At 38.1% G+C, this 576,716-nt stretch overlaps 2 protein-coding genes, 1 long non-coding RNA gene, 1 other non-coding gene and 3 pseudogenes across 7 annotated transcripts; 3 read left to right on the top strand and 4 right to left on the bottom strand.

The window, feature by feature from the left end:
• Window positions 1-38,645: 38,645 nt before the first annotated feature.
• LOC129400394 (U6 spliceosomal RNA) lies at window positions 38,646-38,752 on the bottom strand. Its single transcript, XR_008627637.1, has one exon. It is a non-coding gene; the product is annotated as a U6 spliceosomal RNA (small nuclear RNA).
• A 161,905-nt stretch (window positions 38,753-200,657) lies between these two features.
• Window positions 200,658-201,447, top strand: LOC101540290 (60S ribosomal protein L7-like; annotated as a pseudogene).
• A 19,405-nt stretch (window positions 201,448-220,852) lies between these two features.
• LOC101539142 (small nuclear ribonucleoprotein F-like) lies at window positions 220,853-221,093 on the bottom strand (annotated as a pseudogene).
• A 17,420-nt stretch (window positions 221,094-238,513) lies between these two features.
• On the bottom strand, window positions 238,514-245,636 carry LOC129399997 (uncharacterized). 2 transcript variants are annotated; one of them, XR_008627338.1, is made up of 4 exons: window positions 245,541-245,636; window positions 244,611-244,842; window positions 240,896-241,031; window positions 238,514-240,044 (listed from the first exon to the last, which is right to left on the bottom strand). It is a non-coding gene; the product is annotated as an uncharacterized LOC129399997 (long non-coding RNA). The 2 variants fall into 2 exon arrangements; XR_008627339.1 differs by lacking the exon at window positions 245,541-245,636 and adding an exon at window positions 244,928-245,002.
• A 159-nt stretch (window positions 245,637-245,795) lies between these two features.
• Window positions 245,796-261,397, top strand: IRS4 (insulin receptor substrate 4). 2 transcript variants are annotated; one of them, XM_055122073.1, is made up of 3 exons: window positions 245,796-248,319; window positions 248,962-249,600; window positions 259,753-261,397. In XM_055122073.1, exons 1-2 carry the CDS (start codon window positions 245,796-245,798, stop codon window positions 249,594-249,596), a joined length of 3,159 nt encoding a protein of 1,052 aa, XP_054978048.1. In that variant the 3' UTR covers window positions 249,597-249,600; window positions 259,753-261,397. The 2 variants fall into 2 exon arrangements, with proteins under 2 accessions (XP_054978048.1, XP_054978047.1); XM_055122072.1 differs by having other exon boundaries at window positions 245,796-249,600.
• Window positions 261,398-325,799: 64,402 nt separating this feature from the next.
• COL4A5 (collagen type IV alpha 5 chain) lies at window positions 325,800-571,273 on the bottom strand. Of its 2 annotated transcripts, none has more exons than XM_055121721.1 (51): window positions 571,193-571,273; window positions 480,531-480,590; window positions 470,531-470,620; window positions 469,204-469,248; window positions 462,933-462,977; window positions 462,790-462,852; window positions 459,744-459,797; window positions 459,339-459,365; window positions 454,567-454,647; window positions 452,033-452,095; window positions 447,988-448,023; window positions 447,851-447,892; window positions 447,616-447,708; window positions 446,357-446,410; window positions 446,205-446,261; window positions 445,920-445,964; window positions 442,779-442,832; window positions 440,956-440,997; window positions 437,700-437,832; window positions 433,723-433,896; window positions 433,362-433,445; window positions 426,383-426,475; window positions 424,159-424,229; window positions 423,311-423,502; window positions 422,392-422,560; window positions 418,684-418,776; window positions 418,491-418,595; window positions 416,943-417,040; window positions 415,372-415,522; window positions 409,058-409,171; window positions 402,312-402,479; window positions 401,201-401,290; window positions 400,603-400,752; window positions 398,391-398,489; window positions 393,947-394,036; window positions 393,421-393,560; window positions 390,139-390,265; window positions 384,402-384,482; window positions 383,693-383,791; window positions 383,023-383,073; window positions 372,997-373,191; window positions 359,975-360,117; window positions 341,737-341,809; window positions 341,537-341,608; window positions 340,383-340,511; window positions 338,831-338,929; window positions 336,552-336,764; window positions 331,753-331,930; window positions 329,282-329,396; window positions 328,185-328,357; window positions 325,800-327,165 (listed from the first exon to the last, which is right to left on the bottom strand). In XM_055121721.1, the coding sequence occupies exons 1-51, from the start codon at window positions 571,271-571,273 to the stop codon at window positions 327,084-327,086; spliced, it is 5,076 nt and encodes a 1,691-aa protein (XP_054977696.1). In that variant the 3' UTR covers window positions 325,800-327,083. The 2 variants fall into 2 exon arrangements, with proteins under 2 accessions (XP_054977696.1, XP_054977695.1); XM_055121720.1 differs by having other exon boundaries at window positions 359,975-360,108; window positions 373,006-373,191.
• Window positions 496,732-504,374, top strand: LOC129399587 (platelet-activating factor acetylhydrolase IB subunit beta-like; annotated as a pseudogene).
• Window positions 571,274-576,716: the final 5,443 nt, after the last annotated feature.

Raw genomic sequence — 576,716 nt, 5'->3', positions numbered from 1 at the left:
CTCTCTCCACTTTGATCACATTCAATATTTCGACAAAAGATCCACCATTATTATTTGAAATTTCCCCAACATTAAGACCTGCTGAAAAGGATTCTTTAGATAATTTGCTTTTTATTGCTGATATGAAGAGCATCTTGGATTTCTGATATTTTAATAATAAGTGCAGAGGGATTTCTGCCAAAAGCCGCTGGATTCTGAGATTGTTTTGTGTGCCTCTGGGATCATGGCTGCTCAGGAGCCAGGACGCATTTGTGGGTGGCAACTCAGGGCCTCATTGGGGTGGGGAGAGGGGCCTGTTCCACTCCCCCATCCCATGAGGCCCCCTGTGTCATATCACTGCAGTCTCATAGCTGGCTGTACAATAGGCTCTGAAAAGGTGGCAGTCACTGCGCTATCATGGAGAAAAGGCGGAAGGGACAAATACCTTTCCCCACCCAGGGTGGCACGGTGCCGTAGTTTAATGCTCAGTCCAGATGCATTTCTGCCAAAAGCCGCTGGTTTCTGAGATTGGTCTGTGTGCCTCTGGGATCATGGCCATTCAGGAATGTACCACCGTTTCTTTATCTAATTTTCTGACCTTGGACACTTTAGTTGTTCCCAGATTTTGGCTAGTTTAAATAGTGCCACAATAAAGCTAGGTGTGAAAATATCTTTTCTAAATCAAGTTTTGAACTTTTGGGTAGGTTGACAAAGTGAAATTTCAAGGAAATGTTGAAGCTGAATTTGTACTTGACTTGCTCATGGCAGACACTGGTTCCATTCAAAGGGATCCATAGTCATAGTCCCTCAAATATTGCCAGGTGAGAACAATGAGTATAGAGCAAGGGATAACCCCTTAACACTATCAACTGTGACCCAACCATCAGTACTACCCATAAAAAGAAAACTTAAAGGAAAAAGGAAGTTGTGGGTTCTAAGAATAAATTATATCCAAATCCAAATAGTAACAAAAAGAAGTCTCAGAATAGTCACTGTGCAGTATTCCATGCAGAAATAGAAGAGGTATTCTGGGAGATGGTAGCAGAGGATTCTGGGAGATGAACACAAGCGTAGTTATTCCAAGTGCCAGGCAGTAGGAGTAATTTGTCTTTTAGGGAAGAAATAAGGATATATTCTCTATGTTTTGAGGCCACATCTAACAGTGATTAGGGCCACTACAACTTTGGAACTCTGGAATCACTTCCAGAAATTCTTGGGGAATGTTGTAGAGTCCAAGATTGGACCTGCGCCTTGTGGATTCAAAACATAAGTTCTAGACTTTCACAGTACATTTTAAAGAGAATTTTTAAATAATAAAGAATTTATGTCAACTTAGCTTTTTATTGCACCAGCAACTGTAAAATATGCCAGTAATAAAATATTATTTTAAAATATTTTTACGAGTCGGGGCCGGTGCTCGGCTGCGGCCAGCCGGGTTTTTGGCCCGGGTGCCCATGCCTCTGCAGAACCGGTGGATGTGGAACGAGCGGGAACCAGAGACAGCTTTAGGAATTGGGGTTCCAGCAAGTGCTTGCACCCATGTATGGAGACTGTGAACTAACTTTGGCTACATGCTGTTTTAGGAAGGGAAATGATTCATTTTCAAACTTAAATCTTCGCGGACTTAATTACTATAATACAGAAATTATAAACCACGCGGCCACAGTAGCTATATCCAGTAGCTATAGCGACATTTTATCTCTTCATTCTCATCAGTGGAAAACTTATTATCAAATATTTCCCTGTTAATAGAGCTGTATTCTTAGGGGATAAATTCCAACAAAAATAGTGAGTCTGTTTTGAAACTCTAACAACAATAGTGAGTTATGTGTTGAAATCTGGAATGTAATCAAGGTAAAGAGAAAAGGAAGTGAAATTATCACTCATGTACGGGGTGGGTTGGGGGTGAGGGGTGGGATGTATACTGTTTTTTTGTTTGTTTGTTTGTTTTGTTTTTGTTTTTATTGGTGGTGGAATATGGGCACTGATGAAGGGATGGGTGTTTGAGCATTGTGTAACTGAGATAAAAGCCTGAGAACTTTGTAACTTTCCACTTGGTGATTCAATAAAATAAATTAAAATAAATAAATAAAATATTTTTACATGTAAGGTCTAAGGTAATTGCTAATATTGCTGAGTTATCGTGACTTTTCAACTGCCCTCACCCTCATATGAAAGTGATATCCAGCAAGAAAGTAAATACATCGATATTATGATGAATTTTTTTTTTAATTTTATTGAATCACCATGTGGAGGGTTACATAGTTCTCAGGATTATGTCGGTTATACAATTCTCAAACACCCTTCCCTTCACCAGTGCCCATCTTCCATCACCAACCCCCCCAGTATACCTGCCGCCCCCTCCCACCTCCCCAGTCCCCACCCTTGTACATGATAAGTTTCACTTCGTTTATGCCTTATCTCGATTACATTCCATGTTTCAATACACAACTCACTACCGTTGTTGGGGTTTCCCCCAAAAAGAAAAGCAGTCCTATTGCCAAGGAGGCATTTGGTATTTCTCCACTGCTAAGAATATAGAGATATTAAGTCCCGCTGTTTGTTACATAACTTTTCTTTTTCCCCCTTGCCCCGCGCCACCGAGTTCACGCCTGTTTAGTAATCGCCACGCTGCCTGACAAGGGAAAAAAAAACCGAAAAGGATGGTTATTTCCCGTCATCAGCAGGCGTGGGGCTCTGGCTTAGTTGATAGACTAGTAGGGTGTCTGCAAGCAGTTTCTGGGACAGAAGGTCTTGCGCTGGTATCGGCTCCGGCTCGAGATTCCACCAGCGTCCCACTGTTCCATGTACATAATTTTTCCCCTTATATCCCATTCCCACGCCACCAGGTCTGTTTGCTTAATGGACATCACACTGTAGTTGACGCCACGCCGCGTTTCTTCCCGAGAAAGAAGAAAATTTCTTCTCAGCCGGGATGGGGATATAGCTTAGTTCAGTCTAGAGAGATGACTACCACTTTGGTTGCCTTCAATATTTCAGCAACAGACTTACTATTCTTGTTAGGATCTCCCACAAAAGTCCGACCCATTAAAAAGGGAACCATTACATATTGCTGATGCTAAGATGACATTAGGTCGCGCGGTCGCCGCAGCGGCCGCACGGTTTTGGATTTCTGTATAAAGTCCAGGGAAGGTACAACCAGAAATAACATCACTACAAACTTTTACCCTTTTATGGTGTTCATAAGATGGAGAAGCCTAGAGAGAGGCTCGGCGTCTCCATTTTGCGCTCAGGAAAACCGCGGATCCTGCGCTGTGCTCAGGAGGGAGGAGTTGAGAGAGAGAGAGGTTAAAAGAATTGGGGGATGCCCGGTTCCCACTGTTTCAGCGCACCGTGGGGTCTCTGGTCCCATGCTGGAATTAGTTCAGTGGGCTGCTTGGAGTCCAAGGGCGCTTCCTTGGGCTCTTCCATCATGCTCGCTCCACAGCCGGGTCCAAAGGGCTATGATGAATTATTTAACCAATGTTTGGATATGATTAACACAGTTGGTGGAGTATAAAAATAGGAGAATCTAATTGGACTATTCCTTAGAATGTTCTCCATGAATTAGTACAGGGACATATATTTGTAGGGTACTAATTATAATACTGTGCAATGATTTGGATAGTAAACTGTATTGTTATATGAACAATAGTTGTTGGTATTAAGTTTAATATCAATTAACCTGACATTATAGAAAAACTAAATATGAACACCAAATAGGGTGTAATTGTTAGCCAGTGAAAAATGGTATAAGTGACAAAAAGATAAGAGGTGATAGGAAAGCAAAGAGTAAGTATATTAATTTATTTGTCTTATGAAGTGGAAACCAAGCAGAAAACATGAAAATAGAAGTATAATTATAGTTAACTTTTCAAAGGTGACTAGTGGTAAATCTGAAAATGAGGACATAATTTTATTGGGACCAGAGTTGATCTAGGACATCAGGATGTCAATAGACAAGGCCAAGTAGCAATTATGAATTGACAGAAATACATATTACTTGAGAAATATAGATAGATAGGTTGATGATCTTCAAGATACATCTGAGTGTAGCCTTAATGACCCATATACCATTGGACCAGAGCAGAACCAGACTTAAGCACTGAATCTTCAGGACTGCACAGCCTGGCCGACTATCACTGGGAGTAGACCCTAGGCCCCAAGCATGGATTTGGAAAACATCACCCACAAAGACATATTGTGATATTAGAAGAATATGTAAAAATATTGATGAGGTTTAAAGTGTTTGTCACAAGGCTAGGGGATAGCTCAATAGCCCAATTTCATCTTATGCATGAAGCACAATCCTAGTGGCTCTCCTGTATATGTTCCAGGTGACACTAGAGTTTTTCAGCCACCCTGAAACCAGGTAAGTGTGGGCCCTGCATATAAAAGGTGCAACCTTTGGCAAACACTACAACTCAAATAATTTGTGAGCACAATTGTCAGGAGTGCAACTCCAGTGAGCACATGTAGTTTGAACACCACAAACTGATGTGAAGTCCCTAACCAGCACCACAACCATCATATGTGTGAAAATCAACAACAATAAGGTGTATGAGTCTGGTCATCACAACAAAAATGTCAACAGAAGAAAAGGGAGAGTGATTTTCAATTGGTAGCAAGGTTGAAGATGGTTATGGAAGTATTGCTTTTTCTGTGTAAATAAGCCACTCTGTGCCATTTGATACTTTATCCTGGTATTTAATCATATTTACTTAATAAATTCTCTGAAGTTGCTGACTATTGTAAACAGTGCCACGATGAACATATTAAGTGCAGATGTCATTTCGACTATACCTTTTTGGTTCTCCGGGATATATTCCTAGAAGTGGTATTGCTGGATCAAATGGAAGATCAATTTATAATTTTTTTGAGAAGCGTCCGTATTGTTTTCCAAAAGGGCTGAACCCGTCTGCATTCCCACGAGCAGTGTAGAAGGGTCCTTTTCTCCCCACATCCTCTCCAACAGCGGATGCTTTTGTTCTTTTGGATGTGTGACATTCTCTGTGGTATGAAGCTGGATCTCATAATTGTTTTGATCTGCATCTCCCTGATAATTAGTGATACAGAGCATTTTTTCATGTGCGTTTTGGCCATTCGTATCTCTTCCTTAGAAAAGTTTCTGTTCATTTCTTCACCCCATTTTCTGATGTGGTTGGATGTTTTCTTCTTAGCCAGAATCTAGAAAAAACCAAGTGCCCGAGAACAGATGACTGGTTAAAGAAACTTTGGTACATCTATACAATGGAATACTATGCAGCTGTTAAAAAAGATGAAGTCATGAACTTTGCATATAAGTTAATCAACATGGAAAGTATCATGCTAAGTGAAATGAGTCAGAAAGAGAAGGACAGGCATAGAAATATTGCACTCATCTGTGGAATATAAAATAACAGAGTAGGAGACTAACACCCAAGAATAATAGAATATAATACAAGGAGGTTGGCTCCATGGCACGGAAGCTGGCCTCACATGCTGGGGGAAAGGCAGACCGGATAGAAAAGGGAACACCAAGTAAAATGTGATTGGGGACCCCGCGCGAGAAGAGAGAACTGTGCTGAAAGTAGGCTAGAGACTGAACACGATGGCCATTCAATACCCCTATCGCAAACCACAACACCCAAAAGGAGAGAGAACAAAATAGAATATCTTGCCACAAAGGCAGGGTGGGGTGGGGGGCGGGATTGGATGGTGGGAGGGATACTGGGTTCATTGGTGTTGGAGAATGGACACTGGTGGAAGGATGGGCTCTCGAACATTGCATGAGGGAAACACAAGCACGAAGATGGGTAAATTTGTAACTGTACCCTCATGGTGACTCACCAAAGAAGACCATGCTTTTCATAGGGCTTGGGAAAGAAACATAGCATATGAATCTTAGGAAGCTAACTTACTAACTTTGAATTCTTCAAGATACCTCTTATCAAAAATCATTTGATATGAAGGATTTAATATAGAGAAACTGTTAAGTATTTCATATTCAATGTACAAATATCCCAACTAAAATCTTTTAAAAATGGCATCCTTCTTAATATAAATTTGTTGATATTGAGTAACCACTATGCCAGGCAAGAAACAACAAAAGTAATACCTATGTGCTACATGATAGTATAGCTGGTAGGGTGCTTGTCTAGCACGCGGTCGACCCAGGTTCAATCCCCAGCATTTCATAAGGTCTCCTGAGCACAGCCAGGAGTAATTCCTGAGCGTAGAAACAGAAGTAACTCCAGAACACTGTCTGGTGTGGCCCAAAAGTGCCAAAAGAAAGTAGTGCTTTATATCTACTAAGCTATTATGAAACAAACTTCCCTCTATTCACTCTATGTTACAACCACAACCTTTAAAAGGAACACACAGTGGCAGAACACAAAACCCTTTTATGGATGAAACCCGATCATGAACAGCTTTGTAACTCAGTACTTCATGGTGATTCAATTAAAAAAAAGTAAAAACGTTTATGGATAAGGTTCTAACTCATAGCATATCTGTTTTTCAATAGTTAATAGTTTTATAATCAAGATTATTCATCTCCTGTAATTAAAACTAACATTGGTGTGATCCATGGTCCAGATGCTATGAATATTGGAAGAATCACTGTGGGATTTTCATTCCTTGTAAAGTTTTCTTTCCCTTCTTTCTCTTAATTTTTGCTCTATTTTCAGCTATCCTACGTGTTTTCTTTTCTTTTTTGGAGAGGTGTCATTGGTCACACCCAGTGATGCTCAGGGTTTAATCCTGGTTCTGCACTCAGGAATTACTCCTACATGTGCTAAGGGGACCATGTGGGATGGTAAGGATCAAACCCTGGTTGGCCACATGCAAGGAAAATACCCTACCCACTGTACTATCACTCCATCCCCCTTGAACTTTTTTATTCATCTCTTTCTCTTTATCTACAAAGGTAAAGTTGAATGAGCTCAACTATTCAAATGTGTTGCTGGCAATTATTATTTTTCAAGACAGAATCTTTTATTATTTGAGTTGGGTAATCAAAAAGTTACCTTGATTTTTATCTTTTATTTTTACTTTGCTATAACCTATCTTTTTTCATATCCCATGACTTTCTTTTTCATTCCAGTACTCTATAACCATTCATAATTTATTTGACATGATTAAAACTGTGTGTTGACTTAATTGTTCTGCTTCCCTTAACTTTTCCCATTGTGTCTGATTTGCAAGTGCTTGTGGTGGCCCTTCAAGTGCTTTATATACCTTGGATATTAACCCTTTGCCAGATGAGTGATGTGCAAATATTTTCTCCCATTCAGTGGGGGCATCTCTTAACTCTAGGCATCATTTCTTTTGTGGCGGTGAAGCTTATTTATTTGGTCTGATCCCAGTTTTTTGCTTCCATTAGCTTTGTCAATGTAATTGTGGCATTGAAGATGCCTTTCATTCAATATCATTAATAAATTTTTCATTTCTTTCCCAATATAATTTCTTAATTGAGGGAAGATTGAGGTTTCTAATCCATTTTTAAATGACCTTTATGCATTGGAGGAGCTAAGAATCTGAGTTCATTTTTAAAATATGTAGCTGCCTTTTTTTCCAACAATATTTGTTAAAAAGGTTTTCCTTCTTCTGCTTCACACTCCCAGCTCCCTTGTCATAGATTAGCGGAAAATATTCCTGAGAGTCCTGTCTTTGGGGTCTCAATTCTATTCAATTTTTCTGATAGTCTATCTTTATTCCAGTACCACACTGTGTTAATTAGTATAGTTCATAGTACATTTTTAAATTTGAGAAAGGAAATCCTCCCATTTTCTTTCTTCCTAGAGTTCTTATGGCCATTTGGTGTGTGTGAGTGGATATCATTCCAATAAATTTCATATCTCAAAAATATTATTTGCATTTTTATAGAGACTGTGTTGAACCTATACAGTAATCTGGTAGGGATTATCATTTTGACAATATCAATTTTGTCATCTCATGAACAGATGTTATTTTTCCATTTCTTTGTCATTATATATTCCTTTTACTAAAGGATATAGGGCATTTTCCAGCCACTTCTCAAAAAAAGATAATCAGTACACAGTTAAGTATGCCAGTTTTCTTGCAAGCTATAATGCCCAAAAGTAGAGAGAGAGTATGGGGAATATTGTCTGCCATAGAGGCAGGGAGAGGATGGGAAAGGGGGTGTATACCCAGGACATTGGTGGTGGGGAATGTACACTGTTGGAGGGATGGGTGTTTGAGCATTGTGAGATTGTAATCCAAACATGATAGCTTGTAACTATCTCATGGTGATTCAATAAAATTAAAAAAATTAAAGTATGCCAGTTTTATTTATTTTGCCAAACCTACTTTAATTTTATATCTAAAAGAAAAAACTGATCTTACAGATATTATACCAAGTGCATAATGTTGCTTCCTTTACTTTCCAAATCTCAATAATGAAAGATAATTAAAAATAGAATATATCCTCCTACTACAATACTAACACATATCTCCCAATATAATGAATGTTTTCCTCAGAGAAATATTCATTTGGATGATAGAGAAAGGTAACACAATACCCTCTCATGACAGACAGAACAATACACTCTGTTTAGGACAGAACATTGTGCATTGCAGTCAAATTCTTAATTAGCACAAGGTTGTGGGGAACATACAAAGTCTGGATTAAGTGTAATTCTACAGGTTAAGTCTTGCAGGACATTCTTAATCACTAGTTTCAACCTCTTCCCTAATCACAAATTTTATCAGAGCTCTTGACAATACAGCAAATGTAGGTATTTGTGTTTCACTTCCTTACAGTCTAATGAGCAGACAAATGGAGTGTGGGAAGTGAGGTATTTTCTACTACTGCAATAATCATTAATTGTACCTAAAAGAATATTCTTCAGAAGTTCATTATATAACCTTAGTTTTCTTCAGATTTTCCTGAGGTCTTTGCCATTAAGATATGAAAACATGTCATTTTAAAAAAGAATAAAAGAGAAGTTAAAATGTAAAAAATATATAATTATGGGGCTGGAGCAATAGCACAGCAGGTAAGGCGTTTGTCTTGCATGTGGCTGACCCGGATTCGATTCCCAGTATCCCATATGGTCCCCTGAGCACCGCCAGGAGCAATTCCTGAATGCAGAGCCAGGTTTGACCCAAAAAGAAAAATATATATATAGTTATGTTATATGGATAAAATATAGCTGTATATATGTATAAACATATATACACATATTTATATAAAGAATATAAAACTATAAAGCCAGTAAGTTTCAGTTCTTTTTATTTTTTTAAATTTTATTGAATCACCTTGAGATAGTTACAAGCTTTCATGTTTGGTTTACAATCTCACAATGATCAAACACCCATCCCTCCATCAGTGCACATTCCCCACCACCAATATCCCAGGTATTCCCCCCATTTCGCACCATCCCCCTGCCTCTATGGCAGACAATATTCCCCATACTCTCTCTCTACTTCTGAGCATTATGGCTTGCAACACAGACATTGAGAGGTCACCATGTTTGGTCCATCATCTACTTTCAGCATGCATCTCCCATCCCAACTGGTTCTTCAAGTCATCATTTTATTAGTGATCTCTTCTCTATTCCATCTTCCTTCTACATTCCGCTCATGAAAGTGTCTTTCAGCTATGGAGCAACCGCCCTGGCCCTTGTATCTACTGTCCTTGGCTGTCAGCCTCATGTGATGTTATTTTATACTCCACAAATGAGTGTACTCCTTCTATGTCTGTCCCCTTCTTTCTGACTCATTTCACTTACCATGATATTCTCCATGTCAATCCATTTATAAGCAAATTGCTTAACTTCTTCTCTCCTAATAGCTGCATAGTATTCCATTGTGTAGATGTACCAAAGTTTCTTTAACCAGTCATCTCTTTTAGGGCATTCAGGTTACTTCCAGATTTTGGCTATTGCGAACAGTGCTGCAATGAACATATAGGTACAGATATCATTTCTACTGTGCTTTTTTTTATATCCTTGGGATATATACCCAGAAGTGGTATTGCGTGAACATGTGGAAGCTCAAATTCTAGTTTTTGAAGGACTGTCCATATTGTTTTCCAGAAAGGCTGGACCAGTCGTCATTCCCACCAACAGGGAAAGAGCGACCCCTTTTCCCCACATCCACGCCAGCACTGGGTGCATTTGTTCTTTTGAATGTGTGCCAATCTCTGTGGTATGAGATGATATCTCATTGCTGTTTTGATTTGCATCTCCCTGATGACTAGCGATGTGGAGCATTTTTTCATGTGCCTTTTGACCATTTGTATTTCTTTTTTGAGGAAATTTCTGTTCATTTCTTCTCCCCATTTTTGGATGGGGTTGGAGGTTTTTTTTTTATACAATTCAACTAGTGTCTTGCATATCCTGGATATTAATCCCTTATCAGACGGGTATTAGGTAAATATTCTCTCTCATTCTGTGGGCTGTTTCTGTATTTTGGTCACTGTTTCTTTTGAAGTGCAGACGCTTCTTAGTTTGATGTATTCCCATTTGTTTATGTTTACATAAACAAACATATTACATAAACATATTTGTTTCCACTTGCATGGTCAGTGCTGTTTCATCTTTGAAGATGCTTTTAGCTTCATTGTCATGGAGAGTTCTAAGGCAATAAGTTTCAGTTCTAATGCAGCTTTTGTCTTTATCAGGAATATTTTTGCTTCTGGACTCTAATTTCCCAACTGTGTAAATAGGAATTCCCCCAGGCTTCTTACAGTTTATTTTGAGGAGAAACCTAGAATGACTCAAGAGCATATATGGTGAAGAAAAGAACAAAAGAGTAAAAGAATAAAAAGGTAAGGCAGGAAAGGGAGAAGTAAAAAAAAACGAATGAAATAAAAAAGAAGAGAAATGAAAGTAAAAAGGAAAGGGAAGTAAAGAGAAAAGTAAAGAGAATAAAGTAAAATCATGAAAACTGAGATCTTGTTCAGCTGTGTAAAATAGGGTGGTTCTAAAAGGCTGTTTTGGAAAATTGCGGTCATTTAAAAATGTGTCGAGTTTCTAAATCCCATTTATAAACTTGGGCACTGACCTTTTTGCAATATTTTGTGGGGGGTTCTGAGTGGTCCCAGGCCTTTGTGTTGGTTTCTCCCTTCCAGTGACAGTCGAAGCAATTTTTATAGGAAGTATCTACTCATTAAAAAAATAGCTAGAGGCAGTCTGGTGAGCAACGCGGCCAGAGAAATGGTCTGGACCCGAAACCGGGCCAGCAACACCGGGGATCCAGACGAAGGAGGTACAGCTGGTACACCTTCTCCGGATGGAGCCCTGGTGACACTGAGCAGCAACTAAAACCGCTCCGGGTTGCGGGACTGGAACACATCCAAACCATCGCGGCCGCGCGACCTTTTCTAAAAACTGAAAACATACAATATTTTAATGGAAAACCAATTATCAAACGCTTCCTTAGTAGGGCTGTCTTTCTTGGGGGGAAACTCCAACAACAATAGTGAGTTTTGTTTTGTAATATGGAATGTAATCAAGGTAAAGAGAAATTGAAGTGAAATTCATCAGTTATACAGTTGGGGGTGGGGGCGGGGCGGGGGGTATACTGGGGATTTTGGTGGTGGAATATGGGCACTGGTGAAGGGATGGTCTTTGAATATTGTATAACTGAGACATAAACCTGAAAACTTTGTAACTTTCCACATGGTGATATAATAAAAATTAAAAAAATAAAGAACCCCCCCAAAAAAATAAAAAAGATAGCTAATGAACATAGAAATGCAGATGTCATTTCTACTATACCTTTTTGCCTCTCTGGGATATATTCCCAGCAGTGGTATTGCTGGGTCAAATGGGAGCTCAATTTCTAATTTTTTGAGAATCGTCCATATTGTTTTCCAAAAGGGCTGAACAAGTCGGAATTCCCACCAGCAGTGAAGAAGAGGCCCTTTCTCCCCACATCTGCTCCAACACTGGTTGCTTTTGTTTTTTTTTAGATGTGTGCCACTCTCTGGTGTGAGATGGTACCTCATTGTTTTTTTTGATCTGCGTTTCCCTGATGATTAATGATGTAAAGCATTTTCTCATGTGCCTCTCAGCCATTCGGATTTCTTCTTTGGGGAAATTTCTGTTCATTTTATCACCCCATTATTTAACCGGGTCTGCAGTTTTATTTTTATTATTTATTTATTTATTTATTTTTCAGTGAGTCACAGTGGGGGTACAGTTACAGATTCACACCTTTCCGTGCTTGTTTTTCTTTCATGCAATGTTCGAGAACCCATCCTTCCACCAGTGTCCATTCTCCACCACCAATGAACCCAAGTATCCCTCCCACCCCCCGATCTCATCCCCCCCGCCCCACCCCACCTCTGTGGTGGGGCATTCCAATTTGTTCTCTCTCTCTCCTTTTGGGTGTTGTGGTTTGCAGTAGGGGCACTGAGTGGCTATCATGTTCAGTCTCTAGTCTACTTTCACCACGCATCTCCCTCCCCACGCAGGATCTCCAATCACATTTTACTTGGTGTTCCCTTCTCTATCTGGGATAACTTTCCACCAACATGTGAGGCCCACTTCCAAGCTATGGAGCCAACCTTCTGGCATTATATACTATTATTCTTGGGTGTAAGTCTCCTAGTCTGTTATTTTATATTCCACAGATGAATGCAATCTTTCTATGCCTGTCCCTCACTTTCTGACTCATTGCACTTAGCATGATACTCTCCATGTCTATCAATTTATAAGCAAATTTTATGAGTTCATCTCTCCTACCATGGAATAGACAAGGGCTCACTAAGAAAACAATGGCAGGAGGAGTTAGTTGGGATGGGAGATGTGTGTTGAAAATAGATAAGGTAGTTAAGTAGATAAAAACTGAGCAATGAAAGTAGGTAAAGGGATATACATGATAACCTTTTAGCATCTGTATTGCAAACCATAATTCCTATGAGAGAGATAGATCTTGCCTCTTTATCCCTTTCACTCCCTATAACTCCATTAGGAGTTAGGAATAGATGATAGAGCTAGAGCTCTATGATTTTCTGATGCTGTCTATAAAACCTTGCTGCTTTAAGAGCCTGAGGATAGTATAGCAAATAGGACATTTCTCTTGCATGTTTAATCCCCATCACATCATATGCTTCCCAAGCACTGTGAGGAGCAATCCTTGAGTTTACAGCCAGAAGAAAGCCTAAAATCCCAATAGGCATGGTCCCCAAAAACCAAAAACAAAACACTTTTTTCTTTCCTCTTTCCCTAACCTCCTATTGACACTGTTGCAATTAGCTGGGGGAAAGTGGGGACGTTGCACAAGAACCTGGTTTTCTTGCTTGCCCATTTAGTTGTGGTACTTGCCAGGTTGCACTTTAGGTTGCAGTGTTTTCTCCCTTGTCTGGTGCTTGTCAGAAATCTTTGGTTCTCTTTTACTGGTGTATATTCTGTGTTGTATTGGTTGAATAAGCTAGTTACAATGCTTTCATATGTGTTTTCCATGGGTTAACATTTCTTGGTAGTGTTGCCCACATATCTTTTTAAAGTTTCAATGCTTACAAGGGTTTTATCCCTTTTCATTTCATTTTTTGCCTGAAATTGGTTACTTTGTGACAATAATTCATGTATAGCATCTGGGTTCAAAACATCCATGGCGCCAGACACAAAAAGAAAGAGTTGTCCTTACACGTTTTGGGGCATGTGGTAGCGCCAGATATCAAACCTTCGCTATTATGATTGTAAGGCAAGTGGTCTAAGTTACTAAACCTTATTTTTCTTTATTTTGAGACTCCTCAATATAAAAATAAACTGTTAAGGCCTTTCTTATTTGTAGACAAAGATTAGAAACAAGTTTGATTCTACTCTTTAGATAACTTTATTATATTTTCTAAATGAAAATAAGTACAAAATTAATGTGCTAAAATAAAATTCTATGCTTATAGTCTAACAAATTTTACCAAAGTCAGTTAATATATTAAAAAAATTAAAATAAATTTCACCTTGTAGTAATTATTGAGGCTTGTTATTAAAAATGTAAACAACACTTTAAGTAAAAATATACATGCTATGTTGTTTAAGAAGACAACAATGTTTTATGCCATCATCCAATATGTTTTCAATGGCATATATATGTATATATACCTTTACACACATATAAGGAGGGTATCTTGAAGTAGTAGTTAATCATTTTGAACTATAGGCAAGGAAACGGTCATCGTAAGATGTGAGCATAAACACATATGGAATATGGAAAAGTTAAGAAACAAGAATGAGAGCAAAAAGATCTTACAGATTCCAATATAGCACAGAGGGTAGGGCGTTTGAATTGCATGTGGCCGATCCAGGTTCGATTCTCAGCTTCCCATATGGTCCCCCAAGCACTGCTAGGAGTAATTCCTGAGTGCATGAACCAGGAGTAACCCCTGTGCATCACAGGGTGAGACTTAAAAAGCCAGAAAAATGTTCTGATTTGTGTCTTAAGGTATGTTATACATATCATGCATGGTTTTCAATAGTATATGGGAGTGGAATAGGGGGCACAAAGACAATCTGGGAGAGGGTCAGACACTCTAGTGGAGGGCTCAATGTTAGATTATTGTGTTCAGGAAACCCTATCATAAACAATATTGTAAAAACACTTTCTAAAAGGAAAAAGCCATCTACCACAAGCCTACAGCAATCATTATCCTCAGTGGGGAAAAACTAAGGGACTTCCCTTTAAGATCAGGAATGAGACAAGGATGCCCACTCTCACCATTTCTCTTCAATATAGTACTGGTAGTACTTGCGATAGCTGTTAGACAAGAAAAAGAGATCAAGGGCATCCAGATAGTAAAGGAAGAAATCAAACTCTCACTATTCTCAGATTATATGATACTATATCTAGAGAAGCCTAATGCCTCTACTAAGAAACTCCCCAAAGCATTATACAGATTCAACGCGATCCCTATAAGGATAAACATGAAATTCTTCAAAGAAATGGATCAAGCAAACTTAAAATTCATATGGAACAACAAACTGATAGCTAAAACAATTCCTGGGTAAAAAGACAATAGGAGGCATCACCCTCCCCAACCTTAAACTTCACTACAAAACGGTAACAATTAAAACAGCATGGTACTGAAACAAAGGCAGAGCCGCAGACCAATGGAACAGGGTGGAATATACCTACACACAACCCCAAATGTATGATCATCTAATCTTTGATAAGGGAGCAAGAGATGTGAAGTGGAGCATGGAAAGCATCTTTAACAAATGGTGCTGGCACAACTGGAAAACTACATGCCAAAGAATGGACTTAGATCTCCATCTGACACCATTCACAAAAGTCAGATATAAATGGATTAAAGACCTCAACATCAGACCACAAACAATAAGGTACATTGAAGACAAGGTCGGCAAAACCCTCCACGATATTGAAGATAAAGTTATCTTCAAAGATGACATGGAACTGGCCAACCAAGTGGAAACAGAGATAAACAAATGGGACTACATTAAACTGAAAAACTTATGCACCACAAAGATACAGTGACCAGAATACAAAGACAACCTACAGATTGGGAAAGGATATTCACCCAATACCCATTAGATAAGGGGTTGATATCAAGGGTATATAAGGCACTGGTTGAACTCTACAAGAAGAAAACATCGAACCCTGTGGAGAGCCTCCACGGGGACCGTGCTTTGCAACAACAGTTGCACTGTGCTTGTAAATTGCACCGTTCTTCGTAAACAACACCTGTGTGCTTCGAAAACAATTCCTAATAAGGAAACAGGATGTCTTGCCATGCCCATAAGCTGTAACTAACCTATTAGATGCAGACACGTGGGCGAAAACAAGCAGCGAGAGGTATATAAGGAGGGAAGCTGCCTAGCTAGTGGTTCCCCCCTGGTTCCTTTTCCTTCGTTCGTCCTTAGTCCATGCTTCGTTCGTCCTTTTTTCCGTTTGCATGAGAAGGTTTCTTAATAAATAGCTGGAAGAAGAATCTTCGGGTTGCGTGTTACTTTACAGAACCCCATCAGAAAATGGGGCAAAGAAATGAACAGAAACTTTCCAAAGTTAGAGATATGAATGGCCAAAAGGTACATGAAAAAGAGCTCTACATCACTAATCATCAGGTAGATGCAGATCAAAACAACCATGAGATACCACTTCACACCACAGAGAATGGCACACATCCAAAAGAACAAAAGCAACCGCTGTTGGAGGGGATGTGGCGAGAAAGGGACCCTTCTACACTGCTGGTGGGAATGCCGACTGGTTCAGAGCTTTTGGAAAACAATATGGATGATTCTCAAAAAACTAGAAATTGAGCTCACATTTGACCCAGCAATACCACTGCTGGGAATATATCCCCGAGAAGCAAAAAAGTATAGTCAAAATGACATCTGCACTTATATGTTCATGGCAGCACTGTTTACAATAGCCAGAATCTGGAAAAAAACATGAGTGCCCAAGAACAGATGACTAGTTAAAGAAACTTTGGTACATCTATACAATGAAATACTATGCAGCTGTTAGAAAAAATGAAGTCAGGAACTTTGCATATAGGTGGATCATCATGGAAAGTATCATGCTAAGTGAAATGAGTCAGAAAGAGAGGGTCAGACATAGAAAGATTGCACTCATTTGTGGAATATAAAGTAACAGAATGGGAGGTTGATTCCTCCCATTTTCTTTTTCCCAAGAATTGCTTTAGCTATTCGTGGGGGCTTATTGTTCCATATGAATTTCAGGAGCGCTTGCTCCATTTCTTTGAAGAATGACAAGGGTATCTCTATAGGGATCACATTGAATTTGTACAATGCTTTGGGGAGAATTGCCATTTTGACAATATTCATTCTTCCAATCCATGAGCAGGGATATTTTTCCATTTCCTTATGTCTTCTTTTATTTCCTGAATTCTACTACAAAGCGGTAGTCATTAAAACAGCTTGGTACTGGAACAAAGGCAGAGCGGCAGACCAATGAAACAAGGTTGAATACTCTGACACATCCCCCCAAATATATGACCATCTAATATTTGATAAGGGAGCAAAAAAGGCTAGTGGAGCAAGGAATGCATGTTTAACAAATTGTGCTGACAAAACTGGACAGCTACATGCAAAAAAATGGGCTTAGACCTCCACCTATCACCATGTACAAAAGTCAGATCAAAATGGATTAAGGACCTCAACATCAGACCAGAATCCCTAAGGTACATTGAAGACAAGGTCGGCAAAACCCTCCATGACATTGAAGCCAAAGGTATCTTCAAAGCTGACTCACCACTGGCCAAGCAAGTGAAAACAGAGATAAATAAATGGGACTATCTCAAACTAAGAAGCTTCTGCACCTCAAGAGAAACAGTGACCAAAGTACAAAGACAATCTACATAATGGGAAAGGATATTTATGCAGTACCCATCCGATAAAGGGTTGATAACAAGGATATACAATGCACTGGTTGAACTCCACAAGAAGAAAACTGCAACCTGATCAAAAATGGGGTGATGAAATGAACAGAAAATTTCCTAAAGAAGAAATCCGAATGGCTCAGACGCACATGAGAAAATGTTCCACATCACTAATCATCAGGGAGATGCAGATCAAAACAACCATGAGATATCATCTCACACCACAGAGACTGGCCCACATCCCAAAAAACAAAAGCAACCAGTGTTGGTGTGGATGTGGGGAGAAAGGGACTCTTCTTCACTGCTGGTGGGAATGCCGACTGGTTCAGCCCTTTTGGAAAACAATAGGGACAATTCTCAAAAGATTAGAAATTGAGCTTCCATTTGACCCAGCAATACCACTCCTGGAATATATCCCGGAGAGGCAAAACGGTATAGTAGAGATGGCATATGTATTTCTGTGTTCATTGCAGCACTGTTTACAATAGCCACAATCTGGAAAAAAACAGAGTGCCCCGAAACAGATGACTGGTTAAAGAAACTCTGGTACATCTACACAATGGAATACTATGTAGCCGTCAGGAAACATGAAGTCATGAAATTTGCATATAAATGGATCAACATGGAAAGTATCATGTTGAGTGAAATGAGTCAGAAAGAAAGAGACAGACATAGAAAGATTGCACTCATATGTGGAATATAATGTAACTGAGAAGTACAAGTTGGCAACGATGCAACTTCTGGCAGATATCTCTCTGGAATTAGTTACTAAAATTCTAAAATACAGAAACCCAAATCCGAGAGGCCGCTAAGTGTGGTCACTCGACCTCATACCTCTTCATCCTCAGCAATGGAAAACAAATTATCTAATGCTTCCTTTTCAGCAGGTCTGACTTTAGGGGAGAGACTCTCCAAACAATAATAGTGAGTTTTGTTGAAATATTGTATGCAATCAAAGTGAAAGTAAAGTGAAATTTATTAGTTACACAGGTGGTGGGGCTAAGGGTGGGGAGGCTAGGGGCGTGGGGGGGTTAGGTTGTGTGGGGGTGCGGGGTGGAGTTATACTGGGATTCTTGGTGGTGGAATATGTGCACTGGTGAGGGGATGGGTATTCGAGCATTGTATAACTGAGATTTAAACCTGAAAACTTTGTAACTTTCCACATGGTGACTCAATAAAAAAATTTAAAAAAAACACACAGAGTTATACTCAGGACATATTCCTTGTGGGTCTTGGAGAACCGTATAGGATTCTGGGGATTGAACTTGCATTGGCTGCATGAAAGGCAAGAGCCTTACTCATTATACTGCTTCTCTGGCCCATCATTCTTAATATATAAAGCCCTACCGCTTTTAGCATTTTCTGAATTTGTATATACTTTTGTTTTGTGTGGGTTGGATTTATTTAAAATATATTGCATTGACATTAATCATTATGTTCTGGGGTTAATACAGGTTGTTCCTATTTTGGTTTTTCAGTTTCATAAAACCAATTTATAAATAAAAAGATAAAGTAACAGAATGGGAGGACGCCTCCACAGCTTAGAAGCCGGCTTCACACGCTGGGGGAAAAGGAAGCTCAAATAGTGAAGAGAGTAACAGGTAAAGGGTTCTAGGAGGGCCCGCTCAGGATGGGAGATGCTGGCTGAAAGTAGACTATAGATAGAACATGATGACCACTAAATACCTCTACTGCAAACCACAATAACCAAAAGGACAGAGAGATACAATTGTGAACGGAATTGCTTTTATCATATTGCTTTCTTCTCTCTCATTATTTGCATATAGGAAAGCCATGGACTTTTGGGTGTTGAATTTATAGCCTTCAACTTTACCATACAAGTCAATCAAGTGAAAACAGAGATAAATAGATGGGACTACCTTAAACTAAGAAGCTTCTGCACCTCAAAAGATACGGTGACCAAACTCCAACGACAGCCTACAGAATGGGAAAGGATATTTACCCAATACCCATCTGAATAGGGGTTGATATCAAGGATATACAAGGCACTGGTTGAACTCCACAAGAAGAAAACTGCCGACCCAATAAAAAAAAATGGTGTGAGGAAATGAACAGAAACTTCCCCAACGAAGAAATCCGAATGGCTGAGAGGCACATGAGAAAATGCTCAACATCACTAATCATCATGGAGATACAGATCAAAACAACAATGAGATAGCATCTCACACCACAGAGACTGGCCCACATCCAAAAAAAAAAGCAACCGGTATTGGTGTGGTTGTAGGGAGAAAGGGACTCTTCTTTACTGCTGGTGGGAATGCTGAATTGTTCAGCCCTTTTGGAAAACAATATGGACGATTCTCAAAAAATTAGAAATTGAGCTCCCATTTGACCAAGCAATACCATTGCTGGGAATATATCCTGGAGAGGCAAAAAGGTATAGTAGAAATGACATTTGCATTTCTATGTTCATTGCAGCACTTTTTACAATAGCCACAATCTGGAAAAAAAACAGAGTACCCAAAATCAGATGACTGGTTAAAGAAACTTTGGTACATCTACACAATGGAATACTATGTACCTGTTAGAAAACATGAAGTCATGAAATTTGCACATAAGTGAATCAACATAGAAAGTATCATGTTGAGTGAAATGAGTCAGAAAAAAGAGTCAGACATAGAAAGATTGCACTCATATGTGGAATATAAAGTAGCAGAGAGGTCCGAGCTTGCAATGATCCAACTTCTGGCAGAAATTTCTCTGGACTCAGTTACTAAAATACTAAAATACAGAAATTCAAAACCTCATGGCCGCTATTGTAGCCACACGACCTCATATATCTTCATTCTCAGCAATGGAAAACAAAGTATCAAATGCTTCCTTTCCAGCAGGTCTGACTGTAGGGGGGGAAACTCCAAACTATAATAGTGAGTTTTTTTTGAAATATTGAATGTAATCAAAGTAAAGAGAAAGTAAAGTGAAATTTATCAGCTACACAGGCGTGGTGGGGCCTGGGTAGGTGGGGGGATGAGGGAGAGTTTTACTGTGGTTCTTGGTAGTGGAATATGTGCACTGTTGAAGGGATGTGTGATTGAGCATTGTGTAACTGAGACTTAAGCCTGAAAGCTTTGTAACTTTCCACATGGTGATTCAATAAAAAATAAAAATAAAATAAAATAAAATAAAAGGAGAGAGAGAGCAAAAGGGAATGCCCTGCCACAGAGGCAGGTGGGGTGGAGGGGGTGGGGTGGGGGTGTTGGGAGGGATGCTAGAACCATTGGTGGGGGAAAATGGGCTCTGTTGGAGGAATGGATTCTCCATCATTGTTTGACTCAAACACAAGCATGAAACTTGTAAGTCTGTAAATGTACCTCATGGTGATTCACTAATATTTTTTTAAAAAGGCATCAGTCAAGAGTGCAGCCCTCTATAGGGGGCATTTGGAAAGGAAACTTAATACATTGCTGGAAGTTAGTTGTTACTGGTGGTGGGTTTGGTGCTGCGATACTGTATGTTTAAAACTCGACTGTAAATAACTTTGTGAATCATGATGCTTTAAAAGATTTTAAAATTATTTACTTTAAAAAGTTCAATCTTCACCCAGAGTGATCGAATAATAGGAAAATCAGAGAATCATCTATTCCACAACTTCATGATCCATTTATATATTAACATATCATGTTAAATGAAATAAGACAAGAAGGATAAACGCAGAATGGTATCATTTATATATGGTATTTAGAACAACTGGACAATGTAATACAAAGATTGAAAGGTGGAAACCTAGATCACCCTTGGTCTAGAGAATATGAAGGAAAAGAAATAAATAGAGTCAGATGGAGGGGGAGAAAAGATGAGAAGCAAGAGGGGGCAGGAGTAACAAGGATTCATGTACATGGGCGTTGTTGGAAATGAAAGTGCTAAATACCCAAACCACAAAGCTAACAACACTGAAATCCTGAGACCTAAACTTTAACAATTGAACTGAAAATGGTGCCAGTCAAGATGGAAGACTGTGGTGTGAGGAGAGGGAGGGAAACCAAAAACATTGTTGGAGAAAAGTTGACACAGGTGGTGGGATCTATTGGTGAAACATTTTATGTCTAAAACTTAACTATGAATAACTGTAAATCACAGTGCTTCAATAAAATAAAAAGTTAAAGAATCCATTGACCTGGCAATTAGGAGATCATTAACATACTTTGCAAGAGAATTTTCTGTAGAAATTACTCTTTTAGGAGTAGATATCAGTTTAAAATTATCTGGCTGATAAGAATGGGAAATTAAGAAAAATAGACAAACCAAAAAACAGTGGTATGAATATTTTTGCAAAAATTCTGAAACAAAAGAAAAAAAGAAAGAGCATACTTGCTTAAAAGATATTGAGTCCACATTAGTGTTAAATTTTCAGCATAAGAGTACCTTGGACTTGTTTGCATGCTGACGAAAGGGGAACATACAAAAGAGAGACTGTATTTCAATTGAAATTCTTTTTTTAATTTTTTAAAATTTATTTATTTTTAATTAGTGAATCACCATTAGGGTACAGTTACAGATTTATACATTTTTGTGCTCATGCTTCCCCCATACAAAGTTTGAGAACTCATGCCTTCACCAGTGCCCATTCTCCACCAACTGTACACCCAACATCCCTCCTACCCTCCCCAATCCCATCTCCCCTCACCCCACCCTGACACTGTGGAAGGGCATTTCCTTTTGTTCTCTCTCTAATTAGCTGTTGTGGTTCGCAATAGAGTTGTTGAGTGGCCACTGTGTTCAGTATCTAGTCAACATTCAGCCCGCATCACCCTTTCCCAACATGGCCTCCGACCGCATTATACTTGGTGGTCCCTTCTCTAAGTTGCCCTCTCCCTAGAATGTGAGGCCAGCTTCCAAGCCATGGAGTCAAACTCCTGGTACTTATTTCTACTATTCTTCTATTGTTGGGTGTTAGTCTCCTACTCTGTTATTCTCTATTCCACAGATGAGTGCAATCATTCTATGTCTGTCTTTCTCTTTCTGACTCATTTCACTTAGCATGATATTTTCCATGCCGATCCACTTATATGCAAAATTCATGACCTCCTTTTTTCTAACAGCTGCATAGTATTCCACTGTATAAATGTACCAAAGTTTCTTCAACCAGTCATCTGTTCTAGGGCGCTCGGGTTTTTTCCAGATTCTGGCTATTGTAAACAGTGCTGCAATGAACATATAAGTGCATATGTCATTTCGAATATACTTTTTTGCTTCTCTGGGATATATTCCCAGCAGTGGTATTGCTGGATCAAATGGGAGTTCAATATCTAATTTTTTGAGAATCGTCCATATTGTTTTCCAAAAGGGCTGAACCAGTTGACATTCCCACCAGCAGTGTAGAAGGGTCCCTTTCTCCCCACATCCCCTCCAACAGCGGTTGCTTTTGTTCTTTTGAATGTGGGCTAGTCTCTGTGGTGTGAGGTGGTATCACATGGTTGTTTTGATCTGCATCTCCCTGATGATTAGTGATGTAGAGCACTTTTTCATGTGCTTTTTTCCCATTCGTATCTCTTCCTTGGTAAATTTTCTGTTCATTTCTTCACCCCATTTTCTGATGGGATTGGATGTTTTCTTCTTGTAGAGTTCATCCAGTGCTTTATATACCATTGATACCAACCCCTTATCTGATGGGTATTGTGTGAATATCCTTTCCCATTCTGTAGATAGTCTTTGTATTCTGGTCACTGCATCTTTTTGCGGTGCAGAAGCTTTTTAGTTTAATGTAGTCCCATCTGTTGATCTCTGTTTCTACTAGATTGCTTAGTTCCATGTCATCTTTGAAGATACCTTTATTTTCAATATCGTGGAGGGTTTTGCCGACCTTGTCTTTGATGAAACCTTATGGTTTGTGGTCTGATGTTGAGGTCTTTAATCCATTTAGATCTGACTTTTGTGCATGGTGACAGGTCGAGGTCTAAGCCCATTTTTTTGCATGTGGTTGTCCAGTTGTGCCAGCACCATTTGTTAAAGAGGCTTTCCTTGCTCCACTTCACATCTCTTGCTCCCTTATCAAAGATTAGATGATCATACATTTGGGGTTGTGTGTAGGGATACTCCACCCTGTTCCATTGGTCTGCGGCTCTGCCTTTGTTCCAGTACCATGCTGTTTTAATTGTTACTGCTTTGTAATAAAGTTTGAGGTTGGGGAGGGTGATGCCTCCCATCGTCTTTTTCCCAAGAATTGTTTTAGCTATCCGTGCGCGTTTGTTGTTCCATGTGCATTTTAGGATTGCTTGATCCATTTCTTTGAAGAATGCCATGGGTATCCTTATAGGGATCGCGTTGAATCTGTATAATGCTTTGGGGAGTATTGCCATTTTGACAATAATGATTCTCCCTATCCACGAACAGGGTATATGTTTCCATTTCCTCATGTCCTCTTTTATTTCATGCAGTAGCGTTTTGTAGTTTTCTTTGTAGAGGTCTTTTATTTCCTTGGTTAAGCTGATTCCGAGGTACTTGATTTTCTGGGGCACGATTGTGAATGGGATTGCTTTTTTCATGCCCCTTTCCTCTGCCTCATTGTTTGCATATATGAAGGCCATGGATTTTTGGGTATTGATTTTATAGCCTGCGACTTTACTGTATAAGTCTATTGTTTCTAATAGTTTCTTAGTAGAGGTGTTAGCTTCTCTAGATATAGTATCATATCGTCTGCAAACAGTGAGAATTTGATTTCTTCCTTTCCTATCTGGATGCCCTTAATCTCTTTTTCTTGTCTAATAGCTATCGCAAGTACTTCCAGCACTATACTGAAGAGGAGTGGTGAGAGTGGGCATCCTTGTCTTGTGCCTGATCTCAGAGGAAAGGCCCTTAGTTTTTCCCCATTGAGGATAATGCTTGCCGTAGGCTTGTGATAGATGGCTTCAACTATCTTGAGGAAAGTTCCTCCAAACCCCATTTTGGCGAGGGTTTTCATCATGAAAGGATGTTGGATCTTGTCAAATGCTTTCTCTGCATCTATTGATATGATCATATGGTTTTTATCTTTACTTTTGTTGATATGGTGGATTATTTTGATTGATTTCCGAATGTTAAACCATCCTTGCATCCCCGGGATGAATCCCCCTTGGTCGTGACGTATGATCTTTTTGATGAGTTGTTGGATCCTATTTGCTAGTATTTTGTTGAGGATCTTCGCATCGGTGTTCATCAGGGATATTGGTCGGTAATTTTCTTTCTTAGTGTTGTCTTTGTTTGCTTTTGATATTAGGGAGATGTGTCCTTCATAGAAACTGTTTGGGAGAGTTCCTGGTTTTTCAATTTCCTGGAAAAGTTTGAGGAGAACTGGCAACAGGTCTTCTTGAAATGTTTGGAAGAATTCACCGGTGAAACCACCTGGGCCTGGGCTTTTGTTTTTAGGGATATTTTTGATTACAGTTTCAATTTCCTTAACATTAATGGGTCTATTCAGGTATTCCAATTCTTCTTTGTTCAGTCTTGGGAGATTGTTGGAGTCAAGGAATTCATTCATTTCTTTTAGGTTCTCCTGTTTTGTGGCATATGGTCCTTCAAAGTAGTCTCTAATGATCTTTTGTATCTCACTGGTTTCTGTCATGATATCCTCCTTTACATTTCTGATTCGATTTATTAGGGTTCTATCTCTTTCTTTCTTTGTGAGTCTTGTTAGCGGTTCATCACTCTTATTTATTTTCTCAAAGAACCAGCTCTTTGTTTCATTGATCTTTCGGATTGTTTTTTTGGTTTTGATGTCATTAATTTCTGCTCTAATTTTTATTATTTCTTTCCTTCGATCTGGTTTGGGTTCCTTTTTCTGGTCCTTTTCTAAGGTCTTGAGCCGTGAAGTCAAGCTATCTATGTGGGCCCTTTCTTCCATCCTGAGGAATGCTTGGAGAGCTATAAATTTTTCCCTTCACACGGCTTTAGCTGTTGTCCCATAGGTTTTGGTAGCTCGTTTCTTCATTCTCGTTTGTTTCGAGGTATCTCTTGATTTCTTCCTTGATTTTCTTCCTGACCCACTCATTGTTCAACATTGAATTGTTTAATTTCCAGGTGTTTGATTTGGTTCTCCGTGTCGGTGAGTGGTTAGCTTCTATCTTCAGCGCATCGTGATCTGAAAAAAATGGTTGATACAATTTCTATTTTTCCAATTCTATTGAGGTATGTTCTGGGGCCCAGTACATGGTCTATTTTAGAAAATGTTCCATGTGCACTGGAAAAGAACGTGTATTCTTTCTTTATGGGATGTAAAACCCTGTATAGGTCTGTTAGGCCTCTCTCTTCAATTTCTTCTTTCAGAGTCAGCGTTTCCTTGTTGAGTTTCGTTCTTGTCGATCTATCTAGAGGCGATAAGGCCGTTCAATTGAAATTCTTAAGGAAGTATTGATATGCACCAGAACCAAGTAGAGGTAGACTTGGACAGGACATGGGAAATTTTTTTTGAAGAACAGAGAAGTAAATGAGAGCAGATATAGATAAAGATAATTTTTAGATATGGAAAATTGAGAGTCATTTCAAAATAATATCAATTTTCTAAGTCAAATTAATTTAAATGTTTCCCAAAAAAATGAATGAATGCCACTATAGGAAAATTTACAATTGTCATTCTAGGATGTTGATGAAAGTATGACCAGTGATGAAAAACTGAGATTGAGCTAGGACTGTAACTTAGCAAAAGAGCACTTGCCTTTGGTGTATGATATACTCAGTTAGAATCCCAGCACTACAAAAGAACAAAAACAAAAATATAAAGCCTAATATTGGAGAATATAAATTTTAAGCACTGAATTGCACATTTGTGTTGTTTTCCTTCAGAATATTCAGTATTATTTGCTTTAGAATTTGAGAAGACTGGAATTTGAATAATCCAAGGGTGGATTTTAGCTAGTTTATGTGTGATAAAATGAGGAAGTAGAGATCATGAAAATTGTTTATGAAGACAGAAGTTTCACTATGACGTCCAGGGTCAAGATGGAAGTGATGGTGCTGTTTCCCCCTGTCTCCTGTGCCCCAGGGGTCATGCCCATAAGCCACCTCTTGCCTGCGCCAGATAATCTCATTGGCCACCATCCAAATTATATGCCTTTTTATCCCAGAAGGGAGCAATATGAAGCCCACCATAGCGATGCCACTGGAACCTGCGCCAGGCCACTCCCGAAACGCTCGGGGAAGGCTTACACACAAGTGAACGTATTCCTGGAACACATGGCTTCATTTGCCACCGTGCAACACATTATAAGACACTTCCTACCCATTCTTCACCAGTACCACACCAGTACACAATTGTGGAATTGATGGGGTTCAAGTAGTAGGCAACCAATCATAGAGGGAAAATATATACATATATATGTATATACACATATTTCCAGATTTATATATACGAAAGCTCATATCACTCAACGTTTAACAACATGTTACTGATATCCTAAAGAATGTCTTAATGGTCCCTGCCAAAATAGAACCATCTTCACACTGTTTCCTCTATAGATACTTTTTTATAGCATTTTCGGCCGTTTTCCATAACAGACAATACAAAATATATTATTGTAGTTGTGTTTTGGGATGGGGATTGGGGATTGGAATGGAAACATCCCAAATATGGTGGTGGGATTAGTGTTTGAATATTAAATGTAATCAAATATTGTGAACTACCTTATAAAATTTTAAAATATCGAAAAAGAAAGTGATAGTACTATAGCAATACCTGAAGAATGTAGTATCAATAGATTTTCCTTCTGAATATTATAAAGGTGACACTGATATAGTGCTTCCCCTTGCTTATTGTACTTGAGTTTTATGGTCTAAGAGAGGGAGGGAACATGAATTAAAGGAGTATTTATTTGTTATATCCAAGTTACATAAAATACTTAATTTTAGTTAACCTGAACAAGTCACCCGTGGAATAAATATATTCATCATGCAGAAAGAATCAACTAAAGCTCAGTGAAGCTGAAAAAACCTGTTAGGTCAATCTAAACATTTATTGCCTTAGAAAGTACTCAAGTTCGGGTATATTATTGAAAAATCATCGATCTTTTCTAACATTCTCTACTGTGTTTCTAATTTTACAAAAGAAGAAACAAAAATTATAATAAATTTTCTGTGTAGTCAAATAAGCATGAAGTACATGACGGGAGCACTTCCCAAAAGTATTCATCCAGATGAGACCAATAGTAGTCTTCAAAGTTTATCCTGAATAGGTACATAGAAAAGTTGTTGTATGTCAGTACCCATAATTCAAAATATTGAAATCCACTATATCGATTACCTATAAGCTAACTTAAAACTGTTTAAAGGATCATAATATTTGTATGCATTTTATGGTTATATATCTATACCTCACTCACAACCAAAGTGCCATTATACATCCATCACAGTTCATTGCACACTTTCAGGCCAAATCTCTTACCTTGGTAAACTACGTTCTGTAATCAGAGTCTAAAGGTTTGTTTTGTTGTAAGTTACTTCCCTCTTTTGTTTCTTTATATACCATGTATGAGTGAGATAATCTAATATTTGTGCTCTCCTTCTCATTTAATCCTTATCATGACCCCTTCCTGTTCTGTCCATGTTGTGGGTAAAAAACAATTCGTCTTATGACTGAGTAGTATTTAATTGTTCATATATATACACATATGTGTACATATATATTTATATGCCACAGTTTCTTTTTCTACTTATCTTTCATTGGGACTTGGGTTGATTTTAGCAAAATATTGGCTATTTGTAATTTGTTAAATTATCAACTCTTACATTTGCATTTATGTGTTCTTTGGATAGATTCCTAGGAGTTGAATTGTTAGATCATATGAAAGTTCCATTTTTTTACTTTCTGAGAATATGCTCACTGCTTTCCATAAAGACTGAGCTAGTTTACATTTCCACCAACTGTGAATAAGGGTTCCTTTTAGTCCACAACCTCATCAGCACTTGTTATTTCTTGACTTTTTCATATAGGTCATTTTTCAGTAGTATGAGGTAAAAGATACTCTCCTTCTGATTTTCATTAACCTGCAGAGGCAGGGACAGAACTCCTAGACAGAATTAGAAGTTAATTGCAATAAAAAAAGAGAAGGCAAGTGAGTTAGTCTGATTTCATAGAAATAGCAACTGCAAGTGGATTAGGATATAATGAGACACAAATATTCCTAATGAGGCAGGTGAGGCAGACATGGCCACGGCAGATATATGTTCAGTCATGATACCCACATTCTTTAATATTTTCAAGAATGAAAAGATTGAATCATAAATATGCTCAGACTCAGAGTCGGAAAGTAAAAATGTTTATTGGAAAGTAGAATAGAAAGTAATAGAGTGGAAAGGAACTTAGTATAGGACTAAGTTAAAAGTAAGAGTTTTGTGAAGGCATTTGGAAAGGCCCTGTGCATTTCTTATCAAATGACAAGTATTCCAGAGAATACAGGAATGTACATGGTGGGCATGTTGGTAAGAGTCTTTCTGGCAATCTGCCTCAGGTATTGTCCATTTTCTTAGCCTCTCTGTGAGCCTTATATCTGGGGCAGAACTTTATGAACAATTGTTAACTTGCTGTTTATCAGAAAAACTTAGAATTTGCAAGGAGCCAATAATGTAGAATGGGCCATCAAAGGAGGGGCTGCTCACAGCGTCTGGCAAGGGTAAACTGAAGCTTCCTCTTTCACCAATACTCTGATTTAACGGTATAATTTTCTGCTAGCCTTTGAATTCCTCAATCTAGAATAATTTCTGATCATTTTTTCTGCGTTATTCAGTAGATTCTCTTCTGAAAATAATTCTGCAAGTGTAAAAGACATATGAATATATATGTATATATGTATATATATACATATATATAAGGTCACTGTCATCCCGTTGTTCGATTTGTTAGAGCGGGCACCAGTAACGTCTCTCATTGAGAGACTTATTGTTACTGTTTTTGGCATATCCAATACGCTTGGGTAGCTTGCCAGGTTCTGCCATGCGGGCTCAATACTCTCGGTAGCTTGCCGGGCTCTCTGAGAGGGACGGAGGAATCAAACACCGGTCAGCCACGTGAAAGGCGAATGCCCACCGCTGTGCTATAGCTCCAGCCCATATAAAAGATAATGGAAATATTTAGGAAATGTCTATCTAAAGAAGGTATCTCAGGCGACAGACAAATAGGCATATACAAAAACAACTACCTCTCCCTAAAATCAATTAAAAACAACTTTAAAAGTGACAATACCATATGACCATTGAAGACGGAAATTTTTTTTTCTTTTCTTTTTTTTTAAACTTTTTATTAAATCACCATGTGGAAAGTTACAAAGTTCTCAGGTTTATATGTCAGTTATACAATATTCAAACACCCATCCCTTCACCAGTGCCCATATTCCACCACCAGAAACCCCAGTATACCCCCCGCCCCACCCCCTACCCCCTACTGTATAACTAATGAATTTCACTTCATTTTTTTCTTTACCTTGATTACATTCCATAATTCAACACAAAACTCACTATAGTTGTTGGAGTTTCCAACCAAGAGAGACAGACCTACTACATTTGATAATTAGTTTTTCATTGCTGGAAATGAAGAGATATGTAGCCCCACTGCTACAAGTACATAACTCTCTCTCTCTTTTTTTTTCCTTTTTCCTTTTCCCTTTTTTTTTCTTTTTCCCCCTCATCCCCCTTCCTGTGCCTCATAGTATGGTGTACGCCATGCCGCGTCGGCCAGCGTGGGGCTTTTGCTTAGTTCACAGTCCAGAGAGCTGGCTGCTACATTAAAAACCTTCAATATTTCAACAAAAACTTACTGTTATTATTTGGAGTTTTCCCCCCAGTCAGACCTGTTCAAAAGGAACTGTTTCACATTGCTGACAATTATAAATGTTAAGTCCGTGCGGTTTTGGATTTCTGTATAAAGTCCAGGGAAAATTCTGCCAGAAATTACATATCCCAGCTCACAGTCCCAGTGCATTGCTGTAAGAAGTCTCTAAATTCAAAGTCTTTACGCGCAGAGTGTCCGATTCGCGCTCAGCGGCTCTGGATTTATCTGGGCCAAGGGCGTGCCGGTTACGCCCCCTTCCCATGAGTTCCTGGGAGCCCCAAAAGTAAAAACCGAATACCTGTGGGTTTGGAGTCACAGAAGATGGTGCCTGCCACGTGGGTGCCGCCAGGCCGCCACTTTGAAGACAGAAATTTTAAAAAAATAATTTAAATATTAATTTTTCCTTTTACATTTATTTTCATTCACATTTACATTTACATTTCGTTTACATTTAATTTCAGTTTAGCAAACATTTGAAGGCACACACAGACTTCCAAATCACTTAATTAGCTCAGTCAGTAGAGCATGAGACTACTAAATCAATACCCAATATAAGCTCAGTATTATGTATCACTGGAGTCAGGGCTAGGCTAAAGTAGTGGGAAATCTGAAATACATAATATTTTGCATTTTTTCCAATTTTTAAAAATCGTTTAGAAATTTTTAAAAAGTTTTAGCATAGACAAAAGCCCCAATTGTTAATACGATTCTAGATTTGGAATTGATTAGATAACAAAGCTCAAATATTAAAATCAATCACTCGTATCACTTGTCATCCCGTTGATCTTCGATTTGCTCAAGCGGGCACCAGTAACATCTCCATTCGTTCCCCTGTCGCGTGCTAGTGAAGTCCAATGGCATCTGCTCGCTCCAGGAACAGGAAGAGCCTCAAACCGTTCGTTCAGATTCTTGAACAAGAAGTCTTAACATATTGTAGACGGCCAGGCGTTCTTTTGTTATCCCGTGGAATCCAGTCGGTAACAGCTCTAGTTCAGCGGTTGTCTTCAAATTGCATTACGTTTCCAGCCTATGTGATTTTTGACACCTTGGCCATCTGATTTTCGATGCCTATTGATTAAAATCAATAGGTATAAAAATTAATTTTATGCTAATATTATTATATCTCGGAGAGCCTGGCAAGCTACCAAGAATATCCCTCCCTCACGGCAGAGACTGGCAAGCTTCACGTGGTGTATTTGATATGCCAAAAACAGTGACAACAAGTCTCATAGTGGAGACATTACTGGTGCCTGCTCGAGTAAATCGATGAACAACGGGATGGCAATCCTACAGTGCTATAGTGCTATTATTATATCCCATCATGGAGTTGTTAAATCCTATTCTAAGCATTTACAAGCTGTTTGTTGCTGGTTGAGACTTCTGCTTTACTGATTTTGTTTGTTGAGTTTAGTTAGCTTCTATGTTACTTTCCCACTAATTTGGTGTGCTCCAACCAAAATTTCAGTATTGAGGAACTAGAAGACATTGCAGGGCCATGTACGTGACAAAGTAAACCAATTTGGGATCTATGGTCTGGGTCATTGGTGAAGCCATGGTCTTGAACCCTTGGTTTGGCTACAGCAGTGGGGTGTGGGTGCAACTGCCTGGGCTTTGGCAGGGCTTGTATTAGGTTTGCCTGCCTCCAGAGGGTACTCTAGAATTATCAGAAGGGGGAGACCCATGTGTTCATGAATCTTAGCTGTTGGGCTTGCAGCTCCATGAAGATTTAGTTGTGAATCGGTAGAGCAGGATCAGTGGGTCAACATGAAATGCACAATATTTTGAAAGACACGCATTTTAAAAAATACTTTCAAGTTCAAACAGTAACTCTAAATATGTTAAGACATTATTGCCTGGTAAGTAACCTACATACCACAAAGAGTTCAGAATGGATTATTTAGTACAATTGCAGTTATGTCAGAATCAAAGCATGCTAAGTTCCTCACTGAGGCAGATTTTTCCCTGCACAGAAACTCTTTCTTCTAGAAAAATAGCTAATGTTTATTAAATACTTCCTATGTATCAGTCAAGTGCTATTCTAAGAAGTTTATTATGGGTTATCATGTTCGTTCCTTGTGATTACTTATAAACAGTTAAACTAATCATCCCTGTTTTACTGATGAGGAAACTTTAACTTAAAGAGATAAGATGCCTTGCTCTAAATCATAACAAAAATAGAGCCCATATCTGAACCCAAATAGTCAAACCACAGAACCAGCACTATTAACTAGATTAGTGTGCTGCCTCAGATAAACAACCTTTTGCCTCAGGTAGAAAATATGATACTAAGGATTTTTTTCCCAAAATGAAAGAAACTTTCAGAGTATGTTTTAACACCAGCACACACCAAAAACTCTTTTCAACATTCTCTGGTCTTTGTAGCTACATATCTGTTTCCACACAAAGATTCCAGAATCATGAGCCTCAGAGACTGTAGGATCTTTTGACAGAAGAAAGACCCAGTTATCTCCAGTGGATATATTGCTAAATCATGAAAGTAAACTAGAATCTTGTAAAGGACTTTGTAAATTGGGTTGGAAATATACATTTTTGTGATTATTTTTTATTAACTCAGAAAATAAGTTAACAATATAGTACCAATCCCTGAGTAGTCCAAGTATTCAATATGCTGGCTATGAACCTAGCAATTGTTTACATGTATCTAAACATAATTTTTAAGATTGCATCTTCAATTGTATCTGCATACCAGTCTATTTTTCTTTAGCTAACAATAGATGAGCTTTAGTTTAAATTTACCTTCTTATAATATTGAAAGATCATTAATTACTGGAGTCAGCACCAGGAAGATATAAATACCTACCGCTGGATAAATATAGTAACATTATAGATATGACCATTCAACATTCTGGTGCTGTATGATCTGAGATTTAATACTGTATAAATTAGGAATGCTTATAACCACAGACCAAAAAAGCATAGGAAGGAAAATTGAAGAACTAAAGAAATCATCTTATGGTAGGTTAAAAAGTTAAAAGGCCATTTGGCAAGCAACTATAGATACCATGTTCTGAATACTTGGAAATTCCTCCAAGTTAAACACTAAATGTGATGGAGCCCCGGCAACACTGAACTTCTCTTAACACGGCATGTGGGACTGGACATCTCTAAAACGTGGGGGACATTGGAAGAGGGCATTTCCAGCCCAGTCTCCAATTCGCCCCAGCCACTGGAAGTCACGCCCTCGACCCACTCTCGGCGCCATCTTGCCACAATCATCAGTGAAGAATTTGGGCCACTTCGGCAGCACCAAAAGCTGGAGTTCGCTCTGGACCCCAGAGCAGGCCAGCAACACCAGGGTGCCAGACAGAAAAGGTACAGCCAGCAAGCCTTCTCCAGATGGAGCCCCGGAGACACTGAGCTTATATTAACATAGCTCTGGTATGCGGGACTGGGACATCTCCAAACCAGCCACACGACTTTTCCTGATATACAAAATATATGCTCAGGAATGGCTTCGCCACCCCTGAGAGTTCATTATCTCAGGGGCACAGAAACCAATCTCAGAAACACAGTGGCTGCTGGAAGATAGACTCCTGGACTCTGAACTAGGCTACAGCCCCGTGCAGCCCCGGGAGGGGAAGTGTCTCTGTCCCTTGGCCTTTTCCCCCCTGGACAGCATGATGGCCACCACTGCTCAGAACTAATTGGACAGAGAGGTAGGAGTTTGCAGTGATGGGACAGGATGCATGGGGAAATCTGGCGATGGGGGAGGCAGAACCGGCCCTGCCTTCTGCCCAAATGAGACCCAGAGTGGTCCCCCCCTCTGCTCCTGAACAGCCATGATCCCAGTGCCACAGAAACCAATCTTGGAATTCAGCAGCTGCTGGCAGAAATAATTCTGGACTTAATACCAGAATTCCAAATCTGGGCGGCTGCTTTCGCGACCGTGCAACATCATATGCTCTTTGTTACAAACAATAGAAAACATACAATCTAAGGGTGTTATTCCGACAGGTCTGACTGTTGGGGGAAAAACTCCAAATAATGATAGTGAGTTTCCTGTCGAAAACTGAATGTAATCAAAGTAGGGAAAGAGTAAAGTGAAAATCATCTGCCACACAGGCAGAGGGGGAATGGGATGTGGGTATGCTGGGGTTATTGGTGGTGGAACATGTATACTGGTAAAGGGATGGGTGTTTAAGCATAGTATGACTGAGATTCGATCCTAAAAGCCTGTAACTGTTCTCACGGTGACTCAATTAAAAAATAAATTTGAAAAAAAAAACACGAAATGCGTAATTCTTTAGTTGCATATCTCCTTTATGCGTATGCAGTTGCAATTATTTGAAATGGAAACTCTACTTTCATGAATGAAATGCAACGGGAATTTTTCTAGCTGAGACCCTTTTTAAATTTTTTTCTAGCTGAGACTCTTAACCCACTGAAAATGTATTAGAATGGAATTCATTTCAAATGGAATTTTATCCCATTTCTATATCATATGAAACTTCTAAATCGAACTCACTTTTATATTTATAGTCAATAAATTACATTAACTTTATTAATATAAATTTAGTAATAATCCTTTATATTACACAAAATATGCAATATAAATATATGTTAAAGAATCAGAAATCAGCAATTGTTTGTAACTGCAATAGTCCCATCTGGTGCTTTTTCATCACTGACACCCAGTGACACACATTTTTACTGACTCTGGGGGTCTTGCAAGAACAAATAATATGTCCAGTTATGAATGCTCTCTGTATATCAGTATACCAGAGGATAAGCAAAAATAAATTATTGTGTCAATAGATCACTGTTTCCCACATTCTTTGGACTTGACAAAATAATTAAGCCATTTATGTAGAATTACAGGAAAAACTTGTGCTTATAAGAAGGTATATAGAAATAAATAAGAAGAAACAGATACATCCCTGTGTTTGGTACCTAGTCAATTGAGTAAAACAGAATAAATAGTTTACTGGACTCAAACACCAGTTTCAAGTTTACTAAACTGGATGAACTTTTACAAATTATTATTAGACTTATATTACTCAATTATAGCATATTGATGATAATAGTACTTATAGATTAGTCATGAGGACAAAACAAATGAAATATGTAAAGTACTTGAGCAGAGTTAATTCTTCACCATATGACAACTTGGATTGTTACCTTCCCACACAGGGTAAAATGGCAACACCACCCTTCATATCAATAATTTCATTGACTGTCAATGGAGTGAACTCTCTCATCAAAAGACACAGAGTGGCAGGATGGACCAGGAATCATAATCAATACATTTGCTGTTTACAGGAAATATAAAATCTGCGTAAATACAGGCTCAGAGTGAAAGGATGGGAAAAAATACAAGCCAATAGTTAAAAGATAAACAGCTGGGGCAGCCATACTTATATCAGAACAAAGAGCACTTTAGCACTGTTGTAGCACTATCGTCCTGTTGTTCATCAATTTGCTCAAGCGGGCACCAGTAACGTCTCCATTGTGAGACTTGCCGTTAACTGTTTTTGCATATCGAATATGCCATGGTAGCTTGCCAGGCTCTGCCATGTGGGCGGGATACTCTCAGTTGCTTGCTCGGGCTCTCTGAGAGGGATGGAGGAATCGAACCTGGGTCGGCCGCATGCAAGGCAAACGCCCTACCCGCTGTACCGTTGCTCCAGTCCATATATATATATATACATATATATACATATATATATGTATTCATTAAAGTTAGTACTTCTTGCTCTATTACCATATTACATGGCAGAGCCTGGCAAGCTACCTGTGGCATACTCATATGCCAAAAACAGTAACAAGGCCGGTCCTCATTCCCCTTATCCTGAAAGAGCCCCGAATATGCCATCAGGCTGCACAAGCATTTGACAGGAATGAATGGAGACATTACTAGCGCCCGCTCCAGCAAATCGATCATCAACGAGATGACAGTGATACAGTGATATATATATATATTGATTCCACGGGATGTCAAAAGAGATATATATATATATATATATCTCTTTTGACATCCCGGCACCAGACAGCACCAGAACTGCGCAGGAGGAAGAGAGCAGTGTGGAATGCCTTCAAGAACATCGAAGAAGAGGACAAAGAACATCCGGCTTCGGGCACATCTTTTCGACTCCACCATTCTTCCTGCACTAACATATGCCTCAGAGATCCGGCCCTACAAAAACAGGATGAGAATGCTATTCGGATATCCTAAAGAGGAATCGAAAGAGTTATGCTAGGCGTATCACATTTTACTCAAGTGAGAGAAGGAATCTGGAGTTCCGAACTTCGTCAATGGTCAAGAATCAGGAACGCTGTCTCGTTTGCAAAGGCGTCAAAAACCAGATGGGCCGGACACATAATGCGATTCAGAGATGACCGCTGGACTAGAGCTGTTACTGACTGGATTCCACGGGATGTCTGGCCGCCCACCAACGAGATAGTCAGACTTATTTGTCAAAACCCTGAATAAATGGTTTGAGGCTCTTCCTGTTCCTGGAGTGAGCAGATATCATTGGGCTACACAAGCACGTGACAGGGATGAATGGAGACATTACTGGCACCCACTCAAGCAAATTGAAGATCACAAATGTGACAAGTAATAGAAGTGATTATTTATAGAATCAGCAAAATTTTTAAGGATTTTGCTCACTAAACAAGAAATATATCAATGGAAACACAATTGTAGTGGGGGATTTCAACACACCAGTCACCATTGGATTGATCAAGTAGACAGAATGTCAGTAATACATAAGAACACTAAAATAAGAACTAGAAGAGCTGGAACTAGTGAATATATATGGGGTCTTATATCCTCAAAAAGCCTAATTCACATAATGTGTATTCTCTACAAAATTCTCAAGGACAGATCACATATTAGAGCATAAGGCAAATCTATATATATTCACAAATATAAAAATCATATCTGGTAACTTTTCAGACCAAAGTGCCATAGAGAAGTAAATGAATCATAAAAATACAATGTGGAGAAGCTGTAATACCTGGACACTGAACAACACACTACTAAATAACAGCTGGATCAAAAAGGAAAAGTAAGTAGGAAGTGATAAAAACAATTCCTTGAGACTAATGATAATTAACAAATTATCAAAATGTGTGGGACCCAACAAAAGCCATGATTATAGGGAAATGCATAGCATACATTAGAAAAGAAAAAAAGATAAATTCAACAACCTAAATGAAAACCCCAATCATCTTGAGAACAAATAACAAATGAACCAAAGGACCAGCAGAAGGAAGGAAATAGTAAAAATCAGAAACAAATCCATGATACAGAAACTAAGAATGTAATTTAATAGAATCAATGAAACCAGAGACTTGTTCCTCAAAATGAATAAACAATATAGCCAAACATCTGGCTAGAACCATGAGGGGAAAAAAGAGATAGTACCAAAATAAATAGTATCAGAAATTAAAGGGGAGAAATTACAACAAACCCTCAGAAATCCAGCTTGCACTTCAAGTCCCTGTTCTTCCTTGAACACTTTTTGCTTGCTTGTCTTGCTTGAACATGTATGTTTCTTTGTTCGTTTATTTAATCTCTGGAAAAGCCTATATTCTTTTTTTCTGTCCCTTTGCATATTTCTAAATATGAGTCAATAAAACTTTTCCTTTTTACAAAAAATATTTGAACCCTCAGAAACCCAAGACATCATGAGAGCGTAATATGAACAATTCTACTTAGTTAAGTTGGAGAGTCTAGAAGAAATAGATTCTTAGAAACGTATAATATTCAAAAACTGAATGGAGGGGAAGTAGCCTCAACAGTCCAATAACAAGCAAGGAAACTGAAAGATTAATTAAGAATTTTCTACCAGCGCATATGCTGCCTGAGCCCGTGTGCTGCTTGTGCCCACATGGCCGAGCACATGTGTTGCCCGCATCTCTCCTCTTGAGATGTGTACTTTCATGCTTTCATACTTTTGTGTCTAAAGCTCGGTTATGTGTAGGGGCTTCCTCCACCCTCGGAGAAGCCCGTGTTCTCCCTTGAGTGTGTTACCTATTTTTCTCTCACACTTATCCCTTCCTCCCTCCCTCAGAAACCTCTGAATAAAATCTGTTACTTCACACAAAAAAAGAATTTTCTACCAAATTAAAGTCCTGGTACACTTGGTTATCAAGGTGTTCAAGCACCACTTGGTGAAGAGGCTTTATTTACTATACTTCATGCTTTCAGCACCTTTGGCATAAAATAGCTGACAAATATGTAGGGGTGTGTTCTTGGATGTTCTGTTTTGACATATTGATCAAAGAGTCTATCCATCTTCTTATACCATGCTGTTTTGATCACTATGGATTTATAGTATATATTCAAGTTAGGTAATGCGATATCCCCCAGTTTCTTATTTTTCAGTATGGATTTGGCTATTTTGGGGCCTTTGATGATTCCATACAAACTTTACTGTGAACCATCCTAAGTCATTGGAGAATGCCATTTGAAGTTGGATAGGTATTTCATTAAATCTACATAGTAGTTTAGGTAAGATGAATATTTTGACAATTTTGATTCTTCCAATTCAAGAGAATGGAATATTTTTCCATTCTATAAGTCCTTCTTTTATTTCTTCTTAAGTGTTCTTGAAATTTTTTTTCAATAGTTCTCCACTTAAAAATATGGAACGCTTCACGAATTTGCGTGTCATCCTTGCGCAGGGGCCATGCTAATCTTCTCTGTATCGTCCCAATTTTAGTATATGTGCTGCCGAAGCGAGCACTCTTGAAATTTTTATGGTAAAAATCTCCTGACTCTTGATAATTTGATTCATTGATGAAAAAAAGAAACTCTCATCCACTGCTGGCAGGAATGTTTTGTGGTTCAACCCCTATGTAAGGGGGACTCTCTAAATGTAAAATTAAGCTACTTTACAACCAAGCAATGACTCTTTTGGGTTTCTATTCCAGTACAGAAAAAAAAATCATTCAAAAGGACGTATACACATCATTATCCATTACAGCAGTCAGTACAATAGCTAAGATTTAAATCACCTCCTAATTTAAATCACCACCTACTATTCTTAATATCTAAGGTTAGTCTCATATTCCTCAAGAGTCTTTCCTAACTGCAGCATCTAGTGCTAATTGGGATTGGACCCTGGCAAAACAGAGTTGTAAAGATGATAGTTCAGTAATGTTAAGTTTTATGTGATTGGACCATCCTCTTAAGCCAAGACCCTCTATAAAATATGTATGTACTTGGCAATAAAGTTAGCGACCATCAGCTGTCTCCTGGAGTGATCTCTCTGTGAGCCTGTCATCCTTTGCTCCATATCTGCCTGGACCCAGTGCACAACGTGTTTGGGCATGTTGGGGAAAAACTGTTCCCAAACATACCTAGATGTCCAAGAAGAGATCAGTGGCTTATAAAGATGTGGTTTATATACCCAAAGAAATATTATACAGCTACGAGGAATGACTAGATCATGCATTTTGCTTCAACATGGATGGAACTGGAAGACATGTTAAATGAAGTAAGCCAGAAGAAGAAAGACAAACACAGGATAATATCATTTATATGCGGTACTTAAGAGTTACTGGATGAATAAATGCAGTGGTTTAAATTAGAGATGCCTAGATTACCATTGACCCCAGAGTATAAGGAGAACAAAATAAATAGAGTGATAGGGAAGGAGATAAGAGAGATTAGAATTGGAACGGGGCACACGGGGATTCAGGTATATCACTTGTGTTAAGACATGGTAGAGTTAAATATTCAGCCCACAGAGTCAACAGCGCTGAAATTGTGAGACCCAAACTTTAATAACCACATTTCAAAAGTGCCTGTCAAGGGGCAGACTGGGTCAGAGGAGCGGGTCGTAGAGGGAACCTGGAAAGACTGGTGGGAGAGAAGTTAATACCGGTGGTAGGATTAGTGATGGAACATTTTATGGCAAAAACCCAACTATAAATAACATTGTAACTCATGGTGCTTTAATGAAATTAAATGTTGGAAAACAAATTCTAGTCCAGATTTTTTACTGATGAGTTTTATCAAATCTTTAGAGAAGAGTTTTTGTCATTGATCCTTAAGATCTTCCAATACTGAAGAAACAGGAATCCTTCCTAACACCTTCTACAAAGCTAATATTTCACATATAGTCAGAACAGACAGAGACATTTCTGAAAAGAAAAAAATAAACTTAAGCCCATGACTCAGCAGTGAATCCCGGAAGACAGCAGCTCGCTGGAGATCTCTCCGGACCCTGTGCAGACTGGATTTCAATGGGGTACCACTGATGGAGCGGGTGTTCCCTCTCTGCCCACTCCAGATGAAACCATGGTGGCCACAAACTTTCAGATGAAAAACCCAGGTATGTGGGAACAGTTTCTGAAGATGGCAGCCACATGGCAGAGGTGACGGTTAGTCTCTTCCTGTCTCCCAGCCACTTTGGGATCCTGGCTGTCATGTTCATGAACTGCCTCCAGGCCATATTTAAGTGCATGATTCACCGGCCTTGATCCAGAGACCACAAATCAATCTCAAAATGGATTAGCTCCCTATAAAGATTTCTTTTGATCCCAATCATTTACATATTTAGAATTCCAGGAACGTGCAGCCACTTTGATGGCTGCATGACCTGCCATGATATTCATAATAAACAATACAAAATAAATTATCTAAAATATTTCTGTGCCAGGCAGGCTTGAATAGTGGTGGGAAATTTTGAAATAATGGCAGTGGGAAAGTGTAATGGCAGTGGGAAGGTGTAATGGTAATGGGATTGGAGTTGAACTATTGTATGTAATCAATTAATGTGACCAACCTTATGAAAATAAAATTAGAAACAAAACCTCATCCCAATCTCTTTGAATACCATCAATGTAAAAATGCTTAACAAATTACTGACAAACAGAATCCAACAGCACAAAGTTAATATACCACCACCAAGCGTGAAAAAAAGCCAAGGATGTGAGGACGGTGCAGTATACATAAATGAATTAACATAATACACCACATCAGTAAAAGGAAAACAAAAATCACAAGATAATATCAATTGGTGCAGTGAAAGCATATGACAAGATCCAACAACAATTTATGATAAAAACCCTCAATAAAATCTGAGTACAAGGAACCTTCTTTAAGATGGCAATGGCTATTTACAACAAGTCTATAGAAAGTATTACTCTTTTTTATTTTTATACTTTATTTTTTAATTGAATCACCATGAGAACAGTTACAAAGCTTTCCAGTCTAAGTCTCAGTCATAAAATGATCAAACACCCATCCCCTCACCAGTGCACACTCTCCACCACCAAGAACCCCAGTAAACCCCCCATCCCGCCCCTCCCCTCGCCTAAGTAGCAGATGATTTCCACCTTATTCTCTCTCCGCTTTGATCACATTCAGTATTTCGACAAAAGATTCACCATTATTATTTGGAATTTTCCCCAACATTCAGACCTGCTGAAAAGGCATCATTAGATAATTTGCTTTCCATTGCTGATATGAAAGAGCATTTTGGATTTCTGATATTTTAATAATAAATCTGGAGAGATTTCTTCCAAAAGCTGCTGAGTTCTGAGATTGTTTTGTGTGCCTCTGGGATCATTGCCTTTCAGGAACCAGGAGTCGTTCGGTGTGGCAACTCAGGACCTCATTGGGGCAGGGAGAAGGGATAGTTCCACCCCTATTCCTTGAGGCCCTGAGTGTCATGTCACTGCAGTATCATGCCTGGCTGTCCAATAGGCTCTGAAAAGGTGGTGACCACCACGCCGCCAGGGAAAATCGGTGGAAGGGACAAACACCTTTCCACATCTGGGGTGGTACAGCACCATAGTTTAATGCTCAGTCCAGATGCATTTTGCCAAAAGTCACTGGGTTCCAAGATTGTTTTGTGTGCCTCTGGGATCATGGCCATTCAGGAGCCAGGAGCCGTTTGTGGGCAGCAACTCGGCCTCGTTGGGGCAGGAAGATGGGCCGGTTCCACCCCCCCCCCATCTTGTGCCTCTCTCTCTCTAGTTTTGGGCTGGGGCAGATGCTAGATCATTTATTTTCCATTGCTCACTTTGTATATATATATATATATATATATATATATATATATATATATATATATATATATATTATCAGGAAAGGTTGCACGGCTGGATAAGCGGCTGCATGGTTCAGAGGAATATTCCGGTAGTCACATACCAGAGCCATGCTTGCAAAAGCTCATGGTCCCCGGGATTCCATCTGGAGAAGGAGGGGAGACTGCACCTGTTCCATCTGGGGGTCCCGGAGATACCAGGTCGGTATGGAGCCCGGGGAATTCTCTGGTGTTGTCATGCCCACCATCTTTCTTCAATGCTAAGTGCAGCAAGATGGCTCCAGGCAGTATTATTCTTTTTTAGTGGGTGATTATGAAACTTTTTTAATTTGTGATAGCTCAGCGGTTGGGTGTTCACCTTTCACGTGACCAACCCGAATTTGATTCCTCTGCCCCTCTTGGAGAGCCCGGCAAGCTACGAAGAGTATCGAGCCCACAAGGCAGAGCCTGGCAAGCTACCCGTGCGTATTGGATATGCCCAAAACAGTAACAATAAGTATCTCAATGAGAGATGTTACTGGTGCTCACTCAAACAATCGATGAGCAACAGGATGACAGTTATTAAAGAATTATGATTTACAAAGTTACTTAAAGTTGAATTTTATGCTGATATTTCAACAACAAACTCACCATCAGTGTCAATTTCCCTCCACCAATGTTGCCATATTCCCTCCCCACCCCAGAAGTCACCCTATACCCAATTGTCAAACTGACAGTTAGTGGTTGCAACTTATATCTCATGCTTTCACCTTTGTGGAGATTTTGATTTGGACATATGGCTACACCTTTCACCCATATCATCAGTATAACTGAAACCCTGATGCCTGTTAACCTCTTTCTTCCCATTAGATTCTCCCCACTGCCCCACATACACACCAGATTTTCTTTCCTCTCCATCTTTCTATTCTAAACACAGGCCAAGGGTGATCTAGGCACCCCCTGTTTTACTACAACACATTTCCCATCCAGCAAGTGAGGCCATTCTGTGTTTGTCTTTTCCTTCTGGCTTACTTCACTCAACATATCATCCAGTTCCAACCAGGTTGCAGCAAAATGCATAATTTCACTCTTCTTCGCAGCTAGATAGTATTTCACTGTGTATATATACCACATATTCATAATCCATTAATTTGTGGATGGACACCTACATTGATTGCATCTTAGCTATTGTACTGAGTGAAGTAAATAGTATGGTGTGCATATGTAATTTTGAGAGTGTTTATATGTACTAGGAATAGATGTCCAAAATTGGAATTGCTGGGTCACATGTCATTTCAGTCTTAGTTTACTGAAAACTCCCCATACTGTCTTCCGTGGTCATTGTATCAGAAACATTACAAACAGCAGTGGGTGAGAGTTTCTTTTCCACCATGTCCCTGCCAACTAAGATTGTTTGTAGTATTTTTCTGCCCTTTTTACTGGTGTGCGACAGCATCTCATTTTCTCATCTGATCTCATTGTCCTGATCTGGATTTCCTAGATAAGTGATGATGAACATTTTTTTCATATGCCTAGCTGCCACCCGCGTGTCATCCTCTGAGACGTGTCTATTCATTTTCTCTGTCCATTTTTGATGAGTTTTTTTTTGTTTTTTGTTGAGTTTTGTGAATATTTTACATACTCTGGATGTAAAAACTTTACCTGATGCGTTGAATGCAAATATTTCTCCTATTCAGAAAGCTGTCTTTTAGTTTTATCCTTTGTTTATTTTGCCAAGCAGAAGGTCTTTAATTTTATGCAGCCTCATTTGTGTACTTTTGATTATGTCACCTTTGCAAGTGGTATCAGATTACTGAAGACAACTTTGAGGTTGAAATCTTAAGTGTTCTGCCTATATTTTACTTAAGGTACTTTATAGTTTCTGGTCAGATCCCAAAGCTTTTTTAAACTATATTGAACTAACTTATATATATATATTAGTTCATGGTATATGTTCAAGTAGTGATAATTTGAGTTCTTTTCCAATTTGGAGGCCTTTGGTTTTTTCTTGACTGATTGTTATAACCAAGACTTCTATTTTTTATGCACAACTTTAATTTCTTATACATAGTTTTCTAATTTTTCACTTCGGCATTTGTTGAAGAGGCTATCTTTACTCCATTTCATGTTCTCAGATCCTTTATGAAATACTGAATACCTGTATATATGGAGCTTTGTCATAGGGTATATGATTCTGACCCACAGATCAGAAAGTCTATCATTAATTCAGTAGCATGCAGTTTTGATTACTATAGCTTTATAATACAGTTCCAAATTAGGTAATGAAATACCTCCCAATTTCTTATTTTTTAGTTTATCTTTGACTATTCATGGTGTTTTCTGATTCTAACAAACTTTATTATTAACTTTTTCTAGGTCTTGGAAGAATATTATCTGATTTTGCATTGAATCCATACAATATCTTGGGTAGGACGGTCATTTTAATAATATTGATTCTTCCAACCAATGAACATAGAATACTTTTCCATTTCCTAAGATCTTCTACCTTTTTCTTAAGTTCTTTAAAGTAATCACGGTATAGATCTCTCACGTCTTTTTTTAAAACTGATTCCGAAATATATGATGTTTTTTGATATGATTTTAAGTGGGATCGACTTCCTGTTTCCTCACTAATTTGTTTCCCCACCAATTTTTTCTTTGTATATAAGAATCAAACAATTTTTGTGTATTTATTTTGTAATTGGACATATTGCTGAATTTGTTTATTGTTTCTAGGATCTTTTTGTGGACTCTTTAGGGTCTTCTATGTATATAATCATGATATGTTCAAGTAACGGTAATTTGAGTTCTTTTCCGATTTGGATTCCTTTGATTGTTTTCTTGCTTTATTGCTATAGCCAAGACTTCTAATACTATACAAATAGAAGTGGAGAGAGCTAACATCCTTGTTTTGTACCTGAGCTCAAAGTTTTTGCAGTTTTTCACCATTAAGTACGATGCTGGCTGTGAGCTTATTATAAATGGTCATTATTACCTTGAAGAGGGTTACTTCCACCCTTATTTTGTTGAGGGTTTTTCTAAATTCATGAATTGATATTGGATCAAGTCAAAGGCTTTTTCTGAATGGATTGATATGTCCATATGATTTTAAGCTTTCCTTTTACTAAAGTACTGTATTATGTTAATTGATGTTTTATGTTAAGCTTCCTTGCACCGCAGGGAATAATCTAACTTGATTGGGGTGTATAATTTATTTGATATGCTGTTGAATTCTGTTAGGTAAAATTTTTTAAGGATGTTTACATTGAAATCCATCAGAGAGACTGGTCTGAAATTTTCATTTCTGAATGTGTCTCTGTCAACTTTGAGTATTATGTTATACTTATGCTATGTTAGCTTCATTAAAGTGATAGGATTCCTGTGTCTTCAATATTTTGGAAGAGCTTAAGGAGTATAGTCAGTAAATCTTCTTTGAAGGTTTGTTAGAATTCATTGTAAACCCATTTGGACAAGGACTTTTGTTCTTTGGAAGATTCTTAATTGTTTCAATTTTCTTGTAATTTGCCTGTTTTGGCTTTCTACTTCAACCTCACTAAGTTTTGGGAGAATACATTGGTCTCAGAATTTATCCATTTCTTCTAGGTTATAAAGAGTATAGAGTTATTTATAGTAACCACTAATTATAGTTCGATTTTTTTGAAGGATCTGCTGTAATTTCTCCCCTTTCATTTCTTTTTTTTCTGTTTTTTTAAAAATTTATTTATTTTAATTAGTGAATCACCGTGGGAGTACAGTTACAGATTTATACATCTTTGTGCTCATGTTTCCCCCATACAAAGTTTGAGAACCCATCCCTTCACCAGTACCCATTCTCCACCACAACCACTGGTAAACCCAGCATCCCTCCTACCCTCCCTAATCCCATCTCCCCTCACCCCACCCTGCCACTGTGGAAGGGCATTTCCTTTTGTTCTCTCTCTCTAATTAGGTGTTGTGGTTCGCAATAGAGTTGTTGAGTGGCCAGTGTGTTCAGTCTCTAGTCAATATTCAGCCCGCATCACCCTTCCCCTGCAAGGCCTCCGACCACATTATACTTGGTGATCCCTTCTCTGAGTTGCCCCCTCCCCAGAATGTGAGGCCAGCTTCCAAGCCATGGAGTCAACCTCCTGGTACTTATTTCTACTATTCTTCTATTCTTGGGTGTTAGTCTCCTACTGTTATTCTATATTCCACAGATGAGTGCAATCTTTCTATGTCTGTCTTTCTCTTTCTGACTCATTTTATTTAGCATGATACTTTCCATGCCGATCCACTTATATGCAAAATTCATGACCTCCTTTTTTCTAACAGCTGCATAGTATTCCATTGTATAAATGTACGAAAGTTTCTTCAACCAGTCATCTGTTCTAGGGCACTCAGGTTTTTTCCAGATTCTGACTATTGTAAACAGTGCTGCAATGAACATATAAGTGCAGATGTCATTTCGACTATACTATTTTGCTTCTCTGGGATATATTCCCAGCAGTGGTATTGCTGGGTCATATGGGAGCTCAATTTCTAATTTTTTGAGAATTATCCATATTGTTTTCCAAAAGGGCTGAACCAGTCGGCATTTCCTCCAGCAGTGTAGAAGGGTCCCTTTCTCCCCACATCCTCTCCAACAGTGGTTGCTTTTGTTATTTTGGATCTATGCTAGTCTCTGTGGTGTGAGGTGGTATCTCATGGTTGTTTTGATCTGCATCTCTCTGATGATTAGTGATGTAGAGCACTTTTTCATGTGCCTTTTGGCCATTCGTATCTCTTCCTTGGGAAACTTTCTGTTCATTTCATCACCCCAAACAAATCAAAACAAAAAATTCAGCACAAAAGGTACTTACTATTTTGATTTCTTTCACACAATTTTGTGGGTCTTAGGTCACACCTGGTAGTTATCAGGGTCTACTCCTTGTTTTGTGCTCATGGATCAATCAAGACTTTTCTTCAAAGTACCATATACAGTCCTAGTGATTGAACAAGGGTTAACTACATATAACTCAAGAACTTTAACATATGTGTTATATCTCTGGATACTCATATTCACATACTGGGGGAAAAGGCAGTTCAGTTAGAGAAGGGATCACCAAGTAAATGGTGCTAGGAGGATCTGTTCAGGATGGGAGATGCACCATGAAAGCAGACTGTAGACCTTTGAACATAATGGCCACTTAATACCTCTATTGCAAACCACAACACCCAAAAGGAGAGAGAGAGGGAGAGAGACAGAGAGAGAGAGAAAGCACAAAAGGGAATGCTCTGCCACAAAGGCAGGGTGGGAGAGGGGGAACGGGGTGGGGATGTGGGAGGGATGCTAGGACCATTGGTGGTGGAAAATGGGCACTGGTAGAGGGATGGATACTTGACGATTATATGACTGAAATGCGAGCACGGAAGATTGTAAGTCTGAAACTGTACCTCACGGTGATTCACTAATAAAAAAATACAATACTATGGTCTGCAATATCACAGAAGATTGCAAGGGAGAAATAATGAAACATTTTGAAGATATGGAAATATATATCTTGACTGCAATTTTGGTTATATAATTGGATGCATTTGTCAAAATTCATTATACTGTACACTTGAAATAGAATTTCACTGTGTGCAAATTTTACTCCAACAAAATTATTTTAACGGTCAGCAATATTTTTTCCATCAAATGGGGAAAGTTTTTAGTTTTCTTTTATATATGTTCACGATGATTTGGTTAAAAATGTAGACTGGCAACTCAATACCCCTATTGCAAACCACAGCACTCAATTGGAGAGATAGATCAAAAGGGAATACCCTGCCACAGAGGCAGGGTGGAGTGGGGGGGGATGGGATTTAGGGGTGGGAGGGATAATGGGTTTATTGGTGGTGGAGAATGGGCACTGGTGGAGGGATGGGTTTTCGATCAAGCTTGAAAATGTGTAAATCTGTATCTGTACTCTCATGGTGACTCACTAATTAAGAATTAAAAAAATTAAAAATTAAAAAATTAAAAAAAATTAAAATGGAAGGTGTTTTCCAGCAAGAGAGAGGAGAGAGGGAGGGAGGGAGGGAGGGAGGGAGAGAGAGAGAGAGAGAGAGAGAGAGAGAGAGAGAGAGAGAGAGAGAGAGAAGAAAATGTCTTCCATATAGATAGTCTGGGGTGGAGTTAGGGGTGAAAGGAAGAAAACTGAGAAATTGATGGTGGGAAATGTACACTGGTGAATAAATGGGTGTTGAAACATTTTGTAGGTAAAACCCAATCGTGGAAATTTTGCAATTGTGTATCTCACAGTATTTCCATTAAAAAATATTTTCAAAATAAATATAAGAGCACTGAATTCATATGTAGGACCATGAAAATTCACATTTTACATATCATATTTTATTGAAAATACTGTAAAAAGCTAAGTAAATGTTTTTATTTTACTATTGCTACTTCAAAGTCCATCAGTAGTTTCTATCTTAAATTTTCTGGTGAAGATAGAAGTTAAAGTTTCTTTAACAATATTTTCTTCTATATTTTACTTGTTTTGAGATGCACCATTTTCAACTTAAGATTCATAGAACAAAAGTAATAAAAGATAAATAAGAGGATTCCTTCATAGTTCATATTTATTTTTTTATTTCCTATTTTTTAAATTAGGAGCAAATTCTAATATAAACATTGCCTATCTGGCTAAATGCACCTCTCTTACTACAAAATACAGTTTACACAACAAAGGTCCAGTGCTACACTGGAATTTTGTGCTTTGAGGTACATAAAAATAAAATTACAAAAAATTATGAACACACTTATTGCATATATCTTTGTTCTTCATACATTCCATTAGCCAATTAAACCCTACTTACAAATCACAAAGTTTTAGATAAAATTATGTATATGTAACAGTAACAACAGATTAAAGAACACTAAATTAAGTGATGACCTTTTTGAATTCAGAACCAGCATTACTTAATACACAAATCATGCTCACGAAGGTGGCTCTAAACTCATTTCTTTGTGGTGTTGGGAGTCAAACTCAGGAATTCAGACAAGCAAGCAAAGTGCTCTATTTCTAATATCCCTGGTTCTACCTTTTACACTTTCAATAAAATTTTACTTAAATTTTTCCATGACGCATGGTTAATTGCATACACTTGGCTATGGTTTTTGCTGGGGGTCACAAATTTAGTTGAAGCCCTTACCATGACTCACCCATTTAGTTGTGCTACTTGCTGACACTTGGCTTTAGTGCACAAAATACTTTGTTATCTGGAAGTTACAAAATGGCAATACTGCTGGAATCCCTCTTGAAAAAAAATGGCTATATCTGGAATAGAGCTCCCATTTTCATAACTCCAAGGTAGTTACTACTAATGACCTATTTCCAGGGTTATAGACCACAGATTTTATCCTTTAAATCTTAAATCTTACATTGTTAATTCAAGCAGAAAAACCAACCAGAAAATATCCATGTGTGTTTTAAGAACGTTGTGATATTAAGTGAGTAGGAAGCAAAAAATAAAATTTATCATAATCAGCATATTTATGAAGAAAACTAAGGAAGAAACACTTTGGTTAGGTAAATATAATGGATTAATGCTTTTCTTTATAGATGTCAGTTGGAGCATTTGTTAATGTATACAAATAACATCATCATATGTTTGTATCCTTCAAACTCCTAAATTACTAGTTATTTGTAACTACAAAAGACCCTGAGTAGTCAAAAGCAAGCTTGAGAAAAAAGAACAAAACTGGAGGGATCAGCTTCCTGACTTCAAATTATACTACAAAGTGATAGTAATGAAAATAGCATAGAATTGGATTAAAACCAGACACACAGATCAATGAAACAGACTCAAAATCTACAAATAAAACAACACATATATTGACAACTAATTTATAACAGAGGTGCAGAAAGACTATACCTGAGAAAGAAAATTGTCTTTAATAAATGATGCTGGGAAACTGGAAGTTAGACATCTAACATCATACACACAATTAATTCAAAATAGAATAAAATATGAAGGTAAGACCTGAAAACATAAATATGGTGATATGTTACTGACATGGCCTTAGAAATGTGTCATTTGACCACTTTACACCAACATCACTGGAAACCAAAAATTAACAATGGAAACTACCTCTAAATAAAAACAACCTGCAAAATAAAAGATAATCTATCAAAATGAAAAATATGCTAACTAGGAAAGATTTTTACACAACATATATTAGACAGTGAGTTGGTATAAAAAATAAATATCTTAGCAACAAAAAGCAAGCAACCAAATAAAAATTTAAAAAAATTATCTGAATAGACACTTCTCAAAAGAAGACATAGAGGGGGCTGGAAGAATGGCACAATGGGTAGGGCATTTGCCTTGCATGCTGCCAACCAGGGTTCAATTCCCAGCATACCATATGGTCCCTGAATACCACCAGGGGTAATTCCTGAGTGAAGAGCCAGGAGTAACCCCTGTGCATCGCCAGGTGTGACCCAAAAAGAAAAAAAAAAAAAGAAGACATCGAGATGGTCAACCAGACATGAAAAGATTTTCATCAGCATTACTATGAGGGGAGAGCAAATCATAGCAACCTCATACCTGTAAAAACAATTATTATATAAAGGACAAGAAACAGACATGTCCATGACATATAAAGATGAGAATACTTGCGCAGTGTTAGTAGGAATATAAATTTATTTAGGAACTTATAGGAAAGAAAGAGTATGGGATTCCTTGATATATTAGAAATAGAAATTCCATACTATCCAGCAATCCAAATGATAGGCGTTTTTCTGAAGGATCAAAACTCTTCTTTAAAAAATTGTGCATCCCTATATTCATTACAGCATTATATGCAACAGCTAAGATCTGGAAACTACCTAATTGCCCACTGACAAATGATTGGGTTAAACAGATGTAATCTATATACATAATGGACTATTCCTCAACTATTCAAAAGCACATGAAATCATGCCATTGACAACATAGAAGGACCTATAGGGTATTTTGCTATTTAAATAAGTCAGATGAGAATGAAAAAAATCTGATTTTATTATTTTTATTAATTTATGGTTCTTGGACTGCAACCAGGTGGTGTTCAGGGCTTAGTCTTGTCTCTAAGCTCAGGGATTATTTCTGGCTTGCAAGGGAGACCATATGGAGATCGAACCTAGGCTAACTGCATAAAAGACAAATGCCCTACAAACCATACTATTGCTAAATCACCTGATTTGATTTAAAAATGGTAAATAAACCAAATTAATGAACTAAATTTTGAAAAATTTAACTTTCAATTACAGAACTAAATTAGCGATTAGGAAGTAAAGAGGTAAAATATATTAAAGGGGTCAAGGTTATGGTGAAAGACAGAATTAAACTTTCAGCAATAACCTGAATGTCTCATATATAGATTTTTATCTAATTTTATGTACCTAAAGCTTATAAAATATTACAATGCACTATTGTTGGGGACAGGCCTACGCACCCCCTACCTTAGTTCCTGTAAACGGGAATGAGTATGGAGAAACGTGGCATGAGGGCGAGTCATCCCCTGACAGCCAACCTTGACAGGCGGCCGAAGGGCCACCATGCTCTGGCGACCTGCCTCGTGAGAAAAGTTGAAGGGCCACCATGCTCTGCAGCTGGACTCGAGAGGAGGCTGAAGGGAAGATTGGCTTGTATATGCCATGGCCATGCTCAAGGCCACATCTGCTTTCCCATGTTTCTCAAGGAAAAACAAGTAATATTGGCAAAAATAAAGTTGCCTGCACCTCTTGATTAATAATGTTTATGCCACTTATGTAACCTGCTGATCATTGCTAAGCTAAGACTATATAAACCCGCTTGGATTTCAATAAGCTTGCTGTATGCCGTATATTGCATGCAGTCCTCCCTAGCCCACTCAACTCTCATTCCCTCTCTTTGGCCGAGGTTAAAAATTTTTTAATTAGTGAATCACCATGAGGGTGCAGTTACAGATTTACAAATTTTCTTGCTTATGTTTCCCTCATACAATGTTTGAGAACCCATCCCTCCACCAGTGTCCATTCTCCGTCACCAATGAACCAATGAACCCAGTATCCCTCCCGTCCTCCAATCTCATTCCCCGCACCCCAGCTTGCTCTGTGGCAGGGTCTTTTCTTTTGTTCTCTCTCTCCTTTTGGGTGTTGTGGTTGGCAATAGGAGTATTGAGTGGCCATCGTGTTCAGTCTCTAGTCTACTTATAGCACGCATCTCCCTTCCTGAGCGGGATCTCCATCCACATTTTACTTGGTGTTCCCTTCTCTATCTGAGCTGCCTTTTCCCCCAGCATGTGAGGCCAGCTTCCAAGCCTTGGAGCCAAACTCCTGGTAATTATTTCTACTATTTTTCGGTGTCAGTCTCCTACTCTGTTATTTTATATTCCACAGATGGGTGCAATCTTTCTTTATTTTAACAATAATATTTATAGGTCAGATATAAACAAATGTCCAACAGTTATAAGAAAAAATATCACTAATCATCATGAAACTTAAAGTCAAAACAACAATGAGTTATCACCTCATACCTATTAAGTAGACAATTATAAAAATAATAAAATATAACTATAGTTGGTTAAAATATAGCAAGACAAGAAAAATAGTGTCTTTCATGTAACTGACTTGGGTTTGATCCCTCTTACTATGAGGCCATACAAACATCTCCTGAGAAGTTCTGCTGATTCCAAGCTGCCACCAAATCTGGGCACTATGTGCCCCTGAACATCACTGTGTGAGTTTTGTACAACAACAAAAATCAATAAATGGGCTGGAGAAATAGCACAGTGGGTAGGGCGTTTGCCTTGCATGCAGCTGACCCGGGTTCAATTCTCACCATCCCATATGGTCCCCTGAGCACTGCCAGGGGGTAATTCCTGAGTGCAGAGCCAGGAGTAACCCCCATGCATCGCTGGGTGTGACCCAAAAATTTTAAAAAAAATCAACAGAAATGAAGCTTCAGTCAACTGAGGTGACTTAGCTCTAAAACATGCTGTATAACATTGTATCTATAGACAATGTTCAGTACACTTAAATTTTAAGAGGGTATATCTCACATACTCTTTCTAAAAATGAAATAACTTTTTCTAAAAATAAGAAATAATATATATTTACTATATAAGTAAATAGTTGATAGAGAACTGCAGTTGATAAGAGAATCAAATGGAGATATTTTTTCTCCTAACTCTAGAATCAAACTTTCCCAAATATTTTTGATGCGCTTTGTAAAATATTTTAAAAAGGATTGAGGATTTTACCTACTTTCAGCACTCAGAGTGATCATTTCCAACTACCTAACTATCATTCTCAGAGTGGTCCCTTCTTCATCCTAACTGCTCTTCTCCCCTCACCACTTGTGGCAAGCCTCCAACTGTGGACCAGTCCTCCTGGGCCTTGTTTCCACTGTCAATGATTATTAGTCTCATATTATGTTTTTTAAATATCCCACAAATGAGTTCAGTCATTCTATGTCTGCCTCTCTCCTGACTCATTTCACTAAGCATGATACACTCTATGTCCATCCATTTGTAAGCAAATTTCATGACTTCAATTTTCCTTGTGGTTGCATAGTATTCCACTGTAGAGTACCAAAGTTTCATCACCTAGTAATCCTTTTTTGGGCTTTCAGGTTGTTTCCAGATCCTGGCTATTGTGAATAGTGTTGCAATGAACACAGAAATCCAGATGGCTCTTCTTCAGTGTGTTTTGGGGGCCCGGTGTATAGTCTGAGAAGTGGTATTCAACCTACCAGAAAATGCCATTTGGAAAAACTGTATAGACACTCCTTCCAAAGCCATTCAGAGTTTGCAATTCAAGCACATGTTTTCCCTTGAACACATACTTAATTCCCTTATTTATGTCAGAGGCTTGTGTTCTTTCTCAAAAATGCGTTTCTTCCTTAATCTCCCCTCACATTTTTCTATGTAAGTTTCAATAAAACTACCTTGTTTCACTTTTTAAAAATAAATGGAAAATTTCACCTTATTAGACATGTTTAGAACAATTATTACAATAGATGATTGGTTTCTTAAAAAGATATTGGAAGTGAATTCTTCCTAAAGTTTATATCTTTTTGGCTAGGGTTTTGGCTCAGCAGAAGAGCGCTTGACTTGCTTGTGGGAGGTCCCGGCTTTGATTCCTGGTGCCACATAAAAGCTTAAAAACTTTGTGAGCATTATTGTACATTTTTTTCTCCAAGGTGATTCATAGGAAGAATATTTTATAACCTATACAATTATCTTAGAGTACATCAAAATACCTTAAATTTAGTTGATTCAGTAATTTTTTAAAGTAGTTGTTGTAAACAGCAGGACACAGCAGCCAAAATTTAATTAAATGATACTGATACTACTGTAAAATATTTTCTAAAACTGATCAAAGTGTTTTGGTAGGAGAAATATGCTAATGTTGTATTAGTCAAAGAAGCTGACTATTACATATATTATTTTACTTTCAAAACCTTTATATAGCTATGACATAAAAATATAAATTATTGGATATAGTTATTTTATACATTACACTAAATTTTATTTTATACTTGGGTCTTGTTATGGTAATAATAATGTCTCACCTATCATTAATAACTGTTGTACGAACGTTCAGTAGGCGTTCTTAGGCGCTGTTCTGAAGCACTGAGACAAGAAACGTGAGAAAAATTGTTTTTCACTGAGGATCACAGGACTCGCTCAGATGTTGTGACCAAGAGCAGCCTTCTCAGCCTCCTTTTATTTGCTGTCTTATAGTAAATACCCCAATGAAAATCAACAGAGTGGGAAGAATCAGAACAAGGAAACAGAGGTACAGGCTGAGCATGTATTAATGTATATATTGTTTTGCCCTGTTTATGAGGCAAATAGCTACAATATCTAGGAAGAAAAACATAATCAGTTACAGGAAGGAATGCATGGTCAGTTACAACTTCAGGGAAAGAAAACATGGTAGAGCATTAGGCTCCATAGATCACGATTTCCTCACACCTGGGGTCTGCGATAAACAGGAGAGGATGTTTATATCTAAAGATAAGCTAGGTCTGAGGTATGTGAGAAGGGGAAGCTGCTTCTCTGTGCTGCAGGAACTTGCTAGCCACAGAGGGTCAGATTGGCCTTTTCCAGACCAATCAGACTCACAAGCTTAGACTAGCCCACTTAGTGCAAAGTGGGGTCCTGGTTCTGCTTCCTGCTTGCAGTGCATCCTTGTCTTGTCCCTGAACTTAGAAGGAAGTTTCTTATTATTTCCCCATTGAGGATAATGCTTGCCATAAGCTTGTGTTATATGGCTTTGACTATATTGAGGAAAGTTCCCTCAATACCCATTTTGGTGAGAATTTTCATCTTAAACAGGTGCTGGATCTCGTCAAATGCTTTCTCTGCATCTACTGATATGATCATATGTTTTGTCTTTTCTTTTATTGATATGATGGATTGCGGTGATTGACTTGCGAATGTTAAACCATCCTTCTATCCCCAGGATGAATCCCACTTGATAATGGTATATCCACTTAGTCGTGGTATATTATCTTTTTTGATGAATTGCTGGATTCTATTTGTTAATATTTTGTTGAGGATCTTTGCACCTGTGTTCATCAGGAATATTGGCCAGTAATTTTCTTTTTTGGTGGTGTATCTATTTTCTTTTGGTATTTGGATGATATATGCCACATAGAAACTGTTTGGGAGAGCTTCTGTTTCTATAATTTCCTCTAAAAGCTTGAAAAACAGTAGGCCCTCTTTAAATATTTGGAAGAATTTGTTAGTGAACCCATCTGGACCTGGGATTTTGTTTTGGTGAAGATTTTTAATTACTGTTTCAATTTCCTTGATGGTGATAGGTCTATTCAGGCATTCCAGATCTTCTTGGATGAGCCTTGGGAGGTTATAAGAATCCAGAAATGTATGCATTTCTTCCAGGTTCTCTTGTGGCATATAGACTTTCAAGGCCAGGAGGATTGCCCCATAGCTGGAACTCTGCTTCATGAGTGGAGGGGAGAAGGCAGAGGGAATAGAGAAGGGTTCACTAAGAAAATGATGGCTGGAGGAATCAGTCTGGATGGGAGATGCATGCTGAAAGTAGATAATGAACCAAATATGATGACCTCTCAGTGTATGTCATAATGCCCAAAAGTAGAGAGACAGTATGGGGAATATTGTTGCCATGGAGGCAGGAGGAGGGTGGGAAAGGGAGGGTATACTGGGGATATTGGTGGTGGGGAATGTGCACTGGTGGAGGGATGGGTGTTTGATCATTGTGTGATTGTAACCCAAACATGAAAGCTTGTAACTATCTCACGGTGCAAAATCAGTTTATTTATGTGGGCCCTTTCTTCCTTCCTGAAAAATACTAGCAGAACTATAAATTTTCCCCTCAATACTGCTTTAGAGTGTTCCCACAAGTTCTGGTAGCTCGTGTCTTCATTTTAATTTGTTTCCAGGTATCTTTTGATTTCTTCTTTGATTTTATCTCTGACCCACTCATTGTTCAACATTCAGTTGTTTAAGTTCCAGGTGTTTGATTTGATTCTGTTTCTGTGTGTGATTAACTTATATCTTCAGTGCATCATGGTCTTAAAAAAGGTTTGATACAATTTCTACCATTCTTAATCTATTGAGGTATGTTTTGTGGCCCAGCATGTGGTCTATCTTGGAGAATGTTTCATGTGCACTGGAAAAAAATATTTATTTGGGTTTTGGGGGATGAAAGGCTCTGCCTACATATATTAGCCCCTCTCTTCCATTTCTTCATTCAAAGCCAGTACTTCCTTGCTGAGTTTTAGTCCGGTTGATCTATCAAGCGGGGATAGGGCGGTATTGAAGTCTCCAACTACTATTATGTTGCTACCAATGTAGTCCTTGAAGTCTATTAGCAGTTTTTTTTTGTTTGTCTTTTTTTGTTTGTCTTTCAAAAGGTGTTTGTCTTTCTTTTTTATTTTTTAATTTATTTTATTGAAACACCATGTGGAAAGTTACAAAGTTCTCAGGCTTATATCTCAGTTATACAATGCTCAAACACCCGTCCCTTCACCAGTGCCCATATTCCACCACCAATAAAAACAAAAACAAAACAAAAACAACAACAACAACAACAAAGAAAACCAGTATACATCCCACCCCTCACCCCCCAACCCCTCCCTGCGTGACTGATAATTTTACTTCCTTTTCTCTTTACCTTGATTACATTCCAGATTTCAACACAAAACTCACTATTGTTGTTGGGGTTTCAACACAGACTCACTAATTTTGTTGGAATTTATCCCCCAAGAATACAGATCTATTGAGAAGGAAATATTTGATAATAAGTTTTCCACTGATGAGAATGAAGAGATAAAAGGTCGCGGTAGCGGCCGCGCGGTTTACAATTTCTGTATTATAGTAATTAAGTATTATAGTAATTAAGTCCAGGGAGATTTAAGTTGGAAAATGAATCATTATCCTTCCTGGAACAGCATGTAGCAAAAGCTTAGCTCACAGTCTGCATACATGGTTGCAAGCACTCGTGGGAACCCCAAGTCCTAAAGCTGTCTCTGGTTCCTGCTCGTTCCACATCCACACGGCTGTGCAAAGGCATGGGCACCTGGGTCGAATCTCAGCAGGAGCCCGAGCTCCGGTCCCGGCCTGAGACTTATTAGCAGTTTTTTTAAGTATTTAGCTGGTTCCTCATTAGGTGTGCATGTGTTTAGCAGTGTGATTTCTTCCTATTATACATATCCCCTGACTATAAAAAATGGCCTTCGCTGTCCCTTCTAATCTTTTTCAGCCTGAAATCTATGTTGTCGGATACTAGTATGGCAATCATGGCTTTTTTGAGGGAGTTGTTTGCTTGAATGATTGTTTTCCACCCTTTGACTATGAGTCTGTGTTTGCTCTGACTGTTCTGTTGTATTTCTAGTAGGCAGCAGAATGTTGAGTTGAGGTTTTTAATACATTTTGCCACTCTGTGTCTCTTAACTGATGCATTTAGATCATTGTGATTGAGAGAGATTATTGTCGTGGGATTTTGTGCAATCTTTCTGTAAAAGTCTATTGTGCTTGTACGTTTTTTCTTGTCTTACAGTAGCCCTTTTAGTTCTTCTGTTATGGTTATTTTTAAGTCTATGAAATTTCCTTAGTTGTTGTTTACCCATGAAATCTGTATCGTTCCTTCGAGTTTGAGTGAGAGTTTAGCCGGATAAAGTATTCTTGGTGAGGAGTTCATTTCACTGAGCTTTTTCACTACATCTCACGATGTGAACACTATGCCCACTCAATACCCCTATTGGAAACCACAACACACCAAAGGGGAGAGAGAACAAAAGGGAATGCCCTGCCCCAGAGTAGGGGTAGGGTGGAGGGGAATGGGATTGGGAGATGGGAGGGGTACTGGGATCATTGGTGGTGGAGAATGGGCACTGATGGAATGATGAGTTATTGAGCATTGTATGACCAAAACACGGGCACGAAAATATGTAAATCTGTAACTGTACCCTCACAGTGATTCACTAATAAAAACAATAAATAAATAAAACAAAGGGGAAAAAGAATACTAGTGCTCAGGTTTCTCAAGACCAGTTGGAAACTTGTCTTGAAATTATTCGTACTCAGAACCCTATATTTTCAGACAAGGGTACTCTAGAACCTAAGGTATGGCAAAGATCAAGATATAATATATTTAAGGCACTGAAGAAAAGTGAGAAAATATTCCTGGAATTTTTTGCCACATGGGCTTAAATAGATGCCATGATAAAGGTTTTAGAAGAAATAGCAGTGGAGGAAAATATTAAGTATGAAACTGAAATCTCCATATCTGAAATGACCTAGACCAGAAAACCATCTCAATTATTGTTTCAATTTACTTTGCTAGATTGCTTTAGCTGTTGCAAATGCTAGCATTTATAATTTTACTGAAAAATATCTTATCATCTTATCCCTCCCTTAAGTTTAAATGATACCTTCACCAGGTAGTGGACACTAGACTGAAATTTTTTAGTCATTAATTTGAATATGTAATTCCACTATCACCTGGCTTGTAAGATGTCATATTGAAGGTCTGTTGAGACTCTTATGCTGTTTCCCTTATATTTCAGGGTTTTCATCTCTCTTGCTGCTATAGTCTGTCTTTGTCTTTTGAGTTTTCCATTTTTATTACTATGTATCTTGGCATTCTTTTGTTTAAGACTATTTTGTTTGCTACTCTGGGTCTCTTGAATCTGGTCAGGAGCCTCTCTCAAGACAACAGGAATGTTCTCAGTTATTATTTATTTGACCATATATTTTCCTTCTTTACCCTTTCCCTCTCCTTATGGTATTCATTTATTTCGAAGCTTACTTCTCTTGCTATTATGTATCAAGAATTTTGCATTCTCTTCCATTTGTTTACTTTTTTGTTGTTTTCACATCATTATTTGTGATGGCTAGTAATTTGTCTTCAATATCACTTCTAAGGTTCTCTGCAGGTTGAATTCTTTTGTTGTGACTTTCCATTGTATTTTTAGCTCCTTCAATTCCGGTTAAATGGAATCTTTGATAACTTTGATCTTTAAGTTGTTTGATTCTTTTTTCTTTCAGTGATAGCTTTAGTTCCATGAACATTGTATGGAGCATTGATTTTAGTTTTTAATCTATAAAGCTTGAGAGTTTATTTGATTAAATTATTTGCCAGGACTTCTGCCAGAGCAGGTGAAATCTTTTGTCTTAAGCATTGTTCCTAAAGATTTGTGGGTGCGGGACCCTCTGTGCCTAAAGACTTTGATTCCAGAGACCTTATAACATATTTTGGCATCCAGAGCAGCTTCTTACAGCAATGCACTGGGACTGTGAGCTTGGCTATGCAATTTCTGGCAGAATTTTCCCTGGAACTTTATACAGAAATCCAAAACCTTAACATGCTAAGAGACTTAACATCTCTTAATTGTCAGCAATGTGAAACGGTTCCTTTTTAGCAGGTCTGACTTTTGGGGGAAACTCCAAATAATAACAGTGAGTTTTTTGTTGAAATATTGAAGGTAATCAAAGTAGCAGCCAGTTCTCTAGACTGTGAACTAAGCAACAGCCCCACGCCAGCCAAGAAGAGGAAATATCCTTCTTTCCCGTTGTTTCCCATTTCCGGGGAGAAACTCGGCGTGGCGTCCACCATACTATGAGGCGCGAGAAGGGGGATGAGGGGGGGAAAGGAAAAGGAAAAAGGGGAAAATAAAGAGTTATATACTTGGAACAGTGGGGCTACATATCTCTTCATTCTCAGCAATGGAAAACTAAATATCAAATGCTTCCTTGGTAGTAGGGCTGTCTTTCTTGGGGGGAAACTCCAACAACAATAGTGAGTTTTGTGTTGAAATATGGAATGTAATCAAGGTAAAGAGAAAATGAAGTTAAATTCATCAGTTATGCAGTTGGGGGTGGGGGTGGGGGCGGGAGTGATACTGGGGTTTTTTGTGGTGGAATATGAGCACTGGTGAAGGGATGGGTGTTTGAATATTGTATAACTGAGACATCAGCCTGAGAACTTTGTAACTTCCCATATGGTGATTCAATAAAAAAATTAATTAAAAAAACTATTCCAGCATGTTAGCAGTAAAAAAAAAAGATTTGTGGGTGTTATGATTTGAGTTTAAGTTGCAAAATATCTGAACTCTGATCTAATTTGTTATTTTTCAACAAGTAGTAATCTTTATAATCTATCAGTCTAACAAAGTTTGTGCCCTTAAGATGTTACTTCACTAGTCACACAGTTTCTAATACATCGTTTGTATGCAAAAGTTAAAATAGACATATTTGAGGAAATATATATAAAACCCAAGATCCCTTGAAGTGGGTGGGGATGAAGGGGTGCTACTTTCATGCAAATACTAGCATATCCACATGGATTTGGGTTTGAGAATGGTTTGGAAGGGGCCTCTTCATTCCTGGGACCCAAGAAAGCATCACAGATGGCAGCACCAAAGTTGCAGGGAAGGGTAAGGACTTACATATTTGACACTGAATTACAAAAGAGGTAGTGACAGTGTTGTGTGTCTTTTGTGGCATGCCCAGGGTTTGAGAAAGATTTGGAAGGGTTCTCCTCCATCCAGGAGACTCAGAATGAGATCACAGGTGTTGACACAGAAGTCACAGAGCAGAAGAAGGACTGTTGCCTTTTCAGTAAGTTATTTAATAAGACACTTTAGTAAATAATACCTTTCTTCATAAATAAGTTTTCCTTTTTCTTCCTTTCATTATATCCCCTTAAAACAATCAACTCATTAACTTTATAGTAGTAGAATCCTACAGTGTATTCTATTAACCCTTTTTTCACATGAGAAGCTAGAAAAATATTGTCTTCTAAATGACATGAATAACCAGAGCCATTTGAGTGTCTAGAGCTCTAATATAACTTGACTGCATTTTAAGATATATTAATGATGTTGAAAAGTGTGTTTCAGCTCAATAAAATCTGCAGCCACACACGAACCCCCCTTTGTCTTGATTTGGATCTCCCAAATAATATATGAATATAAGCAATTTTTTCATATGCTTGTTGGCCATCCATTGGTCTTTCTCAGAGAAGTCCCTGTTCATTTCCTCTCCACATTTTTGATGGGCTTTTGGATTTGGGGATGCTTTTTGTTGTTGATTTCTTTGAGTACTTTATATATCCTGGTTATTAACCATTGGATTAATATTCTGACAACAAATATTTTTCATTCAGTTAACTGCCTTTGAGTTTTATCTCGTGTTTCTTTTTTATGCAGAAATTCTTTAATTTTATATAATTCTGCTTGTTTTATTTTATTCGTTCACTTATGCCAGCAGCATTGTATCACTGAAGACAACTTTGAGGACCAGATCATTGAGTATTCTGCCCATTTTTTCCTTTACATATTTCATAGATTCTATTCTCATCTCAAGGTCTTTGAATGACTTTCAATTGAATTTTGTGTAAAATGTGAGATACAGATCCAAAAACGAGATACAATCTCACACCAGTTGGTATGGCACATATCAGAATTACTGGAAACAATCTGTGTTGGCAGGTATGTGGTGAAAAGAGAACTCTTATGCACTGCCTATAGGAATGTTATGTGGTTCAACCCTATGGAAAACAGTATGGAGGGTTCTCAATAAAATTAAAATTGAGCTGTCATATTACCCAGTATTTCATTTTAGGGTATCTATCCCCAGGACAGAGAAATGTCCATTCAAAAAATGTAGGCATGCTTGGCCAATGGCATGTCAGCTTTGAAGATACCATTGGCTTCAATGTCGTGTAGGGTTTTGCCGACCTTGTCTTCAATGTACCTTAGGGATTCTGGTCTGATGTTGAGGTCTTTAATCCATTTTGATCTGACTTTTGTACATGGTGATAGGTGGAGGTCTAAGCCCATTTTTTGCATGTAGCTGTCCACTTTTGCCAGCACAATTTGTTAAACATGCTTTCCTTGCACCATTTCACATTTCTTGCTCCCTTATCAAAGATTAGATGATCATATATTTGGGGGTGTGTGTCAAAGTATTCAACCCTGTTCCATTGATCTGCAGTTCTGCCCTTGTTCCAGCACCATGCTGCTTTAATTACTACCGCTTTGTAGTAGAGTTGGAAGTTAGGGAATTGATTCATCCCATTTTCCTTTTACCAAGAATTGCTTTAGCTATTCTTGGGAGCTTATTGTTCCATATGAATTTCAGGAGCGCTTGCTCCATTTCTTTGAAGAATGTCAAGGGTATCCCTATAGGGATCGCATTGAATTTGTACAATGCTTTGGGGAGTGTTGCCATTTTGACAATATTAATTCTTCCAATCCATGGAACAAATGCTTCATTTTCAGCAGGTCCGACTTTAGGGGGGAGAAACTCCAAATATAATAGTGAGGGTTTTTTTTGTTGAAATATTGAATGTAATCAAAGTAAAGTGAAAGTAAAGTGAAATTTATTAGTTACACAGGCGGGGTGGGAGTCTGGGGAGGTGGGGGGTGGGGAGAGGTATACTGTGATTCTTGGTGGTGGAACATTTGCACTGGTGAAGGGATGGGTGTTCAAGCATTGTATAACTGGGACTTAAACCTGAAAGCTTTGTAACTTTCCACATGGTGATTCAATAAAAGAATATTTTTAATATAAATTATTTAATAAATACAATATCTAAAATATGAAACTCAATACAATTAATATAATGCAGATCAGCATTAAATGTAGAAACTAAAGCCTCTTCAACAAATATTGATGGGACAATTGAGTAGCACAATCCAGTGTCATCTTTTGCATGTGGCTGTTGGGTTTTTCCATCACCATTGGTTGAATGATTGAAGAGTTTTGTTGCCTTTTGTTTCCACCTGGATGAACTGCAAGGTATTATGTTAGGCAAAACATCAGATGGCGATATACCAGATGACATCATTCATATGTGCTATGTAAGGAAACAAAGCCAGGGAGGAAAACAATGTCCTTTTCAAACAAATCTTTATATTCAGACCACAAAACTGAGGTTTATCAGGGTAAGTGGCCAAAAAGGGTCCAGTGGACACCTGATTGAAGGAATATTGGCACTTAAATGATGGCATGGTGTTGTAACACTTTAAAGCAAAAAGGATTCTCACTCTTGTACACTAGTTTCATATTGTTATGACATCCTCCATCACACTTCCTGAGTGCAACAGGTGGAGGTTAGCAGATACTTGCACTTTGAAGATGATGGTATGCCAATTTGTTTGTGGCAACAAAGGAGCTGAAAGAAGCCTGACTGAACACTTTAGAGAGCCACCCTGCTATCATTGGTCCAATTATCCTCAAATACTTTTATCTTTTTAAATTTTTTTGTCATCTGGACTTTATTGATCTAATAAAATTACATTAACAATTGAAATGAATTATACATTATTGTGCTCATGTTTCCCCCATACAAAGTTGGAGAACCGATCCCTTCACCAGTGCCCATTCTCTAACACCAGTAAACCTAGCATCTCTCCCACCCTCCCCAGTCCCGTCTCCCCCCCCCACCCCACACTGCCATTATGGCAGGGTATTCCCTTTTGTTCTCTCTCTCTGATTAGGTGTTGTGGTTTTCAATAAAGGTTATTTTTTTAAAAATAAGCAAAAAAATGTAGGCATGCCATTCACTGAAGTACTCAGTATAATAGCTAATATTTGGAATCAACCTATATGTCCAATGACAGATAAGTGGATCGTGAAAATGTGGTGTATATGCATAATGGAATACTATGTGATTGTAAGGAATGATGAACTCATCCAATTTGCTGTAACATAAATGGAAGTAGAAGATATATTATGTTAAATGAAGTTAGCCAGAAGAAGGAGAAACAGGATGGTATCGTTTTATATGTGGTATTTAGAGTAACTGGATGAGGAAAGGCAATGATTTAAAGGGAAAATACTTAGATCACTCTGTGTCCCAAAGTATAAGAAGTAAAGACAACAAGAGGGTGGGAGGAGAATAGACTTGTGTAAAGCGACAGTGGTAAGAGTCAAGGAAAACCTGTGGTCTTAATGTAGAGCTAAATATCCAAATCAGTAATACTGAAATCATGATACACAAACTTCTAGAACCACTTAAAATGGTGCTTGTCAAGAAGTCAATCTGGAGATGCAGGGATTGGAAAGAAACCTGGGAACACTGGTGGAAGAAAGTTGACACTAAATCCCAACTATGAACAATTTGTAAATCATAATGCTTTAATAAAATAAAATTTCGGAGGAAAATCCACCTTTGATTCTCTTTCGAATCACAAGAGATAACTACTATCATGTGTCATAATATTACATGCTAGTTTTATTTCCATTTGTATTTCATATGATATAATCATGTAAGGTACTCCTTCATGTATTATTTTGGCATAATGTAATATATAGATCCATAACGTTCACGATAATTTAAATATAATTTAAAATTTTGAATAACTGCTCTGAGTAGTCTTTTTTAAGATCATAGTTTTTCATTAGTATCTGATTCTTCTTATTTTTTGAATTTAATTCCCCACCTCTTTCCTTCCCTTGGTGCTATTATTTTTGTGACGATAAGGAGTTGCATATCATTGGTTGTGATGTTTACATACTTGGCTTAGTTGCATACTGGAGGTTAAACACCTCAGTGCAGTTATTGCACACATTAGGTTGTGCTTTGGAAATCACAATTCAAGGGTCACATACAGAATTCATGCTCAGACCCAGTGAATGAACCATATCCTAATGCTTGCAAAATATTGTTTTGCCACTTATACTAGAGTTTGAATTCTTGTATAGTCTTATGTTAAACATTTATGTTGATTAAGCACATAGAAGTTGGGACCTTTAGGTTAGAATACATACACATAGTTATCTATAAAATAATACACTACGAGAGTTTTTCAGAATAGTTGCTTCAATTAATAGTTCCATTGGTGTGTATGAATTTGATTTTAACTTAGTACTGTATCATTTACATTTTTACCATTCTGAGATTTGTGATACTATCATAGTGGTTTAATTTGTATTTCCTTGATGATTAATGAGACTGAACATCTTATGTATATTTATGGACAGCTGTATATCATCTTTGAAAAGGTGCCTATTCAAGTCAGTTTTCTCTTATTAGAACTGGTCTTCAGTTTGAAGCTTGCCATTGTGGCGGGGGGAATAGTTAGGGAAGTTATAGAGTTACACTAGTACAATTGAAAAGGGGAAATGTGCCTGACACAGAGGGCAAACCAGGGGTCAGGATGGAAAATGGTGATATTGGTGAAGGGTAGTGGAAACTGGTGAAGGGATTGGTTTTGGAATATTGTTTGCCTGAAAATCAATCTTAAATATTTTTAACTTTAATTCACAGTGATTTATTTATCACTTGTATCACTTGTCTTCTCGTTGATCTTCGATTTGCTCAAGCAGGCACCAGTAACGTCTCCATTTGTCCCTGTCGCGTGCTAGTGCAGCCCAATGATATCTGCTCACTCCAGGAACAGGAAGAGCCTCAAATAGTTCATTCAGGGTTTTGACAAAGAAGTCTGACTATCTCATTGGTGGGCGGCCACTCGGTCTTTTGACGTCCTGTGGAACCATGTCGGTTACTGCTCTAGTCTAGCGGTCATCTCTGAACCACATTACATGACTGGCCCATCTGATTTTTGAATTCAATTAAATTAAAATAAATTAATTTAAGATTATAGGTGTTCCTTTTTGAGTTGGGGCTTACCTAGAAGTGTTCAGGGCTTACTCCTGGTGCCACTCTCAGGGATCATTCCTGTTGGGGCTCAGGGTGCTGGAAATCAAACCTGGGTCTGCTGCTTGCAAGTACTATCTCTCTGTCCCTGATTTATGGTGTTCTTTTTTGTCTTCTGGATGTGAACTCTGCCTAATATATGAACTGTAAATAAGACTCTCAATCTGAAGCATGCCTTTAAAAGCATAAGTAATCGTTAAACATCAATACTGGCATTTTAAACAAAAAAAGCATTCAAATATCTAATGTATACTTATATAATTTCTTCAGATAACAGGGGAAGGGAGTTCTGTCCATTTTGTTAGCGATACCAATGAACAGAGTTAAATAGTAAATTTAAACTGGAATCATTGATTCCAGATTCTGCTTTGGATGCCTCTCTCAACTTCTAATAACACATATCTACATACAATTTGACAAAAATTGGTTTCTTTTATACAAAGATCAACCTTATTTCATACAGTGAACAAAATTAGTTTCTGGATATGTACTCTATTATATATTTTTTAGAATGTTGATTACACAATCACAAATTTTTAATGAGTTAAACAAATTTATGTTTGTAGTTGTATATTAGCAGAAAAGCACCTCACACATTAAACACATAATTTATTTAATAACATAAAATTGACAGCCAAAACTTAGGTTCACTGGGGCAAGACTACATAAAGAACCTATTCCTAGGGGGAAAATGTGCTTTCAGATGCTTCCTTAATATTCACAGAATGTTAAAAAGAAGAAAGGTTCTCTTTGTCTCTGAAGAGTCCTCAGAGGTCTATAGGGGTTCAGAATGACATATTTATACATTTACCATTAAAGACTAATCTTTTAAACTTTGGCAGAACTTATTTCCAGAACATGAAAAAATGTACATCATCACAAGGATATGAACTCATCATCTGTGCCTTTCATTTACTGATGCAAAACTAGTAAGCAGCACATTTGTGTTAAAATGGAAGAGAATGGATTTAAGAATGGTTATTAATATATAATCTATATATTACTCATAATATTGTTGAAATCATAATTGCTATTTTGTAATTTAAAGTTTCTTATCTCCATTAAAGCTCAATTGTGTATGTGCAGCATGATATAAGAAACTTTCTTAAAATGCTTTGAGTTACATTCCAGAAAATGGACCTCCTTGAAAAAAAATGGTACAGAAAGCAAAAAATTTATTAAAGGCCTCTAAATTACTGGGGTATACATCGAAGTAAAGGCTTTCAGTAGACATTTTGGTTAAAATGTTACTTGTCTGGATTGTACAAGAGACTAACTTTCCTTCTAAATACTTTTTCTACTTTCAGTACTCTCAATGTTATTATGCTCAAATAAATAGTGCAACTCAAAGTAAACTAATAAAAGATATATCCTAAAAGGTATATGTATAGAATTTTGACTTAATAAATATATAAGAGTTATTTTAAATTAAAATATCAATTATTTTATTAAAAATTCTCAAGTTTCTATAGGTCCCAAAATGGAATTACTAGCATCTGGCAAAGGTGATTAGAAGTGATTAAAACTCCTAATACAGTATCCTTGAGCCTAGTTCATGTGAATTGCTACTGTTTCTGAACTAGCATGATCAGAATCAATGAACATTTAAAAATCTAGACTATATGGATATCTCAATTTTGAGTATTTCATAATTCATGATGAACAACATTCAGTGAATTGGTCGCTGAATATAATGATTTACACTACAGAGGACACTCCATCGAAAAGTTTTGCAATCATTGACTAACCATAACACAGATATATTTAGTTATTTCTTAAATAATCCATTTTACATACTGTCTAGGAAATACATAACTCTTTCTTATGAAACCTCATAGTCTACTGTAAGTAAATAATTAAAATATGAGTTAAAATTAGCTATAGCTTAAGACAAATGTTGAAACCTCATAGTCTACTGTAAGTAAATAATTAAAATATGAGTTAAATTTAGCTATAGCTTAAGACAAATGTTTTGAAAATCACAAAATAAAATTCTATTATTTGTAATCCAGGATGAAGAAAGACTTTTCAGAAAAAGCAGCATTTGAGGTTTTCCTGAAGAAAATTTAGGAGCTGTTTATACCATGTTCACTATTGTAAATAACAGTGGAAGCATGGAGACTAGAATTGTAAAAGGCAATGCAAGGTCCAAAGAATACATATATCAGGAGAATGCAGGATGAAAATCCTAAGAGTAGTAAGAATTTCTCTTAAAGTAGCAGTCACTTTTTGCACAGAAGACACATCACTATTCCATAGTTTGCGTATTTGTTTGGGATACATTTGGAGGCCAAATAGAAACTATGGGAGTTCAAATTCCCCTCAAACCCCACCAATAAGTAAAGTATATGTTTAGGAAATAATAAAATATATATTCTGTTTGGCATAAGCATTTATGCATTCTTGTGTGTACTGGGGTCAGAGGGGTGCAAATATAAGTAATCCACAACTTTTCAGTATCAATATTGCAAGCCACAATGCCCCAAAGGAGAGATGGAGAGAGAAATAGAGAGATAGAGAAGAAAAGTGTGTGCCATAGAGGCAGACAGGAGGTGGGATGTGGGGGTCACGTGATGTGTGGGAATCTGGGGACACTGGTGGTGCTGGGAAAAGAACATTAGTGGAGGGATGGGTGTTGGAAAACTGTATGACTGAAATTCAATCATGAACAGCTTTGTAAGGGTCTATCTCACAGTAATTCAATAAAAAAGTGAAAAAAGAAAAATATGGAGAAAATTACTCCTCCCTTTCCTAGTAGAATATTCAGGAGATGAAGATTTTAATGTAGCAAATCAGCCTCCACCTCACACTGAAGATAAATTAATTATTTCATAAGTAAGGAATGGTCTCCCTTTTTCATGAAGAAGACCTTTTACTTTAGAAATAAATTTTTCCTTCATTAAAGTTATTGATTCCTATGTTATGTAATGACATGTTAATTATATTAATATTGTAATGCAACATGTCTTATATTTTATAGTAGGGGTAAGAAGCTCAATGAAAAGTTTATGTATTCAACATAGTAATTAAAATATTAAGCTACTAACATTAGGTAACAAATAACCTCCACCTCAAGTCATAAATGCACTAATTGTTCTGAATATGGAATAAATGTCCCTTCCCATCATCTCTCCAGGTTGATCAAACTTACATAGATACTACATTTACAACAACTAGAGTCTTAATTTTGCTCAACAAAGATAACAGAATTTTTGTTACAAATTATTCTTTTCTTCCATCAATTGTCAATGTTAAAGTAGAACATGTTGACTATTTAGATTTGGGGGGGTGTCTTGTGACACACCTGGCAATGCTCAGGGACTACTTCTGGTTATGTGCTCAGAGATTGCTGCTGGTGACACTGTGGGTACCACATTTAGAACTGGAGATCATGCTTGTATTGAACACATACAAGAAAAATGATTTACCCCCTATAATATCCCTCTGGTTTCAATCACTTTAATTTTTCTCTTCTTTAGATAAAAGGTAGAATACACAAATTAATGGAGAAAGAGCATAATTGGCATAGGCTTAATCTACCTGTTTACTGAGACAATGTGGGGTAGAGAGTTGGCATTCCTTCCCTGTTGGAAGTAATGAGTCAATGGTGTATAGGCAAGTACCAAATAAATAAGTATACATAAATTAAAACCCAAGGAGAGGGATGGTCAACAAGCAAAATGGGACATAGAGCAGAAATGTGACATGTAGGCATTATGGAAAATGACAATGAATAGAGAGCATAATTGTATAGGCAAGGACATAGCTAGAGCTGAGGTCGGTACACATGATTTTGAAGTAAATTCATGAGCTAGATAAGAAGTAAGAGTCATAAGAAGTCAAGAACTACGAAGTTAACTGGATTGAGTGATGAAGGTGAGTCCGGAGATAGAGCCCAACAAAACATGAAGAGAATCAATGATCTGAGTGAACTGAGCAGGACCAGAGTTATTGTGTGTCCCAGTAAAATCATAGAGTATGTAAAAAGACTGTGGATTGAAATAGAACTAATCTGACTAGTTCTATTATTAAAACAATATAACTAGAATGTAACTATATAATAAAATATAAATATAACTATAATTATAAACAAATAAACATAGAACTAATTATGACAATAGAACTAGTTCTATTGTTAGTCCTATTTAGTCAACAGAGGAATCTGTAGAGATTTAGAAGACAAACCTATAGGTAAAAAGAAATGAGTCCTAAGATTTGGAATGAACTTGGGGGTTTTCCTATACAATGGCTTGGAATAAATATGATAAGGATCAAGAAATTGTTTTGATATATAGTGAAAGAATGCTATATTATAATTAAGTTTCAAGAAAGTACCACAGGCTCATTCCATTCTCTCTTCTACCATGACACTTCTGGATTAGGAAATACCCCCAAGACTCTACCCCCTCCACCCTACTAACTATAATGGCTTGCAAATTCTGGCATGTATTCTCAAATGCATATGTTATAACCCTGCTATGTAAATGGGAATTATGAGATATTCATGAATATGACCACTGAAATAGCATCTTTAAGGCAAAGTGTTAGGTTAACAAACTATAAGTAGTTATCCCCTACTGAAAAATAATGAGTCAACTCATATCTCAGATAATTGAAAACATGAACTCATATGGCAGCACCCAAAACCTTTAAGAATGCAGGAAAAAAGGAATACATCCCTCCAGCTGTCAGGCAAATTGAATACAAATCAAATCTCAGTCCATATCAAAGACAATACCAAATCAACATTTGATGCAATAGCAATGTAAATGAAACAACCACTGCAAGAAAAATTTAACTGTTCAAGAATGTTCTGATCCAGAGCATCAAAAGGCCCATGCAACTGGAATTGAAGGATACAAAGAACACAATATTAAGTCAGAGTAATAGGATTCAGCATGTGTAGGAATATATCAGCTATTTTGAAGACAAGGTATTAGTTATTAGCAACAGATAAGTGGCAAAAGAAAAGAGAATTAAATGAACAGAAGAGAAGGTAAGATTCTAGATATATAGTAACAAGGGATTACTATAATAAATAATCTCCTAAGTATAAGGATACCAGAAGGAAAGAAAAAAGATAAAAGGGAAGAACTACTGGTGGAAGAAATAATAACTGATACTTTCTCTGGTCCCTGGAAAGAGAATTCTGTAATGATTAAAAAGGTGTAAAGAATACCAAACAAATAGATGCAAATAAAAGAGCACCAAGACATATAGCAATAAAAATTGTAAAATTAAACAACAAAGATAGACTACCTAAAGAATCAAGAAAGAAGGAAACCCTCAAATACAAAGGAAACAGTAAACAAACTTCAACAGATCTCCCATATGACATCATACAATCCATAAAATAGTGAAATGACATATTCAAAGTGCTGAATAAAATAAACTTCCAACTTAGAGTCCACTATCTTGCAAAGCTATCATTTGAACTTGAGAGAGAGATAAGAAGCTTTTCTGACAAACGAGGCTAGCAGTGTTTGTGACAACTAAGCAAATCCTGCAAGATTTACTGAATAGCTGCCTATAAAAGCAAATAAACCCTTGAAAATACAAGTAGAAAACACACACATATACAAAAATGGAAACACAAAGCTTTATATAAACTCTGTCAATATCAATTAAGTAATCTCCCCTATGAAAAGACATGGAGTAGCTGGATGGATCAGGAAATAAAATCTTAAATGTTATTTGTTCAGTTTGTTGCGATAGAATACACATAACATTTTCCATAAGAAAGAACTAGGTTAAAACCCAAACTCTGTCACTGTAACCTGTTTTAACTTTGTATTAGTTATTCAATCATGATTTTTAATCCTCATACCTTCATTGTGAGAGAGAAATGGGATAACAGATAAAAAGTGACAGGTACATAGTAAGCAGCAATGATCTTTTATCTTCTATTTTTATCACTAAATTTTGTGAAATGCCTTCAGGAGAATCGAAGAAGTGGTTAAGAGAACAAAGAACCTCCAGCTCTGGGCACATCTTTTCATCTTCACTGTTCTTCCTGCACAAACATATACCAGAGAGTCTGGGCCCTATGAAAACAGGATGAGAATGCTATTCGGGTATTCCAAAGAGGAATCGAAAGAGCTATGCTAGGAGGGAGTATCACGTTTCACTCAAGTGAGAGAAGGAATCCATTGACGATCAAGAATCAGGGATGCTGTCTCCTTTGCCAAGTCATCAAAAATCAGATGGGCCGGACACGTAATGCGGTTCAGAGTCAACCGCTAGACTAGAGATGTTACTGACTGGATTCCACAGGATGTCAAAAGACCGCGTGGCCACACACCTATGAGACAGTCAGACTTCTTTGTCAAAACCCTGAATGAACGGTTTGAGGCTCTTACTTTTCCTGGATTGAGCAGATACTATTGGGCTACACTAGCAGGGACGAATGGAGATGTTACTGGCACCCGCTCGAGCAAACCGAAGATCAAGTGATTCAAGTGAAATTTTAGAGTTATTTGTTAATAGGAAAAGGTTTCAGGGCTTCAGGTATACTGGTGATGTGGAGAGTAGTATTTCTATATATTCAAAACACAAACTTAATAACACTGAAAATGTTAGATCTAAACTATAAACATGGAACTTTTAAATGTTTCTGTCTAGGTGGCAGGCAGGGTGAGGAACTGTTAGGGTCTGGAGGGGGGTTGACGAGAGGAAACACAGGGAACACTGGTGGAGGAATGTTGACACGTGGTGGGATTGTTGTTGGAATATTGCATGCTGAAAACTCACCTATTGATGTCTTTGTAAATCACGGATCTTTAATTAAATAAAAATAAAATGAAAGTATAAAGTACCATGGTAATAAGAACATTGAGACAGGAAAAATAACAGAAAAGGGATGAATAAGATGTTTTATCAAATGACACATTAAAGATCAAAAGGAATGTAGGCGGAGAGGCAATGAATCCAGGGCCACAGAAAGGATATTAGTTTGAAATGAATGATGTTATCTTTTATTCTCAGCTTTCTCTTCTGGTTCTTCTTTTTCAGTAGTAAAAATTGATTGATGAACACTTGGGTTTTATTCTTCAGCTCTTTAACCGTAGTTAACAGCCAAAGAAATAGTTCAGGGGGTTGGGCGATTGCCTTGCATGTAGCCGGCCTGGATTTGATCCCTGGCAACAAAAGTGGTCCCACAAGCATCACCAGGAATGTTCCCTGATTGCAGAGGCAGGAGTAAGCCCTGATTCCTGACCACACACACAGACCCTGATATGATATAGTTCTAACACAAAAACTTAAAATTTAAACAAATTTGGTTTGTTTGCAACTGTGTACCGGCTGGATAACCTTGAATGTTACTTCAGTGATCTGTACTTCATTTGCCTATCTGCAAAATTACTATAAGATATACATTATAGTACTATAATATGTACATTATCACATTATTATAGTATTATCTACATTATAGTAGTATATAATACTATAGTATCTTATTATAGTGAGGTCTAATTGAAAAATATAATTAGATATAATGTTGCATTTTTCTGTTTACATAGTTATTTCCTGAAGTTCTCAAAGCTTACATCTGATTCTGCACTCAAAAATAACTTCTGGTGGGGCCGAAGCTTCTGTCCTGTCCTCAGTGGTATCCAACTCCCTGCATCTGCTTCATCAACCTTGATCTATTCTTGTTCCAAAATTAGAGAACTAGTGGATAAAAAGCTTAAAGGTCACAAAAATCTTCTTAAATGTTGTGTTCAGTTTGTTGCTGTGGAATGCACATTACATTTTGAATAAAAAAATAACTAGGTTCCAATTCAAATTCTGTCACTTGTAACCTGTTTAAACCTTGTATTAATTTTTAAATCTCTGGTTTTTAATCTTCCCACGTTTATTGTGAGGGAGAAATGGGACAACAAATAGAAAATGAAAGGTACATAAGTAAATAGCAAAGATCTTTTGGCATCTGTTATTTTTCACTAAATTTGTATAGTGAGTTGCTAATAGTATCTATTAAAATATTGTACATAATTTACTTCAACGTAGATTGCTAAAATCACTGAAAACCTCAGTGGTAGATAAATGGATTATTTTTTGTTTAATCACATATACTTCTCTGGTGCTGTTGATATCATGAATCACTGTATAATCCTAAACACACTTCCCATTCTGGGTTTCAGGAGTATTAAACCTCATCTGGTTTGCATCTTTTATCTTTGTTTTCTTCTGTAGGATCTGTTTCCATACTTCCACATCAAAGCAGTATCCATTAGACTTCAGACTCTCATTTGTGAATTTTTATTACTATACAAGTGAGGTTCTGTAAGTTCTTGGAAGAATAATTAAAGAATCCCATATGAAAGACACTTACACATTCTTTTACTTTAGGAAGAAAAGAAAAATTTGTTGTTCTAAATTATGTCAACATGAGAGATGGAGGCACCTCTTCCTTGACTGATTTAATAAATAGGACAAGATAAAAATGTTGTCAAGAGAGATTAGCAGCTATGTACTGATTGCCAATGGCACTGATATCTGCCAAAAATTATGAAACCATAAGTTGCACAATTCTAATATGGTGGTTTTACTGTACCAGAGTTAATAGAATTTGTCCCTTGGATTTAATTATCTCTGTGTACAACACACAAATCTATTTGTCTGTGCTGAGCTTAATCCCTGGGTTCAGTCCTGTAAAACTAGGAAACCATAATTTATGCACCAAAGAGCAGGATACACATGCATAACTTGAAGGACTTTTTTTCTGATTTTTAAAATTATTCATATAAATACTTGCAAAGATAAAAATTTATCACATTAAATTGTACGTTTAGTGAATTTACTTTGCTTGACAGAAACCTGTCACCATCAGTGTGAGCATGCATTTATCTTTTGTGACTGTCTTGAGGTTAAATTCTTTCATATATGGGAAATTTTAATCATTTTTTATATCCATAATGTGGTAACTTAATGTAGTAAACTCATCTAACCTCTTGCTAGTATATTTATTCAGTTTTTAAGGGATTATTCCTTTGGGAAAAAATAAATGAATTGTTTATTTTAAATGATTTATTTATTATTTGTTTAGGTAATATGTTACAATAGTGATAACATTTATGGTATTGATATACAACATTATTGAAATCCACCACCATAAAAATGGCAAAGACTCTCCACCAATATTCTTTTTTTTTTTTTGCTTTTTGGGTCTCACCCAGCGATGCACAGGGGTTACTCCTGGCTCTGCACTCAGGAATTACTCCTGGTAGTGCTCAGGGGACCACATGGGATGCTGGGAATCGAACCCTGGTCGACCGCATTCAAGGCAAACGCCCTTCCCGCTGTGCTATTGCTCTAGCCCCTCCACCAATATTCTTATGTTAATTCTTCTAGTCTACTTCATCATTCCCTTACTTCCTTCCCTCCACTGATTGGTAATCTGAGTTGAGGTTACCAAAGGTGAAGGGTTTTGCCATCATTTGTCACTTTTTATTCCTTAAATTTGTCTCTGTATACCACAGATTATTTCAATAATCCAGTATTTTCCCTAATCCCCTGACTTATTTCAGATAATGAGATATCCTCCAGTTGAATCCATTTTGCAGTGAACTGCAAAGATTTTATCTTTTCTTATATATGGATAGTATATCATTGTGTCTATACATATGACAACCTCTTTCTCCATTCATTCTGTCATTTGACATTAGGTAATTTACATATATTGATTCAAACAATCAATCATGAAATCCCGTTGATTGTCAAGCTGCTCGAGCGGTCTCAGTAACCTCTACATTGGTCCTATCCCTGAGATTTTAGAAGCCTCTCTCTTCTCAGCCTTCCCAACAGTGGCGCATTGGAGGCTCTTTCAGGGTCAGGGGAATGAGATTCAGCTTGTTATTGGCTTTGGCATATGGATACACCATGAGAAGCTTGTGAGGCTGTCCCATGTGGGCAGGAAGCTCTCAGTAGCTTGCTATTTTCTCCAAGAGGTAAAAGTAGGTTATAAGATATTCTGCGGCCACGAAGTGGCCACGCACTTCTGGGAGCTTGCTTTTAAGTCTCTGGATGTTGGCCGTTGATGAGATTACACACACCTGGGTTCCTCTGCCAGTACCTTCATGCATGAGGCCTGTTCGAACGTGTGGAGAGGGGCCTTAAGCATGGCTGTGGCTAGGTTCCGGTGGTCTTTGGCTGCCGGGAACTCTGCTCAGGGCAGGGAGGGAAGCTGGAGCCCATCCCCTCCGAGAGGCCTGGGGGACGACAGCCAGGCGTGCGGGCAAGAGACTCTCTGATATATTGATTACTGTACTAAAATACATATTCTTATCTATATTTTTTATTTTAATGAATCACTGTCAGATACAGTTACAGCCTTACAAACTTTCATGATTGCATTTCAATCAAACCATGTTCGAATACCCATCCCTCCACCAGTGTCCATTCTCCACCACCAATGTTCCCAGACTCCTTACCCCCACCCCTTCCACACCCTGCCTCTGTGGCAGATACATTCCCTCTTACTCTCTCTGTCATTTTGGGTGTTGTGGTTTGCAATACAGGTATCAAGCGTCCATCAAGTTTGGCCCATAGTCTACTTTCAGCACACATCTTACTATCCTGAGTGATCCCCCCAACCATCATTTACTTAGTGCTCCTTTCTCCATCCCAGCAACCTTTCCCCCAAGCTCATGAGATCAGCTTCCAAGCTGTGGGGCGATCCTCCTGACCCTTATTTCTAATGTCCTTAGGTATTAGTCTCATATTATATTACTTTACATTCCACAAATGAGATTGAACTCTACAAGAAGAAACCATCCAATCCCATCAGAAAATGGGGCAATGAAACGAACAGAAACTTTATCTATCTTTATTGAAGCACTTAGTACAATAAGCAAAATATGGAAAACCCCAAATGTCTAAAAACAGATAAATGGGTAAAGATGTTTTGGTATCTATACACATGAAAAAACGCATTTGATCACTATTTTATTTTCAGTAATTTTATTGCTTTAATCATCACACAGACTGGTTATTTATCAACTTGTAGGTATATAAAAATTGTAAATTTTAAAATTGCAAATTTTTGAGTCTCATCTCCACAGTGAATGATTCAGTAGAGCTGAGATAGCACACAAAGAGTGTAAGTTTTAACATGTTTCTAGTTCTGTTCAGGTGATCCAATGTACCATACTCTGCAATAATATTCCTTTTGAATTCTCTATTTTGATATGAAAGATAAATTTTAACTGGGTTGTAAAGACTTATAGTTTAGGCCATAAAAGATACTGAGAGAAAGCTAGTATTTGAGATCTAAGTTTAAGATCAAACACATGACTTTTCTATTTAATCATGATACTGAATGAATCAAGATACCTATTGATCTCATGAACAAGGCACTGAAATCTAGTTGTGAACAAAGGACCTGGTAAGGGAAGAATGTATTCTTTTGTACATAAATTATACCCCAAGAGTCACAGAATAATAATAGCAACCATATAAACATAATTTACAAGATTGACAAATGCAAGCCTGGTAACAGCTTCATTTCATTTTAATTTCAAACTTCTTTTGTATCTTTTATATCATTAACAATCTGCCTATGTTTAACTAACTGTAACTTTGAGTATCTATGGCTACTAATCTCAGTACCTAAACTTACAGGTAGGTCACGAAATGACTTTACATAAAATCTAATTGCAGATACACTTCACCATTTATGATGGTGGGGGCAATTCAAGGCTAGAGAATAATTAAATCTAATACCATACTAGGCCTGCATGTTTGTGAGCATAAAGAATAGAGGAACATTAAGCAATCTAATGCTCCAGCCAAGCTTGTGATCACTGTAACCTGGTGTGTACCCCTCCATCATAAACACAACAAAATACGTGAGCATTACAAACAAAATTGTACGGAACCCCTGGTCATCACAATATCAATAGAGGGTAATGGAGAGGTGTTAAAAAAAAGAAACTGCAAGTTCTGTATCACCCTAGGAATTCATTTAAAAGAGATGAAAACACTAAATCAAGAAAATAATGTGCACCTCTATGCTTGCAGCAGTATATTCAGAATAATTATGAAATCCTGTAATTGGGAACGAAATATATGGCACTCAAAGCTATTATTCTAAGTAAAATAAGTGAACTATTATATGATTCCACTTATACATGGATTATACATAACTGAGGCTAATGAATTGATTAACAAGATACTGGTATAGTTCTTAAACTCAGAGAAAGCCAGGGTGATTGCCAGAGGGAAAAAGAAGTATGCTATAAAAATTGCTAAAGGAGTCCTTTTGGGGGTAGCATGAGGCAGTAATTTTTGCTGGGTATAGTGCTCCTACATATATATGTACACACACATATATCTAAAGGTGTTGAGGTATAGACCTGACATAATATACTGTAAATTAGTTAAAATAAATAAAATGGGGGAGTTTGAAAATTAATAAAATCAAGAAAAAGTTCACCTCATTAAAAATTAAAATAAGGGGCCAGCGCAATAGTGCAGTGCACTTAGCAGCCCTGAGTTCAATCCCTGGCATACCGCATGGGCCCCTCAGTAACGCCAGGGAAAATTCATGAATGAAAAGCCAGGAGTAATTCCTGGACATCACCAAGTGTGCCCAAAACAAAAACAAATAAATAAATAATGGTGCAATGAACATGGATCAGATAACTCTTCTAGATAATTATTTTGTTTCCTATGAATATTTACCCCAGAGTGAGGTGCTGGAGCAAAAAGTAGTTCTATACTTAATTTCTTGAGGTCTTGTCATATAAATTTTTCTTTAAGGACTCTTTTATTCACATCCTTGCCAGAAATTGTAGTCTATTTTATTTTTGATAACAGCCATTGCACTAGCTGTCAGTAACATCGTATTGTGGTTTTATTAGCACTTTCTTTAATATCATGGGGTTTTGATCAACTGTTATTTTTTTTCAAATTTATATCTATATATATTTTTAAATTTTATTGAATCACCGTGAGACAGTTCCAAACATTCATCTTTGGGTAACAATCACACAATGATCAAACATGAACAAAAGTTTCCTCAAAAATGAAATACAAATGGTCAACAGGCACATGGAAAAAATGCTCTGCTAGTCATCAGGGAGATGCAAAAAAAAAAAACAACAACAAAGAGATACCATCTCACACCACATAGACTGGCACACATTCAAAAGAACAAAAGCAACCAGTGCTGGCGTGGATGTGGGGAAAAAGGGACGCTCTTTCACTGTTGGTGGGAATGCCGATTGAGCAACTTTTAATGTATGTGTTGATTGTCTTCTTTGGAATAATGTTCATTTGGGTCTTTTGAAAAATTCAATTATTATTATTGCCTTTGTATTACTTTTCAAATTTTATATGTTAATCCCATATCAAATGCATATATGGCTGCAAATATTTTCTCATTTAATGGGCTTCCCTTTAAGTTTGTTGATGGTATCTTTTCCTTGTCAGAAACTGTTTTTTATAAACAATAGTAGTTTGCAACTTGGTTTTGCTTTCATCACTTTGTTGTCCATACAAGTGATCCTGAGCTACTAAATTCTTTGAGCATATACATAATATTTGATAATATAAACTTAATATAATTTATATAGTATTTTATGATAGATATATGAAAATGCTAAATTAGAAAAGTTGTGTAGATATTTAAAACAACATTTTTATTATATCTTAAGGCTTTCCTACAAATGAAGAGCAAGATGTTTAAACAGATCATTGATATATATTCTGCATACCTCGAATACAATGAGTGTAATTTGTATTATTTCAAGTTATGCTTTTCCAGGTTTATATAACTGACAAGGAAAAGCTTGTATTCTAGGATTGATGAACCAAATTTTGGTTCAAAAGATGGAGATTTCCCTGGATATTCTGGGCTCAGAATCTGAGCCTCAAAAGGCTCAGAAAAGGGGTGGTTAGGCAATAATAATGATAAAAATAAAAGCAGTAATTAAAATGAAAGATAACAAGGAAAACTAATGTATCATTAGTCCTATAATGGAAAATGAGGACAGAAGAGGTGTAATTATCAGGGGATTCATAAAATTCAGAAACCGAGATCAGTGGTCTTCAAATTTGAATTTATAATAAAATTACTTTCAGACTTTGTTAAACATAGACCCCTAGATCCTACCCAAAAGTTTCTAATTAAGTAACTTTTTGTGAGACCCAAGAATTTGGGTTTCTAACAACTTGTCAAATTATGCTGGCCACGATTTTAATAATTTATTTTTAAAATACAGACAAGAAACATAATTTTGACATTTCAGCTGATATTAGTCAAAATAATGTCCATTTTTTACTTACTCCAAATTAACTCGTTTATGTAAATAGAGCTATAGCACCTATTTTTATTTGTCCTTTTTTTCCATGTGTTTATAAAACCATGCTAATTTCGCTTCATTTATGGTCCCGTAATGTGAAATATCCCTTAATCTCCATTATAGGAATGTATTAGAAATTAAATTTTAAACAAAAATAACTCCAGTAACTGAATTTATTAAGTGACCTCACCTCGATATATGCACCAATCTTTGTCACATATCCCTGCATAAAGCCGATCTAGACAAAATGCATAGATTTAATATGTGTACTGGAAAGTTAAATTAATTACCTTTCTCTAGCTGCAATGTGTATTAATTCTGCTAATTTAAAAGGCTACGTGCCAAAAATCAAAATCGTGTTGAATCAGAAGAGGAGAATTATAAATATGAGTGTTTGTGTATGCATACACACAGTATTCCTTAGGGTTATTTAACTTTTTAGACATGAAATTTACTAGTCTTTCAGGAACACAGCACCTCCATATGTCACTGTAACCCATAATTGATACACAGTGAATGCAAGATTACATGGATATTTAACATATTTTATGTAATTAAAATTTCAAATAATCTAAACTTCTTTTCAAAATAAAAGGAATATCTGAAGTAATATCAGATTGTGCGGGCCCCAAAACACAATTTCTGACAAATGTTTACTCAATTGGCCTATGTATTATTCAGCAGGTGCTAGAAATACACAAGAAAAAAAGCTCCTGCTTAGAGGCATTCATAGAATAGTAGAGGAAATAAACAGTAATAAATAAATGGCAACGTGAGGAAGGTTATTATAGAACCATAAATAAAATGTAGAATCACAAGGTAATATACTGCTAATTAATTTTTTTACTAAGGAATCAGAAGTCTTCACAAATATTATAAAATTTTAATTGGGGATGCAGAATGTCCTGACCCCGCGCCAGGCTGTCTTCACAGGGGCACCTCCGAGGGAGGTGGGTTGAGTTTCCCTCCCTGCCCCAAGCAGAACCCAGGCAGCCAAAAACCGACAGAACCCAACCACTGCCATGCCCAAGGCCACCCACCCTCCAACTGGTAACTCTAAGATTGCCAGTTCTAAAAAACAATTAATTAAATAAACTGAGAATACTGTCAACTTCACATTTACTGACATCTGAATATGAAGAGAAGTGCTTGTATAAGTAATCTTATTTGAAATATACAAAATAAATATGAATTCCAACCAGAAAATTTACTTGAAGCCATTTACGTGATATCTACATCATGGGTCCCCAATAGCTATAGCTGTACCTGAAGTTTGTGTCTTCTGATGATAATATTTAAGTTGAGGTTTCTTATGTCCAGAAATTCATCCAGTTCTAAAGACATTCTCAGTATTTCCACACCATATTGTAGTATGCAGGTTTTATGTTATTATGACAAAGTATTTTATATAGGATTATATATATTTCTCTTGATTCTTTAAACTTTTGATTTTTAAATGTTTTTGATTCTCTGTGAGGCACAGAATTACAAAGTTGATTATGGTCCGATTTAAGTCATACAGTGTGCCAACACCCATACCGCCACCAGAGTACATTTCCCACCACGAACTCCCCCAGTTTCCCTCTCAGCACTCTCCCCTGAGCTTGTCTCTATAGCAGGCACTTTCTTCTCTCTCTCCCTCTCACTCTTGCTCTCTCTCCTTTTATGCATTATGATTTTTAAATCAGGTACCTGGAGGTTATCATCTTTGTTCCTTTACCTATTTTCAGCACACACACCATTGTTATCCAAAGTGATCATTCCCAATTTTGTCATGGTAGTCACTTCTCTAATCAATCTGCCTTCTCCCCGAGGACTGGAGGCATGTGCTCCAACCATGAACCAACCTCCTGACCCTTGCTTCTACTGCCCTTGGTCATTGGTCTCATGTTATTTTTTATATATCTCACAAATTAGCACAATTATTCTATGTGAATCCTGGTCTTTCTGACTCATTAAACTCATCATGATATTCTCCATGTCCATTCATTTATAAAATGATTTCATAACCTCACTTTCCGTAACAACTGCATAGTATTCCACTGTGCAGATGTACAATAGTTTCTCTAACCAGTCATCTGTTCTTGGGCATTCAAGCTGTTTCCAGAATACTGTCTTTTCTCTCTGAGTTTACATAAGCCTTTATCAATATATTTTTTAATTTTTTTGGAAACCTAGCTTCTGGTTTTATTGACATGTGCACATTTTCTTGATTTCTATTCCACTGATTTATGCTCTGATTTTTATTATTTCCTTCCTTCTACTTACTTTTGAATTCAATTTTTTACTTTTTCTCATATGAAGACATACGAAGCTATGCTATTTATTTGAGCCCTTTCTTCTTTCCTTACGTAAGCTTTTTCCAAATTCCATAGCTTGTGATAGTTTGTTCTTTTATTCTCATTCTTTTAAAATAAACATTTTATTTCTTCTTTGATTAGTTATAACGTAGAATGTTATTTTACTATTTTACAGTCTCCAACCAATTTTATTTTATGATTAATATCTACATTCAGGGCATTGTTCTCTGAAAATACATAATATAATTTCTATTTTTGTGACTTAGTGGATTTTCCGTTGTGTGCCAACGTGTGATCTATTGTTAGAATGCTTCATGTGCACGTGGAGAAAATGCGTATGTAGGTTTTGTGGGGTGGATGGGTACTCTATCTATCTATTAGGTCCTATTATTTAATTTCCTTATTTAGGGCTCTTGTTTCTTTATTAATGTACTATCTGGTTGATGTGTCCAGAGGTAGAAGTGGAGTATTATAGTTTCTCACTACTATTTGTGGCCATTAATGTATTTTCTCATATCTCATCATGTATTTTCTCGTAATTTACTGGCAGCTGCTTTTGGTGCATATATGTTGATGAAAGTTAAATCCTTTTGAACTTCTGATCCCTTAACCAGTGTATAGATATATATACATACATATGTATGGACTGGAGAGACAGCACAGCGGGAAGGGCATTTGCCATGCACGTGGCTGACCCAGGTTCGGTTCCTCCGTCTCTCTCGGAGAGGCCGGAAAGCTACTGAGAATATCCTGCCCGCACAGCAGAGCTACCCATGGCATATCCAAAATGCCAAAAACAGTAGCAACAAGTCTCACAATGGAGACGTTACTGGTATCCGCTTGAGCAAATCGATGAAAAAGGGGATGAAAAGGGGATGACAGACAATGCTAAGTATATATATATATATATATATATATATATATATATATATATATATATATTACAGTGCTTTTTAGCCTGAATGAGATTGGATCTGATACAAGTATACCTGTCCCTACCTATTGTAGTCAATCATTAAACTGTATGATTGTTTTGTGTTTTTGTCCTTCAGTGTTTTGTTTTTGGACACACTAGGCTGTATTCAGGGCTTGCTCTTGGCTCTGTACTCAGGGATCACTCCTGGCAGTACAAGGGGAACCATATACAATCTGAGGAATTAAACTTGATTTAATTGCATTCTGTACTATTTTTCAGACTCAGGCTGCATGTTTTCCAACCTATAACTCTAATCCAATACTTATCATGAAAATTTAAATGTCCCTTGTAAGTAACAGAAAGGTGGATTTTGTTTTCTGGTCCGTCCATTTACTTTGTGATTTTTATTTTTTAAATGACTGTATTTGAAGAACTATGATTTACAGAGTTGTAGATAGTTAAAGTTTAGGCATATAGAATTCTAGCATCAATCCCACCCCCTCCACCAGTGTTCTCATGTCCTTTCCCACCCTGCCCACCCTATGTCACCCTGGCCTGCAACCTTAACAGGCACATTGTAATTGGTGATTGTAGTCTGAATCTTGTGTTTTAAGTGTTGCTGACTCTGCACTTTAGATATATAGCTATAACACTCCCCAACATTACCTGATTTTTAATGGGAAATTTCATATAGAGAAATGATTAATATGTAAGAATTTATTGCCATGTATCTATGAGAATTTGGTTATGTATGCTGTTTGAACTTTGCTTTTCATATGAAGCAATTCAGTTTTCCTGACAGAGCTGATTTTATTGTTATAAATGTCTTCAGCTGCCATTTATCTTCAACTCTTAGTGATGATCATGATGAGTAAAGGATTATTGGTTATAGGTACCTTTCATTCAATACTTTGTATATGTCATTTTTGGGGGGTCACACCTCAAGATGCACAGGGGTTACTTCTGGCTCTGCACTCAGTAATTACTTCTGGCAGTGCTCAGGGGACCATATGGGATGCTTGGAATCGAACCCAGGTCGGCCGCATGCAAGGCAAACGCCCTACCCGCTCCAGCCCCCGAAGGATATATGTATATGTCATTTTATTCTCTTTTTGATTGTATACTTTCAATAGATAAATCTGTATGAATCTTATGACTTTTATCTCGTATGTTATGTTTTACTATCTCTTGCTGCTTATAGGAGTCTGTCCCTGTATTTTGTTCTGGTTATTTTTATTACAATATGTTTTGAGGTTGAACTGTTTGGGTTTACTTTGACTATCATTCTTTGGATCTCTTGAGTCATTGACTACATATTTCTCTTCAGACTGCTGGATTTTCACCCATGATTTTTTCAGCTAATCTTTTTTCACCTCTCACTCTTTTTTGTCCTTCGAGAATTCCTGATTCTGACTTTGTGCCCCCCAGTACTACGAATGATATCTCTTATATTCTCTTCATTTTTCTCTCAATTTATTTTAAATTTCTTCTTCTTTCCTGGTGGAGTTATGTGTCACACCTTTGAAGTAACTGATTAAATTTTCAGTTTCATCGATTTTGCTGCTTAAATTTGCTATTATATATTTTAGCTCATTTATATATTTTGGAATAAATTCATTAATATTCCATCTTTACATTTATTAATTTTTATGTTTAAATATCATTTTAAGATCATTAAGACTCAAAGTTGTTCTTCTGAAGTCTTCTTCAGGCATATTACTAAGATCTAAATTAATTATGGGTCTTTTATCACCCTTATAGACAGGGTTAAGTTCAATCAATTTTTTTTCATTTTCATTGTTTCTCTTACTTAGTTGTCTGGAGACTGGAAGACTTGCTAATTGTATTGAAGTGTTTTTTCCAGCAGAGTGTATGGTGGCAATTGTTCCCCAAGGGTACATATTGTTTCTGGAGTTCTGTTTCAGCTGTACTGATATGGGTTCACTCTTCAGTAGCTGTGTACATGTATTTGGCTTATAAGCAGGAATTCACTCTGGATCTCTGGTATGGATTTTGTGGTCTGGATATACAACAAATGCCAGGTATGTTCATTGGTGGATGTATTTGGGTCTGAGTCCATGGCAGGACACTGTAACCTTGATCTAAAACATAGAGGTTCCTTTTTTGACCCAGGCCAGAAGTTCTACCCATAGATCCACATTTCTGCACATGAAAATTTCTACCCTCACAAATTATCAGGCACAGGGGACTTTGCCCTACAAACCTGTGCAGATCCTAAGTTTTGTGCATGGGCCATTCACCACAAAAACCCAAAACCATGTGGCCAATCAATCAGCCAAAAAGAGAACAATATTCCATCCTCTTCTAACACTTAGAATCCTCTTGGAAATCCACATGTCAGACATTAAATCCTGAGTCCTAAGGACACTCATAATGTAAGCAAAAATTCCAGGCTTCTTCAGATACATATCTATTCCCAACACAAGCCAGAGAGTACTGTATGGACATAGATATCACTTTTCCAGTCCAATACACATCATTGGTTAATAAAGCAACTAAAATTAAGGTAAAATGAAAGAGCACAGTATACTAATAAGCTATAACAAAAGGTTAGTGGAAATCAGGTGAAATCAGGAAGCCAAAGGAACTCTATAATCTGCCTGAAGAAATCTTTAGGACAGCATGTTCCAAACTCTATAATCAAAAAAGAATTTAATAACATATAGAGAGAGTTGAATAAAAAGAAGATCCAATCAATGTTGGTTGGATCTCTGTCACTGTATTACTGCCATCCCGTTGTTCATCGATTTACTCGAGCGGGCACCAGGAATGTCTTCATTCCTCCCAGCCCTGAGATTTTAGCAGCCTCTCCTTACTCATCTTTCCCAATGATTGGAGGCTTCTTTCAGAGTCAGAGGAATGAGACCTTTTATTGTTACTATTTTTGGCATATCGAATACACCACAGGGAGCTTGCCAGGCTCTGCCATGCAGGCAGGATGCTCTTGGTATCTTGCCGGGCTCTCCAAGAGGTATATATATATAGTTGGATCTCTACCAAATATTATTGCATCTCAGCATTAGCAGGGATAAAAAACATCCTAATATATATCTATGTACATACATATATATTTCCCTCTATGATGATGTGTCACATGGCAACGCATGGTCCAGGAATATATTCACTCATGTGTGAGGTTCATCCATGCATGTGGAAAGTGGCCTGGAGCTGGAAGCGGTTGGGTATTAGAGGTCGGCTGCCTGGGCTGGGTCCCGTGGGGTGAGCAGGGTTCTCATCTGCCCCCCTCTGGAAACCCTCAAGTGAAAACAGCCTGCCAAACATACTAGGAATATTAGGAAATTCCATCCACTTAATAAAGTTCATCTTTATAAAATTACATTTAATATTATAGGTAATGGTAGCACTGTAGCACTGTACTGTCATCTTGTTGTTCATCGATTTCCTCAAGTGGGCACCATTGTGAGACTTGTTACTGTTTATGGAATATAGAATATGCCACAGGTACCTTGCCAGGCTCTGCCATGCAGATGGGATATTCTCAGAAGCTTGCCGGCTCTCCGAGAGGGATGGAGGGACAGAACCCGGATCGGCCATGTGCAAGGCAAATGGACTGCCCACTGTGTTATTGAATGGTAGAATAGTAAATGCTTTGGGAATAAAAATATAGTTGGATCTTTACCAAATATTACTGCAACTCACTATTAGCAGGGATAAAAATATTCTTAAAAAAAGCAGTTGAGAATATATTTGGAATTTAACCCTGCTCTGGAAAGGACACTGATCATTTGAAAAGGTAACATTAAACAGCACAAGCAGCCAAGCTCCTCATATAGAAATGGCAACAAATCCCTTCATATCCATATTTTATCTGTCACTGCAATATTATCATCTCTACAATTACACAAAGTAGCAGGATGGATCAAATATGAAGCCTAAACTTCTGTTGTTTATGGAAGATACACTTATTCTCTCATGAAAAACACAGGCTCAAATTTAATAGCTGAAATATAATAATACAGGGTAATGGCAGAATAAAAATAGCAGTAATGTTCATTAAGGTTTGAAGCAAAGTTGCTTTCGAACTATATAAAATAATAAGATATAGGCAGGGACATTACATCTTGTTAATTGATCAGGGAGACTTAATTCTCATCAACATACATGTACAATAAAAAAGGCAGAAACATTTACAAAACAACTTGTAATAGAGCTGAGAAGTTACATTAATAGCAAATCGGTGGCAGTGGTAAACTTAATAACATGCTCTATTTTCTAGACAAATCAACTAGGTAAAACATCAGTAAAGAAACAAGATCCTAAATGATGAACTGGGATAACTTAGTCAAATATACATATTCAAGACACTAGAACCTCCCCAAACTGAATACATATTCTTCTCCAGTGCAGATGAAAATTCTCCATAATAGATTCCATGCTAGAACATAGTTTGGACACCCCCAAATGAAAAAAATATTACAAACCTTTTGATATGCTGTTTGATTAGGTGTACTAAGATTTTTTAAAGTATTTTTTATTAGTGTTCATTAGGAAATTTCTCTAAAATTTTCAATTACAGAAGTATCTCTGTCTGCTTTGTGTATTAGTGTAATGTTAGCTTTGTAGGTGTTAAGAAGGACCCCTGTGTCTTCAATGATTTAAATAATTTAAAGAGTAAAGGCAATATGTCTTCTCTGAAGGCTCGATAGAACTCACAAGGAACCCTTCTGGTCCAGAAATTTGTTCTCAGAGAGATTAATTACTGTTTTGATTTTCTTGTGATTGGCTTGCTCTGGACTTGTACTCCCCCTTATTCAGTTTTAGATTTTCTGATTCTAATAATATGTTATTTTATTTCTATTTTCTCCAGCTTAAAAACACAAAGTTGTTTATAGTAACCTCTCTTTTTTATTTTGAATTTCTGAAAGATCTGTTGTAATTTCTCTCTGCTTTTGTTTCTGATCAATTTATTTGGACATTTTTTCATATTTTTCCTTCTGAATCTTGCAAAAGGTTTAACTATCTTGTTTATTCTTTTGAAGAACCAACTCTGAGTTTTATTTATTCCCTGAATGAATATCTATATTATTGATTTGTGATCTAATTTTTATTATTCTGCTCCTTCTACTACTTTGTGGGTTAATTTGTTGTACTTCTCCAGATTTTTGAGCATTTGGGTTGTTGGTTTGGGCTTTTTATTCATTCTTAATGTATCGCCTACAATTTTATGAGTCACTGTGTCCCATAAATTCCAGTTTTTCACATCTTCATTCTCATTAATTTGAAGGAATACTTTTATTTTTCATTGGTTTCCTGTTTCATCCAGTTTTTGGTTAGGATTATTTTGTTAGCCTTCAGGTGTTTGAAGTCTTCCCCATTTTTTGGGGGGTGTTAATTCATACTTTCATGATATTGTGCTATGAGAGGTGACTTTGCATAATTTCTATATTTTCAAATTTATATAGATTTATTTATTTCCTAGTCTATGATATATGCTGTATAATATTTCATTCACACTAGAGAAGAATGTGCATCATGTTTTGCTGTTGGGCAACCCTGTTCATGTCCAGTGATCCCAGTTCTTCAAGCACCTCATTTAGGACTTTAGTCTCTTTACTGATATTCCATCTGGTTGATCTGTCTCATGGCAAAAAGTGGAGTGTTTTCCACTATTATTGTGTTTCCATCAATGTGTTTCTTTAGGTATGTGTGCAGATTCTTTATAAACTTTGATGCTCCTTCATTTTGTGGATGAATATAAATTAGAACTTTTTTCCGTTTTTCCTTTTTCATTTTTTATTAAAAATAGGCATTTACAAATTTATTGATAGCTGAGTTTTAGGCATATAGTATTTCAACACCAGTCCCATCACTAGTGTCGATTTCCTTCCACCAGTGTTTCGTATTCCCTCCCCAACCCTCCCCATCACATCCCCTCCTATCAACTTGACAGGCACATTACAGAATTTCAGTGGTTTCAGGTTAGGTCTCATGAAAAGACTTAGTACTTCTTTAACTATTATTTCCTTAACCAAATTCATGTGACAGATAACAACATAGGAAGATAGAAAAAGACAGTGAATAACGGTAAAGCAAAAATGTTCATATCAGTTATTCCAGGTCTTCTTGGTTCAGCCTTGAGAGGCTATAGGAGTCTAGGAATTTATCCATTTCCTCGAGGTGTTCGTGTTTCGTGGCATAAAGATTCTCAAAGTAATCTACAAGGATTCTTTGAATTTCTGTAGTTTCTGTTGCAATGTCCCCCTTTTCATTTCTGATTTGGTTTATTAGGGTCTTCTCTCCCCCTTTTTTGTGAATCTTGCTAGAGATGTATCGATCTTGTTTGATCAGCTATGATGGGTGTTTTGGGGAGTAAAGATATCAGGAAAGTATCTCCACACCATTTTTAAAACGTATTAAATACTTCATTTAAACACCATGGTTTATAAAGTTGTTTGTAATACAATTGTCTCAGACACTCAATGTTCCAATACCAAGCTGTGGGACGTTGGAGTGGCTGCCGGGGGTGTGGGGACACTGCCCACCTCTCATTCTGAGAACACCTCAGATTTCTCAACCTGAACACCAGAATACCTGGAATTTTTATAGTTTGGTGTCTCTGCAGAAATTATTAGTGAGACAGTGGGGTCGGGCTGTTGGATGGCAGTGGCAGTTGGATGTGGTTGTGGCTGCTGGAGCTTTGGCAGGGCAGGACTCGACCTGTCCCTCTGCTGAGTGTACCCCAGAGTTTTCACTGATGACTGTTATATCAGAAATACAACATTTTAAATTCGATATATTGGGGGTTTTGTTGTTGATTTTGGGGGCCACACCCAGTGATGCTCAGGGGTTACTTCTGGCTCTGCACTCAGAAATCACTCCTGGCAGTGCTCAGGGGACCTGGGATTAAACCCAGGTCAGCTTCATGCAAGGCAAATGCTCTACCCCCGGTGCCATCGCTCCGCCCCCAGCATTTTAAATTCTGGATACTAGTTTTTGTTTTTACTTCCCTTACTTAATTTTTTAAAAGTTGTCACAATAACTTAGTACACTCAATATTCCAACATCACTCTCACCACCATTACACCGAATTTTCCCACCACCACCCAAACCTGCCCCCAAAGCAGGTCCGAAATAATTTATTTTTAATTTTAATTTTAATTTTAAGAGCCTGGCAAGCTCCCCGAGGCGTATTCGATATGCCAAATACAGTAACAATAACAGATCTCATTCCCCTCACCCTGAAAAGAGCCTCCAATTGTTGGGAGAAATGAGTAAGTAGAGGCTGCTAAAATCTCAGTGCTGGGACAAATGGAGACATTACTGGCACCTGCTCGAGTAAATAGATGAACAACGGGATGACAGTGATACAGCGACAGTGACAGTGACCAACATTTCCAAAGGATTTAAATAAGAACCGGTGTCTCAAAACATAGTATCAACTCTACAGGATACAATCAAAATTACTTGACACAGAAAGGACCAGGAAAACATGTCAACTCCCTTGGAAAAAGACAACCAAAGTTGTACTTGTGTATTTGAAGAATCCAACAAAGACTTAAGATACTATTATAAACAGTGTTACCAAAGTATGCACCTCCATTTTCACTGCTTCTGGATTCTACATACCTAGCATCTTAACTAGAATTTTATTACTAATTATTTTTATAAAATCTATTTTATTTTCTTCTATATGTATCTCTCTTCCTGTCTGTATTTAGAATCAGTGAAAGTGAAATTGAGACTCTTAACATTTGCAACTTTGAGTTATTGATATCTTCCTCTTATTTTCTATTGGTTTGTATTTTTCTTAGTGACTTAATCTAGTTATCGTTATGTTCTGCAATTAAATGATCATAGTTTTTGTTCATATGATCTGTAAATGGTCAGTGTTTATGGGGCCAGTTAAACCACTTGTCCAAAATTCCAGGACTTTCTTGAGAACCGGATCTATTCTATCATTTGAAATTCTAGTAAAGGGAACTCTGTGCCTTTACATCTTCATGGGGTTTTGTATATTGCAATGAGAAATGAGAAAATGGTTTTCAGATATGGTCAGTTACCTTTCTGTGCTGTCTCACATCTGGCTGACCAAAGCCCATGTAAAACTGTTATCTTTAAATTTCACTTGGGATCTCAGATCCACTACCACAAGCCCAAGACATCTCGCCCTGTAATCTGACTGTCCTTGAATGTTCATATATGATTCCTTTTTTTCTCCACGGCTTATTTCTGATCTCTGTGTTTCAGGAATCATGAACTTTTCAGAGACTGTTACTAATCTTCCTGGTACTTTATGCTATAAATCTAAATTGTCTTTTTGCTTTTTGTACCACTTCCAAAATCAAATTGTACTTGTTTTCAACTTGAGTATCTCAAATTCAGGTAGTGGGAATTTTTTTAAATGTCATTATTTTAAAGGAATGTTTACTTTAACAACAAAATTGAAAGGATACAGAAACATTTCATATCCCAATGCATATCTTTCTCCAAAATAAGTATTACTCACCAGAATAGTATGTTAAAAAATCTAGGCCAAGTCTACATTATAATCACCTAAATTTAATATTGTTTACTGGCTTTCATTCTTGGAGTTGTATGTTCTGTGGTTTTCAGCAAATGTACTATAATATCATTACCACAGAGAAAATATTCTCTGCCCAAAAATCCTCTGTGAACTATTTATGTCTTCCACACACCTCCTCAACAATCACTAATCATTTAATTTTCTCCATGGATTTGACATTTTTCAGAAGATTATACAGATATAAACATATCAAATAAAATTTTCTTTTTTACTTAGTAATATGAATTTAAGGTCCCTTCAGACCTTTTTGTGGCTTATTGCTTCATTTATTTTAGCTTGGAATTTTATTCCATTGTCTGGATGGACCATGGTCTATTTCTTTACCTCCTAAATAACATCTTATCTTCAAGTTTTGATAATTATGAATAATCAAAACTGTTACAAACATCTGTGTGCAGGGTTCTTTTTTGTGGATGTATGTTTCAGCTTCTTTGTGTAAATACTAAGAATTATGTTTATTAGATCATTTGGTGAGAACATGACAATTAAAAAGGCATTTATTTATATTATGTAGGCCCTGTGATTTACAAAGCTTTAAATAACAGTTTTAAGCATCCTATGTTCTACATTCAAACAATCCCCTGTGTCAGCATCTCTGTACTAGTGATTCAAGATTTTCTCCCTACCCAAGCCCTACTTCCTTAGCAAACTTAAAAAGATTTACTTACCCAAGTCACATGTTTACAGTAATGCTAATTTTTTAAAAAATTATTAGTGAATCACTGTGAGGAACAATTACAGACTTATGAACTTTCATGTTTGCATTTTGTTTACATCCCTCCACCAGTGCCCATTCTCCTCCACCAATGTTCCCAGTATCCCTCCTACCACCCCAACCCCAACCCCCACCACCCCACCTGCATTGCAGCAGGAGTAATGCTAATTTTTAATAAACATTTTACATAGATCAATGCAGTCCCCACAAAACCAAATGAGGCAAATATTATTAATATCCACATATTAAAAGGGAAATATTCAGATTGAAGTGAGATACTCCTTTGGAGTCATAGGATGTAAGTGGCAAAGAATACTTTAAAAAGTTGAAGAGCTGTGATTTACAATACTGCTCATGATTGGGTTTTATCCATATACTGTTTCAACACCATACCCTCTACCACAGTGTGTGCTTTCCTCCACTATTATCTTAGGGTCTCCATGAAATCAACAACTCTTGTTCCTGATTTTGGTAAGCTCAGTTCTGAAACTAATTCTCAAGTTCTGTTATCTTTTAGATGGATTTAGAATGGAAAGATTTTTTTCTTCAATAACCGTGTGAACTTTTGTAGGTACATGAGAGGATGTTAAAATAATAATTAAAATTTCTTTTGGGGGGGAGGCACACCCAGGGGTGCTGAGGGCTTACTCCTGGATCTGATATCAGATATCACTCCTGGCAGGAAACCATATAGGATGCCAGAGATTGAATCCAGGTGGATTCATGCAAAACCAATGGCATACCTGCTTTAATATTCACCAACCTCTTAAATTTATGAACATTTAGGACTATTAAAATTATCTATTTGTATGGGATAAATTATAATTATAATTATAGTTTAAATAAATTGGTTCAATTTACTGTAGTATTCAAATTGACATGTGCAAATTTTCTATATATTCTTGTTGTTCTTATGATGTCTTCACTATTTTCTTAGTTATTTTAGGAGTATTGTTAATTTTGTCATCTTTTTAAAGAATCATATCTTCATTTTATGCAATTTAATGGTCAGCTTCCTTTATTATAGTATCCTCTTTATTAGTCTCCTGCTTTTTTTTTCTTTTTGGGTCAAACCAAACGATGCAGAGGGGTTACTCCTGGCTCTGCACTCAGGAAACACCTCTGACAGTGATCAGGGGACCATATGTGATGCTGGGAATCGAACCTGGGTAGGCCATATGCAAGGCAAACTCCCTACCCGCTGTGCTATTGCTCCAGCCCCCTAGAGTCCTGCTTACTCTTGTTTCAGCTTCTTTGTTTTTCTCTGATTTTTTGAGGTGCAAATTTAGATTATTGATTTGATACTCTGCCTATTTTAAAATGTAAGAACAAACTTTCTTGACTATTCTTATAAACTCTTATGCTGTTCTTTACAAATAAAATATTTTATTCATTAATTTACTTTTTGTTGCATTTGAGAATTATTCTTTGATTCATAGATTATTAAGAAGTATTTGAACATTCAACTGTTTTAAGCTCATCAAATATATTATAATTATTGATGTGTTGTATGAATTTATTGTGTCAGAGAAACTGCTCTGCATGAATTATATCTTTTAAATTGAGGCTTATTTTTTGTGACCTTAACTGTTTTCTATTTGACATATGTTGTCTGGGCCCTTTAAAAAGTATATATTTTCTTGTAGAGTTCAACCAGTGCCTTATATATCCTTGATATCAACCTCTTATCAGATGGATATTGGGTGAATATCCTTTCCCATTCTGTAGACTGTCTTCGTATTTTGGTCACTGTTTCTTTTGAGGTGCAGGAGCTTCTTAGTTTAAGATAGTCCCATTTGTTTATCTCTGTTTTCACTTGCTTGTCCAGTGGCATGTCATCTTTGAAAATATCTTTAGATTCAATGTCTCGGAGGGTTTTGCCAACCTTGCCTTCCTTTTGTACCTTATGGATTCTGGTCTGATGTTGAGATCTTTAATCCACTTTGACCTGACTTTTGTACATGGTGTTAGGAAGAGATCTGAGCCTATGTTTTTTTGCATGTAGCTGTCCAGTTTTGCCAGCACCATTTGTTACAGAGGCTTTCCTTGCTCCAATTCACATTTCTTGTTCCCTTATCAAAGATTAGATGATCATATATTTGAGGGTGTGTGTCAGGATATTCAACCCTGTTGCATTGGTCTGTGGCTCTGCCTTTGTTATAGTACCATGCAGAAAACATCCAACCCCATCATAAAATGGGGGATGGAAATAAACAGAAATTTTCTCAAAGAAGAAATCCAAATGGCAAAAAGACACATGAGCAAATGCTCAACATCACTAATCATCAGGGAGATGCAGATTAAAACAACAATGAGATATCATTTCACACCACAGAGACTGGCCCACATCCAAAAGAACAAAAGCAACCGTGTTGGCACAGGTGTGGGGAGAAGAGACTCTCCTTCACTGCTGGTGGTAATGTCGACTGGTTCAGCACTTTTGGAAAACAATATGGACGCTTCTTAAAAAGTTAGAAATTGAGCTCCCTTATGACCCAGCAATGCCACTCCTGAGAATATATCTCAGAGAGACAAAAAAGTATAGTAGAAATGACATCTGCATTTGTATGTTCATTGCAACAATGTTTACTATAGCCAAAATCTAGAAAAAAACCTGAGTGCCCTCAAACAGATGAAACTTTGGGACATCTACATAATGAAATACTATGCAACTGTTAGGAAAGATGAAGTCATTAAATTTGCATATAAGTGGATCAAAATTGAAAGTATTATGTTAAGTGAAATGAGTCAGAAAGAGAAAGACAGAGATAGAAATATTGCATTCATCTGTGGAATATAAAGTAACAGAGTGGGAGACTAACATCCAAGAGTAGTAGAGATAAGGACCAGGAGGTCTGCACCACAGCTTGGAAACTGGCCTCACATGCTGGAGGTAAAGGCAGCTGAGATAGAGAAGGGAACACCAAGTAGAGGATGTTGGGAGGACCCATTTGGCTTGGAAGATGTGAGCTGAAAGTAGACTATAGACCAAACACGACGGCCACTCAATACCTCTATTGCAAACTACAACACCCAAAAGGAGAGAGAACAAAATGAAATGTCCTGCTGCAGAGGAAGGGTCCGATGGTGGGTGATGGGATGGGGGTAGTGAGAGGGATACTGGGATCATTGGTGGAGGAGAATGGACACTGGTGGAGGGATGGGTAAATGATCACTGTATGACTGAAATTCAAACATGAAAGTTCGTAAATTTGTAACTGTACCTCACAGTGATTCACTAATAAAAAAAAGTTAAAAAAATAAAAAGGAAAAAATTAAATATATTTCAAACGTATATATTTTGTTATATATACTTTTCATATATGCATGTATATTATATATATGTATATATATACATACATATATAAAGAGAGTCTCTTGACCACGCACCTGGCTGTCTTCCCCGGGGCCTCCTCAGAAGGGATGGGCTCCAGCTTCCCTCCCCACCCCAAGCAGATATCCCAGTGGCCAAAGACCTCCGGAGCCTAGCCACAGCCATGCTCAAGACCAGTCTCCACACGTTTGGACGAGCCTCACGCATGAAGGAACGGGCAGAGGAACCCAGGTGTGTGGGACTTGGGTCTGAGATCTCTAAGGCTGCTCAGATTGGGACTGGGCCTCCTCCGCCCAGATTTCCCATCTCCCAGTAGCTAGGCAGTCACACCCAGGGACTGCCCCCAGTGCCGTGTAATCCTGTCAACGGCCAGGATCCAGAGATTTAAAAGCAAGCTCCCAGAAGCACGCGGCCACTTTGCGGCTGCGCAATATCTTATAGTCTACTTCTCCCTCTGGGAGAACCTGGCCAACTACTGGGAGTTTCCTGCCCACATGGGAGATCCTGGCAAGGTCTCCATGGTGTATTAATATGCCAAATCCAGTAACAAGCTGGGTCTCATTCCTCTGACCCTGAAAGAGCCTCCAGTACGGCATCGTTGGAAGGTCGTGTAGAGAGAGGCTTCTAACATATCAGGGTTTGGACGAATGGAGATGTTACTGAGACCACTCGAGAAATTCGACGATCAACGGGATTTTTATATAGTTTGCTGTTGCTGGGTAGAGTAATATATAGCCTTTCAGTTTAGTATGTTGCTGCATTTACTGCTATTCCTATTGTTGTTGTGTCTAACTAGTTCTATCAGTTGTTAAGAGAGTAGTGTTTAAGATTTCAAGTAAAATTGTGAAATATGCTTCATAAATGAAACAGTGTGGGTTCACATATTTTGAATGCATATTGTTTGGTTTATAAATATTAATAATTATGTGTCTTTATGGTAGAATTATGTCTTGATTAGCATATTATGTTTTTCGTTGTCCTGAAATATACTTTGTCTGATATGTACATGTTTTTTGTTCAATCACTAAGAGATAGTTACAAGTTTTCATGTTTGGGTTACAATCACACAATGATCAAACACCCATCCCTCCACCAGTGCACATTCCCCACCACCAATATATATATGTATATATATACATGTATATATATATACTCATATATATATATGACCTCCACTAGTGGAGGTCGGCCAATGAAGTATTTATTTGGTTCCTGTAGAATGGATTGTCTGGGTGTGATCCCTGGGGCGCCAGAGATTGGGGGAAGCAGGCAGAGGATCTCTGTTTCTGGGTCCCATTGAGTCTGGAGACCAAGGTCACAAAGTTCTGCTTTACCTGGTTCTGTGGGGCTTCACTGATGTGTGAGGCTCGGCCCGAGTGTCCAGAAAGAGGCCTGGATCATGGTGGTGGCTTGGTAGTGGGGCCAGAGCAGTTTACATTTACCAACAGTGAACGAAGATTTTTTTCTACATATTCCAGTTTGATCTTGTTATTTCTGGACCTTGTGATATAAGTCATTCTTATCTGAGTGAATGACATCTCCCTGCCATTTTTATCTAAATTCCCTGATTACTAGTGATGATGAGCATGTTTCATGTACCTATTGGCTACCTGTATTTCTTTTTAGAAGAAGTGTGTCCTCAGCTTTTCTTATCATGTTTTGATGAGGCTGTTACTGAATCTTGAAACTGATTTACATTTATATACTTGTAATCTTGTACTGATTCCTATATTTTAGCTTTTAGCCTCATTTCAGAAGTGTAGTATAAAAATATTTTATTTCATTCAATCCGTTGTCTTTAATTTTAACCATAGTGTCTTTTACAGTGAAAAAACTTTTTGGTTTCTTATAATCCAGTTTATTTTGGCTTTGGTTTTCTTTCAAATAGGAATCAAATCATTGAAGACATCTCCTGAGTCAGTATCATGGAGTGATATGTCAGTTTAATGTATTCTGTAGGTTCAGTTCTGTCAATTTAATTTTTTGTCTGTTTGGTTACCCATTTTTCAAGCAAAAATTACTGAAGAGGATTATCTTCCTCCACTTTAGATATTTGATTATTTGTCATAATTATCATGATTAATAACTAAATGTCCTTATCTGGGTTCTCCACTCTATTCCATATTCTATTCCATATCCTGGGTGCTTTTATTCCAATGCCACAGTTGGGTTTTTATTTTGTGTGTGCAGTTTTAGGGCTACTGCCGGCTGTGATAAGAACTTAATTCTGAATCTACTTGCAGATACCATTTCTTTGGGTGCTTGAGGACCTGATGGGATGCCGGGATTGAACCTACATTGGTCACATGCAAGGAAATAGCCCTACCCACTGTACTATTGCTCTGGCCCCCACTTATTTTTAATTGCTATAATTTTATTGTATAGGTTAAAGGCAGGCAATAAGTTGCCTTCTCAATTCATTTTGCAAGCATGCATGTAGTAATTTGAGGTTCTGTAGTTCCATACAGGCTTTGTTTTTGTGTTAAATGATTTTTTCCAACTCTTGGCTGTTGTGTTCTGAGGATGTAAAAGTAGGCTAGGCTAAGTTATGATTTATTTTGATAGCTTGAATGCATTGATATTTTGTTATTTTGGTGGGTCACTCAGCTTTCTGGTAGGTTACTTAGTTCTGTGCTCTAGGGTCAATCACAGTAGTGTTTTAAAGGCCATGCAATGTTGGTAATTTAACCCGTCTCTGAAATGAAAAGCAGAGGTTCAACCCTTTGAGTTATCTCTTCAGTCTTCTATTTTTATTTTTTATATTTGATATTTTCAATTTACAAGTTTATTGGGATGATTCTCTTCTAAATTGAGGAAGATACGAATAATATGCAAATAATAGTATTGTTGTTTGGGTATTTTGGACATAAAATAAAGTTTTTATAAGCATATTATGGTGTAACGCTTCATTCATTGGCGCCATTCTATTTTATTTTTATTTTAGGGCAACACCAAGTGGTGTTCAGAACTTATTTCTTACTATGCAATCAGGGGCCACTCCTGGAAAGGCTTGAGGTGGTGCATATAAAGCAAAATAAAACAACAACAACAAAACATAGCCATTGTACCATCTGCACTCTCTCCATTCCTTAGTTCTAAACAAACAAATGCAGACTGGATTTGCTGTATTTGTTCCTATATAAATCCTTTTGATAAAGAAAACCCTCCACCACTGCATTTGTCTTCAATATCATTTGCCAAATTAGGAAAGATAGCATATTCTATGCGTTTTGTTCATTTTGCAAATTAGTATACTTTTCTACCAGCTACCTAAGAAGAAAGGGTCAATAGCTGACAGATACTTGGAAACATGAAATAAGAGTGATTTAGACGGTGGGAATAATAATTCAGCTCTGAGATCTATGAGGCCCAGCTAAACAATTTATGAAAAGAAAAGCTTGGGACCAGGTGGAAGAGTGAAAGAAAGTGAGCACATAAATGAAAGTCAGTCTGGGACAAATGAATTAATACAAAAATCAGTAGGTTTCTCTCACGTAGCTTCTTTTGTACTTGTGATTTATCTGTCTATGTTTCCTACCGCTTTCCTTTTTCCTCCCATCTATTCCCTCTGATTGTCTTCCAAAAGTCAATTTTTACCCCTACCATTCCGCTTTATACTCACTCCTTAAGGGAGTTCATCTATTATTCTTATTTTTGCTACTCCCTGTGAACAAATGAATCTAATTTATCCAGCACCAGTACTGAATAGATGTTTATTTTCTTTTCTGTATTCTAGTTTCTGTTGCCCACAGGAGATTTTTTCTTTGGGTTTCATGCTGTCCCCTGAAATTTAATTTATCAAATTTTTAATATTCTCCCTTCTTATTTTCTTGACTTTTTCAAAACAAGGATTACTCCTACCCTTCCATTACAACCAAAGTCACCACTAGTTTTCTAGTTTCGCATCCTTGAAGCTGTGGATATATTTTATTCCTCTCAAATCATTGTCCTCTGTCAATTTGTTGAAAAGTCATTCTAATCTTTTCTCTGTTAAATTCCTTACATTTTATCTGACTATTATTTTCTAAAACCACACCAGTATTATCTAGATTATCATAAAACCTTCTTAAATGACTTCTATCTCTGAGCTTCTTTTTGCTCTAGTCATATGATATCCCTAAAACCGAGGTTAAATTCAAAATATGTTTTCAAAACTTCATTAGACTTCTGAGTTAAATTCTTTTGCTTAGAAGCAAATAAATACTTGATGGTCTCTCAATCAATATGCTCCACACATTTTTTTAATCAATTATCCGCAAATGAAATAATTTAGGTTATACACTGGAAGGGATTTTTTATTCATAAACGCATGACAACAATTTGTGAGGGTTCTAGGGTCCTAGAACTAAGTGTCAAAAATTATCTAAATAACCATTTACTTAAATATTTAGCAGCAGTTAAAACACTGGGAAGGTATAGTATCGTAAGAAAAAGAGAATGAAGAAAGAAATTTTGGGGCACATAAATCTTTCTAAGGATGTTGGAGAAATACCCAGAAAAAATATTTTAAAATCAATCATTTAACTTCATATATGGTTGCAAGTCAAATCTGTATAAATAAAAAATATTATTTGCCACTAAAAATCTATTATAGATAGTGGAGAGAAGTCATTTAAATAAAGCCTTACGTGAAATAGGCACTTTACATACTTTGTCTCAAGTCCTCATCAACTCCTGGTAAGATAAATATTACTAACATTTTCAACAATAAAACATATGAATCAAAATGTTCCCAGCAACAAAGCCAGGATTTTAATCCAGATACACATTAGTTTTGATCTATTGTCTGTATTATTCTTATCAAAGCCACTGCAAATGTGTCAAGAATGAGGAAGGTTTAAAACCATTTTTGGATTTGGTAAGAAAGTATATTAATACTCACCCAGATTCTAATTTCTCTATGAAATGAAAGTGAAAGTCAGAGTTTATATTGGATGGGAAAAAGCAATACAAATCTTTTAAGTCCTTTGAAACAGGGACTTAAACAGTACAGGGGTGAAGGGACTTGCCTTTCCCAGGCCTAGTTAGGCCCTAGGGAAGATCTATGCCAGGAATAATCCTTGAACACAGAGCCAGGAGTAACACTGAGTACCCACTGAGTATAGAACCAACAAATAAACAAGAACTTTGATAAGGAAGAGTTATTATCAACTGCTGATTGAATATGTAGTTGGATTAAATGAAGGCATTTGATGGTAAGGAAGGCATATGCACTCTTGTCTATAACGTACGAAGCTACAGAAAAAGGGAATTTGAAAATGCATGTAAGAAAAGAAGAGAGGGAATAGATGGAAGTAGAAAGCACAGGTAAAGAAGAGGGGAACATTTCCCCCCTAAAAACATAATATAGCAAGTGACAGAGGAAAAAGTCAAAGATTTTTAAATACAAACTATGACAGTTTTCACTGAATCTATTCAGTCCTCAGCAGAAGGACTGACATAGAGTACTTACAGGGAGGAAGAAGGAGCTAAGGAACTAACATTTTATAAGTTCCTATGGACTCCAAGTTTCTTACATATTTTCCTTTTAAATTCTCACAGCCATATTTATTAAGTGTTTTATATAGGAAGTATTCAAGATGTCGTTGAACAACACTGAGTAGAGGAAAGAAGTGTATTGCTATCTCTATCTCTTCCTCCACTCTTCATTTCTTTAGGCATGGATAATACTTCCTACTAATGACAAACTTTTTCAGCCATTATGCATCTTCCTTGTGCTTTAAAAATATTAATGCTTGTATTACAAACCACAACACCCAAAGGGAGAGAGAGAGTAAAAGGGATGGAGTGGGGTGTGGAGTGGGGTGGAGAATGGGGTGGGGTGGTGAAAGGACACTGGGAACATTGGTGGTGGAGAATGGGCACTGGTAGAGGGATGAGTACTCGATCATTGTATGATTGAAACGTAAGCACAAAAGTTTGTAGGTCTGTAACTGTATCTCATGGTGATTCATTTAAAAAATGTTAGCCTAGGTTTGATTCACAGAATCCACATGAGTACCACCAGAAGCAACTTCCAAGTACAGAGCCAGTTGTAGCCTCTGATCACTATAGGGTATGCCCCCTAAACAAAAAAATATAATTATGTTAGTTAGATGTGCATGGTATTCCCTCTAAAAGACCTTTACCTTAGCTTTATTGCACTAGTTCTCTGTGTTACAAGAGTCTTTCTTCAAAAAGTACACATTATTCACTTAGTGCCTTTAGGGATTAGACTTGCCTCTATGCTCATCTATCACTACTTTTTGTATTCACAGCAGTGAATGCAGTGCCAGGGATCCAACCGGGATAGGCCAAGTGCTAGGCAAATACATTAATCCTTGTTATTATATATCTGCCCTTTACCTACATATTTTGACTCATTTACACCTGCTTTGTGAGGGTAATTCTGACTTCTTTGCTTAATTGTTATTTGTGGGACCCAAAACTCCACTTAGACATATATGCTCCCAATCTTTACTACATTATTCTATAATACTTATTATCTAAAAAATGTATCATTAGCATGATTTTTATGTTTATTTCTCGGTATCTGTTACTGCACATTAGAAAATGAGCTTGGTAGCATGACAGGTATTTCTGTCCCTTTTGTTCAATGACAAATCCCATTTTCCTGAACCAACCAATATCTGACATAAATATCTTTCACTGAGATTTAAGTGAATGAATACATTAATTAATAGGAGGCTAATTTATAAGGAAAATTTCAGCTTTTGGAGAAATGGTGAGAGAAGAAGAAATGTGAGTCATATCCAAATCTAAAGGTGCAGCAACCCCTTACAGAGCTGGAAAAGTGGTGAGGTGAATATTGGAACTAAAGGAGCAAAGGTCTACATAATTTCAGGTTGTTTCGAGAGGTCTTAGGAAGATTGTAAGCACATTCCTGAGAAATTTTGTATCCTGAATTTGCTGGATTCAACAAATGAAACCACTCGTCCTTACTGCCCCCCACAAAACACCCACAAGGCAGGTTTCCATCAACTGATTTTTCAGTCCCTATGAAGGTGCTGGAAAATTTCACAAAGGTAGTGTGAATTGCAATTCTGGTCAGTATTCCCAGAAAGAAAAACTGGCAAGTCTAAGGATAGATAATTAGAAATAGGGTCCATGGATAGATAATTCGAAATAGACTTTAAAAGGAAAGAGAGAAAGAGAAAGGGTGAAAGAGTGCCTTTCATAGAGGCAGGCTGGGGAAGGGGGGCATGGCGTAAGAAAAACTGGTGATGGGAAATGTACACTGGTGATGGAATGGGTGTTGGAACATTGCATGCCTGAAATCTAATCATGAAAAACAATTTAACTGTTTATTTCAAAGTGGCTTAAAAATAATAAAAATAATTTTTAAAAGCAATTTAATAAAAAACAATAGGGTTAAAATAGAAATAACTGACTGATAATTGAAGGGGATTTTCTTTGAAACAGAAAGAAAATATAAAGTAAAAGGAAGATGGCAAAACAGAAAAAAAAAACCTGGATTGAGAAGTCAAAGAATCTGTGTTAAGAAAGGGTAGAATTTTGCAGCAATAGGACGCGAGGGTGCTCTTGGGAAGTTGGGTGGCACTGGCCCCGCCTGCCGCGAAGATGTGATCCCAGGGGCCGTACGTGTGTGCGACCTGTCCAAAGCTGCACAGGAGTGACTCCAGACGCCAGCTAAATTTTTCGGCATGGGCAGCTCCTCACAGAATGTCTCCAGACTGAGAACTAAGCCGCGGCCCCATGCCCACCCAGGAGGGGAAAGGTATTTCTCTCTCTCTCTCTCGCCTCTTCCTAGCCGGGGGTGAAGGGTGTAGTGACCGCCATACTAGGACGACCACAGATGGGGTTTAAAAGCTTGCAATGATCCAATACCTGGAAGAAATCTCCCTGGAATTAGTTGCTAAAGTACAGAAATCGAAAACCCCGCGCCGCTACTGTGGCTGCACGGCCTCATATCTCTTAACAACAGGTCTGATTCTAGTGGGGTACTCTCGACAATAATAGTGAGGTTTGTGTTGAAATATTGAATGTAACCAAAGTAAATAGAAAGCAAAGTGAAATTTATCAGTCACAAGGTGGGGGAGGGGTGCGGGGGGGCGGGATGGGAGATGTAATATGTTTTTATTTATTTATTTTTTGGTGGTGGGATATGGGCACTGGTGAAGGGATGGTTGTTTCAGCATTGTATAACTGGGACTTAAGCCTGAAAGCATTGTAATTTTCCACATGGTGATTCAATAAAAAATAAAAATTTAAAAAAAAAGAAAGAGTAGAATTTAAAGAGGCTGCATAATCCTCTACTGAGTACTACTAATATTCAAAGAACATGTGTTTTTCAAAACCATACAGACTATATACAACACACAATTAAAACAAAATTTTTATGAACCCTTCATCCTTCACATTAATGTTTGTATAGGTTGTTTTACACATGTCTACACCAATAAAAATACTAGATCTCAGATACCTGAACCCTAATGACCATATGACTATTAGGATATCAAAACACACATCTAGGTATTTACTGTGACTTCATAGATATAAAAATAGATATGCACATGCATATATGTACATATATATGCAAAGACACACACACCAAGTCAGCCTCCCTTACAAATGCTGCTATGTACATATTTCCCTTAACTCCTTCTCCTTTCTATAAGTGGACACAGCCAACCTTGGATCTATATACACATGCAAAAATACATATATCTATATGATTCAAAATTACTAAATCATAACTCTCTCCTATTTACTATATGATATGGAAAAGCTCACAATTTTTATAGAGAATAATAAGTAGAAACCAGAAAAAGCATATGGCACACATTATTGTCGTCAGTAATTTGGTAAGGAGATCAACAAAGCAATGTTATAATGGACCATCTACAGTGACATAAAATCAGTATTGTAAAGAATACTTTTAATAGGATTTTACCTGAAGCTATGAAAGGCAGTCTACTAAACAGATTTAGCAGACAGAAAAGAAAATATCCATCTATTAAATAATGAAATCCTTAAGAGCTACATAATAATGCTAATTACAAATGATTCTTATTTTTTGTCAAATCACTTAAATTAGTCTCTCAGATTTTGTTCCAGTTAGCAGTATTACTGAATGTACTTGGAAGTAATAAAATTATATTTCTTTCAAAATTTTCTATTACTTTGATTTTTCATTATTTCAAACTGACCTTAAGTTTCCTCCTCAACCCAATCCCAATCTCTGCTCCACAATTAGGATGAATTAGGGCAGTGTGGTGTACATGAAAACTTGAGGTTTTGTCCTTTTCTCCATTGTACTAGAAGCAAAAAAGGGAAAGAACAGAATGTCAGCACTGAGGAGCCAGACAGGAGAAATCTGGGGGATTTTAGCAGATACAAAGGAAAAGATGCAGGAGAGTGTTTAAGAAAAGAATAAAGGAGAGTGGGAGAGAAGGGTACACAGAAGGAGAATGTAAAAAGCATGTCACAGAAAAAGGGAGAATCTTAGAGAAAGAAAGTGGGAGGAAAAATAGGTTAGAGATTAGAAGTAGAGGGAAACAGAGAACCAAGAAAGGGCAGGGGGAGGCCAGAAAGGAACCCGATATGGCAGACGATAAGCAAAGGCAGTAGAAGGAGAAGAGGTCTTAGAAGCAAGCAAGTATGGTCACTCAAAGCCTATTTATGTGCTAAATAACCTCCATCTTTACAAATTGTACACAAACATATATACTTTACTTACTTACATTTGTTGTACTCATTTAAAACATTGGTATAACAAAGATTAATTGTGTCATTCTCACTATTTTCTAAGATGAATTGTATAGATTATTAAAACACACTTATACATGCTACCTGCCCTCCTCTTCTTTAGAGGATTTGCAATCACTGCTACTCTGAGGACTGACGCGATAGCACAGCAGGTTAGGCATTTGCCTTGCATGCAGCCGACCTAAGTTCGATTCCTCCATCCCTCTCAGAGAGCCCGGCAAGCTACCAAGAGTATCCCACCCATACGGCAGAGCCTGGCGAGCTACCCGTGGCATATTTGATATACCAAAAACAGTAATAAGTCTCACAATGGAGACATTACTGGTGCCCGCTAGAGCCAACGGGACGACAGTGCAGCACTGCAGTGCTACTCTAAGCAGACTTAAAACCATCCTAACACAGTTGCTTATATTCTCAGAGTCCAATTTCATTTCCTAGCATTATTCCAATTATTTAGGCAACACCTCCTTTAACTAGGTTTTGCTTCATCTCTCTCCTACAACTTCCATCAACTTCCCCTTCAAACTATTTCCAACCACTCAATAGTCTGCAGCAGACAGATGACAACTCACCCCTGTCCTGGTTTCCCAGAATAATTTATCAGGGTCCATCTCTCTGAAATGCAGCATATTCTCGGGTCCTTGTAGAAGAATTTTTTTCCCTTACAGAAAGGTGGGCCAGCTACTCACATACTAATATTTGAGACTTTTCCTGGGTACCTCAAAGGTTTATTTGGCTTTTCAAATTCACACTCTTTCTGCCCAAAAAAAACCTTGGGGTATTTTGTCAGACACTAAGCAGAGTGGTATTTTTATATACCCAACCGCATGTCTTACTCAAAAGTATTATTCCTGAAAATGAGATAGTAATGCTGAATATAATACTGAGTTCTCAATACTCATCTACATCTAGGTAAAGTCCTTTCTCACTATTGACACCACAATTTTACCCAGAAGACAGAGAGTAAGGGGCATCTTTCTCTCTTCTCTCTGATCAACAGTAGTAATTCATTATTGTCCTGTAGTCATAGTCTGACCACTGGGTCCTTAAATCCTCTTAAATATTTACACAAATGAGTCTGAAATTCTTGATACAATGATACTTATTAACAAAAGTTGGTCATGAAGGGAGTTGGGATTCGGGATATGAGGAGTATCTCTCTTTTGGAATACCAGTATAGGCCCTCTCTACATTCTTCTTTGAAATCTCTGCCACCTTCCAGACGTAGGTACTAATATATATTTAAATAATATTTTGAGATAGCAACGAAATGATAACCTCAATACTTGGTTCCACAATGGGGAAAGCTTCCACAAGCTAAGAACTATAGGCTGTGTTGGTGTCTCATTTCCTGCCTAACACAGAAGAGATGTAGAGATAAGCCAAGCTACATATAATAGAGGTTTCCAGCTGTCTCACACTGCTACTTCTATTCTCATGAATTTCAGCCTGAGAAGGTCTTCATCTGGAACCCTAATTTTTTGAGTCTTGGTAGTGATATTCTGAGCAGGGAATTTTCAGGACTGGGGAGTCCCCATTCCTCATCCCCAAAAGTTATATAAATAATACTGTGCCATAATACTAAGCTACAGGTTAAGTAAAAGGGATGGGGCAGAAAGATTCTTAGAGATGGATAAAGAGATTAAAAATGTGAAATCCTAGATTAGAAGCATATTTTATGACACAGACAAATATGCACACATCAGTGGGGTGAAAGAAAAATCATTAACATGTTCTAAAGTTATCTATTTCTGCAAGTGATTACCTGGAGACATTCTAGGTACACTCAGTTTTCTATCAGAATAAACATCCAAGAAGCAAATAAGGTGGAATTGCCTATGAATAACAGAAACCTCTAGCTCAGCAGTCATTAAAGAAAACTGGTTTAGGGTTGACAACAACTGTAGAACTGTCGCACCGTCCTCCCGTTGTTCATCTATTTGCTCAAGCGGGCACCAGTAACATCTCCATTGTGAGACTTGTTGTTACTGTTTTTGATATATCAAATATGCCATGGGTAGCTTGCCAGGCTCTGCTGTGTGGGCAGGCTCTCTGAGAGGGACGGAGGATCAAACATGGGTCAGCTGCGTTCAAGGCAAACGCCCTATCCATTGTGCTATTGGTCTAGTTGATACCCACGCTGCTTGAAAGAACTTCCAAATAAACCCACTACTTATAATTGTCAACAGGGCTGAAGCTAGGGTGAGACAAGATAATACTAAGGTTCAAAATTTAAGATGATTAGGATTTCACATTTTTCATCTCCCGATATCTTTAAGTCAACCTTAAAGATATGTAATTGCTGACTGTGGATTTGCACTACTCTGAGAGTCGGTACTCCCTTTTATTTTGCACCCTATATGACCCTATTTAACCATTTTATTTCAGCTATATACCTAGGTCCAAAGTAAAACTCCAGGTGCAGTTAAACTCTGTTCAATCTCCAAGATACCTTGCCCACCTCACAGATCCTCCTACCCGCTGCTGAATGGGTCCTATACCTCACAAGCCACTGACCAAAAATCCTGACCAAACTTCCAGCTATTAATTTAGAACATAAAAATGAGATAGGACCTCTTCCTTATATTTATATATATACTTATATATATATATAGCACTGACTATAAAGTATCATAAATACCTAGTTCCAGTCTCACTATGTGGCTCCAGTGGTTTCCCCAACCCCTAATCTAAGAAAGCATCATATCTAGCCCTGTTCCCTACAGTCTCACTGAGAAATTGCCACAATACATCTAGAGTTGCCAAATATGAGTATATTCATAAAACACCAGCCTGTTATTCATAACAGCAGTGTATAGTTGCTCATACCAACTGGAACTCAGAACCCATCCTTATCTCTCACAGTACAGGGAACAACAAAAGCTGAAGGAACTCAGTCACATCAGTTAATGGTAAAAAAATGCTTATCAAAATCCTTAAGTACATTCAAATTTTCAATAATGTCCAAGAATGATGTCAAATAAACAATCCCATTGATGTTCAATTATCTTAGGAAATAACTGAATAAATATTGTTGGAAATAATATCACATCCAAAAAAGAAATGAAGCAGATACATAATGTAGTAGAATAACTCAGAACCAGAAAGGGAGAAGCCAAAAATGAATCAGTGACCTCAAAGATAGGGCAAACAACATCAACAGTAAAAGATGTAATAGAAAATCTGTCATGCAAATAAAATTTAAGATATTTAATTTACAACAGAAAGGGAAACATCCAAATTATAGGAATTACAAAAAGAGAGGAGAGAAAGTAGTAAAATAGCTGGTAGAAGCACAATAGCTGAGAAATTCCTAAGTCCACTTCTAGGAATCTATCCCAGAGATGCAAAAAAACAGCAGAAATGACATATGCACTTGTATGTTTAGTTCTGCACTGTTCACAATAGGCATAATCTAGAAAAAATCCAAGTGCCCTACAAAAGATGACTGGTTAAAGAAACTTTGGTAAATCTACACAATGGGATGCTATGCAGCTACTAGAAAAGATTAAATCATGAAAACTTCATATAACTGGATTGACATGGAGAGTATCATGCTAAATGAAATGATTCAGAAAGAGAGGGACAGACATAGAATGACTGCACTCATTTGTGGAATATAAAGTAGTAACATAATATGAGACTACCACCTAAGGACAGTAAAGATAAGGGCCAGGAGTATCACTCCACACTTCGGAAGCAGGCCTCACGTGCTGGAGGAAAAGGCAGTTGGGATGAATAAGGAACCACTAAGTAAATGATGGTTGGAGGGATCACTCAGGATGAGAGATGCATGCTGAAAGTAGACTAAGGATCAAAGATCAAAGTCTCTTAGTATCTGTGATGCAAACCATAAAACCCAAAGGTAGAGAGAGAGTAAGAAGGAATGTATCTGCCACAGAGGCTGGGGGTGGGATGGTATTTGGGAGGTAGGAGGGATACTGGGAACATTGTAGTGAAAAGTATGCACTGGTGGAGGGATGGGTACTCTATCACTGTATGACTGAAACTTAATCATGAAAGTTTGTAACTGAGTATCATGGTGATTCAATTAAAAACGGAAAAAAAATAATTAAAAAAAATTAAAAAAGAGAAATCCCTGAAGGAAACTTGTCACTGGTCCAGGAGACCCAAAACTACCAAATGAGAACATTAAAAACAATAACAAAAACAAAAAAACAACACTATAACAGAAAAGCATTGGGATATATTGTAATAATAACAAGAACCAGAGAGAGGGAGAGAGACAGAAAGAGAAGAAAGAGAAACTACTTAAAGCAGCAAGAGAGAGGGAAAGCCTCATTTATAATGGAAATAACATAAAATTCACTCTGCAGAAAACCCAGGTATGCAGGATTTTGTTACTGAAAATTCTGGATTCAACGGAACTGGGAATAGGGATCTTCCACCTGTATCCCCCATATCCTCTACTTCCAGCAACTCAGCAATCATGCCCATAAGCCATGTCTGGTTGGCGCCAGATAAACTCATCATCGGCCATGATCCAGAGTCCATGTCTTTCTCTCCCAGAAGGGAGGGTAACACTACAAGTGCCATTCCCATGCTTCTGGACCCTATGCCAGGCTGTTTCACTTGGAGCGCCCCGGAGGGGGCTGGTGAGACCCCTCCTCGCCCCAAGGGATCCAGCCCTGGTAGCTGAAAACCTCCAGAACTCAACTGCCCCCATGCTCACGGCTGCTCTCCACACACTCGGGCCAACCTTCATCCACGAGTGAACCTATTACTGGACCATGTGGCCGCATTCACGGCCTCGCGACAACTTACACCTCACAGCACCCACCCAGACTCCAAGAGTACTGCACCACATTTGATGGCGTTTAACATAGGAATAAACCAATCTTAGAGGGAAACATTTTTCTTTACAGATTATATATATTATATCTGTAAAGATTATATATACTATATATTATATAATCTTTACAGATTATATTATATATTTATTATATATTATATTATATATAATATAATATATCATATAATATAACATATATTATATATGATATAATATATGATATATATTATATTATACTATAATATATATTATATATAATCTGTAAAGGTGTTATATATATATAATCACGATCACAATCATGATAGCCCGTTAAACACCGATTTCTCGGGCGGGCCCTGTAACATCTCATTTTGTCCTTTCCCTGAGATCTTAGAAGTCCATCTGGACTTGGCCCTCCCAACGATGTTGCACTGGAGGCTCTTCAGGGTCACAGGAATGAGATCCAGCTTGTTACTGGATTTTGCATATAAATACACCATGGGAAGCTTGCAAGGCTGTCCCATGTGGGCAGGAAATTCTCAAAAGACTGCCAGTTTCTCCCAAAGGGAGAAGCAGGCTAAAGATATCGCTTCTGGGATCTTGCTTTTAAGTCTCTCTCTGGATGTTGGCCGTTGATGGGATTACACACATCTGGATTCCTCTGCCGGTACCTTCATGCATGAGGCCTGTCCGAACGTGTAGAGAGGAGCCTCCAGCATGACTGCAGCTAGGTTCCGGTGGTCTTCGGCCGCCAGGAGCTCTGCTTGGGGTGGGGAGGGAAGCTGGAGCCCATCCCCTCTGAGGGGCCCGGGAGAAGACAGCCAGGTGTGTGAGCAAGAGACTCTCTGCATCACTCTCTTCTGAGAGCTTGCTTTTAAGTCTCTGGATGTTGACCGTTGATGGGATTACACACATCTGGGTTCCTCTGCCCGTACCTTCATGCATGAGGCCTGTCCGAACGTGTAGAGTCTCTTCCAGCTTCCCTCCTCACCCCAAGCAGAGCTCCCAGAGGCCAAAGACCACCAGAACCTAGCTGCAATCATGCTGGAGGCTCCTCTGTACACATTCGGACAGTCTTCATATATATAATATATAATATATCATATATTATATATAATCTTTACAGATTATATATATATCATGCTAGTAGCATGGTCATCCTGTTGTTCATCAATTTGCTGGAGTGGGCACCAGTAACATGTCCATTGTGAGACTTCTTGTTACTGTTTTTGCATATCAAATAAGCCACAGGTAACTTGCCAGACTCTGCCACGCAGGTGAGATACTCTTGGTAGCTTGCCAGGCTCTCCAAGAGGGACAGAGGAATCGAACCCCTGGGTTGGCCGTGTGCAAGGAAAACACCCTACTCGCTGTGCTATCACTCCAGTTGTGTATATATACATATGTATATGTACATATATACATATATATAGATATATGGCTCAACCCTTAACAACTTGTTAATGATCTCTTATAGAAGGGCTCAATGGCCCCTGGGTGAAATACAACAATCTTCATACTCTTTCCTCTAAGGAAACTTTTTTTTAGCATTTTCAGCAGTTTTTTATAACAAACAATACAAAATAAATTATTTAAGTTCTGCTTTGGGGCAGGTGTTGGGGTTCAGGATGTAAACATCCAAAATATGATAGTGGGAAGGTATAATGGTAGTGGGATTGGTATTTGAATATTAAATGTAAGCAAATATTGTGAATGACCTTATAAAATGAAAAATACAAAACATAAAATTGACAATATATTTCTCAAAAGAGTCTGTACAAGCAAGTTAAATGAATAACATATTTAAATTAATGAGAAGCAGCAGCGACTGAAAATACTTTAATCTGAAGGATATCATTTGTTTTTAAGGAAATTCCAAACACATTCCTGAGCAAGCAGTAGCTGAAGACATTTATTGCATGTAAATTAGCTCTGTAAGAAATACAAAATGGCTTGCTATAAAAGTGTTGAATGGCAAAAATGAATAAAATCTCATAGAATAATAGAAAAATTTCTTCTCATCAATAATTTATCTGAATATCAATAAATTGAACTCTCCTATCAAAAGGCCCAGAATGACTATGTGGATCAGAAAACAAAATCCACCTTCTGCTTCTTACATAAGACACAGTTGACTCTCATGGGAAGCACAAGCTCAGAATTAGAAGTTGAAAGACAGTTATACAGACTAATACAGGCTAATGGTAGACTGAAAAATTTCAGGACTTCCATGATTGTATCAAACCAAAGAGATACAAAGAGAATTCCAAAGAGAGTTCGAAAAAAAAACAAGAGAATTCAAACTAAAGAAAGTAATAAGAGTGACTGGATAAGGCACAATGTGTAGGGCATTTGCCTTGCACGCGGCCAAATGGGGTTCAATTCCCAGAATTCCATATGGTCCCCTGAGCACCGCCAGTAGTATTTCCTGAGTGCATGAGTTAGGCGTAACCCCTATGCATCGCTGGGTGTGACCAAAAAAAGCAAAAAAAAAGAAAAAAATACAAAGAAAGTAATAAGAGACAGAGATGGACATTAGACATTGGTAAATTAATTAATCCTTCAAGAGACTAACACTTATCAACATGTATGCATCAAATTAAGGGGCAATATGTCACAAATCAACTAATGACAGACATGAAGAGATATATAAATAGTAACAAAATACTAGTGGGAGATTTTAATACCCCATTCTAACATTTGACAGATAAAACAGAAAAAAAACAATAAGGAAACATATTTAGTACATCTTCCTCCAAAAGACAAAAAATACACATCTTATACAATTTTTATGAGACATTTGCCAGGGTAGATCATGTTGCTGAAGCAAACAATTAGAATGTCTATAAAGGAATAAAAGTATAAAAATATCAAGTAATATACTGCAGTATAATGAAGAGAGATTTTTTGTTTGCTTTTTTTTGCCAAGGAAGGGAAAAAGTGTTTATTATGCATGTGTGGGTGCAGACAAGAAAAGCTATTTGTTAGTAGGAAATTCTGCAATTTGCAGCTCTAGCTTGTTTAGGCATTGCAAATTGTAATGATCTCTGCTTAAAAAAATTGTTGATAGTTACAAGCTTTCACCCTTCCCTCCATCAGTGCACATTCCTCACTACCAATATCCTGGGTATACCCCCCTTTCCCACCCTCCCCCTGTCTCCATGGCAGATAATATTCCCCATACTATCTCTCTACCTTAGGGCATTATGGCTTGCAAAGCAGACACTGAGAGGTAATCATGTTTGGTTCATTATCTACTTTCAGCACACATCTCCCATCCACATTGATTCCTCCAGCCATCATTTTCTTAGTGATTCCTTCTCTATTCCATCTTCCTTCTCCCCTCCACTCATGAAGCAGGAGAAGAGAGAAGTTAACCACAAAAAGAAAGCTGGGAAAAGCTAGAACACCTGGAAAGTTAATAACATACTGTTAAATACTATTGGATCAAAGAGTAAATCAAACACTCATGAACATTTATGCAAAGCTATTCAACAACATCCAAGCAAATCAAATCCATGAGTGTATCAAAAATATTAGAAACCACTATCAAGTGGGTCTCTTCCCAGAGATGGAAGAATAGTTTAATACATGAAAATGTAAATAATGTAAAGCACCATATCAAGAAAAAGAAATTTAAAAATTATATGGTCATATCAATTGGTTGATGAAAACATGGCTTTGAACAAGGTCCAACATAAATTCACAATTTAAAAAGTCTTCAAAGATAGGGATAAATAGAACATGCCTCAAGATAATAATGATCACGAAAACAAATCCATAGCCAGTACCATACTCAATGGCGACAATTTAAAAGTCTTTCCCCTGAGATCAGGGAAAAGCCAAGAATGTACATTTTCATCACATTTTCCAACATAGTTTTGCATGCCTTTGCCACATCAGACAAGATTAATATATCAAAGGTATAAAAATTGGAAAATAAAAAATTGAACTATCACTATATGCAGTTCACACAATTCTATACACTGAAAATTCAAAAGGCTCAAAAAGCTCTTAGAAATAATAAAACAATACAGAAAGGTAGCAGGTTACAAAATCAATAAATCAATAAATGAAATGAAAAATAAATACATGAAATACATGGCATTCCTTTATGAAATAATGAACTAAAAAAAAGAAATTAAAAAAAAAAACTATGCCCTTCAAAATAGTGCCCCATTCAATATTCAGGACTAGGAACATAAAGGAGGCAAAGGGATATGTATGATACTATGTCAGTAACAGTATTTTGAACCATAGCACCTAAAAGGATATAAAGAAAATAGAAAAAGTAAAACAGTGCGTGTTATAATGGCAGTCTCATGGGTGTGAAGATAACTGAGGACATTGGTGGAAGGAAGTGGATACTGGTGAAGGGAATAGGGTTGGAACTTTCTATGCCTAAATCTCAATCATGAAAAATTTTGTAATTCACAATTATTCAATTAAAAAATAGATTGTAGTTTGATCATTGTGAGATTGCAACCCAAACATGAAAGATTGTAACTATCTCATGGTGATTAAATAAAATTTATAAAATAAAATAAAATGAAATTAAAAAATATAGTGACCCAAAACATCAAATACCTAGCAATTTACAAAAGAAAACAAAGACATATGATAAAATCTATAAATGATTGCTAAGAGTAATAGAATCAGACAGCAGAAAATGAAAAGACATTTCCTGTTCATAGATTGGAAGGATTATAGTTGTCAAAATGTCTGTCTTACCAAAGTATTGTACAGGTTTAATGCAATAGCCATTAGATCTACAATAAAACTGTTCAAAGATTTGGAACAAAACACACTAAAATGTTTTTTATTTTACCATAGACCATAAACCCCAAGGAATAGACAAAACAATACTGGAGGAAGGGTGAGGTGTCGCAATGCATTTCCCAACTTTGTCTTATATTACAAAGCTATAATAATCAACACTGTGTGATAATGAACTAAAGATAGCCCTACAAGACCATTGGAAAATAGTAGGGAGCTAAATTACATCCCCAGATTTATGGACAATTAATCTCTGACAAAGGAGCTAAATATATGAAGTAGGGCAAAGAAAATCTTTTCAACAAATTGTGTTGAGAAAACTGGATAACCACATATATAAAATAAAATTACAGCTGTGTTTCACACCATTCACAAAATAAACTCAAAGTGGATTAAATATAATGATATTAAACCAAGATCCATGAAATCCATTGAAGATAGCATTGGCAAAACTCTCCAGAAAATTGACTGCAAACTTGACTTCAATGAGTGTACCAAAGAGGAAAATACAAAAAACAAAACCAAAAATAAACGGGACTAATCAAGTCAAAAAGATTTTGCACAGAATAAAGAACCCTCAATCTTGAATAAAAAGACACCCAAATAAGTGGGATCAAATATTTGCACATAGTACATTAGATAATGAGCTGATATCCAAAGTCTATAAAGCACTCACAAAGCTCAAAATAAAAAAAAAAATCAAACTACCTAATACAAATGGGATAAGGAGAAAAACAGACACTTTCTAAAAGAGAACATACTGAAGGCTAATAAGCATGTTAAAAAGTGCTTATCATAACTCATGATTAGGGAAATGCAAATCAAAAGAACATTTATATCTCATCTCACAGCAATGAGAATGGAATATATGAAAAAAATTGGAAATGGCCTCTATTGGCAGGGTCCTAATGAAAAATGAACCCTCATCCACTGTTACTAGGAATGTCACCTGGTTCAATCTTTATGGAAATCATTATGAAGATCTCTCAAAAATTAGGAATAAAATATCAATATGACCAAGTGTTACCACTCCTTGACTTTTATCTCCAAAACATAACATATTAAATTAAAAGAATATATGCACACCTATGTTCATTGCCACACTTAATATAATAGCCAATATAATTGAAATAAGGCAAATGCCCCACTATGGATTAAGAATTTATGGTATATATTCACAATGGAATACGTGCTGTTGTAAGAAAGGACAAAACCATGTAATCAGTCACAACAAGGATGGAATTACAAGACACCATACTCGGTGAAGTCAGAAGGAAATAAATTGATACAGAATTATCTCAGTCTCATGTGGCTTTTACAGATACACAGCAAGGCCAAAAGGCCAAAGGCAACACACTGAGAGAACTGATTGAAAAAACTGATATTGTTAGGAGAGATACTGGAAGGAGGGTCACTGGTGTCCTGGGGGAGGGAGGGAGGTAAACTGGTGATGGATTTGGTGTTAAAATTTGTACATCATTAACAATATTGTAGATCACAGTATCTCATTCAATAAAAATAAATAAATGCAATACAATACCACAACGATTAAATAATAAAAACTTTTCAAAGTAAAAATATTTAATAAAGAAAACTAATATACAAAATATCATGGAATATATGATAGTTCAGAAGCAGTATGAATGGAGAAATACATTGCAATATGGGATTATAGGAGGAAAAAATAAAAACCTCAGATCAATAACCCAACACAAAAACCTTTAGAAGCTAAAAATAAAACAAAACTGAACCTCAAAGCAGAAGCTAGTAAATAATAAAATCAGAATATAAATCAATGTTATACCTAACAAGAAAATAATATCAAGGGTCAATGAAACTAAGAGTTGCTTTTTTTTCAAAATAGACTCACAGAGCAAACAGACAAGAAAATACAAATAAATCAGACCAAATATAAACAGGGAGAAATTGCAAGATACACTGCAGAAACACACAATATAATATGAACTATTCTGTGACATGAAGTTGGAAAACCTAGAATAAATGGATGCACTTTAAGAATCATACAACCTTGAAAGACTGAATCAGTTTTAATTGATTGAGTCTTAATTTCATACTTAATTTCATACTCTCAATAGATTAAATATATGACACACGTGATAGTACTAAATATGTTGTAACAAAATAGAACAAAATATATAGTCCAATAACAAAAGCTATCAGAGAATTCTTTTTTTCCTGCTTTTTTCTTTTTCTATTAATTTTTAATAAGTGAGTCACTGTGAGGGTACAGTTACAAATTTACCCATCTTTGTGCTTGTGTTTCCCTCATACAATGTTCGAGAACCCATCCCTCCACCAGTGTTTGTTCTCCACCACCAATGAACCCAGTATTCCTCCCACCCTCCAATCTCATCCCTCCCCCCCATCCCACCCCACCTCTGTGGCAGAGTATTCCATTTTGTTCTCTCTCCATTTGGGTGTTGTGGTTTGCGATAGGCCATCGTGTTCAGTCTCTAGTCTACTTTCAGCCCGCTTCTCTCTTCTCGAGTGGGATCACCAACCACATTTTACTTGGTGTTCCCTTCTGTATCTGGGCTGCCTATTCCCCAGCATGTGAGGCCAGCTTCCAAGCCATGGAGCCAACCTCCTTGTAATATATACTACTATTATTGGGTGTTAGTCTCCTACTCTGTTATTTTATATTCCACAGATGAGTGCAATCTTTCTATGTCTGTCCCTCTCTTTCTGACTCATTTCACTTAGCATGATACATTCCATGTTGGTCCACTTATGTGCAAAGTTCATGACTTCATCTTTTCTAACATTTGCATAGTATGCCATTGTATAGATGTTCCAAAGTTTCTTTAGTCATCTGTTCTCGGGCACTCGGGTTTTTTCCAGGTTCTGGCTATTGTAAACAGTGCCGCGATGAACATATAAGTGCAAATGTCATTTCGACTATACCTTTTTGTTTCTCCGGGATATATTCCCAGAAGTGGTATTGCTAGATCAATGGAAGCTCAATATCTGGCTTTTTGAGAAGCGTCCATACTATTTTCCAAAAGGGCTGAACCAGTCGGCATTCCGACCAGCAGTGGAGAAGGGTCCCTTTCTCACCGCATCGGTTGCTTTTGTTCTTTTGGATGTGTGGCATTGTCTGTGGTGTGAGGTGGTATGTCATAGTTGTTTTGATCTGCATCTCCCTGATGATTAGTGATGCAGAGCATTTTTTCATGTGCCTTTTGGTCTTTCATATCCCTTCCTTAGAAGAGTTTCTCTTCATTTCTTTGCCCCATTTTCTGATGGGGTTGGATCTTTTCTTCTTGTAGATTTCAGCCAGTGCTTTACATACCCTTGATATCAACCCCTTATCAGATGGGTATTGGGTGAATATCCTTTCCCATTATGCAGATTGTCTTTGTATTTTGGTCACTGTATCTTTTGCAGTGCAGAAGCTTCTTAGTTTAATATAGTCCCATTTGTTTATCTCTGTTTCCACTTGGTTGGTCAGTTGAGTGTCATCTTTGAAGATACCTGTAGCTTCAGTATCATAGAGGGTTTTGTCGACCTTGTCTTCGATGTACCTTATGGATTGTGGTCTGATGTTGAGATCTTAATTTATTTATTTTTTTTGCTTCTTTGGGTCACACCCGGCGATGCACAGGGATTACTCCTGGCTCTGCACTCAGGAATTACCACTTGGCATTGCTCAGGGGACCATATGGGATGCTGGGAATCGAACCCGAGTCGGCCGCGTGCAAGGCAAACGCCATACCCGCTGTGCTATTTCTCCAGCCCTGATGTTGAGATCTTTAATCCATTTTGATCTGATTTTTGTGCATGGTGTCAGGTCGAGGTCTAAGCCCATTTTTTTGCATGTGGTTGTCCACTTATGCCAGCACCATTTGTTAAAGAGGCTTTCCTTGCTCCACTTCACATTTCTAGCTCCCTTATCAAAGATTAGAGATCATACATTTGAGGGTGTGTGTAGGAATATTCAACCCTGTTCTACTGGTCTGTGGCTTGCCTTTGTTCCAATACCATGCTGTTTTAATTGTTACCGCTTTGTACTAAAGTTAAAGGTTGGGAAGGGTGATGCCTCCCATCATCTTTTTCCCCAAAATTTTTTTTAGCTATCCATGGGTATTTGTTGTTCCATATGAATTTCAGGATTGCGTGATCCATTTCTTTGAAGAATTTCATGGGTATTTTTATAGGGATCCCGTTGAATCTGTATAATGCTTTGGGGAGCATTGCCTTTTTGATAATCTTGATTCTCCCTAACTATGAGCAGGGGATATGTTTCCATTTCCTCATGTCCTCTTTTATTTCATGGAGTAGTGTTTTATATTTTTCTTTGTAGAAGTCCTTTACTTCTTTAGTTAAGCTGATTCCAAGGTACATCATTTTATGGGCACAATTGTGAATGGGATTGCTTTTTTTCATGTCCCTTTCCTCTGTCTCATTGTTTGCAAATAGGAAGGCCATGGATTTTTGGATATTGATTTTTTAGCCTGAGACTTTACTGTACAAGTCTATTGTTTCTAAGAGTTTCTTAGTAGAGGTTTTAGGCTTCTCTAGATATAGTATCATATCATGTGCGAATAGTGAGAGTTTGATTTCTTCTTTTCCTACCTAGATTCCCTTAATATCTTTTTCTTGCCTAACAGCTATTGCAAGTACTTCCAGTACTGTATTGTATAGCAGTGGTGATAGTGGGCATTCTTGTCTTGTCCATGATCTTAGAGGAAAGCCCCTTAGCTTTTCCCCATTGAGGATAATACTTGCCATAGTTTTGTGGTAGATGGCTTTGACTACCTTGAGGAAAGTTCCTCCAAAACCCATTTTGGTGAGAGTTTTCATCATAAACGGATGTTGGATCTTGTTAAATGCTTTCTCTGCATCTATTGATATGATCATATGGTTTTTATCTTTACTTTTGTTGATATGATGGATTATGTTGATTGATTTCCGATTATTAAACCATCCTTGCATCCCCATGATGAATCCCACTTGGTCATGGTGTATGATCTGTTTGATGAGTTGTTGGATTCTATTTGCTAATATATTGTTGAGGATCTTCACGTTGGTATTCATCAGGGATATTGGTCTATAGTTTTCTTTTTTTTGTGTGGTGTCTTTGTTTACTTTTGGTATTAGGGAGATATGTGCCTCATAGAAACTGTTTGGGAGGATTCCTGTTTTTGTTATTCTTTTTACTGGAAAAGCTTGAGGAGAACTGGCAACAGGTTCTCTTTAAGTGGTTGGAAGAATTCGCCAGTGAATCCGTCTGGACCTGGGCTTTTGTTATAGGGGAGACTTTTGATTACAGTTTCAATTTCCTTGATATTAGTGGGTCTATTCAGGTATTCCAGGTCTTCTTGGTTCAATCCTGGGAGATCGTAGGAAACAAGGAATTCATCCATTTCATTTAGGTTCTCTTGTTTTGTGGAATACAGACTTTCAAAGTAGTCTCTGATGGTCTTTTGAATCTCCTTGGTTTCTGTTGTGATGTCCCCCTTTTTATTTCTGACTCGGTTTATTAGGGTTCTCTGTCTCTCTTTCTTTGTGAGTCTTCCTAGCGGTTTATCAATCTTGTTAATTTTCTCAAAGAATCAGCTCTTATTTTCATTGACCTTTCGGATTGTTTTCTGGGTTTCCATGTCATTAATTTCTACTCTAATTTTTATTATTTCTTTCCTTCGGTCAGGTTTGGGTTCCTTTTTCTGGTCCTTTTCTAAGATTTTGAGCTGTGAAGTCAAGCTATCTATGTAGGCCCTTTCTTCCTTCCTTAGGAATGCTTGCAGAGCTATAAATTTTCCCCTTAACACGGCTTTAGCTGTTGTCCCATAGGTTTTGGTACCTCGTTTCTCCATTCTCGTTTGTTTCGAGGTATCTCTTGATTTCTTCCTTGATTTCCTTCCTGACCCACTCATTGTTCAACAGCGAGCTGTTTAATTTCCACGTGTTTGCTTTGGTTCTCCATGTCTGTGTGTGATTAGTTTCTATCTTAAGCGCATCATGGTCTGAAAAAATAGTTGATACAATTTCTGTTTTTCCGATTTTATTGAGGTATGTTTTGTGGCCCAGTACATGGTCTATTTTGGAATATGTTCCATGTGCACTGGAAAAGTATGTGTATTCTTTCTTTTGGGGGTGTAAAGCCCTGTATAGGTCTATTAGGCCTCTCCCTTCCATTTCTTCTTTCAGAGTCAGTGATTCCTTGCTGAGTTTTGTTCTTGTCGACCTACCCAGAGGTGATAAGGCGGTATTGAAGTCTTCGACTACTATTGTGCTGCTAGCGATGTCCTCTTTAAAGTCTGTTAGGAGTTGTTTTAAGTATTTAACCGTTCGTTCATTAAGTGCGTATATGTTTAAGAGTGTGATTTCTTCCTCTCGTACATGTCCCTTGATAAATAGAAAGTGACCTTCACTATACCTTCAAATCTTTTTCAACCTGAAATCTATGTTGTCGGATACTAGTATGGCCATCCCAGCTTTTTTGAGGGAGTTATTTGCCTGCAGGATTATTTTCCATCCTTTGACTTTGAGTCTGTGTTTTCTCTGACTGTTCCGATGTGTTTCTTGCAGGCAGCAGATTGTTGGGTTTAGTTTCCGGATTGTTTTGCCACTCTGTGTCTCTTAATTGGTGCACTTAGGCCATTGACATTCAGAGAGATTATTGTCATGGGGTTTTGTGTCATCTTCCTTTTGGGTTTGTTGTTCTTAAGGGGTTCTTCCTTATCTTACAATAGCCCCTTTCTTCCTTCTTTTAAGTTTGGTTTTAAGTCTATGAAGTTTCTGAGCTGTTGTTTACCCGAGAAATAGTGTATGGTTCCTTCGAGTTTGAGTGAGAGTTAAGCCGGATAAAGTATTCTTGGTGATGCATTCATTTCATTAAATTTTTTCACTATGTCTCACCATTGTCTTTGGGCTTGGAGGGTTTCTTCTGATAGGTCTGCTGTAAATCTAAGGGGTGCTCCTTTGTATGTGATTTCTTTCTTTGACCTTGCTGCTTGCAGTATTGTGTCTCTATCCACAGCATCCATCATTCTGAATATTATGTGCCTTGGAGTCTTTTTATCGGGTCTCGTTTTGCTGGTACTCTTTGGTCGCCGTGGATCTGGATGCCTGCCTTCTCCATCTCTGGGAATTTCTTAGCAATGATGTCTTTCACTGTGTTTTTTTCATTGGGGTTACTTCCCTGTGCTTCTGGTACTCCAATGATTCTTATATTGTTCCTCTTGAGGTCATCCCCTAGGACTTTGATTCGCTCTAAGGCCATTTTGAGGTCTTTTGCCATTATTTGTTGTTGCCTGCAAGCTTTGTGCAGCTCATCTTCAAGCTCGCTGATTCTGTCTTCGGCTGTATTTATTCTACTGTTGGGGGTTCCTACTGAGAGTTTTAATTCATCTACCGATTCCGTTATTTGTGTAACTTCCATTCGTAGCTTTGAAATTTCTGCTCTCATTTCTTCCTGCATTATCTTGGTGGACCAATCCAATGATTCATTTAAATCCTCCCTTAATTTATTGGATGTCTGTTCCATAGTTGCTTGGAGTACATCTACCCTCCTCAAGATTTCCTCTCTGAATTCTTTTTTTCTGAAAGGTCATATAGGTGAGTAGTCCCTGTTGAGGTTTCTGGAATCTTTTCTTCATCCTCTCTTCGTGGAGGGTTTTTCACTGTTTCTTCATATTGGTATGGAAGTATAGAGTTGGAACGTTCTAGCTGTCTATCCCTATTCCCTCTTGCTGCGGGAGGATGGGCTCTGTTTGAGCTAAATTGATAATGGTAGCCTTGTTCCTATTCTAGAATTCTTCCTTACTCTCAGGCATTCATCCTGATTTATGTCGGGCCTCTAGTGAAGGTTTAAGGCTATGCTCTCCTTGCATAATTTCTATTGTTCACGGATAGTTTTTGTGAAGTTAGAATAAGCTAATAATCTACTGACATAGAATGATTGAGATGGCCATGGTATTTTTCAAAGAAACAGGTTATACAGATTATGCTAAAAAGTAATAATAACTGTGGCAGGAGGACACGCCCCTTTGAGACCATGCCCCCTGAGATACAGGCCACGCCCACAGTAACCACTTGGGACACTGGCAATGCTCAGGTCTGGGAAGTTGTGGGAGAGCCAGGAAGGGCGGGCCGCGTGAGAGCCGTCCAAAGTCCAAAGTAGGAGTTGATGGTGGGCCAATTACCTGCAGGACAGGGGAGGCACAGTTGGGGAGCGAGCAGAAAGGCGAGGTGACGGGAAGCAGGGTCTGGGAAATCGTGCTATGAGAGAATTCTAAAACTGAAGGATCAAAAATGTTTTGATGATCTTGGAATTACACAAATTTTGTGTGTAATTGTAAAAAACACATTAATTAATGTTTCGGTTATATAAAAGTAGTGTGCATGTGTATTATAATGTTTATCAGCCATTAACATTACAGAAAGCATGAGTGGAGAAGGTGCATTTCACCTTTAACTCCGAAGATCACTATAGAAATTTTTAAAATTATATAAAATAATTAAAAGTGCAAAAGAATAAAAAATAAAATCACATAAGTTATTAGATATTTTTAATTTCTGTGTGAAGATACTCTTGGCATGTACCATAGTATGCAATCACTTTAGTATATGATTATTTATCTGAAAGGAATGATCTCAATCATTTAGTTATATACTATGGTGATGAAAAAAGAAAGTTCTAGTCATATTGAAGTATACTCTGTGATATATAAAGTACCTTACTAAAGATAATTTTAGCACATACATAAATCCTTTACTTCATCTTGATAAGAGACCCAATGTGTCAAGTGGAATGAAGACATAAATATACATAGCAAGTGATTGCCTGTGATAATGGATTTAAAATATCTAAGAACTTTTATAATTAATGTCTGGATTTCTCGAGACTGATTTTTTTTACTGACAAGAACATAGGTAGAGCAAATTTTCCCTTGAATTTTATAATAACAGTCATCTATCCTTGTATTTGATAGGAAATTAACATTTTTCATTATTCTAGAAGGCAGCCACACTAGCTAGACAAAACTTAATAACCTTGTCTATCAATCATTATTTATAGGCAGAAAAAAATTAGTATTGGGCTTCAAATTATAAACAAGTAAGTTAGAAAGAATTTCAAAAGACAACAGGATTTAATAATATTTCATGAATTGTGAACTAATCTCTGTCAGCATCTTAAGAAAGAATTCTGAGTGGAAGCTATTACCTTTTACGTGATTATTTAAATTTTTAATTAAAACATATTGCATCAATCACCACATGCACTTCTCATTTTCATTATTCCTCTCATGTTTAAAAAACTGCATGCAATATAGATGCGACTTGGTTAGGATCAAAACTTTTATCTTTCAGAGTAAAAGTAAAAATGCTCATAGTAAAATACACTTGATAAATTCAATGTGCTGGTTCTTAACCTCTTCACGATGACTAAGCCTCTTCCTTCTAAGATTAGATAAGACTTTCAACTTTTAAAAAAGGATGACAAGGAGCTCTCTTTTGACTATTGAGGGATCTAAAATATAGACAAGCCACTAATGAGAGAATTAATAGACAATGTGACAAAATTATTTTGATATTTTAACATCTTATTTTAACATTTATAAATATAGTTACCTTCTAGAATTTCTAGAACCAAACTGAATATAAAGGAGGGCATTTTAAATAACCAGAACTGTTGCTGTCTTTTTGTATGCAGTTGGAAATATAGTTTTCTGGTTGCTATGATTTGTTGAGTCCAATAATTTCATCCACTGATGAGTAAAATCCTAATATTTCTTTGGTTTCAAGAGATCCCTCTTTGGCTCTTTACTTCCCATTAGTCTATAAAGGCAACCAATATATATTGAACACTGACTGTTCCAGACAGTGTACAAGTTGCCGGGGTTACAAAGATGAATAAGAGTCATTCTCCATCCCGAGGAAGTAAAAAATACTTCTCAGAGGAGTAACATTAAATCCCTAACATCTAAGTGAGAATTAGTTTTATTGATTTCTTACCGCAACAGGTACAACGGGATAAAAAGATAGGTTGGGTGTAAGTGTGCTCTGTATTTGAAAAAAAGGGAAAGGAAAAACTTCAAAAGGAGAATTTGAAATGCTCATTTTTTCTCAGAGGCATTGATAGCCCTTTCAATTTTATCAGGAGTATATACCAAAAATATTAAACATAAAAGTAATTGTGTAAAATGTCTATTGTTCTATTAATATAAATTCTATTTTTTCAGCTGCTGGTAAAGCAAGTTTTATAGCCACACTTCAATTATCAGTAAAAATAGGGTTGAAATACATTACAAAAAAACCTTTTCTTTAGAAGCAGAAATATGTTGTAGATGTGGGGGGTGGGATATCTAGGGCTACTGATGATTCAATACTGATGATTCCCAGTGCAGGCTTGATGATTCAGTGATAATGTATGGCAAAACTCAGGGCCCATGATATGCCAGGATTTAAATTAATAGTTTTGCATATATTTGATATTTGTTCCCCAGCTACTTATATTAAACTTTTAATGGCCCTGAACCTCAGTTTCTGAACTATAGAATTGAAAGAATAAAAATAATGTATGTGGAGCATTTTGCACATATCTAACTCAAAGAGGATATTTCATAAATATAATGTTCTTTCCCGAAATAAACAATGTAGAGTTGGTGTCATCACAATGCAGTCTGAGAGTCCAATGGGTCTTTACTGTCTTTTCAGTAGATCAATGTGGTTAGTTATTTTCATACAAATTTTAATAAAAAATGAGACTTTCCCTTCATAATCTGATCCTCTTTCAAGTTTACAGTGGTGGGGAATCATAACAAACAGTACAGAGACTAATATATGAGAACTCAGCTGTCTTCTATTAAGTCATAGATAAGTGAATTGTAAAAATGTAAAATAATGACATTCATCCCACATTATTTTTTTCATCACGCTCTATTTTGCATCCCTTATATTTATCTTCTAACTGGAAGTGTATATCTTTTAAGAAACTTCACCCAATTCCTGCTCCTGACAACTTCTGTCTATAGTAACGAGAAATCTTGGTATCTTTTAGTATATCTACCTATTACATACCTAGGCTGTAATGATCAATCTATGAAGACCATAGTGGTACATTTCATCAGACATTGACCAAAACATCAATATGTGACATAAGACTGTGTATACCATAAATTATTTATTTATTTAGTTATCAATGAACTTTGTCACTTCCATGTCTTTGATGCTGCAAAATGCCACTATCAGCAAGGAGATGGAGATATCCTTTTGAGTTAATTTTTTTATTTACTTTGGATATATTACTGGAAGTGGGGTTTCTGGGTTTTATTATTTTTTAAATATCTTCTCCATACCATTTTCTACAATGGCTATGCTAGCACACAATCATCAACTGTACACAAATTTTTATTTTTTTCATTCTTACTAACTCTTATTTTTTATGATAACTACTCTAACAAGTGAGAGGTGATCTCACTGTGACTTTAATTTGCATTTCCCTAATAACTAATAGTAATGAGTATCTTTTTATGTACTGTGAATCATTCTTGAATGTTCTTGGAAAAATATCTGGTCAGGATTTTAGCTCATTTTAAATTGGGTTATTTTGTAACTGTGTATTTCACAGTGCACTGTAGCACTGTAGCACTGTCATCCCATTGTTATGATTTGCTCAAGTAACGTCTCCATTGTGAGACTTGTTAGTGTTTTTTCTTTTTTGCTTTTTGGGTCACACCCAGCAATGCACAGGGGTTGCTCCTGGCTTTGTACTCAAGAATTACTCCTGGCGGTGCTCAGGGGACCATATGGTATGCCGGGAATCAAATCTGGGTAAGCCGCGTGCAAGACAAACGCCCTACCCGCTGTGCTATCGTTCCAGTTCCTGTTGCTACTGTTTTTGGCATATAGAATATGCCACGGATATTTTGTAGGGCTCTGTCGTGCAGGTGGGATACTCTCGGTAGCTTGCAAGGCTCTCCTAGAGAGACAGAGAAATCGAACCCGGGTCGGCTGTGTGCAAGCAAACATCCTACAAAATAATTCAAAAAATTAAAAATTAATTGTTTTTTGCATTGAATGTATGAATTCTTTACATATTTCGGAGAATAACTCCTTACAAGATACATGGGTTAGAGACATAAGAATATTTTCCTATACCATAGGTTGTCTTTTCATTTTGGTGTTTTATTATACTATCTAAATATTTAATTGTTGGGGGCTGGAGTAATGGGTTTACTTTAAGTGCCACCAATTGTGGCATCTAATATGGTCCCCTAAATGTAGAGCCAGGAGTAACCCCTGAGCATTGTCAGGTGTGGCCTAAAAATGAAAATAAATAAGTTATTTTTACATATCTTTGCTATCACATTAATGTAGAATGGGTTTTGCAATATCATTTCTGGCAATATATCCCAAGGGTGCAAAAATGCAAAGTAGAAATGGCATCTTCACCTGTATGTTCATTACAGAATTCTTCATAATAGCCAGAATCTGGAAACAACCTGAGTGCACAAGAACAGATTACTGATTAAAGAAACTTTGGTACATATACACAATTGAATACTAAGCAGCTGTTAGGGAAGATGAAGTCATGAAAATTGCTTACAAGTGGATGGCCATGGAGTGTATCAGACTAGGTGAAATGAGTCAGGAAGAGAGGGACAGACATAGATGACTTCACTCATTTGTGGAATATAAAATAACATGAGACTCTCACCCAAGGACAGTAGAGACAAGGGCCAGGGACACTGCTCCATTGTTGGAAACCTGCCTCATTAGCTGGGGGAGAAGGTAGCTTGGATAGAGAAGGGATGACTAATTCAGTGATGGTTGTAGGTATCTTTCAGGATGGGAGATGTGTGCTGAAAGTAGATAAAGGACCAAACGAGATAGCCTCTCAGTATCTGTGTTGCAAACCATAATGCCCAAAAGAGAGAGAGTGTGGGGGAAACTGCCATAGAGTCAGGGGAAGAGATGGGATAGTGGGTGGGTTACTTGGGACATTGGTGTTGGAAAATGTGCACTGGTGGAGGGATGGGTGTTCAATCATTGTATGATTGAAACTCAAACATTAAAGCTTTGTAACTGTTATCACATAGTGATTCAATAAAAAAAATAATGTAGAATGTGTTTGTTATTATCCTTTGCAGCTCTTCCCAAGTGGTGGTCGGGAGTTATGTGGGACCCACCAGCTATTTTAGGCCAACTTGGCCAAAGCTTCAGTGCATGGGGACAAGAATATGATGAAGCTCTAGCCCTACTCTGCCCAGATACCCAAATGACCTTGACAGTGCTTGGATCTTCAAAGTCACACTCAGTAGTATTCAAGGGTTTCCAGATCTGCACATGGCAATGATCCAAAACCATGCAGATTTTGGAAATTACTGGTAGGCATACACCCAAACAGCTATAGTTACTGTCCCCCCAGCCCCTCCCTGTTAATGTCTATTTTAAACAAACATTTTCTTTGCCTTTGTCATTAAGATTTAGGTAACATGATTACAATAGTGTTGAAATTTATGGTGTTAATGTAAACTGTCACTGCACCTTCACCAGCACCAAAGTATCTGAGACCCTTTGCCACTGTCCCTATTTCACCTCTAGTATGCCTATTCACTCCCCCATTTCTCCCTTACTAATTGGTAATCTAAGTTTTATAATCCAAGGATGAGTTTGTTATTTTTTGGTTCTAATTATTCTCTTGCTTTGTCTCTCCATATACCAAAGATGAGTGAGATCATCCAGTAGTTGTCCTATTCCGCTGATCTATTTCAATTAGTTGGGAAATAAATATTTTAACCTTTCTCTGGTTTCATTTTAGATATGGTAAATATTGATGGATAGAGGAGGACAGAGAAGAAATGTGGTGGTGGAAAATGTACACTAGTGAAAAGATGGGTGTTGGAACATTATATGATGGAAATCCAATCATGAACATCCTTTGTAACTGTATCTCACTGTGATTTAATTAAAAAAATCTTTAAAAGAAGAAAAGAAATCAAGGGGTAAGGAAGCAGAAGAGAAAGGGAATTGATGGGGTAACCGGAGATTTTTGTGTGTGTAATTTTTAGATTTTGGATTTTTTGTTGTTGTTTTTGCACCAAACCTGTCTGTGTTCAGGACTCACTCCTGGTGGGGCTCAGGAGACCAGATTTGGTACTGAGGATTGGAACCAGCTTGGCCGTGTGCATGACTAGTGCCCTAATCACTATACTGCTGTTCCAGCCCATAAAAAAGTTTATGTTACTAAAATGCATTATCTTGTATTCTCCATCCCTCTCAGAGAGCCCGGCAAGTTGCCGAAAGTATCCCGCCACCCGCATAAGAAGAGCCTGGCAAACTCCCTGTGGCGTATTCAATATGCCAAATACAGTAACAATAATAGGTCTCATTCCCCTGACCTTGAAAGAGCCTCCAATCATTGACAAAAATAAGTAAGGAGAGGCTGCTAAAATCTCAGGCTGGGGCCCTCCACAGACATGTAACCCCAGCAGCAGCACGTGTGCGGCCTCTCTGCTGCTGCACGACCATGGCCCCAAGGCCAGCTAAACTACTTTGGGCACTAGCAGCTTCTTGCATAAATGTCTCTAGACTGCGAACTGAGCCACGGCCACCATCTTATGAAGACCACACAAGGGAGGTAAGAGCTTGCAGTGATGCAATTCCTGGCAGAAATTTCCCTGGACTTAGTTACTAAAATACAGAAATTCAAAACTGCATGGCCTCATATCTCTTCATTGTCAGCAATGGAAAACAAATTATCAAATGCTTCCTTTTCAACAGGTCTGACTTTGGAGGGGGGGACTCCAAACAATAATATTGAGTTTTTTGCTGAAATATTGAATGCAATCAAAGTAAAGAGAAAAGCAAAGTGAAATTTATCAGCTACACAGGCGGGGGTTGAGGGGCAGGGTGGGGGGTGGGGGGAGGTATACTCGGGTTCCTGGTGGTGGAATATGTGCACTGGTGAAGGGATGGGTGTTTGAGTATTGTATAACTGAGACTCAAGCTCGAAAGCTTTGTAACTTTCCACATTGTGATTCAATTAAAAAAAAAAATAAAATAAAATAAAATCTCAGGCTGGGATGAATGGAGACAATACTGGTGCCCGCTCGAGCAAATAGATGAACAACAGGATGACAGTGATACAGTGAATAGTATGGATATTCCAGTAGCCATCCAAAAGAAGCAAAAGCTTCTTTTTATTGATCGATTCATTTATTAATCAATAAGAGCTTCTTTTATTGATTAATAAAATTAATCAATTTTTCAAAATGATTAATGATCTTTGAATAACTGTAAACTTTAATGCTTAATTTAATATATTGCATTAGATCTCATTAAAGAGAAGTTTACTAAAGCAACGTTAACTTCACCCCTTTGGTGAGCTTTTCTATGAATCAGACTAGTAGAGCTGTAGAAGCATATGAAAAAGCTCCCATTGCTATCAACTGTCACCCAGACACAGGAGAACACTAATAGTTTATTTTCTTTATAGGTTTTCCTTTTCAGAATGTCAAAAAATGTAAGCATAGAGTAGCAGTCTTTCATATATGTTATCTTTCACTCAGCAATACAAATTTGATTCATCCATATTGTTGTATGCACGGCAGAGTCTGGCAAGCTACCCATGATGTATTTGATACGCCAAAACCAGTAACAACAAGTCTCACAATGGAGACATTACTGGTGCCCACTCAAGCAAATCGATGAGAAACGGGATGACAATGACAATGACAAAGACAATGACAAATATTGTTGTACATATCACTTGTTTATTCCTTTTTATCATTGCATTGTAATTCAGTGTATGAATAGATAAATTAATTTCTCCCTCCAGGAGTATATTTGTGTTGTTTGCAGTTTGAGTAATTAAGAGCTGCTATAAACAGTTGCATATATGTATTTATATGAATATATGTTTTCTTTTCCCATGGGTAATTGCCTAAAATATTCAGTGTTTTCTAAAATGAATGTAACAATGAGTTTTCCCATAAAACATGTCATTGAAAAAATTAATAATTCAATAACAAGAAAGTGTACTCTTATGAATATCTCCATAAATAGAGAAGAATGGCAATTGGAAATATTAAATGATTCCGTTTCTCATCTTAAAATTAATTCTGAGAGGCATGGAAATATAGCACAGATGTAGAGGACTTGCCTTGCACGTAGTCAACTCAGATTCAATCCCCACCATCTCATATGGTCCCCCAATCCCGCCAGAAATGATTACTGAGTGCAGAGCCAGGAAGAACCACTGAGCACTGTTGTGTGTGGCCCCAAAATACTGTCTGTAGCACTGTTGTCCCATTGTTCATCGATTTGCTCAAGCGTGCACCAGTAACATCTCCATTGTGAGACCTGTTGTTACTGTGTTTAGCATATCAAATACACTACAGGTAGTTTGCCAGGCGTTGCAATGTGGGCGGGATACTCTCGGTAGCTTGCCGGGCTCTCTGAGAGGGGTGGAAGAATCGAACCCAGGTCAGCAAGGCAAACGCCCTACCCACTGTGCTATCACTATAGCCCATCTCATATGGGCTGGGCTGGGCCCCAAAACAAAACAAATAATTTTGTCATGGGCTAGAGAGATAGAATATTGTGTAGTGTGCTTGCCTTGCACTTAGCCACCCAAAGTTCAATTCATGACACCGCATATAATCCCCTGAGAATTGCCACATGTGTCCCAAAAATACAAAATAAGAGTGTTGTGATAACAAAATTAATTACAAAATTCATACTTTCTTTATGTATGGCTGCTCTTTTCCCATCCAAAGCAGAGTGATCAGAGGGGAGTTTCATTAACCTAATAATGTAGCTTTATTCATCATTTTATATTTTTATTTAAAAAAATTATTCGTGAATCACCATGAGGTACAGTTACAGACTTCCAATCTGTTTGCTTTCATTTCAGTCATACAATAGTCGAGTGCCCATCCCTCCACCAGTGCCACCGCCAATCGTCCCAGCATCTCTTCCCACAACCCAACCTGCCCCTGTGGCAGCGCATTCTTTTTTACTCTCTCCTTTGGGGTGTTGTGGTTTGCAGTAGAGGTATTAAGTGGCCATCATGTTCAGTCTATAGTCGACTTTCAACCCGCATCTCCCATCCTGCACGGACCCTCTTAGCACCCTTTACTTCTCTATCTGAGCTACCGGCTATAAAATCAATACCCAAAAGTCCATGGCTTTCCTATACGCAAATAATAAGAGAGAAGAAAGTGACATGAAAAAGGCAATCCCATTCACAATTATGCCTCAGAAAGTCAAGCTTAACTAAGGAGGTAAAGGACCTGTACAAAGAAAACTAAAAAACGCTATTTCAAGAAATAAAATAAGACACGAGGAAGTGGAAACATATCACCTGTTCATGGATTTGGAGAATTAACATCGTCAAAATGGCAATACTCCCCAAAGCATTGTACAAATGCAGTGTGATCCCTATAAAAATACCCATGACATTATTCAAAGAAATGGAGCAAACACTCCTGAAATTCATATAGAACAATAAGTCCCCATGAGTAGCTAAAGAAATTCTTGGGAAAAAGAAGATGGGAGGCATCACCTTCCCCAACCTCAAATTCTACTACAAAGCGGTAATAATTAAAACAGCGTGGTACTGGAACAAAGGCAGAGATGCAGATAGGGTTGAATATCCTGACACACACCCTCAAGTATATGATCATCTAATATTTGATAAGGGAGCAAGAAATGTGAAGTGGAGCAAGGAGATTCTTTTTAACAAATGGTGATGGCAAAACTGGACAACTACATGAAAAAAAATGGGCTCAGATCTCTACTAACACCATGCACAAAAGTCAGATCAAAATGGATTAAAGACCTCAACATCAAACCAGAATCCATCAGGTACATTGAAGACAAGGTTGGCAAAGCCCTCCAGGACATTGAAGCTAAAGGTATCTACAAAGGCGACACACCATTGGCTAAGCAAGTGGAAACAGAGACAAACAAATGGGTCTATCTATATTCATCATTTTAAATAAAACACTATTAGTCCATTAAAAAGTGTTTATATAGCAGACTTGTAGTTTTCTTTGTTTATAAAATCACATACAGCCAAAGGAGATTATTCTTAATATTGGAGGTGTGACAAGTGATGAAAGCCAATTATCCATTATTTTTCTATTAGCAATCAGAATATGTGCATTTTAATATATTATTTGAGAAGATAATCCAATAATACTTATAAACTGGTTTAAGTTGAAGGTACTTTTTTACATACTTCTAGACTTCTAGAAACTTCTTCTAGTTTCTGTATTAAAATATTATTACATTTGTAAGAATTATTACACAAAATATAGTAATCAAACATTTGCTTCTTTTGGTTAAGGTTGGTTCCAAAAGCAATTTTAAAATAAATTAATGATTTGTACACTATAATAGAATTGTCTTTTGAAATGTTCTAATGACATTCTAATCAATTGGATTTAGGAAAATTATCAGTATTCAAATTAGTGATTCTAAGAATGTTAAATGAAATATAACCTGTGAATATATATCTGTGTAGAGAAAAATCCTTTTTTAAAAAATTATTTTATTGAATCACCATGTGGAAAGTTACAAAGTTCTAAGGCTTATGTCTCAATTATACAATACTCAAACACACATCCCTTCACCAGTGCTCATATTCCACCACCAAAGACCCAGTATACCTCCCACCTCCCACCCCCCACCCCCCATCCCCGCCTGCGCAATTGATAAATTTCACTTCATTTTCTCTTTACCTTGATTACATTCCATATTTCAACACAAAACTCACTATTGTTTGAGTTTTCCCCCAAGAAAGACAGCCCTACTGCCAAGGAAGCATTTGATAATTAGTTTTCCATTTCTGAGAATGGAGAGATATGAAGTCCCACTGTTTCAAGTACATAGAATTTTTTCCCTCCTTCCCGCGCCACCAAGTTCATGCCTGCTTAATAAATAATCCTCATACTATGGCTGATGCCACGCCACCCGAGGAAAATCCTTTTATAAAATAGTTGTAAATCTATTCTCTCTAGCTAATTTGACAGATATAAAAACTATTCTTTCTAAATTCTAAAGGTTGGCTTTTGTCATCTCTAAGACAAATTCTAAGATTTAGAATCTTTGCACAAGATCAGAAGCTATCCTTATTTTTTTATATTCACATTATTTAAGATGAGGTAGGAGTATTTTATGAATATCAGTACAAAAGGTGAAATCGCCAAATATGTCCTGTTAGTTTTAACTCTATCACCTTTCCAGATCCACACTCTCACTTCCAGTTAGCTTTTTTTCACTACTATCCAGAACCACTAAAATAATCTGTGACTTCTGTAAATTCAAACTAGCACAGCCCCCCCCCTTAAAAGTTCTTTATACTACATGGCTGGAGAGATAGTCCAGGGGTTAAGACACTTATTTGTCTTACATGAGGCTGATGTCAGTTTGATCCCTAATAGTTTTCCAAGCATTTGTGCGAACAACCCTAAGCAGAGAGCCAGGAGTGGCCCCCTAATCCTCAATAAAACCAAAATGATTCATCTATTAAAAATGATATCCTTTCTCATTCTTCCATACATTCAAGATTTTGTTCTCTCAAGTGACTATCCAAAGTAAATAGTTTTGGTTACAAAATAAAATAATTCATCTCAATTGGGTGTGAAGAATTTATTATTCATTATTAAATTTTTTAATATTTTTTTAGTTTTTGTTTTACAGAACTATTAATAGTTTATCATGGACATAATTCCAACACCATGCCCATCACCGGTGTACCCATCTTCCTCCCTTAAGGAACCCAGCCTCCCTGCTTCTCACTTCCCCAACTCATTTGTGGGGATCAGTTCCCTCATTACGTTGCTTATTGGCATCTCAGCAGCTAGCCTGAGACCCTGACCAAATCCCCTGCTCCTGGGAGCAGGAGCTCGGCCATGTTCGCAGGAGCCCAGACACGCCTTCGGGCACTCCACCCATTAGGCACACTGTGAGAACGAAGATAACGGGGTATGTGATGTAATGTTTAACATCTAGCTGTACTGACATGACTGCTCCCGAGAACGGGAGATGTAAATCATTAACTGACATCTGTACTGAGCCATGACATGTGTGTATTACAATTCTCCCTGAATCACATGTATATAAACCCCTGTCTGAAGGCTAATAAAAGGATTGCTGATTGACCACCAGCTTTCCCTCCTCTGCGTGGTTCTCTCTGAGGCGGCTGGAGTCCACAGTGCCCAAAGGGCCAGGGCAGAGGCTTCTCTCCTACCCACTCCCTCTCCTATAGGGAGTAAGTCCGGCAACTCCAGGGATCATACTCCAGTGTTCCGGGGTCGACTGGCCAGGACCCGGACAGGTGACTTTGGATATTTGATGCTACCCTGTTGTGTATCTTTAAGTCCCACACATGAGACAGCATTCTTTATCTGTTCCTTTAATTCTGTCTTCACTCACCATGATATCCTCTAGTTCTATCCATTTTGCTGCAAATTGCATATTTTTCTTTCTTAGAGCTACATAGCATTTCAGTGTATATATATATATATATATATATATATATATATATATATGCTTGATCCACTCATCGGTATTTGGGAATTTGAGTTATTTCCATATTTTTGCACACATCAAACAATCTAGAAATAGTCAATGTTGGCAGGGTTGTAGTGAGAAAGAAAACCTCATTACTGTTGGTGGAAATGTCATATCGCTCAACTTCTATAGAAAAAAAATATAGAACAAATAATTACTAATATTCTCAATATTAGGAATAGAAATTTCATATTATCTAACAATACCATTTGTTGGCATCTATCCCCAAAACACTAAGTCATTAATTCAAAAGGATATATGCACACCTATGGTTCATTGCTGCATTTCATATTTAAACTTTTTACGTTAGCTACATTCCATTGTCCTACTATCGCCAAATTTCATTCTTCTCCATCTTGATCACTTGTCTGGTAAATTGAGTATTATGGAATTCCTCTAAAGGTTAACAAGGTTAACCTTGTCCTTTCATTAATTTAGGTTTTGCCTGTGATGATCAGTGGGAAACATACAGATATAAGAGTATTTCCCAATCTCCTCTATTGCATCACCATAGGTTGTCCAAGTCAATCCAAAAAAGGCATCCCTCTCATATGTTTTTATAGTGCTGGAAACTGTGCAGTCCTCTTGTTTCTTTAAGCCTATAGGTTTCCCACTGTTTCTGTTCTTAGGATCTTTTAATACTCTGTGTTGTACCCCTTAACACTGCTCACACATTTGCTAATGGTACCTTTTCGATAACTCTCTTCCATTATATCACTTAGCTGTGCTATTCCTTACTTCCTCACAATTTTTCTCAAACAGAAAATGAACCTCTTATTCCCAAAAGACTATTAAATCTAAAAGTTATAAAACGAGGCATCTTCTTCTAGACATATTGATACTTCATAAAAATTCACCTGTGAATGTCTAGAGATTTCATTGATTTGCTTGAACAGGCACCAGTGATGTCTCCATTTTGAGACTTGTTGTTACTGTTTTTGGCATATTGAATATGCCACGGGTAGCTTTCAAGGCTCTGCCATGGGGGTGGAATATTCTCAGTAGCTTGCTTGGCTCTCCAAGTGGGAGGGAAGAATCGAGCCCGGGTGGGCCGAGTGCAAGGCAAACGCTCTACCTGCTGTGCTCTAGAGATAGTGATGAAAAAAATTTCATAATGATGCTCACGTATTATGAGAATTCTATTTGCTCCAGGCAATTTCAATAAACAATTCCAATTCATAATGACTCAATATATCAATATATATTATCTAAGTTTTAGTTGTCAGAGATTTAATTATGTGGTATATAAATGGATTTATTTAGGTTATCTTAGATGTGTTTTGTTCAGCTTCTTTAGTCTATACATATGGGTTTCTTTGTCATATATGGAAAGTTTTAAGCCATGATGTTTTAAAATACTCTCAGCACCATTTCTTTCTCATCTTATGAGACTTCAATGATACAAAGTTTGGATCTCTATTTATTGTCCCAACAACCCCCTGCAGTTTTGTACCTCTAATATTTGTCTATTTTGACTGATTAGGGAGGGTAATTTATTTTAATCTATCTACAAAATCATTAATTCTGTCTCCTATCCTCTCCACTATGCTAACAAATCCTCCGATGAATTTATTCCATCTAACAGAGTGTGTTGTACCATCATCACGTTCATCATCATCCCGTTGATCATCGAGTTTCTCAAATGGTTTCAGTAACGTCTCCATTCCCCCTAGCCCTGAGATTTTAGAAGCCTCTCTTTACTCGTCCTTCCCAACGATGCCGCATTGTAGCCTCTTTCAGGGTCAGGAGAATGAGACCCATCATTGTTACTGATTTTAGCAGATAAATACACCATGGGGAGTTCCCAAGGCTCTCCCATGTGGCCAGGAAACTCTCGGTAGCTTGCCAGATTCTCCCATAGGGAGAACTAGGCTATAAGATGTCCGGGAGCGGGGGCTGGAGTGATAGCACAGCGGGTAGGGCGTTTGCCTTGCACGCGGCCGACCCGGGTTCGATTCCCAGCATCCCATATGGTCCCCTGAGCACCGCCAGGGGTAATTCCTGAGTGCAGAGCCAGGAGTGACCCTTGTGCATCGCCAGGTGTGACCCAAAAAGCAAAAAAAAAAAAAAAAAGATGTCCGGGAGCTTGTTTTTAAGTCTCTGAATGTTGGCTTTTGGTGGAATTACACAGAGCCATGGGCAGTCCCTGGGTGTGACCACCTAGCTACTGGAAAATGGGGAATCTGAGCGGAAGAGGCCCAGTCCTGATCCAAGCAGGCTTGGAGATCTCAGCCCTGGGTCCCACACACCTGGGTTCCTCTGCCAGTACCTTCATGCATGAAGCTCGTCCGAACATGTGGAGAGGGGCCTTGAGCATGGTTGTGGCTAGGCTCTGGAGCCACGGAGAGTAGGCCACGGAAGCTCTGCTTGAGGTGGAGAGGGAAACTGAAGCCCACCCCCTCCAAAGGGCCCCTGGGAAGACAGCCAGGCACACAGGCAAGAGACTCTCTAAAAGTCTACAACAGAGTGTTGTATCAGGTAAAGTAAATCAAAAGATTACAAATATGACTTCATTTTTGGTTGGCTGCCTATTATGACATGGTTTTTCTTGCAGGTAATCATTTAGGCAGTTAAAGGAAATTCTGTAACCTGCAGGGGAAAAATTATGGTGGTTCCCTCCCCCTTGTTATTGGCTGATAATTCAGTATTTCTCTGTGGGGAATCAGGAGCTCAGACACAATCTCAGATAGAAAGCATCACTCAACTGCTTAGTATTAACAGGAAAATCAATAACATTTATTACCTTCTCTTCTAGGCTTGCCTGGTCTGGTCTGTGGGTATGGGAAATCATCCCCCTAAGTATAAACCCAAGATTGGGATAGTCTATGGCCATAAAACCCAGTTTTACAAATGATCAGCAAAAATGCACCCTGAAAACAACAGAATAAAATAGTTTAGGATTTTCTAGATGTAAAGCACGACATGGGCAAAAATAGAATAGTAAGCTGTCATGACCTTACTCTAAGTGTCCCTGATGATTGGCTCTGTTAAATATTTTGGTCTCTACTCTTAATGTAACTATTTAATTTTTTATTCTAATTTGCACTGTAGCAGTGTCGTCCCAGTGCTCATTGATTTGCTAGAGCGGGCACCAGTAATGTCTCCATTGTGAGACTTTTTGTTACTGTTTTTGGCATACCAAATATGCCACGGGTAGCTTGCCAGGCTCTGCCATGCAAGCGGGATACGCTCAGTAGCTTGCCGGGCTCTCTGAGAGAGATGGAGGAATCGAACCTGGGTGGCCGTGTGCAAGACGAATGCCCTACTCGCCTACTCGCATGCAAGACAAATGCTCCAGTCCTTATTCTAATTCATTTTATATTTTTTCAAAATTTTATTTTATTAAAGCATTTTATTTTATAAACATTTATTTAAAATTTTATTTGTAATTTTATGAATTACAAAGCTATTCATACTTGGGGATTAGATATACATTGTCCCATCACAAATCTAGTTTCTCACCCACCCTCACCCTATCCAATGCCCTGCCTGCCATATTGACAGGCACCTTTTAAGTATGGTTATTAAAACATAGGATAATACCACTTATATGTGGTATTTAGAGTAGCTGGATGAGGATGAGGAAATACAACTGTTTAAAGGGAGGATGCCTATATCACCCTTGGCCCTAGAGTTTACAGAGGAGAAGGACAGAGATAGAGTGAAGGAGAAGGGGAGAAGAGAAGAGATAGATGAGAAGCAATATGGGCAGATGTGAAGAGGACAGAGATACATGGTGGTGTTAGGGAGTAGAGCTAGATACCCAAATCACAGAGTGAACTACACCAAAGTTTTGAGACCCAAATTGTACCCATTGGAGTTTGATGTGCTTAATAAATATTTTGGCAATTTAAACTATAACTCATGTCAATAACTCATGTAATAGGAACACGGATGTGGGGGCAATATTGTATTGAATAAATGGCCAATTTGTGCACTCACTCAGAGCTGCCCAGGTGACTCTAATACTTGGACAGTCCAATCCAGGTGTATTTGTTCGTTTCCTTATGCACTTGTTTGTCTCATCCCCTGAAACCAATCACAGCTTGACGTAGGCTGAAGATGTCAATCATATTGGCATAAGAAAAGTAGGGGTTCAGTTTAATTGGGATGAGTATTACATGGGCTGTCATTTTTGACCAGTATATTCTGGGTCTTATTGCACTGTGTCATCTTGTTACTCTCCTGTCTAAGGATGATGTGGCAGAGGGTGCATCCCTAACTCCTGCCTTTGTTTTTCCTGTGGATCAGCAGGAGGCTCCGTGGAAAGACCTGAGCTGTGAGCACCAGAGAGGAGCACAGCCAGTCCTGCCCACACCTGACCAGAAGTCCCTGCATTGGAGCCAGAAATGTAGTGACTTACTGGACTCTTGGACACTGGATCACAGAGCCATCTGTAGGGAGACACTGGAAGATGCTCCTGCCTCTCCAGGGGACAGAGAAGTGGGTTGTGACCCGTCTGCTTCTCGGAACAGAAGCGCTTGAGTTCTACAGGGGAGGAAACTGCAGCCCTGCCTGAGGCCCAGGACTCCACCCTGGGCCCCACAGGAAGGTCCCTAAGGCCAGGGACTAACTGAGAGCAGGAACTCCTGCGCAGAGGCGGCCCCTGCAGGTTACAGTGACCACAGCCCATTAATGGCTCTGCTGTGGGGTCAGCCACAGGGACTTGGGGTGGACAAACCTTCAGTTGCCCTCTTGAAGAATGGACGGGGACATGGACCTGGGCGATCTCCAGGGCGCAAGGTCATTTCTGGGCTCAGGTGAGCCCCAGGCAGTCCCAACTCTAACTCAATGGACCTGGACCCATCCTGGTCATGATTTATGGTAATCCCAAATCAGCACATGAGTCTCATCCAGAATTCATTCCTATTTTGCAGTAATAGCTCCTAAAACTATGTATACAGTGTGTTGTATCACAAAATTATCCAAATATCCAGGGTGTTTACTATGAACCATAATGTTACATGTGTCTGACAACTGGAACTTCTGGAATGAGTCTACTTTTCTTTTATTAGGGAATCCTGTGGGGGTACTGTTATAGACCTCCAAACTTTCGTGCTTGTGTTTCAGTCATACAATGATCGAGTACCTATCCCTCCACCAGTGCCTATTTTCCAACCACAAATGGTTCCAGCATCCCTCTCACCACCCCCACCCCGTTCCCCTCACACCCCAGCTCTGTGGCAGGGAATTCCCTTTTTCTCTCTCTCCTTTTGGGTGTTGTGGTTTGCAATAGAGGTATTAAGTTGCCATCATGCCCAGTCTACAGTCTACTTTCAGCCCACATCTCCCATCCTGAGCAGGCCCTCCTAGCACCCTTTACTTGGTGGTCCCTTCTTTATCTGAACTACCTTTTCCCCAGCATGTGAAGCCAGCTTCCAAGCCATGGAGCCAACCTCCTTGTAATATATACTACTATTATTGGGTGTTAGTCTCCTACTCTGTTATTTTATATTCCACAGATGAGTGCAATCTTTCTATGTCTGTCCCTCTCTTTCTGACTCATTTCACTTAACATGATACTTTCATGTTGCTCCACCTATATGCAAAGTTTATGACTTCATCTTTTCTAACAGCTGCATAGTATTCCATTGTGTAGATGTACCAAAGTTGCTTTAACTAATCATCTGTTCTCGGGCACTCGGGTTCTTTCAGATTCTGTCTATTGTAAAGAGTGCTGCAATGAACATATAAGTGTACATGTCATTTCTACTATATTTTTTTACATATCCAGTTTATACTCCCAGAAATGGTATTTCTGGTCAAATGGGAGCTCAATTTCTAATTTTTTGAGAAGTGTCCATATTATTTTCCAAAAGGGCTGAGCCATTCCCACCAGCAGTCTGTGCATGGTTGACTTCTATCTTCAGTGCATCGTGGTCTGCAATGGTAGTTGATACAATTTCTATTTTCCGGATTCTATTGAGGTATGTTTTGTGACCCAGCACATGGTCTATTTTGGAAAATGTTCGGTGTCCACTGGAAAAAATGTGTATTCTTTCTTTTTGGGATGCAAAGCCCTGTATAGATCTATTAGCTCTCTCTCTTCTATTTCTTCCTCCAAAGTCAGTGTTTCCTTGCTTGAGTTTTAATCATATAGATCTATCTAGAGATGATAGGGCAGTGTTGGAGTCTCCAGCTACAATTGCGTTGTTAGCAATTTCCTTGTTAAAATCTGGTAGCAGTTGTTTTAAGTATTCAGCTTGTCCCTCATTAGGTATGTACACATTTACCAGTGTGATTTCTTCCTCCTTACATATCCCTTGACTAGTAAAAATTGACCTTCACTATCCCTTTTAATCTTTATTCAATCTGAACTCTATGTTGTCGGGTTACTAGTATGGCCACCCTGGCTTTTTTGAGGGAGTAGTTTTCCATCCTTTGACTTTGAGTCTGTGTTTGATCTGACTGTTCAGATGTGTTTCTTGTAGGCAGCGGAATGTTGAATTTAGTTTCCAAATCCGTTTTGCCACCCTGTGTTTCTTAATTAGTGCATTTAGACCATTGACATTGAGGGAGATTATTGCCATGGGTTTTGTGCCATCTATCTGTAGGGGTGTGTTGTGCTTGTAGGGGGTTTTCTTGTCTTACAGTAGTTCGTTTAGTCCTTCTTTTAAGTTTGGTTTTGAGTTGATGAAGTTCCTGAGCTGTTGTTTATCCATGAAATAGTGTATCATTCCTTCAAGTTTGAGAGAGAGTTTAGCTGGATAAAGTATTCTTGGTGAGGCGTTCATTTCATTGAATTTTTTCACTATATCCCTGTGAGTATACTTTTAAACTATGAATGTTGTATCTTGGCAACTGGGGTTGTAATACTGAGGGTAAGGCATTCTCCTTGCTCTTGGCTGACCCAGTTTCAACACCTGTGCTCATATATGGGCCCCTGAACCCTGCCGGAAGTGATCTCTGAGTTCATAGGCAGGAAAAACGCATGAAAAAATGCAGGGTGTTTACCAAAAATATTGCAACTACAAAATGTAACTCTTATGAAACAAAATAACAACAACAAAATACTCAAGTGTGAATTCTGAGACGCCCACCCCAGGTCACCATATGTGAAAAAAAATTGAGTCGGTAGGTCCCATGGTAGCATGCATTAGGTGTTCCATCTCTACAGAGGAACAAAGAGACGGGGACCACACCAATTGATGGCCAATGGACCAGTGCACAGTGGACTTTTAATTAAGAACTGAATAGCACTTTGCATATAAGTGGATCAACATGGAAAGTATCATGCTAAGTAAAATGAGCCAGAAAGAGAGGGACATACATAGAAAGATTGCACTCATCTGTGGAATATAGAACAACAGAGTAGGAGACTAATACCCAAGAATAGTAGTATATAATACCAGGAGGTTGGCTCCATAGCTTGGAAGTTGGCCTCACACATTGGGGGGAAATCATCCCAGATAGAGAGGGGAACACCAAGTAATATGTGTTTGGAGATCCTGCGCGGGAAGGGAGATGCGTGCTGAAAGTAGACTGGAGACTGAACAGGATGACCGCGCAATACCCTTATTTGGAACCACAACACCCAAAAGGAAAGAGAGATACCAAATTGGAATGCCCCGCTACAGAGGCAGGGTGAGGTGGGGGAATGGGACTGGGGGGGTGCGAGGGATATTGGGTTCATGGGTGGTGGAGAATGGACACTTGTGGAGGGATGGGCTCTTAAACATTGCATGAGGGAAAAACAAGCACGAAAATGTTTGAATCTGTAACTGTACCCTTCACTGTGACTCACTAATTAAAAAATAAATAAATTTTAAAAAAAGAACTGAATAGCATACTTATAAAATATCTAATCAGGTTTGAGGTACAGGACTGCATGTGTCGTGATTCACCATTTACAGAGGTCAAGGGTTTCAACAGAGACATTTCTTTTCTGGGAATTAACTCTAGGAAACGTTCTGTCTGAGACTATACTGAGAAATTCACTCAGGGGCAAACAAGCATCTGTGTTGCTTTGCTCTTTCCCTGCTAGTACATATGAAACAACTAATTTTACCTCTTATTAATATTTGCAGTTATCTGGATACAGACAGTAAGAAACATATATTCAAAAACTCCTCTGGGATCCAGGAGCTAAGGTTAAATCTGGCTGGGAGACTGGAGCAATAGCACAGTGGGTAGGGTGTTTGCCTTGCATGTACCAACCCGGGTTCAATTTCCAGATTCCCATATAGTCCCCTGAGCATTCCATATAGTCCCCATGACAGAAACACACAGGCTTCCCGGGCCAACAGACTTGGGTTGTTTCAGGAAGGAGACGTGAGATGTGACTCCTGGCCTGAGTGATTGGCTCTGGCTGAGGCCACTGTTTTGATAATTTCGTTGATTTGAATGGGCCACAATAGTGGTGCTCAAGGATCACTCCTGTCAGGACTGGGGGACCATATGGGGGACCAGTGGTCCAACACTGATTATACTTAGTGTTTTTTTTTTGGAAAGTGCTGAAGAGGAGGTGCCATATCCAGTGATTCTAAGAGGTTGTTTCTGGCTCTGTACACAGGTTTACCATCTGGCAGTGCTAGAGGGACCATATGGGACGGCGGTATCGCAGTATTGCCAGCCCTACCCACTGTCTACAGACTTGTTACTCCATCCTGCTGCTTTGTTTTCTTTCATGTTTATTTTTGTGACACAGTGAAGGTTCTCAGGGCTTCCTCTTTGTTCTCTACTCCAGATTCACCCCTGACAGGCATCCAGGGACTCCCAGGTGTGCTCTTTATGTGTGTACACTGATGGTTACAAATGTCTCAGGCCCCAGGACTTGCATTTGCCCTATTTTGTCCTTCCCACTCTGAGACTGTGTGTGCAGTTCTGAGCATGCGCCTGTCCCAGGGAGTTGGAGCCAAAGACCTCAGGCTCGAGTCACCTTTACCTATTTTGAGATGAATTGGGGGCAGCCCTTATATATGTAAGAACCATGAGAACACATTCAGTTATTCCTCCTTATTACATATAGCAATATTCATAGAGGAACAAAAGCATATATGTGTAAACAGAAGGCCCACATTATGCCTTCAAGCCTTAGAATCACAGGGAAATTGATCCTGGGGACAGACTCTACACTTGTAAGGACTGTGGGAAGGTATTCATTCAAACTTGGGGGTCTTCCTAAACATAGAAAAAATCATACCAGAAACCACATACATGATTGATATGTGGGAATGCCTTCACTCTTCCCTCTAGCATTATTATGCATTTGAAAACTCATAGAGAAAAGAAATCTTATATATGTAAGGAATGTGCAAGGCCTTCACTCAACTGTAACCCTTACTAGCCATATGAAAATGTATACTGGAAAGAAATCTTATGTTTGTAAATATGGGAAGGCCTTTGCATACCTCAATCCTTTTAGACAGCATAGAATGCAAACTAGATGAGTTAATCCCTAATAACTATCCCCAAGTTCAGAAAAGTCTCCCTAAAGAAGACAAGTTTTGTTTGGAACAGGAGTGTTAGGGGGCTGCAAGAGTGCAGCCAAGAAGCAAATAATACAGGTAGCATGAGACAAGCTTCCAGTGACATCAGCACTATAAGGGAAAGGTACTTGCTCATTATAATTGGACTTTGGCTATAGCAGTGTCTCGGCATTTGGACTTCACGTGTATATTAACTTGTAAATAATGGGTCTTGGCGATAGAGGTCAGGTGACGAAATAAAAACTAAATATAAATAGGTAAAACATCTCTGAGTAACAAAAAGCTTCAAAAATTTTTAGTCTTAAAAACCCTGCAATCAAATATATCAATATTCGCATAAACTTATTTTCTACATCTATTGATATTGCAAGTTGTCACATCAATTTTAATCCTAGAGTTTTAACAATGGTTGATGCCTTTTGTCTTTAGAAAATTTCCCTCCCTGCCCTGAACAGAGCCCTGGCAACCAAAGACCTCCGGAACCCAGCCACAGCCATGCTCAAGGCCCCTCTCCACACTTTCGGACGAGCCTCATGCATGAAGGAACCGTCAACGGAACCCAAGTGTGCGGGACCCAGGGCTGAGATCGCCAAGCTTGCTCAGACAGGGACTGGGCCCTCTCCACCCAGACCCCCCATTTTCCAGTAGCTTGCAGCAACACCCACAAACTGTCCCTGGCGCCGTGTAATCCCATCAAAGACCAAGATTCAGAGATTATAAAACAACGCCCCAAGAAATGTGTGGCCGTGAATGCATAGTTATAGCCTAATTCTACCTCTCAGAGAACATGGCAAGGTACTGAGAGGATCCTGCCCACATGGCAGAGCCTGGCAAGCTCTCCGTGGTGTATTCAATATGTCAAATATAGTAACAATGATGGGTCTCATTCCCCTTAACCTGGAAGAGCTTCCAATAGGGCACCACTGGGAAGAACGAGTAAAGAGAGGCACTAAAATCTCAGGGCTAGGACGTATGGAAACATTACTGGTGCCTGCTCAAGCAAATGGATGATCAATGGGATGACAGTGATACAGTGATACAGTGATATTCTGGGTCTGGCTCTGTATATTTGAGTCTGGGGGGTGGCGCTCTCCATAACGTCATTATGTTGTAGCTCTTGTTCTCAGATCCAAAACCAGTTCATCTTCCTCTAACAAGTATCAGAGTTCTCTTCTTCCATTATTTCATAGATTTAAATATGTACTTAGTGGACATGAACACAAAATGAAAGAAGTTTGTCATACAAAGTTTTCATTCCAACTTCACCATTTGCAAATTGAATTTACTATTGTTGCAAAGGACAGTCATCCCTTCACAAAAAAACGCACTCCTGAAAATCAAATTCACATTGGGGATCAATAATATGAAGATAAATAACAATGTCCTTATTTCACAATTTTATTCATATTTGTTCATGCAGTCAGGCAAACAATACTGACTGGCACTCAAAAGACTATTTGGTACATAGCACTGTAGCACTGTCTTCCTGTTGTTCATCGATTTGCTCGAGCGGGCACCAGTAACATCTGCATTGTGAGACACTGAGATCACTGTATGAGTGAAATGCAAACACAAAAGTTCATAAGTTTGTAACTGTATATCACAGTGATTTTCTAATAATAAATTAAAAATAAAATAAAAGAAAGATCAGTCTAGGGAGTAGCTTTATAAGCAGAAAGAAAGTTACTCCAATTTTACATACTAAGCTACATTCCACAGAGAAAAATACTGTACTGCATCTGCATATTTTAATTTTATCTTAATCCTTAACTTTGTGATGTGTATAAGCATATTACGTATTTTTATTTCACTGAAACATTTTATATGAACCTATGTTTTAAATGAAAATGGATACTACATCACATGCTGAATCAAACTCTGAGTGTCCATGTCTAAGACGTGAGTGAATATGAGCTACATCATTGGAATCAAGAAGTTCAGTTGTTTATCCACCTAGATGAGCTACATAATTGGAATCAAGAAGTTCAGTTGTTTATCCACCTAGACAATTGTATCAGTCATGATAAAAATGTTTTAATAAAATATTATGAGGATGAAAAAATGGTGAACGAATAAACCAAAACATCCAATTTAATTTTATTTAATTTTAAAAGGAAAAGTCCGTAGTTACTAAAGTACTAAAATACGGAAATCCAAAACCATGCAGCCACTAGTGCGGCCACTCGACCTCGATTCTCTTCATTCTCAGAAATGGAAAACAAATTATCAAATGCTTCCTTTTCACCAGGTCCGACTTTAGGGGGGAAAATCTCCAAACAATAATAGTGAGTTTTTTGTTGAAATATTGAATGTAATCAAAGGAAAGTGAAAGTAAAGTGAAATTTATCAGTTACACAGGTGGGGTGGGGGGCTGGGGAGGTGGGGGGGAGGGGGGAGATATACTGTGATTCTTGGTGGTGGAATATGTGCACTGGTGAAGGGATGGGTGTTCGAGCATTGTATAACTGAGACTTAAGACTGAAAGCTTTGTAACTTTCCACATGGTGATTCAATAAAATAATAAATTAATTAAAAATAAAAATAAAAGGAAAAGTCCAATATTAAAGAGTATAACAGAATAGTGGTGTATTGATACGGAAAAAAAGTGATGGTAGAAGAAATTTCAAATCAAATGTGTTTATATGGAACATATTTAACCATATAGTTAAAAAATTCAGGCTTCATGTTCAAGGCAATTCATAACAAAATTCTCAAATCTGAACATAAAAATGTAAGGAAAAGATCTATTAGGAATGGACTAAAACAGTTATGCACCACATTAAAGTGTGAACAATTACAAATAGATCATTTAAATCTTGGAGAGATAAAATATTTCATTTTTAAATGGTATGAAATTTTTTAGTATTCCAACTCTAAAAAGAACAATTTTTTGTAAAATTTTGATCTACGAAAAGGTTTAATTGATTTGCCAAAGTCTGATTTGAGGGGGCCAGCACGTAGCATGTGTGTGGTTTGAATTTGATCCCAAGCACCCCAAGGTCCCTTGGGTACCATAAGGAGTGATCTTGAGCAAAGAGCCAGAAGTAAACTCTGAGCCCCACTTGATGTGGCCCAAAAGCAAACAAAAAAGTGAAGTTGATTTTCAAAAGAATGACTTTGATTTGCAGAAAAGTTGAAATTGATTTTCACAAGAGTACACTGGGATACAAAAACTATGTTTTAGACATACAATCAATCTTCATTGGTATCATATAGATTACGGTAAAATATCAGAGAAAATATGAGGCATTTTTCAAAGGTCATACAGCTAGTGAATAGAAGAGTTGGTAATCAAACCTTGACATTTAAAATATTTGATTTAGGATGCTTTCTCTTTTAATGTTGCTAAAATGTGGGGCAATAAAATTACATTTTGGCTATGCAACTATTAATAATTTTCAAATGCACTTAGTTATTCATCATTACTATATTCATAACGAAAGAAAAGTTCTTTAAATTTCCACATAAATCAAGTTATATACAAAAAATACCCCTCAAATGTATTTGGTTCTACCATTACTGATTTTATAGCACTCACTGTTGTTACAAACTACAAAACAATTGGAAAAAGCAGAACACCCATCTACATTTTTAATGATAAAATAGAAAATTACCTATGCTCCAAACTCAGATATGTTTAAATAAATTATTCTGTATTTATTTATTGAATGATATACAGTCTTTGAAAGAATTATGGTACTAAAAAGTACCTGTGATAAATAGCTTATCACAAAGATGGGGCAAAATGAGTGCAAGATAAGCCTGGTAAATCAGAAAATAAGGAAGTGACTAAAATGTAGGAAGAATTCTTGTGAAGTTCTATCAGTGATTTATATATCTTGGATATTCAACCATTATCAGATAAGTGGTGGACAAATAAATTTTCCCAGTCTGTGTTCTGTCTTTGCATTCCGGTCTTTATTTTTTAAGGGGCAGAAACTACTTAATTTAATATAGTCCCATGTGTTTATGCTTGCTTCCACTTGTTTGGTCAGTGGTATTTCATCCTTGAAGATGTCTTTAACTTCAATCATGGAGCATTCTGCCTACATTTTTCTCTGTGTATCTTCCAGACTCTGCATTTTCAATTTTATTCCATTGATCAGAGGGTTTGTCTTTATTGCAGTACCATGCTGTTTTAATAAGTGCTACTTTGTAGTACAGTTTGAAATTGTGAAAAATGATGCCTCCAATCGACATTTTCCTAAGAACCACTTTGACTATTCTGTGGAGGTGTTGTTGTTCCATATGAATTTCCGAAGTGTTTTATCTACTTCTTTGAAAAATGTCAAGAAAAAAACATATAAACCCAATCCAATATAGGAAGAAGAGAGGAAAAGAAACTTCCTCAAAGAACAAATACAAATAGCCAAAATACTCATGATAAAATGCTCTAAGTAACTAATCAGCGAAATGTAAATAAAAATAATGAGATACCAGCTCAAATCAAAGAAACTGGAATTCATCTCAAAGAACAAAAATAACTAGTTTTGGTATGGAACTGCTTGTAGAAATTTTGACTGATATAGACTTTATGAAATACAATATGTTTCCATTCCTAAAAACAACAACAACTAGGAATTAACTATCGTTTGGTATGAACCAGTAATTCTGCTCCTGGGAACTACCCTAAGTAGTATTCAAAATTAGATAATAAAATACCTCCCATCATCTTATTCAGAACTTCTTTGTTTATTCTAGGATTTTGATGATACCATATAAATATTAATTGGGAGGGAGAAGTAATGGATAAACAGGCATCAGAGTTTCATTTATACTGATTATATGGGTGAGTGGTAGAGCCATATGGCCAAACACTGACTCAACAACACTGAAAATATGAGGTCTAAGCTACAACCACAGGAAATTTGTAATGTGCCTATCAAGTTTACAGGCAGAAATGGTGTAGGGGTTGCGGTGGGGAGGAAAGAATTTGGAAACACTGGTGGAGGAAAGCTGACACTGGTGGTGAGACTGTTGTTGAAATATTATGTGACTAAAACTCAACTATCAATAACTTTGAAAATCAACCAAATTTCTTTAAAAAAACAGTTATTTTTCTCTGTTTAAACACCATAGTTAGCTTCTCCCAGAAGGGAGCATAAAATGGGCCCCCCATAGCCATGCCACTGGATTCTGCTCCAGGCTGTTTTCACTCAGGACACCCAAGAGAGGGGCTGGTGAGAGCCCTTCCCACCCCAAGGGACTCAGCCATGGCAGCCAACCTCCACAACCCAACCACCACCACACTCCATGCCATTCCCCACATGCACAGGCTGAGCCTCACTCATGAGTGAAGTCCCACGGAGCCCAGGTAATGAGGAACTTTGTTCTTGGACTCTGGGCTCAATGGGACTCAGGAACAGAGATCCTCTGCCCATTTCCCCCAGTCTCCAGCGACCCAGGGATCACTCTCACAAGCCACCTCCTGCCATTCCAGATAATCTCATCATCGACCACCCTCCAGATCACAAGGCTACTTCTCCCAGAAGGGAGCATAAAATAAGGCCCCCATAGCCATGCCACCAGACTACGCGCCAGGAAGTTTTCACTGGGTGCACCCTAGAGGGGGCAGGTGAGAGTCCTCTCCGTCCCATGGAACCCAGCACTGGCAGCTGACCTTCACAACCAAACAGCTGCCACGGTCCAGGCCACTCCCGACTTGCTCGGGCCGAGCCTCACAGATGAGTAAACATATTCCTGGACAACGCTGCTGAAGCATCATAAGACACTCCCTACCCATTCTCCATAATTACCACATCATATTTTATGGGGTTCAGACAATAGGCAACAAATCATAGAGGGAAATATATATATGTGTGTATATGTACATTTTTCAGACGCATCACCCAAACTTGAACATAATAGTCATAGAATGTCGTAATGGCTCCTGCCAAAATATAACAATCTTCACACTGTTTCCTACAAGAACACTTTTTTGTAAGCATTTTCTTCATAACAGGCAATGCAAAATATATACTTTCAGTTGTGTTCTAGGACAGTGCTTGGGGCTTTGGATAAAAACATCCCAAAATTGGTGGTGGGCAGGTGTAATGGCAGTGTTATTAGTGTTTGAATATTAAATGTAATCAAATATTGTGAACTAAGTTATAAAATAAAAAATAAAAAATAAACACCATGGTTAAGAAAGTCGTTCATGATACATTAGTTACTTGTATCACTTGTCATCCCGTTGATCTTCAATTCGCTCAAGCAGGCGCCAGTAAGGTCTCTATTTGTCCCTGTCGCGTGCTAGTGTAGCCTATTGATAACTGATCACTCCAGAAACAGGAAGAGACTCAAACCGTTCATTCAGGTTTTGACAAAGTCTGACCATCTTGTTGGTGTGTGGCCACACGGTCTTTTGACTCCCATGGAATCAGTAGGTAATAGCTCTATTCCGGGGTCATCTCTGAATCGCATTGTGTGAACGGCCCATCTGATTTTTTTAATTTTCTTAATTTAGTTTTAATCTAATTTGATTTTTAATGTATTTATTTTTATTGAATCACTATGTGGAAAGTTACAAAGCTTTCAGTCTTAAGTCTCACTTACACAATACTCAAATACCCATCCCTTCACCAGTGCATATATTCCACCATCAAGAACCACAGTAAACCTCCCCCTAACCCCCGCTCCCCAGCCCCCCACCCCGCCTGTGTAGCTGATAAGTTTCACTTTATTTTCTCTTTACTTTGGTTATATTCAATATTTCAACAAAAAAATCACTATTATTCTTTGGAGTTACCCCCCCAGCCCCCAAAGTCAGACCTGCTGGAAAGGAAGCATTTGATAATTTCTTTTCCATTTCTGAGAATTAAGAGATATGAGGTCGAGTGGCCACAATAGCAGTAACGAGGTTTTGGATTTCTGTATTTAAGTATTTTAGTAACTAAGTCTGGAGAAATTTCTGCCAGAAGTTGCATCATTGCTAGCTCGTACCTCTCTGCTACATTATATTCCACATATGAGTGCAATCTTTCTATGTCTGTATCTTTATTTCTGACTCATTTCACTCAACATGATACAAGCTTTCATGTTTCGGTTACAATCTCACAATGGTATCTCATTGTTGTTTTGATTTGCATCTCCCTGATGATTAGTGATGTCGAGCATTTTCTCATGTGCCTTTGAGCCATTCGGATTTCTTCTTTGGGAAAGTTTCTGTTCATTTCATCACCCCATTTTTTGATCGGGTCAGCAGTTTTCTTCTTGTGGAGTTCAACCAGTGCCTTGTATATCCTTGATATCAATCCCTTATAGGATGAGTATTGGGTAAATATCCTTTCCCATTCTGTAGGCTGTCGTTCGACTTTGTCGTTCACTGTATCTTTTGAGGTGCAGAAGCTTCTTAGTTTAAGGTAGTCCCATTTATTTATCTCTGTTTTCAGTTGCGTGGCCAGTGGTGTGTCAGCTTTGAATGTACCATTGTCTACAATGTCGTGGACTGTTTTGCCGACCTTGTCTTCAATGTACCTTAGGGATTATGGTCTGATGTTGAGGTTTTTAATCCATTTTGATCTGACTTTTGTACATGGTAATAGGTGTAGATCTGAGTCCATTTTTTTGCATATAGCTGTCCAGTTTTGCCAGCACAATTTGTTAAACATGCTTTCCTTGCTCCACTTCACATTTCTTGCTCCCTTATCAAAGATTAGATGATCATATATTTGGGGTGGTGTGTCAGAATATTCAACCCTGTTCCATTGGTCTGCAGCTCTGCCTTTGTTACAGTACCATGCTGTTTTAATTTCTACCGCTTTGTAGTAGAGTTGGAAGTTGGGGAGGTTAATTCCTCCCACCTTCTTTTTCCCAAGAATTCTAACACCATAGAGACTGGCCCACATCCAACAAAACAAAAGCAACCGGTGTTGGCGCGGATGTGGGGAGAAAGGGACTCTTCTTGACTGCTGGTGGGAATGCCGACTGGTTCAGCCCTTTTGGAAGACAATATGGACAATTCTCAAAAAATTAGAAATTGAGCTTCCATTTGACCTAGCAATACCACTCCTGGGAATATATCCCGGAGAGGCAAAAAGGTATGGTAGAAATGACATCTGCATTTCTATGTTCATTGCAGCACTATTTACAATAGCCACAATCTGGAAAAAAACGGAGTGCCCAAAAGCAGATGACTGGTTAAAGAAACTCTGGTACATCTACACAATGGAATACTATGTAGCTTTCAGAAAACATGAAGTCATGAAATTTGCATGCATAAGTGGATCAACATGGAAAGTATCATGTTGAGTGAAATATGTCAGAAAGAAAGAGACAGACATAGAAAGATTGCACTCATATGTGGAATATAAAGTAGATGAGAGGTACAAGCTTTCAATGATGCAATTTTTGGCAGATATTTCTCTGGACTTAGTTACTAAAATACTAAAATACAGAAATCCAAAACCTTGTGGCCGCTAGTGCGGCTGCTCGACCTCAAATCTCTTCATTCTCAGCAATGGAAAACAAATTATCAAATATTCCTTTTCAGCAGGCCCAACTTTAGGGGGGGGAAACTCCAAACAATAATAGTTTTTTGTTGAAATATTGAATGTAATCAAAGTAAAGTGAAATTTATCAGTTACACAGGTGGGGTGGGGGGCTGGGGAGGTGGGGGGTGGGGGTGGTATACTGTGATTCTTGGTGGTGGAGTATGTGCACTGGTGAAGGGATGGGTGTTCGAGCATTGTATAACTGAGACTTAAGACTGAAAGATTTGTAAATTTCCACATGGTGATTCAATAAAAGAATAAATGACAAAAAATAAACTAAAACTCAGCAAGGAAATAGTGGCTTTGAATGAAGAAATGGAATACAAAGAAGCTAGTACTTCTATAAAGGACTTTTCATTCCCCAAAAGAATACACTTTATTCTCCAGTGTCCATGTGACATTCTCCAAGATAAACCACAAAACATACTGGGCCACAAAACATACCTCCACATAATTAACAGAATTGAAATCATATCAACTATCTTTCCACCTACGATGCACTGAAAATAGAAGCTAATTACACACAGAAACAGAGAACCATATTAAATACCTGGAAATTAAACAGCTCACTACTGAACAACCAGTGGGTCACAGATGAAATTAAGGAGGAAATCAAAAGATTCCTGGAAACAAAAGTAATGAAAATAGGAGCTATCAGAACTTGTGGGACACATTGAAAGCTGTTTTAGTAGGGAAGTTTATAGCTCTGCATGCATTCATCAGGAAGGAAGAAGGGGCCCACATCAATACTTATCCTCACAGTTTAAGATCTTTAGAAAATGACCAACACCAAAAGCCCAAACCGGGCAGGAGGAAGGAAATAATAAAATTTAGAGTTGATATTAATGAGCTGGAATTCCAAATGACAATATCCCGCAAAATAATACAATCCAAAAGACCAATGAGACCAAGAGCTGGTACTTTAGAGAAAATCAACAAGGTTTTTGTACAACTAGCAAGACTCACAAAGACAAAGAGAAACCTAATGAACCAAATCAGAAATTAAACGTTAGACATCATAACAGAACCACAGAAATTCAAAGATTTATCAGATATTACTGTGAGAAGCTTCATGCCATGAAACAAGACAACCTAGAAAAATAGATAATGGAAATACCATACCAGTCATTAAAAACACATCAAGGACATCCATGTAGGAAAGGAAGAAGTCAAATTTTCACTATTAGTTGATGACATAAGTCACAAGCATGTATAGTATATAATTTTTTTATTCATGAGCTTTTAAAAGTATTAATAAGAAATAGGGGATGGGAGATAGAGCACCAAGGTTAAAATACTTGACTTGCTGTGTTGCAAGCCATAAAGCCCAAAAGTAGAGAGAGAGTATGGGGAATATTGTCTGCCATGGAGGCAGGGGAGGGAGGGGAAGGGAGGTTATAGTGGGGATATTGGTGGTGGGGAATGTGCACTGGTGGAGAGATGGGTGTTTGACCATTGTGTGATTATAACCCAAACATGAAAGCTTGTAACTATCCCACAGTGATTCAATAAAATTTTAAAAATGTTTAAAAATCCCTAAGTAATGCCATGAGTCATTCCTGAGCACAAAGCCAAGATTAAGCCTCGAGCAACATTCTCTTAGTAAATTAAGTGAAAATATTCATATTATCATTACATTTGCATGGAGAATTTCTGAAAGGATTTGAATCAAATTGCCATCCTTGATGTCTCTAGAAAAGTAACTTTACTTTGATTTTCTTCATCTTTTTCTCAGCTATATTTATTTTTCTATCTATAACACACATCTGGTTTAATAAATGTATAGTGCATTTACATACACAATTATTCTACAGGGTCCAGGACCAAGGCTTAGGAATTTTCATGCTTTAGGCCCCAAGTTTGACTGATGGCACCATATGACCCACGGGAACACTGGTGGTATCCCTACTCTAAATAATCTTCAGAAAAGGTTGAAAATATGTCTAACGATATTTATCAATATAGCATTCATAGACTATTGGTAATAATAACAGTGTAATTTAGATAAATTGTTATAGTAGATACCACAAAGCCACCCAAATTCTTAATTTTATGTTGTTGACAGAGAGAAGATCAGAATAGATTTAATTTTTATTGTTGTTAATATTTTGTGATGCCCAGGGGCTATGCATTGACAGGGATCAAACCAAAAGTTTCACACATGCAAGTATGTGCTCTACACTTGAGCCAACCACATCCCCAGTTCTCTCACTATAGTTTTAAGTAATAATAAAAGTAGGTTACGCATATCCTAAAATATGAAAAAACTTTGAAAACATTATGAAATATGTCAGACACAAAAGAAGTATTGAGTTATAGCACTTACATGAGGTACATAGAATAGGCAAGTTTATAGAGACAAATATAGAACAGAGATTACCCACGGATAATGAAAGAGAGTTGTGGGGATTAATGTTTAATGATTTAAAAGTTTCTGCTGGGACATTGGTGGTGGGAAATATACACTGGTGGTTGGATGGATGTTGGAACATTGTATGACTGAAACCCAAACATGAAGTATGTATCTCATGATCATTCAATAAAAAATAAGATAAAATGACTATTCTGTCTATGCTATTATATAGATTCAATGCAATCAAGCCTTCACATTCAGATGACAATTTTCCAGGATCTAGAAAAGTTAATAAAGTTTGTATGGAAACAGAAAATAGCACAGACAGTCAAAGTTATCCTGAAAAATAAGAAATTAGGAAGTACTTCATTACCTCACATGGAAAGGTATTATAGAGCTATCGTGATCAAAACTGCATAGAAGTAGATAAAAGATATAATTTCTGATCAATGGCTCAAAATTAAGTACCCAAAGACAAAATGCCATAGATATGGGTACATAATTTTTGATAAGGGCATTGTGAATATGAAAATTAAAAATAGATAGCTTTTTCAACAATGTTACCAAGAAAACTGGGAAAATTAAAGCTGGAATCATATTTTTCACCTCACACAAAAGACAATTCAAAGTGGATCAAAACCCTTGAGATCCAACCAGAAATTATAAAGTACTCTGAGCAACTCATAGGCAGAACACTCAAGATTTAGACTTCAAATGTATCTTCAATGATGTGGTACTTTGGCAAAGCCAACAAATCAAAATTATACAAAATCAAAATTATACAAAATCAAAATTATACAAATGGTTACTATATAAATTTAAAAAGCTTCTGCATGGTAAAGGAAACAAAGGCTAAAAATAAAAGAATAAAATACTAAAAAACTAAAAACTAAAAGACTAGTGGGAAAATATTTGTATTCAACACATCTGAGAAGTTTTGAAATCCAGGTATATAAGTAAACACAATGATCAACAAAAAATCTTTCAAACCCCTATCAAAAAATGGTGAGAGGACAGAGGACAAATGTCCTCTCAACATTTTTTGATAGGGGTTTGAAAGTATTTTTGTTCTTCTGGAAGCCTGGCAGTCACACCCACAAACTGCCTCCAGGGCCACATAAGTTCATTAACTCAAAAATAAATCTCGGAAGAGAGAAACAAGCTGCAGAGATCCCTCTGAACCACAAAGTCATTATCCAGTTAAATATTAAACTCCAGCAGTATCACCCTACTTAAAAAATTTAAATTCCTGAAGTGCGTGGCTGCATTTGAGGCAGCACAACATCTCATATTCAAAACCACTAATGTACCAAGAGTAGCACACCACATTTGATGGGGTGTAAAATAGAAGGCAGTTATCTCAATCAAAAAATATCAGCACACAAGACATAACTTGTAACAACATATTAGTAGTCTCTTATACAAGGGTTTAATGGCTCCAGGGTGAGAAACAATACTCACACACTTTCTTCTAAGGAAACTCTTTGGATCATTTTAGCGTATTATTCATAACAAGCAATACAAAATAAATTATTTAGGATATGCTTTTGGTGCAGACTTGGGTGGTGGTGGGAAAATTTGAAACAATGGTAGTGGGAAGTTTTAATGGTGGTTGGATTGGTGCTGGAATACTGAATGTAATAAATTGTTGTAAACAGATTTATAAGCATTAAATAAAATATTTTTAAATGATGAGAGTTAATGAACAAACATTTCTCAGAACAAGAAAGGCAGATGAACTGTAGATACATGATAAAATGCTCAGCATCATCAAAGAAATTCAAATCAAGACAATGAGGTACGATCTCACACCAGTGGGAATAGCACATATCAAAATTAGTAGGAACAATTGCAGCACTGTTTACAATAGCCAGAATCTTGAAAAAACCCGAGTGCCCGAAAACAGATGACTGGTTAATGGAATACTATGCAGCTGTTAGAAAAGATGAAGTCATAAAATCTGCATATAAGTGGATGAACATGGAAAGTATCATGTTAAGTTAAATGACTCAAAACGTGAGGGACATACATAGAAATATTGCACTCATTTGTGGAATATAAAGTAACAGAATGGGAGACTAACACCCAAGAATAGTAGAGATAAGCACCACAAGGATTGCTCCACGGGTTGGAAGCCAATCTCACATGCTGGGGGATAAGGCAGTTCAGATAGATAAGGGACCACCAAGTAAAGGGTGCTTGGAGGGCCCGCTCGGGATGGGAGATGCATTCTGAAAATAGACTATAGACTGAACACGATGACCACTCAATACCTCTATTGCAAACCCAACACCCAAAATGAGAGAAAGAGAGAGAGAGAAAAGGGGTATGCCCTGACACAGAAGCGGGGCGGGGTGGGGGGTGAGGTGCTTCTGAAGGGAGGCACACTGGGATCATTGTTGGTGGAGAATGGGCACTGGTGGAGGGATGGGTACTGAGCATTGCATGACTGAAACGCAAGCACCAAAGTTTGTAAGTTTGTAACTATACCTCACGGTGATTCACTAATAAAATAATTTTTTAAATAGTAGGAACAATCTTTGTTACAGAGTATGTGGTGAAAAACAAATTTTAATCTATTTCTGGTGGTAATGTTGTCTGTTACAATCCATGTGGAAAACCATGTGGGGAGTTCTCAATAAACATAGAATTGAAATGCTATTTGCCAAATGACCCAGCGATTCCACTTTTGGGCATCTATCCCTAGGACATAAAAAATACTCTCAAAAGGGTATATGCACACCATTATTTTTTGCTTCACTCAGTACAATAGCTAAGATATAGAATCAACCTATGTGACCATTACATACAAATGGATTATGAAGATGTGGCATATATACACAATGGAATACCATGCAGCTGCAAGGAGTGATGAAATCATGTGATTTTCTGCAACCTGGTTGGAACTGGAAGATGCTATGTTAAGTGAAGTAAACCAGAAGAAAGACAAACATAGGATGATATCACTTATCCGGGGCACATAGAATATTAGATGAAGAAATACATTGTAGCAACAGGGTACTTAGACCACCAATATATTGCAGCAAGGGGTGTCTAGACCACCGTTGACTCCAGTATTCAGAGAGAAGGTTATAGAAGGAAGTAAATCAAGCGGGAAGAAGACGGGATATAATGGTTGAATGGGAATCAAGTCTTCAGTTACAATGGTAATATGGGTGAATGGTATAGCCGTGTTTCCAAAACACAACATTTAAAACATGATATCTAAATTTCAGCCACTAGAAATTTGTAATGTACTTAGCAAATTGACAGGTGGGGATGAAACAGGGGTTGAGGTTGGGGAGGGAATATATAAACACAGGTGGAGGTAAATTGACACTGATGGTGGTATTTGTGTTGAAATATTATATGCTTAAAAATCAAGTACCTATAACTTTGCAAATGTGTGTCATTTAAATAAAAATTTTATTTAAAAAACTGTGCTAAATATACACAATGGAATATTACTCAGCTGTAATCAAAAATGAAATCATGAAATTTGCTCCTACATGGATGGAGGTGGAAAATATCATGCTGATTATAGTTATTGAGAAGGAGAGAAATAAAAACAAGGACATCTCTCATATGTGGGATAAGAATAAACAGAATAGGGGGATAACAAATGGCCAAGGCAACAGAAACTGAGAATTTTTATTCAGTAGGAAGTTTACCATGGGGAGGGGAGGTGTTCCTGGGGCAGGGGGGTATGGATTAATGATACTGGCACATCAGTGTAAGAAAGCAGACACTTGGGTGTAGTGTGTGGTGCTGGAATGGTTGATGTATAAAGTCCTACTAATAACGGTTTGTAAAACACGTTGCAAAAAACACCTAAATATAATTCTTATTAATGTGCATATCCTATATAACACGGATTCTACTGACCTTTGAAAATAGATTCTTCATCCTGTATTTACAGGCTCTTTCCCATAAAAATCTTTCATATACAATAGTATCATTTTATTTAGTCTAAGTTTTTCAAGACGTACACTCTTCAGTGTAAATTATTAATGTTACTTGAGTTCAACTCCACTTAAACTGAAGGCTTCTATTTTGTGTTATAAAAGAGGTATCTTCAAAGTCTTACAACAATTTAACAGATAAATATTTATGACACACTGGTAGTTTCTGAATTAGACTTTGAATATATACTTTCATCAATTAAGTACAAATTAAAGTCTAATAGAGGTGGAAGTAAATACTACCATTTAATCTTGCACTCAATAACATTTGTCTAATGTTTAATACAGCAGTGAACAAAGACACAAAAATGTTGGGCAGCTGAGATAAAGAAAGGAACACCTAGTAGAGAATGTTGGGAGGACCCACTCGGGTTGAAAGCTGTGTGCCGAAAGTAGACTACCTGAACATGATGACCACCGAATACCTCTATTGCAAACTACAACATCCAACAGGAGAGAGAACCAAAGGAAAAGAAAGCCCTGCTGCAGAGGCAGGGTGAGGTTGTGAGGGTTAGGGTGGGGCTGGTGGGAGGGATACTGGGAACATTGGTGGAGAAGAATGGACACTGGTGGAGGGATATAAACAAAATGCAAACATGAAAGTTCATAAATTTGTAACTGCACCTCACAGCGATTCACTAATAAATTCTTTTTAATTAAAAATAATAAAAAGTGGAGGTGGTGACACCTACACATAGAAATGACTAGAACTAATCTGGAATTCCACAAAATCAATCAATGATGAAATTAAAAATGTTTTAAAAAAACGTTGGTTTTAATGAAAAAGCAAACTTTACTTGCTTGAGATGAACATAATTACAAGCAACATAAATATGTGAAGAATTCAGAGAAACACTATTCCAAAAAGAGCAATTAGATTCACCAGATGCAAAAAACTATTTTAAATGCTTTGACACTTGATAACAAGTGAGAGTAGAGTTATAATGCAGATATTGTAAGGTAGGGATTAAGGAGGAAAATAAGGAATATCAAGATGAAAAGACTGGAGTCGGATTACGAATGATATCCTAGGCATAATAAAACTCTTAAATCCATTGAGAAACCATTGGAGAGGATGTCATTAATAATACTTCATTTTGTGGGATGGGTGTTTGAGCATTGTACAACTGAAACTTAAACCTGAAACTTTTGTAACTTTCCACATGGTGATTCAATAAAAAAAATTAAAAAAATTTAAAAAATAATACTTCATTTTGTAAGTAAAATAGTTTTTACCTGGAAAAATGTAAGGAGAGTGAAATATAGAGATAATATACTACAAGTTTTTATGTGGGCAGCAGAGAACTTGCCAATGTCTATAATTTTTAAAAGTCACTTTTCTTTTTTTTTTGAAGTAAATAGATTTTATTCAGAGGTTTCTGAGGGAAGGAGGAAGGGATAAGTAGGAGAGAGAAATAGTGAAAATAACGTGCTCAAGAGAGAATGCGGGCTTCTACAAGGGTGGAGGAAGCCCCTACACATAACAGAGCTTTAGACACAAAAGTATGAAAGCATGAAAGTACACATCTCAAGAGGGGAGATGCGGGCGACATATGTGCTCGGGCGACACATGTGCTCGGAAACTCGGGCGTAAGCAGCACATGGGCTCAGGCAGCATATGCGCCTAAAAGTCACTTTTCAAAACTTGCTTTGCTCTAATTATGTTTTGTGGGAGTCCATAATGATTTCCAAGACTTGTTTACACTCATAATCTTTGACTCCCTATTGGGTGTCTCTCGTGCACTTATGGGATCTTCTGTGTTCAGTCTTATTCTTGATGTGGATGCCAATCATGTCGCTGGTACTCAACTATCCATGCAAACTTTTCCTTAGCTTTTGAAACTTTAATCTAAAAATAGTCTTTGGAGTGCACTTAACTATTTTTTAACAAGAGACAAAAAGTCCCATGAGTCTGCAGAATAAAACTGAGTGTTCCACTAAGGGAAAATCGGGTTAACAATGGATTATTTGTACAAGATGAACTGCAGTCATTGTGACTAATGCCTTTTTCCAGAAGTTTTATTAGGGTCATGAAAAATACAATAAAACAAAATAGAAAAAGGATAAGGTAGAAGCACATCAAATAGGGTACAACAGTTATTGCAAGTAAACACCACAGAATAGAAAGCACTTACCAGTAACTCAAATATAGCCAATTATTAGAGAATGTTTTCCACAGAAATGGCTTTATTGTAGCTATATCTGAAAAAAGATACTTCTTCAAAAACATAGGCAAAAATGTAGCTGGAGTGATAGTACAGCGGATAGGGCATTTGCCTTGCACGCAGCTGACCCGGGTTCGATACCTAGCATTTCATATGTCCCCGTGAGCACTGCCAGGGGTAATTCCTGAGTTCAAAGCCAGGACTAATCCCTGTTCATCGCAGGTGTGACCCCCCCCAAAAAAAGGAAAAAAACGCAAAAATATAGAGCATGATTAGGCTACATACAGGTAAGCACTATTTATCAGAAAGACTACATATAAATGTAATGCACAATGAAAGAACTGAAACCCAGCCAATTCATTTATTTTGACTATATTTATTACTGATGTCAAAAATAGAGTGAATCAGAACAGTCAGCATGAATCTTGAGTATGTCACTAATGAATAAAATGACTACCTAACTCAGTAGGTCAAGTCAAAAATATGTATATTGCACTGTAGGCTCTAGAATATTCTAAATGCTGAAAAAGTTATAGATAGAAGATAATCTGTACCCTAGATGAACTTAAAATTTTGTTAGGATTCTATGTTATAAATCAGTTAATATGACAGAACAAAACAGTGTAGATTAGATAATATGGTACATATTATATGGCTTCAGATAGTGACCTGAGTAAATGAGTTAATATCTGAATTCTGCAATTTTTTAATTGATATCTGTATCAAAAAATATAATAGTTCTTGTGGCTTCCCAGTTGTCATGGTGTGAGGCAACAGTGAACAGAGAGTCCACCTCCATAGCCGCAGGTGTCCAATTAAGAGACTAGGTAAGAGGGGACATCTACTGCGTTTTCAGAAGTGTGGAAACAGGTAATGGGACTTAACTGTTACCTCAAGATCTGTGCCAACACGTGGCCTCTCTTCTCCTATGTAGGCCAGTGGTGTAAAGCATGGATTTCCAGGCAGTGGTCGCTCACCGGGCAGCCAGATAATCTCCCCTCCCATATTGTATTGTACCTACATCCTAGACTTTCATGTGAATTCTCACAAAGGCAGTCAGGCTACCCTAACCACATTAGGCCAATAGTTCATTAGCTTATTTTAATCAACTTAATCCCCAAACTCAAAAATGTAACAGTGAACACAAGAGTCAACACAACCCCAATTTAAAAGTAACAGTAAGTTCAGGTTAAAGAGCATGTCCCCTGAATAAGTGCTAGAGGCCTCACACAAGTCACACAGGAGCACCAAAGAGGAAGGTAATATTCTTGAAAAGGGAAGAAGAGAACACCGTCTATCAAACTCTCCCAGCATGCTCCCTTGCAGTGAGAGGGAGACACTGATAGTGAGCTGGAAAGTCCATTTCCAGACTACCATGGTATCATGATAAAAGAGCATAGATCCCCACCAAAATGAGTGGATAAAGAGCAGAGCCCTGAAGTCTCAATGAAAAATACCCACATATATAATATTTCTGATGAAGTATTTAGAGATGAAATGGTGAGGATGTTTAATGCACTCAAAAAACAGTGGAACAGACATCAAATAAAATACAGGAGAATATAAAAGAAATAGTAGAATGGGCATCCAATAAAATAAAGGACTAAGTGGGAGCAGAAATAAAACTACAAACAGAAATATCATTAATAAAAAATTTGGTACATGAAATGAAAAACTCAATAAATGTCCTCAACAGTAGAATGACAACATCTGAAGACAGAATCAGTGAACTTGCTCAGATGAGCTGAGAAAGAATCCAGACAACAATAGAAGATGGAAAAAGCATCAAAATGGCTCAAGGGTGGGCAAGAGAGCAATGGGGTAAATTCAAGAGGAACAACCAAACAACCATGGGAGTCCCAGAGGGACAGGGAGGCAACCCAAATGAGGTAGTAACAGTTAAAGACATTAACGCCGAAAATTTGGCAGAGCTATAGAATGCAAGCATCCTGATCCAAGAAGCCCTAAATGTATCAGCTAAAAGAGATTCTAATAAAAGTCTCCAAGCCTTGGAGCTGGAGCAATAGCACAGCGGGTAGGGTGTTTGCCTTGCATGCGGCCAACCCGGGTTCGATTCCCAGCATCCCATATGGTCCCCCGAGCACCGCCAGGAGTAATTCCTGAGTGCATGAGCCAGGAGTAACCCCTGTACATCGCCGGGTGTGACCCAAAACCCCCAAAAATACTCCAAACCATATCATAATCAGAACAATTAATATCATGAGACACATCACTGCAAGTATCAAGATCAAATAAGAAAATTACATACAACCAAGCATTCCTTAGATTTACAGAAGATATATCAGATGAAACCCTCCAGGTCTGAGAATAGTGGTGGGATATAAGTGAAAAAAATACAATGAAATGAATGCCTGAAAAAGAATGTTTTACCCAGCTAAAGTAAATCGGACTTGAAGAAATGATACACAACTTCATAGATAAACAATAGTTCAGGATGTTCATAGACTCAAAACTAATTGTAAAAGAAGTATTCAAGGGGTTACCGTAAGACAAGACAAACTCTATGTTACCACAAACTTCTACAGAACGATGGTTCAAAACATCATGACAATAACCTCTCTCAATGTTAATGTTCTGAATGCACCAATGAAGAGATAGAGACTGGCAAAATGGATTTAAAAACTGAATCCAACATTCTGCCACCTACATTAAAATGATATTTTTCTCACAGTAGAAATGACATCTGTACCTTTATATTCATTGAAGCACTGTTCATAATAGCCAAAATCTGGAGACAACCCAAGTGCCCTAGAACAGATGACTGATGGGAATAAAAATCGTTAAAATGTAAGAAAAAGAACAAAAGCAACCGGCATAGATGTGGGTAGAAAGGGACTCTCCTTCACTGCTGGTGGAAATGCCAACTGGTTCAGCTCAGGATGGAATATGTGGGTTGAGAGTAGACTATAGACCGAACAAGATGGCCACTCAATAACTCTATTGCAAACCACAACACCCAAAAGGAGAAAGAGAGAAAAATGGAATGCCCTGGTACAGAGGCAGGGTGGGGGTGGGAGATGGGATGGGGGTGGTGGGAGGGATACTGCCATCATTGGTGGTGGAGAATGGAGACACTGGTGGAGGGATAGGTACTAGATCATTGTATAACTGAAACACAAACATGAAAGTTTGTAAGTGTACAACTGTGCCATGTGGTGTTTCACTAATATTTTTTTAAAAGCGTTAAGGTAAATATAGTCTATTATTTGCCATCTATTTTATTTTTTCATTTTTATTTCCTTTATGAAATTCCAGAGCTTCTCTTGTTAAATTATTATTTCTGTTTAGCGGCTGTGACTTAAAACTTCTTCAGGAAAAGTATACTGTTAATAATCTATCTTAAAGTGCATGAAAAAATTCCTTTACTTCTACTATATTTTTGAAGGTACAGTTGTACTGGATATTGGCTTTAAAATTGATAGCTGGGCCGGAGCGATAGCACAGTGGGTAGGGCGTTTGCCTTGCACGCAGCCGACCCGGGTTCGATCCCCGGCATCCCATATGGTCCTCCAAGCACTGCCAGGAGCAGTTCCTGAGTGCAAAGCCAGGAGTAACCCCTGAGCATCGCTGGGTGTGACCCAAAAAGCAAAAAAAAAATAATAAAAATAAAAATAAAATAAAATAAAATTGATAGCTATTTTCTTTCATAATACAAATTATATGTTGTTATTACTCTGGTAATCATTATCTCAGGTGAAAACTTTGTTGCCAGTCAAATAGGCATTTTCCTATAAGTAATACGCTATCTTTTCTGGTTGCTTTAAAGAGTTTTTTGCCTTTAATTTTCCTGTATTTAATTATAATTTATCTTACTACAAATGTGTTTGGGTTTATACTTCTGGGAGTGTGTTGGGTCTTAAGTGTGTAGTTTTATGCCTTCCATCAAAAGTTTGAAAGCATAATGTTTTGGTCACTATTTCCTCTATACATTTTTAGTTCTACAACCTTTCTTTTCTCTTCCTGAGATACAGAATCTCTGGGATCACTATGTATTTCATTTTTCATAATAATTAGCTGTCTGACTGGTCCCTACGGCTTTGATTTTTCTACCAATCTATTTTCTGTCCATTCTCAAAATTAATTCCTTTTATCTATTCTCTAGTAAAAATTTTGTTTTCTGTAATATCGATTCTTAATATTTAGATCATTCAGTGAGTTTTTTCTCAGCTATGGAATTTTCAATTCTGTCCTATTTGATTATTTTTATAATGTTCTTTCTCTGCTGGGAGTTCCATTTTAATTTGTTTAACTATTAACTATTCACTGAAGAAATTTTATGGTAGCCACTTTAAAAGCTTGATCCAACTGTTTATTGAACTTAGTGTTTCCATCAATTGATTTTATAAAATGAAATTTGTCATTTTCTTGGATTTTGATATTTAAATTGAGTTCTTTTTTCTTTGATTTTTTGCCCACACCAGCAGTGCTCAAGGCTTATTTCTGGCTCTGTGCTCAGTGGTTATATGAAGTTCTGGCTGTTGAACCAGTGTTGGATGTGTAGAAGATAAACATCATATCCCTGAACTCTCTCTTCAGTCCTGATTTTCTATAACATTATTTAGATTTGGGGTTTGGAGAGACGCTTAATCCTATATAAATCTTTTAATTTTTCAGTTAGTTACCTTATTTAAGTTTATTGAAACCGATCTGGTATAATTGTAGAATCTGTAATCCCAATGACTATGTTTTTCACAGTTCTTACAGTGGTACTATGACTTGTTTCATCGTTCTGGGGAAACTCCAGCTTCTTCTTGATCTGTGGTGATGTATTCAGTATTGGTAGGATCAGGAATACCAAATTCACAGACTAGATAGTAGTTTCTCTCACCTGTTACCCCACCACTGGATGTCTTCCACTCAACTGACTTCCACACACATTCCTGTCTTTGTCTCAATTGAAGAAATCTGTTTGTGACATTTTTTGTTACTAGATGAATGTGCAGGAAGTGACCAATCCTGTGTGGCTCTCTACAGTTGGTAGGAGAATCAAGAGAGACCAGCCCTGGGTTATATTCTTGTAGGTGAAGGACCAGACCATACCTACATGCTGAATCATAATATCAAGTTTTCTAATGTGGACAAGGTATCTAACTTGCTACCTCAGTGTTAGATATGAAAGTTGTCAAGCCTGAGTTTTGTCATTTGAGATCTATTAGTAGGTATAGGAAATATGGGTGGTCATTACCTCCCGGTTAAACTCTCCTTTGGAAAGAATGAGACAGAAGAGACCCAGAGAGAAAGTGATATGAGACTCAAGAAAGTGAGAGTTTTATAAATAATATTTATATTAATAAAGCAATGTAGCACTGTATCACTATCATCCTGTTGTTCATGGATTTGCTTGAGCTGACACCAGTAATGTCTACATTGTAAGACTTGTTGTTACTGTTTTTCGCATATTGAATACGCCACGGATAGCTTGCTAGGCTCTGTCGTGCGGACAGGATACTCTCAGTAGCTTGCCAGGTTCTCCGAGAGGGACAGAGGAATCGAACCTGGGTTGGCCGCATGCAAGGCAAACACCCTACCTGCTGTGCTATCGCGCCAGATTTTATTAATTAATATAAGAATTAAATTATGTTTTTAAAGGGTATAATGATAGTACAATGGTTAGGGAGCTTGCCTTGTGTGAGTCAACCCAAGGTCAACCCCTAGCACCCCATATGTTACCATTAACCCACCAGCACAGAACCAGAATGAACCCTTTAGCAATGCCTGGTATGTCCTCCCCAAAATTAGATATTTATATCCAGATAAGATAAAAATATGGTCTGGGAAGGCCTAAATCAACAGTATAGCGGGAAGGTCATTTGACTTTCAAGCAGCTGATTTGATTCCCCAGGTTCCCATATGATCTTCCCGAGTCCCAGTAGGAGTAATTCCTAAGTGCAGCAGAGTCAGGAGTAATCTCTGAGCATTGACAATTGTGCTCTACCCCCAAAATAAAAACAGTCTGGGGATATAGTTTGGTGGCTCAGTGGTAGAATGAATATCTCACTTGTATGAAGTCTTAGATTCCAATGCTGACACCCCCAGGAATATTTAGAAAAAATAAATAAATAAAAGCATTTTTAAAATTGGCAAAATCAATAGGAAGAATGATAAAGTTGAAAGATAATTTTTTGCAAAATCTAATAAAACTAACAAAATTACTGTCAGGATTGACCAAGAAAAAAATAAGATAGAAGAATGAAATAAAGAATATTCAACTATTTCTTATTTGAGGAAGTTTCATTTCTTTTCCCCATTTTACAATATGGTTGTTTTTTTTCTTGCAAAGTTCTACCAGTGTCTTATATATCTTGGATATCAACCCTTTATCAGATGATTACTTTATAAATAATATTTCCCAATCTGTAGGCTGTCTTTTTATCTTTGTCACCATTTCTTCTGAGGTGCAGAAGCTTCTTAGTTTAAAGTAGCTTTACTTTTTTGTCATTGCTTCCATTTTCTTACTAAGTGTTGTTTCATCTTTGAAGATTTCTTTAACTTCAATGTCATGGAAGGTTCTGACCACATTTTTCTCCATGTATTTAAGGATTCAGGTCTGGTCAAAAGACACATGAAAAAATTCTCTACATCGCTGATCATCAGATATATGTAAATCAAAACACTTGAGATATCATCTCACACCACAGAGACTGGTACATATCAAAAAGAACAAGAGCAACTAATGCTGGCATGGAGGTGAGGAAAAATGGACTCTTCTCATTGTTGGTAAGAATACCAACTATTTCAGCCTTTTTTGGAAAACAAAATGGGCATTCCCCAAAAAGCTAGAAATTGAGCTTCAACATGACCTAGAAATACCACTTCTGAGAATATAAGCTGGGCGCACAAAAACACACAGCAGAAATGCTACATGAACATCTATGTTCATTTCAGCCTTATTCACAATGCCCTGAATCTGTAAACAATTCAAGTGCCCAAGAACAGATAACTGATTATAGAAACTATGGTACATCTACACAATGGAACATTATGCAGTTGTTAGGATAAATGAAGTCATGAAATTCACTTATAAACAGATGAAAATGAAGAGTGTCATGCTGAGTGAGGATAGGGATAGACATAGAATGATTGTACTTTTTGTGATATGTAAAATAATATTATAAGACTAATATATTATGAGACTAATACTTAAGTGAAGTAGAAACAAGAGCCAGCAGTACTGGTCCGCGATTGGAAGCCTGCCTCAAGTGCTGAGGAAGAAGGTGGATGGAAAAGAGAAGGGACTACTATGACAAGGATAGTTGGAAATGATACCCCTGGATAAGATCTGAGTGCTGAAAAAAAGCAAAAGAAGAAACAAGATAACATTTCAGTATCTGTATTGCAAACCATAATGTCCAAAAGGAGATGGGTGGGGAGAGAGAGAGAGAGAGAGAGAGAGAGAGTACGAACGAAAGTGCCTACTCTGGAGACAGGCTGGGAGGCTGAGGGGAGGGTGGCAGGAGGGAAACAGGAAACATTGGTGTTGGGTAATCTACACTGGTGGAGGGACAGGTATTGGAACACGGTATGATTGAGGCCCGATCATGAACAGCTTTGTAACTCTGCATCTCACAGTGATTCAATTTAAAAAATAAACTAAAATTTAATGCATAAATTTTGGCACTGCTTGGAACAAAAAAATGCAAAATGTATAACAAAAGTTACATCAGCAAATCTTACCAATCTGTGTAATCCAAATTTCTTAAAATATATATTACTTGTAAGATTAATAGATGGGCTGGAGCGATAGCACAGCAGGTAAGGTGTTTGCCTTGCACACAGCTGACCCGGGTTCGATTCTTAGAATCCTATATGGTCCCCTGAGCATTGCCAGGAGTAATTCCTGTGCATCTCCAGGTGCGACCCCAAAAGCAAAAAATAAAAAATAAAAATAAATAAAATTAATACTGAAATAAATACAAACTTTTGCTTAGTCTATGAATCTTAACTAAAAATAAGTCACTACTAAAAAAGGTGTCTAAGGGGGCTGAGGAGATAATTAAAAGAGAGGGCTTTTAACATTACTTAAGAGAGGTCCCAACTTAGATCTCTACACTGTATGGGGGGTTCCCCAGTACTGACGAGTATGACTTTTGTGACCTCTAGAATCACTGTGCTGAACAGTACCACAATGCCAGCCATCAAATAAAACTGTGAGACCCTTACCATCAGAGTTTCAATGTGTGTGCCACCTCACAGGTTGTAGCCAACCACAGGAGAGCACACAATAAAATTCTATGTGTTTTATAAAAATATTAATTATAAGAATATTCTAGACATATAAGTTCTACCTGTAATCAATATTTATCATTATAAAATAATTTTAGGGTCAGAGAGCTCAATGGACTGAGATCACATTTTGCACACAGGAGGCCCTGTTTTGATTCCCTGCACCTTATGATACCCTGAGCTTTCTAGGAGTTATCTCCTAGAGAGAGAAGGAAGTAACTTCTGAACACTGCTGGATGTGCCCCCCAATAAAAAGCAATTCTAATATAACATAATCTGTCCTAAATCAGTAAAACACAATATAGAAAACTCAAATACTAGAGAATCAAATCTAGGCATGCATTGTTGGAAATGATCACTCTGGACAAGACCTGGGTACTGAAAATTGGTAAAGTAATTTGCGTGACAACACTACAGTAATAGTATTGCAAACCACAGTGCCTAAAAGGAAGAAGGCTGGAGGGGGTGAGAAAGAGAGAGGGAAAATGCCTGCAGTAGAAGCAGGCTGGGGGTGGGGGTGGCAGGAAGTGTACACCGGAGAAGAGAGGCTGGAATACTATGGCTGAAACTCAATCATGAACAATTTTGCAACTGTGAAATTGCATCTTATGGTGATTCAGTAACTTTTTTAAATGTGGCATATCATGGCAAGATATTTTTGCTTTAAAATGATAAAGTTGAGCCATGCCCACCTCTCCACATGTGGCGCAGAATAAGTGGCTAACCCACCATCCCTGTTCTACTGATCCTGACTAGATCTTAAGGAGGTGACTGCCAAGCAGCTAACACTAACGAAAATATCGATCCCTGCAGATTAAAACTTTGGGGCGCCCTACTAAGACAGTGGGTGCTGAGTATATGCCCTGCCAAAGCCCCAGCAACTGCATACATACCCCGGTGCTACAGCCACACCAAGAGCTCAACTTCAATGTTTTACGAATATTCTCTGCAGAGCCACCGAACTGTGAATAATTTCAGGTACCCCAAGGTCCAAGCTGAGAACTCTGGTGTTTTCTTAGAGTCAAAGAGGGAAGCCTCACCCCATGCTCCCATACTTCCAGAAGCCTTGGCAGCCACACTCACCTCCCACAAACGCTGCTTTGTCAACTCATTGACCCAGAGTGTAGGCAGTGATGTCTCTGGACCGTGCAGCCACATACGCATGAGCAACCATGCAGCAGCTCCTAATTTCTCAATATTAAAATTTTAGTAGGAGCACACCAAATTTAGATGGGAAAGTAACATAGAAGTCAAGTAAATTCAACAAACAAAAACAGAAACACAGGTGACTCAATTAGCAACAAATATTATCAGATAAAATTTTGATTTCTTATATGTATAGAATTTGTATTGGATTTTTTATATAATTAATTTATACTCTGGATTGTCTCAAATATTGTATTTTGTCTACATTAGAATAATTTTAGAAAATAAAAATGGTAGAGTTTTAAAGATCCTTTCCCATCTCTCCCACGCCCACCCCTTAGCTAACTCAGTTCTAGAGGCCAACTCTCAGGGTCCGTTGTTACCATTGATAAAATGTTATTACCTTAATGTGTTACTTTGTATTTTACATAAGAGAGAACATATTTATTTGTCCCTCTCCATCAGACTGATAAAGTAGTGGATTTTTTCACTTAATATTTTCTTATAGATAAATAGTGTTCCTAGTGTGTGTATATATCACTGTATCACTGTCATCCCATTGATCATTCATTTGCAGGATTGGGCACCAGTAATATCTCCATTCGTCCTAGCCCTGAGATTTTAGCAGCCTCTCTTTATTCGTTCTTCAGCAGCCTATCTTTATTCGTTCTTCAGCAGTGGTGCCGCATTGGAGGCTCTTTCAGTGTAAGGGTAATGAGACCCATCATTGTAACTGCATTTGGAATATTGAATATGCCATGGAGAGCTTGCCAGGCTCTACTGTGCGGGCAGGATACTCTTGGTACCTTGCCAGGTTCTCCAAGAGGGAGAACTAGGCTATAAGAGGTCATGATGCTGCAAATGCAGCTGTGCACTTTCGGGAGCTTTGTTTTACAGTCTTTGGATCTTGGCCATTGGTGGGATTAAATGGCGCTGGGGGCAGTGTGTGGGTGTGGCTGCCAAGCTACTGGAAGATGGGGGATCTGGGTGGAGGAGGCCCAGTTCCAATCAAGCAGGCTTGGAGATCTCAGCCCCAGGTCCTGCACACCTGAGTTCTTCTGCCGGTTCCTTCATGCATGAGGCTCATCCGAACATGTGTAGAGTGGCCTTGAGCATGGCTGTGGCTGGGTTCCAGAGGTCTTCCGCTGCCTGGGCTCTGCTAAGGGCAGAGAGGGAAACTCAACTGAACCTTCTCCAAGGAGTCCGGGTGAATACAGCCAGGTGTGGGGGAAAGAGACTCTGCATCGCTCTCTTCCAGGAGCTTTGTTTTATTATAAAACAAAACAAAGTGTGTGTATATAAATGCACACATTTTTATGTTGGTTTGTATATACATCCATGTGCATGTAGCTATATATTGGTGTATATAAACTATAGTTTCTTTATACATTTATCTGTTTATGGGTACTGAGGTTGTTTAACAGATATTGGCTATTTTGAATTGCACTGCAACATTAAGAGTGTATTCCTGAAAATCTATAATTAACACCATTGCAAATATTGTTACAGAATTTAAATACATTTAAGTAAAAATTTGAAGAAAATTACTAAGTTTTATACTTAAAACAACACTATAGAATAAAGGTAAATAAAGTATAGATATTAACAACACTATCTTAGAGGGTTGATGTCAACTTTAAAGTCTTTCTGAAAATAATTTGTAATCTTGATGAAATGTGATTATATGACACTATAGCTCTGTGATTTTCCCCTCTACAACACATGAATCCAGTTTAATTTTGAGAAATACATAAGCTCAGATCAGAGATGTTCGACAAAATAATGACTGGCCAGTCAGAATGTACAGAACAATCTTTCTCATATGTTTAATTAAGGTAGCAACAAAATACCAAAATAATGGAGGACAGTTGCATACAATTGAGTTGTTGGAGGGGACATTAAAATGGAGGAGTGTTGAGGTTCCTGGAAGAGGGAGGGAGTTAAACTAGTGATGGGTGTGGTATTGCAATTATAAACAGAAGATATAATTATTAACAGTATTGTAAACCATTTGGGGTTTCCCAAAGAGGTATCGAAAGAGCTATGCTTGGAATATCACGTTTCACTCAAGTGAGAGAAGGAATCCGGAGTTCTGACCTCCATCAACAATTGAGGATCAAGGATACTGCCTCATTTGCCAAGGCGTCGAAAATCAGACGGGCCGGACACGTAATGCGATTTGGAAATGACCACTGAACTAGAGCAGTTACCGACTGGATTCCATGGGACGCCAAAAGACCGCGTGGCCGCCCACCTACGAGATGGTCAGACTTCTTCATCAAGACCCTGAACAATTGTAAACCACAGAATCTCAATTAATAAAAAAATTAATATTAACTTGAAATCTTCAAACTTATGAAAGTAATCAACAAAGCAAGCTGAGAAATTGGGTCAGGAAAAGACATAACTATTAAATACCGTGTGGTACCTGGCTCCAGGATCAGAAAAATGACATGAGAAATAAGGTATTTTCCCAGTACTTCATGGATTAGAAATGATATTTCTCTCTGATCTTAGAGATGGTTTACTCTTTGTAGAAGAGTTATCAAGGGTTAGATGGATGGTTTGACAAAAAGTGAACAGAATATCTGGTCCATGTACTGAGGTTCATTACAAGCTTTGATGCTTCTAGGTTTTACAACCAATATTTTAGCCAGGGAAAATCCCTGAGTGTGACCAATCCGAGCAGGTTTGATGGTCTCAGCCCCGGGTCCCACACACCTGAGTTCCTCTGCTGGTTCCTTCATGCATTAGGCTTGTCTGAACGTGTGGAGAGGGGCCTTTAGCATGGCTGTGGCAAGGCTCCAGAGGTCTTTGGCCGTGGGAGCTCCGCTCGGGGTGGGGAGGGAAACTGAAGCCCACCCCCTCTGAAGGACCCCGGGGAAGACAGCCAGGTGCGGTAGCAAGAGACTCTGTGTCGCTCTCTTCCAGGACCTTGGTTTTATAGTCTCTGGATGTTGGTCATTGGTGAGATTACACTACACAGGGGCAGTCCCTGGGTGTGACCACCTAGCTACAGGAAAATGGGAAATCTGGGCGGAAGAGGCCCATTCCCAATCCAAACAGGCTTATGGGTCTCAAATTAACTTAAAAATCATCAAAGTGTGGGCAAAGGATTTGAATCTGCATTACTTTGAATAGAATAAAGAAATGACTAATACTAGCATGAAAAGGTATTCAACATCACCAACTATCATAGGTACAAAAATCAAAACCACAATAAGATACCACTGTACATCCACTATAATGGTTATAATAATTGTATCACTTGTCATCCCTTTGCTCTTTGATTTGCTCAAGCGGGCGCCAGTAACATCTGCATTGGTCCCTGTCGTGTGCTAGTGTTGCCCAGTGATAACTGCTCGCTCCAGGAACAGGAAAAGCCTCATACTGTTCATTCAGGGTTTTGACGAAGAAGTCTGACCATCTCATTGGTGGGCAACCACGCGGTCTTTTGACGTCCCGTGGAATCCAGTCGGTAACAGCTCTAGCCCAGCGGTTGTCTCTGAGTCGCATTATGTGTCCAGCCCATCTGATTTTTGATGCCTTGGCAAACAAGAAAGCATCCCTGATTCTTGACTGATGGCGGAGATTGGAACTCTGGATTCCTTCTCTCACTTGAGTGAAACGTAGCTCCAAACATAGCTCTCACTTGAGTGAAACATAGCTCCAAGCATAGCTCTTTCGATTCCTCTTTGGGATACCTAAATAGCATTCTCATCCTGTTTGCGTAGGGCCCAGGTCTCTGAGGCAGGCGTATGTTAGTGCAGGAAGAATGGTGGAGTCGAAAAGATGTGCCCGGATCCAGAGGTTCTTCGTCAACTAAACCACATCTTCGATGCACTTGAAGGCATTCCACTCTGCTCTCTTCCTCCTGTGCAGTTCTGGCACCAAGTCATTCCTCATGTTGAGTTCTTGACCCAAGTACACATAGCTGCTGCATTCAGAGATGTTCGTTCCATTTAGAGCAAATGGAATGTCAGGGTCTAGTTCATTTTTTATGAATATTGTTTTGGTGAGATTCAGCTGCAGTCTGACCTTTATACATTCGCAGTTGAAGTTGGCCAGCATTTGTGCCACTTGGCTAATGTTTGGTGTTATGAGAACGATGTCATCAGCGAAGCGGAGGTGGTGTAGTTGCCGACCATCTATCTTCACTCCCATTCCTCCCCATTCCAATCGTTGCATGATGTTCTCGAGGGTGGCAGTGAAGAGTTTTGGTGAAATGGCATTGCTCTGCCGAACCCCTCTCTTTACATCAATGATCACTTCCTTGTAGGATGGTGAGATCCTGGTGGTGAATCTGCAATACTGTTCGCGGAGTACATCAAGTACATCAGTATATCAAGATCTTCTGCGAGCTGTTATATTTAGGCACATATATTAGAGAATAGAAGATATGAGTCAAGATGTGGGGAAATTGGAGTCCATTGTATATCGTTAGATATGGGTATAAAAATAGTGCACCCACTTTAGATAATTGTCTGGAAGCTTCTCACACAATGAAATATAAAGCGAAAATTTCACGGATAGTTCAGTGGCAGAACTCTGTTGTAGGCATGAGATCATTATTTCTATCCCAGCATCACCTCATATGCTGAGTGCAATCCCAGCAGCAATCTCTGGCAGCACAACAAAAAAGTGTGCAATCCCAGAAAGCCACAATTATGTGTGTATATGTGTTTGTGTGTGTGCTGGAGCCCACAGTGTGTAGGGCATTTGCCTTTCACACAGCTGACCTGGGTTTTATTCCTCCGTCCCTCTCAGAGAGGCCAGCAAGCTACCAAGAGTATCCTGCCTGCACAGCAGAGCCTGGCAGGCTACCATTGGCATATTCAATATGCCAAAAACAGTAACAACAAGTCTCACATTGGAGACATTACTGGTGCCCACTCGTGCAAATTGATGAACAACAGGATTACAGTGCTACAGTGCAGTGTTACCACAACTAACGTGCATGAATCTCAGCCACAGCAAAAAGAAGAGTGAAAGCACAAGTAAAAATATATAGTGAAGCAGCTGGAGATGTAGTTCGGGGTTAATATACTTACTTATCACCTAGCCAACCCTTTGTTTGCTTCCCAGCACCATATATGCTCCTATGAGCACTGCCAGAAGTGATAAATGACCAGAGTCAGGAATAAGCCCTGAGCACAACAGTGTGTGCCCCAAAACCTCCTCCTCCAAAAATCATGAGAGATTTAATATATGATCCTGCAATTTCTTTCCTAGGCATATTTCCAGGAGAAATTTGTAACAGTGTTATTCAGAGTAGTCAGGGTCAAAACACCGAAATATCCATTAAAAGATTAATGAATAACAGTGATATACTAATTAAGGGAATATTATTAAACGCTTAGCAATATCAAGAATGAGGTACTAATTCATGCTACAACATGAACAGACCTTAAAACCATAGTTGTAGAAAGTGAAAACTGCATATTCTATAATTCCATTGATATACTTCTAGAATAGGCTGCTCACAGATTGAAAACAGATTAATGATTCTTTTTTTAAAGGAAGCAGATTAATAATTTCTATAGACTAGGATTCTATGGAATCAGTGAAATATATTTATTGGGTGATTAAAATGTTCTTAATTTGGGGCTGGCACGATAGCACAGCGGGTAGGGCGTTTGCTTTGCATGCCACTGACCCGGGTTCAGTTCCCAGCATCCCACATGGTCCCCTGAGCACCGCCAGGAGTGATACCTGAGTGCAAAGCCAGGAGTAACCACTGAGCTTCACCGGGTGTGACCCAAAAAGAAAAAAATGTTCGTAATTTATTGTTTCAGTGGTTGTACGACCATAAAAACCATTAAACTTGAGGGCACAGCCATATATGCTAAATGTTTACTTCTGGCTATGTGCTCAGGGATCACTCCTGGTGTTGCTCAGGGGACTATTCTCAATGCTAGGGATAAAATAGGGGTTAATTGCATTAACACTTATATTAGCTATTCAGGTCTCAACTGTAAGCTTTAAATGTGTAAACTGTATGGTCGATGGATGATATTTCAATAGTCATTTTTACATATATCATAAGAGGCCAGGGCAATAGTACAGTGGGTAGTGCATTTGTCCTTCACATGGCCCACCCAGGTTAGATTGCCAATACGATATCCCAAACACTACCAGGAATAATTCATGAGTGTAGAGCCAGGAGTAATCCCAGAGCATTGCCAGGTATGGCCCCCAAACTCCAAAAAGGACATATATCATTAATAAAATTAAAAAGTATATGGTTGCAAAGGACTGGAGCAATAGCACAGCAGGCAGGACATTTGCAAAATACATTTGCAATGCCCACATATCAAGCATGCTTTGTATCAAGTAGATCTTAAGATAACTTATAAATTAATATCAATAAGATCCTATAAAATGTGACAACAGTCTTGCAGAGATGCATTACCAAGGAAGATATATTAAGTGGCAAATTAGCACATGAAAATGTGTTCATCATTGTTAGTGTTCTGTGAAATACAAATCTACACCACAAATTGGTACTACTACTACCAGAGTGGTTCTAATTAAATATATTAATAAAATATTATTGTTCTGTTTAGGTTTGGTTTCGATTGGTTTGGTATGGGGGGCACACCCAGTGATGGTCATGGCTTAATCCTGACTCTTCATTCAGGGATCAATACTGGAGGGCTTGGGGGACCATAGAGGGTTGTAATGCTAGAAGCAAGGTTGGCTGTACCCATTGTACTATCACTCCAACCTGACAATACTAATTGGTGAAAAAGATAGGGAAGAATTGAAACTCTCAGACACTTCTTGAAATATAACACTCCGTGGGAACCTTGAAAGCCTATTTGGGATTATTTACCAAAAGTAATTCTATATCTACTCTATGATCTGTGACCTAGCAATTTAATTACTGAACAGATATCACAAAATACTGAATGTATATATTCACAAAAAGACACATGCAATATTGGTCATGATAGGTTTATTTATCATAAATAAAAAGTAAAAACAACTAAAATACTGACCAACCAAAAAATGACCACAATTGTACCCAAAGAACACTAAAACATTAATTTAAATAGATATGTATAAAACTATGTCCATTGCAGCTCTATTTACAATAGCCAAGATCTGAAAACAGCCGAAGTGCTTAACCAAAGATTAGTAGATAAAGAAATAGTGGGTTGAAGTCAGAGTGATAGTACAGCTGGCAGGGCATTTGCCTTGCTTGCAGCTTAACCCGAATTCAGTCTCTGGCATCCCATATGGTTCCCTGATCCCTGCCAGGAGTGATCCCTGAGTGCAGAGGAAGGAGTAATCCCAAGTACAGTCAGGTGTTACAAAAAAAAGAAAGAAAAAGAAAGACTGAATCGTGGTATATATACACAAGTGAACCATCAGGTTAGCACTGAAAAAATATAAAGAATACAATTCCACTGCAACTTGGATGAAACTGCAGATTACCATGCACAGTGAAGTGAACCAGAATGGAAAAAAGACTAGATGATTTTGTTCATATGTGGAAAAGAGAGAAAGTTAGCAAGGGGGATGGAAAATCTTCAATGCAAACAACAATGAGAATGCAAAACATGGGTGGGAAAGGAAAGGACTAGGGAGAGTACTGGAAGGTTACTAACAATCCAGTGGTAGATGTGTGAAGTAACATTGTAGGCATCAAATAATAATATACAAACTATTGTCAACCACGTTTCTTCAATAACAATAACTGGGAAAAACATGGTAGATACATCCAATGCAATATTAACACTTATTATAAATAAAACCTCTATTTGTATCATAATTTGAATGACTGAAATATATAGCTTTAAGCAAAAGATAATAAACTTCAAAATATATATATTCATATAAACTATAAAAACAGTCGAAACTGAGCTAATATATGTTCCACCATCTTCTCTATCATTATCTTTTGTCTCACAATCCCTATATCTTTTTTCTGTTACCAATTCATTCTCTCCGTTTTAATGGTCCTTGTAGCTTTATTCTAACTCAACTAAATCCTTGCACTGATACAGTCACTGAATGTGCTCTAAAAATAACTCAACTAGAGGTAAGGCAAGGATCCAAAACCTACACTCACCAAAGTCCTTCCTCCCCTGTGTCATAAACTCTTCCTGGGTCTTGTGTATGAGGCAAGACCCTACCACCAATTCTTGAATCCAAAACTCTTCTTTTTATTAATTTTATTGAGTCACCATGAGATAGTTACAAGCTTTCATGTTTGGATTACATGGGGCTGGAGCAATAGCACAGTGGGTAGGGCGTTTGCCTTGCACGCGGCCAACCCGGGTTCGGTTCCCAGCATCCCATATGGTCCCCCGAGCACCGCCAGGAGTAATTCCTGAGTGCATGGGCCAGGAGTAACCCCTGTGCGTTACCGGGTGTGACCCAAAAAGAAAAAAAAATCATGTTTGGATTACAATCACAAAATGATCAAACACCCATCCCTCCATCAGTGCACATTCCCCACCACTAGTATCCTTGGTATACCCTCCTTCCCACCCTCCACCTGCCTCCATGGCAGAAAATATTCCCCATACTCTCTCTCTACTTTTGGTCAATGTGGCTTGAAACACAGACACTGAGAAGTCATCATGTTTGGTCCATTATCTACTTTCAGCACACATCTAGCATCCTGACTGATTCCTCCAGCCATCATTTTCTTAGTGATCCCTTCTCTATTTCATCTGCCTTCTCCCATCCACTCATGAAGCAGGCATCCAGCTATAGGGCAATCCTCCTGGCCATTGTATCTACTGTCCTTGGGTGTCAGCCTCATGTGATGTTATTCTATACTCCAAAAATGAGTGCAGTCCTTCTATATCTGTCCCTCTCTTTCTGACTCATTTCATTTAGCATGATACTCTCCATTTACTTCATCTCTCCTAACAGTTGCATAGTATTCCATTGTGTAGATGTACCAAAGTTTCTTTAACTAGTCATCTGTTCTAGGGCACTTGGGTTGTTTCCAGATTTTGGCTACTGTGAACAGTGCTGCAATGAACATATAGGTATAGATGTCATTTCTACTGTGCTTTTTTGCATACTGGGGATATATTTCCATAAGTGGTATTGCAGGGTTATATGGAAGCTCAATTTCTAGTTTTTGAAGGACTGTCCATATTGTTTTCCAGAAAGGCTGGACCAGTCGGCATTCCCACCAACAGTGAAAGAGCGTCCCTTTTTCCCCACATCCACACCAGCACTGGTTGCTTTTGTTCTTTTGAATGTGTGCCAGTCTCTGTGTTGTGAGATGGTATCTCATTGTTGTTTCGATTTGCATCTCCCTGATGACTAGCAATGTGGAGCATTTTTTCATATGCCTTATGGCCATTTGTATTTCTTTTTTGAGGAAGCTTCTGTTCATTTCTTCTCCCAGTTTTTTGATGGGGTTTGAGGTTTTTTCTTATACAATTCTACTAGGTGAACCTAAAACTCTTCCTCCTCAACTCTACCAACTTTAAGGGCTTGCAAGTTCTGATATCTGTTTTAAGTATCTAGATATACCTGTCATATAAATGGGAGTAATTAGATATTCACCTGTATGGACACTGAAATAGCATCTTATGGGCACAGAAATTGTTATATCAACAGATTATAAATAGTAGTCCTTTATTGAAAAATAACAAATCATATCAGATCTCAGATAATTTGGAATCTGAAGCTCATATTTCAGCATACAAAACTAAAAGATCAATAAGAAAATGAAGGCATTCACCTATTCTAGCAGACACGGACAGATAGTACAGTTTTGAAATAATGCACAGCTTAGTACAGCTTCAGTATAAAATGATGGAAAACAATCATACAAACTAATGGCAGACAAAAAATCTGGGAGAGCCATTATATCAGACCAAATGACATTCAACATAATGAAAGTAATTATAGACTAATGCACACTAACTACTGGTTAAGAGGAAAATAGATCAAAAAATAGTGTGACCAACATTTATACACCAAATGATGATCAGAAATATTCTTAAAATTTCTGCTCACAAAACTAAAGAGACACATTAGAACAAGCACAATAGTAAGAGACTCCACTTTCGCCACTAGACAGACCAACCAGACAAAATATCAATAAAGATACAATAGTCCTAAATGCAGATTTAAAAGAACTGAGTCTGTTGGACATATGTAGAGCTCTCCATCACCAAAAGAAAGAATACACATACTTATCTAGTGCACATGGAATGTTCTGCAGGACAGATTACATATTAGGGTGTAACTCAAACATACATAGCACTGTATAGCACTGTTGTCCCATTATTCATCGATATGCTCGAGGGGGCACCAGTAACATCTCCATTGTGAGACTTGTTGTTACCGTTTTTGGCATATCCAATATGCCACGGTTAGCTTTCCAGGCTCTGCCGTGCGGGAGGGATACTCTTGGTAGCTTAACAGGCTCTCCGAGAGGGACGAAGGAATTGAACTCGGGTCAGCTGCGTGCAAGGCAAAAGCCCTACCCACTGTGCTATCACTCCAGTTCAAACATACATAAATTTATAAATATAGAAATAATACCATTTCTTTTCATACCTGAGTGCCAGAAAGATAAACACAGACATAGATGGGTGAAACTTTCTACATTGGAAGCTGATCAAAACACTGCTAAACAAAAACTGGATAAAAGAGGAAATCAAGTAGTGAAAATATTTCTTGAAACTATTGAAATCAAAGGTACTAGCGATCAGACTCCTTGGGGATACAGCAAAAGCTGGACTAAGTGAGAAATTCACAATTATGTAGGCCCACATGAAGAAAGAATGAAAAGCTCAAATCAGCCACCTAAACAAATATCTCAAAAACTTGGAGAAGGAAGAGCAAATGAGAAAAACAAGTACTAGTAGAAAACGAAAAATAGTAAAAACTAGAGCAGAAATCAACAACATAGAAACCAAGAAAGCAATTCAAACAGCAAATCAGTAGCTAGTTCATTGAAATATTATAAACAAGGTAGTTAAATACTTAGCTTGACTCACATGAAATGAAAGAGAAAACGTCCCAATAAATCGGATTAGAGACTAGTGGGAGGAAATTACAACAGGTACTTCAGAAATGCAAAATTTAATGAGTGGTCATTATGAACAACTATGCTCCTAAACTGTAGAGAGAACCTAGAAGAAATGGATAGATTTTTTTTAGTCCTGTAAGCTACCAAATCTGAATGAGGAATAAGTAGAAAGCCTTAATGGGCCATTCACAAGAAAATTGAAACAGTAATTAAGAATCTCCCTATGAACAAAGAAAGTCCCAGTCCAGATAAATTCACTGGTGAGTTCTATTAAACCTTCAGAGAAGATTTACTGACCTTACTCCTTAAGCTATTCCAAAAATTGAAGACACAGGAATCCTTCCTAACTCCTTCTATGTAACTAACATTGCACTTAAATCCCAAGCAGAATGAGACACTTCCGGAAAAGAAAATTTCAGGCCAATCTCACTGAGGAATACTGATGCAAATCTTCTTAACAAAATCTTAGCTAAATTGATCAAACAATATCTAAAAATTAATACATCCCAATCAAGTGAGATTCATCCCAGGGTTTCAAGAATGGTTCACTATATGAAAATCTGTTACACATAATGAACCACATTACAAAACTGAAAGACAAAAGTCATATCATATCAACTTATACAGATAATGCTTCTGACAAGATCCAAAATCCATTTATGACTTTTAAAAATCTCAATACAGAGGTGGAAGGAACTTTCGTTAGGACAGTAATGGTTATCAATAATAAGTCTACAGAAGTACCATTCTTTTTTAAGTTTATTAAGAAACAAAGATTTACAAGGTTACTGATAACAGAGTTGTTTCAGACATACAATGTTCTAACATCTATTATTCTAACACCTGTGTTCCCTTCCCTTAACCAGTAACCAGTTTCATTCCATCCCCAGTCTGTCCCCTCACAAACATATAACAAATTTAATTCATATTACTTGCTCTAACAATGCTTGTAAATCAATAAAAGTAAAGTTCTGATGATTGGTGTTAAATGATTTTAGCCAGCATAAATAAGACTAATTATTAGATGCATGGCAGAGCCTGGCAATCTACCCGTACTCAATATGCCAAAAACAGTAACAACGATGGTCCTCATTCCCCTGATCCTGAAAGTGCCCCCAATACACCATTGGGCTACACTAGCACACAACAGGGATGAATGGAGATGTTACTGGTGCCCACTTGAGCAAATCGATGAACAACGGGATGACAGTGATACAGTGATATAGTGAATTAATTATTAGACATTATAAAATTTATTAGTAAGTCAGGAGTTAACATTCCTTCCTATTGTTTATAATGTTTGAAACTTCATTTTTCATGCTTTTTTAGATTATTTTTTAAATTTAAATTTTTTTCCTTTGAATCAATGTGAGATACACAGTTGCAAAGCTGTTCATGATTGGATTTTAATCATATAATGTTTCAACAACCACCCCTCCACCAGTGTATATTTCCCACAACCAATGTTCCCAGTATCGTTCCTGCCACCCTCTCACCCTGTCACTATGGCAGGCACATTTTTTCTCCTCTCTGCCTGCTCTCTCTCTCTTCCCCTTTCCCTCTCTCTCACTCTCTCTCTCCCTCTATCTATCTTTCTCCTTGTGGAGTAATGTTACATTTTCAACAAAACATGAGAGACTATCATGTTTGGTCCTTTATCAACTTTCAGCACAGATATCCAATCCAAAAGGATCACTTCCAACCATCATTGTCATAGTGATTTCCTCTCTATCCCAACTGTCCTCTCCCAGTACTTGAGGCAGACTACCAACCATGAACCAATCCTCCTGATCCTTGTTACTACTGTCCTCAAGTATTAGTCTCTTACTATGCTTTTTTATATCCTGCAAATGAGTGAAATCATACTATGTCTGTCCCTCTCCTGATTCATCTCACTCAGCACGACACTTTCCATGTACATCCATTTATAAGCAAATTTCATGACTTCATTCTTCCTAACAGTTGCATAGTATTCAATTCTATAGATGAATGGTTAAAGAAACATACCACAGGAATGGTTAAAGAAACTGTGGTATGTTTCTTTAACAATTCATTTATTCTCAAACACATGGCAGAAGGAAAAAAATAGAGTGAACGGTAGGGGTAGAAGAGATAGATAAGAAGTGACGTGGTCAGGGGTCAGGAGATTCAGGTACATTAGTGGTATTAAGGAATAATAGAGCTAAATATATAAAGCATAGAGTCAACAATACTGAATTCACAAGGTCCACACTTTAATAACCAAACTTAAAGGTGGCTTTCAAGATGGCAGGCTGGAGCTGGGGCTGGGGAATAGGAGAGGTAATCTTGGAATACTGGTGGAGAGAAGTTGATACCGGTAGTGTGATCATTGATGGAACATTGTATGTCAAATACCTAACTAAGAATAACTTTGTAACTCATAGTGCTTTAATAAAATAAAATTTGTGGGAAATTTTAATTAACAATATCACCACAATAAAAGTACAATTCTATCCTTTACCATACAATTGATCCCTTCTATCTGATTTATTCCCAAAACCTCACTGCACACTGTACTCTTATATGTATCACCAGAATTTTATGGGAATTTTTGTGCCCTTGTATAATAAGTTCTTGAAGTCTTGGTTTGTGGATTTCTTAGTAGTTCAGTACTCTCACAATCTTAAATTCTTCTCAGAAATAGCACCTTATATTTGTGGTAATGATATATTTGATAAAGGAGCCCAGAATAAACAAAAAGATAAAAAATATTCTATTAAATAAGTAGTATAAGTAAACCACATGCAGATAAATGAAATGATATTTCGATATTAAGCCATTCACAAAGTTAATTTGAAAACAATTCAGTAATTTAACATAAGAGCTGAAACTAGAGCAAAAGAAGGGGGAAAGCTGTATGACGTTGCTCTTAGATATGAAACCAAAAGCACAAGCAACTAAAGAAAAAATCACTAAGTGGGACTACACCAAACTGAAGGGTTCCTGCACAGCAAAAAAATTAATCAATAAAATTAAAAGATAAGCTCCAAATGGGTAAAATTGTTTTCGGCCATATATCTAACAAGAAAACATCTATAAATATATATGGGACTCATAACTTAGTATTAAAGAATCTTTAAAATATACAGAAATACTAAAAAGTCATGTTTCCAACTGTGAGCTAAAATAGCCAATGGATAAATGAAAAAATGTTCAACAATACTGATCATCATGGACTTGCAAATAAACACCATAATGAGATATTACCTCACATCTGTTGGAATTGTTATCATCAAGAGTTAAATATTTGTCAGACTATGGAGAGAAGGGAAGTTTTCTTTTTTGCTTTTTGGGGTCACACCCAGTTATGCTCAGGGGTTACTCCTGGCTCAGCACTCATGAATTACTGCTGGCGGTGCTCGGGGTACCATATGTGATGCTGGCGATTGAACCCGGTGTGCCGCGTGCAAGGCAAACACCCTACCCACTGTACTATCGCTCTGGGCCAAGAGAGAAGGGAAATTTTTTATTTACTTTTGGTTTGGGGTATACATGCAAAAATGCTGAGTCACTAGTTTCCAACTCTGTGCTGAGAGATAGGCACTCTTTCTTGGTGGTGCTTAGGGACCATGTAGTGCTAGGAATAGACCTGTACCTCCCATATGCAAATCGTGTTCCTCGGCCTATTGAACTATGTCTCAATCCCTACTTTTTAATTCCTTGTTTATATTTCTTTATATTAGTGGGAATCTGTTACCTATAAAATATATTGAAGTCATATGCATAGAAAAAGAATGCTCCAGAATGCAGAGTCCCAGTGATAAAAGGCTTCCAAGCAAAGATGAAAAATCGTGTACGTTAAATTGTGTTTCCTCCTTTTGGTACATAAGAAAAATTCTATGAAGGCATAAATCCACAAAAACAAAGGAATGACCAATGTGGAAATAGAAGCAAACATTTCTAAAAAATAGATGCACACGATAGTCGGGCCCGTGCTCGGCTCCGGCCGGCCGGGTTTTCGGCCCGGGCGCCCATGCCCCTGCAGAGCCGGTGGATGTGGAACAAGCGGGAACCAGAGACAGCTTTAGGAATTGGGGTTCCAGCAAGTGCCTGCACCCATGTATGGAGACTGTGAATTAAGCCTTTGCCCCATGCCGGCTAACGGAGGAAAGAACCTTCCTTCTTGGTCTCTCTCCCCTCCGGGAGAAGGCGTGGAGTCCGACATTTTGTGGGTCCGTTGAGAAGGTACGAACTTGGTGGCGCGGAAAAAAAAAAAATGTGTGCTTTGAACTTGAAACAGCCGCAGGATACAGAGCCAGCCCTAGTCGGGCCCGTGCTCGGCTCCGGCCGGCCGGGTTTTCGGCCCGGGCGCCCATGCCCCTGCAGAGCCGGTGGATGTGCAACGAGCGGGAACCAGAGACAGCTTTAGGAATTGGGGTTCCAGCAAGTGCCTGCACCCATGTATGGAGACTTTGAATTAAGCCTTTGCCCCACGCCGGCTAACGGAGGAAATATGTAATTTCTGGCAGAATTTTCCCAGGACTTTATACAGAAATCCAAAACCGCGCGGACGCGACTTAACATTTATAATTGTCATCAATGTGAAAGGGTTCCATTTGAACAGGTCAGACTTGGGGGGGAAACTCCAAATAATAACAGTAAGTTTTTGTTGAAATATTGAAGGTTCTTAATGTAACAGCCACCCCTGGACTATGAGCTAAGCAAAAGCCCCACGCTGGCCAACGTGGCGTGGAGTACACCATACTATGAGGCGCAGGAAGGGGGATGAGGGGGAAAAATTTAAAAAAAAAATGGAAAAGGAAAAAGAGAAAAAAGAGAGAGAGAGTTATGTCAACTATAGTGAGTTTTGTGTTGAATTATGGAATGTAATCAAGGTAAAGAAAAAATGAAGTGAAATTCATTAGTTATACAGTAGGGGGTAGGGGGTGGGGGCGGGGGGTAAACTGGGGTTTCTGGTGGTGGAATTTGGGCACTGGTGAAGGGATGGGTGTTTGAATATTGTATAACTGACATATAAACCTGAGAACTTTGTAACTTTCCACATGGTGATTTAATAAAAATTTAAAAAAAAAATAGATGCACACATAGTAACTTCCAAATATGATGTAAACCTTCTTTCTCCACTCTGTCCTGAGAACTTTAGAAGTCAAGTTTAGGCTACAAGGCAAGAGATTTAACATTATTTCCAAAATCTGAGAATTTCTGAGCATTAACTTGGAAAATGCTGGGGCTCCCATCAAAATTACCTAAAAAGTTCCACTTTAAAAAACTTCTTTATTGTGAAATGCTATGTAGATGGTAGACAGATACTTTAAAATTTTATTTCCATTAGTTGCATACTTTTTATAAATATACAGCTTATAGAAACTTCTATTTGTTGCATATGTATAATATATATAGAGAGAGAGGGATAGAGAGTATCATTACCATCCTCTAGTCTTAAGGTGTTCGATGATATTGTTGGGGTTGTGATTTTGGTTTTGGTTTGGAGGTCAAACCTAGCAGTGCTCAGGTGCTACTCCTGACAATATGCTCAAAGGACATTTCTGATGGTGTTCAGGGTATCATGTGGTACCAAGGACTGTAGATTCTTACTTGTTTTTTTTGAAGCCTCCTCACTTTTTTATTAATGAATTACTGTGAGGATATAGATACAGATTAACATATTCTCATGCTTGTGTTTCAGTCAAACACAGCTTGAGTACCCATCCTTCCACCAGTGCCCATTCTCCACTGATGACCCCTTCATCCCTCCCACCCCCTACCCCATACCCCCACCATACCTCCCCCCTGATCTCTCTCTCCTTTTTGGGTGTTATGGTAAGCAATGGAGTTATTGGGTGGCCATCGTGTTCGGTCTATACTCTGCTTTGATCACGCCTCTCCCATTCATAGCGGGTCCTCCCACCACATTTTACTTGGTGTTCCCTTCTCTATCTGAACTGCCTTTTCCCCCCAGCATGGGAGGCCGGCTTCCGAGCAATGGAGCAAATCTGGTACTTATTTCTGCTATACTTGGGTGTTAGTCTCACATTTTGTTTTATATTCCACAGATGAGTGCAATTATTCTATGTCTGTCTCTCTCTTTCTGGATCATTTCACTTAGCATGATATTTTCCATGTTGATACAATTATATGAAAAGTTCATGACTTCGTCTTTTCTGACAGCAGCATAGTATTTCATTGTGTAGATGTACCAAAGTTTCTTTAACTAGTCATCTGTTCTCGGGCAATTGGGTTTTTTTCCAGATTTTGGCTAATGTAAACTGTGCTGAGATGAACATACAAGTGCAGATGTAATTTCGACTATACCTTTTTCACTCTCCGGGATATATTCCCAGAAGTGGTAGTGCTGGGTCAAATGGGAGCTCAATTTCTAATTTTTTGAGAGCGACCATATTGTTTTCCAGAAGGATTAAACCAGTAGGCATTCCCACCAGCAGTGTAGGATGGTGCCTTTCTCCCCGCATCCACGCCAGCAGTTGTTGCTTCTGTTCTTTTGGATGTGTGCCAGTCTGTGTGGTGTGAGGTGGTATCTAATAGTTGTTTTGATCTGCATTTCCCTGATGATTAGTGATGAAGAGCATTTTCTCATGAGCCTTTTGGTTATTTGTATTTGTACCTTGAAAAAGTTTCTGTCATTTCTTCGCCCCATTTTCTAATGGGGCTGTATGTTTTCTTCTTGTAGAGTTCAACCAGTGCCTTATATACCCTTGATATCAACACCTTATTAGATGGATATTGGGTGAATATCCTTTCCAATTATGTAGATTGCCTTTGTATTCTAGTCACTGTGTCTTTTGCAGTGCAGAAGCTTCTTAGTTTAATATAGTCCCATTTGTTTATCTCTGTTTCTACTTGATTGCTTAGTTCCATGCCATCATTGAAGATAACTTTAGCTTCAATATCGTGGACGGTTTTGCTTACCTTGTCTTCAAGGTACCTTATGGATTGTGGTCTGATGTTGAGGTCTTTAATCCATTTTGATCTGACTTTTGGGCATGGTGTTAGGTTCGAGGTCTAAGCCCATTCTTTTGCATGTGGTTGACCAGTTATGCCAGCACCATTGGTTAAAGAGGCTTTCCTTGCTCCACTTCACATTTCTTGCCCCCTTATAAAAGATTAGATATTCATACAGTTGGGGTTGTGTGTAGGGATATTCCACCCTGTTCCCTTGGTCTGCGACTCTGCCTTTGTTCCAGTACCATGCTGTTTTAATTGTTACCGCTTTGTAGTAGAGTTTAAGGTTGGGGAGGGTGATGCGTCCCATCGTTATTTTGCCAAGAATTGCTTTAGCTCTTCGTGGGCTTTTGTTGTTCCATATGAATTTCAGGATTTCTTGATCAATATCTTTGAAGAATTTCATGGGTATTCTTATAGGGATCGCATTGAATCTGTATAGTGCTTTAGGGAATATTGCCATTTTGACAATATTAAGTATTCCTACCCATGAGCAGGGAATATGTTTCCATTTCCTCATGTCTTCATTTTTTCATGGAGTAGAGTTTTGTAGTTTTCTTTGTAGAGATCCTTAACCTCTTTAGTTATGCTGATTCCGAGGTACTTGATTTTATGAGGCACAATTGTGAATGGCATCGGTTTTTTATATCACTTTCCTGTGTCTCACTATTTGCGTATAGGAAGGCCATGGATTTTAGGGTATTGATTTTATAGCCTACAGCTTTACTGTACATGTCTATTGTTTCTAGGAGTTTCTTAGAAGAACTTTTAGAATTCTCTAGGTATAGAATCATATCATCTGCAAATAGTGAGAGCTTGATTTCTTCCTTTCCTGTCTGGATTCCCTTAATGTCTTTTACTTGCCTAACTTCTATTGCAAGTACTTCCAGTACTATGTTGAACAGAAGTGGTGAGAGTGGGCATCCTTGTCTTTTCCCTGAACTTAGAGGAAAGGCCCTTAGTTTTTCTGCATTGAGGATAATGCTTGCCACAGGTTTCTGGTAGATGGCTTTCACTATGTTGAGGAAAGTTCCTTCTAAACCCATTTTGGTGAGAGTTTTCATCATAAATGGATGTTGGATCTTGTAAAATGATTTCTCTGCATCTATTGAAATGATCATATAGTTTTTATTTTTACTTTTGTTGATGTAATGGAATATGTTGATTGATTTCCGAATGTTAAACCATCCTTGCATCCCAGCGATGAATCCGACTTGGTCGTGATGTATGATCTTTTGGATGAGTTGTTGGATTCTTTTTGCTAGTATTTTGTTGAGGATCTTCACATCTGTGTTCATCAGGGATATTGGCCTGTAGTTTTTTTTGTTACAAGTGTCTTTATTTGCTTTTGTTATTAGGCAGATATGTGCTTCATAGAAACTGTTGGGGAGAGCTCCTGTTTTTTAAATTTCCTGGAAAAGCTTGAGGATAACTGTAAACAGGTCCTCTTTTAATGTTTGGAATAATTCGCTAGTGAAACCATCTGGGCCTGGGCTTTTGTTTTTGGGAAGACTTTTGATTACAGTTTCAATTTCCTTGATATTAATGGGTCTGTTCAGGTTCCAAGTCTTCTTGGTTCAGTCTTGGGATATTGTAGGTATCCAGGAATTTATCAATTTCTTTTTGGTTCTCTTTTTTCGTGGCATACAGATTTTCAAAGTAGTCTCTGATAATGTTTTGAATTTCATTGGTGTCTATTGTGATGTTCCCCTTTTCATTTCTGATTGGTTTATTAGTTGTCGCTCTCTTTATTTGTGTGTCTTGCTAGGGGTTTATCAATCTTATTTATTTTCTCAAAGAAACAGCTCTTTGTTTCATTGATATTTCAGATTGTTTTTTGGGTTTCTATGTCGTTAATTTCTGCTCTAAGTTTTATATTTCTTTACTTTAATCTGGTTTGGGTTTCTTTTGCTGGTCCTTTTCTAAAATCTTGAGCTGTGAAGTCAAGCTATCTATGTAGGCCCTTTCTTCCTTCCTGAGGAATGCTTGCAGGGCTGTAAATTTTCTCCTTAACAAAGCTTTATCTGAGTCCCATAAATTCTGGTAGCTTGTGTCTTCATTATCATTTGTTTCAAGGTATCTTTTGATATCTTCCTTGATTTCCTTCGTAGCCCCCTCATTGTTCATAGTGAGTTGTTTAAATTCCCGGTGTTTGATTTCATTTTCCGTGTCTGTGTATGATTGACTTCTATCTTCAGTGCATCATGGTCTGAAAATATAGTTGATACAATTTCTATCTTTCCGAATCTATTAAGGTATAATTTGTGACCCAGAATGTGGTTTATTTTGAAAAATGTTCCGTGTGCACTGGACAAGAATGTGTATTCTTTCTTTTTGTGGTGTAAAGCCCTGTATAGGTCTATTAGCCCTCTCTCCTCCATCTCTTACTTCAAAGACATTGTTTTCTAGCTGAGTTTTGTTCTTGTCGATCTATCCAGAGGTTATAAGGCAGTGTTGATGTCTCTGACTACTATTGTGGTGCTAGTGATGCCCCCCTTAAATTCTGTTAGGAGTTGTTTTAACTATTAAGCTGGTCGCTCATTTGGTGTGCATACGTTTAAGAGTGTGATTTCTTCTTGTTGTACATATCCCTTGGTGAATAGAAAATGACCTTTGCTGTCCCTTCGAATCTTTTTCAACCTGAAATCTATGTTGTCTGATACTAGTATGGCCACCCCAGCTTTTTTGAGGGAGTTGTTTGCTTGTAGAACTGTTTCCATCCTTATACTTTGAGCCTGTGTTTGCGCTGACTGTTCAGGTGTGTTTTTTGTAGGCAGCACAAAGTTGGGTTTAGTTTCCAAATCCATTTTGCCACTCTTTGCCTCTTGATTGGTGCATTTAGACCGTTGACATCAAGAGAGATTATTGTCATGGGATTTTGTGCCATCTTTCTGTAGAGTTTGTTGTTCTTGTAGGGTTTTTCCTTGTCTTACAGTAGCCCCTTTAGTCCTTCTTTTAAGTTTGGTTTTAGGTCTATGAAGTTCCTGAGCTATTGTTTATCTGTGAAATAGTGTATGGGTCCTTCAAGTTTAAGTGAGAGGTTAGTCAGGTAAAGTATTCTTTGTAAGGCGTTCATTTAATTGTTGAGTTTTTTCACTATATACCACCATTGTCTTTGGGCTTGGAGGGTTTCTTCTGATAGGTCTGCTGTAAATATAAGGGATGCTCCTTTGTATGTTATTTCCTTCGTTGATCTTGCTGCTTGCAGTATTGTGTCTCCATCCATCATTGTGACTATGATATGCCTTGGAGATTTTTTATAGGGATCCCTTTTAGATGGCACCCTTCAGGCTCCTTGGATCTGGATGCCCACATTAGCTAGCTCTGGAAATTTCTTAGCAATGATGTCTTTAGCTGTGGTTTTTTCATCGGTATTGGTTCCCTGTGCTTCTGGTACTCCAATGATTCTTATGATGTTCCTCTTGAGGTCATCCCCTAGGACTCTGATTCGTCCTAGAGCTATTTTGAGGTCTTTTCCCATTATTTGTTGTTGCCTATGTGCTTTCTGCAGCTCATCTTCCAGCTCACTGATTCTATCTTCAGCTGTAGTCATTCTACTGTTGAGGGCTCCTACAGAGTTTTTTATTTCATCTACCAATTCCTTTAATTGTGTGACTTCTTTTTGTAGCTTTGAAATTTCTGCTCTCATTTCTTCCTGTATTATCTTGGTGGTTCATTCCAATGCTGCGTTCATGTCCTTCCTTAATTTACTGGGTGTCTGTTCCATAGTTGCTTTGAGTTCGTCAACCATCTTCAAAATTTCCTCTCTGAGAGATGCAGATCAAAACAACCATGAGATACCACCTCACACCACAGAGGCTAGCACACATCCAAAAGAACAAAAGCAACCGCTGTTGGAGAGGATGTGGGGAGAAAGGGACCCTTCTACACTGCTGGTGGGAATGTCGGCTAGTTCAGCCCTTTTGGAAAACAATATGGACGATTCTCAAAAAACTAGAGGTTGAGCTCCCATTTGACCCAGCCATACCACTGCTGGGAATATATCCCAGAAAAGCAAAAAAGTATAGTCGAAATGACATCTGCACTTATATGTTCATCGCAGCACTGTTTACAATAGCCAGAATCTGGAAAAAACCCGAGTGCCCTAGAACAGATGACTGGTTGAAGAAACTCTGGCACATCTCTACAATGGAATACTATGCAGCTGTTAGAAAGAATGAGGTCATGAATTTTGCATATAAGTGGATCAGCATGGAAAGTATCATGCTAAGTGAAATGAGTCAGAAAGAGAGAGACAGACATAGGAAGATTGCACTCATCTGTGGACTATAGAATAACAGACTATAAGACTAAAACCCAAGAATAGTAGAAATAAGTACAAGGAGGTTGTCTCCATGGCTTGGAGGCTTGTCTCTCATTCTGGGCAACTCAGAGAAGGGAACACCAAGTAAAAGGTGATTGGAGGTCATGTGGGGGAAAGATGATGCGGGCCGAATATAGACTAGAGACTGAACACAATGGCCACTCAACACCTTTATTGCAAACCACAACACCTAATCAGAAAGAGAGAACAAAAGGGAATATCCTGCCATAGTGGCAGTGTGGGGTGGGGGGGAGACAGGACTGGGGAGGGGGGAGAGGGATGTTGGGTTTACTTTTGGTAGAGAATGGGCACTGGTGAAGGGATGGGTTATCAAACTTTGTAAGGGAGAAACATGAGCACAAAAATGTATAAATCTGTAACTGTACCCTCACGTTGACTCACTAATTGAAAATAAACTATTAAATTAAAAAAATAAAAATAAAAGGAAAGAAAAAAAATTTCCTCTCTGAATTCTTTAACTGAGAGGAGGCTGTATTTGTGGGTAGTCCCTGTTGAGGTTTCTGAGATCTTTTCTTCATTTTCTCCTATTGGTGGGGTGGGATTTTAGCTGTTTCTTCATGTTGTTATGGGCCTTATTCTCAGGCGCGCTTCCTAGCTTATGTAGGGCCTCTATTGAAGACTTAAGGCTATGATCTCTTTATAATGGGCTTTTGTGCAGCTTCTTGTGTTCACTGACAGTTTTTGTGAAATTCGGATAGAATAGGATAGTTAACTATTAGCATATATTGACTGGGATGGCCAGGGTGTTCTTCATAGGAATAACTTATACTGATTGTGACCTGAGTGTGTAATGCAAAGAAATGGAGAAATAACTGCGGCCACTGCTCCAGAAAGAGGCCACGACCCTTTTGTGACAACACCCCCTGACGAATGACATGCCCCCAAACAACCTAGTGGAGAAGCAAGGTAGAAACCTGGGCAGTTTAGGACAGATACCTGGGTTAGGGGAGTGCTTGGTTAGAAAGGCGCGTGGGGAGACTAGAGGCTAGATTATTACTTTGTTCAAGGCTGTTCAGCCTGTTGCATTCTCTCCAGCTCTTATGGTGGTCTTTGTAGTCAACCGCAGATTTGAAGCCCAGTTCCTAGCAACTGAAGAGTTGTTCTGTGCTCACTATTCTTATTTTCTTTCCCATTAAAATTCATTTATCAAGGTCCAGTCCATGGTTCCACAAGCTCAAAGTATCTATAAAGTAGCTAGGTAGGCTGCAATTTAAAAAGTGCCATCCCCAGTTCTGGATCCAGATAAAGCCAACAGCTGTTAATGCTGCAAACATTTCTTCATCTCTTCACATCTCATAGGTCATATACACTGGCATTTTAACTCTAGTCACCTATTCATATAATAACATACATATAACACCTCCACACTGCAAAATTCACAATTGGAAAGCAATGTAGAGCTCTTAAGATCAAGCCAGTAATAAGAAGCTACATAAGCTTTCTGATAAAGACTTTAGAGAAAAAATGTTGAAGACATTGAAAAGCTGAGATAATGGAACACTCATCCAGCACAACATAAGAATATCTGAGAGCAGAAATGAGAAAACCACAAAACAGAAATGACAGAACTAAAGAATTTGAAATTAAAAACTCACCAGAGTTCAGTCCTTCTATGTCTGTCCCTCATTTTCTGACTCATTTCACTTAGCATGATACTCTCCAAGTCTATCCAGTTATAAGCAAATTTCATGACTTCATCTCTCCAAACATCTGCATAGTATTCCATTGTATAGATGTACCAAAGTTTCTTTAACCAGTCATCTGTTCTAGGGCACTTGGGTTGTTTCCAGATTTTGGCTATTGTGAACAATGCTGCAATGAATATATAGGTACAGATGTCATTTCTACTGTGCTTTTTGAAACCTCAGGATATATTCCCAGAAGTGGTATTGCGGGGTCATATGGAAGCTCAATTTCTAGTTTTTGAAGGATTGTCCATATTGTTTTCCAGAAAGGCTGGACCAGTCGGCATTCCCACCAACAGTGGAAGAGCGTCCCTTTTTCCCCACATCCAACCCAGCACTGGTTGCTTTTGTTCTTTTAAATGTGTGCCAGTCTCTGTTGTTGTTTTGACTTGCATCTCCCTGATGATTAGCGATGTGGAGCATTTTTCATGTGCCTTTTGGCCATGTACATTTCTTTTTTGAGGAAGCTTCTGTTCATTCCTTCTTCCCATTTTTGATGGGGATGGAGGTTTTTTTCTTATTCAATTCTAATAGTGTCTTGTATATCCTGGATATTAGTCCCTTATCAGACGGAAGGACTGCACTCATTTGCGGAATATAAAATAACATAACATGAGACTGACACCCAAGGACAGTAGACACAAAGGCCAGGAATATTGCCCCATAATTGGAAGCCTGTCTCATGGGCCAGGGGAGAAGGCAGCTGGAATAGAGAAAGGATCACTAAGATAATGATGGTTGGAGGAATCGTTTGGGATGTGCTGAAAGTAGATAAAGGACCAAACACGATAACCTCTCAGTATCTATATTGCAAAGCATAATAACAAAGGTAGAGAGAGAGTATGGGGGAAATTGTCTGCCATGGAGGTAGGGGAAGGGTGGGAAGGGGGGTATACTGGGGACATCAGTGCTGTGGAATGTGCACTGGTGGAGTGATGGGTGTTTGTTCATTGTATGATTGCAACTCAAATATGAAAACATGTAACTATTCTCACGGTGGTTCATTAAAAAGAAAAGAAAAACACTAGAAAGCATAAGCAGTAGAGTAACAATAGCTGAAGACAAAATCTGTGAGCTTCAAGATAAGATGCCTAAAACCTCCAGTAAACCACTGATGATGGAAAAGGGAACAGCAGACAAGATAACTGTGGTATGGAATCATAAGGAACAACATAAGTATCTGATTTCAGAGTGAAGAAGGTGACAAGAGACAGTGAAGGTCATTTTTTATTGATAAAGAGATATGTACATCAGGATGAACTTACAATACTAAATATATATGCACCTAATAAGGGACCAGCAATGTACTTAAAATAACTACTCATAGACTTGAAGAAAGACATCGATAGCAACACAGTACTAGTGGGAGATTTCAACACCGCTTTATCACCTCTTGATAGACCAACCAGACTCAAGCCTAGCGAAGACATACTTCATCTGAGGTAAGAAATGGAAGAAAGAGAGACTTAGTAGATGTATACGGGATATTTAATCCTCAAAAAGCTGAATGCACATTCTTCTCAAGTGTGCATGCAACATTCTCCAAAATAGACCACATGCTGAATCACAAAACATACCTCCATAAAATTAAGAAGATAGAGATTGTATCAATGATCTTCTCAGATCAGAATGCGCTGAAATTAGAAATAAATCACACACACAAAGAGAAAACAAAATCAAATACCTGGAAATTAAAGGGGTCACTATTGGACAACGAGTATCTTAGAAAGAAAATCAAAAAGGAAATCGAAAGATTTCTGGAAACGAACAAAAATGAGGACATGAGTTACCAAAACTTATGGGAAACAGTAAAAGCTGTGTTAGGAGGAAAGTTTATAGCTATACAAGCATTACTCAGGAAGGAGGAGCGAACCCGCGTAAGTAACCTAACCTCACAGCTTAAGAGCTTGGAGAATGACCAAGAAAAGGAGCTCAAATCGAATAGGAGGAAGGAAAGAATAAAACTCTGAGAAAAATAAACGAGATGGAAACCCGAAAAGCAATCTGAAAGATCAATGAAACCAAGAGCTGGTTCTTTGAGAAAATAAACAAGATCGAAAAACCTCTAGCAAGACACACCAAAAAAGGGAGAGAGAAAACTCTAATAAAACAAATCAGAAATGAAAATGGGGACATTACAACAGAAACTACAGAAATCCAAAGGATCTTCAGAGATTACTTTGAGAATATTTATGCCACGAAACATGTAAACTCCGAGGAAATGGATAAACTCCTAGATTCCTATAGACTCACAAGGCTGAACCAAGAAGACCTGAAATACCTGAACAGACCTGTCACCATCAGGGAAATTGAAACGGTAATAAAAAGTCTTCCCAAGCACAAAAGTCCTGGCCCAGATGGATTCACTAGTGAATTCTTCCAAATATCTAAAGAGGACTTACTCCCAATCCTCTTTATGCTTTTCCAGGAAATTGAAGCGTCAAAAACACTTCCAAACAGTTACTATGAAGCAGATATCACTCTTATACCAAAAGCACAAAGAGATACCACAAAGAAAGAGAATTACAGACCAATATCCGTGATGAACACAGACGCAAATATTCTCAACAAAATATTAGCAAATAGAACTCAACGACTCAACAAAAAGATCATACACCATGACCAAGTAGGATTCATCCTAGGGATGCTAGGATGGTTTAAAAATGGCAAATCAATCAATATAATTCATCATATCAAAAAGATATAATAAAACCATGTGATCATATCAATAGATGCAAAGAAACCCTTTGAAAAGATCCAGCACCCGCTTATGATGAAAACTTTCAGCAAAATAGGCATCAAAGGAACTTTCCTCGATATAGTTAAAGCCATAAACCAAAATCTCATGGCAAGTATCATTCTCAATGGGGAAAAACTAAAAGATTTCCCTCTAAGATCGGGCACAAGACAAGGTTGCCCACTTTCGCCACTCCTATTCAATGGAAATCCTGGCCATAGCAGTTAGACAAGGAAAAGATATCAAGGGCATACAGAGAGGAAAGGAAGAGGTCAACTTTTCACTATTTGCAGACGATATGATATTATACTTAGAAAACCCTGAAGACTCTACATAAAAGCTCCTAGAAACAGTAGGTCAATATAATAAAGTGGCAGCCTACAAAACCAACACCCAAAAGTCTATGGCTTTCTTACATACAAATAATGAAAGAGAAGAAAGATACATTAAAAAAAAACAATCCTGTTCACAATACTACCTCAGAAAATCAAATACCTTGGAATCAGCTTAACCAAAGAGGTGAAGGACCTATACAAGGAAAACTACAAAACGCTACTTCAAGAAATAAAAGAGGACACTAAGAAAGGGAGACATATACCCTGCTCATGAATAGGGAGAAATATCATCACAATGGCAATACTGCCCAAAGCAATATACAAATTTAATGCAGTCCCTATCAGGAAACCCATGGCATTTCTCAAAAAAATAGACAAAACACTCCTTAAATTCATATGGAACAATAAACCCCCACGAACAGCTAAAGCAATCCTTGGGAAGAAGAAGATAAGTGGCATCACCTTACCCAACTTCAAACTTTACTACAAAGCAGTAGTCATTAAAAAGCATGGTATCAGGCTAGAAACAGACCAGCAGAACAATGGAACAGAGTTGAATATCCTGTCACAGACCCCCAAATATATGGCCACTTAATCTTTGACAAAGGAGCAAGAAATGCAAAGTGGAAAATGGAAAGCCTCTTCAACAAGTGGTGCTGGGAAAACTGGATAGCTACCTGCAAAAAATGAACTCTGAGCTCTCTTTAATGCCAGACACAAAAATCAGATCAAAGTGGAATAAGACTTCAATATCAGTCATGAATCTATAAGGTACACAGAGGAAAATGTACGCAAAACTCTCCATGCCATTGAAGCTAAAGGCATCTGTAACGATGAAACAGCATTGACCATGCAAGTGAAAGCAAAATAAACAAATGGTCCTACATCAAACTAAGAAGCTTCTGCACTCTAAAAGAAACAGTGACCAAAATATAGACAGGGCCCACAGAATGGGAAAGAATATTTACCCAATATCCAGCTGATTAGGGATTAATATCAAGGATATACAAGACACTAGTAGAATTGTATAAGAAAAAACCTCCAACTCCATCAAAATTGGGGAGAAGAATTGAATAGAAGCTTCCTCAAAAAAGAAATACAAATGGCCATAAGGCACATGAAAAAAATGCTCCACATTGCTAGTCATCAGGGAGATGCAAATCCACACAACAATGAGATATCATCTCACACCACAGAGACTGGCACACATTTAAAAGAACAAAAGCAACCAGTGCGGTGTGGATGTGGGGGAAAAGGGACGCTCTTCCACTGTTGGTGGAAATGCCGACTGGTCCAGCCTTTCTAGAAAACAATATGGACAGTCCTTCAAAAACTAGAAATTGAGCTTCCATATGACCCCGCAATACCACTTCTGGGAATATATCCTGAGGTTGCCAAAAAGCACAGTAGAAATGACATCTGTACCTATATATTCATTGCAGCACTGTTCACAATAGCCAAAATCTGGAAACAACCCAAGTGCCCTAGAACAGATGACTGGTTAAAGAAACTTTGGTACAACTATACAATGGAATACTATGCAGACATTAGGAGAGACGAAGTCATGAAATTTGCTTATAAACGGATAGACTTGGAGAGTATCATGCTAAGTGAAATGAGTTAGAAAGAGAGGGACAGCTCTTTTCCAACTGGAACCATGAAGAGCACAGAAGAGAAGAAAAAGAAGGTCTCTGCTTAGCCATCAGCAGCGACCAGAGATAAAAAAAAAAAAGAAGCTTCCTTATATGCCAGAAACCCTGAAGAAAAAGTGAAAGATTATCGCAGAGCTGAAGATCTAGCGTCTAAGAAAGAAGTTTGCTCAAAGATCCTTCGAAAGGCGAGGAGGAAGCTGATCAATGAAAAAACTAAGCATTATCACAAGGAGTATAGGCAGATGTACGGGACAGAGATTCGCATGGCTAGGATGGCGAGAAAAGCTGGCAAATTTTACGTTCCTGCGGAACCCAATTTGGCTTTCGTCATCAGAATCAGAGGCATCAATGTTTGAGCCCCAAGGTCCGAATGGTGCTACAGCTTCTCCGCCTTCGCCAGATCTTCAATGGTACCTTTGTTAAACTCAACAAGGCTTCGATTAACATGCTGAGGATCGTGGAACCCTATATTGCATGGGGGTACCCAAACCTGAAGTCAGTAAATGAATTGATCTACAAGCGTGGTTATGGCAAAATCCACAGGAAGCGAATTGCCCTAACGGGGTACTGATAGCGCTAACTCTGGGTAAATACAGAATTGTCTGCATGGAGGATCTGATTCATGAGATCTATACTGTTGGAAAATACTTCAAAGAGGCAAACAACTTCCTCTGGCCCTTCAAATTGTCTTCTCTCCGGGGTGGGATGAAGAAAAATACCACCCATTTTGTAGAAGGTGGAGATGCTGGCAACAGAGAAGACCAGATCAACCGGCTGATTAGACAAATGAAATAAGGTATCTATCGTATTTTATCATCTGGTCAGTTAATGACTGCTTTCAAAATGAAATAAAAGAGAGGGACAGACATAGAAGGACTGCACTCACTTGTGAAGTATAGAATAACATCACATGAGACTGACACCCACTGACAGTAGATACAAGGGCCAGGAGGTTTGCCCCATAGCTGGAAGACTGTTTCATTAGTGGAGGCGAGAAGGCAGATGGAATAGAGAAGGAATCACTAAGAAAATCATGGCTGGAGGAATCAGTCGAATGGGAGATGTGTGCCGAAAGTAGATAATGGACCAAACATGATGACCTCTCAGTGTCTTTGTTTCAAGTCATAATGCCCAAAAGCAGAGAGAGAGTATGGGGAATATTTTCTGCCATGGAGGCAGGGGGATGATGGCAAAGAGGGGATATACCGGGGATATTGGTGGTGGGGAATGTGCACTGGTGGAGGGAAAGGTGTTTGATCATTGTGTGATTGTAACGCAAACATGAAAGCTTGCAACTATTTCATGGTCTTTCAATAAAATTAAAAAAAAAGAAAAAAGAAAATTTAATCCAACATTCTGCTTCCTGCAAGAAAAACCTTTGAATAGTCATAGAAAACACAAATGCAAATTCAAAGTTTGGAAAACAACTTCTTATAAAAGGCCAGATTGTCCATATTACTATTAGAAGACATAGACTTCAGGTTAGAAAAGGTTAGAAGAAACAGACAGGGTCATTTCTTAATTATCAAGAGCTATGTACACTAGGATGAAATCATAGTCCTACACATATATGCACCCAATGAGGAACCAAAAAAATACCTAAAAAACTATAGTAGATTAAAAGTGGAACACTGATAGCAACAAAATAGTTAGGGAATTCAACACAATTCTGTTCCCTCTCAATATAGCAATCAATACTTAAATTCAGCAAGTAAATACTGGCTTTGAGGAAGAAATGGAATACAGGGGTTTAGTAGGCATACAGAGCTTTCTATACCCCAAAGCTGAATACACTTCTCCAATGTACATGGGGCATTCTCCAAAATAAACCACATTCTAGGCCAGAAAACATTTTTTTCCATTAAGTCAAGACTATAGGATTTGTATCAACTATTTCTTAGGCCATGATGCACTGAAAATAGAAGTCAATCACAAACATAAATAGCAAAATAAAAAGCATTTGGAAATTAAACAGCTTTTACTGAACATCCAGTGAGTCAGATACAAAACCAAAGAGAATATCAAAAGATTCCTGGAAACATATGAGAATGAGAACATAATATACCATAACTTGTGGGACAGAGCAAAAGTACAGTTAAGAGGAAAGTTTATAGTTTTGCAAGCATCCGTCAGAAAGGAAGAACCCACCAAAAATACCTTGACTGCACAGTCGAGAAATTGGAAAATGACCAACAAAAGGAGCCCCAAGCAGTCAAGAGAAAGGAAATAATAAAACTTAGAGGAGATATCAATGAACTCAAATAAAATCCCAATTCAAAATATTAATGAAACCAAGAGTTGTTTATTGAAAAAAATAAGCAAGAGTTATAAACCACTAGCAAGACTACCAAAGAAAAACAGAGAGAGAATCCTGAAAAGCTTTATCAGATAAGAAAGTGGTAAAGTCACAAGAGTTAGTACAGAAATTCAAAGGATCATTAGAGATTATTTTGAAAATTTATATGCCATAAAATGAGAGGACCTAGGCAAAATGGATTAATTCTTAGACACCTATAATATCCCAAGTCTAAACCAAAAAGATATGGAATACCTGAACAGAGCCATGAATTTTGAGTAAATTGAAATAAAATAAGTCTTCCCAGAATCAAATTCCCAGGCCCAGATGGATTAACACTGAGTTCTTTTACACCTTTACAGAATACCTCCTGCCAATCCTTTTCAAACTCTTTCAGTAAATTGATGAAACAAAAAACTCTTAATCAGATTTTGTGAGACAAACCTCACACTGATACCAAAAGCAGACAGAGACACCACAAAAATATAGTTAATTACCGGTATCCCTGATGAGTTGTTATATGCAGCATTTTATCATGTGGACTTTGGCCATTTGTATTTCTTCTTTGAGGAAGTTTTTCCAAATATGACGCAGCATTTCTGCTCCTGGGAACACCCTGAGGACCCCAAACATAATGCAGAAAAGGAACTATGATGCTCATTGCAGCACTATTCACAATAGCCATAATCTGGAAACAACCCAAGAGCTCAAGAACAGAGGATTGGATAAAGAAGCTATTGGTCATCTACACGATGGAATACTACACAGATATTAAAATGTTAATTAGATATTAAACATTATGAAAGTTGTTGATACGTAATGGACATGGAGAGTATCACGTGGAATGAAGTGAGACAGAGGGAGAAGGACAAACTTAGAATTAACACAATCATTTGTGAGATATAAAGATATATACTAAGAGAATAATACCCAAAGACAACATAAACAAATGCCAGGAGAACTGGAACCTACTAAAAAGCTTGCCACAATGTGATGGCAGGAGTGGTGGTTAGGTCTGTGACGGGACCTTTGTGACAATGATAGTGAGCTTTGATCACTCTGGACAAGAACTGAAGGGAGTAAAGTAATACGCATTTGTACCATTTTAATAACAGTATTTCAAACCACCATTCTTAGAAGGAAAAGAAAAACAAGCTGTCTTTCATAGAGGCAGACTGGGGGCAAAGTAGGAAAACTGGTAGCATTGTTAGAGGGAAGTGTACACTGGTGAAGGGATTGGTACTCGAATATTGTACACTTAAAACTCAATCTTGAACAATTCTGTAACTTTGTATCTCAAGGTGATTCAATTAAGAAGTCAAAATTAAGGCCGGAGCGATAGCACAGTGGGTGGAGGGTTCGCCTTGCACGCGGCCGACCCAGGTTCGACCCGGTTTCGATCTCCGGCATCCCATATGATCCCCCGGGCGCCGCCAGGAGTAATTCCTGAGTGCAAAGCCAGGAGTAACCCCTGAGCATCACTGGGTGTGACCCAAAAAGCAAAAAAAAAGTCAAAATTAATTTATCATTAGCTTATAACATTACATTACAATGCACAATTATAAATTTCATAAATGTTGTTAAACAGTTTCATGTTTGTATAGGATTCACCACACACTACACAAAATAACTTCTCTACCCATTTCTCTCACACACACCCATGTACCACCAGTAACTGTCATATTCTTATTGAGTCTTTTTGTACTTGCCAGTTGGATTGCTTATTCATATTCCACATATAAATGAAAAAATCTGGTAATTATCTTTGCTTTCCTTATTCAATTAGCATAATCACCTTACATCCCATCCATTTGATCACAAATAGGACAATTTCTTATTTTTAACAGGGGAATAGTAGTCGATTAAGGATATATACTACAGCTTTTTAGCTATTGAAAATAATGCTGCTGTGATACTTATTGAAATAGCATTTCCAGGCCCTTTGGATAAATTCCCAGGAATAGTATCAATGGATCACATGGTATTGCAATTTTTATTTCTTAAAGAGATAGCACAGCAGGTTGGGCACTTGCCTTGCACGCAGCCTACCCATGGCATATTCGATATGACCAGAACAGTAACAAGTCTCACAAAGAAGACATTATTGGTGCTCGCTTGAGCAAATCCATGAACAATGGGATGACAGTGACAGTGACAGTGAAGGAATCTCCATACTACTTCCCATAGAGGCTGCACCAATTTACATTTCCACTAAGAGATTTTCAGGGATCCTTTCAACATTTGTTGTTTCCAATATTTTCATGTAGACCATAATCACTAATGTGTGGTGATTACTCAATGTGAATTTTAATTGTAGTTCCTAAAAATAATTGAACTTGAGTAATTTTTCATGCATCTGTGGACCATCCTAATGTCTTATTTGACATTAAGTCTTTTGTCCTTTTGTTGAATTGCTTGCTTTTTCAGTGTTTTGTGAGTTCTTTATGTATTAAGGATACCAACAACTTAATGACATAAAATGTACAAATCTCAGGGGCAGAGAGATAGTACATGAGGTTAGGCACTTACCTTACATGTAGTTTACCTGTTTTACTCTTGACACCACCAGAAATGATCCCTGAGCACAAAGGGTATGGCCTAAAAAACAAAAAAATGAAAAAAAGGATATGAAAATCTCATTTCCCAATTTCTAGGTAATATTTGGTTTATTGGGGGTAAGGTTTGGGCCACATTTAGCTGTGCTCAGGGCTTTCTTCTGTTTTTTTTTTCTTTTTGGGTCACACCTGGCGATGCACAGGGGTTACTCCTGGCTCTGCACTCAGGAATTACCCCTGGCCGTGCTCAGGGGACCATATGGGATGCTGGGATTTGAACCCGGGTCAGCCGCGTGCAAGGCAAACGCTCTACCCGATGTGCTATCTCTCCAGCCCCCTCAGGGCTTTCTTCTGATGTACTTCTGGCGGTGCTCAGAAAACCATATGCAGTTGTAAAGATCAAAGTGGGGCTGGTCGCATCCATGGCAAGAACCTAAACACTTTACTCCCTCATAAGCTCTGATGTTTTTGTATTTCATAGTAGTTCTTTCACAAAGGATGTTCTTTTCATGTAGTAGCATTTTTTATTATTGTTAATCCCTCATAAATGAAGTTGAGTTTCCAAATACATCTCTGTTGTCGAGCCCTGGAGTGTCTCATATGTATTTTCTTCTATGTATTTGTGATGAGTAAAGTATGCAAGTCGTTAATTCACATTTAATTAATTTTTGTGTTTGGTATTAAATAGTAATAACAATCTAACTTCATTTTTTTACATGAGGCAATCTCAACACTATTTTATCAACATGGTTCATTAGTTTATTGAAGAGTCTCTATATCCTCCACTTCCCAGATCTTTATCTTTTGAAATAAATAAGATTTCTATATATGTGGACATATTTTCCATATACTCAAATTCAATATCCACATTCATTAAATCCACACGTGGATTTACTATTGGCATTTTTATTGTATTTCATTAGTCTGTGCCTATTTTTGTTCCAATACCACACTGTTTTAATCACTTTGCAATAAAAAACATTTTATTAGTTATGAAATAAAATAAAGCATTTTACTACAGGATTAAATAAATATTACTTTTTAATATTAATTGGTGTAGGGAAAGTGGTGGCTCCATGATATTTTTCTTTTCTCTCAGAATTTATTTGGTTATTCAGGGTATTGTGAATTATACACAGTGTATTATACACAATGTTATACTCTGAGTCACAAAAAAAGTATGAAATCATGCAATTCACTACAATTAGTATAGACTACAATTAGTAAGAACAGGAACAAACACCAGACATTTGCACTAATCTGTGGTATACAGAGTAACATGACAAGGAAATGGAAGCTGTCAAAGTTTGCCATCCCCTACAACCTAGATTTTATTTTTTTGAAAAAGGAAGGATTGAAATGGAGTGGGGAGGCAAGAAAAATTAGTTTGATTCAGGGTTGTTAGCATCAACTATGGTATGAAGTAGAGATATCAGTATATAACAGTATATTAGAGCCAACACTGCTGTAAACATGGGATCTAAACTACAATAATTCAACTTAAAAATGTCTCTCTCAAAAAAATGTCTCTCTCAGTGAGACAGGTTGGGGGTTAGTCGGGAACCTAAGGTCATTGGGTAATGAGTTTGGTGTTGGGTTTAGAATTTGAATGTTTGTTTGTCTAAAAGTCTTTGGGTTTGGAATTGAAACGCTTTTATGCCTAAAACTCACTCTCAACAACTTTGTTAATTATGGTGCCTAAATAAAAAATAATATATAAAAGAAAAATTACCTTTACTATTTTTATAGAAATGACATTAAATTTGTAGATTGGTGTGGATAAGATGGTATTTTTAATGTTTATTCTCCCAATGAACATATGAACATAAAATATCTTTATGTTACTTTAATTCTTCTTCCTTCTTAGCAATGCCTTATAATTTTTTGTGTAGATGTAGTTCTTTAATATATTATGCCAGTTTTTATTCCTGGCTATTTCATCTCTTTTGGCATAATAATAGATTGTTTTCCTAATTTATATTTTACTCATCTCATTTATTGTTTCAAATCGCCTTTTGGTGGATTCCCTAGGGTTTTCTTCATCTATTATAAAGTGATTCACTAATGGAGGTTTTGCCTCTCTTTAGCAGCCTGGATTCCTTTTTATGTTTTTTCTTACCTAATTGTTTTCTCTAAGCTTTTAAAACTATATGGATAGTAGTTGTGAGGATGGATACAACTTTCTTTTGTACAATTTTTTAATGAATCACACTGAGATAGTTACAGACTAACAAACTTTCATGATTGTTTCAGTCATACAATCATCAACTACCCATCCCTCCACCAGTGCCCATTCTCCACCACCAATGTTCCCAGTATTCCTCCTACCATCCACACCCCATCCCCTCCCCTGTGGCAGACACATTCCTTTTACTCTTTCTCTCCTTCTGTGTGTGATGATTTGCATTATGGGTACTAAGTTGCCATCATGTTCGGTCCATAGTCTATTTTCAGCACACATCTCCCATCCTGAGCGAGCCCTCCAAGCATCATCTACTTCAGGTTGATTTTTAGCCTCAGGCCACTGTGTTCAGAAAAGAACCTTCATATGATTTCCCTCTTCTTACATGTATCAACTTATTTGGCATCTCAACGTATAATCTACCCTGGAGAATATTCTATGTGCACTTGAAAATAATGTGTATTCACTTTATTTGGCATGGAAATTTATGTTTGTTTCTATTAAGTCCGTCTCATCAACTATTTTATTTAGTGCTATTTTTCCTTGTTATTTTTTTCTGGCTAATTTGACCATGCTGTAAGTGGTAATTTTAGTGGAAATTTTCATTAGCTTTTGATTATTTGCACAAGCTGTTATTTCTCCATCATATTTTAATGATTATTTGTAACACAGAGTACTCTTGGTTAGAATTTTATATTTTATTATGAACATATCATTCTACTACTTTCTAACCTGCAGGGTTTCTGCTGACAAACCTGATAATAACCTGATTATGATGAATTTCTATGCTTACATTTACCTCCCTAATAGTCTTTAACAGCTTTTTCTTTCTTATTGATGTTTGATAATTTAACAATAATGCATCTTGATGTATCTCTTTTAGTATTTCAAAATGTTGGTACTCTATCAGCTTCCTGGAATTCTCTGATTAGTTCTTTTCTTAGGTTTTTTTAAAAAAGTCTCAGCTATTGCTTTCTTTCTTGGATCTCTATTCCCATCTCCCTTCACATTCTGATATTACCAATACCATAATATTACCTCTTAAAATTGGTTTTCAAACCTGAATATCCATCCTGGCACCATTTAGTAACACCCATTTCTTACTGATCTGTATGCCCTGGGGATTACAGGAGCAGAGCTGGCCCTAGCTTGAACCCCACCCAATTGCCATTGAACTATGTCTGTGAGTGAGTGAACAGACCCCAAACTCTGCCCATTAAAGTCCGCTTGGAATGCCCTGAGCTCCTTCCCTGGGACTTCATTTCTTTTCAACCAACTTTTTATTTTTTATTTTTTTCACAAATGCATTTATTGTATTATAATAAATTTCAAATTATTTGAATGGCAAGATTAAAGTCAACAGTTTTTACTTGATATTTGACATGAATTTTACAATAGTTTTTTTTTCTTACAATTTTGAAATTAAAGACTTCTTTAAGAAGTTGCAGAAATTTGGGGCTGGAATGATAATACAGTGGGGTAGAACATTTGCCTTGTACGTGGTCAACCAGGGTTCAATCCCCGGCACTGAGTGTAGTCAGGAGTAATCCTGAGCATCACTGGGTGTGACCCAAACAGAAAAAAAAGGAAGTTACAAAAATTTATTAATCACACAAGATGAAGAACACTGCTCCTTTCAATCTCACATTTTTCAATCTCCAAAGCTTTCTCTCAGATGGTGTGTGTGGTTCTCAGGACAATCCCAAGACGTAAAGATAGAAAAACATATTATAGAGAAGAGAATGGAACCACATCAAGATTGTGACTTACTAGACTGTCACATAACTGATTTGTCACTGACAGAAGCAGATGGTGAGTGCTGTATCTAGTCCGAGATTTTGCTCTTCAACCTATGGCCTTTGGATATAGTATAAAATTCCCGACACGAAAATACTGCTTCATAAAAACTGTTGACTAATTCATTGATAAGCTGGTCATCTCTATTTTTTTTAATTTTTTTATTTATTTATTTTTTTAATTGAATCACCTTGCTGAAAGTTACAAAGCTTTCAGGCTTAAGTCTCAGTTACATAATGTTCAAACACCCATCCCTTCACCAGTGCATATATTCCACCACCAAGAACCACAGTAAACCTCCCCCCCCACCCCTCTGCCCCCCATTCCCCCACCCGCCTGTGTAGTTGATAAATTTCTTTTTTTTTTCACATATTTGAGATTTATTTTCCTGTCCTGTCAGCAAGTAATTAGTTTACATTTACTGGCAATTTAAATTGTACTTAGATGTTCTATAGTAGGTTTATATATATATATTTTTAATTTATTTATTTTTAATTAGAGAATCACCGTGAGGGTACAGTTACAGATTTATACACTTTTGTGCTTATACTTCCCTCATACAAAGTTCGGGAACCCATCCCTTCACCAGTGCCCATTCTCCACCACCCGTAAACCCAGCTTCCCTCCCACCCTCCCCAATCCCATCTCCCCCCCACCCCACCCTGCCACTGTGGCAAGGCATTCCCTTCTGTTCTCTCTCTCTAATTAGCTGTTGTGGTTTGCAATAAAGGTGTTGAGTGGCCGCTGTGTTCAGTCTCTAGCCCTCATTCAGCCCGCAACTCCCTTCCCCCACATGGCCTTCGACTACAATGTAGTTGGTGATCGCTTCTCTGAGTTGACCTTTCCCCGGAACGTGAGGCCAGCCTCGAAGCCATGGAGTCAACCTCCTGGTACTTATTTCTACAGTTCTTGGGTGTTAGTCTCCCACTCTGTTATTCTATATACCATAGATGAGTGCAATCTTTCTATGTCTGTCTCTCTCTTTCTGACTCATTTCACTCAGCATGAAACTTTTCATGCCCATCCACTTAACTAAAAAATTCTTGACCTCCTTTTTTCTAACAGCTGCATAGTATTCCATTGTATAGATGTACCAAAGTTTCCTCAACCAGTCATCCGTTCTGGGGCATTCGGGTTTTTTCCAGATTCTGGCTATTGTAAACAGTGCTGCGATGAACATACATGTGCAGATGTTGTTTCGATTGTACTTTTTTGCCTCTCTGGGATATATTCCCAGCAGTGGTATTGCTGGGTCAAATGGGAATTCAATATCTAATTTTTTGAGAGTCATCCAAATTGTTTTCCAGAAGGGCTGAACCAGTCGGCATTCCCACCAGCAGTGAAGAAGGGTCCCTTTCTCCCCACATCCTCTCCAACAGCGGTTGCTTTTGTTCTTTTGGATGTGTGCTAGTCTCTGTGGTGTGAGGTGGTATCTCATGGTTGTTTTGATCTGCATCTCTCTGATGATTAGTGATGCAGAGCACTTTTTCATGTGCCTTTTGGCCATTCGTATTTCTTCCTTGGTAAAGTTTCTGTTCATTTCTTCGCCCCATTTTTTGATGGGGTTGGATGTTTTCTTCTTGTAGAGTTCAACCAGTGCTTTATATACCATTGATATCAACCCCTTATCTGATGGGTATTGTGTAAATATCCTTTCCCATTCTGTGGATAGTCTTCGGATTCTGGTCACTGTATCTCTTGCGGTGCAGAAGCTTTTTAGTTTAATGTAGTCCCATTTGTTGATCTCTGTTTTTACTAGATTGCTTAGTTCTGTGTCACCTTTGAAGATACCTTTATCTTCAATATCGTGGAGGGTTTTGCCGACCTTGTCTTCAATGTACCTTATGGTTTGTGGTCTAATGTTGAGGTCTTTAATCCATTTTGATCTGACTTTTGTGCATGGTGTCAGGTCAAGGTCTAAACCCATTTTTTTTGCATGTGGTTGTCCAGTTGTGCCAGCACCATTTGTTAAAGGGCTTTCCTTGCTCCACTTCACATCTCTTGCTCCCTTATCAAAGATTAGATGGTCATACATTTGGGGTTGTGTGTAGGGATATTCCACCCTGTTCCATTGGTCTACGGCTCTGCCTTTGTTCCAGTACCATGCTGTTTTAATTGTTACTGCTTTGTAGTAAAATTTGAGGTTGGGGAGGGTGATGCCTCCCATCATCTTTTTCCCAAGAATTGTTTTAGCTATCCTTGGACGTTTGTTATTCCATATGAATTTTAGGATTGCTTGATCTATTTCTTTGAAGAGTGTCATGGGTATATTTATAGGGATCGCATTGAATCTGTATAATGCTTTAGGGAGTATTGCCATTTTGACAACATTGATTCTCCCTATCCACGAGCAGGGTATATGTCCGCTGGAAATATCAAGAGGCCTGACAGTATGTTCAGTCTACTCGAAGACTACCCACACTTAAATCTTTAAAACTAAACAAAATTCTGCTAAATAACAACTCCAGGCTCAAGGGGACCCGGAAAGAGATATCCTCTGCCTGCTTCCCCCAATCTCCAGTGCCCCAGGGATCATACCAAGACGACCCACCCTACCAGTGCCAGATAAATACCTCATCAGCCAACCTCCACTAAGTCCACTACCAGCCACCTACATGCTCCAGGCTGCTTCTCGGACACTCAGGCCGAGCCTCACACATGAGTGAAGCCTCACAGAATCAGGTAAAGCAGAACTTTGTGACCTTGGACTCCAGGCTCAACGGGACCCAGAAACAGATATCCTCTCCCTGCTTCCCCCAATCTCTGGCACCCTAGGTATCATGACCCACCCTACCAGTGCCAGATAAATACCTCATATACGACACATAATAAAATATCCATTTTCCATAATTACCACACCATATTTGATGGGGTTCAAATATGGTGTAAACCATGGGAACACCTGAAAGGGTGATTAGAGGCCACCATAAAAGCCACCATTCCTCTCAGAGAGCTCGGCAAGCTACAGAGATTATGCTGCCCACACGGCAGAGACTGGCAAGCTACCCATGGTACATTCGATATGCCAAAAACAGTAACAACAATAGGCCTCATTTCCCTGACACGGAAAGTACCCCCAATATGGCAGCGCTAAAAGGGATGAGCAAGGAGAGGCTGATAAAATCTCAGGGACGAACTAGACTGCCAAAATGAAGAACGACTAAAATGACTGTCTGTACTTTCAACACATGTACGCTGGCATCGTAAGCATCCATCGAGGACCTGATGGTGCACGCACAGAAGATCAAGTAAAAAGTCATTGGACTGACTGAGATAAGAAGGCTTCAATCACATCACGTCAATTTCAACACTGGAAAAGAACTCTTCCTTGGAACATGCGACAATAGAGGCGTTGGTGGTGTCGGTGTCCTTGTCAACACGAACTTGACCATGAGAATTGTTTCATTCGAATCCCTAACAACCCGAATCTGACAATTACACTTGCATAGATGTGGCTCACTGCCGGCAGTTTCTATCTTCGTCATCTACACACCAACATCCAACTATGATGAAGAAGAAATTGAGAAGTTCTACATGGAGCTGGAGAAGTTCTATAAGGAAGACCACACCTTCTACAAGATCATTGTTGGTGATTTTAATGCCAAGATAGGACTGAGAAGGTCACCCGAAAAACTCCACATCGGGACCCATGGCCTAGAATGGAAAGAACAGTGTGAGAGACTTTCTGAGTTCATCATGTCAACCAAGACCATCCATGGTAACTTGCAGTTCTAGAAGGCTGAATCTAAACACTGGACATGTGAGTCTCCCGGTAGACAGTTCCACAACAAAATTGACCACATCAGATTCAATCGACGGTTTTGCCTGACCAATGTCACTGTTGTCCCAAAATTACAAATGGGATCAGACCACCGTGTCCTTTGTGCAAAATTCTACTTCACAGAGTGGCAAGAAAGGACTGAAAAGTTTAAGTTTAATATCCCAGAGAGAAAAAAGGTATAGTAGAAATGACATCTGCATTTGTATGTTTTTTTTTCTTTCTTAAAAGTTTTTATTAGAGAATAACTGTGATGTACAGTTACAAACTTATGAATGTTTGCATTTCACTCATACATTGATCATTTACCCATCCCTCCACCAGTGCCCATTCATATCCAACATGTAATATGTAATAGAGGCATTGAGTGGCCTTCATGTTCGGTCTATAGTCTACTTTCAGCTCGCATCTTTCAACCTGAATGGGTCCTCCCAACATCCTCTACTTGGTGTTCCCTTCTGTATCTTAGCTGCCTTTCCTCTAGCATGTGAGGCCAGTTTCCAAGCTGTGGGGCAGACCTCCTGGTCCTTATCTCTACTACTCTTGAGTATTAGTCTCCCACCTGTTACTTTATATTCCACAAATGAGTGTGATCTTTCAATGTCTGTCTTTCTCTTTCTGACTCATTTCACTTAACATGATACTTTCCATGTTAATACACTTACATGCAAATTTCATGAATTCATCTTTTCTAACAGCTGCATAGTATTCCATTGTGTAGATGTACCAAAGTTTCTTTAACCATTCATCTGTTTTGGGGCACTCCACTGTTTTCCGTATTTTGGCTATTGTAAACAGTGCTGCAATGAACATTGCATTGCGAGCTGAAAGTAGATTATAGACTGAACATGAAGGCCACTCAATACCTCTATTTCAAACTACAACACCCAAAAGGAGAGAGAACAAAAAGGAATGCCCTGCTGCAGAGGCAGGGTGGGTTGGTGGGGGATGGAGTGAGGATGGTGAGAGGGATACTGGAATCATTGGTGGAGGAGAATGGGCACTGGTGGAGGGATGTGTAAACGATCACTGAGTGAGTGAAATGCAAACACGAAAGTTCATAAGTTTGTAACTGTTCTTCACAGTGATTCAATAATAAAAAAATTTTAAAAACCTAAAACATAAAAAGTTTTTTCTAAATAGTGAATATAATGTGATATCGTGGAGTAAAAATATAAAGAGAATTTTAAATTAAAAAAAAGAGAACTCCCAGAATGACCACCAACTGGGAGCTCTTTGGCACTATTGCAGTAACCTGGGAAGATGCCATCACTGACAACATCGATGAGGAATACAATTGACTGGTTTAGCACCTCCATGACTGCACAAGGAATGCCAAGAGTAGGAAAGCCACAAACAGATGCCTGTCTTCGGAAACTCTTGAGCTCATTCGCCAACGTGGTTTGGCATGAGTCTCAGGCAATTGCAAGCTAATGTCCGAGATCGCAAAGCTGTGCAGAGAAGCGAAAAAGGAAGACCTCAAATAGAGGAAAGAAGCTGGGAAAAGTATTCGCAATGCTCGCCTCTCCTTTGACAACTACAAAACCAAGATGACTACCCTCCAACGTCCTGATGGATCTATCATATCTTCCAGAAGGGCAATGGAGAGAATGACTCACGACTTCTATTCAGATCTCTTCGAAAGCCATGTTCACCTGCCCAAATACCAAATTCCACAGGATGGATATGTCATTCCCAATGTTCTCCCTTCCAAAATCCAACATGCCATTTGGTCGGTAAAGATGTGTACAGCACCCGGTCCAGAGAAGGTCAGACCGAACACATGAAGAATCTGCCGCCAGTACTCGTCAATACACTGGCTCAGCTCTTCATACACTGCCTGTCTGAATGCAAGGTTATGTCCCAATGGAAAACCAGCAGGGCCATTCTGTTGTACAAGAAGGGAGACATCCAAAACATCGGCAACTAATGCACAATCTTCCTGTTGTCTATCCTCTATCACTCGAGTGATCCTGAGTAGAATAGGCAGAACACTAGACAAAGGACAACCATGAGAGCAAGCCAGAATCAGAAAAGGATTTGGCACAATCGACCATATGCACACAGTGACCAAGCTCATTGAAGTTTCGCAAGAGTTCATGATGCCGCTCTATCTAATGTTCATCGATTTAAAGAAGGCCTTTGATTCTGTTAAGACTGAAGCGGTCATAGAAGCCCTAGCCAAACAGGACATTCAAACTCAATACTTCAGGATCCTCCATGAGCTGTATTATGGATTCACCACCAGGAACTAACCATTCTACAAGGAAGTGATCATCGACATAAAGAGGGTTCAGCAGGGTGATACCATTTCACTGAAACTCTTCAGTGCCACCCTCAAGAACGTCATGCAACGACTGCAATGGGAAGGAATGGGGGTGAAGTTAGATGGTTGGCAACTATACCACCTCCACTTCGCTGATGACATCGTCCTAATAACACCAAACATTAGTCAAGTGGCACAAATGCTGGCGACTTCAACTGCGAGTGTGGAAATGTCAGACTGCAGCTGAATCTCACCAAGATAGTTTTCATGTAAAACGAACTAGTCTCTGATGTTCCATTTGGTCTCAATGGAATGAACATCTCTGAATGCAGCAGCTATGTGTACCTGGGTCGAAAACTCAACATGAGGAATGACTTGGAGTCAGAACCGCTCAGAAGAAAGAGAGCAGCATGGAATTCCTTCAAGAGCATGGAAGAAGTAGTGAACAGGACGAAGAACCTCCAGCTCCGGGCACATCTTTTCGACTCCACCATTTTTCCTTCACTACACATCACATGCCTCAGAGACCTGGTCCCTATGAAAACAGGACAAGAACACTATCTGGGTATCCCAAAAAGAAATCGAAAGAGCTGTGCTTGGAGTATCACACTTCACTCAAGTGAGAGAAAAAATCCGGAGTTCTGACCTCTGTTGACGATCAAGAATCAGGGATGCTGTCTCATTTGTCAAGGTGTCGAAAATCAGATAGGCCATACATGTAATGCGACTTTGAGATGACCGCTGGACTAGAGCTGTTACAGAATGGATTCCAAAGTATGTCAAAAGACCGTATGGCTGCCAACCTACAAGATAGTCAGACTTTTTTGTCAGAACCCCGAATGAATGGTTTGAGGCTCTTCGTGTTCCTGGAGCAAGCAGATATCATTGGGTTACACTAGCATGCGACAGGGATGAATGGATACGTTACTGGCTCCCACTCCAGCAAATCGAAGATTTAAGGGATAATAAGTGATACAAGTGAACAACTGGATCACAGAAGAAATCACTGCATCACTGTCATGCCTTTGATTGTTGATTTGCTCAAGCGGGCCCAGTAACATCTCCATTCATCCTAGCCCTGAGAGTAGCCTCTCTTTACTCGTCCTTCCCAGCAGTGCCACATTAGAGGATCTTCAGGGTCAGGGGAATGAGACCCATCATCGTTACTGTTTTTGGCATATAAATACGCCATGAGGAGCTTGCCAGGCTCTCCCGAACCAGCTGAAAATGCAGGTATGTAGGTTTCTGTGACAGATATAGACACGCTTTCTATGCGACTACCTTCCCCTATCACCCTGTACTTCCGGAAGTCCTGGCAGTGACATCCACACCCCCAAAGCCACTGTCCAGTTGAAAATTTAACTCAAATGTACCATTCAGTTAAAAATTCTGGACTGGGGCTGGAGCAATAGCACAGCGGGTAGGGCATTTGTCTTGCATATGGCCGACCCGGGTTCAATTCCCAGCATCCGTAACCCCTGTGCATCGCCAGATGTGATCCAAAAAGAAAAAAAAAATCTGGACTGCCTGGAGCAACATCTCCAAACTCTACAACAGTGATATTCCAGTAGTAGCACACCAGATTGGATCTTCACAAACTAAACAGTGAAGGCTTACCCTGTAACAACATCTTAGTGATCTCTCATACAAGGACCTAGTGTCTTCTGGGTGACATACAACAATTTACAATAATTTTCTTCTAAGGAAATACTTTTTGTTCATTCAATTAGAAACTGATAGAAACTGATAACAAGCAATATAATATGAATTATTGTGGGCCTGCTATGAGGGCAGTTTCTATGAGTCATTGGGAAAATTGGAGACAATGGTGGAGAAAAGATGATAATGGTAGTGGGATTGGTATTAGAACGTTGAATGTGTATAACAAATCATCATGAACAATTCTGCAAACCACAGTGTTTACATAAAGTGTAGGGGGAAAAGTTATGTAAGTAGGCCTTACCTATTTCATGTTAACTCCGAAATATATTAGCACCGAAATTCTTTACAAGTTTTAGTAAAGACTGGTAAGGCATAACTGCCATTAAAAATTCAGAGAACTGTATTTGAATTCTAAATATCATTAAGTTTGCTGTTTTGAGTAAAATATTTTTAACTCGTTGCAATCTTTTGGGACTAGGTTAAAACAGTTGCCTTTATAGTTCATATAATCAGGATCTAGACGAAATTCAAAAGAATGAGCCTATGGGCTTTCTGTTTAAATTTATTATTGTCCTCCTACCCCTGTGTATCTTTTCTTGACATTGATTTGCTGGAGAAACTGGGTCATCTGTCCTTTGTCACGTCCTAACAGTCTGATTGCGTTATGAGCTTAGCATATTTCTTCAGCTTCTGTCTTTTTCTGTAAACGACATTTTATTTCATTAGGTTCAGATTTTAGTATTTGGGGATATGTTTAGTAATTACTATTCTCATTACATGAGGATGCACATAATGTTAGTGATGATAACATTGATCTGTTGGTTCAAAGTTTATATACACTAATTTATAAATAGAGGTCTCTCAATTTTTCTGAAGACTTTAAATGTCTCATATTTATATTTTTATCATGAATATTTCTGTATTTTCTATTGACCAGTAGGGTGATTTTTGTTTCTGTTTTGCTTTTTAGCAGTGCCTGGGGTCAAGCCCAGGGTCTTCACATATGAGAGTGCTGTATCACTCAGCTGCGTCCCCAGCACTGAGTTAGTTACCCAAGAAAATTTAGTAGGGGTTTATGAATTACCAAGCGTTAGTGATAGGTACAGGTTAAATAACTTGGTAAGTTATTTTCTCTGCCCTTGACACTTAGTCTTGGAGATAATCTCTCAGTGGTTGAACTAGAAAAGTAGAACACAGAAGAAAACAAAGATTAAATTAATTTTTTTTCAAAACAAATGAATGAAGAAACAAATTAACATTACCTATGAAACACATCAAAAGCATTACTTGGGGTGAGGGTGGGATTGTTGTATTAGCTTACAACATTGCAACATTATAATGCAATTATAACAGCAATAGAGGTCTCTGTTAAGAAATAGGAAAAAGTCCAAATCAACAACCTAAGCACTCATTTTGAGAGCCTATAAAAGAAGCAACAAATAAAAACCAAAACTAGTAGATAAAGTAAAATAATAATTAGAGGATAAATTAATTATATAAAAATTATATGCAATTATATAACAATACACAAACTGACCCAGGAGGTGATTCTTTGAAAGGATAAACAAGACAGAAAATCAGCTAAATTCGTGAGGAAAGAACTTTAAAACAATTAATTGGATAAGATATGAAAGTGATAAATTACAACAGATTCCTCAGAAATACAAAAGATCATAAGAGGTTACTAATAAATTTTTTTCCTAAGTCTTACTTCTCTCTCTTTTCTTCCATTTGAGGAATAGACTAATTTTTTTCTTCAGTTTCTCTTATTCTGTCCTCTGTAAGATTGAACCTATTTTTTGTTTTCCATTTTACTCATTGGTTTTTCATATCTAGTATTTCCATTTGAAATATTTTTATAGTTTTTATCTCTTCCTTCTGCTTTTATATATTCTTATTTCATTAATGCTCCACTTTGCAAGCACAGTAACAAACATTCTATCACCACTCGGTGAACTATTGCTTCTCTCTCCTTATTTGTAAGTGTTTGGGCCACTTTTCTCAAATTCGCAGAGGCTGCCTTGGGACACTAGCAAGTGCACCCTCCAATGCCTTAGGCAGCCACTCTTACAGGGCAGGACAGGTCACGTACAATGCTTCATTTTTTATTGGTGTGCATTTGATGTGTCTCATTTAATTCACTCATGATAGTTATTTTAAATTTATTGTTACAAACCCAGTATCTATTACATTGTGGTTATCTATTTTAAAGATGTATCATTCTCAATCACTAAATTTAACCTTATTTGACATCTGCTTTGCTTTTCAACTAGGATGTGCTGTTCTTGTTTTGAAAAAACTCTTGTTTTTATGGCTATTATGTGGAGAAAGGTTAGCTTTTGGGAGTTTCTCTCACTTTTTTTCCCTAAGGATATGTGGAGAAGGAGCCTGGGTTTGAAATTTATTGGTGTTCCCTCTCCTCTTATGACCAGACCTGTTGTCTATCGGAGTTTAATAGATATTTCTTCTAGCCTCAGTTTTATGAGTCAGCGCTGATGGTGGAATACACTTGCCCGGATTTAAAGGGTCTAGGGGTCTCAGTCTTGCAGCAGTTCAAGTTTCTTCCCTGTACAGTTGTGTTTTGATAGCCTAATACTCTGGTAGTTACAGAAGATTATTGGTGATAATATAGTAGTAAGAGCCTTTGTCTGCTAGGTTATGTCTGCCAAACTAGACATTAGTCTGGGAAATGATTCTTGCCTTAACAACTATATGAATCCTTCTCTCCTCAGTAAAGAAGTCTCATGGTGCCCCAGAGATCTGATGTCCCTCATGTCCAGACACGTTCCGTGCTTGTAGCACAAAGCAACACTGCCAGGGCAATGCTAAGCCATGACATATAACCCAAGACTATAAATTGGAGGCAGCACTGGTGGCATAAGGGTTGGGGAGAACTCCACCAGCAATACTGTCTTTCATAATTCCCAGAGTTCAGAGATCGGCCACCTCACACAGATATGATTGTCCTAGTGGGTCAAGCTCCTACTGTGTCCTTGAGCATTGGGTACACTCGCATCCTTCACTTCTTAGTTTACTACTTCCATCACAGTGGCTCGGACTTCCTTTGTTTAGGTAGCAACAGAAGCTCTGACCTCCCGCTAATATAGCACCAATACCGCAGGTTACTATCCACCTACCTTCAGAAATAAATGTAGGGTGCTTGAATTAACCATATATTTCCAGTAATAAACTGCAATGAGTTTATATTTTAATTTATTATTTTTAAGAGTACATTCTTCTATCAATGTCTATTCCTCTATTTTTAATTTACTATGTACACAATATTTTGTCTTTTCCGGGATCCATATAGTGGAATTGTACAACATGTAGACTTTGGATTTGGCTTCTTTTACATAGCCTATTCATGCTGCTGTTTGTATAAACATTCTGTTCTCTTCTATTGCTAAGATGCCTTCGGTTGTATAGATGAAGCAATATTTACTATTTTTTAAATTTACCAATTGTAGGATATGGAGACTGTTTCCAGATTGGGGGAATCATGAAATAAACTGTTATGAATATTCACATGAAAAGTTTTGTGTAAACATAAGTTTTCTTTCTTGTGATGACTGGAGTGGGGTGAATGATTTTTATGGAAATAACATTAATTCGTTTTTAATAAATATTTATTGTATATACATGTCCCTCAAAAGGTGCTATTATTTCATTTCCCATCTTCTTCCTCTTCTACAAGACCTCGAATATTATTATACATTATTAAAACTTCACCCAGATATCCAGACAATTGCTGCATCTATGCAATCTTCTGTATTCACAAGCATCTTCATATAGACAACTACAGACACCAGGTAACCCTTCTATGCCATTCCTCAATTAAGTTTCACTATTACTTGTTTTCCTGATAATCCACTGAGGAAAGGTTTACGATTAAGCAGTAAACTCATTGCGGCTGAGGGCAAATGCTACTGGCAACTTGCTGCTGACCCAGCTGTCATTTGTCCCTTCTGACTGGACTAGAGACAGCCTGTACTATTAATTTTTATAAGAAACATGCTATTTTCAAAATGTATGTGCCATTAAATATTTCAATAGCATAGCAATGTATGATAATTTAACTTCTCTTACTCACCAGCACATTGTGTGTTATTCAAATAATTTAGCCAATATGGTAATTGTAGAGTGTTGTCTTACTGAGATTTAATACTGCATTTCATTAATGAATAACATACTGATCAACTGTAATCTGTTTGAGTTATTTCCTATGATTATTGAGTATTTGAGAAATTTTTACATATTCTGGTTACTGATACTTGCTCATATGTAAGTTTTATAAATATTCTTCCCTATACGTGTATTTTATTTTCATTCTTATAGTTTTAAAACTAGTACTTTAACTTTTTGAGACCAGATTCATCAGGTTTTTCAGTTACAGACTATGTGCATAGTGTCATCGCTAAGAAATGCTCACCTAAATGTTAACAAAGATTACCATCTTTATTTTCTTTGGAAAGTCTTATAGTCTTAGATTTTGCATTTAGGTCTACGGTATATTTTGAGTTATTGTATACAAATAATTCGAAGTATGATTCAGGAGGTCAAGGATTATTTTTCATTTTCTTTTTTTCAAAAAGCTATGTCCAATTTTTCTGGTATCATTTACTGAAAATGAGAAATTACTCTTTTTCAACTGAATTGTCTTTCTACCTTTGTTTCTGATTTCTCCTTTGTTACATTGATTCACATTACTGTCCTTTCAAAAATGCTACAATAACTTCATAATTGTAAACACAGCAAATTATGGGTTCAGAAATTGTGGATTCTACCACTTTAATTATTTTTCTTGGTTACTTTAATTCCTTTGCTTGTGATACACACTCGAGAATTAGTTTGTTGATATCTGAAAAAAATCAAGAAATTTTATTGTAGCTACAATGAGTTATATATCATTTAAAAGTACTGACAAATAAATAATACAGATTTTTAGAATCCATTAATGACATATTTTTCCATATCTTTAAGTATTTATGATGCTTTTTTTCTGTCTCCATTCATCATTATCCTTTTTATACAACATACCAAAGTACATATGAACATCACTAAATATATTTTAAATATGAATTCAATTACTATATTGTACTATCGTATAAAAATATAATTTATTAAACCATTCTCCTATTTACAAAATAGTATTCATAATTCATTCATCTTATTTTTCATAACTTTATTGAAGTATTTTTCACTATAACCATATATGTTTCAGATATTCATCAGTGAAAATCAACAGAATAAAGACTACATTATAATTTACCACTAATATTTGTGAATAATTTATATATCCTGGATGGGCTCTAGCTTCCCTCTCTGTCCTGAGCAGAGCTCCCGGAGGCCGAAAACCACCAGAACCTAGCCACAGCCATGCTCAAGGCCCCTCTCCACATGTTTGGACAAGCCTCACGTATGTTGCTACCAGCAGAGGAACCCAGGTGTGTGTATGTGATGTTGGCCATCAACGGCCAACATCCAGAGACTTAAAAGCAAGCTCCCAGAAGATATTTTATAACCTACTTCTCCCTCTGGGAGAAACTAGCAAGCTACTGAGAGTTCCCTGCCCAAATGGGATAGCCTCTCAAGTTTCCCATGTTGTATTCATATGCTAAAGCCAGTAAGGAGCTGAATCTCATTCCCCTGACCATGAAAGAGCCTCCAATGCAGCATCGTTGGGAAGGCTGAGTGGAGAGAGGCTTCTAAAATCTCAGAGATAGGACGAATGGAGAGGTTACTGAGCCCGCTCAAGAAATTGACGATCAACGGGATTTAGTGATCGTGATCATGATTGTGTGGATAGCAATGCATTACCTGCAAGTAATTTTTACAAGTATTTTTCTCCCCTTCAGTTACTTTTAGCTCATGTTTCTCATGCTTTGCAGAAAAATCTCTAACTTGATATAGTCTCACCTTGCCAGTATCATTGTAGACATCTTTGAAGTTCAGAGCTTGGATCATTCTGGCTATATTTTTCTTAAATTATTTTATAGATTCTGGTCTGATCTCAAGGTCTTTGATCCACTTTGAATTGACTTTTGTGTGAAGTGTGAGATAGGGATACTGTTTTAACTTTTTTAACGTGGTTATCCAGTTTTGCCAGCAAATTTGTTGAAAAGACTCTTTATTCCATTTCATGCTCTCAGCATCTTTGTTAAAAATTAGATGACCGTATATGTGGGGGTTTCCTTGGATATTCTATTCTGACCCATTGGTCAGAGAGACTATTCTTATTCCAATGCCATGCTGTATTGATCACTATGGCTTTATAGTATAGTTTCAAGTTAAGTAATAAGTTATTCCAAGTTTCTTATTTTTTTTAGTATTGTTTTGGCTACTAACAGCAACAAAAATTTACAAAGAACACAAAAAAGGGCAAGAGGAAATGAACAGACACTGTTCTGAGGAAGACCAACAGAGAGCCAATAGGCACATGAAAAACTGCTCATCATCATGCATCATTAGGGAAATCCAAATCAAGACTACAATGTGACAACATCTCATACCAGTGAGAATAGACATATCAAAAGTAACAGGAACAAATCTGTGATGATGGGGATGCGGTAGAAAAGGAACACTCATCCACTTCTGGTGAGAATGTTGTGTTATTCAACCCCTATGGAAGACAATATGGAGTATTCTCAACTTAAAACAGAGCTACCATACAACTCAGCACCTCTACTTTTGGGTTATACCCAGGCAGAAAAATATTCATTCAAAAGGATGTATGCACACTGTTATTCATTGCACCATTCAGTACAATAGCTAGGATTTGAAATTAACCTAGATATCCAACAACAGATCAGTGTATCATGAAGATGTGGAAAATGTACATCTACACAGTGGAATACTATGCAACTGTTAGGCTAGATAAAGTCATGAAATTTGCTTATAAATGGATAAACATGGAGAGTATCATGCTAAGTGAAATGAGTCAGAAAGAGATGGACAGACATATAGGGACTGCACTCACATGAGGCTGCCACCCAAGGACCATAGTTACAAGGGCCAGGGGACTGCTCCATAGATGGAAGACTGCTTCATGAGTGGAGGGGAGAAGGCAGATGGAATAGAGAAAGGATCACTAAGAAAATGATGGCTGGAGGAACCAGTTGGGATGGGAGATGCATGCCGAAAGTAGATAATGGACCAAACATGATGAAATCTCAGTGTTGCAAGCTATAATGCCCAAAAGTAGAGAGAGAGTATGGGGAATATTGTCTGTCTTAGAGGCAAGGGAGGGTGGAAAAGGGGGGATATACCCGGGATATTGGTGGTGGGGAATGTGCACTGGTGGAGAAATGGGTGTTTGATCATTGTGAGATTGTAACCTAAACATGAAAGCTTGTAACTATCTCATGGTGATTCAATAAAATTTTTTAAAAATTTAAAAAAAGAAAATATACACAATAGAATACTATGATGCTGTAATGGGAGAGAAAATCTTTCAGTTTGCTGCAACATGGATGGAATTGGAAGATATGTTAAATTAATCAAACTAGAAAAAAGACAAATACAGAAAGATTCCATTTATACGTGGTATTTAGACTAATTGTATGAGGAAATACAGTGATTTAAAGGGGGGGGTGCCTACTTCACCCTTCGCACCAGAATATAGGGAGGAGAATGAAAGAAATAGATTGAAGGGGAAAGGTAGAAGAAATTGAGTAGAAGCAATGGGGACAAGGGGCAAGGAGATTCAGGAACATTAGAGGCGATAAGGAATGACAGAGCTAAATAAATATCCAAACTGCAGTGTCTACAACACTTAAATCACGAGACCCCAATTTTATTAACCAAATTTAAAAGGTTCCTGTCAAGATGGTAGACTGAGACTGAGGCTGAGAGGTAATAGAGGGAATCTGGAGATACTGGTGGTGTGGTGGAGAGAAGTCGCATAAGAGAAGGAACCTGGGTTAACACTGGTGGTGGGATCATTGATGGAACATTGTATGTCAAATACCCAATTATTAATAACTTTGTAACTCATGATGTTTTAATAAAATGAAATTTGGGGGGAAAACGAATAAATAAAATCCTCACAATAGAGAATAATTCTATACTTTACCATACAATTGATCCCTTTTATCTGATTTATCTACCCCTTCCCCACTGCACATTATTTTATTATTTTTAATCATCATATTTCATGGGATCTTTTTGGTGTCATTGAGTCATAAGATCTTGAAATCTTGGTTTGTGGATCCCTTAGTAAATTGTGGATCCTCAAAATCTTAAATGCTTCTATATAAATAACACCCTGTATATGTAGTCATGAAATATTTGATAAGGGAGTCCATAATAAACAAATGAATAAAAGAGTTTTTTCAACAAGTGGTATAAATAAACAGAAAACCACATGCAGACAAATAAAATATATTTCAATAATAAACCACTACCAAAATTACTTTGCAAGCTATTCAGTAATTTAACATATGAATTGAAACCTTAAAACTACTACTTCTGGGGCTGGAGTGATAGCACAGCAGGTAGGGCGTTTGCCTTGCATGCGGCCAACCCAGGTTCGATTGCCAGCATCCCATATGGTTCCCCGAGAACTCCCAGGAGTAATTCCTAAGTGCATGAGCCAGCAGTAACCCCTGTGCATCATTGAGTGTGATCCAAAAATACAAAAAAAAAGCTACTAGAACTTCTTTCCCCCTTAAACTAACGGGTAAAACTCCATGATATTGCTCTGGGATATGAAACCAAAAGCACAAGCAACTAAAGAAAGAAATTGGCGCGCTCCGAGAAGATGCGACCCGGGTGGCCACATGTTTGTGCAGCCACTCTGCTGCTGATTGACCATGATCCAGAGGCCAGCTAGACTACTTTTGGTACCAGCAACTGCTTCCAGCAATGTCTCTTGACTGTGGACTAAGCCATAGCCCCATGCCAGCCAAGGAGGGGAAAGATCTTTCTCATTTTTTTTCCCCTTTTTGGGGAAAAGCGGTGTGGCCTCCGTCATATTATGAAGACCATTAAGGAGGTACGAACTTGGTGGCACGGGAAGAAAAAAAAAGAGGTTTGAGCTTGAAACAGCAGGACACGTGGGCAATCTCGGGCCGGGGCGATACTGGTGCATACTCCGCCGAGATGCAACTTGGGTGGCCACACGTTTGTACGGCCACTCTACTGCTGATCGACCACGATCCGGAGGCCAGCTAGACTACTTTTGGTACCAGAAACTGCTTCCAGCAATGTCTCTAGACTGCAAACTAAGCCATAGCCCCATGCTGCCCCAGGAAGGGAAATGATGCGATTTCTAACATAAATATCCCTGGACTTAATTACTGAAATACTAAAATATAGAAATCCTAAGCCATGCAGCTGCTATTGCGGCTGCATGACTTCATCTCTCTTCATTCTCCGCAATGGAAAACTAATTATCAAATGTTTCCTTGTCAGCAGGACTGTTTTTTTTTTGGGGGGGGGAACTCCAACAACAGTAAGGAATTTTGTGTTGAAATATGGAATATAATCAAGGTAAAGAGAAAATGAAGTGAAATTTATCAGCTACGCACACGGGGGTGGGGGGTTGGGGGGGTTGGAATGTATACTGGGGTTTTTGGTGGTGGAATATGGGCACTGATGAAGGGACGGGTGTTCGAGCATTGTGTAACTGAGACATAAGCCTGAAAACTTTGTAACTTTCCACATGGTAATTTAATAAAATAAATTGGTTTTAAAAAAGAAAAAAATCACTAAGTGACCTACCCCAAACTGAAAAGCTCCTGCACAGAAAAAAATTAGTCAATAAAATGAAAAGGTAAGCTACAGATGGGTAAAATTATTTTCAGCCATATATGTAAAAAGAATACATCATTAACTAGTATCATTAGACTCATTAACTAGTATCAACAATAACTAGACTCATTAACTAGTATCAAAAAATCTTGCAAATAAACACCACAATGAGTTATTACCTCATCTCTGCTGGAATTGCTATCATCAAAAAGCGTTAAATGTTTGTAGTTTGTGAGACTATGGAAAAAAGGGAGCTTTTGTAAACTACAGATAGAAGCAAAATGAAACAGTCACTATGGAGTATATCACAGAAATTTCTCAAAAAATATCAAAAACAGGCTCTGCCCAGATGAGACCCCGAGTGGCAGCACACGAATGGCTCCTCCATTCCTAAAAGATCATGATTCTGGAGGTCCACTACTTTCGGCACCCAGTGGCTTCTTGCAGAAATGCCTCTAGACTGTGAACTAAGCTAAGGCCCCATGCCATCCTGGGAGGAGAAAGGGTTTTCTTTGCCTTTCCTTTCGCCATCTTATGGAGCCCACTAACCAGAGGTACGAACTTCAGTGACACGACTTCTGGCAGAAATTTCTCTGGGCTTAATTACTAAAAATCCAGAAATCCAAAACCATGCGGCTACAATACGGCAGTGTGACTTCATATGCTTTTCATTCTCAGCAATGGAAAACAAATTATCAAATGATGCCTTTTCGGCAGGTCTGATTTTTTTGGGGGGGGGGGGGAATTCCAAATAATAATAGTGAGTTTCTGTTGAAATATTGAATGTAATCAAAGTAAAGAAAGAGTAAAGTGAAAAATCATCAACCACACAGGTTGGGGGGGGTGATGAGAGGTATACTGGGGTTCTTGGTGGTGGAACATGTGCATGGGATGGGTGTTTGATCATTGCATGACTGAGACTTAAACCTGAAAGCTTTGTAACTTTTCTCATGGTGATTCAATAAAGAATAAATTTTTAAAAAACTTAAAAAATATATCAAAAACAACTGCCATATTATCTAACAACCCAAATTCAGGGTATAAATACCCAAAGGAATAAAAAAAAGATATCAGATATCAAAGAGATATCTTCACGCCTATGTTCATTGTAGCATTATTCATAATAGTTAATATCTGGAAACTAAGCGTTCATCAACTAATAAATAAAGATGTGCCTAATGGTGCAATAGAGTAGTATTAAGTAGTAGTAAGTTATTAGCAAAAAATTCACCGACTTGAGCCAACATGGGTGAACCTTTAGGAAATGATGCTAAATTGGGTAACTCAGACATGAGAAGAGAAAGGCTGAATTATCTTACTTATATGTGAACTCTTGAAAAAGTGAAATCACAGAAGCAGAGAATATAGTAATATCAATTAGTATAATGATATTTACTATTTTCCCAGAAGGGAAAAACGGGAAATGCTACACAAAAAGTATCAACGTCTAGTTTGATATTTACAGTAACCATCATTTTTATATTTATAGTACCCATCATGTACTGTAATAAATGTGCAGCTATCATATTGTAACACACAATATAGCTTAAACCTATAAAGTGTTACATGCCAATTATATGTCAGAATATGGAAATAAACTAACAATCGCCAAATAAATCCCACATTTTTTAAACTTTAGTATTATTAATTATGAAGGAGTAAGCATATACAAAGATCTCTTTTGTATTTAGCCAATCTGGTGATTGTAGAGGGGCATTTCATTGAGATTTATTATTGCACTTTACTAATAAAAAACATACTCATAAATTTGTCTTCTGTTTGAATTGTTTTATTTTTATTGAGTAGAATTTCATACTTTATGGAAAAGTGTGAAATATTTTACATGTTCTGGTTACAGGTACTTGATCACATAAACTTTTATAAGTGTTCTTCCACACATTTTTTAAAAATTTTTTTGTAGTCTTACAAACAGTAGATTAAATGCTTAGGAAGGCAGATTTATTATGTCTGTTTTTAACTGATAGGCTTCCATATTATGTCTTCCATATATATGTCCTATATATTCAACTAGTGATGAATTTCTGGAGGTCATTAATATAATTTTGAGTGGAAAGGAAATTCCCTTTCATTTTTGCTGGATCCCATTACCAAGAGGAGAGTTATTAAATGGAACCACCTGAAAATGTGTGAGGCCAAAATGTATCTCTTGGTAATTTTTCCCTCATTACAGCGAAACTTTTAAAATATTAAATCTATTTGGCATTACCACACTGCAATATATAATTATTTAAATCAGTGAAATTAGATTATAAACTATGATCATAGACTGCCTCTCTTTGTCTATCTCTGGACTGCATTGTGTTCCTTGTAGGAGGAATCAGTTGCTGTTAAAAGCAGTACTACTCAAAAAACATACCAACAACAGCAAATTTTAAAACCATTTCCTGTAATGCTGCAGGCTCATTTATTAACATATGGTCTACCTTCCAAGATATCCTAGGTGACTGTTTCACCTTTAACAAAAATCCTCAAGCTTTATGGCTGGAAAATATGTCCTTACCACCTGCTGCCTAGTTCTTTTCAATTTTTCAAGATGTAAGTGAACAATGAATTTTCTCTGTCATATCAATCATATCAATTATAATTAGTAGTCTCAGTGATAGTACTGCAAGTATGAAACAATAATAGGGTGCTACTTAAAAAGTGAAATTTAGGGAATTAACAAAAACTTTAGGAAAATTAATCAGAAATGGAAAATTTGTTAAGTCATTCATATGACTTAACATATGAAAAAGAGGACAAATTCAAGGACTTCTTTTTTTTTGTTTTTTGGGTCACACCCAGAGATGCTCAAGGGTTACTCCTGGCTCTGCACTCAGAAACTACTTCTGTTGGTGCTCGGGGGACCATATGGGATGCTGGGAATCAAACCCAGGTTGGCCATGTGCAAGGCAAATGCCCTACCCGCTGTGCCATCACTCCAGCCTCAGGACTTCCATTTTTAAACAAATAAAGATGTATTTTGAAAATAGGAGGAGGGAGGGGCTGGAGAGATAGCACAGCGGGTAGGGCGTTTGCCTTGCACGCGGCCGACCCGGGTTCAAATCCCAGCATCTCATATGGTCCCCTGAGCACGGCCAGGGGTAATTCCTGAGTGCAGAGCCAGGAGTAACCCCTGTGCATCGCCAGGTGTGACCCAAAAGGCAAAAAAAAAAAAATAGGAGGAGGGTATCTGGGTGCTAATATTAGTGAATTTAACAGCAAAACATGTAGGAGTGCACTATCACTCTGGCCCCAAAAAATGCAGTCTTAAAGGAATTTGAAAGCAACATAGTACCAGTCACCTATAAATTGTATTAACATAGCCATAACTCTATAAACAATATATTTATAATAGGAAATTGAATATAAAGGAAGAATTATGTATGCGATACTGAAATTAATATATATATATATATTTTAAAAGAGAAAAATCCTCATACATCATAGTGAGAAGTCAACAGATGCCTGAAGTTGAAAATTTGAGACACAGAAACATTAATATTTAGTTCAGAAAAAAATGAGTAAGGGCATAAAGGTTGAACATCATGAGTCCAGAGAGGACTAAGTAAGAGGATTACTGTTTTTATAACAAGCTTTAAAAAGATACATAATTTTTAACTATGTGCCCAAATGAAATTATAAAAAGAACATAATTCTGACAGGATTGTATAATTTAAGAATAGTTCCATATTAAACAGAAGCACTATAATTTAAAACCTTATCTTTTTCATGGATATCAAGCATAGACTGTTATAGCGTGTCTGATAGCCTTGTTGGAATTTGTCATTAGTGTCTTCATGACACTGTGAGTCCCACTGAACTTTAAATACCAAGATAGAATCTTATCTTGAAAAAGCAAATGAGAAGGATGGATGAAAGCAAACATAGTGATCTTCAGAGAGGTAATAATAAGCAAAGAGAACAGAAGAAGCACTTCAAGGGAATTTTGAATTAAAAAAAAACATCAAATAATGTAGCTTTCTCTGTTCAACTGAGAAATAACAGCAGCAGAAGGCATATCAGTTTGATTTATCAGAAACAGAATAACTGTTTCCAAACAATGGTTTCAAGATACCACCAGAACTATAATCTAAAAAAAACATTTAAAATTCCTTGAATTCACTTCATATGCATTCTATATGTGAAACAAAACCTTGTAGTTTTTTCAAAACAAGAAATGAAAATAGCTACAACCATCAGTTAACTAATACAATACATGACAGCATTAGATATAAAGTGGTTAATACTGTATTTGAAACTAAATGGAATGAAACTTCCTCAACTGCCCTTGGGTGTTCCATAAAAATAATCTCATTCTACTTTTTCTTCAGAGTTTTAAAGCATTTAATAGTATCTAAAAATTAGATAATAGGGACTTGAAAGATAACTCAAAGGACTGGAACAAATGCCTAGCAGGCACAAGACCCAGGTTTGACCCTAACAACCCAACATGGACTCCTGATTACCACTAGTGGCCCCTAGAGACCTTCAAAAATAAAATAATAAAATTATGTATCTAGCTATCTAGTGGGTAAAGATACTTCATAAATATATGATAAGGATGAAAATATACCAAAGAAGCAGTGTGGAATTGCCTCCAAAAAGTAAATCAACAATTTTTCTTAAAATGTTAATTTTAGAGTATCCTGCCCGCACAGTAAAGCATGGCAAGCTACCTGTGATGTATTCAATATGCCAAAAACAGTAACAAGTCTCACAGTGGAGAAGTTACTGGTTCCCGCTCGAGCAAATCAATGAACAATGGGACAACAGTGCTGCAGTGCAGTTAATTTTAAAACTGGAATGTATTAGAATAGTTTATTCATTCTGAAAATGACAAGGATTATGATTATTGACACATACTTGTCTGAAAGCTGAAATTATCACATTCTTCATTCTGCTTCACTGATGACAGTAAAACAAAATCACGTAAGTCTACATTAAAAGAAGAGAAAAGAAGTGAAGGTTTATAGAGCTTGATATTCATTGGGGTCTATTTTTTTTACAAATGTTTGAATTTAGGGACAAAGAGTACAGGGGATAAGGTACTTGCTTAGTATGCAAACATCTGGGGTTGAATTCGAAGCATCACATATGTTCCATGAGTCATGAGTAAAGATCCAGGAATAACCTGGAATGACTTGAGAATAGAGCCAGAATTTAAAAACTGTCCAGTAGTCCCAAACATCCACCTCAGAATGTTTGTGCTTACAATAATTTCTCTAAATCTGTTCCTGTCAAACACCAAGAAGTTGTCTTCAATGAACTCATCTCTTTCCCTCAAAATTTAAACTTAAGTCCTTTGCAATTTCTGTAGAATTTACCTGCAAAGTACATCACTTTGACCACTTTATAACTACCCTTGTTATATCACTGTTTATAGCACTAAAATATTCTCCTCGCTGGTCTATGAACTTCCATTTTCAGGCCCTATCAATCAAAGTGATAGCCTAAGTTTTCTTTTTAACATGAACATCTCACCTCTGTAGTGGCTTCCTATTACACCTACAATAAACTCCAAACTTAACCCTGATCTACAAACCTCCTCAAAATGTGATCATTCCTTATGATCCTACTATGGTCCATTACACAGTCTCCTTTCTGTTCCTCTTACTCTCCAAGTTTATGTCTACTTTTATGTCTTGTACTTTATGCTCCTATGCCCAAAATTCTTCCTTTGATCTCTGCTTGGATAGTTCATTCATGGTAGTTGCATCTTAGAGAAAATGCCATCTACTTTGTGAAGGACTTCAGGTCAATCAATAGTCATGCTCTCAGGCAATTCACAAATACTAATTTTAGCTATTTTAATAATTTTTAATTAAGATTTTTACTATTTTACCATTGGTTGACTCTACTCTATAAATTTCCAGGTACAGTCTCTCTGTATGTGTGTAACACTACATACACCATGACCGAAGTTATTTTGTCATTTCCATTATCAGATTGACCCATCTACCAATTCCTCACACCCTACTTTGCCTCCCACTCTGATAACTGTCATATTGTTCTCAGAGTATCACTTGTCTTTATTATAATTTTTAAAAGTTTTTTGATTATTTATATTTCACATAAGAAAGAAAACATGTACAATGACAGAAAAAAAAGAAAACTTCCATTCTAACAGAACTTTTCAACTACCTGATATGTTGTATATTTATTTGGCTATTACCTACTAAAATGTCAACTCCAAAAGGGCAAAGGCATTACTTCTTCCTACTCAGTGTAATATCTGTGTATGTACAAACTATATGGTACATAAATGATTTGTGGTAAAATATTTTTAATGAATCAGAAAGTGATAAAGGCAAATCCATATTTAATAAATTAAGATGCTTAATTCTTAAGATTTTTGCTCTGAGGGCACAGTAAAACTTTTCCTCTATGGATGGCTCAATTTGAGTATACAAAAACTGGAAGGTATAATTTTCCTGTTTATAGGAAAAATTAGGAAAAACTTATTCCTAACATCCCATTTTTCAAAAGATAAAAGAAATGCGGCTGGAGCGATAGCAGTGAGTAGGGCATTTGCCTTGCACTCAACCGACCCAGGTTCGATTCCCAGCATCCCATAAGGTCCCTTGAGCACCACCAAGTAGTAATTCCTGAGTGCAAAGCCAGGAGTAACCCCTGTGCCCTATGCATCTCCGAGTGTCACCCAAAAAGAAAAAAAAAAACAGAAAGATAGAGCATAATTGGGGCCAGAGAGAGACTAGAACAGGTAAGGTGTTTGCCTTGCATGCAGCTGAACTGGATTCAATACCTCGCACTGCATATGATCCACTGAGCCCCACCAAGAGTGATCACTGGGCAAATCTGGGCATGATAAAAGAACCAAAATTTAAAAAGAAAAATATTAACAAAATCACATGATAATACAGCTAGAAAGTGGCAGAAATGGAACTAAAACCTTTAGCACCTGAGTTCTGGTATAGTGTTCTTCCCATACCTTTTTTATTATGTAAAATCAATATTCTGCTCATTAATACTCATTCTATTATGGCATAACATATTATGGCAGGTCTACTAGTTAAAGAAACCTGAAAAAATATATAACTTTCACTAACAAGTGTGTGATCTGCTATTGGTGAGAGCCTGCCTTTGTTAAAGATAAATTACACACTTATAGACCTCATGAAATACACGTAACCAAAACTGAATCTAGAAGCTAGAGATGTTCTATAACACAATTGCTGGAAGTAAATAATAACACTTCAGTACATCATATTGACTAAATTTTTAATGCTGTAGCCTTTCAAATCAAGGAAAGATTATGTATAGTAAATTAATTTCAACTACAAACAACAGAAATTTAAAAAAATAAAATCATATGCCTACATTCTTTTAGGAGGTTACAGGGCTTGGATCACACCTGGTGGTGCTCAAGGCTTACTCCTATATCTGAGCTAAGGGGTCACTACTGACAGTGTTTGGGGTTATAAATGGGTGTCTGGGATAGAACTAGGATCAACTATATGCAAGGCAACATCCTTAACTACTTACTGTACTATCTCTCCAGCCCAAAATGCCTGTAGTTCTAAAGAGAGAGCTTTAAAAGAAAACTTTGGGTAAAATTACCAGAGAATCAAGTTAGCGATCTGAAAACTTTTTCAAGTTGATGTGTAAGTTAATATGCTAAAGGATTTCCTCATCAGAACATGCTTTCACATTCCTATCTCAATCATTTTAATTGTACAACACCTTAAAACTCACAACTAATGGTTATAACTGCCTCTAGATTATATGCAAGGCCAAGAGACTGTGATTATTATTATATCCTACAGCATGTACTTTTGTGTATAAAATGGTTGAAACAAAGGAGTCACAAGCTATCAGAATGTGACATGTATGCATTCGCAAATCAAGCGAAAGTATTAGGTGACTAACAGAGCAAGGCCACGCAGGAACATGAAAGACAATGGATAGTCCTTATCCTCAAGAAATTTAGTCTTATTGATGAGAAAAAATAGCTTAAAACCACAATATACTGTATATACATATATATGGAGAATAAAATTGTAGGAAATAGATAACGTTAGGATATTTACCAGAAAAAAATCACTCTTCTGTAAATATAAACTTGTACTATTAGGTATTGTGAATAAGGTTTCTCAACTTACATGTCTCACTTTTTTTGGAGTGCTCTCAGCTTTGATTCTCTAACACTTCAAAGATTCCAGAGGAGTGTTGAACCATGTGACAAAAGTCTTTTAGGTGGATCTAGAGGCAATCTTTAAAATCTTTTTAAGTAAGCAAACATTTTGTTTAGCTTTTGTATTTTAATTCTGAAAGCACCAATTTTATTTTCTGAGGAACACCTCTTTTCAGATGCAAATGTAACTTTTTCTTAAACACACTATTCAAATGTTAACATTATTGCTTTCTGAATGCTAATTAACAAAAATGAAGAATGGTTTATACTTTGCTCTTGATTTTGAATAAATGTGAAATACTGATGTAGTCTTCCATGGACAAAATTTGTCTTTAATGTATCTATTATTTGATTGTAAAATACACTGAGTATATAAAATCAAATGAGCAGTTTAAATAATAACGCATACTGAATGCCTCCTATGTACCGACCACTTAAGAAATAAAATATCAGATATTTTAATATAGTGTCCAAGGAGGAACGGGGAAGGCTTACAAATAGACATAGTCTAAACATCTTGATATTTTCCTAATCAAAAATGAAACCTTTTCCTCTTCCTCTTTTGAATCCTTAGTTTCAAATTTGGAAAGTGTTTTGAATTAATCAAAAAAATCTACTGTTCTACTCCTGAACTCAAATATTTTACATTGTACTTCATGATACTTTTTGGCAATATATTTAAGGAAAAGAGGGAAGATACATTTAGAGAAAAATAAAATATCTTAAACATACTATGATTTAAAACTATTATATATTATGCTACATTGTTGCTTTTTAATAAACTATCTGGAAAAAGTCTAACAAGAGGAATGATCAACAAGTCTAATACTGAAGTGACTAATGTTTCATCTTTTGCAAAAAATAATACACAATCTTCTGTACTTGTAACCTTACCTATTATTTGCATTTAGGTAAAGTTTTTCATCCAAAAATAGTTACTGAGTTCAATGTAACACTAGGAACCAGGAACAAGTGAACAAGCAGAAAAATAAAATCCCTCCCATTACAGGGTGTTGTGGATTTATACAAAACTCGGAGTTTGCAAGCCCCTAGACAGAGGCACTGAAAAGAACTTACAGTGTTTAAACAATTTTTGATAGCAAAAACTAATGAAAAAAAGAAGCTCATAAATCTAAAAATGGTTATGTTTCAAAAGTGATTTTAAGTTGGTTGTTTGGATCTTAGAATGCATCTTACCAACAAAACAATATAAGTTGATACATAAGGCATTTGTTCTCCAAAGAAACTCATTTTATTAATAATATCTGTAAATTTGTTATAAGCAGGTAATAGAAAACAAAGCCTTTATGGCAGGTTTGGTATAATATAAAACTTAGAATAAAAATGATTAGCCTTATAAAATATAACTGGGTATTTTGAATTTTAGTGTTTAAAAAAGAGTATATTAGATGATAGCTTCGATGGAGATTCTTTTTTGTGGTGCTGGGAATTAAACCCAGGGTTCATGCACACAAAGCAAGTGTTCTAGCACCATAACTCTTCCTCAGACTTCTATGGAGATTCTGGAAGCAATATCAAGCAATAGCATTTGTGGTCCATGAAGTATCTTGATTTTAATCTTAAAACGTGCATTTTTCTATATATCACAAATAAATATAGCCATTCTTTATCTGTCCCTCTCCTTTTGACTCATTTCACTCAGCATGGTAATCTCCATGTCCATCCATTTACAGACAAATTTCATGAAGGCAAGGGGTGACAAGAGGGAGCCTGGTGAAACTGGTGCTGGTAATGTACACTGGTGGAGGGAAGGGTGTTGGAATACTGTATGACTGAAATCAAATCACAAAGAGCTTTGTAAGGAATTATCTCACAGTGATTCAATGAAAAAGTAAAAATAAGTGCATTTTTCATATATTCAACAAGTATTTATTAAGTATCTCTAATGTGCCACTGTTTTAGGAGGTATTGAGTATATAAGGCAAGAATACATGGTGAGTACACAGGAATACCTAAACTCTGCATTACAGTGGGAGTTGGGATGAGTTGGGAGAACTCACAAATGTCAACAAATGACAAATGTTTTTCCTTACTAGAAGTTTATCATCATTATTACTATATTTATAATGTTTATGATCTGTATCTATAACTAGCATTAATTTGGCACTTATTACTCTACAATGTCTGGACTAGAATTCTTTGTTCTCAAGTGGAATTAATGAAGGGAGGGGGAAATAAGGCTTGCATATATAAATTTTTATTAGTAAATCACTGTGAGGTACAGTTACAGACTTACAAAATTTGGTGCTTACATTTCAAATATTGGTCAAGTGTCCATCCCTCCACCAGTGCCCATTTTCTACCACCGATGGTCCCAGCATCCCTCCCCCCACGCTACCCCGCTTATGTGGCAGGTCATTCCATTTTATTTTTTTTTTTTTTTTTGGTTTTTGGGTCACACCCGGCGATGCACAGGGGTCACTCCTGGCTCATGCACTCAGGAATCACCCCTGGCGGTGCTCAGGGGACCATATGGGATGCTGGGATTCAAACCCGGGTCGGCCGCGTGCAAGGCAAACGCCCTACCCGCTGTGCTATCGCTCCAGCCCCCGGTCATTCCATTTTAAAGGCTTGCATGTATTTCCTAAGTTTTTCACAATAACCACAGGATGAGAGAAGGGCATGTGTGGAAAAAGTATGCTGAGCTATAACAAATGAGAGAAAAATGGGGATAATTCCTTTAATGATAAAGTGGTCTTTTATCAGGCAGGAATTACCAAGATTTGCAATCATTCAGGGAGTTCTTAGGTACTGTTGAAAATAATTGACAAGATGAGGGAGTCTAATATTAACTATTTAAACCAGTCATGGTCATTTATTTCTGCTCCCTTTTTCTTTTCCTTCCTTGATTCCTTATTTTCTCCCTTTATATTCGTGATTGCTAGTCAGTATACTGAGCATTAGTGATGAAAAGATGAGTATGGCAAACTCAATATTCTAGAGAAGTTTGTAATCTAGTTCAGTGTTCCCAATCCAATAATTAATTATAGTTATAAGCAATAATTTTACTACTTTAATCATCTATGTAGCAAAATCAACTTATTGGATTTATGTCAGGGTTCAAGAAAGAAAGTCGTGGATCTACTCATGATATCCCGGTAGTTAATCTTGTAGTGGCTGGATGGTGAAAAGGATGGTGTCTGGGGAAGTGGCCAGAGTGATCAGGACAGTTAGGTGTGGTCGGGGGATTAGGTCAATATAATTAGTATTTACTAAGTATAGAAAAATACCATTTTTAAAAAAATTTTATTGAATCACCGGGAGATAGTTACAAGCTTTCATGTTTGGGTCACAATATCACAATGATCAAACACCCATCCCTCCACCAGTGCACATTCCCCACCACCAATATTCCCAGTATACCCCCCTTTCCCACCCTCCCCCTCCCTCCATGGCAAACAATATTCCCCACACTCTCTCTCTTCTTTTGGGCATATGGCTTGCAACACAGACACTGAGAGGTCATAATGTTTGTTCCATTATCTACTTTCGGCATGCATCTCCCATCCCAACTGGTTCCTCCAGCCATCATTTTCTTAATGATCCCTTCTCTACTCCATCTGCGTTCTCCTCTCTGCTCATGAGGCAGGCTTCCAGCTATGGGGCAATCCCCCTGGCCCTTGTATCTACTGTCCTTGGGTGTCAGCCTCATGTGATGTTATTCTATACTCCACAAATGAGTGCAGTCCTTCTATGTCTGTCCCTCTCTTTCTGACTCATTTCACTTAGCATGATACTCACCAAGTCTATCCATTTATAAGCAAATTTCATGACTTCATCTCTCCTAATAGCTGCATAGTATTCCATTGTGTAGATGTACCAAAGTTTCCTTAACCAGTCATCTGTTTTAGGGCACTCATGTTGGTTACAGATTTTGGCTATTGTGAACAGTGCTGCAATGAATATACAGGTACATATGTCTTTTCTACTGTGAGAAAAATATCATTTTAATAGGGTCTGGAGTGATAGCACAGCGGGTAGGGCATTTGCCTTGCATGCGGCTGACCCGGGTTTGATTCCCAGCATCCCATATGGTCCCCTGAGCACCGCCAGTAGTAATTTCTGAGTGAAGAGCCAGGAGTAACCCCTGTACATCACCGGGTGTGACCCAAAAAATGGAAAAATATCATTTTAATAATGGTTACCATTTAGTAATTATGCCATTTAATAATTTAATAATGACTATTCATAAATACCATCTCTAGCTCTATCTCTACACAATGTTTCAGAAAATCAAGCAGTACTTCTGAGATTATGTGAGTGGGGGACGGTTTTCTGAGTGAACATGAGCTTAGTTTTGAACAAGGTAATGTGTATTAACTAGTGAAAGGGAAAAACGTTTATATATGAGAAATAACCTAAGTAAAATTGGTGATGGCTAAGTCAAATGCAGAATGCATCAAGAGAAAATAATCTAACTGGAAGCCTGGGAAGTGACTATGTATTTTAATAAATGGGAGGTGAATTTGAGAGAATAGGCTGTACAGAAAGCGTATAAAAATGGTTAGATGTAGTGTTAATTGGAAAGAAAGCATTTAATATACCGGGGTTTAAGTTTTGATATAACAAAGAAAGGGATCGAGAGGTTTGGAACCCTTTGCAGGGAACAACATGACAATAGTGACACATATGGGAAAAATATCCTGCTGCCAGTATGGAAATTCAAGTAGGGTAAACCCAGGATAAGAGCACTTCAGTTTGCTGGGAGAGTTGATTATTAGTGCATGGACCAGGATAGCTACTGTGAATAAAATAAAGGTCTCAGTGGATGAGAGAAATAGAACAGGGATTAAGAAACTTTCCTTACATGTGGCAAGGACACAGACTAAACCGCTGGCACTTCATGTGGTTTTCTAAGTGGTAGCAGAAGTGACCCTTGAGCACAGAAACAGGAGTAGCCCCTGAGCACTGCCAGGTGTTGTCCATAAACCTAAAAGATAATAAAGAAAGAAAAAAATAGTTCAATTTGACTCTAGTAGGGCCAGGTGAGGAATTGAGAAAAAGAATCAATGACAAGAATAATACCTGATAAATACAATATTCAATATTACATATAATAGGATAGTTTTCTAAGCAAACATATGCTTATAACCTAAAATAATTTTAAATGCCAAGATTAACAATGCAATAAGAGTACTTAATTTACAAAATTAAAGACTAATTTTTGAAGACAAAGCAATATGAATAATTAACTGACACTAATAATAAGGCAGGACTGCAGTGATAGCAGAGCGGGTAGGGCATTTGCCTTGCACGCGGCCGAACCAGGTTCAATTCCCCAGTCCCTCTTGGAGAGCCCTGCAAGCTACTGAGAGTATCCCGCCTGCATGGCAGAGCCTGGCAAGCTACCTGTGGTGTAATCGATATGCCAAAAACAGTAACAACAAGTTTCACAATGGAGACATTACTGGTGCCTGCTCGAGCAAATCCCTGAACAATGGGATGACAGTGCTACACTGCTATAATAATAAGGCTACAGTATGGCTTCTGGAAGTAAGGTATATTTTTATTCATTAATGCTAAGATAGAAAGTATAAGTGGTGTGAAATGATTGGACTTCATATGAAATATGCTAGATTTCATTGTTCAGGTGTTTAGTTACTTAATTTCCAAATTAAAGTTTTTTATGTTTTGAAGGTGAGAAGAAATGCTGGATTTTTAACTGAGTTAATTTTAGTTGACTCCTAAGATAACCGGACCGCTTTTGGAGCCTAATTAACCATGTATTTTCTGTAATTAATTTAGCAACAGGCTGCAAGGAAACAAAAGCAGCAGACAGACCTTCTCTATGTGTAGCAGTCAGGCATTTCATGGTGGTTTTAGCACAGTTTTGGAACACAGAAGTAAGGAAGCTGAGATGCAAAGCTATCATCTTCAAACAGTAGCCACAGCAACAAATCACAGAGCATTCTTATTCCTGCATAATTTAGAAAGCAGCATTTATCATGCATGATTTTATTTATGTCCAAACACAGAACAAATTATCACCACTAACATCATTTTAACTCACAGGGGATAGCACTACCTTTTAATAATTTTATAATTGAACATTAGTTTACAAAGACTGTAGACTTAATAATTTAAAAACAATGTATTGAAGAAGAATATTAGAGGCTTTATATTGATTATTCTTCCCTCAGGATTTGTTCTCTTGAAAAAGTTTCCATATTTTATGCAATAATTTTGTTTTTAAGCTAAGCAAACTCACACTTAACCATTTTTATTTTACTACATGTTAAGATCTTTAATGTGAAGGAAATAGCAGATGTGTTTATATTACTACTGACTACTCAATTCAAACAACTACTTTCTTAAGACAGAATTTACAGGAAATTCCTCTTAAAAGACAAATCCAATAGGGCATATTTCTTCATTCGATAGAAACAACTTAAATACTGTGACTATGTTTATCCATTTCCCTATAACTTAGGTATAAAAAGCAGCTGAAACAGTTGAATTTCTCTTTTTAAAGCTGAAAAAAATAAATAATAGTGTAGGTTTTGTTACTTCATGTCTGTTGTTTAAAAATACATATTTGAGAATCTTGGGTTCAAAATTTACCAAAATTATACCTGGATATCAAAATCAAGCATAACTTTTGGAGATGACATGTCCTAAGTATGAACTCCAAAAATTAAGAGGCAGGAATTTTAGGAGAATAGAGTAGTAAAACAAACCATCTGGTGAGTTTAGGCCAAAAACAAAGTCTCTACTTTTTGCATGAACTATCTAGATGTCAGCAGTGTCCCTCTGCTTTATTTTGCCTATGGAAACCTGACCTAAACTAAACAACTACTCTATATCATTAAGTTGTCCAAGGAAGTAGAGAGTTTAAATATATGTCAGACAATCTGCAGCATCTGGTACGATTCAGTAATGATGGGTCTCTTTAAGAGAGCTTAAATCTTAGAACTTTTAAAAGTGAAGTTTAAATTGGCTTGTATAAAGGAAATATTCTAGTCACGTGTTCTCCCTGTTTGACATGTACTAATATTAGCCAATACCTCTATGAAACATCTCACAATATCACTAATTTTATCACATCCAGATAATATATTTTTGGTGCAAATAATTAGTATTTTAATATAATAGTATTTATATTAATATTAATATTTTATATTATTAATATTAATCATTAATATAATATTAATATAATAATATTTTAAAATATAATTTAATAATATAGTCTCTGTATTTTTTCACAAACATTAATCAGTCCCAGTGGTTCCCAGCTTAATAATTTTATATATTCTCTTCCAGACACCTGACATAAAAAGAGCTTACTTTTCTCTTTAAAGGACCATATGAACTTAAATATATGAAATAATTTACAATAAGATTAGAAATGATCATGGCATTTGTCTATGTCAATATTTCCCTCTAAACTGTACTCCAAACTTTATCACACCAAATTTCACAATAGAAGAAAACCCCATTTAAATGTGTTACTTTTCACTAATGTACATCAATTTAATGGGAAACAAATTGCATAAAATATAACAAGTTTCTAATATTTTGTTATGCAAACACGTCCCATATAAGAAATAAAATCACCAAAACTCTTAACAGATATGATAAAGGACTTAAAATATATTTAAAGGAGATAATACATTTTCAAATATATAAATATTCCATTTTATCATTTATTAAGTGAAGTATCATTTACCTGCATTTTCAGTAATTTTTAAAAATATAAGAATGAAAAAAATTAAAAAATACAAATAAAAATATAAGAATGATCAATTATGGCAATCTGTGTAGTAAAGGGATAAAGAGATGTACTATTTTTAAATGGTCATATCTTTTAATCCAGCAATTCCACACCTCAGTTTTTACTCTAATTTACTAATTTCCAGTATGAAATAAAAGATATAAGATGTTCACTGAAGAACCTTTTATAATATGTAAAAAAGTGGAACAGATATAAATACCTAAATGTTGAATATTGACCAAATACATTATTAAAACACATTAACTGCTTGGAATACTTTGTTTCATTTCCATGTTTGAACCAATCCATAATTATATAAAAAATTTTCATGGTCCCATGTTAACAGAAAATAACAAGATACAAATCTACAAACGTTGTAAATCTACCATTTACTAAAAAGAAACCTCCATAAAGACAGGGCAATTATTAAAGTTATTATTTTTCAGTATTTTCTAAATTTTCTGACATGAAGCTCACTCTTTTAAAATAATTTTTTAAATGTTATATTTCTGACGCCCTTTCTTATCTTCAAAACATTTCTAGCTAAAGCAAAAGCCTGTGCTTGGAAATAATGAAATATAATATCTATCATAAAATCTCATTTTTTATCCATTACAATTTGGGTTATAAGTATAAAGACTATCTATAGATGTGACTAGGCAGCAAATCTGTAGGTTTCAGCTCTCGATCAGGGCTCTCAGATTCCACACTTGCTCTGTCTCCAGCCCCTTTTGAAACCACTGCTGCTGCTAGCACCTGTAAATATGCTGTGCTTATAAACCAGCGGCAGCAGAGAGAATGCTAATGATTTTTTCCTAGTATTTCAGGGATGACCAAAACCAATTTCTTTCTTCTCCCCTGGGAACATAAAAAAAAGAGCCTTTATGCAAATTTATGTATTCTGTTTCTAACAAAGTACAAAATTGTAGAGGGTGGATTATAGGGTATTTTTATGATGTATACGCTGCCTAGATAACTTATAGTTTTATAAATAATACCCTTCGCAGCATCTACCCCAGATAGGACGATGAACTAACATTCCATTCTTTTAAAGAGAAATACTATGTTTTCCCAACACAGCACACACACACACACACATAGACAGACATAGACAGACACACACACACACACACACACACACACACACACGCCAGATTATCCTTAACAAACAGGGTCATTCCTTAGTTATTTTCATGTAATATCGACCCAACTCTACACCTAGGAAACTAAAATCCTAGTAAAAGACAAATGAGAAGGAGAGGAAGGGATAAGAGGGGGTCAGTGTGAAGAGTGTGAGAGTAACATAGAGACAGAGACAGAGATAAGAGACTAAAGAGATCTAAGGAGGTTGCAGTTACACTCTTTCACTCCAGCTGTTTAGTTTTTGTTTCCTGAAAGCGGGGAGGCAATCATATATATTCTTCTAGTGTCATGTTGTAGTACAAAGAAAATAGAAAAAAAATCCTATTTTCTTAATGCGACGGATATGATATAGACTCTAGGATAATGTATTCGGTATCCTCCTTTGTTCTACTGCTGAGCTTTCCTTTTTCTAAAGTTTTTTGGTCTCGCTCAGGGAAAGGGAAACTTAACGTTGTTCTGCAATTCTCTCAAAGACACTTTGCAAAGTTTTTTTCCTAATGGGAAATACCTCGACTGCTCAACCCTGGGGTACTTCAATAGGGAGGGAGTCACTGTTTCTAAAACGACTATATACTTTGCAGTCCCCAAGTTTATGCGTCCACAGACATCATTAAGCAAAAAGAAACACCATCTTTATCCAACCTGCGTTTCGTAGACTAGAAATGCGCTGTGGTTACGTTTCGGTTCATTTAGAAGGCATCACTGTCAATTGGATGCTCAGAGTCGCGGCTTTTGTCAAGGCTCGAGCAGGCTTGGAAGTCTGCGACTCAGTGGGCGGCAGATCTGAGGGCTCTGGCTGTTAACACGTTTCCAGCAGGGCACCGTGCTTCTCCCGACGCGCTCGGCTTCCAGGACTAAGCACGAGCAAGCGGACCTGGATGTGACAGCAAAAGAGAAGGTCCGTAAGGAACAGAGAGAAAAAAGACGGGAGCCTGGGCCCGGGCTCGAGCTCGGATTACCGTGGCTCAAGGATTTTGCCCGAGTTCATCAGTACCCCGAAAATTACAGGCAAGCGGGTTGTTTACGGCCCCAGTGCGTGACCCCAGGCTGCAGAGCTCGCTCCGGGTCCCAAGCCACGCCCCCATCGGCCCCTCGGCCCCTCGAGCCCCCTCCCCAACCAATTAACTCGGGTCCGCCTTCCTGTCAGTCCCGCCCACTGGCCTGTCTCGACCAATGAGAACAGCCCCGCAGTTTCACCTGGTTCCCCCATCCCAAATAAACAAACCCGCTCGCCAGCCGCTGCACCAGCCCGACCGCCCCCACCCCCCAGTCTGAAGCCCCCCCAGTAGCGCGGGAGTCGCGCTTGGCCCATTCCCTTCCCGTCTTGCCTGGGGAGCCGGGTCTGCGGAAACCCCCACCGGAGCCGAACGCGGCCCGGCCCCCTTCTCGGCCCCCTTCTCGGCCCCCTTCTCGGCCCCCTTCTCGGCCGCGCGGGCTCTGCGGCCCCCTCGTGCCCTCGTGGTCGTCGCCGCGGGATGGGCCGGGCCGCACAGCCCCGCCCGCTCCCGTCCGCGAGGGGAGGAGACGCGGCCGCGCGCCGCCCCGCCCCCTTCCCCCCAACCTCCCGCGCACCTCGGCCCGCCGCCCCCCGCGCCCCTCCGCCGCGCCCGCAGCCCGAGCGGCCGCGGCCGCGGCGTGAGGCCGCGGTCACGTGTTGTTTTGCCCGCGGCTCCCGGAGTGCGGTGGGCGGGGGCGCGAGCGAGCCGCGACGGGGGGGCGCCGCGGCGGGCGGGAGCGCGCTGGACGGCCTCGTCCCCGCCCCTCGTCCCCGCCCCCTCGTCCCCGCTCCGCCTCCCCTCGCTCACCTTAAAACCGTCGTGCGGCACCATGGCGAGCCGCTCCTCCGCTCGAGTCCGAGCGAGCGGGAGATCGAGGGTGGCCCCGGCAGCGGCTGCAGCGGCTCGCGCTGCGGTGGCGACCACCCCGCTTCTACCCTCGGCCCCTCCGACCGCACTCATTGGGACCGGGTCGTCCTGTCCGGGAGCCATGTGGCGCTCGGCGGCCGCTGGCTCTCGGTCCGACTCCGAGTCCGATGAGGAAGACCTCCCCGTCGGGGACGAAGTGTGCAAGCGTGGCTACCTGAGGAAGAAGCGCGGGCACCGGCGCTACTTCGTGCTCCGACTCGAGACGGCCAGCACCCCGGCGCGGCTCGAGTACTACGAAAACGCCAGGAAGTTCCGCGACAGTGTCCGCGCGGCGGCGGCTGCAGCCGCGGCGACCGCTTCGGGCGCCGCCGAGGTCCCCGATCTCATCCCGCCGCGGCGCGTGATCACCTTGCACCAGTGCTTCTCGGTGAGCCAGAGAGCCGATGCCCGCTACCGGTACGTCATCGCCCTCTTCACCCAGGATGAGTACTTCGCCCTGGTCGCTGAGAACGAGTCGGAACAGGGGAGCTGGTACTGGCTGCTCAGCCGCCTCATCCTCGAGAGTAAGCGCCGCCGCCGCGGCACGCCCAGCCCCCGGCCCGTGGCAGAAGGTGACGGCGAGAGAGCGCTCCCGCCCGTGGCCGAGCCACCCTTCTACAGAGATGTGTGGCAGGTAGAGGTCAAACCCAGGGGACTGGGGCACCGCAAAGAGCTGAGCGGCGTGTTCCGGCTGTGTCTGACCGACGAGGAGGTGGTGTTCGTGAGACTGAATGCCGAGGTGGCCAGCGTGGTAGTCCAGCTCCTGAGCATTCGGCGCTGTGGGCACACGGAGCAGTATTTCTTCTTGGAAGTCGGCAGGTCCACCGTCACCGGTCCGGGCGAGCTCTGGATGCAGGTGGATGACCGTGTCGTGGCCCGAAACATGCACGAGCTGTTTCTGTTAAAGATGAGAGCTCTGTGCGCAGAGGAATACAGAGCCCGCTGCCGCGGCTACACCTTCACCATCGACGCCCACCTGTTAACCCTGCTGTCCACTAGGAGGCAGCCGGCCAAGCGGCCCGGGGAGCCGGGCGGCTGGTTCCGAAGGGCCCGCTTTGAGCAGTTTGACCCTCTCGGGGCCATCGGGGACCGAGAAGACGACGAAAGGCTACCCACCCGCCGCCGCAATCGCTCACCCAATGTAGCTGTGCCCCAGGTCAGGCGGGGACAGCCACAACTGCCCCACCTGCCCAGAGCCCACAGGGCGAGGAGAGCTGTTTCCTTGCCCGCCAGCTGTTACCGCCGCTTTGCGCTGAGTCCTGCAGGTGCAGCGCAAGCTGCGGGAGCTCCCAGTGACAGAGCTCCTCCGGCTCCTGACAAATCTGGTTCCAGCCCTGGCAGCTCTGGGGAAGAAGGCGAGTCTCAGGGCAAAGAGGAGCTGGAAGGCAACGAAGGCGACTACATGCCCATGAGAAAATGGAGCTCAGGAAATGGCCGAGGATCAGGAGGCGGCCAGGGCCCCTGTGGACAGAGTCCAGGAGGAAACCAATGCTCAGGAGGGGCAAAAGGCTCAGGAGGTGGCCAGGGCTCAAGTGGCGGCCAGGGTGCCAGTGGCAGCCAGGGCTCAAGTGGCCAGAGTTCAGGGGGCCAGGGTGCAGGAGGAAACCAGTGTTCGGGACATGGTCAGGGCACTGCAGGTGGCCATGGCTCAGGCGGTGACCAGGGAGCCGGAGGTGGCCGTGGCTCAGGCAGTGGCCAGGGCCCCCGAGATGGTCCTGGGTCTGGCAATGGCAAAAACTCTGGTGCGGGCAAAGGTTTGGGAAGAGGGAAAGGATCTGGTGGCAGTGGTGAGCAGGGGAAATCCCTGAAGAAAAGATCCTACTTTGGCAAATTAACCCAAAGCAAGCAACATAGAATTCCACTGCCACCCCCGCCCCCGCCCCCGCCCACACCATCCGGTGGAGCAAAGGGAAGGGCCGGAGGAAGGTTCCGACTTTATTTTTGTGCTGACCGAAGTGCCACAAAAGAACGTAAAGAAGTCAAAGAAGTTAAAGAGAAAGGGCTCCCAGAAGGTGGAGCTCGGCGTCTTCACAGAGCCAGAGCTTTTGATGAGGAGGAGGATGACCCCTATGTGCCAATGAGGCCTGGGGTGGCTTTCCCTCTTGCCAGCTCCAGTGACTATATGCCAATGGCCCCTCAACACTCTACTGCTTCAAAATCACGCCACTCTCGATCACCTTTTGAAGATTCAAGAGGGTACATGATGATGTTTCCCAGAGTGAGCCCACCAGCTGCTCCAAGTCGTCCCAAAGCACCCGGGCCTGATAAGGAAGATGAGTCAAAGGACAATGACAGTGACAGTGACTATATGTTTATGGCCCCTGGAGCTGGTGCAATTCCCAAAAGCCCTCCAAGTCCTCGGGGCGGTTCCTCCTCCAAAAGTTGGAGCTCCTACTTCTCTCTGCCAACTCCTTCTCAGAACTCCCCATTAGGACAGATGGACCACAGTGAGTATGTCCCGATGTTAACCAGAAAATTCGTGGGGATGGGTCTGGGCAATGAAGGCTCGTCTGAGTGGGGCAGCCCCAAAGATACAGTCTCAAAGCCTTCAGCTGAGGGGTCCTTCTCCAAGCCTGGAGATGGGGGATCGTTTCCACAGCCTTTAGCTGATATTCCCTTTCAGGGCAAAGCTAACAAGCCCGACCAGCTTGCTTTTAATAAGAAGGGAAATACAGTTGAGCCCAATTCGCAAAAGCCCGTACATGATCAGAGAGAAAATGACAGCGCTTCTGTCTACGTCAACATTGACTTCACTGAAAGAGCGAGCCATTCGTCAGTTCCCTGCGCTCAAGGGCAGGCAGATACTCGGGGCATCCTTGCTGACCCCAGAGAATACGCCCTTTCTCATTACGTAAATATCCAGTTGAGAGTGCCATTTCTGAGCCAAGAAAATCTCTCAGATCTCTTAAGGGCCATTCCGGGTGCCAGTCTCTTCTCTCTGGACTTTGCCAGGTGGCCGCTTCGCCGCAGTGCTACAGGTGGCATCCTTAGTGTAGGAGAGGGAGAATACATTGAAGTGAGGTTCACCCCGGCGATGGCATCTTCGGCACCTTTTCCTGACAGTGCCTTTCGCTACGATGCTGAAACAGGTCGAATCTACCTGGTCGACCCGTTCTCCGAGTGCTGTATGGACATCTCTCTCTCCCCGGGCCGCTGCTCAGAGCCACCACCTGTAGCTCGGCTGAGGCAGGAGGAAGAGCAGGAGAGAAGACGCGCAGCAAGCGGCTCGCAAAGTTCTGCCTCCGCTGGAGCCGCCGCTTCAGCTTCCCCAGCCGGCAGCCAGGAGAGAAACCCCTCGGCCTCGGCGGCCGCTGCTGCGCCGAATGTAGCCGTGGGCCCGGCGCTAGCCGCTGCCTCTGCGCTAGCCGCCTCCCCGGCCATCGGCCGTGCAGCTGCGGGCATGGGGGTAGCCGCTGGGCTGGACTCCGCCCCCGCCCGCTGGTTCCAACTTGTTGCTAGCGGTGCCGGTGCCGAAGCTGGGAGAGGGGCCCGAGAAGTGGCCGGTGGCCCGAACCGCAGAGTCCCGAACCCATTTGAAGACCTGGCCGGAGGTGAGGATGCGGCCCGCGGGGCGGCGGCTGCCGCTGCCGCTCCCCCCGTCCCGCCTCCCCGCCGTCGGGTGCCGAGACCCCCGGTGCGAGACGATTCTGACGACGACGAAGACAGCACCTACGTGAGGATGGACTTTTCCAGGGCTGACGACGAGGAGTCTGACGCTCCCTAAAGAGGTGGGTGATTTTAGAATCCATTGATCTCCAGTTAGTTCATTTATCTAACTGTGTGTCTTAGTGAATTTGTGCTTAGTTCTGTTTGCGGTGAGCTAATCTTTCATTAACTGGTGCTTGTATGGCATGGGGGAGTAGAATCCACTTCAGTTGTACAATGCTCTGTGATCGTTCCAAAACTTACAGTTTTAATCGAATCATAAGTGTCTTTCTCTGGAAAGAATGGATTATGATGTGGTGCTACTTTTAGGATTCAGGGATTAAGACTAGGAAATCAGTGGCAAGAGGATGCTTTTGAATAATGTCTTTTCCTAACACTGAATGATTTTGGTAAACAACCTATCCAAAATCAAATCCCATCGGCTCGTTTGCAAGTGAAACAGTGGAAGTTGCTTTTCTACAAATGACCCCATTTAATTGCACGAATTAAGCAGTAAATAACCATCTATTAACGTTTGGAAGCAAAGGGGGGAACGTTTTTGTCCTCTGAAAGTTACTGTTTAAGAAGCAGTCATTGTTATGCTAGTTTGCCTTGTTTTACCCAGAAGGTTGAATCTCAATTGTTAGCAGAAATGCCTGGAAGGAACAACACATAAATGATCCGAAAGAGCATGTCATTTAAAAAAAGAGATTATTTGGTTTTGGAATGTGTTTTTGTGTGCATGTGTGTTGATGTGTTTTGTTTCTACACAGGATAAATTACCAGAAATCTTGATTGTGGCTTTCCTCTGTCACTAGTAGTGACAGGCAAGTCACCTTCGCAGTGCCTTGTTTTCTTCATGTAACTCCCCCCAAAAGAGGGTATGGTGACAACTTGATAATGGGTATGGATATTGTTTGAAAAGTTTAAAAAGCATTTAAAATATCTAATTGGAAATCCAGTAAAGCAAGATAATAAGGCTTGAGGAAGACCTGACCCCCAGGGGCAGCCTACCCTGGAACTGTAGAAGTTTTTTTTTTTAATGATTACTTTTCCAAAAGAAGAAATTACGAAGATTAAGAGATATCAGACTTAGAAATCTATGATTAAATCTACTATATATATTGTGTAATGTTGTAAATGCCTGGAGACATTCTCAAGAAATGGTTTTGGAAGCTGATGTCTCCATAATCTCAACTGCCTTCTCTCTTTTAAGTAGAATGTGCTTCTTTCACAGTGAAGGGAATGGACGGATCCGAGCAGTTTTCATTCCAGTAGTCAGTTTAGTGAAGATTTTTGCTTTGCTTGCTTTGTGGAATGCTTTTGTGATTGGATCTCTGCCCACTGTGCTTGATCAGGCAGAACAAGTCGGGGACTGATCACAACAGTCACCTAACAAGCTCCCTATTTATTGCAGGTGTAGAACCCCTTCTCTTTTCTCCCCCTGCTATAGAAAACTTGCCATAAAAAACCTCACATTTACAGCTCAGACACATTAGAGAGTGATCATTAAAACGACAAAAGGCTTGCCAAAAGATTCAATTCAGATCTCCTTTAAACAGATTCCTCTCAACACCAGCACACACACACACACACACACACACACACACAACCCCACACAATTTCACAACTACTACCAGAAAGAAGCACGCATTTGAAATATGCTATTCTCTTTCTAAGAATGTTATTCATAGCCAGCTTTTCAGAAACAGCTTGGCTTTATTCTATGCAGTACACCTGAAAATTTTTCTCTGACTATTGTTTGAGCCTAACTGCTAAAACTGTCTTTCACAATATTCAAGTAGGGAAGATCCATAACTATGTGGTCTAAAGGACACATTTTTTATAAACATTTGTCTATTCTTTCTAATGTAATTTTGGGCAAGCTTTAAATTTAGTGAACTGTCTTTGCTGATTTCCCAAAATTTCCTGGATACAATTATCATTTCAGCATAAATTGCTAATTTATAAATTACATCAAATGGCTTTAAAGAAATTTTGAAGTTTTTGTGTTCTCTGAATGACAAGTTTCTTTATTGCATGACTTCAGCAAGAAAGCTAATATATCATAGGGAGGCATGTGCTTAAATTGAAACAGAGAATGGATATGAAAGCATCCTAGACATTTTATGCACTTTCAAATACAAAATATTTTTATTTTATCACTGGATTGACAGTGAAATAAAATTTTAACAGACTAATGACTTCATTTCTTCTCAAATGATTGGTCCTGAGGGTGATAGTTACATAATTTGCTAGGATATATTAGAAGGAATAATGTATATAAAGAACTTAATACAGGAAATTAGTTTTGTTACTATATAATGTCAATTGATGTGTTTAAATGTTTATGAAGTGTGAAGAATAGGCTAGATAATTCTGTTCATTATTTGACTATAAAACTAAAGAAAAAATTTCATCTGTTTCTGATCTCCACTATTCGATTTAACAACTTTTTAAGATCACATTGGAATAAAAATGCTTTGACAAATGAAGAAAAAATCTTTATTAGTAGTTATATATTCCAAATGGTAATTTAAATAAAAGTGTCACTTAGTTTCCATATGATATATGAAATAATTATGCAACTGTTAATTGTTACTAATATAACACTTAGAATTGTGAAGCCAAATGAAAATTTTCTGTCCTCAAACCCCAGTTTTTATTTAGATTTTACTTCTATTTCAAATTGTTTCCATGGTCATTTATAGTTGGTATCTTTATATTTGGAATACGTTTATAATCTAAATGAAATAATATGAGTCCCTAATATAATCAGACAGCTTTTTAATGTAACAAAACTAATAATCTCCTTTAGCTAAATTCATACTGCATATAAGTACTTTAAAATCTATTTGCTCAAGACCACTAAAAAGAAGCATCCATAAATATAACTTGGATTTGAATGTCTTATAAATAATATAATTATAAAGTATGAAGTCTTTATAATTTAAACATGAGTTACAAACATTTAGATTTCAGTAGGAAACTGTAGTTTTTCTAATATGGTTTCTCCTAATTCTTGACACTTGTATGCATTTTTCACAATTTACTACTGAAGTTGATATCAAACACAGTTAGAAACAACTTAAATTGAAAAGCTTCCTTATATTTTTTCCATTCCATAGATAGGAAGATGAAAGGGACAGCTGGACGAGTATTGAAAGAATTGGTCACCCCGATTAGTGATGTTAAAATAGCACTTCATATTAAAATATTAGTTCAAATATGAAGTGATTACATTTTGAAATTTTAGAGACTTTAACATGAAGGAGTTTTATAACTTTTCAGTATGCTGCTGTGAAGTGGTCTTACTATAACTTATAGGTACTGAGAGCAAATTGTGCTGAAATTATAATAATTTATTAGAATAAAGTGTTTATTCTAATAAATATAATAAATCTTTATGGCAGATATTTCCCAGTAACCACATACACAAATGGACTGATTGCAGTAAAGGTATTTGACCTATATATAACAAGGAAAAAGAGGAAGTAATTAAATTAAGGTTATCTAAAGTTGTTAGCAATTAGTAGTTGTTTGCCTTCATTCTATTTTTGATTTATGTTTCCAGGGTAAACACTCTGACCACTGCAAAATATCTTTAAATAAGAATTAAGAATTTTCATGTAGCAAAGCAGAATATCACATATACATAAAATCTAAAAAATAGATGTCATACTTTTTTTTACCTCTCCCTAACCAACATACATGAAACAAAATACCCCAATGTTATTGGGAAAAAAATTGTTTTGTTTTGGAATAAACCCTTGGCTTTTGAAAGAGACCCATTTTTTGTGTTAAAATAGGTCAGAACACCCAGTACAGGGAAAAGTAAAGAATATTATGTATTGTGAAATAAGGGTTTGTTTGTTTTTAAATTGTCAATCTGTTGATTTAAGTAATGCTTTACAATTGCATACTGCCTATTACTTACAAAGCACATACATCTTCATTATTTTACTGGGGAACAGTAGGTACTGGAACTGAAGGCTGTATTAAGATTTTTCACGTGGTCAAAAAGGTAAGTGGCAAAGCTTAAAATCACATCTGTGCATCTGATTTTAAGTCCAATGATCTAGGTGACATACCACACTGCCCTTTAATGAGATGTCCAATCTCTCGCTTTAATCAGATGTTCAAAATTACTCTAGTGGTGTAAGATGATTCTTCAGGCAAGGGCTGAAGAAAATTGCAAAAGTTTCCTAATTTGATAGTAGCATAATAGTAAATAATTTATTGAGAGCATAACTGGGAATCAACCTGAGTGATTTTCATTACATTAAATTCTTTGTCAGAGTGTCAGAGCTCAATAAAACTTACACTGGAATTGCATGTCTTAAATATGACCTGAGAATAGTTTGTTAATTTTTCCCTCATAAAAATAAAATGTCTGTGTATGTGTTTAAATTTCATAGAAACATTGAAATGGATAAAGGCATAGTTAATAAACTTCCACTGATGGTCATTATGAGATCATTTATTCTGAATTTTAATTAAATTAGGAGACTTGGATTATATATCTCTTCTCTTACAGATTAGGTGTGTTTGGTTTTCATAATAACCCTCTGACATTTTTCAGTTGCAGCATTGTCTTACCTTCTTGCATATGCATAACACCTGATATTCTAATCTAAACCATCACAGTGGTCAAATGAGGATAAAATGAAACAGGTAAAAACAAAGTGCTATAGAATTAGGGGTGTCCTTCATTGGTGTCAAAATTAAACCTGCTTTTGTTAGTCAGAAAATCAGATTTTATTTATCTTTTTTAAAAAGCAAAGTAGATTTTTAAATGCCTTGAAATTCAAATCCTCACCTTGAAATCCTCTTTTGAAATTAAATTTTGTTTGGCACCTTTGTTTTAAAAACTTTAAGACTATGTAAAAATAGCCTAGACATGTCATTGGCTGTTTTGGAAAATGGCTTTTGTAAAGTGATTAATTCAAGCCTGTTTTGTCTGAGAGGTGCCGTCTGGCTTGTCCATGGTGAGGACCTTTTAGTGGAACACAATGTTTTAAACACAATGAGAAATGAGAGATTGAAATACCATCTTTTATAATAATAAAAAGAATACATTTAGCACATTCAGCTTTTATACAGTTATCAAATTGCTAATTTTAAGGCAACTGATAATATTGCCAAGATAAGGCGTTTGCTGTATAAACTTCAAATACTGCATTAATTATTTTTGTGCAGTTACAGATCTTATTTCCATCTTCTTAAGGAAATATAAACTTAACACTTGAAAAATAAATTTTAAAGTTCTTTAAATATAGTATATAGCATCTTTTATATTTTCATTACTTGAAACGATCGCTTTCAATTTCTGGGCAGTAACTTAATTTAGAATTAGTGATAAAGCTGTACTTAAATATTTATTTAGTGAAATGAGAAATTTGCTGCTATTTTCCCCTAGTTTCCTTCCACTCTTCTTATTGGTCAGGTTTCTCTAGTTGTGTTAATGTACAGATATTGATGTCCCTTTTGCTCAACTTATGCTCCTAATAAATTTTTTTTAGTTTCCCTCTTGTGGTTTCTCTATAGCTGAAAAGAGCTACTAAGGATGTCCCACCAGAGCCCATGGAGATAGTATTTCCTCAGGTATTATCAGTTCCTAGTTTATAGATTGCTTGAGTTTAACTCGCAGCAACAGTCTTCCTTGTAGGGTTCCTTATTCTGCAAAGCCATGGCTGTGCTGCCTTCCCTCTTGTTGACACAGAGGCTACTAGGCCTGCTTTCAAGCTATTTTCATGGTTGGAATGAGCACAATATGTCTGATGCTAGCCAGACTTTCTGGATTTACTGAATATCCTATTCACAATAAATTGTAAATCACTTTAGTAAGTTTTCACAATTTATAGAATTGCCCTCTGATCACTAATTTTCTACTTATGCACTTGAAACTTAGAATGCTAATGAGGTCTTTATCTCTAAGTTCTCGAAAAATTACTCATATGTATCCCCACAGTGCCGTTGAAAGTCTGACAAATAAATATTATATGTTGCTCTAGCTTGGAAACCATACCAGTAGTATCCTTAACCTCAGCCCAGGTACTCCTTTACCTCAAGAAGGACCCCTTATTGTGGATTCAGTTTATACCAGAATAAAACTCTTTTCATTGCCAACCCTGCCCCCATCCCAGATGCTTGCTTTCAGATCACTATTTTTATTGATGTGGCTAGAAAATATATTTTTCCAGAGTTATAAAATGAAATATCAAATGTAACTTACCAGTGAAGTGATATTATAAGTGACAGTGCCTACAGTCAATGCAGTTCTGTTCAGGAACTGCTTAGGTTTGCATATTCATTTGTTATACAAACCAACCAACCTATAAACCAAAATTTGTAGCATTGTTTGTATGAAATAATTTGTTCTGAATTTTAATTAAGGAAGCTTGGAATATATCTCTCTTATAAGTTAGAGACTGCATATATTAGAATGAATTTCATAACTCATTTTTTTTTGTCTGAAGTATCTAGGTAGCATAGTGAAGTGACTCAAGTGTATGTTGGCGAGAGTAGAGAAGCTCATAGAAGATGAAAAGCCTGTATCTGATTCCCAAATAGCCTGTATATAAATAATTAAGAACAGAATGCACATGCATATGTGATTTATGGCCTGTTAGTAAAGTGCAGGTATGAAACAATTTAAGTGACCTTTGAGAAGATAGACACAGCACTTGAATATTTTGCTACAAAGCTGTTGCTACTGTGGGGAGAAAAATATTTGATCTTATGTTCCATAAAAACTACAACAGTCTGGTATTATTGGAATTATAAAGACTAGTGGGAGGTATTGTTAGTTTTCATCCTGGAGAGGCAACACTTAGAAATTAGTCAAGTCTTAGAGAATCATCCTTTTCTACACTCCCAGAACACTGCAAGGTGTGATCGATCAGTTTTTACTAAAAGGACACACTAAGTCAGAGGTAATGGTCAGCTAAATAATACATTATTATTGTTAATCTAACCATATATAGTATTATATGTTCTTCTTTGAAATACATGCTTTTAATTTCTACTTACCTCCTTTAATTTGTCTTCATGCTTTACTTGTTTGTCACTGATTGTGTGATCAACAGTTGATTGCAAGGATGGTATGTTTATAAATAGAATGAAGAATTTTCAAAAGACCTTGAAAAACATTTTTGAGTTCTTGAGAAATTGGAATTTACAAGGCAGTGAAGGCAATAAGATTAGAAAGAATGAAGAGAGAATAAGAAAATAATTGGATATGTTGTTCTGGTTTGGGTTTCCTCTGAATTGGGGAACCGCTGCTATTTTGAACTTTAAAGAGGTGTAGAGGTAAGAAAAATGTTTTTACCCATCATAGTCTGAGTCCATAGAGGTTTTCTCTCTTACAGAGAAAAGTTACACATATGGCAATTTACTATTAGTGTACATCACATTACAAGGAGTTAACTCAATATGTTATTGAAAGGATCTTTGATTAATCAGAATGTATGAATTTACCCAAGCAGGTAGGCATTTATACCATATCAGTATCAAGTGGAGAAACATCAAAACAGAGCACATTATTAAAAGCATCAGCCTTTACCTTTTTGGTTGTGAGATGATATATAAATGAACAGCAAAGAGAAGTAAGGTATGTTTGTCAGCCTTTTGATATTCATTTTGAACACTGTTTCTGGTGGAGTTTTAATCCTGAATTACTTTCCCTTGCCACCCAGCAAGGTTCTGTATTATTTCCTTATGCGGTTCTTTGGAATGTGCTCAGGGAATGTAAAGTCATTTTAATATTGACCTAAGTAAAACAGGATTATAAAGGTAAATCTGTGGCTAATGTTCCCATAATGTATTTCAAAAGCAAATTAAATTATTTTGGGATTATCATATTTTGGGTACCATTGGTCTTTTCTACTAGCATGATTAATCAAGAGTTATCAAATATATTTTATAAAGTAAAGTTAAAAGCATACCATTATATTTTTAAGTTTTGTATTATAGCAAGTAATCACCCAATGCAGTCATTTTATCAGAAAGCAATTGAAATATTAGTCCAAATTTTAGTAGCATCTCTATTATTAAAAATAAAGAAGTAAAGTGGGGACAGAGCAATGGTAAAGTGAGTAGGGCATTTTCCTGAGACGTGGCCAACCTGCACCCCAAATGGTACTGCAATCCCCACCAGGAGTTATCTCTGAGTTCAGAGTCAGAAGTATGCCCTGAGCACAGCTGGGTGTGTCATGAAAGAAAGAGAGAGAGAGGGAGGGAGGGAGGGAGGGAGATACACCTATTGAAAGTAATAAATGTATTTTAGTGTAATAAGAATTCCCTTTTATGCCATATGTACTTTGCTGCACTTTTCATATTAAAACAAAGTAAAACACTAAACTTTGTGAAATATTTTTCTAAACTTAAATTTATATAAGGTTGCTGGTAGTATCTACAAAATTATATGAGTATAAGCTTAATTACTAGCAACTAATAACCTATGGCTAACTGGTTAATATAAAAAGTGCAGCAAAGTACATATAGCATAAAAGGAAATTTTTTTTCATTTTATTGAATCACCGTGAGAGTTACAAGCTTTCATGTTTGGGTTACAATCTCACAATGTTCAAACACCCATCCCTCCACCAGTGCACTTTCCCCACCACCAGTATGCCTGGTATACACCCCCCTTTCCCACCCTCCCCCTGCCTCTATGGCAGACAATATTCCCCATACTCTCTCTCTACTTTGGGGCATTATGGCTTGCAACACAGACACTGAGAGGTTATCATGTTGTTCCATTATCTACTTTCGGCATGCAGCTCCCATCCCGACTGGTACTTCCAGCCATTTTATTGCTTGTTATAATACCCACTAGAAAATTATTCTTATATTAATAATTCCCTTTGTTGTGGGGGTTGTTGCTTAGATATATGGGATGGCGCATGCATACTGACTGTCTGGGGTTACACAGGTGCTGACTGTCTGAGGTTGCACAGGTGCTGGCTCTATGAGGTTGCGCAGGTGCTGGTTCTCTGAGGTTGCACAGGCATGCTTGCCCTCTGAAGGGATATAATTGAAATTTCATTTCAAACTTCTTAGCCAACATTTTTACTTTTTGCCTCTCCTTATGCACATCAATAAATGGGTCTTCTGTGTGAACGGACTTCTTCTGCTGCTCCCCACTCAGCAGCAGCTCCAGGTAGCTGAACTCCACACAGCTCTAGTCAGTGGGGTCCTTGAGCACCAGCTGCAGGAGCACAGTCTCCCGCGGTTGCTCTGCACAGGCAGCCGGCTACCATGGCAGGGATGGAGGCAAGTGCAACCGACGGAGCGGCGGTAAAAGGAAATTCTTATTACACTAAAAATAAATTTATTACTTTCACAGATACTTTTGAAACACAAGTTAGGCAATTGTCTGCTCAGGAGTCCAGCTCTGAAGCACAGTGATGCCCAGTATGGCTCCTGTAAACAAATAAATAAAAAAGGATTTTGCACTTGACCTACTTTGGGTAGATGCTTTCATGGATTCTTGTAGATGAATGGGATACGTGTAACTTTGTTGTCACCTGACCTTAGAGTAATACTAGTAATATTAGTGCCCAATGTTCACTTTGCTGACCTTTTTATCCTCATACATTCTCCAGTCCAGTTCCTTCTTCATATACTAGACTCCCTTCCTCTGCCCATTCCCAATTATGCACCCTGTCAATAAATGGAAGACCAAGAGAGTAATACCAAAACTCCTTTTCATTAGATAGATTGGGATTTCAACCAAATATTCTTTGCTTGTATGACTTTGCTGGTTTAGAAGAAATTAAAAGTCTGCAAACTATCAACTAAAACTAAATCTGCCAACTACCAACAAGGCTGTGTTTTGATCCTTTAACTTGTGGCACATAATTAGGTGAAGGCATAATCAAGCATATAAGAAAAGGAACACAAAACCCTTGCCCAATGTCTGGCTCACTTGCTGGCCCCATTGGAAGGAAGTAGAATAAAGCACGCATGTGCAAAGCTGCTATTCACCAGAATTGTCATATTGGCAGCCAGTAAAAGGATTCACTGCACTAATGACTTTGCCAGGCCTGCTGATGTTTGTCAGAGTCATCTAGCCCTTATTTTGGCACATTCATACCAATGCAATCTTTTCAGCATGACTCTCAAAACTGCTAGTTGAATTTTGTTTTGTTTTGATTTATGGTAGGGTGGCACCAGAAGATCTGCACTTTATTTCTGAAAGTAATATTTGTTTTGTCATCTTCTTTTCCTAGAGTCATCACATTGCCGTGAAAAATACATGTTAAAAGATGAATGATGCTTATGGAATTTCATCTCCAGATCTGCCTAAAAGAAGGAAAATTCAGAGGCTTCTGAATAGAAAGCAACCTGAACGTTTAAGTCTACAAGTGGATGATGGCAGTTGAATGATCCTATTCCACACAGATCATTCTTGCTGCTGCCTTATAGATATAGTGGTGTTGATTTAAGAAATTCATACTGTCCTTGGTTTTTGCTTTCTGGTTTCCCTTACCTACTTTGTTGCTTCAAAAAGAAACAAAATTGTACAAGCAAGCATCTCATAACGCTGTAGTTCTCCTCTTTGAATAATATTATTTGCATATGTATAAATGTGACCAATACCTATTTTACTTATGTATAATATTTAGATTAATTTTGAAGTTGAAAATCCTTCAAACATGAGAAGATAAAGTTAAAAGTTATATTTGTGAGAAGGTAGGTATGATCGGAATCTATATTCTGAGTTGTACATACACGGACATTTCTTGATCAATGAATTACATAGCAACTAAACTTACATCTTGATGAGACATTTTTGATATTTTAATGGCAGGAATAAAGGACAGATTATCTCAGTTATTGTTAATTAACAAAACTGCAACATTCTGTCTGTACTAAAAGTCAACAAAACTGGTGTGGTAATTGAGCATTTATAAAATTTAAAGGCAGAACAAAAAAAATATATTGAACATATATGTTGTTCATATATAACAATACCTATACATTCATTTACAATACTATGATGTTCTGCTTGCAAGACAATTGAGCATTTCCAAAACCAATATTACTTCTTTAATTGGAAACTTACTTTGCCCTGCTTAAAAAATCAGAAGTTCACCAAATGTCTCCTTACAAGCCCCCCTACCTCTCTGGGCCTTCCCTTTCACCCTTCATTCTCTTCTTTTTTCTGACTCTTTCCTTAATTTCTATACACTCTCCCCCCTATGCCAAGGGCTCCTATAAAAGAGATCAGTTTCCCATACTCAATGAATTAGTGTATACAGATCAATTAATATTCTGACTAAAAGTTAAGCCAAAAGGAGTCTCTTATAAGGCCATGTTGTCCTTTCAACAGTGAGCTGATGTAAGATGAATCAAAGTAAAAAAAAAAAAAAAAAAAAGGTCAGAGCAAGCAACCCACCCCTGTTATTGCTTGCCTCTGATGGAAACTGAATTAAGATTTTAGGAACCTGGACCTTTGAGAACATGATACCAACAGGTGGTGACACAGAGGATAGGTACAAAGGTCTTGAAACTTGCTTAGAGCTTTGTTATGTGGTGGTACACAAATCACAACTTGTTATGCCATCACTGACAAACCTCATATCATAGATGGGTATGAGTGTCTAAGTGTGAGTGTTGGTGTGTGTGCACACACATATTTGTGTTTATGCACACCTTGTGTACCTGTAATTGTAGATGTACCTATTGTGCGTAACTCTGTTTTAAAAAATTGCTTCGCAGTTAACGTGCAATTTTGAAGTAGTGTAACATTTACCTAAAGTTTTGTGCCACTCGGTTCTGATGTCTTTGAATGTGTACTTCTATCTTGAGCAGGCTTCTAGTACATGTTGCTAAACTAACTTTTCTGAAGAACCGAGTTGACTTCTATTGTTATTCCTTGCCTACCAACAAAAGGGATGTGGGGGTGGGGGTGGGGGTATCTTTTCCCATTGTGAATGATGCTGAGGAGAGGATGTGACTATAGTACCAGTCGCTACCCTAGTTACTGGTCACTGCTAGAGCATCAACTTCATTAGTTCTTCAGTCTCTTCTCTTTTCCAACGTAATCAAATAATGCAGTATGGCTTTTGTTGTTGGTGATAACAGTCCACTCTCGAGGAGCGTAATTTCAAGCCTCCTCTCACCATTTTACATTCAAGTAAGTCATAATAATCATTCAGAATTGTGGAAAGAACTTATATGATGGAAAATGTTATATCACTTTAGTTGCATACTAGGTTCAGAGGCAGCCAGCAGATGGGGTACATTATAAAGATAAGCATGGCTGATATAAGTGGGACATTTCATATACAACAGTATATGCAAATAGTCACAGGTATAGATAGTCACAGGTACAGCATGATACACCATCTTTGACACTACATCTTAGTTTACAGGCAACTAATTTATTGAGTATTTTGCTGCAGGAAAGAGTCTTTAGCAAGTGTGTGTGCCAATATGTCACTTACCTTGCAGTGTTCAGTTTATGCTGCTGTTAAGAAAAATCAATGATGGAATGATTTTTGTGCATGAGTTCTACATTTAATATGGTTTCATACACAATCATTTGGTCACTAAATAATAAAACTTTTTAGCTCCAAAAGTTCATTACATTTATCATTTCCGCTTCAGAAATCTTTCAGTTGCTCTGGTTTTGTCTTCCTTTGTAAATACCCTTATAGTCTTTCTTTGTGAACAACTCATTTGTGGTTTTGGGAGACAACCTTGCAACTCTGTATAATGTCTATGTGTATATATCTGACTTGCCTTTCTGTAGAGCTACTCGCAATAAATGTGTTGAAAGTTGCTTCTGTGGAGAGTCATTTTTCTCAATAGTATTTCTACTTCATTGTGTTTTTTGGCTCTTAGAATAGAAATCAACATTGTTTCCAGAATAAAGGCGTGAGATGATTTAAGATTTGGGTTGATGTTACTATGCTAAAGAAACTTTATTATAGAAACATGGGAATGTTTTCCAATTGTGTTAGCACCTCAGTTCATTTTTAGGTGGGAAAGTTGGGTTATGCATAATATGGTCACGGTTAGGGATTATTTATGGCTTTGTGCTTAGAAATGATTCCTGGTACCATAATCTTACATATATGTGGTATGTAGAATGCAGATAAGAAGATGAAGTAAAAGGGAAATGACTACATCAATCCTTTTCTTTAAAAAATTTTAAAATTTTACTGAATCACCATGAGATAGTTACAAGCTTTCATGTTTGGGTTACAGTCTCACAATGATCAAACACCCATCCCTCCACCAGTGCACATTCCCCACCACCAATATCCTGGGTATACCCCCCTTTCCCACCCTCCCTCTGCCTCAACAGCAGACAATATTCCCCATACTCTCCCTCTACTTTTGGGCATTATAGCTTGCAATACAGACACTGAGAGGTCATCATGTTTGTTCCATTATCTACTTTCGGCATGCATCTCCCATCCCAACTGGTTCCTCTAGCCATCATTTTTTAGTGATCCCTTCTCTATTCCATCTGCCTTCTCCCCTCCTCTCATGAAGCAGTCTTCCAGCTATGGGGCAGTCCCCTGGCCCTTGTGTCTATGGTCCTTGGGTGGCAGCCTCATCTGATGCTCCCCTACACTCCACAAATGAGTGCAGTCCCTCTATGTCTGTCCCTCTCTTTATGACTCATTTCACTTTGCATGTTATTCTCCATGTTTATCAATTTATAAGCAAATTTCATGACTTCATCTCTCCTAACAGCTGTATAGTATTCCATCGTATAGATGTACCAATGTTTCTTTAACCAGTCATCTGTTTTAGGGCACTCGGGTTGTTTCCAGATTTTGGCTATTGTAAACAGCGCTGCAATGAATATATGGGTACAGATGTCATTTCTACTGTGCTCTTTTGTATCCTGAAGATATATTCCCAGAAGTGGTATTGCAGGTTCATATGGAAGATCAATTTCTAGTTTTTGAAGGACTGTCCATATTGTTTTCCAGAAAGGCTAGACCAGTTGGCATTCCCACCAACAGTGAAGGAGCGTCCCTTTTTCCCCACATCCACTCCAGCACTGGTTGCTTTTATTCTTTTGAATGTGTGCCATTCTCTGTGGTGTGAGATGATATCTCATTGTTGTTTTGATTTTCGTTTCCCTGATGACTAGTGATGTGCAGCATTTTTTCATGTGCCTTTGGGCCATTTGTACTTCTTTTTTTTTTTTTTGCTTTTTGGGTCACACCTGGCGATGCACAGGGGTTACTCCTGGCTCTGCACTCGGGAATTACCCCTGGCCATGCTCAGGGGACCATATGGGATGCTGGGATTTGAACCCGGGTCGGCCACGTGCAAGGCAAACGCCCTACCCGCTGTGCTATCTCTCCAGCCCCTGTATTTCTTTTTTGAGGAACCTTCTGTTCATTTCTTCTCCCTGTTCTTTGATGGGGCTGGAGGTTTTTTTCTTGTACAATTCTACAATTATCTTATATATCTTGGATATTAATCCCTTATCAGATGGGTATTGGGTAAATATTCTTTCCCATTCTGTGGATTCTTTCTGTATTTTGGTCACTGTTTCTTTTAGAGTGCAGAAGTTTCTTAGTTTGATGTAATCCCATTTGTTTATGTTTGCTTCCACTTGCATGGTCAGTGCTGTTTCGTCCTTAAAGATGCTTTTAGCTTCAACAGCATGGAGAGTTCTGCCTACATTTTCTTCTATGACCTTGTAGATTCATGTCTGATATTGAGGTCTTTAATCCACTTTGATCTGACTTTTGTGCCTGGCATTAGGTAGGGGTCAGAGTTCATTTTTTGCAGTTAGCTTTCCAGTTTTCCCAGCACCACTTGTTGAAGAGGCTTTCCTTGTTCCACTTTGCATTTCTTGCTCCTTTGTCAAAGATTAAGTGGCCATATATTTGGGGGTCTATGACAGGATCTTTAACCCTGTTCCATTGGTCTGAAGGTCTGCTTTTATCCCAATACCATGCTGTTTTAATTACTACTACGTTGTAGTAGTATTGTTTGAATTTGGGGAAGGTGACGCCACACATCTTCTTTTTCCCAAGGATTGCTTTAGCTCTTCATGGGGGTTTATTGTTTCATATAAATTTCAGGAGTGTTTTATCTATTTCTTTGAAAAATGTCATGGGTATGCTATCACCCTGATACCAAAAACAGACAAAGATACCACAAAGTAAGAGAATTACAGACCATATCCCTTATGAACACAGATGTAAAGATCCTCAACAAAATATTAGCAAATAGAATCCAACGACTCATCAAAAAGATCATACACCATGACCAAGTAGTATTCATCCCAGGGATGCAAGGATGGTTCTACATTTGCAAGTCAATCAACATAATTCATCATATTAATAAAAGAAATAATAAAACCATACGATCATATCAATAGATGCAGAGAAAGCATTTGACAAGATTCAGCACCCGTTTATGATGAAAACTCTCAGCAGAATGGGAATAGAAGGAACTTTCCTCAATATAGTTAAGGCCATCTACCAAAAGCCCATGACAAGTATCATTCTCAATGGGGAACAACTGAAAGCCTTCCCTCTAACATCGGGCACAAGGCAAGGTTGCCCGCTTTCGCTACTCCTACACTGGACGTCCTGGCCATAGCAGTAAGACAAGAAAAATATATCAAGGGCATACATATAGGAGAGGAAGAGATCAAGTTATCACTATTTTCAGATGATATGATACTATACTTAGAAAACCCTAAAGACTTTACAGAAAAGCTCCTAGAAACAATAAGTCGATATAGTAGAGTGGAAGGCTACAAAAATCAACACCCAAAATTCCATGGCTTTCTTATATACAAATAATGAAACAGTAGAAAGAGACATAAAAAAAACAATCCCGTTCACAATAGTACCTCAGAAGATCAAGTACCTTGGAATCAGCTTAACCAAAGAGATGAAGGACCTATACATGAAAAATTACAAAACACTACTTCTAGAAATAAAGGACACTAGGAAATGGAGACATATCCCCTGCTCATGGATAAGGAGAATTAACATTATCAAAATGGAAATTCTGCCCAAAGCACTATACATCAATCCTTTACCCCAGTGTTTAGAGAGAATGAAAGAAATAAAGAGGGGGGAAGAAGACAACGGGAAATAATGGGTGAACGAACAGTCATCAGGGCTTCCGTTATACTGATGATATGGGAGATTTCATATAGCCAAATATCCAAAACGCAGGCTCAGCAACACTGTAAACATGAGAAATAAGCTGTAACCACTGGAACTTTAAAATGTTTCTGTCGATTTGAGAGGAGGGGAATGGTGTAGGCATTAGGGGTTGGGAGGAAATATGGGAGCACTGGTAGAGGGAAGTTGACACTGGTGGTGGAACTTGTGTTGAAATATTATGTGCCTAGAACAACTGTCAATAACTTCATAAATCACAGTTCTTTAATTAAAAAAGCAATAAAAGGAACAGAAATGAACCCCTGTAGTGTTCAGTGGACCATATTTATGGGGATTTGAACCAAGGTCAGCTCTATGCAAGGCAAGCACCATTTACTTTCTCTCCGGCATCAGTCCATCAACTCTTATTGAAATGTGAAGTTGATGGTAATGTAAACTTACTGTGTTTCCACATGATCATGGTACTTTATAAACCCTATCAATTGAAACAAATATTCAACTGGGTTAAGGTAATTGCTTACAATTTTGTGTCCTTCCCTTACATGATTCTTGCTCTTTAAATTACTTTTTAAAAATTTGTCTTATTTTTAAACAGTGAAAGACTGAAAACATTTTTTTTTGTTTTTTGGGTCACACCTAGCAATGCACAGGGTTTACTCCTGGCTCATGCACTCAGGAATGACTCCTGGCGGTGCTCGGGGGACCATATGGGATGCTGGGAATTGAACCCAGGTCGACCACGTGCAAGGCTAACGTCCTACCCGCTGTGCTATCGCTCCAGCCCCACTGAATAGATGGACTATGTAAAAGTAGGTAAATTGAAGGAACACAGATAGACAAAGGGTGGGGCGCTTGCAAGGCAAGCACCTTACCCTGGTTTAATTTTCAGCACCCCATTTTGGTCCAAGGAGCCCCGTCAGAAGACATTTCTGAGTACAGAGTCAAGAATAAGCCATGAACACTGCTGGATTTGGTCTAAAACAAAAACAAAAACAGAATGGACTGAATATCAAGAACATGTTACCAAATCATATCATCAGCTTTATCAGAAAACAAAGATTTAAAGAAGCTAGAAAATTAATTGGCCTCATGATCCTCTCTTTTATCAAATCAGCCTTTCATACAGAAGGACAAGGCAAACAAAACTTGGAATCAGTGCTTTCCCAGTGATTGGTGGAGGTTGGATGGGGAATCAGGATAGGGAGGCAATCCCAAGGTCATGTCCATAATCCACAAAATCATGGATTATATATTGCAAATGATCAGGTTCATTGTGCAATTTGACATACTGCAATTTACTGGGAGGATGTGTGCAAAAGAATATCACAATCAAAAGGTATGAGTTGATTTTCTTTGTCATTAAAAACTATACCAAATTCTATCTTGCCATCTACTTAATTAAAATATGTGTACTTAAGACCTCTAATACTTGTTTCTCAAAAGGAAGTGTATTCTGTCAGGGCAAAACTCAATTTTATTTATACCAAACGGACCCTCAGAGACAATCAGTGTTTAATAATTAGTCTACAGTATACTTATCTACTTATTTGGTGAAATATATGACATATAAATATGTGGAACATATATGCAGCATCCGGCAGTTCTCAGGGCTTATTCCTGGCTCTGAACTCAGCCATAACTCCTGTAGGGACTTGCAGAACCATATAGGGTGTCTGGGATCTATCCTAGGTCTGATGTGTACAAAGTAAGCACCCTACCCACTGTACTATAACTCAGGCCTTAGGTGCTTTATATATTAATAGGGCATGAATTCCTGGAGCAGATGGTGTAGTTGGTGTGACTGCTTTGACAATCAACACAATTTGTCTTGGAGGATCTACAGTCAAAAGTGCATGAACATCAGAACTTTATCTTCTCCAACTCCCCTGGTCTCATGCATAGTAACCACATGATCACTGAAGAATATGAAGAAATACAGTTTTTTAAACCATAAACCCCATTAAAAAGAATCATCATCATCATCATCATCATCATTAGCATCATCATCATCATGCCGTTGATTATTGAATTTCTCGAGTGGTCCCAAAAACATCTCTATTCATCCTAGCCCTGAGATTTCAGAAGCCTCTCTTTACTCGTCTCCTTCCCAAGATGCCAGATTGGAGGATCTTTCAGAGTCAGGGGAATGAGACCCAGCATTGCTACTGTTTTTGGCATATGAATACACCATAGGGAGTTTGTGAGACTCTCCCATGTGGGCAGGAAATTCTCAATAGCTAGCCAGGTTCTCCCAGAGGGAGAACTAGGCTATAAGATGTCTCCCAGGAGCTTGGTTTTAAGTCTCTGGGTGTGGGATGTTAGTGGGAATACATGGCATCAGGGGCAGTGCCTGGGTGTGACCGCATAGCTACTGAAAATGGGAAATCTGGGCGGAAGAGGCCCAGTCCCGATCCAAGCAGGCTTGGAGGTCTCAGTCCCGGGTCCCAGACACCTGGGTTCCTCTGCCTTTACCTTCATGCATGAGGCTCGTCCAAATGTGTGGACAGGGGCCTTGAGCATGGCAGTGGCTGGGCTCCGGAGGTCTTCAGCCGCAGGAGCTCTGCTCTGGATGGGGAGGGAAGCTGGAGCCCACACCCTCCGAGGGGCCCCGGGGAAGACAGCCAGGCAAGAGACTCTCTGCGTCGCTCTCTTCCAGGAGCTTGGTTTTAAGTCTCTGGGTGTGGCTGTAGGTGGGATTACACAACACCGAGGGGCAGCTTCCCTCCCTGCCCCAAGCAGCGCTCCCACGGCCGAAGACCTCCTGAGCCTAGCCACAGCCATGCTCAAGGCCCCTCTCCACACGTTTGGATAAGCTTCATGCATGAAGATACAGGCAGAGGAACCCAGGTGTGTGGGACCCGGGACTGAGACCTCCAAGCCTGCTTGGATCAGGACTGGGCCTCTTCCGCCCAGATTTCCCATTTTCAGTAGCTATGCAGTCACACCCAGGGACTGTCCCCGGTGCCATGTATTCCCACCAATGGCCCACACCCAGAGACTTAAATTAAAAAGAATATTCAGGTAAAACATACCTGAATACGCAGTAATTAGGCTTTTGTAGTGACTGCTTTGAAAAGTATTATTAGACGTTAATTGACTGCAATGGACATTTTGGAAATTCACCAAAATGCATTAAAAGTTATTTTGAATACAAATCTGCCAAAAGACAGAATCTGGAGGATAGGAGTACAAGACTTATTATTGTCTGATTTTTTAAATGTGCAATAGAAATTATGCAAAATTAATGCAGACAGTAAGGTTAAATTCTATTTTATTTTTGAAAAACTGACTTGTTTTTCTCTAAAACATGCATATTAATAGATATGGTTATTAGTCAGCTACCTTAAGTCCCAGTTTGCTGCTTAAGTGTACTTTAGTAATAAGAAGTACAAGTGAGCTGTACAAAATGAGACAACTTTTTCCTGTCTCTAGTGCATGATAAATGCTAAAGCAATTAGGAACCACTGTTGCATGCTACATTGGCATTTGTCAGCAAAACCAATGCTGTGCTATATTAATGGAAGAAACTTACTTAGAGTAAGGTCTTGAGAATTCAGGAGACCACTAATTTAACGTAGTGTTAAACATTTGGGTTCGAATAACTGAGAAGCAATGCATACTGGAATTTTCAATTACATTTTCCTTTGTAGGGTATTCTATTTCCTTGGAAGTAATCTGAATTGGAATTTCAGCAGCAAAAGCAGCAGGAATACTGAAGTAGAAAGAAGAGTCTACATTTTCGCATTTTCTGTAGAAAATATGAAACTTCACATTTCATTTCTGTAGTTCCATGTTTATAATCACCAAGAGGGCTCTAAGTATTTTTCCATTTTTATATATCATTTTCAGGGAATTGAATCCATGTAGGGCAATTATATCCATGCTGAAATTTGTTATTGCTTTTTATTAACTTTTATAAAAGCATTTAAGGAAGCATATGTCTTACCTTGGTTTTTCGTTCTGTTTCCTCTTTGTATTGTTTATTTTATCCCAGGAATACAGCTGATGTTGATAGTAGTACTAAATATTTAAGATTATAGTTAAATTATAGATAAATATATAACATGTATAGCTAAATACATTGCATTTAATGCAAAACACATACTATGTTTTGTATTTAGAACCCATCTTAGCTACTGCAAAAGGTGTTTCTGTAAGATTATCATATATTTTCATGCAGGCATGACAAGGACATGACATTTTAGTTGTCCTAGTTGACAATTAAACACAGTGGCATCATTTTTGTTATCAAGGGTTCTATTGTTATTTCTTAAATATATGGTCAACTCTTGGTTTGCATACAGTGGATATGCCTTCTGGTACTGGGTTTAGAACTACAATGCACTTTTTTGTTGTTGTTGTGGGGCCACATCAGGCAGAGTTCAGGGATTACTCCTGACTTTGCACATAAAGATAACTCTGGAGGGCTTGACAATAATATGGAATACCAAGGATTGAAACCAGATTGCCCACGTGAAAGGTAAGCGTCTATTATAGAACCAGCCATAATCCCCTCTCACTACTTTCCCCAAATTTTATTTTCTTAAAGTGCCACGATTTGCAAAGTTATTCATAGTTGAGTTTCAAATATACAATGTTCACCAATAATTCTGCCATCAGTGTCAATTTCCCTCCAATAACGTTCCAAGGTTCCCTTCCTGCCTCGTCCCCGGGCTGCCATCTCAACAGGCACTTTTTAAAGTTGTTTATTAAAGCTTAGGTCTCTTGTTTCAGTGTTTTTGACTCTGTGGTTTGGATATTTAGCTCTATCTTTCCTTAACACCACCAATGTACCATAACCCCGTGCCTGTTCCTTCTCATCTTTCTCTTCTCCCCCACTTTTTCCACTCAATTTTTCCTTCTTCTCCCTATACTTTGGGAGAAAGGGATCCTCTCTTTAAGGCACTGCCGTTCCTCATCCTTCCCTCAAACTCTAAACACCACATATAATTTTTCACTACTTATTTATACATTCCCTCTGATTCCTTGAAGAAGTCAATTTGGTTATCTTTCCAATATATGTAATTCCAAACAAGAGGAACGTCTAGTCAGAGAATGGGGTGAAATAATTAGAAGGTCTTACTCTAGAAATTTATTTTATTTCCAGGAGGGAGACAGGGCCACCCAAGTGGTGCCCAGGGTCCCATGACTCTTGACCAAATGAGTCAGTGATTCAATTTGAGGACCAGAGAACATGGTGCTGCAAAGGCACTTTGAAATCAGATTACCCACAGATAAACAAACTTGATCACCTGAATCATTCCAGTGGTGCTTGTGGGCCTCCAGGCTGCTTCTGGTGATGCTTGAGAAGACATGGTGCCAGTGATCCAAATGGGGTCAGTCACATCCAAAGCATGAATCGTAATTCCTGTACTAGCTTTCTGGCACTTTCGTCTAGAGTTTCATGACCCACAAAACTAATGGAAAATGATTGCTTTCAATACAGTATTTGAAAGGATTATTCTCTCTTCTCTCTTTAGATGCTCCAAACCCCACCAAGACATGTATTAATTATATCAATGATACCTAAATGCTCCAGTGTGTGACTACAGACTATTAAAACCTTTTGTTTCCTTTTTTTGTATTATCTCACTTCTGATAAAATAAGACCTTATTTTATGAGAATCACTGTATCACTGTCATCCCATTGCTCATCGCTTTGCTTGAGCAGGCACTAGTAACGTCTCCATTGTGAGACTTGTTGTTACTCCTTTTGGCATATTGAATACACCTCAGATAGCTTGCCAGGCTCTGCCGTGTGGGTGGGATACTCTGGGTAGCTTGCCGGGGTCTCCGAGAGGGATGGAGGAATCAAACCTGGGTAGGCTGCATGCAAGGCAAACACCTTTAATCTTTTAAAAAAATATATTGAATCACCGGGAGAGAGTTACAAGCTTTCATATTTGGGTTACAATGACACAATGAACAAACACCCATCCCTCCACCAGTGCACATTCCGCACCACCAATATCCCGAGTATACCCCCCCTCACCCACCCTCCCCCTGCCTCTAAGGCAGACAATATTCCCCATACTCTCTCTCTACTTTTGGGCATTATAGCTTGCAACACAGACACTGAGAGATCATCATGTTTGGTCCATTATCTACTTTTGGCATGCATCTCCCATCCCAATGGTTCCTCCAGCCATCATTTTCTTAGTGATCCCTTCTCTATTCCATCTGCCTTCTCCCCTCCACTCATGAAGCCAACTTCCAGCTATGGGGCAATTCCCCTGGCCCTTGTATCTACTGTCCTTGGGTGTCAGCCTCATGTGATGTTATTCTATACTTCACAAATGAGTGCAGTCCTTCTATGTCTGTCCCTCTCTTTCTGACTCATTTCACTTAGCATGATACTCTCCATGTTTATCCATTTATAAGAAAATTTCACGACTTCATCTCTACTAACAGCTGCATAGTACTCTATTCTGTAGATGTATCAAAGTTTCTTTAACCAGTCATCTGTTTTTTTATTTTTTAAATTTTATTGAATCACCGTGAGATAGTTACAAGCTTTCATGTTTGGGTTACAATCTCACAATGATCAAATACCCATCCCTCCACCAGTGCACATTTCTCACCACCAATATCCCAATGTCCTGGGTATACCCCCGCTTTCCTACCCTCCCCCTGCCTCTAAGGCAGACAATATTCCCCAAACTCTCTCTCTAATTTTGGTCATTATAGCTTGCAACACAGACACTGAGAGATCATCATGTTTGGTCCATTATCTACTTTCGGCATGCATCTCCCATCCCAACTGGTTCCTCCAGCCATCATTTTCTTAGTGATCCCTTCTCTATCCCATCTGCCTTCTCCCCTCCGCTCAGGAAGCAGTCTTCCAGCTATGGGGAAATCCCTCTGGCCCTTGTATCTACTGTCCTTGGGTGTCAGCCTCAGGTGATGTTATTCTATACTTCACAAATGAGTGCAGTTCCTCTATGTCTGTCCCTCTCTTTCTGACTCATTTCACTTAGCATGATACTCTACACGTTTATCCATTTATTAGCAAATTTGATGACTTCATCTCTCCTAACATCTGCAGAGCATTCCATTGTGTAGATGTACCAAAGTTTCTTTAACCAGTCATCTCTTTTAGGGCACTCGGTTTGTTTCCATATTTTGGCTATTGTGAACAGTGCTGCAATGAGTTTGTCGGTACAGATGTCATTTCTATTGTGCTCTTTTGCATCCTTGGGATATATTTTCAGAAGTGGTATCGTGGGATCATATGAAAGCTCAATTTCTAGTTTTTGAATGACTGTCCATATTGCTTTTCAGAAAGGCTGGACCAGTCGGCATTCCCACCAACAGTGAAGGAGTGTCCCTAACCAGTCATCTGTTTTAGGGCACTCAGGTTGTTTCCATATTTTGGCTATTGAAACACCTTTAATCTTAAGCCCCAATTCCTAAATCACAACTGAAACAAAGTGTAGGTTATTCTTATACACATATCCATATTATGAGAGAAACATGAAAAAATTGCATGCATCAAATAGTAAACAAAATCTCCTAGAATTATTTTGAACTACCAATTTAGTGACCATATACCCTACGTTGGAACCAAGTCATTGTAAATAAATGGAATACAAAACTTCTACTTCTAGCCAATATAAAGCAGAATTATCTTTCCCTTTGAACAAACCCATCCCCCGTAAACCAAAAAAACACTTAAAATATGTAACTAACATTTTCAAAACAATAGACATCAGATAATAAAGAGAGTGATCCCAAAGTAAGGATAAACAAACTTGATAATTTTACAACTATGCTGTCTTACTGCTTGAGAGAAGTTTCAGACTACAGTGTGGAGTTGAGGAATCCAATGAGACTCAATGTATTGAAGATGGAGCTCAGATTTTATTTTGGGTAAAATTCAAATAATGGAAAATAAAAAAGTTAAAAAATTGAATTAAAATTTCAAATTAGGGGGCCTCAGAAATAATCCAGTGGGTAAGGTGTTTGTCTTGCATGAAATCTAGCCCAGTTTAATCCCTACCACCTCATGTGGTTTCCCAGGTTTCACCAGGAGTGATTCCTGAATGATTCAAAGCCAGGAGTTAGCCATGATCACAGCCATGTGTGAACCCCAAACAAAAATATTCAACAGAGCACTACTGAACTATGGGGTAATTTCAAAATATCCAAGTATATCTAAAGTCAGAGAAATAACCACTTGAAGGATCAGAAGTTGACAGTGTTTTCTCTTACACAAACTCAGAAAGAGGACATATTTTCACTAGCCATATTAGGAAACCTCAAGATATAAGTTTGCACATGATATTGCATGTGGTATGGTAATGTTCTGCTCTTAAACAAATATTTGTGCTCTTTTAATTAATTTTATTTCATAATAATCACAATATGTGGAATAAAATGAAAAATTAATAGGCATGAAAAGATAAAGGATAATTAACTTATAATAAAAAGAAGGTTCAATGAAAACCTATACAGAAATGGTACAGATTAGAATTAGTAAACAAGATTATTAAAATGGTTTTATAGATATATTCTTCATGTTACAAAGTTAAGTAGAGAGGAAGATACATAAATTACCAAATAAATGGAGCTGTGAGATGAAAACCATAATTTCTGAAATAAAAGATTTACTGATGCGATTAATAGTGAACTTGACATTGCATCAGGTTTCAAGTTATAGCAATATATTCATAGCTCTATTGTTATAAATTCATAGCAATAGAGTTAATTAAACATGAAACAAAGAAAAAATGGAGCAATGGGACAATTTCAAGTGTCCTAATTTATATGAGTAGAACCCATGAAGGATAGGGAGTAGTACAGATAAGATTTTAAGAAACGATGAGAGAAAATATTTTAAGAAATATTGTGTAGGAAACTGGGGTTAATGATGGATGCAAGGTAATGCTGGAGGTAATATTAGTGTTAGAACATTGAATGCCTGAAAAATTGTATTATGAACTTTGTAATCTGTGATGTTTAAATGAAGGCTTAATTTTTTAAATAAATAATAGGCAACATTCTTGCAACTTTGAAAAAATTATAAATGCACAGATCCAGGAAATTCAATAAATATCAAACACAAAAACATCAATTACACCCATTACAACATAATCATAATTATGTGTACAGACTCAGAGATAAAAGACAACAAAATATTTCTCATAAGAAATTATGCAATTGAGAAGACCTGAGATAAATATTTAGAATGATATAATATATGATAAAATGAAAAAACGTTTACCTAGAATACTATATAGTTAAGTGAATTTACATGTATGTATATATATGTACAGATTGAGGGTTTTTTTGTTTGTTTGTTGTTTTGCTTTTTGGGTCACACCTGGTGATGCACAGGAGTTACTCCTGACCCTGCACTCAGAAATTACTCCTGGCAGTGCTCAGGGGACCATATGGGATGCTGGGAATTTAACCCAGGTCGGCCGCGTGCAAGACAAATGCCCTACCCGCTGTGCTATCGCTCCAGCCCCCTATATTGCGTTTTTTATTAAGTAAAAATGGAAAACATTTTAGGTTCTCACAAGGATAGCTCAGTGGCTTAGAATAACTTTTTTGCGAGTATATGGTCATGAGCTCAATCCTCAGTGCTGCCACATGCACACAACACAATTCTAGCTGCTCCAATGTCTAAGCTTGGCAGCTTCATTGACTATGATCATGGGTGGTACCAAATTATTTTTGCATGTGTGTGTAAGCCCCACAGCAGAAGGGTTTGACCTGAAGTAAGCACTGCAACTCAAAATATGAGTGAGCATAAAGACCAGTAAGAATGAGCACTGGAAAGCATATGTGTGAGCACAATAGTGAACCCCAGCATTATGACAAGAATTTTCCTGAGTGTAACAACTAAAGGGAAACCATAGTAAGTATGTGTGTAAAAATCATGAAAAAAACTATTGCAACCCTAGAAGAGTAACTTGTCAAGCATGTGTGCACTATAACTTGATTTGTGATCTTGGCAAGAACCATTACTGAAATGTGCAAGACTTCAGACAGATGAGGGTGATCTCCAGTCATCACAACATCAACAACAAAAAAATGGGAAGTAATTTTAAAAAGTTAAATAAATAAAAGCATTTCAGACAAATAATGGAAGAAATTTATCACCAGCAGAATGATCTTCAAGAAATGGCAAAGGAAGTCATGAAATTTGCTTATAAGTGGATGGACATGGAGAGTATCATGCTACGTGAAATGAGTCAGAAAGAGAGGAACAGGCATAGAATGAATGTACTCATTTGTGGAATGTAAAATATCATAATATGAGACTAACGCCCCAGGACAGTAGAGACAAGGGCCAGGAAGATTGCTCCACAGTTGGAAGCCTGCCTTATGAGCTGGGGGAAAAGGCAGCTGAGATAGATAAGGGATCACTAAGTCAATGATAGTTGCAGGGATCACTTAGGATGGAAGATTGGTGCTGAAAGTAGATAAAGGACCAAACATGATGGCCTCTCATTATATGAAATTGCAAACCAAAATGCCCATAAGTAGAGAGAGAGTAAGAGGGAAATTGTCTGCCATACAGGCAAGGGGAATATTGCCGGGGTGGAGGGAGGGATACTGGGTAAACTGTTTGTGGAAAATGTACACTGGTGGAGGGATGGGTGTTCAATCACTGTATGACTAAAACACAAACATGAAAATTTTGTAACTGTAGCTCACGGTGATTCAACAATTTTTTTAAAAAAACTGAAATGTCAAAGGAATCTTTTTTTTCTTTTTGGGTCACACCCAGCATTGCACAGGGGTTACTCCTAGCTCATGCACTCAGGAATTACTCCTAGTGGTTCTCAAGGAACCATATAGGATGCTGGGAATCGAACCTGGATTGGCCCATACAAGGCAAACACCCTACCCACTCTGCTATCACTCCAGTCCCTGTCAAAGGAATCTTCTTATGCATATGTGTTTAGTCAAATACAGGAATGTGGAGTACATAAAGAAACAAAAATAACTAAACACAGAAACATTATGGGAAGTTATAAAATATTGTTAGATAAAAAAATTAAAAGATATTCAAGAAAGGGTTGGAGAGATAGTGCAATGGATAAGGAGTTTACCTTGCACATGGTTGACCCATATTTGATCCCTCGCACCACATATAGTCCCCAAACATCACCAAGAATGATCCCTCAGCAGAGATCCAGAAGTAAGCTTTCAGTACTGCCAGGTACAACCTGTACCACCAAAATGAATATTGTAAGGGAGTGCCAGGCCAGGGACCAGAGCAATAATACAGCAAGTATGGTACTTGCTTTGTACTCAGCTGACCTGGTTCAGTCCCCAGCACATAATATGGTAGCAGGAACCCTTCAAGGAGTGATTCTTTTTTTCTTTTAATTGAATAACTGTCAGATAGAGCATTACAAAATTGTTCATGATTGCATTTCTGCCATACAATGCTCCAACACTCATCCCTCCAACAATGTAATTTCCAGCACCAGTGTCCCTAGTGTCCCTCCAACTTCTTCAAGCTACCTCTCACCCCAGCCTGCCTCTAGGGCAGACACCTCTTCTCTCTCACTTTTTCTCATTCTCTCTCTCATTTTAGGCATTATGGTTTGTGATACAGACGGTGAAAGTTTATCATCTATATCCCCTTGCCTTTTTTCAACACTCAGTTCTTATCCAGAATAGTGTTGTCACAATGGACCCTCCTCTATCTTAACTAGCCTCCATCATTCACCCACCATTGACTGGTTCTCCTGGCCCAATTTCCATGGCCTTAGAGATTAGTTTCATACTGGTTTTTTATATCTCACAAACGAATGCAGTCATTCTATATCTTCCCCTCTACTTCTGACTTATTTCACTTAGCATGATACTCTCCAAGTCAATCAATTTATAGAAAATTTTATGACCTCATTTTTCCTAACAGCTGTGTAGTATTACATTGTGTGGATTTACCATAGTTTCTTTATCCATATATCTGTTCTGGGGCACTCAGATTGTTTCCAGATTCTGGCTATTGTGAATAGTGCTGCAATCAACAAAGAGGTACAGATGATATTTCTGCTGTGTTTTGGACCTCAAGGGTATCTTCCCAGAAGTGGTATTTCTGAGTTGAACGGGAGCTCAAGTTCTAGTTTTTTGAGGAATATCAACATTGTTTTCATAAAGGCTGCACCAGACTGCATTTACACCTGCAATGAATGAAGGTCCCTTTCTTCCTTCATCAGTGCCAGCACTGTTTGTTTTTGTTCATTTGTATGTGTTCCAGTCTCTCTGGAGTGAGATGATATCTCATTGTTGTTTTGATTTGCATCAACCTGATCATTAGTGATATAAAACATTTTTTCATGTGCCTTTTTGCCATACGAATTTCTTCCTTGATGAAGTTTCTGTTCATTTCTTATCCCCATTTTTTATGGGGTTGGGTGCTTTTTCTTGTGAAGTTCTACCAGTGATTGTATGTCTTTGATATTAATCACTCATTAGCTGGGTATTGGGTGAATAGTTTTTCCCATTATATGGGCTGTCTTTGTATCTTGGTCACTGTTTCTTTTGAGGTTCAGAAACATCTTAGTTTAGTGTAATCTGATTTGTTAATATTTATTTCCTTGTGCTTTGTCAGTGGTGTTTCGTCTTTGAAGATGCCTTGAGTTTCAATATCATGGAGGGTTTTGCCTATATTTTCTTCCATATATCTTATAGATTAAGGTCTGATGTTGATATCTTTAATCCATTTTGATCTGACTTTCCTGTATGGCATTAGGTAGAGGTCAGAGTTCATTTTTTTAGAGGTGGCTGTCCAGTTTTACCTGCACCACTTAGTAAATAGGCTTTCCTTGCTCCACTTCATATTTCTTGCTCTCTTATTAAAGATTAGGTGATCACATATTTTAGTATCTGTGCCAGGATATTTAACTATATTTCATTGATCTGCAAATCTGTGTTTATTCCAATACCATGCTATTCTAATCATTTCCTTTTGTAGTAGTGTTTGAAGTTGGACAAGGTGATTCCCCCATCTTCTTTTTCTCAAGAATTGCTTTAGCTATTTGTGGGGGGCTATTTTCCCATATGAATTCAGAAGTGTTTGGTCTATTTATTTGAAAATTGTCATGTGTATTCTAATTGGTACCATATTCAACTTGTAGAGTGCTTTGAGGAGTATTGTGTCCACTTTTATTCATTGCAGTAGCATTCAATAGTTTTTTGTACAGGTCCTTTACCTCCTTAGTTAAGATGATTCCAAAGTATTTAATTTTCTGTGGCACAATTGTGAATGGGATTTTTTTAAAATATAGCTTTCTTCTTGTTTGTTATTTGAATATAAGAAAGTCATAGACTTTTGAATATTGATTTTGTAATTGCCACTCTACTATATCAATCTGTTTTTATAGGCACTTTTTGATAGAAATTTTAGGGTTCTTTAAGTATTGTATCATGTCATCTGCTTAAAGACATTGATAGCAACACAATTGTAGTTGAAGTAGACTTTAAAGTCAAAGTATACTTTAACACCACTCTGTCACTTCGCTTTAGATCAACCCAACTAAAGCTCAGCTAGGAGATATTTTATTTGAGGAAAGAAATGGAAGATAATGGTTGAGTAGATATATACAGGACTTTTCATCCCCAAAATGCTGAATATACATTCTCCAAAGTATTCCACATGCTGAGCCATAAAGCATACCTCTTATATCTACTATCCTTTCAGACCATGATGCACTGAATACAGAAATGAATCACACACAAAAAGGGAGAATCAAATCAAACACCTGAAAATTAAACAACTTACTACTGAACAACCAGCAGGTTGGAGAGAAAATCAAATAGAAAATGGAAAGATTCCTGGAAACAAATGAGAATGAGGACATGAGCTACCAGAACTTGTGGGATACAGCAAAAGCAGTGTTAAAAGGAAAGTTTATAGTTCTGCAAGCATTCATCAGGAAAGAAGAAAGGATCGACATCAATAACTTAACCTTACATCTTAAGACCTTGGAAAATGACCAACAAAAGTAGCCCAAAACAGGTAGTAGTAAGAACATAATAAAACTTAGAACAGCAATCAATGAGCTGGAATCCAAAAATACAATCCAAAAGATTAACAAAACCAAGAGCTGGTTCTTTGAGAAAATAAACAAGATAGATAAACCACTAGTGAGATTCAAAGAGAAACAGAGAGAGAGGAAACTAATAAACCATATAAAAATACAAATCGGGACATCACAACAGAAAGTGCAGAAATCCATGGGGTCATCAGATATTACTTTGAAAATTTTTATGGAACAAAACAAGAGAAACTTGAAGAAATGGATAAAGTCCTGGATTCTTATAACCTCCCAAGACTGAACCAAGAAGATTTGGAATACCTGAACAGAACATCAAGGAAATTTAAAAGGTAAACAAAAGTCTTCCCAAAAACAAAAGTCCAATCTCAGATGGACTGATTCAGTAGTGAATTCTTTCAAACCTTTAAAGAAGACCTATTACCAATCCTTTCCAAGATTTTCCAGGAAATTGAAGAAACAGAAACTCTCTCAAACAGTTTTTATGAGGCCAATATCACCCTCATACCCAAAGTAGACAGTGCCCACACAAAAAAGAAACTTTCAGACCTATATCTCTAATGAACACAGACACAAAGATCCTCAACAAAATACTAGCAAATTGAATCCAATGACTCATCAAAATGATCATGCACTGTGACCAAGTAGGATTCATTGGGGGGCATGCAAGGATGGCTTAACATTAGCAAGTCAATAAATATAATGCACCATATCAAGAAAAGAAAAGATAAAAAGCAAGGAGTGATTCTTACGTGCAAAGCCAGGTGTACTCCCTGAGTACTGCTGAGTTTACCCCCATCAATAACAACAACAACAACAGCAACAGCAGAAGCAGCAGCAAAAACACAATGAGGGCCAAGACAGAGATGTATCTCAGTGATGAAGCACCTGGTTCATGTGAAATCCAGTCTTCAATTGCAGGCACCACACACAAAAAGAGATACTCAAAAACCATCAGTGGGTAATAAATGAACCTCTGAAAATGCACTCCCTATAAAATATTGATTACTGAGAAAATGATACGAATTAACTTTTTCAGAACTCTATAAATTAATGAAAATCTGTTATCTAACTGGCAATTGTATATTAAAAAACAAACAAAAATAGTTGACTTTCAGAAAGAACAGCAAACTTCACAGTGTTTATACCAGTCACAGTGCCATTTTCCAAGTTTTTTGGTACTCAGGAAAACTAATAGTCACTGCAAAAAGTTAATATCTGGGGGCTGGAGTGATAGCACAGCGGGTAGGGCGTTTGCCTTGCATGCGGCCGACCCGGGTTCGAATCCCAGCATCCCATATGGTCCCCTGAGCACCCCCAGGGGTAATTCCTGAGTGCATCAGCCAGGAATGACCCCTGTGCATTGCCGGGTGTGACCCAAAAAGCAAAAAAAAAAGAAAAGAAAGTTAATATCTGGCAAGAATTGCTTTAGCTATTCGTGGGGGTTTATTGTTCCATATGAATGTCAGGAGTGTTTGCTTCATTTCTTTGAAGATTTTCATGGGTATCCTTATAGGGATCACATTGAATCTGTATAGTGCTTTGGGGAGTATTGCCATTTTGACAATGTTAATTTTTCCTATCCATGAGCAGGGAATATGTTTCCATTTCCTTGTGTCATCTTTTATTTCGTGGATTAGCATTTTGTAGTTTTCTTTGTAGAGATCTTTTACCTCCTTAGTTAGGCTGGTTCTGAGGTATTGATTTTCTGGGGCACGATTGTGAATGGGATTTTTTTAAATAAGAATTTTATTTTATTGAATCACTATGTGGAAAATTACAATGCTTTCAGGCTTAAGTCTTAGTCATACAATGCTGAAACAACCATCCCTTCACCAGTGCCCATATCATACCACCAAAAAAAAAAAAAAACCACAGTACACCTCCCATTCCGCCTACCCCCGACCCCCCCACCCCGCCTTGTAACTGATAAATTTCACTTTACTTTCTATTTACTTTGGTTACATTCAATATTTCAACACAAACCTCACCATTATTGTTAGGAGTACCCCACTAGAGTCAGACCCGTTGTGAAGAGAAATGAGGTGGCGCGGCTGCAGTAGCGGCCGAGCGGTTTTGGATTTCTGTACTTTAACAACTAAGTCCAGGGAGATTTCTTCCGGATATTGGATCATTGCAAGCTTGAAAACCCCATCTGTGGTTGTCATAATATGGTGGTCCCCATGTCCTTCATCCACGCAAAGGGAGAGGCGAGAGAGAGAGAAATACCTTTCCCCTCCTGGGCGGGCATGGGGTCGCGGCTTAGTTCTCAGGCTGGAGACATTCTGCAAGTAGCTGCCCATGTCGAAAGTGGTTTAGCTGGGTCTGGATTCACGCTCGTGGAGCTGCAGAGGGGCCGCACACGCGTGCAGCCCCCGGGATCACATCTTGGTAGCGGCCAAATGGGATTTTTTTATATCACTTTCCTCTGTCTCATTATTTGCATATAGGAAAGCCATGGATTTTTGGGTATTGATTTTATAACCTGCGACTTTACTGTACAAGTCTATTGTTTATAGGAGTTTCTTGGTAGAGGTTTTAGGTTTCTCTAGGTATAGTATCATCATCTGAGAATAGTGAGGGCTTGATTTTTTCCTTTCCTATCTGTCTGCCCTTAATGTCTTTTTCTTGCCTAGTTGCTATTGCAAGTACTTCCAGTACTATGTTAAACAGAAGTGGGGAGAGGAGTGGGCATACTTGCCTGTCCCTGATCTTAGAGGGAAGGCCCTGAGTTTTCCCTCCATTGAGAATAATGTTTGCCATGGATTTGTGATAGATGGCTTTGACTATCTTGAGGAAAGTTCCTTCTAAATCCATTTTGGTGACAGTTTTCATCATAAATAGATGTTCCAAAAGACCAAAAGCAACTGCTGTTGCCGTGGATTTGGGGAGAAAGGGACCCTCTTACACTGCTGGTGGGAATGCCAACTGGTTCAGCAATTTTGGAAAACAGTATGGATGTTTCTCAAACAATTAGAAATTGTGGTCCCATTTGATCCAGCTCCCATTTGACTCCTGGGAATATATCCCAGAGAGGCAAAAAAGTCGAAATGACATCTGCACTCGAATGTTCATTGCAGCACTGTTTACAATAGCCAGAATCTGGAAAAAACCCAAGTGCCCCAGAGCAGATGACTGGTTAAAGAAACTTTGATACATCTACACAATGGAATACTATGCTCCTGTTAGAAAAGGTGAAGTCATGACCTTTGCATATAAGTGGATTAACATGGAAAGTATCATGGTAAGTGAAATGAGTCAGAAATAGACAGACATAGAAAGATTGCACTCATCTGTGGAATATAAAGTAACAAAATGGGAGACTGGCGCCCAAGAATAGTAGAGATAAGTACCAGGAGGTTGGCTCCAAGACTTGCAAGCTGGCCTCACATGTTGGAGGAAGGGGCAGCTTAGATAGAGAAGGGAAGACCAGGTAAAGCTTGGTTTGAGGACCTGCAGGGGATGGGAGATGCACCCTGAAAATAGACTATAGACCAAACACAGTGGCCACTCAGTGCCTCTATTGCAAACCACAACACCCCAAAGGAGAGAGAGAACAAAAGGAAATGCCCTGCCACAGAGGTGGGGTGGGGTGGCAGGGATGGGGTGGGAGGGTGGGAGGGATACTGGGATCATTGGTGGTGGAGAATGGGCATTGGTGGAGGAATGGGTACTCGAGCATTGTATGTCTGAAACACAAGCACAAAAAGTTGTAAGTCTGTAAAAAAATAAATATATAAAAAGAAAGTTAGTATCTGGCAGCTTCAGAAGAGGATGCAGAGCTGCATTGGAACTCTTTTCATTTGTCTTAACTGAGGTTCTGTGGGTTATTATGCTATTAATTGGACTTGAGCGATAGCATAGCGGGCAGGGCTCGATTCCTCCATCCCTCTCGGAGAGCCCAGGAAGCTACTGAGAGTATCCCGCCCACATGGCAGAGCCTGGCATGCTACCCGTGGTGTATTCGATATGCCAAAAACAGTAACAAGTCTCACAATGGAGATGTTACTGGTGCCCGCTAGAGCAAATTGATGAACAAGGGACAACAGTGCTACAGTGCTATTATGCTATTAATAATGATTCCTCATGCACATAATTCAAACTCCATACCTATCACTATTATATCCCTTCTCTCTCCTAAAGACTTCAATACCCCTTCCTATCAAGCAGCCCCCAAGTCAGTTGTGTGGATCAGTTCTTCCATTGTGTTGCCTTTGGATGTTTGTTACTTGGTGCCCAGGCTGAGAATTCTGGTAATTTTTTGAGAGTCAGAGTGGGTAACCTCTTCTCCAACTTTCCATACTTCTGAGGCCCTGACAGTCATACCTCCCACAGTCGCCATCGTGTTGACTCTTTGACACAGACCATATATCTTGAAGTCTCTGGACCTTGTGGACACCTCTAAAGCAGCAACTTAATAAATTCTCAGACAAGGACTTAGGAACTCTGCTATCAGACATAAAAACGTTCACATAAACTGATTTTTAGATCTATTAATTTTAATATTGAAACTTTGTCATCAACTCATTTTTAATTCTAGAATTGTATCAAAAGTTGTGGCTTTTTTACATAAAATAAATTTTTAATATAAATTAAAAAATATTTTTTAAAAAAGAACAAAGCTATTGATTCTGTGTTGAAGGGCTAGATGGAAATAAGTAGTATCCCTGGACTACATGGTAGTTCTATTTCTATTTTATGGATATATCTACATAATGATTCTATTTTGGATTTTTTGGGAGATACTCAAGGGTTACTACTGGCTCTGAACTCAGAAATTACTCCTGGCTGTGCTTGTGGGACCATATGTGATGCAGGGTATCTAACCATGGTCAGCAAGGCAAGCACCCCACCAGCTATACTATTGCTCCAGCCCCACTGATTCCCACAAGCTGAACCAGAGGACATTCTCACCAACAGTAAATAGGAGGTGTTTTAAAGCCTGTTCCCAGACAACCACCATTACTTTTAGATTTAAGTTTGTTAATTTGGGCTGGAGTGATAGCACAGAGGGTAGGGTATTTGCCTTGCATGTGGAAGACCCCGGTTTGATTCCTCCATACCTCTCGGAGAACCCAGCAAGCTACTGAGAGTATCCCACCCACATGGCAGAGCCTGGCAAGCTAACCATGGAGTATTCAATATGCCAAAAACAGTAACAACAAGTATCACATTGGAGATGTAACTAGTGCCCGCTCGAGCAAATCAATGAAAAACAGGACGACAGTGCTACAGTGCAGTGCTAATTTTGTTAATTTACCATTTAGTTTGCCAGAATGCCCTCCTCTTCCATTTTCTCCTGCCCCTTCCACTCTCCTTCTGGTAGTCACCCTATTTTTATTCTTAGATTTATTTTAGTTTTGTTTTATCACTTTATTAGTTTTGGTCATTTATAGTCCATATATGAATTAATCTACCACAGTGTGGAGCGGGCGATGGGCACTGGAGCAGGAAAAAACTGAACTTGCAGAAGGGCCCTGAAGTGAAGCCTCGAAATGGGGAGTAACTGGGCAGAGGCAGCAAAACAAAGCGTCTGTATCATGTGTACCCTTTGAGCCTCATTCGAGCCCCTAGTCATCTACACCTAAAATGCAGAAATCATCACGTACACATTAAGCAAGTCATCCTAACCACAACATACAGCCTTGAAGGTAATTGGACCATGGGCAAAGCAGAGAGAAAAAAGTGACAGGCCAACAGTGTTAAGCTCTATATGATTGGGCCTTCTGTAATTCAAGACTATAAGAATGTGTGTAATTGGTAATAAATTGAGCTGTGCTCAACTGCTCCCAACAAACCAGAGGGTGTTTTTCCGTGGGACAGTCTTCCTTTGCCCCACAAGCAGGCACCTGCCCAGACCCGGTGCACAACATGTCCAGGCATGTTGGAGATAACTGTTTCCAAACAATCCAGTCTTTCACTTTCTGATTTATTTCACTTAACATAATCTTCAAGTTCAGTTCATCATTCCACAAAAGGCACAACTTTATTTTTAAAAATAGGCTAAATTTTTAAAATAAATTTTTATTTTTTATTTTATTGAATCACTGGGAGATAGTTACAAGCTCTCATGTTTGGGTACAATCACAAAGTGATCAAACACCCATCCCTCCACCAGTGCACATTCCCCACCACCAGTATCCACGGTATACCCATCCTTCCCACCCTCCCCCTGCCTCCATGGCAGAAAATATTCCCCATACTCTCTCTCTAATTTTGGACATTATAGCTTGCAACACAGACACTGAGAGTTCATCATGTTTGGTCCATTATCTACTTTTGGCACACATCTCCTATCCGAACTGATTCCTCCAGCCATTATTTTCTTAGTGATCTCTTCTCTATTCCATCTGCCTTCTCCCCTCTGCTCATGAAGCAGTCTTCCAGTTATGGGGCAATCTTCCCGGCCCTTATATTTACTGTCCTTGGGTGTCAGACTCATGTGGTGTTATTCTATACTCCAAAAATGAGTGTAGTCCTTCTATGTCTGTCCTTCTCTCTCTGACTTATTTCACTTAGCATGATACTCTCCACATCTATCCATTTATAAGCAAACTTCATGACTTCATCTCTCCTAACAGCTGCATAGTATTCCATTGTGTAGATGTACCAAAGTTTATATTTTATGTGTGATATATATATAATGGAATATATGAAGCTTCAAGGAAAGGAAAGATTAAATCATGCAGTTTGCTGCAAACTTGTTAGAACTGCAATATATCATGTTGAGCGTAGTAAGCCAGAAGAAGAAAGGTAAACACAGGATTATCTCTTATGCCACACATATATTCTTACATGAGTGATATATAGAATAACTGGATACAGAAATGTACTAAAGATTAGATCCCTAGATCAACCTTGATCCCAGAATATAGGACGGAGAAGGACAGAGAATGAAAGAAATCAAAGCAGAAGGAAGAAATATAAAGGGAAGTAATATGGGAACTATGGTGAGTTATGCCAGTGATGTGCGAGAGTGGTATAGCTATATATCCAAATCACAAACTCAACAACACTAAAAACATAAGATCCAAACTGTAATCACCAAACTTTAAAATGTGCCTGTCCCTCTCAGTATTTGTATTGCAAACCATAATGCCCCAAATGGGGGAGAGGGAAAGAGAAAGAGAGAGAGAAAGTGCCTGCCATAGAGGCAGGCTGGTGAGGGAGCAGCAGCAGTGGCAGAAGGGATAGAAGGGATATTTGTCATGGGAAATGTACACTGTGGATATTGGTGTTGTTGGATGCTGGATGTGGATGTGAGTGTTGGAACGTAATATGGCTGAAACCTGATCATGAAAGCTTTTTAACTGTATCTCACAGTGATTCATTAAAATACAAATTACAATGCTAAAAAAATAAAATAAAATTTGCCTGTTGGCTAGAGTGATAGTACATTGCGTAGGACACTTTGCCTTGCATGTAGCCAACACAGGTTCTATTCCCAGAACCACATAGTGTCTCCTGAGCCTATGAGAAATAATCCCTGAGCCAGGGCCTAGAGAACCACAGGAACACAACCGGGTATGGCCCCCAAACAAAAAACAAGCAGATTAAAATGTGCTTGTCAAGGTGGCAGATGGGCTAGGGGACCTGGAGATAGCATGGGAACACTGGTGGAGGGAAGTTGACACTGGTGGTGGTATTGTTGTAAAAATATCGTAAGCCTAAGACCCAACTATCAACAACTTTGTAAACCACAGTTCTTTAAACAAAAATGTATAAAATAAAAACAAAAGGAATCAATTTTTTTTGCTTCTTTGGGTCACAGCAGAAGATGCTCAAAGGTTACTACTCCAAGCTCTGCACTCAGAAATCACTCCTGGTGTTGCTCAGGGCACAATATGGGATGCCTTGGATCAAACTCAGATCAGACGCCAAACACCCTATCCACTGTACTATCACCCCGGAATAAAGTATTTTTAAATATCTTTTGAAAAAAAGGTCTTGCAGTGATATTGCTGTATTATATGGTATTTCCATTTTTTTTGTGTGGTTTGAAGGGGCCACACCCAGCAGAGCTCAGGGATCACTTTTGGAGGTTCTTAGCAATTCATATATGGTGCTTGGAATTAAAAACTGTTACCAAGCATATGCAATGCAAGTCCCTCACTTCCTGTACTATCTCACTGGTCCCCACTTTAATTTTTCAAAAGAACATATTCCTTTTCATAGAAGCTATACCAATTTGTATCCATACTTAAAATATATCAGAGTTAATTTTCCTCTACAACCTGGCCAACACTTATTTCCAATATTTTTATTTCAAGCCATTGTCACAAGCCAGGTTATCCTACGGTGATCTTTATTTTCATGTCCCTAGTAATAAATGATGCTGAGAATTTTCCATATGTCTGTGAGTCATATATATGTTTTCTCTTTGAGTAAATGTCCACTAATTCTTTATCCCATTTCCTTATTTGGTGGCTTGATTTTTGCCATTAAATTTTGTGTCAATTAAATATTTTGGACATCAACCCTTTATAGATGTATGATATACAAATATCTTCTTTCAGTAGGCATCCCTCATTGTTTTTGTTTTCTATCATTTTACTGATAAAATATATTTAATTTAATTTAGTTGTAGTTCTTCTACTTTTGTTTTGCTTTATGTGTATATTTTAATGTTATTAAAACTTCATGATTTACAGTTATTTGTAGTTGAGTTTTAGACATACAATGTTCCAGCACAAGAACCACCACACTGCTTTCTGTTTCCTTTTCACTGAGTTAAGTCATTAAATACATCCATGAGGTCTGAGTCCAGTAGAGTATCTTCTATATTTTCATCTATGTTCTGTATGGTTTCAGAATTTTATCCATGTCCTTGATTCATTTTGATTTACTTTTGGTGGATGGTGGTCTATTTTCATTATTTTGCATTTGCTCTCCATTTGTACAAGATTAAAGATTGCAGAAAAGACCTTCATTTCTCTCTAGCATGGTATTTGCTCCCTTCTTACAAAGTAAATACTCATACATGCATGGATTTACTTGTGTATTGTACTGTATTTCATTAATCTATTTGTCTAGTTTGTTTTGAATATTATATGGTTTTTATTAGTACTGCTTTGAAATATAATTTAAAGTGAGGAAAAATGAAGTTTCAACTTTTCTTCCTTTCTCACAGTATTTACTCTGGCATGCATAATCTTCATTGTTTCCATACAAATTTTAGTATTTGTTTTATTTGCCTGTAAAATCACCATTAGAATTTTGATATGGACCTATTTAATTCAATCTGTAAATTGTTTTGGTTAATACACACATTTTAATAATACTAATTTTAATTCATGAAACCTGGATATCTTTTTTTGTGTTTTCTTTTATATCTTTTAGTGATGTCTTATCTTTTCCACTTTAAGGTATTTCATTTCCTTTGTTAAGTGTACTGCCATGAATATTATCACTTTTTTAATTTTACTGTTAATGACATTTTCTTATTTATTTTTTATTATTCCCTTCCATTTTTCCTGCTGGTGTTGTGGTAACACATGTCATTGCAGTGTTTGCACACTTGACTGTGATACTTAGGTGTTATGCATAAAGATTACACTGTGGTGCTCATTCAGAGTAACACACTTGGTTGCAGTGCTTGCACAAGTGCTTTCTCAGAGTCACGTCATTAGTTTTAGTGTTCACATACATTTTTGGTTATATTTATCACTGCTGGCCACAAATTTTGTTGCAGTGCTTGAAAACTTTAGCTTTGGTTCTCACAAGAGATCTCATACTTTAGTTGTGGTCTTCACACCAACTTGGTTACAGCGCACTAGATATGGCACACTTTGAAGAGAAGAACAAGAAAAAGGAGGTGCAAGAATATGAGAAGGAGAAAGGAGAGGAGGAAGAAGAGGAAGAGGAAGAAGAGGAGAAAGAGAAAGAGGAGAATGAGGAGAACATGGAAAAGAGAAAGAAGAGGAAGATGAGAAAGTAGAGGAAGAAGAAAAAAAGAATCAGAACAAGAACAAGTAAAAGAAGAACAAGATTAATATTCTTTAACAACTATGTATGAAGTCATCAGGTAAACTTATGTATATATAACAGTATCAAAAATGTAGAAAAATGAAGGCTCCAAACTTCTGAAATTTGAGGAAATACAATAATTTTCACATATAACTCAAATCAAAGTAGATATGACAAATTATGTGCCATACCAGTGTAATATAAATTAGACCCAAAATTTCCAAAAATCATATACAAATGAGAATTTTCAAAACTGCAAGGCAGAACCAAGTCATAATGTGCAAGGTGATCTCCTTAAGACTAATTACCAATTTCTCATAAAATTCTAAGAAGTCTAGAAGTATATATATATATAAAATATACTACAGTTTTAATAGGGGTAAGGGCAACCAACATATTTTATTCCTATGAAGCATCTTTCAAGAATGAATTAGAGATTTAACTATCAAAAGGTCAACAATCATTGACAAGATCCATCTCTAGTAAATTGTCATAGGAGAAATACTTAAAAGAGTTCTGTAGACTGAAATGAAGGACACTAGACAATAAGTTAAATTATTTTAAAAACAAAGATCACTGTTACAAGTAATTATATTGCTAAATATGAAATAATGTATATATATTATATTTTCTCAGGACTGGAGTGGGTAGGGCATTTGCCTTGCACATGGCCAATCTGGGATCGATTCCTCTGTCCATTTTGGAGAGGTGGGCAAGCAACTGAGAGTATCCCACTCACACGGCAGAGCCTGGCAAGCTACCCGTGGCGTATTCGATATGCCAAAAACAGTAACAAGTCTCACAGTGGAGACATCACTGGTGCCCGCTTGAGTAAATCGATGAACTAGGGGACGACAGTGCTATAGTGCCATCTTTTCTCATAATTGAAGTTATAGATCTGTAATCATAGTTCTATGTATTTGAGCATATATGTAATGTTTATAACAGTAACAGTGCAAAGGAAGAGATTATTCATGAAGTTATCTACACAGGTGCACACTTGTATACTATAGAAACTTAGTTTGAATTATATTGATAATATATAAATAGTAATGCACAGAAATAAAATAAGAAATTAACCACCCAAATGGACTAGAATATATTAAAATGTATAAAAATGTTTGTAACACAACATAAAATAGAAACAAAGAATGGGGTCAGAGATACAGCAAGTAGGGCATTTGCTTTGCCCATGGATGACCAGAGTTTGATACCTGGCATCTCATATCATCTTTCGAGCTCTTCAGGAGTGATTTCTCAGTGTAGAGCCAGGAGGAACCCATGGGAACTACTGTGACCCCCCCAAAAAAAAGAAAGACAAGAGAAAAATGGAAGAAAAGAAAAATAAAAAAAGGAAGATTAGAACATGTAGAAAATAAATAGTAACATGAAAGTCACAAATCCAGGGCTGGAGCGATAGCACAGCATGTAGGGCATTTGCCTTGCATATGGCTGACCTGGATTAGATTCCCAGTATCCCATATGGTCCCCCGAGCACCGACAGAAGTAATTCCTGAGTGCATGAGTCAGGAGTAATCCCTGTGCATTACCGGCTGTGACCCAAAAAGCAAAAAAAAAAGTCACAAATCCTCATTATCAAAAGTTATGGAATTTTATAAATTTATTAAGAAACACAGCAGAAAGGAATATTATGAATATGGAGTCATGGTCCATAGAAAAATGCTTTAGATTCAAAGACACAAATATAGCAGATCAACTCTTAGTATACTGAGAACTCTCCATACTGTTTTCCCAGGATTTCAGTTATACTAGTAATGTGGGTGAGTAGTATAGTCATATATCCAAACCACAGACTGAACAAAACTGAAAACATGAGATCTAAACTGCAACCACTGAAATTCTGTAATGTGCCTATCAAGTTGACAAGTGGAGATGGGGCAGGGGTTGCATGGCAAGAGAATATGAGAACATTGGTGAGGGAAGTTGACACTGGTAATGGGATTGGTATTGAAATATTATATGCCTAAAACTCAACTATCAATAACTTTTAAAATCATAGTTCTTTAATTAAAAAAGGACACAAGCATATTGGAAGGATGAAAAATGTAAGGTGCAATCTTTTTTTAAAATTCTGGGGCCACACTCAACAATGCTCAGGGGTTACTCTGGGCTTAGTGCTCTGGAATTACTCTTGGAAGAGCTCTGGACAATCATATAGTATGTGAGAATCAAACCCCAGTCAGCCACATGCAAAACAAACATCTTGCCTACTATACTATCTCTCCAGCCCCATGTAAACATTTCAAAAGAAGATGAATTGGTTATATTTATATCAAATCAATAGTTTTTTAAGAGAGTAAGTTGATACTAATGACAAAGAGGAAATTTGCATAAGGTAAAAGGGTAAATTTATTAATAATGTATATATTCATAACATTCTCATAAATTCTCAAAATACGTGACATAAAATCTGACAGTATTGAAGTGACAAGTTCAATAGTGTGAATTCAAAAATAATACTTGAAGACTTTGATAACATACTTTCAATAATAAAGAGAGCAACCCCCTAAGAACAAGAAAATAGAAGACTTATACTTAAAAATCAATTGTATTAGGGGTTCCAAAACATATTTGACTTGTCGGGGCTGGAGTGATAGCACAGCGGGTAGGGCGTTTGCCTTGCACGCGGCCGACCCGGGTTCGAATTCCAGCATCCTATATGGTCACCTCAGCACCTCCAGGGGTGATTCCTGAGTGCATGAACCAGGAGTGACCCCTGTGCACTGCCGGGTGTGACCCAAAAAGCAAAAAAACAAAAAAAAAAACATATTTGACTTGTCACAACCTTTACTTCAAAAGTCTTCTAGAAATAGCTCTGGAAATGTATTTTCTTTTTTTTTTTGAGCTGTCAAGACATTTTATTTATTTTTTCCAGATTCTGGGTATTGTAAACAGTGCTGCGATGAACATATAAGTGAGCAAACAAATAGCACCACCCCTAATATCACCGAAGGTTATTACTGCCCCCTAGATTATTCCAGCACATACTAGGGGCAATACTGTCCAATTTGGGAAACACTGTATGAGTCCTACTTTGTTTCTATGGAATGCTTCATCCAATAAAGAACATGCACTGCTCAAAAGAGCTCATGAGGGATGGGGGATGGGAGTAGGGAAGTAGCATAAAACCCTGATTCCAATATTTGGGCACTACTAGGTGTAACCCTGTTGGCCCCTGAGCATTAATAAAACCTATGAACTGTTTACAGGTGAATTCTACTTACTATTTTAAAAATTAGTGTCTATCTGGCACAAAATTTTCCAAAAAATCTAACATGAGACAAAACTTTTCAAATAATTCAATGATGGGAAAATCTCATAAATACCAAAATCTTGCTTCCAAAACTGGAGAAATAGCAAAAGACAACTGCAAAACAATGTTCTTATGAATATAGACACAAATCTTAAAATTAAAACCAAAATCACTAGCAATTAAGCAACATATGAAAAACATAGAATGAGAGAGCTTTACTGGTGAATTCTTATGAATGTCTAAAAAAGAATCTGTAATATTACTCAATATCACAAAAACTTAAAGAGGAAAGAATACTAACCAAGTCATTCTGCAAGAGCAGTAACAGGTTAATGAGAGATGGACACTATAAGGAAATTACAGAACAATATCCTTTGTGAATATTGTTTTAAACCATTGCTGAGCAAAATGATAGCAAACTAAATTTAAGAAAGTCAATTAAAACTAAATCATCATCATCATAAATCATCATCATAATTAAGAGAGAAATTTAACATCGCACAAGATTGATTTGACATATTAAAACCAAGCAATATACCTTTTTTATAGAATTAAGTAAATTACTATATTATTTATCTTATACAGAGAAAACATTTGATAATATCCAAACCTTCATGATTACACATTTAAAAATCTAGAAATGTATATTGGGCAACATGATAGATAAATACACCTATCTAGCTAATAGAACACCTAAAGGTGAAAGACTGAAATTTTCTGCTTTAATTAGGAAAAAGCAAAGGTGTTTATTACTATAATTTCTATTGAATATTATACTAGAATTGGGGTTCATAAAATATTAAAGTTATAACACACTATAATAATAAAAGCACAAAGATTTAAAATGACTATATAACATTATAATATGTAATATACTACATTAACATTTAAAAACCATATATGATTTCTGTATTTCAGTATTTTACTAACTAAGTCCAGAGAAATATCTGCCAGAAATCTCAACATTGTGAGTTCGTATCTCTCAGCTACTTTATATTCCACATATGAGTGCGATCTTTCTATGTCTTTCTCTTTCTTTCTGACTCATTTCACTCAGCATGATACTTTCCATATTGATCCACTTATATGCAAATTTCGTGACTTCATGTTTTCTGATAGCTACGTAGTATTCCATTGTGTAAATATACCAGAGTTTCTTTAGCCAATCATCTGTTTTCGGGCACTCTGGTTTTTTCCATATTGTGGCTATTGTAAACAGAGCGGCAATGAAGGGCCGGAGCGATAGCACAGCGGGTAGGGCGTTTGCCTTGCATGCGGCCGACCCGGGTTCGATCCCCGGCATCCCATATGGTCCCCCAAGCATCGCCAGGACTAATTCCTGAGTGCAAAGCCAGGAGTATCCCCTGAGCATCGCTGGGTGTGACCCAAAAAGCAAAAAAAAAAAAAAAAGAGCGGCAATGAACATGGAAATGCAGATGTCATCTCTACTATACCTTTTTGCCTCTCTGGGATATATTTCCAGGAGTGGTATTGCTGGGTCAAATGGGAGCTCAATTTCTTGCGGCTGCTAGTGCGGCCTCCTGACCTCATATCTCTTCATTCTCAGCAATGGAAAACAAATTACCAAATGCTTTCTTTTCAGCAGGTCGACTTTAGCGGGGAAGAACTCCAAATCAATGATAGTGAATTTTTGTTGAAATATTGAATGTAATCAAAGTGAAATGAAAGTTAACTGAAATTTACCAGTTACACATGCGGGGTGGGGAGCTGGGGAGGTGGGGGAAGGGGGGAGGTATACTGTGATTCTTGGTGGTAGAATATGTGCACTGGTGAAGGGATGGGTGTTTGAGCATTGTATAACTGAGACATAAACCTGAAACTTTTGTAACTTTCCACATGGTGATTCAATAAAAAAAAAAATACTTAATATTAAATTTTAAAAAAAACATATATGAAATGCTATTGATTGAATCAGGATCAGGTTTTTGTAAATTAAAGATGCATGCCATAAATCTCATTATATTCACTAAACACAATTTTATAGTTAATACGCTGCAAAGAAAATAAAATGGAATCAGAAAAAGGACTCAATCTGAAGCAAGTCATAAAATATGAACAGGCTACAAAACCACAAATAGAAAATATAGCAAGATGACAACTTTAGAACTAAGCACATCATGAACCACATTAAAAGTGACGTCCTAAAAGGCAAAGACAGTTACAATGCATGAAAATGTTCAACTATATGCTATTTACCAAAAATGCATGTTAAGTATTAAGATAGAAATAGGTTAAAGGTAAAATGATGGAAAAAAATTACTTGTTTTGGGATAGCATCCTATAATGCTCAGGGATTATTCCCAGCTCTACACTCAGGAATTACTCCTGATCATGCTTGATGGACCATATGGATTACAGGAATCGAACCCGGGTCAGCTGCAAACATGGCAGATGTACTTCCTGCTATGCCCTGGCCCCCACAAGAAACAGACTAGTTTAACACAAAAAGCTCGATGACTATGTTTTATCATTGTAGTTTTCAGAGCAAAGAACATTAATATTTCCATGAACACGTTATCACCATAATTAAGGAATCATCTTAGAAAAATCATAACTGTCACAACTATTTATGTACTAATTAGTATATATTTAAAAATAGATGAAGCAAAAACTAATAGAACTGCAAGGAGAAAATCCTAGAACATTGTCATATGACTACAGCTGCTTCTGCTTATTCAGAAAGGAAAAAAGAAACTATTGGGGGGGCGGGGCAGAGCAATAGTACAGCAAAAAACGGCACTTGCCTTGCACTAGATCGACCTGAATTCTATACCCATTACCCCATATGTCTCTCAAACATTGCCAGGAGTGATATTTCAGCACAGAGCCAGGAGGAAGCCCTGACCGCTGCTGGGTGTGGCCTCAAAACAATAAAAATATTGCTTTCTTAAATCAGGATCAAAATTTACTTACAAAAAAGTCCTTAAGCTATCATCTGTTTACTCTCTATGGGGGTAGATTTCTGTGTTCTTTCTTGACTCTGTGAGATAAGAGCTGGTACATCTGAATATACATGGACAAGGTAAGAACATATTTAAGCCCATTAACCCCAGTAATATTATAGTGATTAAGGAAAGCTTAGCAAGGTTCTTGTTTAGTCTAGATATCTCCCAATCTGTCTTTCACTTTTCCTACCTCTCTAATCTAATTTGTAACCACATATTGCCTTACCCAGTTTGCCTGATATTTATTCATCATCTAATTGCAAGACTAACTTGATACCTAAGGGAACCAAATAAAGAAAGCTACTGCATGTGAAATGGAGGTTATAATTACCAGCAACTCAAGTTGCTTTTCTATATGTAGCACTGTAGCACTGTCGTCCTGTCCCATTGTTCATCGATTTGCTCAAGCAGGCACCAGTAACGTCTCCATTGTGAGACTTGTTTTTACTGTGTTTGGCATATTGAATAGGCCACAGATAGCTTGCCAGCATCTGCTGTGAGGGCAGGATGCTCTTGGTAGCTTGCCGGGCTCTCTGAGAGGGGCAGAGGAATCAAACTTGGGTGGGTTGCGTGCAAGGCAAATGCCCTACCTGCTGTGCTATCTCTCTAGTCCTTTCTATATGTATATTAATGTAAATGAAATAGAGTGAACTTTCCCCGTTGAAACAAAGGAAATGGTCCCAAAGAGTATTTTCTGTATTGCCTATAACAGATAATGTATCACTTGTATCACTTGTCATCCTGTTGTTCATTGATTTGCTCAAGCGGGCTCCAGTAATGTCTCCATTCATCCCTGTTGCATGCTAGTCTAGCCCAACAGCATCTGCTTGCTTCAGGAACACGAAGAACTTCAAACCATTCGTTAAGGGTTTTGACGAAATCTGACCATCTCGTAGGTGGGCAGCCATATGTTCTTTAGATGTCCAATGGAATCCAGTCGGTAACAGCTTTAGTCCAGCGGTGGTCTTCAAATCACATTATGTGTCCGGCCTATCTGATTTTCAATGTCTTGGCAAAGTAGACAGCGTCCCTGATTCTCGATTGTCTATGGAGGTTGGAACTCTGGATTCCTTCTCTCACTTAAGTGAAACGTGATATTCCAAGCATAGCTCTTTCTATTGTTCTTTGGGATACCCAAATAGTGTTCTTATCCTGTTTTCGTAGGGCACAGTCTCTGAGGTGTATGTTAGTACAGGAAGAATGGTGGAGTCGAAAAGATGTGCCCAGAGATGGAGTTTCTTCATCCTCTTAACAACTTCTTCGATGCTTTTGAAGGCGTTCCACACTGCTCTCTTCCTCCTGCACAGCTCAGGCGCCAGGTTGTTCATCCTGTTGAGTTTTCGAACTAGGTACATATAACTGCTGCATTCGAGATGTTCATTCCATTGAGAGCAAATGGAATGTTAGGAACTTGTCCGTTTCTCGTCAACATTGTCTTCGTGAGATTCAACTGCAGTCTGACCTTCCCACACTCACGGTCTAAGTCGGCCAGCATTTGTGACACTTGGCTAGTGTTTGATGTTATTAGAATGATATCATCAGTGAAGCAGAGGTGGTATAGTTGCCGACCATCTATCTTCACTCCCATTCCTTCCCATCCCAGTCATCACATGATGTTCTCAAGGGTGGCACTGAAGAGTTTTGATGAAATGGTATTGCCCTGCCATACCCCTCTCTTTACATCGATTATCAGTTCCTTGTAGAATGTTGAGACCCTGGTGGCGAATCCTTAATACAGCTCACGGAGGATCCTGAACTCCCTTTTCGGCTAGGGCTTTGATGACCGCTTCAGTATCAACAGAATCAAAGGCCTTTTTAAAATCAATGAACATTAGATAGCAGCATCTTGAACTCTCGCAAAACCTCAATGAGCTTGGTCACCACATGGATATGGTTAATCATGCTGAATCCTTTTCGGAACCCAGCTTGCTCACATGGTTGTCCTTTGTCTAGTGTTCTGCCAATCCGATTCAGGATGACTCGAGTGAATAACTTGTAGACGATGAACAACAGGCAGATCAGGCGATAGTTGCTGATGTAGTGGATTGCTCCCTTTTTTACAACAGGAAGGTCCTGCTAGTTTTCCACTGGGATGGAACCTTGCATTCATACAGGTAGCGTGTGAAGAGCTGAGCCAGTGTATTGATGACTACTGGTGACAGATTCTTCAGGTATTCGGGTCTGACCTTGTCTGGACCTGGTGCTGTACACTTCTTTACCAATGAAATAGTGTGTTAGATTTCAGAAGGAAGAACCCTGGGAACAACATATCCATCCTGCAGAATTTGGTATGTGGGCAAGTGGAAGTGGCTATTGAAGATATTGAGTAGATGTCATGGATAACCTGTTCCATTGACCTTCTGAAGATGTGATAGACACATCAGGACGTCGAGGGCAGTCATCTTGGTCATATAGTTGGAGAACAGGCGGGTGTTGTGAATACTTTTTCCGGTTTCTGTTGCATCAGCCAAGAGTGCTACTCTTTTCCATTTGAGGTCTTTCTTTCTTGCTTGCTTCTCTTGCACAGCTTTGCATGCCTGGAAGTTAGCTTGTGATTGCCTGAGGCTCATGCCATACCACACTGGCAAGTGAGCTCGAGAGTTTCCGAAGACAGGCATCTTTTTGTGGCTTTCTCTCTCTCGGCATTCCTCGTACAACCATGGAAGTACTGAACCAGTAGATCATATTCCTTGTCGATGCTGTCAACGATGGCATTTTCCCATATTGCTGCAATAGTGCCAAAGAGCTCCCAGTTGTTTGTCATCCTGGGAGTTCTCTTCTTAAACTTTTCATCCCTTTCTCCCCACTCCATGAAGTAGAATTTCACATGAAGTAGATGGTGGTCTAACTCCATTTGGAATTTTGGGACAACAGCGACATCGATCAGGAAAAACCGTCAATTGAATATGATGTGGTCAATTTCGTTGTGGAACTGTCTACCAGGTGACTCCCATGTCTAACATTTACATTCGGCCTTCTGGAACTGTGAGTTACCATATATGGTCTTGGTCAAATGATGAACTCAGACAGTCTCTCACCCTGTTCTTTCCATTCTAAGTCGTGAGTCACGATGTGGAGTTCTTTAGGAGACCTTCTCAGTCCTATGTTTGTGTTAAAATCACTGACAATGATCTTGTAGAAGATGTGGTCTTTATAGAACTTCTCTAGCTCCATGTAGAACTTCTCAATTTCTTCTTCATCATAATTGGATGTTGGTGCGTAGATGATGAAGATGGAAACTGCCAGCAATGAGCCACATCTATTCAGACGGAAGTGTCTGATACAGGTTGCTAGGCATTCGAATGAATCAATGCTTATGCACCTGTGTGTGTTGACAAGGACACCAACACCACTGATGACTCTGCTGTCGCATGTTCTGAGGACCAGTTCTTCTCCAGTGTCAAAAACAGCGTGATATGATCGATGCCTTCTCATCTCGGTCAATTCAATGATGTCGTACTTGATCTTCTACGCTTGTACCATCAGGTCCTTGATGGATGCTTCTAATGCCAGTGTACGTGCATTAAAATGGAAACAGTTATTTTAGTCCTTCTTCGTTTTGGCAGCCTATTTTGACCCAGAGATTTTATCAGCCTCTCTTTGCTCATCCTTCTCAATGCTGCTGTACTGGGGGCTCTTTCAGGGTCAGGGGAATGAGGCCCATTTTTGTTACTGTTTTTGGCATATAGAATACGCCACAGATACCTTGCCAGGCTCTGCCGTGCGGGTGGCATGTTTTAACGATCTGCACACTGACAAGCACATCACACACCTTGTGCATGGACGTGCTGCTCACGTACAGGAAGTAATCACCAGATGGACACAGTCGATGCAAGTCCAGCCCTGCACCTGTGAGCATCTCTGGGCAGCACCTGTTGGTTCACTCTTTGCCAGTTGGCACCGTTGCTACCCCCTCACCACTATGAGGCAGTGAACCATTGAAGGGATGATGATATTACCTAAATGGTCTCTGTGCTACTGGAACAGTTGCTGACCAGAGCATTCAAAATACAGGAGATCCTCTGGACTCAAGTGCTCTAAGGAAGGAAGTTCATGTAAGGGGAAGGAGGCCTGTCATGGTGTTTTCTTTTGCTATAGTCATTGCTCCAGCAGAAAGCAAAGTGTCCTAAATACAGAGGATTCACTATAACCCGCTCGTGCCAATAGGCTACTTTTAAAGTGTATCAGGGGACCAGATTGATAGTGAGGGGGCACTTGCTCTGCATAGAGTCAACCCGATTTTGATCCCCAGGACTACACATAGTTCCAAAAGCCCAGCCAGAAGTGATCCCTGAGCACAGGCTCAGGAGTAAGCCCCTGAGAACTTCTGGGCATGGCCAAAAATATAATTAAATTAAAAGGTAGCAGATGCTGCACAAATGCTAGGGAAAGCATTCATTCTAATTGGGAGCCATGGTTTCCAAACAGGCAGGTTATCACTTCTCATGTGGTAGTCACTTCTTTAGTATGCTATTAATTCCTATCATACAAGATTCTGCAATATTTTATTTTGTCTGTTTTCTTTTGTTACTTGTTTTCATTCGATATGTTCATCCTCAAGGTGGGAGTTTAATGATTTTCAGAGAAAAATAACTTAGTAACATTCCCTGTTGTTGGAAATCATCCTCTAACTACAGCAAGAACAAAACCAACATTGGGCCACTGGGTCAAATAGTTTAGGTCTTAGAATACAAAGGGTTTGTAAACATGCACCCAGGAAATAATAGCAGAAAAGAATAAAATAGATGACATGTAGATGCTGGGTCGGGAAAGCATAGAACTATTTTGGGTCTTTCAGTTATAGAGGGCAACACTGGCAAAAATAGAATGGGAAGTTGTCATGATGACTTTATACTTTAAGGGAGACTGCTGATTTGCTATGTAAAGTATTCAGGACTCTGCTCTTCATTTACCTGTGGTATGTTGGTATGCTTACTATCTTTAATGTCTCTGTCAAATTATACAATGGCTCATATGTTGGAGCCCAGGTGGGTGAACAATATTGAATAATCTGACCCTGAATAAATGCGTATTGAATAAATGACCTGCCTGTGAGATCGCTGATGGATGCCCAGGTCATTGTAAAGCTTAGAAAGTCCATGTTTGTTTGTTAGTCTCCTGATAGGTATGTTTGTCTCTTCTGGACAGAGGTCAAAAGTGCCAATCCTATTGACTTTAGACACCCTGTGACCTTGAGAAATTGACTCTCTAAGTCTCAGCTTCTACATGTGTAAAAAGGAAATGAAACCTTACATTATTGGAAAACATCAGAGTCAAGTCTCAGATGAAATATTATGTGAACAGTGACATTTGAATGGGAACTAAATAAATTTTAAATGTTACTTTTTTGTACTGAAGCACTAGGAGCAGTCTTCTTTAGAACCCAAATTATTGTCAGAAAAAACTCAAAAATTCATATCTGAATTTCTCTCTGTGGTTTGTAATAGACTTGCAATATCAAGTGCTTTATGCTTTAAAGGCTGCGCACGTGGGAGAGGGAGACACAATCTGTGTCATGATGTTCTGTTGTTCAAGGGCGCTCGGGGCAGTTCTCGCACGAGCCGCTCTCGTTTGGTGTTCTCGAGCAACTGTGTATGGACCGGATTGGACGGCTCCTCCTTGTGCTCTGCTTCTGTGTGTGCCACTGTGCTCTCTCCTGTCTCTGTGCCTCTGTCTCTGTAGTATCTCCTCTGGTCTCTTCAGAACTCTCTCTGTCTCTGCTTCTGTGTCTCCTCTGTTCTTCTCCTGTGTCCTCTCGTGTGTCTCCTTCTCTGTCTCTTCTGTCTTCTTCTGTCTCCCATCAGTGCCCCTGTCTTCTCCTTTAGTCTCAGCTTCTATAGCAAATTACATAGGGTGGTGACACAAAGGTGGGTTGAACATTAACAAATCAACATAGAAGGGTAAAACCATTTCTCGAGGAGATTAACAAAATCTCATCTAAGGAGATTACTAGGAGATACACTCAAGGGTGGGGTCCAAACAAGGGTGTGTCCCTTTCTTCCTTCCTCAGCTAGTAATCCGCTTAAATAGTTAGAGTAAATTTACTTCTATTATTTCTAGCAATGCCATTCTGTATGAGCACAGTAAGAGATATATCAGACTTTAAGTTTGGTTCTTCCTGAGGATATTCACTGTATATTCCAGAGCACAGTCCTCAGGCCAGGTTAGTCTCCCTAACCCCAGAAGGATCCTAATCTCATCATTAGTTTTGGATCATGACAGCGTTTGTCTATGACCATGCTCTCAACTTATAGTTGAATATTATGGCGCTTTGGCCTGGCCCATTTCAATGCCAGGGTAGCCCACAGCTTGCCCTGGTTCCATTTCGTCCCTCGTCGGGACTCTGCTTTTGGGGTGCTAGGAACTAAGGGTAACTGAGTAGAGAAAGCAGATGCTCGAAAGTAAATACTATTGCAGTCAATCAGCTCCCAAGTTACAAAGCATATTATTACCTGTCTTCGTGTCCATACAGAAAGGATATTGCTTTAAGTTAAACTAAGTTCCCTGCGACAAGGCTAAAAGGACACACCTCATGTTATCCTACACCTATCCCTGAATAAATTAAACAGAAAAATATTTTATCTATATATAAAGTATATTCCCTTCTTAGTGAGCGCCATGCACTGCTAGGTGAAAAGAATGAGTAATCCCAGATTGATTCGCACTTTGCAAATAACCTCTGTAGTCTAAGCATTTTCTCTGGTATCCCTGATAAACAGAAGTAAAGAATAGCTGCAGTACTGCTGCAGACAACATCTCTCACAACGGCTCTTGAAGCTAGGAAAACGCTTATTTTAGCCACTTTTATTTGCCTATTTATTGGCCTACTAAGAACTTGGAGCTTTTTCCTGACAGCAGTACCTAGCTTAGTATATTTCCTGGTGGAAGTTGTGCTACCACTTTTCTTTTTGGAGATGAGATTAGTTATTAGTGTATAGAATCTAGTCTGCCAAAGAGACAACTGAAATTCTTCATCTGGAGTATGATGGAGCAAAATTTAAAAAAAAACTGTAAGTCAAATATATTTTTAAAGATTCAGTGGGAAAAAGCCAAACTAGTATCATAATGAAAACATTTCCCTCATTTCATCATAAGAAATTTGGAATATTGTTTCTAATAAAGGTTGCTTAACAGTATTTTTACAGGAAGGATTTGGGGTCACACCTGGTAGTACTTAGAAGCTACTCTCAGCTCCGTGCACAGAGGTCATTTCCTATAGTATGGGGGGAACATTAAATTTGGTTTGGCTGCCTATAAGCCAGAAACCTTAACCACTATAATACCTCTCTTTAAAAAACTAAATCCTTTTCCTTTGGTTATTCCATGATTTTTATTTTTATTTTTAGGTTTCCATTATAGCTTCAGAAATAAGTTGACAGTAGTATTAACATTATGATCTAAATTTACACAGTTATTATGCTTTTCCTCCACAAAAGTGCCCAAACCTTTCAACAGTGACCTAGTATTATTTTGAGTCCACTTCATCATTCTTTCCAACTCTTCCACTCTTCTCAATGTTGTATTCTCCGTTTTGTAATCAAAGACAAAGGTTTGTCATTGAAACTATTTACTTGTTTTGTTTCTCTATAGATGTGTGATGTCATCCAGTGTTTGTCCTTCTCCCTCTGGATTATTTCACTTAACATGATATACCCAGTTCCAGTCATGTTGCAGTGAACTAGATTTCGTCTTTTCTTATAACATACCGTTGAGTATATATACCACAATTCTTCATTCATTTACCTGTCATTTATCATTTGGGTTCCATAGACTGACAATTGCACTGATTGATTAAATGACTATAGTTACGTGTGTCTATTTTCTAATTGATATTTTTGAGTTTTATAAGAGGTCAAGAAGTGGGATTTCTGGGTTAAATGGAAGTTCCACTCGTACTGTTTTTGAGGAATCTTTGCACTGTTTTCTATAAAGGCTGAACAGGATAACATTTCTCAAAGAAAACTGAATGAATGTGGTCTGAATTTACTGAATCACACTGAGATACAGTTGAAAAGCTTTCATGTTTGAGTTTCAGTCATACAATGATCAAACACCCATCCCTCCACCAGTGCACATTCTCCACCATCAATGACCCCAGTATACTCCCATTTTCCAAACCTCCCCCTGCCTCCATGGCAGACAATTTCCCTCATACTCTCTCTACTTTTTGGCATTATGCTTTTCAATACAGATACTGAGAGGCTATCACCTTTGGTCCTTTATCTACTTTCAGCGCACATCCGCCATCCCAAACAATTCTTCCAACCATCATTGACTTCGTGATGCCGTCTCTATTCCAGCTGTCTTCTCCCCCATATCATGAGACAGGCTTACAACTATGGAGCAATCTTCCTGGCCCTTTTTTCTACTATCCTTGAGTGTCAATCTCATCTTATGTTATTTTATATTCCACAAATGAGTGCAGTCCTTCTATGTCTGTCCCTCTCTTTCTGACTGTTTTAACTTAGCATGATACTCTCCATGACCATCCACTTAAAATAAAATTTCATGATTTCATCTTTCCTAACAGCTGCAAAGTATTCCATTTTATAGGTGTATCAAAGTTTCTTTAACCAGTTGTCTGTTCTCGGGCACGTGGGTTGTTTCCAGAGTCTGGCTATTGTGAACAGTGTTGCAATGAACATACAGATGCAGATATCATTTCTACTGTGCTTTTTTAAGCCTTCAGAATATTCCCAGAAGTCGTATTGCGGGGTCATATGGAAGTAAAATGTCTAGGTTTTGAACAGTGAAAGAGCATCTCTTCCTCCCCACATCCACTCCAACACTGGTTGCTTTTGTTCTTTTGAATGTGTGTGCTAGTCTCTGTAGTCAATGATATCTCATTGTTGTTCTGATTTGCACCTTCCTGATTATTAGCGATGTAGAGCGTTTTTTCATGTACCTTATGGATATTTGTATTTCTTTTTTGAGAAAATTTTTGTTGATTTCTTCTCCCCATATCTTTTTGAGCTGGGTCATCTATTTATTTATTTATTTATTTATTTATTTATTTATTTATTTATTTATTTATTTATATTAATGAGTCACCGTGAAGGTACAGTTACAGATTTTTGTGCTTGTGTTACAGTCATACATCCCTCCCACCCCCCGCCCCTGTGGCAGGGCAATCTTTTTTGTTGTCTCTCTCGTTTTGGGTGTTGTGGTTTGCAATGGAGGCATTAGGTAGCTATCCTATTCAATCTATAGTCTGCTTTCAGCCCACCTCTCCCATCCCGAGCGGATCCTCCACCACACTTTATTGGTGTTCCCTTCCCTATCTATACAGATTTAATACAGTCTCTCTCTCAGTATACCCATGAGAGAGAAATAATTTCAAAGAATATTTCAAATATTTCAAAGAAATATACAAAAACTCCTGAAATTCATATGGAACAATAAACCCCCACGAATAGTTAAAGCAATCCTTGGGGAAAAAAGATGGTGGCATCACCTTCTCCAACTTCACACTGTACGACAAAGCAGTAGTAATTATGACAGCATGGTGTTGGACTATAAACAGACCCACAGACCAATGGAACAGAGTTGAATATTCTGCCACAGTCTCTCACATATATGACCACTTAATCTTTCACAAAGGAGCAAGAAATGTGAAGTGAAACAAGGAAAGCATCTTCATCAAGTGGTGCTGAGAAAATTGAGAGCTATCCACAAAAAAAAGGAACTTTAACTCTAACCTCTGTCTAATGCCAGGCACAAAAGTCAGATTAAACTGGATTAAAGACCTCAATATCAGACCTGAATCCATAAGGTATGTGGAAGAAAATGTAGGCAGAAACCTTTATAATATTGAAGCTAAAAGCATCTTTAAGGATGAAACACCACTGACTAAGCAAGTGGAAACAAACATAAACAAATGGATGTGCTTTTTGCACCACAAATTACCAAAATTTATCGGTAACAGATTTTTGAGAAATATATTTCATTCTCACTGGGGAAAGAAGAGATATCTCCTTGTCATTTTGATTTTCATTTACTTGATAATAAATGAGGATGAACAATTTTTCATATGACTACTGACCATCCTTAAATGTCTGCTTATCTTCTTTCCTTGTATTTTATTTGAAAAACTTATTTTTGTTGCTTTTGGGCTTTGTGGGGGCATCATATCTTTTTCCTGCACGTGCACTTTATCTCATTATTCAGTGAAAATATTTTCTCCCATTAATTAGGGGTATCTTTTCATTTTATTACAAGTTTCTTTTGTCATAAGAAAACATTTAAAACATTTATTACTGAGAAACAGAATTTTGTATTGAATCATCATGAGTTTAAGTTACAAAGCTTTCATGTTTGAGTTTCAATCATCACTCCACCAGTGCACATTCTCCACCACCAATATCCCCAGTATACCTCCCCTTTCCAACCCTCCCACTGCCTCTATGGCAGACAATTTCCCCCATACTGTCTCTTTACTTTTAGGTGTTATGGTTTGCAATACATATACTGAGAAGCTATCATGTTTGTTCCTTTATCTACTTTCAGCATACATCTCCCATCCCAAACGATTCCTCCAATCATCATTGACTTAGTGATTCCCTTCTCTATTCCAGCTGCCTTCTCCCCCAGCTCATGAGATAGGTTTACAACTACGAAGCAATCTTCCTGGCCCTTGTATCTACTGTCCTTGGGTGTCAGTCTCATATTATGTTATTTTATATTCCACAAATGATTACAGTTCTCCCATGTCTGTCCCTCTCTTTCTGACTTATTTTCCTTAAATACTCTCTATGATCATCCATTTATAAGCAAATTTCATAACTTCATCTTTCCTAACAGCTGCAAAGTATTCCATTGTGCAGATGTATCAAAGTTTCTTTAACCAGTTGTCAGAAACAGAATTCTTAATTTCTTCATTTCCTTTGTTAGAATTCAAATATCATATTTTTAGTTTTTATACAAGTAGCACAGTAGGTAGGGCATTTGCCTTGCACGTGGCTAACCCAAGTTTGATTCCTCCGCCCCTCTCAGAGAGCCCGGCAAGCTACCAAGAGTATCTCAGCTTGCACGGCAGAGCCTGGCAAGCTTCCTGTGGTGTATTCGATATGCCAAAAATGGTAACAACAAGTCTCACAATGGACAGGTTACTGGTGCCCGCTTGAGCAAATCGATGAGCAAAAGGATAACAGTGATACAGTAATGTTTTGAGTAGGATAGTCATTTTCACAGTGTTAATTTCTCTGATCTATGAATATGGAATATATTCCAATTTTCAGGAGTCCTCTTCTATTTATTGTCAAAGTAACTTAAAGATTTTGGTGTGTAAGTTTTCCACAGTGTTTGTTGTTTAATAGGTCATTAATGTTCTGGGCACTATGTTAAAGAGAATGTCTTTTTAATTTTGTTCTCTTCTAGTTAATAATTTATATATAGATTTGTAATCAATTTTTCTGTTTTTATTTTGTACATTGCTATTTTGCTTCATTTTTATTTCTGAAAGTATCTTAGTGGAATATTTAGGGTTTTCTTTGTGTGCTAACATGCCATCAGCAAGCAAAGAGTAACAGCTTAACTTCTTTTCCTATTTGTATACCTTTGATCTATTTTTCTTTTGGGGGCGATTGAGTAATATTGGGTGTCGTTTGGGCCACACCCAGTGGAAATCAGGGCTTACTTATCTCTGATTTATTTCTGGTTCTGGGCTCAGGGATTATTCCTGGTGGGCTCGGGAGACCACATGGAGTTTTTGGTATTGAATCTTTTTAGGTCACATGCAAGGCAAGCACCCAAACCACTGTCTTATTTCTCAAGCCCTAATCTCTTTTTCTTATCTGATTCATGTGGCAAGTACTTCCATAACCACACTGAATCAAAGAGAAGAAAGTGGAGGAAGTGCAGCCAAGACAGCAGAGAAAGGAGCCTGTTGAACTGCACCAGGAAGTGAAATGATTTATACAGAAATAGCAAGCATTTCTGTAAAAGGCTCAGCAGAGTAAAGAAGTAAAAAAACTCAACAGAGTATCTCAGAGAACTTCTGTGTGAAAACATCAGTATTTAAATTAGTTGATGATCATTCAGTCACAGGACTGAGAGATTAATATATAAATTGAAAACTGGCCTTAGGCTGCAGACAGGAGCTAGTATCAGAAATATGCAGCCATGATCCATAAAGCAATGAAACTACAGGGTCCAGTCACTCCCATGGGTTTTCCATCCGTTCAACAGCACAAGTCTTATTTGGAAGCTAGTAAGGTTCCTAGCATGACCACCGAAAAGAACAGAAAAAGAGCAGAAATATATAGTAACTACTGCAAGTAGAGAAAAAGTTTAGTAGTATGCCTTCCCCTTCTCAAAACTTTAAGCTCTAAAAAAGTGGAGTCAAGTATCTCTAGATTCTAGAAAACCAACATATGGAATCTGATTACTGAAGCAAGAGTCAGGATGAGGCAATGGGAACTACAAACCTGAATTTCATTCATTCTTCATAGCACAGCAAACATAATGATGCCCATCAAACTCAAAGTATAGTCCAGAAGACTCTTGTCAGTACCAACATGTTATTCTGTTCTGCCTTTCTAAATGCAGTATTTTAATTTTCTCCCTCATACTTTTCTGTGCTTTATTGGTCTTAAATGAAGAAATGGCAGAGATGAGCATAACAGGCATAAATAGAGCTCATCATTCCCCCCAAATTGAGTATACATTTTTCTCCAGTCCATATGGGACCTTCTCTAAGATAGACAACATGTTGGGACATAAAACATATAGCCATAAAATCAAGAAGATAGAAGTCATATAAACTATCTTCTTAGTGGAAATCAACCACTGTAGGAAAAAATGGTGAGGGGCCAGAATGATAGTACATGGGGTAAGGAGCTTGTATTGCACGCTGCTGACCTGGGTTTGATCCCCAGGATCCAATATGGTCCACCAAGCACAACCAGGAGTGATTTCTTAGTGCAGAGCCAGGAATAACCCCTGAAGATCGCCAGGTGTGGCCCTCCCTGCCCCCTCCCCCCCAAAAAAAAGACAAGAAAAAGAGTGAAAACTCAAATAGTTGGAAATAAAACAACTTACTAACAAGAAGACAGTGAATCAAAGAGGAAAGCAGGAGATAAATCAAGAGATTCATGAAAATTAATGAAAATTAAGAAACAAGTTAACAGAACATATGGAATCAAGCAAAACTGTGTTACATCAGAAATTAATAGTAATGTAAGTATAGACCAGGGAGCAACCAATAATGGCCCAAGTAACCTAACTGCACAGATTAAGTTACTAGAATATGAACCATGATAACTCAAAGTAAGTGGGAGGGAAATGAAAAAGTTACAGCAGAAATCGATAAAATAGAATCAAGAAAAAAAATCCAAAAGATCAATGAAGCCAAAAGCTGGTTAATTTAAACAAACAAATCATTAGTTAGACTCTTGTAGAAAGAGAGACAACTATAATAAACCAAATCATAAATGAAAGGTAAAACACTATTGAAAATACCACAGGCATTAAAAGGATCATCAGAGATTACTATGAAAATCTTTGTGCTACAAATTTGGAGAACCAAAAAGATGTGATAAATTTTTGAATTATGCAACCTTTCCAGATTAAATCAGGAGGAAACAACATTTTTAAGGCCAAACTATGCTGTAAAGTAAATCTACCAAGAAAATTGAATGAAATAGATCATAGATGATATATTACCCATATTTCTGTTTTCTTTTTAGAAAAACATTTTATTGAATCACCTTGAGATAGTTATAAAGCTTTCATGATCCAGTTTTAACCATACAATGATCGAACACTCATCCCTCAACCAGTGTACATTTTCAACCACCAATGTCCCAAGTATCTCTCCCGCCATCCCTACCCATTCCATCCTCTGCCTCTGTGGCAGACAATTTCCTACTTATTCTCTCTCTATGCTTGGGCATTATAATTTGCAATACAGATAATGAGATGCCATCATGTTTGGTCCTTTATCTACTTTCAGCACACATCTCCCATCACAAGTGATCCCTCCAAACATCATTGACTTAGTGATCCCTTGTCTATCCCAGCTGCCTTCTTATCAGCTTGTGAGCCATGCTTCTAATCATGGAGCAATCTTCCTGGCCCTTTTCTCTACTGTTGTTGGGTGTTAGTATCAGATTAGACTACTTTATATTCTGCAAATGAGTGCAGTCATTATGTCTGTCCCTCTCTGACTCATTTCACTTAGCACGATACTCTCCATGTTCATCCACTTATAAGCAAATTTCATGACTTCATCTTTCCTAACAGCTGCATAGTATTTCATTGTATAGATGTACCAAAGTTTCTTTTACAAGTCATCTGTTCTCGGGCATTTGGGTGTTTCCATATTCTGGCTATTGTGAACAGTGTTGCAATGCATATACAGGTGCAGATGTCATTTCTACTATGCTTCTTTGCACCCCTGGGAATTATTCCCAGAAGTGGTATTGCTAGATTGATCATACGGAAGCTCAATTTTAGTTTATTTGAGGAGAAAAAATCTTAACAGACCAATTACTAGAATGAGAATAAAAACGGTAATAAAAATATTCCCCAAATGTGGGGGAAAATAAACCTCATCCATTTATGGTGGTAATGTCAGTGGGTTCAAACGTTTTTTGTGAAACAACATTGATACTACTAAAGATAGTAGTGTCCATATCACCATACCACCATATCATCCGGGAATTCCACTTTTTGGCATCTATCCAAAGGACCCCAAAACTCTATACCCAAGGACAATTGCACTCTTATTTTCACTGCAATGCTATTCACAATAGCTAAAATCTGGAAACAGCCCAAGTATCCAAGAACCATGACACACATACACAATAAAAGACTACTCAGCGACACACAAAATAATCTCTTAACCAAGCAGCTTGCTGCAGAGATGCCTCCAGGCTTTACACCAGGTCGATTTCACCAGGGTGCCTCAGACGGGAGCAGGTGTTGTCTCTCCACCTACCCCCTAGGAATCCCGGTGGCCACCACCTTCCAGAACCCAGTGAAAAGCCCAGGTACTCGGGATTAGTGATGGCAAACTCCAGGCCTCATGGTCTAGGGGATGGGCCACTCCTTTACATCTGCCTGCCCCTTTGGAACCCTTGATGTCATGCCAACAAACTGCCTCCAGCTGCTACTTAAGATCCCTAATGGCCATAATCCAGAGACACAAAAAGAATCTCTGAACCGAGCAGCTCACTGCAGAGATCTCTCCAGACTCTAATTAGCTAAAATTTTAGATTTCTAGGAGCACAAGGCCACTCTTGTGGCCTCGTGACATCCTATGTTATTCATAACAGGCAGTACAAATAAATTATCTAGCATCAAAAAAAAGAGACAAAATACTTTCCCCTCCCGGGGCAGCACAGGACCGTAGCTTAGTTCATAGTCTAGAGTCATATCTGCAAGAAGCCGCTGGGTTCCGAAATTGGTTTGTGTGCCTCCAGACGTTTAATTTCAGTGGCGGTATGGTGACCGCCATATTTTAGAGCCCATGAGACAGAGGTATGAACTTGCAGTGATGCGTCTTCTGACAGAAATTTCTCTGGACTTAATTACTAAAATACCAGAAATCCAAAATCGCGCAGCTTCTATTGCGGCCACACAACCTTATATGCTCTTTATTATCAGCAATAAAAAACAAATTATCAAATGATGCTTTTTTGGCAGGTCTGACTGTTAGGGGAAAATTCCAAATAATAATAGTGAGTTTTCTGTCAAAATATTGAACATAATCAAAGTAAAGAGAGAGTAAAGTGGGGTGGGATGGGAGGTATACTGGGATTCTTTATGGTGGAACATGAGCACTGGTGAAGGGTGTTTGATCATTATATGACTGATACTTAAACCTGAAAGCTTTGTAACTTTTCTCATGATGATTCAATAAAAAAAAAAAACACGACTCAGTTAACTAGAAAAGATGAAGTCAATTTGTTATGTGGATAGATCTAGAGAGTATCATGATGAGTAAAGTTAGTCTAAATGATCTCATATGTGATGTATAGAGAAACAGGAAGGAAATAGCAAATACAAAAAAAAACAATAGAAACTGATCTTTAGTACAGAGCATATCAGTGTACGGAATATGAGGAGAAATAGAACACTTTGGCGGGAACACTAAGCCAATTGTAGAGGGAAGCTAATACTGGTGAAGGGTGTGGTGTGGGAATGTTTTATGCATGAATATTACTATTATAATATTGTATATCATAGTGCCTAAGATAAAATTTTAAAGATGTCCTAAAACGAAGTTCAGACCCAGAGAGGTTTACAAGTGAATTAGTTCCCCTAAGCTTTTAAAGAAATTTACTTCCAAATCCTACTCAGGCTTTCCCAGAAAGTCAAAGAAACAAGAATACACCCAAACAGTTTCTATAAGCAAACATTACTGTGATATCAAAGTAGACAATAATGTCACTAAAAAAGAAATTGTTATAATATGCTGTCAAGTAGAATAATTCCGAGGAGGCAGGGATGGTTTAATACATATTATATCAATTTCTGCTGTAAAGTAGAATAATTCCGAGGATGCAGGGATGGTTTAATACATGCAAGTAAATCACATTATACATCATATCAATATGAATAAAAATTAAAATCATATTATATGAGTAGTTGTAGAGTTCGACAACTGGGGGAACAGAGAATTGGACAGCAAGCAGGGCACTTGCCTCACTCATAACTGCCCTGGTTTTAATTCTTGGCACCCCAAGCACTTTCAGGAATGATCCCTGAGTGCAGAGTCAGAAGTAAGTATTGAGAAAAGCCAGGAGTGGCACAAAGACAAAAAAGCATCTAGCGTCTGACAAGAAACAACACATATTCATGATAAAACTGTCAATAAAATGAGGATATAAGGAACATTTCTCAACGTAATTAAAGCCATTTACCATAGACACACAACCAATATCACACTCAATGATGAAAAATAGTATTCTATTTTTGGTCAGACCCAAGACAATGTTGTCCACTTTCACCACTAGAGTTGGAAGTCCATGTTATGGCAATTAGGCAAAAAAAGAGATCCAGTCTGGTAAAGAATTCAAATTATCTGCAGATGACATGACTCTGTACTTAGTAAATCCTAAGTATTATACAAAAAAAACCCTCCCGGAAACAGCAGACTTGTGCAGAAGGTAAGACACAAAATCAACTCACAGATGGCATTTCTATATACAAATAATGAAGTCTAATAGAAAAAAATTCAATTCTATAAAATGTTGCCTCAAATATTTCACTACCTGGGGCTGAAACGGTAGGCACCTTCTTGGTCCCTCAAGCCTGCCAAGAATGATTCTCATGTGCAGAGCCAAGAGTAAGTCCTGAGCACCACCAGGTGTGGCCCTAAAACAAACAAAAATTTGTGAGTACTCAGGAATCAGCTTAACAAAAGAGGTGAAGGAATTATACAAAAAAAGATTCAGTGCTAAAAGAAATGGAAGGAGACATAGGAAATGAAAACACACCTCCTGTTCATGCATAGGAAGAATTAATATATTCAAAATACTGTCCTCAAAGCACTATGCAGATGCAGCACAATCACTATAAAAATAGCCATGACAATTTTTGAGACATAGATCAAATGATGTTAATTTTTTTATGGAATATTAACCTCCTTCTTCTGTCCATCCTCCTCGTCAATGCCAAAACAATCCTTGGGGAAAAAAAGACAGTAGGAACTTTTTTATTTCCAAAATTTAAATTATGCTATAAAGCTGTGACTCTCAAAGCAATGGAATATCATTGACAGTTCAAATTCAGGTAAATGTTCAGTTATTCTTAAAAAAAACTTTTCTAGGATTGTGAAGTGGAACAAGGAAATTCTCTTTGAAGGTTTAGTAGAACTTATTATTGAACCAGTCTAGACCTGGGAGATTTTTTAATCTCTGTTTCAATTCAGTTATTTATAAATGGTCTGTTAAAGATTTCTACTATGTCTGGATTCCATGTCAGGTAGTTTTATGATTCTAAGAACTTATCCATATCTTCCAGATTCTTCAGTTTAGTGGAGTTGTTCATAGTAGCCTCATCATACTTTTGTATTTTATAAGGATCTCCTGTAACTTCTTTCCATTTATCTTTGGTCGAATTTATTTAGGATATCTCTCTTTTTTCCCATGAACATAGCTAAGGGGCTTCTAATATTCTTTATTCTTTCAAAATATCAACTCATTATTTTATTTAGTCTTCATATTTCTTTCTGCACTTCTATATCATTGATTTATGCTCTAATATTGTTATTCCTTCTACTAACTTTGTTGTTCATGTGTTATTCCATTTTAGTTTTGATATTTTGGAGGTGTGGGAGTGATTTTTGATTTGTAATTTCTTATTTTAGTTTATAATAGTTTAGTTATAATAGTTCTAATGTTTATAGTATCAATGTACAATATGACTGCCCTCACCATTACTGAAGTACCTACGATCCTCCATCACTGGTTCTATGTCACCTTTAGTTTCATCCTTCTGATTTGGTAATTGGTTATGTATCCCAATGCAGTACCAATTGTTTGTCATTGTCCAGTACTTTCAATTATTTTGTTTTGTCTCTCTAAATTCCATATATGACTGAGATCATCTAGCATTTGTCTTCTTTTCTTTTATTCACTGTCACTATCATCCCGTTGATCATTGGTTTGCTTAAGTGGGCCCAGTAATGTCTCCATTAGTCCTAGCCATGAGATTTTAGCAGCGTTTCTTTACTCATCCTTCCCAATGGTGCCGCATTAGAGGCTCTTTCAGGATCAGAGGAATGAGACCCATCATTGTTACTGTATTTGGCATATGAATACGCCAAGGGGAGCTTGCCAGTCTTTTCCAGGAAACTCTGTAGTTTGCCAGGTTCTTCCAGAGGGAGAACTAGCTACTGACTAGCTACTGGAAAATGGGGGATCTGGGCGAAAGAGGCTCAGTCCCAATTCGAGCAGGCTTGGAGATCTCAGTCCTGGGTCCCGCACACCTGGATTCCTCTGCTGGTTCCTTCATGCATGAGGCTCGTCCAATCACATGGAGAATGGCCTTGAGCATGTCTGTGGCTGGATTCCAGAGGTCTTCAGCTGCCAGGACTCTGATCAGGGCAGGGAAGGAGATTCAAACCACCCCCTGTGAGGGGCCCCGGTGAAGACAGCTAGGTGTGGGGGCAAGAGACTCTGCGTTCACCAGAGCTGCTGAAACAAAGCCTTCCAAATGTATTTGGAGTTGTTTAAAAATACTGGTTGCGCTCCTTTTTTCTAACAGCTGCATAGTATTCCATTGTATAGATGTACCAAAGTTTCCTCAACCAGTCATCCGCTCTGGGGCATTCGGGTTTTTTCCAGATTCTGGCTACTGTAAACAGTGCTGCGATGAACATACATGTGCAGATGTTGTTTCGATTTGGTACATCTATACAATGGAATACTATGCAGCTGTTAGAAAAAAGGAGGTCAAGAATTTTGTAGTTAAGTGGATGGGCATGAAAAGTTTCATGCTGAGTGAAATGAGTCAGAAAGAGAGAGACAGACATAGAAAGATTGCACTCATCTATGGTATATAGAATAACAGAGTGGGAGACTAACACCCAAGAACTGTAGAAATAAGTACCAGGAGGTTGACTCCATGGCTTCGAGGCTGGCCTCACGTTCCGGGGAAAGGTCAACTCAGAGAAGCGATCACCAACTACATTGTAGTCGAAGGCCATGTGGGGGAAGGGAGTTGCGGGCTGAATGAGGGCTAGAGACTGAGCACAGCGGCCACTCAACACCTTTATTGCAAACCACAACAGCTAATTAGAGAGAGAAAACAGAAGGGAATGCCTTGCCACAGTGGCAGGGTGGGGTGGGGGGGAGATGGGATTGGGGAGGGTGGGAGGAACACTGGGTTTACCGGTGGTGGAGAATGGGCACTGGTGAAGGGATGGGTTCCCAAACTTTGTATGAGGGAAGTATAAGCACAAAAGTGTATAAATCTGTAACTGTACCCTCACGGTGATTCTCTAATTAAAAATAAATAAAAAAAATACTGGTTGCGGGCTGGGAACATGACTCAAGTGGTAGAGCACGTACCGTGTATGTGTGTTTGATCCCCAGCACTACATCATGGTCCCTAGGCTGCAGCAGAGTAGCCTGGACCCCCAAGCTCTTATTTTGTGTGCTCTCCCTCAGCGAAAAACTAAAACAAAAACACCAATTGATTGAGTGTGTTGTGCTTTAAAAGCTTAGTGGAATCCACTGATTATTTATTTGGGTGCCACACGTGGAAGTGCTCAGCACCACTCCTGGCAGGGCTTGGTTCGGAACCATATGATGTGCCAGGGATCAAACTTGGGTCAGCCACATATAAGACAAGTGCTTTAATTTTAAATTTCTTATTCACAGAAAAGCCAGGTCCCATGTTTAGTGATTATCTTGGTTAATATGATACCCTCAAGTTCCATCCACATTGCAGCAGACTGCATGATCTTGTCTTCCAGCTGCATAGTATTTTGTGTGTATATACCACGTCTTCCTTATTGATTTTTCTGTTTTTGGACATTTGGTTGTTTCCATATTATGACTATTTTAGTCAGTGTTGAATGAACATAGCGGTGCCTACATCTTTTAGAATTGTTTAACCTTTTAGACTTTCTGTTTTTTTTTTGCAGGTAGATGTCAACAAATGTAATTACTGGATTGTATGGGATTTCTCTTTTTACTTTTTTGAGAGGTCTCTATACTCCTTTCCGTAGAGGCTGAACTAGATGACATTGCCATCAACACTTATTGAAAGTTCTTTTCTTGCTGCATCCACACTCATTTCCAGCATTTTTGATATATGTAATCTCACCAATGTCAGATTGCTATCTCATTGTTTTTTTGATTTGCATTTATCTAATATAAGTGCAGATGAATATTTTTTCAAATGCCAGGTAGCTATATGTATGCTTTCTTTTAAATAAGTGTCTTATCATGTGCTCTTCTCTTTTTTGGATGGAATTATTGAACATTTTGTTGACCATTGTGAATGCTTTGAATATCCTTGACAGTAACCCTGTATTTGATGTAAATATTTTCCCATTCAGTAGGGTGTCTTTAAATTTAGCCAGATTTCTTTTGTCATGAAAAAAATTTTTAATTGTATGAAATCTCATTTAATTTTATTTTACTTTCTTTGCCTCTGAGGACAAATCAATGAAGACACTTCAGGACTGCATTTCCTGGAGGGTCCAGCCTATATTTTCCTCAAAGTGTTTTCTGTATTTTTGTCTAATCTCAGGGTGTTTAATACACTTTGAATTAACTTTTATGAATGGTGTGAGATTCAGTTCCAGTGTCTCTTTTCACATGTGTTAACCATTTCCCCAAACATCATTTGTAAAGAGACTTTCCTTCCTTTGCTTAAAGTATCCATGCCCTTTGCCATAAATCTGAAGCTTTATCTCTTGTCGATAAACACTGTTCCATTATTATGGAGTCTATCTTTATTCCAGTAGCCCACTATTTTCATGACAATGACTTTATAGAAAAACTTAGATTCAAGAAATATAATACTATTCATTATTTTTTAAAGAACTTCTTTTTCTCTTTGGAAAATTGTATGATTCCATACAAATTTTAGTATTGTTCTAAATCCTTGAAGAATGCCGTTGAGATTTCATTGATTTTTGGAAGGGGCCACACCAAGTGGTGTTCAAAATAATCACTGCTCAGTAGTCACTGCTGGCAGTGCTTGGGGACCATATGAGATGCCAGGGAATCAAACACTGGTCAGCTGCATGCAAAGCAAACCTCTTACCCGCTGTCCTATCGCACAGGCCCATCATTGGAATTGTAACTTGCATTACACTGAATCTGTATAATATTGTGGGTTGGATTCTCAAGTCAACAATGTTAATTGTTTTCAGTCCATGGACATGGAATATTTTTTTGTTTTATGGTATTTGTTTTTAATTCGTGAATAGTAACTTACAGATTTTGAAGTGCAAGATTCGCTTTTTTACTATGTCAATTCTTAGAGATTTGATGTTAAAGACAAAAATGTATTTGTGTTTTAAATTCTGTTTTAGAACTTTATTTGGATACAGAAATGCCACAAATTTTGTATATTTTTTGTAGCCTTCTCCCACGCTGTATTGGTTTATTGTTTTTGATTTCTTAGTGAGTTTAGTATTTATATGCTTATTATCATGTCATACGCAAATAGTGATAGTCTAACTTATCATTTTCAAATTTGGAGCCCTTTAATACTTTTAATTACCTTCCTACTGTTGTTGGGACATCCAAAATTTTAATATTAAACAAAAGTGGACAGAGTAGATATCCTTGCGTTGTGCCTGATCTCAGATAGTCATTTTTGTGCCTTTGAGTTTAATGTTTGCTGTATGTTTGTGGTTGATGATAATTATTATCTACTTGTTTACTTTTTATCTGGTTTAAGGGCCAACCCAGCGATGCTCAGACTTATTTCTGACTCTGAACTATAAGCAAAGTCCAGGAAGTACTCAGGGCATGATATGCTGTGCCAGGAATGAACCGCGGTTTGCACAAGGTAATGCTTTAAACCCAGTCCTGTCTCTCTATTCCACCATTACTGTCTGAGGTACTTTCCATCTATCCTTATTTTATAGAGTATTTTAAAAATAACGAATAAATATTGTATCTTGTTAAAAGCCTTTTCTTCATTGGTTGATGGGGTTTTGTGGTCTTTATATTTTCTTATATTAATAAGGTATAATACACGAATTAATGTGCATATATTAAACTATCCTTTCATCCTTGAAATATATACAGCTTGATCATGGAGTAGAATACATTTGATATATTGTTGGAGTATGTTTGATAAGGTTTTGTTGAGGATCTTTGTATCAGTGTTCACCAGGGATATCAGTTTGTCATTATATCATATAACGGTATCTTTGTTTTTGGCATTATGTTAATTTTGGCTTCATAGAAGCTATTAAGAGGATTGCTATTTCTTCAATAATTTGGAAGAACGTGAAGGGTATAGTATATGTCTAAAGATTTGGTAGAACTCTTTTGTTAATCTGTCAGAACCAGGGCTTCTGTCTATTGGGAGATTTTTACTGTTAAAATTACTTACTCATAATTGATCTGTTTAGGTTTTCCATTTCCTCTTGATTCTATCACAGTAACTTTTATAAGTTTAGGAATTTATCTATTCTGGGTTCTTCAGAAGAAATTCTCTTTGTGACATACAGTTGTCCATTGTAATCTTTTAAGATCTTTTGTATTTCTGAGTTCTCTGTTGTAATTTATCTTCTTTAAATTCTGGTTCTTTTTCTCTGTTAGGATCACTTTTTAATATGGGATCTCTAATTTTTAATTCTCTAAGTCTGAATTTCTGTGAGATTCCCCCTTAGTACTGTTTTTTTTTCTGTGTTTCATATATTATGATATTTTTTATTTTTAAAATATTCTATTGAGCCACCGTGAGATACAAAGTTTTCATGTTTGATATTCAGATATACAATGATCGATAACCCATCCCTCCACCAGTTCAAACTTTCCACCACCAATATCCCCATTATCCCCTTCATTTCCATCCTAGTCCTAACCCTGCCTCTACAGCAATTACTCAGATACTCTCTCTCTCTCTAGTTTTAGGCATTCTATTTTGCTCAGATGTTCCCACCACCATTCAAGCCTACCTTCCAGGGACAGATGCTAGATCATTTATTTTCCATTGTTCACTTTGCACATCAGGAAATGTTGTGTGGCTGAGTAATTGGCCGTGCACTTCAGAGGAATAGTCCTGGTACCTACATATCAGAGCCATGCTTGTAGAAGCTCATGGTTGCTGGGATTCCTTCTGGAGAAGGTGAGCAAATTGCACCTGCTCCATCTGGGGCCTCCCGAATAACCCCTGACTCAAGGTGCTCCTCAATATTGCAGGGGCTGCTGGATGGATCAGCAGCTATACGTACGGCAGAGTGGATGCGAGTCTGGGGCATTGGGGCACCAGTAGTCTGGAGGTCCGAGCAGTTCGGGTGGGTGGTGACCCCGGGGCCAGGCCCAGATTATGATATTTTGTGCCTTCAGTCGTTAATTTAGAGGAACCTCTTTATTAATTCTTCAATTTCCTCTTTGATTCAGTTATTTAGCAATATGCTTTTTTGTTTCCAGATTGAGAGCTTATACCAACTTTCTCTTATGGTTAATTTTTCCCTTCATGGCACTGTTGTCTTAAAGGTATATTCTATCATTTCTATCATTTCAATTGTAATGTATGCTTTCAGCATGTGGTGTATCATGGAGAATGCTCTTTATGCACTGAAAAATGTGCATTTACCTTTTGGTGTTGACAGGTTTTGTACATCTCTGTTTCCATTCTGACAATTCCTCATTTAGGGTTCTTATTACTTGATTAATGTTGTATCTGGTTGACTTGTGCAATGTCGAGTGAAGTGTTAAATTCTCCTACTTCTATTGTGTTGCCATCTGTGTATATCTTGCAATCTTTTGATGGTTAATTTTAAACATCACTGTTCCTTCATGTGGTAAGTACATATCAGTTAATTCCTCACGGTCTTTTTTATTCCGTAACCAGTATGTAATATCTATTTCATCTTATTTTCTTTAGCTTGAATGCTATTTGGTTTGACAGAAGTATGGTTGTTACTATTGGTTTTTTTTTTTTAGTCTACCATTAGCTTTTATGGTTATTTTCCAAGTTTTCACTCTGACCCTGTGTTTATTCTGAGTATTCAATTGTGTCTCTTGTAAACAAAAGGTTATGTTTTATTTCCTGGTCCATCAATGCACTGTATGCCTTTAGAAAGAAGAGTAAAGTCCATTGACTCGTTTTTTTTTTATTGAATCACCATGTGGAAAGTTACAAAGCTTTCAGACTTAAGTCTCAGTTACATAATGCTTGAACACCCATCCCTTCACTAGTGCCTATATTCCACCACCAAGAACCAATGTAAACCTCCCCGCGCACCCCCCGCCCTCTAACCCCCCCCCCGCCTGTGTAGCTGATAAATTTCACTTTACTTTCTCTTTACTTTGATTACATACAAACAAAAAACTCACTATTATTGTTTGGAGTTTCCCCCCAGAGAGTCGGACCTGCTGGAAAGGAAGCATTTGATAATTTGTTTCCCATTGCTGAGAATGAGGAGATATGAGGTCGTGTGGCCACAGTAGTGGCCTCGAGGTTCTAGATTTCTGTATTTTAGTATTTTAGTGACTAAGTCCAGAGGGCTTTCTGCCAGAGGTTGCATCATTGCTAGCTCGTACCTCTCTGCTACTTTATATTCCACATATGAGTGCAATCTTTCTGTGTCTGTCTCTTTCTTTCTGACTCATTTCACTCAACATGATACTTTCCATGTTGATCCACTTATATGCAAATTTCATGACTTCATGCTTTCTAACAGCTGCATAGTATTCCATTGTGTAGATGTACCAAATTTTTAGCTTTTAGGGTCATACCTGGAAATGCTCAGGGGTACTCCTGACTCTGCACTCAGGAATTACTTGGGAGATCATATGGAATGCCAGGAATTGAACCCAGGTCAGTTGTGTTCAAGGAAAACACCCTACACTCTGTACTATTGAATTGTTGCCATTTTTCTATGTGGTTTATGGTTCTTTAGCTAGCTGACCTTTGTTTTTAATAGGGGAACATTTAGTATTCCATGCAGAGCCAGTTTAGATGAAACAAATATCTTTATTGTTGTTTGTTTGAGAATGTTCCAATCACTCCCTCAAACCTGACTGCTAACCTTTCTCGGTGGAGGCTTCTTAGTTGAAGATTATTTTCTTTCAATATTTTGACTATATTACTCCATTCCTTTTTTGCTTGCAAGCTTTCATTAGATAATTCTATAATTTTAAATTTTATTTTCCTTGTATTTAGGTTTGATTCTTTATTCCCATTTTAAATTATCTCTTTGGTTCCTGTCATTTTGATTTCAATGTGTCTTGGTATTTTTATGTTTGAGTTAATTTTGTTTGATACTCTTTGTGCCTCCTGAATCAGTGTTCAAGTCTCTGCCTCAGACTGGAGTTCTCTGATGCCTCCCTCCCTCCCTCCCTCCCTCCCTCCCTCCCTCCCTCCCTCCCTCCCTCCCTCCCTCCCTTCCTTCCTTCCTTCCTTCCTTCCTTCCTTCCTTCCTTCCTTCCTTCCTTCCTTCCTTCCTTCCTTCCTCCCTTCCTCCTTGACTTTCTCCATTCTTTTAGAGTAACTTTCCTATTACTGCTTTTTGGTTTATAATGCCATGTACCTTATCTTCAAGGTACTAATTCAATCGTCACTTCCTACCATTACGCTTCTGAGTTGTGCTACGTTATTCTTTGAGTTCTTCAATTCTATTTCATTCCAACTCCCATGTATCTTTGAGGTTATTGAATGTCTTTTTAAATAGTTTCCTAATTTCAGTGAACATTCAGATGAATGTTGTTCTAAAGTCTTCCTCACGTAGCACAGAAAGTTCTGATGTATTTTGAGACTTTTTCTAGGCTTCCGTTATCATTTAATGTGTCTATATTCCTTTATTTTTCATTATTCCTGATGCTTCATGGGAGATAAGGGTGGAGTTTCAAGTCCCATGTAGTCTTAAAGATGCTCAAATACTCTTGAGGACTAAGAAATTCCCTTGAGTAGCTTATGTACTGGCAGAGAACTGTCTTAAAATTTGATTTTAAAAAACTTTATTGTAGTTGAGGCAACATGGTTACATAGTATTAATACTCATACTTTAGGGATGAAGTTACTCTTCTTCCACTATCATTAAAGTGCCAAAGATCCACCATTGTTGTCCTCTTTTTTCCACTAAAATGTTATTTTTATGATAGTATTAATATTGTTTTATACTTATGGTACTTGTATACAATGCCTATCACCTGTGTTGGGCTCCCTCCACCATTATAAAAAGGTTTCTTCCTTCGTCCTCCGAGATCACAGATCTATTAAGCATATCTCAAGATTTGTTTCCACTGGAGTTCACAACTGACCCTTTAATTGAGGGTTCCTAAGCATAGTTCTCCTGACCTATCTTTCAGTCCCCAGTTCAGAGTAAAGATATCAATGATGTATGCAAGTTTTATCAATTCACCTTCACTTTGTCTATATAAAGTACCTCCATCAGATTTTCAAACCTTAAGAAGTTGTATATTTGTCGTTTATCTAGAGAAAATAGGCTAAATTAGGGTAATCCCCGGAGATTTTAACAAGAAAGATATAGCTAAAGTGTAAGAATACAACAAAACGAAGTGCAAAAATGCAAATTGATCAGCACACCAAGAGGAGACTAATCATAAACATAGATATGAGCGGTAAGAGATCACCAGAGCTAGGTAAAAAAATAATTGAGATGATCAGGTTATTTTGGGAAGGGCTGGGACATTTGCTATTGAGAGGAACAAGTCAACCTGAAGCACATAGACCCCATGAAAATAAATACCCTACGACCAGTCTTATCTCTCATTCTGTTCTTCTTCTGGAACATGTCATTGGCTGAATCCAATCAGAAGCCAGAGGGCAGAGGAATACTCTGGGTCAGAAACAAGGATGAAGGATTAAAAATTCTATGTGGATCTGAAGTAGGAAAACAAAATATTTGGCACAAATTGGTGTGATGTTGAAAATCGTCATTTTTTGGTGTTAGATATTTGCAATACTCTGCATTTATAAATAAATACAGAATTAAGGTTATACAATTTTAACCCTATCCATAGTGGATAGGTTGGTGGGTCAGCTTCTACTGAACAGCTTCCACTGGCAAAAGTCTCACAAACTGTCCTAGCCAATAGGTGAGATTTGTTAATAAAAGATATAATAGCACACACCCTATTCGGAATATTGTAATCACTATGTATCTTTCTGGTTGGCTTGGGCTTTCTATTATGGTGCACTACAGTTCTAAGTATCCAAATAATGTTGCTGTGGAACTTGGATGGCAGGTATATCTGAAATTATTACCTTTTGAGTCCCAACTTAAGAGCATTTCTACCATATAAACCTTAAAACTGTCTTGATATATTCTAGAAACCACTGCTCTAAACTGGAAACAAGATTAAAACACATCAACAAATTTTGAAGCTGCTTGTGTAGTCTAGCCTGGGAAAGTTTCCTCTGCTAAACAAGCCAAATAAAGTCCAGGCCAAACAAAAAATATAATTACTATTCTTGGCTTTTGTATTGAGAGGTACAGTAAGTACTTACTATCAGAGCCAAATCCTAATAAGGCTAAGAAAATCTTTGAGAGCAAAAGTTGTCCCTTATTTTGGATACAGATGTTGGAAAACTGGGTCACTTCTTGTACTACTTGCTATTGCTCTTTTGTTGAGGTTAAAAGAATACACAAAGTTTACAACAAGGAATCTAGAGGCATGACTTCAGGCAGTCCCAACATCACCACTAGTAATGAGCTCAACGAATTATTGCACACATGTTTTATAGGCAATGGTGCCCTCTTGTGATTAACATACGAATAATATTCTGGTGGTTTGGCATAACCAGTAATCATGTCAGTTGAGGCAAAGAAATTTCTTTGGCATCACAAGAGAGATGAACGTTTCTTCCAATCTGTTCTGGCAAAGAGACACTTTGTATAGTGTCCAATAAAGCCTCCACTGGAACCTTTTTTGGTATCTATAAAGCAATCTTTGACTTGTTTCATATATATGTGTATATATGCATGTGTATAAAATACTTGATTAAGCAAAATAACTCAGTGTATATATGACAAAATCATTTACTAAGATCATCCCCTAACCCCACCACAAGTGATCCATGAGTGCAGAGCCAAGAATAAGCCCTAAGCACAGCTAGGTGTTGTCCAAAACCAAAACCCAAAGCAGGAAATCATTATAACTAATTGAGAGGTTATATCAGAATAATTTTTGTGCAAGGGAGGGTCAACAACACTAAGGTACTGGAATGGATTGATTTCAGGTTCTGGAAAAATAAATCATGGCTGAGGATACTTAGGGAATTTAGGAAACATATATATGACTTTCACATGCAAGTATGAAAAAAATGGCAGGTTATTTTTGAGTCAAGAATTTCAACTAGCTGAAAAATGATGTGACAAAGACCAGTAACTCTGGAATTAATGTTTGCAATGGAATTCACAGATCCATGGTTTAAAGCACGTAGAAAAATTTGTGAGTTGTGATGTGGTGTTTTCAGTTACAATTACCCATAAGTATGCTTATTCATGTGGCTGCAGGGAAAATACAAAGCCCAAACCAACAGAATTACTAAGTAGTTATCATTGTTCAGAATGAAAAGTTCTATCACTATGAATGTAAGCTTTAGATGTTGCATATTCATGTCAAAGTATAAAATTATTCTGACCAGAAAAATAGAATGGCAGTTAAAGTGCTTGTCTTGCATCCTGTCTATCCCATTCCAATCCCTGGCAACAAACATGGTTCCCTAAGTACCCCATAGGTTACTCCTGTGCAGAGAGCCAGGAATAGCCCCCAGGAGCACCACAGAGTGTGTACCACCCTCCCCCGAAAAAAAGGTGTAAATCTCAAAGTTTTAGTTGCTTCATATTTTATCTGTGACCCAATTTTAATATAGAGGCTTTAAATATCTCTTTTAGAATGTTTTGGCTGTTATAGGGAAGTACATGTGTTCATTCTTGATCATTAGGAACTCACTAATCTTCTTTAAACATATTAATGAATTCTAAAAATAGAAGTTGATAGGTTTCTTTTCCCAGTCAGTAACAGAATGCTGCTAATAAATTTGTTTTTTCTAAAAATACCTTCCAATAGGTGGTTTTCGTCACTGAAAATATTTACATTATTTGTTTTCTATTAGTTCTGAGAGTAATCAAAGCTTATAAACGTTTCTTGGCTTGGAAATTTTCTAAATAATCCTATGAGGACACTACGTGTTGAAATACAGATGTGTAGTCTACTTGTGGATGAACAGATTTTTAGACATAGGCTGAAGTGAAGTCATACATAACAAATTATGCTTGCAACATATATCTTTATTAAACTGATACCAATGGAAAAAAATATTACATGAGAAGATTATAGCTAGAAAAATAAGGCATGACATTGTGACAATAAAATTTTAAAATTAAAAATTGAATAAGAAACATCAATTGGATTGTTGCTATTGAAAATAAAGTATAAACAATTATCATCTTCCCAGTTCTTGCACCAGCAGAGACCACAGAACATTCTTAGTTAAGCACCAGTGTGAAGGATTTATTAATCTTTGTGTATACTTTTTATCCAAATAATTAGGTATAACCTCACTCAGTCAGAGTTGAGCAAAATCAAGATATAACAAAGATCAAAACAGGGCATCTAGAGTCCAATGTCTCAGAGAATTTAACAAAAGGGAAGTTGCTCCATTTGATGTTATAGTTTGTTCTGTAACATGGATATTTAAAATTCTTATTTGTGTGACCAAAGAAGACCTGTTCTTTTTAAAATTCAAATAATGAGCTATAGAGATAGTAAAAATGGGTATGTTGCTTGTCTTATATGCAGTGAATCTGGTTCAAGCCCCTGCAACACACCCATATGGTCTCCCCAGCCCTGTCAGGAATGATCTCTGAGCACAGAGCCAGGGGTAAGCCTTTAGCACCGCAGGGTGTACTCCCCTAAAATAAAAACTTAGTAATGGGATAAACCTCAAATTAAATTACTCTATTATAACTTAATGTAAGAGCATAATTCCTACTTCGATAAAGTTGGACAAAATGTCTTGTTGTTTCTATTCTTAGTTTTGCTGCATTTTTAAAGTGATTCAAATCAAGTCACATGTAAAGAACTGAACATTCTGAGCTAAAAAGTTGTTTACATTATATACACATTCCTTAAGACAAAAATAAGCTCAACACTTTTGCATTAAAAGTTTGGGATACAATAGGATTAGTAGCACCATAAAAATAATTCTTTTCCCAAACTGTGGTCTTCTACTCAGTGAAAGTCTTCTTTTAATTGAATTTTTAATGTGTTGTTTTAGTTACTCGGGAAATACATAATATTCATATTATAATCTTGGAGAAAGTCATGCTAAACCCAAAAAGTAAATTCATTTCCTTATTTCTTATGCAGAATAGAGACTTTGCTCTGGCACATTGTTGAGGTACATTTAAATCTTTGTGTTTACTAGCCAGCATGTTCTTTTGGTCATATATAGTAGCACCATTAGTGAAAGCAATGGTAGATAGGAAAAGTCAGACAGTGTACACTGGAAATTTTATATATACATCGACATGTATATATAAATATGTATGTATATGCATATCACAGTTATAAACCACAGGCGTTCTTCAAAATGTTATGTCTTTTTCATACACACTTGACATCGGCTAATGCGAGTTCTCAAGTCTCCTGCTTTCAATGTTTCTGACTGAGGCTTGCTGGGAAATAAGAAACAAGAAAACCATATTAGCCCTTTTTTTTTCTCTTTAGGTCACACCCGGCAATGCACAGGGGTCATTCCTGGCTCATGCACTCAGGAATTACCCCTGGCGGTGCTCAGGGGACCATATGGGATGCTGGGATTCGAACCTGGGTCGGCCGCGTGCAAGGCAAATGCCCTACCCACTGTGCTATCACTCCAGCCCCATATTAGCCCTTTTTGATATTTAAATTCTATTATAGTTTCAAACTCATGCCCCAATTATTCTCTTTGTGTTTAAGTTATACTTATGATTTAACTATTAACTTTGAAGAAATCTAATCTAGTGTAATAACTGGTATATCCTAAGAGGTATTAGTGGTCAAAGATAGCTTGTGATTCTTTTCCCACCACTTTTATCTTCTTCCTTCCCTCTCATTATCTTACTTATATACTTTATAAATAACTGTATAATAAGGAGAATCTGAGCAATCAATGGTGAAAAACTATAGGAATTACCTAGAAATAAGATAGAAGAAATTGATCAAGTGATGATAAAAGGGGCAACATATAAATTTAAATTCATGCCCCCCAATAGCTTGAAATATCCTGAGCTACAGGAAAACATATAGTTTTACTCATTTAAGTACTTTGATGAGGTCTTTTAAAACATCTTGGTAAAGGACAATACTAGACTGATGGAGGAAACACAAGTTGATTATAGCTTCAATTCTCAGGGTAGTCTCAAGGCTACTTCGACAGCTTCTTTCTCATTATTGAGTGGTTACATAACCTTTCCTTGATTTGTTCTGGTACCAAAAATTATTAACATGCCATACATACACCTAATATTAACCAAGTCTGTTTTCCTGACCTGAGTCAGGTATATAAGAAGAGGAAGCAAGTATAAAGGCTACAGTGCACTAAACTTCTAACATTTATGGGGAATACACCATCCATAGATTCACGAATTGCCTCCCCTAAAATCTCTAAAGGAAGCTTGGGGCCAGAACTAAACTAAAGCCAAAAGCACCTTACCTAAACATGTCTGAAATATCCACGGTTGCCAACCAAAAACTGTAGGAGTTGGCATAGTAGTTGCAGGTACCTCGCCCATGACATTCAATGAAGGGAGCCGAACGAAACTCTTCCAAGCAAGAGCCAGGGGAGGCCAGAGCTTGACCTGAACCCTCTGCTCCTGAACTTGAGTGCTAGAAAAACAAAGAGGAATATCATGTGCCACAAAAACTTAGTGAATACTCAAAGATCTGTGCTGAGTTTGACTAAAATTGTAATTCTAGGGAAGGAAGCAGGACCAGAGGTAAAAGAACAATAGACACATCAAAGATGCCTAACACCAAGAACTTGGTGGTGGAATATATGCACTGCTGGAGGGATGGGTGTTCGAGCATTATGCAACTGAGACTTAAGCCTTAAAGCTTTGTAACTTCCAAAATGGTGATTCAATTAAAAAATAAATTTTAAAAAAAGATGCCTAACAAAATCAATAGGAAAAAATCGATAGAAAGATTATAGGGCCAGGAAGATTACTCCATGGTTGGAATCTTGCCTTAGGAGCTGGGAGAGTAGACAGCTGGGATAGACAAAGGATCACTAATTCAATGATGGTTGGAGGGGCTGCTTAGGATGGGAGATGTGTGCTGAAAGTAGGTAAAGGACCAAACATGATGGCCTCTCAGTATCTGTATTGCAAACCATAATACCCATAATTGAAACATAAGAGGGAAATTGTCTGCCATAGAGGCAGGGAGAGGGTTGGGATAGGGGAGGAAAGGATACAGGGGACACTGGTGGTGGAATATGTACACTGGTGGAGGGATGGGTGTTCTATCATTGTATGACAAAAACTCAAACATGAAAATTTTCTAACTGTAGCTCATGGTTATTCAATAAAAAATAGGAAAATTAAAAAAGTAAAAAAAAGAATATTAATAATAAAAAAGATTATAAAATATTTTCTAGAACATATGTGGTGCAAAATAGTGTCTGGAAGAATCTTTTTGAAGTTCAAGAATCTTTCTACATAAAAGACAAGAATTCTTCATACTGGGGGAAAATGTAGATTCTCTGGTTATTTAACCAAGAGGACAAGGACAAGAAAAGGCATTTTATACCATCATGAAGGAATAACCAATCCAGAGAGAATCCCATTCCTGTGGACAATGGGGAATTTGGACGGTCTGACTATGAACTGCAATGACCATGGCTGGAGCTTCACATACTGCACATCTGGTAAAGAAGGGAGAGAAGGCACACAATTTAAAAAGTAAGCAGGTGAGAAACAGCAGTTCCTTTTTTTTGGATGTCTTCCTGGGATAAAGATCCAATCAGACGTCTACAACGAGCAAAGGAGAATAATGCACTTGAGGAATTTCTTTCACTTAAGCCCTATCTCCCAATACTGGAAATGAAACTCTAAACCAAATTGTAAGTTGTCCCTCCCAATAAAAACCACTGTTAAAACATTTCCTTACCCAACTATCCCAAATTTGCATCCATGCTTGCTATTGTTATAACTGCTATTGGAGTTTGGCTTGGTATATTATAAAGGTACTTGTCAAGGTGTTAAACTTTAGAGTAAACACACAGTAATGCTGAAAATATGCTAAGGACAATGTTTGATAAACTGAAAGGATATAAATAGATATTTTCTCAATCTCTGCCAATTATTGTTGATTCAAAATACATTTATTTGCCATTTGGCCACATTTGGAGAAGTATAACATATTTAGAATGTAACAAGCATTGGGAGCATAGATTTAATCTAAAAAATAAGCAAATATAGCAAAAATATTGAGTTTATCAAATTTTAATAAAGATCATAAAGGAGCCTCCTGAAATATGACTAAACCAACATGGCAAACTGGTTTACCTACAAAGTAAGGACTACCTTTAGTGAACCTTTCTTTTTTCAGAATTGGGCCTAACAAAAACCACACACATATATACAATAAATTTTAGTGACCCTGGGCAAATTAGAGGAGAATTGATAATCATCAAAAATTAAAACAGAGCATCAATTTACAATCTTTACTAAAAGAGGCTCAATGAGGTTCAACCTTTTCTTTCAATATCAGAGAAACTAGATTTTTCAGTAATTAATTCTTTACGGTTACTGGAATCTTACTTCAATTGTGTCATTATCAGAGAAAAAATGACAAGAGCTAATAGCACTGTAGTACTGTTGTCCCACTGTTCATCAATAAGCTTGAGTGGGCACCAGTAACGTCTCCATTGTGAGATGTTATATATGTGTGATGTTATAGCTCCTGTGCACTAAAATTTGAGTCAAACTAAGGTTAGACAGAAATAAGACCCTAGAAAATATCTATTAATGAATACTAAATGCAATGATACTTAGTTACTCATACCTGGGCTGGAGCCATTATAGCATAGTGGGTAGGGCATTTGCCTTGCACATGTCCGACCCAGGTTCGATTCCTCCATCTCTCTCGGAGAGACCAACAAGCTATTGAAAGTATCCTGCCTTCAAGGCAGAGCCTGGCAAGCTACCTGTGGTGTATTTGATATGGCAAAAACAGTAACAAGTCTCACAATGGAGACATTACTGTTGCCCGCTCAAGCAAATCTATGAACAATGGGATGACAGTGCTACAGAGCTACTCATAACTTAAACCTCAGCTACCACTTTTTACTTAGCATAGCTAATAATCTGCTAACTCCTATCTATTCTATTAATGTGGTGCATTTCCTCTACTGCAGGTCCAATTCACTCCTGCTGTATTATAACACTATCTCCCATCTGCCTGGCCACTATCTCAGTAATATTCCTTTTGCAATCCATATTACACACTCATGTAATGTTCTTTCAAATATTATAAACCACATAAACTTAAGTAAAAAAATCTGGTATTTCAATATTTTTATCCAATAATATCTTCTAGTTTCAATTATAAACTATATTCTAGACACAGAAATCTACCACTCATTTCTATATTCTCTGTTTAGTATGCCCTACCCACTCTTAACTGCCCATGTCTCAAATTCTACCTAAGGAAGGACTAGTCAGTTCAAAAATTTCTTTCATATAGTTATTCCACCTTTCACCAGTAGGAACTAAATATCATTTCCATATGCTTTGATTGTATTTTATTATCTCTGTAGTTACACTTAGATGAAGCCTGATATATTTTATGTTGATTTATGCATATTTTAATTTGACTGTGACATATATCACATTTTCTATCAGAGGGGCATAATCAAAAGCAGATCCCAAGTAAATACAGAACAAGGTAAATACAAATTGAATATTAAAATGGTACCTCTGTTCTACCTAGCATGTAAAGACTTATTATTAGCTTTGGACTCCTTTGTGATCAGTTAAACTCACAGAAGTTTGCTGAAAGTTAAAATGATAACAATGTTGAGACTGGAGAGATAGTACTGTGATAGGGCACTTGCTTTATATGTGGCAACTTGGGTTGAGTCCCCAGCACCCCATACGGTCCCCGCAGCCCCACTAGGAGTGAGCTCTGAGTGCAAAGCCAGGATCAGAAGCCCTGATCACTGCTGTCTGTTGCCCTAAACCAAACCAATACCAAACCAAGCTATACCAACATCTTACCGACTAATAAATGGCTTAATGTTCTGGCCTTTCAAGGGCTCCATGTTCATTGGTATTGGCTCTGGGGTGGAGAGCCAGTAAGAATAGTCATTTCTTGAAGCAAAATTGCAAATATTATTAACATTGCAGAACATGAAGGGCATGGTACTGAAGCGACGAAGGCAGCTGCCAGCCGTCCCTAAGGGAGAATTAGGGAGAAAAAGATGAAGGATTCATCATGATGATGCTTCAATTTCTTCTAAAACACTAAAAAACAACCTTTCAAAGAGAAACTGTTCCATATATCATAGACAGTACATATTACATGTATTTTATTTTACTCATAAGATGCACATTTACCTATCTTAATACTTAAAAAATCAGAAAATATAATTTATGTAGACATTTGTTGCAGCAGGTAGCTCATGTATTCCCTAACACTTTTAAAACTGGTGATAAATCTTTCGTCTTTTGGACACATGTCCTTTGGTGAATACTAAGTAATGTAGTATGGATGAGTGAGACAACATAACATATCAGCATTTCTTCTCCAGGTTGCCTTGTCTTCCTCCAAGACATTCCCAGTAAGGTCTAGGACTGACTTTCCTTTCCTGCAAGGAGCAAGGCCCAAGGACGACTCTTAACACTTCTAGGTTTTCTAAGGCATTCCCAGGGTGGCAGAAGTGGATAGAGAGAAAGCAGCAGATTTCCTTCTCGAGGCTGCTGCCTCTCTCTTCATTTCACCTAAGTCACTAGCATCAGTTGTGTGGAATCACCTAATAGGTGTAGAAGCTAAGGCATTGCAGAGTGGAAAAGTTAATGTTGACATATACAACAAATTCAGGCCTTCCATGGGGGCAGCTAGATACCTGAACTGAGGCTAGAGTAAGGGAGTAGAACTGCAAGCTCCCTTTCTTCTAGGTTAGTCTCACACCCTGAGAATTTGCCGCTGCTTCACGTTATCAATTATCCTTCAGATGTGATCTAGGAATTGTGTATTTGAACTTCAGTCAGCTCACAATCTCAACAGCAGTCACAGAGAGATACAGTGAGGGTATTTCACTAAGTCTAAAGGTGTCATCAGTTAAAACAAACATTCCCTATAAGATTAATTAAATTACTATGTTCTAGGCTAATGTATCTCAACATTTTCCTGACTGTGATCCCTTCAGACCTTGTTCCCTTCCTGTGACAATCCTAGTTTCATGCTGTGGCCCCCATTTACACAATATCTGGGGGGTGACAGGGGGCCACATGGTCCCAGTGATAAACTCTGCTTTATGCTGTGACTAGTTAGAAAGCACAAGAGGCAAACATAATCCCAAACAATGGTCCAAGGCATGGAAGGAACAGACTCTCTGTATATCCAAGGCCAGATGCATAGAGAATTATCTTTTAGGAAGTGGCCATAGGTGATGCTCCTTTAGTTAAGAACAAACTCCACTATTGGGGCTTCTCAGACTATTTCTAGTCCACCTGTATGGACCAGGTCTTTTCTGGAAATAACAATTTTCTCAAGATCTCAGGCATATCCAGCAGTAGAGTTTTAGAGTCTAGTTTCTTTCTTTTTCTTTCTTCATTTTGGGTTTTGGGCCATATCGGTCTGTGCTCAAGGCTTACTCATGGTTCTGTGCTCAGAGATAATTTCTGGTAGGGCTTGTGGGCCATAAGGGGTGATGAGTATTGAACCATGGTTGGTCATGTGAAAGCCAAGTGCATTCTACCTGGTTTCTACCTGCACTCTACCTTTCCTCTTTTCACTGACTTAGTTTTTAAAACATCATGTCAGAACCCCATATGAGACAATTTAACTGAATATGGGGGGCTGCAAAATAATTGAACATGTAATGACCAAATTAATTAAAAATCATCCACTCAATAAATCAGGTTTTTCTGGTAGTAGTTGCTAGGGTATCTCCCCCTTTCATCCCTGATTCTTGGTTGTTTGCAGGCTTTCTTTCTTAACTGGCTTCTGCACCCTAACACTGTGTTTGTTATAGAACATTTCTCTCCAGTGTGCCCCTATCCTCCAGAAACAAGTTTCTGTTTAATGCCTTACTGTGCTCAGAATTGCAGGCTCCATATCTCTTATAAGTCAAAGTATACTGGAGAAACACAGTATAGGTTGTTTATGGTTATTTATAGTCTCTCTGATGTCTTCCACTTTCTCTCTATGTGAGAGCACTGCTCCTACAGCTGTCTGGTCCTTTTTCAGGCCCTAAATTTCACTTCTTGGATTTATTTGAAAATATGGATAGTGGAAGATTCTTGACTCATCCACCATTCTGCTGCTTCCATACTTTTATAATTGGGGGATGGGCAACAGTAAGAGAATGCTAGATTATCCAAAGCATAAACACAGGCAATTTGGATGAATGTAAATATAAAAGTGGGTGCTTTGAATACCCATTCCTTTAAAAGAATGCCTGAGTAGCTGTTGGAAATTTCTCATGTATGCAGATACATATGTTTATATCAGACGAGTGATGGATAAAATATCAGTAATTCTTAAATCTGATGGATCATTAAGATAATTATACATCCTTATACAACAGGTTTGAGAAAGTTCCAGGATCTTTTTAGAAGTTACCCAGGTTGTTGAAAATCACTGATTTAGATTAATTTGTTCTAAATGTTTTTTTTTTTTCAGAAAAAATAAAATCTGGTGCAGAAAAATGAGACTTACTCAAGTTCATGTGAGAATCAGTGACAATGACATAACTGAAAAGCTATGGATTTAGAATTGATAGACACTGGATTTTTTAAATTTTAGTCACTCTGATTTATAATTTTACAATACTGTCAATGATAGGGTTTTTTCAATACAGCACCCCAACACCAGGTTGTCCACCAGTGTCTGCTTCCCTCTACCATTGTATCGGGGTTCCTCTTCACTCCCACTCCAGCCTCTATAAACCCTAATACACACTACACTGACATAGCAAGCTCAGTTCTGTAGACCAGTTCTACAGATTTTTCTGCTTTTGATCTTCTATTTTCATACATTTCTGGGTGTGTGACTTTGAATAACTCACTTAATCCATTAGTCAGTTTTGAATAAATTTTTTAGGCCACACCAGGCAGTGCTTAGAACTTACTCCTGACCTTGAGCTCAGGGATCACTACTGGCAGGGCTCCAGGAACCGTATCATGTGCCAGCCATGAAACTGGGTCAGGCACGTGTAAGGCAAACACCCTATCTGATGTACAATTGCTCCAGTTCCAATATAGTAAGTTTTAAAAATGTATAAAATGAAAAGACATGTCCTACATATTTCTATTAATTTTTATTGTTTTGGTGCTCTGGGGGCCACAACCAGCTGTGCTTGAGGGCCAACAGAACTATACTCTAAAGCAGCTGGGTAGGAAAAGTTATTTGGCTCTGGTTTTGAACGCAGGGCTTCATCCGTGGAAGGCTTGTGTCCTATCAATTGAAACACATTCATGGATAATGAATATTATAATTATAAATTACATTAATAATTAAATTCTCATTACTGTCTAAGTAGGAGCAGTTGGAAATATCTCTGGTCTTTGAATAAAAAGAAGGAAACAAGAGGAGGTACACAAAAGTAAGGTACATAATAATAACAGGAATGTTTTGTTGTATATATGATATAGGTTATCAGGAAGCAGAATTCTCAATTATTGTTTCCAACATTTTTTGGTTGGGGCCACACCCTGTGGTGCTCAAGGTATTCCTAGTTTAGTGCTCAGCGGTGGCCTCTGGCAATGTTTGAGGGACCACAGGTGGTAGCTGGAAATGCTTGGGGTACCGCAGGTGGTAGAGAGGATAGGATACTAGTGTTACATGTAATAAAAGTGCCCTACTCTATCTCTTATACTCTCTCGCGCCCTAGGTTCCATATTTTTGAAAAGAGGATGAATTCTCATAAACTCTCAATGCCTTCCTTATTGTAAAATGTTAAGACTCTACTAGATAGGAACCAGGAGGTCTGCCCCACAGCTTGGAAACCGGCCCCACATGCTGGGGGAAAAGGCAGCTGAAATAGAGAAGGGAACACCTAGTTGAGAATGTTGGGAGGACCCACTCGGGTTGAAAGCTGTGTGCCGAAAGTAGATTATAGACTGAACATGATGGCCCCTGAATACCTCTATTGCAAACTACAATATCCAACAGGAGAGAGAACAAAAGGGAATGCCCTGCTGCAGAGGCAGGGTGGGGTGGTGGGGGTTGGGATAGGGGTGGTGGGAGGGATACTGGGAACACTGATGGAGGAGAATGGACACTGGTGGAGGGATGTACACGAAATGCAAACATGAAAGTTCATAAATTTGTAACTGTACCTCATGGTGATTCACTAATAAAAATTTAAAAAAGACTCTACTATATTAATTATAAGAATGTTATTTTTCTCTCAGAAAGAACAGTTCTAGTATTCAATATGTTTATTCCACCTTTTAATATCAGATATTTTCATTAATGCAACACAATTTGTTTTATACAGTGATATTCTTTTAGCATCAAAGTGAAAGTTTTAACTGCCTCTATTCCTTACTATACCGCGTGGATATTTCTACAGCCTGCAATACTGTACAAAGACTAGTTTCCCTAAAAACTAACAAAAGCCTTATTTTAGGTTAAAAATGATAGTTCACACTAGAGAACTAATGTTTTTTAGCTGAAAATTTAAAATGGTATCTGTATGGAACTCATAGTGAATAGATCAAGTTTCACTAGATATGTTTTTCATTTTGGAAGTCCCCAAAATAGATATACTTTGACAAAGGGTACCACAGAACCTAGAAGATTTTCAAAACAAACAAAATGCATAGTAGGAAGTTGTGGATTGTCTCACCCAAATCTTGACCATGAGCTCTTTTATTTCCTTGTACATACAGAAGCGAAAAGCCTTCATAAATCTTGACAGTTCCTGGTGGACATGGAGGTGCATCTGTTGTCTGACTGTGACGTGTGATGAGGAATCCATGGGTGAAAAAGGAGGATCCAGGTGGACCTGGGGGGCCTTGTAGTCCATCTGGCCCAGGAGGACCATCCAAACCACGGGCACCTATTTCCATGCAATCATTAATATAAAAAATGATGCAAACTCTAACCAATTATTATGACTACTAATAAAATATTATTTCTTCATTATAGTTAATATGGTGTTTATAACTGTATATTTTGATTTCACAGACTTATAGCTAAATAAGATATTGTTCCTAACCTCAAAGGTTAAATTTTTTATCCTAAGATTGTTTGATGGCATTTGATAGTAACACTAAATACTGAGATGTGATACTTCTCTACGGAATCTATATGTACATTGGTCTTTTACTATATTCCCAAGACAAAATTTCAACCCACTGTTTTGTTCATCAATAAGAAAGTAAGAGTGTGGTTGCCATCAGTCCACCAGCTGGGCAACTTCAATCCTGAAAAACATTTTCCTTTGAAGTTGTCTGTGAAATTATTTTCAGGCATCAGTTTTCTTAGAGAATAGACAGAATACTCAAAAAAGCCTGTTTAAATAATCTGGTTTTCAATCTACTACTTGTTCCCCTTCTCCATTTAGCTCCTAATTTGAGCTCATTACATATTTTCCTATATAGGTCTTTGTCCACTGTGAGAATTTTGGGTAAATGTTCATTTTGGGGAAACTTCAGAGAAATGTCCACCACTGAAGTTGACATTACTCGTTTTTTTCTCTCGAAATAGCTCATAAAATGGTAGGTGCTGGTTCTAGGAAGGCCATATGGGTTAAAACCCTGCCTCATAGCCATTGATATTTGTTCAATGCAAAATACATAGTCATTGATATTTGTTCAATGCAAAATACATAGTCATTGATATTTTTCAATGAAAAATACTTAAGTATGTATTTTCAAGAGTTGCTAACATAACCATCTACTAAGTTTATGAGATCCTATTTCTATGTTAATGATCTTTAGTGTACTTTCTTTTTTCTTAAAGAACTGTGATTTACAAAGTTATTGATAGCTGATTTTAGGCATATAACATTTCAACACCAATTCCATCACCAGTGTCAACTTCCCTCCACCAGTGTTCCTATATTCTGTTCCCACTCCAACCTCTACCCCATCGCCACCTGTCAACTTGACAGGCACATTACAAAGTTTCAGTAGTTGCAGCTTCGATATCATGTTTTAAGTTTTGTTGAGTCTGTGTTTTGGATATATGGCTATACCACTTACTCATATCACTGGTATAACTGAAGCCCTAATGCCTGTTCACACATTACTTCTCATTCACTTCTCTCCCTCTTGATTTCTTTCCTTCTCTTCCCTTCTCCTCTATAAGCACTGGGGTAAAGGCATCCCCCCCTTTTACATTTCCTCACCCAGTACTATATATACTACAGATAAGTGATATCATCCTGCATTTGTCTTTCTTCTTAAGTCTTACTTAATTCAACATGATACCTTCCAGTTTCAACCACATTGCAGTAAATTGCATTATTTCTTTACTCCTTGCATCTGTATAGCATTCCATTATGTGTATATACCATATCTTCATAAACCATTCACCTGTTGTTGGCCACCTAGGTTGATGCCATATCTTAGCTATTGTACTGAGTGCAGCAATGTTGCAAGGTGACTCAATTTTTTGGAAGTATGATGAATACAGATTGGAAATTTAGTAGATCCTAGATTAAACAGTATCTGGCACACCTAATAATGGTGACTTCAAAAGCATATATATCAACTTGCCATCTCAGTGTAAGCTGCCACTACGACTCTCAAAGTTCTATAGGAAATATCTTAGACTGGCTATGTTTTATGGGGAAATTAAATTTTATTGCAAAACTTTCTAATGTGGAATTGTCACTGAGTTTAAATCATCATATTGAAATTTTAAAAGAATACACCGAATACCTGGAAGATTCCCACCTTGAAGAAAAGTTGGATTTTCCAGTATGCCAAAGACATAAATAAAAACATTTCTATGTTATTCTCATCCTGGCTAGTCTGCTTATATATCCCTTCCCATTTTTCCCAGTTTCAGATTTTTCAAGTAGCTATGCTCCTTTCAAGCTGCAACTGGAGGTCATATGTCTACAGTTTTGCCAAATATGAAAGGTTAGGATCAGCAGTAGTGTTTTACTTATCTTACCTGGTTGGCCAGGCAGACCCTGGTCTCCTTTGCGTCCTCCTGCTCCATCAAATCCAGGGAGCCCATTGCGTCCAGGGTCTCCAGGAAGGCCAATTGGACCTAGAGAAAACGGAAATATGATTTGAAAATGTGGATATATTAAGCCAACATCTAGACATTAGGACATCGAAGGTCCTTGAGTGTCATTAAATTCATAGCCTGACCTTATCTTTAATCCAGATAAAAATAACTCAGGTTAAGACAAAAGACAGGACTAAGTCTTAAACATTCACTTTGCTTCTGTGTTCTCCTTTAGAGTGATACAGGACAACAAGACACAACTTTTCTTATTTATCCCACCATAGATAAGGCTGGTTTTGCTTTACAATAACTTAATAAGAGGGAAATACTGAAGTTTCAACTTACTATTATAATCAAAACTGGACAATTAATAATGATTTCATTAAAATATTAAGCCTCCTAAGAAGAAATCAGCCTTTCATCTTTCTGGCAGATGGGCTAAAGAAAATACACAATCTTAAATACATATTTATTTCTTTGTAGCTTTACAAAACGTTACCTATATTATGAAAATTAGAATATACTTAGGAACTACAAAAAAGGGCTACAATAAATTACATATTTGAGGAAAAAGGACACACCTAATACTTTTCAACAGAGAACTGGTCTAGTTCCACAAATCTCAGAAAGAACGAGAAGCTACAATCTCCCAGGTAGGATTAGTCTATAGGCTGAAAACTCTGGGTGTTCTTGAAATGGGGGCATGAAGATTCACCTGCCTCCAACCTCCTGCCACAGGAAAATCCAGCAGTCCCTGCCCAAACCTGTCATCCTGTGGGCATAAAAATGGCTCAGCTCCACAACTAATCTCAAAAAGAACATTATGCTGCTCACTCTTCCCAGGTAGACCCTTGAGGAGGTTAAATTGTGGAGCTGTCCCATTTCTATGTCAAAGGGTGTGGCTGTGGACTGCTGTGCTTTCAGCCAGAAAGGGGAATCAGCCTGCCTCTATTCTGAGTAGGCCAGAAGGGTCTATCTGGGAAGAGTGAGCAGCATAATGTTCTTTATAATCAAAACTGGCTGATTCCCCTTTCTGGCTCAACTAGCATCAACCAGCCCAGTAAATCTTCAGCCAAGGACGTTGGTAACACCATTGTGAGATATAACAATTATAACATATCGGCCTACATTGATCTAAGTTTTGATAATTTCACTTGCTTTTGTGTAGTAACAAATAATAGGAAGAAGTCTGTTTGTTCCTGCTAAGGGGGTAGGCTGAGGTGGTGTGTGGGAAACTGGTAGAAGGAGTTACACTGGTGGTGAGACTGAAACAAAAGTATTACTAACAACTTGCTAAATCACTGTTATAGTGCATTCTTTTCAAAAAAAGGAAAAGGTATATATATATATATATATATATATATATATATGGTAATCTTGGCTTCTAGTTGCTGGGACTCCTATTGTTAGGAAGATAAACTCTGAACAGAAAAAGGAGTTTCAGGTTAATGTTCTCAAACAGACAAGGCTTAAATATTATCTATAAAGGTACCTGGTAATCCTTGAGGTCCTGGTGGGCCTGGTGGACCTTTTAATCCAGGTTGGCCTGGGACTCCAGGTGGACCAGTGTCTCCTTTGATAATAATACTTTGTCCGGAAGGACCAGGTAATCCAGGGGGACCTAAGAGGCACAAACAAAAATTTGAAGGTAGGTAAAGAAAGATCAAAAGAAAAAGATGCTAAAGAGAACTAAAATCAGAGTAAGAATTAATATGAGAGAAAACAATTATACACACTGGAATGTTGCTTATCTACATAACCATGCTCAAAAATTTTCATTGTCTCATCGAGATGACTGAAAAATATTACTTTTGCTATGTTCCAATGGAAAAATTAGGTATATTGTTCCTATTTTCATGCTTTTAAGTTACTAGATAATCTAATCCAGTACAAATAAATGCACTGGTAGTGGAATGACAGATCCATTTTGATTCTAATATAACTTGAAGTTCTTATTTGTACTTCTCAAAGTACACTAAACTAGTAGAAGAATCAAGTACATGCCCTATTCCACAATTTACAAGTCTCTCAGCATAAACAAATAATTTCATATTAAAATGTGCAAACATACACATATGACTAGTTCTTGTGGTCTATTTTACTAACTATGGAAGTAAATATAAAAGCTAATATAAGTTTTTAAAAAATTATTATTTGGGTAGACTCCCCTAGCAGTGTTTAGGCTTTTTTCTGGAAATTCTTAGGCAACTTGTTAACTGTTTGGTATGAGAGTGGAAGTATGTGATGCCACTTGGGCCCTGTGGTGCCAGGGATTACCTAACCATTCTGATAGTACTATGGGACTTCCAGGGTTACACGAAGCAATGATCAGGGTACCATGTGGTTTCAGGGCTTGAAATATATTGTTACATTTAAAGCATGAAGTTTAACCCCGTAACATCTTTTAAGTACCTCAATGAAGCATTTTTATCAATCCCGCATAATCTTATATTCAAAAGTCTACTATCAATATTACACTACTATAATGGATAGTTTGAAATAATAGTATTAGAGGAGTATTACATATTTCTTATAAGTTTTGCCCCCAAACTCTGCTAGCTTGGTTGAAACACAGAATGTAAACTTTCAAATCCTTTAATAATGCTTTTAGTGTCAGTACAACTAGTCCCAGGTTTTAAGACTTACCAGGAGGCCCCATAAGTCCAGGATTTCCTTCAGGGCCAGTTGTACCAGGTACTCCAGTGGGTCCTTTCATGCCTACAAAGAAGATAAGTAAAACTGCATAACAAAGCAGCAGAATCAAGTCAACCAGGTCAAGTAAGAAAATGGGTATGTTATCCCCAAATATAGTTATAACAGGAAACCTCAAAATATTCCTTAAATACCTGGGAATCCTGGAACACCAGGAAGACCTGGATCTCCTTTCATTCCAATGAGACCTGGACGACCAGGATCACCCTGAACAAACAAAGTAGTGTTAGAAGAAAATTTGTGGGGCATGGAGGTACTGAGGACATATATAGATTCACATAGTGGTTTACAATACTGTCTGTAAGTGAAATGATCAGCCTCAATTTTCAACTGTATCTTTTATTAGATTATGGTACTGTTTTAGTTTCACAGTTTTCTTCCAATATGGACAAAATAATAGTATCAACATCATAGGTTTACTGTGATGATGATTAAATTAGTCATATTAAGTATCAAGAAACAAAGTGTCATGTGATATGTACTTAATAAGTTGTAGCTATTATCTTATCATCAACAGATTGTTTTTAGTGTAGCATTAAGTGATATATACAGATTAGAATAAAAAATCATTCAATTATAGGAATAATAAAGTCTGAAAGACAGCAAGAAGTATATTAGAACTTTTTAATTAACTGAGTTAGGAGATAGAAAATATATGGAAAGATTTGAAAATAACTCCAAAATAGGTTTAAAAGAAGTACATAGGATACAGCATTTGGGAGGTTATTCTGTTAGTCTTAATATGTAAAAACAGACTTCTTATTAGTAGAAATGAAAAAAGTGTAAGCCTGTAACATCTTATTATGATAAAATGTAATAAAGCATTAAAAATGAGGGCATTTCAGAAAGAAAGTGGATATAGCTTGCGGGGGCTCCCAAATATGGAAGAATATGTGCTCTAAAGAAAAGAGAGTTAAAAACTGAAATAACTGGGGCTGGATTGATAGCACAGTGGGTAGGGCATTTGCCTTGCATGTGGCCGACCAGGGTTTGATTCCCAGCATCTCATATGGCCTCCTGAGCACTGCCACGGGTAATTCCTGAGTGCAGAGCCAGGAGTGACACTTGTGCATCGACTGGTGTGACGCAAAAAGAAAAAAAATGAAATAATTGAAAAAAAGGATTTCTATGTATAATGAAAAGAATAATGGAAGATCATGGAAGCCTTTGCTATTTTTTTTTAAACAGATCCAATATATGTGCAGGCATAGCTACAGTTTGATAAAAGTCATCATTTGCCACTATTCCAACATTGATGTTCTAAGGTAAATATTGGAGATATTAAATGTAAGGAAAAATTTTGATGAGAAGTAGTATGATCTTAATGTACATTTCTGTAGTTTATGTACTAGATATAAAAGGAAACCGTGTGATGAAATGTCTGATAATAACTTGAAGAAACAAAAATCAAAGTCACCCAACAAAAACAAAAATAAATAAATGGGACTATATCAAGTTAAAAGACTTCTAAAAAAATAAAAGAAACCTAAGCTTACAATAAAAAGACACCCTTACCAATGGGATAAAATATTGTTCACAATATATCTGATAAATGGTTGATATTTAAGATCTATAAAGCACTCACAAAATTCAACAACAAAAGTATATTACAACCCCATCCATAAATGGGTCAAGAAGTGAGAAGATGAACAGACACTTTCCCAAAGAAGGCATACAGATGGCCAACAGGCTTTTGGAAATGTGCTCATCATCCTTCATAATTACAGAAATACAAATTAAAGAAATGAAGTATATTGTCACATTAGTGAAAACAGCACACATCAAAAAGTCTGGAAATAGTGTTGGCAGGTTGTGTTGAGCCTTCCATCCACTGTTGGTGAGAATGTCATTTGGTTCAGGCTTTATGGAAAGCAATATGGAGAGCTCTCAAAAAAATGGAACAGAATTCCCATTAGACCTAGAAATACCATCTTTCAGCATGTTTCCCCAAACACAAAAACAATAATTTGAAAGAATATGTGCATATCTATGTTCAATACCATACTTAATACAAGATACCATATTTAAGCCAAGATACGGAAATAACCCAAATGTTCAAGTACAAATGAAAAGATCAAGAAGTTCTGGTATATGCACACAATGTAATATTATGCAGTACTAAGAAAGAACAAAATCAAGCATTTTGCAGAAACATGCATGGAACTCATGTTGAGAGTATCATGCTAGTGAAGTCTTTTACAAAGACAAGGATAGATACAGAATAATCTCTCTCAAATGTGGACCTTAAAGATTCACAGAAATTTAATCACAGAATCACAATAAATTAAAAAATTAAATATTAAAGTTACCAAAAAGCAGATGCACTTTACAGGCTTCCATATTTGTTATCCTGATTTGAAAAAAAATCACACCTGCAATACTGCACTTAAGTGTAAGATAACATTGGGTTTGTCCTTTTAGCCTTGCCACAGGGAACTTAGTTTACCTTAAAGCAGTATCCTTTCTGTATGGACACAGGAAGACAGTTATTGTTATGCTTGTAAATTGGGAGCCGACTGACTCCAATAATATTTACTCCCAGGCATCTGCTTTCTCCACTCAGTTGCCCTTAGTTCCTAGCACCCCAAAAGCACGGTTCCGATGACGGATGGAATGGACCCAGGGCAAGCTGTGAGCTATCCTGGCATCAAAATGGGCCAGGCCAATGCATCACAATACTCAACTATAAATTGAGAGCATGGTCATAGACAAATGCTGTGATGATCCAAAATTAATGACCAGACTAGGACCGCCTGGGGTTAGGAAGACTAACCTGACCTGAGGACTGTGGTCTGGGATGTATAGTGAATGTCCTCAGGAAGAACCAAACTTTAAGTCTGATATATCTTTTACTGTGCTAATACAGAATGACATTGCTAGAAATATTATAAGTAAATTTACTATAACTATTTAAACAGATTACTAGCTCACACCCTGACACACCCTTGTTTGGCCCCACCCTTGAGTGGATCTCCTAGTAATCTCCTTAGATGAGATCTTGTTTATCTCCTCAAGAAATGGTATTACCCCTCTTTGTTGATTTGTTAATGTTCAACCCACCTTTGTGTTACTGCCTTATGTAATTTGCTATATAAACTAAGACTGTGGGGGAAGAAAGGGGAGACAGAAGAAGAAGACCGACGAGACAGAGAAGACACACAAGAGGACACTGGAGAAGAACAGAGAAGAGACCAGAGGAGAGACTACAGAGACAGAGACAGAGAGACAGACATAAGAGAGCACAGTGGCACACACAGAAGCAGAGCACAAGGAGGAGCTGTCCCAATCCGGTCCATACACAGCAGCTCGAGAACACTGAACTCCAGCGGCTCGTGCGAGAGAGAACTGCCCTGAGTGCCCGCTAACAACAGAACAACATGATGCATCATTGCATCTCCCCCTCCCGCGCGCACCGCCTTTGTAAATTTTTACAGTTGAGGATGCCTAAGCTGAATCTAAATATGATAAAATACCAAACAGGAAAATATTTTTTAAAAAGTAAAAACAAGCTACTTTTTTTCAGAAATCTCAAGATCATAAAGAAAAAGAGCTATAGGAACTCTCCAGATTAAGGAAGACTAAAAAGCTATGAAAGGTAAACACAATGCATCATTCTGTTCGGCCCTTATCTAAGATGGGAACATGCTATAAAAGATATGATAGGCCCTCCCCTCCGGACTGCCGGCCAAGTGGCCGGCACGCCAAGCACCGCCACCTTTCTGTCTTCCGGCAAAGGTCTGTGACGCTCCCTCGACCCGCCCTTCCAGACCCAGCCTGCTCCGCGGCCCTGAGCAACCCGGGCTTCTCTCCCCTCCAGACTGCCAGCCAAGTGGCCGGCACACCACCCCCAGCCTGTTGACCGCTGCCGGGTTGTGGGAAAGGGGCGTGGCCTAAGAAAAGTGGGCGTGGTCTCATTACCAGCTGGCTAACGCAGCTGCAGATAATTTCCTCAACATCCTATCCAAGACTAACATCCTAGCTATTTGCAAGCAGTAGGACAATAAAACACAAGACTTCACAGAAGGATTGAAGGAAACATCTTAGTAGGAGACCAGGTTCTACAACTGGCAAGTAAAAAGGCAACCACTATTAACTGAGCCTATCCACTATCCTTTTTTGCAACAAAAGGAAACAGGGATACTCATCTTCAAGGGCCCTCTTTCATACCACCACAACAACATGAAGAAACAGCGAAAATCCCCATTGCAAGCAGAGGAGGATCAAAGGAGTCCGGAAACCTCAATGGGCGTTTCCTACAAACTTGACCTCTCTGATAAAGAATTCAGAGTTGAAATCCTCAACATGTTCAATGAACTCAACGCAAAGATGGACAACTTCAAGGAAGACCTGGCAGAAACAATACAACAGACAGCCGACAAAATACAGGAAGAAATGAGAGCAGAAATAAAAAACCTTCAAAAAGAATAAAGGATTCGGTACATGAAATCAAAAAGTCTCTGGCTGCCCTCAACAATAGGATGACTGCAGCCGAAGACAGAATCAGTATGCTTGAAGATGAGCTGCAAGAGGCCTACAGGCAACAACAAACCATGGCAAGAGACCTCAAAATAGCTCTAGCCAGAATCAGAGTCCTAGGGGATGATTTTAAGAGGAACAACATTAGAATCATTGGACTACCAGAACCACAGGGAACCAACCCCAATGAAAAAGACACAGTCAAACAAATCATTGCGGAAAACTTCCCACAGCTGGACAATGCGGGCATCCAGATTCAAGGCGCCCGAAGAGTGCCAGCTAAAAGAAATCCTAACAGAAAAACCCCAAGACATATCATAGTTACAATTATGGACATCATCCAGAGAGACAAAATACTGCAAGCAGCAAGGTCCAAGAAGGAAATCGAATAGAAAGGAGCACCCCTTAGACTCACAGCAGATCTATCAGAGGAAACCCACCAAGTTCGAAGGCAATGGTGGGATATAGTGAAAAAACTCAATGAAATCAACGCTTCACCAAGAATACTTTATCCAGCCAAACTCTCATTCAAACTAGAAGGAATCATACACGACTTTGGGGATAAACAACAGATCAGGAACTTCATAGACTCAAAACCAAACCTAAAAGAAGGACTAATGGGGCTATTGTAAGACAAGAACAACCCCTACAAGCACAACAAACCCTTGCACAAAGATGACACAAAATCCCATAACAATAACTCCCTTAATGTCAATGTTCTGAATTCACCAATTAAGAGACAGATTGGCAAAATGGTTTCAAAGACTCAACCCAACATTCTGCTGCCTGCAAGAAACACATATGAATAGCCAGAACAAACACAGACTCAAAGTCAAAGGATAGAAAACAATCCTGCAAGCAAACAACTCCCTCAAGAAAGCTGGGGTGGCTTTACTAGTATCGGACAACATAGACTTCAGGTTGAAAAAGATTAGAAGGGATAGTGAAGGCCACTTTTTATTAATCACGGGATGTGTACATCAGGAAGAAATCACACTCCTAAATGTCTACGCAGCCAATAAGGGACCAGCTAAATAACTACAACAGCTGCTAAGAGACCTTAAGAAGGACATCTCGAGCAACACAATAGTAGTTGGAGACTTCAACACCGCACTGTCTCCTCTGGACAGATCAAGAAGATTAAAACTCACCAAGGAAATACTGGCTTTGAAGGAAGAAATAGAAGAGAGATGGCTAACAGATCTATACAGGGCTTTATATCCCCCAAAAAAGGAATACACATTATTTTCCAGTGCACATGGAACATTTTCCAGAATAGACCATGTGCTGCGCCACACAGCATACCTCAACAGAATCAACAAGATAGGTATTGTACCAGCTATCTATTCAGACCATGATGCACTGAAGATAAAACTGAATCATGGACAGATGCAGAAAACCAAATCAAACACCTGGAAATTAAATAGCTCGATATTGAACAATGAGTGGGTCAGGAAGGAAATCAAGGAAGAAATCAAAAGGTACTTAGAAACAAATGAGAATCAAGACATGAGCTACCAGAACCTGTGGGACGCAGCTAAAGCCATTTTAAGGGGAAAATTTATAGCTCTGCAAGCATATCTCAGGAAGGAAGAAAGGGCCAACGTAAATAACTTGACTTCACAGCTCAACGCCTTAGAAAAGGACCAACAAAAGGAGCCAAAACCAGGCAGAAGGAAAGAGATAATAAAACTTAGAGCAGAAATTAACGACATGGAAACCCAAAAGGCAATCCAAAAGATCAATGAAACCAAGAGCTGGTTCTTTGAGAAAATAAACAAGATTGATAAACCACTAGCAAGACTCACAAAGAAAGAGAGAGAGAGAACCCTTATAAGCCGAATCAGAAATGAAAAGGGGGACATCACAACACAAAACAATGAAATTCAAAAGATCATCAGAGACTACTTTGAAAATCTGTATGCCACGAAACAAGAGAACCTAGAAGAAATGGATAAATTCCTCGACTCTTATAATCTCCCAAGGCTGAACCAAGAAGACCAGGAGTACCTGAATAGTCTAATTAACATCAAGGAAATTGAAATGGTAATCAAAAATCTTCTCAAAAACAAAAGCCCAGGTCCAGACGGATTCACTAGCGAGTTCTTCCAAACATTTAAAGAGGACCTTTTGCCAGTCCTTCTCAAGCTCTTCCAGGAAACTGAACAAACAGAAACCCTCCCAAACAGTTTCTATGAGGCTCATATCTCCCTAATACCAAAAGCAAACAAAGACACCACAAAAAAAGAAAACTACAGGCCAATATCCCTGATGAACACAGATGCGAAGATTCTTAACAAAATATTAGCAAATAGAATTCAACAACTCATCAAAAAGATCATACACCACGACCAAGTGGGATTCATCCCGGGGATGCAAGGATGGTTTAACATCCGGAAATCAATCAACATAATCCATCATATCAACAAAAGAAAAGATAAAAATCATATAATCATATCAATAGATGCAGAGAAAGCATTTGACAAGATCCAGCATCCGTTTATGATGAAAACACTCGCCAAAATGGGTACAGAAGGAACCTTCCTCAATATAGTCAAAGCCATTTATCACAAGCATATGGCAAGCACTGTCCTCAATGGGGAAAAACTAAGAGCCTTCCCTCTGAGAACAGGGACGAGAAAAGGATGCCCACTCTCTCCACTTCTGTTCAATATAGTACTGGAAGTACTTGCAATAGCGATTACGCAAGAAAGAGATTAAGGGCATTCAGGTAGGAAAGGAAGAAATCAAGCTCTCACTATTTGCAGATGATATGATACTATACCTAGAGAACCCTAAAACCTCTACCAAGAAACTCCTAGAAACAATAGACTCGTATAGTAAAGTTGCAGGCTACAGAATCAATACCCAAAAGTCCATGGCTTTCCTATATGCAAATAATGAGAGAGAAGAAAGTGACCTGAGAAAAGCAATCCCATTCACAATTGCGCCTCAAAAAATCAAGTACCTCGGAATCAGCTTAACAAAAGAGGTAAAGGACTTGTATAATGAAAACTATAAAACACTACTTCAGGAAATAAAAGAGGACACAAGGAAACGGAAAGACATCCCCTGCTCATGGATTGGAAGAATTAATATTGTCAAAATGGCAATTCTCCCCAAAGCATTGTACAAATTCAATGTGATCCCTATAGGGATACCCTTGACATTCTTCAAAGAAATGGAGCAAGTGCTCCTGAAATTCATATGGAACAATAAGCCCCCACGAATAGCTAAAGCAATCCTTGGGAAAAAGAAAATGGGAGGAATCAACCTCCCCAACTTCCAACTCTACTACAAAGCGGTAGTCATTAAAACAGCCTGGTACTGGAACAAAGGCAGAGCTGCAGACCAATGGAACAGGGTTGAATACTCTGACATACACCCCCAAATATATGATCATCTAATCTTTCATAATGGAGCAATAAATGTGAAGTGGAGCAAGGAAAGCATGTTTAACAAATTGTGCTGGCAAAACTGGACGGCTACATGCAAAAAAAATGGGCTTAGACCTCCATCTATCACCATGTACAAAAATCAGATCAAAATGGATTAAAGACCTCAACATCAGACCAGAATCCCTAAGGTACATTGAATATAAGGTCGGCAAAACCCTCCACGACATTGAAGCCAAAGGTATCTTCAAAGCTGACATGCCACAGGCCAAGCAAGTGAAAACAAAGATAAATAAATGGGACTATCTCAAACTAAGAAGCTTCTGCAACTCAAAAGAAACAGTGACCAAAATACAAAGACAATCCACAGAATGGGAAAGGATATTTATGCAGTACTCATCCGATAAAGGGTTGATAACAAGGATATACAATGCACTGGTTGAACTCCACAAGAAGAAAACCGCCAACCTGATCAAAAAATGGGTTGATGAAATGAACAGAAACTTTTCTAAAGAAGAAATCCGAATGGCTGAGTGGCACATGAGAAAATGTTCAACATCACTAATCATCAGGGAGATGCAGATCAAAACAACAATGAGATATCATCTCACACCACAGAGACTGGCCCACATCCCAAAAAACAAAAGCAACCGGTGTTGGCGGGGATGTGGGGAGATAATGCCGACTGGTTCAGCCCTTTTGGAAAACAATATGGATGATTCTCAAAAAGTAAGAAATTGAGCTCCCATTTGACCCAGCAATACCACTCCTGGGAATATATCAGGGAGAGGCAAAAAGGTATAGTAGAGATGACATCTGCATTTCCATGTTCATTGCCGCTCTGTTTACAATAGCCACAATATGGAAAAAACCATAGTGCCCAAAAACAGATGATTGGCTAAAGAAACTCTGGTATATTTACACAATGGAATACTATGTAGCTGTCAGAAAACATGAAGTCATGAAATTTGCATATAAGTGGATCAACATGGAAAGTATCATGCTGAGTGAAATGAGTCAGAAAGAAAGAGACAGATATAGAAAGATTGCACTCATATGTGGAATATAAAGTAGCTGAGAGGTACAAGCTTATAATGTTGCGATTCCTGACAGTCATTTCTCTGGACTTAGTTACTAAAATACTAAATTACAGTAATCCAAAAACTATGCTGCTGCTAGTGCGGCCTCCTGATCTCATATCTCTTCATTTTCAGCAATGGAAAACAAATTACCAAATGCTTTCTTTTCAGCAGATCGACTTTAGGGGGGAGAAACTCCAAATAAATAATAGTGAATTTTTTGTTGAAATATTGAATGTAATCAAAGTAAAATGAAAGTAAAGTGAAATTTACCAGTTACACATGCGGGTTGGGGGTCTGGGGAGGTGGGGGGAAGGGGGAGGTATATCTTGATTCTTGGTGGTGGAATATGTGCACTGGTGAAGGGATGGTTGTTTGAGCATTGTATAACTGAGACTTAAACCTGAAAGCTTTGTAACTTTCCACATGGTGAATCAATAAAAGAATTTAAAAAAAGATATGACAGAATCAATTAATACAATTAGAATATGTGGGAAAATTATATATTCTAATTAATACAAGTTAATAATAACTTGATGTTAATTTTCCCGAAGCTGCCAACTGAACTATAGCATAAAAATATCTTTAATCTTAGAAAATCTTTTTCTTTTAAATTTTATTGAAACATGTGAGATAGTTACAAGCTTTCATGTTTGGGTTACAATGACACAATAATCAAACACCCATCCCTCCAGCAGTGCACAATCCCCACCACATAATATCCCCAGTATACTCCCCCTTTCTGAGCTTCCCCCTGCCTCCATGGCAGACAATATTCTTCATACATACTCTCTCTCTCTGCTTTTGGGTATTATTGCTTGCAACACATACACTGATAGGTCATCATGTTTGGTCCGTTATTTGCTTTCAGCACACATCTCCCATCCAAACTGATTCCTCCAGCCATCAATTTTTTAGTGATCTCTTCTTTATTACATCTGCTTTCTCTTCTCCGCTCATGAAGCAGTCTTCCAGGTATGGGGCAATCCTCCTGGCCCTTGTATCTACTGTCCTTGGGTGTCAGCACCATGTGATGTTATTCTATACTCCACAAATGAGTACAGTCCTTCTGCAGTCCTTCTATGTCTGTCCCTCTCTTTCTGACTCATTTCACTTAGCATGATTCTCTCCATGTCTATCCATTTATAAGCAACTTTCATGACTTCATCTCTCCTAAGAGCTGCATAGTATTCCATTGTGTAGATGTACCATAGTTTCTTTAACCAGTCATGTGTTCTAGGGCACTCGGGTTGTTTCCAGATTTTGGCTATTGTGAACAGTGCTGCAATAAACTTATAGGTACAAATGTCAATTTAACTGTGCTTTTTTGTATCATCAGGATTTATTCCCAGAAGTGGTGTTGCGGGGTTATATGGAAGCTCAATTTCTAGTTTTTGAAGGACTTTCCATATTGTTTTCCAGAAAGGCTGGACCAGTCTGCATTCCCACCAGCAGTGGAAGAGCGTCCCTTTTCCCCCACATGCAATGCAGCACTGGTTGCTTTTGTTCTTTCCAATGTGTGTCATTCTCTGTGGTGTGAGATGATATCTCATCGTTGTTCTGATTTGCATCTCCCTGATGGCTAGCGATTGGGAACACTTTTTCATGTGCCTTTTGGCCATTTTATTTCTTTTTTGAGGAAACTTCTGTTCATTTCTTCTCCCCATTTTTTGATGGGGTTGAGGTTTTTTTTATGTACAATTCTACAAGTATCTTGTATATCCTGGATATTAATCCCTTATCAGATGGATATTGGGTAAATATTCTTTCCAATTCTGTGGGCTCTTCTGTATTTTGGTCACTGTTTGTTTTGAAGTGCAGAAGCTTCTTAGTTTGATGTAGTCACATTTATTTAAGTTTGCTTCCACTTGCATGGTCAGTGCTCTTTCATCCTTAAAGATGCTTTTAGAACTCTCCAATGTCTGGAGAGTTCTGCCTACATTTCAATCTTAGGAAATCTTACATGTAGTTAAGTGATTAGTGGTAAAGAGACAGGATAGATGGAAATGTCATTTCTAAATAAAAATTTAGAAAAGCATACATGTGAGAACTTATGCAAAAGAAAAATAAAGTGAAATGAATTCAATAATATGAGATTTATAAGATACTGTATCGGTAAATCTTGATTATGCAAAGAGACATGTGAACTAGAGTACATACGAAATGAATGAGGAAGGGAATGAATAGAGACAATAAATACAGAATTAAAATTTTAGTCTACTTGTATAGAATAACAGTGACAATATGGGAGGAGATGTTTAATTACAGAAAGCCGTGTGCTAAAAATAGACTACAGACAAACATGATGGCCCTTACTAGCTCTATTGCAAATCATAACACCGAAAAGGAGAGAGAGAGAGAGTAAAAGGGACTGTGACTGCCACAGAGGCAGGGGGCAGGGGGACAGGGTATGGGTGGCGGGAGGATTACTGGGAACATTGGTGGTAGAGAGGGGGCACTGGTGGAGGGGTGGATACTCGATCATTGTATGACTGAGACATAATCACGAACCTTTGTAAGTCTGTAACTATATCTCATGGTGATTCATTAAAAAACAAAAAATAAACTAACTGAAAAAATAAAAACTGGCCATGTGTCCAGGAACTCTCTGATCGCCCCCGCCGGGGTCTGGGGCTCTGAAGCCCCGAGACCCGACTCTAGCCTCTCAGTCACCTCGTGGCAGCCCTGACCCCTCCCTCTTCTCCAGGTAACCGGGACTTTCCCTCTGAGTCACCGCCCCGTGTCAAGAAGCACTCCAATCGCTCCCCCCCCCCTGCCTGGGTCTGGGGCTCTGAAGCACCAAGACCCGCCTCGCGCCTCTCAGTCACCTCGCTGCCTGCATTGACCCTCTCCTCCTCTCTTGCTCAGGTTGTTAGGGGCGTGTCCACATGCCAGGGGGTGTGGCCTAAAAAGGGGGTGTGGTCTGCTTCTGGAGTGGCCACAGTTATTTCTACCATTCCATGCAACGTGCTTTGGTCACAATCGATACAATCTATTCCTCTGAAGAATACCCTGGTCATCTTAGTCACTATATGTTAATAGTCAACTAGCCTAGCCTATCCTAATTTCACAAAAACTGTCAGTGAACACATCAAGCTGCACATAAAGTCCTTTGTAAAAAGATCATAGTCCCATGGTCTTCAGTTGAGGCCCCTCTCAAGCTAAGGAGAAAGCCTGATAGTAAAGCCCATAACAACATGAAGAAACAGCGGAAATCCCCACCACCAGGAGAGATGGAAGGGAGGATCTCAGTAACTTCAGAAGTGACTTCCCAGAAATACAACCTTCTCTCAGATAAAGAATTCAGAGAGGAAATCGTGAAGATGGTTGATGAACTCAAAGCAACTATGGAACAGACATCCAATAAATTAAGGGAGGATATGGATGCAGCATTGGAACTGTCCACCAAGATAATCCAGGAAGAAATGAGAGCAGAAGTTTCAAAGCTACGAACAGAAGTGACACAATTAGAAGAATCAGTAGATGAAATAAAAAACTCAGTAGGAGCCCTCAATAATAGAATGACTACAGCCGAAGACAGAATAAGTGAGCTTGAAGACAAGATACAGAATGCATATAGGCAACAACAAATACTGGCAAAAGACCTCAAAATGGCTCTAGAAAGAATTAGAGTCCTAGGTGATGACCTCAAGAGAAACAACATAAGAATCATTAGAGTACCAGAAGCACAGGGAACCAATCCCAATGAAAAAACGCAATTAAAGACATCACTACTAAGAAATTCCCAGAGCTAGAAATTGCCAGCATCCAGATCCAAGGAGTCCGAAGGATGCCAGCTAAAAGGGACCCAAATAAAAAATCCCCAACGCATATCATAGTCAGAATGATGGATGCCGTGGATAGAGACACAATACTGCAAGCAGCAAGACCAAAGAAGGAAATCATATACAAAGGAGCACCCCTTAGATTCACAGCAGACCTATCAGAAGAAACCTTCCAAGCCCGAAGACAATGGTGGGATATAGTGAAAAAATTTAATGAAATGAACGCGTCACCAAGAATACTTTACCCACCTAAACTCTCAGTTAAACTTGAAGGAACCATACACTATTTCACGGAGAAACAACAGCTCAGGAACTTCATAGACTCAAGACCAAATTTAAAAGAAGGACTCAAAGGGCTACTATAAGACAAGGAAAGAACCTACAAAAACAACAAACCCTACAGAAAAAATGGCACAAAATCCCATGACAATAATTTCTCTTAATGTTAATGGTCTAAATGCACCAATCAAGAGGCACAGAGTGGCAAAATGGATTCTGAAACTAAACCCAACTTTCTGCTGCCTACAAGAAACACATCTGAATAGTCAGAACAAACACACACTCAAAATCAAAGGATGGAAAACAGTCCTGCAAGCAAACAACTCCCTCAAAATAGCGGGGGTGGCCATATGAGTATCCGACAATATAGATTTCAGGCGGAAAAAGATCAGAAGGCAAAGCGAAGGTCATTCTCTATTCATCAAGGGATATGTACAACAGGAAGAAATCACACTATTAAGCATATATGCACCAAATGGATGACCAGCTAAATACTTAAAAGAACTCCTAACAGAATTTAAGGAGGACCTAACTAGCACCATGATAGTAGTTGGATACTTCAACACTGCCTTATCACCTCTGGACAGATCGACAAGAACAACATTCAGCAAGGAAACAATGGCTCTGAAGGAAGAAATGGAGGAGACAGGGCTAATAGACCTATACAGGGCTATACACCCCAAAAAGAAAGAACACACAGTCTTTTCCAGCATGCACAGAACATTTTCCAAAATAGACCATGTTCTGGGTCACAAATTATACCTTAATAGTTGGTACAATTAAGATAGAAATTGTATCAACTAACTTTTCAGACCATGATGCACTGAAGATGGAAGTTAATCACACAAAGACGTGGAGAACCGAATCAAAAACTTGGAAATTAAACAACTCACTATTGAACAATGAGTGGATCACGAAGGAAATCAAGGAAGAAATCAAAAAATACCTTGAAAGAAATGAGAATGAAGACACAAGCTACTAGAACCTATGGGACGCAGCTAAAGCCGTGTTAAGGGGAAATTTTATAGCTCTGCAAGCTTTCCTCAGGAAGAAAGAAAGGGCCTACATAGATAGCTTGACTTCACAGCTCAAGATCTTAGAAGAGGACCAGCAAAAGGAACCCAAACCAGATCGAAGGAAAGAAATAATAAAACTTAGAGCAGAAATCAACGACATGGAAACTCAAAAAACAATCCAAAAGATCAATGAAACAAAGAACTTGTTCTTTGAGAAAATAAATAAGATTGACAAAACGCTGGCAAGACTCACAAAGAAAGAGAGAGAAAACCCTAATAAACCGAATCAGAAATGAAAAGGGGGACACCACAACAGAAACCAAGGAGATTCAAAAGATCATCAGAGACTACTTTGAAAGTCTGTATGCCACAAAACAAGAGAACCTAAAAGAAATGGACAAATCCCTTGATTCGTACAATCTCACAAGACTGAACCAAGAAGACTTGAAATACATGAATAGGCCCATAAATATCAAGGAAATCGAAACTGTATTCAAAAGTCTCCCCTAAAACAAAAGCCCAGGTCCAGACGGATTCACTGGTGAATTCTTCCAAACATTTAAAGAAGACTTATTGCTAGTTCTCCTCAAGCTTTTCCAAGAAATTTAAAAGACAGGAACCCTCCCAAACAGTTTCTATAAGGCACATATCTCCCTAATACCAAAATCAAACAAAGACACCACTAACAAAGAAAACTATAGACCAATATCCCTGATGAACACCGATGCGAAGATCCTCAACAAAATACTAGCAAACAGAATTCAATAACTCATCAAAAAGATCATACAACATTACCATATGGGATTCATCCCGGGGATGCAAGGATGGCTTAACATTCGGAAATCAATCAACATAATCCATCATATCAACAAAAATAAAGATAAAAACCATATGATTATATCAATAGATGCAGAGAAAGCATTTGACAGGATCCAACATCTGTTCATAATAAAAACTCTCACCAAAATTGGTTTTGGAGGAATTTTACTCAAGATAGTCAAAGCCATCTACCATGAACCTATGGCAAGCATTATCATCAATGGGGGAAAAACTAAGGGCCTTTCCTCTAAGATCAGGGACAAGACAAGGATGCCCACTCTCACCACTTCTCTTGAATATAGTATTGGATGTACTAGCAATAGCCGTTAGGCAAGAAAAAAATATTAAGAGGATTGAGATAGGAAAGGAAGAAATCAAGCTCTCACTATTCGCAGACGATTTGATACTATAGGTAGAGAAGCCTAAAAGCTCTAGTAAGAAACTCTTAGAAACAATTGATCTGTACAGTAAAGTCGCAGGCTATACCATTAATACCCAAAAATCCATGGCTTTCCTATATGCAAACAATGAGACATAGGAAAGGGACATGAAAAAAGCAATCCCATTCACAATTGTGCCCCAGAAAATCAAATACCTTGGAATCAGCTTAACTAAAGAAGTAAAGGACCTCTCCAAAGAAAACTATAAAATGCTACTCCATGAAATAAAAGAGGACATGAGGAAATGGTAACATATACCCTGCTCATGGATAGGGAGAATCAACATTGACAAAATGGCAATACTTCCCAAAGCATTATACAGATTTAACGCGATCCCTATAAGGATACCCATGACATTCTTCGAAGAAATGGATCAAGCAATCCTGAAATTCATATGGGACAATAAACGCCCAAGCAGAGCTAAAACAATTCTTGGGAAAAAGATGATGGGAGGCATCACCCTCCCCAACCTTAAAATTTACTAAAAAGCGGTAGTCATTAAAACAGCATGGTACTGGAACAAAGGCAGAGCCACAGACCAATGGAACAGAGCGGAATATACCTACATACAACCCCAATGTATGATCATCAAATCTTTGATAAGTGGGCAAGAAATGTGAAGTGGAGCAAGGAAAGCCTCTTTAACAAATGGTGCTGGCATAACTGGACAACCACATGCAAAAGAATGGACTTAGACCTCGACCTGACACCATGCACAAAAATCAGATCAAAATGGATTAAAGACCTCAATATTAGACCACGATCCACAAGGTACAGCGAAGACAAGGTCAGCAAAACCCTTCACGATATTGAAGCTAAAGGTATCTTCAAAGATGACACAGAACTAAGCAATCAAGTAGAAACAGAGATAAACAAATGGGACTATATTGAACTAAGAAGCTTCTGCACCACAAAAGACACAGTGAGCAGAATACAGAATGGGAAAGGATAATCACCCAATACTCATACGATAAAGGGTTGATATCAAGGGCATATAAAGCACTGGTTGAACTCTACAAGAAGAAAACATCCAACCCCATCAGAAAATGGGCCGAAGAAATGAACAGAAACTTTTCCAAGGAAGAGATATGAATGGCCAAAAGGCACATGAAAAAAATGCTCTGCATCAATAATCATCAGGGAGATGCAAATCAAAACAACCATGAGATACCACCTCACACCACAGAGAATGGCACATATCCAAAAGAACAAAATCAACCGCTGTTGGAGAGGATGTGGGGAGAAAAGGACCCTTTTACACTGCTGGTGGGAATGCCGACTGGTCCAGCCCCTTTGGAAAACAATATGGACGATTCTCAAAAAATTAGAAATTCAGCTTCCATTTGACCCAGCAATACCACTTCTGGGAATATATACTGGAGAAACAAAAAAGTATAGTCGAAATGACATCTGCACTTATATGTTCATCACAGCACTGTTTACAATAGCCAGAATCTGGAAAAAACCCGAGTTCCTGAGAACAGATGACTGGTTAAAGAAACTTTGGTGCATCTATACAATGAAATACTATGCAGCTGTTAGAAAGGATGAAGTCATGAACTTTGCATATAAGTGGATCAACATGGAAAGTATCATGCTAAGTGAAATGAGTGAGAAAGAGAGAGACAGACATAGAAAGATTGCACTCATCTGTGGAATATAGAACAACAGAGTAGGAGACTAATACCCAAGAATAGTAGTATATAATACCAGGAGGTTGGCTCAATAGTTTGGAAGCTGGCCTCACACGCTGGGGCAAAGTCATCCCAGATAAAGAGGGGATCACCAAGTAATATGTGATTGGAGATCCTGCACGGAAAGGGAGATGTGTGCTGAAAGTAGACTAGAGACTGAACAGGATGACCACTCAATACCCCTATTGCAAACCACAACACCCAAAAGGAAAGAGAGATATCAAATTGGAATTCCCTGCCACGGAGGCGTAGTGGGGTGGGGGGATGGGGCTGGGAGGTGGGAGGGATACTGGGTTCATTGGTGACGGAAAATGGACACTGGTGGAGTGATGGGCTCTCAAATATTGCATGAGGGAAAAAGAAGCACGAAAATGTGTGAATCTGTAACTGTACCCTCTTGTAACTCACTAATTAAAAATAAATAAATCAATAAAAAAGAAATATGGAGAATGGCTCAGTTTGGGAGAAAAATTATTAAAATTGCTTTAATGTGCACCTAAAAAAACTAAGCTTTTAGGTCCATTTCTTTATATGATTTTCCCCTACTATAAAATAGTCGTCTGGGTTTAAAGACTGAACCCTCTCTGTGTAAGTTGCCAAAACTTAGAACAATATTTCTGATTTAATGGAAGAATTTTGATTATTAATGAAGAAGAATGTGTTTTCCTGGGTCACTCAAACAAATTTGAAAAGTGCATAAATATAGATTGGAGATATGTTATTCTCCTTTTTAAAGGTGAAAACAAAACACAGAGAGTATTTGCGTTCCTCATAAACAAAAAGCAGAAGTATTCAGTGAAGATGAAATTTTAAACTATTTAATTTCAAAGTCTAAAGATATCTGCACTCACTATAATTACTTCCTCATGGGTGGACTTAACTACATGAAATTCTCTGGTATTTATAAAGGGCGATATATCTTTTACTTTTACTGAATTTTCTTTTAGGAAAATAAATGTTTCCAAAATGTAAGTGTACACACCAAACACTTCAGGTGAAGTATCTTTTGAGGAACGCTTTATAATATAAAAAAGTCCCTTTAGTTGGAATAGGACAGGATACTTATCTACTTTTTTTTTTGCTTTTCGGGTCACAGCAGATGTTCGATAGGGGTTACTCCTGGCTCATGCACTCAGGAATGACTCCTGGCAGTGTTTGGGGGACCATATGGGTGGGATGCTAGGAATCGTACCCGGGTCAGCCGCGTGCAAAGCAAACACCCTACCTGCTGTGCTATCGCTCCAGTCCCACTTACCTATTTACTGACCAGTGAAGTAGGTTTAGAAATCTGAACACTGAATGCTGATAAAAATAATACAGCTTGAAATCTTTATTCTGTAGCTAATAATCACAGCCCTCTTTCATCAAATAAGTACCCTCATCTCCTACCTGGAGTCCTGGTGGTCCTTGATCTCCTTTCAAGCCAGGCAAACCAGGTTGCCCAGGTTGGCCTGGGTTTCCTTTCTCTCCCTTAATACCTCCATTTCCAGGGAGACCACGAGGACCTTCTGGACCTGGTTGACCTTTATAACACCAGACAAATGACCACATTTCAGTAAGTCATAAAGGTTCTAGCAAAAAATTAATGCTTTAAAAATATCAGTCATCTAAATAGTTACTGTATAGAAAAGAAAATCCAGACTAAACTATATAGATCTATACTCTAAAATAATTGGATTATATATTTGTTGTTAACACAAGCTTGCAGACCATTATACTTTTCACTTATATTTCACTATTTAAATCCAATAAGTTTACATGTAAAGGAAGAACTCGGGGCATTAAAATAAAGATTGCATCTATAATTTATTTGATTTAATTGGATTGAATTATGCATTTGTTATTAACATAGGCTTGCAGACACTTTTAGGTTTCTCTTTGTTGGTATATTAAATCCTGTAAGTTCACATATAAAGGAAGAACTAACAACATTAAAATAAAAATTGTATCTGTAATTCCTGTTTGATTTAAGTTAAAATAAGACAGACACCACAGGGTACTTTTCTCAAAGTGAGACATGCCACAGGAGAGCTCGTTAAAACAGATTCTGGGATCCATCCTTAGGGTGGATACTGCAGGCAGGAGAGGGACTGAAGAATGTGCATTCTAACAACTTTCCTGATGATAAATATGTGTCTGAGGCTAATGCTGCCAGGTCTGGCCCAGTTATTTAAGAATCATAGCTAGAAAGTGCTCAGATTCAAGCAGTTTGTCTTATTCTAAAATAAAACAACATTTTATACATAAGCAATTACTTATAGTTTTCTTAGTATGCGATTAAGATACTTATTTAAGTAAGGTAACTATTTAAAATCATTTTAATGACATACCTAATACATGGAGATACTTCCAAGCCTAAAATTTATTGATTCCATACAGTATGTTTGAATTTCTTTGAAAATATATTTTTTACTTTTAAATTTTTTTGAGAAAAATAAAGAATTGTGCTTATACTTTAGAAATAAAATAATGTATGTTTTATTTTAAATGATCATACAGTAAAACTGACTTTATTTTGATGTGCAGTTCTATGTACTTTAACCTAGGTGCATTTGTGAATCAGGGTCAGGATGAAACAATCATTGTCACCCCATACCTTTCTCATGTTATCCTTCAATAGGCACATCCTTTCCACATTTTAAAGTGAGGCTTTGTTAAGCTCTTTTCCTTATACAGTATTCAGGCTCTTCTTTCAAAATGAAAATATCATGTTCATTAAGCAACTAGGAAATATTATCACTGGTTACCTCTTTTGTCACGAGGAGAGAATTACATGATACTTCATTGTTGAATGAGAAGCAGTGACTGAGGTTGAGAATAATTTAGTTCATTGTTAAAAAATAATTATGGATCTTTTCACTTTCTTTTTTCAGATAATCTTATTTTCCCATTGATTTAAACAAAAAAGTGGAAAACATATTTTTTGAAAGACATATATGCCTATGAATTTAGAATACTCAGCTCATGCTTACATATGGAAAAAGGTCATCTTCTGATATGAGCTAAAACTCAGACTTTAGTTTCATTTCTAATACATTCAAGACCGAGAATCAAAGGTTACCTGGTAATAAGGCAGCAAGATATAACAATTATGAACACTGGACTTTGAAATTAGAATAGTGAGTTAGAATCTCAGTTGCATTAGCCATTAGGTGTTTAAACTTAGCAAGTTTATTAATTTATCTAGTCTCAATTTCTTCTTTAAACTGGAAAGAATAAAGGTAGCTCAGAAGAGTTGAGTGCATACTTTGCTTGCACAAGTCCTCAATTTCAAACCCCAAATATCCATGAATACCCTAAACACCAAAGAGTCCAACCATTCTGGTTATCAAGAGACAGGTCCCATAAAATTTCATCTAAAATAAGAATGAATTAGCAATAATATAGGAACTACTTTATTATATTATTCAAAGATTAAATAACGTCTTAATGACTTCGCAGTCATTAAGTGCCTGGCACATAGTAAGAAGGTTATGTAAGAATTAATGTGAAAAGTTTAAATTTTATCATAATATTATTATTTTGTATCATTATTTTACTCTTATTTTAATAGCATTTTCATCATAATTAAAATAAGGCTAAGGCATTTTTTTTCAAATTCCCATGGAGGTAGAAATGTTTTTACTTGAACCTTTGATGTGACATAAGAGAAACAATACTTTAATAACCAGGAGAATTAAGTTATATGGCTAAGAAAAAGACAATGTTTCCTAGTTTGACTTAAAAATACTAAACCAGTGCACTTTCTGTTACTTTTAAGAAAATTATGATGTGGTTTGAATTTTGAATTCATTTTAAACAAACTATGCTGATGTGAAGATTTGTCTGGACACTGCAGCCAGTGTCATCTAGGAATTTGCTTCCCATGGGCTAAGAAAGCATGCTACCATTTGGGGTAAATCTTGGGACCAGAAACTGTGTCTACATAAGTTCTGCTTTTTCTTTTTAAAAGATTTGAGCATGGAATTTGCATTTACTTTTGCAAGTTATGTAATTCCTTCCTATATATTCCTAGTTATGTAGTTAACTCAAGTTAACACCACTGGATGTCAAAAGAAAACCTGGCTGCCCACCTACGAGATTGTCAAACTTCTTCGTCAAGACCCTGAATGAATGGTTTGAGACTCTTCGTGTTCCTGGAGCGAGCAGATGCCATTGGGCTACACTATCACGTGACAGGGACAAATGGAGACATTACTGGTGCCCGCTCGAGCAAATCGATGAGTAATGGGATGACAAGTGATACAAGTGATGTTAGGTACCAGATCTATAAATCTCTGATTATGCCCATGTCCGTATTTATTTCCTTTTAAAACCAAACAAATACATGCTCCAAAACAACAAACAAAAGAGGTTAGCTGTAGAGGGATCCACTGTAGCAAGCTGCAATGAATTGTGTGGTGTAACTTTAAGATATACATGATATGGAGAACACATTTTAATGGCCATATTTAGTCTTTAACTATTTCCATGTGATTTTATGGTGTACTACTCTATCATACCATTATAAATTTGAAAAACTTCAAATTTTGGGCATTTATTTTGCAATTAAATGGAAACAATGGCAAATCAACATGTGATTAATGCAGTTCCTGTTCTAGATTCCCTAAAATTTATTTGATTTTTCTAAAGAAATAAAGGACGTACAGATTTAACAGCACTCAATAATTACTTTCTATGAAATCAGAGCAATCTTAGGAAACAAAATTTCAAGAAAATGAAATTAATATGTGAAAACTACAAATGGGACATAGTGCAACTTCTGCATGTATTTTTACCTGTCCAACCACATATATTCTTTTTTTTTTTTTTTTGGGTCACACCCGGCAATGCACAGGGGTCATTCCTGGCTCATGCACTCAGGAATTACCCCTGGCGGTGCTCAGGGGACCATATGGGATGCTGGGATTTGAACCTGGGTCGGCCGCGTGCAAGGCAAACGCCCTACCCGCTGTGCTATCACTCCAGCCCCAACCACATATATTCTTTCTTTCTAAATTAAGCCCAAAGTCTATTGCTATGTGTGTTTTACATATGCTCATTCCTTGAAATTTTTATTAATTTTCCTAAATGTGAGTAAGAGAAACTGATGTGTTGAGAAGAGATCCTAACCCTAATATTATTTTTTAATTTTTTTTAAATTGAATCGCTGTGTGATACAGTTACAGAGTTGCTCATGGTTGGGGTTCAGTAATACAATGTTCCAACACCCGTCCCTTCACCAGTGTATATTTCCCACCACCAGTGTCCCCAGTTTCCCTTCTGCCATTGTTCCCCCCTCAAACCCCAGATAGCTTTCTATGGCAGGTACTTTTCCTCTCTCTCCTCTCTCTCTCTAATTCTTTCCTTTTGCCTAACTCTAACATTCTGCTTAAAGATGAAAATAAGAGCATTTACATTTAGAAATATGACATGTCTGGTTAATTACTACCAAAATTGAAACTGCAATGTCATAATATTAATTCACACTTGATTATAAATGGCTCACGTTAGCACTATAGCACTGTAATGTCTCCATTGTGAGACTTGTTGTTACTGTTTTTGGCATATTGAATACACCACAGGTAGCTTGCCAGGCTCTGCCATGTGGATGGGATACTCTTGGTAGCTTGCCGGGTTCTCTGACAGGGATGGAGGAAACAAACCCTGCTCAGCCAAGGCAAATGCCCTACCCACTGTGCTATCGCTCCAGTCCACGGCTCACATTAACTTCACCAAAATGTGAAATACCCAAGTAGTTGTGTATGAATATATCAGCACTCTTCAGTGACTTCTGAATCATAACAAAAAGTGCATTATCTTAGTATACACATACAAAGAATTAAAAAACAAAGAATCAACTAGCTAAGAGTTCTAACCTTGAACATCTGGGAAGATCAGAGTTCACCAAAGCCCAAAGATCGATGTTAGCAGTATCAGACATCACACAGTACAAAATAAAATTACAAGTTAGAACTGGTTCACATTATAGCACAAATTAAATAATTAGCTTTGCCAGCATTTCTTTATACTACAGAGTAAACCATAGACAAACAGATTCATATAGAAATACAAGAATTCATATCTTTAAAAAAGAGCTTATTTTAGAAAATAAGCTGCTACTTTTCAAAAATCAAAAAAGGAAAACACCATGGAGACATATTACAACATTATTGCAGCTTTCTAAAAGTTAAAAACATCTCAGAGCATAAATTGGCAAGAGTATCATTTCACTGACAGCCTCCCATTTGTTTAACAAAGGAGTTTTCTGAAAATTTATTTTGATCTCTATCATCCCTTAGCAAAAACATGAAGTGCAAATTTCTTGATTTGTTCAGACAGTCCCAATGAGGCATAATTGACTTTAAAATCCCCATTAGACAAAAGAACAAAGATCATAGGTAATTAATTACAGAATTTAAAACATGACTACAGGGGACTGGAGCGATAGCACAGCAGGTAGGGCGTTTGCCTTGCATGCGGCCGACCTGGGTTCGATTCCCAGCATCCCATATAGTCCCTTGAGCACTGCCAGGAGAAATTCCTGAGTGCAGAGTCAGAAGTAACCCCTGTGCAGTTCTGGGTGTGACCCAAAAAGCAAAAAAGAAAAAAAAACACAAAAAACATGAGTAAACAATGACTATTACCAACAGTTCTAATGTTGGTCTGTTTTGAAAATTACTTATTTTTTCCCAAATTTTTTTAAAAAAACTTTTTCCGATATTTATTGAGAAACTTTATTCTGTGCACTTACTTGTAGTACGTTACTCAGAGACAAATGTCCAATATGTATTTGTTAACCACTGAACTTGAAAAGGGAATTGAATCATTCAAAAACTATCAGTGAAAAAGAGTGCTTTAAGATATTTCTACACCAGAAACCACCAAAAATGTCCTGTTTACTTTTATAGTTCTGTGAATACACACACATATTTCAGTCTATTAACTAGTAAAAGAAGAATCATTAAGTAAAAAGATAATTATACAAAATGATATCTCCTGGTTAATGTTAACTATGAATACAATTTCCCTTTATTACAGTTTTGCTATAATTTCTAAATAATGGGATTGGCAGAAAGCAAAAGTCTTGCTAGAGCACTGGATCCTAAGAATTAGAAGACCTAGTTTTAATTTCTGAGTCTACAATTATATATATGATATTTTAAGCAATTCAATCTCTAAGGTTTCCTCACTTAGAAAGCTTGATAGTCTCTTGCAAGAATTTTTTGGTTCATTCAGTTTTAAAAATATCTACCTGATAGTTTATCTGGGGCTAGAGTGATTGCACAGCAGTAGGGCATTCAACTTTCACACAGCCCACCCATGTTTGATTCCTCCGCCCCTCTCGGAGAGCCCGGCAAGCTACCGGGAGTATCACCCCCGCCCAGCAGAGCCTGGCAAGCTACCCGTGGCGTATTGGATATGCCAAAAACAGTAACAATAAGTCTCACAATGAGAGACGTTACTGGTGCCTGCTTGAGCAAATCGATGAGCAATGGGATGACAGTGACAGTGATAGTTAATCTGACATGTGCAAAATAAAACAAAGACCACAAAAGTTTGCAAAATTTAAACACTCCTCAAGAAGTTACAGTAGAAGTACATTATATGATGTAAAAGATGGCATATCATATTAATGTTAAACATTAACATTACTGCCTCTGATTAAAATATTTAAAACATTATATATTTTGAAATGCAAAAGGTAAAAAACTGGCTTATGTCTGTGTAAATGGTTTTGAATTCAGATATAGTAAACTTGCTCAAGACAACACATCTAGCAGAGTATGGCCATACAACTAGTTAAATCAGTTAGAATTCTGACCAAATTCAGAATTTGAGAAGACTTTTAAAAAAATTTATTGAATCACTGTGAGATAGTTACAAGCTTTCGTATTTGGGTTACAATCACACAATGATCAAACACTCATCCCTCTACCAGTGAACATTCCCCACTACGAATATCCCCATTATACCTCCCCCTTTCCCACCCTCCCCCTGCCTCCATGGCAGACAATATTCCCCATACTCTCTCTCTACTTTTGGTCATTATGGCTTGCAACACAGACACTGAGAAGTAATATGTTTGGCCCATTATCTACTTTCGGCATGCATCTCCCATCCTGACTGATTCCTCCAGCCATCATTTTCTTAGTGATCCCTTCCCTATTCCATCTGCCTTCTCCCCTCTGCTCATGAAGCAGGCTTTCAGCTATGGGGCAATCCTCTTGGCCCCTGTATCTACTGTTCTTGGGTGTCAGCCTCATGTGACGTTATTCTATACTCCACAAACGAGTGTAGTCCTTCTATGTCTGTCCATCTCTTCCTGACTCATTTCACTTAATATGATTCTCTCCATGTCTATCCAAATATAAACAAATTTCATGAATTCATCTCTCCTAAGAGCTGCACAGTATTCCACTGTGTAGATGTACCAAAGTTTCTTTAATCAGTCATGTGTTTTAGGGCACTTGGGTTGGTTCCAGATTTTGGCTATTGTGAACAGTGCTGCAATGAACATATAGGTACAGATGTCATTTCTACTGTGATAGAGAAAAGACTATTTTTAAAACTTTTGTGCTACACGTGGTGGTATTCAACGGTTACTCCTGACTCTGTCTTCAGGGATCACTCCTGCAGGACTCAGGGGAACACGTGTAGTGCTGAGTATTGAACCAGGGTCAGCTGTATTCAATCCAAGTGCCTTTACCCATGTACTATCTCTGTGGCCCTGAGTAAAGACATTATATATGTGTTTTATATAGTAAAAATAAAAGGGACTCCCAGAAACATGTATCACTAAAATATATAAAATTTTGGTCTGAGTAAATAACAAGAAGTTTTCGTGTCCTATCATAGCAAAATCTCTAAAAAGTATTATTTTAATGAGTTATTTGCCAAGACGGTTTTGTACATGAGGCTCTGAAACTTTTTGTTCTCAAATAACCTAACAGGGTTAAAGTGAAAAACAAAATGAAATATAAAACCTAAGGTCTCATATATAAGTGGTAATAAATAAAGATAAGTTGATGAATGAATTGATGTATTTTATATCCAATTTTGACTTAAGGTTTTAGTCTTTAATAGTTGCAAGAAAGAGAAATTGCAGCGACCAATAAGTATGCAATTTAGAGAACATCTTGTAAAAATAAAATGGTGTTCAATCATTTTTTTAAAGTAATGTGGCTACTTTCCTTTTTTCTTCTTTGAATATGTTCTAGTGCATCAGGAAAAAAGCAATCTCCTAGCTGAAAGTAATGTCTAGAAGTGATCAAGGCAGCAAGCAAATTTCTATGCAATTCAAACAAGGGAGGACTCAAAATTACTTCAAAGTATATCCTACTTTCTTTTTCTTGGGGATAGTAAAATAGCATGCACTTTTTGTAATTGTTTTAATGACACTCATTAGAAAAGATACAAGAAGTAGGGGTCGATAGGAGCTTTTGAGGTTAACAGAAAACAAGAAATTGGAGATAGGTTTCAATTTGCTTATGGCTGAACCTCATCTCCTAAAATGTTTGAAGCAGCTTTTCTGTGTCAATTATTTAAAACTAAACAAGAATTTAGATTATGCAACTAGTGTTGTGGAAACATATACGTTAACTTTAGAGAAGAAACAAAATTTAGACTGGGGAGTCTTAAGTGAGAATCCTAGCTATGACAGTAAGTCACAGTATGGCCTTGAGCAAGCATCTTAATATCTCATAACTCTTGACTTAATTTCAGACAGGCTGCTTTGAGTCCTCTTCTCAAGAAACCCTTGTTTTAGCAAAAAATCTTACAAAGTTAAGAGTTCCATTTTCCTTAATATCCAATTAAGCTCCTCATCTCCAATCCTTGATGTCTAAGCCACTTAAGCAAGATTATTGATAGGCAATTGGCCCCTTTTGCAAGAATCTTCCTATCAGTCATATCTACTTATAGTAATTTTATCATCCACTGACTCATTCTGCTACTTAGCTAGGAATCCTCACTTTTTCTTGTACACAGAGTTGAGCTCAATCTCTCTTTTTTTGCAATAGTTTCTTCTAAATTGCAATAGTCTTGAATAAAATCTGTCAAGCCAATTTAACAACTGTCTGGTGGATCTAATATTATTGACAAATATAAAATATAAAAATATAAATTATAGTCCCTCCTAGATCTATGGTTCTATGATATGGTATGAATAATATGAAATGATTCTATAGTAAGACTCTCCTAGAATCTATGGTTCTGAAAAATAATGGAATCATGAGGGAATAAAAAATCAAATTAGATAGAAGTAGAAGCTTTTTACGAGTCTGGGAAATTTAATTTAAATTCCCAAGAAAACATTTTTACTGTCATTCACTATAGGAGAACATTGGGTTTGTCCTTTCAGCCTTGCCGCAGGGAATTTAGTTTACCTTAAAGTAATATCCTTTCTGTATGGACACAGGAAGACATTTAATATTATGCTTTGTAACTTGGGAGCTGACTGACTCCGATAATATTTACTACCGATCATCTGCTTTCTCCACTCAGTTGCCCTTAGTTCCTAGCACCCCAAAAGCAGGGTCCTGACGAGGGAAAGAATGGACCCAGGGCAAGCTGTGAGCTACCCTGGCATCAAAATGGTCCAGGCCAAAGCACCACAATACTAAACTATAAGTTCAGAGCATGGTCATAGACAAATGCTGTCATGATCCAAAAGTAACAATGAGACTAGGACCGTTCTGGGGTTAGGAAGACTAACCTGGCCTGAGGACTGCGGTCTAGAAAATATAGTGAGATGTCCTCAAAAAGAACCAAACTTTAAGTTTGATACATCTCTTACTGTGCTCATACAGAATGATATTGCTAGAAATATTTGAAGTAGATTTACTACAACTATTTAAGTGGATTACTAGCTGAGGAAGGAAGAAAGGGACACACCCTGACACACCCTTGTATGGAACAGTGCCCTTGAGTGGATCTCCTAGTAATCTGGAGTAATCTCCTTAGATGAGATTTTTGTTAATCTCCTGGAGGAGTGGTCTTACCCCTCTTTGTTTATTTGTTAATGTCAACCAAACTTTGTGTCACCACCCTATGTGATTGCTATATAAATTAAGACTATGGGGGAAGAGAAGGAGACAGCAGAGACAGAAGAAGAGGCAGCAGGATACAGGCAGAGGCAAGACAGAAAGAGAGAGGCAAGACACAGAAGCAGAAGTAAGACAGAAGCAAGGAGAAGAGACAAGCGGAGGGAAGATACTGAAGCAAGAGAGAAGACACAGAAGCAGAGACAGAGAGAGGTCGGAAGAGACTAGAGACTACAGAGACAGAGACAGAGATAGAGAGACAGACAGAAGAGAGCACAGTGGCACACACAGAAGCAGAGCATGAGGAGCCATCCTGTTTCTGTCCATACACAGTGGCTCAAGAGCACCGAACGCCAGCGGCGTGCGCGCTTGAAAGAAATCCACCCCGAGAGCCTGAGAACAACAACACGACACATCATCACATCATTGCACCCTCACATGCGTGTGCCTTTGTAATTTTTTACAATTCACAATAATCAGAAATTAGGAATTATAATTTCCCCTTTTTTCTCATAAAATTTTAAGGAGTGTTTATCCTAAGTAATAATAATAATAAAGTAATGATAATATTATATTAATAAGTAATAAAAACATTAATATATTTGTTGCCCTCTTATTTTTTATTAAGCAAACATTTTCACTATAGATCAATAATTTTTCACTGGGAAACTCTTCACAATCACCCTTTGGAGAGTTAATATGTATATGACTAAACTAAGATTAAGAGGGTTCCAATATGAAAAGGTAGAACTTAGGTTTTTTTTTTTAACTCTGTGCTGCTTTAGTCCCATTTTCTAACAGTAGAATTTCGAATTTTGTGATAACCCAAAATGTGGCTAATAATCATCACCATGATTATTAGAAATCAGAATATGAACAATCATTTTTTCTTTTGTTTTATGGCTATAAAAATGGTACTCAAGGCTTACTCCTTGTTCTGTGCTCAGGAATGATTTGGGCTATGGGTGCTGTTAATTGATGCCGGGTCAGGGTCATGAAGGCAAAAGTACCTACGACTGTACTATCATTTCAGCCCCAAGAACAATCAATTCTATGAGCAATTCATTTTTATTTTTTTTCTTTTTAATTTTTTTTTCCTTTTTAAAAATTTATTTTTTAATTAGTAAATCATCGTGAGGGTAAAATTACAGAGTTACACATTTTCGTGCTTGTGTTTTCTCATATAATGTTTCAGAGCCCATCCGTCCCCCAGTGTCCATTCTCCACCAACAATGAACCCAGTATCTCTCCCATCCCCCACCACACTTCTGTGGCAGGATATTCCCTTTTGTTCTCTTTATCCTTTTGGGTGTTATGGTTTGCAATAGGCGTATTGAGTGGCCATCGTGTTCACAATAATCAGAAATTAGGAATTGTTCAGTCTCTAGTCTACTTTCAGCACGCATCTCACTTCCTGCTCGAGATCTCCAACCACATTTTACTTGGTGTTCCCTTCTCTATCTGAACTGACTTTTAACCCAGCATGTGAGGCCAGCTTTCAAGCCATGGAGTCAACCTCCTGGTCCTTATTTCTACTATTCTTGGGTATTAGTCTCCTACTCTGTTATTTTATCTTCCACAGATGAGTGCAATCTTGCTATGTCTGTCTCTCTCTTTCTGACTCATTTCACTTAGCAGGATACTTTCCAGGTTGAACCACTTATATGCAAAGTTCATGACTTCATCTTTTCTAATAGCTGCATAGTATTCCATTGTATAGATGTACCAAATTTTCTCTAAGCAGTCATCTGTTCTCGGGCACTTGGGTTTTTTCCAGATTCTGGCTATTGTAAACAGTGCTGCGATGAACATATAAGTGAAGAGCAATTCATTTTTAAACTCCATTTCAATTTTTGATTTATGAAGATACTGAGAAACCACAAACATTCATAAGGTGTGTGTTCTTCTAAAGTAGTTTTGAAACAAAATGTCATATGCTGGTATATTTCAAACTAATGTTGAACAGTTAACTCCATTACTAGTAATAATAATAATAGGGTCAAATATGTATCATAGTAATAAAACACTTGTTTTGCAAGTGTGAGGCCTTAAGTTTGATCCCTTGGACCACCAAAAATGAATAACCATCTACCGATTAAAATATAAAAGCAATAGTAGTCTGGTTTTATTGAACTATTGCATGCCTAATCAAGCAAAATATTTGTGCTAATTTTTTACATTGCATGCAAGAAGATTAACATAGCTGAAGAAATTTTCACTGGTTGTCTTCAAAAGTAAACCAAGGTGAAAATTTAACATATTTTTTTGCCTCTTGGGTCACACCTGGCGATGCATACGAGTTACTCATGGCTCTGTACTCAGTCCAGGGGACCATATGGGATGCTGGGAATCTGAACCCGGGTCGGCCGTGTGCAAGGCAAACACCCTACCCGCTGTGCTATTACTCCAGCCCCAAAATTTAATAATTTTTATAAACAGCCAGATAAAATAAATTTGGTTTTGAAAAAAATGATTCTCTGAATATAGAACATGATACTATTGATTCACACTTTAGAGAATATCTTATTAAAATTATCACATAACTTAGGATTTTATTGCAATTTTAATAAAAAATTTCATTATTAACATTTAGAAACTGAATCAGACTCTTAAAATATAAAATAACTTAAAAACTTTTTCTATCTCTTTTTATTTTTTCTATCTCTTTTTAAATCAATGACGCCAAAGTTTTCTATTATCAGAAACATAAAAATCAAATATGAAGTATAAAAATGTTGTTAATCACCAGTGATTGGAATCAGCAACATTAATCTTGGCTAAAATATGACTGTCTCCAAACTTAGTAAAATGAAACGAGAGCACAGACACAAAATAAAAAGTGAACGTGGATGCAGAATTCAGACTTCTCGAGTAGTAAATACAAGACAACTGAGATATATAGATGAAGCTGGTAACAAAAGGTCACTAATCAATTTAATCGTGTTGTGATATTGAAGACACATTTGATTATCTACTTGCTAGCGAAAAATTTTTATTGTGTTTAGTAATATTTCCTGATCATGTGACAGAACCACAACAACACTTTTGGTATGAACCACAAGTGTCTATTGGGTGATCACTAATAAGATTTCTCTGAGGACATGCTGAGAATCTCACACTTAAAATTCAAATGCATTTTGCTGCCAGGTTATCAGTATAGCTAGCTTTACATTTAATAAAAAGACTAACAAATTCACTCTTTATATACTGGCCTGCTTAGTTCAACTTTAAGTAAATTATGAAAGGTATTACTGAACAGAATTATTAGATGCTATGGAAATCGATGGAGTTGGGTATTGATGAAACAATTTATTTGGCCTGCTCTTAGATTACATTCTAAGGTCTAATAATCTGCCAGAAAAACAAAAAGGATGAATAAGTAGACTACATACATACCTGGTCTCCCAGGATGACCTTGGGGACCCGGACTGCCTTTTGGGCCTTCCAGAGCTGGACCTGGAGAACCAGGAGGGCCTGGGGGACCTTGTAAACCAGGGAAACCATGAAAGCCTGGTTCACCCTTTGGGCCTGGAAGGCCAGGATTTCCAGGTATGCCAGGTAATCCTCCATCACCCTTTTGACCTATAAAAGCAAAGTGATATTAGAAAACATTTTAAATTACATGAATATTTTGCAAACTGATAAGGCTAAACATATTCACTTATTTATTTCTTGAGGCTTTAAGAAATATTTATTGAATGGACAGGTGCTTAATTATTTTATAATTTATCGTTCAATATATTCAATTTTTTTACTTAATAAAGAATATATGGGATTGATTTAGCTTATTGATTTAATAAATAAATCAACACATCTGTCAAGCATTTCTCAATCAAATACTTGAATATACTTTCTTTCACACAAAGAAATTTGTTAAGTCCTATTTTTGACATTTTCTTCCTGTGTTTTTCATTGCATCTCTATATAATCTTCAGTAGTTTATATAAATACAATAATTTGTATTTCTTAAAAGTTTTGTAGAAATATTTTACATAATGTTTACATGTTTCACAGCTTTCTAAATAAAAAAAATAATGAGTTATATTGCTTTGGCTATTAAAATACAAAGGGAACACCTAGTTTTCTTTTTTTAATTTTTAATTGAATCAACAAGATAGAGCATTGCAAACTTGATTATGTTTGTGTTTCAGTCATACAATGTTCCAACACCCATCCCTTCACCAGTGTAATTTTCCAGCACCAGTGTCCCCAGTTTTCCTCCCACCCCGTCAAGCCACCCCCCATCCCAGCCTGCCTCTATGGCAGTCTCCTCTCTCCTCTCTCTCTCTTTTTCTTTCTCTCTCTCATTTTAGGCATATGGATTGCAATACAGATGGTGAAAGGTTATCATCTATATCCCTTTACCTGCTTTCAAATTTAGTTATTGATCAGAGTGATAGTTTCCAGAAGAGATTTGAATGGCCAGAAGGCACATGAAAAAATGCTCTACATCACTAATTATCAGTCAGATGCAAATCAAAACAACAATGATATATCATCTCATGCCCAGTGACTGGCATAAATACAAATGAACAGAACAACCAGGGCTGGTGTGGATTCAGAAAGAAAGGGACACCCATTTATTGCTGGTGGGAATGCAGACTTGGTCCAGCCTTTTTGGTAAACAATATGGACATTCCTCAAGAAACTAGAAATTGAGCTCTTATTTGACCCAGCAATACCACTTCAGGGAAGATACCCTGAGAGTTCAAAGACACAGAGCAGAAACACCATCTGCATCTATGTTCACTGAGCACCATTTACAATAGCCAGAATCTAGAAACAATCTGAGTTGCCTAGAACAGATGTATGGATAAAGAAAGTACTGTAGAAAAGCGCCCCCCGCGTCCCGTGCCCGCCTGCGGCAGCGGGACAGCTCAGAGCACCCCCTCCCCGCCGGGCAGGTCCCAGTCATTCGCCCACCGCGCCTGATCCCGCCCTCCCGTGTCCGACAGGTATATTGGCTCTTCCCCTTGGAGACCCTGTGCCACCTGGAAAAGCGCCCCCCGCGTCCCGTGCCCGCCTGCGGCAGCGGGACAGCTCGGAGCACCCCCTCCCCGCCGGGCAGGTCCCAGTCATTCGCCCACCGCGCCTGATCCCGCCCTCCCGTGTCCGACAGGTATATTGGCTCTTCCCCTTGGAGACCCTGTGCCACCTGGAAAAGCGCCCCCCGCGTCCCGTGCCCGCCTGCGGCAGCGGGACAGCTCGGAGCACCCCCTCCCCGCCGGGCAGGTCCCAGTCATTCGCCCACCGCGCCTGATCCCGCCCTCCCGTGTCCGACAGGTATATTGGCTCTTCCCCTTGGAGACCCTGTGCCACCTGGAAAAGCGCCCCCCGCGTCCCGTGCCCGCCTGCGGCAGCGGGACAGCTCGGAGCACCCCCTCCCCGCCGGGCAGGTCCCAGTCATTCGCCCACCGCGCCTGATCCCGCCCTCCCGTGTCCGACAGGTATATTGGCTCTTCCCCTTGGAGACCCTGTGCCACCTGGAAAAGCGCCCCCCGCGTCCCGTGCCCGCCTGCGGCAGCGGGACAGCTCGGAGCACCCCCTCCCCGCCGGGCAGGTCCCAGTCATTCGCCCACCGCGCCTGATCCCGCCCTCCCGTGTCCGACAGGTATATTGGCTCTTCCCCTTGGAGACCCTGTGCCACCTGGAAAAGCGCCCCCCGCGTCCCGTGCCCGCCTGCGGCAGCGGGACAGCTCGGAGCACCCCCTCCCCGCCGGGCAGGTCCCAGTCATTCGCCCACCGCGCCTGATCCCGCCCTCCCGTGTCCGACAGGTATATTGGCTCTTCCCCTTGGAGACCCTGTGCCACCTGGAAAAGCGCCCCCCGCGTCCCGTGCCCGCCTGCGGCAGCGGGACAGCTCGGAGCACCCCCTCCCCGCCGGGCAGGTCCCAGTCATTCGCCCACCGCGCCTGATCCCGCCCTCCCGTGTCCGACAGGTATATTGGCTCTTCCCCTTGGAGACCCTGTGCCACCTGGAAAAGCGCCCCCCGCGTCCCGTGCCCGCCTGCGGCAGCGGGACAGCTCGGAGCACCCCCTCCCCGCCGGGCAGGTCCCAGTCATTCGCCCACCGCGCCTGATCCCGCCCTCCCGTGTCCGACAGGTATATTGGCTCTTCCCCTTGGAGACCCTGTGCCACCTGGAAAAGCGCCCCCCGCGTCCCGTGCCCGCCTGCGGCAGCGGGACAGCTCGGAGCACCCCCTCCCCGCCGGGCAGGTCCCAGTCATTCGCCCACCGCGCCTGATCCCGCCCTCCCGTGTCCGACAGGTATATTGGCTCTTCCCCTTGGAGACCCTGTGCCACCTGGAAAAGCGCCCCCCGCGTCCCGTGCCCGCCTGCGGCAGCGGGACAGCTCGGAGCACCCCCTCCCCGCCGGGCAGGTCCCAGTCATTCGCCCACCGCGCCTGATCCCGCCCTCCCGTGTCCGAACAGGTTAGGGCGTGTCCTGTCATTTGGGGGCGTGGCCTTAAAAGTGGGCGTGGCCTGTTTCCGGAGCGGCGGCCGCTAACGCGGCCGCAGATATTTTTCCTACCATTCCACACATTGTCCTTTGGCTACAATTGATTGAACCCATTTCTCCAAAGAACTCCCTCATTATCTTAGTTACTATATGTTGATACTCAACTAACCTAGCCTATCCTAACTTCACAAAAACTGTCAATGAACACATCAACTTGCACAGAAAAGTACTTTGTCAAAAGAGCATAACCAAAAATCTTTACTCGAGGTTCCTCCCAAGTTAACGAGAGCTCCAGATAGTAAAGCCCATAACAACATGAAGAAACTGAGAAAATCCCCACCACTAGGAGAGAGCCAAGAAAATATCTCACTAACCTCAGCAGCGACCTCCCAGAAATACACCCTCCTCTCAGATAGAGAATTCAGAGAGGAAATTGTGAGGATGATTCATGAACTCAACACAACTATGGAACGAACATCCAATAAATTAAGGGAGGATATGGATGCCGCGTTGGAACGCTCCACCAAGATCATCCAGGAAGAAATGAGAGCAGAAATTTCAAAGCTACGAACAGAAGTCACACAACTAAAAGAATCAGTAGATGAAATGAAAAACTCCGTAGGAGCCCTCAATAGTAGAATGACTACAGCCGAAGACAGAATCAGTGAGCTTGAAGATGAGCTGCACAAAGCATATAGACAACAGCAAATAATGGCAAAAGACCTCAAAATGGCTCTAGAGCGAGTTAGAGTCCTAGGGGACGACCTCAGGAGAAACAACATAAGAATCATGGGAGTGCCGGAACCACACGGAACCAATCCCAATGAAAAAAACACCATTAAAGACATCATTGCTAAAAAATTCCCAGAGCTAGAGAATGTGGACATCCAGATACAAGGAGTCCGAAGGGTGCCAGCTAAAAGGGACCCAAATAGAAAATCCCCAAGGCATATCATAGTCACAATGATGGATGCCGTGGATAGAGACACAATACTGCAAGCAGCAAGATCAAAGAAGGAGATCATATACAAAGGTGCACCCCTTAGATTCACAGCAGACCTATCAGAAGAAACCCTCCAAGCCCGAAGACAATGGTGGGATATAGTGAAAAAACTTCATGAAATGAATGCCTCACCAAGAATACTCTACCCGGCTAAACTCTCAGTTAAACTTGAAGGAACCATACATTATTTCATGGACAAGCAACAGCTCAGGAACTTCATAGACTCAAGACCAAATTTAAAAGAAGGACTCAAAGGGCTAGTATAAGACAAGGAAAAAGACCTATAAGAACAACAAACCCTACAGAAAAATGGCACAAAAACCAATGACAATAATCTCTCTTAATGTTAACGGGCTAAATGCACCAATCAAGAGGCATAGAGTGGCAAAATGGATTCGGAAACTAAACCCAACCTTCTGCTGCCTACAAGAAACACATCTGAATAGCCGGAACAAACACAGACTAAAAATCAAAGGATGGAAAACAATCCTGCAAGCAAACAGCCCCCTCAAAAAAAAGCAGGGGTGGCCATACTAGTATCCGATAGCATTGATTTCAGGCTGAAAAAGATCAGAAGAGACAGCAAAGGTCATTTTATATTCATCAAGGGATATGTGCAACAGGAAGAAATCACACTCCTAAATGTATACGCACCTAATGAACGACCAGCGAAATACTTAAAAGAACTCCTAACAGAATTTAAGGAGGACATAACTAGCACCACGATAGTAGTTGGAGATTTCAACACTGCCTTATCACCTCTGGATAGATCGACAAGAACAACACTCAGCAAGGAAACGATGGCCCTGAAGGAAGAAATGGAGGAGACAGGGCTAATAGACCTATACAGGGCTATATACCCCCAAAAGAAAGAATACACATTCTTTTCCAGTGCACATGGAACATTTTCCAAAATAGACCATGTTCTGGGCCACAAGTTATTCCTTAATAGAATTGGAAAGATAGAAATTGTATCAACTATCTTTTCAGACCATGATGCACTGAAGATGGAAGTTAATCATTCACAGACTCGGAGAACCAAATCAAACACTTGGAAATTAAACAACTCACTATTGAACAATGAGTGGGTCACGGAGGAAATCAAGAAAGAAATTAAGAGATACCTCGAAACAAATGAGAATGAAGACACAAGCTACCAGAACCTATGGGACGCAGCTAAAGCTGTGTTAAGGGGAAAATTTATAGCTCTGCAAGCCTTCCTCAGAAAGGAAGAAAGGGCCTATATAGATAGTTTGACTTCGCAGCTCAAGATCTTAGAAGAGGACCAGCAAAAGGAACCCAAACCAGATCGAAGGAAAGAAATAATAAAACTTAGAGCAGAAATTAACGATATGGAAACCCGAAAAACAATCCATAAGATCAATGAAACAAAGAGCTGGTTCTTCGAGAAAATAAACAAGATTGATAAACCGCTAGCAAGACTCACAAAGAAAGAAAGAGAGAAAACCCTAATAAACCGAATCAGAAATGAAAAGGGGGACATCACAACAGAAACCAAGGAGATTCAAAGGATCATCAGAGACTACTTTGAAAGTCTGTATGCCACAAAACAAGAGAACCTAAAAGAAATGGATGAATTCCTTGACTCCTACAACCTCCCAAGACTGAGCCAAGAAGACGTGAAATACCTGAATAGGCCCATAAATATCAAGGAAATCGAAACGGTAATCAAAAGTCTCCCCAAAAACAAAAGCCCAGGTCCAGACGGATTCACTGGCGAATTCTTCCAAACATTCAAAGAAGACTTGTTGCCAGTTCTCCTTAAGCTTTTCCAGGAAATCGAAAAGACAGGAACCCTTCCAAACAGTTTCTATGAGGCACATATCTCCCTAATACCAAAAGCAAACAAAGACACCACTAACAAAGAAAACTATAGACCAATATCCTTGATGAATACCGATGCGAAGATTCTCAACAAAATACTAGCAAATAGAATCCAACAACTCATCAAAAAGATCATACACCATGACCAAGTGGGATTCATCCCAGGGATGCAAGGTTGGTTTAACATTCGGAAATCAATCAACATAATCCATCACATCAACAAAAGTAAAGATAAAAACCATATGATCATATCCATAGATGCAGAAAAAGCATTTGACAAGATCCAACACCCATTCATGATAAAAACTCTCACCAAAATGGGTTTTGGAGGAACTTTTCTCAAGATAGTCAAAGCCATCTACCATGAACCTATGGCGAGCATTATCATCAATGGAGAAAAACTAAGGGCTTTTCCTCTGAGATCGGGGACAAGACAAGGATGTCCACTCTCACCACTTCTCTTTAATATAGTACTGGAAGTATTAGCAATAGCCATCAGGCAAGAAAAAGATATTAAGGGGATTCAGATCGGAAAGGAAGAAATCAAGCTCTCACTATTCGCAGACGATATGATACTATACCTAGAGAAACCTAAAAGCTCTAGTAAGAAACTCTTAGAAACAATTGACCTATACAGTAAAGTCGCAGGCTATAAAATCAATACCCAAAAATCCATGGCCTTCCTATATGCAAACAATGAGACAGAGGAAAGGGACATGAAAAAAGCAATCCCATTCACAATTGTGCCCAAGAAAATCAAATACCTTGGAATCAGCTTAACTAAAGAAGTAAAGGACCTCTACAAAGAAAACTATAAAACGCTACTTCATGAAATAAAAGAGGACATGAGGAAATGGAAAAATATCCCCTGCTCATGGATAGGGAGAATCAACATTGTCAAAATGGCAATACTCCCCAAAGCATTATACAGATTTAACGCGATCCCTATGGGGATACCCATGGCATTCTTCAAAGAAGCGGAGCAAGCAATCCTGAAATTTATATGGAACAATAAACGCCCACGGATAGCTAAAACAATTCTTGGGAAAAAGATGATGGGAGGCATCACCCTTCCCAACCTTAAACTCTACTACAAAGCGGTAACAATTAAAACAGCATGGTACTGGAACAAAAGCAGAACTGCAGACCAATGGAACAGGGTGGAATATCCCCACACACAACCTCAAAGGTATGATCATCTAATCTTTGATAAAGGTGCAAGAGATGTGAAGTGGAGCAAGGAAAGTCTCTTTAACAAATGGTGCTGGCACAACTGGACAACCACATGCAAAAAAATGGGCTTAGAACTCGATCTGTCACCATGCACAAAAGTCAGATCAAAATGGATTAAAGACCTCAACATCAGACCACAAACCATAAGGTACATTGAAGACAAGGTAGGCAAAACCCTCCAGGATATTGAAGATAAAGGTATCTTCAAAGATGACACGGAACTAAGCAATCTAGTAAAAACAGAGATCAACAAATGGGACTACATTAAACTAAAAAGCTTCTGCACAGCAAAAGAAACAGCGACCAGAATACAAAGACTATCTACAGAATGGGAAAGGATATTTACACAATACACATCAGATAAGGGGTTGATATCAAGGGTATATAAAGCACTGGTTGAACTCTACAAGAAGAAAACATCCAACCCCATCAAAAAATGGGGCGAAGAAATGAACAGAAACTTTACCAAGGAAGAGATACGAATGGCCAAAAGACACATGAAAAAGTGCTCTACATCACTAATCATCAGAGAGATGCAGATCAAAACAACTTTGAGATACCACCTCACACCACAGAGGCTAGCACACATCCAAAAGAACAAAAGCAACCGCTGTTGGAGAGGATGTGGGGAGAAAGGGACCCTTCTACACTGCTGGTGGGAATGCCGGCTAGTTCAGCCCTTTTGGAAAACAATATGGACAATTCTCAAAAAACTTGAGGTTGAGCTCCCATTTGACCCAGCAATACCACTGCTGGGAATATATCCCAGAAAAGCCAAAAAGTATAGTCGAAGTGACATATGCACTTATATGTTCACCGCAGCACTGTTTACAATAGGCAGAATCTGGAAAAAACCCGAGTGCCCTAGAACAGATGACTGGTTGAAGAAACTCTGGTACATATATACAATGGAATACTATGCAGCTGTTAGAAAAAATGAGGTCATGACGTTTGCATATAAGTGGATCTACATGGAAAGTATCATGCTAAGTGAAATGAGTCAGAAAGAGAGAGACAGACATAGAAAGATTGCACTCATCTGTGGAATATAGAATAATAGACTATAAGACGAACACCCAAGAATAGTAGAAATAAGTACCAGGAGGTTGTCACCATGGCTTGGAGGCTGTTCTCTCATCCTGGGCAACTCAGAGAAGGGAACAGCAAGTAAAATGTGGTTGTTGGTCATGTGGGGGAAAGATGATGCGGGCCAAATATAGACTAGAGACTGAACGCAATGGCCACTCAACACCTTTATTGCAAACCACAACACCTAATCAGAGAGAGAGAACAAAAGGGAATACCCTGCCATAGTGGCAGTGTGGGGTGGGGGGAGACGGGACTGGGAAGGGGGGGTGGGATGTTGGGTTTACTGGTGGTGGAGAATGGGCACTGGTGAAGGGATGGGTTATCAAACTTTGTAAGGGAGAAACATGAGCACAAAAATGTATAAATCTGTAACTGTACCCTCACGTTGACTCACTAATTAAAAATAAACTATAAAAAATAAAAAATAAAAATAAAAAAAAAAAGAAAGTACTGTATATCTACACGATGAAATACTATACAGCTGTTAGGAAGAATGAGGTCATGAAATTTGTCTATAAATGAATAAACTTGGAGAGTATCAGGCTGAGTGAAGGGAGTCAGAAGGAAAGGGACAGATATAGAATGAATGCATTTATTTGTGGGATATAAAAATCACAACACTGAGTTATCATTCATACCACAGAGACTGGCTCACATCCAAAAGAACTAAAGCAACCGGTGTTGGCACGGATGCGGGGAGGAGGACTCTCCTTTATTGCTGGTGGGAATGCTGACTGGTTCAGCCCTTTTGGAAAACAGTATGGATGCTTCCCGAAAAAATTCGAAATTGAGCTCTCCTTTAACCCATCAATACCACTTTTGGGAATATATCCCAGAGATGCAAAAATGTATAGTAGAAATTAATCTGCACTTATATGTTCATTGCAGCACTGTCTACAATAGCCAGAATCTGGAAAAAACCCAAGTGCCTGAGAACAGATGACTGGTTAAAGAAACTTTGGTACATCTACACGATGGAATACTATGCAGCTGTTAGAAAAGATGAAGTCATGAAATTTGCATATAGGTGAATCAACATGGAAAGTATCCTATTAAGTGATGTTAAATGAGTCAGAAAGAGAGGGACAGGCATAGAAAGATTGAACTCATTTGTGGAACATAAAGTAACAGAATGGTAGACTAACACACAAAAATAGTAGAGATAAGGACCAGGAGGATTACTCCACAGTTTAGAAGTCGGCCTCAAATGCTGGGGGAAAAGCAGCTAAGATAGAGAAGGGACCAGCAAGTAAAAGGTGCTAGAAGGGCCCCTTCGGGATGGGAAATGTGGCTGAAAGTAGACTATACACCAAACATGATGGCCACTTACTACCTTCAATAGTTACCGCATGTTCCTGAAGACCAATTTATATAGGACTCAGAATCATAATCTAGAAAATCTCTTTTCAATGGGATGAGAGTGACAATGTCATTCATAGAGCAGGTTCTTTTATTAACATTTTTGTTGGCCCTATAGGGAGGGAAATGTTTTTTATATAAAATAATCTAAACCTTTTTTGAGATCTAACACTTCACTCAGTTTTGCTTTCTATCCTTATTATTTCAATACCATTTATATAGCCAATGAATAGACAGCTGTGTGTAAATTTCTTTAAGGATGCATTTGTATTAATGTAAAGAATAAAAACTGCTAAATGATGAATGTTTTAAGATACAACTCTAGCTTGGATTGTATTATAATAAATGACAGATGCTTCGAATAAGTATACTAGAGATTATTCTCTTTAAATGGGTTAAACTAACAAATTCTAAGAAAGCTTACCAGAGAGTCCTGGAAGTCCAGGTGGTCCTGGGATTCCAAATCCTGGTTGACCTGTCAGAACATTAACCAAGATCCTCAAATAAATAATAATTAAAACGAAGGAAAATAAATTGAAAATGTTAAGTGTTATAAGGTATGTTATGAACATGCAAATTTTTCAATATATAATACAAATATAAATGAAAGAACTATGTAAATGTATATATTATGTGGTAATACACCTCATATAATTAGCATAGTAAGTACATTATTTCTAAGATTAAAAAAAACTGTGTAAGTCTTTTCATGGTTTCTACTACCTTGATTTTTCTCAATCAGTTTTATTGGGGTTCTCATTGTATACAACAGTGTTAATAATGTTTTTTTATTTATTATACTTATAAGCTTCATATACAATATCAGAGAACCCATATCCTTCTACTACTGTCCTTTCTCTGTTCCCTCTTTTGGCAGCCTCAGGTCTCTGTTCTGTTGGGAATATCTCAAGATTTGATTCCATAGGTAATTGTCTAGTCTATTACATTTGCTAACTTTTTTATATTAAAAGCTGGATAAGGAAGGACAAGGAATTTTTCCATAAAAGGAAGAAATTTTGATGTATTGTACACGAGGTAATATTGGAAAAATTAATTAGAAAGGGAAATGTGTGTAGAAACAAAAAATGCAGTACCTGGTTCACCTTTCTGTCCAGCTGGCCCAGGAATACCATCTTGACCAGGAAGGCCTTTTTCACCTACAGGCCCTGGCTGCCCAGGATGACCTCTCCCACCTAAAGAACACAGTAAAGCAGGATATATCTATCTTCCAAATTCTCCCTTCCTTTCATATTTCCTGTTATTTTCAAAGTAGCTTAAATAGTTTTATTTACAAGATACACAATGCTTCTGAGACATAGCTTAAAATCATGAAATCTGGAGAAAAAAGCAGAAAAGAAGAAAAAGATGTGTACAGTCTAATCAATCATTCAAATCCAAAACTTTTCAAGCTTCTCATTTTAATTTGACTGTAGAGTATCCAAGAGAGTAAGATAGGGATATGGGTCAGATGAAGAACAGGTCTCCTAATGAAGGCAAGAAAATGACTTACTTTGGAACTCAGAAAAGTGTGCTTCACGTTGTCATTTAAAAAACAGAGCTATCTACTCTTGCGGAATACTTGAAATAACTTTTTATCAAAAAGTGAGTATCCCCCAAAGATATCATAAGTTCAAATAACTTTTCCTTTATTACAAGTTATCCACTTAGCACCAAAAAGAACCAGTGAACGATAATCATGCTTCTTTGTCTTGAAATGTTTGCAGCTCGCAGAAATGGTGACTTTATCAAAATGAATATGAGTCTTAATTTTACAGAACAGAAACCCTCTTATTTTGTTCTTACCTACAGGACCAGGTTCTCCAGGAAGGCCAGGATCCCCAGGAGGACCATTAATACCCTTCGGTCCAGGAAGGCCTGGGGTTCCTAGAGTTTAATAAAATTTTAATTTAATAATAAAAGAAAAACAGACATGCTTGACAGCTAAAGCTAAAATAGACAGTTTGTATATTATTAGCATAGAAACAGTGAACAAAAGAAAGGAAATTATTTAGACAGGAATGGGACGGCTAAGTCTAAAAGTAGGTGTATGTCATATTGTTTAAAATTTTATTTTATGCACCATGATTCACAACACTGGTAGGGTTTCATGCATAACACTGCAGAGCCATACCCTCTACCACAGTGTCCACTTCCTTCTACCACTGTCTCAGAGTTCCCCACACCCACATTCTCCCCCCTGTTCAAATTCCCTAGTACCCCCTGACATGGTGAGCCTAACTACTAAAGACCAGTTCTCAGTTTCTGTTGCATTGGAGAATTTCAAACTTCCTTGCTATGTTTCTTTAAATCCCACATCTGATGAATATTATTCTAACTGCACTTCACATGATATTATTCAGATCCAACCACATAACAGCAAATCACACGATTCTGTCTTTTTGTATAATCAAGTAATATTCCTTTATATATATTTATTTATTTATACCATAGTTTATCTAATGATTTGTTTTCAGACACTTGAGTTATTCCCAGATTTGGACTATTGTAAATTGTGCTGCAATAAACATAGGAGTACAAATATATTTTCTGAATAGTTTTTTGAGCCCTTGAAGTAGATTCAAAGGAGCGGAATTTCTGGAAAGGTCATACGTAAGCTAGGAATTCTAGGTTTTATACAAGTGCTCAAAACAGGATGTACCACTTGATATTCCCAACAAGGTTCCTTTCCCTCCTCCACACCCATGTCTATACTGGTTGCTTTGATTATTTTGTGATATGTACCAGTTTCACTGGTGTTAGATGATATATTGCTCTTCTGACTTGCATTTCCCTGATGATCTGTGATGTAGAGCATTTTTTCATAAACCATGTGGCCATCTGTATGTCTTCTTTGAGGAAGTTTCTATTCACCTCATATCCCCACTGATGGTGTTGGCTTTTTTCCCTTGTAATGTTCTACAGTTCTACAGTTTTACTTTATATACTTGGATTATTAACCCTTTGCCACATTAGTCGGGAGCAAATATTTTTTTCCTAGTCTGTGGTGTGTCTTTTGGTTCAGGTCATTATTTCTATTGCAATACAGAAGCTTCTTAATTTAAAGTACCATTTGTTTATCTTTGCTTTGGTTTATCTTTGCTTTGGTTTATCTTTCCTTCAATGGCATTGAATCAAATATCATGAAGTATTCTTCCTGTTTTCCTCAATACAAGTTATAGATTCATGTCAGCTGTCGAGGATATTTTTGCAGGCGTTTGGGCCACACCCATCAGAACTCCAGGAATACTCTGAGCTCTGCAGTGCTCAGGGGAACATATGGAGTGCTGGGGTTAGCTACATGCAGGTAAACACCCTACTGGCTACACTATATCTCTAGCCCCTGCTATGTAGATTTTTAGTCATTTTGATTTGACATTTGTTCATGGTTCTAGAAAGAGGTCTGAGTTCATTTGTTTGCTTATGACTGACCATTTGTTCCAAGCACCATTTGTTGAGGAAGCTTCATTTGCTCCCTTTATACTTTACCTCCTTTGTTGAAGACTCACTGTCTATATATCTGAGGATCTATGTCTGGACTTTCAATTCATAGGTCTGAGAGTCTGTCTTTATTCTAGTACTAAACTATTTTGATTATTATCATTATGTAGCACAGTGTGAAGTTGGGCAATTTCCTCCCATCTTTGTTTTGCTTTGGCTGGGTGCGGAGGGGGGAGGCGCAGAGCAATATTATTTCATATAAATTTCGACAGTATTTGATCTATCTTTAAAAAAAGTAATGAGTATTTTTATAGGGACTGCATTATATATGTATGATTTGGGAAAGATTGTCATTTGGACAATATTAATATTATTCCATGAACAGGGAATGTTTCTATTTTCTTGTCATTCATTTATTTTTGTAATTTAAAGTTTTCTTTGCGTAAGTCTTTCTTTTGTAAAATTGATTCTCAGGTACCTGATTTTCTGAGAGATGAATGTTAATGGACCTTGGGGCTGGAGCAAAAGTATAGTGGGTGAGGCATTTGCCTTGCACGGGGCCAACCCGGGTTTGATTCCCAGCATCCCATATGGGCCCCCCAGCACCGTTTGGAGTGGTTCCTGTGCAGAGCCAGGAGTCAGCCCTCGGCATTGCCGGGTGTGACCCAAAGAGCCAAAAAAAACCAAAACGAAACAAAATATTAACAGACCTTTTAAGACTTTTTCTCTGTAATTTCAATGTTTGCTATATTTTAAAAAATACCTGACAAATCTTTATTTACTCACAGTATCATAAATTTGCTACATATTTTCATACACTATATGTTGATATAAAATTATTTTAATTTTAGTAATTTGGGCATACATGTAGTGCTATGACTTTTATTTTAACTTAAGTGTGATTATTAATCATCCATGTATCTTATTCTAGGAAAGGCATGTTCAAAATTTCCCCATTAAAATATTAGTTTCTAAAATATTAAATTATATTATGTCATCATTGATTTGTACAAGAACTTCATATATGCATATATACTATATATAATTAATCATTTATCAGATATATACTATTGGTTCTTGGATTACAACCAGTGATATTCAGCTTTACGCCTGGCTCTGCACTCAGGAATCACTACTGGTAGTAGTTGGGGGATCATATGAGATGCTAGGGTTTGAACCCTGGTCAGCTGTGTGCAGGGCAAGCATCCTAGGAGCTATATATCACTGGATCCTTATTAGATATATATTTTGTAAATAATTTCTCCTGGCCTGAGGCTTTACCATTTATTTTCCTTAAAAATTATTGGCTTTGGCTGGAGAGAGAGCACAGCAGCAGGTGTGCCTTGTATGCAGCCCACCTGGGTTTAATCTTGGCACTACATATGACACCCTGAGTACAACCAGGAGTGATCCCTGAGCACAGAGTAAGGAGTAATCTCTGAGCTCAGCTAGTGTGGCCCCAAAGCCAAAATAAATATATAAAATAAAAGAAATTGTTGACTGATGAACAGGAAAACAAAACAAAAAATGTAGACCAACTATTAATCTCTATAGAAAAAATACCCTACCACAAAACATAAATTATTATTTAACATAGATTACAAACCTATGTATGAAAGAATAAACATTAAAATTATATAAAACTGGAAGAATATCCCATAAATTTCTGTAGGCAAATATTTTTGAGGGGGACACAAAATATCAAGAAAAGATTGTTAAACTGAACTTTGCTAAAATTACCAACTTTTGTTCATCATATAACAGCATTCAGAAAGTGAAAGACAAATATGATATAATATTAACATTTGCAATATATGCATCTGACAAAAGACTATGCCTATATCATCACTCTGAATCACTAAGAGAAAAAAAGGCAAACATTCCAATAAAACATGAGCATAACAAACTGAGCAGGTACTTCACAGGGATGCTAGTCAAATTCACAATAAGTATATGAAAACATCTTTAATATTATTACTACCTTGGAAAATGTAATAGCTCAATGAGGACTTCTATATAACTGCCATAGTACCAAAATTTAGACAATTACTGCACTATAAAATCTACCTAAAAACTTGAATCACAAAAATGTATGTGAAACACTGAGGATAAGGGTTAGAAAGAGAGCTCCAGGGAAAATTCCAGAGAGAACTCCCAACTTTGCCAGGGGAAAAGGCCTAATATTTCTCTGCAGAGAACAAGGTTGTAATCTGGAGGAGGGAGCTGAGGTCCCATTGAGGTTCATGTGCAGCTTGGAAGGACCTTGGCCCCAACTGCATTATAAGGGAACTAGCTCAGCATAAGGTGGTCTTCAGCATCTTAGGATAATTATGCCTGAAAGTCCCAGGAACAAGTGGTCGAAAGTTCCTGGGAAAAGAGGACCTATTAATGAAAACATTGCCAAAGAGGGCCCCCGCTTGGAGCCTAGACTGCAATTCAGAAGGTCTTACTAGGATCCTTAAAACCATGTGCAGTCAAGCAGAGCTGTAGACACTGTGGGGCAGGGGAGAGTGAGACAGACACAGAGAGATTCTTATCAAGACAGAAAAATCATAGCACCAGAAAAATGAAGTAAAGACTATTTAACCTGCAGTGTTGGATGAAGAAAAATGCCTGGGAAGAAACCTACGCTCAGCAGATATTTCTAAACTCTCTGGTTGAGGTTTCAAAGCAATAATCCTAATGTTGTTTTCTAAGACAAGAAAATGAACAGAAGGGAAATTTAATGAAGACAAAGTTTGGGGGAAAACCCCAAAACAGAAACCAGTGAGCTAACAAATATAGCAGTTGTATTAAAATGTAATAGATGGACTTAACAGAAGAATGGCAGAAGTTGAATAATCAGTGAACCAGAGTATAAGACTGAGGAAACTACCAAGGAACAAATAAAGAACATTTTTTTTGTTTGGGGGTCACACACACCTATGATAAGGGATTATTTCTGGCTCTTTGATTAGGGATTACTCCTGGTAAATTTAGGGACCATAAGGGAAGCCAAGGGATTGAACCCAAGTCAGCCATATGCAAGACAAGAGTCCTACTCACTGTATTATCTCTCTGATGAGAAAACAAGACATTTTTCAAATAGCATTATAAGGAATAACATTTACAAATATGGGTTCCAAAAGGAGAGAAGAAAGGGACAAGAAATGTTATGTAAATAACAGCCATAAATATCCTGAATCTAAGTTAAAGAGATCCAAGAATCTAATCAGGAAAGTCAAAATGTTCAAAGCAAAACAAACCTAAAGATGCACAAACCAAGCTACACTGTAATTAAAATGGCAAAAGGCAAAGAAAGAGAACCCGAAAAGCAGCAAGGAAAAAGCAAACACAGGGAGCCAGAGAGATAATACTGAGAGTAAGGTGCAGGCTAACCCCAGGTTGATATTTCAGTACCACGTATGAGTGCCCGAGCTCTGCTGTGGGCTCTATATTAGTTTAGTCCTGAACTGAAACAATTTAGATAAGGCTATGTACTTTTTTGTTATGCTAAATTCCTTTGGTAATATCATGTGATGTTCTCATTTGAATGAGTTGTATGCCTGATCTACCACCAGCCACCTGCTGTGTGTGGCTAAGTACAACATTGTAAGAGAATAAGCAGCAGGCTAGGGCTTGACAGTGTACATTAGGGGGCCAGAAGTATAGTATAGCAGATGAGATGCTCGCTTTGCACACAGCAAACAGGGGTTAGATTCACAACCATCTATGGTTCCCCCAGGACCACCAGGAATGATCCCTGAGCATGAACCATGAGTAACTCTGAACAAAACCAGGTATAAACCAAAAAATAAATAAATATATATATATATATATATATATATATATATATATATATATATACAGGCTTCTTAATTGACTTGTGGCTAGCAGTCAAAGACTGAAAAATGCCACTCCAACACAGGCACTCTGTCCATAGGATATCACCTCATTGAATCGGTAGTATCAATTTTTTTATTTTTAACAAAGAATTTAAGCAAAATGTTAAGCATCTAGTTCAAGATTTAGTTGCAAGTGACTATCTCCTTGAAAAATATAATAAAAATCCTGTGAAACAAAAACCTCTGTGATAAGGAAGCATTTTTAAAAAGAGTATTACCTGGGACTCCAGGAAGGCCTGGTTGCCCTTTTGCTCCAGGTTCTCCTTTTGCTCCAGGCAAACCAGTAGCTCCTGCAGAACCTTTCATACCAGGGTTACCTGGGTATCCAGGCAGACCAGGTTCACCCTGAAAATATACACACAAAATAAATTTCTACATGACTTAGATTGCAAAATTGCATAAGATTATTTATATTTTTTTGGGGGGAGGCATAATGGCGGTGTTTAGGGTTTACTCCTGGCTCTGCACTCAGGGATCACACCTGGCAGGATTGGGGGACTATATGTATGGTATCTGGTAATGAACCCAGGTCTGCTGCCTGAAAGACAAGCACCCTGTCTACTGTAATCTCAAAGAACTCTAGAGTATTTATAAAGATTAAGCTATATGAGAAGCATGTTATTAAAGTAGTTAACAAATGGTTTCATTCAATCATTTTAATAGCCCTTTGAGTTGATATATAAGTTCATATAGCACTGTAACACTGTTGTCTCGTTCATTGATTTTCTTGAGGGGGCACCAGTAATGTCTCCATTGTGAGACTTGTTACTGTTTTTGGCACATCGAATACACCACGGGTAGCTTGCCAGGTTCTGCCATGTGGGTGAGAAACTCTCGGTAGCTTGCTGGGCTCTCCAAGAGGGATGGAGGAATTAAACCCAGGTTGGCCACGTGCAAGGCAAACATCGTATCTGCTGTGCTATTGCCCCGGCCCATAAGTTCATATATCACTGTATCACTGTATCACTGTCATCCCATTGTTTGTCGATTTACTCAAGCGGGCACCAGTAACGTCTCTATTCCTCCCTTTCCTGAGATTTTAGCAGCCTCTCCTTACTCATCTTTCCCAACAATTGGAGGCTCTTTCAGTGTCAGGGGAATGAGACCTATGTACTGTTTTTGGCATATTGAATACGGCACTGGTAGCTTGCCAGGTTCTGCCCATGCGGACGGGATACTGTCGATAGCTTGCCAGGCTCTCTGAGGGTGTGCGTGTGTGTTTGTGTGTGTGTGTGTGTGTGTGTAAGGCCTGGCTGTCTTCCCCAGGGCCCCTCTGAGGGGATGGGCCCCGAGCAGAGCTCCCGGCGGCCGAAGACCACCAGAACCTAGCCTCAGCCATGCTCAAGGCCCCTCTCCACACATTCGGACAGGCCTCACGCATGAAGGTACCAGCAGAGAAACCCAGGTGTGTGTAATTCCATCAACGCCAACATCCAGAGACTTAAAAGCAAGCTCCTAGAAGATATCTTATAACCTACTTTTCTCTCTGGGAGAAACTTGCAAGCTACTGAGAGCTTCCTGCCCACATGGGACAGCCTCACAAGCTTCCCATGGTGTATCCACATGCCAAAGCCAGTAACCAGCTGAATCTCATTCCCTTGACCCTGAAAGAGCCTCCAGTGCGGCATCATTGGGAAGGCCGAGGAGAGAGGCTTCAAAAATCTCAGGGATAGGACGAATGTAGAGGTTACTGAGACCGCTTGAGTGGCTTGACGTTCAACGGGATTTCGTGATCGTGATTGCGATGATTTGTTGCCTACTGTCTGAACTCCTTCAAATATAGTAGCGTGGTAGTTATGGAAAATGGGGTGGAAGTGTCTTCTAGTGTGTCCAGAAAGCGTCCTTGAGCGTGGCGGCGGTTGGGAAGTGGAGGTCAGCTGCCAGAGTCCCTTGGGGTGGGGAATGTTATCATCTGCCCTCCTCTGGGACGCCCCAAGTGAAAACAGCCTGGCATGGTGTCCCATGTACCTATCACGGGAATATCTTGAGCTCTGGATTCTGATTCAGAAACTTTCATCACTTGAATTCTTTAAGATTAAATTTTATTATTTATATATGAACTGCAAGGGAATATATGAACTTGCAGTTCATATGTAAATAAAAAATTTAATCTTAAAGAATTCAAGTGATGAAAGTTTCTGGTAAGAGGCAATAGGGTTTTCAGAATCCAGAGTTCAGGCTATTCCCATGATAAGTACATACATAATTCTTATCAATCCTTAACACTTCTATGATAAAGACAGTATGTTATCCCTTTATCGCATTAACGTAGCTAGTAAGTGGATGAATCTGCATTTGGATCCAGACAGTCTGGTCTAGAGAGTGATAATCAACATAGTATCTTATAATACAATTCACTGTGTTTTATAAGCACATGAATCAATAAAATTCTCCCCAAGAAATAAATTTCATCTTAATATAAAGAATTTATCAATTCTTGGGCTGGAGTGATAGCATAGCGGGTAGGGCATTTGCCTTGCATGCGGCCGACCCGGGTTCAATTCCCAGCATCCCATATGGTCCCCCAGCACCACCAGTAGTAATTCCTGAGTGCAGAGCCAGGAGTAACCCCAGTGCATCGCTGGGTGTGACCCAAAAAGAGAAAAAATAAGAATTTATCAATTCTTCATTGGAAACATAAAATTCTATTTCCTACACAATTAGATAGTCATTTTGTCCTATTTATGATGACTTCATAATGTATGTCTTATCTTTTGAAGTTATGACTATGGTGAAGTTTCTGTGGTCAGTTAAAACTGAAACTAGTACTGAAGTTTTGGGGCTCAGAGTTAATTCACATGTAACCACTTTCCCTTAATGAATATTTGCATCATGGTTTCTTCAAACAGAGCCTTATAGCTTAACTTGCCTCATTTTCTAAAGTAAAGAAGATTCTTTCAAAAACAGTGATATTTATCATCTAACAAAGTTTAATGCCCTGCAAAAGAAGATTATGATCTCTCCCACACAATAATAATGTTCAATGTAACTAGGTGATATTGGATTATTATCATAATATAAACAGTAGCTGAATAACTGAAAAGCACCACCAAAGTTTCACAACTAAGGGTGAGGAGAGATATACAAAATTATTTTCAGATAACTACGGCAGATACACAGTTAAAAGAATGCAACTGCACTTTCATTAATTGCTTATAATTATCTTCCATTTAGTTAATAAAAACTTTGGAACAAAGATTATTAACTTCATCACTTGAAAGGAAAGAGAAAACTAAAACCAGGCAGAGAGATGCCTTTAATTTACTGAAACATACTCAGAGATTCAGATAAAAGAGAAAAGAAACCAGAATGTTTTCTTCCTTTATTTCTAATGGGCTACATACCCCAAAGCACAGATTTTTACAATAAAAGGAAAGATAAGAAACAGAATAGCTTATACCATTTTGTAATAATGTTAATTGAAGAATTAATATTTAGTTAAAAAGCACAGTATTCAAGAAAAATTCATCTCCTGAGCCTTGTGCCTGGAGTAAATTTACCTTTGGGCCAGGCAGACCTGGAAGACGCGTGCCAGAAGCACCTGGATCACCTTTTTCTCCTTTCTGTCCTGTGAGTCCTGGGGAGCCAGGTTGTCCAGGAATGCCAGGAGGTCCAGATGATCCTTTCAGACCCTGAGGTCCTGTTGAAAGATGTAAAATGCGGTGTTTTACAAACTATTTTTTAATTTGTGGCATATATAATCAACATATAACCAAGTAAATTATTTTAAAAGAAAACTGCAAATTTTGAGTCATATATTTTATGAAATATATACATACATATGTTTAAAAATAAGTTAAATGGATAAAGTTGGAGAAAGATATATTCATGAATTACAATCTTTGAGATTTCTACAGTTCTGTTCCTTAATTCCCACTTAAAATATTTGCATAATGATAGTTCTATCCATCGTTTACATTATACATTGTTTTGATTCCATGAACACCAGTCTTATTTCTGATGATAGAGAAAGTGAACCATCTTCCACTGATGATATCAATTATATGGTACATTTTTATCACGTACCTGGAAACCCCATATCACCCATGTTTCCTTTAAGTCCAGGAGGTCCCATATGTCCTGGATGCCCTGGGACACCAGGTTCACCCTTAGGACCTAGAAAAGTCAAACGTTTAAAATCTGCAATATTGTTTTCTTTAAATGTATCGTAAATGCAAACATGGATTTGAATGGACAAAACATTAATATATTATCATATTCTAAAAATCAAAATAACATTATTTAAAACTGAAAAAAATGTGTATCAGGAGGGCCTGATAAAGATAGTACAGTGGGCTGGAGCGATAGTACAGCACGTAGAGTATTTGCCTTGCAAGGGGCCAACACAGATTCAATCCCTGGCATCACATACGGTTCCCCAAGCACCGCCAGGAGGAATTACTGAGCTCAGAGCCAGGAGTGAGCATCGCGGGGTGTGACCCAAAAAGCAATCGATCAATCCATAAAGGTAGTACAAAGGTAAGGCGCTTGCCTTGCATGAAGCTGACCTGAGTTTGATCCCTGGTACCCTGCATGGTCCCCTGTGCCTGATAGGAGTGATCCCTGTGTAAAAAGCCCTAAGAACAGTTAGTTGTGGCACAAAAAACAATAAGAAAAAAGTCTACCAGGACACCTTGTTTCTTCTCTTAATAACAATTCCAACTGAAACCCTATTTGTTACAAGTGTAAAACAGCTTTTACCAAAAATAATCTAATAATCTAATTTGTTGGGGAGAGAGAATTTACCAGTGGTGCTTGAGGAGTCCAGGGCCACTCCCGGGAATACTTAGCCTGGCAGTGAGACTTCTTGATAATTCAGTGCTAGAGTACAGTTATACCGTGCAGCCCAGATCCAGAAATACTGGGGGACACCAAGACTAAACTCAACAGTGGTCAGAGAGCCATGCAGTGTCAGGATTAAATGCAGGCTCTCATGCATATAAGACATGTGCTCAAACTTTTAGAATTTCTCCTTAACCCCTTAATCTTTTTCAGTGGATTCAGAAATGGCTTTCTTGTGCAGAACCTGATTATGTGAGATTAAGTAAATGAAAGTGGTAACTTGTCATGATTTTCCAAAGCACATTAGGCTAGGGATAGATAAAAGTTGACAGGAAGTGGAATACTCACAAGTAATGGTATTCACATATTCTCTCAAGAGCTTAGGGGCTTGAGCTCCGTGGTGTTTATTTGCCTACGTATTTCCCAAGGATATAATACAGCCTTAGAAATTTTTCTTATACTTTTTATTACACAGTAACTTCCAAATTGGAAAGAAAATGCAGAAAGTATAAAGGAAAGAAAGAATTTCTCCTTACAACTATACTGAGAGAAGGCAGCATGGAGTCTAATCAAGGGCTTTCTGGTGTGAAAATGAGCTTTGCCTTATTCTGAAGTTGTCCAATTATAAGAAAATGGCTTAAGAAGCACAAAAATAGTTTTAGTGAATATATGAAAATTCTAATCAACTTGTGTTGACTTAGCACTCATTAAATTCATATGAAACAATAAACTCCCAAAAATAGCTAAAGCAATCCTTGGGAAAAAGAAGATGGGAGGCATCAACTTGCCCAACTTCAAACTGTAAAACAAAGCAGTAGTAATTAAAACAGCATTGTACTGGAATAGAGACAGACACACAGACCAATGCAAAAGAGTTGAATATATTGACACAGACTTTTAAATATATTATATGATCACTTAATTTTTGACAAAAGTTAAAGAAATGTGAAGTGGAGGTGCTGGAGTGATAGCACAGCGGTTAGGGCATTTCCCTTTCACATGGCCAACCTGGGTTTGATTCCCAGCATCCCATATGGTCCCCGAGTACCACCAGGAGTAATTCCTGAGTGCATGAGCCAGAATTAACCCCTGTGCATCACTGGGTGTTACCCCAAAAGCAAAACAACAACAACAAAAGAAATGTGAAGTGGAGCTCTTCACATTTCTTCAACAAGTGGTGCTGGGAAAACTGGACAGCGACATATAAAAAATAAGCTCAGACCTCTGTCTAACACCAGGCCAAAATGTCATATCAAAATGGATTAAATGACTCAATATCAGACCTTAATCCATAAGGTACATGGAGGAAAAAGTAGATATTGACATTGAATTGAAATGACATTGAAGTTTAAAGCATCTTTACAGATGAAATACCGTTGACCAAATAAGTGGAGCTAAAGATAAACAAATGGGATTACAATAAGCTAAAAAGTTTCTGCACCCCAAAAGAAATAGTGACCAAGATACAGAGACAGCCTACAGAATAGGAAAAATTATTTATCCAATACCCATCTGATAATGGGTTAATATTCAAGATATATAAGGCATTGGGAGAACTTTATAATAAAAAACCCAATGCCATCAAAAACTGGGGATAAGAAATGAACAGAAATTTCCTCAAAAAGAAATACAAATGGCCAAAAGGCACATAAAATGCTCTACATCACTAATCATCAGGGACATGCAAATAAAAACAAGATGAGATATCACCTTACACCACAGAGACTGGTACACATAGAAAATAATAAGAACAACAAGTGCTGGCTTGGAAGCGGGGAGAAAGGGACTCTCATTCATTGTTGGTGGAAATGCCAACTGGTCCAGCCTTTTTGAAAAACAATATAGGCATTCCTCAAAAGACTAGAAATTGAGCTTCCATAAGACCTAGCAATACCAATTCTGGAAATATATCTCTGGGGGGCAAAAACACACAATAGAAATGACATCTGCACTTGTATGTTCATTGTAGCTCTGTTCACAATAGCCAGAATATGGAAACAACCTGAGTGCCCTACAACAGACGACTGGTCAAAGAAATTATGGCACATATGTACAATGGAATACTATACAGCTGTTATAAAAATAAAGTAATGAAATGCACTTATAAATGGATGGATATGGAATGTATCATGCTGAATGAAATAAGTCAGAAGGAGATAACACTCATTTGTGAGATAGAAGAAAAAAAAGAAGCATAGTATGAGACTAATACCCAAGAATAGCAGGAACAAGGGCCAGAACAAAGGGTTCATGGTTGAAAGCCTGCCTCAAGACCTGGGGAAGAGGGCAGTTGGGATAGAGAAGGGACCATTATGACAAAGATGGGCTCACTGGAAGGGATTGTTCTGGATGGGATATGTGTGCTGAAAGGACCAAACATGATGGCCTCTCAGTATCTGTACTGCTAACCATAACACCCAAAAGGAGGGAGGGAGGAATGGAGAAAGACAGTGATAGAGAGAAACAGAGACAGACAGAGAAGTGCCTGCCATAGAGGCAGGCTGAGGGGGAAGGGCAGGAGGGATATGGGAAATATTAATGGTGGGAAAAGTACACTGGTGTAGGGATGGGTGTTGGAACATTGACTGAAACCAATCATGAAAGCTTTGTAACGCTATCTCGTGGTGATTTAATAAAAAATAAATTAAAAAAGATGGTAACCACTTTTCTGTTTCATTTCAGGGCCATACCTGGCTGTGGTAAGAGCTTATTCCTGGCTCTGCACTCAGGGTCCAATCCTTCTGCAGTTCAGGGGACCATACGTGATGCTGGGGACTGAAACTGGGTCAGCTGTTTATAAGCGAATTGCCCTACTCATTGTACTATTTTTCCACCCAAGCTGCGAGCTTCATACTTAGAAAATTTAAAAAATATAATCAGTTCGGTGGAGATATAGTTTAAAGGGCTGAACCACATGCTTTGCATGTGGAAAGCCTGTGTTTAATACCTGACACTGCATGGTGTCCCAAGTATACTGTAAGTAACTCTCAATCACTAAGCCTGGACAGCAGTGCATATGGTCCAAGAATAAACAAAAAACTAGGGCTGGCGAGATAGTACAGGGGTTAGGATATATGCTTAGCAAGCAGCTGACCCTGATTTGATCTCTGGCACCACATGGTCCTCTGTGCATTAATGGGTTTATCCCTGAAGACACCCAAGCATCATCAGGGTCATGTGGATAATCCCCAAAATTACAGGGTCATATAAGCATCATATTATTGGGCCCTCACATTAAACCACCAGTGAAATTAGCTGATAAACTCATGGAGTGGCCCGCATGGCATCTGAGTACTGCTTGGGAGTAACCCTAACCAAATTAGCAACAATATATTTTACATGCTTTAATATTTGAATTGTCTGAGGCAAAGCATTGGAAAAGGTGATTTCTTTGAACTCCTACTCTATATCCTGCCATGTACATGAATGAAACAGAATACATTATTTGCATGTTTTTGATTCTGTGCAGACACTGTGGCCATGAAATTAAGAAACTGATAAAGAAAAATATTCTACAAATATTGTTTTGAGCTTTGAGCCAAATGGAAAAAATTTTGCAAAAAGAAGAGCTTTATACCTCAGTAACTGCACAAGTATAATACTATTTCCAAAGCTACAACATTACAAATGGTAAATATATATTCATTTATTCAGGGTTGAGGACTAGTCAACCAACTGGTATATTTACCTGAGGGTCCTGGTAATCCAGGCTCCCCACTTAATCCAGGTTGTCCTGGGTCTCCAGGTAAACCGGGATGACCTTTTGGCCCAGAAACTCCAGGAAATCCTTACAATGATTGAAAAATTGTATCATTAACCCATTTAATTAATTAGGCAGAACTAAACAGTCAAATTCTGAAGTATGAGTGAAACAGGAAACATTAATATTCTAATAGAGTATAAATCAATGATAGTCCATAACAGCACTGATAAATTCTCACATTTATCCATTATTAAGAAATTCAGAACATTTAAGAAGTAAGTTATTTTCTTCTACAGTTCCCAGTTTCTTATGCTATAAAAATGACAGAAATCTGTTGATGCAATTGGTTCTAGAACATGGTATGTCTAAAATTCAACTATGAATAACTTTGTAAATCACAGTGCTTTAACAAGACACTTTTGGGGCCGGAGCCATAGTCCCGCATGGAGGGCGTTTGCATTGCAAGTGGCCAACCTGGATTCAATCACCGGTATCCCATATGGTCTCCTGAGCACCACCAGGAGTAATTCCTGAGTAAAGAACCAGGAGTACTCCTGAGCATCACCAGGTGTGACCCAAAAAGCAACAAAATAGAATAAAACACTTTTTAAAAAGATGAAAGAAATCTCACAAATTATTTCTAGGCTACCTCTGAGAACTTAAAACAATCTTTAACAATCTTGTTTCAGAGGCAAGTCCAGTTTACTACCTCTACTTTGTAGAAGGCACATTTGAAAGAGAAAAGACATCTTGCAAGGAACAAGTGAAGAAAGATATATCATTTTAGCAATAGCAAAAAATTAGTGCCCATGCCTCTTTGCGACTAGATACAAAACTCCACTAATAATTGATGGCTAGTCAAAATTTAATTTTTTTTCACTTTTTGGGTCACACCCGGCAATGCTCAGAGGTTACTCCTGGCTCTGCACTCAGGAATTACTCCTGGAGGTCCTCGGGGCGCCATATGGGATGCTGGGAATCGAACCTGGGTCGGCCGCGTGCAAGGCAAACACTCTACCCTTTGTGCTATCGATCCGGCCCCTAGTTAAAATTTTTTTGAGGAAAAATTTAGTATTTTTTTTCTTTTGGGTCACACCCTGCAATGCTCAGGGGTTACTCCTGGCTCATGCACTCAGGAATTAACTCCTGGCGTGCTCAAGGGACCATATGGGATGCTGGGAATCGAATCCGGCAGTCGTGTGCAAGGCAAACGCTCTACCCGCTGTGCCATCGCTCCAGCCCAAAATTTAGTAAAAATTTTTGAGAAAAAAAATTTTGAGGAAAAATTTCACTTATCCTCATAAGGAAATTTATGCAATATGTGTATATGTTCATATACACACAGGATGTTAATGTTTAATGACAATAACATTAATGGTTACAACATAAAAAGTTACAAATTTTAAACAGCAAAGAAATACTGCCAGATTCTTTTAGGGGGAGGGTGTTGGGGACATACCTGGTGGCACACAGAGTACCATGCAGTGCCAATTATCCAACAAGGGACAGATGCATGCAAGCCAAGCACCTTTACTCTCTACTATTTCTCTGACACAACAGTAGTTTTAAAGTTCTGTGTTGTGTGAAAGGCAATGAGTTGCATTTAAAACAGCAGGTATGCTGGGACTGTAGATATAGTAGAGTGGGTAAGGTGCTTTATTTGCATGCATCTGACCTGAGTTCAAACCCTGGCACCCTACATGGTCTCCCAAATACCTCCAGGAACTATCCCTGAATACCACCAGGTGTGGCCCCAAAAACAAATGAATAGTAAAATATTTAAAAGCCATGTATGATATGGTATCAACACTGCAAGGTAACAATGCACTATTCATTCTTCTCTGGTTTCAGAGTGGTTCAAATGGACCAGTGAATGTCCCAAAATTTGAAACCTGATTTCGCATTGATACTGGCTATATATTCCTTTCTCTTTACTATATAAAATGTTACATTCTGGAATTCCTAAAGTTGACTACTTAACATAACTCTAAAACCTCGAAACTTTTAATAGCTAAACTACAAAATATTTCAACGCTGATTAATGAACAGTACAAATCAAGTGAAAATTATTCCTCAAATTTTCTGTATCTAAGTATCTCTTATTGATGAATCCAGTACTATGAAATTCTTCATACTATGAAAAACTGGTCTTCAGATAAACTACAAACCACATCCACAAATAAGTAAATTCACTCACCAGGTAAACCAGGATCCCCCTTCTCTCCTTTTGAGACTATTGCATCTGGATCCATTGGTCCTGGAGGACCTGGAAGGCCAGGCTCTCCTTTACTACCTTTTTCTCCTGCAGGGCCAGGAAGTCCTGGTTGACCCGGAAAGCCATCATCACCTAAAACCAGCACAGGTGGAAAAGATACAATAGTAAGATTTACCTATCCATGACTGATGCATACATAGATGATTTATAAATTCCACTACTGAGTACTTTGCTAAGCATCTAACACTAATGTACCTTAGTTATTAACCATAAGATACTTGATTTAACACACATTTTTACACTAAATACGAATCATTTTTTCTGGGATTATCTGATAATTACAAACCAGAAAGATCAAAAGTTAATCCCCTATACTGCATTATTTTGAGGTAAAACTTATAATGTCACATGGTATCTAAATGAATTATGCCACCAAATTAAAAGCAGTACATATTTAAATGCCATATCACATAGAAATAAAATGGAAGATTGCTCACTTTAAAGCAGAAAAATTTTCTGTATTGACATAAAGCAATTCTCAATTTTATTTTACAGACAGATGCCAACTCAAGAATATTACCTTTAAGACCAGGAACACCACTCCTTCCTGGAAGTCCCAAAGGTCCTGGTGGGCCTGGCGGTCCCATAATACCCATTTCACCTTTGGCACCTTTTAAAAATGTCAATAAATGAGTTTTATTTTTCCTTGACCTTGGAATTATAAAAGCTGTTTTAATTTCTCAGCTGGAAAGACATTGAAGGTGGAAGGAAAGATGATGCATTTCAACACTACAACAGTTGTAAACTTAGGAATCACTACTGTCACTACCTAAAAACAAAAATATTTTGTATGTTAGTGAATCTCCAATGATTATTATTCTCTCCACATCCTTCACCCCCGAGAACTACACTTCCTAGTATATATGCCCTTGCATAGGCATCTCCCCTTCAACATTTACTACTTCTAGGTTTTGCTCTTGAAAAGGTAACAGTGTGATTCCCAAACTTAAATCATTACAAATGTTTTAGTTTCCACTTAAGGTTCTTAGAATACTCATTTCTGGTTTGGAATTATTTCTTTTGGGAGTCAGTTACCCTGAAAAAAGAGCAACTACCCTGACACTGCCACCATAGTAAGACCCCAAGTCATGTGAAGAGGTAACATGGATAATGAGATATAAAGGGAAGAGACCAACAATCAGGAATCAGAGACGTATTATTTTGGAAATAGATCTTTCTTCCTCAACCACTCCACTGTGTTACAAGTGAATAAGATCTAAACACATAACCTTATCAAGTAAAAATTTTATATTTTTATTAAATAAATATTTAGCAAAATAAAATGCTTGACTTAAGCCATTAAATTATATGGTGATTTATATTACAGAAATACAGAATTACATTATAGAATTACATTAGAGAAGTGAAATTTTCAGACAAAAATATTATGCAGGGACTCATGTGAGCTCAATGGTAGAGCTCACAACGTGCCTGTGTAAAGTCCTGGATTCAACACCCAGCCAGAGAAAGCAATCATGCAAGCTGAAAAGTAAATTTTCTACAAATAAACTCTTAAAAGTTTTCCTTAAGTGTTAATTTCAATCCAGAAAAATATAAGAAAATAATACATCAGAGTCATATTAGTTTAAATTTCCTGAATCTAGAACCAGAATAAACTTTAAACAAATTACCTGGAAAACCAGTGGCACCTGCTTTGCCTGGGAGCCCTGGTGATCCTGGAGGTCCCATAGGCCCAGGTGCTCCAGGGATCCCTGGACTGCCTTTCTCACCAGGGGGACCCGGAACATCAAATCCAGGGGGTCCTGAATCCCCCTTCTCTCCTGGTATTCCTTTTAAGCCTAGTTAATAATAATAGTGACAAGTATTAAGTAGTGTTAATAAATGCATTTGATTATTTTTCTAGCAATCAAATGATACAATTCTGTGTATAACAAATGGAGACAGTGAGTTAGAGATACTTTTGGCATCAAGCACATAAAATGAACCAACCATAAAATTTGGGATTTTCAACCATATTTCTCCAAGAAGCTGCTTTTATTACCATGGTGAAAGATCAATTTTTAAATCCCTAAGGCATATTAAATAGTTTTATAAATTACAATAAAAATTAGTTAAAAATTAAGCAAAAACCTAGGGGTTGAAGAGTTAGTACAGCAGGTAGGGCACTTTCCTTGCATGCGTCGCCAATCCAATTTTAATCCCCTGCACAATATATGGTATCCCAGCCACACCAGGAGTGATCCTGAGCACAGATCCAGCAGTAAGCCCTGAACACCACCCAGTGTAGCACCCACAAATCAAACAATCAAAAGTAAATATAAAGCTAAAGACATACAAAATCAAGCCTACTATTTTGGTTACTATTTTCAAACAATTAAACGGTCAAATTGCTATAATATTTTGCTTACTCCAAATTTCTTCTAATTCAGTTCATTGGAACTGGAGATTTTTGTCTGAATAACTAAGTTTACTTGGGAAGGAGGTGATTGGGAGGGACTCTTGGGACACTGGTGGAGGGAAGTGTGCATTTTGGTGATAGGTGTGGTATTAGAACAATGAATGAATGAAAAGTATGTTTAACTCAATAGTAAACCACAGAATCTCAGAAATTTGAAAAAGAACTAATATATATATATATACTATGCATTTGCTAATTTTTCTAGCAATCAAATGACAGAAATAATACATATACATTTATGGTACAGACTGGTAATAAATGGCTTGTGATTTGACATTCATCAATCATGCTTATATTTTTATGGTTTGTTGTTACATGTTCACTCATTTTTTCATGGTTGGATATATAGTGCAGAATGTAAGATGTTTCCCTTACATACAGACAACCTGCTTTCAACCTCTGGCACCACATATGTTCTGGGAGTTCTTCGAGGAGTGGACTAGGAATAAGCCTTGAACAATGACAGGTCTGTCAAACCCCACCCCCCAAAGAGAAGAAATGATCTGTCTTGTTTTAACATACTATGGATTACCGATGTATGTTTCTAAAATACTTTAAAATATATAAAGGATTAATCATTATAATAATCATATACTAATCAATAATTGAAACTACTCTTAATTTTGTTTTTGTGTTGCTTACTATTTTAATAACATACATATATATATATTAGTTTTTGTTACTAATTGTATTTATTAGTATTCCAACCACAATTTTACAGAAAAAATATGGCATTTAGTGGCTGGAGAGAGTACAGTGGGTGGGGTGTTTGACTTGCATGCAGGTGACCAAGAATCCATCCCACAAACCCCATATGGAGTGATCCCTGAGCTCAGAACCGGAAGTCAGCCCTGAGTACTGCTGGGTGTGACCCCCAAATGAAACAAACAGAAGAAAAAATATGGAATTTAAAAATATGTAACTGGGGCTGGAGTGATAATACCAGGTAAAGCATTTGCCCTGCACACAGCCGACCTGGGTTCAATCCCCAGTATCCCAAATGGTCCTCCGAACCATGAGTGATTCCTGAGTGCAGAGCCAGATGTAACCCAAAAAGCCAAAAAGGGAATCTTAGTACATCTGTCAGTAATACTTAATTACTCTAAAAAACAAGATCATTTAAAAATAACATAGCACTGTAGCACTCTCGTCCCGTTGATCATCAATTTGCTCGAGCAGGCACCAGTAACATCTCCATTGTGAGACTTGTTGTTACTGTTTTTGGCGTATTCGCCATGGCTAGCTTGCCAGGCTCTGCCATGCAGGCAGGATACTCTCGGTAGCTTGCTGGGCTCTCTGAGAGGGAGGAGAGATAAAAATAACATAGTTACGGAAAATAACTACATTAAATCAAGATGTGAGTTCCCACTTTAATATATATCTACTGTATAACATAGTGAATCAATGTTGTTGGTCTTCCTCTATTAAGTGGGGATATTGCATAACTGGTTACAAGTCAGATTTAGTAAGGTTACAATTTCAAAGTAAACTCCAACAGCAGCATGTAATTTTACTGTTGAGGTTCACAGTCAATTTTTTACAAGAGAGCAGGATGATGATATTTTAAGGTGCTTCATGTGATATATCAACCTGATAAAATTCACTTAGAAGATTAGGATATTCTAGTATTATGCTGCTTCATACTCATAAAAAGTAAAGATATTTTAGATAATTTTATTTGTGAAATATAATAAATATCAAATAAAGTCTGATAACTTTACATGAACCATTACATATTATATTATAGCCCAAGTAGATTTTAATATCTGAGTTTTCAAGAAAACAATTTTTTCTTTTGAAATATACTCCTATTGAGTAGCTTTACAAAATACTGAAAAGATACCAAAGATATCTAAAAAGTCTTATTTGTTTTCCAGGCTTAAGCCTTTGCTGGAAGATAAAACTTTGGGGGAAGAACTACAGTATCAGGTAGACTTCAGTTCAAATGAAAGGAAGAAGAACAACCCAAACAGAAGTGAGTTGTAAAAAGATTCATTAGGTTTGGAGATAAAATTAAGCACATAAAGACTTGAACAAAAAAAAAACACTCCACAAATAGTCGTTATTAGATATTTATATAGGTCTTATATTAGTGATGAAAAAAATATACTTTAACATATACTCAGATATTCATATAATATATTCTATAAAAGAAATGTATTTGTAAAGGTAGCTTGTCAGGTTCTCCAAGAGGGAAAACTAGGCTATTAGATGCCGTGAGACATCTAATATAATGAAATATAATATAATATATATTATATAACATATAAATATATTATAATATACATGTAATAGAATGTACTGAGTCTATTGCCTACTTGGGACAGCCTAACAAGCTCCCCGTGGCATATTCATATCCAAAATACAGTATCATACCTCTTGGTGAGTGACACAGATACAGTGATTTGTAAAAGAAGTATCCATAACAAAATTATTCACATTCACAAAAAGCAATACTCTGATAAACCGTTTATATTCTTGTCCCTAACCTTTATATTGCTATGACTAATAATTTTGGAATATAAATTCCTAAAGTTCAGAAATTAAAACAATTTTATTTTATACCGTCACAGGTTATGTACAGAAAATTCAATTAGTGGTTGTTCATGATTATACAAGCTACATATACTAGACAATAGTTTATTTCATCATCACTGTCATCTCGTTGTTCATTGATTTACTCGAGCAGGCACCAGTAACGTCTCTATTCCTCCCAGGCTTGAGATTTTAGCAGCCTCTCCTTAGTCCTCTTTCCCAGTGATTGGAGGCTCTTTCAGGGTCAGGGGAATGAGACCTATCGTTACTGTTTTTGACATATTAAATAAACCAGGGGTAGCTTGCCAGGCTCTGCCTGTGCGGGTGGGATACTCTCGACAGCTTGCCAGGCTCTCTGAGATGTATGTGTATATGTGTGTGTGTGTGTATACAGTGATTTGTAATATATATATTACAAATATATATACAATATAATATAAATATACAAATATATATATTACAAAATATATAAATATATATACACACATATATGAATTGCTCTCTATGCGTAATGCATAATATACAGAACAAGACATTAAATGAATATATCTTATACAGTAAAATAAATTAAATGAATATATCTGTAGAGATGAATTTTTCTAGGGGGAACATTTGAAAGAGGAGTGAGATAATATTGTACTTTGTAGATATGAGTAAAATTTACATTAAATGTGAGTATATAGGTAGTTGGAAAAATAGTTCAAAGGGCTGGAGTGAATGTTTTCATGCAGGAGGTTCATATTTGATCCATATTCCTGTCACCACAGGGACCCCTATGTACTACCAGAGTGACCTGAAAACATTGGGAAAGAAGTAATTGCCAAACACCAACAGGTGTGGTTCAAAACTGAACCAAAAGGTGACCATATGTGTGAAATATAAAATATAAAACATATATTTTTTAATTTTGCCTACCTACAGCAAAATAAATTATAATTTGAGAATATTTTTATATTAATAAAAGTATATTGTCTACTTTTTCATGCCCATTGCTGTTAACTTCACTTGTTTGGAAGAATGAGGTTAAAGTGCACCATTACTTTCTCCTCTAACTCATCAAGTTTTTATAAATCAATATACCTATATATTCAACAGTGAGAAAAAATAATAGATGAAACCCCCCCAAACATTAGCTATATTCAAAAAAGCATAAAGCACAATATTGTGTTTCCTGTTTTGGATTTGTAATAACAATGATCTATGTATTCTTACTTGGATAAATTCAAAATACTTTCAAAACCTCAAGCAATTTTGGGAAATACAATTCTGGGAAAACACAACAGAAGTACAGCTATGGCAATAATTAGAGCCCATATATTCCATGTGCTAGGACTCGTGTAAGATCCCTAGAACCACCTGCCCACCCTACAGCTTAGGCCATGGTGTGGCTCTGGCATCCCCAACAGTAACACTGTAGCACTGTCCTCCTGTTGTCCATCGATTTGCTTGAGCGGGCACCAGTAACATCTCCATTATGAGACTTGTTACTGTTTTTGGCTTATTGAATTCACTATGGGTAGCTTGCCAAGCTCTGCTGTGTGCGTGGGATACTCTCGGTAGCTTGCAGGGTTCTGACAGAGGGACTGAGGAATCTAACCTGGGTCGGCCACCTGCAAGGCAAACGCCCTACCCACTGTGCTATCGTTACAGTCCCCCCACAGTAACGAGCCTAAACAGTACCAAATCAATCAATGAACCATAACTAAGTATAGATATACTTAGTTCACTAAGCTGAACTAAGTATTGCTGGGAGTGACCCCAGGACTTCCTAATCACTACCTGGGGCACCCTGTCATGAAACCTATAACAGAAAACATGCATTATTTCAGTCATTGCGTGTCAAAGTGAGCAAGTACTTTGCAACTGCCTTGTACAAAGTAATGCTGTATTTTGTCTTATTTTAAAACCAGAAGTAACATGAAATGATCTATAACAAAAGTTCAATGCGCAATGAAAAAGAAATTAAATAGGATCAAACAAAAATTACATTTATTTCTAAAACTTTTAATATCACTAATTACTATTTTCAGTTTTAACAATGAACAAAACATACATTACCACTTAGTGCCACAAATATAGTCCCACAATTTCTCTGTAAATGTATATACATCTCAACTCTGTGTTTAAGTCATCAATGCATTTATGTGAATTAAAGAAATATAAAATGTTCCACATATTTATTTTAAAATTTTACAAATTATCATAGTACTTTGCAATAGCATATTATTAACCATGGAGTGGTCCTTACTGTATCTGACTACATTAAGGTAATAATGATTCATACCAACACTAGCTCAGAATATACTAACTTCAATGAATTTTCATGTAAAAATAGAACTTTTTGATTATTAGTTGTTATAAGCTAGTTCTAGTAAAAACATTAAAAGGATTTTACAAGTTGAAAAATGATTTTTGGTTTAGGAGCAAAAGAGAAGAAAATTCAATGGACTATTAAAAATAAATGAGTGTCAGTGCAATAGTACAGCAGGTAGGGCATTTGCCTTTCATGTGGCAGACCAGCACCTCTTATGGTCTCCTGTACCTGTGAGGAATGATCACTGAACACAAAGCCAGTATTAAGCCCTGAGCACCATGGGCTTAATACTGGCTAAAAAAAGAAAGAAAGAAACGAGTGTGTTGGAGAGATAGAACAGGGGTAAGGAACTTGCCTTACTCTCTGGTCCAGGTACCATACTTGATCTTTGGAATACTGCCAGGAGTGATCCCTGAGCACAGAAACAGGCATAAACCCCAAGAAATTCTAGGTGTGCCCTACCACACAAAACCACAAATATTAAAAAATAAGAATTCCTAAACAGTGACTATTTTTGGCTTTTAGGGCCATACCCAGTGATGGTCAGGGGTTACTTCTGGCTCTGCACTCAGAAATTACACCTGGTGGTGTTCAAGGGGTCATATGGTATGCTGGTGACCAAACGCGGGTCAGCCACATGCAAGGCAAATGCCCTTTCTACTGTAATATACTCCAGTCCCTTAAAAGTGATTTTAAACACATTTGCAAAGCCATAACTCTAATTTCTAAATGCCAGGAAATTGTGAAAAGGTATCTTAATGCTGTACTACAATCAGGTCTAAAATATGAGTATCAGCAGTTCCTGAGTCTGCAATTACAACTATTACTAGCTCAATGATTGTATGTTGTTGCAACATATGACAATTGTTAAGTTGTGTAATTGGTAACATCAAAAAGAAGTCATCAGGAGAGGAAATATCAGAGATAAAAGTAGCTCTTACACTGTGAGCATTTGTGAACATTAGTTCTTCACTTTTACAAAATTATGACTCCACATGTTGCATTTTAGATCTGTTTCTAGAAGACTTCTACCTAGACTACACTTTACTGATGAGCTAACTAGCGTCTACATATGAGTACAACAAAAGGTATATTTATTCCAATCTTACCAGGCTGCCCTGGTGGTCCAGGAATCCCTGGTGGTCCTGGTGGTCCCTGAACACCTATTCCTGGCAGCCCAGGAGGTCCAATTGGTCCAGGTTGTCCATTTGCTCCAATGTCCCCTTTGAGAAACACAGTTTCAATATTAAAAAAATACACACGAACAATAGTACTAAGGCACAGTGAAAAGGCATAGTGCATTTCGTAGGTATATTTAAAAGCTATCTATTCATTGATTAAAAAAAAGTACATAAAAGTGCTCAGAATGATGGAAAGGAATGTATCAAGTTCACAGACTTTGTAATTTAATATATAATAAGCACACAATGTCAGTACATAAACTTAAAAATAGTATGAAAGGTCACAAATCACACCTTTATTTCTAATTTTTGGGCAAGTGTCTGAATTTTAAAATATGTCTTCAAATTATCTTCTTAGGATACAGAGGGTGCTTGGCTTATTAGCGGCTGATTCCTAGCAACCCCATATGTTCCCCTGAGCCCTGCAAGGAGTGATCTCTGAGCACAGAACCAGGTATAGCCCTCAGCTCTGCTGGATGTGGCAACAAAACCAAAACTATAATTAAAAACAACTTATTAAATTACTTTTTGTTATTTTAAAGAAATAAGTTTTATTTAATTAAAGAATTGTGATTTATAAAGTTATTGATACTTGAGTTTTCGTTATATAAAATTTTAACACCAACCCGATCATCACAGTGTCAACCAGTGCTCCAATACTCCAATATTCCATTTCCCCCACCCCCACCCCCCACTATATGTGGCCACCTTGACAAGCACATTACAAAGTTCAATGGTTGCTGCTTAGATATGTTTTCAGCACTGCCAAGTCTGTGCTTTGATATATAGCTATTCCACTTTCCCACATCACCAGCACAACTGAAGCCCTGACTCCTGTTTCTGCATCACTTTCCTTTCTCATCTTATTCCTTCCCCACCCAACTGATTTCCTTCTTTTCTGTCCTTCTTATTCCTAATCTCTGGTTCAGGCTGATCTAGGTATTCTCCCCTTTACTACAATTCCTCACTCAGTTATTCCATATACCATAGACAAGACCATTTTGTACTTATCTTTCTTCTTCTGGATTACTTCACTCAACATGATATTTTTCAATTCCAACCAGTTTGCAGCAAATTGCATAATTTCATCTTCCCTCACAGCTGCATAGTATTCCCTTATATATCCCTTATATATAACATCTTCATAATCCATTCATCTATTGTTGGAACCCTAGGTTAATGACATATCCTAGCAACTGCACCAAGTGAAGCAATAAATAATGGTGTGCATATGTACTTTTGAATGAATATTTTTATATCATGGGGGTAGACTTCCCCAAGTCGTATTGCTGGGTCATTTAAAGCTCAATTCTAAGTTTACTGAGGATTATCCATACTGTTTTCTAGAGTATGAATAATCCTCAGTAAAGTTTCACAACATTCCCACCATCAGTGGATGACAGTTCCTTTTCACCACATCTCAACCAGCACAGATTTTTCCTACTATTTTTGTTATGTGACATTTTCACTGGTGTGAGATGATATAACAGGCTTTTATTTACTTATTTATTCATTTATATTTAATTGAATCACTGTGAGATAAAGTTACAAAGCTTTCATGATTTAGTTTCAGTCATACAATGATAGAACACCCATCCCTCTACCAGTATACATTTTCCATGACCAATGTCCCCAGTATCCTCCCCCCACCCCCATCCTACACCATCCCCTGCCTCTATGGCAATTTCCTTCTTTCTCTATCTACTTTTGGGGATCACATAGCAGTCTTGTTTTGGATTTCTGTAATGATAACTGATGCTGTGTATTTTTTTCATATGCCTATTGGCCACCCATCTGTCTTCTTCTCAAAAGCATCTCTTCATTTCCTCTCTACATTTCTGGATAAGGTTTTTGAATTTTTTTGTTAATCTTTGTGTGTACTTTATATATCCTGGATATTGAAGCTTTTATCTGATGTGTTGGATGCAAATGTTTTTCCCCATTTACTTAGTGGTCTTTTAGTTTTAGCTTGTGTTTCTTTTGCTGTGCAGAAACTCCAATTTGACGCAGTCTCAGTGGTTTTTATTTTGTTGACATTACCAGTGGTATGAGATTACTGAATACACTTTGAGATTAAAGCTGCATGTAACAGGATTAAAGAGCTGTGTAAACTCCTTTGCTTGGGGATTACACATGAAAGGATGTTCATGGGCTCTCCAGGCAGGCAGCTCTCTCAATGCCCGAGTTTGGTGCTCTCAAACCGCTTCCCCACCTGAGATGGCTGTTGCCTGGGTCAGTCGAAGGAAGAAGGAGGGACAAGCTGGTTGCCAATTAGTTGCTGTTTATTCAATCTCTCGTCTCTCCCGGATCTCTCCAACCCTCTCTCTAAGTTGCTCTACAACTCTCTCCGTGACTCCTCTTCAATTTCCCCAACTACTGTTACTCTCAGCTGCTTAATTTTAACATCTTTAATTCTACTTTTTAATATTTACCGTTCTGTATGGACACAGTAATAGACACTTTTAGGCTTGTAAGGTGACTCTCCTGAGGACATCTCACCAGACTCAGAATGTAGTGCTTAGGCTGGACCAATCATTCCTAACCCCAGCAAGGTCCAAATCTAGTTATCATTTTCTGGATCATGATAGAATTTGTCCATGGCCATGTTCTTAACTTATACTTAAGCATTATGGCACTTCAACCAGGTCCATTTCGATACCAGGGTAGCTAGCTCACTGTTTGCCCTTGGTCCATCCAGTCCATTGTCGGGACTCTGCATTTGGGGATCTAGGAAGTAAGGGCAGCTGAGGCTTAAGTTGAGAGAGCAGATGTCCAGGAGGTAATATTATCTGGAGTGAATCAACTCCCATGCTACGGGCTTATCTTTTTAACTGTCTTCCTATATCCATACAAAAAGCAATTAACCATGCAAAGGACAGTAAGGAGAATAGAAAGACAATATTTACAAGTCAGAGTCTGATCAGGAGACAAAGGTAATGGACAAGTTGGGGGGCAATCAACAAACACAAGCTCCCAGCGGCCACGAAGGAAGGGCAAACCAATATTATCCTACAAACTAAAAAGTACATTGAGAAAATACAGGCAGAACACTGAAATGCCTTCTATGAAAACAGATAATCTTAAGAATCTTCTTATTTCTGAACTTGGGGCCATGGCCTGTAAAGATGCTCAAGTCTCTATTATCATCAGAGAAAACTATCTCTCACTTTAAAACTTAACTGATCCCTAGAAGGGATTACCATAACAAATGAAAATGAGTACTCTGGAAAAGAACTGGCTATGGAGAGGAGATAAAATGATATGCATAATAACCCTTCAGTAACAGTACTGCAAACTAGAGAGCCTAAAATCAACAAGGGGAAATTAAAAAGTGAGAAGAAAAGTGTCTGCCATTGAGGCAGGCTGGGGGTGCCATGGGAGGGAATCTGGGGACACTGATGATCAGTGGTGAAGGGATGGGTATTGGAACAATTATATGACTGAAACTCAATCTGGAAAACTTTGTAAATGCATAACAGTTTATGTCACATTATTATTCAATAATAAATTTAATTAATAAATACTATAAGATAAAATATTAATATTGTTAAATATATAATACACAAAAATTATTTATATAATATATAAAATTTTAATATAAATAACAGTAATAAAATTTAAAATAAAGAAAAAATTTAACTGTATCTTGTTTTTTTACATTTTACAATTTTACATACGTTGAAATTCACTCTTAATGTACATTTTAGTGAGTTTAAATAAAATACCTTGCAGTTATAAAATCACCACTGAAATAAAAAAATTGACCACCTCCAAATTATAGAATACTAACAGCCTAGTAGGAAAACACCAAGTTAGATAGAAAAGTAGCATAGTAGCAACTAAACTCAATAAACAACAGTAATAACAGAAGGCCCAACTAACAACAGTTTAGTAAAACCTCAGACAAAGACTTTAATGACCCCATAATGAATATAACAATTTTCACAAATTTTCTTTTACTGAAGTTAATTTTCAAAAATTTTATTAGCAATTTTGTGTAACAAGCAATATGAGATAAATTATTTTGTGCTTACAAAAATGGCAGTCTTGCAGAGGATTGGGAAAAGGGATAATGGTGGAGAGAAGATCACTCTGGTGGGGGAATTGTGTTGAAATATTTAATGCTTGAAACAAATGTATTATAAACAAGTTTTATGTTATTATGAAACAACTGTATTGTGAACAAATGTAAACCATAGGATTTAAATAAAATCACTGTCACTTTCACTGTCATGCCAATGCTTTATCGATTTTCTCAAGTGGGCACCAGTAATATCTCCATTGTGAGATTTGCTGTTACTGTTTTTGGCATATAGAATACAACACGGGTAGCTTGCCAGGCTCTGTCATGTGGGCGAGATACTCTAGGTAGCCTGCCAGGCTGTCCGAGACGGGCAGAGGAATTGAACACGGGTGGGCCATGTGCAAGGCCGCATGCCCTACCAGCTGTGCTATAGCTCCAGCCCTTAAATAAAGTAAAAAAATAAAATTAGAAGTGTTCATACAATTGTCCAAAAGGGCTGAACCATTAGGCATTCCCACCAGCAGTCTGTGCGTGAATAACTTCTATATTCAGTGCATCATGGTTTGAAAAGGTAGTTTATACAAGTTCTATCTTCCTGATTCTATTGAGGTATGTTTTGTGACCCAGCACGTGGTCTATTTGGAAAATGTTCTGTGTGCACTGGAAAAAAATGTGTATTCTTTCTTTTTGGGATGCAAAGCTCTGTATAGATCTATTAGCCCTCTCTCTTCTATCTCTTCCTTCAAAGCCAGTGTTTCCTTGCTGAGTTTTAATCTTGTTGATCTATCTAGAGGTGATAGGGCAGTGTTGAATATAGAAAAATCCGGAGTACTTGAGAACAGATGACTAGTTAAAGAAACTTTGGTATATCTACACAATGGAATACTATGCAGCTGTTAGAAAAGTTAAAGTCATGAATCTTGCATATAGGTGGAACAACATGGAAAGTATCACATTAAGTGAAATGGGTCAGAAAGAGAGGGGCAGACATAGACAGATTGCAATCATCTGTGGAAAGTGAAGTAATAGAACGGGAGACTAACACCCAATAACAGCAGAGACAAGTACCAGGAGGATTACTCCACAGCTTAGAAGCCGTTCTCGCATGCTGGGGGAAATGGCAGCTTAGATAGAGAAGGAACCACTAAGTAAAGGGTGCTAGGAGGGCCCGCTTGGGATGGGAGAGGCAGGCTGAAAGTAGACTATAGACCAAACATGATGGCCTAGGAACTGCAGCAATGGGACGCGAGGATGCTCTAGGGAAGGTGGGCGGCACTGGCCCCGCTCTCTGCCGAGATGTAATCCCGGGGTCGCATGTGTGCAGCCTCTCCGCAGCTACTTGCAGAATGTCTCCAGACTGAGAACTAAGCCGCGGCCCCATGCCTGCCCAGGAGGGGAAAGGTTTCTCTTTTATTTCTCTCTCTCTCTCTCTCTCTCTCTCTCTCTCTCTCTCTCTCTCTCTCTCTCTCTCTCTCTCTCTCTCTCTCTCCCCCTCTCTCTCTTTTTCTCCCCCTCCTTTTCCTTGCCGGGGGGGAAGGGCACGGTGACCGCCATTTTATGAGGACCACAGATGAGCTTGCAATGATCCAATATCTGGAAGAAATTTCCCTGGACTTAGTTGCTAAAATACAGAAATCCAAAACCGCGTGGCAGCGACAGACCTCTTCACAACAGGTCTGACTCTAGTGGGAAACTCCTAACAATAATAGTTTTTTGTTGAAATATTGAATTTCAACAAAGTAAAGAGAAAGTAAAGTGAAATTTATCAGTTACGGAGGGTGGGGGGGGCAGGATGGGAGGTATATTTTTTTTTCTTTTTGGTGGTGGAATATGAGCACGGGTGAAGGGATGATTGTTTCAGCATCATCTAACTGAGACTTAAGCCTTAAAGCATTGTAATTTTCCACATGGTGATTCACTGTCACTGTCACTGTCATCCCATTTCTTATCAATTTGTTTGAGCGGGCACCAGTAACATCTCTCATTGAGAGACTTATTGTTACTGTTTTTGGCATATCCAATATGCACGGGGAGCTTGCCAGGCTCTGCCTCGTGGGCTCGATACTCTCGGTAGCTTGCTGGGCTCTCCAAGAGGGGCGGAGGAATTAAACTCAGGTCGGCCACATGAAAGGTGAATGCTCAACCGCTGTGCTCCAGCCATGGTGATTCAATAAAATAAAAATTAAAAAAAATTTAGATCTAGTAACAGTCCTCATACCTTTCGATCCGGGCATTCCATCCATGCCACTTTGTCCTGGAGGACCTGGAGGGCCTGGGAAACCTCGGTCCCCTTTTGGGCCAAGTGTTCCTTTGATGCCTGGGAGTCCTGGAGGTCCTGGAGGTCCAGGTAGAGCAAATCCTGGTTCTCCCTTGAACATACACATGACGAAAGACAAGAAAAATTCTTATGACTTTCTTGATGTTCATTTAGTGAGAATATTATCAGAGAATTAACAGGATAAAATGTTACTACCTCTTTTCTAGTGGGAAGAAGAAAAATAATTATATGGAAAATGATTTGTAAGCTGTAGAGAAAGAAAAACTGCAAGGGTGGAAATTTGTTGAGTAAAACAAATTAGATGTGTTAAACTGGTTGTAGGACAAGTTAAAAGAGCATAAGATTAAAGAAGCTTTGAGCTAGGGAACTATTACAGAGGAGTCTGGCCACATGCATTCCATGTGTGCAGTCCCTGTTTGATCGTTGGACCCTGACACTGCAAGGAATGAGTAGGACTAGATCATAAATCCCTTAGCACTCAACCATTTGGCATCACTGGCAGAGAATTTCTGAGAGTAACCCTAGGTCCCTTGAGCACCACTTGGGACACTCTCCTAACCTAATCTTCCCAAGTGAAAACTGTGATTATAGACAGTTTTTTATTATAACTAATTTTAATTGTCAGAAACAATTGACATTGTATTTTTTGTTTAAAACACCCATTTACTTTGGATGAATTCTTAAGTATTTACAATGAAATGACATGGCGTTAAGCTCTGGACTAAAATATAAAATACTTCAGCAAAAGTCGGACTACATAAAACAACTGTGGTAGTCTTGATAATTTTTAATCTGGTTGATGAGTACGTGAAAATTCACTGCATTATTCTGTTTACTTTTGTGTCCATTTAAATGATTCAGGATAAAACTGAAACAATCAATACAAAAGTGGTTTCCCATGAAATCTGGAAACATGATCAATTGCTCTTTCCATGAAATATAGGAAGTTTAAATAAATTCAACATGGAAAATTCAGGAACAATCAAGATAATAACATATCACAACACTTTTCTGAAGGCTGACTGAAAAAATGTTTAGTTTAGCTAAAACAGAATGAAAGGAAAGTAATTCAAACATGGTGTTAATATTATATTGTTCTTTAACTATTATTATTAGTAGTATACCTAAGTCAATAGCAGCAATTTGCTTTCTGTATCTAGGATGGAATGGGGAGAGAGAAGAAAACAGAATGGAAAGCTCTAGATATAACATTAAACATTTCAACCAACTATCTCACAGGCAGAGATAGCAATTAAATGGACAGTGTTAGTACTTAATAGATCAGTGAAAGTAATGATTATAGTCTAATCTTTCATTGTATCACAATAAATAACTATCCACTCTGAAACAGTGTTAAGAACTTTGTTTCGATACTAAATTTTTAATGGAATTATATTATCATTTTTATTTATATATTACAGTGAACACTTGGGATATATAAATCAACATGTAGACTAAGAATAAAGAACATAAGAGAGATTGAAAAAATAATAAGTGAAATTGTTCCAGACCTTTGGACCTGGGATGCCTGGTAGCCCAGGAGGACCTTCTACACCACTTCTTCCAGGTATCCCAGGTACTCCTGGGGGTCCTGGAATTCCAGGATAACCTGTAAAATTATTTTATTTTTAATATCCTAAGAGGAGAAACTCTAAAAAAGATACCAACTCCACATTTTTATCACATCCAATACAAGTCATTGACTAAAGTACAGTTAGATGTTAAAACTACAATGACATTGTTAGGAACAGTTCTTACAGATATATGATATTCCTTCTCAATCATCTAGTGATGCAAACATTTTCACAGAGATCTAATGTACGTTTGTGGTTTACATGCTTATCTGAAGAAAAATTAGGGGAATTTATATAGTAAGATACAATTAACCATAAGAATTCAACCCTCCACTGAAATTTAGAACATTGTCTTCTGTTTATAGTTGAATAGAGCATGTAAAAGAACCTACCATACAATTTTGGAAATGAGCTAAAAAATTTCAGATATTACAAACACATAGAATTAAACCTGACACTTTTGAAATAATTTATTTTAAATGAATAAGGACATATTTAAGACTCATTCTCAGATCAATGCATACTCTTGTTTGGCTAGAATAAATTCTGTGAAGAATAAATAAATATTTAAGTACCACTGTAGCACTGTCGTCCCATTGTTCATCGATTTGCTCAAGCAGGCACCAGTAACTTCTCCATTGTGAGACTTGTTGTTACTGTTTTTGGCATATCGAATACGCCACAGGGAGCTTGCCAGACTCCACTGTGTGAGCGAGATACTCTCTGTAGCTTGCCGGGCTCTCCGAGAGGGGCAGAGGAATCAACCCAGGTCACCCTCATGCAAGACAAAAGCCCTACCCGCTGTGCTATCACTTAAGTAACTGCACTAAATATTTCCAGTAAATCCCATGAATACGATTTAGGAAAATCAGTTCTTGGATTATGTGATCAATAAATATATTTTCTGGGGCTGGAGTGATAGCACAGTGGGTAAGACATTTGCCTTGCACGTGGCTGACCTGGGTTTGATTCCCAGCATCCAATATGGTGCCCTGAGCACCGCCAGGAGTAATTCCTGAGTGCAGAGCCAGGAGTGACCCCTGTGCATCGCCAAGTGTGACCCCAAAAGAAAAATATATATATATATATATATGCTTTCTGCTTAATATAATTCAATCATTTAATAACAATATAATGAATATTTATTATGCATTCAGGAACTGTACAATAACTCAAGAATACAATATGAACACTGAAAACAATTGTGAGTTTTAAAGCTTATATATAATTTTATATAGTCATGAGTTAGATATTTTATGAAGTGTTTTAATCAATAAAATATTAGTGCATATGCTATGTGATTTTTATTTATTTTCTTTACAGTGTATAATAAAAATACAATTAGAATGTTTTGCTTATTGAATTTACTATGTCAAGAAATATGTGAAATTGATTTTAGCTCATTTCCAAAATCATATGGTAAGCTCTTTTTCATGCTAAATTCAACGAGCTAACTTGCCTTTCCTGATATCCATTTCTACATACCTTTGGGACCTGGAGGTCCAGGAAGTCCAATTCCAGGCATGCCTGGTTCTCCTTTGCTGCCAGGTAATCCTGGCAAGCCTGGTTGGCCTGGGAGTCCAGGTTCACCTATGGAGAGATGGCAGTTATTTTAAATAAATTCCAATAAGGAAGCCATTAAGTGTTAAAGGTGTGGTTAAATAAATTTATCACATACCTGGAAGACCTACTTCACCATCTCTACCTGGGCTACCAGGTAGGCCAGGCTTTCCTGGCTGAGTTATGGTCTGACCTGGATCACCCTTCGGACCTAAGAAATAAAGAAAACAGAAACAATAGTGACTGAGATGAGTGTGACTTGACTAACAGATATAATTTAATTGAAAACAAAAATTAAAATGAGTATTTTAATTAAAACAAAAAATTATAATAAATCCTTGAAAACAAACTCATAAAAATATACCAAAAAATCTCACATTATATATTCAAGAAAAATACCAAGCACAAAGATTCCATTTATTTATATTTTTAATTTTTTTTTTAAAAATACAATTTCATAGAGAAGTTGGTGATAATTTAAAAGCATCTATGACTGAGGATGGCACTTATAAAAACATTTTAATATAGGTCAAAAGATTCTAAAATGCCAAACTGAGTAAACCAAAAATATAGTCTTTTTTTATTAACTAACGATACCTTAGGTTTTATGTGTGCAAGACCCAAAATAAACCTACTTTTCATTAACTGAAATAAGCTCAGGACAAAGGATTTCTTAGATTTTACTGAGGTAATTTTATCTTTTAATAGCAAAAGATTTATTTATTTTGGTTTTTGGGCAACACATGGTAGTACTCAGGGCGTACTCCTGGATCTTCACTTAAAAGATTACTCCTGGTGGTGTGTGGGGGACTATGTGTGTTTGGGGATCAAACCTGGGTAGGCTGTGTGCAAGGCAAGCACCCACTATATATTGTTCCAGCCCAAGTGATAAAGTTTTAATTTGTAATAATTATAGGTTATACATAGGATGATATAGAGTTTGAAAATTGCAAGTCATAATTAAGATTTGTAAAAATAAACTTATCTTCCAACTATGGGGCAATCCTCCTGGCCCTTGTATCTACTGTTCTGTCAGCCTCATGTTACGTTATTCTATACTCCACAAATGAGTGCAGCCCTTCTATGTCTGTCCCTCTCTTTCTGACTCATTTCACTTAGCATAATACTCCCCATGTCTATCCATTTATAAGCAAATTTCATGACTTCATTTCTCCTAACAGCTGTATAACAGTATTCCATTGTGTAGATGAGTGGAGGGGAGAAGGCAGCTGGAATAGAGAAGGGATCACTAAGAAAATCATGGCTGGAGGAATCAGTCAGGATGGGAGATGTGTGCCGAAAGTAGATAATGGACCAAACATAATGACCTTTCAATGTTTGTGTTGCAAGCCATAATGCCCAAAAGTAGAGAGAGAGTATGGGAAATATTGTCTGCCATTGAGGCAGGGGGAGGGTGGGAAAGACAGGAGGTATACTGGGGATATTGGTGGTGGGGAATGTGCTCTGATGGAGGGATGGGTGTTTGATCATTGTGTGATTGTAACCCAAACATGAAAGCTTGTAACTATCTCATGGTAATTCAATAAAATTTAAAAAATGAAAACAAAACAAAAAATTATCTAATACAGAATATGCAGAAACTATCCTTAACCTCTTCTTCAAAGCTCTCAATCAATATAAAGAAAAAAATCAATAGAAAAAATGAACAGGGCACTTAATGGGCATTTCACAAAGAGGAAATTCAAATAACCAATAATTATATGAACAGGTGTTAAGTTTTAACAGAATCATATAAATACAAGTACAACTGCTCTGATATATATCACATTCAACAAATTGGCAAAATGTGGAGGCAGCCTGATAATACAGAGTGCCTATGAAGACGCAAATAGAAAAAGTAATTTTTAATACTTCCGGTGTGAACAAAGTTTAGTACAATTGTCCTGAACTTAGTTTAGGAGTATCTATTGAGATATTTTATTTAATTAACTGAAAATATAAAATCTTAAATATGTATCTTAGTCCAAAGATTGGCAATTTTTCTTTTCTGTAAATGACAAGATTGAAAATACTTCAGGCTTTGTGGGCTTTACAGATTTAGCACCACTATTTTGCTATTGTGTGAAAGAAACTATAGAACTGTAATGAGTGGGTATGGGTGTTTCCAAAACAAAATTTCAATTATAGCAACATGTGGTGGAAAAGATTTGGTCCATGGGCCATAGTTTTCTACTTTGACCCACAGGTGTGTGCACATGGTATGCCCACCAGTAATATATAGTAGAATGCATATCAAAGCCTTAATCACACTAGACCTGAACTGGTGAAAATATTTTCCAGTGTATATCTAAAATCATGTACAGCATAGAAACTGATATGCCCTAGTTTTTATATGCATATATGGCATATAAATATATATATAATTTTTAATTTATAAGTTAGGCATAGAAAGAAACTATAATAATAAAACAGTTGCACTGTAGCACTGTCGTCCTGTTGTTCATCAATTTGCTCGAGCGGGCACCAGTAACATCTCCATTGTGAGAATTGTTGTTAATAAAACAATTATTAAAATTATTAACTTGTTAATAAAAATAAAACATTTACAATAACATAATAAGCTAACATATTTTCAATACTATACTACTGTTGTGGGGCTACAGAGATTGTATAGGGTTTAAGGTGCCTGATTTGTATGTAGCTGACCTGTGTTTTATGCCTTGTACTGCATAAAGTTCACAGAGCACCTCTGGTGTGATTCCTGAGTATAGAGCCAGAAGAAGTCCTGAACATCACAAGTGAGGCCCAAACAACCCCTCAAAAGGAGACTATGATTGACTACTATGATTGACCACAAAACTGAAATTGCAAAAACTGAACCTTGGATATAGATGACTATAATACTGTCCATTAATAACAGAGTAGGTAAATCAACTATGGTATACAATCACCAAGAAAATGGTATATTTACTATGTCCTAATAAAATGTAAACTAGCTGTATGAAGTTAACATAGAAAATACTTAATCTATGATTCCATTATGTGACGTTCAAAAAGAAACATAATTAAATTACTTTTTAGGGTTGGTTTTTTCTTTGGAGACACATGCAATACTACTTAGGGGCTACACCTGGCTCTGTGCTCAGGAGTCACTTATGGAAGTGTTCAGGGACCATAATGTGGTGCTGGAGATTGAATCGAGGTTGACTGTATGCAAGGCATGTATCTTAACCTCTGTACTATCTCATTAACCTACAGTACTTTTAAAGAGATCTGTGTCTAGGTGATAAATATAGACATTAAATGGAGGGAAATTAAGCAAAATTCAGAACAACTGATACCTTTGGATAGATGTAAGGGGATTATGATCAGAAAACACAGAAAATAGGGTTTTCCAGGATGCTACTTATATTTGTTTAAAACATTCGTGTTAGTTACACATGTTTCCATCATAATTAAGCTTAACATTTTGTATCATGGTCTTTAGAAAGGGAGACAAGGAATATAGCTTAAAGGGTTAAGTGCATGCTTTGCATGCCTTTAGATCTATCTTCAGCACCACATGGTCCCCTGAGCTCTGCCAGAAGCAACCACTGAGCCTCATTCAGTAGTAGCCCACAAACACCACGTAGTGTGACCCAAACGAAACAGAAAAAAAACAATAAAAACAAAAAAAATTAAATAACACTTTTATAAAAAGCAAACAGTTTTCCCTTGACAAGGATGTCTGTAAAACATAAACATCATAAACATAAGTGGCCAGGTAAACACATCTCATGAAAGGAAACCAAAATTGGAACAAAATAGAAGGGGGATCATTTCTGCTTTTAGACATCAAATTAAAACAAAAATATAGTAAACTCACCTGGAATTCCTGGCTGACCTGGACTTCCTGTCATACCTTTTATGCCTTTTTCACCTACTGGGCCTGGAGGCCCAATGCCAACAGGGCCCATAGGCCCCATGTTCCCTGGGGGACCTGGCAAGCCTGGGTTCCCAGGGGGACCTCTTTCACCCTTAAAAGCAATTTGACCCTGAAAATTTTAATAAAGAAACATATAGATATAACAGTTATGTATAAGTTGGTATTACTGAATATAATTATACAAATGACGCAGCCATAATGGTCGTTACAGGCTATGTGTTATTAAGAGATGGTATGTATAATCACTCCACTTATATCACTAACAACTTCAACAACTATTTTGAATTTCTACTGTAAGTGCTGATGAGAGAGCAAAAAAATAATAGTCAAATATCCTTATGCAACCTATATTCTAGTATAAGTCAAGAAGTTTACATTCCAATTAACATTCTATAAAATATATCCTCCCACATAAATTTTCTGGGCTGTGTACTTTGTACAAAACAAGACTTCACTGACATTTAATCTCTAAGATTTGAAGTATATTTAACTTAGCTATCTACTCATAATAACTACTAAACTTATTATACCTGAAAACCTAGTAAAATGTCTGTTATCAGGTTTAAATGAGATACATATATATAGTGTATGAGATGATAAAAAGTACATGGACTCATACACACTTGAACTTCCTGCCCCACTTCACAGCTCAATATAGTAATAGATTATGATGAAGGAGTTTATAAAATAATTTTGATACAAGAATGCAAAGCAGCTCTACAAAGACAATAAAGTGTTTCATTTACAAAATATAAAAACATTCTTTAAATATTAAGTACTCACAGCACTGACAACAACCTAGGAAACATCACGAAATGACAATCCGACATCACCAAAATAAAATATCAAATGGACTCACAGGTTCTCCTTTGCGGCCAGGAAGTCCTGGCAATCCATCCTGTCCAGGAGTCCCAGGTAAACCAGGAAGTCCTGGAGATCCAGGGGGACCCAACTCTCCTTTGTCACCCTTCATTCCTGGGTAAGTGTAGATGTCACCAGGTTCACCTTTAGATCCAGGAAAGCCTGGAGCCCCTGGAGCCCCTGGTATTCCCTAAGGGAATAAAAAGAGAGAAATCATTTGTGTTTTGGGATACATTCAGCTATGCTCAATGCTTACTCGAAGCTTTTTGCTTAGGTATAACAGCCAGAGGAGCTTGAAGGACCATATGTGGTGCTGGGGATTGAACCCAAGTCAGCTGTTTGGAAACCAAGTGTTGTACCCACCACTGGGCTAAGTGTCTAACTCCAGTAAAGTTTTAAAATTTATTCTTTCTAGTTTATCCCATAAACCCATACAACAAATATTTTGGTGTATAGTGAAAGGACATGCCCAATGTTATCCTACAGGCTCCAAAAAAGGAATGGGCTGTAAACTACAGTAATTACAGTCAAAATGTGTCTGTCGAGACAGGTTAAGAGATGGGAGGGAACCTAGAGACATTGGTAGAGGGATTTAGGCACTGGTGGTGGGATTAGAGTTGAAACATTGAATATCTGAAACTCTATTTTCAACAGCTTTGTAAACCACTGAGCCAAACAAATTTTAAAGGCTAAGATCTAACACTTTGGAACCCTAAAGAAAGCCTTTCACATACCCCTCCAGGGTCAGAGTGGCCAGAAAACACAACAGGATCCCCTCCATCTCATTGAAAATCAAAGTGTAAGTGACTTCTTCCACTTTTATTTTATAATATACTCAAAACTTACTGTTAGTCCTTTGGGACCAGTTGTACCAGCTTGCCCCTTTTCACCTTTTGGTCCAGGGAAACCAAGAGATCCTGATACACACAAAAGATAATGTAAGCTATGAGCTTGAATCCCTAAGTTTAAGTAAAAATCAGCAGACAAGAAGTTTCAAATAAAGAATACCATGCAATATCACAATTTTACATTTTTCTACACTGTTCATAAAATAAAAGCATCTCTTCTTTGAGGTAAATCTTAGCATTTCATTACATAAAATACTGTGGGGCCAGAGTGATAGTATAGCGGGTAGAGCGTTTGCACTGCACACAGCACACAGGGTTCGATTCTTCTGCTCCTCTCGGAGAGCCTGGAAAGCTACCGAGAGTATCTTGCCTGCACAGCAGAGCCTGGCAAGCTACTCTTGGCATATTCAAAATATGCCAAAAACAGTAACAGCAAGTATCACAATGGAGATGTTACTGGTGCCCGCTTGACCAAATTGATGAGCAATGGGATGACATTGCTGTGTCCTTAGCTATTTTCAACTCAATAGATAAGCTCACTTACTACACACAGATTCCTATGCTCAGGTTCTCTTAATCATTTTACTGCTAAATGAGTTAAATATCCATATTATTCTTTTTTAAATTTTTTAAAAAAAAATTTTATTGAATCACCGTGAGATAGTTACAAGCTTTCATGTTTGGGTTACAATCTTACAATGATCAAACACCCATCCCTCTACCAGTGCACATTCCCCACCACCAATATCCCGGGTATACTCCCCTTTTCCACCCTCCCCTGCCTCTAAGGCAGACAATATTCCCCATACTCTCTCTACTTTGGGGCATTATAGCTTGCAACACAGACACTGAGAGGTCATCGTGTTTGGTCCACTATGTACTTTCGGCATGCATCTCCCATCCCAACTTGTTCCTCTAGCCATCATTTTCTTAGTGATCCCTTCTCTATTCCATCTGCCTTCTCCCCTCTGCTCATGAAGCAGTCTTCCAGCAATTGGGCAATCCCCCTGGCCCTTGTATCTATGGTCCTTGGGTGTCAGCCTCATGTGATGCTGCCCTACACTCCACAAATGAGTGCAGTTCCTCTAAGTCTGTTTCTCTTTCTGACTTTCACTTAGCATTATACTCTCCATGTTTATCCATTTATAAGCAAATTTCATGACTCCATCTCTCCTAACAGCTGCATAATATTTCATTGTACAAAGATCCATATAATTCTTTGTCCTGACTTCAACGATTATTTTAGATCCTTACCACCTTTTTATCTTAAGTCTTTATCATCTCAATTATTAGTTTGTCATTATCTAAACTTTGGCTTGTGAGAAACATTTTGTCCTTAAAGACAAAAGAAAATATTATTAAATCAGTGGTTCTCAAATGAGTTCCTGGGCTAGCTGTATCAGTATAACCTCACTGCTAGTTAGAAAAGTTAATTCTTGGGTCCACACCTCAGGTATGTACTACATCAGACACTTTCAGGTGGGCTTTAGGAATCTGAGTTTTAAAAGACCTCCAGAAAATTCTGGCACACTCTCATATTTGAGGAAAACTTTACTTCATGCACAAGACTATATTACTATTTTCTAGTGACAGTTATAAGACTTACTAAAACTCTATTTCCAAGAGTCAAATTGATTTCCTTGATAGTCACATTAGAGAGAATGATAAGAGATATAGCTAGTGTCTAGTCTCAGCCCTGATGCAGACATAAAGTTCAATTTCAAAATATCAGATTGGGATATCCCAACAGGGAGCTGAATAAAAAATTGTGGGTCTAGTGGATATCAAATATGGTTTCGATTGCAAATGGGGAGTTTGAGAGAGGAACACTGGCAGCTGTCTGCCCAATACCACCAGAGCCATATTCTTTAATAGAACCATAATACATTTCTATGATGACAAACTCTGCCACTGAAAACTAAACATAAGACTAGGCAGTATGAACTTAGCCCCAGTTTTCTGAATAAAATATCTGACTCTATATGAATTATTTTCCTCACCATATATAAAATAAGGAAGATAGTTTTCCAGGAATATAATCTTTAATAATAATTGATGGTAGCTTCAATATTAGAAATAAGAGGACAATTTATTCAATAGCAGATAGAAGAATATCAGATTTATTTATTTCTTTGTATATATATATAACCACTCTAAAATTATGAGCATTAAAATCTAGCCAAGAAATATTTAAAGTGTTTCTCTGAGGCAGAATATTTTACCTGGAGGACCTGGGAGACCTGGCAAACCAGGCTGACCAGGAGGCCCAGAAATACCAGTTCCAATACAGTTGAAGCAAGTGTCACCTTGGTCACCTAGACAAAATCATAATGCAAACAAATGTTACATGAACAAGTATGACTACCTTATTTAAGTAGGTTCAAAAGAAGCACTCAGGGACAGCATTCCCACTTTACAGTGCAGTTAGAGAAGTCTATAGCTAGAATGAATGTGCTTCATATTTATTGAGTATCTACTGTGTACCAAACCCTGTTCTAGGTATTTACATACATTTGTAAAGAAAATAGCAAAAATTCATGCCTTCAATGGTACTCACATTCTACCAGTGGAAGAAGAAAAAAATGAAGGTTACAAATTATTATACATGTTTATGAGAAAGGGGCTCGATAAATTCCACTGGGTATGCTAACAATAAATGGAAGCTTAAACTTTTAAATGAGAGTGACCAGAATTGGTTTTACTGAGTTTGTATATGATAAAACATTTTAAATAATGTGGTATGTATATAACGAGTTGTAGGATAACACGGGGTTTGTACTTTCAGCCTTGCCGCAGGGAACTTAGTTTACCTTAAAGCAATGTCCTTTCTGTATGGACGCTGGAAGACAGTTAATATTATGCTTTGTAACTTGGGAGTTGATTGACTGCAATAGTATTTACTCCTGGGCATCTGCTTTCTCGACTTAGTTGCCCTTAGTTCCTAGTGCCCCCAAAGCAGGGTCCTGATGAAGGACAGAATGGATCCAGGGAAAGCTGTGAGCTACTCTGGCATTGATATGGGCCAGGCCAAAGCACCACAATACTCAACTATAAGTTGAGAGCATGGTCATAGACAAATGCTGTGATGATCCAAAAGTAACGACGAGACTAGGACCCTGCTGTGGTTAGGAAAACTAACCTGACCTGAGGACTGTGCCTGGAATATATAGTGAGATGTCCTCAGGAAGAACCAAACTTTAAGTTTGATATATCTCTTACTGTGCTCATACAGAATGACATTGCTAGAAATATTAGAAGTAGATTTCCTATAACTAATTAAGTGTATTACTAGCTGAGGAAAGAAGAAAGCAACACACCCTGGATGGGATTGGATCGTGCCCTTAAGCAGATCTCCTAGTAATCTGGAGTAATCTCTTTAGATGAGATTTTGACCTTGAGTTAATCTCCTGGAGGAGTTGTCTTGCCCCTATTTGTTGATTTGTTAATGTTCAACCCACCTTTGTATCACCACCCTATGTGATTGCTACATAAACTAAGACGGTAAGAGCAGAGGAAGACAGAGTCAGAAGAGCGAGAGAGAATCGGGTCAGAGTCAGAAGTGAGAGTGAGTAGGGCTCCACAGAGAGAAGCAGAAGTGCTTTGGAGAGAGATATCAGAAGAAGAGAGATCGGACGTGACCAGAGGAGAGACAACAGAGACAGAGAGAAGTCAGGAGAGACCAGAGGAGAGACTATAGAGACAGAGTCAGAGATAGAGAGATAGACAGAGGAGAGTACAACGGCACACACAGAAGTAGAGCACAAAGGAAGAGGCATCCCGAACTGTTTCATACACAGTGGCTCGAGAGCACTGAATCAGAGCGGAGAGAGAGAGAGAGAGAGAGAGAGAGAGAGTTGCCCTGAGAGCTCACGAGCACATCACATCATCCTTCTGCATGTGCGCATTTATATTTTTTACAACCAGCTACAGCATTCCAAGTAGAAAGAACCATGCTTGGTATATATAAGGTACATCAAGGAAATCAAAATGCTGTAGCAGAGTAAGCAACAAGAGCTAGGTGGTAGAGTTAATAGGATATAACAAATGGCTTACTATAAAGCATATAGGCCACTGTGAAGATAGTGAGTTTTACTGTGTGAATTAAGACTGCAGCAGAAAATTTTAAACAGAAAAAAGGATATAATTTAAGCTTTAAAAGCCAAAGCCACATGAGAAAAATATCGGTCACTGTCATTTCTTCTTGCAGAAATGCAAATAAAAATAACAATGAGAGATAACCTAACATTACTGAGAATGGCTTATATAAAAAGATGGTCAGAAACAAGGATTGTGTAGAAAAAGAAACTTGGTGGGAATTCACTGTTGGTGGGAATGCAAACAGGTTTAGCCTATAGGAAAAAAATAGAGATTTCTTAAAAAATTAAAAACAGACCTATCATATGACAGCAAATCCAACGCATATTATATATCGTAAGAACACAAAAACATTGTTTAAAAAGATGTATGTATATGCACACCTCTTTCCATCACAGCACTATTCAAAATGGTCATGGTCTGGAAACAACCCAACTGTTCACGCTAAATGAGTGGACAATGAAGTTGTGGTACATATATAATACCAAACTTTATGAAAATCTAGAATCTTACCTTTAGATACAACACAGGTAAAACTAGAGTGTGTGAAGGAGAAGGAAAGCTGAAAGTAGGCTTGAAGAGCCTGCCACAGAAGCAGGTTGGGCAAAGTGAGGGGAAAGGGACATTGGTGGAGGGAAGGTGAAGGGTTTGGTGTTGGAATACTGTATGACTATATCATGAATAATATTGTAAATTTGAAATTTATGGTGATTAAACAAAAAGAGGAAAAAATGGAGGGTGCCATACTAAGCAAAGTTAGAATAAAGACAAAGACCATTATTTCACTGATACAAATATAAACATAAATACTTGCAGTCTTGTAAACCACTGTCACTGTCATCCCGTTGCTCATCGATTTGCTCGAGCAGGCACCCGGGTTGGCCGTGTGCAAGGCGAACGCCCTACTGCTGTGCTATTGCTCCAGCCCCTTGTAAACCAATGCTTCCTAAATAAAAATAAATTTAAAATAAACTAAATAAATTTTACTTAAAAATGAATCCAATTAAAAATTTTTAAAATAAATGGTAAAATGGCTGAAAAGATAGCACTGCGGGTAGAGAACACGCAACCTTGCACGCGGCCAACTGGGTTTGATTCCTACGTCCTTCTCAGAGAGCCCGGCAAGCTACCGAGTGTATCCCACACTCACAGCAGAGCCTGGGAAGCTACCTGTGGCATATTCGATATAGCAAAAACAGTAACAACAAGTCTCACAATGGAGACATTACTGGTTTCCCCTCAAGCAAATTGAACAAAGGGACCACAGTGCTACAGTGCTAAATGGTAAAACAAATTTTAAGGTGAGTGACTGCTATACTACAATAGAATTTAAGCTGAAAGATTGAAACAGGTTAATCTTTACGTGGCTGGTGCTATAGTTATTTTTGGAAAGATGATAGCCATCCTACTGTGAAAGCAATGAAGATATTAATAATTTGACTAAGAATATTCATCTATTTGAAAACAGAATTAATGAAATATCTTTAATGAATCGTAAATGAAATACAAAAGGAGAGATACTGAATTTAATTAAATCACTGTGAGACACAGTTACAAAACTTTCATGATTGAGTTTCAGTCATACAATGATTGAACACCCATCCCTCCACCAGTGTACATTTTCCACCACCAATGTCCCCAGTATCCCTCCTGGCACCCCCTACAGCTCCACCTCTGGCCTCTGTGGCAGAAAATTTCCTGCTTACTCTTTGTACCTTTAAGCATTATGGTTTGTAACAGAGATAGATACTGAGAGGCCATCACTACTTTCAGCACACATCTATCCCGAGTGATCCCTCCAATAATCAATAACTTAGTGATTTCTTCTCTGTCCCAGCTCCCTTCTCCCCCAGCTCATGGGGCAGGCTTCCAACCATGGAGCAATCTTCCTGGCCATTGGAGAGACTGACATTTTTAAGATTATTAGAGAAAGCAACAAGAAATTGATTGGAGGAATAGAGATCATGATTTAAACTTGGTCAGGATAACAAGTTTAAAATATTTAATAGACAGTAAGTTAACTAACAGGGAAGGGATTAAATCTGGACAGAAGATATAAATTCAAAGTAACAGGCAAGTAGGTAAGGTTTTAAGTATTCAGACTGAATGAAAAAACTCAGATACAGAAAAGAATAAGACATTGACTGTGTAGTATTCCAAAATTGAAAGTTGGGGTAACAATTCTAAAATCCATATAAAAATAAAAGGTAAAATGAGAATTATTATGAAGATACAATAATTTAGATAGTCTGGAATTGGTGGCAGACTAGAATAAATAGAACAATGGAACAAACAGAGATGCCAGAAACTGACTCACATACATATAAGATTTATAATAAATGTTCTAACGCATTATAGTAAGATAAATGACCCATATAATCCAATTGATTTTACTGAGTCAATTGGATACTTATTAAAAAAATAAACTTTTATCCTTGCTTTAAACTATACACAAATTAATTTAAGATCACAGATAAAATGTGATAAACCATAGTGCTAAAGAAAAACTTTAAATAAAATATTCATTATATATATGTGAACTATAGAAAATAGGTCATTAGGAAAAAGAAACCAAGACCACTTTGAGGAAAAGCTCTGGTGGTATCCACAGAAACAGAACTGTATCTACTCTATCACTTACAAGTCTATTATCAGGTAAACACATACCAGGAATGAATAATACTTATGCACTAGAAGTGATGCATTTACTTCAATATAGGGCCAGAGCAAAAATCCATTAGTATGGATACTGAGGTATTTTTGTACAATGAAATAATAAGAATCTATAAAAATATTGCTAAAAACAAAAAGATGGATAAATCTCAGATTTAGTATTAAATAAAATCATTTTAAACTTAAAAATGATTAATTTTAATATAATTAATTCTTAATTTTATAATTTGTAATAAATTTAATAAATTTAACAAATAATTATTTAATTATATGATTAAATTTAGCCACTAAATTAAATTGAATTGAATTCCATTTAACTCCATTAGATTATCTATTTTTATTTATTTTTTATTTTTTTGCTTTTTGGGTCACACCCAGCGATGCTCAGGGGTTACTCCTGGCTTTGCACTCAGGAATTACTCCTGGCAGTGCTTGGGGGACCATATGGGATGCCGGGGATTGAACCCAGGTCGGCCGCGTGCAAGGCAAACGCCTTACCCGTTGTGCTATCGCTCTGGCCCCTCCATTAGATTATCTAAATTTAAATAATTATCAAATTATTAAATAAAATAAAATAAAGGAAAAATAAATCAGATATTAAAAATTCCAACTTATAAACCCATTTATGCAAAGTTCAAGATTAAGCAAATATATAAGGGATAAAATAATGGTTATTTTTGAAAGTGCTGACTAGAGGCAAAAGAGGATCTTTTGGCTTCCCAGAAAAGTTCAGTTTTTTAAAAAAATTAAATAGTATTGCACTCTAGCACTATCATCCCATTGTTCATCGATTTGCTTGAGCAGGCACCAGTAATGTCTTGTTGTGAGACTTGTTACTGTTTTTGGAGTATGGAGTATGCCATAGGTAGCTTGCCAGGCTCTGCCGTGCGGACGGGATACTCTCAGTAGCTTGCCAGGCTCTCCTAGAGGAATGGAGGAATCTAACCTGGTAGGCCATGTGCAAGGCAAACGCCATACCCGTTGTGCTACTGCTCCAAATATAATATATAAAATATCCTAGAGATGTATAAAAACAACATAAAATGTATTTTACTGAAACCCAAATGAAGATAGAAAAAGAGTAAGATTTCAAATTTGGATTTTCAGGGCATAGACTGCTAGTGTCTTTAACAACAGAAGCATCTATAGAGTAGTGGGTAAGGCTGAGGGAGTGAAAAATCCTACTTGGAGTAAGTCTAAGGGAAAATGAGAGGAGTATCTAGAAACATTATCTAGAAGAGTGTCTAGAAACAGTGAGAAGGAAAATCTTGAGGAGTATTACTGCAAGTGGGAAAAGAGAAGGAAGAATTACAAAGAAGCAAAAAGGGAAAGAGAAGGAAGAATTACAATGAATTCTTCCACATGAGTAGAAAAGGCTATTTTTATACTTCTGAGAATGAAGCCATAGAATAAGTAAATTTATAGTGAGAAAGGTAGAGAATATCTGGAGTGAAACACTTGGGGGATAAAAGAATGGACTGCCATACAAATGCAAAAACTGGTTTTACATAGGAGTAATAAAAATAGGTAGGAAGGAAGAATATCTGGGCACAGGTGCAAGCATATGGTTAAATATTAGGGTCACAATCTGCAAGATTCAACGATTAATGAAGGAAAACGTGAAGATATAATCTTAAAATAAGAAAGAAGATAACATGTTAGAAGCTGAAGAGAGAGCAGATTCAAAAGCAGAATTTTGGAATTATCAAGGCTGTGATATTTTCACAGTGAGAAGAATAAAAAGAAGAGAGAAAGACCCAGGTAGGTAGCTCAATGGACTGAACACATGTTCTTCATTCAGGAAGCCCAGGTTCTATGCCCACGACTGCATACAGTCTTCTATGTACTCCATGGGTATTCTCAGCACTAAGTTAGGAGAAGCCCTTAATCATCACTATCTATGGTCCCTCCTCAACTAATAAAAATCAAAAGAAGAGGAGAAAAAGAAATCAAGGATTCATGCATGAAACTGATCACAGGATATAAATTTGGTTAAGAGGAAACACCATCAAAAAATTAAAAGGAGGGGCTGGAGCGATAGCACAGCGGGTAGGGCGTTTGCCTTGCACGCGGCCTACCCGGGTTCAATCCCCGGCATCCCATATGGTCCTCCAAGCACCGCCAGGAGTAATTCCTGAGTGCAAAGCCAGGAGTAACCCCTGAGCATTGCTGGGTGTGACCCAAAAAGAAAAAAAAATTAAAAGGATATTAAGTAATGTTGTAGTCAGGTTATAAGAGGTAATAAGCTAGAAAGTTGGTAGACAGTGGCCAGAAAAATAAGAGTCTCCAAGTCAAGATTATGAAGCATACACTACTGCTAATGAGATGGTTTTGGAGTATGACTACTGGGCAGAATAACTTGGTTATAGTGTAGGATATAGGGGATTTGTTGATGATTTTTAAAAAATGAAGAAATGTATATGAGGGTCAAACCTTTCACTCCTTGTTCTCCTTGGAGTCCTTTATCACCTGGAGGGCCTTGAGGACCAGGTGGGCCTGATTGACAAATCTCATCACCTGAGATAAGATAAACACTAGTAAGTACTATCATGAAATATATTGAAGCTTAAACAAAAAAAGCCTGGCAAGCTAGCAAGATTTTTAGTTACTTCTCTGCAATACCTATAGGCAAAACTTAATAAATCGAGGAGCATATTTAAACACCAAGACTAGTAAATACAGCAGTGTAATCTCCTACATATTAGAAATACAAAAAATGATGACGGCCTTGTTAGATTCATTTACAAATTTAACAAACCAACAAAATAACTTTATAGGAGGAAAAATAACTTACCAGGAGGGGCAGGAGGGCCAGGAGGACCAGGAGGACCGGGAAGGCCAGGCGTTCCAGGCTGTCCATCAAGTCCAGGAGATCCAGGAATAGAAATTCCAGGTAGACCTTCATCCCCTTTCTGGCCCTTTTCTCCAGGCAAGCCAGGAGGGCCAGGCGGACCTATAGCTGCAACTCCTAAGATTAAGAAAAAAGCTCTTATTGAAGTGATCTTATTGGATGGTGATGTAGTACAGGAGTAAAGCGCTTGAATTATATATGGGTGACCTAGGTTTGACTCTCCATACACATATGGTTCCCTGAGCATCACCACCAAGGTTGATCCTGGAGAACACAGCCAGGAGTAAGTCCTGAACACTGCCAGATGTGGCTCAAAAACAGAAAAAAAATTAAGTGATCAACTTTAGGGATAATGCATTGGTTCTCAATGAGACAACCAGTAATAATAAGCTCTTCCTTTAATATGCTGTATTTAATAATATATTGGCAAACCAGTTAATTTTGATATTATTTAATAAATCTTTCCATTGCCTTAAATTTCGATTTTCTATGTCCATCTACTTTAGCTGTGTCTTGTTCACAGGATGTGGATATTTATATTGCAACTTTTTTTCTTGTCAGGTCTGTCCCAATCTTACCTGTATTATGCAGATCAAGACTTTTGGACATTTTTTTCCTCGGTTGCTATATATTATTTATATTATTTTTTAAAAGTTATTAATAAATTTAAACCTATATACTTAAATCTGTATTTTATAAACATTGAAAGTTATTAATACAAATAAGGTATTAGTAATTAATAATCAATAATTCATTAATCTTATCACCTAATAAGAAAAAAAGGTGTATAGAATGGCTTCCCACTATTCTCTATGCACCTTTACATCCTGTGTTAATAGTGCCCACAATTATAGTTTCATGTAGTAAAAATCACACTGTATTTTTGATGATCAACATTTATTTCGTAAAATAATTTATTCACATTTTCCAAAAACATTGGACTTTGTATTTTACCCACCTAACTCCATGCCAAAATTCATCATAAACTAATTTTCTTCTTGGACTAAATATCCCAATAACTATTTCAGGGAAGTTATAGAGATCATAAACTTTCTAAGTAAGTATCTCATGTTCACAGTAGGATAATAATGTGATATACTCTACAGAATACCAAAGTCATAGTTATTTTTCCAATCACATTAAAAATCTGCCCCACTGTTATCCTCCTACACCTATAAAGTTATAAGTGCTGCCTTTTCTCTTAGTTTTGAATTTCTTTATGTCCTTCAATTCTGAACTGTCATTCTAATATGTCTGTTTATGTATTTTGGAGTCAGTATTATTTTAACCTTGCACAATAATTCATGAATCTTATCTCAGGGAATCAGTTATTTGTTTAAGGGCCACATCCAGTGGTACTCATGGGATACTCCTCAAGGGATTATAAGCAGTGCTGGAAATCAAGCTAGGACCAACTAAGTACAAGGTAAATGCCTTAACCTCTATACTATCTTTGTGACCCCTCACACCTTTTTTTTCTAATAGGAGTACTCAGTCATTGCTGTTTTAAATATTGACTCCTTCATGATGCATTTGGGAACTTTTAGTTTTATCCATTTTTATTTTAACATTTCATGATATCTAACCCTTTAAATTTTTTATCTTTATCCAGTTCTATAACTCAATTTGCAGTATAGTCTACTCTTGGAATTAGGACTCCGAAGTTTATACTTAGGGCCAAATATGATGTAAATTTGGTTCTCTTTCTTGTTAGGAGGAAAACTGAATGTCACTCATCTTATCATGTTATTATATCAATATCCCAATAAATATTTTAGGGTTTTAAGTCACATCCAGCACTGCTTTAGGGGGTATCTAGGATCATGCTGAGGAGTGACTCCTGGTGGTACTAAAAGGACCATGTGTGGTGTGATACATCAAACATGTATGCCAGGCTAGCGTGTTACCTTCTGTAATATTTCTCTATCTCAACAAAATATATTTTAAGGAAAAGGAAATAATTTATGGAGCTGGTCTCTGTGCCAGTTGCACTATCAAATAGTATTTAAATCTTACATGTACCTGTATGATCACCTCATTTTAAAGACTATCCCAGAAATTTTGCTAGATAAGGTCAGTGCTCAAATTATGGCTAAATTAGAAATGATATACCACATTGTGTATCTTCAAACAGGGAATTATAAAAACTTCAATTAACCACACAATATTTTATTGAGCTCTAAAATAAGCAGGGGGTAAGTAAATGCTTCTGGTATTCTAATTGGATGAGCTGCTTGCTACTTTTATACAGGAATTCTCATACAAGCCATTAGAATAATATTCCTGTTTTAAAGCGGGGGATGCCCAGGTCAACCTTGGATCCAGTGTATAGGGAGAAGAAGGAAAGAAAGAGTGGAGAAGAGGAGAAGAAGAGACAGATGAGACGTGATGGGGGCCAGGCCAGGTATAAAAGTGGTATTAAGGAATATTAGAGCCAAATAACCAAACCACAGAGTCAACAACACTGAAATCAAGAACCCAAACTTTAACAACTGAATTTAAAAAGTTATCAGTCAAGAGGGCAGGCTGAAGGGAAAAGGGATATGGGAGTGAACTGGGAACACTGGTGGAGGGAAGTTGGCACTGATGGTAGGATCTGTGCTTCAATATAATAATATGTGTAAAATTCAACTAAGAATAACTTTGAAAATCATGGTGCTTTAATAAAAATAAAATAGATAAAATAAAATAGACAATAAATATCACTAAAATGTAGCACTGTCTGTCTGCACTGTCTTCCCTTCGTTTATCAATTTGCTGGAGTGGGCATCAGTAACGTCTCCATTGTGAGATTTGGTTGTTACTGTTTTTGGTATACTGAATATGCCACGGGTAGCTTGCCAGGTTCTGCTGTGTGGGCAGGATTCTCTCAGTAGCTTGCCAGGCTCTCTGAGAGGAATGGAGGAATGGAACCCAGGTCTGCCACATGCAAGGCAAACGCCCTACCTGCTGTGCTATGGCTCCAGTCCTCACTAAAATGTAATTAATTTTTGGATCACAAAATACTTATATTATTTATTAATAATAAAAAGGAAAAATAAGCACTACTTAAATTATTTCACTTTTCTTTTTAGATACATATGAGACATAGTCAGAAAAACTAGTAAGAATTTAAGATTTCTTAAAATCTTAAAAAAGGCCGCTTTCCTTCAAGACGAGACCCTGAGCAGCCCCACACGAACGGCTCCTCCGTTGCTGAACGCCCATGATCCCGGAGGCCCACTAATTACTTTCGGCACCCAGCGGCTTCTTGCAGAAATACCTCTAGACTGTGAACTAAGCTACAGCCCCATGCCACCCTGGGAGGGGAAAGGTTTTTCTTTCTCAGCCTTTCCTTTTGGCGGTGGCAGTGTGGCGACTGACATCTTTTAGAGCCCACTAGACAGAGGTACGAGCTTGCAATGTCGCCACTCCTGGCAGAAATTTCTCTGGACTTAATTACTAAAATACCAGAAATCCAAAACTGTGTGGCCTCGACAGTGGCGCCATGACCTCATATGCTCTTCATTCTCAGCAATGGAGAACAAATTATCAAATTATCAAATGATGCCTTTTCGGCAGGTCTGATCGTCGGGGGAAAACTCCAAATAATAGCGAGTTTCCTGTTGAAATATTGAATGTAATCAAAGTAAAGAGAGAGTAAAGTGAAAATTATCAGCCACACAGGCGGGGGATAGGGGGCTGAGATGGGAGGTATACTGGGGTTCTTGGTGATAGGACATGTGCACTGGTGAAGGGATGGGTGTTTGATTATCATATGACTGAGAATTAAACCCGAAAGCTTTGTAACTTTTCTCATGGTGATTCAATAAAAAAATAAAAAAGAATTTAAGATCTTAATTCTCACCCTGGGTCTACAATAATATGAATATATGAGTGAATACATACCATGATCACAGGATATAAGAAGTTTCTTTTACCTGGAGGCCCAGGCAGACCAGGTGGACCCTGTATACCAGGAAATCCCTTTTCTCCTTTTTCTCCAGGCAAGCCAGGTAACCCAATGCTTCCTTTTTCTCCTACATTTACACCTGTTCCAGGTCTGGGAATAACCTTGATTAGAGAAGAATAAATAAACTCATAAGAAGAGCTTGTTCTCCTGGAAAAAAATTAAATATATATGAAACAGATCCACCATGTTTCGAGAGCATTCAGATACAACAATCACAACACTACATAGATTAAGTCACATACTGTATCATTTCTATCATTCATCCAATTAAAAAATATTTCAAACCAGTGATAATATTACCATTTTTCTAAGTAGAGTGACAAAACTAGATTTCTATGTCTTATAACTCATACTAAATTTATTTATATCATCAAAGCCTATTTTTTCTTTTTGGGCAACACCTAGTGATGCTAAAGGGTTACTCCTGACAGGGCACAGGCGACCATATAAGATGCCAGGGGTCGAACATGGGTCAGCTGCATGCAAGGCAAAGTGCTCTACCCACTATACTATTGCTCTGGTCCTAAACCTAGTAATATTTACTGTCACTGTCTCTCCATTTTTGCCCCGTTTTCCCCCTGTAATCATGACTATTATCCGCACCTCATGCATGATCTAAGAGTGTATCTCTTAAAATAAGTTTATATGCTCCCTTAAAAAACTACTTGTCTGTGTTAACTATCTTAAGACAGAAATTGTTCAATACTTTTTTTCTTTAGTTTTTGAGCTAAACCTGGTAGTGCTTGGGGCTTATTTCTGGTTCTGGAATTAGTGATCACTTCTGGTAGGCTTGAGGGAGAATATACGGTTCTGGGCATGAAATTAGGGTCTGCCACATGCAGGGTAAGTGCCCTACCTGCTGTACTATCAATTTAGCCCTACTACCTTTTACGTAATCTACGTTTTTTTGGGGGGGTCACATCTGGCATTGAAGAGGGGTTACTCCTGGCTCATGCACTCAGGAATTACTCCTGGCGGTGCTCAGGGGACCATACGGGATGCCAGGAATTGAACCCGGACTGGCCACGTGCAAGGCAAACACCCTATTGGCTGTGCTATTGCTCCAGCCCCAATATGATCTACTTTTAACCCTAAGCTATGTCAAGTTATTTCTCACTTTCAATACCTCTCACAGATTTTTTTCTATTCCTTGCAGTGAATTCTTAGTAAAGTGAGGCCTGCAGGTTATAGTTACTTCATGCAACCTGCACTCTTGTCTATCTTTGCTTTTTGTTATTCCTAACACTCAGTCTTTCCCTTTATCAATCAACATATTTATTCCTCTAAAAAGAAAGAGTATTTATCTCTTATTTTATTCATTAAAATAAACAAGGGATCATTCCCTTTCACTCTCTTCTTAGAATCACAGTTAATGAATTTTATATTAAATAAACTAAATACAAATAAATTTACTTCATAGTTCTATCACTATCACTATCATCCCATTGATCATCGATTTGCTCTAGCAGGCCCAGTAACGTCTCCATTCATCCTAGTCCTGATATTTTAGCAGCCTTTCTTTACTAGTCCTTCCCAGTGGTGCCGATTAGAGTCTCTTTCAGGGTCAGGAGAATGAGATCCATCATTGTTGCTGTATTTAGCATATGAATACGCCACTGAGAGCTTGCCAGGCTCTCCTGTGTGGGCTGTGTGGGCAGGAAGCTCTCAGTAGCTTGCCAGGTTCTCCCAGAGGGAGATGTCTCCCAAACATCTAGGCTATAAGATGTCTTCCAGGAGCTTGGTTTTATAGTCTCTGGATGTTGGCCATTGATGGGATTGCACGGTGCTGGGGGCAGTTTGTGGGTGTGACTACCTAGACTGGAAAATCGGGGATCTGGGAGGAAGAGGCCAAGTCCCGATCCAAGCAGGCTTGGAGATCCCAGCCCCGGGTCAAGCACACCTAGGTTCCTCTGCCAGTTCCTTCATGTGTGAGGCTTAACCAATCATGTGGAGAGTGGCCTTGAGCATGGCTGTGGCTAGGTTCCAGAGGTCTTCAGCTACTGGGGCTCTGCTCAGGGTGGGGAGGGAGAGTCAACCCACCATCTCCGAGGGGCCCGGGTGAAGACAGACAGGTGCGGTAGCAAGAGACTCTGCGTTGCTCTCTTCCAGGAGCTTGTTTTTATAGTCCCTGGATGTTGGCCATTGATGGGATTACACAGCACCTGGGGCAGTTTCTGGGTGTGACTGTCTAGCTACTGGAAAATGGGGGATATGGTTGGAAGAGGCCCATAGTTCTATAAAGGTATATAACTTTGGATTTAAGAACCTCTCCATGTCAGGTAAATAGTTACATATGATTATGCTATCAAAATTTCCAGTTCTTCTAATACTCATCAAAATTTTATTATCTTGTTATAAAGAAACTAATTTATTATGAAAGTCATAAAAAGTTCTTTAAAATATCCTTTAAGCATATTCTTATTAGATTTGGTGTGGTACTAATATCGATATCTGAGGCTCACTGCAGACAAGAATTAACGTTATTCAAATGGTTCAATATATAGGTTTGATGTCACTTGAGTATTTGAAGTCTCAAAACAATATAAAGACAAAAGTCTTGCCAAATTTCAACCAAGGAGAATTAACATACTAAGTCACAGCACGGGGCCATATGTAGTGCTGAGGGCTTACTCTTGGCTCTGCACTCAGGGTTCCCTCCTGGTGGGGTTTTGAATGAACTCGGGGTGGCCATGTGCAAGACAAACGGATACCCTACCCGCTATACTATCACTCTGGCCCTTGTATTTTATTCTTATTTATTCCTTCATGTGTCATTTTTCTATATTTGCTGTTAAAAGTACCTAGAAAGCATATGATTAGGGAAGAAAGAAGTGTGAATAAGACCATTACAAACTGAGAGAAAAAGGCCTGTCTTTCCTTTACACTGCATAGGAAAGAACCAATCCCTAGTTTTTCAGCAGTTTCTTTTTTGAACCCTTGCAAGCAACACGTGCACCACCTACTGGTTACTTGAAAATTAATTTGGCAATCATGCCGCAAAGCTGCCATACTTTTGATCTTTACCATAGAGAATTAACACACTGACAGAACAATATAAGATTTTAAGGTAAGCATCATTGAAGATTTAAACTGTAAGGAGTTTTGAGAACTTTCAAGATGCTATTGATTTTAAATTTAAAAATTTAAAGCTATAGGCAATATAATTAAGACAGATAAAATACATTAATAAATCTAACCAATGAAAACTATAACAAAAAACTTACAAGTCCAGGAGGTCCAGTTGGACCAATGTCACCTTTCTGGCCCTGTTCAATACAATTATAAAATAGATTAGTAAAAAAAGTCATACGGAAATATTAATTTTGTTTAAAACATAGCAGATAACACAATTTCACAGAAATTCAGTAATTTGTAATAAAATATCAAAGGGAAATACACCATGACATAATGATACAGTATGTAAATAAGGCTAGGAAGACCCGTGATGCTATTTCAAATTTACATGCTCTATAATCTTGAATAAGTTAAGTTCTCTGCCTTATATAAACACCAGCCTTCTAAAACTGTAATATTCTTTAATGTAAAGATTCCTATTTTCTAGCAAACTATGAAAAGTCTAATTTAGAAGATGCTGAATACAAAAATGGTACCCAGAATCTGCTAAAAAAAAATGTTACTGTCACTGTCATCCCGTTGTTCATCGATTTGCTCGAGCGGGCACCAGTAACGTCTCCATTGTGAGACTTGTTGCTATTTTTGGTATATCGAATACTCCACTGGTAGCTTGCCAGGCTCTGCCGTGCAGGCGAGATACTCTTGGTAGCTTGCCGGGCTCTCTGAGGGGGATGGAGGAATCGAACCTGGATTAGCCGTGTGCAAGGCGAACTTCCTACCTGCTGTGCTATTGCTCCAGCCCCTCAAAAAAAACATTACTTTCAAAAATATATCTAGCCATGTCTCTTTCATAAAATTTCTCAAAAGCATAAAGTTTCATGTCATTACACCAGGGATGTGCATTTCAGAACTAATGGACTGAACTTATATCAGAAACTACAAATTGTAATTACTTTTATGACTGATTCAGATAAAACTGTGTCCCTAATAAGCAGCTATAACAATATGAAGAACACAGTAGTGTGTTTACTTTGCTAATTCCAATGATAGATGTCTCTCTCACCTTTATTCCCATGATACACATTCAACATTCATAAGAATCGTTCATCAACCTACAAGTTCCTTTTGCTTTAAATAATTACCGTGTCCTGTAATATTATTTAAATACTAAATACTATTTTATATATAAGTATTTATTATTTCTTTTATTCTATGTTTCTTAGGCCAAGGTAGAGTCAGGTCCTCTTTATGAATTAAACTAATACCAAAATACTTGCTCTTCGCATATTCAAATTTGTAATACCATCCTGGCAAAATGAAACCTTCAATTTTTTTTAATATGCAACAATTAGAGATCAGAGAGATTAGAAAACTAGATATTTTGCGATCTGGTATAAATATGAAAATCAGTGATTAATACATTCTTTGAAAATCACTTTTAAAACAGGTAACTACCCAAGCCCCACCAGGAGTGATCCCTGAGCACAGAACCAAGAATGCCCCCTGAGCAGGGCTGGTTGTGGCCCTAAAACCAACATAATCAAACAATAGGTAACTATTTAAAGGAGGCTGCATATCCAAATGAAAAAAAAAGAAGTTGACAAAATTAGTGACAAACTTCCAGACAATAGTTACATATATAATGGAAATTTATAAAGTTTGGTATGAGGACCTCATTAAAATAATGCTGAGTGCTCTTTCCATAAAGGATAATTTTTGCTGATATATGCTCAAATTAAAGGTACCGGCTTTCAAATTGGGAAAATGCTAAAGCTAAATAACTGTTGATGTGATGCCAACAAATGAACTATATATGATTTAAGACAACTAATTAAAAGATAAGCAAAGAAAGTATGCTGAATATAAAAGTTAAAATGTTTATAACTTTTTTATTTATAATGAAAACTTGAGGGAGAAAAAGATTATGTTAACTAAAATAAAAGTTTTGATTTTACAATATTATAATTCTTACCTTTTCTCCATTTCTTCCTGGTTCACCAGGGTAACCAGGATCACCTGGCAAACCCTTTAAAACATAGAAGACAGAGCAACATCAATAAAAATAATGAAAAAAGATCTCCAAATGCCTTTTCCTCCATTTTGCCACTGGCAAAAATTACCAAAAATCAAGTTTAAAACTCTAATAAATTAAACATAGGCTTGCAGCAAAAACAGACTTTTGCTGTGATTTTAGAAAAAGAACACTAAATCTTAGTTAAAACAGAATTTTTCCCTTTGTATGGGGTCTATTCTTTCTCTTCTCAGATCTATAGTACCTTTAAAACCAGCAGCTAACTGACAAGATGAAAACTAGCAGCAATTAGTTGAAAAAGAAAAGGGTGGTTGGAAGTTCTTTAAATCTCCATTTCCACAGAAACGCAATTGTTTGACCTGTCTGAGGATTCTAAGAGGATCTCATTTGCATGATGATTATTTTTTGATCTTTTTTGAACTCTTGTAATACATTATTCTGCTCCCTTTCTCAACTTAGTATATCCATGGAAAACAATCAGAAGCAACAGTTTAATAAATAAATAATTTAAAATAAATAAATTTTGCCAAGAACCTAGTTCTGCGCTACTTCACAGTGCCCATTGCAACATTCTATTTTCCTCTGTTTTTTTCACAAATAGTTATAGTTATTGAGGCAAGATGGTTAGAGAAGCTTTCAAAAAATGTTGCTGCACCTCTACCATCACCAAAATACCAAAGACCCCTACTGCTATACTTATGTTACTTCCTTCCCAATCCCAAACCAATACCCACCACTCTCATATGAATTTGGTAATCTCAGTTCTACTATCAAAATCAATGAGTGTGCTTTTCATTGAAAACTGTCACTTGTTTTATTTCTCTACAGATCACATGAGTGATATCATTTAGCATCTGTCTTTTTCCCTCTGAATTATTTCATTTAACATGAAATCATCCAGCTCCATCCTTTATTACAAAAGGCAAGAGTTCATATTTTCTTATAATTGAGTGTCATTCCACTGTGTATACTACAATTTCTTTATTAACTCATCTGTTGTTGACATTTGGGTTGTTTGCAGACCTTGATTATTATAAAGAATAATGCAAAGAATATGCTGTAATATTAATGTAAAATTTCTGTGCTCTTAGAATATTTGCCACAAAATGCAATTGCTGGGTAAAACGGATTTATATTTTAAGATTTCTTGAATAGTCACGTGGTTTATACAGTGACTGAGCTACAATTTACCAACAATGAATGAGGATTCCTTCACCACTACATCCCACTAACACTGGCTGTTTTTGTTTTTGTTTTTTTAATACATGTCATGGGTGTAAAGAAAGATCTCCTTAACTAATATTTTGATTTGCATTACCTTGATAATCAGTGATGATAACATTTTTTATATGCCTGTTGGACATATAATGAGATGTCTGTTCAGTTCTTCTCTCCATTTTTAAATGAAATTATGTGCAGTTGTGACATCTTATACCCTACTTCTCCTTTGGGAGAACCTGGCAAGCTACCGAGAGTTTCCTGCCCACAAGGGGGAGAGTCTGGCAAACTCCCCATGGTGTATTCATATGCCAAAACCAGTAACAATGCTGGGTCTCATTCCCCTGACCCTCAAAGAGCCTCCAATGTGGCATTGTTGGGAAGGACAAGTAAAGAGAGGCTTCTAAAATCTCAGGGCTAGGATGAATGGAGACGTTACTGAGACAGCTCGAAAAATTCGACAATCAACGGGATGATGATGATGATGATGATAATGTTGAGTTTTGTGAGTGCTTCATAGATTTGTGTATTAGCCCTGACAATATTTTCTCACATTCAGTAAGGAGTCTCTTGATATTAACTACTATTTTCTTTTCTGTGTGGAAACATTTTAGTTTGACGTATTCCCACTTGTTTGTTTATGCTTTAATATTCAGTGTCAGTGGGACTGAATCTGAGGTCAATCATGTAGAGTTCTGCCTATGTTTTCTTAAGGTTATTTTATGAATTTGGGTCTAATATTGAGGGTCTTAACCAATTTAATCCCAGTTCTTGAAAAGGTTTTTATTCAGCTATGCAATGCACCTACCTCTATTCTGGATTTACTGACTGCCCATATGTCTGAGGGTTTACTTTTGGGACTTCAATTCTGCTCTACTGGTAAGAGAGTCTACTTTAATTCTAATTTCATACTGTTTTGATTGCTACAGATTTATAATATAGTTTATGGTCAGAAACTCCAATGCTTTGCATTGAATTTGCTTTGGCAATTCAGAGAGTTTTATAATTTCATACAAACTTTAGCAATCCGCTTCTATGTGCTGAAGAATGCCAGGAATTTTGTTCTTGATTTTTTTGTAAAATAGTTTTATTCAGAAAAGTATGTATAGGGAGTTATTTTCTTCTATTTTGTAGCAATTAGAATTATGCATCAAAACTTCTACTGAAGAAAGTGTATGCTTACACACACAAAAACTGTATTTGAGTGATTATAGCAGTAAATTTATGATGGTTCAAAAAAGAAATAACCATTGTGTAAAATAAAAGGAAATAACCAAAATATTTTTCAGTGAGTAAATAGATAGATGCCTTGATACAGGCATACTATCAAAAACCATCAACAGTAAAAAAATAACTATTGCTATACAATGCTATACATAATTTAATGTAAAGTGGTATTGATACAATATATTACACCACATGAAATATTCTGATTCAAAGGCTTACAGATGATACAATCAATTTTGGATTCTGGAACTTATTATAGGGATAGAGAGCAGATAAATTATTTCTAAAGGAAGGGAGTAAGGGAACGGAAGGGGATGACTCAAAGAGCATGAAGGAACGTCTGAGAGTGTTAGAACTGTGTTAAGACTACAGAGGTGATTAAAAGCATTCAATTGCCAAAACATAACTATAGGCTTAAAATGGTTCACTTTAAATACACAAACTATGTCAATAAATTTGACTTTTTTTAAAAAAAATTCAAATCTATATCCAAAAAGAAAAAAAAATACTTTCATTTAAACTATAAAACCAAGCCTCTTTTTGTTATTCTGCTTTCTTAATACCATTTATAAATGTTGCCAGTTTAGGGTATTTCTTCGTGGGAGGGAGTTTGAGACCTGGACTTTAGATACTCACTGGAATTCCTGGCTGGCCACTCTCTCCATCTTTTCCTGGTTTGCCCTACAGGATTAAAAAATGAAATAAAATAAATTTGTCATTTAGGAAGTAAGAAGTTGAAGATTACAATAAGCTTTATTCCAATTTTGAATAATATTTTTCAATATTATAACAAATAAGAGAATATATTGACTATGACAATGAAAGTAAAATATAAGATTTAGGAGGCTTTAACCAAAATTACACATACATACATACATACAACTCTTAATATTTTTTGCAATTAGTAGTCCTAATACTTACTCTTTTGCCTGGTTCTCCTTGTTCACCTTTCTCACCCTTCACACCCCCTGGAGGGCCCTATGCACACAAAATTGTTTTATATCAGTTGATAGAGTACTTTGTATCAATACCACTTTACATTAAATGATATAGAAGCATTTTTGGCTACTTACTGGAGGACCACGTATTCCCGGAGGTCCAGGGGGCCCTTGCTCACCGGGTAGTCCCTAGGTGGTAGTAGGGAAAATAAAGCAAAATGTTCATACTGGTTAAATTAAAGCTCTCTATAAATACTTTTAACATACTGAACTACAGATTCAAGGAGTAAAACCAAATACATCAGAATGTTTCCAAATGAAAGTTGAAGTATGCTAAGCCAAAGGACCTAGAACCACCTTTGTTTGCTTCAGAAAATTTCTAGTGTTATCTATAACCAAATTCACAAGCAAATGATAAGACAACAACATTTGGAAGTATTAATAAATCTTCATTTTATGAAATAGCTTACAAAATCAAGAATATGGTTAAGCAATAGAACACATAAGCATGTGTGTAGTCCTAGGTTTGAATCTACCACAAAAATACCACAAAAAATAAAACCAAGAATACCTAAAAAGTGGGGATTATACACCACACATATATTTAGGGAAAAGATTAAATGGCCTACTCCATACTGATAATAAGATTTCAATACATTTTTCTTATTTATTTTCCATTAGCATTAAAACAACGCATAAACTGAATTCAAAGGTGGAACATTAAGCTATAAAAATAAAGTTGATTTTATCATATGCTCTAGTCAAAACAACTCAATTTTGTATATAATTTTATTATTCACTATAGTCTAAATGAAAACAATTCCTATGTCCATAAATTGTTTAACATATTAACAAAATGTGGAGTATATACACAAAGAAAAAAATGAAATGTACTTCATATATGTACTTACTTCATAAGTACTACATATATATGTTGTGACACGAAAAAACTTGAAGACATTTTACTAAATAAAAGAGACAGACATGGAAGATTTACATATTATGTGATTGCATTTTGTATGCAAAGTGTTGAATAGGCAACTGTACAGAGTGAAAATGTAGATTTGTGTTGTTTAGGGCTTGAAAGTTTGGAGAAGAAGGGAGTGACAACTCATTGGTGTGGGACTTGGGTTAATAATGAGAATTCTCTAAAATTAGACTGTACTGATGGTTTCAATGACCTATGCATATGCTGAAAAAAAGAATTGGATACTTTAAATGAGCAAATTTTATGGTATATAAATTACATCTAATAGAGCTTTACATAATTCTGATTATCTCAAAATTTTGAAATTTTTAAAATGCCTTCACATGTAACTACTTTCTGACTTTTAATTCATTTTAATATAAGGCCTCCAATATCATGATTTGCATTGATTTCGCTCTCTACTCACCTGATCTCCTTTCTGAAACTCTAGATCAATTGGCCTTTTCTGTTCATCGATCTGCCCAGGTGGTCCAGGGGGCCCTTGAGGACCTTGTTCACCCTGTTCATAGAATAAAATAAGTTACATTCTATAAAGTAAAAAGTGATAACATACAGTGCAACCAACAAATGAAGGGAAGAGATATAGGTAAATCTGAAAAGAGATAACAATGGGCTGAGTTATCAACTCTCTCTTTACTCACCTTTTCACCTTTGGGTCCCTGGAAATTTAAGCCCATATTGCCCTGAAGAGAAAATTTTTCATTTAAAATCTTATTGACAACAGCATAAAAAACAAAAAACAACATCAAATAATATATGTAAGGAAGTAGAAAATTACCTTTGGTCCAGGAAGTCCTGGTGGACCAGGAGGACCCTGAAAATAAAGAAATTAGAAAAGTATAAAGATTAAATTAATGGTTTATTAAGCTTATTGTTTCACAAAAAGTGAGGACTAAAAAACTCTTTTAAAATACCTTTTCACTCAACACCTTTATTGCAAACCACAACACCTAATCAGAGAGAGAGAACAAAAGGGAATTCCCTGCCATAGTGGCAGGGTGGGGTGGGGGGAGACGGGACTGGGGAGGTGGGGAGGGATGTTGGGTTTACTGGTGGTGGAGAATGGGCACTGGTGAAGGGATGGGTTATTGAACTTTGTATGGGGGAAACATGAGCACAATGATGTATGGATCTGTAACTGTACCCTCACGATGACTCTCTAATTAAAAATAAACTAATAATAAAAAAAATAAAAAAATAAAATACCTTTTCAGAGCCTATTGGATAGCCAGGTATGAGACTGCAGTGACGTGACATTCGGGGCCTCACGAGATCGGGGGGTAGAACCGGCCCCTCCCCCCACCCCAATGAGGCCCCGAGTTACTACCCTCAAAATGCTCCTGGCTCCTGAATGGCCATGATCCCAGAGGCACACAAAACAATCTTGGAGCGCAGCAGCTTTTATCAGAAATCCCTCCATACTTATACTAAAATGTCAGAAATCCAAAATGCTCTTCATATCAGCAATAGAAAACAAATTATCGAATGATGCCTTTTCAGCAGATCTGAATGTTGGGAAAAATTCCAAATAATAATGGTGGATCTTTTGTCGAAATACTGAATGTGATCAAAAAGGAAAGGTGGAAATCATCTGCCACATAGGCAGGGGGAGGGGTGGGACGGGGGTATGCTGGAGATCTTGGTGGTGGAGGGTGTGCATTGGTGAGGGTATCACTGATGACTAAGACTTAGACTGGAAAGCTTTGTAACTGTTCTCACGGTGATTCAATAAAAAAAATTCCATCATGTTTTATAATTAGAGATATGTACCTTAATTTATTAAAATAAGTTAGATGAGGCAAGAATGTAGCTCACAAGTAGAGCAATTGCTTTGTATGTAAGGCACTGAGTTTGATTCCTGGCACTTTATTGTCTCCTCAGACCCACTGGGAGAAACCCTAAGCACTGATATAGGAGTAACTTCCAAGGACCGATGGGTGTGTCCCCTCCCTCAAAAACCTAGAAGAATAAGGAAATATTTGATGACACGAGACAACTGGCAGGGAAATAAATGGAAGGATGGGTAAAAGCAGAGAAGTAACGCCAGTGCCAAAAATGAACACAAAATTTAACTTCAACAAGCATCAAGTTTCTCATTTAAGACTTAAAACTAAATTTAGATGCCAATAGGCAATTAATCCTTAAATCATTTTTTAAAAAATGTAACTTTATTGAAACACTGTAGTTTTCAAAGGTGTTCATAATACAATTGTTTTGGTCACTCAATGTTCTGACACCCACCAGTATGACATTCCCTCCACCATTATCCCGTTTCTCACCCACTCCCAAGACTGCCCCCTTAGCAGGCACAAAATAATTTATTTTATGTTGCTCATTACAACAAAATGGCTAATGGAATTATAAAAAATACTTAAGTAAAAGACAATTTGTGGAAATTGTTTCACTACACTCAGTAGGGGGGCACTGAAGTCACTGAAGGTTTACTAAGTTGTTAATTGCTAGCTGAGTCTTCTATGTTATTGTTTTATTGAGCTTAGTTGTCTTCTATGCTAAGTTTCCATCTAATTTGGTGTTCGCATAATGGGCTGTCAGTATTGTGGAATTTGGCAGTTTTAAATGGTGACTGTGTGTGACTGCTGGGGCTTAGAGAGTACAGGAGCAGGGCCAAGTATGCCCACACTCAATTCAAGAAAACCTCAGAGTTTTCAGGCCCAAAACTGGTGTACCTGGATTTTCTGTTGTCTTGGAATATCTGAAAGTGATTAGTTGTCAAACAGCGAATTTGGGCAACTTCCATGCTGTTTCTGTGGTGGGGAGGGTATGACTACCAGGACTTTAGCAGGTTGAGGACCGAGCCCTCCTCCCTCCCAAGGGAGCCACAGAATTTTCAGCACCCAAACCAGTGTACCCGTGAGTTTTAGCAGTTTGACTTGCATCTCTTCCTAGGTTAGTCATGAAACTGTGCCGCTGTTTGTATGTGGCAGCTATGGGGTGTGAATATTGCTGTTGGATCTTCCAGTGGTACAGAGAGGGATATTAGGCAGAGACTGTCTGCCTTCATTCCCAAGACTCCACAGTTGTCTGCCCCAAAATCAGTATACCCGAAATTTTTTATCAGCTTGGAGCCTATGCAGAGATTAGTCATGATGCAGTGAAGTTGGAGCATTTGCATGCTAGTGGCTGTGTGGTGTGAGAGCAGCTTCCAGGGCTTTGGTAGGGACGGGTCCCCAATCGTTAATTCTTAAAAGCGTGTCTATTGTTCAAATCTATTTTAATTTTTTTGATCTGGTTTTAAATATTTGAGAATGTTTATAATCAGGGAGATAATTCATGGCAAGGCACATTCCTAGTGTGTGGGAGGTCTTCCAGTTTAATAATCAGTACCACACTTCCCCTAAAGCACCCCAACTATAGCATTTGTGGCTCCTGAGCATTGGTGTAGCCCCAGGCCTCCATCACTACAAGAATGATCTCTATAGAAATAATTTTAAAAATTAGGGGGGCCAGAGTGATAGTCCAGTGGGGGTGGGAGTGTTTGCCTTGCATGTTGATAAGCCAGGTTTGACCACTGGCATCCCATATGCTTTCCTAAGCACTGCCAGGAGTAATTCCTGAGTGCAGAACCAGAAGTAACCCCTGAACATAGCCAGGTGTAACCCAAAGAGCCAATTTTAATGTTTCAGGTCGAAAAATTAGATAAGCATTTTTCCACGTATATCACTGCTTAATCTCAATGGACCTCTATTTACATACAATAACTTGGTGATATTCTAAGACTTTTTTCATCTGTTGAGTCAGGAGTAAATGAAATGTAGAGTGATTCAGTTACAGAGCCACAAGAGTTAAGAAAATTCTAGGTATAACAACACACATAGCGTATATCAATGGTGGAACAAAAGTGTCATAGTTCAACTCTCATGAGTGCAGAACCAGGAATAATTCCTGAGTACCACTGGATGTGGCCCCAGAACCAAAGCAAAACAAAACAAAACAAAATAAACAAAGGGGTTTCTAATATTTCGTGAAAGAATTCCAGTATAGCAGACATCACAGTCTTTCCAGGTAGGTTCATCTAGTATTTGCAAAATGTTATTTCCATCATTCAAAAAAATAAAGAACCAATTGTCAGAATCAAAGAAGTACAATCTATAAAGGCATAATGAAAACTGTCACCTAAATATATGGTAGATGAGAGAGTGGCACAGGAGAAATTACTTCCCCTGCAGTACAATTTTCTTACCCTTCTAAGATGGCCAGCCTAAGATGTTTTGAATAAAATCCAAGTATTTCATGGATAAAAAAACTTCGAATTTATTAGAGTAGAAAATATCAGTGATCGTAGTAATAGCAAAGTAAGAAAATGAGCTGTACATTCTGAGAATAGTTTTCGCTTTTATCCTGGTGTACACAAATCTTTATCTCATCCCAGGTTATCTACTATCTATATACATCCGACTGTTTAATCACCAGGCCCCTGAAAAATAAGCACAGCTATTTTTTGTGAATATTTGCTTTGATTTCTGGGAAAGAGAAAACTGCAGTTTGTACAACATGATTTACCAAGTTACTGGATAACTGTCTTAAAATACTTCAGGAAATGGCTAGAATTAACTAGCCATAATTATTGCAACATCAGGAATTAACCAATAAAGTACACTATATTAAGTATTTCTTTTAGTGTGTCACATTTTTCCATATGTAAAACTGAACAACTATTTAGTATTACCACATTGAAAATATGCCATAAGAAAAGCATACATTATGGACAATTAAACACATTATACTTTCATGTAATTTAAATAATAAAGATTTTTGTGAAAAAATTTAATATGATAAGAATAAAATTATAGAAGTAAGCTTACCATTAAACCTGGTGGTCCTGGAGGACCCATTGGTCCTGGTATACCAGTGGGACCAGCCGGACCCTGTTGTAATGAAGAAAAAAAAATCTCACTATGTAGTACAAAGGACTAAATTAATGAAATTTAAACTCACAGTAGTTGATAATTATGTTTCACAATTCCATAATTCTGTAGTAACATGCATTGAAATTCATAATGACTAAGAATAAAATGATTAATTATAAGAAATCGAACTAAATAGAATGGATGCAGCATTACAAAACAAGTTTTACAGTGGTATATAACTGTGAGAGCACATAATAGGGAAATTTTACAAAACACAGTAATAAAGATGTACATTTATTTAGTGGAGTTTTAAAACTACAAGTGGGGAAGGAAAAGTTACTAGTTCCAAAATGCCTACTTTTAAAATAAAAGATGAGTAAGCTTAGACAAGCAAGAAAAAGCGAATGACTGTGCAAAAGATAATGAAATGATGTGATTACTGTGGAAAACGATTCAGGATCTTAAAATGGTGAAAATTTGACTGTTCTAAAATTCAGCGATTCTATACCTAAATCTTGGTTTCTTTTGTAATTCTTAAAATAATATCCAAGGGTTATTTAGTAACATGCTTTGCATGTAGGAAGCTTGAATTTGCTCCCAGCACTGCATCATCCTCCAAACAACACTAGGAACAACTTCCAAGCACTGAATTGGGAGTAACTCCTTAGCACTGCCAGTTGAGACACAAAAACAAAAATCTTCAAACCACCCACATTTTCAGCATACCATAAACATCACCATTTTTAGCTGGCAGTCACTCTGCACCCAATGCTTGTTTAGTGGAAAATTTGTATGACCATGGCCATGGCCTTGAGACATATCTCAGGATTACAGAGTTACCTAGAAACCCTGACACACAGCACAATGTGAAAACCTTCAGTTGGCCAGTCCTTGAAAGAGAGATGAGACATGAAGCCCCAGATGCTAACAACCAATAGGAGTTTGACATGACACTGGCACAATATAAACCAGCTGGAGGCGGCCAATCAAGTTAAAGGTCACCAGGAAGTAAGCTAGACCACCAAGAACTGGGCAACTTGCAGAAATCAGGGATATTTGCGTGCAAGAACAAGGAGGGTTGGCTCTCCTACTAGAGGGGACAGCTCTGACCAGACAGCCTTCTCAGCTTTCTCAGCTTTCTGCACTCAAGGATTGCTTGATTTGTGCTGAATAAAACTTTATACTGTAAAACTCATTGCTTTTTATGGTCTCTTATACTGGACCCTAATAGTACAATTCCACAGTAGAATGTTATATAAAAGTGAAACTGTAAAGCAGAGTCACATATGATAATTTGAATGAATCAACATACCAACAAGAAAAAGTTGCAAAAAACTATATAAGATTTTAAAGTTAAACTGTCACTGTCATCCCATTGCTCATCGATTTGCTCGAGCAGGTACCAGTAACATCTCCATTTTTTTTTGAGACTTGTTGTTACTATTCTGGGCATATTGAATACACCACGAGTAGCTTGCCAGGCTCTGCCATGGGGGCAAGATACTCAGGGTAGCTTGACAGGCTCTCCGAGAGGGGCGGAGGAATCGAACCCTGGTCGGCCGCCTGCAAGGCAAACGCCCTACCGCTGTGCTATCGCTCCAGCCCAAAGTGAAGTGAAACTATTAACATATATTTAATTAAATTTTAAAAGTATTGGAAAGTCAAGATAGAAATTAAATCTGGAGAGAATGCAAAATTATGCTAAGGAATCAAAGATTTATTCAAACTTATTTGTAATATTCTAACTGATAAGAATATATTTGGTTCATTTGATATTGATGATTCATTATATATGTATATTTTCACTTATTTTGCTATACTTTAATCTACTGCATAACAAAGTTTGTGAAACATAAAGACACAGAGTAGTTAGAGGCAAATGGGTAGGTTTCTCAATTAAAGAATGAGAATTTAATTAAAATAGTTACTGACATTGTTTTTTAGTGATAAAACATTAGAAAGTACTGCTTTTCATGCAAAATGATGAATACTTATGCTTGAGAAAATTTCCTCTGCACCTACAAATACTCAAAAGTTATTGCTTTCTCTAGTATGTTACATAACAGTCAAACAACATACTTCTGACATGCTCACTATGCATCTATTAAGTCTTCAAAATAAGTGAATTATAGACAGTGCTACAAATGATGTTTATATTAAATAGAAGACATAATTTTAATTTCTAAAATTTTATAGTACTATTCTTAATATCTACATGGCACTAGAATACAAAATAGAAGTCTATCTCTGATGCCAGACTCCAAAAAGATCCATGAAATTTAGATAGAAAAGTGAAATTAAAAAGCAACACTTAAAATTATCACTGGCCCAGATTTGTTTTATTTTAAAGTACAAGGTACATAAAATGTGGATCAAATTACATATGATAATTTCTATTAAAATGTAGAAAGTACTAAATATTAAGATAAAAATTAATATTGTGATCTTGCATAATTAATATTAAAAAATAAAAATCACTGTATTCTTACTTGTACTCCAGGAGGACCTGGATATCCTGTATTACCCTTTGGTCCTGGTAGTGATGACATGATTACACTACCTGGTTCTCCCTGAAAAAAAAATCAATGAAAGTTGTAGGTAATAGTTTATAGTTATGATACATGAAAACAAGCAATGGTACATAAAAAGATCAGTTAATCCAATTTATCACAGTATTCTGAAAGATTAGCCAGTCTAAATAATTAACATAAATCATTTTAACCTCTAAAGTGAAATACACTGGTCAGTGTGCACTTATGTAAAGTAAAATTATTTACAGCCCATGATTCCTTTCATTATTCATTTAAATTTTACTAAAGATTAATATTTAAGAATTAGGCTATAGATAGAGTACAGCAAGTAAGGCATCACATGGTACTCTAGTTGAGCTAGGAGTAGGTCATGTACAGACTGGTGTGGCTCATGCCCCTCCAAAAAGGTATATAAGAACTGCATTAAGTTCTGGATACTCCATTGTGAAGATTACAAAGATCTCTGTTCCCTTGGTGATAACAAAAAATTGGGGAAATTCAAACCATAATATGTAAACAATTTAGTTGAAAGATTTCCTGTTAAAACTATGTAGAAAAATGATATGATATATGCTGAGGAAATACTAGGGGAAGAGATTAAATAAGATAATAATGTGACATTTCAGGCGAGTTAATAATTGCTATAATGACAAACATATGATATATAAATGTAACAAATTTAAACATTGAACACTTGAAATTTACATGTATTTGCTAAAAATGAAATGAAATGGTCAAAATTTTCTTGGGAAATCCCAAAAGTAAAATATTCAGGCTGAAATCTAAAATACACATACTCAGGCAGGCAAAGAGGAGAAAGAGTTTTAGGCAGTGTTAATAATACATATAAGGGACTCAAAAGGGAAAAGTTTGGCACATTTATTAATTTATTTAAATTAATACAGACCTTGTTGATCAGTGAGCAAAGGAAAAGCATTTACCAATAAGACTGGAAATATAAGTCGTGACCAAAACAGAACGTACAGTTCAAACAGTACATGGAAAGTATGCAGACTTTACTTTTTGGATACACTGGGAAGTCCCTGAAGGTTTGTTTTGGGATTTTGTTTAGTTATGTTTTTCTGTTTTATTTTGCTTTTTGAAAAAATCTGGAGATGCTCAGGGGTTACTCTTCAATCTGTTATCAGGAATTTGCCCTGGAGTTGTTTCGAGGACTGTATGAGATGCCAGAGATCAAACCCCGATTGGCCCCAAGCGCCCTTACCCACTGTACTATCACTTCATATCGCCTCCCATGAAGATTTTCAAAAAGGGAGATTAAATAATAGATTTCCATTTTGAAAGAACGCTCTTGGTGATTTTATAAAGAATTTATTAAGCTGTGTCCTGGAAGGGGTAAGTGGTATTAATAGCTAAAAATATCACAGCAGTCCGGATGAGACATTATGGTTAATGTAGTAGCAGTGGAGATGTACAAAAACACATTAAGATATGCAGTTGTTAGAAGAGATGAAGTAATGAAATTTGCTTATAAATGGATAGACATGGAGAGTATCATGCTAAGTGAAATGATCAGAAAGAGAGGGACAGACATAGAAGGACTTCACTCATTTGTGGAGTATAGAATAACATCACATAAGGCTGATACCCAAGGACAGTAGATACAAGCGCCAGGAGGATTGCCCCATAGCGTGAAGACTGCTTCATGAGCGGAGGGGAGAAGGCAGATGGAATAGATCACTAAGAAAGTTATGGCTGGAGGAATCAGCCAAGATGGGAGATGCGTGCTGAAAGGAGATAATGGACCAAACATGATGACCTCTCAGTGTCTGTGCTACAACCCAAAAGTAGAGAGAGAGTATGGGGGATATTGAAAGCTTGTAACTATCTCACAGTGATTCAATAAAAATTTTTTAAAAAATATACTTTACAACAAAAGTAAAAAGATTTAGTAAATCAAATAAAATGAGTTATACAAAATAGTATACATAATGAGATATTAAATTCATAGATATTTAATTATGTACAAATAATGAAATATTTAATTATATACAAACAATGAAAGACAAGAAAGAGACATTAACAAAACAATCCCATTCACAACAGTACCTCAGAAAATCAAGTACCTTGGAATCAGCTTAACCAAAGAAGTGAAGGACCTATACAAGGAAAATTACAAAACACTACTTCAAGGAGGACACTAGGAAGTGGAGACACATCCCTGCTCACAGATAGGAAGAATTAACATTATCATAATGGCAGTACTTCCCAAAGCAGTATACAAATTTAATGCAGACCCTATCAGGATACCCATGACATTTTTCAAAGAAATAGAGAAAACACTCCTGAAATTTATATGGAACAATAAACCCCCATGAACAGCTAAAGCAAACCTTGGAAATAAGAAGATGGGTGGCGTCACCTTCCCCAAATTCAAACTCTGCTACAAAGCAGTTGTAAATAAAACAGCATGGGATTGGGATAAAAACAGACCTGCAGAACAATGGAACAGAGTTGAAGATCCTGTCACAGACCCCCAAATATATGGCCACTTAATCTTTGACAAAGGGGCAAGAAATGCAAAGTGGAACAAGGAAAGCCTCTTCAACACGTGGTGCTGGGAAAACTGGATAGCCACCTGCAAAAAAATGAACTCTGACCTCTGTCTAATGCCAGGCACAAAAGTCAGATCAAAGTGGATTAAAGACCTCAATATAAGACATGAATCTATAAGGTTCATAGAAGAAAATGTAGGCAGAACTCTTCATGACATTGAAGCTAAAAGCATCTTTAAGAACGAAACAGCACTGACCATGCAAGTGGAAGCAAACATAAACAAATGGGACTACATCAAACTAAGAATTTTCTGCACTTCAAAAGAAACAGTGGCCAAAATACAGAAAGAGCCTTACCCAATACAAATCTGAAAAGGGATTAATATCCAGGATATACAAGATACATGTAGAACTGTATAAGAAAAACAACTCCAACCCCATCAAAAATGGGGAGACGAAATGAACAGAAGTTTCCTCAAAAAATAAATACAAATGGCCCAAAGGCACATGAAAAAATGCTTCACATCACTAGTCATCAGGGAGATGCAAATCAAAACAACAATGAGATATCATCCAAAAGAGCAAAAGCAACCAATGCTGGTGTGGATGTGGGGAAAAAGGTACACATCTTCACTGCTGGTGGGAATGCTGACTGGTCCAGCCTTTGTGGAAAACTATATGGACAGTCCTTCAAAAACTAGAAATTGAGCTTCCATTTGAACCCGCAATACCACTTCTGGGAATATATCCCGAGGATGCAAAAGAGCATAATAGAAATTATATCTGTAACTATATATTCATTGCAGCACTGTTCACAATAGCCAGAATCTGGAAACAACCCAAGTGCCCTAAAACAGATGACTGGTTAAAGAAACGTTGGTACCTCTACACAATGGAATACTATGTAGCTCTTAGGATAGATGAAGTCATGAAATTTGCTTATAAATGGTTAAACATGGAGAGTAACATGCTAAGTGAAATGAGTCAGAAAGAGAGGGACAGACATAGAGGGATTGCACTCATTTGTGGAGTGTAGGGTAGAATCACATGAGGCTGACACCTAAGGACGGTAGATACAAGGGCCGGGGGATTGCCCCATAGCTGGAAGACTGCTTCATGAGTGGATGGGAGAATGCAGATGGAATAGAGAAGAGATCACTAAGAATATGATGGCTTGAAGAACCAATTGGGATGGGAGACGCATGCTGAAAGTAGATAATGGACCAAACATGATGACTTCTGAGTGTCTGTGTTGCAAGCTGTAATGCTCAAAAGTAGAGACAGAGTTTGGGGAATATTGTCTACCTTACAGGCAGGGGGATGGTGGGAAAGGGGGGGTATACCCGGGATATTGGTGGTGGGGAATGTGCACTGGTGGAGGGATGGGTGTTTGATCATTGTGAGATTGTAACCCAAACATGAACGCTTGTAACTATCTCATGGTGATTCAATAAAATTTAAAAAATTAAAAAATACATAATGAGATATTAAAATTCATAAATATTTAATTATGTAAATATATAAATAAACTATATAAATAATGAAATATAAATTAAAATATGTGAATATAGAATTTGGACATTCGGTGATGCAAACTTTAGAGATGGAAACAGGAAGGATCTAATTTGTTTTGTGGCATGGGTTAACTTTGTAAATATTAATCTGAATATCTGGAATATGCCTACATGACAGCAGGGTCAGTTTACATACACATCTAACTCAGAAGAAAAGTGTATCTAGAGATATAAATGTAGGTATTCAATAATTATATAGTTAGGGATACCATGAGCATTAATAATATCAGAATGTACAGAAGATAAGATGGGGCAGGGGCTGTGTCCTGACCACCTGCTGGTTAGAATGCAACGGGCCTGCATACACGATTACACAATGAACAGAAATGCAGAATTAAAATCAGGAAAGGATAGTGTCACAGAAGCCAGGGTTTTCTATTAACATTTCTAGAGAAAGTAGATGGTCGACTAACAAAATCTTACAAGATTAGACTGAAGGAATATAAAATGAATTTGGGTCTGATACACACATTTACAAAATCAGTATTTTAAAGGCCCAAGGCAGGGGAACAAAGGAGATCATTTTAAGTAGAGCTTACAAGCATATACCTGTTTAACTTCCTGAAGCATCCATTTTAAGGCATAAGTAAATGTTATTACCTGATGAAATTTGCAGGCTTTCTCAGCATGAGATACTTACCTTCATGCCTGGGATACCAGGAGGTCCCTAGTATTAAAAATAAAAGGGATTTTAATATAAGACTCAAACAAAGGAACAAAAAGTTTCCTAAATATAAGAATATCTATGAATATATTGTTTCATAATTATAAAACTATATAAATAAATGAATACATTACTATACCAGTATGGTATAATATAGCTTAGGATACTTAGAGATTTAATATGCATGTTATATATAATATAATATATATGAAATCTTTTAAGCCAGCAGTGTTATGAACTTCCTTTGGAAAAAAAAAACAAAACCCTTCTCTAGTTCAATACTTTAAAAGACAAAATTGAAATGTGAATGCACTGAGTTCACTTTCTACACTTCATCTGCGAATTCCAGCTTTCATTATAATTCCCAATTTTATAACTTACTGGAGGACCCTGTACACCAGGAAAACCGGGACTGCCTGGAAATCCACGTTCTCCCTAGAAGGATTTAGAAGGTGGTTAAAGAGAATATTCAGTGAAATAAGGCCAGGGAGAAATATAGCTTATAAGCATAAAAATGCCAAATTATTTCAGTCATAGGTAGTATACAAAGAAAAAAATAGCACGAGAAGAGACACAATCCAATGAAAACAAACCCTCAGACACTGGTACAGAAATAAAGTTACTGATATAGGGAGAGTTAATTGAACCGATCCAGTGGACTGCTAGGGAGGAATATTGATACTGGTGGTGGTTGTCGTGGCAACACTATAACCTTAATACATATTCACACTCTTAAAAACCAGCTACTTGATAAATATATTTTAAATGCATGGGAAAAAACAAAGACCATGAAAGTACCATAAATAAAACTAAATTAAATCAAGAGTATCTTATTGGAGATTTCTGTGAAAGCCACGTTGCTATATGCCAGACTTCCAAAAAAATCATTGGTCCTCACATTCTAATTATATCTAAATTCAATATCAATAACAATTTAAGATTCTAAGATACTTTTACCCACACTTATCAATCCAAATCTGATATAAGGAATATAATTCTTACACTCCAGTCATTTGTTTCTGAGAAATCTTTGAGACAATTATCCTACAGTTCCTGCCCATGGTTACACTTGAGAGCTAATAATTTTCCTCAATTTTCCGACTATGTCTAATATAGATCCTCATTTAACTGCCCTGTTGTGTTTTTATTTTTATTACAAACCATTGTAGATTATTTTTGTAAAGAGGAAAAATAATAAGAACGAATGTCACTATTATCACCAAGAGAACAATATTATCAATAGTTCTAGCAATTGTAGGGCATTATATTTTCTAGGTACCCATTTTTTCCTAACAATTTTAAAGTTCTAATATAGACATTTAATTTAGAAACATTCAAACGTTTCCAAAAATAAAATTATCATTGCTATGTGTCAATACCCCTCTCTGCACCATTTTTATACAGGAAAAGTAGATACATGTCAGATTCATGCCATGGTATGTATTCCTGTATATTCCGTACATATATGTAATACATACATGCATGTACAGGAGGCCTGTATATCAAGTTTAGATGTAAAAAAATAAAAACAAACCTTCAAGATTTCATTCTATTAGCTACATAGTAAGAAATTGTATTCAATATTTAATCTAAAGATATATATATATAATTTTTTAAAATATGATGCTCACATAATTGAGGTCCTCAAACAAAACTAACCTGCATCTAAGGTGTTCATTTTAAAAAGTGGAAGGGAAAGATCCCTTTAATCATATAGCATATTCAACTCATTTTAGAAAACATTTGAAGTTTAAATTTAAAACTGTGGCTATTGTCTGTCACTCGAGGCATGCTGGCCTTCCAAAATCACCAATACAGACATAAGAAAATAACTATTCTAACATAATGATCCATGCAAACTAACTCCACATTGGTCTATTGTAAGGATCACCAAGCTGAAATGAAAAACACAACCAGATACAATTAAAATAAATTGCTATTAGCAATGTTATTGTTGCTGCTGATACCATCAGAAAACATAAGAAACACCTGGAAAATATTGGAAATTACAATTAAATTTATGAGCTTCATGTATACACTGTACTTATTGTCTAGCATAGTGTTTCTAATGTTAACTCTAGTGTTGAAGTTATTTTGAATATATCTCATAGTACAAATCTGACACATGCCATTATTTATAATGATCCAGATTGAGAAATGGTACAAAAGGGAAGGAACCTTGCCTTGAATGTGGCAGACCAGGGTTTGATTCCCAGCATCTCACATGGTACACCAAACCCCACCAAGAGTGATTTCTGAGTGCCAAGCCAGGAGGAGCAAGGCCTGAGCACCATGGGAGGGTGAGAGGAGAGGAGGGGAGGGTATGGGAGAGGAGGGATGGGAGGAAAGGAGATTTAAGCTGGAGAGACAGTTAAACAATGGAGTACTGGATTTGATCTTTAGCACCGCATAGTCCTAGGAAACGGCTTGGAGCAGTCCCTATGCACCATTGGGTATGGCATAAAAACAAAACAAAATGAAAGGCAGAAAAAACAAAAGATCCAGAGAATTTAAAAAATAGCTTCAATGACTTTCTTTTTGTTTTTTTTGGATCACACCCATCAATGCTCAGGAGTTACTCCTGGCTCTGACTCAGGAATTACTCCTCATGGTTCTCTGGAGGCCATATGGGATACCTGGGATTGAACCTGGTTCAAGAGAGTGCAAGGCAAAGGCCTTACTCATTGTACTATTGCTCCAGACCCCTAGTTTCATTGATTTTTATCTGCAAAATATAAGATGCTAAAAGGTTACAGAAAACAATAACAATGCACAAACTTATAAGAGAGAAAATGTGAGGAAACCTGAAGACTGTAGCTTTTTTTTTAAATTTATTTCCTTTTTTTTTTCTTTTTGGGTCACACCTGGCAATGCATGGGGGTTATTCCTGGCTTTGTACTCAGGAATTACTCCTGGCAGTGCTCAGGGGACCATATGGGATGCTGGGATTTGAACCCGGATTGGCTGCGTGCAAGGTAAACGCCCTACCCACTGTGGTATCGCCCCAGCCCCAAGACTGTAACTTTTTAAAATAAGAAAATTTTCACTTTTTACTTGCTATGATTAAGATACTAATTCTGAACTGTTGATAAGAGATAAGAAAAGAAAGAAAATAATAAGTCTGTCATATGTAAAGTTTTATTTTTATTTTTGTTAATTCCATGGTCCCGAAGATAATTCAGCAGGTAGGGCGCTTGCCTTGCACTAGGTCTATCCAGGTTCAATCACCAGCATTCCATATTGTCCCCCAAGCTCTGCCAGGAGGGATTCATGAGGCAGAGACAGGAGTAAGTCCTGAACACTGCTAGGTGAGTCCCCCAAACAAACATGAAAAAAGACACTATCTGTCTGACATAATTTATATGGATTTCTTTGGATTTAAGAATGTATTCTTATGAAGTATAGATTAAGCTGAAAAGAATATCACCTTGGTTCCATTGCAACCAGGGATACCTTGAGGTCCTGGAGCTCCATCATGGCCTGGCATTCCCTTTGAAAAGATATAAGATACGTATAATTACTAGATTGATCTTTAAGGAATATTAAAATAAAAATCCATATTCTACTTACAGGAAGGCCTGGTGTCCCTGGAAATCCAGGAAGTCCAGGAGGACCCTATAAAAAAATAAATTTCTTGAAGAAAATAACAGATAACAATAATATCTTATCTAAAGGAATGATAAAATTATATTTTGAAAACAAATGGACAATATATGTTTCCATGATTATTAGCACTCATTGTTGTTCCTTTAAATATCATTAACAAATTCCTATTATATACTTAAAATTATCTTTTAATACAAAAGTATAGGAAAAAATCCTATTTGAGGAGACAAAGGAATAGTACAGCAGTTAAGGTACTTGTCTTGCACATGGTTGACCCAGGTTTAATCCCTGGTATTCCATATGGTCCCCTGAGCATTGCAAGCAGTTATTCCTGAGTGCAAAGACAGGAGTAACCCCTGAGCCTCTGACCACAAAACCAACAAAAATTCCTACTTGAGTGTCCAGTTTTCCCTGGACTTAGTAGGAACGTGCAAATTAGTAGACACAATGTCCCTAACAGATAAAGTGGTTCTCCCAATTCATGATGACTTATGAATTCAGAAGAGTTGATTATCTGACCCTAAGCCAGGCTGTCCCACCCTAGACAATCCAGAGGGGTGTGGGGGTGGATGAGTCCCACCCCTGCCCCCAAAATGCCCTGGAAGCCAAAGACCTCCAGAACTCAATCACCTCAATGTTCACAGCTGATATCCACAGGCTCAGAAGAGCCTCATCCAAGAGTGAATCTGCTGAAATACTCAGGTATGCAGGACTTGTGATAGAAAACTTCAGTCTCCCCCTAGAGTCAGGAATGGGGGACCTCCCCCTATCTCCCTGCTCTTCTGGTAACTGGCAGTCATGCCCACAAATGGCCTCTGGCGCCATTTAAGCTCATTAACGGCCATGATACAGAGACTCACAAATAAACCTAGGAAGAGGAAGAAACAACATACCCCAGAGATGCCTCTGGACCCCAAAGTCACAATCCAGTTAAAAATTTAATTCTTTTTTAATTTTTAATGAATCATCATGAGATACATTTACAGACTTACAGACTTTCATGATTGCATTTCACTCAAACAATGTTCAAGTACCCATCCATCCACCAGTGCCCATTCTACACCACCAATGTTCCCAGTACACCCCACCCCTACCCCTTCCCAACCTCCTACCTCTGTGGCAGGTACAATACCTCTTACTTTCTCTGTCCTTTTGGATGTTATGGTTTGAAATACAGGTAACAAGCAGCCATCATATTCAGTCCATAGTCTACTTTCAACATGAATCGAGTATCCCGAGCGATACCTCCAACCATCATTTATTTAGTGCTCCTTTCTCTATCCCAGCAATCTTTTCCCCTAGCTTTTGAAATTGGCTATCAAGCCACGGGGCAGTCCTCCTGACCTTTATTTCAACTGTTCTTAGGTGTTAGTCTCCTATTATGTTACTTTATATTCAACAAATGAGTGCAGTCCTTTTATGTCAGTCCTTCTTTTCTGACTCAATTCACTTAGCATGATACTCTCCATGTCGATCCACTTATATGCAAATTTCATGACTTCATTTTTTTTCTAACAGCTGCAAAGTATTCCATTCTGTAGATATACCAAAGTCTCTTTAACCAGTCGTCTGTTGTCGAGCACTTGGGTTTTTTTCCAGATCCTAGCTATTGTAAATAGTGCTGCAATAAACATATAAGTGCATATGTAATTTCTACTATGCTTTTTTGCATCTCCAGGATCTGTTCCCAGAAGTGGCATTGCTGGGTTAAATGGGAGCTTGATTTCTAGTTTTTTGAGAAACGTCCATATTGTTTGACAAAAAGGCTAGACCAGTCAGCATTCCCACCAGCAGTGAAGGAGAGTCCCTTTTTCCCCACATCCACACCAACACCTGTTGTTTTTGCTCTATTGGATGTGTGCCAGTCTCTATGGGGTGAGATGATATCTCATTGTTGTTTTGATCTGAATCTCCATGATGATTAGTGATGAAGAGCATTTTTTTCATGTGTCTTTTGGCCTTTAGGATTTCTTCTTTGAGAAAATTTCTGTTCATTTCATTGCCCTATTTTCTGATGGAATTGGATGTTTTCTTCTTGCAGAGTTCAGACAGTGCCTTGTATATCCTTGATATTAACCCCTTATCAGAGGGGTATTGAGTGAATATCCTTTCTCATTCTGTAGACTCTCTTCGTATTCTGGTCACTGTTTCTTTTGAGGTACAGAAACTTCTTAGTTTATGGTAAAAAATTATAATTTCTGGAGCATATGGCCACGAATCTCATATTCTATACAAGGGCTTAATGGTTCAAGGATGATACAACAATCTTCACACACTTTTCTCTACGGAAATTTTTTGGATCATATTTAGTGGATTATTCATAACAGGCAATCCAAAGTAATTATTTTCTGCTTTAGGAGCAAGCTTTGGGGATGAGGGTGGAATAACTTGAAATACAGTGGTGGGAAGGTATAATGGTGATGGGATTGGTGTTGGAATATTGAGTGTAATCAAGTATTATGAGCAACTTTATAAAAATAAAATAAAATATAAAAAATTTAAAAAGAAGGGTGGATGAATAAGTGGAAAATACTTGGCCCTGAGGAAATCCATACCATCAACTCTAAAAGCATTGAATTAAACTTCCCTGTCAGGATTGGCAAAAGTATGAGTGTGGGGCCAGAAGATAGTACAACAGCTAGGGTACATGTGTGGGTTTTCACACAACATCTCAAGACACAAGAAGAAAGAAGTTAAAAAGAAAGGTTTCAGTGGTGGGCCCGAGCATGGGTATGACACAGTGGTGGCATTAGCTGGCCAGGAGCCGCCTCCCCAGACTCTTCCAGACAACAGGTTCTCCCTTTACGGTGCAGTCACAGTCATTGTTATGGCTGTAGTCTCGGTCATTAGAGTTCCATCATCCAAGTCTCCTCTCAGACCTCAAAGTCTCCAAAGTCTCAGTTCTCCTTCTCATCTTCAGCATCTTGCCATCGACCTCTCGCTCTCAACATCTGGTCTTCAGCATCTAGTCTCCACTCTAAGTCTCCTCTTGGTGTCTTCTCTATCTTCAAGTCTTTGCCTTCCTCTTCAGTCTCCTGTCTCTATCTTCCTCAGTCTCTGTCTCTCTCTGTCTCCTGGTCTCTAGTCTGCTGCTGTTATCTTCCATTTATCCATCATCTTTCTCTTTTTAGTCTCTTGCCTCTATCTTCCTCTGCTGTCATTTTCTCCTTCTCTCAAGTCTTGCTCCATTGTCCCCAGTCTTCAGTCTCTGTTTCTTTCTTTAGTCTCTCCCCGCAACCCCTTACATCAGAGTTATATAGGAATCATGTAGGGTGGGGATACAAACGCGGAGTTAAACATTAAGAAATCAATAAAGATAGGTAAAGGCCACTCTTTCTCAAGGACAAAATCTCATTTAAGGAAATTAATCAATATTATTAGGAGATCTGCCCAAGTGTGGGATTTCATCCAGGATATATTACTTTCTCTTCAGCTCGTAATCCACTTAAACAGTCATAGTAAATTTAGTTCTTATAATATTTCTAGCATTGTCATTTTGTATGAGCACAGCAAGAAATATATTAAGCTTAAAGTTTGGTTCTTCCTGGGTACATCTCACTGTATATTCCAGACCAGAGTCCTCAGGCCAGGTTAGTGTTCCTAACCCCAGCAGGGTACTTATTCAGTTACCTCTTTTTTGGGGTCATGACAGAGTTTGTCTATGACCGTGCTCTTAACTTATAGGTAAGTATAATAGTGCTTGGCCTGGGCCATTTTCATGCCAGGCCTAGGTCACAGCTTGTCCTGGGTCCATCAGTCCCTAGTTGGGACTCTTCATGGAGTGCTAGGAACTAAGGGCAACTGAGGCTTAACTCAATTAAAAGTGAATGTCCAGGAGTAAATATTATTTTGGGGTCAATTAACTCCCATGTTACATAGCATAGCATTAATTGTCTCCCTGTGTCTATACGAAAAGGGCATTGCTAAATTAACCATACAAATGATATGAAGGAAAGAGAAAAGAAATATAGGATTATTAATTTTGCTTCAGTTGCACTGCTGTAGGAGTGATTCAATAAACTTTTAACTACCTGCAGGAGCAGCAAAGACAATCCAGTGTTATCTAACATACATGTATAGCAAGCACCCAACTCAGCTCAATTCCAAGAACCACATGGTCCGCTGAGCATCACCATGTACAGTCCTGAAGGCCCCCAGAACTGCTGTGGTGACAAGGCTATTCCTAGCCCTGCAGTACTTAATTAACAGTACATTCTGAAGCCTTTGTGCTAAACTGTAGGCCCAGGTAACAGAGAACTTATCAGACATGCTGGTCACTTCTTGCAAGGTCCCCACGCAAAAAAAATTCTGCTTAATAATATTTTTTTAGGTGAGATAATGTGAAAAGCAATTCTTATACAGTATCAGCAGGATTCAAACAGTATTGAGAAAAATTTATGGAGCAAAATTACATATGCATTATCCTTTGAAGCAAATCATTTCTAAAAAATCAATAAACTAGAAATCATGAAATAGTAAGTGAAATTTTAGGTTATATAAATTTCAGCAGTATAATTAGAAATAAAATATAATCACAATTACAGCTAAAGATTAGAAACAACTCAAATGTCTACTAACAAGGACATGGGGAAAATGAATTATTGCCCATTCTCAAAATTCTGCTAAATACAAAAAATATACATCCACGAGATTTAGCTGTTTAAAAAGATAAGAAAGATTATCTATAATGAAATATGCAGTGATAATCAAAATATGACATTAGGTATAAGGAACAAATTACAAGAGATAAGCAATTTTGGAGATTGAATTTTTTTAACCTGGATAGTAGTTATAGGGCTTGATAATCTAAAAATCATTTTTAAATAGTAGGCGTATAATAATCTATTAGCTTAGTAATTATTATATTTATATAGTATGTGTTCATAAATAATTGTCTTTTTTAATAGTACAAATTATATATTCAATAATGCTACCATTTATAAGAAAAGTAGACGATAATCAATAGATAATAAAAAGACTAAATAAAAAATAGTAAAAATGATTTATCTGTAAGGAGAAAGAGAAACACAGAACACAGGATGTATGGAAGAGAAGTATCTCTGATAATATGACATGGTACAGAACAACACGCAGATTTAATTGATTAATAAAAGTTATAAAACATTTAAAAAGGAGTCATTAAAAATTGAAGGGGCCAGAGCAATAGTACAGTGGGTATGGCACTTGCCTTGAATATGGCCAACCCAGATTCGAGGCCCTGCATTCCATATGGTACCCCAGGTCATGCCAGGAATGATGCCTGAGCGTAGAGCCATGAGTAAGCCCTGAGCACGACTAGGTGTGGCTCCGAAATAAAAACTAAAAGAAAATAATTTTTTAAAGTTACTCATGGGTTGGGGGTTAGAGACATGGTACAGTGGTCAGGAGCTTTCTTTGCATTATGAGCTCATCTGGGGTTCATTCCCTAGCATTCCATATTATCCTCCAAGCACCACAACGAGTAATTTCTGAGTGCACAGCCAGGGGAAAACCCTGAGCTTTGCTGGGTGTCACACGCCCTCAACAACAACAAAAAACTCATGTGGTCAGAGTACAATGGTTTGGGTGTTTGCCTTGCACATTGCTGACCCAGGTTTGATCCCTGGCACCCTATAACCATCCCGCAAGTCACAAGGAGGCATTCTTGAGGACAAAACCAGAAATACTGACCACAGCCAGGTGTGGCCACCAAAAGAAACAAACCAAAAGGTATCTCATTTTCTATTGACTAAGCTGTGTGGACAAAAAAAGGGTCTCATGCTCTACTGACTAAGCTAGGTGACCGTTGGAAAATTCTGATTTAAACTATTTATATGATACATATTTTCAATAGATTGAAAACTATTGTAATTTACATGATATTTCTTGTTCATAAGCTAAATTAAAATATTTTACATTAGCTTAAGTAGACATTTGGATATATAAATAAAATTATTATATCACTAAAGAAAGATTAACTGAATACCTACACAAACCTTTCTGTTTAACTTTCTGAATTTCTTCTTTTAATTTTTTTATTTTATTATACTTGACATAATATGGTTACAATAATATTAACATGTATGGTTTTAATGTGCAAATTCAATGCAATTTCACAACAAATTTTCCTAAAACACTTCACCACTAAGACTGTATTTTTATTTTCTCACTTCAGTGAGTCTTCCAGTCACCTTATATAAATTCATTTTTCTTCGTCTGTTTAACAAAACATTTAACATACAAGAAAATCACTTACTCTAATGCCTTTTGGTCCTGGTGGTCCTGGAATTCCATCATCACCCTGAAAAATACATCTTTAGTATCTTTTCATTCAAAAAGAGCCCTCAGGTAAAATTTTAGGTTATAAAATAAGACTTAATTTTTTTTGACCATTGTGAAAGTTAGTGAAGAATTTTATATCCAAGGAACAAGCATTACATTGCGACTGAAAATAAGTTAGAAAAAAACATAAGAAAGCCCTTTATGACAGTCCCATGTAAAAATACTCAACATCACTAATAATCATGGAAATGAAAATCAATACCATGGTATATTTACATCAAACTTGTTAAAATTGCTACTACAAATAAAATAAGAAATAACAAGTGTTGCCAAGTATGTGGAAAACTCCCATACATTTTTTCTGAGAATGTAAATTGATAGACCATTATTAAAAATACTAAGAATATTTCATTTAAAACCAAAAATATAAACACATCTTAATAGGAATAGTTCACTTCAAAAATTAAACCTTTGGGCTTACCCATACATCCAGAATAATGTGCTATTTTTAAAATCAGTTGATTAGCAACTTTAATTTCACCTTCAATCTAAATTTTATTTATCTATTTATTTATCATATTTATTGAATTTGTCTATGTATGTATGACCAGTTTAGAAAGCCTGTGTTGCTGTTTACCACATTCCATTAACACACTATAATATATAGACTAATTCCCGGATGGGGAAGACTCCAGGAATCAGAAGAATTGTTATTTGGTATTACTGACTCTGCTTAGGATCGTGCTCCAGGGAAATTCTCCCACTATTGGGGTGATTCAAGTTGAAGAGGTTGCACACGTCCTATTCTTAATCTCTTTTGAGGTTCCTAAAGCTAAAGATAATAGCACTGTCTGCACTGTCTTCCCATCGTTCATCTATTTGCTCGAGCAGACACCGGTAACGTCTCCATTGTGAGACTTGTTGTTACTGTTTTGGCATATCAAATATGCCACGAGTAGTTTGCCAGGCTCTGCTGTGAGGGCAGGATACTCTCGGTAGTTGCCGGGAGCTCTGAGAGGGACAGAGGAATCGAACTCGGGTCGACCTCCAGCAAGGCAAATGCTGTAAATAGTAATAGCCTCAATTCCTTGGCACAAGAAGTTACAGAGAACAATAGAAACCTTAAATTTTCTTCTAAAATCATTTGACTATGGGAGTAACAACTAGTTCTTTAATAGGACCATCATGTTGTTTTAGATATTGGTTTCTGGGTATAATTAAAGTTACTTTTTGGTATATGTAACCCATATTTTAAAGGACTTAATTATTTTGTTATCATTTATTAACAATTTGGAACATACCTTTTGTCCCAGAGGCCCTGGAGGACCTTCAGGACCTGGAAATCCAGGCAAACCTGGATGGCCTTCCAATCCTGGAAGTCCTTTCTCCCCCTGCAATTGAACGAAATTGAAAGGTAAGGTCATTTATGAATTTTCAAGCTCTGACCATGGTTGATATTTAAAATGATCAAATGACTATGTAGAAAAACCTTATTTAGTTTAATGGTACTAAATTCAGTGTCTATGAACATGAAGAAATCTGAAGGATATGAGTAAAAAAAAACACAAACCACTCTAAATTTATGTCACATTTCATAATATAATTTCTTGCTTGCAAAAGTATAAAGCATATCAAATATAAAATAGGATTAAACAATGTGTCATGAAGAGTTTAACAGTGAGGCAGAAATAAATTCATAAAATGAGGTCTGTAGGGATTATAAGACAAAAGTATGATACAGTGCTGAAGGACAAAAAAGAACCCAAGAGAAAATCTTTCAGTTTTGTTGTAAACATATAAGTGCAGAATTACCCAAACTGGAAATTTATTAAATGATTGGAAATGAGATAGGAAAAAGGCATTAGAACATCAAAATATGGAAAGTTTTTTGACTGCAAAATGAAACTCTGGAAGAATTACATACTGATTATGGTGAAAATAAGGTAAAAACCACTCTTAAGTCCTGTACTTACGATTACTATTTCAATTGCACTCATGCTCCAATTCTGAGCTGAATACTTATGAATACCAGGATAAGAAGGCCACCAATGAGAGTGAATCACATCTTATTAGCATAAAGCTTACCTACACATAGACATGAGGTTCTAGACAACTATAAGGAAAATACGATTATTGAAAATCAGAAATCAACTATACATCTCATAAAACTTTATCCTACCCGTTTATCACCAGAGGGCATTTGATCAATCCAAGTACTTGCACTTTTTAAAGCAGGTGGCTAAAACCTCTGGTGCTTGTATAACAGGAAAGACAGAGCAGAATTTCTGTTGCTGCATAGACAAGGTGGTCAGAACAATACAGTAGAAAATGCAGAAAAAGCAGGAGAGACAAGACTATGGAGGCACCTAGTTATCAGAACACCATCACACAATGGATACTGTGACTGGGCTTGAAGGCTGACAAATTCAGCAAAGATAGTTCTGCAGATATTGTTCCCCATCTTACACACTCATCAATGCTAAGACTAACATCAAATTCTTCTAGCTACATTTCCCAGCGCAGAAGAAGGGGATAACATGATAGATTTCCAGGGAAGTGTTCATTTGTAGTCCAAACTGGGAAATTCCTGGATACCAGGGTGCAGGTTTGTAAGATACCAGTAGACTCCTCCGCTAAGATGAATCCACATCACTTCTCTAATGTGGTGTACTTTGACTAGACACAAGTTTAGGAAGTCTCAACAAACACAGAATGGCAAGAGAATCCTCATTACCCTACACAATCACCGATAAGCATGTGCAACCACCACAATCTCAGAAACCTCTACAAATCACCTTCTAGTTCACACCTGCAGGAGGAAATAAGACAAAACTCAAAAGGTTGGGACCCCTCCCATTTTCACTGGAAATCTAAGCATTTCTATCTGCAAAGTATACAACTCACTTCAGGAAACACTCAAGACAGGGTATGCATATATATTTTTATAATACAAACTATATGACATTTTGGAAAATATAAAATTAAAGAGTAAGTAAAAAGATTGGTATTTATCAGGTATTATGGTGGGATGGGAAGAGGACAGATGAACTGGTAGGGCACAAAGGACTTTTAGAGCAGTGAAAATATTATGCATGATAATACAATGATGGATATATGTCACTATTTGTCAAAATACACTTATGATAACAAGAGGGAATTACCTGGTACAGTATGTACTTTGGGTAACAATAACCCATCAACTGTAACCAAAATATAGCTCTGATGAGGATGCTGGCAGCTAGCATATATGTGCATGTATGAGGCCTGGAAGTTTATGAGAAATCTCTGTAGCCTTCAATCCATTTGTGAAACTGGATCTGGCTGGGACATTCATCAAGCTACTGATCGGCAAAGTTGATCAGTTTTATCTGGCTGAATAAACTGGTTTCCCTTTCATCCCTCAGGGCTACACGTGCATCTTTCCTGAAATTGTATGCTGGACTGAAGAAGACCATCTTCCCCAAATAGAAACCGACCATAGATTGTTCTATGATCAAAGGTATACAAGTAGCTACAATTCCTGCTAGAATCTCTAGATGACCTTTCAATGTAGTTGTGAATCTAAAATTGCTCCCAAATAAAGATTTTAGTAAGAAACAAAGTTTTTTTTTTGTGGGGAGGGGACACACCTGGCTGTACTCAGGGCTTATTCCTAGCTCTGTATTCAAGGATAAGTCCTAACAGTGCTCAGGGGACCATATGAGGTGCTAAAGACTGAACCTGGAACAGTAACATGCCTTACCCACTACACTATATCTCTAGCCCCTAAATACTTTAAAAGTTCCCTTGTTCCCTTTATAATGACTTCTTAATAACTCTTTATACCCCCAGGTAATAACTAATTTGTTTAGTTACTAATATTAATTGGCATTTTTTAGATTTCTTATTTATCTTTTTTGTTTGTGGTCTTTGAGCCATACCCAGTGGGGCTCAGGCTTTGTGCTCAGGGATCGATCACTCCTGGGAGTGCTCAAGTGACCATATACATTGCCAAGAATTAAACCAGGTTGAACACATGTTATATAAATGAAACTACATAGAATGTAGTCCTTTTTATTAGCACTTCATTCAGTATAAGCATTTGAGTTTAAACATGGTATGATGTGTGTTGATAACTTACTCCCTTTTATTTCTGAGTAGTATTCCACTGTAAAAACAAATTACAATTTATCAGTTCAGTCACTAGTAGATAACTGAGTTGCTTCCTATTTCTGAATATTACAAATAAAGTTATCATAAACAAATGTTTACATCTTTGTAGTAATCATCTTTATTTTGTCATTAATAAATGTCTAAGAACAGACAAAATAATGTATTAGATTGGTGTTTACATTTATAAGAAACTGAGTTTTTCTGAATGTTCACATTATTTAGGTTTTTAATAACAACTTATGATAGTTCCAGTTATTTGACATCTAGTGCTATATATGATATTACTCTAATATGTGGACATAATAGATTTATAAAAAGGGTATCTCATTATGTTTTTTATGTATTTCCCTGATAATGATCTGTTTATCACTTCAATGTTTATTTATCATTAACATATTTTATTTTATGAAGTATCGTAAATATTTTGTCAATTCATATTCAATTAAAATTTATTTGGAGCTATTATAATTGGGGTTTGCGAATTCATTATATACTCTAGATACAAGTTTCATTATATTGAGACTTTAAAATATTTTACAAAGTGATATATTTTCATTCTTTTAATTATGCCTTCAAAAAACAAGTTCTTACACCCAAGAATAGTAGAGATAAGTACAAGGAGGTGTGTTCCACGTTTTGGAAGCTGGCCTCACATTCTGGGGTAAAATGTAGCTCAGATAGCGAAGGGAACACCAAGTAAAGGGTGGTTGGAGAACCTGCTCGGGATGGGAGATGTGGGCTGAAAGTAGACTATATACCGAACACGATGGCCACTCAATACCTCTACTGCAAACCACAACACCCCAAAGGAGAGAGAATGAAAAGGAATGTTCTGCCACAGAGGTGGGCGGGGGGGAGGGGGGATGGGGAGATGGGGTGGGGATGGTGGGAGGGATACTGGAAACAGTGGTGGTGGAGAATGGGCACTGGTGGAGGGATGGGTACTTCATCACTGTGTGGCTGGAACGCAAGCACAAAAGTTATAACTCTATAACTGTACCCCACAGGATTAACTAATCACTGTATCACCGTATCACTGTCATCTCGTTGTTCGTTGATTTACACGAGCAAGCACCAGTAATGTCTCTATTCCTCCCAGCCCTGAGATTTTAGTAGCCTCGCCTTACTCATCTTTCCCAACGATTGGAGGCTCTTTCAGGGTAAAGGGAATGAGACCTATCATTACTGTTTTTGGCATATCGAATATGCCACGAGTAGCTTACCAGGCTCTGCCCGTGTGGGTGGGATACTCCCGGTAGCTTGCCGGGCTCTCCGAGAGGTGTATACACATATACATGCACACACACACACACATACATATTTCTCTCTATGATTTGTTGCCTACAGTCTGAACTCCATAAAATATGGTGTGGTAATTGTGAAAAATGGGTAGGAAGTGTCTTAAAATGTGTCTGTAAAGTGACCTGGAGCGTGACGGTGGTTGGGTAGTGGAGGTCGGCTGCCAGGGCTGGGTCCCTTGGGGCGGGGAGGGTTCTCACCCGCCTCCCTCTGGGGCACACCGAGTGAAAACAGCCTGGTGCATTGGCTATTTATTGACTAATAAAAATTAAAAAAATAAGTTCTTCATTTTGATGAAACACAATTTATCAACAACTTTTTTTAATAGAATCTGGTTAAATCATCTGCTTAACTCAAGCTAAGAATGATGTTACTTATGCTTTTTTAACCTAGACATATAGATTTTGAGACTATATTTAGGTCTACAGTTCATTTTGAGTTCAATACACAATCAAGCTATGATTCAAAGTGCATTTATGCACGTATGCATAGCCACTTCTTTCATACTATTTCAATAAAGGACTATACCTATATTACTGAATGCTTCCTTAAAAATTGATATATATATATATTTTATGGATACTCTATTCTGCTGCATACATTTTAATGTATAAACTTTTACTATAAGAACAATATCATATTCAATTTATTTTTTACATTATCTAGAAAATATATATTATGAATACTGATTTAATTTTTTTCCCCTTCCGTACTCTTTACTGAGGTTGTGATGGCTTGGGGTTGTACACACTTGGTTATAGTACTTGAAAATTTAGTAACAGTGCTTGCACACTTAATTGTGGTGCTCACTGGGAGCAGCATGTGTAGTTGCAGTGCTTACTGAGGGAAAAATTCTTCAGTTGTGGTGCTTACATACATTCTAGTTTTAGTGCTACCATATGTCATATACTTCACTTGTATGCATATGCAACCACATACTTCATTATAGTGGCAGTTTCTAGATAGCAGACTTGCAGGTAACATATCTGACGCAAGTGAGTGACCACTAGGATTGAACTAAAAGTCTGAGATGCCTTTGCTGCTATGGAATTCCCAAGGTCCCCAAATTCATTTTCCATAGGATATATCAGCATTTTTATTTAAATTTTAGTATCAGTACAATTTTCATTCTAAAAGTAAGGCTTCTGGAGTTGGAAATATAATAATACGAGCAGGGCACTCGCCTTGCACACAGCAGATCCAGGTCTGATCCCCAACACTCCATATGATCCCTGAGCATAGAACCAAGAGTAATTCCTGAACACCACTGGGTATGGCCCCAAATTTCCCCTCCATAGTCTTCTCTCCTGCTTTTTTCTGCAATCTCTGCAGTGTTGATCTTACCATCTGTGTCTATGTAGCAACAGAAATTCTGTTCTCCCTTTCCAATTTCACAAATACCAGAGGTTTTAGCCACCTACTTTTAAAAATTCAAGTGTTTATATTGATCAAATATCCGCTGGTGGTAAAATGGTAGGGTAAAGTTAATTTCTGATTTTGACTGGAATTACACTGAATGTACTGCTAAATTTAGGGAGAATCAGCATTTTAATAATATTGACTCAAAATCCATGAACATGATATGTATCTCTACTTGTTAGGGTTTCTTTTGTGTAAACCCGGGTTTACTACATGCTAAATAAATGTCCTAGCTGCTAAACTATTGCTCCAGCCCCTATTGTTTTCAACATATGGTACTTTCATAAATGTGGTTTATTCTTATGTGTTTCAATCTTTTCTGCTAGTTAAAAGATATTTTAAATTTCAAAATCCTACTTAAATTTTAGAATACAGATATATATTGAATTTTCTTTATTAATCTTATGTTACTGGTTTTATTCTGTGATCTTTCTAAATTTCAGGAGCATTTTAGCATTATTCATAGAATTTTCTACACTGTCATGTATCAAAAAGAGGCAATTTTGCTTTCTCATTTCCAGTCTGGGTGCTTTTCCTTTTCATTTTCTGATACTTTTTTCACTGTAATGCCGAATTGAAGCAGTGAGAACAGACATGTTTCAGATATTAGGAAGAAAGGATTCAGTTTTTCTCTTACATTAAGTATAATTTTAGCCAGTAGTTTCATAGATGCTTCTAAATTCAAGGAAATCCTTTCTTAGTTTGCTAAGCATTTTTTATCATGTACAGATGTGAATTTTTTTCAATGATTTCTCTGCATCTACTGAAATAATTATATGAAGTTTTCATTGCTTTTTTAAAATATTTTAAAATTTTAAATATCCTATACACTTTTATTTATTACTGTAGAAAACATGCATTGTTAACATAAACTCCATTTGATAATGTATTATTCACTTTATATGCCACTATCTAAAATTCTGTTATTTTTAAGCATTTCTACATTCATTTTAAGGATGCTGATGTAGTTCTATATTTATGCTGCTTGTCTGGTTTGAGTTCAGGACATGTTCACTTCAAAATTATTTGGGCATCAGCCACTTTCTAGTCATTCTGGTATGCTCAACTCTGTTCTACGACTTCTCAAACCAGTGACTGGGACTTTTATCTTCCAGAGTTCCAGTCACCCTTTATCTTACAGATTTGAAGACACACTCAAAAGAAAAGACACATTAATGAAAATTATCCCAATGTGCTTCCTTTTTCATGGGCAGGATACTCCATGTTTCTGATTTGGAACATTCTCATGCTGTTAATGAGGTCTTTTATTTTGTTCATGGTATTTTATTTCTTATCATAGAAACAATAAACCTAATGAAAGTCACTCCAAATTACCCATTCTTTTTTCTTTTGACCATTACAGAAAGCACCATTATGTAAAATTACTTTCTTTAGGACAGAAAAGAGAGCTTAAAGGACTGAGAACTCTTGCTCTTCATGAGGGTGGCCCACGTGTGATTCCTCTGCATTTCATGATCCCTTGAGTACCATACCATGAGTAGCCCCAGCCTGAGCACCTATGTGTATACTCCCCTTGCACAAAAACCCTCAAACACTCTCCCCTCCAATAAATGTTACTCAAAACTTATCTGTATAGCCCAATCCAGTAATTATTAGTAAATATTCAATTAAGAGAAAAAATAATTACATATTCAAATGAGTATTTTGTATCCAGGACTTTAAAAAATATTTAATAAGCAAGCAACTAGATCTTCTGTGTTAAACTAGAATATACTCAAGATACTGCCCTTTTAAATATGTAATTAGTAACACTAAAGAACTTTTATTCAGACACCTGCTATCTTGCTGGCAGAGAAACAGTGAAGCATCCCATCTCAAGAAAAAAAATAAACCAAGAAAACATGATACTGCCAAATCATCCACAGTAGTTCAGGCTGAGAACTCTGGGGCCTTCTGTAAATGGAGATGGCAAATTCCCCTTTCTGCCTTAAGGCACAGCTGCCTGAAACCATACCTAACACTCTCCTATATAGAATCTGCCCAACGTCACAATTGAACCTCATCAAACTGCCAGCCACTAAACCCTTTCAGTACCTGTATTGCAAACCATAATGCCCAAAAGAAGAGAGAGTGTGTGCAAGAGATAGAGAAAAAGTGCCTGCCATAGTGGCAGGGCTGGTGGGGGGAGCAATAACTACCTGCAGTGTTATTGCTCCAGCCCCCGAGACATCTTTCTTAATAATTGGTATTGGCAAAATTTGCTTTGCTAGAAATGTTGATTGTTACTGAAAACAAAATCTAACTAGACTGGGTTTCCTCCTTCGTTTCTTCCTACCCTGTGTTAGCTGAAGCTAGTTGGTCCAGTAGGGTCAGAGTGGGACAATATTCTTGGAGGGTCTTTGCCTAGGAAAAGAAATAATCATGCAAGATGAGCCCAGCAGAATGAGACCCTTTCATTATGGTCTTTTCATTTATGACTAGCAAGATAATGAAGGAAGGTAATTCTGCAAGCTTTATGTCAGTTTTAACAGTCCCTCAAGCACTGAGAAAGATAATAGTCAATGGATGGTGTCCATAAGGATTTTTTTTCTTATGGAGTGAAAGGAGGAAAACTGAGGACATTGGTGTTGGGAAATGTATACACTGGTGAAGGGACAGGTAATGGAACATTTTATGACTGAAACCTAATCATGAACAACTTTGTAACTTTGTAACTGTGTACCACATGGTAATTAAATAAAAATATGGAAAAATAATAAATGAAGATATAATAAATTAAATAAATCATTCCATAGCTACATCTCCTGTACCATACACAACACCTCAAAATTTCATAGTACTCTCATCCCAGTTAGGACCACAGCAAATCTGATTGAAAAGTTACACAGAAGACAACCAAACTCAATTAGACTAAACAATAACACAGGAGGCTCAACGAGCAGTAACCATCACAGTATATCAATGACTTTAGTAGTACCACTGTAAGCTATAACAATGATCAGAAATTAACTCATTTATTTAAGTTTTGATAATGTTATTTGCCTTTGTGTTGTAACAAACAATATGAAGTAAATTTACTTGTGCCTGCAAGGAAGCAGGTTGGTGTGGAGGGTGGGAAACTGAGAACACTGGGATAGAGAAGGTCACACTGATGGTGTACTAAGAACAACTTGGTAAATCACATTGTTACAAAACAAATTAACTTTTAAAAATGTAAAATATTATTTTCAAGTATTTACTGATCTCTAGAGAGTACAGACTAGACCATGATCCCCTTTTAACTTTCTCTAGATTCAGTTCACAGTTCCTTTTTACTCTCCTAATTTAATCTTAGTCTCTGACATACAGAGGCCAGATTTATGCTATTTAAGTCACACTACAACTTATTTTGAAATCATTCTACTTATTTATGTTGCTGTGGAAAAGGTAAGATAAAATTTTTACACTAGAATGGACTATTTAAAGAAAAAAAATACATGACAGACCTTATATGGCCCACCAATACTAAAATATTTAATATATGACCTTTTATAGAATGTTTGCTAATCCCTAAGATCCTAAGATATCTTCAGCTATCTAGAACAACAGAGTATCCATCTTATTAGATGCTACAGTACAAGTCCATTTTTATTTTTATTTTATTTTTATTTTTTATTGAATCACCATGAAGAAAGTTACAAAGCTTTCAGTTTTAAGTCTCACTCATACAATGATCAAACCCCCATACATTCACCAGTGCCCATGTTCCACCACCAAGAACCCCAGTGTACCCCCTTCGACCCCCCCATCTGTGTGGCTAATGATCTTCACTTTATTCTCTCTATACTTTGGATACATTCAATATTTCAACAGAAAACTCACTATTATTATTTTGAATTTTCCCCCAACAATCAAACCTGCTGAAAAGGCATCATTTTATAGTTTGTTTTCTATAGCTGAGAATAAAGAATATATGAGGTTTGGATTTCTGATATTTTAGTAATTAAGTCCAGAGAGACTTCTGCCAAAAGTCGCTGAAAGAAAAGGCCAAGAGAGAAAAACCTTTCCCCTCCCGGGGCGGCATGGGGTTGTAGCTCAGTTCACAGTCTAGATGCATTTATGTAAGAAGCCATTGAGTGCCAAAAGTGGTTAGTAGGCCTCCAGGATCATAGTCTTTTAGGAGCAGAGGAGCCATTTCGTGTGCAGCAGCTCTGGATCTCGTCAGGGCGGAGAGCGCGCCGGTAACACCCCCCTTCCCGAGATCTCCTGAGCGCCACATCACTGCAAATTCGTACCTCTGGTTAGTGGGCTCTAGAAGATGGCAGTCGCCACATGGGTGCCGCTGCCCCCACAGAAAGATAAGGCCGAGAGAGAAAAGTCTTTCCCCTCCCAGGGCGGCATGGGGTTATAACAGGCCCATTTTTAAAAGAATAACACTAAAATAAATTTTTCTTGTTTCATAAGCATGCAAAAGCTACTCTAAAGTCTTACCTTTTCTCCTTTTACACCACTACAGTCACACTTTGATCCTGCAGAACACCCATAGCAAGCCTACAAAGAAGATAAAGAAGGAGAAAAACATTAATTGTAAATTGAAAAAAATGACTGATTTATGACCAAAATCATCCATCTACATTTTAAAATCAAAGAGAAAAATAACTGAAAGGCCATATACCAAAATAGAAACAAGGCTTACTCAGGAAAGCTTTTGCCTTCTATTGTATAGATTTCTGGTTTGACTTTTTACAGTGAACAAATGCAATTATTATAACTGTTAAGTGAAAATCTCATTGTCATTATCAAGTCCCTCCCTTCACCTTACACACACATATTGCCTAACACAGTCATATAAATAATGCCCCACACATTACAGTATGAGTGAACAGACTAGCCTATTTCTCAACGTTTGTATTATATAGTTTATTATAATAAAGAAAAATTCAAGTAAAACTGTTAGTCATTGGCTCGAGGTTTCGTTTTTAAAAAGATATAATGTCAGTGGCTCTATCATTTTAGAGTTAAAGAAAAATAAAATATCTAAGGATACTTGATTAACTACAAGAAAACAGACAATTCAAAGAATTCAGGAAAACAATTTCAGAAACAAAGCGAAAGAAAATAATAGAGAAAAATCATTTAAGAAGAACCAAACAGAAATTCAGTTAAATTTAGTTAAACAATTATGACACTATGACAATTAAGTTAAATAATTCAGTAAGTAAATTTAAAAATTGCAGTGGGGAGTCAACCAAGTGGAAGATGTAATTAGTTATCTAAGAATGGGAAATTTGAAATAACCAAGATGACAAGAACAGATTTTATTTTATTATTTTTCTTCTTTTTTTGGGGTCACACCCAGCAATGCTCAGGGGTTACTCCTGGCTCTGCAATCAGAAATTACTCCTGGCGGTGCTTGGGGGACCATATGGGATGCCGGGGATTGAACCCAGGTCGACCGCGTGCAAGGCAGACGCCCTAACCACTGTGCTATCTGCCGGCCACAAGAACAGATTTTAAAAGAATGAACAAATTGATATGACCAATGGTACACTGTTAAAAGTCCAAATATTATAATTAAAATTTCTTAAAAATGGGGAAATATAGAAGGGAGCCTACTTAAAATATAATTCCCAAAAGATTCACAAATCTGAGGACAGATATTGTTGACTAAGTTTAAAAAGCAAGAAATAATTGTCTCACTATCTCAGTATTAAATAACGTGCTCAAACATACATTAAATGAAATGGTGAAAGATCAAAGACAAAGAGAATCATAAAAAATTAAAAATAGAGAAGAAAATAATTTTAATAGAAGAAAACTTCATTAGGCTATCAGTTCACTTCAGAGACCAAAACCTTTCAGGTCAGGCGAGAATGAAATGAAGTATACAAAATTAAAAAATAAAAGCCAGTCAAGTATTCTCTATCTGGAAAATTATCCTTAGATATGAAAGAGAAATAATTACTTTCCAAAACAAAAGCTAAGTAAATTGAACACCATAAGATTAGTTGGAATAAAATGCTAAAAGAACTTCTTTAAACTGAAATTAAAAGAGGCTACAGTGAAACATCTGAAAATATACTACACTCTCAAGTTTGATTTTAGAAACTATACTCCTCAAATATAGGTGGTGTGTTCACATTACACTATACAAAGGTTTAGAAACTTACCACAAAGTGGGAGGGGGAGTGCAGTTAGGACAGAAAAGGGACCAGTATGACAATACTCAGAAATGATCACCCTGGAAAAAATGAGTGCTGAAAGGAGGTAAAGTGATATGCACAATACTCTTTCAGTATCAGTACTGAAAACCACAGTGTCTAAAAGGAAGATGGGGGTGGAGGGGAGAGAGAGAGAGAGAGAGAGAGAGAGAAAGAGAGAGAGAGAAAGAGAAGTGGCATAGAGGAAGGCTTTGGGGTGGGGATGGGGATGGCATAGGGAATCTGGGGACATTAGTTGCAGGAAATGTTCACTAGTGAAGGGACTGGTGTTGGTACACTGTATGACTGAAACTCAATCTTCAACAATTTTGTAACTGTGTATCTCACAGTAATTTAATTAAAAGGGTGTTTAAAATTTTTTAAAAATGTAAAAAAATTAAAAAATCATAAGAGTAATATGTATTATCTGAAACTTATCCAAACTTTTAGCAATACCTTTCACTTTATCTCCTAATAACACTTGTAAGAAATTTTCAATATGTATCAGGTATGACCTTACAACTAGCCAGAGATGTTGGCATGTCAATAGTTTAACAAAGTCATATCCAATCACAGAACATAAAATACCTATTGTCTACTTAAAAAAATACATTCCATGAAATTACGAAGTTATTCATTACTGGGTTTCAGGCATAAAATGTTTCAATACCAATCCCTTCACTAGTGTCCACTTCCTTCCAATAGCACCCCAATCCCATTTGCCCCTCACCCACCACTATGCTTCTATGAAGGGCACCCTACAGCACCACCTCTTCATCCCTTTTGAATGTTTCTCTCCACCACAGATGTTGCCCGCTACCTATCCTTTATCTCCCAGCTCCTTCAGTCATGTTTCCCACTGAATACCAATTCTCATGTTGTTTGTTTCCAATGGCTTTAGGTATTCTTCATCCACCATTATGTTCCTTTATACTACACATATGAGAGAGATATTCGCCTTGCATACAGCTAACTTGGGTTCAATCCCTGGCAGTACATGTTGCTAGGAGTGAGCTCTGAATATAGAGCTAGGAGCAAGCCCTGGCAACAGCCAGACGTGGCTCAAAAATTTAAAAAATATATAAATAAAACAATAACATATGACAATATGACAGTAGATAACTCTGCCATCCAAACTATCCTTTACTGTGGCTTGATCTAAACTACGTAGAAGAATAATAAACATATTTAGTTCTGCACTTTATAGATAAGTGGAAAGCTTTCACAAAATATAGAAAAATTTATATTATTTAAATAAATACTAAATAATCTTTAAAACAAAGCTCAGCCTTGGGAGTCTATTACTTTTGAGGGGAGAGTACCTTAGTCGCCTCCCATCATCCTATTATTTCCTTTACTCCAATTCTACTACAGTACTTTCCCGAATAACTATCAAAGTACTGAAGTCATAATTCTAATAAAACTCGTAATCAAATCAGCTACAACTAGATGTCACTTTCATGCTGAAACTTCTTTTCCTGATTATAAGACCAAGAAAATGTTTAATCTTATGAGACTCTTAGCATTCATATAGAAAGTATCTACTCCAGTAAACAAGGTACCCCAAGCTTTTCTAATTAAGTCTTTTCTGCAACCATGATTTATTATACATCACTGTATCACTGTCACCCCATTGTTCATCAATTTGCTCGAGCAGGCGCCAGTAACATCTTCATTTGTCCCTGTCATGGCTAGTGTAGCCCAATGGCATCTGCTTGCTCCAGGAACACGAATAAAACGTTGTTGTTACTGTTTTTGGCATATCAAATACGTCATGGGTTTGCCGCACTCAGCAGTGAAGAATCCTGGCCAGCGGACACCACAATACCGGAGAATTCTCCAGACCACAGACCGAGCCAACCAAACCATAAGCCTCGTAAGTGGCCGAGAAACCTTTCCTGATATACACATACACACACACACACACAAAAAAAAAACGCTCAGGAACAGCTCCTCTACCCCCGAATGGCCATGATCTCAGAGGCACACAAACCAATCTCAGAATGCAGTGGCTGCTGGCAGAAATGTTCCTGGACTGTGAACTAAGCTATTGCCCCATGCTGCCCCAGGAGAGGAAGAGTTTTTGTCCCTCGGCCTTTTCCCCTTTGCATGGTGACCACCACCTTTTGGAGCCAAATGGACAGAGAGATAGGAGCTTGCAGTGATGGGGCACCTGAGGAATCTCATGATGGGGGTGCGGAACCAGCCCTGTTCCCCACCCAGACAAGACCCCAAGCAGCTGTCCACCAATGGCTCCTCCATTCCTGAATGGCCATGATCCCAGAGGCACAAAAACAAATCTCAGAACACAGCGCTTGCTGACAAAAATGCTCCTAGACTGTGAACTAAGCCACGACCATGTGCCGCCCCCGGAAGGGAAGGGATTTTGTCCCCCAGCCTTTTCCCCTTTCTGGCAGCATAGCAACCACAATCTTTCAGAGCCAACTGGACAGAAAGGTAGGAATTTGCAGTCATGGGGCATGTGGGAAATCTCGCGATGGGGGGGCGGGTGGAACTGGCCCTGCTCCCTGCCCAAATGAGACCCCAAGCAGCTGCCCATGAATGGCTCCTCTGCTCCTGAATGGCCATGACCCCAGAGGCAAACAAATCAATCTCAGAATGCAGTGGCTGCTGGCAGAAATACCTCTGGACTTAATTACTAAAATACCAGAATTCCAAAATGGTGCGGCCACTGTTGTGGCATGCGACATCATATGCTCTTCGTTATCAGCAATAGAAAACAAATTATCTAATGATGCCCTTTTGGCAGGCCTGAATGTTGGGGGGAAATTCCAAATAATAGTAGTGGGTTTTCTGTTGAAAATTGAATGTAATCAAAGTAAAGAGAGAGTAAAGTGAAAATCATCTGCCACACAGACAGGGTGAGGGGTGGGAGGGGGGTATACTAGGGTTCTTGGTGGTGGAACATGTGCACTGGTGAATGGATGAGTGTTTAATCATTGTATGACTGAGACTTAAACTGGAAAGCTTTGTAACTGTTATCATGGTGATTCAATAAAAAAAAAAAACCCTCATGGGTAGCTTGCCAGGCTCTGCCATGCGGGGAAAAACTTAATAAAAAAAAAAATAAAGAGGTCGAGTTGCTGCAAATGCAGGCGTGCACTCCAGGAAAATTTGCATCGCTCTCTTCCAGGAGCTTTGTTTTATAGTCTCTGGATCTTGGCCGTTGATGAGATTACATGGCGCTGGGGGGAGTTTGTGGGTGTGACTGCCAAACTACTGTAAAACTGGGGATGTAGGTGGAGGAGGCCCAGTCCCGATCCGAGCAGGCTTGGAGAAATCAGACATGGGTCCTGCACACCTGAGTTCCTCTGTCGATTTCTTCATGGGTGAGGCTCATCCAAGCATGTGGAGAGTGGCCCTGAGCATGGTTGTGGCTGGGCGCTAGAGGTTTTCGGCTGCCAGGTCTCTGCTTGGGGTGAGGAGGGAAAGTCAATCCACCCTCCTGCAACGGTGCCCCAGTGAAGACAGCCTGGTGCAGGGACAGGCAATTCTGCATCACTCTCTTCCAGGAGCTTTGTTTTATAGTCTCTGGATCTTGGCCGTTGATGAGATTACATGTTGCCTGGGGAAGTTTGTGGGTGTGACTGTCGAGCTACTGGAAAACTGGGGATCTGGGTGGAGGAGGCCCAGTCCCAATCCAAGCAGGCTTGGAGATCTCAGCCACAGGTCCTGCAAACCTGGGTTCCTCTAACATACATAGTATATTAAAATATGAATTCGTTTTTATTTTGAATACTTGTAATTAAAGATGAATTTTTTGAAGCTTGAAGGTATATTATGCACTTGTGCTATGGATAAAAATCCAAGGGTCATGAAAAGCCTATGAAAGGAGAATCAATAGTGTAAGGTTTTCCCTATAATGCTTATATTGACTTTTATGTATGCAGAGAACTCCAAGCTAAAACAATTTGGAGAAATTGCACATAATCTTCTCCTAAAAGCTTTCTCTGCTTTTTCCCTTCTGGAGAAGCTGTATTATTCCTGGAAGATGTAGCTCTCTTTCTCTCCCTCATATTCCTCTAAATTTATTTCTATAAAAACTTTTTGTTTTAGTAAAAAAGGAAACATTCCTGGTTCCCAGGCTGTGGGGGGCTCCCCTGGGACCCCTGAACTGCCTGTGCTGCGTGGACGTGCCTCTGCTCCTCTGTAACGCCGAATTCCCAATCAGGTACTGACAAACAGGATCAGGACTCCGCCTACCAACCCTCTCCCACCCGCCTACCCCACCCTGTCCCCAAAGAGATTACTGGGGGCATAGTTTGTAGTGCAGGGGGCGTGGCCTCAAAAGGGGGTGTGGTCACTTGCCAGAGCGGCGGCCGCTTATGCGGCCGCAGTTTTAATTTTTCTTACATTACATACTCTATAAACTGTTTCTTTGAAAATCACACTGGCTATCTATATCATTTTTCGCAAAAATAGTCCTTTAGCTGAGTTAAATATCACAAAAGCTATCGGTGGACAATAGAAGCACCACAAACTCCTCGTAAAGACAGCATAGCCTTAAATCATCACTAAAGCCCCTACATAAACCAAGAGGAGAGTCTGAGAATAAGGAAGTATTCTGGAATTGGAACAAAGCCTCCAACATCAACTTAGCACCAACAGAATCCCCCCTCCAGAGAAAGAGCGAATAGGGATAGACAACTAGAAGGCTACAACTCTAGACTTCCATAACAATATGAAGAAACAGCGAAAATCCCCTCCACGAAGAGAAGATGAAGAAAAGATTCCAGAAATCTCCAAAGGGTCCACCCATACACTGGACCTCTCAGAAAGAATTCAGAGAAGAAATCTTGAAGAGAGTCGATGTACTCAAAGCAACCATGGAACAGATATCCAATAAATTAAGGGAGGAGATGAATGATGCTTTGGAACGGTCAACCAAGAAAATGCAAGAAGAAATGAGATCAGAAATTTCAAAGCTACAAATAGATGTCACAAAACTACGAACAGAAGTCACACAAATAAAGGAGTCGGTAGATGAATTAAAAATCTCAGTAGATGCCCTCAACAGTACAATGTCTACAGCCGAAGACAGAATCAGTGACCTTGAAGATGAGCTGCAGAAAGCTTACAGACAACAACAAATAATGGCAAAAGACCTCAAAATGGCTATAGAGAGAATCAGAGTCCTTGGGGATGACTTCAAGAGGAACAACATAAGAATCAGTGGAGTACCAGAAGCACAGGGAAATAATCCCAATGAAAAAGACACAGTCAAAGACATCATTGCCAAGAACTTCCCAGAGCTGGAGAAGGCAGGCATCCAGATCCAAGGAGTCCGAAGAGTACCAGCAAAAAGAGACCAGAATAAAAAGACTCCAAGGCATATTATAGTCAAAATGATGGATGCAGTGGATAGAGACACAATTATGCAAGCAGCAAGGTCAAAGAAGGAAACCACATACAAAGGAGCACCCCTCAGATTTACAGCAGACCTATCAGAGGAAACCCTCCGAGCCCGAAGACAATGGTGGGACATAGTAAAAAAAAAAACTCAACGAAATAAACGCCTCACCAAGAATACTTTATCCGGCTAAACTCTCACTCAAACTCAAAGGAAATATAAACTATTTCTCGTATAAACAACAGCTCGGGAACTTCATAGACTCAAAAGCAAATTTAAAAGAAGGACTAAAGGGGCTATTGTAAGTCAAGGAAGTACCCCACAAGAAGAACAAACCCCCCACAGAAACATGACACAAAACACCATGACAATAATCTCTCTCAATGTCAATGGCCTAAATGCACCAAATAAGAGACATAGAGAGGCAAAATGGATTCAGAAACTAAACCCAACATTCTGCTGCCTGCATGAAACACACCTGAACAGTCAGGGCAAACACAGACTCAAAGTCAAAGGATGGAAAACAATCCTACAAGCCAACAACTCCCTCAAAAAAGCTGGGGTGGCAATACTAGTATCCGACAACATAGATTTCAGGTTGAAAAATATTAGGAGGGACAAGGAAGGTCACTTCCTATTTATCAAGGGATATGTGCAACAGGAAGAAATCGTACTCTTAAACGTATATGCACCTAATGAGAGACCGGCTAAATACTTAAAATAACTCCTAACAGACCTTAAGGAGGACATCACTAACAGGACAATAGTAGTCGGAGACTTCAACACTGCCCTATCACCTCTAGATCGATCGACAAGAACAAAACTCAGCAAGGAAACACGGACTTTGAAGGAAGAAATAGAAAAGAGAGGCCTAATAGACCTATACAGGGCTTTACACACCAAAAAGAAAGAATACACAGTCTTTCCCAGTGCACATGGAACATTCTCCAAAATAGACCATGAACTGGGACACAAAACATACCTCAATAAAATCAGAAAAATAGAAATTGTATCAATTATCTTCTTAGACCATGATGCACTGAAGATAGAAGCTAATCACACAAAGACACAGAGAATCAAAGCAAACACCTGGAAATTAAACAGCTCAATGTTGAACAATAAGTGGGTCAGGAAGGAAATCAAGGAAGAAATCCAGAGATACCTTGAAACAAATGAGAATGAAGACACAAGCCTCCAAAACCTATGAGACACAGCTAAAGGGGAAAATGTATAGCTCTGCAAGCATTCCTTAGGAAGGAAGAAAGGGCCTACATAGACAGCTTGACTTCACAGCTCAAGGCCTTAGAAAAGAACCAGAAAAAGGAACCCAAACCAGACCGAAGGTAAAAAATAATAATTAGAGTAGAAATTAACGACATGGAAACCCAGAAAACAATCCGAAAGGTCAATGAAACCAAGAGCTGGTTCTTTGAGAAAATAAACAAGATTGACATACCACTAGCAAAACTCACAAAGAAAGAGAGAGAGAGAACCCTAATAAATCGAATCAGGAATGAAAAGGGGGACATCACACGAGAAAACGACGAAATTCAAAAGATTGTCAGAGACTACTTTGAAAGCCTGTATGCCATGAAACAAGAGAACCTAAAAGAAGTGGATGAATTCCTTGATTCCTACAATCTCCCAAAACTGAACAAATAAGACTTGGAACACCTGAATAGACCCATTAATATTAAGGAAATTGAAACTGTAATCAAAAATCTCCCCGAAAACAAAAGCCCAGGTCCAGATGGATTCACTGGCGAATTCTTCCAAACGTTTAAAGAAGACCTGTTGCCAGTTCTCCTCAAGCTTTTCCAGGAAATAGAAAAAACAGGAACTCTCCCAAACAGTTTCTATGAAGCACATATCCCTAATACCAAAAGCAAACAAAGACACCACTAAGAAAGAAAATTATAGACCAATATCCAAGATGAACACTGATGCGAAGATCCTCAACAAAATATTAGCAAACAGGATCCAACAACTCATCAAGAAGATGATACACTATGACCAAGTGGGATTCATCCCAGGGATGCAAGGATGGTTTAACATTCGGAAATCAATCAACATAATCCATCATATCAACAAAAGTAAAGATAAAATCCATATGATCATATCAATAGATGCAGAGAAAGCATTTAACAAGATCCAGCATCTGTTCATGATGAAAACCCTCACCAAAATGGGTTTTGGAGGAACTTTCATGAAGATAGTCGAGGCCACAAGCCTACGGCAAGCATTATTCTCAATGGGGAAAAACTAAGTGCCTTTACTCTAAGATCAGGCACAAGACACGGATGCCCACTCTCACCACTTCTCTTCAATATAGTACTGGAAGTACTTGCGATAGCCATTAGACAAGAAAAAGAGATTAAGGGCATCCAGATAGGAAAGGAAGAAATCAAACTCTCACTATTTGCAGACGACATGATACTATACCTAGAAAAGCCTATAGCCTCTACAAACAAACTCAAGAAACAATAGACTTATATAGTAAAGTGGCAGGCTACAAAATCAATACCCAAAAATCCATGGTCTTCCTATATACAAACAATGAGGCAGAGGAAAGTGACATGAAAAAAGCAATCCCATTCACAATCGTGCCCGATAAAATCAAGTACCTCAAAATCAGCTTAACCAAGGAAGTAAAAGACCTCTACAAAGAAAACTATAAAACGCTACTCCATGAAATAAAAGAGGACATGAGGAAATGGAAACATATACCCTGTTAATGGATAGGGAGAATCAATATTGTCAAAATGGCAATACTCCCCAAATCTTTATACAGATTCAACACGATCCCTATAAGGATACTCATGACATTCTTCAAAGAAACGGATCAAGCAATCATAAAATTCATATGGAACAACAAATGCCCACGGATAGCTAAAACAATTCTTGGGAAGAAGATGATGGGAGGCATCACCCTCCCCAACCTCAAACTTTACTAAAAAGCAGTAACAATTAAAACACCATAGTACTGGAACAAAGGCAGACCCGCAGACCAATGGAACAGGGTGGAATATCTCTACACACAACCCCACATGTATGATCATCTAATCTTTGATAAGGGAGCAAGAGATGTGAAGGGGATTAAGGAAAGCCTCTTTAACAAATGGTGCTGGCACAACTGGACAACCACATGCAAAAGAATGGGCTTAGACCTTGACCTGACACCATGCACAAAAGTCAGATCAAAATGGATTAAGGACCTCAACATCAGACCACAAACCATAAGGTACATTGAAGACAAGTTTGGCAAAACCCTCCATGATATTGAAGAAAAAGGTATCTTCAAAGATGACACGGAACTGAGCAATCTAATAAAAACAGAGATCAACAAAGAGGACTACATTAAACTAAAAAGCTTCTGCACCGCATAAGATACGGTGACCAGAATACAAAGACTATCTACAGAATGGGAAAGGATATTTACACAATACCCATCAGATAAGGGGTTGATATCAATGGTATATAAAGCACTGGTTGAACTCTACAAGAAGAAAACATCCAACCACATCAGAAAATGGGGCGAAGAAAAGAACAGAAACTTTCCCAAGCAAGAGATACGAATGGCCAAAAGGCACATGAAAAAGTGCTCTGCATCACTAATCATCAGGGAGATGCAGATCAAAACATCAATGAGATACCACCTCACACCACAGAGACTGGCACACATCCTAAAGAACAAAAGCAAACACTGTTGGACAGGATGTGGGGAGAAGGTACCCTTCTACACTGCTGGTGGGAATGCCGACTGGTTCAGCCCTTTTGGAAAACAATATGGACTCTTCTCAAAAAATTAGAAATTGAGCTCCCATTTGACCCAGCAATACCACTGCTGGGAATATATCCCAGAGAATCAAAAATGTATAGTCGAAATGACATCTGCACTCATATGTTCATCGAAGCGTTATTTACAATAGCCAGAATCTGGAAAAAACCCGAGTGCCCTAGAACAGATGACTGGTTGAAGAAACTTTTGTACATCTATACAATGGAATACTATGCAGCTGTTAGAAAAAAATGAGGTCATGAACTTTGCATATAAGTGGATCGGCATGGAAAGTATCATGCTAAGTGAAATGAGTCAAAAAGTGAGAGACAGACATAGAAAGATTGCACTCATTTGTGGAATATAGAATAACAGAGTAGGAGACTAACACCCAAGAATAGTAGAAACAAGTACCAGGAGGTTGACTCCATAGCTTGGAAGCTGGCCTCACATTCTGGGAAAAAGGCAGCTCAGATAGAGAAGGGAACACCAAGTAAAATGTGGTTGGAGGCCAAGAGGGAGAAGGGTGAAGTGTGCTGAATGTAGACTAGAGACTGAATACAATGGCCACTCAACACCTTTATTGCAAATCACAACACCTAATTAGAGAGAGAGAGAACAAAAGGGAAGACCCTGCCACAGTGGTGGCGGGGGGGGGGGGGAGAGGGGGAGATGGGATTGGGTGGGTGGGACGGATGCTGGATTTATTGGTGGTGGAGAATGAGCACTGGTGAAGGGATGGGTTCTCGAAATTTGTATGAGGGAAACATGAGCACGAAAATGTATAAATCTGTAACTGCACCCTCACTGTGACTCACTAATAAATAAATTAAAAGAAAGGAAACATTCTAAAACCAATTCAATAAATACATGCTAATCACCTGTTCTGTGCTAGTGACCATGTTACAGGTATACAAAGATATATCATTGCTCTCAAATGAGAAGGATAATTCCATACCTCAAAATCACAGTTTCAAGAATAGGGGTTAATTAAAAATATATATTATCTATTTGTACATACAAATTTGAAATTCAAAAAGTGATAAAAACAAAAATTTAGAAGATTCTGATTCACAGTATTGTACAATAGGTAAGGCACTTGCACTCGCTCTGACTTGGGTTTTATCATCATCACCCTATCTGGTCCCTCCAGCACCGCCAGCAGTGATCCCTTAGTGTAGAGCTAGGAATAAGCCCTGAGCACTGCCAGGTGTGGCCCCAAAACAAACAACCAAAAAAACTGTCTGACTTAGCCACTGACTTAGAATGCATATATTGCCAATACTCATTAGATATAAATAGATGTAAGCATAAGCAATTTTTAGTACAAAATACGTAATTTTACACTTAAGGTATTCTTTCTGAAAATTTAAATTAACTTTTTCAGAAAACAAGGCAATAATAATTTCAGTTTGTGGACAAGGTAGTGCAATTTGTTTAGGGGCTACACCTAGTGGTGCTCAAGGCTTACTCTGGGCTTTGCATTAGTGGATCACTTCATGCAGGACTCAAGGGACCATATGGGATGCCATGGTTCAATATCCAGAACAGCCACGTTCAAGGCAAGTGCTCTACATTCTGTGCTATTTCTCTAGCCCACAGTAATGCAACTTTTATTTATAATGTATTTGTGACTGTTCAGTGTCTTAAAATATGTTCCAAAGTCTAGTAAAATTGGGAAATAATAAACACTATATTTGCACGCTATTTTTAAATAATTTTATAAAATATCTTCCTACAAAATCAGTAATTTCATATTTTTATACTTATTTATTACATAACATTTATACTTCATATATATCACCACTTAAAACATTGGTTAGTTAGTCCACCAATAACAGTGGGTATGAAGATTCAGTAAGATCTGAGTATTGGACACTAGCCTTTCCTTTTGCCATTGTTCATAAATTGCTACAGCAACAGGCTCAGGAGCTCTGATCCCAGAAACATAGATTTACTGAGATACAGTGACATGTAGTTGTATTATTATGAAAACAACACATTTTAAGTATATAATTCAGGATGTCGCCAAGATGATAATAGAAGTTCCTTGCTTTACTCCCAAGAGGAATAAGTAGCTGCAAAGAGATGGCAATGAGGGATTTCAATAGTTCTCCATGCACCTCAGACACAAACACAGACTGAATTAAAAGGGATAAAAGTTGGACAGATGGTGGGTACACATAAATATTAAGAGCCAGAAGTTGCAGAGTAGGAGCACAGATGGCAAGGCTCTAGGTCCAGCCCAAAGTCCAGGAGTAAAAAGCAAAAAATCTGTAAAGGAATAAGCCATTCATCCAGGTGAAGTCCATGTAAAGGTGCTGGGATGCTCGACACAGGCCAACATCCCTTCAACAAGAATAAAAGAGTAGGCATTAGACTAAATTCCCTATGTTCCATCAACAGGGTCTGGAACAGACTTCTTGAAGTTTACTGTTGGAAAACACACTGCAGAGTCTCAAATCTGTAAAATCAAAAAGGAGGAATATCATCAGCACAAATACCCTGGACACAGCCAGATTCCCCTCTTCTCATAAAATGCAAACTGCAACTGCAAATAAAGGACTAAATTCCTATGGAAACAAGCAATACAAAAATAAATAGTTACAATGACACCTGCCAGGAAAGTAAAGGAAGTTCAAATCTCTAAGTTGATAATCTGGATTCGTTTAAAGCAAGAAAATTCAAAAAACCAAAGTAGGCAAAGAAGAAACTATGCCATGAGAATTCAAGGAAATGTGAAATTACGAGAAGCAAACAAAACCGAGAGACAGAGACAGAGACAGAAGAAAAGCGCCTGCCATAGAGACAGGTAGGGTTGGGGGTAGGGGGTGATGGGAGGGAACCTGGGATACTGGTGCTGGGAAATGTACACTGGTGGAGGGATGGGTGTTGGAATACTGTATGACTGAAATCCAATCATGAACAGCTTTGTAAGGGTCTATCTCACAGTGATCAATTAAAAAAATTTTAAAAAACCTGAAAGGGCCAACTATGACTGCTCTATAATGCCTTAAGACTTAAAAAAAATTAAAAACTATCAATAATATCACTAAAAATTAATGTATTGAGCTCCCCATTCAACATTTTCAGAGTAACGGGATAGACTGCAAATAAAATCCGACCTTCTGCTATTCACAAGAGATCCAACAAAACATCACTGATAAAGACTCAAAACAAAAGATTAGAAAATAACTGCATATTCAAATGGCAGCCTAGAAAAGGAAAGGACAATCATACTTACATCAAAGAAAATAGATTTCAAATTTAAAAGGTAATGATGAGGACTGAGAGATAATACAGCAAGTAATGCCCTTGCCTTGCACAGAGCAAACCTGGGTTTGAACTGTAGTACCAGATATATGGTCCTCTGATCCTTTCCAGGAGTTATCTCTGAGCAAAGAGCCAAGAGTAAACCCTGAATAAAGCTGGCTATGGCCCCCCAAACCAAGAACCAAAATTGGTAATGAGACAGGGATGAATTTTATATAATGATTAAGGCATTAACATATATGGTAATGAAGTAACATGGGATTACCAATAAACCTGGAAAAAAAGATAACACTAGGAACACAGTAGTAGGAGGAGACTTTAAAATTACCTCACTGTCATAGGTCAACCAGATAGAAAATCGATAATCACATAATAAACTTAAATGAGGAATTAGAAGAGCTGGGTTTGAGAGATTTTACATGGCTCCTCAGTCTCCCAAAAAGACACGTAAATATTCTTTCTTATGCACATGGAACATTCACCAATGTAGAACACATACTTAAAAAAGTCTGTAAGTCAGGAAGGTTGAAATAATATCAAATATCTTTCCAGATCATAGTGTCAGGAAGTTAGAAATTAACCATAAAATGAAAGCTGGGAAAAACTCAAACATTTTGAGATTAATGTTATTCATATAACTATTGAATCAATGAGAAAATCAAATAGAAAATAAAAGAGCTCTTTGAAAAGACTAAACACATAAGCCATCAGAATACATGGACAGAATACATGGACAGATAAGAGGAAAGTTCATAGCAATATAAATATACATCAAAAATGAGAAAAGGAGGTGAGAGAGACAGTACAGGGGGTACTTGTACTTGTAGCTCAATCCTGATGATTACATATGGTCCCCCTGTACCACTGAGAGTGATCCCTGAGAACAGAGGCAAGAGTAAGTCCTTGAGCACTGCTGGATGTGAGCCAACCCCCATCCCTCAAATTGTGTTATCTGCTGTAAATTGTGAGTTATTTGAATACAAGCTACTAATATACATGATTAAAAATCTTTTTCCTGTATAAACTGGGTTCTTTTTATAAATTTTATTTAGTCACTGTGCTTTTACAAGGTTATCCATGATTGGGCTTCAGGCATAAAATGTTTAAACACCAATCCCTTCACCAGTGTACACTTCTCTCCACCAATGACTCACCTCCCTTGTTTGCCTTCCTACCTCCAGTCTGCCTCTACGAGAGGTACTTTTTAAGAAACAAGTATTTGCAGTATGGTTTACAGTACTGCTACTGATAGGGTTTAGTGCATAACATTTTACCAACTTTTGATAACCTAATCTCCTCCAGGTTGAACATTTCCCTCCACCATAGTTGTAGTACCCTCCTTGTCCTAGCCACCCACATGCCATATTTCCTACTGAAAAGCAATACTCATGTTCTTTTCTTCCTATTGAGGCATTTGCAATTCTACCACTGTTTCTTTATATCCCATATTATGAGAGAGACCATTTCATGGCAGTCTCTCTCCCTCTAACTTCATTAAACATACTTTTTGGATCCATCCATGTAGCAGTAAATTGCATAAATTTGTCTTTTTGATGGCCAACTATTATTCCACTGTGCATATCTACCATAGATTCTTTATCCATTAACCTATTAGCAGTAAATTGCATAAATTTGTCTTTTTGATGGCCAACTATTATTCCACTGTGCATATCTACCATAGATTCTTTATCCATTAACCTATTCTTGGACACTTGGGCTGTTTCCAGATTTTAGCTATAGAAGATAGTGTTAAAAAAGCACAGGGATGCAAAATTATTTTATCCATTTTGTTTTGGGCCCCGTGGTGTATATTACAAGAACTGCTTTGGTTCAGAAATTGCTGCATCAAACAAAAGCTCAATTCTGCCTGCCCAGATGAGACCCTGATTGGCCGCCCACAAAAGGCTCCTACACTCCTCAAATGCCATGAACCCAGAGGCACACAAACCAGTCTCAGAACGCAGCGGCTTCTGGGAGAAATGCTCTTGTACTGTGAACTAAGCTACAACCCTGTGCTGCCCCCAGAGGGGAAGGGTTTTTGTCCCTTGGTGTTTTCCCCTCCATGGCAAAATGGCGACCACCATCTTTCAAAGCCTATTGGAAAGAGAGGTAGGAGTCTGCAGTGACGAGGGGGGGACCGTGGGAAATCTCGAGATAGTAGGGGCGGAACTGGCCCTGCTTCCCACCCAGATGAGACCCCGAGTTGCTGCCCACAAACGGCTCCTCCGCTCCTGAATGGCCATGATCTCAGAGGCACACAAACTTATCTCGGAACGCAGCAGCTTCTGGCAGAAATACCTCTGAAATTAATTACTAAAATACAAGAAATTCAAAACTGCATGGCTGCAATAGTGGTTGCACAGCATCATATGTTCTTCATTATCAGTAATAGAAAACAAATTATCTAATGATGCCTTTTCGGCAGGTCTGATTATTGGGGTAAATTACAAATAATAATAGCGGGTCTTCTGTCGAAAAATTGAATGTAATCAAAGTAAAGAGAGAGTAAAGTGAAAATTATCTGCCACATAGGCGAGTAGGGGGTGAGAGGAGGATATACTGGGGTTCTTGGTGGTAGAAAATGTGCACTGGTGAAAAGATGGGTGTTTGATCATTGTATGACTGAGACTTAAACCTGAAAGCTTTGTAACTGTTCTCATGATGATTCAATTTAAAAAAGAAAAGCTCTGCTTTAGGCTAAAGGGTCCTGGTTGCAGGTAGTTTATAAGTCCAAACGGATGTGACATTAATTACAGGTAGGTTGTATTACGATGTGTTTTCAAGAGTTTGTAGATGCTATTGTGAAAAATAAAATTACCACATCATTTGAAAAAAAAACTCAGTTCCTAATTTTGTTTTGTTTTAGGGGACACACCCGCCAGTGCAAGGGGTTACTCTTGGCTCTACACTCAGGAATCCTTGTCGGGCTCAAGGGACCATATGGGATGACAGGGAATTGAACCTGGGTTGACTTAGTATAAGGCTAGCATCTTATCCGCTGTACTATTTCTCTGCCCCTCCCCCATTTTTAAAGGAATATTCATACCGTTGTGCAGAAAGGATGGACTAGATAACATTCCCACCTCCTCACCACTATCCATGCCAAGTACCTAGGAATAAGCTTTAAAAAAAGAGGTGAAAGATCTATAAAAAGAAAACTCTGAAAGAAATACTAAGAGAAATAAGAGTCCAATAGGAAATGGAAACACATTTTCCATTCATGGATCTGAATGATTAGATTTTCAAGATGACAATATTCCCTAAAGCATTATGCAGATTCAATGGAATCCCTATAAAATACCTTTTTTGGGGGGATGGGATGCTTTTGGTTTGTAGGACACACTCAGCGGTGCCCAGGGCTTACTCCTTGCTCCGTGCTGAGGGATCACTCCTGGCAGTGCCCAGGGGACCACATAGGGTGTCAGGGATAGAACCAGAGGAGGTCTAATGCAAGGTAAGTACTGTACCCATTGCACTATTGCTTAAGCACCAAAATACCCATGACATTTAAAAAATTTTTTTTTTAATTTTATTGAATCATCGTGAGATCTACACAATGGAATATTATGCAGCTGTTAGGAGATATGAACCCATGACATTTTTTAACAGACAGATCAAACTTATTTGAAATTTAAATAGAATAACATACACACACCCTCTACCCTGATTATCCAAAACAATCCCAGCAGGAAAATGGAAGGCAGTGCTGTCCACAACCTTAAACTGAAATGCAAAGCTCTGATAATTTAATCAGAGTGGTACTAGAAAAAGGACAGTCTCTCAGATTAGTGGAAAAGAACTGAAAATCCAGAGATATATATTCAGGTTTATGGAAAGCTAATCTTTCATAAAGGAGCAAGGATCACTGGTGGTGGAGAATGGGCATGGTGTATGGATGGGTACTCGAACACTGTATGATTGAAACGTAACCACAAAAGTTTGTAAGTCTGTAACTCTACCTCACGGGGATCCATTACAAAAAATTAATTAATTACTTTTATTAAAAAAGAACTTTTTAACCCAGCATATGTTGCATTTTGATAAATATTTTATGAACACTTGAGAAAATAGCATAATATGCATAGTTCAATGAATTGGTCTCTGAATGTAATAAAAGTAATTTATTAATTACTGTCACTAAAATAAACTTTCTATTTTGAAAAAAAATAAAGCAAAGAAAGTATCTTCAACAAATGGTGCTGAGAAAACTGGTTGGACACATATAAAATACTAAACTCAGACCTCTTTCTAACACCATACAGAAAAGCTAAATCAAAATGGATTAAAATCTTGGTAACAGACCTGTATCTATAAGTTACAATGAAGAAAGTTTAGGCAGAACTCTTCACAACACTGAAGCTAGATGCATCTTTAAGGAGTCAACACTATAGTTTAAGGAAGAAGATACAAGGATAGACAAAGGGGCTACATTAAATTAAGAAGCCTCTGCACCTCCAAGAAAGAGGTGACCAAAATACAAAGGCATTCTACAAACTGGGTGTAATTATTTGACCGTCACTTATCTGTAAGGGGTTAATTTCTAAGCATTGGCAGAACTTTATAAGAAAGTTAATATCTAACCATATCAAAAAATGGGAAGGAGATATGAATAGAAACTTCCTCAAATAAGAAATACAAATGATCAAAAAGCACATGATAAAATGCTCTGTATCAGGGGCACAGCGGGTAAGGCGTTTGCCTTGCATGCGGCCGACCCGGGTTCGATCCCCGGCATCCCATATGGTCCCCCAAGCACCGCCAGGAGTAATTCCTGAGTGCAGAGCCTGGAGTAACACCTGAGCATCGCTGGGTGTGACCCAAAAAGCAAAAAAAAAATGCTCTGTATCAACAATCATCAGGGAAATGCAAACCAATATAATATTGACATAGCACCCCACACATAAAAGGAACAAAAAGATATGAGTTGTTTCTGCACTTTCTTGATAATTTCTGTGCTTAAAGATCAACCCTGGCAATGGGTGGGAGAACAGATGCGGTGGCAGATATCAAACCAGAGTTCCCATGTGCAAAGCAAACATCTTAATCCCTATACTATCTCTTTGAGCAGCAAATATCAAAATCTTTAAAGCACAAAATATTAGATCTTAAAAAGACACAAGTCCATTAAGTACATTAAAAGATAATGGGAGCTGGAGCTATAATAAGGTAAAGTGCTTGCTTTTCATGCCATCGACCTCTGTTCACACTCCAGCATCCCACATGGTTCCCTGAGCACCGCCAGGACCAATTCCTAAATGCAGAGCTAGTAGTAACCCCTGAGCATTGCTGGATGTGGACCCAAAACCAAAATAATTAAACAATATGAAATTACATTTTAAAAGATACTCAACATCATTAGTAATAGGCAAAATACAAACTGCACACACCAGATAGCTACATTAGCACTGTCACTGTCGCACTGTCGTCCTGTTGTTCATCGATTTGCTCGAGCAGGTACCAGTAACGTCTCCATTGTGAGACTTGTTGTTACTGTCTTGGCATATCAAATACACCACAGGTAGCTTGCCAGGCTCTGCCATATGGGTGGGATACTCTCGGTAGCTTCCCAGGCTCTCCGAGAGGGATAGAGGAATCGAACCCGGGTCAGCTGCATGTAAGGCAAACGCCCCACCTGTGTGCTATTGCTCCAGTCCTATAGCTACATTAAAAAAGACAATAACAGCTGTTACTGAGAATATGGAGAAAATAGAACTCTTTACATTTTGCTAGTGGGGATTAAAAGTGGTTCAACTTGATTTATAAAACAGTTGGTATGTTATAAAACAATTAAAATATAACATAGCATTTCCATTTCTAAGTATATGTTGAAGCAAAATACAAACTTATAACCAAAGTATAAACATGAATATGAATATTCTTTGGATTTTTTTGTTTTGTTTTGTCTTGGGGTCACAAACATTGGTGCTCATGGCTTTCTCCTGGCTCTGTGCTCAGGGATCACTTCTGGAGGTGCTCAGGGGACCATATGGGGTGTTGAAAATCAAACTCAGGTCAAACATATGTAAGGCAAGTACCCTACCTGCTCTACTATCTACCTATAGCCCAATATACATGAATATTCTAAGCTGTCATAAGAACCTGTCACTGTATCACTATCATCCCGTTGCTCATCAATTTGATCAAGCAGGCACCAGTAATATCTCCATTGTGAGACTTGTTACTGTTTTTGGCACAGCGAATATGCCACAGTAGCTTGCCAGGCTCTGCCACGCAAACGAGATACTTTCTTGGTAGCTTCCCAGGCTCTCCAAGAGTGGCGGAGGAATTGAACCCGGGTCAGCCACGTGCAAGGCAAACGCCCTTTGTGCTCAGAGGATCCTATGGCAGTGCTCAGAGGACCACATGGGGTGTGAGGGATTGAAGCTCAGTCAACCACATGCAAGGCAAATATGGCACTTGCTGTACTATCGTTCTGGTCCCTCAGCTTTTCAAAATACCTCTTCAGTCCAAAAAAAATCACTTTTAAATGTTTCTGCAATAAAAAGTGAAAAAAAACACAAATACATAATTATCATACAAGATATACTGGAGTGAGAGACATGAAAGCATATGGAAAACATGGCAAAATGACAGTAAGTCTTAAATCTACACACACTGTATTCATTATTTTTTCTTTTAAATTTCTGAAAATCATGTCACCAAAATGTTATGTAGGCACATTGATCGACAAAAATACATAGGATACAGGAATATTAGAACGTATAAAACAGTGCAATGTATCATGTATGCTATTTATCTTATGTAAAAATGAGGTTATACAAAAAGTTTAAAATTAAAGATTAAAATTATATAACAAAACAATAAAGAATGTGGTATAGCTATATTAGTTTCAGACAAACAGACTAAGGCATAAAGCACTGCAAAAAAGGGCCGCTACATAATGATAAAAGTTTTGGTTATCAAGAAAATCACAGGTCTCGCTAATGAATATTGATATTGTGGAGTGGGAAGGTTTGACCACCCTAAGGAAGTGTTAGGGGCTTACACTTCTGTACTTGAGAATTACTCCTAACAATGTTCAGCAGACCATATGTGGTACAAGGGATCACAGATAGTAGACAAGTTAAGACACTTCTCCAAGGGTTGGGGTGAAAGAACTATATGCAGAGCTTTTGAAATAAAAAAATCCAAGAGCATGACATTTACATTATAAAAGAAATACAATTAGACACACTAGGGAAAATCAACAAAAAATATAATCAGTTCTATATGGTTCTACTATAAGCAACAATCAATAAGCAATAGTCATATATTTAAAATTAAGCAAATTTGGGGTTGGAGCGATAGCACAGCAGGTAGGGCATTTGCGTTGCACACTGCCGATAGGGGTTTGATTCCCATCGTCCCATATGGTCCCCCGAGCACCGCCAGGAGTGATTCCTGAGTGCATGAGCCAGGAGTAACTCCTGTGTATCGCCAGGTGTGACCAAAAACAGCAAAAACAAATAAATAAAACAAATTTTAAGTATTAATTTAATTAATAACATACTGAGAAGAGATGGAAGAGGGATGCAGATGATAATAGATCAAAATATCTATCATAGTTTGGCCCGTTTGGAGTGAAGGAATAGAGGAACCCCTCTGTTTATGCTAATTTATAGAGGACTCAGCAAAAATATTTACCATAATTAGATCACATCCCTGCCCTTTGTCTTACAGTTATCCTAAGAAGGAAAATCAAACAGCTCTTCAATGGGCAATTTATCTCAAAGGCACAAGTAGGCAAGATGTTAATAGAGAAGGGAGAGCTTGACAGAAGAAAAAGGTCAGACCAGTTTGAGCCAAGACAGTCCCTAAAACTAACTTCCTGGTGGCCCTTCCATTTCATTCTAATACTAACATTCATACATGGGCTAGAGAATTATCACATTAATAAGACATGCAAATCATGTCAGGGAATGATTCAACACCAGGTATGCATGGGAGGAAAAAAAACATGTCTACATGCAATGACAAAAAATTATTTCTATATGGAAGAACATCACCATCCTTTATGTTTTAAAAACACACAAATACATAATTATCATACAAGATATACTGGAGTGAGAGACATGAAAATATATGGAAAACATGGACTAAGGAGTTCCTGCTGAGGTGCTGTGCAGAGCTCCAGTGGAATGAACCTCACTTGTACAGTATCTACTGGTTACCCATTGGATTCATTTGTAAAAGAATCACTTCTTTCTGCACAGAAACCATATTTAATTATAAATCCAGGGATCACATTTTAATTTAATTATAAATTTATTTATAAATTTAAATTTTAAATTTAATTATAAATCCAGAAATCCCATTTCCCAAGAAGGGACATACCATTAATAGAGCTGTTCCAGAGACAACGTGATTAAATAAATCCAGCTACAACAGGCTATCTTCATTCAAATAGCTATGAAGAGACAGTACGGCTTTTTTAAAGAAGCTGAATTTGAAATGAATGAAGAATTAAATAATAAGTAATCGGGTCTTTTGGGAAAAGTTGACATCTCTTATTAGCTTGCAAACGAAGGTTATGGAAATAGAGAGCTTAATGAAGCAAAAGATTTTAAGTCAGGTGAATCTCTTAGAAATAAGATCCAAGAGAATGAATTTCCTGCCCACTAGAAAAATATGCATTGAGTGGCCATAGAAGTCCAGTCACTTGAATCATTATCAACTTGTGTTCAGTGTTATGCTTTGTTTCAAAGGATGTAAAATTAAGATGTGGGATTATGATATAAGATATTTTGAACAAATTTTGTTTGCTTTTTTGAGCCATACCCAGTAGTGCTCAAGGATTATTCTTGGCTCTGTACTAAGAGATCACTCCTGTTGGTGTTCAGTGGTCCATATGGTTGTGCCAGGGATCAAACTCAGGTTGTCCACATGCAAGACAAGTGAAACCAGCTTTCTATCTTACTGTCACTCCAGCCCCTCTGAACAAAGGCTTAAGAGGCATACAAACTCTACAGGGTATTTCATTTTACCACAGTAGCAAATTTCTGGCTTCCTGTTCTGCATATATGATCCTTAAACTATGGGACTGTTAGGACTTCGAATGCATCAGAACCATGCATGGCCATGATCACATGATTTTTCGTAGACATCACACAGAACGGAGATCAAATAGCGAGATTTGAAGAGATAGGAGGTCTGCCCCAAGGGATAAAACTATAAAAATGTGGAAGTGGTTACTCTGTGAAGATATTCACAGAACACTGAGAATGGATTTATGTGGTGTGGCCAAATTAGGACAGCACTCATATCAGCAATCATCTGTTCCAATGACCATTCCATGCATGTATGGGTTGTAGCAACAAAGAATGCGAAGCTGAACTTCGAGAAGATAAACAAGTTGTAGAATGCATTTCCTGAGCTCCAGAAAGCTAGTATTCTTCTATCTCTGAAGGGATAAGCTTTGAGACTTAAAAATGTGGCAAGACTGGACCATACTGTCAGGGTGGTCAGTACTGGTAAGTGCCTTATGAACCCTGTGGGTCATGATAAATAGGTAATTGGAGTCCTGTTCCATTTTTGGGGAAATTTATTTTTAGTTGTCTGATGATAAGACCCTACATGTACAGGGTTATAGGATTAAGAGATGCATGAAGGCCCTCAATGAGCATGAACACTTTGTTACCTTGGATTCTCGTGAGACAATCCCAGATGTTATTAATGACTGTGTAGATCAAACAGTAAAGGTATGGGAGTACTAATAAAAAAAGTAAAACCCTTGTGATATGAAAGTGAGCAGTTTCTCCATATGCACCCTCCTTGTCACCCTCTAGATTCTGGCCTTTGAGAATGAAAGAGATTTGTTTAAGAAAAAATTAATTTGTTGCATTTCTTTCCCATTTTCCATTTGAGAAGGGTAGCAGTCAGACCCACATACTGATCTAAAGCAATGGTACAAAGTAAACAAAAATATTGACAAAAAAGATTTGCAGATTTTTGTCCCTAAGAAACTGCTTCATTATATCAAAAGGGATAAGGAAAGAAACTATTAGCCATGCTTTTTAAAACATATGCATATGAGTTGGAGTGATAGTAGAGTAGATAGGGTGCTTGCCTTGCACACAGCAGACCCGGGTTCGATATCCAGAATACCATATGGTTCCTCAAGCACCACCAGGGGTACTGCCTGAGTGCAGGGTCAGGAATAACCCCTGAATATATCCGGTTTGGTCCAAACCTCTTCCTCCAAAATGTAAATAAATAACACAGTGATTGCTCTCCTGAGTCTCAGAAATGCTTAGAATACATTAATTTAATTTAAAACAGAAGTGATCTTCAGCCTGGCTACTTTTAACACCAAATCTCCATTTGGAAGATTAAAAATGTATCTTTTAAAATGTATCTTTTAAAAAATTTATCTTTTGTCATAACCATTATTTGATATCCTATTATAACCCATAAAGAGGTATGGCTATTTCTTTCAAATAATTAGTAAAATAATGTTTTCAGAGTCCTGTAGGAAGTATTCAAAATTACCTAATCTATCCCCATCATTTTAAACATGAGAAATGAAGTGGCACTTAGTATCAGAGGCAGAGTTAAAATCAAATTTCTTGGGTTGTTTAATATTTCAAATAGAGTCCTATTTGATTTCAAATTCTGAACAAAAATCAAGATATTTTGCCAAATTTTCTGTAATGAGGAAATATTTTCTTCTTGCAGTCATAAAAGTACTTCTTGAAATACCAAGTTGTACAAGAACAAATTAATCAGATTGGAGGCCTTTTAAACAAGGCAGCAGTTACCACTTTGTAAAAATCCATAACTAAAAATATTCATATTAAAATATGAACACAACATATAATTCACCAATACTAACAATTACTTTCCTGATGAAAAGCATTATGTTAAAAAAAAAAAAACAAAAGAGCTTTGATAAAGGAACAGTTCAGTTTTCATTATCCTATTTTTTTTAGTAGGAAAAGAAAAAGTTAATTAAAAGAGGTGAGTCATGTGAAAAGATACAAGAAGAAATATGCTAGGTTTTCAGGATGCTTATAAATAAAACAATCCATGTGAGTCTCAAAATTTAAAAGCACAAGTTATCAGGCAAAAGAGCTATTTGGGCACCTAATCTGGACAAAAATGGACAAATCACTAAATTGAAATACTTTTATAAAGGCCATTACTACATACTTTAATAGCATTAGACGAATAGGATATTTTGTTTGCTTTTGGATCAAGCTGTGCTCAGGGCTTACTCCGTGCTCTGTGTCAGGACTCACTCATGGCAGGTTGTGGGAATCATATGGAGTGCTGGAGATTTAAGCAAGGTTGGATACATGAAATGCAAGAGCATTACCTGCTATACTACCTCTCCGATCTTCAACAGAATCTTTGGGAGGAGCCCACATTTGGCAATGTTTAGGGCTTACTTCCACTCATGCTTAGGGATCACTCCTAATGGGCTCCGAGGACCAGTTGGAGTGTTGCATGCAAGGCAAATCCTACACCTACTGTAGTATTCCTGCAGTCCTACATTTTTACATTAGAAAACTATCCTGAATGGCACTTAAAGTAGATTATCTGGGAGATAAGACAGACATCAAATGAAATTTATTTAATTAAGAGAAAATTTCCCAATTTTCGCTACAAGTAACTATATATTCTTTATATAAAGAGAACTGGATCGGTGCAAATTTTTATTTGTATTCTGATATTATTTGCTATCTTATCACTCTAGATTTTTAGTGAAGTAAAATAGTTTTATCAAAAGAAATTAAGAGAAATGTCAGGGGAGAAAGAGATAGGTATTCAAGAGAGAACATGGTCTTTTCTAGGGGGAGACAAAGTCTCCGTAGACAATTCTGTCACCTAAAAATGAGATTAGAAAAATAAGTAAATTACTACAGTAATAATGTACAAATAGTTATTAAATGAGATAAATGACATAAGATAAGCAGAGTATTATGAGCATTCTACACAGAAAAACAGTGCCAAGACATTCTACAACTGCTGATTTATAAACTCATCCATGAACCCATCTTTACAGACTCACAATTAAAACTGAGAAGATATCAACAAGCTGCAAAAATCCAATGGTAAACCAGTCTATGGGATGAAAATTCTGAGGGAATCTCAGAAAGAGTACAGACAGCATACCAGACCTGCTGAAGACCTAGTAGCCATAGGGGCTGCCATGGCAACAGTCCAACCTCACTGCCTCACAATTAGCTTCTATAGACACCAACCTGCCAAAAATTCCATGTACACTGAACTTTTATGCTAAGATCTCTGGGATTATCATGCGAAGTAAAATGAGTCAGAAATGACAGCACTCATTTGTGGAATATAAAATAACATAATTTGAGACTGACACCCAAGGACAGTAGACACAAAGCTCAGGAATATTGCTCCATAGTTGGAAGCCTGGCTTATGAGCTGGGGGAAAAGGCCGCTGGAATAGAGAAGGGATCACTAAGTCAATGATGGAGGAATTGTTTGGGATGGGAGACGTGCTGAAAGTAGATAAAAAAACAAACGTGATAGCCTCTCAGTATCTATATTGCAAACCACAATGCCCAAAAGTAGAGAGTGTGGGGGAAATTGTGTGCCATAGGGGCAGGGGTAGTGTTGGGAAAGGGGGGATACTGGGGACACTGGTGGTGGAAAAAGTGCACTGGTGGAGGGATAGGTGTTCGATCATTGTGTGTTTGAAACTCAAAACATGAAAGCTTTGTAACTGTATCTCATGATGATTCAATTAAAAAAGAAATCTGGGGTTTTCTTGGCTGGGAAGTGGACAGCATCCCCTCTCCCATACACCCATACTTCCAGAATTCCTGGAAACCACACCAACATCCTATAACCACCACCATGTTAACTCATGGCCCAGTTAAATATTCTGGAGTTTCTGGAGCATGTGGGTGCATTTGAGGCTGTGTTATCCCCTCCAACTTCTACAATACTGGCATCCTAATAGGAGCACACCAAAATAGATGGTAAAGTAACATAGACACCAACTAAGCTTAATAAACAAAAACATGAACACAGAAGGCTTAATTAGCAAAAAAACAGCTTAGTAAACACTCCGACAAGGATTTAATGACCCATGGTGAGATATATTATTCACAAATATTATTTTACTGAAGTATCTTTTGATAAGTTCATTAGCCATTAATGTAACAAGCAATATAAGTAAAATTATTTTGTGCTACTATGGAAAATATTGGGAAAATAGAGACATAGTAGAAGGAAGGTTACAATGGTAGTGGGATTAGTGCTGGAACATTGAGTGCCTAAAACAAATGTATCATGAACAACTTTGTAAACCAAAGTGTTTAAATAACAGAGGGGAAAAAACAATCCTTCGGATACTGTTAAGACACATAAAAAACTCCATATTTTCCACATGCTATTCTAATAGGTTTTTACCAAGAAAGACTGCAAAATTTTCAAGAAATAGGTTTTTAACCTAGTAAGATTGCAAACTTGTTAAGAAAAAAGGGCAATATTTGAGGAGGAGGAGATATTTTTATATAAGCATGTTTGTGATCGATATATAAAAATAAATGCAAGGATCATAACATACCAAAATCATAAGCATTCATGATCTCAGCTCTATATGATCAATGCTATACATCTAAATTGATCTATGCTTTGTATCTAAATAAGTAAACTTTTTGTATTTTATAGGCCACACACAACTGTTCTCAGGGTTTACTCCAGGTTTTGAGCTCAGAGATCACTCTTTTCAGGCATCAGGTTGAACCCAGGTTGGCTGTGTGCTAGACAAGTGCATAACCCTCCATTCACATACTTAAATTAGTTTTCATCTATTTTGTGGCTTCACCTGGCAGTGCTTGGGGACCATGCAGTGCTGAAGATTAAGGGATTAAGACCCCAGCTCATATATGTGAAGCATGTTCTCAAGCCCTCTAAGCTATCTCCCAAACACTTAGAACAGCTTTATGCATCTAATCTTACCTAGATAATAACTCCAGTGACGAAGAATTCACAATGTACCTGTGAATTTTGAGATATTTAACATGCCTAGGTTCCCTTTAAAGAAAACATAACCATGGGAATGAAAGCAAGTAACAGACTTATATAATCGTAATACAAGATCTACCCAGTGAGTCCATTAATATTGTTTCTTTAAATAACACTTAATTTCCTTATTAAAACTGAAAGCAGGGTTGAACTGATAGTAGAGTGAGGAGGGCTTTGCCTCACATGAGCCGACCATGTACAATCCTCGGGATCCCCGTATGGTCCTTCGAGCACCACCAGGAGTAATTTCTTTTTTTTTTTTTAACTTTTCTAACTTTATTGCTGAGGAGGAATTACATTCATCAGCAGATTAAATTGGGGGAGAATTAACATTTTTTACAAAGTAGAATTTTCCATATTAGAACATATAATTTTTCACCATTAAGTTTAGTCCTCAATAATATCTCCAAAGTCTAGCTCTTTTGTGTTCAGAGTTCTTATACTTTTATTTTTTTTTATTTTATTTTTTTTTTAAATTTATTTATTTTTAATTAGAGAATCACCGTGAGGGTACAGTTACAGATTTATACACTTTTGTGCTTATACTTCCCTCATACAAAGTTTGGAACCCATCCATCCCTTCACCAGTGCCCATTCTCCACCACCCGTAAACCCAGTGTCCCTCCCACCCTCCCCAATCCCATCTCCCCCCCACCCCACCCTGCCACTGTGGCAAGGCATTCCCTTCTGTTTTCTCTCTCTAATTAGCTGTTGTGGTTTGCAATAAAGGTGTTGAGTGGCCGCTGTGCTCAGTCTCTAGCCCTCATTCAGCCCGCAACTCCCTTCCCCCACATGGCCTTCGACTACAATGTAGTTGGTGATCGCTTCTCTGAGTTGACCTTTCCCCGGAACGTGAGGCCAGCCTCGAAGCCATGGAGTCAACCTCCTCCACCAGGAGTAATTTCTAAGTGCAGAGCCAAGAGTCACCCCTGAGTATTGCCTGGTATGATCCAAAAAGCCAAAAAAAATAATAAAAACCAAAAGCAGTTATTTTCTTTGGAATTAAGGGAAGAAAGGCATTACTTATAAATTGCAATGGAAAAAATTAATAAGAAAATCTGGTGACCAGGGAGCAAGGACTCCAGGCCAGGTGGCGGCAGCAGGGACAGGCCGTCCCTTCCCATCTCCCCAACCGTTCGGGGTCCTGGCTGTCACGCCCACACCTGTCTCTGGGCGCCATTTAAGACCATCAGTGGCCTTGATTCAGAGACTTTATTCAATGAATCCGGGAAGACAGCAGCTCACTGGAGATTTTTCCAGACCGGAAGTCGACCCAATTTCATGGAGGCACCTCAGATGGAGTGGGTGTCCTCTCTCTGCCCACTCCAAATGAACCCCCGGTAGCCACAAACCTCCAGAAGAAAAACCCAGCTACACAGGGACAAGGGACAAAAGATTCCAGGCCACATGGTGATGGCCGGAACCAGTGGTCCCTTCCCATACCCCTGCCCCTTCAGGGTCCTAGCTGTCATGCCCACAAACTGCCTCCAGGTGCCATTTAAGCGCATTAATGTCCTTGATCCAGAGATTCACAAATGGATCTCAAAATGGATTAGCTCCCTACAGAGATGTCTCCGGACCCCAATAACTTACAATATTAGAATTCTGAGAGCGAGTGGCCGCTTTCGTGGCCACACAACCTCTCATATTCATAATAAGCACTAGAAAATAAATTGTCTAGAATCTTCCTGTGGCAGGCAGGCTTGAATGGTAGTGGGAAAGTTCAAAATAATAGTGGTGGGAAGGTATAATGGTGGTGGGATTGGTGTTGAAATATTGAATGCAATCAATTAATGTGAACAACCTTATGAAAAAATATTTAAAAATTTAAATAAAATTTTGTGACATATATACATTTTCAATTAATAACCAAATAAACATTTTGAAGTGATATTATTCATAACCCGCCATTAGCTTGGTGTTATATCCAGAGACTATAACACCAAACTACCAGAAGAGAGCGATGCAGACAGTCTCTTGCCCCTGAGCCTGACTGTCTTCCCCAGGGCCCCTAAGAGGGGGTGGGCCTCAGCTCCCCTCCCTGCCCTGCCCCGAGCAGAGCTCCTGTGGCCAAAGACCTCCGGAGCCTAGCCACAGCCATACTCAAGGCCCCTCTCCACACGTTCGGACTAGCCTCACGCATGAAGGAACCAGCAGAGGAACCCAGGTGACCCGGAGTTGAGACCTCCAAGCCTGCTCGAATCGGGACTGGGCCTCTTCCACCCAGATTCCCATTTGCCAGTAGCTAGGCGGTCACACCCAGGGACTGCACCCCGGCACCGGGTAATCCCACCAACGGCCAACATCCAGAGACTATAACACCAAGATCCCAGAAGCGCGCAACCGATCTTTTAGCCTGGTTCTTCCTCTGGGAGAACCTGGCAAGCTACCTTGAGTGTCCTGCCCACATGGGAGAGCCTCGCAAACTCCACATGGCATATTCATATTTCAAAACCAGTAACAATGATGGATCTCATTCTCCTGACCCTGAAAATGCCTCCAATGTGGCACTGTTGGAAAGAACATGTAAAGAGAGGCTTCTAAAATCTCAGGGCTAGGAGGAATGGAGACGTTACTGAGACTGCTCGAGAAATTCGACGATCAACGGGATGATGACGATGATGATGAACCTGCCATTAAAAGATTATATACATGGTGAATACATTAAATATTTTGGGATATAAAATATTTGGGAATATGAAAAATATAACAAAACATTTTAACAATTTACAAATAATCATTTGTATCACTTGTCATCCCGTTGCTCATCAATTTGCTCGAATGGGCGCCCGTAATGTCTCCATTAGTCACTGTCGTGTGCTAGTTTAGCCCAATGGCGTCTGCCAGAAACACATAGAGACCCTCAAACTGTTCGTTCAGGGTCTTGACGAAGTCTGACCACCTCACATGTGGGCGGCCAGGCATTCTTTTGATGTCCCTTGAAATACAGTCGGTAACAGCTCTAGTTGAGTGGCTGTCTCCAAATCACATTACGTGTACAGCTCATCTGATTTTGAGATGCCTTGGCAAACGAGACAGCATCCCTGGTTCTCGATCTTCGACGGAGGTCGGAACTCAGGATTTCTTCTCTCACTTGAGTCAAACGTGATACTCCGAGCATAGCTCCTTCAATTCCTCTTTGGGAGGCCTGAATAACGTTCTTATCCTGTTTTTTTTTGCAGGGCCCAGTTCTCTGAAGCATATGTTAATGCAGGAAGAAAGGTGGAGTCGAAAAGATGTGCCCAGAGCCAGAGGTTCTTCATCCTCTTAACAACTTCTTTGACGCTCTTGAAGGTGTTCTACAGGGCTCTCTTCCTCCTGCGCAGCTCAGGTGTCAGGTCCTTTGTCATGTTGAGTTCTTGACCTAAGTACACATAAATGCTGCATTTGGAGATGTTTGTTCTGCTGAGGGCAAATGGAACATCAGCAACTAGTCCATTTCTCATGAACATTGTTTTCGTGAGATTCACCTGTAGTCCGACCTTTCCATTATTTTTTACAAATAATATGACAAATGGTATTTGTTATTGATGCATATAGGAATAGTTAACATAGTTAACTATGTCCAGTGTTAGAAAATAAGCTTATAAGAGGCTGAGAAGACTTTAGAACCACAAATAGCAGTTGAATTCAGATCGCTGCTTTTTGTCTCCTTTTTTTCTCAATGGTCATTTCTACTACTAACTCTGGGGGGGAAAAGTATGCAAATTGCCAACTACAAATTAGTGGTTCAAATGAAGTAATTATAAACATAACTTCTGATACTCCAAAATCACATGATTTTAAGTTATTTCTGGTTACTCTGCTTTGTAGATTCGTGGTTATGAAAATGTCCAGCACCACGTAAAATTATTTATTTTCAGATAAATGATTACAGCACAAATATGGCTTTACTGAGAAAAGACAATGTAGCTGATGAATCTTAATTTTATGCCAAAAATGTATAGGCTGTCTATTGACAAAACTGAATCTTTTCATTCTCCCCGGCTTGCACAGACATATCATAAATTTCAACATCTTTTTTTAAGGACTGCAACTAAAGTTGTTTCTCAAATGTAGAGATTAACATAAGATGAACCTGTCTTCAGTTATTTGTTTTAATTTGGCCTTGGAAATTTACTAACATCATAGATAAAAGGAAAATATAAAAGACCACAATACTATGATAATAAGAATCAAACCTTTAAAATTGTGTTCAGCATAAGTGTCTACAATATCTCTCCTAAAGCATTAAAAACCTTGGGGCTGGAACAATAGCACAGTGGGTAGGGCATTTGCCTTGCATGTAGCCGACCTGGGTTCAATTCCAGCATCCCATATGGTCCCCTGAGCACCGCCAGGAGTGATTCTTGAGTGCAGAGCCTGTGCATCACTAGGTGTGACCCAAAAAGCAAAAAAATAATAATAATAAATAAGATACAATAAAAATTCTATTTGTTATTTCTTTAAATTTTATTGGATCAAGAATTACAAAACCAACATTTTTTATATGCCTGGCAAGTGGGAATACCAGAGGTGGAAGGGAAACTGAGGACATTGGTTGAGGGAAGAGGACATTGGTGGTGGAACACTGTATGCCTGTAAACAACTCTATTATGAATACAATTTAAATCATGGTGTCTCAATAAACATTTCTGGAAAAATAAATGAAAAAAGGTGGTTCTGATAGAGCATTAGGTCAAATAGACTGGGCAGGTGACAAATTACATACATGTATGCACTTCTAAAGCCTCATATTTGAAGTTTAGGAAATTCATATTATTAAAAATTTTATATCAAAAGAAAATTTGAAAGCAAATATTATGCTAATTATGAGAAATATTTAGGAGAAAATGAACTAAATCTGAAATCTACTTGTTTTTCACTTACATTCAATGACATATTCCACACAGTTCAATGGTTTTTAGTATATACGTAGAATTTGACAACCATCATCAAACTAATCTTATAATATTCATATATCATTCGTTTACTTCTAATCCACGACAAGCCATAAACAACAGCTATTTTTTGTCTTTAGAAATTTGCCTATTTTGCAAATTTTGAGAGAAGACATACTTTGAATTAATTTTTATATACTGCAAAGTCTATATAAAAATGGGTCAAGATATTCTTTTGCATGCAGACCTATAACCATTTGTTGAAAATTATACTCTTTATTTTATCTAATTGTTTTTGCACCCTTGTCAAAAATTAATTCACTGTAAAAATAAGTTTTTCTTGGACTCTCAATTCTATTTCATCTATATACTTCCTTATGTCAGTGTCACACAATTATGATTACAGCAACTTTTTAATAGGTTTTGACATTGTTAAGTAAGAGTCCTTTAACTTTTCTTTTTCTGAGAACATTTTGAATATTCTGGTTTCTTACAGTTCCAAATAAAAAATTTACATCATTTTCTCAATATCTGAAAAGAAGACACTGGAGTGTCTTTTTATAGAAATTATAGAAATTTCACTGAATTCTTCTGTCAATTTAGGGAGTACTGACATCCAAACAATATTAATTATCAAGAAGATGCATAATTATGGAATGACTTTCCACAATTTACTTGTTTTTTATGTTTTGCAACCAATTTTCTAACTATAGAAACTCATGTTTTAAACTAAACCTTTACTCTTTGAACCTGTTTTTATGTACCACAATTATTTCAGCTCACAAGATTCTCCAGGTTAGATATTCTAACAATCCAATACAGATACAAACAAATATACACATTTAGACAATAGTTCTTGTACCTTAATTATTTCAAATAATGAGTGTTTACACCAGATACTTTATTTTTTCTTTTTTCCCCTTTTTAAAAATGTATTGCTTTTTATTGAATCACCTAGAGATATAGTTACAAACTTTCATGATTGGGTTTTAGTCACGCAATCTCCCAATATCAATACCTCCACCAGTTACACATCCCACCAAAAATATATCCCATATATCCCTCCTGCCACCCACTCCACCACCCTACCCCCCGGCAAACAACCTGACTCTATGGCAGGCACTTTAATTCTTTGTTTATGTCTCTGTCTCTCTCAATACCTCTATTGCAAACCACAACACCAAAAATGAGAGAGAGAGAGAGAGAGAGCAAAAGGGTATACCCTGACACAGAAGTGGGGCGTGATGGATGGGGAGGATCAAGTGGGGGTGGTGGGAAGGCACACTAGGATCACTGGTGGTGGAGAACGGGCACTGGTGGAGAGATGGGTACTCGAGCATTGTATGACTGAAATGTAACCATGAAAGTTTTTAAGTCTGTAACTGCACCTCACGGGGATTCATTACAAAAAAATAAATTAAATATTTTTTTTTTAAAAGAACAGTAGATATAAGGGCGAAGATGTATGGACAATACGAAGCCTGCCAAAAGGGTGTGAAAAGAGGGCAGCTGGGAGAGAGGCCACCATTATAACAATGACGGTTGGAATGCATTGCCGTGGATGGGAGATATGTGCTGAAAGTGGGCGAAGGAACAAACATGATGGGCCTCACTACTGTATTGCAAACCACAATTTACTTTTAAATAAATAGAACAATGTTGATTACTTGATAAGCAGTGAAAAGAATCAACTGAAATACAGACACTATAGGCAAATACTTTTTTCTTGCTTGTTGGGTCACACCCGGTGATGCACAGGGGTTACTGCTGGCTTTGCACTCAGGAATTACTCCTGGTGGTGCTCAAGGGACCATAATAGGCTACAGGGAATCGAACCCCGGTTGGTCACGTGCAATGCAAACGCCCTACCCACTGTACTAAATACTCCAGCCCCAATATAGGCAAGTGTAATAGCAAAATATAGGCAATGGCCAACTGCTAAACTCTTTCAGCTTTGCCTCAGTTCTACCACCAGAACCATATTGCTGACTTGATCTCTATATATTGTCTGTGATTATAAGTGTCAGAGAAGTATCATCTTTCTTACAACTTCACAAGAGAAGATGACATTTCTCTGATACTTATAATCAATTCATTTATGAACTATACCTGCAATAATCACAACTATACAGTCATATGGACTCATATACTTTCTAGGAGCTGTACATATATATCACACATATGGCTGCAAAGAAATACCCACATAAATACTTTAATTTACCTCCCTAGAGGGGCCCCAGTTCTTTGTATCATGATTTCCTACCTCTGAAATAATCAAAGAGAAATAAGATACCACAAAGAATACAACAGAACTTTGATGATTGCCTAAATTGCTAATGGGGAATAAAGATATATATATATATATAATACTTCAACAAATTTTCATACTATTAAATTCCTGAATTAAAAATCACTGTATCGAGTGGGAGACTAACACCCAAGAACTGTAGAAATAAGTACCAGGAGGTTGACTCCATGGCTTCGAGGCTGGCCTCACGTTCCGGGGAAAGGTCAACTCAGAGAAGCGATCACCAACTACATTGTAGTCGAAGGCCATGTGGGGGAAGGGAGTTGCGGGCTGAATGAGGGCTAGAGACTGAGCACAGCGGCCACTCAACACCTTTATTGCAAACCACAACAGCTAATTAGAGAGAGAAAACAGAAGGGAATGCCTTGCCACAGTGGCAGGGTGGGGTGGGGGGGAGATGGGATTGGGGAGGGTGGGAGGGACACTGGGTTTACGGGTGGTGGAGAACGGGCACTGGTGAAGGGATGGGTTCCAAACTTTGTATGAGGGAAGTATAAGCACAAAAGTGTATAAATCTGTAACTGTACCCTCATGGTGATTCTCTAATTAAAAATAAATAAATTAAAAAAAAATTACTGTATCATGTCCCATAACAAATTGGAGTAGTATGTAGCTGAAAGTTCATTTACATAACAATGTCATAGTGGAAAAAAAACTTTCTCATACCACTTCCATCAGAATCACTAGCAAAGAGTTTTCTGGTTATGATCAATCTGAATAAAGGTAGTATTTTTTTTACAACTTCACAAGAATTAGACTGCACCTAATAAGAGAGAGAGAGTAAAAGGGAATCTGCCTGCCACAGAGGTGGGGGTCAGGGGATGAGGTGTGGCAGGAGGGATACTGGGAACATTGGTGGTGGAGAATGGGCACTGGTGGAGGGATAGGTATTTGATCATTATATGACTGAAACATAATCACAAAAGTTTGTAAATCTGTAACTGTATCTCACAGTGATTCAATAAAAAACCTTTTAAAAAATATGAGCTGAAGAAATAAAACCACAAGGAAATACTGCTATAAGGCAGTGGCCTAGGTTCAATAATAAACTAAGTTACTTGTCCTGTACTACTTTTTAGACTGAAGGTGTACAGTTCAATTCAGTACCACTTTCACAGTGGTATGACAATCAGCTATAATGAATGCATCTTTAGAGTTCAGTACTGAATAGAGAGTGATGAGGCAAAAACAATTTTGATATAAATTATATCTATTCTAGATGAAAGAAATATTCCATGTTTGTGTTCCAGGTAGTAGGAATGATAGGGTAGAAAATGAGAGTAGCAGGTTGGGAAACATGAGAAACAAAATGTCCGTCTTACTCATTAGATATCAGTGGTTGTCTAAACTTTCCTATGTTATGAATCATCAGTGAAGCTTGTTAAAAATAATAATCCCAGGTTCAAGGCCTCAGAAATTCATTATGTCTGAAGTGGGGCTCTGGACTCTATATTTAGCAAACTTCTCAAGTGACATAGCATGAGTAATATTTGACTAACATTATGAAATACTGAGCTAGAGAGAAACAGGACAAATAAGATTATTGCTGTCCTTTCATTTCTTCTTCATCTTCTTATGGCTACATTATTTGTTGCTAGTATCATGAGTCCTAGACTGTTCTAAAGATAACAAAACCTTCTTAACCCTATATTACAAACCTCATTTATAAGACTCTGTAGCCATTTCACAAATGACTTGGAATTTCCTACAATTAATAGGCAAGTTTATTTCAACAGCATGCATTATTTTCCTCTTTATCACCATTTTGCCATTTTAGTGTGATTAGTGGGGAAAGTGGCACAATATTACACAGCATGCATGAAGAATATATTTATGTACCTAAAATATATGCAGAAAGTCTTCAGATATGATTGTAAAACAGAATTTAAGTTTGAGTATGTATGCAACTAGCAACAAAGCTTCAAAACAGAAGCAAATCTTAATAGTATTAAAAGGCAAAGCAAGAGAATAAAAATTCTTCCTTTCAGACTTCATCAGTCTCTCTGAAACTGACAGAACAAACATGAATAAATCAAATATTTCAGTTAGAATTTACTTATGATAACCTGAACAACACTATCAATAAACATGTTAATGATAAAATACTCCATTTAACAACTGAATGCACATTTTTCTCAAGTGCACATCATATATCCACCAAGATAAAATTCATTATGGAACATAAAACATAAATTTAAGACAATAACAATAACATAATCATAAGCATATCATTTGATTATTATAATTAAAGAGAAATCAGAAATAGGTTGAGAATAAAACAGCTAGAATTAAACAAAAACAATTCTAAATAATCTATCAAAGTCAAATGGTTGAAAACACTTAAATAAGTGAATGAATACATAAAATATGATGAAACAAAGTTTAAACAGTTTTAAGAGAAAGGCTGTGTTTGTTAGATGTATATATTGAAAGTAAACATACATATGAAATATCTATGGCTCTATCTTAATAGATATCTATCTGATAGAAAATCTATCTATCTGATACAGAATACAAATTGAATCAAAGGAAGGTAGGACTGGAAATACAATTCAAGTGGCTGACCTCATCATTTGAATATGCAAGGCCCTGGCTTAATCCCCAGTATTCCACAGCATCCAAGCACCACTACAAACCATGCAATAGGGTTTTAAAAAACAGAAAAACTATAGTACAACTCAAACTTAAAACAGTACAGCAAAGGTCGGAGAAATGGTACTGCAAGTAATGTTTAATTTCCAGCATCACATATAGTTCCTAGAGCTCCTCCAGAAAATATCCTCGAACTCAGAGCCAGGGGTAAGCAATGAACACATCTGGTTGTGGCTCCAAAAAAAAAATCAATCAATTAATCGATCAATTAATTAAACAGCACCACAAAAGATAAATCAATGAAACCATACGTTAATTCATGAAAATAATAATATAAATGATAAATCTCTATTAAGGGTGACTAAAATAAAAGATAGCTACATTACTGTACAAAATTTAAAAGCAGACAGAAATTTAAATATCATTAAATATTCTTAAAATTATGAAAGATAAGCAACTTTGTGCTTAGAATTTTTTTAAATATTGATTCATAGTAAGATAAATTTAACCAAATCAAATAAACTTACTAAAAAACTACAAAGTACAAAATTCACTGCAAATACAATATAATTATTTTTAAAACCTTATTAAAGCACCATGACTTACAAAGTTATGCATAATTGGATTTTAGACATAATATGTTTCAGCACCAATTTTGGGGAGCCTTTGGGGATATATTCCAAGAAGTGCAGTTACTAAGTCAAATTAAAGTTCAATTTCTAGATTTTTAAAAATATCCATCTTGTTTTCAAAATAGGCTGGACCAGTTCATGTTTCCAACAGCAGTAAAAGAGAGCACCTTTCTGCCTGCACCCATGGATCACTGGTTTCTAAAGAAGCAGTAACAGATATTTTACAAAAACTCCTCTGAAAAAGGAGAAGATGGAATACATCCCAAGACATTGCATGAGGAATACCAAAATCACATCAAGACTGCATATACACACAACTGCAAACCAATATCCCAAATGAATATAAATGCAAGATCAGATAAATGCCAACAATCGCACAAAGAATAATGGGATATAACCCAGGAGCACATGGATAGGTCAATATTTGAAATTCAACCAATGTAATGCTAAATATGAAGTCTGAGGAATATAAACTTGATACAGTAAAAGCAGTTAACAAAATTTATTATTCATAAAACAACTAGAAATATAAGAAAAATTTCTTGATATAATGAAAATACTAATAAAAGCCATAACTAATATCTTACATATACGGGAATGATGGAATTTTTCTGAATGATCTCACATTTAGCATTCAGCTGGAAGCCCTAGCCAGAGATAAAAGAAAATAACATCATAATGTTTTTTAATTTATTCTTTAATTAGTGAGTCACCATGACGGTACAGATACAGATTTACAAATTAAAGACCTTGGTTTTCCCTCATACAATGTTGGCAAACACATCCCGCCGCCAGTGCCCATTCTCCACCACCAATAAACCCAGTATCCCTCCCACCCCCCAACCCCATCTCGCCTCTGTGGCAGGGTATTCACTTTTGATCTCTCTCTCCAATTGGGTGTTGTGGTTTGCAATAGAGTGGCCATCATGTTCAGTCTCTAGTCTACTTTCAGCACTCATCTCCCTTCCTGTGCGGGATCTCCAACCGCATTTTACTTGGTGTTCCCTTCTCAATCTGAGCTGTCTTTTTCCCGACCATGTGAGACCAGCTTCTAAGCCATGGAGCCGAACTCCTGGTACTTATTTCTACTATTCTTGGATATTAGTCTCCTACTGTGTTATTTTATCTTTCTATGTCTGTCTCTCTTTCTGACTCATTTCACTTAGCGTGATACTTTCCATGTTGATCCACTTATATGCAAAATTCATGACTTCATTTTTTTAACAGCTGCATAGTATTCCATTGTATAGATGTACCGCATTTCTTTAACCAGTCATCTGTTCTAGGGCACTCGGGTTTTTTTTTCAGATTCTGGCTATTGTAAACAGTGCTGCAATGAACATATAAGTGCAGGTTCCATTTCAACTATACTTTTTGCTTCTCCGGAGTATATTCCCAGCAGTGGTATTGCTGGGTCAAATGGGAGCCCAATTTCTAATTTTTTTAGAAGTTTCCATATTGTTTTCCAAAAGGGCTGAACCAGTCGGCATTCCCACAAGCAGTTTAGAAGGGTCCTTCTGCCCACATCCTCTCCAACAGCGGTTGCTTTTGTTCTTTTGGATGTGTGCCAGTCTCTGTAGTGTGAGGTGGTATCTCATTGTTGATCTGCATCTGCCTGATGATTAGTGATGAAGAGCATTTTTTCATGTGCTAATGGCCATTCATATTTATTCCTTGAGAAAATTTCTGTTCATCGCCCCATTTTCTAATGGGGTAGGATGTTTTCTTCCTGTAGAGTTCAACCAGTGCTTATATATCCTTGATATCAACCCCTTATCAGAAGGGTATTGGGTGAATATACTTTCCCATTCTGTAGATTGTCTTTGTATTCTGGTCACTGTATCTTTTTCAGTGAAGAAGCTTCTTAGTTTAATATAGTCTCATTTGTTTATCTCTGTTTCCATTTGGTTGCTCAGCTGTGAATAATCTTTGAAGGTACCTTTAGTTTCAATATTGTGGAAGGTTTTGCCAACCTTGTCTTAAATGTACCTTATGGATGCTGGACTGATGTTGAGGTGTTTAATCCATTTTGATCTGACTTTTGTGCATGGTGCTAGGTCGAGGTCTCAGCCCATTTTTTTTTGCATGTGGTTGTCTAGTTATGCCAGCACCATTTGATAAAGAAGTTTTTCTTGCTCCACTTCACATTTCTTACTCTCTTATCAGAAATTAGATGTTCATACATTTGGGGTGGCGTGTAGGGATATTCCATTCTGTTCCATTGGTCTGTGGCTCTTCCTTTGTTCTAGTACCATGCTGTTTTAATTGCTACCGCTTTGTACTAGAGTTTGAGGTTGGGGAGGGTGATGCCTCCCATCACCTTTTTCCGAAGAATTGCTTTGGGAATTCGAGAGCATTTTTGATCCCTATAAATTTCATGAGTGCTTGATCCATTTCTTGGAAGAATTTCATTGGTATCCTTATAGGGATCACGTTGAATCTGTATAGTGTTTTGGGGAGTATTGCTATTTTGGCAATGTTAATTCTTCCTATCCATGAGCAGGGTATATGTTTCCATTTCCTCATGTTCTCTTTTAATTGGTGGAGTCGTGTTTTGTAGTTTACTTTGTCCTTTACCTCCTTAGTTAGGCTGATTCTGAGGTACTTAATTTTCTGTTGCACAATTGAAAACAGGATTGATTTTTTCATGTCACTTTCCTCTGTCTCGTTATTTGCATAGAGGAAGGCCATGGATTTTTGTGTACTGATTTTATGGCCTGCAACTTTACTGTACAGTAAAGTTGTACTGTATTATTTCTAGGAGTTTCATGGTAGAGGCTTTAGGATTCTCTAGATATAGTATCATATCATCTGAAAATAGTGAGAGCTTGTTTTCTTCCTTTCGTATCTGGACGCCCTTAATGTCTTTTTCTTGCCTAACTGCTATTGGAAGTTCTTCCACTAATATATTGAACAGAAGTGGTGAGAGTGGGCATCCTTGTCTTGTCCCTGATCTTAGACGGAAGACCCTGAGTTTTTCCTATTGAGGATAATGCTTGCCATGGGTTTGTGGTAGACAGCTTTGACAATCATGAGGAAAGTTCCTCCTATACCCATTTTGGTGAGAGTTTTCCTCAAAAACGGGTGTTGGATCTTGTCAAATGCTTCCTCTGCATCTATTGATGTAATCATATGGTTTTAATCTTTACTTTTGTTGATATGATAGATTATGTTGATTGATTTCCGAATGTTAAACCATCTTTGCATCCCCAGTATGAATCCCGCTTGGTCCTGGTGTGTGAACTTTTTTATGAGTTGTTGGATTCCATTTGCTAATATTTTGTTGAGAATCTTCGATCCATGTTCATCAGGGATATTGGCCTATACTTTGATTTGTTAATGGTATCTTTGCTTTTGGAATTAGGAAGATATGTGCCTCATGGAAATTGTTTGGCAGAGTTTCTGTTTATTCAGTTTCCTGGAAAAGCTTGAGAACTGGCAACAGGTCTGTAAATGTTTGGAAGAATTTGCTAGTGAATCCATCTGGGCCTGGGGTTTGGTTTTGGGGAAGATTTTAATGACAGTTTCAATTTCCTTGATATCGATGGGTCTATTCAGGTAATCCAAGTCTTTTTGGTTCAGTCTTGAGATATGACAGGAATCCAGGAATTTATCCATTTCTTGTAGGTTCTCTTGTTAAGTGGCACACAGACTCTCAAAGCAGTCTATGATAATGTTTTGAATTTCATTGGTTTCTGTTGTGATGTCCCCTTTTTCATTTCTGATTCAGTTTATTAGGGTTCTCTCTCTCTCTCTTTCTTCTTCAGTCTTGCTATAGGTTAATCAATCTTGTTTATTTTCTCAAACAATCAGCTATTGGTTTCACTGACCTTTCGGATTGTTTTTCTTGGGTTTTCATGTCATTAATTTCTGCTCTAAGTTATATTATTTCTTTCCTTTGTCCGGGTTTGGATTTCTTTTCTAGATCTTGGGCTGTGAAGTCAAGTGATCTATGTAGGCCCTTTCTTCCTTCCTGAGGAACGCTTGCTGAGCTATAAATTTTCCCCTTAACACGGCTTTAGTTGCGCCCCATAGGTTTTGGTAGCTCGTGTCTTCATTCTCGTTTGTTTCGATGTATCTCTTGATTTCTTCCTTGATTTCCTTCCTGACACACGCATTGTTCAACACCGAACTATTTAATTTCCAGGTGTTTGCTTTGGTTCTCCATGTCTGTGTGTGATTAGCTTCTTTCTTCAGCACGTCATGGTCTGAAAAGATTGTTGATACAAGTTATGTCTTCCTTATTCTATTTAGGTATGTTTTGTGACCCAGTACGTGGTCTATTTTAGAAAATGTTCCGTGTGCACTGGAAAAGTATGTGTATTCTTTCTTGTGGGGGCACAAAGCCCTATATAGGTATGTCAGCTCTCTCTCTCTTTTATTTCTTCCTTCAGAGACAGTGTTTCCTTGCTGAGATTTCTTCATGATCTATCCAGAGGTGTCAAGGCTGTGCTGAAGTGCCCAACTACTATTGTATTGCTAGCAATGTCCTCCTTAAAATCTGTTAGCAGTTGTTTTAAGTATTTAGCTGGATCCTCATTAGGTGCATTACATTTAAGAGTGTGATTTCTTCCTGTTGTACATATCCCTTGATAAATAGAAAATGGCCTTCATTGTCTCTTCTAATCTTTTTCAACCTTAAATCTATGTTGTTGGATACTAGTATGGCCACCCTGGCTTTTTTTGAGGGAGTTGTTTGCTTGCAGGATTGTTTTCCATCCTTTGAATTTGAGTCTATGTTTGCTCTGACTGTTCAGATGTGTTTCTTATAGGCAGCAGAAGGTTGGTTTCATTTTCTGGATCCATTTTGCCACACTATATCTCTTTATTGGTACATTTAGACCATTGACATTGAGAGAGTTTAATGTCATGAGGTTTTGTGCCACCTTTCTATCAGGGTTTGTTGTGCGTATGGGTGTAATCCTTCTTGTCTTACGGGAGCCCTTTTAGTCCTTTTAGGTTTGGTTTTGAGTCTATGAAGTTACTGAGTTGTTATTGTATCACTTGTATCACTTGTCATCCCGTTGATCTTCGACTTGCTCAAGCGGGCAACATTTGTCCCCGTCTCATGCTAGTGCAGCCCAATGATATCTGCTTGCTCCAGGAACAGGAAGGGCCTCAAATCGTTCATTCAGGAATTTGACAAAGAAATCTGACCATCTAGTTGGTGGGCAGCCATGCGGTCTTCTGACATCCCATGGAATCCAGCCGGTAACAGCTCTAGTCCAGCGGTCATCTATGAATTGCATTACATGACTGGCCCATCTGATTTTTGATGCCCTGGAAAACAAGACAGCGTCCCTGATTCTTGACTGTTGACGGAGGTCAGAAACCGGATACCTTCTTTCACTTGAGTGAGATGTGATACTCCTAGCATAGCTCTTTCGATTCCTCTTTGGGATACCCGAATAGTGTTTTCATCCTGTTTGTGTAGGGCCCAGGACTCCGAGGCGTATGTTGTGCAGGAAGAATGGTGGAATCAAAAAGATGTGCCCGGAGTCAGAGGTTCTTCCTCCTTTTAACCACTTCTTCGACGCTCTTGAAGGCATTCCACGCTGCTCTCTTCTTCCTGCACAGTTCTGGCGCCAAGTCATTCCTCATGTTGAGTTCTCGACCCAGGTACACATAGCTGCTGCATTCAGAGATGTTCATTCCACTGAGAGAAAATGGAGCTTCAGGGACTAGTTTGTTTTTCAAAAGCATCTTCTTGTTGAGCGTCAACTACATTCCGACCTTTCCACACTCTTGGTTGAACTTGGCCAGCATTTGTGCCACTTGGCTAATGTTTGGTATTATGAGAACAATGTCATCAGCAAAGCGGAAGTGGTGCAATTGCCGACCGTCGAACTTCACTCCCATTCCTTCCCATTCCAGTCATTGCATGATGTTCTCGAGGGTGGCACTGAAGATTTTCGGGGAAATGATATCACCCTGCCGCACCCCTATCTTTACATCAATGACCACTTTCTTGTACAATGGTGAGATCCTGATGGTGAATCTACAATACAGCTCGCAGAGGATTGTGATATACTGAGTTTGAACGCCCGGCTTGGCCAGGGCTTCGATGAGCACCTAAGTCTCAAAAGAACTGAAGGCCTTCTTTAAATCAATGAACGTTAGACAGAGCAAAATCTTGAACTCTCACGAAACGTCATTGAGTTTGGTCACTGTGTGGATATGGTCTATATTGCTGAAACCAAGTTTGAACCCAGCTTGCTCACATGGTTGTCCTTCGTCTAGTGTTCTGCCTATTCTATTCAGGATGACACAAGTGAACAACGTGTAGACAACAGACAGCAGGCAAATTGGGCAATAGTTGCCGATGTCATGGATGTCTCCCTTCTTGTACAACAGTACAGTCCTACTGGTTTTCCACTGAGACGGAACCTTGCATTCAGACAGGCAGCGTGTAAAGAGGCGAGCCAGTGTATTGATGAGTACTGGCAGAAGATTCTTCAGGTGTTCAGGTCTGACCTTGTCTGAACCAAGTGCTGCACGTGTCTTTACCAACGAAATGACGTGTCGGATTTTGGAAGGGAGGATGTTGGGAACGACATATCCATCCTGAGGAATTTGGTATATGGGCAGGTGGACATGGCTGTCAAAGAGATCCGAGTAGAAGTTGTGAACAATCCTCTCCTTTGCCTTTCTGAAAGATGTGACAGGTCCATCAGGATGTCTGAGGGCAGTCATCTTACTCTTGCAATTGGCGAAGGACAGGCGAGCGTTGTGAAAATTTTTCCTCGCTTCTGCCACATCGGCCAACACTGCTGCTCTTCTCTCTTTGAGGTCTTCCTTTATCGCATCTCTGCACAGCTTTGCAAGCTTGGATGTTAGCTTGTGGTGGCCCGAGGCTTGCACCAAGCCACGCTGAAGAATGAGCTCGAGAGTTTCCGAACACAGGCATCTGTTTGTGACTTTCTCACTCTCGGCATTCTTTGCAGTCATAGAGGTGCTGAACCAGTCGATCGTATTCCTCGACGATGTTGTCAAGGATGGCATCTTCCCACATTGCTGAAATAGTGCTGAAGAGCTCCCAGTTGGTGGTCATTTTGGGAGTTGCCTTCTTAGACTTAAATTTTGCAGACTTTTCTCCCTGCTCTGTGAAGTAGAATTTTGAACGAAGGAGACGGTGGTCCAATCCCGTTTGGAATTTTGGAACAACGGCGACATCGGTCAGACAAAACCTTTGTTTGAATATGATGTGGTCAATTTCATTTTGGAACTGTCCACCGGGAGACTCCCATGTCCAGCATTTAGATTTGGCCTTCTGGAACTGTGAGTTACCATGGATGGTCTTGGTTGACATGATGAATTCAGACAGTCTCTCACCCTGATCCTTCCATTCTAGACCATGTGTCCCAATGTGGAGTTCTTCAGGCGACCTTCTTGGACCTATCTTGGCATTAAAATCACCAACAATTATCTTGTAGAAGGTGTGGTCTTCTTTATTGAACTTCTCCAGTTCCATGTAGAACTTCTCAATTTCTTCTTCGTCAGAGTTGGATGTTGGTGCATAGACGATGAAAAAAGAAAATGCTGGCAGTTAGCCACATCTATTCAAGCGTAATCATCCGAGTCAGTTTGTTAGGCATTCAAATGAATCAATACCCATGGCTAAGTTTGTGATGACAAGGACACCAACATCACCAACACTTCTTTTGTCACATATTCCAAAGAACAATTCTTCTCTAGTGTCAAAAATGGCGTGATGTGATTGATGTCTTCCCATTTCAGTCAGACCAATTTTATCCTACTTGATCTTCTGTGCTTGCACCATCATGTCCTTGATGGGTGCTTCTGATGCCAGCGTACATGCATTGAAAGTACAGAAAATCATTTTAGTCTTTCTTCGTTTTTGCAGTCTAGTTCGTCCCTGAGATGTTTTCAGCCTCTCCTTGCTCATCGTTCTTAGCGCTGCTGAATTGGGGGTTCTTTCATTGTCAGGTGAATGAGGCCAATTGTTGTTACTGTTGTTGGCATATCGAATACGCCACAAGTAGCTTGCTAGGCTCTGCTGTGCGGGCGGGATACTCTCGGTAGCTTGCCGGGCTCTCCGAGAGGGATGGAGGCTTTTAAGGCGGCCTCCAATCACCCTTAGAGGTGTTACCATGGTTCACACCATATTTGAACCCCATCAAATATGGTGTGGGAATAATGCATATTAAGTGTCTTATGGTGTGTAGCGTGGCCGCTTTGCGGCAGCGCTGTCAGAGAGCGGCCTGGAGCATGGCAGTGGCTGGGTAGTGGATGTAGTGGGTATTTATCTGGCTTGGTATAAATCCACTACCCAGCCACCGCCAAGCTTCAGGCTGCTCTCCGAACACTTGGGCCAAACCTCACGCACTAGTGAAGCCTCACAAAACCAGGTAGGCAGAACTTTGCGACCTTGAACTCTAGGTTCAACGAGAGCCGGAAACAAGATCCTCTGTCTGCCTCCTCTAGTCTCTGGCATCTGAGGGTGGGGGTCAAACCCAGACGCCCCACCCTACCCAAGCCAGATATATACCTCAGTGGCCGACCCCCACTACATCCAATACCCAGCCACCGCCACGCTCCAGGCCACTCTCCGGACACTCTCACGCACGAATGAAGCCCCACAAAAACAGGTAAGCAGAATTTTGTGACCTTGAACTCTAGGTTCAACGAGGCCCAGAAACAAGATCCTCTGTCTGCCTCTTCCAATCTCCGTCATCTGAGGGAGGGGTCAAACACAGATGCCCCACCCTACCCAAGCGAGCTGTTATTTATCTATAAAATATATTGTTTCATCGAGTTTGAGTGTGAGTTTAGCTAAATAAAGTATTCTTGGTGAAGCGTTCATTTCACTGAGTTTTTTCACTATATCCTAACATTGTCTTCAGGCTTGGAGGGTTTCCTCTGATATGTCTGATGTAAATCTAAGGGGTGTTCATTGGTATGTGATTTCCTTCTTTGACCTTGCTGCTTGCAGTATTGTGTCTCTATTCACGACATCCATAATTCTGACTATGATATGCGTTGGAGTGTTTTTATTAGGTTTTCTTTTAGCTGGCACCCTTCTGACTCCTTGGATGTAGGTGCCTGCATTCTCTAACTCTGGAAAATTTTCAGCAATGATTTCTTTAACTTTGGCTTTTTCTTTGGGGTTGCCTCCCTGCTCTTCTGGTACTCCAATGATTCTAATTTTGTTCTTCTTGGAGTCATCCCTTAGGTCTCTGATTCGCCTTAAAGCTATTATGAGGTCTTTTCCCATTGTTTATTGTTGCCTGTATGATTTCTGCTGCTCATCCTCAAGCTCACTGATTCTGTTTTCGGCTGTAGTCATTCTACTGTTGAGGGAACTCACTGAGTTTTTAATATCATCTACTGAATCCTTTATTTGTGACACTTCTTTTTGTAGCTTTCTTATTTCTGCTCTCATTTCTTCTTGTATTTTCTCAGCTATCCGTTCCACTGTTTCTTTAATTTCTTCCTTTAATTTTCTGGATGTCTGCTCCATTAATTATTTGAGTTCCTTAAACATCCTCAGCATTTTATCTCGAAATTCTTTATCGGAGAGATCATATATATGTGGGTAACACCTGTTGAGAATCTGGGACTCTTTTCTTCGTCCTCTCCTTGTAATGGATATTTGTGCCGTTTCTTCATGCTGTTGTGGTTGTATAGAAGTAAAACCTTCAAGTTTACTAGCACTTCCCCTCTAACAACAGGAAAGGATTCTGAATAAGCTTAGTCGAAGGTGATCATCCTTCTTCCCTTCTAGAATATGTCCTTCCTCTTTTTTTTGATGTCCTTCCTCTTAGACTTTATTCTGTGACTTATGATAGGCATTTAGTGAAGCACCGGAGGAGGTGCTCTTTTATATTGGGCTGTACAGGTTCCTGTGTACATTGGACTTTTGTTGGAACTGGAATAGACCTGTGGATTGCTGTTGTGTTGTGTTTGAGGTGGTCAGGACGTTTTCCACAGAATTAGGTGGTAAAGGTGGGGATGTAAATGGAGAGTGCTGGGAATAGGAAATATAACTGCGGTGTCATGTGGCACAAAGAAGGTCACTTCCACTTTTGAGGAGACCATGCCACCTACGGTGGAGGCAACACCCCCAACTGGTCCAGATGCTAGTCCCTGAGACCACAGACCTGTTGAGAAGAGTGTCGGCCTTCTCCCCTCTGCTCATGAAACAGTCTTCCAGCTATGGGGCAATCCCCCTGGCCCTTATATCTACTGTCCTTGGGTGGAGGCAGATGGAATAAAGAAGGGATCACTAAGAAAATGATGGCTGGAGGAACCAGTTGGGATGGGAGTTGCATGCCGAAAGTAGGTAATGAACCAAACATGATAACATTTCAGTGTCTGTGTTGCAAGCTATAATGCCCAAAATTAGAGAGAGAGTATGGGGAATATTGTCTACCATAGAGGCAGGGGGAGGGAGGGAAAGGGGAGGTATACCCGGGATATTGGTGGTGGGAAATGTGCACTGGTGGAGGGATGAGTGTTTGATCATTGTGAGACTGTAACCCAAACAAGAAAGCTTGTAACTATCTCACAGTGATTCAATAAATTAAAAGAAAAAAAACTTTTAAAGGGTGGAAGCTAGTTGGGCAGGTGCTCGAGGTGGAAGTCGGGGCAGGTACCCCCAAGGACAGGTCCCAGAGGCTGGCGTTGAAGGGTGTGGAGCTGGGCAGGGAGGGGGCGCTCAGAGGAATGCACAGACATATGGAGAAGAGTGGTGGCTAGTTGGGCCAGAGCCCCATTTCTTAAAATGTGTGAAGGATGTGAACAGATACTTCACAGAATTCGTTATAAAGATAAGCATACAAAAAGATGCCAAAATCATCAACTGTTATGGAAATAATAAAACCACGATGAAATGTCACTACTAATGAGAATATACGAGTATTACTATTGACTTATATGCTTACAGCAGTTTGTTGTGCCACTGTTTTATTAATCACTTTTAAGAAGATATGCAATAGTTTTCTTATTTTTATGTTTTTGCTGTTTGTTCCACACCTGAAAGTGCTCGGGGCTTACCCCTGGCTCTGCATTAAAGGATGACTTCTGCTAAGTATCAGTTATCTAAGGCTCACATGGGGTTCTGGTTATATAATCTGGGTCAATTACATGCAAGAAAAGAGCGTTAGCCAGTGTACAGTCTATCTGACCCTATCCTGCTGTATTGTATTCCACATTTCCCAAAGGATTCATAACATTGAACATAATATATTGTATTTAATTATCATATGTATAATCTTTTGTGTAAAATATATACTGATGCATCACTTTCCATCTGATTCCTTTATTTTTGATTATTGGTAATGAGAGCTCTTTGTATTTTCAGAAACTAATTTTTGTTGTACTAGAAAATTACATTGTTGGACTAATTAAAAATATTTTGTTTTGCAAATATTTTTGTGTAGTCTATTCACTTACACAAAAAGGTTCTAAGTATTGCTAAAGTCAAATTTATCAATCTAGTCAAAAAGTGAGCTTTTGCTATCAATTAAAAACTCTTTCTCCAGCCCTAGATACTGTGAATTCTCTATTTGTTTTCAAAAGTTTTAGTTTTTTCTATATATGTTAAAGTGTACATACATTTTGAGTTATTTTAAAGGCGTGAGAGTTTGGCTTAAAAATCATCATTCTGTTAGAGATCAACAAATGGGACTACATTAAACTAAAAAGCTTCTGCACCGCAAAAGTTACAGTGACCAGAATACAAAGACTATCCACACAATGGGAAAGGATATTTAAACAATACCCATCAGATAAGGGGTTGATATCAATGGTATATAAAGCACTGGTTAAACTCTACAAGAAGAAAACATCCAACCCCATCAAAAAATGGGGCGAAGAAATGAACAGAAACTTTACCAAGGAAGAAATACGAATGGCCAAAAGGCACATGAAAAAGCGCTCTACATCACTAATCATCAGAGAGATGCAGATCAAAACAACCACGAGATACCACCTCACACCACAGAGACTAGCACACATCCAAAAGAACAAAAGCAACCGCTGTTGGAGAGGATGTGGGGAGAAAGGGACCCTTCTACACTGCTGGTGGGAATGCCGACTGGTTCAGCCCTTCTGGAAAACAATATGGACGATTCTCAAAATATTAGATATTGAGCTCCCATTTGACCCAGCAATACCACTGCTGGGAATATATCCCAGAGAGGCAAAAAAGTATAATCGAAATGACATCTGCACATGTATGTTCATCACAGCACTGTTTACAATAGCCAGAATCTCGAAAAAACCCGAATGCCCTAGAACGGATGACTGGTTGAGGAAACTTTGGTACATCTATACAATGGAATACTATGCAGCTGTTAGAAAAAAGGAGGTCATGAATTTTGTACTTAAGTGGATCGGCAGGAAAAGTTTCATACTAAGTGAAATGAGTCAGAAAGAGAGAGACAGACATAGAAAGATTGCACTCATCTATGGCATATAGAATAACAGAGTGGGAGACTAACATCCAAGAATTGTAGAAATAAGTACCAGGCATTTGACTCCATGGCTTGGAGGCTGACCTCACATTCTGGGGAAAGGGAAACTCAGAGAAGGGATCACCAACTATAATGTAGTCGAAGGCCATGTGGGGGAAGGGAGTTGTGGGCTGAATGAGGGCTAGAGACTGAGCACAGTGGCCACTCAACACCTTTATTGCAAACCTCAACAGCTAATTAGAGAGAGAGAACAGAAGGGTGGGGTGGGGGGGAGATGGGATTGGGGAGGGTGGGAGGGATGCTGGGTTTACTGGTGGTGGAGAATGGGCACTGGTGAAGGGATGGGTTCCCGAACTTTGTATGAAGGAAGCATAAGCACAAAAGTGTATAAATCTGTAACTGTACCCTCACGGTGGTTCACTAATTAAAAATAAATAAATTTCAAAAAATTATTTGCTGACAAAGGAAAAATCCATCATGTATGCTATCAATCATCTCAAGCGGATGATTATTAAGTAAAATATATTTAGAGTAGGATAAAACAAAAGACTTGGGTAACTTATTTTTTTATCATAATATGCTTTAGTTCCATTTGGATTAGCCTTTAGGATATAAAAGCAATCAATATTCTACTAATTTGTAATATCTGCAAGTCTAGAATAAAGAGACTTATATCTTCAAAAAAATCATCATTCTGTTTATGGATGCCCAACTATTACACCATCATTTGTTTAAAAATGTATCCTTCCATCAAGTTGTTTTGGCTCCTATTTCACTTTAGCTGGGCATACGTATGTACATCTATTTCTAGATTCTTTCTGCTTTGTTGATCTCTGTCTATCTATCACCATTATCTCAGCTATCTAGACTAACCAAAGATCTTAATATGTGATAAAACTTTATTTTTCTTTTTCAGTACTTTAACTCAGTAATAGGCATCTTGCTTTAAACTGAAACATGAACAGATCAAGTATACATCTATCTAAATAAGCATATATCCCCAAGATATGATACTGAAACTTAGGAGAGAAAGATCAAAGAATTTTAAAAGCTTAATTTTATGTTATTACATCATTTTTCCTCTAGCATATAAACTGCCATTCATATATTTTAATATATACAAGATATTTTAAAAATACAGTAATGAGTCGTTGGATAAATGTTCATTTATGAAAACAAACATTTCCACATAAACCTCTTTCTATATTACCTGACCTATCAATGCACTAAGTTACAGATTTGAAAAAAAAATCAGTTGTCTCACTTTATAATAGACCCAAGTCTTTCCTGAAGTAAACAGTTAGAGAACACTGAAATATAAATGTATTAAAACTTTAAATGTTTTGGGGGCTGGAGCGATAGCACAGCGGGTAGGGCGTTTGCCTTGCACGCAGTCGACCAGTGTTCGATTCCCAGCCTGTATGGTCCCCTGAGCACCGCCAGGAGTGATCCCTGAGTGCATGAGCCAGGAGTAATCCCTGTGCATCGCCAGGTGTGACCCAAAAAGCAAAAAAAAAAAAAAAACTAAATGTTTTTTAATTTTATTGAATCATGTGAGATAGTTACAAGCTTTCATGTTTGCGTTGCAATCACACAATAATCAAACACCCATCCCTCCACCAAAGCACATTCCCCACCACCAATATACCCGGTATACCTCCCTTTCCCACCCTCCCCGTGCTTCCATGATGGACAATCTTCCCCATACTCTCTCTCTCTCTCTACTTTTGGGCATTTTGGCTTGCAACACAGACACTGAGAAGTCATCATGTTTATTCCATTATTTACTTTAGGAAATGTTTTTTTTTGTTTTTGTTTTTTTGTTTTAGTGAATCACCATGAGTTACAGTTACAAACTTGTGAACTTTCATGTTTGCATTTTATTTATATCCCACCACCAGTGCCCAGTCCCCTCCACCAATGTTCCCAGTATCCCTCCCACCCTCCTACCCTATGCCCCCATCCCACCCCACCTCTGTGTCAGGGCATTCCCCCTTGTTCTCTCTCTCTCCTTTTGGCTGTTGTGGTTTGCAACAGAGGCACTATGTGGCCATCGTGTTTGGTCTATATTCTATTTTCAGAGTGCATCTCCCATCCCATGCGAGTCCTCAAACCACACTTTACCTGGTGTTCCCTTCTCTATGAGAGCTGCCCCTTCCTCCAGCATGTGGGCCACCTTCCAAGCTTTGGAGCCAACCTCCTGGTACTTATCTTGGCTGTTAGTCTCCTATTCTGTTATTTGATTTTATATTCCACAGATGAGTGAAATCTTTCTATGTATGTCTCTCTCTTTCTGACTCATTTCACTTAGCATGATACTTTCCATGTTGATCCAATATATATGCAAATTTCATGACTTCATCTTTTCTAACAGCAGCATAGTATTCCATTGTGTAGATATACCAAAGTTTTCTTAACCAGTCATCCATTCTCGGGGATTGGGTTTTTTTCCAGATTCTGGCAACTGTAAACAGTGCTGCAATGAACATTCGAGTGCAGAAGTCATTTCGAGTGTACTTTTTTTGACTCTCTGGTATATATTCCCAGGAGTGGTATTGCTGGGTCAAATAGGAGCTCAATTTCTAATTTTTTTTGAGAAGCGACCATACTGTTTTCCAAAAGGGCTGAACCAGTCGGCATTCCCACCAGCAGTGTAGGTGGGTCCCTTTTCCCCACATCCAGGCCAACAGCAGTAGCTTTTGTTCTTTTGGATGTATCCCATTCTTTGTGGTGTGAGGTTGTATCTCATTGTTGTTTTGATCTGCATCTCTCTAATGATTAGTGAAGAAGAGCATTTTTTCATGTGCCTTTTTGCCATTCATATTTCTTCCTTGAGAAAGATTCTGTTCATTTCCATCCCCCATTTTTTGATGGGGTTGGGAGTTTTCTTCTTGTAGATTCCAACCAGTGCCTTGTATATCCTTGATATCAGCCCCTTATCTGATGGGTATTGGGTGAATATTCTTTCCCATTCTGTAGATTGTCTTTGTGTTTTGGTCACTGTATCTTTTGCAGTGCAGAAGTTTCTTAGTTTAATATAGTCCCATTTGTTTATCTGTTTCCACTTGGTTGGTCAGTGGCATGTCATCTTTGAATATACCAATAGCTTCAATGTCGTGAAGAGTTTTGCCAACCTTGTCTTCAATGTACCTTATGGATTCTGGTCAAATGTTGAGGTCTTTAATCCATTTTTATCTGAATTTTGTGCATGGTGATAGGTCTAGATCTAAACCCATTTTTTTACAAGTGGTTCTCCAGTAATACCAGCACCATTTGTTGAAGAAGCTTTCTTTGCTCCACTTCACATTTCTTGCTCCCTTATCAAAGATCAGATGTTCATACAATTGGGTTTGTGTGTAGGGATATTCAACCCTGTTACATTGGTCTACAGATCTGCCTTTGGACCAGTACCATGATGCTTTGATTATTACCGCTTTATAGTAGAGTCTGACGTTAGGAAGAATGATGCCTCCCATCATCCTTTTCCCAAGAATTGTTTTAGCTATTCGTGGGCATTTATTGTTCCATATGAATTTCAGAAGTGTTTTCTCCATTTCTTTGAAGTTTTTGAGGGGTATCGTTATAGGGATCACATTGAATATGTACAGTGCCTTGGGGAGTACTGCCATTTTGACATTGTTCATTCTTCCTATCCGTGAGCAAAGGATATGTTTCCATTTCCTCATGTCCTCTTTTATTTCATTGATTAGCGTTTTGTAGTTTTCTTTGTAGAGATCCTTTACTTCCTTGGTTAAGCTGATTCCAAGGTACTTGATTTTCTGGGGTACGATTGTGAAGAAGATTGGTTTTTTATGTCACTTTCCTCTGTTTCATTAATTGTGTAGAGGAAGGCCATGGATTTTTGGGTATTGATGTTATGGCCTGCGACATGACTGCACAAGTCTATTGTTTCTAAGAGTTTCTTGGTAGAGGTTTTGGGTTTCTCCAGGTATAGTATCATATCATCTGTGAATAGTGAGAGCTTGATTTCTTCCTTCTCTATCTGTATGCTCTTAATGTCTTTTTCTTGCCTAATTGCTATTGCAAGAACCTCTAGTACTATGTTAAACAGAAGTACTGAGAGTGGACATCTTTGTCTCATCCCTGATCTTAGAGGGAAGGCCCTAAGTTTTTCTCCATTGAGGATGATGCTTGCCGTAGGTTTGTGGTATATGGCTTTGACTATCATGAGGAAAGTTCCTTCTAAAACCATTTTGGTGAGAGTTTTCATCATAAATGGGTGCTGGATCTTATCAAATGCTTTCTCTGCATCTATTGAAATGATCATATAGTTTTATCTTTGCTTTTGTTAATATGGTGTATTATATTGATTGATTTCCGAATGTTAAACCATCCTTGCATCCCCGGGATAAATCCCACTTGGTCATGTGTATGATCTTTTTTATGAGTTGTTGGATTCTATTTACTAATATTTTGTTGAGGATCTTCGCATCCATGTCCATTAGGGATATTGACCTGTAGTTTTCCTTCTTAGTGGTGTCTTTGTTTGCTTTTGGTATCTTGGAGATATGTGCCTCATAGAAACTGTTTGTTAAGAGTTCCTGTTTCTTCAATTTCCTGGAAAAGCTTGAGGAAAACTGGAAACAGGTCCTCCTTAAATGTTTGGAAGAATTCGCTAGTGAATCTACCTGGGCCTGGGCTTTTGTTTGGGGGGAGACTTTGGATAACTGTTTCAATTTCCTTGATATTAATGGGTCTATTCAGATACTCCAAGTCTTCTTGGTTCAATCTTGGGAGGTGATAGGAATCCAGGAAATTGTCCATTTCTTCTAGGTTCTCGTTTCGTGGCATACAGACTCTCAAAGTAGTCTATGATGATCTTTTGAATTTCAGTAGTTTCTGTTGTGATAACCCCTTTTTCATTTATGATTCGGTTTATTAGGGTTCTCTCTTTCTCTTTCTTTGTGTCTTGCTAGTGGTTTATCAATCTTGTTTATTTTTTTTAAAGAAGCAGCTCTTGGTTTCATTGACCTTTCGGATTGTTTTTTGAGTTTCCATGTCGTTGATTTCTGCTCTAAGTTTTATTATTTCTTTCCTTTGGCTGGGTTTGGGTTCCATTTGTTGATCGTTTTCTATGGTCTTGAGCTGTGAAGTCAGGTTATCTATGTAGGCCCTTTCATCCTTTCTGAGGAATGCTTGCAAAGATATAAATTTTCCTCTTAACACAGTTTTAGCTGCATCCCATAGGTTTTGGTAGCTCGTGTCATCATTCTCATTTGTTTCCAGGGATCCTTTGATTTCATCCTTGACTTCCTTCCTGACCTACTCATTGTTCAACATTGAATTAATTTCCAGTTGTTTGATTTGGTTCTCCTCACCTGTATGTGGTTAGCTTCTTTCTTCAGTGCATCGAGGTCTGAAAAAATAGTTTATACAAGTTCTATCTTCTTGATTCTATTGAGGTATGTTTTGTGACCCAGTGTGTTAGCAGTTGTTTTAAGTATTTAGCTGGTCCTTCATTAGGTGCATATACATTTAAGAGTGTGATTTCTTCCTGTTGTATATTACCCTTGATGAATAGAAAACGGCCTTCTCTGTCATTTCTGATTTTTTTCAACCTTAAATCTATGTTGTCGGATACTAGTATGGCCACCCCAGCTTTTTTGAGGGAGTTTTTTGCTTGCATTATTGTCTTCCATCCTTTAACTTTGAGTCTGTATTTGTTCTGATTGTTCAGGTGTGTTTCTTGTAGGCAGCAGAATGTTGGTTTCAGTTTCTGGATCCATTTTGCCGCTCTGTGTCTCTTGATAGGCGCATTTAGACCATTGACATTGAGATAGATTATTGTCATGGGGTTTTCTGCCATCTTTCTATAAGGTTTGTTGCGCTTATGGGTTTTTTTCCTCGTCTTACAGGAGCCCTTTTATCTCTTCTTTCAGGCTTGGTTTTGAATCTATGAAGTTCCTGAGGTGTTGTTTATCTATGAAATGGTGTATTTTTCCATCGAGTTTGAGTGACAGTTTGGCTGGGTAAAGTATTCTTGGTGAGGGGTTCATTTCATTGATTTTTTTCACTATATCCCACCATTGTCTTCAGGCTTGGAGTGTTTCCTCTGATAGGTCTGCTGTAAATCTAAGGGATGCTCCTTTGTATGAGATTTCTTTCTTTGACCTTGCTGCTTGCAGTATTGCGTCTCTATCTGCGGCATCCATCATTCTGACTATGATATGCCTGGGAGTGTTTCTATTACGATTTCTATTAGCTGGCACCCTTCTGGCTTCTTGGATCTGGATGCTTGAATTCTCTAACTGGGAACTTTTCAGCGATGATTTTTTTAACTGTGGTTTTTTCATTGGGGTTGGCTCCCTGTCCTTCCAGTACTCTGATGATTCTAATGTTGTTCCTCTTGGAGTCATCTCCTAGGTCTCTGATTCGCCTTAGAGCCATTTTGATGTCTTTTCCCATAGTTTGTTGTTTCCTGTACAATTTCTCCTGTTCGTCTTCAAGATTGCTGATTCTGTCTTTGGCCATTGACATTCTACAGTTTAGGGCACCTATTGAGTTTTTAAGTTCATCTATCGAATCTTTCATTTGTGACATTTCTTTTTGTAGTTTTCTTATTTCTGCTCTCATTTCTTCCTGTATTTTCTCAGTTATCCGTTCCCCCGTTTCTTTCACTTCTTCCTTTAATTTTCTGTATGACTGTTCCACTGATTCTTTGAGTTCCTTGAACATTCTTAGCATTTCACTCGGAATTCTTTGTTGGAGATATCATACTGTGGGTACCTCCTGTTGAGGATTCGGGGCTATTTTCTTCATCCTCTACTCATAGTGGAGATTTGCGCTATTTCTTTATGTTGTTGTGGATCTAACGAAGTAAAGCCTTTAGGTTCACTGGAACTGTTCCCTCTGATTGCCAGAGAAAATTCTGAATAATATCAACAGTGGCCAATCTTTTCCTAGTTTAGAGTACTTCTTTCCTCATGGACATTACTCTGCGACTTATGATAGGCATCTAGTGCAGCATTGGAAGAGATGTTGTTTCCAATTGGGCTGTATGAAAATTCTTGAATACACTTGTTTTTTGGTGGAACAGTAGTCGGCCACAAGATTGTTGCCGTATTGTGTTTGAGGTGGCCAGAATGCTTTCCACAAAATTAGATAATGAATGTTGGGATGGGAGTCCAAGGTGCTGGCAGTGGAGGATATAACGGGGGCTCCACAGAAGGCCACGCCCACTTTTGATGAGGCAACGCCCCTTCAGTGTAGGTCACACCCCCAGTCAGTCCCAATGTTGATATCCGCTTTAGGGGGTTCCGCAGGCGCAGAGGGCTCTGGTGAAAGCGATGGCCGCGGCCGGGAAGTCCTATGCAATGGACGTAGGGGACGCAGGGCTGGACGGGAGGGGAGCACGCAGAGATCCGGGGTACCTGTTAGAGGCAACGGCAGCGATCACACAGGCACAGAGGGCTCCGGTGAAGGCAATGCCCGCGCCAGGGAAGACCCAGGCAGTGGACGCAGCTCGGACATGTTTTTAAGTATAAATGATTTAAGTATGTCAAACAAAAAGCAACAGGTTTTTAGTCCTTTATATTAGCTATCGTTGATAGATATTTTGTTGCATCTTTTGGCCTTCTTATTATGTATATATCATAAGTAAGCTTTTTATAAAATTCTGCTGACCTATTAAAAATTTATGCAATAGAGTGAATTTTTCTCTACAATAAAAACTGCAATCAATTCCATTATTAGTTCTACTATACCGTGAAGCAGCATTTTAATTTAATCTTTACAATGCTAGATCTGTTTTTACTTGCAGGGAAGTTCTACAAAACTACACACAACGCTTACTATTGTAATTGTTTAGGCTACATAGAGTCTTAAATATAATCTGGAGAAAAAGAGAAGAAAAGCGTCTGCCATAGAGGCAGGCTGGTGTCTGGGGCAGGAGGGAAACAGGAAACAGTGGCTAGAAATGTACATAAGTGAAGATATAGTTGTTGGAATACTGTGTGACTGAAACAATTATGAAAATTAAGTAACTGTATCCCACTGTGATTCAATTAAAAATATTGTTTAAAAAATTAGAAAATTAGAAAATTGTAGACTTAGTAATTAAATATTTCTCATTAACATTTTTCTTGTTTTCTGAGCATCAGGTAATATCAAAACAAATCCAAAAGTAAACGAAGAATAGCCACAAATTAACTCTGCGTTTCAGGTTGCTTCAAATACAGATTTAACAGTTTCCTGAAAAATATTGATTTCTAAATCTATTAAAAGTGAAAATTAACTAAAATATAGTAGCACTGTCGTCATAGCATTGTCATCCCGTTGTTCATCGATTTACTCGAGCGGGCACCAGTAACGTCTCCATTCTGAGACTTGTTGTTACTGTTTTTGGCATATCGAATATGCCATGGGTAGCTTGCCAGTCTCTGCAGTGCAGGCGGGATACTCTTGGTAGCTTGCCAGGCTCTCCGAGAGGAACAGAAGAATCAAATACAGGTCGGCCATGTGCAAGGCAAATGCCCTACCCACTGTGCTATCATCCCAGTCCAAATATTATAGTACAATTTAAATATTCTTTACATCGTTTCCTTTATTTTGGTGGTAAATGGTGGTAAATGCCCTATACAATCTAGTTAATCTCTATTCTACTGGGATCACTCCCTTGAGTACATTCTTTGATGGCTATTTAGATGAAAGGATAAGGCACATTGGATAAAGAGAAACTGCACAACACACATTAATTAAAGGAGAGCGATGTTAAGGCCAGAGAGGTATTGCAGGATTTAAAGTGTGTGTCTTGCAAGCCTCACCCAGGTTCAATTCCTCACACCATGTATGGTCCTCTGACCATAAAGTCAGGAGTAAGTAAACCCTGAGCACTTCAGGGTGTCACACACACAGACACACACACACACACAGAAGAAGAAGAAAAGAAGAGAAAATGGAGTAAAAACAACACCATATAAACCAGCATAGGAAAACACTATATAGAAGAATCATATCATTCTTTAAATTTATCTCTTCTAATTCAGGTTCAATTGAGAAAAAAGTCCACCCCAGTATATTTCTCAAATATGTACTACTTGAATTAGCAGCTTAAGAATTAAAATTTTTACTTTTACCTTAAACACCAATCATTCTTACTCTATTCAACTTACTTTACATGTATGTCATATTTGTCTTAAAATTGCCTTTTTCTGTGTTCACTCTTTTCTAATTATTAAAATCCCTAAAATGGACACACAACTGGAGACTCACTTGCTATACTCCCACATCCTTACTTAAATTTTATATTTAAACTAATTTTGTTCTTTGCCATGTGTCAAGAGAAATTAGATGTCTATAGCTTAAGATAAATGGTATCATGATCACATGATGTGAATCAAGTGCAAAACCATGTGACTTGAGTGTGCAAAACCCTGGGTTTGATCCCTAGAATTGCATGGTTCCTGGATTCACCTGAACTAGTTCAGGGAGTCTCTGAGAACCACCAGAAATTACTGTGGTTCTTCGAGCACAACACACAAAACTACAATAAACAAGGAAAATCATAATAAAATAATCAACTTTTACTTTCAAAATTATCTTCCTTTTGCTTAACAGTACTGTTAATAATAGCTTTGCATAGACAAAATTCCAACACCACACCCATCACCAGTGTACTTATCTCTCTCCACCAATGACCCAAACCCCACACCTTATCATCCCCACCAATCTGAATTGTGTGGATCAATTCTCCCACTATGTTGCCTTTGGATCTCATATGTGAGAGATCATTCTGTATCTGTCCTTTTCCTGCTAACTTCACCGAGCATGATATGCTCTATTTCCACCCATATTGCTGAAAATTGGGTAATTTTGTTCTTTCTTAGAGCTGCATAACATTCCATTGTGTGTATAAGTATATACAACTTCTCAATTTTAGAAGCTGTGTATCTTTATGAACACAAAAATTTAGTCAATAACATTTAACGTAATATCAATCAAATAAAATTTCCAAAGGAAGATAAGGTAAGACAATAAGGCTTTAAGAATTATTTGGGCTATCTACTTGGAAAGGGACCAAGGGACCCAGCCCCAGCAGCTGACCTCCACTACCCAACCACCACCACGCTCCAGGCTGCTTTCCGGAACACTATAAGATACTTCCTACCCATTATCCATAACTACCACACCACATCTGATGGAGTTCAGACAGTAGGCAACAAATCATAGAGACCACTTGGCCGCGAAGTGGTTGCGCAACACATCACCATAAAGGGAAATATATATATATATATATATACACACACACATATATGTATATGTATATATGTGTGTATATATGTATGTGTATATGTGTATGTATGTGTGTATATATATATATATATATATGCCTCAGAGAACCTGGCAAGCTACCGAGAGCATCCCGCCCACACGGAAGAGCCTGGCAAGCTCCATATGGCATATTCTATATGCCAAATACAGTAACAATAACAGTCTCATTCCCCTGACCCTGAAAAGAGCCTCCAATCATTGGAAAAGACGAGTAAGGAGAGGCTGCTAAAATCTCAGGGCTAGAATGAATGGAGACGTTACTGGCACACGCGCAAGTAAATCGATGAACAATGGGATGACTGTTATAGCGATCTACTTGGAAGAAAGAAAAACAACACAAGCAGGTATAGTTTGGGAAATTTTTTCTGCATACTACTTTATCTAGAGTCAGCAAACCAAAAATCGTACAAAAGACCCAATAATTTTCTACACTTGAACAAAATTCACTGATCCATTTTCTCAGAGAAAAATGACTTAGTTTATATATATCACAGTAAGTCCAAGAAAACCAAACTTTTAATACAGGTTACAATACTATCGAAATAGGTATTTTGAATAGCATTCAATCTCTGCAGAAGATTATATAAATAACAGTATCTCAAACTGTGTTAAATATTTTACTCATCCAAGTACTTATATAGCAATTTAAATATCTACTTATATACAATTTCCATAGTTCACTGTTGCCTTTAATTATGAATGTCATATTACACTTTAAATCCACAGTTTCCCAATTTAAATTACCAATGACAATGGAAAAAAGAGGTTGCGTGTATATACACAATTATAAATACTAGGCAACTATAAGAAAAGATAAAGTCTAGCAGTTAGCTGCAACATGAATGGAACTAGAGGGTACTGTGTTCAGCAAAATAAGTAAGAGGGAGAAGGTCATATACCAGATTATCTCACTCATCTGTTACATATAGAGAGAGACAATACAAGGGAATAGACAGTATCTAACAATGACAAACATTTGGCCTTGGATTACAAAATTTAGCTAACGAAGCAGGGGGTTATGGGTGTGGGAGAGAATAAAAAGGAGGAATATAATTAGCATAAAGTCATTAGTGGAGGATCCTGGGCACATTGGTGGTGCTACAGCTCACAGCTGCGAACAACTAAACTATAAATGTCAATACCAATTATCTTTAAATTACAGTTACCTAAGTGACAGATACCAACAACAATGGGATGCTGAAATGATATGGGGCACTGGAATGATCCAGGATGGGTTGGAGTAGTTTCTACTGCAACTGGGGGTAGGGGAGTAATTTCAATTTGTTTACTTAAATAAAGTAGGTTTGCAAAAAGGTTCCGAGTAATTTCTTTTCTGAAATGGGGATGGGCATAAACATATTTAGGGAATGTGCTTTAAAATAAAAAAAAATACTCTCAATACAAAAACTACATATAAGAGTTAAAACGACAAAACTTAGAAGCAAATGAGAGAAAAGCTTCAAGGCTTATAGTCCATGACTTTTTAGAGATACACAAATATTAAGACCTGAAATGTGTCCATTTTCTCAAAAGAGTAATATGTGTTGTACATTTTTAAGGTGCCAGAAACTTTCAAAAATCAAAAACTAAGAAAACTATCAATCAAAATTAAATTCAGATATCATTAACAGTTGAGATATTCTTCCTTAAAAACAAGTTTAAGGTAAATATAAGCCTACCTGAGAATAACATATTGTCATGAATTACCCTTTATTTTTATTGATCATACTGAGAACTAATCAAAAGTCATGCCCATATAATTCACACAGACCGCCATAGTAATTTTTTATGTCATATGTCTCAGAAAACTATAAGGAAGAACAAAAATATGCATATGGATACTTTGGAAGGATCACTGTCACTGTCATCCCGTTGCTCATTGATTTGTTCGGGCAGGCCCCAGTAACGTCTCTCACTGAGAAACTTATTGTTACTTTCTTTGGCATATCCAATATGCACGGGTAGCTTGCCAGGCTCTACCGTGCGGGCTCCATACTCTCTGTAGCTGCCGGGCTCTCCGAGAGGGGCGGAGGAATCGAACATCAGTTGGCCGCGTGAAAGGCGAAAGCCCAACCATTGTGCTATCGCTCCAGGATCTCATGACCAAATTATCCTTTATCGCTACATCATTTTGGCACACTCTGTAGTTGGATTATACAAGAACTAACAAATCTGTATCTGGGGTAGAGTAGGTATTGCTCAGAAATTAAACCATACCCTAGCTCTTTACCAAAATAGATCACTTTTCAAATAAAGTCTCAAATAATACTGTAAGATAATTTTTTAAATCATTTTTAAGGTAGAAATGTTTTATTTTATTCTTTTTTTTGCGTTTTGGGTCACATCCAGCGATGGTCAGGGGTTACTCCTTGCTTTTCACTCAGGAATTACTCCTAGCAGTGCTTGGGGGACCATATGGGATGCCGGGAATCAAACCTGGGTCGGCCGCGTACAAGCCAAACGCCCTACCCGCTGTGCTATCGCTCCGGCCCCATAGATAATTTGTTTTTAAATAAATATTATAATAGATTTGGATTTTTACAAAAGATATTTGCATGATACTGAATTCTGGGATTTTTTACATGAAAATTCTTTTCACAGACTTACCAAGAAATAGTATCTTTAGAAGTTTTTTCTTTAATTCTCCCTGGTGAGTTAATACATTTTCCCAGAATTTTTCTAATTGGTAATATCAGAGAAAAATGAATAATGAAAACCACTAATACTTCAAAAGGAATTTACATAAAACAGAATCTATTTAGTTTTGAAAATTCAGTCTGCAGCTGTATTATTGCTCAATGATAAGGCACATGCATGAGTACTAAGCTCGGCCCCATTTTAGTCTCCAAAATCATCAGAAATATAGGAATCAACTTAACAAAAGAGATAAAACTAGCTATATGTCATGTGACACAGAACTAAAAATAAATAACTGCTGCAAGAAATAGCAGAAGACACCAGGAAATAAAAAACATTCCCTATTAATGAATTGGAAACTCAAGTTTGTCAAAATGACCCTTGCACGCAGCCAACCCGGGTTCTTACTAGAAGCATTAAACAGATTCAACACAATTACCATTAAAATCCCAGTGACATCTTCAATGACCTGGAAAAAGCTTTACTAAAAAATGTATGGAAATATAAAATTTCTACAAATAGAGCAATTTAAAGGAAAAAGATGATGGAGGTACTGCATTTTCCAACTTAGAATTGTACAACAAAGCTATGATAATATGAAACCGTGTGGACCGGAATAAGGACAAATTGCAGAAAAATGGAAAAGAATTGAGAGTCCTGAGATAAGTCTTTAGATTTATGAGCAGTTGATCTTTAACAAAAGAGATAAATACATGATATAGAGTAGGAAATTTCTTCAAGAAATGATGTTTGCCTAAGAATAGTCGAGATAAGTACCAGGAGGATTACTCCACAGCTTAGAAGTCAGCCTTACATGCCGGGGTGGGGGGAGGTAGCTCAGATAGAGAAGGAACCACCAAGTAAAAGGTGGTAGGGCCCGCTTGGGATCGGAGATGTCAGCTGAAAGTAGACTATAGACTGAACATGATGGCCACTTAATACCTCTATTGCAAACCACAACACACAAAGGAGACAGAAAGCAAAAGGGAATGCCCTGCCACAGAGGCGGGTGGGATGGAGGGGACGAGGTGGGGGTAGTGGGAGGGAGGCTGGGACCATTAGTGGTGGAAAATGGGCACTGGTGGAGGGATGGGTACTCAACCATTGTATGACTGAAACACAAGCACGAAAGGATGTACGTCTGTAACTGTATCTCACGGTGATTCACTAATAAAAATTTTAAAAAAGAAATGGTGTTTGTAAAACTTGATAGCCCTGTGTGAAAAAACAAAACTGGAACCATATCTACACTTCCATATGGTATTAAAGATCTTTATAATCAACAAGAATCCATAAAATATATGGATGAAAACATAGGCATAACTTTGCAGGAAATGAACCTCAGAGGTAACTTCAACAAGCACACCACAGAAACAAAGACAAAAAAAAAAATAAACAAAACTACATCAAATTAAGCAGTTTCTGCATGACAAGAGAAACTCCAGCCAAAATTAAGACACCCTATTGAATGAGAAAAAATATTTGCACAACACATCATATAAAGGACTAATCTCCAAGATTTATTAAGTACTCACAAAGCTCAAAAAGAAAAACCCAATAACCACAACCAAAAAAGGAAGAGTTTACCAGATAGTTCCCTAAAAATGACACGTAGATGAAAATGTGTTCACTGCTACTTATTAGTATGAAATACAAATAAAAACAAGAACTACATATCATATCACAGCACAGGGGGTGGCATATACTAAAAAAAAGTCTGAAAATAACCAATATTGGCAAGGAAATTGTGAAAAAGGAACACTCATGGTTGGTGGGAATGTCATCTGGTTCAATTTCTGTGAATATTTCTTGAAAAATATGGCCCAACAATACGATGTCTTTGGCATTTAACCTCCACAGCACAAAATATTAATTCAAAAGAATATATGCATTTTTAAAGTGCATTACAGCACTTAGTACTGTGATGCTAAGATATGAAATAATCAATGGATGAATAAATCAAAGTCCTGTGGTATATTTACACAATGGAAAACAATACAATTATAAGAAAGGATTAAATCATGCCACTACATGGATCTAACTAGATGCTATTATGCAGTCAGTCAGAAGGAAAGGGAAAGATACAGAATGATCTCTGTCACATGTGGAATATAAAGATACACAATAAGGGAGAAACAAAAGGTCAAGGCAACAAAAATAAGAGAGTTGGTCCACAGAACTGGTTCATGAGCATGGTGTTGCAATGATATATACAAAAAACTATTATTAACAGTACTATAAATCACAGCATCTCAGTAAAATAGAGGGAAAATCCTTAACACCATTCCAAGAAAAGATTCTGTGCTTTAACAAAGCAAAATATTCCAAGGAATTTTAAGTGGAAAAAATAAAGTTCTTCTCTAGAACATTAAACACACAAACAAATTAATGAGTTTAACAGTGTTTCAAATATTCCTATTAGCAACTAATTCGATCTAAATTTTATTAAGGTGACTTTCAACTACCACTTAACATGAAGAATAGTAGTTTTACTTTCATACTGTTTCAATGGGCTGGAATGATAGCACAGCAGGTAGGGCGTTTGCCTTGCATGCGGTTGACCCAGGTTCAATTCTTCCATCCCTCTTGGAGAGGCTAGCAAGCTACTGAAAGTATCCTGCCCAGGGGATGGAGTGATAGCACAGCGGGTAGGGCCTTTGTCTTGCACGCGGCCGACCCGGGTTCAAATCCCAGCATCCCCTATGGTCCCCTGAGCACCGCCAGGGGTGATTCCTGAGTGCATGAGCCAGGAGTGACCCCTGTGCATTGCTGGGTGTGACCCAAAAAGCAAAAAAAAAAGAGAGTATCCTGCCCGAATGGCAGAGCCTGGCAATCTACCCATGGCATACTCGATATGCCAAAAACAGTAACAAGTGTCACAATGGAGATGTTACTGGTGCCCGCTCGAGCAAACTGATGAACAATGGGACCATAGTCCTACAGTGCTACTGTTTGAATATACTCTTTACAAGGCTATATACAACAAATGACCTCTTATAAATGAAGAAAAAATAAAGGACTTTTGCTTTTAATTACTTCATCCATGTTTTGCATTTTTCTTAGTAATATTATATGTACCTTTACTTTTGATATATATTTTGAAAATATTACTCAAAAATATTTAAAGTGATAGTAGTAATGGGCAGAGTAAATATTATAGGGGATAATATACCTGATTTGGATGCAGTCAAATACGATTCAATACTTAGGACTACATATGTTCCCCTTAAGCTCCACTAGGAATGGTCCATGGGCACTACCATGTATGGCCCCACCAAAATAAGAAGACAAATGTTAATAGTAATGGTCCAGAAAATAGCCACTGTTTTGCTTTTATTATTTTGGGTCCACACCCAGCAATGCTCAGATGTTACTTCTGGCTCTGTACTTAGTAATCACTCCTGGCGGTGCTTGGGATATCATATGAGATGCCGAAGATCAAACCCAGGTCACCTGCATGCAGGATAAATGCCCTACCTGTTGTACTAATGCTCCAGCCCAGAAAACACACATTTTAAGTCATAAATGGCTGATTTGACAAACAGATCAATAACCTCAACTGTATAGATTCTAAAACCTTGATAAGTAGTAAAAACTAAAAGCAGTCTCCAACTTAAAATTATGGCTGGTATTTCTTTTTGTATTGACGTCTACCATATAAAAAAGGTCTACTCAAATAATAAGTTTATCATTCCATTTGCATGTTATAAAGCTTCTAGATGTTGTTACATATATACGTCATTTTACAGCATGAATACTATGAACTAAGGCATCCTGCATTTTTAACAGCTACATATTAACAGACCCCAACAAAATCCCAAGTAAGTACTGGAGGCCCCATAAATATTTGTTGAATGAAAAAAGAACTCAAGCAAATTCTTTGGACATTTCCTCTTTTGACAAACTTATAACCTAACCTAAAATATTTCTATTACTCTATGCAGGGGCTGGAACGATAGCACAGAGGTTGGGCATTCGACTTTCACGCGGCCAACCCGTGTTCGATTTCTCCACCCCTCTCGGAGAGCCCGGCAAGTATCGAGCCCACACGGCAGAGCCTGGCAAGCTACCCGTGCGTATTGGATATGCCAAAAGCAGTAACAATAAGTCTCTCAATGAGAGACATTACTGGTGCTCGCCCAAACAAATCGATGAGCAATGACAGTGACAGTGACAGTGACTCTATGCAGGATCTCTACAGTACAGCTCAAACTTCTTTATCTGTGTCTCCTAATATGATCTGTATTATTTCAGTCAGTTTCTTCCATACCCTTATTTTCTCTAGATAGTGTGGCAAAAACTTGCTACATAAGAATAATTACAAAATATCAAATAACATAAGGTGAGACTGACATCCAAGGACAGTAAACACAAGGGCCAGGAATATTGATCCATAGTTGGAAGCCTGCCTCATGAGCTGGGGGAGAAGGCAGCTGGATTATAGAAGAGATCATTAAGTCAATGATAGTTAGAGGAATCATTCTGGAATTGGAGATGTGTGCTGAAAATAGGTAAAGGACCAAACATGATAGCCTCTCAGTATCTGTATTGCAAACCATAATGCCCCAAAGTAGAGAGTATGGGGGAAATTGCCTGCCAGAGACAGGGTGAGGGTTGGGGTGGGGGGTACATACAGGTAATGTTGGTGGGAAATGGAGGGATAGTTGTTCGATCACTCTATGACTGAAACTCAGACATGAAAGCTTTGTAACTGTATCTCACGGTGATTCAATAAAAACATTTTTTAAAGAATAATTCCAAAGATCACCTTTCTCCAGTAAGTTCTTATTGCTTTAATCTGTAATTTCTCCCTTAGGTCATCATATTTATGTGTATCAAGAGAGAAAGCTCTTTAGAGTAAATATCATAGCAAAGGCTTCTTAGTCTATAGCAGTAATGTTCTTTCTTTAGGACAATTTCTCACCTTCAAAGTAAATGTATTAAATATTGTAAGCATAAAATACTATCTGAAAATTTCAACAAAACAAATATACCTGAACTGTGAGTTAATGATTCATGAATTTAATCGGTCTCTGTGAGCCTACAGAAGTTTAAATTCAGATTAATACATGAGTCCTCATGTGACCAAATAAAGTAAAACTCAATATTATGTAAAAATATCTATCTAAGTAATAGAGTGATATACCATGCTCTTGGATTTGGAATGCTCAGAACAGTAAAGATACTCACTCTCTGAAATCGACTTGTATGTTTCATTCAATTCCTATCAACATTCCATCAAGGGCTTGTATAAATATACAAGCAAATTATAACATGTATGAAAAATCACAGGTCCTAGAATACCTAAAATTATTTTGAAAAAGAAAAATTAAGTAGGAAGACTCAGTCTACCCAAAACTAAGGCTTACTAATGGTAAGAAATAACAATAGCAATTAAATAATAAAAATATATAGCAATGTTGTAATATTCAAAACCACATATTTAGATAGAACAACACATAGATCAAATTAACAGAACAAAGAACTGAGAAACAAATCCACAAAGTAGCCAAATTGTAGTTTTTAGTAGGGATGACATCTAGCAGTGTCTGGTGGCCCAGAGTCACTCCTGATATAACTAAGTCCAGCATGGGTCAGCATGGGTCACCAGGACCACACCCAGCAGTGCTCATGTGCCAGTGGTCCTTAAAGTCACTGGGGTCACATCCAGAAATGCTCAGGGAAACCAGGCCTGAATCTACTATTGCTGCAGAGTATGGCATGTGGTACTGGAGATGGAACTCAAGATTTTTTACATGCTAGGAATGTGTTCTAATTGAATACCTCCGTGATCCCTAGGTCATTTTTTTTCAGACATAAAAAAACTCCAATGGATACATAACCTTTTCAAAAAACAGGTTGAAGCAACTGAATATACAGAGGACAAATGATAAACATTATATTATACAACACCTATTTAAAATAAGTCATGTGCTTAAATTTAAAAACTGACATTTTAAAAATATTTAGAGAAATGTACACTGGTGGAGGGATGGGTGTTGGAGCATTAGATGACTAAAATTCAATCATAAAATCTTTGTAACTGTTCATTGCATAGTGATTCAATAAAATATATTTTTTAATTTTAGCTAAATTTAAAAATCAAATTAAATTAAAATGTCTAGAAAAAATAAACATGTGAAAAACTTCAATATCTTTAGCTGGATGAAGACTTCTTATGATTGAAACTAAAAGTACAAATCTAGGTGCTGGAGACAGTACAGAGTGTAAGGCACTTACCGCCTTACATATAGCTAACCCCAGTTTATTCACCAGCATGTCATATGGTCCCTCTGAGCATTATTAGGAGATATCCCTGAGCACACAGCCAAGAATAAGCTTTTAGCACACATAGGTATGCCTCCTCCAAACCAAAATTAATGTACAATCCACAAAAGAAATACAGATAAACTCGACGTCATAAAAATTTATATCTTGTTCTCCAAAATACTTTATTCAGATAACAAATACTCAAGTTAGGGAGGCAATGTTTGAAATCCACCTATGTGACAAAGGTATGAAACCTAGACAGTATAAATTAAATTCAATAGTAAAAGGAACAGTTTGATTAAAAATGAGGCAACAGACCTGAAGAACTCTTTCAATGAAAAGAAAATCAAGACTGAAAAAAAGTAATTGAAAAGAGGTTCAACATTATTAACCATTATGAAGCTACAAATTAAAGCCATGTTGAGATTATACAACTATAAGCATAGCTAAATAAAAATTAGTGACAAAATATGCTAGCGATGGTGAGGAAAAACATTCAGCCCTATTTGGAATGCTAATCTGTAAAATCTATTTCATTCTTTTAAAAATAAACATGAAACTATCATATGACTTAGCTACCCCCTGATCATTTATTCCCAAGAAATAAAATTTTGTGTTACACTAAAATATGTATAGTAATAGAGTAGCTATACTTATAATAACCCAAGCCAGAATCAGTCAAATTGTTTTCAGCATATGAATGAACAAATTGTGGTACATACATTAACAAGGTATCTGACTCAGCAATAAAACTTAAACGTTAATAAGAACAACTTGGGTGTAGGGCTAGAGCAATAGAACAGAGGGTAAAGAGGTTGCCTTGCAAGAGACCAACCCTGGTTTCATCCTCAGGCTTCCAAGCCCTGCCAGGAGTGATCCCTGAGTGAAGAGTAAGCTTGAAACACTGCTGGTGTGGCCCCAAAACAAATAAAACAAAATAAAAGAATATGGGGAAAAGAACATGGGTATATCTCTAGGGAATTATGCTACTCATAAAAACACAACAAGTTATATATTACATTATTGCATTTATGCAATAGTTCAGAATGGACAAACATTTTTCTTGTTTTGGGGTGCACATGCCATAATGATCAAGGGGCTACTCCCATTTTAGTGCTGTGGAGTCACACCCAGTAGTGCTCAGGTGACAGGGATGGAACCTGGGCCTCCCACATAAAAAGGATGCACTCTAGACCTTTAAGTATTGCACCAGTCCCCGCCATTTTTTTTTGCAATGCAGAATATCATTGCTACCCTGGTAAAAGGGCAAATGTCTTAAATGAAGATTAAATTATTGGTTACCATGTGTTAAGATACTGTGGATGAGGAGTGAAGCTATGTGTGCTTATAAAAGGGCAATATGGATATATCTGTGATGCTGGAATATTGTAGTGTTATAACTATAGTTATGGAGAGAAGGATTTTTAAATAAGACATATTCAATATAATACAAGTAAATTGATAAAAGCTGAAAAAACTTATGATAATATTAACACCTCATTTGGTGTTAAAATTAACATCCTGTTTTTTATATAATACACTACTGTCTGCAAAATGTAAGAATACAGACAAAATATACGGGCAATCTCTGTATTATTTCTTTGTTGCATGTAAATCCACAATTTTTTCAACAAAAATTTAAACTGTAAGAAAAACAGTCACTTGAAAACTATTTACTGACCCTCCAAAAATAATATTAACAGTGTCCAGAATTTCAAAATGCCTATGATAATTTGAATATTAGTGAAATTAAACAATTACTTTATCTTAAGAAATGTCTAATCTATCCCTCAATGCCAGTAAATATTTAGAACCACGTTTAACTAAAATTAAAACAATATTTTAGAGCTAGATAGAAAGCTCAACAGGATGAACACATGCTTTGCATGCAGAAAGCCCAGATGAGATCTCCCATACCACATGTTCGTGAAAGCTTTGCTGGAAATGACCCTGTCCATAAAGCCAGGAGTAGCTCCTGAGCTCTAATATGTGAAGACATCTCAAGTGCAAGGCAGATGTCTAGTATATTCACGGTCCTGAGTTGAATACCTAACACTGCATGTCCTCTCACACCACTGGGTGTCCTGAGTATTGCTGGGAATGGGCCCATGCCCCGGAGTTCTGCCAACTGTGACCCCTTAAAAATTCTTTTCCAATGCTATTATTAGACTAGCATCCTGATCTTCTTAATATAAGCCAATAAGTAAAACTCATTAAATATTGTGATAATTTTTATCTAAAAATTAAACTATGTAAAATGCAGAAACTATTTTAAAAGTGCAGATGAGAAGCTTAATACAATTCAATTCAACATTTTTTAAAAGCTCTAAACTAGTCTTTTATTTTTTTTCTTTTTGGGTCACACTCGGCGATGCACAGGGGTTACTCCTGGCTTTGCACTCAGGAATTACTCCTGGCAGTACTCGAGGGACCATATGGGATGCTGAGAATCAAACCTGGGTTGACCGAGTGCAAGGCAAAGGCCCCACCCGCTATACTATCACTCCAGTCCCTAAACTAGTCTTAAAAGAGAATTTGTATATAGGTTATATCCCCTACAAATTTATGACCTAGTAAGAATGGCAGACATATAAGAAAGTCAAGATGATACATGGGAGTTGTTAAGTGGCACAGAGTGATCTAAAATGTCAGAGACAGAGTTCTGAGAAAAATGTGCCATATGATGCAAAAGAGTTCATAGTTATCTATAAGTTAGTGTATGCATTTAAATATATACAGTACACAGAATCTTTCTGCATTGAGAAAGGAAATTGCAAACAGGTTATTTCAAATGAAAACAACATAATTTTAAATACTTCTTCAAATTCTGATACATTTGTTAATTTCTGAGAATAATTATATATTTCCTGGGCTATAAAAAGACATTTTAAGGAGCTGGGGATATGACTTAGATAAGTGACACATGTCTTGCAGTGAAAAGGACCCAACTTCAAACATGTCTGGTACCACATACCCCTCCAAGTGCTGCCAAGGACTGGCTCCCCCAAGCAGAAATCAGAGGTTGTTTTTGTACAACAGGTAGAGTAAAAGTGGAATAAGTAAACATAGTATGAGACTAACACCCAAGGACAATAGAAACAAGGGACAGAAGGATTGGTCCATGTTGGAAGTCTGCCTCAAGTGCTGGGGGAAAGGGTAGTTGGGATAGAGAAGGGACCACTAAGACAATGATGGTTGGAGGGATTGCTCTGGATGGAAGATGTGTGCTGAAATTACGTCAAGGACCAAACATGAAGACCTCTCAGTATCTGTTTGGACACTGCAAACCATAATGTCCAAAAGTAGAGAGAGTAAGAAGAAAAGTATCTGACATAGAGGCAGGGGTGGGGGTGGTGGGAGGGATACCGGGGACATTGGTGGTGGGAAATGTGCACTGTGTGGAGGGATGGGTATTGGAACACTGTATGACTGAAATTCAATCATGAAAGCATTGTAACTGTGTATCTCATAGTGATTCATTAAAAAAGCATATTAAATAATAGACTGACTAAAATTTCTCATATGAAATAAAATTAATTTAATTTTTATAGGTTCAAATGTTTACAAGTCCTCCAATATATGTTAACTGTATAATAAATGAAATGCTAGTGAAATTTAATTTTATTTATTTTATTTTGGGCTGAAGCGATAGCACAGCGGGTAGGGCATTTGCCTTGCATGCGGCGACCTGGGTTTGATTCCTCCATCTTTCTCAGAGAGCCTGGCAAGCTACCGAGAGTATCCCACCCACATGGCAAAACCTGGCAAGCTACCCATGGCATATGTGATATGCCAAAAACAGTAACGACAAGTCTCACAATGGAGACGTTACTGGTGCCCACTCAAGTGAATTGATGAACAATGGCACGACAGTTCTACAGTGCTACAGTGGCTTGAGGGTCACACCCAACAGTGCTCAAGACTTACTCTTGGCTATGCACTCAGATATCACTCATGGTGACCTTGGGGAACCAAATAGTGTGCTGGGAATCAAACCCGGGTTAGCCATGTGCAAGACAAATGACCTACCAGCTATATTATGGCTCTGGCCCTGCTACTAAATTTTAAAACACAAACCATATATCTGGCTTAGAGTTTATTTAACATGAACATGCTCTTTTTTTTGAAATTATCCTTGTTCCTTATATAAAAGAACGTGCCCATAGGTTTAAGCTATAAAGCAAATATACTGTTTCCATAAATCTACCAGCATCAAAACCATCATAAAAAAGAAATTACTTTCAGCAGTAATCACAGGATCTTACATATATGACATATGCTAAGACTCTCAAAACATAACTGCAAATTAAAACTGTCACTGTCACTGTCATCCCGCTGCTCATCGATTTGTCTGAGTGGGCACCAGTAACATCTCTCATTGAGACTTATTGTTACTGTTTTTGGCATATCCAGTACGCACAGGTAGCTTGCCAGGCTCTGCCATGCGGGCTCCATACTCTCAGTAGCTTGCTGGGCTCTCCGAGAGGGGCGAAAGAATCGAAAACGGGTTGGCCGCGTGAAAGGCGAAAGCCCAACCACTTTGCTATAGCTCCAGCTACAAAAAAATACGTTTTAACTATTACTTTAGCAAAGATCTAATGTTTGATAGTAGAATGCTACCGAGGGTATACAAAAAAATCACTTTATCTATTACTTGGTCTTCAGAAAAAATTTTTAAATAATATGAAAAAAATACTATGGAGAAAATACCCATCAAAATTATAAAGTTATGTTATAGAACCCAACAGTTTTATTGCTAGAAATTTATCCTAGAGAGCACACATTTGAAATTACTTATTACAGGGTTATTTACTGCATAAGTACGCTAAAAATTCACTAAAAATGAAATACTAATAAGAGATTGGTTAAATAAATTAGGGTACAATCATGCAATCAATATTTGCTGTCCACAATGATCTAGAGAGCTATAGTAATAGCTCTTTATGTACTAGTATGGAATGATCTGAAGTCAAGTACAGAAAAATACATAAAAATACATTAAAAGCCTATTATTGCCATAAACTTCCCTCAATAATGCTTTTACAATGTACAGTCGTGGAGCAATAGATGTTCAATCATTGTATGACTAAACCTCAATCATGAAAGCTTTGTAACTATCTCACGGTGATTCAATAAATTTTTTTAAAGAGTGTAGCTTTATTGTTTATAATATGGCACTATCATAAGGATAGACAGATATCACCGGAAAAGTAGAGTGTTCAGAAAAAGATTCACACTTATATGTCCAATTGACCTGCAACAAAAGCTGCAGGTGAAAATGATGGAGTAGCAGCTCTAAGCACCTCTCTGTCAACAGAAATATTAAAGAAGTAAAAAGGAACTGTCAGAACCAACTTTATCAGCACTCCGGGGGAAAAAACAAGATGTAAACCACCAAAGGTAAGTTTAATTAAGAAAATCACAATTTAAGAATTGTAGGGGATGTGAAGGCGATCTGGCTGCAATATCTATCACTCCATGTGCATCCCTCCCAAAGCTGTACACTTGGTTAAAGATGAGAGTCTTCCTGGAATAGATATGGACCATTCTTCAGTTTAGGTAGCTGCGGTCCCCTGCTAAAACCTCCAGACAAGCTCTCAAATATTGATGCAAAGGTTCGTGATGCTTTGTTAGCCCTTACCCAACTATCTAAAGCCAATCTGACTGGCACGTTTCAACCTCCATCCAGTGGAGGTCAGACACAAAGAATGAGACAATCAATCACAGATGGAGACAAACATAAGAACTGTCCAAGCTAGAGGGTGGCCTAGGCAGCCATCAGTGAGCTCACAGGCTAGTTATTTATTCAATACAATATCTCTCCCATTCTGGCTCCCAACATGTGAGCCATTGTTTAAGTTGACAGAGACATTAAGGTCATTTATGAAGGATATCAACATTCAATAGGTACATGAAAAACAGAAGCTGTGTTCTTTCACATACCCAATCATCAGGCACCCCTAAAGTATAAAGTATTGATAATTTCCTAATCTATTTTTACCTCGGTTGCTCTCTATGTCTAAAAGACCCTAACTGGTTTTATTCTATTATTTCCTGCACAGTTTGATGCACATTTTCTAAGACATAAGATGTTTTGCAAAGGGACTATCCTGACCTTCCAGTTGGGTTTTATTAGAATATAATGTACACCCAAAGTGGTTCAGTGGCGCTTTTTCAGAAAGGCAGCTACATTCACATTCTGGGACCCTTATTCCTGAATCCAGGGGGAGAGTTATTTTATAACTGCTATAAAATTATTTTATCGTATCTATTTTTCAGTGTAGGTAAAGCTTGTTTGATTTTTTGATATTTTCAAAGAACCATTTTAAAAATTTCCTATAATGGAGAAAGAAAAATACTTTGTGTGTATAAACATGACAAAGACTTTGTATTCAGAATATAAATATAATTCTTTTTTTAAGAATTTTATTTTATGGGACTACATTAAACTAAGAAGTTTCTGCACCGCAAAGACATAGGGACCAGAATACAAAGGCAATCTACAGAGTGGGAAAGTATATTCACCCATTACCCATCCGATAAAGGATTGATATCAAGGGTATACAAAGCACTAGTTGAACTCTACAAGAAGAAAACATCCAACCCCATCAGAAAATGGGCTGAAGAAATGAACAGAAACTTTTCCAAGAAAGAGATACGAATGGCTAAAAGGTACATGAAAAAATGCTCTGCATCACTAATTATCAGGGAGATGCAGATCAAAACAACTATGAGATAGCACCTCACACGACAGAGAATGGCACACATCCAAAAGAACAAAAGCAACCGCTGTTGGAGAGGATGTGGAGAGAAAGGGACCCTTCTACACTGCTGGTGGGAATGCCGACTGGTCCAGCCCCTTTGGAAAACAATATGGACACTTCTCAAAAAATTAGAAATTGAGTTTCCATTTGATACAGCAATACCACTTCTGGGAATATATCCTGGAGAAACAAAAAAGTATAGTCGAAATGACATCCACACTTATATGTTCATCGTGGCACTGTGTACAATAGCCAGAATCTGGAAAAAAACCTGAGTGCCCAAGAACAGATGACTGGTTAAAGAAACTTTGATACATCTATACAATGGAATACTATGAAGCTGTTAGAAAAAATGAAGTCATGAACTTTGCATATAAGTGGATCAACATGGAAAGTATAATGTTAAGTGAAATGAGTCAGAAAGAGAGGGACAGACATAGAAAGATTGCACTCATCTGTGGAATATAAAATGGCAAAGTAGGAGACTAATACCCAAGAATAGTAGTTTATAATACCAGGAGGTTGTCTCCATGGCTTGGAAGCTAGCCTCACACACTGGGGGAAAATCATCCCAGATAGAGAAGGGAACACCAAGTAATATGTGATTGGAAACCCCGAGCAGGGAGGGAGATGCACGCTGAAAGTAGACTAGAGACTGTACATGATGGCCACTCAATAACCCTGTTGCAAACCACGACAGCCAAAAGGAGAGAGAGAGAACAAATTGGAATGCTCTGCCACAGAGGCGGAGTGGGGTGGGGGGATGGGTTGGGGGGTGGGAGGGATACTGGGTTCATAGGTGGTGGAGAACGGACACTGGTGGAGGGATGGGCTCTCGAACATTGCATGGTGTAAAACAAGCACGAAAATGTTCGAATCTGTAACTGTACCCTCACTGTGACTCACTAATTAAAAATCAATAAATTATAAAAAGAGAATTTTATGTTATTGAATCACCATGTGGAAAATTAAAATGCTTTCAGGCTTAATTCTCAGTTATACAATGCTGTAACAACCATCCCTTCACCAGTGCCCATATCCCATCACCAAAAACAAACAAACAAAAAAAATAACAAGCAGCACATCTTCCATCCCGCTCCCCCGCACCCCCCTCCATGTAACTGATAAATTTCACTTTACTTTCTATTTACTATGGTTACATTCAATATTTCAACACAAACCTCACTATTATTGTTAGGAGTACCCAACTAGAGTCAGACCTGTTGTGAAAAGATATGAAGTTGCGCGGCCATGATAGGTTTTGGATTTCTGTACTTTAGCAACTAAGTACAGGGAGATTTCTAGCAGATATTGGATCATTTCAAGCTTGTAAACCCCATCTGTGGTTCTCATAATATGGCGGTCACCACGCCCTTCACTCCCGGCAAGGAAGAGGCGAGAGAGAAATACCTTTCCCCTCCTGGGCGGGCATGGGGCCGCGGCTTAGTTCTCAGTCTGGAGACATTCAGAGGAGCTGCCCATGCCGAAAAATTAAGCTGGCATTTGGAGTCACGCTCATGCAGCTGCGGAGAGGCCGCACACACGTGCGGCCTCCGGGATCACATCTTGGCGGTGGGAAGGCCAGCCACCTTCCCAAGAGCACCTCGCGTCCTATTGCTGCAGTCGTAAATCCCATCTGTGGTCCTCGTAATATGGCGTTCACCACGCCCTTCACCCCCGTAAAAATAATTCTTAAAATGATAATCTTAATATTTACTTTAAAAACAAAAAATTCATGGGCTGGAGCGATAGCACAGCAGGTAGGGCATTTGCCTTGCACGCAGCTGACAAGGGTTCGATTCCCAGCATCCCTTATGGTCCCTCGAGCACCGCCAGGAGTAATCCCTGAGTGAATGAGCCAGGAGTGACCCAAAAAAAGGCAAAAAAAAATTCAAAAGACACAAAAGATACTTGAATAGACAATAATTACATGAAAACATGCTCAGCAACATAAAAATGCAAAAAAAACCCACAAGTTAATATTTTGTACCCACAAGAATGGTTATAATTAAACTGATCTTATATCTTAATCCTACTGATAAGAACATAAAATAGTAAAATTATTTTGACAATATTTCAGCAGTTTCTTGTAAATTTAAAGAGACTACGCACTGTCCCTTTTTATTTCTTGCACTTAACCAAGAAGTAAGTCACATGTACAAAACAATTTGTACACAAATGTTCATAGTGAAATATTTAAGACCAGTAGCTTCTAGGGTTCAAGTATAGAGCAAAATTTTACTGGGACTGACAGAAGTGAAAATCTGGGAGTGATGAAACCATTCAACATCCTAATTTTTGTCAGGTGTATACATTTGTCAAAATTCATTAACTTGCACACTTAAAATAGATGTAGTTGATTGTATGTAAACTATATTTTAATAACGTTCTTTTTTCATATAGAAGGGAGGGGATCTTGAATTGGAACTGAACTTCTTCAATAAGATTTCCACAGGCAACTCCCATGAGGCATTCTTCACTGAGGAAGTTTGCACCAAGGAATGCTGAGGCAAAACATAGTTGGAATAGCTAAGTTATTCACTTGTTCTCTTAACTTTACTAAATGTGACACTGTATTTCCTGGAATATTCTAAGTATTTATTTAAATTTCCTTTTGGTAAAAAATAACCCCCAAATTAGCTCTGCCTGCCAATTTTTTGCTTTGTTTTGTTTTAGGGCTACACCCAGTGGTGTGCATGGCTTACTCCTTCCTGTGCACTCAGGGATCACTCCTGGCCATGCTCTGAAGGGCATTATTAGATGCTGGGGACTGAACATGGGTCAGCTGTGTGTAAAGCAAATGTCTTACCTAATGTACTATCTTGCTAAACCCCAAAATAACGTTTGAAGTGTTTATTACTCCTACTATATTATCTTACATTAAACTGAATAATCCTAACTCAACTAGGAAACATGTGATTAAAACATGAAGGTTTAGGTTCCAGGGATTAGATAAAAGGTCTAGAGCACATGCTTTACACACTGAGCCTGTGGTTAGATCCTTGGCACCACATGCCCCTCCAAGCCCTAAGAGCCTGAAGTAATCCGTGAACACCACAAGATAATGGCCCCCAATCCAAATATCATAATAAAATAAAGTTTCAATATTGTCCCTTTTAAAACAAGAAATGAATTTTTATTTTATAGCAGCATTTGTGTCAATTTATCTAAAATTCTACATATATTCACAAAAGTAAAACTACAGGATTCTTAATATATATTGCTTCTAAATTTAAAAAAAAGTGGATACATTATTCAAAATAACATTAAAATGGTAAAATGCAAATTTTTGCCACTCTGTAGATGAGAAAAGATGACTGTGGAATTGGAGAAATATCTCAAATGACTGAGTGCATGCTCTGAATGTAGGAAACCTGGATTTGATCCCAGGTGCAACATGGACCATCAACCACCACTAATTATGGCCACAGAACCAAATTTTCAAAAAGAATACCAATCGTACATTATATGAGAAAAGTTCAGTTTAAGTAAAGATGACTCCTCTCCATTGTATATGGCAGAAAATAATAATCACTGGTCTTAGGTTTATTCAGGCAAACATTGGCACAGTCTACATTAATATAAAGTACTTAAGTTCTACTTTAAAAGGGAAAGTAATGGAAAATTCTAAAATAGACTTGGCATGTTTATAAAAATAATAAAATTGTGTTTTAGTTTTTCATAAATTCATCGTTCTGTTAATAAGCAAGATGGCATACTTCAAAAGATATAATTCAAGGGCTAAAGCATATGCTTTGCATGCAGTGGACTACCACATGTCCCTGCAAGAAGCACTAAGGCTATTAATAGTACTGCCTCTCAGTATCTGTATTGCAAACCATAATGCCCAAAAGCAGAGAGACAGTATGAGGGAAACTGTCTGCCACAGAGGCAGGGGAAGGGTTGGGATTGGGAGGTGATACTGGGGACATTGGTGGTGGAAGATGTGCATTGGTAGAAGGATGGGTGTTCGATCATTGTTATGACTGAAACTCAAACATGAAAGCATTGTAACTGTATCTCACAGGGACTCAATAAACAAAATTAAAAATTTTTAAAAAATAGTACTGCTGACACAAGCAGGTGTGACCAAAAAAATTACCTGCAAAATATATTGCTAAATTATTTAAATAAAAATGTCTGAGTATAGCAATAAATGTCTACTAGATAAATATTTTATTGCAAAAGTAATAAGCACTCATCATCATCATCATCATCATCATCATCATCATCGTTGTCATCATCATCATCCCGAAGATCATCGATTTTCTCGAGTGGTCTCAGTAATGTCTCCATTCGTCCTGGTCCTGAGATTTTAGAGGCTTCTCTTTACTCGTCCTTCCCAACAGTGCCGCATTGGAGGCTCTTTCAAGGTCAGGAGAATGAGACCCATCATTTTTACTGGTTTTGGCATATCAATACACCACTGAGAGTTTGCCAGGCTCTCCTATGCTGAAGCGATAGCACAGCGGGTAGGGCATTTGCTTTGCATGAGGCTGACCCAGGTTCGATTCCCAGCATCCCATATGGTTCCCCAAACCACCAGGAGTAATTCCTGAGTGCATGAGCCAGGAGTAACCCCTGTGTATCGCCAGGTGTGACCCAAAAAGCAAAAAAATTAAAAATAAAAATAAACATTAATTATAAATAAATATAGGTAAGAAAAAATGACTTTAATCTCCCCACAATTGTTTTACATCCATACATCTCTGTCTTTCTTCCCATTTCACTCTGACTACATATTTAGCATAGAGAAGTGTATGTTAAAATAATGTCATCTTTAGGCTAATGTTGTATTTTTATAGGAAATGGTAGAGAAAAGAGATGAAAATTCATATACCCTACAGTTTATTTTACCCAAAATGAATCCTTAACATTTCTTAAAGTACAGATTTCCATTCGAATGAATGAGAACTTACATCTATATTCTACTTCTGTCTCCTTTTTCTTTTTTTGGTTTGTAATTGGGCCACACTTGTCATGCTCAGGGCTTTTTCCTGGCTCTGTACTCAGGAGTATCTCCTGTCAGTGATCTGGGGATCATAGGTGGTGCCAGGGATTCAAACAAGATCCAGTTCTGTGAAAGGCAAGTGTCTAAACTTTTGCAGTATCTTTCTAGCTATATATTCCTATCTTCTACAATTTACAATTCTATTAATACTTAAATCCAATAGAAATCTTCACAAAAATTCTAACTACACGAGGTAAAAATAAAATAAATAATAAATATCATATGTATAAATATTAATAATAAACATTTAAATATATAATTAATGTTCATAATTTATTACATATAATATGAATATTTATTTAGGTTTTTTTTTGCTTTTGGGGTCAAACCCGGCGATGCTCAGGGATTACTCCTAGCTCTGCACTCAGGAATTACTCCTGGCAGTACTCAGGAGACCATACGGGATGCTGGAAATCAAACCCAGGTCGGCCGCGTGCAAGGCAAACGCCCTACCCGCTGTGCTACTGCTCCAGCCCCAATTTTGAATATTTAAAAATTTAAAAATATACACAAGCACAATTAAGAAAAGATTATTCAGCCCTGTAGCCCCGTTGTTCACCGATTTGCTCGAGCAGGCACCAGTAAAGTCTCCATTGTGAGACTTGTTATTACTGTTTCTGGCATATCTAATACGCCACAGGTAGCTTGCCAGGCTCTGCCGTGCGGGCAGGATTCTTTCGGTAGATTGCTGGGCTCTCCGAGAGGGATGGAGGAATAGAACCCGGGTTGGCCACATGCAAGGCAAACGTCCTACTTGCTGCGCTATCGCTCCAGTCAAAGATTATAATCTAAAACAATCCCTCACTCTGAATAATGTCAGATCTCTCAAATTTAATCTGGATTTAAGTTTCAAATAAAGGCTGGGTAATATATTGTTTTATAATCCATCACAGAAATTTTTTTTTTAAAAATGGATTTTGAATTGACCTTTATTCTCAGTATACTGTCAATTTACATTTGCAATAATTTATCCATCTGGAAAAAATATTTCTTTTCCCGTATCTGGGGTAACAGGAATGAGAAAACATTGAGAATACAAGCATGAAAAATCCGCTATGATACATTTATTAGTTACTAGATAAATTTAATTGCCACTATTTTTAACATAAAGGTTGCCAATAAGCAAATTAAAATTAGTCAGGAAAGCAAATCTAAGCCGCTAAAGGTGAACCTCTTTCTTCACCCTTTCAGAAAGCTGACCTTTCAGTTTTAGTCTCCTTTGGTACTTCACATTAATCTGTGTTTTTTCCCATTACTCAGTACTCAAATGAAGACATGAGATGAGATAAGGTCTAATAAAGTAATAAAAGAAATAAAATAAATCTTTATGAAAACTGTGCAGAAAAATGAAATCCCTAAATAAGCTGTAAAAGCAAACAGAATTGAGAGAGGTTAGAGCTAAGAACGAACTTATTCAACATTACAAAAATTACAATAAATGGTGTATATTCACTCTGAAATAAAGACATTTAAAAAAACTCAGGAACTCAACCGATGAGATGAACCAGAAGAATAAAAAGTCTGTTTTATTTATCCTTCCCAAATACATCCTCCCTTAGGGAAATATACTATAGGTGTGGGTAACGTAAAAGGAGTGAGGAATGGGAAAATCCAGAACTTAGGCAGACGCATTTTGCAAAACAGTGGAAATTTTTAACATACCTTCACCTGAAGAAAATGTATAGCTTATTTTTAAAGTTCACAACATAAAAGAAATTGATTGGGGCTGGAGCGATAGCACAGCGGAAAGGGCATTTGCCTCACATGCGGCCGACCCGGGTTCGATTCCCAGCCTCCCATATGGTATATGGTCCCCCGAGCACTGCCAGGAGAAAATCCTGTAGTAACCCCTGTGCATTGCCGGGTGTGACCATAAAGCAAAAAAAAAAAAAAAAAAGGAAAGAAAGAAATTGATCTCTTTACTTCAGAATAAAACAATGAATTTGGCATGAGTTTAAAGCTGGGGAAAATTGACTCAATTATAGCCAATGGGGAAATAATTTTGAAGGGATTCTAATGCTTAAATATGTGGCTCACATTGCAGAAGCTTTCCAGAAACTAAATTAACTCAAACTATATTAAAATGGGTAAGATTATTTCCTACAGAATCACTGTGAATAATTTTTCCAAATAAATTAAGTCAAACAGATGAAAATTTAGAATCTTCCTTAAACAACCCAAATGTCCAAGAATAGATGACTGAATAAAGAAACTATGGTACATATGCACAATGGAATATTACTGGGTCATATGAAAAAACAAAGTCATGAAACTTGCTGCTACATGGAGGGATCTGAAAAATATCATGCTGAATAAAATTAGTCAGTGGGAGACAAGACAGACTCTCTCATATGTGGATATAAAGGAATATAATGAAATAACAAATACCCAAAGGCAATGAAAACAAGGAACATTAGAAGTAGTGTTTAGTTAAGAAACATGTCACTTGAAGGGCTGGGAGATAGGTCAGGGAGGGGGCAACAACTACAGTGGAGGGAGGAATTTAACCTGGAAGAGGAGGTGGTGCTGAAAGTTGGCAAAATGTTACATATGAAACCCTATCAGCAGAGCTAGAGTGATAGCACAGCGGGTAGGGCGTTTGCCTTGCATGCGGCCGACCCGGGTTCGATTCCCAGCATCCCATATGGTCCCCAAAAGCAAAAAAAAAAAAAAAACCCTATCAGCAACAGTACTCTGAATCACAGAGAAAAACTTATAAGAAAAAAGTGCCTCTTATAGAAGCAGACTGGTGACTGGGAGGCAAGAGGTGGGGGGGGCATTGGTGGAGGGAGTTGGCACTAGTGATAGGATTAGTGTTGAAATGTTGACTCACTGAATGACTGAAACCCAGTCATGAATAACTTTGTAATTTCAAGGTCACTAAAATAAATAAAATAAATAGAATCTTCTTTAAATCAAAATACACTGACTTGAAGGACCAGGATGATAGCCTAATGACCTAAAAAGTGCATGTCATGCATGTGGAAAACCTTGAGTTTTATCCCCAGCACGGCATGGCCTGCTGAGCACTTCTGGGCATCATCCAGGAGGCCCCTGAGCACCACTGGGTTCAAGCACTGAAAAGCCTAGCTCAGTTGTCTGAGTAGCACTAGGAGTGGTCTGTGTGCGGGGGGCAGGGGGTAATCAGGGATAAAAGGTAATAAACAGTACTGTGCTGAAAATAAACTATTTCTCTGAAAATAACAGCAAAACATAAAGGAAAATCACCAAACTGATGTACACATTATAGGCAAAGCTCAAAAACATTATGTTAAAAAGAAAAAAGTTAGACACAAAATGTTAGAATCTGGGTAACTCAACCTATGAAACATTAGAAAAACAGAGTTATGGGAATAGAATAAAGATAAGTTACTTATAGCAGGATTGGAGTATAAAAGCAGCACAGCGGGTAGGGCATTTACCTTGCGCACGGCAAACCCGGGTTCGATTCCTCTGTCCCTCTCAGAGAGCCCGGTAAGCTACCGAGAGTATCCCGCCCAAATGGCAGAGCTTAGCAAGCTCCCCATGGCGTATTCGATATGCCAAAAACAGTAACAAGTCTCACAATGGAGACGTTACTGGTGCCTGCTCAAGCAAATCGATGAACAACGGAACAACATTGCTACAGTGCAGTGCTACTTATAGCAACTATGAGAAAACGAAGAGCTAATTACAAATCATTTAGCCAGTGAGAAAACAGAAGGAGAAAATAAAATATAGGGTGGCAGAAAATAGATCTAGGACCACTTATGATGTGTGATTACAATCTGATTTTCTAAAAAGTAGACATGGCAGCTCTGGAGAGAATAAAATGAAAGTGAAATATATGTAATATAAATATAAAAATATAAAATATAAGTATATCTTACATTGCTTTAACATGAAAAAGTCAAACGAATTAAGGCATTTGATTTTCATGCTACAACCCTGATCCAATACCCCATACAACATGATTTGCCAAACACCACTGGGAGGGACTTCTGGACCCAGAGAAAAGAGTAGCCCTGGAGCACCACCAGGTGTGGCCCCCAAATCAAACAACGAAAAGTGGACTGGGTATCTTAAGAAAAGTGTGTCCCATAACCTGTTTTAGCACAATAAACATACTCCTAATATCTAGTATGTTAAAATACTATAAAAAGACTAAAAAACATAAGGCAATTTATCTTCAAAATAATAATCTGCCACAAATTATAATTAATCTATTAAACTCATTTTTAAAAAATCTTTGAGCCACACACAGCAGTGCCTAGGGGCTAATTCCAGCACAATGCTGTCTCCCTGAAGTACTGGGGAGCATGCACTGCCAAGGACAGGGTCTTCCAAGAGCAAAGCAAGTATTCTAGCCTTTTGAACCATCTGCTCAGCTCTGGAACTCTAACATTCTATATACAGCATAAAATTGCTTTAAATTGCTTTTAAACTATACATAAATATATACATGAAGACTTCAAACTGATCTTATTTTAGGACCAAAGCCTCTTCCATTTCTCTATGCTATTTCTCCTAGCTTCATTAAGAAATATAACTACCTCTTTCATTTCTTTTGCACCTCCTCTGTTGCCACATTCAAGAAAAGCAGAGATCTAACTATGCATTATTCTATCACTCTGTATACCAAATGAATATTAATGAATATTATTCTGAAGAACAAGTAAATACTGACCCTAGTATTTGTAACTGTGGGTCATAGCTCATATTAATTCATGAAACTAAATGTAAAGCATTCAAAAATCTTTAAAAACTGTTTAAGGGCCAGAAAGATAGTACTGGTAAGACATTTGCTTTACCAGGGTAATCCCTGAGCAGAAAACTAAGACTAAGCCTTGAACACCACTGAGCATAGCCTCCAAACCAAAACAAATAATACTAATTTTGTTTTAATGGTCCAGGAAGACAGACTAAAGGGCTAGTGTGCACAATTTATATGCCAGAGGACAGGATTCAGTAATCAGCACCCCATGCTCTCCCTCCCATCAGGAGTAATTCCCAAGCACTGTAACAGGAGGCACCTCTGAGCACAGCAGGGTATGCCGCCCACCCCCACCGGAAAAAAAATAACAATCGGGTTGGAGAGATTATAAAGCAGGTAGGGCATTGCCTTGCATTCAGATGACCCAGGTTAGAGCACACCAGATAGTCCCCTGAGCACTGCCAGAAGCGATCCCTGAGCACAGAGCCAGATGTGAACCCAAAACAACAACTTAAAGGATTACTGTGGGGCTGGAGTGATAGTACAGGGGGTAGGGCATTTGCCTTGTACATGGCCGACCCAGGTTCGATTCCCAGCATCCCACATGGTCCCCTGAGCACTGCCAGGAGTGATTCCTGAGTGCAGAGCCAGGAGTCAGCCCTGAGCATTGCTAGGTGTGACGCAAAAAGCCAAAAAAAGGATTACTATATGTGTCTGTTTAATGGTATAAGATGCACATTTACTAGTAACAGCAAAAAAGAACAATATTTTATCAGTCAAGAAATATTTCCTCCCAAAAGGACCCATTTGGATTGGAAGATGCAAACTAAAAGTAGACTATAGACTGAACATGGAGGCCACTCAATACCTCTATTGCAAACTACAACACCCAAAAAGGAGAGAGAACAAAAGGGAATGCCCTGCCACACAGGCAGGGTGGGGTGGTGGGGGGATGGGGTGGGGGTGGTGAGAGAAATACTGGGATCATTGGTGGAGGTGAATGGGCACTGGTAGAGGGATGAGTAAATGATCACTTATGAGTGAAATGCAAACACAAAAGTTTATAAGTTTGTAACTGTACATCACAGTGATTCTCTAATAAAATTTTTTTTAAAAAATATTTCCTCCCCAAACAAATGCCTTAGGTCATACCAAGATGTTTAAAAAATTGTTAACAAGAAGACAATTGGAGTTTATCCCACTAGAGTAACCCGATTGAGCCTACTGAATTTCAAAAGATGTTCTGCATCAAATAAAGAATTTGATTTGGGGGCCACTACCAGTAATGCTCAAGGGCTTTACTGCTACAGTGCTTGAGGGCCTCTCCTTGTGGTACAAAGGGTATAATATGGTACTGGAGATTGAAACCAGGACTTCCACATGCACAGCACTTGCTTCACACAATTGAGCCATCTTCCCTGGTCCCCCCAATATTTTTTTATGTTTGGTTTTTGGGCAACAACCTACTATGCTGAGGGCTTACTCTTGGTATTGTGCTCAGAAATCTCCTTGTGGTGCTTGGGTGGAATGCAGGTGAGCTGTGACAGGATAAGCCCCCTACTTGCCTGCTATACTCTCTCCCAGTACACCACACCCCTCATTTCCTTAAACTTGTCTAACTACTTTTAATAGCAAAAAAATGTGACATGTGTAATTCAAAGTATTTTAAGATCAGAGTGGTAAGCCAATGATAGAGGACTAGCTTTGCATACGTTAGAAACAGGGTTCTCTGTCCTGCAGCCCTCCACTATATACATATATATATATATATAGCACAGCAAGTAGGGTGTTTGCCTTGTACGTGGCTGACCTGGGTTCAATTCTTCCGCCCCTCTTGGAGAGCCCGGCAAGCTACCGAGAGTATGTCGCCCGCAAGGCAGAGCCTGGCAAGCTACCCGTGGAGTATTTGATATGCCAAAAACAGTAACAAGTGTCACAATGGAGACGTTACTGGTGCCCGCTTGAGCAAATCGATGAGAAATGGGATGACAGTTATACAATGATTCAGTGATATATATGTATATATAAATATTTTTTTTTCGGTAGCCTGCCGGGCTCTCTGAAAGGGAAGGACTCAAACCCGGGTCAGCCGCATGCAAGGAAAACACCCTACCCAGGTAGGTACACAGGCGACCCGGATTCGATTCCTTCATCCCTCTCAGAGAGCCCAGCAAGCTACCTAGAGTATCCCGCCAGCAGGGCAGAGCCTGGCAAGCTATCCATGGCATATTCGATATGCAAAAAACAGTAACAAGTCTCACAATGGAGATGTTACTGGTGCCCACTCAAGCAAATAGATGAACAATGGGAAGACAGTGCTATAGTGCATATATATATGTATATGTAGATATATACATATATACGTGTGTATTTTATATGCTTATTTGCTTATCAGATTTGCTCTAGCAATTATGTTACACTTAAAGGAATAGAAAGTTGGGCCTGGAGCAATAGCACACTGAGTAGGGCATTTGCCTTGCATGCGGCCGACCCGGGTTTGATTCCCAGCATCCCATATGGTCCTCTGAGCATCGCCAAGAGTAATTCCTGAGTGCACGAGCTAGGAGTAACTCCTGTGCAACTCCGGGTGTGACCCAAAAAGCCAAAAAAAAAGGAACAGAAAGTTCTTATACTTTGATTATGAAGAAATTTAATTTCACTTGGGACATAATGAAAGTATTGAGAAACAAGGTAACATACTTAAAAGTGAACCCAGATAAACCACAGCATAATAGCTATTCACAACCTTTACATGAAAGGCCCAAAGACTTGATCCCATACTAAAAGTATTTTTAAGATCCTGAGAGATAGTTCAGAGGGGTAAGGCACTTGTCTTACACAAGCCCCACCAGGTTTGATCACTGATACCACATAATGTCCTCTAACACCACCAGGAATGATTCCTGATATCAGAGACCGCAGTAAGCCCTGCGCACTGCTCGCTGTGTCTGAAAATACTTTAAAAAGTGTTTTTACAAACCACCCATTATGATCACTCAAATATAACTTAATTTGCCACGCATTTAATTTTTCAGAAGTTAAAAACCCAAGTGGACTTGGTTTTCTCTGACAAAACCAGCCATTCTTTTACTTCTGCCTCTCTCCCCCAGAAAGAGGGTGGATCTATCCTGATGCCCTTCTAGAAGATATATTGACAGGGCTGTGATCCTACATTCCTGAAACTAAGTGGAATTTTTTGGCTGTTACTTCCCATGTACATGTTCTTCCATTCTCCTCAAAAACAGAACAATCCATCCTCCTTAGAAAAATTAATGTCCTCTAAATAGGGGAGGAACAAATTTTCAGTTTGTTCTGGTACTTCGGTAAGGCTGGGGGGGGTGTTGATTTTTAAGTGGACAAACACCAAAAGTGCAGCACCCTTTTTGGTTTTCTTTTTTAAAGAAGGAGGGGAGTGCGGAAGACCTGAGGCCTGACCCCAGCGCCTTCCCCTCACCTGTCCCGGTCAGTCATCTGAGCTTTTGTTTCCAAAAGCTCTTTAGAAAGGCCAAGGCTGTGCGCCGCGTAGGTGTTACAGCGAAGGGCGAGAGGGAAGCACTGCACAGGCGCGCGGAACACCCGGACGAAGCTAACGCTTTCAAGAAACGGGGACGGAGCGCTCCAGTCTGGATCACGGGAGGGTGGGGTACGCCGGTGAAACGGGGCCCCCGCGGGCCGGGCAACGCCTAGGGCGGAGAGTGGGGAGGGAACGTTGCCAAGGGCCACCTGAGTGTAGCGAGCGGAGGCTCCCCCGTCCCCCAACCTCAGCCGCAGCCCCCCGCGCGCCGCCCGCCCGGCCGCCCTATTTTTAAACCCTTGAACCCCAGGCTTGGACTTCGGGGTGGGGGGCGGGGAGCTGGGCGCGCCTGGGTTACGCTCGGCGCCCCTCGTCGCGCCCCTCCAGCGAGCCCGGGGAAGCCGGAACCCCGAGAGAAGCCCAGCGGCGCCGGTCTGCCCCCTCCCCCCGCCGAAAGCCGGGGGGCGCGAGAGGGCGGCGGGGAACGGGGGTCACTTACCGCAGCCGCCACCCGCTGCCCCCGGAGGCTCAGGGCCAGGAGGAAGAAGCCCGCGGCCAGGCGGACCCCGCGCCGGTCCATTCTTCGCCTCCCGCGGCCAAGCTCTGCCCCCCCCCCCCCCCGCACCGACGGACAGAGTCGGAACCGCAGACGGGCGGCTAGAACCCAACGCCGCGGGGGTGGCCGGCCAGTGCGGGCCCGCGAGGGCGAGGAGAAAGAAACTTTGCCAGAGGGAGGCGGGGGAGAGCGACTCTTGCCTCCCTCCCCTGCGCCCACGAGCCGCCGGTTTCTCAGGGTCACTTTCCTCGTTCGTGCTGACGGGCAAACTTTTGCCGCAGTCCCGTCCCGCAGATTAATTTCCCTGCCTCTCGGCCCGCGCGCCCGCCCCCTCCCCGGCCCCCGGGGAAACGCAGGATCCCTCCGCCACCGTTGGAGAGTTTGCACCGCCAACCTGCGAGGGAGTGACGCTCACTTACTCAGGGGAGGGAAACTTCCAGAACACTCCACGGCCCACCGGGCACTCCAGCGGGAGATTTACTGGCACTTGGCGTGCACCCTCCGTGGAGAGTGCGCTCCCCTAGCCGGCCCCACTTGCCCTGGTGTGAACCTTAAAGTCAACTCCCCGTAGACCTGGGCTGGGACTACTTTTCTCAGCGGAGGACTCTTAGGCCACACAGTGCTTTTATTGTTAATGATTAGATACAAAATTTAATCTCTGTTCCGTGGGCCGGTGGCATTTTCTTTTTGCTTTGCGCAAGGTCACCAGGCAGAGGTATTATGTACAACGGGTTATGATATGTGAAAAGGTTAGAATAATTGAACTAGAGTTTTCCTGTTCAATGATGTGAATAACTGAAAAAGTAAGAGATCAGCTGCATTTATGTGTGTGAAGCCTAAATGCGTATATTTTTCATATTTGGGAGCATACGACTGATTTCAGTACTTCCTATATGAAGTAATGCTCTTGAAATACTGGCATTTTTATTTACCAATATTGAAATCCATAATTAATATTCAGCCTCTCATTGAAAAGATATCAAAGGCATTAAAACACACCGAAGCTTTATTTCCGGTGAAGTCAGAACTGGAAAATAATTAACTTTAGTGTAATTTTCTTTAGCATGAAACATCTAAGAGAAATAGACATAAGTAGTTAATGGCAATTGAATTGGTATCTCCAATTAGTTTGGTATGTTCATTTACTTATTTTTTGCTTATGACTATTGTTTATTTGCATAATATCATTCTTGATAAAATACTACCAACATTAAAGGAGAGCCCATTTCTTGTAATCCAGAACGCGAGTGCTCTGTTTTGTTTTGCTTTTTCTCAATTTTTATTTAGGCACAGTGATTTACAACACTCTTAGGTTTCAGGCACACTATGTTCTAATACTACACAAACCAGAATAGTCAGCGGTCCTCCAGTTATACACACTCTCTCTATATATATCTATATAGGCATATCTATATAGATATATAAATAGATATATAGTTACATATATTCTAGATATATAGATATAGATGTAGATTCAAGTATCAACAGACACAGAAAATAGTCTATATGGCCACTCAATGGGTCTTTCAGGGAATTGCTGGAGCATCCTTCAGAACATTTCTATTTTCTCAGATCTCAGAACTTAGATTCAACAATTTGGAACCGTTTGGGAGGGGGTCACTAATCCTTAGGTAATACTCTTCTAAGGGTAAATTTACCACTCCAGAAACTGGAATGAATGTTGTAATGCAAAGGCAACTGTGGAAGGGTATTTTGAGGGCCCATTTATGAAATGTCAGAGTCCTGTGACTTAATCCATGTATGTGAATTTATTTTGTATTTATGGTTGTGTATGATGCATAGGATTGCTGAATTAAATATTACTTGCCTCTTATTATACAGAGGTAAGTGTGCCTTGCGTGACGATGCGTGGGAATGTTATGAACAGAGGTGTCTGGAAATATGACCATTGCCCGAGGTAGAGGGAATGATTGACGGCAGACAGCCCCGCCCCTTTCCCCTCCATTCCTTCCTCTCCTGTTGCATGGAACTATCTTTTGAGTGCTGCAAGTTGTAGCGAGCCCCGCCGAGCCTTTTCCTCTTTGGGGTACTTTCTTTCTAGGAGCTGAGTTTAGTTTCTTCCGAAGTCAGCCTTTTCGCTCTAATACTCCGTTCTCCTGAATAAGAACGTAGCCTCTGAGCATCAGCGGGACCCTCATGAGCCAGGGCTGTGGAGCAGCTTAGCAGTCTCCTGGGACCCAGCTTCGGAGGAGCCGCAAGCATGCACCCTGGGTGAGCTGTTGCTGCCCTGAACTTCCCTCCCCTTTTCTACTTTGGGCTACTTTACTGAACCGCGACTATATTTGAAATTCTTTCATTGTAGAAAAAATGGGGACAGGCAGCAAAAAGGGGGGTGGGGGTATATGGACAGATTCAGGACCTCGGAGCCTCTCCAGCCCACATTACTCACTCTCCCTCTCCTTTCAGGTTGTGGCTGCTCCTGATTATGTTGTGCCTGACCAAGGAAAAGGGAGGAGCGGTGAGTCTTTTCTACCCGACCTCTTTCCCTTATTCTTTGACCCCTCCTCACCCCACCTCTTGTGTTTGCGTTAGGGGGTTAGAGAGGGTTGCACAGTGAAATGGAGTCCTCATCACTCATTTCTAATGGCAGTAAAGGGACTCTTAGAGAAAAATTGCACCGTGTCAGGCGAATGCCTTTGGGACTAGGGCATCTTCTCGTCTCAAAAAAGGGTTGAGAAATAATAGTAGATAGAGGACACTAGAGGCACACGTTTCTGAACCTCTTCCTGGAAGGCTTGAGATGACTAACATTTGTTGATTTCAATGCATGGATCTCCAAGACAGAAGAAATATACTTCGTTCTTTCCTGGTCTACATGCACATGAATTGTTACAGAAGTTTGAGAGTGGGAGAAAAGCATATGTAGTGGGACTTGAAAGTGCCCTGAAAGTTAAGGAATTAAACTTTATTTGCTTGAATCATCTAACAGTCCATGTGGCAACATCTTGATTCTTTAACAATCTGAATTGAACTGATAGCACTAGATGATGTTCAGTGTCTGCCTGATGTTTCCTTTTACCGGATGTCTTAGCAGAAAATTAAAAGGGTTCAAATGGAAAATATTCTAAAAATTAACTTTTGAGACACTGTTCAGATATCTGGAATGTCAACTAGACACCGCAGTAAAATGAATTTCTGTAGACCACTGATCAATAAAAATTTAATGATGCCCAGAAAATAAAGATATCTCCAATGGAATTGGTAGGATAATTTAAGATAGAGTGGCTCGATAATGACCTGCTGCAAGTTTCCAGTGTCATTAGCTATACTAGTGTTAACAAACTTAATTTGAGTTCAAATGTAAAATTATTTAACTATTAAATACTATTTTTGTGATTCTGTTTTAAAATAACTCTCAACAACTAAAGTAATGAACTAGACTCTAGCTTCCTAAACAGTGGGTCACAACTTTAAATTTATTTTAAGTTAATTTTTTATGATATATTAGCATGCACTGTTGCACTGTCATCCCGTTGTTCATCGATTTGCTTAAGCAGGCACCAGTAATAATAAGTCTCACAATGGAGAGTCTCCATTAACCATACTTCATTCAACCCAGTATAGTTAGTAACTACCTTCATGGGGAAAATGGATTTGTCCTGGCATATGTTTTTAAGAAAATATCAGAATGAAGTTATATGGTTTTTCTTATGGAAAAAAAGATGATTCCACAACTATACATTTAACATACTATGACCCCTAAACTCAGAGCATCAAGCCGTGGGCTGGAGCGACAGCACAGCGGGTAGGGTGTTTGCCTTGCATGTGACCAACCCGGGTTAGAATCCCAGTACCATATGGTACTCTGAGCACCTCCAGGAGTAATTCCTGAGTGCAGAGCCAGGAGTAACTCCCGTGCATCACCGGGTGTGACCCAAAAATTTTTAAGAAAAGCATCAAGCCTTAAGTAAATTCATAACTGCATGAGAAAAAGTATTGATTTAGAGTTCAGCACATTTCTTTATCAGATTCCTCGAGTGAATAAATTTAGTTACTACTTTATTACTTGAGGCTCAGTACTACATTTATTGAAAATACGAAGTTTTGATTAGTTAGCAATTTGTCTGGGATTCTTGCCACTTGTTAAAATGTCATGCTGGGGGCAGAATAACCTCCAGCAAACTTTTATTTTCAGATACTGGCTTATTATGTTCAATGCGCTTTTATCATATTTATTAGTGCAAAGGATTAATAAATCATTCCAGATATCTGGAGACTTCCAAACACTGCATTCTATCACTCAATATCCTTAAAAGCTACTAGAAGATAATGACTTTTCAAGGCCTGCTTTGGCATGTGTGTTTTAGTCTTTTTGCAATTTCACCTGCTGCAATTAGAATGACCATGATAAAACTAAATTAAACCCTGAAACTCATCCCTTGGATATGTTTTTCTTTCCCTCTAATATGCTTCTTACAGGATTCTCATCTGTATTGCCTGATTATCACGTTCAACTCTTGATTTCAGCTTATCATTTGGGTTTGTAATGTTTTTCACTTTTACATTATTTTGGACATTTCATTTTATTTTTACCTTGATTGACTAATATTGATGAAAATATGTATTATGAATAAATTGACAGAAATTATATTGGATTTCACTATGATAAAATCTATTTAATGTGAGAGTTAAGTTGTCAATAATCAAATATTGGTAAGCATTTAACATAGGGACATTTAGGTACTTTTTCAATTCTTTCTTTGTATTAATTTATAAAACAGTTCTAACCCAGAAATAGTCAAAATCCAGAAATAAATAGTGCGTATCCATTATGATTTTTTTAAAGAGTGATTTTGGTTAGAAATACCCAAGGCACAGTATGCAAACATTTGCTTAGTATTTAATACTGTGGGAATTTACTTTTTTAGGCAACACTATTCATGTTTCTTAAAAGATAGGATATTGCCAAAGAGATAGTACAACAGATATGGTGTTTACCTGGCATGCAACAGACCCAGGTTCAATCCCCAGCACCACATATGGTCCAGATCAGTCCCGCCAGAAGTGATCCCTGAGCATTGAGTGAGGAGTAAGTCCTGGAAACCTCTGGCAGTGACTCAAAAAATGAATAAAAGGGGGACCCAAAGAAATATAGTATAGCTTATAAGGTGCTTGCTAACACAGGCTCCATCCCCAGCACCCCATATGATTCCCCAGGCCAAGCCAAGTAGGAGTGATCCCCTGAGCAGAGAGCCTGGAGTGAGCACAGCTGGGTGTAGCCCTCAAAAAGAAAAAAATACAGGGAAAAAGATAGGATATTATAGCAAAAAGGACTGAGATGCTTTGCAAACACGTTTTATCCCCTGGGTACCGTGTAGTTTGGCATTACCTGGAGTGACTGAAGCACAGAGCTACTTCTGAGCACATCTGGGTGTGATCCCAACCAAAATAAACAAAAAGGATAAGATATATGTGTATGCTAGCATTGCTTTAGAGCCTAGCTTCT

This window comes from Sorex araneus, chromosome X, assembly GCF_027595985.1.
Source record: "Sorex araneus isolate mSorAra2 chromosome X, mSorAra2.pri, whole genome shotgun sequence".
NCBI classification, from domain to species: Eukaryota; Metazoa; Chordata; class Mammalia; order Eulipotyphla; family Soricidae; genus Sorex; species Sorex araneus.
The sequence above is the reverse complement of the archived record's forward strand: the minus strand, read 5'-3'. Positions and strand labels throughout refer to the sequence as shown.

Coding starts and splice junctions, on each gene's coding strand:
- COL4A5 (XM_055121721.1), bottom strand. CDS start 571,273: ATGGACCGGCGCGGGGTCCGCCTGGCCGCGGGCTTCTTCCTCCTGGCC. Junction 446,262..446,356: donor CGGGAATACGTGGTCCTCCA/GTAAGTAGCCAA, acceptor TTGTGTGCATAG/GGCCCTCCAGGGGGTGTGAA. Junction 422,561..423,310: donor CTGGCCGCAAAGGAGAACCT/GTGAGTCCATTT, acceptor TAAAATTTTCAG/GGTCAAATTGCTTTTAAGGG.
- IRS4 (XM_055122072.1), top strand. CDS start 245,796: ATGGCGAGCCGCTCCTCCGCTCGAGTCCGAGCGAGCGGGAGATCGAGG.